At 40.7% G+C, this 576,716-nt stretch overlaps 4 protein-coding genes across 11 annotated transcripts in view; 3 read left to right on the top strand and 1 right to left on the bottom strand.

Annotated features, from left to right (window-relative positions):
• The first annotated feature begins 5,989 nt into the window (after nt 1-5,989).
• PDS5B (PDS5 cohesin associated factor B) lies at nt 5,990-106,041 on the top strand. Of its 4 annotated transcripts, none has more exons than XM_072361588.1 (35): nt 5,990-6,158; nt 27,420-27,545; nt 30,165-30,368; nt 34,822-34,908; nt 34,998-35,095; nt 36,176-36,302; nt 42,658-42,738; nt 44,452-44,592; nt 52,691-52,806; nt 54,645-54,739; nt 56,786-56,931; nt 57,872-58,023; nt 59,547-59,660; nt 61,133-61,214; nt 65,999-66,047; nt 67,382-67,521; nt 67,599-67,714; nt 68,944-69,049; nt 70,509-70,669; nt 71,278-71,401; nt 72,336-72,494; nt 73,689-73,757; nt 77,602-77,738; nt 83,988-84,111; nt 87,128-87,332; nt 91,453-91,567; nt 91,934-92,066; nt 93,356-93,475; nt 93,783-93,845; nt 96,062-96,207; nt 98,092-98,191; nt 101,189-101,631; nt 101,726-101,827; nt 104,177-104,318; nt 105,171-106,041. In XM_072361588.1, exons 2-35 carry the CDS (start codon nt 27,438-27,440, stop codon nt 105,204-105,206), a joined length of 4,341 nt encoding a protein of 1,446 aa, XP_072217689.1. In that variant the 5' UTR covers nt 5,990-6,158; nt 27,420-27,437; the 3' UTR covers nt 105,207-106,041. The 4 variants fall into 4 exon arrangements, with proteins under 4 accessions (XP_072217689.1, XP_072217688.1, XP_072217691.1 ...); XM_072361587.1 differs by having other exon boundaries at nt 98,092-98,197; XM_072361590.1 differs by lacking the exon at nt 101,726-101,827.
• Nucleotides 106,042-200,161: 94,120 nt separating this feature from the next.
• Nucleotides 200,162-247,136, top strand: KL (klotho). The gene is made up of 5 exons (XM_072326854.1): nt 200,162-200,935; nt 231,274-231,784; nt 236,484-236,752; nt 239,399-240,515; nt 243,983-247,136. The coding sequence occupies exons 1-5, from the start codon at nt 200,183-200,185 to the stop codon at nt 244,318-244,320; spliced, it is 2,988 nt and encodes a 995-aa protein (XP_072182955.1). The 5' UTR covers nt 200,162-200,182; the 3' UTR covers nt 244,321-247,136.
• Nucleotides 247,137-254,271: 7,135 nt separating this feature from the next.
• Nucleotides 254,272-536,220, bottom strand: STARD13 (StAR related lipid transfer domain containing 13). Of its 5 annotated transcripts, XM_072361572.1 has the most exons (18): nt 536,144-536,220; nt 491,990-492,899; nt 466,042-466,188; nt 461,048-461,182; nt 416,095-416,128; nt 294,317-294,388; nt 292,244-292,325; nt 284,487-284,550; nt 277,773-279,145; nt 275,968-276,141; nt 273,753-273,912; nt 268,376-268,574; nt 266,224-266,431; nt 265,170-265,284; nt 264,191-264,412; nt 262,223-262,440; nt 257,606-257,782; nt 254,272-257,242 (listed from the first exon to the last, which is right to left on the bottom strand). In XM_072361572.1, exons 2-18 carry the CDS (start codon nt 492,725-492,727, stop codon nt 257,125-257,127), a joined length of 4,236 nt encoding a protein of 1,411 aa, XP_072217673.1. In that variant the 5' UTR covers nt 492,728-492,899; nt 536,144-536,220; the 3' UTR covers nt 254,272-257,124. The 5 variants fall into 5 exon arrangements, with proteins under 5 accessions (XP_072217673.1, XP_072217675.1, XP_072217674.1 ...); XM_072361574.1 differs by lacking the exons at nt 416,095-416,128; nt 461,048-461,182; nt 466,042-466,188; nt 491,990-492,899; nt 536,144-536,220 and adding an exon at nt 395,709-395,903; XM_072361573.1 differs by lacking the exons at nt 416,095-416,128; nt 461,048-461,182; nt 466,042-466,188; nt 491,990-492,899; nt 536,144-536,220 and adding an exon at nt 373,620-373,915.
• Nucleotides 536,221-572,487: 36,267 nt separating this feature from the next.
• The window catches only part of RFC3 (replication factor C subunit 3), an 11,132-nt gene continuing 6,903 nt past the window's right edge, over nt 572,488-576,716 (top strand). The window contains exons 1-3 of the mRNA XM_072336941.1: nt 572,488-572,707; nt 573,108-573,245; nt 574,087-574,154. Coding sequence (XP_072193042.1) covers nt 572,621-572,707; nt 573,108-573,245; nt 574,087-574,154 — 293 coding nt within the window. The 5' untranslated portion in view covers nt 572,488-572,620. The remainder of the gene's footprint in view (nt 572,708-573,107; nt 573,246-574,086; nt 574,155-576,716) is intronic.

Raw genomic sequence — 576,716 nt, 5'->3', positions numbered from 1 at the left:
ATTGCTCATCAAACAGTTTTCTGGAACTTATATAGCAAAATATTCTGATCTGTAAATGATAGTTCAACGTTTGAGTCAAAATCCAGGGATAGTTTTTGGCTTGCGAATGTCCACCAGTAAAGTGTGTTTTATTTTCATGTTTCAACCCGAGAATGAACATAGGAATTCTGTTTTACAGTTCTGACAATGCCCTATCTGCTTACCTGCTGTTTCTGGGAGATAGGAGTACTTTCTAGAGCATGGAATACATTCCAGTTAGTGATGTTTAAGGCATGGACTGGCTGATATTTCTTTTCACTATGATATAAGTAGTTTGTTATTTGAATATTGTTATCTGGTTTCCTTCTAGGTTAAGATGAGCCTTTTTGGACATAAGAAACACTAGAGAGAAAAAACCAAAAGGAATATCTCATTAGTTTATTTTGGAGATTTTAAAAATCTTTGATTTTTATTTATTTGTTTGTTTGTTTTTAAGGGGGAAATCTGCAAGATAGATTTTTCTTGACAGTAGAAGGCTTGTTCTATGAATTAGGCCTGAAGCACTATAGCAGAACAGAACAAGCAGAACTGTATGGTTTAGCCCTTGTTTCAAAGAACGGTGCTTTAGAAAATGTAACAACTGCTGGCCTCAGGTAAAGCTGAGCTTATAAGCTGTGAAACGTTAGGGGAAAGCAGGCCAAGGAAAACATGATTCCAAACAATCTGTATGTTTCAAAGTAGAGTAGAAGGAGTTTCTGGGAAGAGACACTTAAGATGAGGATCCAGGCACTGCTTAGTCTGCACGCCCAGCTAAATAGCATCTCAAATTTAAGTAAAAATTGGTGGAGGTGAGGTATAATGCTTTCAGTGGGCTTAAATTCAATGAGGCATTAAAAGAGGTAGCTTTCAATAGTGGGCAGGCAGTGGAACGGTAAGAGGAAAAAATGAGCATCAGAGCAATCGAAAAATACTCAGAGAATATGCTCAAGTATTTAATGCTTAATACATTAGTCATTCATGGGAGAACAGGTGATAAAATGCTATAGAAATGTAGTGAAAAATATTTATGAAGTTGACATCCCCATTGTTTTGTAGAGTATGCACACAGTTGTTACTTGAAGTTACTTTTATTTGAATACATGAGGTTTAATTGTTACCTTTCAAATACAAGTTACAGTGAAGCATTTACCTCTTGAATATTTTCCCCATTTTGTCATACTAAAAGCATTGCTTAAGAATATTTAGATTACAGAATCTCCTTTCCCACCTCCCATCCTACATCTCAATTAAGCGTGGAAAGCATTTAAATCAATTAAAGGTATCTCAGAGGAGAAACTAATTTAATTCACTGACAAACTGAGCTATCACCAGGGAAAGCAAGACTGCTGGTATAAACTCCCAAAATACTATTTCTGTACTGTCGGCAAGGCATTAGAAGAAGGATATATAAATATATATGTATGTACATATATATATATATATATACATATTTCTAACTACTGTGAGTTTTTAGGTACTGTCTGCACATGGTGATATTAGTTGAAAACATACATGGTACAAATAGTTGGGGTGGATAGTGGTTAGCAAAAACATTCCATGGCATTTGGTAACTAAATTAAGTCAAACCACACTAGGATGTAAAACGAAAAACAATAAATAAAGCAACAACAAAAAAAAACCCCACACATTTACCTGGTATTAGAAGCCTTAAAGGTTTGTGTATTAATCCTGTTGTGCAACAAGATGATTAGGTAGTGTAGCTAAAGCTGAAAAGATGCACTAGTTGGTACCAAAATAAAGCACAAATTCTGACTGCAGTAAAGAGGCAGATTCTGTTAGGAGCACTAACAATGTAAATGACATTTTTCCCTTGTGTAGTGTAACATGAAATATTTTATTGTCTTCTTTCCAAACATGTCTATAGAATCCCATCTGAAGAAGAGAGGTCAGCAATAAAAATATGTCAACAGTTAAGTGGAGCTGGCAAGTTTAGGGAGGTAGTAGTCACTGTTTTAATAGAAATACTTCCTTTAAGTCATTTCATCTTAATGGTGTACTGTGTACATGAGAAAGAGATGGCGTGAAAAGCTTCCTTCAGTCATTGTCCTGATAAGTAACATCTCACCTTTACATATTTATTTTATTTTAATACTAAAATATCTCAGGCTTATTACAGACTCGTGTATTTTTATTGGCAAAACAAGACAGAAGCAGATAGATACATTTGGTAGTCAGACCAGTTAGAATTGACATTGAGGCTTTACTTCCTGAACTCCAGAATTAGTACTGTATATTTGTTAAAGATACCTTCTGAGCATCACTGTGTCTTATTCAGCTTCTTGATTTTTGTTTACAAGACACTGTTGGCAACAGAACTCACAGAGTGAGTCTAAAATTCCAGTCATCTTAAGTCACTGTTTCCATGTGGCTTACTTGAGAAGCATGAGATACTAAATTTAGTTGCAAAGTAACTCATGGTCGTAGTAACTTCAGCTATTCAATTCAAGAACCCAGACAGTAAATTAGCTACTTTTTTTCTCTTTGAAACAAATCACTTCATTTGCAAGAAAGAGTCTATAGGCATTAACCCTCAAACATGGCAAAAACCTTTCTGGTGTGAAGGGCTTAGTACAGAAATGGAATGTAACACACTAGAATTATTTTTCTAGTAAAATACTTGGAATCAATTGTTCAAGAGGTGCAGGAGAAAAACAGAAGGGAAAACTGACTATGTCTGTGCTGGAAACGAAAGTATCCTTTTCACAAACCGGCTACATTAAGAAGAAGAGTTCAGATAAATATAGTAAAAAAAAGGGGGAAATATTGCCCTTTAATGCTAGAAAGATTAAGAAAATATCAGTTGGCTTCCATTCAAATTCTCTGTGAGTTCTGCTGGTCCTTTTTCAGACTGCGGTGATATCTGCATGGAGGGATTTGCTCAACAGTTACTCTGAGGCAGTCTGTAGATATGGAATTGGGTAGAACAATTAATGTTTTGCTATCAAAAGCAGGACTTCTGGGTCTCTGCTGTGCAGCTCCCTCCCTTCTGAATAATAATAAAGATTTTTTTCTGAATTTTCTCTTTTTTTTTCCCTTTGACTATGCAATTATTGTGTCAAGCAATTTTAATATTTCACTGTGACAAATCAGAAGGGATTGCTAAGATCTACAGCACCAAGCCTTTCTAAGGCCAAGTTCCTTGCAACTTTCCTTCATCCCACAGTGGCGTGCTGTGCTGAGGTGTCTTGAAAGTCTATGCTATTTCTCAGCTGTCAGCTTTCTTCCCAAGATCCCCAATCCATTAGTCCTGTAGGTATAAATTACAGTTCTTCATTAAACAAAGCTATGACTTGTAAACTAGTGTTCTATTCTGTTACAGATGGTATGGTTTTGGTTGGAAAGGACCTTAAAGATAATCCTGTTCTAGCCCCCTGCTATATGCAGGGACACCTCTCCCTAGACCAGGTTGCTCACAGCCCCATCCAGCCTAGCCTTGAATGCCTCCGTGGAGGGGGCATCCACAGCCTGTACTGAAATACCTTAAAATTGGAATGTCTTCATGCCATTCTCTACTTCATGTTAATGAGTGAAAGCAACGGAGGGACCAAAAGGCAAAAAATGCAGAGATTCATATGTGCAGATGCCTCAGTATTACTATAATGATTTATGAGACTCAGCAAAAATGTTCAGTGAATCTTCTTATGGTGGTGTTACATTGACAGTTGTTACAGGGAAAGACTCAAAGTGGCTTGGATTTTGTTTATAAGACAGTGCTGAAAGATACAATCAGATTTTACAGTTGAGGAAAGCTCTACTTAAGCTGAATGCAGAATACAGTTCTTAGCCCGGTGTGCAGTGAGCTTTGGGAATCTGCTGCCTAAGCAGGCTGGAAAATACGCGGCATCAAGGACACATAAAGGTAGACAACGGGTCCATAAAGAGGTTCTAAGGGGAATAGGTGAGTATATGCCATCCCTGTCCTTTGTACTGTGCAGCTTTCACACCACGTTTTTGTAGACAGCTGTGAGGAGAATGTTGCTCTGAAGGATCGTCTTTGGGATTTCCATCATCATCCCTGGAACATCGAGATGTCAACAGCGCCTTTGACAAACACATGCTGTGTAAAAGACCTGGTTCTGAGAGCTGTGTGGTGCTGGCTTTCAGTATGTCATGCTGTAAACTGCTGCTTTGTGCAGGTATTTTTAATCTTTCTCAAGTTTCTGTAGTATCATACATTTACCTTTACTTTTGTCTGCACTTTTAGATGGTGGCAGAACCAGTAAAAACAAGTGTGCTACCAGTCACCCTTGTGAGATGTGGCATTTCAGGCTGTATATGAGGAAAAGATCCTTCCCAGAAGGAGCGGTGATGTGGTGGCACAGCTGCCAGGGAGGTGGTGCAGTCACCGTCCCTGAGGCATGGTTCAGGAACCGTGTGGTGTGGCACTGAGGGACGTGGGCAGTGGGCATGGTGCGGTGTGCTGGCGGTTGGACTGGATGATCTTAGAAGTCTTCTCCAGCCTTAATGATTCCATGATTCTGACTGCAGGAGGTCTGGGTTTTGGTTTTACCCTCCTTCACGTCCAATATCGGCCCATAACACTTTCCAAACGCACTTTCTGAAGAACCCGCCGTGTGACGCGCCCATCTACGTGACGGGAGCAGGGAAGAATCTCCTCTCTCGGGCTGCCCTGCTACTCCTGTGCCCGAACCGTGGCCTCGCGGCGCCTCCTGACGGCCCAACGGCCGCGGCACGGCCGCTGTCACCTCCCTGAGCGCCAACCGACCCCGGGAGCGGCGGGAGGCTGGAGAGTGGCGGAGCGGTGTCAAACGGGCTCCCCCGTGAGGGCTGAGGGCGGTACTGCCGTTGGGATGAGGGAGCTCGGGACGGAACGGAACGCGCTGCTGGAGGCGGTGTCCCGGTTCTGTCAGATGTAAGACAACTAAGAAAGGAGGAAGGGAGCGTTTTCTCCAGAAGGCTGAGTTCCGAAATGCTAAAGCGGTCCGGATGAAGACCAGACCGTGGCCTTTCTGAGCGCGTTCTCCCTCCCAGCACTCAGTCCCAGACGTCCATATGGGACTCGGAGCGTGAGGTGCTGCCTTAACCCCTCCGCAATAAAAATGTCTGCAAACAGAGTGTGGCAGCGATGAGGATCTGAGCTTAAAATGTGAATGAAAAGAAGCCGAGCTGCTGGCAGTGTGCTGGCATGGCCAGGAGCTCCAGGGAGCTCAGTGAAGAGCACCAGTGAGAGCAGCTCAGCCGCAGCAGTCCTTAACCGCTGGTACCCCGCAGCACACACAGCCCCGGGCCGGTCCCAGTGGCTCTGCTGGGGATCTCAACACTCCGCACAGCACTTCTGCTTTCTTTCCGTGCGTCATTCCTAAGTGCAGCATCTGTAGCAGCGGGGAGAATTGCATCACCGTTCGGTTCACGTTTTCCTGTCAGGGTGCCTGTGAAGCCGTTGTGCTCGCTGAAGCCAAACCGAAGTGTTTGCTGTGCGGTGCCGCTGCTTTTTCTGCGCTTTCCCCACAGCGAAGGGACTTTACCGCTTACGGTTTTAAACCGATTCTTTCACGGTCCGTGGAAAACACCGATTTCATTAGTTTCATATTACACAGCGATCACCAAACGATGGCTCGTCACACACAGCGGAGCTCTCCGTTGGGGCCGTGGCTCGAGCCCTGCCCGCGGTGCCCCCGCGGGAGCCGCTCGGGGCCCTGGAAACCCCGGGTCGGTTTCCAAACTCCACTCGCCTGCCTTTAGCCGGGACTCCCGAGCGCCGTGCTGAGCGCCTCCGGGGGGTCACGGGCCGCCTCGGGCCGCACAACGGCTCCGGGGCTTCCCCGCCGCTCTGTCCTGCGGGCGGAGCGCGGTGGGGCCGGGGCTGTTAGCGCCGCGCGGGCCGGCGGAGCAGCGGAGGAAGCGGCCGGCAGGGGGCGCTGCTGCCCCGCCGCTGCCCGGCTCTGGGCCCGCTCTCTTCCCCCGCGGTTCCATTGGAGCAGCCGGAGACAAGTTGGCGCCATTTTGAAGCCGACTGGGGGACCGGGGCGAGCTGCGGAAGGGGAGGGGGTTAGAGGCGATTGGCTGCGGCGACGGCGGCAGCTCCTCTCCGAGCCCGGAGCAGCGGCAGCGCGGAGCGGACCCGCCTGGGACCAGCGAGGAGAGGCGGCTGCGGCGGGGTAAGGAGCCCGGCTCGGCGACCGCTTGCACCCCCACCCCGTGCACCGCTCCATTTTCCCTTCTCCGCGGCGGGGGGCGGCAGCTCGGACCGCGCTCCGCGGGCAGCGCCTGAGGAGGAGCGGGGCGAGGGCTCCCCGCGGCCGAACCCCCCCCCCCATCCCCCTCAGCCGTCCGCGGGGCCGCTCCCCTCCCCCCTTCCCCGTGGCCGCCGTCGCAAATTAAATTTGCCGCCCCCTTCCTACCCCCTCCCCCCCCCACACCCTCTCTAGCCCCCGGGGCGCGGCGGGGCCCTGCGGGGGGGTGACCTTGGCCGGGGTGCGCTGGGGCCTGGGGTCCCCTCCGGTGCCTTCCGCGCCCTCCCCGGGTGGCCCGGCGGGGGATGGCGGCGGGAGGCCGGCTGTCCCCTCCCTGCCCCTCGCCGCCTGCTCGGGCTGCGCCCGCGGCTCCGGCGCTCGGCGGAGATCCCCCCCTCGGCCTTTTGGGTCCCCCCTTCACCGCCCTCGTCAGCCGCGCGGACCTCGGCTCGGTGGGTACCTACTTGTGCCAGCCCGGTCCTTTCATCCTGGCTGTTTTTTTTTTCTTCTTCTTTTCTTTTCTCTTTTTTTTTTTTTTTTTTCTTTTTCTTTCTTTTTTCTTTCTTTCTTTTTTTTTTTTTTTTTTTTTTTTCTTAAATTTCTTCCTTTTCCCTCCCCCTTTGCATTAAGCTCTGTTAGAAAGCCATCGAGAGGGAAGAGTGTGTGTGTGTGTAGGAGGGGGCTGGCGCTGCCCGTGAGGTGAAAAACTATGAATTTTACATCGGAATCGCCAGATGGAGAATGGTTAATTTATAGGTTGTGCATTGTTTACGTTGAGAGCCTCTGGTCAGGAATCTAGGTCTGTAACTTCATCCCGCTGCAAATAAATCACTATCTCTTCTTCAAAACAAATCAACAATTAATGATGGTGAACAATCCTGGGGAACTGAACTGCAGCGGACTCGCTCCTCCAGAGCCGGGTTTGGCTGTGCGAGCCTTCTGACTTTTCACTGCCTGCACGAGCGCTGAGAGCCGCGATCGCCCGGCTAGGCGGTGCTGCCTGCCTTAGCACAACTGCCCAAGTATGTTCGTGTTGCTCTTTGTTTTGTGCTCGACGGGTAGGTGCTGGGCTGTAATTGATTTCTCTTTGCGGGAAATGGAATAGAAGGAAGGGGCGATTAACATTCGTGTGGCTTTATAGCTGAAAACGGCTGTCAGATCGCATTGTGGGAAGGAGGTAAGATGACATGCATTCCTTCAGGTTTTTCCCCTTTCAAACTATAGGAATACTTTTGTTTTTAGTTGATAGAATTTTTGCTTGCTGCCTTTTGAATGCCATATAGATGTGCTCTAGGTGCTATCTACTTGCATGAAAAGACATGAAGCAGCAGAATTTGTTATGCTTAGATTGCCCTAAAAGAAAGCAGGGAGTGATGGACAGCTGAGGATAGTTGAACTGAGGTGCGTGCATCACCTCCATGTGAAAGCGTGCGCTGCTGGAGGAAGTAGTTTGGTACTTGTGTGACATCTTGTGTCTGCGTTTGAAGTAGGGCTGTACTTTGCTGTGATGTAGGGGGTGATTGCATTTTGTTCTAAGTTCTTATGCATTATTAATTGTCCATGTTTTTCTTGTGTTGTCTGTGCTACCTATGCAGGCTAGTATTGTTTTGGTGGAACAGCTAAGTAAATTAAAATGGAAAGTTGTATGTCTGTAGTGCTTGTGTGCTGCTGAGTTGTTTTAATGTGTGCTGTGTAACTATTGGCTTCGGAGTGTTTCTAGCAGGCTTACTTATGGACTTAGATTGAGCAAGTCAGCTAAATTATTATTAAGGTGTAATTAAAGATATTAAAAAAGTTACTGCTAGCGTTCAGGAAGGCACTGTCATGAGAAATGGACATGACCACGGGCATTATCCAATTTTAGCTTTGAGCAGGAAGCTGTGTTACCTCCTGCAGATCCTAAGAGATGCTTTTTCTTTTGAGATCATTTGCTACCTACCGGGCTCTCAAATTATACTTTTCTTTCCCCTCTCATTCTTTCTTAAGATGCACAGTTTATATTTGTATGGAGCAGTAAAAGTTTCTATGAGTATTTTTAGGAGCCTCTTAGTGAGGGATCTTCATTTAAAGGTTGTTGGAGTAAATTAATGCTTTTTCTTGAAGTCTGTGTTTGGAAGAGGTGATACAGGCTACTTGTTGAACATGGGTAGGTGGCAGGGGGACAATGAATGAGAAAATGTGGAGCTGAGCACTACAAGCACGTAAGGTGGAAAATAAAGGGAAATATGGTATAAACGGGACTAATTATTTTTCCCTAACAGTTTCATTCAGATTTCCTTCTGCTCTAATGTTACTTAGAGAGAGGTATGTATTTGAGCTTTCTTTATGTAGTATTTTTTCTTTTCCTTCAGGCATGTTCCCTTATTAGAACCAAATGATGCATGTCCTGGTGTCTGGTACCGATGAGTGGTAGGACAGCGTGTCATACTTGTTACAAGTTGCTACAGTCGTGGTGTTTTTGATCTTAGAATGAAATACTGATATCGCAAGCTGAAAGAAAGACTGAGGAAATATTGGAGGCTTTTGGTCAGTTGTGGAACTAGCTGGTAGGGGAGAAGTGAGGAAACCTGAAAAAACTTGAGTCACCATCCATGGTGGGGAAGTGTTGGGTTGGCTTGTCCTGTTTTGTGGTATTCTTTGGACTAGTTAAACACCACTGATGGATCCTGGAAGGAATTGCGTGCAAGCTTTTGAAGAATTGCAATACATGTGCTTTAAACAAAGCAGTAAAGCCAAAGCAAAACTTCTTTGCTCTCATTTGAAAGTAGAAACTGTACATGTGTAAGCCGAGCTCTTCCATTGGTGATATCTTCAGTTGAATGTAGTCTCCCAGAAAACTTCATTATTTTCTTATTCTTCAGTCTGATATGTAAAATACATCAGAAGGGCAGTGTGTAAATGGAAATAAACTTTGTTTTTGCAGGTTAGTGGTTTGCTGAGTAAGCAAAATAGACCCAGGACACTTGAGATTCCGTCATGCGGTGCTATTACTGTCAGTAATTACCATGATATGTGTAGCTCAAAACAATTCAATGAAACACAACGACTGTTTTAACACTGTTTCTTAATAAGGGCGGAGGGGTAAACTTTTATAGATGATTACTATCTCTGCATGTACTGCTCTCCTACTTTCTCTAAAGTATGGGGGAATTTATGGTCCTTGGAGTGGAATCTGAAGGTTAGAACCCCCATTGCTTGATTCCCATCAATGGAATTCGCTTTTTCATGTTGTTCCACGCACTGGAAGACATTCTGTAGCATTATCCTTGTTTTATACTATCCAATATTTAGCTCTGTTATTGTACTTCATGACAATTTCAGCACTAATATGGCTCAAAAGATGATTTAAAAAAGAAAAAAAAAAAAACAACAACCAAACCCCATACCTCATTGGGAACAGATGGACATGTTTGTACTAATCATCTTGTGTCTGTCACCATTTGTATGGTAGTACCGTAACCAGGGATCAGGACCCCATCTGGGGTTTTCTAATTTATACCCTGTTCTTGGGAGATCAATTCCAGACAGTCCGAACTCTGTACTTTTTCTCTGACTTAATTAGGAATCCTGGTAGGTGCTGTTTCTGCTGAAACAAGATGCTTCGCTTCTGTATTTTTTTAACGGACTAAATTAAGTTAGCAGTTAAAAAATGTTTTTGTCTTAACTGCTTTTGTCACCTAGACTGCATTTCATAGCTCTGTTAAAGAGCACTAGATCCAGCTAGAGCCTAATTGTTAGGCACCTCAAAAGTGACTGCTGAGTGAGATTTTCCAGCTTTTGTGTAAGTTTACTCATCAGTTGTCCACAGCTTCTTTCAAAGCAGCCTCTGGTTATCTGTGAGGCATCCCTGGTGTACCCACATTGACATCAATTTGACATCAAGAATTGGGATTCTGGAAGTCTTAGGAGGAGGAAAAAAACCCCAAAAACTGTTATTCGTGCTGAGCACAGATGAATTTACTCTGAATGAAGACTCAGAACAAAACAAAATCTCTCCTAACTGTGTGTGTATTCTTTGTGTCGCCTCAAATTCAGCTGTTTCTGTTAGTAATGCTTTGTCACTTGAATATGGAGTTGCTGTAAAGACAATCAGATTTCTGGGAAGTCCTTTTTGGCAATGTGTTTGCTAGGTTTCTGCTCTTATCGCAAATAAGGAGTTGAGATGTGTTGCTGTTACTTAGGACGTGTGAGCAGATTGCTTTATGGATTATTGTTGTTGTTATTATTATTTTTAATTGTCCCCAGAGGATTGATTTTTCTGCATCTAACTACTTCAAATTTGTAAGGTGTTGTTGGGAAAATAACCAGCGTAGCCCTGCCATCTATCTTTAGGTGTGATACTGTCTTGGGTAATTGCTTTGTTTGACAGTTCAGTATGAAACATTGTGTGTAGTTTGTTATGGCTTCCTGTGCACAGAAGCAAAGTGGATAGAAGAGGCTGCAGCTTTTGTAGCATCGGTTTGTGAAAGCTGCTGTCTGGGACAATGCAGACTTCCCATGTGCTACTCAAGGCTTTCCAAAGGGGAACAGGCAAGTCGTGGGCACCTCATTCATGGTTTATAACAAAGTTCACGTTGGGTTTTCTTGCTGTTGGGAGTATGAACTAGTCAGAATAAGGCTGTAACACTTTTCTTTCTTGGTTCTTGGAAGTAGAGGAAATGAATGAATTAGCCAATTATGTATCTTTTAAAAGGTGTTGAAGGAGTTTTTCAGAGTGATATTAAGAGACAGACTCATTTCCCTTCACTTTGCCCAGCTTAGATTATGCAGTCCATGGTTCTCTGGAGCGTATCCGTAATTGAGGGAATTAAGAATGGAGATTGCCATGCATATACAGTTTTCTGAAATAAATATTCTGTGCTCAGTGGTAATGAGAGTGCTCTGAGAATGTGGAACATTTTGAATGTCTTCTTCCTGTTACAAATGTTGCCTATGATAAACTCTCCATAGGGTCCTTCCTGCAGTATTATGTGTGAGTACTTTTAGAGTAACTTTTTATTTCTTTATGGGTCATTGTCCACTTTGTCTTGTGAATGCATTTCTCTATGCAATGTAAACAATATTCAGGTTTATTTTGAAAGTACAAGACACAATTCTAATTTATCTTTGTACTCTTAAGCACGTTATGGAAATCCTTAGTTATATTTAGGAATGTATGTATTTATTTAGTTATGTTTAGAAATGTACGGGAAAGTTGGGGAGGAACTTCTTAGAAGGGCATGTAGCGATAAGACAAGGGGAAATGGCTTTAAACTGGAAGAGGGTAGATGTAGACTAGATATTAGGAAGAAATTCTTCATGGTGAGGGTGGTGAGACAGTGGAACAGGTTGCCCAGTGAGGCTGTGGATGTCCCCATCCCTGCAGGCATTCAAGGCCAGGCTTTGAGCAACCTCATCTATAACCCCTGCCTATAGCAGGGGACTGGAACTAGATGGTCTTAAACGTCCCTTCCAACCCAAACCATTCTATGAATTTGAGCTGCGTATTAGAGTTGGCTGTCGTATATTCCAAAAGCTGGAAAATGTGAAATGAATTGACAAGAAAGTGTATTGAGTGATTAGAGTGATTGAATGTCACTTTGAAACAGAGGGATTCTTTCTTTTTATCAGTTTATTGTGTTGCAAGAATAAGTCTGTTTAAACCAAACTTTTCCCTAGTGCTCATTAGTAGCGTTTTGATTTCCTGGGAGATGAGCTGTAGATCCTGATTTTTGTGGTGTTTGGTATTATGGCATAGTTTGAAAGTTGTGGACTCAGTTTCTCTGTACAGGCAAAGCTGGTGGACAGCTCTGAACATTCCTTCTGCCTCTCAGGTTAGTCATCTATAAAACGAAGTAATCCCTGTTTCATTAAGGTGTTGCAAAAATAAGTTATTTTTTATTGTCTGCTGATTTTACATTGGTTGGTCCTATGCAGGAGTCCTGTAGGAAGCTGAGTCTCTTCAGAGTGTGGTTTAAATAAAGTGTACTATGGGGCATGTGAAATGACGAGGAGAAAAACTGAACTGCTTCTTTGCTTTTGGCACGGAAAGAAGTGGTGAGGTGGAGAAATATAGTGAAGGATCAGGTAGATCACCTCCTTTGTGTGTATTCTTTTTAGTACCCTATCAGAATCTTGATTCTCTTGTTTTCTAACTCTTAAAAACTTGCTTTGCAGACGAACCCTTCTAACACCAGGCTTCCGTTATTCCTTTATAAGCCAATTTAGTAAAGAAATGTACTGTATGGATGTGCTCTTATGAGTCACGAGATTGTAACCTTTAGCTATGTGTAGCTCGTACTAATTAAATTAATGGAAAGCTATTAACAGTAATGCTTTATTGTCTGCTAACGAGTGTTTTGTGTGACGAGATGAGTGCTTTCCTGGGGATTCTTGCAATACTTGTTATTGACAGTAGAACAATGTAACATACATGATTCTACTTTGTACTGGGGGCCCTGCAAGGGGTTGAGTTCCATGGGATCTGTTTCTTCTGTTTTGTTTTTCTTTCCCTTTCCTTGCAGCTGACCTTTCTGCTGAGATCTCCCTCATAACTTCTCTGCCTGGTTTGTGCTTCTGATTAATACTTCACTGTCCAGTAAATCCTACTTCCTCTTCACTTGTTTGGCAAATGACTTCTAGCCTCAAGATTCCTAAACTGCAATGCATTTTTTAGTTTTTGTTGCTTTTTTTTTCCCCCCCCACAGTCAACTGTGGTTCTGGGTTCTTTCTGCCTTCCCCAGGACACCTGAGCTGCTTCTTCATTAGCCTGAAATGACTTGTTGGTAAATGTATCCATATCTCACCCGTTTCTATCATAAACAGGGGTGTTTTTTGAGTATTTTTGTCTCAGACTTAATACAGCCTGTCCTTGAGAATCTGGGTGCAGCGTGGACAACTCCAGCTTTTTCTATTGAAGAAATGGTGATTTCTGGCTGTGTGCAGACAGGTGGATTAGCAATGGATCCAGTTGTCAAAAGGATTTGCCAGAAATGTTTGATAGTGTCAAGATTTGGTTACATTAACTTTCTAACTTGAGAGTAAGTAATGAGGAAGCAGGAGTCAGGAACCTGGAATGTGCACACGAACAGTTTGTGTACCTGAAGAACTAAGCAGAAACTCTCACAACTGTCATACCTTGCTTGTATGCTTACAGTCATGGACAGCATAAGCAATTATAGCTATTTATGAAGACTTCAAAATGAATTGTTTTGTTATTAGAACAAAATTTATAAGATGAATGTTAGTTTCTATTGAGTTATCTACTGTGATCTACTAATCTATCTTATCTATTCCTGTTTACAGAGCATAGTGCATGAGTGTGTGTATTTTAGTTAGGAGTGTTTTATGTGTTTGGAGGCTGTGGCAAGCTGCTTTTCTGTGTGTGCTTGTGTGTGTCAATGCTGTTGTATGAGGGCTGCTCTGAAAGCAATGCCTCCTAATTTATGGTGTTGCCTCATGATGTCAGAGGCAGACGTTGGTGGTATGGCAGTAGAGGTTGAACCTTCTCGCCAATATTCTGTCCCATGACGGTGACTGTGTTGAAAAGTAGTATTTTGTAGCTATCAAAAAGCATTACTGTGCTCTTTGTGTCTTTGTAGTTTCCATAGAAGTAAATAGGAGGCGTTACTTGTGGAGTGACTTACATCGGGTTTCTATTCTGGGTAGATTTGTGTCTTTATTGGATGGGTTATTGTAAGAAAGTAATGCAGCGATTGTGCATGAAATGAGCTCCAACTGGAGGATAAATAAATACTAAGGATTAATTTTAAAAGGAAGACAGAAACTGCAGAGTTTTAAGTACTTCCAACGAAGAAGGCTGGAGTAGCTGTAATAATGCATACAAACAGTACCAAAGTTAGGATTCAAAGGGATCTATGAATATAAATTCCGGAAGCAAGAGTGTGAAGAGGCTGGAGCCAGGCTCTGTCAGTTGTACCCAGTAGAGGGGCAAGAGGCAGTAGGCACCAACTGGAGTGCAGGGTTCCCTCTGAACACCAGAAGCACTTCTGTGCTATGCAGGTGATGGAGCGCTGACACAGGCTGCCCAGAGGCTGTGCAGTGGAGACCTTGGGGGTCTCCCAGAACCCCTGGGACATTGCTCTGGGCACACAGGAGCAGGACTGGGCAAGGGGACCTCCAGGTTCCCTCCAGCATCAGCTGCTCTCTGAATCTGTAAAAACATGAACCCTCAGTGTAAAATTAGGTAGGGATGAATACCAGTTTTGAAAGGAATTACAGAATTCAGTAGATTATTGATGAAGAAAGTTACTTGTTGGTTGAGCATAGAGATAGACGTTAAAGCTAGACTTTGCTGGTTAAAACATCAGAAGTCTTCAGGGTATGTTTTTTTTTCTTTACAGTGATCTTACAGGTATGTTCATGTGTAATAGCAGATGACTTAACTCCTACACTTAAGGTTTCTTCTAGTTCCTTAGTCTTAATAAGCCATCACTAGGGCACTTAGTTCACCTGGCAGAAGCAATTCTTTCTTTTGTTGGTATTTTATAGACAGAATTATGGGTTCTTCCACAGTCTTCAGGAGAAGCAGAACTGATACAAGCCTTTGGGGTAGGCAGCTTCTACTTGGAAAACAGCAGCTGAGTGCTGTTCTGGTACTAAGATTTCAGCATGCAGCCCCGGTATAAATGTTTATAATTCATATTGACTAGGAATGGGCTCACAACATCAGTAGGCTACAAGTGCTGTCTGTTGGGTCTCACAATTCAAATCACCCTGCTACTGCTTTTTTTTTTTTCCTTGTTCCTTAGTATTTGTGATTGAATCATCTGTATTAAGGTGCTAAGCGTTTGGATTGATTTATGTTATTAATTGTTACATACTAGGTTAGGAATGGGAGGGAGTCTTGTTTATATGTACAAGGTCTGACTTGTTACCAAAGCAATTTTGTGTTTGTTGTATCTGCAGCAGTTCACAAGAAGTTGTTATACTTCATGTATTAATGCTCGTATTAATGCTTTTGGAAGTACTAAGCCTTTAATGGTAAGGCTCTATAAGGCATTTTTTGCCAACTAAGTGGTAAAATGATACCAAGCTCTGTTCCCTCCAAAGGGGTAATGTGGTGATTAAATTTAATTTGTTCCTAATGTCTGTTGTAGTTATCATCTGATTTCTGTCACGTTCCCCTTATTTTCCCAATGGCACCTGTGACACTTTTGCATGTTTTCTTTTCTCCCCTGATGTATAAGTACTAAAAATGTTAGCTTTATAAAGTAGCATATCTCAGTAGTTCAAAATATGGGGCTTTTATGACTGTGTCGTTACAGTGTTTTGGAAATAGTTGTAAAGGTAAACACCCCACCCCCATTCCTTTCCAAACGCTGGAGGAAGAAAGCAATTCTTGCCTTATGGAATCTTAAAGAAGTTCCCCCTCTATAGCAGGACTGTACCAAGATCATGCCTATGAAGTAGTGGTATTGTGAAATACCAGTTTGCTTAGGCTCGATGTCAGTTCTTCGCAGTTCTTCGGAATGCCACTTTAAAGACATTCAAAGACAATTCTTAGCAGTCCTAGGAAAATTTTGAGCAGGGAAAGGCTTGTTTTTCAACTAGATGCTCACATAGCCAAGTAGATGCGTTTCCTTTCTGTATTGACGGAATTGTGTTCTGTTTGATTTAGGTACTTCTCCTCAGTCTTTAATTAATGATCAGAAAGTTGTTCCAAAACCTCAGTTAAAAAAGCCTTTAAGTCCTCTTCTAGTTATCAGTTTTCTAAATCATCTCAACTTTTTCTAATGTTTTTTTCCTGGGGGTTGTTGGTGTCTTCCAGCATTTACAGTGCTTTCTGCCTCTTCTCTCTTTCTCTTCTCGACTCTTCTTCTGCTATGCTCTTGTGATATGGTAGACTTTATTGGTACTCGTTCCTGTTAATTCTCATAGCTATCTGTAGTTGAATGTAGTATGCCAAGAAAGTCTGTACCAGTTTGTTGGGTATTGTGGTGTAATTTCATAGCACTGGTATGTGAACTTGTAATGATTTTCTATGTTTCTCTCTCCACCTTTTTTTTTCCCTAACAGTGATTTTCTCTCAGGTCTGCAGCATAGATTCTTGCTTAGCAGTTCAAATGCAGTCCTTGTACTTAAAAATATTTCTCTTTTTCCTCTTCCAGTATTTCACTGAAGAAAACCCTATCCATCTCCTCATTAACCACACTTTCCAATTACTTTCATAATACCTGATTCTAAGCGTGAGGGGAAAAAAATACAGAATGTTTTATTGTAGGCTGATCAAACAATGCCAGAGTGATCCGATGTTCTTCTAAGTTGCATTTATCCCTCTATTTAAAAGTTTTCTTCTAGAATGCAGATTTCTTTTCTAAACTTAGTCTTCTCTCCAAGTTGTGCATCTGCTCAGTATTCTTTTTCCCACTTTGCATTATTACAAGAAAATATAGGGAGTACCGTAACTTAATCTAATAGTGTACTGCATCTTAACTTTTAAATACCTCTAGAGAGCTTTGGGTATTGCACAGTTTCATGGATTTTAAGATAGTGTCTGTATAATGCTTTGGTTTGAAAATGGAAAGTTCTTAACATAGGCAGAGTCACATCTGGTTGAATAAAGGTGTTACCAATTGCCAGGGGAGTTAAGTTTCACCTTCTTTCAGAAATGGCTATGCAGCTGACTTTGGTCTGTTTCAATATTGTCTTGATACTTAGTCATTAAAATACAGCAGTACTTGCTTTTAATTTTTAGCTATTAAAATGCAGTTATTCTGATCTTTTTTCTTTAGTTTGTTTTGCTTTGTAACAATAGCTATCTTTGTTTGGCTCTTATTCTGACTTCATTTCTAGACTTAATGCTCTTTGAATGTTACTCCTATTTCCTGAGGACTGTGATTACTTTGTAGAATTTTAAAAAGTGATTATTTGAAATTGCATAGTAATATGAAAATGTTTCTTCCATTCAAATAGAGGAAAAACAGTCTCAAAGTCCAAATTGCTTTGTGCTTTTGGTGTGGTTTTTGCCCGCTATTGAAATGTTGAACTTGTATAAACCTTCAAATCAAATTACATCAGTTTTCAGTTTCTGCCTTTCAGAATGGTAGCTTTATTTTGTTCTGTTTGCCTCTATCATATATAATAATCATTTGTTGTCTCTGAACATTGACAGAATCCTATCTTGTGTAATTCCTTACTTAAGTTTTGTCATACACGCATAGGTTGGCAAATAACCCACATCCAAAGTAAATGCACTGTAGAGTAGTTCTGTTTATGCAGATGAGAGCGTATGGCTTTCTGAACAGCAGGGCAGAAACTTTGTAATTTTGTATCAGTTTTCCCACAAAGAGCACTAAATAATACTAACCGTATTAGATCATGAGGGGGCTCATATGGACAGATTTCGGTGCTTCTCCTTAGTGCGGTAGACTTGTAGAGTACACATGGGGTTATGGTAGTTTCAGGTGGTGGAAACGAAGAAGTGTCTGTTCTGCAAACGGTCCATATACTGGTGTTCACCATGAAAAATGCCTGATGATTTTCAGAACATTTTTGCTTATTTTTTTCCACTGATACTGACAATTTGCTGGATTAATCTCCCCATTTTTCCAGGGATGGAAGCAGGATTGCAAGTGTGTCCTGAAGTATTTGAAGCACCAATATGTCAGATTTCCTATCAGCACCAGAAATGGCATATCAAAGGCATTCCCCTAAAGAAACCAAGTGAATCTCAAGGTGGACATATACTGAAAAATGAATGTAAAATGAATTTCTTCACCCCAAAGTCTGCGGCTTCTGTGTGACCAAAGTGGCTTCAATTTCCGTGGTTACTTCAGATGTTGCTCTCAACAGCTGCTGGAATAATAATTGCTGCTGTCCAGAATCAGTGATGTGATGCCTTAAGCTGCTAGATACAAGGAATGATAGTCATTGTATGAATGGATGTTTGCAGGTTGCATGTGTATAGCAGTAGAAAGCAGTTCACAAGTAAAGCTTATGTCAAGATAAGGTATGTGTGAAATGAGTCATGCCACTGGTAGATACAATAGTCTTGAGTGAACTTTGTGATCTTGCATAATTCTCCCACAATGTCCTTTGTAATAATTAAATTATTATATTGAATTCTCAGATCTCCTCTGTATTTCTAAAAAAAAAATAGACCTTTACACAGACATTCTCCCTTCAGCTTAGTGCTGATTAGTTTGAGCCTTCTGTATGGGTGAGTTCATCTTCTGTAGTCATAACAGTAGTAAGGATGCGAGATTTCTCAAGTCAATATGTTAACTTCCATTTTAATCTTGCTTAGACCAGGCTCTTAACATAGACACTAGGTACTTTTCTGAATGCATTCTTTCCTAAATCCTATTCAAATCATCCTGAAGCATGGAGATTGTTAAGGCATGAACATAATAAAGACAATTCTGTAGGTTTTATCTCTGAGTTTATCTCTAGCTGCCTTCCAGTACTGGTAGGGGGCCTACAGGCAAGCTGGGGAGGGACTTTTTAGAATGGCATGTAGTGACAGCATGAGGGAAAATGGCCTTAAAATGGAAGAGGGTAAATTTAGACTAGATATTAGGAAGGAATTCTTTACTGTGAAGGTGTTGAGACACTGGAATGGGTTGCCCAGTGAGGTTGTGGATGCCCCTGTAATGGTCCCTTCCAATACAAACCATCCTATGATTATGAAAGTAAATTATCTGTAGAGAGTGTGTTTATTCTGCAGTTTTTTTGTCCTGAATTCCTATTTGTGTTTTATAGGATGGGGAAATCAGCACTTTAGACAGCTCTGTCAGGTTTGTAGAGTTGAGTTTATTTTGTGTTGGATGCATTGTTGGATATGACCGAACCTTTTAGCAGTCAAGCAAAAACCCTTTACATGGGCTGTATCACCTATATCATTCCAAGTTGGTCAAAGCTGAGGTGGCTAAAGGTACATATGTACGAGTGTGTGTGTGAATGGACACTATCAAAACTTGATGAGAGGTGTTAGCAGTCTTTCTTTATGAACTTCATTTAGTAAAACTTCATTGTATTTCAGTGACGTTTAGCATGTGAAAATATTTCATCATTTGAATGTTAAGGTGACAAGGTTATTAAAGGTTTTGTTCCTTTCTCAGACTTATTTACCTCTGTTACCTTTCCCCCACTCTCCTGCTTCTCCTACCCACAGGAAGTGTTATCTTTCTACGAAATCCCCTACATCCAAGCTGGTTTACATGAGAACTGCATTCCTCATTTCCTGACTGTAGTGCCATCTTGCCTCTTTGCATTTATTTTTTCCCATTATTTTAAGGCACTGTGTTTTCCTAGAGCAAAATAAATTATGTCTACCTGTCAAGAAGCTTGAAGTATGTGTTAGGTAAAAACTGCCACGATCTTGTCCAAACAAATTTAAGTTAAAACCCATTTGAGTGGCTTGTTGTACTTGGTATGTTGTTGTTTCTTTTTGTACTTTTACTTTTTTATTGTAGTTCCGCTGTCATTTCCTTGTAGAATCCCATGCTTTGCATTAAAGGTTGCACAGAGGAGTTTGGTCAGTCTGCTTTTTATACACTTCTTTTTTAAAATTCTTTATATAGTAGACTTTAATAAGATGACCCCTTAAAATGCAGTGAGGTTTGATATTTTCCCAAATATTTGACTGACAAATACCTTGCAGGTGTCTGTTTTAGTAGCTGATTTTGTTGGTCAACGCTCTTTTCCATTTTGTGCTACAAATACAATATTGTTCTTACTCCATTTTCCTTTAGCTCCATTTTTACTTTTCCTTTCTCTGTCAGAATATTTTGCAGTCCATTCATATCTCATCGTCATTTCTTGTCCCACAGCCATGCATTGAGATTAAGAACTGTAAACTTAATACTTACAGTTCATCTACTTCATCTTGGCTACGAGCACGAGAAAGCTGAAATCCCCTTTTGAAAATAACTTTTGAAACCTTGTTTTATGTCACTAAAAATACCGTTTTCCTAATGTTTTTTTAAAAAATAAAATAAAATCAAACAACAGAAAAACAACACCCTGTGCTTTTTATCACATCTCTAATGCTGAAATCTACAAGTTGGTTTGCTTTTGTATCTGTGGAAGCTGCAGGTCTCTGTAACACCACTGGGGAGAACTGTATGCTGAGGTACCTCAGTATGGAGTACTGTGTGCTGTTCTCTGGGAGACCTCTAGCTAAAAATGCATTTTGACTAATCTCACCTGCAGAAATAGCAAGTTACCTTTTGATCATCTGTGTACAAACGGCTTGCAGGTTTCCAGTGTACTTAAAAAGAAGCCATGGTACCAAAGTCAGTATATATATTTTTTTTTCTTGAATCCTCCAAATCTCTGTGCATAGTGAAAGTACTTCCTCTTGCACTTATTACCTGCACACCTACTCATAGAATCACACGGTTGGAAAGGACCTACAAGATCATCCAGTCCAACCACCGTCCCATCACCATTGCTACCACAAGCCACTAAACCATCTCTCATAGCTCCTCATCCAGATGCCTCTTGAACACTGCCAGGGATGGCAACTCCACCACCTCCCTGGGCAGCCATTCCAGTGCCTGACCACTCTCTGAGTAACTTATTAGGTAAACACTTTGTGGATAAAGAAACTTAACACTTTTCACTCTGTTTTCTAACATAAGGTTGAAAAGCGCAGTGCTTCCTAGCTTAAGCAAGCATTATTACCTAAGTATAGACTGTCAACAGATTGCCACTAATGGATATTCCATCAAGGAAGCCTGGTACTTTTCATATCACTTTCCTGCTGGGTGTGTTGCTTCAGTCTTGCAATGTGGTTCATCGTTCCTGAAGGGTGTTAATTAATGGCTTCTGTAAATTCTTCCTGTGTCAGTCCTTACTATGTGTAGTGCTGCTTTACAGAAATCAGGACTGAACGTTTTCTCAGTATTGTGACTAATACTAGTATCTTGATTTAATAGTAGATAAGTGAATACTGTAGCATATTTTTAAAAGAGAATGCAGTGTATTCTTGCGGACATACCTCAACAAATCCGATGAAAATATAAGTGAATTTATGTGAGCAGACTTGTTTCAGTTTTCTGTTTTACTTGAAGACGAAAAGTATCTGCCAAGATTCAGCTTGGAGTCGCTTTTTATAGTGGAGTTAGAACTCCTCAGTCGAAGATTTATTATGGTAATAGTTTTAATATAGTGGCACTGAAATAATATAAGTGCCTGACAAGTCACGGCTCACCTTGGTCAGTTGTTGTCAATCAGTTCTGCATAGCAGGACTTTAACAGGATGTAACAGTTTTTCAGTAAATGACTTAAAACATTAAAATATTCGTGTTTAATATTAATAACCCTGCTAGAGAGAAACATGTCTGCCTCTTCCATTTGTTCATGTTGTGGGTTAATCTCTTCAGAATACTTTGTATCTTCTCTGCAAATTACCCCTTGGCCACTTTCTTCACACATACTGTGTTGCTGAAATGAAGCTACTGCTTTTAAAGCATTTGTAGTGACCTGTTTTTATTCGTGCAGGGATGATAACTACTGAGGGTGCAAAAATAGAGAAATAGTCAACAGAAATGGCATGCTAATGGAGGAACGGAGCTATGGAGTGAACTCTGTTATGGATTACGGGATGGAAAAGTTCCGACTTCCACATAATATTCTGTGAAACAATGAAGAGAAAACGTTCTTGGGATTTAATACTAAATCCTTTTTGTCTTCCTGGTGGAGTAGCCTGTGAAGGGGTGAGGTTACTGTGGGATTGTAGAGAATGGGTTGGTGACTGTTCACTTTTTCTTGAAAGTTATGAAGATGTCACCAACTTCATTATCATTGATCAGTGAGGCTGTGGGTGCCCCCCTCCCTAGAGGTTCTCAGAGTTGCGCTGGATAGGGTTTTGAGCAACCTGGTCTAGAGGGAGGTGTCCCTGCCTATAGCAGGCGGTTAGAACGAGATGGTTTAAAGGTCCTTTCCACCCCAAACTAGTCTGTGATCCTGCTATTATGGTTTTGAGTTCTGAATTTTGGGAGGCTTGAACAGTAAGGCAGTAGACAGACTTGTATGCAGGCAAATTTGCTAAAGCTGGATTCACGATTCTTCTCTTGGATTAGGTATGTATGAAAATACTTGGAGGATTAAGATTTAGACACGTATGGATCCCTGTAAAAGTACTGTTGACGTGTGACTTCATGTGTGTTGAGGCGTAGTTTATTTAATGATTAGCACAGTGAATTAAACCACCATAGACAGTATAAAATGTCATCCAAACAAAACACAATTAAGTTGAATGCGGTTTAAATCCACCTTTTAGATTATTTATTTGATGTTCTGTAATGATATTTATTGATTTGTAACATATATTGCAAAATGCAGGATGTCAATCCAGGCTTTTTTTTTGCACGTGTGTAATCTGGTTTGTGATGTTGAGATAGTGGAGTATATGTATTTAGATTATAGTATTTAATCTTTTACCAATATAGAAACAATTTGAATATCAGACTCCTTAATATTTAATATCATGGCCAGTGAAGTTGCTCACCTGGAATTGGGTAACTGCAGCGTCCTGCTCATCTTGTACGGAACTAAGCATTTCTGTTCCAGTTACTTGAGTTTGAGCACGTTTTGTCACTGCCACCTGTTACTAATGAATTCTGTTCAGAGTAATGAATTGTTCTGTAAACACACACTGGCTGGCTTTTATAATTTTGCACTGTGTGATCTTTTGATTTAACTTTTTTTTCCGCACAGGAAATGGATGATTAATCCATCCCGTTTCAATGTGCAATAAATGCATGAATGCATCTTCAATTTTTAATGTTTTTTCCATCCTTTAATTCTCCAGTTATACTCGTGCAAAGAATGTGTATTTTGTCAATTCTGTTGCTTTTCTTGCAGTTGTTTCTTGTATATTCCCTTTCTTCCCTCTGTACCCAGCAAGGGCAAAATCACTTCTTAACTTGTTAGCATTTTGTATATGAACCCATTTTACTGTGTGCTTCTTCAGACTTGCTCATGGTTTTCCTGATGTTATGTCTTCCGAGTCATAGTAGCAGTGTTGCCTCTGTGTTGAAAGAAGCAACATCCAGCACCTCAGCTCCAATGTACCACTACTTTCTGCGCTAGGAGTGTAGTTCACATTTAAAATACGAGGTTCAATCAGAATATAGAATCACAGAATGGCCTGGGTTGAAAAGGATAGCAATGACCATCTAGTTTCAGCCCCCCTGCTATGAGCAGCATCACCAGCCACCAGACCAGGCTGCCCAGAGCCCCACTGTTCCAGTGCGTCACCAACCTCTGTGTGAACAAATTCCTCCTGATATCTAACCTAAACCTCCCCCACTCTGTTTAAAACCGTTCCCCCTTGTCCTATCACTCTCCACCCTCATAAACAACCCTTGCCTCTCTTGTATATATGCTTCCTTATATGTTGTTATGCACCTACATACACCTGTTCCTACCAAAAATCCAACTTGTAATGTGTTTACTGAATCTCAACTTGCAATGGAATGGCAACTCCAACTGATCAATACTGTGGTGCTCCAGAAGGCTCTGCTGCCCTGCATTGGTAGAAGTCCTGCCTTTGTGAATTTCAGCGTCAGTTCCTTGGATAAGGCAAATTGATCAAAGTGGTTTTAATTTAAAAACTGCTGACCATTCTTTCTGACTAAACAGAGTGGTTCATTTTGATAATTTCCAGTTCAACTTTTATTTCTTGAGGAAGAAAAATCTTTCCAGTAATTGCTTTCTTGATGGTGTAGGATGTTGTGGTGGGTTGACCTTGGCTGGCTGCCCACCATGCTGTGCTCTCACTCCCCTTCCTGAACATAACAGGGGAGAGAGTAAGAATGGAAAACTCATGGGTTGAGATAAAGACAGAGAGATCACTGACTAATTACTGTCGTAGGCAAACCAGACTTAACCAAGTCTGCCAATTATAAATAGAGCACAATGATGATAAACATAGACATAACTATGTCACTTTCCACCCCCCACACTTTCTTACAGTCTCAAACTCATTCCTTTGTTCCCAACTCTTCTTCCTCCTTTCCACACCTGGCCCATCCAGTGCTACAAGGAAGATGGGAATAGGAGTTATGGTCTGTTCGTGATACTTTGTCTCTGCTGCTCCTTCCTCTCCTTTTTCAGTTGCTCCAATGTGGGTTTTTTCCCCGTTGATGGCAGTTCTTTTTGAGCTACGTGCACCCTTTTCCTCGCATGCAGTCTATTCCTGCTAGGAACAAACCCATCAACATGGGTCCCCTGTGGGCTGCAGCTCTGGCTCAGGGCCTGCTTCTGCCCCTTCTGCACATGGAGATGCACTCTTATGTGGTGCCCATGGGCTACAGCCTGCTCCAGCATGGACCTTGTGTGGGCTTCACGAAGCTGGTGCTCTACAACTGGAGCACCTCTTGTCCTCCTCTGCACTGACCTTGGGGCTGTAGGGCTGCCTGTCTTCCTGATTTCCCCATCCCTTACACCTCTCACACAGCAGCAGCTGCATGGTGATGTTTTTACCCTTTTTTAAACGCACTCTCACAGTGAAGCCATCAGAGTGAGTGCTTGGTGTGGTTCTGGCTGGTGGGCTCCATTTGGAACTGGCTCTAGCCAGTGCGGGAGCAGCCATCTCATCTCACAGAGGACAGTTCTGCAGTCCTCTGCTTGCAAAACCTTGCCATGTAAATACAAATGTTCCATGTTGGAGCTTGGTTGCCGGAAGCTTGTGTGTCAGTAGGACATGTCAGCCAAGCAGTTCAACTTTGACCATAACGTACAAATTTGGCTTAAATTATTTCTTAGAGCTCTAAGTGGAACTATGTCCCCATATTCTAATCAAATTTTCACCAAGTTGATCTGATCTGTCAGCTGTCTGCCACTGGAAAGGGGAAGTTTTGATCCCCAGTTCCCTTAATTCCTGTTCCTTCCTTTGAATGGGCTCTGATGCATGTCCTATGCTTTTCAAAACCAATTAGGCTTCTTTTTTGAATTGGTGAGTTTGGCTGGTCCGGGAAAGCACTGAATGTTGTTGGAGTATTCTTAGAGTGATGACAGCAAGGCTCTTGTCTGCTGTGGTGAACTGTTAAGATCAGTGTTTGCATCACGTATAGCATCCCATCTGGAAGCTGTAATGTGGAACCTACATCAAACAGCAAGAAGGGTGAACTTGGTCATATCTTCTGTTTTTGAGGAGTTCTAGACTACTGTCATGCAGTATACTAAGAAATACAATAGGAATTGGAGGGGTGTCACGTTTTTCTGGGAGTATTAGTAAAGTTACTTAACTGAGTTCTGTTCACCCCTCAACTTTCTCACTATCTGCTTTTACTCCAAGTGTAAGTAGAACTCATTTTAGCTGCCCCGTAGATGTACATACAAAGAGAAGACAAACAGCATTGGCTGCTGCATAGCTATAGAATTGCATTGCATATCATGGCTGTCAAGTGTCTTCAGTTAATATGCTGGAAAGCGAGGTGACACTGGTACGTGACATACATAATAGATGGTGTGGGCAGTGAGCTCAGCAGCTTCACCCAAAGATGTATGAGCGAAGGATGAAAAAGTAAATAAAGCTCATGATGAGTTGTTGATGACCTTTTATACTGAAATACGCTTGTCTTTGTTCTTGCTTACTATAGCCAAATAACATACCCCGATGTTTGAACTGAAAACTTGAAGATAAGTTGGAGTTGTCAGCTCTTAGATTTGGCCTTAAGTGACCTTTTTCTTTCAGTAAAGATAAGTGGATAATTACATCATTTAGGGCTTTCTTTTTCAGACTTGGTGTCTCAGATATTTCTTAAAAGCTGTTAACTTTCTGGTGAGTTAGTCTGATTTTGTTCATTTGATTCATTTTCCCCATTTCCTAAAACAAAGGTCGTACTGTATGTGTTCTTAACAAAAAATGTTTCATGAAAGTTTAGTGAAGGTTAAGCAAAAATCTTTAACTTACGTTGTGATCTTGGTATGTGAACTGAGGGATACGAAGTGGGTTGGGGCATTTGGAGGCATGGGTGGATGAGTTTGTTTCATGTTGCAGTTTTCTTTCTGTGTAGAATAACATTGATTTAGGTGCTGAAGTCTCAACTGTGGCAAGTTTATGCTATCCTCTTATGGAACGTGCTGCTATACTGTCTCTCCTTGTGAATTCTGGTCTGTTTGGTTGTTATAGTTCTGAGGAGTTCTATGTTTCATATACGAGGTTAGTAGGAAGAAAATGCCTGACTTAGATTGCACAGTTCAGGAAGGCAAACACTGGGAGGAAGTATTTCTGACTAATAAAATGGGGTGGGGGCAAGGCAGGGGTAGAAAAAAGTTTCCTTTATTTTTATTTTTGCATTCTTGGCTTTGTTTGCATCATCTTTTTAAAACATATTAATTATCCCAACACGTCATTTAGTTTTATTCACTGTTGTTTGATTTTATTAATTGCTTTATGTAAATAAAGCTTTCAGTCTTGAAGTAGAAGAGTAATGGGCATCTTCTTCCTCTACTGCAGTAAGAGTTTGCATAGTTCAGGACGGGTTAGGTGACTAAAGTGACTGATACAGGAATTAAGGAACTGAATAGCTGTGTTGTTTTTGTAACTGGAATTTAGGAATAAGATATTGTTGTTTATTTGCACTTATTTGTTTAAAAGCTTGGGTTTGTAGCATAGAGGAAAGATTTCCAATGAGCTTGTCTGTTCCTGTACCTACCACATTCCCTTATAGATTGCTTATCTAGATCACTATTGCTCTCTTCAGGGTGCGATAAAACTTTGTGAAAATGCAGTATCTGCAAATTAAAATTGGTGATGCAGAACACTTCTGAAGCACTGCTGTTCAGACTACTGGGGAACCTGTGCTCTATTTAATTGTTTAGAAAACGCGAACTTCACTTTAGATGTCTGTATTCAGAGAGTGTAAGAATCTAAGCTGGCTGGAGTTTATTGTGAACAAGTGACCGTAACAGTACAAACAAGTTACTTGGTTTCATCTCTAAGTGTGATTCAGGAATGAAGGGTTTGGACTTTCCAGTTGTGTACTTCTTGGACGTTTTATTGTACTGTAGGACAGTCTGCTTGAACGTCAAAGCCATTGCTGCCAGGCACAATCTGAAAAAAAAAGTGTATTTTGATCAATTTTCTACTTGCTTATATAGTTCTTTTCTGTAACGTTTTAGTATTTTGACCCTTCAAATCTATCTAACTGGTTTTAAAAGCAGGACAGAAAAAATATGCATAAAGCAGATAATTAATATTGACTCTCTTTTTTCTTTTTCCCCTCACAGTTTTAATATCGTGAAATCATGGCTCATTCAAAGACGAGAGCCAATGATGGAAAAATCACATATCCTCCAGGAGTCAAAGAAATCTCCGATAAAATATCTAAAGAAGAGATGGTGAGAAGGCTAAAGGTTAGTAATAGTAACTTAGGTTGGTAAATGCGCTACCAGTAATTCTATGATGTTTATTGGATGTAACATTCAGTGGTCCTATTACTGTATTTTCTATCTGAAAGGATTTTATATATGTTTTCTTCTGGGCAAAGCCTTTTCTATGCTTGGAAGGAGGAACTTGTTGGCTGTTGTGCCTTCTGTTGCTTGTTTTCTTGAAATGACTGGTCCAAATATATTTGAAAGAGTTAAAAGGAAAAAAAAAATAAAAGGAAATTAATTTCAAATGCTTAAATTTTGTTTTATCTCCTATAGTAAGTCAGTGCTTTTAGAGGTGAAAATACTGGTAAATGTGAAAAGGGAGTGGGTCTTAATTTTGGAAAGAATGCAGATACATCAGAATATATTCTGTAAATGCAGTTGTTCTCCTTACAAGGCTGATCATAAAACCCACTTTAAAGAGGCTAATATGAGAATAATAAAGTCTTTGCTTATACTATGTAAACGTATACTAAGTCTCCTGATTTTTTTATGACCAGTTTCTTTGGCCTAACCCTACAAAAAGAACGGAAATACTTGGTGGATAATTATGTTGCTCCTGTTCTTTATCTACCCATGTACTTTGACAGAGTGGCAGACTTATTAGTGTTATATGCAAAGGGGAAGCCTGCCACTTGGGCTTGCCCTGAGAAACAGGAGGAAACAGATCTGGGAGAGGTACCTTACACATTCTGTGATTGGGAAAAGCTTCGTTTGGAGTTTTCCTAAAGTGTACTTGTAAGTGCGTGGTATTACTACTAAATGAACAAGACAGTTAAAAACCACAAAGCGCAAAGATTAGTTCCTCCACCATTAACCTTTCTGTTCCTTTCAAATTTAATTGATGGGTGTTATAGTGCATTCTATGATGTTTAATAGAATACAGTGTTTATAATTTCTCCTGCTGGGAGTTACTTATAGATACAGATGATAGTGCTGACATTTTTTTTTTCTTCCCCTTTCTTAGTTCTTAAAAATGACTGCGGTTCTTGCTGATATTTTTTCTCTTCTATCTTCATTTGCTGGCTTTGAATTTTTAGTCCTTGTATTGTCACTTTGCAGGATAAATGTATTTTGCAGGATGTCATGTTTCTTGTCCAGCTGTTCACGCTGGCTTTGCATTTGTGGTTATGCAGGCAAGAGTGAACCCTGTGTCCTTCTGTTACTGAATTGGATAATCTAGGCTATTGAAAACACCACAAGTGTGTACACGTACATTATAAACACAGTTGCAGGAGCTAAGGAAAACAAGCTTACAGATAAATAGACTATTAACCTCCTCATTTCCCTCTCTGCTGAATTCACATAAGTATGGGAGAAGAAGCTCTTCTCTGTAGATTTTGTAATTCCATGCAGATAATTTGCTATTTGTTAAGTGAGATGACCCATTTATCTAAACACAAATTATTATGAGGTCTGAGAATAAAATATGCAGAGTGAATTTATGTATTAGCATAACTTGGCAAGCTGTATGCATTGCTGATCAACCCGTCCTCCAAATTATAGTGGGTGTGGAGGGGAGAAAGGGAAAACAAATGCTCAGAGATAGGGATTAGTACTGAAAAGGCAAAGGTGATAAATGTTTTTAGAAATGGTGGGTATTGTGAGGAAAGCATTTCTTCCAGTTTTACTTAATATGCAAGAGCTAAGGGATCATGTTGAGAATCATAAATTTCAGACCAGCAATCTTATAACATACCTTTCCATACGTTATTTGAAATGGAATGGTAAAGAGTATTGCAGTAGGAGAAGGTAGGAGTCAGAACGATAGAATGGGTGAAGAAATGTGGACCACATCTGGACACTCCACCCACATCTGGACGCTCCAGGAGTATCAATCAAGGTGGTCTGGGTGCAGTTTCAGGTTCCGGAATTCTGTAACTCATTGCTTTGACAGAAACTAGAAAAGTGCACTAAGAAAATGATCTTGTTTTACTTTGTTTTCCTTAAGTGCTGTGACAGATTTGTTTGGGAGAAAGGCTGACTAATTCTTTTTTGTCAGTGTGGAATTTCATCTTGTTGGGGAAGAGAAATGGAAGATTAATTTCTAGAATGACAAAATCTGTGCTTGTTGCAAGAACACTTGTGGCACTTGAGTATTCGTTACCTTGTTAAATATATACATTTAACTGCTTTCCATAGAGCTGAACACTATTCTCCTTTGCTGTTTGTAGAATTACTTCTTATATTATCTAAGGGTGTTGAAGATAGTAGGAGAAAAAAATTGGAAACTGAAAGAAAAAAGAGGAAGAATACATTGGAAAACTAAATACTTAAGGGAGGAACGCACAAATTGAATAAAGTTTTGCTGTTCTCCAAATTATTCAGTGACTCCTTCTGTATCTTTTGATTTCTGGTCAATCTGATGACGTATTTGATCTAAAAATATACACAAAAGCCTACTGCTGGATTTTTGTCACCTCTGACAAATGGTGTCTGTTGGGACAATTGGCGGAGAATTTGACTAATGCTACTCATAGCCTGATAAATAAGGCACTGGGTTTACTACTGCTATTCAAACACTTACTGCTGTGTTGCTTCTGGTAGGTGTTGTGCATTTGTCAGCATGTGTATTGAAGTCTTTTTATATTTTCTTTACAGATGGTTGTGAAAACTTTCATGGATATGGACCAGGACTCTGAAGAAGAAAAGGAGCTGTACCTAAATCTTGCTTTACATCTCGCTTCAGATTTTTTCCTTAAGCATCCTGATAAAGATGTACGTTTGCTGGTAGCTTGTTGTCTTGCTGATATTTTCAGAATTTATGCCCCTGAAGCTCCGTACACTTCACCAGATAAACTAAAGGTAAATAGAATTAATCTGTTTTATTTTCCATGCCTGATTTTTCAACTAAATTATTAATGTTTGGTTGTAACTTCTTTTTCTCTGTTTATTTCTGCTTCAACTTGAGCTGTCCGAGACTTTCATGTGATTCATGAATAAGGATGTTCTGTGAGATCAAGAGCTCATTGGATAAAGTGATATATAATACATCTTCCAATAACTCACTGGGATTTGGATTTATATTGGAAATAGGTGTTTTACTGAACAGTCTTTAGGGTTCATTAGTTCTGGGCTGTTACTTTAGAATTTGTCTTCTGTCTATAGTTTTTATTGCGGTATCTTTCAAGATAGCTAATGCTTTCACTCAGAAAAATGTGTCTGCTGTTTCCAGTTCAACTATGAAGAGATGGTTACTGGATTTCTGTCTATAAAAGCTCTACTGAAACAAAAATACTTCTGCCTAGAGAAACTATTTCTGATGTGAATTGGAGAATGCAGGAAGTACAAACATTGCTGGTCCCACTAGATGGAGATGGTTGATTGAGAAATGCCAACTTTGAAAAGGCAGTACTGATCTGCCCTGTTTGTTTCAGGACTTTTCATTTTAGGTTGCTGTTTTTTTGTTTTGTTTTGGAACTCTTATTTTAACAGATGTCTGATTTTCTTTCTGGCTCAGAATAATCAAACTCACTTTGCTGACACAACTTGAGTCTAGGCTGATGAAATGACTTATACAGAAAATATTGCAGGGGAAAATAATGCTGAAAACTGTCATATTTTATCTCCCTGGCTTAAGAGTGTAGTACAGACACACTCTCAGGATAAAAGAACAGTGGGGGTGAAAGGTGTGTCTGTTGCAGTGGAAGAAATCACTCAGTTTCTGATTTAATGGTTATGCTGAAAGTACTTCTTAAGCAAGGTCAACACTGCAATTGCAATTGAAATTGATGCCTTTTTACCCAACATGCTGGAGAGAAACCTGGGGCTTTTAGCAAGCTGTATTTTTCTGAATTGTTACATCTCTGATCATACGATCATACTTACTCAAGTTACCTCTTTTGTTAATTACATCATCTCCAGCTTCAGACAAGCACGACCTTTCTCTACTGGACTGTGTTTGTCTGATGTTAAGGTTCCAAGACTTTCAGTTCAGTTTTGAGTAGCTTTGAGTAGTGTGTTTTCCTTTGCTTGCTTGTTGGTCTTTTTTTTTCTTCAGAGTTTGGCTAATGAATGATAGTAACCCTCTGTACACAATTTCACTTGTCAAATACTATGATGATTTACATTTTATTATTGGGAAGTTTACATTACTGGTCTTTTATTTACAGTGCAATCATGCTACTAGTACTTACATCTCTGAATAGACTACAAACTTCCTCTGTCAGCAGCCAGTTCTGTAATCTGTGCAGATTTTAGAATTCAGTCTCCTGATGCAGATTTCTAAATGAGAAATAAGGACAGGACAAACATTAGACCTTTGCCCGGGACTGTTGAGGTAGATCATTGCAAACCAGTTTCCGCTGAACACAGCTTTTGTGGTTGCAGGACAAGCTCTGATACATATGTTGAAGAGTTCCCTCCACCTTAAGACAAAGAGGTAAGAGGAAGAACACTTCCTCTTGGGTTATATCTTGGCACTATTTATATCTAGTATTTAACATGCCTATAGTGAAGCTTACAGTATCTTCTTTTCTAAGTATAGCGTCCAAGTTGAAGATAGAAAAAGGGAAGTGCAGAAATGGTTAATTTTTGGAGAGGGGGAAACATCAATCTGAAGTTTTTATTCTGACTTCACACATCTCTTTAACTCATTTGCACAGTGTGTAAGCTACACAGGAAAGGGGTCAGGACTTGTGGTTCCCCTCTCTTATGTGTATCCTCAGCATAAATCTTTAATGCCTCAATGAGCGTTGAAAGATCTTTAACAATAGAGATGGAAAATGCCATGAACTGGGTAAAAGCAGAAGTGGAGTAGGAATGCTCCTCTGGGATATGGGAACTTTTAATTTAAGGCTGGGGAAAGCCTAGAGCGCAGTTCTGGTTTTCTGGGGTGGAGGTATTCTAATCACTGGTTTGTGTCAAAGAAAACTGCTTAGGCTCATGGAAGGTACACTTGATGAGGCTGAAATGGAAGTAGTTAAGGGTGTATACAGCAGCAGAGTGTCAAGCATCTGAATGTATTCTGTGGTGCAAGCTATGGCTCTGGTGTGCACTGAAGCCATTCTATGGTTAATTTGTATCCAGACAACAGTCCGCAGAAAATATCTGGTGTTCTTCTTAAAGTTGAGCCATACGCACTTGTGGTTTTGGAGTTTGGGTTTTAATGTGTGCTTGCTTCATGAAACGTGATGTGGAATAGTAGTGACAAATCAGTGGAAGTGTTGTGATTTCTTATCTGCAGCCAAAGTTGATTCGTCCCGTGTTTTAATGTGTACAAATGTGTGTTCAAATAGTGTACTCTGTGCTCAGAAAAGGAAAAGCTTTGGGTCATGTAACACCAGGTACTTAAAATTAACAGATACGTTTCAATTTAGTTTGCCTTTTAAAACAGAAACTGAGGGGAAAGAAAAGGATACGTTTGTTAGGTTTTCAGACTACAACTTGTGAAGCATTCAGATGTTAGACTTACTGCACAGTATTCATTGGTGTATATATTCATGTATATACAGTGCAAACAAAACCAGGAAAACTAGTTTTGATCTCATTACTGTGAGTTACATGTACTGAATGCTGCGTACTGAGCTGCGGGATTAAAAATACAGATTCTTTGTTAAATTAACACAGTTTTACAAGTAATGCTTTTTTTTTAAAAAAAAGAATCATTATACATGAAGCACGATCTGTAAAATGAAGCAGTTCTTACACTTGGCTTTCTTTCCTTTTCTTGTGTGGTTGAATCCTAACCTTCCCTGAGATTCAGTTTGTGTGGCTGCCAGACTTCCCAGTGCCTTCTGGTGTGTCAGTTCTTCAGATAATAGAGCTCATTGCCTGTGGGCTGTTGGCCTAGTAGTGCTTCAGGCGCTGCCTGTAAGGGAGGAGTTCTTCAGGCTGGTCTTTGTCTATGGACTGAATGCTTTTTAGTGGTAGGAGTCCATGAGGTGTACTCTTTGAACTGCATATTCTGGTTTAATTTCAGCCACAGAGTGAGCTTCGTGTGCTCTGTAACTGATCTGAAGCGTGAACCAAATGGCAGCTCTTCTGATCATCTGTAGTTAACACATCGAAGTTACAGTCTTCTTGAATTCCATGAAGCTGCATCTTTGAGCCACGTGCTCGCTGTACTTTTAAAATTATTATTTACTTTTTATTTTTTACCAAGAGCTGGTGATGATGTATATTCTAATTCCTGTTCTTAACCTAGAACAGTAAATGCTTGGCTTATCTATTAAGGCTGGATTTTGTGCTTATGGCCTTAATAAGATGGAACTATATTCTCATCTCTGTCTCATCATTCTTGGTTGGGGGCCAGTGTGGAATGGTCATTTGAAAACATAACAGAAGAGCTTTCTAATCTTAAGCGAACGGTGTGTGGAAGAGGCTCATGAGCTTTCCTTGTGTATAAATGTAACTTAATGTGAAATTATATTACAACTAGCTTATAGAACACAGTTCCTTTCTTCTAAGGAAACTTTTCATGGTTAACTGTAAGGCTTTCATGTATTTATTACAGCAACTTTATAGATGTCATAATTAATTTGTACCTAATTTATTACCGATACGCTTGAGGCTGTGAACGCTGTCACAGATGATGATGATGTGTACTTCTCAGTCTTTTGATTTAAAATAGTAGCTAGAATTTTCTAGCTATTCGTTTCTCAACTATAAAAAGTAGTTAAAAGGGACACCTTCCATTCTGTTCATAATTGATTGCTTGTTCCTTACAACCTGCTTGGATTTCTTTTGGGAGATGTTTTCTGAAGTTTTCTGGTGCTGGGAATAGATACAGAAAGCAGGAGAAACTTAGTTTGTTGATTTTGGTGGTCTTTTACAAGAGATGTTGCCTGTCACACTGTGATGGAAAAATGCATAAATACTATATACGTATTGTAGTACTCTTAGGAAAGCTGCAGTTGGCTACGACTTTATTTCCTCTTTTCTCCTGTTCAAACCCACTGCAGCATAAGGTAAAAATTTAGAATTCTTTGTCCTTGTGAATAACATTGACTTCTGTGGCACATAAGCCAACTGCAGCTTTACTTATCACATTGTCTGGTTTTATTTGGAAAAGGAAAAACTTTTTGCTTCCTCAGAAAAATAAAACTTCCTCAGTTCTTTTTGTAAAGAGTTTGAAGCATTTTAAGATTACTCCTTGAGGTGTTTTGTAGATCTCGTTGTTTTTGGGTAGTAAAATAATGTCTCTGTCATTACTACATACTTTGTAGTGAAGAATAGTATTAGTAATTTCAAAAGGTAGTTTATTGTAGTTTTAAAAGTTTCATTTCAATTGATTAAATGTAACTTCTTTTCTTTTCAGGATATATTTATGTTCATAACAAGGCAACTTAAGGGTTTAGAAGATACAAAAAGCCCCCAGTTCAATCGATATTTTTATTTACTTGAGGTAAGCTTGATAACCTAATATAAAGTTTAAATGCTATTTTTAAACTTAATCTTATATTAACTGCTTTGTTGTTTCCCTTTTCAACTTAGAACATTGCTTGGGTGAAGTCTTATAACATATGTTTTGAGTTAGAAGACAGCAATGAGATTTTCACACAACTGTACAGGACGCTGTTTTCAGTAATAAAGTAAGTATTGTCACAAACATATTATTGCGTGATTGAGAAGTTCTTTCCAACTTAAATGTTCAGTCTGTTGTTAGGCTTTAAGCAGTCACAAGCTTAATTTTTATAACTCCTTCCAATTCAGTTTAACTAGGAGTAGCTGTCTGTTGCACATGCTTTGATTAAACAAGATACACAGCTAATTACTTTCTTCCAAGTAGGTTGTATTCATTGTCTCCTACTGCATTTATTTCACCCTTTTCTTGAAACTGAATTGAATGGTATGTTATACAGTTCTAAGAGAACTGGAAGATTCTTGCTGTAAAAATGTGATACAGGGGATAGTGGACACTGGAAGGAACAGTCATCTAGTCCACTCCTCCCTGCTCAGCAGGGTCAGCTAGCTGAGCTCCTCCTCAAGGATGGAGGGTCTGTGGCCTCTTGGTGCAAGCTGTTAATGGCATTCATCCACTTTACAAGGAAATAAATAGAATATCATATGTTTAAATGGTGTTACTGTTTAAATAGCATTCAATTTGTTCCCACTGCTTTTTGTCCTGTCACTGGACACTACTGAGATGAGTCTGGTTTTTTCATCTTTACTTCCCAAATGAGGTATTTAAATATAACAGGTTCTACCTGACTCCTTTCTTCTTGAGGATGGGAATTAAAAAAAGCCACCTCTCTCAAATGCAGCTTTTATGAGAGCTGTTCCAGTCTGTAGTCATGATTCTGGCCCTTTGTTGGGCTGACTCCAGTGTATCTATGTCTCTGCACTGGACACAGCACTCCAGATGTGAACTCAACAGTGTTGAGTGGAGGAGAAAAACTCAGTATTCTGTCTTATTCTTGTGGTAGGGACTGATAAAGTCCTTTTTAGTATAGTTGTAGACAAAGAGGGCATGAGTTTTGAGAACGCTATGAAAAAAGCTGTATGCAGCCCAGAAACTTCAGTAGTTTGACTTCTAAGAAAACTTCTAATTTGATGATGATTATTATTTTTATTGATACTGTTTTCTTTTGGCATTATCTTGGAGAATATTCTGATTAAAACTTTGTCCTTAATGTGAATAGAACACTGAGAATTCTTGTTTTTAATTTCAGCAATGGACATAACCAAAAAGTACACATGCACATGGTCGATCTGATGAGCTCTATCATTTGTGAGGGAGATACTGTGTCACAGGAACTTTTGGATACAGTGTTAGTTAATCTAGTGCCAGCACATAAGGTAAGAGTTACTAGTGGTTATATTTGTTTTGTAATTGTTCTTAAGGTTTGTCTTATATCACGTATTTAGATTTTTTGCTGATAGAATAGCTGAAGTATGTTCCTATTGTGTGATTTAACCAACTTTAATAACTGTAAAATTTAATCATTTTGTTGCTTTAATTTGCGTGGTGTAAGCCGAAGCAATAGCAGTTAAAGTCATTTTAAAGCTTTAATGTCATACGAATTTATGCATAGTTTATGATACATGGCCAATGCTGCCAGACATTTGTGTGGAAGGTCCGTATGTCCTTTGGAAAGCTTTCAATTAGTGTAATGCTGTATCAACTGTTCAAAACATTGTGCTGCCCTAAGCAGGGGGGGAAAGGTTAACATTGACTTGGTGTCATTAGAAGCACATTGGCGTGTTTTTGACACAGTCATAGAAATAATCATGTTCAGAAACAGTGGCTGTCTTACCTTAATGAGCAGCGGTGATTGGTTTTTAAATAAAAATAATTAAAAAGAAATTGTACAGTTAACTGTGAGAAGCAATTAACTGTAGACCTTTAACAGACCTTTTATTCCGAAAACTAGCCAGGTCTTACTGAAATCTGTTGGGTTACAGTCAAGAAGACTTGTAAGATTCTGAAAACTCCTGGGAAATTATGTAGGAAATGTGTACTTAGCAGGATTTGGGATAGTTTGGAGTGTCACCTGACAGGTTTGCTTTTTGTTCCTGAGAAGTGAATTCGGTGAAAAGATTATTATTTATTTTTTTTTTATTATTGTTACTTTTAAAAGCATTAGAAGTGAGTGAATGGAGTGGATGTGAACTGAGAAATGGTGACGTATCCAGAGAATCTGAATAGGCTTTTCATAAGATGCTTTGTGCAGCACACTAATTACTTTTCTGTTGACAATGAAAGACTTACGTATTTACCGTAGTCTTGGGTTTTGTTTCAACTGGAGAGATTTTCTAGCTGAGTCTTTCAGGGAGTACATTTGTGCCAGGAATGAAACTTGTGTGGCTAAAACTCACATTCACAAAATTAAACCTTAGAATACAAGAACCAAAAGCAAGAGTTTGCAAAGTGTTTCAATTTGCATTTTTTCAGTTGTTAAACATTTGCTATTTGTTTCATGGCGCGATGCGTGTTCAGCTTGTTTGACTGCACTGTTCTTATGGTTCAAGTTTATTGAACTGATTTTTGGGTAGTTTGTATGCTGCTAGTTTGGCTCTAGCATTGAAACAGTTTTGTTTCATAGTGGATTTAAAGTTATTGACTGGGAATGTTTTAATTGGGTAAGGCATTTGAAGATCTATATTTTCTTTTACCTCTGATGAAAACTTTGTTTGGATGGGGTGCTTGTTCAAGGGTTACTCTTAACTGAAGCAGTTTTGTAACTCTAGTCCATATTCTGAATACTTTAAACTTCAGTTTTTTAACCTTTTTCATATAGACTCATAAAGAACTTCATAAAGAAGTTTCTTGTATTTTTGTTTCATCTCCGTTTCCGTATATAATGTTAATGTAAAATTCTAGAGTTTGTGTTGTGGCTACAAAAAATGGTTAGGTGGAAGAGTGTAATGAATTCATTGTGAGAATCTTTCCACTAGTGAAACATCAAAAGGATTAGATTTCAGGTCTGCCATAGGTAAGAGTTCAGACTGATCTATCTTTTGGGCTGTATGGGTTTGAGGAGGGGGAAATCCAAAACCAGATTGCCCATCAAAAATGACACAGTGAGAACTGTTGGTAAGTGGTAAATCCTTACCTGGTGGGGTTCCCTGGGAACCAAAAGAATATTTTTGATGGAGTGAACGAAGTGCAGAGTTGTTACTAACTCAGATTTGAAAACGATTAGATGAGGGGTTGTTGGATATAAGACAGCAATGTTAAAGGCAAATGATACGTGCAAACCATGTGTTTTCAACACAGCTGGGAGGATGGTTGTGTACATGAGGAACTGCGGAGTGAATTGAATGATTGTGCTGTGGAAAATAATGATACTGGTAGTATGACTTCAGCTGTATAAGCAGTTCCATTGGGCACTAGGTTGAAGACTTGAGGAGCTTACTCGATGTATTTTATCAAAGAAGCCTTCTGTGTCTTTTGTGAAGAGAAAGTTCACACAGCTCCTGTTGTTATGAACCCTGGATGCCAAGGTCCAGTGGCTGGGTTTTGATTCTAAAATTACCTGAATGTTTTTAAGAGTTATAGTAATTAAATTGCTAGTTTGACAAAGGTTACTTCAATTACTGGTACTTCTTAAAATCAAGGTCAGGTTTTTTTTTCCTAAGAGAAGTGCTGAATACAAGTTGTAGTTCTGTGTAGCAAGTAATAAAACAGTGGTGCTAGCAGGATGACTGCAAAAATTCAGGCACAGGAGCACATACTGAGAATGCGACATATTATCAAATGTCTGTCTACTGTAATTAGTAATCACTGGAATAGTCTCAGATGTTCCATCTGACTTGAGCAAGTATCAGATAATAAAGTAAAACAACACAGTTTGTTGCATTGTTGCCCAACTCCAAATTTCTTTGGTGTTTAACCATTTTCCTTTTCTGATTTGACTCTTCTTTCTATCTACAAACTCCATTGAAATTCTTCTGATAGGATTACCTTAAGAGGTAATCAAGTAAATAGGGAACTAAACCCAGAAAATATTGGAACCCAGGGAGAAGCAGTCGATATAAAAATGCAAGACAAATTAATAGTTTTCTCTTTTAATTACCCTTTTCAGATTATAAAGCCTTTATATTAGCACCTGTAAACAGTTCTGTGTTTGTGCAGTGTTAGCAGGCAAATTGTACTTCATTTCCTGGAGTGTTTAACAGTGTTCCATTTGCAGCCTCAGGAGTGCTACAGGGAGTCCCACACTGCACATCTGACATGATTAATGTGCTTATCTTCTCAGAAAAGTGATATTGACAATTAAATTCCTAACTGTCTCCATTAGAAACTTGCTTAATAATTAGTACTATCTATCTTGGCAACACCTCAGCTGCTTTTTCTGTTTTGTCAGCCACCCTTAAAAACCTGTCTGAGGGAAAAACCTGAGGGAGGGGAAGGGAGGCCCTCCCTCAGAAGAACTAGAGGATCCATTTAAATTTGCCTTGTAAAGTGCTCTTGTATACAACTTCTCCTGTTGTGTCCTCGGTAGCGGGAATAAAATTGAATACCTTTTTCAAATTAAAAGAAAAAATGCTTTAAAAACACGTATTTCTTTAGGAATATTTGCTCTAGATAGATTATCTTAACTCTAGGAATAAAATCTAGATGTTAGAAAAATTAAGGACGAGGTCGATGCTGGCTACACTTCCTTTTTGAAGAAAAATATAAGGGGCCTGCATTTGTTTTCTCCTTTTAAAATATGATTGCAAACTATTGCATTCTGAATTGCTTTGAACTGTATTACATTGGACTTGAGATAACTGGAAAAAGTGACTGGGCAAAAAAATCAGTAGGTACGTATTTCTACCACTGCCAACCCCATCGTACATACCTGACTGGGTTTGGCAAACTGTCCTGGAGAGCCTTGCCTCTATAACCACAGAAATGCCCCTGCCATGCTGTGAGAGATCCTGCTGCCTTCTTTTGTCTGCGGTACAAGTTAGTCAGATAAGCTAGTCAGCTAAACCATATTCCTCAATGCAACATCCAAATGTTTCTTGAACACTCCCATGGTCGGTGACTCTACCACCTCCCTGGGCAGTGCATTCCAACGCCTGACTACCCTTTCTGAGAAGAAATACTTCCTAATGTCCAGCCTGAACCTCCCCTGTCGCAGCTTGAAACCATTACACTTGTGAAAGGTGGTGATGCCATATGAAAGTTTAGGGTAAGGAAAAGAAGGAATATAACTTAGATTTTACCTTGTGGCGTTTCTCCTTTGTGAGAAGGTTAAGCCCTCATGATAAAGTTGAAATACCTTTATGGCTGTTGAATTAGTTAAGAAGATAGGCTTCTTGAACATATTCCAACCAATTTTGTTTTGGCCTGGTTTGCTCATGTTTTAATTTCAACCAGGGCAATGCTGCCTTCCTGGTTTTGCTTATATCCTGAAGCTATAAAAGGGAGGAGTACGCTTTTTCCTGTGCTTTTAGGACAATTTTATCATTCATTTTCAAAAAAATACAGCTTTTGAACATTTGAGGACTCTGGTACTTGAGCAAAGAGCTTCCCTTTGCCTGCTCACAGCTTTGTGTTTTTTTTTTAGATAGAATGGAGTGTAATGTGAATAATTTACTCAGGTTTGGAAACTGCTACTTCTGGCCCTTATCCCAGCAAGTATTATGGTATTGGGAGATCTTTTGTCTGATATTTAGTGGCTTAATTATGAAAGATCTCTGTTCTTTTAGACTTCTTTTCCTAAGGCTGCTTACAAGAATTTCTGTTAAATTTTTAAAATTTTAGTTATTAGTAGTTGTGCAAATGGCAGCTTCCTTAATATCAGCTGCTGTGTAAAAGATACAAGCGGAACGTGCCATCAGTATAAATCCAAACAGATCTGACTCTCGGAACTTTGCTGTGTTAGGTCTGCAGCTCAGACCTGTTTTGCATGTAGATGAGATCCCGCTCAGGATACAGTGTTCACTCTCACCCAGGTGAAAGCTGCTGTCTGGGCTTTGATGTGGTGAACTGCGGCAGTCAAGGATTTGGAACAGTAATTGCCAGTGGCATACAGTTCTTATTATGGCTGTGTATGTGTTTTATTTCCCGAAGAGTCACAATTCTGATAAAATAATAAAAAGCAGATACTGCAGGGGGGAATACTTTGTTATTTTTATTTTTTCATGTTAGAACCTTCTCTTTTCTGAAATAGTGGCAAATTCTGTCACAAGACTGTCAGTGTTGATTCTTATGTCTCGTTTTTGTGTAAGCGATGGGGAAATTTTGCAAGGATGAAAACTAAGAAACTCAGGAAGAGAAGTACTCAAAATTATAAGTTAGGAATGAAAAAGACTGAAATGCAGCCTTTCATTTTCAGTGCTCGGAAACCTCTGAGATATCTCGTGTTGAGGCCAGTAAAATGAAGCAGATTGTTCGGAGAGTCCAAATGATTTTAGGATTTCTTTTCAACATGTCTCAAAGAAGAGACTTAAACTGCTTCGGCTTTCCTTTGGTTACCTTTTAACTGATATACCTGGAAATACCAGTGCTAATAGTGACTGGTAGGTCACTTGATAGAATCATAAAAATATTAATAGCGAAGAGCACTTAATTGCTGAACTGCTTCTGTTACAGCATGGCTTTAATTTCATATCTCTTCTGTTCCTGGTGTGGTGTGATAGCTGTGTTTTGGTCTCCCTATAGCTGATCTGTTTCTGTGAAAGTGAGGAGGCAGTGGGTTTTGTTTCTCACTGATACTCACAAGAAGGTAGGATTTGCTCCAGGCTGGGCTTCGCTGGTTCCTCTTTGTTACTGTTTTGGTAAGAATTCTAGTACCTTTCTAGTACTGGCAATTTGGGTCACCTTTCACTATTGGATCTGAGTAAAGTAAATGCTTCAGACGTGACTGTCCTGGTCTTCTGACTTCAGTCACTCAGCTGAGCTGTCAAGAGGCAAATCAAGGCTTCTGTTGTTTTTATTTTAACATGAAGTGTTAATCTCTTCCCCCTGCTGTCAGGAAGCCTGCATTTCTGCACAGCTTTTTGAATTACAAGCCTAATACTCTCAATCTCTGTAAAATCTTTTTCATTCAGGTAGCTACAGAAGACTACATGTGTACATTACCTGCATATGTCTGAGTGTGGCAGCGCATCTCATTTGCTGTTCGTTATGCTAAAATAAAGTTTACTTCCTTATAGATGAGATCCATAACAAAATTACCCTTTTAAACTGATTCTAGTGGATGGATAATTAAAGAAAGTGGAGGAAGAGGAATAGTGTAGGCTTTTGTTTCTGTTTATTAATTTGTTAAATTTTTGTTAGCTTGTCATCTTTACACAGATTAACGTAGGCTAAAGGTGAACATCTTTTTTCCTATCTCAGGCCAAAATACCAAACCTTTCTGGGAGGTAGTTCAGAGAGACTGATAATAATCGATAGGTGGCTACTTGATTCTACTTTATATTACATTCTTGTTAAGAGTCTTGCATCAGTGTTGCCTGTTAATGCCTTGAAGTTGCTTCATATTGCTTTTCTAATTTTGTCAAAGCTGATAGACAGCAACTGGAAAATAAGCTCTGATTTAGGAGAAATTTTCTAAGCTTTGGACTTGTTTTGGTTTGACTGTATTATCTTTATAACTGAAAGTATAAAAAGAAGGTGTTTCTTTAATACATACATTGACATATGGTAAATCAAAACTTCTGTTTATTGTTTAAGATTAATTAATGCACTTAAAATTTTTGTTTTATTTTTCAGAATTTAAATAAACAAGCCTATGATTTGGCAAAGGCTTTGCTTAAGAGGACGGCACAAGCAATTGAACCATACATTACTAATGTAAGTGAAGACTGCAAACAAATATGGAAATAAATACATTTTCAAACAGTAAGATGTGTTACGAAAGGAATGAATTGCCAATAGTCATAGAATCATAGAAAGGCCTGGGTTGAAAAGGACCACAGTGATCATCCAGTTTTAGCCCCCCTGCTATGTGCAGGGTCACCAACCACCAGACCAGGCTGCCCAGAGCCACATCCAGCCTGGCCTTGAATGCCTCCAGGGATGGGGCATCCACAACCTCCTTGGGCAACCTGTTCCAGTGGATCACCACCCTCTGAGTGAAAAACTGTGTAACTTAAGAAGCTCATAATTTTTCATGGAGATCACTGTTACATTATTGAAACATTCTCCATTTAAGTCTATTTCTTTGCTGTATAGAAATTAATAAGTCCTTAACAATTTTGTTTTCTAAAATGGAGTGAATAGTTTACTTTCTGCTGTCTTAATGGACCTTGTTTTTAATCCTTAACCTGATCAGAAGACATAATGGAGGCATAGAAATGTTACCTCCAGACAAGACTGAGATCATCTGGTCCATCCATCTGCACATCCCCAACATGCCTTGTTTCTTGAATACCTCCAGGAACAATCATGTCCCTTGGCAGCCTGTTACAATGCATTGCCATTCTTTCTGAGAAGTTTTTCCTAATATCCAACCTGAACCTAACTAAAGGCTATTGCCTCTTGTCCTATTGCTGTTATTCACAACTCTTCTTAAGGAGTTGTGGAGTGATTAAGTATCCCTTGGGCCTCCTCTTCTCCAGACTCAACAATCCCAGTTCCCTCAAGTTCCCTGGAACTTGTGTTCTGGACTTTTCACCAGCAAATGTACTTATATGTTCTTGCAACAAAGGATGGATTTTTTTGTTTCTTTTGGTGGCAGTTGTTTTGTTTTAGGGAGGAGATAAGACTATTTAGAAGAGATGAGAAGTTAAGACAGCAGAATTTTAGTGACTCCTCAGGAAAAGAGGAGGAAACAGAATCTAAGAATAGGTAGTAAGGAGGAAGAGTGATTAGTGGGTTGAAGAGTATGAAGTTCAATAGAGTAAAAACAACAAAGAACATAATAGGCATTGTACATGAAGAGTGAAGACGGGAAGAAAAGTTAATACATAAATATTCTCTGAATTGAGTTGCTCACTGGGAAAAGAAATAATGCTTTTTTAAAGTAGTTAAAGATTTAGTAAGTCTCAGGGAAGATATCCAAAACCTCAAGAGCTTGAAAACAGTGGAAAATCTTGAATGCTTTTTGTTGCTTTCTTTTAACAACTTGGGAATTGACTGTTTTCAGATTTTAGAAGTATCTTCAGTGAAAACTCTCACTCCAGTCCCAGTTGTCAAACTTTATGTTTTGGAGGAGATTGCATAGAAATGTTTTTCTGATGTCCAGCTGCAAGCTTTCTGAAATTATTCATAGTCTTACTGTAGTAGAACAAATGTTACTGCTTGTGCTTTTTCCTTTACGTGTAATTTTGAACATAAACCAAGATTGTGTATTTATGAGATCTTTATAGACAACATTATAGAAGTTTTGAGTTGTTCTCTGTTGCAACTTCCTACCCTCCCCCCCCCCTTTTAAACTGTAAATCTAAAGTATAGTTTTAGCAGTGGGCAGGCTTGGGATTTATAAAATTGAGTGTGTATATGTGTGTATACATACACATATATGCACACTGTTGTTACTGATGTACACTCTGTTTTACTTCCTAGTTCTTCAATCAGGTTCTGATGCTTGGGAAAACATCAATTAGTGACCTGTCAGAGCATGTGTTTGACTTGATTCTGGAGCTGTACAATATTGACAGTCACCTCTTACTTTCTGTTCTACCCCAGCTTGAATTCAAACTTAAGGTAAGCATTTCTCATACTTGAAGTCTTTTTGAAACATTTATGTGCTTTTCACTATTACTATGACTTTTGTACTGATGCAGTCATTATTTCTGTTTGGTCTATTTTTATACATAAAACACATCTCCTCTGCATTGCTTAAAAACTCACAAAAGCACTTGAGAGTAGTTTAACTTCAGTGTATCAACGTAAGATACAGGTGTGCATGTTTGTCAGGCTTTTATCATTCAAGCAACAGCTTCATGTTAAAATAAATATTTGTGAATCAGTTGAGAATCTGGTCTGATTCTGTAATGTTTATTGTGAAGGGCTTCAATATGTTGCAAGAATTTTGCACTACGAGCTGTTCAGGGAAACTGTATCTGTTCCTAATAGCAAAGTTTGTCAGGGATATGGTGGACCCCATGTTAATGGGAATTGTTGCAGCGATTATTTCCATCAAATAGAAGGTCTTTCACAGGTGGAAACAGAAATAAGTCTTGTATTCATTGCTACAGTGAATGAATCTCTGATTTATTCAAGCCCATTTCTTCTATCTGAAAAAAACAACACTTGTTTGCACTGTGTGTTTGTTTTGTTGGTTTCATGTTTTTCTTCTTGACTATCTACCATTTCAGAGCGTCTCTGTCACTTGGAGAAAGTCAGTATAGCAGCTGATGTTCCCTTTATTCTATACTTCTACAATTCATTTTGTTGTTCCACAAGGTTTCTGTGGAAGAACATGGGGGATTTGATTAGGTTTGGTATTATGAACTTCGAAAGTAATTCCTTACTAAACGTAGAGGCTGTGGTGCGGTGGGCAGCTTTTCAGTTTGTATATGTTTTAATTATTAAAGACGAGGTCTAAATTTGTAGATCCTGTGGCCAGTTCATTTATTAGATGACAACTTGATCACGTCTATTATTTTTTTCACTAATCTTTCCTTGCCAGGCATACTACATTGTGGTATGATTTATTTTTAATGGTTATATCTTTCCTGTTCAATTGATGTTTCTGGACCAAAAGTAGGTCTCACTTTACTTCTTGCCATCTGTCTTAAAGCAGATCTTTCTCAGCCTTTAACGCCTGTTCCTAGAGGTGGAGAACAATTATTGTTCTAGTTCCAATAAAAACACAGTTTGTGCAACTGAAGCTGTTATTCAAAAGATTTCATCTTAAGTGCCGCTACGTTGGATTTGTTTTTCATAGCTGTAATTGCAGTCATCTTTCCATTTTAGGTTCATTTAAAACTGGAGCTTCTTGAATCATCTTTGTGCTCCTGATGTGCCACATTTTACATTGACTCACATGTTCCTTTATTTAAATTGATGCTGCTTGTTTTTATCTCATTTTACTGTTTGAATAAGTGAGTTTAGTAGCCAAACTTTCTTTTTTTTTTTAATTCCTCCAGGAGCTTTTTCTGGTTTGTTCCTTCCAAAATCAGCTGGATCGTTCTCAGCCTTTCCTTGGTTTCTTCATCTCCAGTAGTTAAAAGGGCATTTCTTCATGTCTACATTTGCTCTTTGTTTAGGGTATTCTTATGTGGTAAACACTTATTGTGTTGCTTTCTCTCTCCTCAGTCTTAGTCTAGCTTTTCCTTGCAGCCTAAAGCCCTGAGGGTAAGGTGGTTGACCCTTTTAGCAGGGGATATTACAAGTGCTAAAATGTTTCCAGTAGATGTAAATTTTAATAGCTACATTGTTACTGTTTTCGTTCCTTGATCATTTGTTAAACTCCGGAGCTGTTGGGGATTCTCTCCAGTACATCGTAGTGCTTCTGTATGACTGGTTTCTTTGCTTTGACCTTCTTCAGTTTACCAGGATTAAGTTATATGCTTGGTTTGGCCTATTGGCTGCCAAATCTAATTTGATCCATCTTATATAGTAAAAATAAATAAAAATCCAAACTCATAAAACTTTTGTATGGAATAGTATAATCCTGTTTTAAATGAGTTGAGAGGTCTTCCTGTGGTTGAAAGAGTACTTTGAAGATGAATGTTCTGACCTATTAATGAACTACAGTCAGCTTGTCTGAGATTAGCACCAGTTCTTTCTTTCTGCAGTCTTGCAAGTAACAATGTAAGTACTTTCTGCTCCAACAACAGCTGTGGCTTCATACTAAACAGTGGTGGCTAGTGTCAAGCAATATGGATTCAGGTCCAAATAAAGAGCGTATTAGTACATTGAGAAGAATATGATTTCAGTAGAAACTCACGAGTGCCTTATGGTGGAAGGCAGCTAATGTGCTGATTTGAATGGGAAGAAATTGGACAGCAGTATCTCTGTTAGCTTAATGAAGCCTTGGATCAAATGGGTGGTGGAAAAGGAGAGAAACTGGCATTTCATAATAAAATATAGGAGAAGGGAATTGTCTTTTTTGGATAAAGGTCAGCTAAATTTAGTAGTGCAACTTCAGTGAGCTTTGCGTATTATTATGAGCTCATCTGGATGGTTATGGCTTTTCTGAATTTTGTGCATAGTCTGTTTAGGAGCTCTGCTGTATGAGCTTGCATGCTGTGGACTCCCTGCTAGGTGTTTAAATAGAAGCTGGAGTGAAGTGTATTTAGGTCATGCATAGTTTTGCAGAAACATCTAATTTTTGTTCACAGAGGTTGTCCGCTATTGCTTTTGGATATACAATTGTGATAATAGAAACTATATACTAGGGATGATTCTCAAATGTTGATGACGTAATGTGACAGTTACTGTTTTCCAGGATGTCACCTGTACAGTTATACAATTGTACAGTTATACAGTCAGTAGGTAAACAGATCTTATGCAGATACTTCATACAAAAGATTATCGTGATAGAAGGATAAAGGGAAACTGATCATCGATGTTGAAGGTTCACAGTAAACTCCACAAAGGAGCGATCTCCAGAGAAAGAGATCCTGCCTTAGTGGTACTCAGACCTTAAATGAGATCTGGGAGAGGTGGAGCCAAGCTCCACCCCTTCTGGTAGCACAACTGAATTACCTTCACCTGTGCTCCCGCAGCTGACTCATTGCTCGCCTCGGGTGGTTAATCAGAGGTTCAGGCTGTGATCAACAGTTTCCCATACATCACTTTACATGTCAGATGCTAGAGGTTTGTATTACTCCTAAAAGGGAAGACATTGAAAGAAAGCTGTGATTGTCTCCACACTTGCAGTGTCAATATTGAGGAGTGAAGAAGTCAGAATGATCTCATTTTCATGTGTCGAACAGATAGAAATGGGGAATGTGAGAGGTTCCTTTCAAAGAAAAATTGGGTAATTGTTCTCAGTTTGGAAAACATGTGTTTGCTTTACATTGGTTTCCAAAGTCGTGAGTTAGAAAAAATTTTGACCACATGGAGTAGACCTATTGTAGTCTTCCTCCAAGCTAGATGCCAAGTGTTCCAGTCACCGAGATGCTCTAAAAATATTTTCAGATACAACCTTGATGAGTTCTGCATGAATTTGATCATATCAGTGAAACACTGTTTGAAAAGAACTGAAATACTTTTGTTTGTCTTTGCAGTTTCTGTCAGTTTTATCAAAGAACTGTTCTTTCTAAGTTATTTTGACTTGTATAAAAGTTCTTTTTATCTGCAAAGAGTGATAAAGATCTAATTTTGTAGAGATGTTAAACATTTCTTTTTTTAAATGTGCTGGCACTGTCACATGAAGCCTGGAGAGCAATGGAGGTCAGCTCAGTAGGGCACAGGGCTTTAAAATGAATTGGGAATAGTAATCGGTCATCTGTATAAGGAAAGAATGATGTTACATGGGCTTAGCAAAGGCAGGTTCTGTAGTACTTGATCACTGACAACTTAGGGAAAAAGAATCTTTGAACTTTCAGGATATCATTTGACAACAAAGTTGGAAATTACTGGTTGTCCTGGTTTAACTCCTGTTTGAAGAGAAGACAAGTCCTTGGAAGAATGGCGATGCTGTTCAGAACTTTAATTTGAGAAAGGCTGTGTCTTTGTTCTAATGACGTGCGTATTTTGCTGCCTGATATTGAGGGCTCAAAAAGGAATATGCACTAGTTTGTCCATCCTTCCTTTCTGTTTGAGATGCATCAGGGAGACAGTCGATTGAGTTCAGGAGGCATGTGGTTACTGAAGAATCTTGTTTCATGAAAAGTGTGTCCAAAGTTCAGACCGAGATCTTCAGAGTTCTTCGAATGTGCAGCTGTTTTGTAATTGCAAAGGCTGCTGTCTTCCTTTCCATAAATTCCAGTTAGAGTGTAGGAAGAAAACAAGATGCTGTTGATCTTGACTGTTCCAATTTTAAGGACTTTCCCCAGTTCTTTGAGGACTGTGAAAGGTTTATGTACCATTGCCTAGCTCTTTCAGGGCTTAATCGTGTATTTCCTATTGGCATTTAGGTACCCTCACAGTACTAGTGTTGGGCATTTCTTTGAGATAGCAATCCTGTTTTTCAGTCTGAACTTCCTTGCCAGTCTTTGTGGCTGGAATCCTCGCGGTTCCTTCATGAGACTGTTCTGTGCTGTTCTATGAAGTTCTATGCTGGTTCTTTTCAGTGTGGAAAAATTCCAAGGCTTTCCTGTTGATGACCAAATCAATTATTGGAACTTGCAAGAGAGCGTAGGTCCTCCAGTAACTCTGTGCATATTTACTATTTTTGGATCTAAACAATGTGGCCACCTAGTGTTCAGTCACCTTGCATCTTTGGTACTATTACTGGCCTTTTGGTCAGTGACAGGTAATTCTTAATTGCTGTGAGATTCATACATGTTGACTTGAGTAAAGAATGAAAGGTTTCCTGGCAGTAGGTGGTGTTCTTTGGAACAGGCAGCTTTTGTGCTTCGTTCTCTCAGTTGCTTTATGTCTTTATCTATCCCAACAATCTTTTAAGTACACTTGCAAAGAATTGAAATGCATGTCACGTACAAAATAAAAACAGACAAACCCTTTACCCGTTTGTTTCTGAGTGGTTAATATTCTTTACAATAGCTTTAATGGTGCTGGACTTTGTGGATTTAACATTGTTGCTAATACTCTAGTGCATTGGCTTTTGCTGAACAGTGCTCACACAGGTATGGGCTTTTTCTTCTCCCAGCTAGGAGGCTGCAGTGAGGCAAGAGATTGGGAAGGGGATATGCTCAGCAATGAAAGCTCAGGGAAAGGAGAAGGAGGGGAGAACCACTGTGTGGTTGTAGTATATATCTTCTCAAAAAAACATTATGCATGCTGAGACTCTACTTTCCAGGAGTAGGTGGGATATATGCCTTCCTGTGGAAAGTAGTACATAAATTCCTCCCCTTTCATAGAACCATAAAATGGCTTGGGTTGATATTTGTGCACGCATCTTCTCTCCTTATTAAACCAACACTATATCAATTCGAAGTCTTCTCAGTCTCCATTTTCTCCCCTTTCCTTCTCTTTGTAGGATGAGGGAATATGAATTTTTGGGTGTTTGGCTGTTGGCCCAGTGTTTTTCTTCATTGAGGTGATCATGGTGTGGAGGATGGGCTGCCCTGACCTTGGTGGCTCCACCAGTGTGAATGGATCATCCACCTCATCACAGCCCTGTTCTTCCAGTTCCTGAGTCTCCTATCTGCTGTGTAAGGGCACCTGGGAAGCCAAAGTAAATGAGAAGGAGCCCTGAGCAGACTTGTATCCATTCACCTTTGTGCCCACCAAGTTACTGCCTTCTGGCTGATGAGGAAAGGTTGTAGGATCCCCTTTGTCAGGCTGTTGCTAGCAAAGGCTTCCGATGGTTTTCCCGTTTGAACAGGAAGGGACTAGTGCTGACTTCCAACACATAGAGAGGTGTCAGAATTCATGGTTGCCCCTTGTTTGTGATTAATTTTATTTTTTTAACCTTGTTTTGGAGAGGGAACAGGGGGACCAATGGGAGGACATTCATTGAAATTCATTTAATTTACCTCTTTCTTTAATGAGGATCAGTAATTCATGCCTGATTTTGGCATTAAAAAGTGGTGTGTTTAGGGATCTATTGACATAGAAGAATTATTGGTGTGAGAGAGAGCAGGGATTAGACTCTTGTTGTGTAGGTCAGCTAAAACTGTAACTACGCTGATTTCATTCAAAATTGGTATTTGACATTTGAAATCTTTATTACTGAAATTGAATATTCGTTGAATATTCAGGAGGATGAAAAGCTCATGAACAGAGTACTTAGGAAATAACCATGATGGACTACAGCTCTTCATTTTCCTATTCTGTCAAATCGATGATATTAAATAAATACAATTTGTAAAATGTTGACTTCTGTTACATCAGAGTTGTCTTTCTTTCTGGACACAGTTACATTTTTGGCATTTTTCAGGTCATGTATACTTCTGAATTGCTCCAGATCAGCAGTAGTGCCTGTTCTTTTGACCTTGCTAGTCATGACCGTCTGACCAATTTCAGCTGCTGTTAGTGGCAGACCATAGTATGTAGGCAGAAGAACAGCTGCCTGTGGCTTGTGAGCAGGGTGTAAGGAATTGGAAATATGTGTTCAGTGTCAATTCCTGTTGGAGAGCCATTGTTGAATACTATAACAATTGGACGACTGGGTCATACCTAAGGAAAAATGTCTGAAGTCCTGTGACACAGTGTGTCATAGGGGGGAGAAGGATCAAGGTTTTTCAAGAGCTTGTGTTACTGACTTTTTCCTCATAAGAAGTAGAGACTGAAGTAGGATATACAAGAGAGACTGTAACAACCGTGGGTTCATTTAATAAGAAATAAGAATTTGAGAACTGAGGAATAAGAATTTGTTATGTAACATATGCTTATGAACTCAAACTGGGGAGGAAAAAAGGTGCTACTGACTGCACTCCAAGAGGAGGTTGTACGTGACTTGGGAGATAGTTGGTCTGAATTTGAATTGGGTAAATTAGTCAAATGCAGATAAAATGTGCTAATATGAAATACTAAGGTGTGTTCAAAAGCATTATAGTTTCATGTCATGTAGTAATGCAACAGTGTCAGAGATTTCTTCATCCTTAACTTATCTTCCTCTGGTATTAAAAGGATTTTAAATATCCTTTTACTGCTCCTAGGGAGCTGAATTAAGGACGTACTGGAGAACTTTTCAGCCCATTTATGGTACTGAATCTGATAGGAGAAATAGCTGTTTTTAGGACTTGTGTGTTACAGAACACTGATAACTACACGGGGCTCTTATTTTGTGTTCAAGTTGTGATGTTGAACTAATAAAAATTTAAGCGAAGACAGAAAAGAATGCTATTTGAAAAGGCCCTTTTCTGTTGCAATAAAGAAGATGGAAATGGTAAGAGGTGATTATCAACTAGTTAATACCAATTCAGCTCTGCTGCTCTGTCTTTAAAGAAGTGCTGCAGGTGGCTTTTCTTTCTTTTTTTGTAATAAAGAACAACTGTAAGTATGTGCTAATTGCAGAAGTATCAGCGCACCTTTGCAAAGTATGTTTTAAACTTTGGATGTGTGTTGCATTAAATAAGTGTGGTGCAAACCAGCGCGCTGGAAGTGTACCAAAGAAGGTCTTGCTTTGTCTTTGCTAATGTTAGTTCTTAAATAAGAAGAAAAGCATCTATCTTAACTTAGCATCTTTAGTTAAGATGACCTGTTAAGTTAGTTAAGTTAGACCTGTTAAGTCACAGGTCCTGTTACTGTGTGTGAAAGGCCTTGGGTGCTTTGATATCTAGAAATCTGTGCTCTGAAAACTTTTTGTTTGCAATGAAACTGTTTGGGAGAACAATTCTGGATAAGGAGAACTGTTTTAGATAACTTCTAGAGAAGTGGAAGGAGATTGGTGGCTTTTGTACTGCGACTGATTTTGAGTGTGTTTGCATAGGCACAGTAACAGACGGCAACACCTGTAATGGAGGGTTGAAAAGATGCATATCTGTGTTTTTCACCAGATTTTGCTCAGGATGTTTTTTTCCTCTACTTTTGTTTTTGCTGCCTTTCTAATTTTGTCTTTTTTCAGCATTAATTGTTGATGATGATGATTATTATTATTTAACTCAAGATACATATTTGCATGAAGTTCTTTTTTAGTGATTTCTTTCTTGTTGGGAGGCATAATGGGGGAGGGGTGCAATGTTATAATAACTGTACAAAACTACTTGGTGTTTTTTGGCACGTTTGTGGTGCTGGTTGGTTGGTTGACTATTTTTAAATAAGTGTGTTCTTTTTCCAGAGCAATGACAATGAAGAACGCCTGCAGGTTGTAAAACTTCTAGCAAAGATGTTTGGGGCGAAGGATTCAGAGTTGGCATCTCAGAACAAACCGCTCTGGCAGTGCTACTTGGGGAGGTATGCTGTATTAGTTCCGCTCCCAGGAGACAGAAAACATTCAGTGAATTGTAATTCAATATTTTTAAACAGCCTCCTCTCCTCCCCCTCTCCCCGCCTTTTTTTTTCTCCTCTCAAATGATACAGTTAACTGTGCACCCCTCTGCTGTGTCTGAAATCTGGCAAATCATGTTTAGGAGGTTATTTGATATACATCATCTGCATTTTTGTTGCAGAGTGGACAATTACAAGTCATCACTTTTTAATTCTTCTTTTTTGCCACTATCTATACTGATATTTCCAATAAAAGGAAACAATTATCTCTATTTGAATTTCTTTACAAATGACACTGTTTAACGGTGGATTAATTTTAAAAAGTATCAAGTGACATTTGCAGTATTGGATGTTATCAGATCTGTTTTTGATGAGGTTTTTCATGTACAATATTTGTTTACTGGCTTCAGTTCTTTGTATAATTTGAATACTCTTAAAGAGGTATGTAGCATTTACAGTGCAGAAATCAGTGTTTTGTTTTTGAAATATTCTGCCAGTTTGATATAGAAGATAAAGAACTTGTAGTCAGAAAGAAGTCAAGAATTTCTGCTGTGATGAAAATGTCTTTGAGTAACTAAGAATAAACTATGTTAATTATTATAAATGCAGTAGTAATTTCATCATCATAGAATCACAGGGTTGGAAAGGACCTACAAGATCATCCAGTCCAACTGTCCTCCCATTACCACTGCTACCACAAGCAACTAAACCATATCTCATAGCTCCTCATCCAGACAATAGCATTCAATGATTCCAAACACAGAATGTCCTCAGAGAAATGCTGCTTCTAAGAGTAGAGGAAATTTAATTGAGGGAAGGCCTTGTGCTTGAAAGTATGTAACAATTACAACATTGCATGTAATTTAAAAATAACAGATCAAATTAGATTCCAAATAAAATAATTCATTGTGTTGCAATATAAAACAATATAGTCATATATTTTTTTTCATAATTACTGTTTTCAGCCGGTTATGAACTACAGATGTGCATTTAATTTTCAAGGATTTTAACTAAGTTAAAATAGCTGTTATTAGAGAAGCCATTCTTAAATATCTTCCTTTAGAAAACATAACTAACTTTTACTAAAATAGGCATTTCTTGAAACATCTTTGTTTGATAAATAAGCATTTTTACAAAAAAAAGTGTTCTAAAAGTTGATTAAAAGTTGTTTAAATCCAGACATTTTGATGCTCTGAAAAGGCATTTTATTTTTCAGAAGAAGGTAGCCCTTATTGTGTCAATAGTTTTGATTATATCATTACTTATATCAAACTTAAGCATGAGAAAATGGTAGCTTTCAAGCATCAAATTCAGTCCAGTATTTCAGAAGCCAGTTTTACTGAAGATGAATTATGGATCATTCTCAGAAGGAATTTGGACTAGGTTAGATGCCCATTGATTTGTAAACAGAAGAACATCACCATCTTACAACATTTTTCAGGTGCTGATTCACGGTTCATGCTTGAGTAGCTGGAAGGTTAGAGAAATGATGTTTAAAATGGAAGACATCATTTAGTAAATAACTGTTGTCTGCCTGTGAGTTTTTCATGTACCGGGGAGGATATTTCCTTTCCTCTTTAGTACAGGAATCAATACATGGGCACAAGACTTTTCTTAAGGATGATCAAATGAATTCTAGGAAATTAGAGCTGTTCTGTGCATGTAACTGTCCATGGGAAGTGTAAAAATCTTTTCAGGGAGTATTGGGGATTGTAGAAAGAAGCAAGTAATGAGTGACTGTTTTTTTTAATGATTTTGTTGTTGTCGTTGTTCTTGTTGTAATGTATTGTCTTGTTTCAAAATAGGTTTAATGATATCCATGTACCTATTCGTCTTGAATGTGTGAAATTTGCAAGTCACTGCCTTATGAACCATCCCGACCTAGCAAAAGACTTAACAGGTACCAGACTTATTACAACATTAAAATAATAAATCTTGTGGAGAAGTCTGGAAGGTTAGTTTTAACACTAAACAGCATTCTCTGGCATTGTGGAGGCTATAATTGAGGTTGGATTTCTTACTGGCAGTCTCTTCACTTCCAGTGCTGCCTCTCAGATAAGGAGATGGTGCACGAAGAATGCCTTAAGCCAAGGAGAGTACCCTCCTTGTCTTTGAGTAGATGCATTCCCAACTGCTGTTGAAATGAAGCACCGTGGGATCAGGCAAAAGCAGCCTGGCCAACTAACTAGTCACGACATTTATTAAGGTGTAAAGTGTAGACTTAAGTTCCACAAACAATAAATGTGTAAATATTTTGTAGCCACTATCTAAAGTGCCAAAACAGTCCTTGGGACTGTGACCGCAGCCATTGGTTTCTCCTCCATATCAAACACAGCCGGTAATTCAAAATCTTTGTAGGAGGAATGCAAGTGGCACGGATAGAAGCGTTTGGTATTTGTCTCTCCTATATGCCTTAATGAATAAAAGTGCAGTTAATTGAATGGATTGCTTTTTTCAAAGTTTATGTGAACACTGCATCTTCCCCTGATGACTCATCTCCCACTTTGGAGGTAGTATGTTTGACCATCTCCCCTGAGGAGATTTATGGGGCTGTTAATTGCACGGGACTTCCCTCCTGCCTGCTGAACGTTGTTCAGTTTAGACAAACACATGCAAGCTGATGTCACATTGTAGTTATTGTATTGTTAAGCTACGACTTCTCTGTAATGGCAATGGTAAAGATTCTCAGAAGTGTATTTTCAAGGTGTTTTCTTTTTTTACTGTTGCTGAAAGACATTGTGCCCCCTCTAATGGTGTCCTCTGAGAAATGTAACGCAGCTTGCCCCTTTCTCTTCCTGCAGTACTTAATGCAGACAAATGGTTCCAGAATTTCTCTCTCACGGGTGTTGTAGGCAGTAATAGTGCAATGGCAATCTTCATTTGTTTGAAGTCATTTTCATCTGGAACATTTTTTTCTAAAAGCTCTTTATTTTTATGATTTTGTAATTTCAGTTGCAAAGCTTTATTTCTTATGCTTTTTAATTTTTGACATTTGTGCCGATTACCAGCAATGTGAAGGGTGAATATTTCTGATGAGACTTGGGAATTATCATTCATTGAACTGCAGTAAGAGTGCAGTAACTTCTGAATATTTAGAGCAAACTTTGAATTTTCCATGTTTCCTAATGCTCCTAGTGTTTCACTGATACGTGCTGCATACAGTGATCTGACGGCCTTTTACGTGCATCCTCCTACCAGTTTGTGCTCCTAAGTTAACCTAGAATACATACTTGTAAAGATAAATGAAGTTTGCCGTCTGTTTTGTGCTTTTCTAAAACGATAGAAATTCCTAAAAATGTGATACTTACCAGCAGAAATCTTCAGATGTTTATAGGAAAAGATTAGTGGTAGTACCAAATAAGTAGCAATGTGCCAAACTAAACTAGAAGAATTACTTTAAGTCAAGTAACTGTAAGGATTTGTTTGAGTCAACATCTAGTTTACTCGAGTATGCTTTTTTATCTGTCTCAGCTTACTGTGCTTACATGATTCACACTGTGGAGTGTTTCTAGAGCATGTGAGCTAGATTCAATTTGGAAAGTAAGCGAATTGTATTCAGGAGTGCAAGTAATGTGCTCTGTAAGTCAAGGGACATATAGGAGTCTGCAGGAAGAGAGCAGCTTCTAGCCAAAAGTAGGGCTTTAAAATGCGTATAGTGTGAGTATCAAGTTCCTAGCACTGTCTACTCAGCTTTAGAGATCCAATTCTCTTGGACTGTAATAGTTGCTAATGTAGATATAATGGATATTTAATATATTAAGCAAATAAAACGTTTATTACGGACATTCCAGTGAAGAGTAAGGAAAATTAGTGGTTTCATACTGTCGGTGCTTCAAACTGTAGAAATCCATGGTTTTCCACTTCTGTCAGTTGGGGTAGCCTCTAGAGAAATAAAAGTAGCTGAAGCCGTGTACTTAAAATAAAGTACTTATTTTTATTTCCCCAGAATATCTTAAAGTAAGGTCACATGATCCTGAAGAGGCGATAAGGCATGATGTTATAGTATCCATAGTTACTGCTGCTAAAAAAGATCTGCTGCTTGTCAATGATCACCTGCTTAATTTTGTCAGAGAACGAACACTGGACAAGCGGGTAAGACATAATTAGTACCAATAGTGTCTTCTGGTCTCTTGCATCTTACTGTAATTGGCTTTGTTTCTTAGAAGTAATGCTTCTAAAAGTGCTGAACTGCTTTTAAAATATCTAATGAAAACTCATGTAAAGCAAAAATTTTTTGAAGCAGTGTATTTAATGAGGCACCTTTTGCCCCTGACTGAACTGCAACATTTTTCATTGTGCCGTATTATTATGATAGCTGTGTTTCAACATGTAGTAGATTTTGCTTGCACTACTTTGTTCCAGTTGTCTAGTTTTTATAACTTCAGAATAAAATTAGACCCTTTTATAACACTGACATATTTCAGATGAGATTTTGAGAGCAAGTTTCAGAACGTATGGCAGATTACTGATGCAAATTGTTTTGCCATTAGACATAGCTGGATTGCTTAATTTTAATTAGGTCTTTGGAAGACTGTGAGTGTAGTAGCTTACAAATGTGAACAGCCTTGAAATTTAGTTTAGTTTTGCCTGTTTATTTGGCAAAACTTAGGAGGTCTGCTGCATATTTTAAAGTGGGGTAAACAAGGCTGTTAAAGGCAGATTTAAAATTGGCACTTGACTTTTTTTCGCTTGGTGACATGCGAAAATGACTTTTCCCTGCTACAGATGTAACACAATCTCAAGTTTTCAACAACAGGTTTGTGAGAAAGGGTGTTGGATTGAATTGCTTATAATTCTAAATTCAAGAGGTGTGCTTATATGGTAGTTACCTTTGTTGTTGTGTTTAGCATAATAGAAGTAGCGTAGTGTTTGTCCTAAGGAGAAAACATTGTGCTTATTACTCAAACTTTAAAAGAAAAATTGAACTATTTTATTTGGAGGAAGAATAGGAAATACCTACCAGGAAGTTCCACAGTTTTTTCAGGTTTGAATTTTAAACTGCTAAATTGTGGCACTGTTTATTTTTCTCAAGTGGAGAGTGAGGAAAGAAGCTATGATGGGACTTGCACAGATATACAAGAAATATTCATTACAGTCAGAAGCAGGAAAAGAAGCTGCAAAACAGATATCGTGGATCAAAGATAAACTTCTGCATATATATTATCAAAACAGTATTGATGACCGGTAAGTCACCTTTTTGGAAACTGGCTATGTTTTTGGATAGGTGTGGGAACTTCTCAATTTGCTTTTCCTCTGAGCTTAAATGTTGACAAGGTGTTCATTCTGTATGTTTTGAAGAAGTGCACAATCTTCCATGTCTACAGTCAAATTTTCATAAAATCTTAGAATAGAAAGGACCATAAAGATCATGTAGTTCCAGCTCCCCTACCATGGGAAAGGTAGCCAACCACTGGATCAGGCTGCCCATGGTCCCATACAACTTGGCCTTGAATGCCTTCAAGAATGGAGAATCTATGACTTCTTTGAACAACCTGTTCAGTGCCTCATCCCCTATGGAGTAGAGAATTTGTTCCTAACATATAATCTAAACTTACCCTCTTTTAGTTCAAAGCCATTGACCCTTTCCCTGTCAGTATCTGACAGCGTAAAAGCCCCTGCTGCTTATAAGTTCCCTTCAAGTACTGCAGGGACCCAGTGAAGTCTACTCAGAGACTTCTTTTCTCAAAACTAAACAAGACCAACTCCCCCAACTTTTCTTCACAGGGGAGGTGCTCCAGCCCTTTTATAATCTTCCTGACCCTCCTCTGAACCCACAGTGGGAACTAGTTTGGGAGCTGCTCTGCCTTGACTAATCGACATGATCTTGTTGGCTCTGGAGGCGAATCTTTGGTCTTAATAGCATTATCAAATACAAAAAACGTTGCAAACCTATACAAGCATTTCTAAAAAATTGTAGTCTTGAAAAATGTCACCTGCAAAATTAGCAATTATTTCCTCGATACCACGAAGACAGGAGGAATTCTCTTGAACATTAGATCCTCATTCACAGTTTAAGAAAATTTCAAGATCTTTTAAAACTAGCTGAGCTTGGATTTTGACCACCTGATCCCATTGGAAGACTCTAGGAGCATAAGCTGCCTCATCATAAGGATGAGGGTTTTGTTCTCATTTCCAGACTAAATGTAAATGATTGCAACACAGGTGTGGTTTTCTTTCTTGGTAACTGACAGACCCAAACTTTGTTTCCTTCTGTCTCTAAATAAAGATGTTGTAGCAGGAACCTTCATTAATTTCCTCATGAACGTACTTGGAATTTCACTATGGAAGCAACAGAAATGAGATTAACTTTTCCATTGAGGAAGAGGCTTCTGACTACTATCTGAGTTCTTCTGGGCTTTGTGATTGTGTCTAATAATCAACATGAGTTTTATTTCTATTTTAAGCCCTTTATATTACATCAACTCAAGAACAGACCATGATACTAATCCTTTAGGCTGACAATTGAGACATCCTTTGATTTTTATCTAGATGTATGTAATTGATTTTGATAATGTCATCTAATAAATGTTCTGCTAACATCAATACTATGACTTCCTTAGATATCTTGTTGTCTAGATGATGCTGAGTTTTATTCAAAGTTAAGTGGCCTCTCCTTTAGGCTTTTGAATCTTAGTAAGGCACAACTAATTTCTAGAGAATTTCTGAATGAACTCATTAACAATTTGAGCTCAATTTCTTGCTTTCAGATTACTTGTTGAACGCATCTTTGCTCAGTACATGGTCCCTCACAACTTGGAAACAAATGAAAGAATGAAATGTTTGTATTACCTTTACGCAACACTGGATTCAAATGCTGTGAAGTATGTGCTATTTTTTACTTAATGCAATATAATTTTTAATACAGTTGTTATTGTAAATTGGTTCTAAATTGTTATGTCTAGCCTAGTGCAGTATACAAAAGCAGTTCACAGACTATTAGTATTGCTATATTACATTTTCATTATGCTCCCTCAGGTGAGAGTTTGAAAAACCAATAGGGTGGTTTTCAAGGTGTGGTACATTTTAACCATAGACAACCTAAAAAGAAAAGAAAACAAAGAAGGCAGTGCCAAAGAGCTGCCAAGAGCCTTGTGTGCATGTCAGTCCTTTCATGTCTGGAAAGAGTTAGCATAGATTAGTGGCATTTACTAGATCTTATCTGACAATATTGGAATTAATACACTCCTCATTTTAGCAGCCAAGATGACTTAAGAGTGGGAAGAAATTACTTGCTCGTCTCTTTTCCTTCAGCATGCATTTTACTTACAATTGTATTTAGAGAAGGCAATTATTTGCCCTCTCCAACTTGAGAATTAGTTTGAATTAGTGAATTAATTTGTGAATTAGACTTATGACAGTTTTGCTGCTGTAACGTTTCCTGTTTGATTGAATTTCCTTAATTTTACTTAGTTTTTGGAAATCAAATGTATTTTTTCACATATGTCATAGAATGGCTAAAAAGCAACTATGGCATTCAAGTAGTAGGTGTTTGGATGCCTTGCATTTTTGGTGTAATGTAGTCAAAGATACTACAACGTTAGTTTTATAAACTAAAAACAATATTAAGAAGTTACTGTTGTAGTAATTTCTGGTATGGGCTAAACAAAACATGGAACTGAATTTTTTCAGTACTTGGTATTTCGGACAACAAATAACTTCTGAATTCTACAGCTTTCACACGCTGCAGGATGTATTTGAAAGATGTAGTATATTCATTTAAATGGGACTGACTTTTCCTTTTGAATTCTACTTAAATTGAAATGGTAGTTTACTTTCTTTTTCTTAAAGATGGCTTCTTTTTCCTGGGAAGAGAGCTGTAGGCTCTCTCAAATGCATCCCTTACAAGTCTAATCAATGCCGCTTTTCACAGTTTGGACACCTAGTAGGTGCTTTTTGGGAATTGCTTTGATAATAAAAATCCTACAGATCTGCTTTAGCCTGCTTCTGTGAATGTTTTTAGAAGAATGACTTTGGTCTTGTACAAATAAGTTCTTTACGAGGCAGATATCAGTTATTACCTGCTTTTAAAGGCACTGTAGCTAAACGTTTGAAATGAAACTTGTTTCAAAATGGTTCTTTGTTCCAGTATAATATGGTCAATTAAATTTTCTATATCATTCTTTTAGGAAACATTTACTGTTTGCTCACACAGTGATAAAATTTCAGGAGACGAGCACAGTTATACTGTTTATTGAATAGGAAACTTAGAAAACTTTCTTCTTTTTTAATTGATTTTTTTATTTTCTCTCCTCTCTTTTTTTTTTTTTTTTTTTTTTTTTTTTCTTTTTTTTAGAGCATTGAATGAAATGTGGAAATGTCAGAATCTGCTACGACATCAAGTAAAAGATTTGGTTGACCTAATAAAACAACCAAAAGTAAGTTCTGTTTGTCTTTATTCCACAGTGAACGTGTGTTACTTAAAACTATAACCTGTTTTTAATTACATTAATGCCAATCATAGAATCATAGTCAAGATCATTTTTAATGACAGAAAAGATTTTGATCTGTTAGACTACACTTGCAGTAGGAAACGTGCGTGTCTTTTGTCAGTAAGAGTGAAGAGAGAGATGTTTCTAAGAAACTCGTTAAAATTTGTGCTGAGATTTGATACTGAAATACACACTCTTAGTATTTGAGTTGCATCTTGCTGGGATTGTTTTGGTTCCTGAAAGAGGAAAAGCAACACGCAATTTTTTAACTACCAACTCGAGCAATTGAGAAAACATACCTGAAATTTCTCATTTCTTTCCTTATGTAACTTAGTAACAATTAAGAAATATATTTTATCCCAGTAGGTTGGTTGTTCCTCTTCTCTCTTGTAAACTTGTTAAATGCTGTGGTGGGAATGTTAGACTACACTGCATATCTTTGTTTAGAAATTTGCTCGGTAGGAAAAATAAACAGTCCTAGAAAGCTTAGAATATTCTCAAGGTATATTTTAGGTTTGTTTTAACTGTATATGCACATTCTCTTTTGAAAAAAAGATGAAATTCTGGGACTGATTTAGAATGTGTGGATAACAACTTTAATGGTAAAACTTCTTAAATTTGGGGCCTTTAAAAATAATATTAAAAAAAAATGTAAGCATTGCTCGTATTCATATCTTTTGGTTTTTTTTATGTTCTCTATGTGAAAGAAACATAATTGCATTTTTATGGCTGAATTATCAATTTGCGGAAATTAGCTGAACAGGATGAGAGGGTAGCTGTGTTTGCACAAGTGTAGTTGGATTATTTAGTGTCTACTTGGATGTACTACTGTCTTGAACATAGGAGACCTATCAAAATCATACTGCTCAGTCCTTTTGTAGTTAAGTTGATTGCAGTGAAATTATCATTTTGGCTGAGTGCATTTAAAACATGCTAGAATGTTGCACTGAACTCTAAACACAATAGTTGCCAATACAGTAACGCTTTCTCATGTTTAAGTGGCAACTGAAATGATTTCAGTCTACTTTTTAATATTTTTAGTGTAATTTAAATAAACTTAGGTGTAATCCTAAACCTGAGTTTGCTTCTTTCTTCTGCGTTTCAATTGGAAGTGTTAGGGGCGAGAACACAGTGCTGAGTGATGGAGTATTGCTGAATTTGGTTTGTTGTCAATTAACAATTTTAATTATTGATTCTGATATTAGTCAGAAATAAAAGCAAACAAGCACTTAGCGAAACGCCCTTTTGCTCCCTATCTGACACTTCTCTTTCCAGCTTCATGATCTCCAGTCTCCTTGCTGCATGCTGTGGTAGATGTAGGAGTTCCTTTTGCTGCTCGTTCCTTTCCCTACTGCTGTGTTGTGGGTATATCCACTGGCTGTGGTTCCTTTTGAGTCAGTTGTATTTTCTCCTTGTTTCTCCTTTCCAACCCCGCTCTGGCAACTCTTAACTGTTCTACCTGTCTTCCTCTCACATATCTCTGCTCCTGCTCTGATCTCTTCTGCCCAGCTGTCCTTCCTGCCCCAGAGTTTCTCATCCCTAGCAGCTACAACCCTTAATATGTTTCCACAGAGGCGCTGTGGGCTCCTCTGACCACTTTCTGTGGGTGGATTGGTTTTGCTGAGTGTGGAGCTGGCTGAAATCAGCTGTGACTGGCACTGGCAGTCACTCACCTTCTACTGCACAGGTCATTCCTGTAGCCCTTTGCCAATTATGCCCAATTAAGATGCTCAGCTGATTGTAGTAAAACTTATTTTTTGAATTTTAATGGAAATTGTCATTCAGAAGTGTAGCAACTCTGAGATATAACTTATATATCTAGAAGTTAAAAGAATCCTTCTGACTTAGTCCGTCTCATATTTGGATGAGTGATTTGTATTTTAGGCAATTTAAAGGCTGTTTTAATAAGAGCTTCAGCCACGAGTACTAGAAAAGTATTTCACAAAACCAAACTGAATGAACTAGTAATCTTTCAGAAGATAACTTAATGTTACCATACGTAGATCTTTCACTTTGCTCTGATTTCTACCTTTATTACTTATAATACCTTAATTTGACTTTTTTCCATGTGGCAAGTGTACACATTGCAAGAGCTCAGAGATGTCCTGGGGTAGGACAAGAAGCAATGTAAAGAATGGCCAGTGGGAAATTCTGAGTAGATAGTAAGGAGGAAAAAAAAATAAGACTTCAAGGATGAAAAAATATGGAACAATTTGTCCAGAGAGGCTGTGAAGTCTTCATTCTTGTAAATACTTAAAAACACAGTAAGGTGAGGCCTGGAGCAAAACCTTATCTATGCTGGCATTGCTTTGAGTAAACAATTCAATCACGCAACCAACAGTTTCCCCTTCCAACCTAAATTATTCTCTGATTACGGACCTTTGAATTTTCCAGTCCAGTGTTTTTCCCGCATCCTTGAAAATCATTTGGACATCCAGTGAAAATCTTCAGGGTTTTCCCTTCCCCACCCCATGAGGCTTTTTTCTTTTATTGCCCACTGCTTTCCCCAGTATGAGCTCTATTGTTTTACAAGCATGACTGAGGAGACTGAAAGTATCACGATCAACAGAATTAAGAAGTTTCCTAACTTTTTCTATTCTAATACAAAACAGACATCAATCCTGTCTTTAGGCAGAGATCCTTTTCTGAAGAACAAAGGCATAAATCTGACCACTTCTAATTTTCTCCTCTAGAAATGATACAGTTGAATTTGCTTTTCCACATATGGGAAAGTGGGTGAATACTCTTGTGTCTGTATTAGAAGTATAAGCTTAGTTTGCTGCAGATATACTGCTGTTCTGATGCTTCTCTATCATGAATGTGAGGGTGTATAGATAAAATTCCACAGTCTTCCAAGCAGAAATGTTTCTTGATCAGCAGTTGTCATTATTCGGTGGGGTTATACATCTAGAAGTTAAAAGAATCCTTCTGACTTAGGCCATCTCATATTTGGATGAATGTTTGTATTTAATGGAATTTAAAGGCTGTTTTAATGAGAGCTTCAGCCAATAGCACTAGAAGACCAACTCAGTACTGGAAGATCAGACAGGAACTCCACAATAAAGGACTGTGGGTTTTTTGTTTTCTGATTTGCAAGAGGAACGCATTTTAGAGATTCTGTATCAGGTGGAGCCTGTAAACTGGAATTGGTTTCTGGGGTTCCTTCTGCCACCATCTATTTCTAGTCTGAATATGCCTGTTCAGTTCTGAGATGGAAAAACCCCCCAAAAAGAGTGTTCTTCTGACACTTTGGAGTGACAGGAAGTTCTCTAAAATATTTAATGCCTGGAAAGTTGTCCATGCTGTAAGACAGAGATTATATTCATTGGTAGCACTGATAATATGCATCTCATGCTCTGTTTTTAGTGGCCTTCCAGTATATGAAGGGACTGTATAAACAGAAGGGACTGTTTACAAGTTTACTGTTTACAAGGGTGGATAGTGATAGGACAAGGGGGAATGGTTTTAAACTGGGACAAGGGAGGTTTAGGTTAGATATTGGGAGGAATTTTTTCACTCAGAGGGTGGTGACACACTGGAACAGGTTGCCCAAGGAGGTTGTGGATGCCCAATCCCTGGAGGCATTCAAGGCCAGGCTGGATGTGGCTCTGGGCAGCCTGGTCTGGTGTTTGGCCACCTTGAATATAGCAGGGGGGTTGAAACACGATGATCACTGTGGTACTTTTCAACCCAGGCCATTCTGTGATCCTGTGGTTTTTGTTATACTTCAATCTTTCCAAGATTGACACAGTTCTCAAATGTTACAAGAGTTACTATAAATTACCTGATCAATTATTATCATTATCTGCAATAGTGCTGGAACTCAAAAGCCCATTTTCTTTTGGAGTGCCTAGTTTTCTCCAGAACAGAAATTTCCTCTGAACATTTAAGATTCTTTTTCTGGAAATAGACACTTAAATGTGTTAAGCAAAGTTATTGTTATAAACAGTATCTGTGCTACTTCCAAAGCTGACTGGCTTATTTGAACAGTGTTTGAAATCTGTATTGAATTTCACTGAGAAAATAGAAATTGTATATCCCTGGATTTGACTTTCACCTCTGTCTTGATGGTTTTCCCCTCTGGTCTGTAATAATTTTGAGTCTTCCCATAAGAAGATGTTAGTGTCTTGCAACTCTGCAGCTTAGTGATGACATGAGGCCGATGAAAAGAGCCACCATCAGTCTTCATTGCAACTGCTTTGATATGAAGAATTTTTTTGTCTTTGTTGCCTGTTTGTAATTTTAAGGCTTATCTGCTATAGAGGAGGTTCTCTAAATGACAGTTCTAGCACTGATGGTTGCTAAGTGCTATTCTTTTTAACACTGCATACTTCTCTGTTAAAGATCTTGAAGAGTGGCTCGTTCCCATTAAGATGATAGTCCTCTGAGGACAAATTAAGCATTCCTAGCCCTTGGCAGATACTACTTACATATATTTATGAATACTTCTGCAGATTTAGTAATTGGTGCCACTAAGAATGCACTTTCAGAAGTCACTGGACAAAATGAGCAGTTTGCTGTATGGTTTGGAAGCTGATATGCTCTTGGCTCTATTGCTATATGCTTGAATTTTCATTCAGGCTCCAGTTTTTATCCTTGCTAAGATTTCAGAGTTACTTGAAAACACTTATTACATAGCAATGAAATATTTGTTTGTTTATTGTTGCTAATTTTATTTTCAAGCAGAAATGTATTATTTAAAAATTCTGTTTTTCTTGTTTGACTTACAGACAGATGCCAGCAGTAAAGCTATATTCTCAAAAGTGATGGTAATAACAAGTAAGTGAATTGAAGTATTTACTGTAAGCAGAATTACATACTGTAGAAAGTATCCTTGAAGCTTATCACTTGACGTTTTGCTACGATTCTAACTGTTGTAGATTAATTTTAAATGTAGATGGCATAGTGTTATTGTGTCCTTTAGCATTTATTACATACAAACCGGTGTTGACTAACTGACTAAATTCCATATTGCCTTACCTGTTTTTGAGATGTGAATATTTAAGTGTTGTTTGGAGAATGAGAAAGAGTTTGGGTTTTGGTAGCTGGGGAAGCACTTTGAAGATGGAATAACTTCTGTATAGTTAAAACTCTTGGAGGAAATGGGGGAGAAGGCGGGAGAACAAAAGAAGGAGTGTTTCCCCCCCCCCCCCAGCTTGCAGTGCCAATAATTTTACGACCAGTGAGAAAAAGTTAATTTACAATTCTCAAATTTTGGTTTTAAAATCAACTTTAAGAAGAAAAAAAGCGAACTGTTCTTTTGGCCAAAAAACCAAAAAGGGCTTTCTGAATCATGCTGCTTTGTTGGCCATGTCCAAAATCCTTTTTTCTTCATACGTATATATAAAAGCTGATCAGTTTGTAATGGTTCCAATTGCTGTAATTTGCATTTCATTTTCAAAAAATAATTAAAAAAAACCAAACAACAATGTATGGTAAAACAGATATTTAGTACAATTTGTTTTGAGCCAATGATCCTATAGTTGTATGCCATTTTCTGTGTCAACTTCGCTTTACATCTACTGTGCGAAAACCATGAGCATTTGAAAAAGCATACAAATACTTTTTGTCAATGAATTCTTGTTAAAGTATGGAATGTAAACATGAGATTAATACATGGCTTAAGAAATGCATTTTGTAGAGTTGATTAAAATGTTATGAGTCATTATAAAGTTTAGTTTCAATGAGGGAGTAATTTAGCAAAAATGCCCTTTTGAGGTTATTGCGTGTTATATTGACTTACCTATATACAACATGTACTTCTATGTGGACTTTAGGCTTTACATTGTTGCTGTTAGTTTCAGCTGTTACTAATGTGACCAAGTACCCTTGCTCAAGGTAGGCTATGTTCATGTGGGATGACATTTATGGAGTGAAAGGGAAAACAAGTGAAAGGTGAAGAAGAGAACAGACAGGTCTGTGGGTATAGAACTCTTTAAAAATTAGTGTCCTTGTAGATACATCTGCACATTGAGATGCTTTGTTGCTTTTTCTTCTCTTCTTGGTTAACTTAAAGACACGCAGAAATTCTGTTGTTGAGACGTTTCAAACTTGTGTAACTTACATCCTAATATTTATTAAAATAAATAGTAATTTCTCTTGCATGCTTTAAGGGAACCTTCCTGATCCAGGGAAAGCTCAAGATTTCATGAAGAAATTCACACAAGTTCTAGAAGATGATGAAAAAATAAGAAGTCAATTAGAAATGCTTGTTAGCCCAACATGTTCGTGCAAACAGGCTGAGGGATGTGTGGTAAGAATAGCTCTTAGCATACACGACTGTTTTGAGAAATAAATTGGTTATAAACATAACTGAATCATATATTGCAGAGGGAAATTACAAAGAAGTTGGGCAACCCAAAGCAACCAACAAATCCTTTCTTGGAGATGATTAAGTTTCTTCTTGAGAGAATTGCTCCTGTGCACATTGATACCGAATCCATCAGGTAATTTTGTGTGCATGTTGTGGACTGCAGATCACATAATTTGAAATTAGAAGTTCTAAATTTGCCTTTAAGCACAAACAATAATGGAATCACTATGGAAGGGGAATTTTTATGGCCTACTGACCAGCAGTATTTTCTTGTTTTTCCTTGCTTAGGGATTTTTGTCTCCTCCTTCAGAGTGTAACTACACAATTGTTTGTCATTCATTACAGCTGGGATGTGTCAGCAAAAAATGGATTTATTGCTCATGGGGAAAGTTTGGTTTGCAAGTGACTGCCTTACTTAAAAGGAAATTTCTGTCCATGCCTATTGAAAAGCTTCATGAAAAATTTTCATCCAGAATATTAACTCATAGTAACACAGACTGAGTAACTTAACTGAGGAAGTAAAGGTTGTGGTGATGAGGCACCAAGTGTTTAAGCAGAAGTAAGCCAACGAAATTATGGCAGTGAAAAAAGTAATTGCTGAAATTATTGTTTAACAGATATGTCTGAGATATGTGGTAGCGTGTTAGAGAAAGATTATTTTGTTTTCCTACAGGTAGTTATTTTTGCCCTGTTAGGTGCATAAAGAATTGAGAGCCTTAGCAGGAGATCTACCTTGTGGTTTTCTCTCAGTGATTATAATTATTTACTAAAGGAATATTCTGCATATTGTTCAGTCCTTTGCAAGGTAGCTGCCTTAAAGCACTCACTAACAGGAGCATTTGGATAATTGCCATTTGCCTTCCTAGGGAACAGTGTAAGAAAAAAGAAACATTACTGTCAAGGAGGAATGTGCAGGAGATAAGTCTGTTAGATTTCTCATCAGCTTCCTGAACAGCTGTTTAATAGTTGTTTACCTACTACTGTTATTGATGGTTCTTGTGCATCAGTTTTTAAGTATCCATAAGAACTAGTAAACTCATCATAATTCTTACCTGAATTTGTTACTTTAATGCTCAAATTGTTTGCTTACTTAGATCATCCTTCCAGAGTAATTTATATATACTGCTTAAATCATGGTAGATAAATGATTTTTTTGGGGTTTGTTTGTTTTTTAACTTAATGTTTAATGGGAGATGAGGACATTTGGATTATTTATGTAGTTGACTTGCATTTATTTTATGATAGGCTTATGTTTTATGGGTGTTAAGTTTATTAAATACAATGTATGTCTTGAACTACGAAAGCAGACAGACAGAATGGAGTTGAATAAATGCAAGGCTGTGATTTTGTTTTTCCCTTCAGTGCCCTTATCAAGCAAGTAAACAAGTCTATAGATGGGACAGCTGATGATGAAGATGAGGGTGTGCCTACTGATCAGGCAATCAGAGCAGGTCTTGAGTTGCTTAAGGCAAGTGCATTCTTGGTTATCCATAAGCATATGAAAACTTTCTTTAATAATTTTGTTAAAATAACTTTGTAATTAGCAATTACTAATTTAGTCATAAGAACTGTGGTAGTTATTTGGAAGTGTACTGGTTTGGTTTTGATTCTGTGTGCTTTGATATACGTTTATAACCTCTGAATATAAGGTTATTTTAGAAATGATTTGGAACCTTTTGTAGAATACAAAAGTAGTTACATTTGTGATATCAACTCTTGATTTTTTATTTTTTTATTTTTACTGCTGGAGTGTGAATTCAGTGGTTTGTGAATATCATTTATAGTGCTTCTAGAACTGTAATTGTGTACAGACATAATACTGTCATTCTTCTGAATTCCATGTACACTGTGGTGGTCTTACCTGTTTTTAATGTATGTAATCTTTCTTGAGGCTCAGTTATCATAGCAAACCTTACCCCACCTGAACCTCCCTGATGCAGCTTGAGGCCATTCCCTTTAGTCTTGTATGCAGGAGAAGAGGCTGACCTCCACCCCATCACAATCTCCTTTCAAACAGTTGTAGAGAAAGACAAGGTCTCCCATGAGCCTTCTCTTCTCCAGACTGAACAATCTCAGTTCCCTCAGTCACTCCCCATCAGGCTTGTTCTCCAGACTTCTTGCAGCTTTGTTGCTCTTCTCTGGACGTGCACCAGGGCCTCAATGTCTTTCTTGTAGTGAGAGGCCCTAAACTGAACACACTACTCGAGGTGCGGCCTCATCAGAGCTGAATGTAGGAGGACTGTCACCTCCCTGCTCCTGCTGGCTGATGCCATTGGCCTTCTTGGCTACCTGGGCACACTGCTGGCTCATTTTTAACCGAGCATTTACCAACACCCTCAGGTTCATCTCTTCCACACAGTCTTCCCTCCACTCTGTCCCAAGCCTGTTGCATTGCTTCGGGTTGTTGTGGCCAAAGTGCAGGACCCAGCACTTGGTCTTGTTGAACTTCATCCCTTTGGCCTCAGCCTAGAAATACAGCCTGTTCAAATTTCTCTGTAGTGCTTTTCTACCCTCAGGCAGGTTGACACTTCCTGCCAGCTTGGTATCACCTGCAAATGGAGTGTGCTCTGAATTCCCTCATCCAGAAAGTATGTTTCTGTGAAGACCAGCTTCTGCTCTAACCCAGTACTTAGTAATATAGATGTAGCCTCTGAAATGTATATGCTTACAGAAGCAGAAGAGGAAGTAACAGACTGTGAAAGGCAGTAAAACTGATAAGATCATATATAAGGAGATTTAAGAGATGCTTTAAAAAAAAAAAGGACAAAGTTAGAAGAAGAGGAATGTTGTATGTCAGAAACAGGCAGCATACTAGAAATATTCCAAAATAGTAGCCAAAAAGTGACTGTTGAAGGAGCATTCTGTCTAAGCGGACCTTTAAAAAAATAATAACGTGCTTGTTGTTTTTGTTTGTTTGTTTTTGACAGGTACTTTCATTTACACATCCTATCTCATTTCATTCAGCTGAAACTTTTGAATCTCTTCTGGCTTGCTTGAAAATGGATGATGAAAAAGTGGCAGAAGCTGCATTACAGATTTTCAAAAATACAGGAAGCAAAATTGAAGAAGACTTTCCTCATATAAGATCGTAAGTTGTAAATGTTATCATGGGTGGCGTTTTTAATTACATTGGATTATATGAATGGTATGGTATTATTCTGCATTCGTTTGGAAGAAGGTATTACTTGAGGTGAAACAGGAAAGATTTAAGTGACTTAAAAATAGAGTAACTTTTTGAGGTGTAGAAGCGAACTGTATGCAAAGAAGTGTTAGCTGGTAATACTATAATTTGTATAATTGCCCTTCAGAATCACTTACACTTTTTTTCTAAATTAAGTATATAAAAATGTAAATGTAAATGTAAAAAGGTTCTTGGCAATTTAATATCTACAGAGCAATGAGGATGTGTAGACTAGGAAATTTGGTAGCTTGTGCTTCTGTAATAAAAGGATTTGTCAGTTTTCTCATATGAATACGTGTATTACCTCGTATGCAGAGCTAAAATGTTTATTTTGCCACATGAGATTTTATCAATAGAAACCACTGTGGCAGTCCCTTTCTTTGAGAAAATTGCCAAAAGCAGGAGAAATAGAATTTTTACTGGTGTGTTACGTTCTATCCATGTATGTATGTATGCAGTTTTTGTTAGTTTGATATTTTTTTGAGGAGGTACGTGTCTTTTTTCTTTTTTTTAAGTGCTTTGCTTCCAGTGTTGCATCATAAAGCTAAAAAAGGACCTCCTCGTCAAGCCAAGTATGCTATTCACTGCATCAATGCAATATTTTCCAGCAAAGAAACACAGTTTGCACAGATATTTGAGGTAAAAATGAAAGTATTTGTTTCTTTTTATTTACCTTTTTTTATAGTACATATGAAAATTAAGAGATACAGAGGCAATTCATATGGAAAATTAGTTATACCAAACTCACAGAAGAAAGTATTTTTCCCCTTTTTTCTCTCCCTTTCATCCCATAAATTTGACAAAAAATGGTGGTAGAAGATGATTTGATTTCTATTTTTTGCTTTTAATTTTAGCATCTAATGATCCATCATGATACTGAAGCAGGTTACCTAGGGAAGTTATGAGGAAGAACTCCCTTGAGTTGTTGAAGGCCAGGTTGAGTGGGGCCTTGGGCAGCTTGGTGGGTGGTGTCCCTGCCCATGGCAGGGAGGCTGGAACTAGTTGATCTTCAGTCTTTAGGGGGTTTCTTCTGTGATCATGCTTAGGGTTGTTTATTTTAATAGGCTACAGTGTAAAACTCAACTGTAAACTGTTCTTGGAGAGAGGACTTAGACACCACCCCTCAGTGCATTTGGGATTGAGCCACAGTAGTCAAATGGTTACAGAAGCTATGAAAAACTGAATTATGGTAGAGATTACTTAAATAGATATCATAGTTAAAACTGCAGACTTTTTTTCTAATTAGTGCTGATCACCTAATTAGGGCTGAATCAATCCACTTGAAATGTATTATGCTCACCTCTTCGATAGGAAATTACTTTTTTAATTTGTTGATACTCAGTTCTGGTTGGGCTTCCATTTCTTACACCACCCATTTTGTCTTTTTCTTCTTAATTTTTTTTTTCTTTCAATTTATTGGAGATCTGCTGGTGAACGTGACTTTAAATCTAAATAACAAATATTTATTTTAAATAATTATATTTCTGAAATAGGAATGTCTCTTCCCCCATCCCTGATCAGAATAAGACACGGATTATATAATTAATACTTTAATTTGTTGCCTTTATTCTAGCCACTGCATAAAAGTCTGGATCCAAGCAATTTTGAGCATCTCATTACACCGCTGGTTACTATTGGCCATATAGCCATGCTCGCACCTGATCAGTTTGCTGCCCCTTTGAAATCTTTGGTTGCCACTTTTATTGTTAAAGACTTGCTAATGAATGATAGGGTAAGTATTTTTAGAACTTTGTTCCAAGGTTCTCCTTCTCCAGTTGCGGGATACTCATCAAATAGATGTGATCTTTTGATCCTGCTTTTCGTAGATGGCTATGCTTGTATTTCCACATATGCTGTGTGAGCCAATTGAATACACACAGGACAGGAAAGGGAGGAGTATTAATTTGGTAGTCCTTAAAAAATAAATAAATAAAAGGTATATAGCACAGCATATTACTCATTGTCTGGCTTCTTTTTAAAAGTAGAAATATTGATATTGACTTCAGGCACTCTTGTCTTAAGTGAGCAAGTTGTATTTCTTATTTTTAAGGAAGTGTGTATTGGCTTTAGGTAGCAAACTTTCTCAGAGGAGCTGCAGAGATGAAGTGCGTTGTACTGACCTCAACCCCTTTCTCTGTCTCCATGCGCTGTTCATCTGGGGTGGAGGCAAGAGGATAAATTATTTAAGATTGAAGCTGAACCTGGAAAGAAGCAGGATTGTAGAAAGGGAGGTGGTTTTGATTTGCCTTTATTTCTCAGTGCCCGACTCTGATTTTTAGTTGGCTTTGGGAGGATTAATTTCATTTACTGCCAAGTCTGTTTTGCCTGTGATGATAATTGATGAGTGATCTCCTTATCCTGTCTCAATGCACAAACTGTTCTATCTCTCCCATCCTGCTGAGGAGGAGAAATAAGAGAGCCAAGAGAGTGGCTGGGTGGGCACCTGGCAGCCAACCGAGGTTAAACCACTACAGGATGATGCATTTGAAATTAAAATGAACTGAGACTCTTAATGTTAATCTGTATGAGGCTTCTGTATTGACAGTGATCACGAAGTGAAAAAATAACTCATGTCTCATCAGCTATGTTTAGGGAGAAATTTACTGTCTAAAATTATGCATGTGAGATTCCAGTCCACCGGATATGAAAAATAAAAATCATTTTCAAAGCAGTGCCTATTACTTCTCAAATAGTAACGTTCCAGTAATAGCAAGACAACAAGAAAACATTCTGCAAGTGATACATTTGCTGGTATTTGAATAGCAAGATGAGTATCCCACTTCTGTAGTGGTTACTTCTATAAAACACAGAAGGCATAAAGCTAACCAGTTAGTGCTGCTGTATTGCTTCCAGAAGCAAAGAGGAAGAGCAGATTACAGCAGGTTTCACTGAACAGTTGTGTAACAAAATCTCAAATTTGGTTTAGCTTCCAGGAAAAAAGACAACAAAACTTTGGGTCCCAGATGAAGAAGTGTCTCCTGAAACACTTGTCAAAGTAAGTAGCATTTCCTGTAATTGTGTTGTAGGTAATAAAATTAAACGTCTGCAATCTTACAGCTGTCAACTTTGTTTCCTTGTCACCTTTATTAAAGTAAAACAGAGTAGCTATTTCTAAATTCATGGCTTTGCAAGAAAAAACATTTTTAGATTCATAGATGAAAATAATTCGGTTTTGGGAGCATCTTCTTTTATAAAAGGAAGACAGTAAATATGCACATTATTGACGTTTTACTGTCATTTATTATATCCTTATGTAAGCATTGCACATGAAATCTATTCCAGATGTTAACACAAATGAAGTTAGTTTGTTTTATTTTCCTGTTCAGCAGGAATTAAACATCATAAAGACGTTTTCCCCTTTTTTCTTTATTTTGAACTTTTAGGACATTTCAAGGGACTCTTTTAGTGGCGTTTTGGAACATGGAAAAAGTTGTTTTTGAACTTGTCCTTTTTCTCAAATGAGTACATATGTTACATTGTGTGTAGAAGTGTAATGTGTATTAAAGGAAATATTCTTTTTACCTGTGCTTAAAAATGTAATCTGAAGCTTGTTCTTTCTCTGACATAAATTTATTATTGCCATTTCTGTTCTTTCTAGTAGTTCATTTTTCACTCAAACAGACTTAGTCTCTACAGTATATGTCTTTTGTTTTTCAATGTCCTTCCTTCAGATAAGGGAGAGATTATCGTTTAACGTTTTCTTTTGTAGTTAGAAAGATGCATGCACTTTGTACTATGCTGTTTTCTTAGAGCAGTTATTTAATTTCCAATTCCTTTTGAATAAAGTTGATCTGATGATTTTAAGAAACTCTGCTTTCTCTCTTGAAGTTGTTAAACTCTTTGCACCTTAATACTTCCTGGTCAGCTAGTTTAGTAAGTTCCTTGGTTTCCAGCTTGGTACAAAAGTAATTACTGGAAACCAGTTCTGTTTGGAACTGATTTGTTAGCTTTTTACTCATTCAGCTACAGCAGAGGCATTTTTCCTATGCATGCAATGCTGTAGTTATGCAGTACACTCCAAAACCTGCCAGTTTAAAATAGACACGGTTTCACTTCAGTGATTATGTGTGTAACTTGGTGTAGTCAGTATTGCTTGATTATATATATTTTTGAAGAGATTTGGGAAGCTTTAAAATGGTCATTTTGTTGATAAAACTTTTCATACAGCTTGGCTGTTTGGAAGTGAAATTGGCTTATGGAAAATCCTAGAGCAACTTGGGGTTGAAGCCAAGCTTAGAAACTGTGAGAAGCATTTTTTGGCAAGTGAAAAGAGATTATTGTGAACATTGATCTGCAGATTAACATTTATTAACAAAACTAAACCTATATTTAATGAAGAATGCAGGCAACACCGAACTGAATATAATTAAATTCATAGTTGATCTTCCTTTAAGATTGGGCTGGGGACAACCTGAAATTCCTTCCAACCTTAATTATTTTTGTATAGTTATCCATCCTATTTGGCTGCAAAAATAAAATTTAAAACACGGGGGTGGTACAAACTCATGTTCAGGTGGCTTGATGCAGTGAGAAAGGATTTTCATGTCCCATACTAATTTCATTGGAAGATTTTATTCGGAAGCATTGTTGTAATGTGGTCAAAGCATTGTTAGCAGCAGTAGAGAAATAAGGAACAGAGAGGAAGGACAGGAAAATTCTGAAGGACCTGGGTGTAGGATTTGCTATGCGGTAGCATGTCTGAAGTAGCAGGCTTCTTAAAACCTGGGGGAAGGAGCTGTGGCGAGGAAGAGAGAAGCAAAGGTTAGAATAAAAATGAGTCGGGAGCTGACCAGAGATGTATGGGCACAAGACAGCATGTGGCTGTTCCCTCACTAAAGTTATATGGACAGTAGTCTGGTGTTAATGAAGTTAGGCAGTTGTAGGAGTGAATTCACATACAGCACTTACTTGAAGGCCATGTAGAACTATAATGTTTCTGTCTTCACAACAAATGGGAGGCAGTAATGATTTAGGTACTGGTTGTGACATGAAATAATTAAATAGATAGCAGCGGCTGTTTTGGCAGTCTATTATTATTGTCGTCATCGTCTTCTAGTGGATATCTACAGACTGCTTCAGGGATACCTGAACACCAATTTAGGGTTAGGGTGAGACTGAATTTCATTTGTGTTCCACAAACTTGATAGCCTGCCTCCTGCTGGTGTTCCCAATATACTTAATTCTGTTGGTGAAATAGACGGGCTGTGGTGCTAAAAATAAACTCGTAAAAATAACAGCAACAGAATTTAGAGATCTGAAGGGATCACTGTGTTCAGTTTTACATGATGGAAGTCACATTATGAACTTCATTCAGTAATATTTTGACTATTAAGTTGATAGAATTTTCTCTTTCAGGGAAAAGGGAGTTCTGAGTTACTGTGTACAGTCACATATTAAAAGAGAGTAATTGGATTTAGCATGAAGTAGGTTCCTTCCAGTGCTAGCTTCACGTTTAATTTTTTTATATTAATCTTTAGATTTTCCTAGAGCTCTTGAATTCGATGTTCTGGATTTCTTTCCCCTCTGCTCCCCCTCTTCCCTTTGAGAATGTCCACTTGTTTTAGATGTTTCACTTTGCTGTAAGAAAATATTCCTCTTTCTGTTTTTGTTACTGTCTCTCATACAGAAGGAAAACTAAAGACAGAGGGATTCAGACCATAAAACAAATTTAATCTCCAAATTCGTGCTTTACTTTCACTAAAGAAATTTAAAATTATTCAGTGTTTCATGATAGCTGCTAGATTCTGCTTGCTTTTAGAAGCCTGCCTCAAAAGACTCAGTGTTTCCATTGGCAAAGGACAAGTTATCTTAAGTAACAGGCTTTGAGGCTTTTCTTTAAATAGCTAAGAAAGAAATATTCTTTTCTAGGGCCAGTTATCTTAATGTGGGTTAATACTGTACTGATCGAAATGTCTATAGAGTGGTTTTTAATTTGCATTTCTTAAATAGTTTTATATTCAAATATTACATATGTAAGGGCTTCATAAGGATTACTGAAGCATAGGAATTCTATGAGCATAGAAATGTTTCATGTTTAGATCCAATAACATTTTCTTAAGGATACACCGTTTTACCAATCACACAGTGCTTGGTAGATAAATAAGGTCGATTAAGACAGTGTTTCCACATGGCAGAATGTGATTGCTTACTGGAAGAAACTGCTAAAACTTATCAAACTTACATTCTTAGTAGTAAAAAGCACTTGGGAAAACACTAGTTAAACCAAGAGGTTATTTCAAGTAGTGATGATGTTATAATATGTGTGTAATATATCATAGAATCATAGAATTACCCAGGTTGGAAAAGACCTTGAAGATCATCAAGTCCAACTGCAGCCTAACCAGTACCCCATCTCTAAAAATCCTCTGCTAAATCATATCCCTGAGCACCACATCCAAACAGCTCTTAAACACATCCAGGGATGGCGATTCAACCACCTCCCTGGGGAGCCCATTCCAGTACCTAACCACCCTTTCTGTAAAGAAGTTCTTCCTAATATCCAACCTGAACTTGCCATGGCGCAACTTGAGGCCATTTCCCCTCGTCCTGTCACTTGTCACTAGTGAGAAGAGACCTGCCCCACTCTCACTGTAAGAACCTTTCAGGTACTGGAAGAGCGCGATAAGGTCTCCCCTCAGCCTCCTTTTCCCCAGACTAAACAGCCCCAACTTCCTTAGCCTCTCCTCATAGGACTGTATGTAGAGTTATACATACATATATATAGGGCTATATGTAAGAGTGGGTGCATTATATTTATGAATATATTACACAATAATATTTTATCATTTTTAAAGTGAGTTGTATGATGTGATTTGACATTTGCATATAAAATCTTTCAGATTCAGGCCATCAAGATGATGGTTCGATGGTTGCTAGGAATGAAGAACAATCACAGTAAATCAGGAACTTCTACTCTGCGGTTGCTAACAACAATACTACACAGTGATGGAGATTTGACAGAGCAGGGGAAAATTAGGTATGTAACAAATGGTAACATTTTGATGTCCCTGGTGATGCAGTAGGTAGAGAACATGAATTTTAGTCAAAGTAGTGCTTAAACTGTTCTGTTACTGTATGAGAATCTTTATATGATTTGTTTTTTAAGAACTCAATTGTAAGCGTGGCTGCATTCCTACAGAAGTTTGCTGAGTCTTAGTTTATTTTAACACCCTGGATACAGCTGTATTTTAATGTTTTTTTTTTCTCCTTTATCATCTTTTAAGGGCTGTTACTCAAACAGCAAGAATAAACTGAGTAATTTCCTCTATACCACTGAAAATGGGTTTAAAATTTTTTGTGTAGGTTACTGTTGCTGATGTACCAGTTGTTGTGTATGCTCAAAATTCATGAACAGCCTTTCTCATAAAACACATTTGCCAGTGTATTGTTTTCAGCATGTTGCCAGAAACCAGGTGGGAATAGCTAGTACATGAGGCACTTCTGTTTGAAGGCAGATTTTATTCCCTGGAGGTCTCTGAAAGTGAAACGAAGTTGAAAATGTGTAAAGAAGATTAATTCTCAATAAATCATTTCTCTTTTAGATGGCTGTTAGACAATTTATTTATTTCACTGGGTATTCTCTTGATCCTCTGCTGTAGAAGTGACAAGTTTTCAGGCAGGATTGTTTTCCAAATACTGAAAACTTGCGTCAACAGAAGTTGTGAAATGCAGGCATGGATTGTGCCAGTAAGAGTGAAAAGATTTCAGTCTGGGGGCAGAGTTGAATGTTGTACAGCCACCATGCAAATGTAGGCCTATGTTGTGTGTATAAAGCTGCAAACCTGAGAATTTTCTGGCATATCATCTTCGTAGTAATGTGCAAGCTTTCTTAAAATTTCTCCTAAATAAATGTTTTATCGTTTTAAATTCTGTAATATGACCATTTGTGGCAGTTAGAAGGGAACTAAGTAACACCATTAGCTTTTCAGCATAACTGTTTGGAGCTCAGTGGCTTATCCAGTCCAGTAGCTTTGTGAAAAGGTGTTCAGGATAACTGATTATTACATAGTGGTCCATTCTGACAAACATAAGATCAGGCAAAAATGAGAGGAGACCTCTGTGAATGAACAAAGAGCTCCTGACAAAATTCAGGCACAAAGGAGACATGCAGAAGGTAGAAGAAAGGACAGGTAACCTAGGAGGGATATAGAGATGCTGTCTGAGCATGTGGAGACAACATTAGTATAGTCAAAGCCCATCTTGAATTAAATCGAATGAGGGATGTCAAAGAGAACAAGGGGGGCTTGTAAATAGGTGACAAAAGGAAGACTAGGGAAGGTATGCACCCACTGCTGAATGGGGCAGGAGCCTTGGTGATGCAGGATGTGAAAAGGCTGGGGTATATTGAATGTCTTCTTCTCAGCCTTTACTAGCAAGACCAGCCTCAGGAATAACAGAATCATAGAATTGCTCAGGTTGGAAAAGACCTTAAAGATCATCAAGTCCAACCACAACCTAAACGTTGTACCTGAACTCTAACAACCCACTGCTAAATCATGTCTCCAAGCACCACATCCAAACAGTTTTTAAGCACATCCAGGGATGGTGACTCAAACACCTCCCTGGGCAGCCTATTCCAGTCTCAGGCTCTGGAGAACAGGGGAATGTCTGGAGAAAACTACAGCCTTACCTTGGTGGAAAAGAACCAGTCAGGGAATGCTTAAGCCATCTAGACAAATGTAAGTGCATGACTCCTTATTGGAGGACCCTAAAAACTTGACTGTAGGCCAGTCAGACTCACCTTCATCCTTGAAGAGTGGAACAATTAATTCTAGAAACCGTTTTGAGGTACATGAAATTCATCAAAAGTAGCTAGCGTGGATTTAACAGTAGATATTTATGCTTGACCATCTTGATAATCTTTTTTGATAAAATGACAATTTTGGTAGACAAGAGAGCAGTGGATATAATCTACCTTGGCTTCAGGAGGCTTTTCAACACTTGCCTTCATTAAGATCCTTATAAAGAAGCTGATGAAGCAGTAGATCATTAGATGGACTTAAAACTATCTGAATGGTCAAGTCCAAAACACGGTAATTAGTGGCACAAAGTTTTAGCTGAAGGCCAGGAACTAGTAATGTACCCAAGAGGTCAGCCTCTTTAACACCTTCCTTAATGGTCTGGATCATGAGACAGAGTGTACCTTTAGCAAGTCTGCTGGTGACAGAAAACTGAGAGAATTGGCTGATATGCCATAGAGACATGATGCCTTCTAGAAAGATCAAAACAGGGCCGGATAGATGGGCTGACAGGAATCTCACAAAGTTCAACAATTGGAATCCCAAATTCCTACACTTGGGAAGGATAATTCCATGCACCAGGACATGCTGGGAGCTGCCTAGCTGGAAAGCAGAAAGGGGCCTGGATGTCATGTCCAGTTGAACATGAGCCAGCTGTGTGCCTTGGTGGCAAGAAAGCAGTCAGCATACTGGGCTTCTGTAGGTGGAGTGTTGCCAGCAAACTGAGGGAGATCATTTTTCTCTACATCAGCACCACGGAGGCCCCACCTGGAGTTCTGTGTTCAGTGGTACCCAGTGCCAGGGCTAGAGACAATGAGCATGAACTGAAACACAGGAGGCTCTGTTTGAGCATAAGAATATTTTTTCCACTTGTGTAGGTGTGTGACCACTGGCACATGTTGCTTAAAGAGGTGGTGGAGTCTCCCTCATTGGAGGTACTCAAAAGCTGTCTAGGTATGTTCTGGGCAGCCTTTTGGCTGTCCCTGCTTTAGCCGCTGTGTTTGGCTAGCTGACCTGTGGAGGTTCCATCTAAGCACAGCTATTCTGTGATGCCCAGTACTGCACCTTCAAAAGCTCTAATGTGCAAGGAGCACAGTTCTGCATTGGGTCTACTTCTGTGAGCTGTAGCACCTTCATAAACTGAAGCAGGGAAGATGATGCTTCAGGCATGTTAGTTCTACACAGAGCTTCTTGATATCTGGCTCACACTTCCAGTCCATTATTCCTTATCTTTGAAAATGCAATGGCAGTGTGTATTGGTTCTCTGGTGTGGAAATCTGATACTTCTCCTTTCGGATTACTGTGGGCTTTGCAGAGAGAAAAACTGTCTGTTTAGGGCAGAATCTCACCTTCTAGACTACTAAATCTGCTTCTGTTCTCTGTAGAGTATATTTTTGTGTTTGTGGTTTGTGTTTGTCTTTTAAATAATAATGTGTAATTTGCAAAGGTAATTGAATTACAAGTAAGTGGCTGGGTTCAGGACACATTTGACCTCTTGTAGGCTAAAAGTCATGTTGTAATCACTTCTATTGCCATTCACTTAAGTGTTATAAAGTGTTCTAATCTTATTGTTCCACATCATTAGAAGGCTGAACTAAAGATTCTGGGACAAGTATTTCTTAACCAACCATAAAAATGACTCAGATCTCAACTCCTTCTAAATCTACAGAGCTATACTTTTGCAGTGACCATGTGATATATTACATTTCAAAGCATAATTCAGCCTAGAGTATGGTGTGAAGACAAGGGCCCACTTGGAAACAAAACAAATGAATCCTGACACTTCATCTTTCTCACTTTGACACAGAGAGATTGTTGACTTTGTTGAATTGCTTTTAATTACTTTGAAATGTTAACACAGGTAAATTAAATTCACTGGTGTCAGGAATAGTTTGTTCCATATTGAACTTTGTCAATAAACACTATCTCAGTGGTGGTTTCCAGGTATTTATTTTTTATTTGTTTGTTAACTACAAACACTTTTACAAGTTCAAAATTCAATATGGTACCAATTCTTCTATTTCTGATTAGTAAACAGCCAAGCTGGATATTACATGCCTTATTTGTAGCAGAATTTTAATCTACACTGAGCATAAAGTAAGAGCATTGGAGGCTGAAAGAATTGATGCCAACTGCGAACCTGCATTGAGACTTTTGGAAAGGCAGTCTGTATTTTTCCTTACACTAAAGGTTACCAAGAAAAAAAAAAAAATTAATTTTTGGCTTTTAGAATTTCATGGTATGTAATGATAACCTGCTATGCCATCTGACACACAACATTGTCTGAAGCTCTTTTTAGAAGAAACATTTTATTCTGTGGAAAATGGAAGATGCTTACAAAATTGGACACTGGCATTTATACCCTGTGGAGGAAAAGGCAAATCTTAACTACCAGTTTGTGAAATGAGAGGTGATTATACACTAGATGTATTTGGAAGACGCATTTATTCGGGGCAGAGCTTTGTGCATCTCAGTGCAGTATTTTGCACTTGATAATGTCTTTCCACGTGGTTGCATTTCTGTTCTGATTTCAAACATTTAATCTTCAGCAACAGTCATAGCGCTCCAGAAAATAAATGTCCAGGTCGCTCTTTTAGCTCTTAGGGAGTTTCTGATATGACAAGGGATTCTGTAGAGTTAGTTTTCAAAATGTCAAGAAGTAATTGAAAACAATAGGCATATCAGTCTGAAATTTTAATTTCAGCCTTAAATTGTGAATGTTGGGGTAGTACAGATTGGAAAATGTTTGGTTAAGACAATTTGATAAAAGATAAATACTTTATTTAGAGTTTCATTTTAGTATAATCCTCCTGCGTAATAGGATAGATCTGATCTTCATCTTTAATGATGTAAGTGCATAACTGACACTGTCCTCTTCCTCCTCCCTGCAACATGCTCACATGCTTATAGGTATTTCTGGGATACAAGAACATGTGGGATATACCACAAACTCCACAAAGTTTTAGCTAACTTGTATGTGAAATATCTTTTGATTTAGCTTTCAGAATTAAATGCTATTGCCGCCAAAGCTAAGAAAGAATGAAAGTTCTAAATTTCATCCTTTGGCTCTTTCATTCTATACCACTAAGTTATTGTTCAGTTGTCACCGGTGCACAAAAATTGAATTCTTATTGGATTCACGTATCACAGTAGATGGAACTTAAAATGAAATCTAATATTTGGGGACCAAACATTACCATGTTAATCTTCTTGTCCTATTCGAAATGTGGTGTAGTATTGTCCTGTCATCTGGTTGCTCATTTTTCCATGAAATACTGAGGCGTGTATAAGATCTGATTAGATGATATGAAAGTTTAAGCTCTTCAGGTAGTTTTATTCTGGATTCTGTTTAACGGCGGCTTTCAATCTGTAAAAGCTTTGTACAGTTTTCATGGTCACAGTAACACTTGGGAGTACAGTGCTTGCTGTCCCTACGGATAAAAGGCAAATGGTTAAGAAATTAAATGATATTAGTCCTGCTTGAATGAGTGATTATTTTTAATTTGGAATGCAATTTGATTCTTGCTCCAAAATATCAAAGGAATAGGCTGCACTCACTACTATTGGACATCATTCATTAGCGAGGATTTTAAGTGACACACACAACTTTTCATTTTACTTCTTGATCTGAAGAAAGGCAGTAGTAATGTAGTCTTACCGAGATAAAATTTCTAAGAGTAAAAGCCAAACTAAGTTTGTTAATGGTCTTGTTGTGTGGATATCAATTTGCAAAGGTCATGTGAAGATGCTTTTGAAATTCTGAGGACCTTTGTAAATGTGGCTACAGTCTGTAGAAGACAATCTCCTTCAATACGAAAAATAGCAAATGCTTGGATTGTTCCGCTGTGCGGGAATACAGTTTGTGTGTGCAAGTCAAATAATACTACTTCCAACATGTTAAAAATATTTTTAGTTGTTACATCCTTTTTGTCTTAAAAACACAATTCACTTGGTCACCCATAAAAGTTTCTAATTAAAATAAATCTGTGTGGAGGTGCAGTGTGGATTTTGAGCTATCTGTCATTACAAGAAATTCTGGCAACTTTGGGGGCTGGGAGTGGGCTGTTTCTTTGTCAGGAGCCCCCTGCTGAAGGAAAATGAGTGTTCTGAATTAGAAGTCTGTTAGAGGTCTGTTGAGGTCTCTGAAAGGCAGCCTGGACTGTGCTGATCCAGTGCACGGTTAAAACAGATTTACATCCATGGGGAACTTCTAGGAAGTTTCAAGAAATATTTTCATTGCAAAGTTGGGTCATGGGAATAGGTATGAGCTAATAGACTTCAAAATCTGGTGAAGTGGAAACAACTTCTGATGAGCAGTTACTTGTGTGGTTGTCTGGGAATTGGGGCTGGGTGGAGGCCAAGTCTGTGGAAGTTTTTCCTTTGTTTTAAGTACCTGTCTTTCAGCAATGCTGATTCACTGAAATTTAATTAAGTCAAATAATTCTACATTCTTTTATTAATTCATAACCTATGTGCTTGTTTTTCAGTAAACCTGATATGTCTCGATTGAGGTTGGCTGCAGGTAGTGCTATTGTGAAGCTGGCACAAGAACCTTGTTACCATGAAATCATCACCTTAGAACAGTACCAGCTGTGTGCACTAGCCATAAATGTAAGGAAATTGGGTGTGATGTGTGGGATATTGGCAAATATATATGTGTAATGTATATGTTGTTTGTTGCATCTGCTTATATGTCTTTATTCAAAACCATCGGGTTTGACATGAGTTTCATTTTTCCAGCTCATAATCCTGAAAATTGATTTTGAGTGAGAATTAAGTATGTTGGACTGCAGTGACAATGTAGATAATGGTTTCTTGATTCTAGGGTGGAATGCATTTGGAACATGGAGGTCTATAAAGGTCATTAGTATGTTTTAAATTGCAGGAGGGAGCAATTTCACATGAGAGATAGGGAGTCATCCCCAGTTTCTGCCTTTGAGACTGAAGTAGCAGAAGAGAATTATCTTTCAAATTTATAAGTGAAGAGATGGAATTTCTCTCTGTTCCTGTTTTTAAAGCTTTGTAAATTTTACATTAATTGAATGACCTTTGTATTTGTTTACCAAAATTTAGATTGTAAGCTCTTTCAGGACGGAAATTCTATGTTTACTGATCCATGAGGGACCTAATGGATTATGAATACTTATAAATAACTTTTCTAGATCTTCTTGAGTTTCTCTACAGTTTTCATCTTCCTTTCAGGCTGAAAGGAGTTCAGATCCTCAGGTGCAGAGGATCTACACTTCTCGATTATCTATGTGGGAAATAATACAGTCTGGATATGAGTTTTTCTAATATTTGCAGATATATATGCACACATAAGATTATGCTAAGTTTGTGTAATCTACTGTCAGTAGACACATAAGCTGTTAGACCAATGTATAGTCCTTTTCATCGCTAGCAAGTCTAACCACAGCTTAGGGCACTCGGGTGACATTGAGGCCAACTCTGGTATTCTATAACTTAATTTACAGCAAATTTTCTTTAAGTGGCCACATCAGGAAGCAGATAAAACAAAAGGAAAATCTTAATTTTTAAGGTTGATTATGGTTGCGTTCTGCTGTATTTCTGTGCTTGATATTTAATGGATTTTATTTTCTTTTTCTTTTTCTTTTTATTTTTTTTTTCCTGAGAGAATGCCATATTTTCTAATGTGGAATTATTTGAGTGTAGAATGTGTAATTAAATGCTGTTGCCCGTTGCTTTAATGTTGCAGTGGTGGAACAGGAACTTTATGATGATTAAGTGCACATAGTTTTAGTCCTTTTAAAATAAGTAATATACGTATTTCCCAACCCTGTAACCTCACCAGCAGCCTAATTTTTTGTTTTGCAGAACAAACTGGCATGTCAGCAAAGCTTCATGTTGAAAGAGAGTAGAAAGTAGCACTGACTACTTCAGTATTCAACAGTTTTTCAGATCAGATTTAAGATGTTAAGATAAGCTGTTGAAAATACAGTTTTAGTTGTATAAAGAATAAATATTTTTTGTTAAGGCACACTAAAAATATCAAAAGCAAAAGGAACCATTGACAACAACAACAACAAAAAGAAAGAACAAACCAGCAAACAAACTTGCTGAAGTTCTTTTATAATCTCAGTTTGAGGGCGTTTTAATTGTTTAAGCAAGTCTGTCAGTTTTCACTTATCAGGGTCATTTCTTAGGGAGGGGTACAAGCAGTTTTCCACAGCTTATATATGATTTGTAGTGGTATGCCAGGAAAAAAAGGAAGTTAGAGCTTGGGTGAGTTTGGTCCCTCTTCCTCTCAGTGATCTAGGGCACTGAGCTGGATTTATGGCTATTCTGGATATTAGGTGATAAAGGAATAATAATCATCCCAAATTTTGCCTCACAATGGCATCAGTAACAAAGAACTATACCTTACATTAAGGCTAATCTAAGGATTTACTTCTTTGTCATACCAGCTATGCATAAGTCTGTTCTAAGGTTTCTAAAGACTTTGGATGTGAATAATATTAATGAATGGGAGAAAAGGGCTCCAGCCTTCTGCTTAGGGGTCGATTTACTGTGAAGACAGGCCATGTACAGGTAGACCTTGGGTCCATCGTACATATGGAGCCTGCAGCTTGGGTTGCTGCAGCTTCATCAGTCAACTCTGCCATTTGGAGGCCTTTTAAAAATTTTAATATACTTTTTTTTACCTCATTTGCAAATGCAACAGATGGGGTGTTACCACTGACCACATTTTGTTTCTGTTCTTCCTGTTGGCTGATATCTGGAAACTCTTTAAATGTATTCTGATTTCAAAGCTGTCCTTTAACCTAATAGGTATTTATTTCTATTTTTTTTCTTCATATTTAGAGATAAAAAAATCTTTTTCCTCTAGATCATTTGTTGCTGGGATAAATAATGTTACAATACTTTTTCCTGTGCATTTTCCACACCTGCATCTGTTAACATTTCTTGGCCTTGAATGGTGTCCTGATGTTTGTAGGTTGTTTACATAAAGAGAATTTTGAAGTTAATATCTCCTCTGGGAATGCATTGTCTAATAAATCATAAGAGTACACTTGCTCCCCTTGTTATTATTTTACTTTGTGTTCATTGACAACTGTTGGTCACAAATTATTCTCTTCTGTGGTCAGTCATGGTTCATAGGTTTCTACATCATGATGGAAATGTTTGGCAATCTCTTAAGCATGTGACCTTTAGTTCTGTTAAGTATTACTCTATTTCCAATGCTAATGGCTTGATGAAGATTTGTGAAATTGTAATAATAAAATCAATAGTGGTTACTTATGATGAAACAGTATTTCATTGCAGACCTTTGCCTTTGGCCACACAAACCGAGTGGTCCCGTTATAAGCAATTTCGGTGCCAAGTCAGGCCTTGGATCCTGAGTGTGGTATCTTTTTCCACAGTCTGAGACTTAACTTTCTTCCTTGCCTTCAGGGAAACTTCAACTGATTAATTCAGTTTAATTGTTTTGAATTGGTATTAAAAAAACACACAACCAAAACCAAGCATTTCTACAGTTCCTACATTTCTGTGGTAGCAGGATCTCAACGTGATTTTGACATTTGCCCAGTCTTCTGTGTTTTATTTCACACTTGATATTAATTATAGAAAGTCTCACTGTTTGCTTTTTTTGTTTTGTTTTTAATAGGATGAATGTTACCAAGTGAGGCAAATATTTGCTCAGAAACTTCACAAAGGGCTTTCTAGACTACGGCTGCCACTAGAGTATATGGCTATTTGTGCACTGTGTGCAAAAGATCCAGTGAAAGAGAGAAGAGCTCATGCTAGACAGTGCCTTGTGAAGAACATAAATGTCAGAAGGGAGTATCTGAAGCAACACGCAGCAGTTAGTGGTAAGAGAATACATGTCGCTTTTTGGTACAAGTGCTAAAATTCAAAGGTTAATGCTAATACACTGTGAAAATATTATTTTCTGTTTCAGTGCACAGAACGGCTGTAACTTTTTAAGTTTTACTCACAGGTCTCTACTGCAAACCAAAAACAGAGTCCAGATTTTCTTTTGCACTTTAACAGGAATGAGTGAGATCTTTCAGTTTCATTAAGAGTTTTGTTAATGCTTATGCCTAAGTATATTAGAAGTGAAGTGGCTTTTCAAAGGTGTATGTGTGCTGTTTGAATGTGATGGTTAATTATGTTTTAATTGATACAGCAATAATTAATTTCACTGAAGTCATTAATAATAGGCAACTTTAGTGACTTTTTAAATGCTGTACTAAATTATCTTCTTTGACCTGCTGTACCAAGTAGCTTATCTTGGCTTATCCTGACAAAAGGCTGTATTTGTAGGCACTTCGGGATGAGTTCATCTAATTCTTTTCTTCACAGTAACATCAGTCTGATCATATGAATGTTTTTTAAGTTATTATGGACTAACATTAGCTGTTTTTCTCTTAAAATCATTCCTTGTCCCTTTTGACTATGCAGATGACCGTGTTGTATGTGTGTGTTTGGCTATGCTGGTCTACAGATGTATGATAACATCGACCTTTCTGAAGAGCTCATGACATTTTGAGGAAGTGTCTCTGAGAGTTCTATTTCTTTGGAGGATTTCTGGTTGTTCTTGGTTCTGACATTTGTGAAATGATGTGGATTTTTTTTTGTCTTGGGGTACACCTGTTTTGTGAATCTGTTCTCATGGATGCTGTCAGATAACGGATTTCATTCTGCATTTATGAATCACAGATTTTATTAGCAGTGTCAGTCTGTGTGCTTCAGTCCCATTAGGCTTAGATCAGAGAATAAGTCTGCAAAGAAACCCTTTTGTGTGCTGTTAATTAAACTTGGGGAGGAAGCCAGTACTTTTTCTCTCTACTCAATAACAGGTAGAAAAAGAAAACTCCATTCGGCAAAAGCCTTTTAGTCATCCTCAGATTATTCCTCTTGAAAACTGAAAAATTATTTCAGTTATGGAGGAGGAAAGTATAATAAATCTCATATAATGAAACATAGCTGCTGATCTCCTAGTTGTACTAAGATAGATACTGCAAAGTTACTATGGAAAAGTCATTGGAAACAGTGGTTGGACTTGATCATCTTTAAGGTCTTTTCCAACCTGAGTGATTCTGTGATTCTATGAAGTGAAGCGTTGGTGTGTGAGATGTCTTGAATTCAGTAGGACCTCAAGGTGTGCCTGACACATTTTTCCTTGAGTGATTCCACGCAATGGACATACACTGTAAAGCAGAACTTCTAATTAGCTGTAGCATGGAAGACTTTTGGGGGTGGTCACAGTGCTGATGCTGTGATACTCAGATTTACCAGTCTGAGACTTTAACAAATGAAAAGTCTTGAGCAGTATATTTCATATGGAATTATTACTGCAGTGTCCTATAGATGAGGTCTACTTCTGATAAGATCATACTGCTGAGATGTGTATGTCTCACATTTCTTACTGGCCATGTGGTAACTCTTACTGGTAATGATCCTAGTACGTACTTTGAAAAGCATCCACAAAAAGCTAATGATGAGAATCTGCTTCTTTCGGAACACGGTTAGTTTTGTGGATCTACAAGCCTGGTGATTTTGTGATACACTTTCTCTTGAAAACCTGATAAAAGGTGATGAGGGAATTGGGAAGTTTGGGATGGTATTTCAGCTTTTGTTAAAAAGCCTAGATGAAATGTACAAAGAACTGGTATCAGGCAGAAAATTGCCACTTTGCTTCATGCTGAAAGGCTGGTAGTTGCGCTGAGGTCTCTGTGTTCTCTCAATGGTGTTCACAGTAGCACTGCTTAAGAAGATGCTCATTTTACTGTGCATCTACATATTACCAGTTCTATCTCTGTAGAGACTTGTATTGCTTAGGAATCTTTGCTTTCCACTTTTGGACGTGTACTTGCAAGTCAGCAAGTAGAAAACTCATGACAGTAAATCTTGATGTAAAAAAACAAAACAAAACACGTTTCTTAACTTCTCGTGGATGTGGATCTGGGGCACATTCTTGTTTCAAGTGCTTGTAGTTTATGTCCATGAAGCCATCCTACCTTTCAGGTAGTCTTTCTCTTCTCTTTAGAGGTGAAATAAGATTGTGTTAATGCCATTTTTGTAATGATAAGGGTTAATATGTTTCAATACATCCTTTTTCTTTTTTAAATGAATCTGTTTCAGTTTGTTTTGCAGACTTAGTTGATACTATTGCTGTAGTTACATTACCAGGTGTACAAGTCAAGAAGTTACTAAAACTGTGTTACTGGGCCTTCTATTTAAGTTCAAAATCAACTTTGTGTTGCCTAGGGCATATCTATGGCAAGCCAGTTTTGTTAGTGTTCTGAAATCGTAGTTGTTTTTTCTTCCTTGTCACCTCTTTATTTTTCTTATTTAGCTGATGACTGAAGTGCAGGACAGTGCTTGAAGTTAATATTTGAATGTCACTAGGAACACATTATAATCTGCTTTGCAAAGTACACTGGATTAGTTACTTAAATATGCCTTAAAATATAAATAAATAGATGTCTTTGTATTTTTTTTTTTTCAAACCTCAATATGACTTACGTTGTGTGGTGTAATTACTCTATTTTTTAAGTGGATCAGTTGCAACAGCTATGGAAAGGTGCATCCATGGAACTTGGCAGCACTGTCTCCTGTGGCCATTGTGACTGAATCCAAAATATTCTATGAAGCCTTTACAGCATCTCCCTTAATCTATCCCATTTGTAATGGTCGGCATAGAGTAAGATTAGGCTTTTGCATAGCAATTGTTTATTTTGTCTGCAGTAATGGTGTATTTTGTTTGGTATGCACACTGTTTTTCAAACATATTTCATGCATATGCATATTAGGAGTTTAAAGAAAAAAAGCAAGTTTTTTTAACATGTTTTTAAATAGCTTTCAAATAGGATTATATGCAATTATATAGTATATAATGTTTATATGTAAGTCTAGACTTCTTATTCACAACCTAATTTAGGATAGTTAAAGCTTCCTGAAGGAAGATTTTCCAGATATGTTCATGTCTTTCACGACCTTCTACTTGCTCAAAAATGTGATCAGATATTTCCGAAAGTGGAACCAGGAATTTCCCCTCTTCCTTCATATGTTCATTCAAACATTTATTCGTAGACATGTTTATACTATGTATTTGCATGGGCCACAAGTGTTGAGATGATTTTACTGTAGTAATACACATAATACTAGTATACCTTGCCTGTCATCCTGCCTGTTGCACTGTACATAGCTTTAATAACTTAAATGTGCTGTATATCCTTCAGTTGTTCAGTCATATTAGGTTGGAGAAGGCTGTGTTGTTCTGTATGTCATTCTGTAATCATTACCCTTTTTCATTCTGTTTATCAAGCTTTTGAAATGCTGAAACTTTCTGTGTAATGTTGGCTCAGGAATTCTTTACTTTATGGAAGGTGTACTTTGTGACTGTGATGTCAGAGAGTCTTTGGTAGTAGTCCTTATTCTTTTACCCCCTGAGAAAAGTTGATCCATCTGACTATTGTGATGTGAAGGACTTCTGTACTCCTTCCTTAGCATTGGCTGCAAGTCATACAGGATGGTACAAGAAGTTTTGAATGCTGTGAATGTCATAGTTCAGTTGAGGTGCTCTGCTTAAGGGGAAACCGGGTCCACCCCTTTGTGGTGATACCTTCAGCTTACCTCCTAACCCTTCTCTAGTAGATGAGGTAGGCTGTGGGTTTGGAGAACACTGTGGCAATTAGACCGCAAACTCTCATTTCCCTGATTTTCAGGATAGCTAGGAAATATCCAGCCCTGAAACATGTTTCAAAGATACAAAAATTGAGATTTTGAACATTAATGCATCAACAATTAGATGAATATTAACAAAAACATCATGAGGAAACGATAGATGCGCATGACATGTACTTATGCTTTATATTAGTGTATGCTGACTTTAAATTTTGCTCTTTTCTTTGCAGTAGAAAATATTCTAGGAGAATGTATTTCTTGAGATGCAGTATTTTAATGTATCTTTGTTTTGCTTTTCAGAGAAACTGTTGTCGCTTCTACCAGAGTACGTTGTTCCTTATACAATACATCTTCTAGCTCATGACCCAGATTATGTTAAAGTCCAGGACATCGAACAGCTAAAGGACATTAAAGAGTAGGTCTATCTTTAATACTGTTATTTATAATAGTCTAATTTTATTCTAAGTAAAAATTTAATTTAATGAGGTGCGCTGATACATTGTCTGGTACATGTAACAATGGCATTTATTACTGTGAAACGCTGTGGGAAAATGGCACATGTGCTTCTTTAGTGATCTTGGGCATCTTACAGAAGAACCTGCACCTTCTGCTTATCCTGACCTTTATTTCTTCTTTCTAATGAATTGGTTTCCTGGAGTTAAGACTATTTAGATTTGTAATACTAGTAAACCTTGAGTACACCACTTTCTGAGTGAGTCTATTTGACAGCGTTGTTTTTATTCGTGTTTTTGTTCATGAGAAGTACTGCTTTTCTCCTTAGGTGTTTGTGGTTCATACTGGAAATATTGATGGCTAAAAATGAGAACAACAGTCATGCATTCATCAGAAAAATGGTAGAAAACATTAAGCAGACTAAAGATGCTCAAGGACCAGATGATGCAAAAATGAATGAAGTAGGTGACACTTCTTGATTGGAAAATGTGTTTAATTTTGACATGGCTCTGGAAATGAGTTACTTTTGTTTACACACCAGCTTAAAGATGTGTTTTAAGACAGCTGTATAGAAGATGTGTGTTGTTTTTCATAGTGATTGTGTTATTGCAGTTTAGATGTCAGATATTGTGACAGATGGCCTGTGTCTCAGTAGAACGTAGTAGTTTGGCATCGTTCTGTTTCAATCTTGGTAACATTATTAAATGCTACTTTTAGATGTATGTAAGCTAGAAGTTTTACTCTTTTGAATTGTCCCATAGTGAGATAGAGTAAGAAGAATACATTCATGATTCATGAGATGTCTCTAGTTTGTATTACGTAGTGAATGGATCAAACTCATCTTGCTGAGGTTTTTGCATCACAGAATATATGGACCGCACTAAAAGTAATGCCTCCTATTTTATGGTGTTGGCCCATGATGGCAGAGGCGGATGGATGTTGGTGGTATGGCAGTAGAGGCTGAGCTTTCCTACCAATATGCCGTTAAATGTTGTTGCCGTGTGACAGATGGCAGCAGAGGGACAGTCTGACAAAAAGGCATTGGATATGGAAGTACATATGAAGCAAAGGTGTGTCACTGAATTCCTCAGTGCAGAAAAATTGGCTCCCACTGACATTCATTCACAGTTGCTGCACATTTATGGAGGCTAATGAATGGATGTGAGCACAGGGAGGTGGTGGGTGTTGTGTTTCAGCAATGGTGATGGCACCATGAAAGACAAGCCACATTCCAGGTGACCATGCAGATTTTTATGAGCATGGCATGCAGGCTCTTGTTCATTGCTGGCCAAAATACAGTAACGGAAGTTACTGTGCTTAAAAAGCAGCATTTTGAAGCTGAGAATTTGTTTTATCAAACAGTATTACTGTGCTCATTGTATCTGTTATAGTTTCCATGGAAATAATTAGGAGGCATTACTTTTGGAGTAATCTATGTATGTAAATATGTCACTTCTTTACTTTTCCCAAAGGCATTTGGTTTAACTTTGTCTTTGAAACCATAATCTATGTTAATCTTACAGTATAGAAAGATCATGGAAGCTAGCTTTCTTGAACTGCTGGGTGTACAGTGCTTTTCTGCTCTGTGTTTTAGATCTTGATGATACACTGTTTAATATGGATACTGCTGTTAAATATTCTTTTCAACTCGGACCTTTTATAATCCTCTGCTCAAAAGAATATTTTCATCAGACTTTGATATGACCTTCTGCTTTTTCATTTTTACTTTTTTTTAATTTACTACTTACAGAAACTCTACACAGTCTGTGATGTAGCAATGAATATCATTATGTCAAAGAGTACAACATACAGTTTGGAATCCCCTAAAGATCCTGTACTTCCAGCACGATATTTTACTCAACCTGACAAGGTAGACCTTGGAGTTTAATTTTTCTTGAGATAAGTCTATTTAAATCTTCAGTAGTTGTAATGCAAGAGTTCTGTAGATCTCGTAGAATTCTCTGTGTTATCATTAGTTGAAGATATGTGTTCATGTTTTTGTAGGTATTTGTGAACATGCACTTTTCTGCCTTTATAATTCTTTTAGGAGATGTTATAGTTCAGGTTTAACATTTCAGAAGTATAAATGATGTAATGAAAATCTCTTCTAGTACTACTTCCAAAATGTTTATATCTTGTTCATTGATTACTTATTTTTTTTTATTCCTTCTTTATAGAATTTTAGTAACACCAAAAATTATCTTCCTCCAGAAATGAAGTCATTTTTCACTCCTGGAAAGGTTTGTTTTATTTGTTTATTATTAAAAAAAATCATCTGTCTACTTTAAATGAATAACAACAACAACTTAATAATAATTCAATATTTAGTAAAGGAAAGGACATATTATGGTTTTCATCTGGATTAATGTATCTTGTTCCTAATTACAGGGAATCATTTATCTGCTACTTTGCTAAGGAAGTAAAAGTGCAGCATCTCCATTAGCCTTAGCTTTGCAAATGAAGCATTAGCTGTGAGCCAACTGCTTTCTAGTAGAGGTAGAATGCAAGTTAAGAAAAAATACATAGCGTGGTATCTTCATTCTCAAAGATGAATGCCAATGTTTACTGATGTGAATATATACGCGCTGTATTAAGTGTTTGAATATTTGAATTCCATGAGTTAGAAATCACTTTTTACTGGAGATACAAGAGCTCTAAAAAGGAAGTTTTGTCTTCTGATTTCAGATAGTCCTCATGCGACAGGGGAGGTTCAGGCTGGACATTAGGAAGTATTTCTTCTCAGAAAGGGTAGTCAGGCATTGGAATGCACTGACCAGGGAGGTGGTAGAGTCACCAACCATGGGAGTGTTCAAGAAACGTTTGGATGTTGTGTTGAGGAATATGGTTTAGCTGGGAAGTATTGGTAATGGTTGGACTAGATGATCTTCTAGGTCTTTTCCAACCTGAAAAATTCTGTGATTCTGTGATAGTCAAATTTAAGTTCTGTCGTCTAGTGTTTAACAGAGAATTCTTAACTTCTGTCCCAAGCTTATTGATAATAAGTTTGCCACGACAACATTAAAAGACAAGTAACATGGTTTTGCTACCATGTAAAATCAGGGTGGTTGAGGTTGGAAGGACCTCTAAAGGTCATCTGATCCCAAAGCCACTGTTCTCTCAACCTTGTCTCAACTGAGAAATGCTCTCGAATCTTCATCATCTTGGTGATCCTTTGTTGGATTTTCCAGTAGCTCTATGTATCGCAAGTAGCCTAATTTGAAATTCTTTTTCTAAGTGGGGTTTTATATTTAACAATCTAGAGCCAAGTACTCTAGCTCCTTTTTTATTTTATAGTTCTGGAACTTTGTAAAAAGCAGACACCAAATTTTTGAGCACTAAAAATATTCAATTGCTTCTTCATTAGGAAAACACGATATGAGAATTGGTCTAGAGTATTGCCTTTTGGGGATGGAATACTAAATTGTAGATTTTTGTTAGGTGGATCTAAGCAGGAGACAGTATTTGAGGGCAGTAGCATCTTTGTTGTGGTCTCAGTGTTGAGGATGGAACTGTTAGTGCAGGTTCTGATAGTTGTAAGTCCCTCAGGAGTTAATCGAGTTTGAGTTTCAACATCTGTCCTTTTGAGCTTTTTCTGTGTTCACATATAAATCTCTGAAAAAGGAATGCTCAAGGCTGCTATGATGTTAAGCTGTGTGGTTTTTTCTTTATGCTGTCACCAGATAGAATCTAATACAGAAATAGAGAACAGATCATCCTAGACATTGTGAAGCCTGGGGAATGGTCTTTAATTGTTCACCATTTTTGTAGGCAGGTGCTTGGCATAAAGGTCTATTCTCTTTAGCAGTAACTGAACGCTTTCAGCTTTCTCAGAAGTTATTATGAGCTAGAGGTATTTGGCATATCTGAAAGGTAATCTACTTAAGTAACCTGAAGTTCACCATTGTCTGGAAATTTTGGCTCCTATTAAAAGCCTCACAATTTCCAAATCTGTGTATGAATCATTGGAGTCTTCACTGGAATATTTGCTTTTGAGGCCCTCATTCATTCCCAGTTGAAGCTAGTGTGGTTTGCCATTACAGCTAAGCCGCTTTATTGGCATATTTGCTGAAAGTGCTGTCCTACCGCTAGTTCTGCTTTGCCAGTTGAGATGCTTATCTATCCAAATGGTGAGGTGCTTCCGGCAGTTACATTAGCAGGAAGCAAACTTATAGAAGAAGTGCTGAAGTGGCTTACTGCGAGGTAAGCCAGTAAGAAGAGGACAGAGTTAAAAGTGTGAGAAAATAATAGTGGTTTTGGTGGCAGCTGTCTACTTGATTGCAACTCTTATCAGCTCCCTTCTCATATCATAACTTCAGTATTTTAATGTTTATTGTCTTGTGTTGTAATCAAAATTCTGATTGCAGGAAGTGAAATGTGTGAATATTTTAAGTATAGTACATGTTAATATTATCAAAATGCTTAGTTTAAAATAAAGGAAATATATTTTTGGTTTCAGCCCAAAGCAGCCAATGTTCTTGGAGCGGTTAACAAGCCTCTTTCGTCAGCAGGCAAGCAGTCTCAATCCAAATCTTCACGAATGGAAACTGTAAGCAATGCCAGCAGCAGTTCAAATCCAAGCTCTCCAGGAAGGATCAAAGGGAGGTTGGTAGACAACAAAGGAGCTTTTGATATTTCAAATATTTGTAATGGAAACTTTGAATATTTCTATAATACTTTTTAAGTGAGAAACAGAATTATATCATTTTGAAGTGAAGTTATAATGGCATGTTGCATAATGGGAACCACAAATCGAGCTTTCCAACAACATGAATAGATTTTCTCTTAAAAAAAAAGACAGAAATGAAGAAAGGAGATATTCAAGAACAGTCACCTAAAAGAGAATCAAATCACATCTACCAGTATGAGGAAGGGAAAGAGGTTTTCATACATATATGTGTAGATCCTGGGAAGTCTGTAACCTGCTGTAATGTGTTTACATCTCACAGAAAGAGAGAACTGTTAGGCAAGTTTGTTGATGTAGCATAACTTCCTCCTCTATGAATTTGTGCTGGATTTAGTAGATAAATGTTTCTGGGATTTAGATTATGTGATACGGGAAGGACATACTGAAATATGAGAGAATTTGTTGTCTAGTTAGCTAACTGTCTGTGAAATACATATGTTGTTTTATTTTGATTTTCTAGGTTACAGTCTTGGTATCTTTTATTTAACCGAAGGTCACATTGTTAATTTGTTTCACTGAGGAATTTAGAGATTACATGGTCCCCACTGTTAGTCTTCTCACCTTCATACAAGGCTGAGAGAAAGTTGTGTTTTGAGCTAGAACTTCTCAGTTGATTCTTCTGTGAATATTTAATATATACTATTAATTTGAAAAGTGGGGCAGTGCTACACAACAAATACTTCACCACTCCATGGCAATTACACGGACTTGTAAGAAGTAAGTCATACAAGTTCATACTCAGAAATATATTATTGATTAAAGACAGGTTAGAATCCATCTTCTTCAAATCCAGTGAAGTGAATCTGAGACTGCATCCAGTCTATTTTTAAATAGTAAAAATGCTGCACCTGCAGCTTAACCTGTTCTGTCATCTTTGTGGTTTCCCCAGCTCACTTAAGTAAAATCAATTAGCATTTCGAATAGTGATCCCAAAGAAGAAAAGTCCACTAGAAGCGATAGTAATGATTCATTATGCATCGTATTTCCCATTCATTATGCCTGAATATATTCACGCAGGCTTGCATCCATTAAGGTGATGTATAAAAACTGTCAGAAGTTACTGCAGATTTTCTACTTGTAGAAGAATGCCTTTCTCAGTCCAGGCAGGGCCCGTTACAGGGAGTTGGTGTATCTAAATGCTGCTTGTCTTTTTAATGCGTAGAATATTTATTTACTGTTAAAACTTTGCACTGTTACTTCATAAAATAAAATTAAAGTTGCTTTTTTGAGTTTCAGTGCAGACAAAAAGGAATTCCTCTTGTAGTTTGGCTTTTGTGTATAACCTTCTACTTGTGGGTCTTGGTGTTTTACAAATCATTGCCCACGTTTACATATGTAGAAACTGAACTAAAAGTGGAATTGCTTTTATGTATATGCTGCTGTAAATAGTTAAAGAAAGCTGAGGATGAACTGTCTCAGAAATTCAAATCTGTTCTACAGCACAAACCTCACCATAGGAAAGCGCTTTAGTTGGTCTGTGGGGATCTTCGATATGTAAAGGGTATGCAAATATAAACATACACAGATCTCTTGTATCTCAGTAAGGCTCTTCTGATTCAAAAAGATCAGTTGTGTTTTTTTTAACTGAGTTGATCATATTAGCTTGTGATTGACCCCTTGACCTGAGACTTAGATGTTCTTGTTTGTGGTATCACACAATAGCCTGAGTGAAAGCTTCTTTCTGCCAGATAGTTCGTGGTTTAGGAACAGATTTCTTCTGAAGGTTGTTCTTAATATATATATATTAAATGATTACCTGCTATATTGTAATAATGAGGAGAACAAATGTTTATTGATTCCAGGCTTGATAGTTCTGAAATGGACCACAGTGAAAATGAAGACTTCACACTGAGTTCACCATTACCAGGGAAGAAAACTGACAAAAGGGACGACTCTGATCTTGTAAGGGTGAGCCTTTTGGTTGCATTACAGATGTTTCATTTTCAGTTACCAAGACCTTAAAATAACAATGAATTTGCTGATACTTATTATTAGAAAAATATCAGAAAATATTAGAAAAATATTCATGTTAAAAAAACATGAAACTGAGGTTTTCAACTGTTGGAGGATGTGCTTAGGGATGAAAAGTGGAATGAAAAGAAATGTTCAGTTTGGCTGATGACATTACCTTTGTGTCATACTGATAACTTGAGTAAGCTTTCAAGAGTGCCTGTTAAGATCTGCGGGGTTTGAAAGAGCAGACTGTGCTAGAGCTAGGTTGGTGACTATTAGTTCACTAGGCCATTAGTCTGATGTTTGGAACTCATTGATGAAGTACTTGAAATCTTGCTTGAGCTTGTTTCCCAGTATAGTGTAGTTGTTGTTTTTTAATGTACCTGATGGTGAGTGAAAATATGACTTTGTAAGAATTAATTGGACTAACTTCAGGATATTCAACTATACAGGAATTCTGGGGGAGCACATTAACCTGAGATGTCAGATTGCCTTTTGAGGTTGTAAAATTTCTTTTTGTCAATGGTTTATTTGCTTGTAGCTAGCAAAATGGTAATACATCAATTATGGCGCTGATGTATTACAATTCTTACCTTTTTTGGTGTTGTATCATTACTGATGCACAGGCATGTTTTCCAGATAACTGTGCTGTTTTTCAAAAGCAATAGGGAATAGCAACTGCCTGGTCTCAGCCTTTCCTGAATAGAAAGAGGGCGTTCTGATTTGATATTGGGTTTTGAAATTCAAGTAGGAGTTCTCCGATTAGCGCTATGGATTCTGTTTTCTTGCATGTAATTTGTACAGCAGTGAAGGCAGGGTTCTGAATGATAGGTACCACGAGCAGAAGCTGTAGCATGATTTTAAATGTCTGTGCATGCTGTGATCTGCCTTAGGCTTTAGGGCGGAGTCAGCTGATAGTTATAGACCAATGCAGTCTCACCGGATTCAAAATAGTCTTAGTTCTCAACAAGCACATTGCCAAACTGTTCTGAGAGAGCGTTACATTTCAATGAGTAGCAAAATGGTGTTATTGCCATGCTGATTTACAGTGTCAACATAATTCAGAAGACATTGCGCGTATGTTTCTTTGAAAGAGATTTTAGTGAATGACCATTAATCAGTACCTTTGAGGCCAGTAGGCTCTCTCCTTACCAGTTCTTACTGATGGACCTGCATGTTTCTGTGAATAGCAATCATCTATTTCAATTACAAAAATACTTTAGCAGCTTAATTCAGGTAAGGGAAAGCAAGATAATAGTTGAAGAAAGAAATTAAACAACTTTTTTAGACAGCTTGTTTTGGTATGTTGCATCAGCTAAATCTGAAGGGTCTGACATGCGGTGGTTGAGAGGCTGTAGGTTGAATTGATAACTGAGAAAAATCAATAGAGTTCAATATTTCAAGTACTCCTAAGGGCATTTATATCTCATTTTGAATATATAATAAAACTGCTTAAGGTAATAGATTGAGAATTCATTTTTTGTGTCTTTGGAGCTAGGGAGCAGACTGAAACAAGAAGCAGAATTTTAACTGGGAACCAGAAAGTCCATATTTTAAAGATGTTGCTATTCGGGATACTAGTCCAGATTACAGCTTAGAACAGCATACGAGTTCTAAAGCTGTGGGACTCTTTCACACCCGAGGCAGGAACTTTACTCCGAGACTCAGTTAAAATTGTACTTACCTGGTGAGAGCATCTGCAGTCTGACAGATGTCCACAGTCACTGCAATAGCAAGTAGAACAGCCAATAATAAGATCAAGTTTTATCACTAAAATCATGTTCTGGCTTAAGATGTCATCATTGTTCAAACATACTTATTTTCTTCTAGTGTAATTCCTTGTCCTTCAATTTCTGTTACTGCTTTTCTTCATCTCTCTTGTGACTGTTCTTTCTATTGTTCTTTACCAGGGTAAGGCTAGGGTGGACAGAGCCATGTTTGAGTGCTCTCTTCTATTTTATGGCACAAGGGTGATGTGAGAGGAAATAACATATAGTTTGGTTTTAAGTGGCATAATCATTGACATAGATTAAGTTCCAATGGAGCAAATGCCAATAAGTGAGTGTTTACATGTGCTAAATTACAATAATTTAAAAGTAAACACTGGTTTGAAACTGTGAAATACAGTAAATATTTGGACATCTGTACCATTTTGTGGTTTAAATAGTAACGGTCATGGTTCTTGTGAATAACGTGGGTAGATTTAGACCTCTTCTTTTCAGGGGTGGGGCTGATGAGTCCAACCTTCCGAACCTGTTAGCTGCACACTGAACTGTTTCTACACAGAAGACCCACAAACTTTGTAGAGCTAGAGCTGCAGGGGTCAAGGAATAGTTTTTGTTATGAAAGCTTATGATTCAGAACGGGTTCTGCCTTTCTATTAATATTTTATTTTGCTGAGCAGAGCAAATGTTGAGTCTCAGTACAGCTGTGGCAGCAGTCCTTTGGCAGCTACTGCTAATCCTTGTGCTTTCTTCTCTGAATATGAATCCAAGTTGCTTGCCATCTCCTGTATCTGGTGCTTTGCCATTGCCAGCATGGAAACCAGGCATAAGCACCTGCAACTTACAGCAGAGTTCAAGCCTCAAATTGACCATTTCCCTCCTATCTTTGCAGTTTTGTCAATAGGAGAATATAATCATGAATGTTTAAACCAATTGTGTTTGCCACAGACGAGGAAACAAATGAGGAAGACCTTATACCCTTCTGTGATGTAATTGTTTATGTTTAAAATAATCTTTCTTTGTGGCAATTACTGTGTGTGTATATATTTATTTAAACTTATGCAAAGGTTTATAAATTGCTATTTTGGAGACTTTTGGTAGAATTTCATGTAACTTGAAGACTCTTCGTCTCATTGGGTTAGAGTTCTTTAGTTTTTGTGCATGTAGCAGTTTAATACAGTAATGCGGTTTTTTAATCTGAGATTTAATGTTACCTTTTCAGTCAGAGCTTGAGAAGCCTAGAGGAAGGAAGAAACCAGCTATCACAGACTCAGAAGAGAAGCTAAGCATAGATGACCTAAATAAACTGGGACAAGAGCAGAAGTTAAGAGGCAGTCAACGGGGAAGGAAGAGACCTGCAGTTGTTTCAGAGTCTGATGACACACAATGGCAAGAGGAAAAAAGGCTAAAAGAAGATGTAATAGAAAGTGAGGATGAACAGAACAGTCCGCCAAAGAAAGGGAGAAGAGGACGCCCTCCCAAGCCAAATAATGGGGGAACACCAAAGGAGGAACCGGCAGCAAAGTCATCGAAAAGGAGCAAAAAAAAACAAACGTCAGCAGCAGGAGTAGAGGAGGAGGAAGAGGAAGAAGAAAGGCAAACTGAAAACATTGAACAAAAGCCGAAAGGCAGGCAAAACAGGTCGGCGAAAAGAGCACAGCAGAGGTAAGTCTGTCTTCTTGTCAGCTGCATCTTCTTCTTTATTGTTCGACATCAGTTATAATTTGATACTTTGCAATTTGGGTCTTCCTCAAAACAGAGCAGAGCCATCTGAATCTAGTACAGTTGAATCAGCACAGTCTACGCCACAGAACAGACGAGGAAGGTCATCAAAAACACCACCATCACAGCAAAAAAAAGTGTAAGTGGTGAATATTTTCTGAATTTGTGTTTAGTAGAAATTAAACATATTCCTCTGTGCCCCCAAGCAATCATTGCTGAACATATTTCAGAGTTCTTTAACTTTCAGTTATGAAAATAAATCCCTGTTGTTATTTCTAAAAGGTTTTCCCCAGCTGCTTCTCCTAGAGCAAATGGCCCACGAGTAAATTTAATGTGCTCAGGTAGTGTATGTGTAGCATTGCTCTTCTAGGAGAAAGGTCAGTACAACACATGAGAGGACCTTGAGGACAGGGCTTTAAAAAGACTGCAAGGAACAAAAAACATTGCTGTTTGTTTTAGATAGGGAGGAAGAATCAAATTGTTACTACTGTTAAATGATACTGTGAAGAATAAATACATTCTGATTCTTCTTAAATTAATTTTCATCGACTTTCTAATTTGTGGCCTCTTTATTGTAAGGTAATGTATAACAAAATGTGTTATGGTCTACAGAGAACAGTTCTTGAAAATTCTAAGTTGTGCTGAGCTACAGAATAAACTCTGTGACTAGTTTCATTATCTTGTGCTTGCTGTTAAAACTACTGGTATCTCTGCCTTTTCTTTAAATGGACGTGCAATATAGATGAAGCAGAGCTGTACAAGTGGACAGGAAAATAAAAACTGGGACATGGAACAGATTTGCAACTTACCTTACACACATCTTCATTCTGGCCTTTGTTATTATTCTGTTGCCAGTATTGTTTTTCTACAATCTGGGCTTCTGTCGATCCTCCTCTGTCAGGATCCAGATTTGCCTGTCCTCATCAGTCTCTTTTTTCTATACCTGAAATCTTTGCCTGAGCAACTTTGTATCCTCCATTGAAATTTCAATTTCACACCTAATCTCTTGTTCTGGCATTTTGCACTCACAGTATCCCAACTTCTCCAGTATTGTTTTCCTGCCTCTTTTCATCCATGTGTGAGAAGCCAGCCTGTGAATAACTCTTCTGCTTCCTTTTTAATCGTGTTATTTCTGTCAGTCCTAGAAGGCCTTGATTAAGCTATTGATATTTCAGAGGTTGCCATGTTGGTTGGTTGGTTCTGAAACTCCCACTGTGCTTTAATTATGTGTAATTTGGTAGTTTTATTCTGAACTGTGGTTCTTGTGACTGAAAATTCCCTTCAGTATGGTTTGAAGTTGTTGGAGGACAGTTGTTTTGGACCTGTATCACCACAATGAGGACTGAAGTGTATTGGCTGTCTGGAGGGGAGTTTCTAGTTTAATTTCACCCTAGTTTGGGTCACCTAGTCACCTAGTTTGGGTGCATCAAGACAACTTCACAAACCAAACCAAAGAGTAGCAAGAGAGATGAATCAGTGATTTAATTCCAAACTATGTGAACTACACAAACCAAACTGTAATGTGGGCGCAGCCTTTAGTTTTAGATGCGTATCCAGCCTTCATTTTCTTGTTTTTAAGGTAGGGAGAGCATGAGGGGGCCCAGTTCTCATTTTCAGCATATGGTTATGTTTTTTTGGGTGGGTTTTTCTTTTTTGTTTTTTTTGTTTTCTTTTCTGCTTGTGGTTCAGCTCTAATAACAAACAGTTTAAGATATTGTTGACTTATCTTGATTATCCTGATTAGGGTGATATTGCTGATTACCCCTAGCTCCTAGTATGTGCTAGTTTGGAAGCTTTAGGTCCTCTGCAGTGTTATCTTCATACATAGCAGTGTGTCGGTTCTTCTAGGTCTGTAAAATAATATACATGCTGTTATTCAAATTCTGTGGTGTATAAATTAGAGAAGGCCCAGGTTGGAAGGGACCTCAAGGATCACAACGCTCCAACACCCCTGCCACAGGCAGGGCTACCAATCGCCACATTTAATACTAGACCAGGCTGCCCAGGGCCTCATCCATCCTGGCCTTGAACACCTTCAGGGACGGAACATCCACAGCCTCTCTGGGCAGCCTGTGCCAGCACCTCACCACTCTCACAGTAAAGAACTTTACCCTGACATCCAACCTGAATCTTCCCTGCTTCAACTTAAAACCATTTCCTGGTTACTGTTGTATCCGCCTTCCTTGCCCTGTGTCTGGTACTTAAGAGCAATACCCGTACTGTCCATAGATGAAAAAAAATGTTCACCAATGTATTCCTGGAATTTTATTCTGAAAGAAATTGGCTTCCAGTTGTTCAGATTCCTATTAATACGTCTACTGTTCTTTGTACAGATGAACTAGAAAAGCACACAAGGTAGAAATATTACATAGATTGAAATTCTAATGCTGCTGTTCTTATAAAGAGGAATGTCAGTTCTCTTGCATAGCTGATGCATCTGCAGACCCGTATAGCATGAAACTGATCTTTCTTTTTCTTCTGATTTTAGCCGTGCGGGACGTTCTAAACAAGCAGCCAGCAAGGAGAATGAATCCAGTGAAGAGATGGATGTATTTCAGAGTAGCTCACCTGTCAGTGATGATGTTCCCCAGGAAGAAGTAATGGAAGAAGAGGAAGTTTCCACAATCAATGTAAGAAATGCCTTCTGTTTTGGGTGCTTTTTTTTGAGTCTTAGCCATTGTCTTTGTATTCATAGAATCATAGAATGACCCGGGTTGGAAGGGACCTCAAGGATCATGTAGTTCCAACCCCCCTGCCTAGCAGGGCCACCAAACATACACCTTTACTAGATCAGGTTCCCCAGGGCCCCATCCAGCCTGGCCTTGAACACCTCCAAGGACGGGGCATCCATAACCTCCCTGGGCAGCCTGTTCCAGGGCCTAATCACTCTCCTAGTAAAGAACTTCCCCCTAACATCCAACCTAAATCTTCCCTCCTTCAACTTGGATTTGTATTGATGTGTTTGGAGATGGACTTCTGTTCCCATAACCCAAACTTCCTTTAACATGGATGAGGTGGTGATGGTCAAACGTCAGTGTTGTGTAGCAGCACTGCAATGTTGTGTCGTAGAGCATCTGCACTTCTCAGATAGAAAATGTCAGTTTTGGTCAAGAATTGTAAGTTAGTTTACTGTTCTGCGTAGCTTTTGTTATCTGTCTGATCTGCGTAGAGCTTCATGGGGATTTCCAGGTAACTCATACCTTTTCTTGTCAACTAGATTATAATAGTGAGTAATGTAACTAGCTTATTTTTTTTTTTTAATGTTTGAAGAATTCAGGGTCGGTAACATGATTTTACTTATTGATCAAGGCTTGCACCTGTGATAAAAGGAGTAATGAATGACACTGCAGGCAGTTACTTACGTAGTATTGTGAGAGAAAGCATTTTCTAAATGTGTTTCCATTATGAACTGTATTTATTCTCAATTTTTTCTGAACTTATTATCTCTCTACAAATACTTAAAACACTTTTTCCCCAAACAGGTGCGTCGCAGAACTTCCAAAAGGGAAAGGCGATGAGTGAACCTGTAGTTGTCAGCCTTCCAGGTGAAAGCTTTGAAGAATGCTTTTAATATAAAGCTTGAGACTGAACAAAGCTGTTAGTGCACAAATGGGGTTGCTAAAAACGAAACAGACGAAACCTATTTTACTCTTACTGCCCCTGCATTTGCAGTCCCTAGGTCACAAGCTTTAGCCACACACACGTTGATATCATTAACTGTGGATCTTTGTGAAGTGTAATGTGCGCTGGCTTTGTAGACATATGAACTAAAGAAGAAAACTGTAAATAGTTTTTTTAATGTTTCTGACTTCTAAAGTGCTTGTATAGCTTTTATCTGCAGCTTTAAACTGACAGTGCCCCACTGTTTATTGGATCTATTGATTTAAAAATGATCTCAAGCAATATCTGTCAGTGTTCGTATTTGTACTCTTGTTGACATTTAACTGTGAAAAAGATCAGTTGAACAAATAGTGCTACTTTCTTTTGCCACTATTTGTTGAGAAGAAGAAATGCAATGATGTTTGTTTGCTTTGTGAATCCGACCTAGTGTTTACCTGTAGGCACCTACCTACCATCAGAGGTGCTAAATTACTTTCTTTTACAGTTGAACAATGTTGGGTAGAATTGACACAAGAGATGCAAATTGTGAAAGAAGTCGTTTGACTCGTTTTACACCTCAGTATTGATGCCAGACTTTTCTGGACTTCTAGTGGCATTGAAAAATTCAAAAAAGATTTAAAATATTATAATTTTAAAAGTGTGTTATTAAATAATGTACTGAAACCCCACCCCTTTTATCTTCCCCTATCAGTTTTTATTAATCTACTGTATCAATAAAATTCTGTAACTGAGTTTTTAATAGTCTAGTATGTTAATGTGTATAGATATTTCCTTCTGAACATGATGTTCACAAAGAGCAAATTATTACTACATTATAATATGAAATCCGATATATAAACATTAGTGAAAATACAGTTCTTATTACAATGTAAAGTTAATCTCAAAGAAAATTTTATTGATGCAGTGTGTCTTTATAAAGCTGTTCTTGAGAGCCAAGTGTTTTGTATTTTATAGTGAAGTTGCATGTTTATGAAAAATGTGCTGAAAATGGGATGTAATGTTTTTTTGGAAACTCGTATCTAGCAGTAGTAGATGGTAGGTTGCCTCACGAGAGAGCCTTCTATTGAGAGTTTATTGTACTTCCTTCTTTTCGTTTGTGAGCCAAATTTTTTTGGTATGAAGAGCTGCGTTTTTGTTGAGTGACTGCAGTCAGGCTGTTGGTGATCGCAGTCAAGGTATTCAAGATTTGAATGAAGCTCCGTTTTGATTTTATGCTACAATAGAGAAGTTGTATTTGTATTTCTAGGTATAAGCCGGGGAGAAAAAAAGAAACTGAAACAAAATTCTTAAGTCAGTATCTTGTGTGCAGTTTTACAGTTTCCAAACTGTGTCTTTGAAAACCAAAACGTGTGGGTTATTATACTCTGCTTTGCCAAGCACGTATTATAATTTCATGTGCTGTTCTCTCTCTGGTTCCTGACGGTTGGCAACATGTGGAAAAAATCAATTTCTAACTTAAGAAAATTTATCCCATTGAATAATGGAGCATTTTCATATTATCCATCAAGAAATACATTATAGTCGCAAGGTGACCTGTACACATTTGTGGGATGAATAATAATACTGAAACGTGGATTTACCCATTTGTGAACTTAGAATGTCCACTAGTAAAGAAACTTTTAGACTTTTTTCATTACGTACTTTTTGTTACTGATGGAAAAAGGTGTTTTCAAACAGATCAAACTAGATCGTTCTGCCTCTGCTTAATTTTCCTCTCCCCCTGCCCCAGTATTCAGCTTTTCAGCATTTATACCTATTGGGATGAGGGAAATGCTGCCTAAGAAGGCAGTTAGGTTTGGCTTGAGTTGACTTCAAAGTGGTTGGCACAACTGAACTGGCTTACTTAGGATTCAGCAGTGCAAATGCAAGTTGTTTTGTTGTGGGTTTTTTTTTTTCCTTTACGGTATAAAATGATTGAAAGCTAGCTTTATATTTTCCTCTTTGACAGAATTGCACTGAAAACATTTATGGAAGATGTATCTTTGAGTCCATTTTATACAAAAATATGAAAAATTGATGTTGGAACTGCTGCAGACTCTTGAGGCTTTATGTGCATAAACATGGTTAGGTTAAACTTCATCAAATATTGATGCACATTACCGATCATAACGCTTAATGTAAATTTAACTTTAGTTTTGCAATTTAAATGTTGATTTCTTGGGTTATAATGTGTAATTCATTATTTCTTGAGAAATAGGCACAGCAAATATTTCATTCTTATATTCAAGCCTCTTTTAAGTTCATTCTCATCTCATAAAGAAAATGAATATTTTATGTACTAACATTTTGAGATCTGCGTACAGTAGCTACAGTAGAGTATAATTATATATAAAAGATAAATTGCTAACATTCAGTTAGCATGCTCTCCTACAATGATTATGTTAAGTTTATAAAATGTACTGTATTACATTAAAAGATCAAGTTGAACTCACTATAACAAGTTCCAGTATGAGATGTTTCTGAGATTGCTGGAGTGTCTTGCTGTACTTTGCAGCAAATTACGCCTGTCTGTGTTACGTTTCCTTTTCATGCTGCAGTGCAACAGGAAACTTGCAGTGATCTGTAGTTCATATGTAAAAAGCAAACGGTGACTGTAATCTTGATACTCGTGTTTAAGAAGAATTTGCTATGAATTCAGAAGCATGGGATTATTTTTTTTTTTACTTTTTATCACCTCAGATTGTGAATATTTAGCACTAGCTAATTCACTAATAGGAAGGAAATATATGGAATTGCTTGAAAGCTGTAGTGTAAATACACCTCTTCCACCTACGATACTCTAGATTCATACATGAATTATACTTGACTCTGCCAACTGACTTTATTTTCTGGCAAAATTGAACCCTTTTTCAAATATTTTCATGTTTGCTGTTTTGACATTTCAATCTATGTGAACAAAAGCAGAATTTACAAAAAAGCATTCATATTAAAGACACTTCCACTGAATATGCATATGTTCAATTTGTGACTAACGTGCGGAAATTTAGACTTGAAGATTAAATAATACTTCTTTCTGACATAGCATTTGTCATTTGATGTTCTCAAGAAAACCCATTTCACATACAGGTGTGAGCGCATTTGTATTGCTGTTATATTTCTCACGCGTAGGTTTTGTCGCATCATCAAAGTCAACTTTTATGATTGCATACGATACCCCTTGCATCCTGTGAGTTTAAATCCCTGTGTTTGTGGGGTTATTTTATCCTGTGCAGAAATAAGTACATGTATGTGTTTGAATGTTCAAATGCTTCTGTATACAGGACACGTGATGGTAAGGGAAGCATACATGTATCTTTGAACACGGGTACCCCAGGTATACGAATCAGAGTTCATATATGGAATTTTTTAAGAAGCCTATCTGTTTAATGGTATATATATGTGTTTTGTAGAGACTGATACATCTCTACCTCATCAAGGTAGGTACAGTATGTATTATCTAAAGAAATTTTAAAAGAAAAACAGTTGGATGTATTTCATGCTTACAAGCCAGCGTGTCCACAAGCAGGTGATGAAGACAAGCGCGTGATGGCCATCATGCTATAGACTGATGGCTCTTTGCTTTTACAGTTATGGGGACCAAAGTCATAACAATTTACCTAACCAAGATCTTTTGCCCAGATCTCCAGCAGAAGGAGCAGAAGAACCTGAATGCACTCTTGTTTCCTGTTATGCTTATGGGCTGGCATTCCAGTCTTTGCATCTTTGTTGGATGCTGCCTTCTCCAGAAGATGCTTTCTAATTTAGATGCAATTTCCGAGTGCTGGCAGAAGTGACTTCTAATACACAGATAAATAACTTCCTGCTGTGTCAAGAGGTTTTGCCAATGTGTTTAGGACACTCACCTCGTTGTGTACATTACAGCATCTGGAACTCTGTTGCTAGTGGAAAGTTAAGAGCCAGTTGTTGTTAACGGGGAGCAGAAGTACAGGGGTGAAGAATAAACAATTTGCTTTGAACTTCTTGAAATTCTGCTGTCTTAGAGATCCGACATCTGCACAGAGTTAGACAAGTGCCACTGTGTTTGTGCGAGCAGGATGAACATGAAATAAACATCACACAGCATATGTATGGAGTAACTAAAAGTTTCACACTTGTGTTTTTTTCCAGTGCCTCACTACAGACATGATCTGGTTTTCAGCAGCGTGTTCATTTCTGTAATGATAATGTGTGTTCTTTACAGATAGCAGCATCATACCTACGTATGACGGAAGGAAGGCCTTTCAAGTGCTCGTTTCCAGTCCTGCAGATGGGTATCTCAGTACTCATGTGATAAGTTTGGAATTAGTTTTAACACAGACAGTTTCTTTGGAGGATGGCTGACGTCTCATGCAGAGATTTATTTGGCTAGCTGTGCTTCTGAGGCCTCAATTACATGAATACAAAGGAACGTGGTATTTTGAAAATCAAAGCAGTATTATTGAATGCATTTCCTGCTCACTCAGCAGTAATTTTATTGAAAATAAACTGTTTGCCTGTCACAACTTTGTTACTTATTTCTGAACAGATCCAGAGAACTGAAGGTTAAAGATTCTGTTGAGGTTCTGTAAGACTCGGTGTTGTTGAGCATTTTTAGATAAGAGGCAGTCGCTCAAATTATGACACGTGGTGAAAAGGTGAACTCGGTAACAGTCTTAGCAGCAGTAATTGCTGTCGTAACACAAAGGAATGCGTTCATACGAAGCATTCTTCCACTGAAAACCTTTTCTTTAAAACACAAAAGAGAGAATGCCAAACAGCTTTCTCCTAAAGTCACGACAACTTGAAGTGCTGTGATGGGGGGCAGCTTTGGGTTGTTCTTTTAATATTGGACATATATTTCAAACTTACAGGTTTCTGTGCTTCCTGTAGTACATTTATGTTCAGCACAGTTCTTGTAAACTAAAGATATTTTGAAGAAGAGTTTTTAATTTGTACTTAATAAAAATAAAAATAATAATAATAATTGAGGTGTTAAATTTAAATAGCGAGTTTTATTTTTTTATAGCCATATCTACAGATGCAATAATGTATAACGTGAATCTGATGTACCCCAACGTTTCTCTGGAGCCTTATTATCCATCTGAATGCAGCGCTGAAAAGCAAGACAGGACAAGAAAAGCAGTTTAGAAACAGGAACTCTAAGAGCTGCCTGATAGTGTGCCTGTAAACACTTCAACTGCAGATAGCAATTATCAGTAATGGTGTCCCCCACGCTGCCTCTCGTTAAGTCTTTCAACTTGAGCTGTTTTCTTCACTGCTTTACACGAAACCTCAGTGACACAATCTACTGTAGTCATTTCACCTTAGCAGCTTCCTCACATTTATTGCATGTACATAATGCCTTCTCCTAGGAGATGTCATAGCCCATCATTGCTACTTCAGTGGGCCCCAACCGGCTGGGGGTCTGAAGCTCTATTTCTTCTTTGAGACATCATCTGGCTCATTGGTTGTGAACCAACTGCAGATGTCATGCTGCTTGTTTCACAGATGTCAAACTGTGAAACAAAAGCAGCCGTCACTCTACTACCCAGCTGCAACATACACTGGAAAACTTGCATGCAAGTTCTGTAGCTCTGGTGAAGCAAGCTACTCCCGCGGTAATCATACTTCAAAGCCATGAAACTGTTTTCCATTATCTGACCAGCATTATCCAAAGGAAGGTCAGGTAAGGGCTACATAAGTAGTTAAGTTGGGTCTATATTCTATTTTGTATGAGGACTGCTCAAAAAATTAATGCCTCCTATTTCGTTATGTTGGGCCATGGTTGCAGAGGAGGATGTTGGTGGTGCTGCAATAGAAGTTGAACCTTATTCAACTACACCAATATTCAACTACGTGTTGTTGCTTTGTGACAGATGACAGCAGAGCGGCAGTCCGACTGAATGGCGTCTGACACAGAAGTGCATGTGAAGCAAAGGTGTGGCATTGAGTTCCTCCATGCAGGAAAAATGGCACCCGCTGGCATCCATCATCACTTGTTGAATAGTTAATGAAGAGCAAACAGTGGATGAGCACACAGTGAGGCGGTGGGTGGTGCATTTCAGCATTGGTGACAGTGATGTGAAAGACAAGCCATGTTCTGTATGGCCACGCAGATTTTTATGAGTGCAGCTCATGTTCATTGCCATCCAGTATGCATAGCTAGTGGTGGGGACTGTGTTGGAAAATAGTATCTTGTAACTGAGAACTTGCTCTACAGTAGTGTAGAATATAGTTTTGCTGCTGCAAATCAGAGCCTTCAGCGCAGAAAAAGCTTGCATGTTGTACAACCTCAAATAATTGTTCTCAGTGTAAGCCATCTCTTGGTGTACTAGCTAAGGCCTTCCTCAGACAACTGGCAGAAGCCTTATATTCTGAGGCAGTAGTTCTTGGGGAGATCTGTAAGCTCCAGAGGCCCTCTCCAGCCTCAGTTATTTTGTGATTCTGTATTACATACTGCCTTCTAGGAAACATGATGAACACACTATTCCTGGGAGAGAATGCCTTAAGGAGTTGGGCGTTTTCTGTAGTTGGAGACATTTGGGTGACTGTCTTGTTGTACAGGGACCAAGGAGTATGAATATCTCAAGTTTAGCCATGGCTCATCTACCATATACTGTTAAAGAGAAAGATATCGGTAGAGTTTTGGTTACTGCACTGTATAATCTTTGTTTTCTATCAAGGGAAGACAGAGTTTTAGCTTCTACATTTCAAAATATGCTGCCTTCTCTCCAGAAGTCTTGTTCTCCCTCTAAATTGGCCAAATCCACAGGTAATGGTCAATCAAAAAAAAGTATACCAAGAAAGTTCCCTTGCTGTGGGAGAAGTTTAACCCCCACAGCAGGGACCGCATCCTCTGCCTTACTCAAGGAAAATGCTAAATGGCAGAAAGTGCAATGGAGAGAGATGGTTTTTCACAGCTGTTTCCTTTTATGTTGGCTGCTCTTTTTTTCACTTCAGACAGCTGAGATCTTTTGCTTAGGATGATGAGCACCATATGAGACCGAGGCATCTCCACTGACCAGAGCTGTAGCAGCAGTAGGTGAGCTATCGCTTTATTGTCCAAACACAAGAAGTAGTTTCTTCAACGAAAACTGTATCTCACTCGCCTTCACTCTGTGCTCTTGCTAGGCACCATCAGCTTATTTAATAAACCAGAATTCCTCAGCAGTTCTATACCTTGTGCTCCTCTATGCTCTTGTCTTTTTGTTGCAAGTTGTGTGGTCCTTTGTAGTCCTGATTTTTCTTCTTCTAAGTAAAAACACACTTTCAAATGTTCTTCACAAAGAAGTCTGTGCAGATTACTTTATAGATGACTGAACGTGACCAATAGTGAAAATGCAGCCAAATCTCATAGAATCATTAAGGTTGGAAAAGACCTTTAAGATCACCTAGTCCAGCCATCAGCCCATCCGCACCATGCCCACTAGTCCACGTTCCCCAGTGCCACAACTCCATGGTTCTTGAGACTCAACCACCATGCTGCTGTAAACAGTACCTCGATGTATCTGTGATCCTGTTGGGTCAGATCTCATGCCATTTCATTTTTTTTCTTGGTTACATTAGTACAGATGTGTGAACCAAACTTTGGGAGACTTGAGAGCTTCATGCTGAAATCAGTGGCCGAGAAGACAGTGTGATAATGGCTTAAAATATCCTGGTAGTCTTTGAAGTTTAATTGTATCATCACTCTGGGATTCCCCGTGGCTTAGGGTGAAAGATCCAACTTAGTGTGCCTGGGTCTGGAGATTACCACTCATGGCTGCTGTCCTGACGTACAGGCAGGAGGTCACAGCCTTCTCCCAACACAAGGAGAGGTATAAGAGGGCATGTGTGTACATTGCCCCTTCCTTATGTCAGCAGCAGCTCGTGGCCCTTGGGTTGGGCATTGGGCTGTGAGCATGTGAGCAGCTGTGTGAGCTCCTGTCAGGGAAGGAGGAAAGCTGCAGACAGGATCTGACCTGCAAACCCCAGTTGGGCTCTTCTGTGCTACCCCATGCTGTAACTGCATGGAAAATTATATGCTGTACAAGATTTATATTTTTTCATTAGTGTGGTTTGATGTGGGGGGTGTGGGTATAACTGATCCCATTCTGAAAGTAGTTACTGCCACTATTTTAAATGTCAGTACCTATAAATCCAAGCTTGTTAACATGTGTTAGGTTGGCACTGTTTCTGAAGTGTTGCTTTGGATTAATGTTGATGTTGTACGCATATTGAGTAGTTTTGGGTTTTTTTTATTCTTCCTTTCTTTGATCTAGGAAATTAATGTTGTCATTAAGAGAAACAAATAGGCTGTTTGACAAGCGTAAGGCTGAGTTATCAGTGTGGCTAGTGGGCGTTAACAGGAGCTGCTTTATCCCCTGTGATTTTAAACCAGTGCAATTGCTGATAAGGGCTTTGGAATTGGGAGAGTAATGAGCAAGTTTGGTGCCTCAGTTTTTTATGCAGGTGTTCTATATTAACTATGCATTATGGATCATAAGAAATAATTCAAAAACACGGTATGTGAGCAAGGCAGCAGTGCTCCATCATCTGATTTCAAATTCCATCTCAGGAGAGTTTGTTACAAACTTCAGTACTTCCATGAAGAAATAAATGTGGAGGCTATGGAATCTGCATGGGGAGGGGGGAAGAAAGGGCGAAATATAGGGCAAGGTAAGGCATATAAAGGAGCTTTAAGTGTGGTGATTAATCTGAATGGTACTAGGTAGGATAATTGCCCCGGGGAGGCACGGAAGGGAGCTGCAGGGAGTGTGTACATTCCTGGGTAGTCCTGGAGGAAGCTGATGAGAGATGAAGGATTACACAGAATAACTTCAATATCGTCTTATGCTCTGGCTAATTTCCGGATGATTTAGCGGAAGCTGCTTTTTACCCCCATTTTAGATGAATCTGTGTGCATTGTTATTCTGAAGAAGGATTATTTTCTCAAAGACAATGTTTACAGTTTGCAAGATGATCAAACAGATGGTTTAAGTTTGTTCTGATGCTCTGTGTTTTTTCACAGTCTCTTTGTAAGTTAAATAAACTTGAAAATGATCTGTCTAGAACTGTGTCATTTCCCAGACAAGATAGTTTATTGAGGACATGCCTGTCTTCTCTCTCCAAAGAGAATAATCCTCATCTTCAGTAAATAGCAATGGCTGTGATTCCTTGCCCTTCCAGGCCTTCTGTTTTCTCTCTACCCTCCAACATGAGACTATGACCTTGCTGCCTCCTACCGTAGCTTCCAAAAGAAGTCCCTCATTGTCCCTTGTCTATGTGTCTGTGTCCTTTTCTCTTCCTATTAGCCACGCCAATAGTATCGATGCTGCTATGTCAAGAGGGAGCAGGGAGAAAGCAGGGCAAAGAGGTGATATTCTCAGTGCACTGCTATTCAGAAGCATAGACACTTCCTTTTAGCATCCCTCCAAGTGTTCAAATCTCTTTTCCCTTGCTGATGAAGCACCTACTCGATAGCCTACAAAAGCCACATGGGTCATTTTTGTTTTATTTTTTCTTTTTAAAGAAATGAACTTGTAACTGTCCTAGTTGATGTGAGTTTCAGAACTAGCTCAAGTTTGTTCAGACTGGCTTGTTTGAGTCCTCTGTAACTGGGTCTGCAATCCCCAGTCAGCCTCTTGCATAGTGAATGCGCTTAACAAAGGTATTTTAATGTGCCCATGGAAGCCCAGATTCACTAAGCAGTTCCAGAAAATTTAACTGTGCATGTCAGTAGCACTTTTCTGTTTTATTATTATTATTATGGAATAGGGCTGCAAAATCTACTCTTGATTGCTTTGTGCATTCTGCAGCTTTTATAGTCTAGTTGAGTCTATGATCATAAAGACTCATGCGCACATTGCTAGAGCCTGGCCAAAGCTTCTCCTGCTTTCCTGAGGGCTGCTGCCTGCTGGAGCTGCCTGGTCTAGGTGGGCATACATCTTGGGCTTGTCCCCTGGGTTACAGCTTCCCAGATCTCTGAACCGGCTCATGTGCTGTGTTTTTTGTCTGAAAAATTAAATCACGTGTGTTCCATAATGAATAACCGGTCTTTAGGCTGCTGCTCCATTACGCTGGGACACTCATTGGAGTGCTGCGGGGCTGCGAGCGGGCGGCGGCGGCCGGCAGGTGGCGCTGCAGTGCCCGCACGGAGAGGGGCGGGGCGGGGGGGAGGGGCGGGACGCGCCCCTTCCCCTGAGGTGATTAACGGTCGCCTGAAGGGGCGGGGAGACGGTGCGGAAAGTGGCGTGTGCTGGTCACAAACACGTCATTGCCGTTAAAAATAAGAAAGGAATTAACAGCCATTAAGGCTGTCATGGTAAATTGCTTCTAGTTGATCTTCAGGGTGGAAGCCTTTCCCCTTGCTTTCCCTCTGGTTTACTGACTTTTCGATCTTTTTCTCTCTTCTCTCTCTAATCACGTGGGGAAAACGTTAACAGCTTATTTGCTTTGTAAAGAGCCGCTTCTTACCCTACCTAGAAAGAAAATGTATTAAGGAAATAATGCCTATTAAGTACAGTATTTTTCAAGAAAATTGAATGAGAAACTAAAGTTCAGAAAACAAGCAGACAAAACAGATCTTGGAAGGAGAGTCACAACCTGATTGAAACATCTGTTCAGTCAGGTTTTTTGTGTCATAGGAACATATAAACTGACTTCAGTAGGGGCATGAGCTTCCCACGGCATAGGCTGGCATTGGGTCAGTAAGTGGAGCCTGTTACGTTTAATGACATAAGATACTGGGATAGCAATGAAGTGCCATAAAAATGGTCCAGCAACTAAGGAAGGAAACAGGTGCAATATTTACAAAAACAAAAACAAAACAAAACAAAAAAACCCCTGAAATGATGAAAGATGTACAAATGTACATATCAAAAACTATTATGAGGTAGCTCTTCCACATGAAGCCGTTCAGCTGCCCCCAGTGAAGTGTGCTGTTCTGGAAGCACTGCGCCCCTGTGACTCTAGGAGGTTTCCTGCCCCCCAGGTTGAGTGTAGGAAGCGAGTACAACCCATATTTCCATGCAAAGAAGGAAAGTGAACCACCCCCAGAGCAATGGGGATGGAGCGGTGTTTCTGTGTTTGTGTCAGTTGTGCAGTGGGCATAGATGACTTCTCTGCTGTTATTATCCGGAACTGAGAAACCTGCTGATGCTTTTTGTATTCTTTAAGCACTCTCCTGTAGAGGGAATATCAAGGAGAGACAGAAGAGCTAATTACCCTACTTCCTTGCTGCCCGATTTCCTCTGTGATTAAACAGGGCTGACACATGCTTTGCATGGAGATTAAAGCTATTTTGTCATAGCAAATGATAACTAGGCTGGCCACCTAGTTCTGTGGAGGCTCCAGTGAGCCCAGTGAATCTTTTGATTTGACATGCATGGCAGAACCCGGCTGTTGGTCATTTTATATTTCTCAGCTGTCAGAAGCAGTTTTATGAAGGCAAAATTTCTAAATCATTTCTACTTTTCTGGCCCGTTTTCACCAAGGAACGTAAGGAAGCAGGAAGCCTGGTCTGGTGGTTGGTAACCCTGCACATAGCAGGGGGTTGGAACTAGGTGATTGTTGTGGTCCTTTTTCAACCCAGGCCATTCTGTGATTCTCTAAGTAATTAACTCTTTAGAGGAAGCTAGCTTTCCTGAAGCAGTACTTCATTAAAGGAAAAAAGAAATTCTCATTATGTTGGCAGGTTGTACTGAAATGGACCTGAACCCAGCCCACATGTGTGTTGTTGAGCTCCATCCGTCACTCCTTCATCACCTCTGTGATGGTTTGGGGCTGGCTTCCAGCACTGTGACAGGCTTTTTGTGAAGGACCTCTCAAGTTCCAATCTCCAGTCAGGCTGTGACCCATCTCTTAGGTTAAGCTTAGTTTGCCTCTCTGCAGGATGGGTGCCGTAAGCAAAACTCTGGAGAGCAGCATACATCAGAGTCTTGCAGAGGCAGGATAGCTCACATCTTTTGGACTAGTACCAACTTTCCTCCTTTTACTTTCTTAGTAGTGGCTGTGTAGAGACAGTCTGAATTGCTCTGTGCATTACGGGTGATCGTTTAGAACAAGAGCACCAGCACCTGCTCAGTCTTACTCCAGAAAGCTTTTGAAAAGTCTCCTGTTCTCTAGTGTTGGGCTCCATCACAGCTTGACTGTTAGCAAAGATGCCTGCGGTGTATACAAAGCTTTGAGAAGAGAAGATGAGAGGACCTGCAGAACTCACAGCACTTGCAAACTGTGTGCGCCTTCTCCACATTTTCAAAGTTTCAAAGCCCAGGTCTGGGCTCTGGGGTGTCAGCACTGTCTCATCACTGCCAAATACAGAGAGCATAGAGCAGCTTCTGTGTTCAGTGTGCTACCACTGGAGTGGTAGCAGTATTTCTTTTGGTTACTGCACTGTTCTACTGACACCTGTGTGCTTTTCCTCTTTGACCTCCTATGCCCTTTTCAGAGCTGCTGCTTGCTGGAATCTCTCTGTTCCACAGTAAGAGTGTCTCTGTTGGTCCTAGATAGATGGCCTTGTGTTTGCATGCGCTGACTCCCAATCAAAGTGGAGCTTCTTCTGTCAGCCTCTGGCTTTGAGCAAGATGAGAGTAGGGGATGTGCTTAACCTCCACTGATTCTTAAATAAACCAACAGAAGACGGAGTATTAAACTAGATTGCAGTGTCTCCTGAACTGTCTGGGAGCAAAGTCTGCTTTAATAATCTGACTCCTATGGGAGCTAATAAAATGATCAGTTTGAAGTGCTCCTTTGCAAATCTGTCTTCTCAATTAAGACAACCAAACAAACAAAAACCCCAAAAGGCATGAAAATAAGCACAGGAAATATTTTAGGCTTCTATGCAGAAAGACAAGGAGTACAATCTCCCTCACATTTTTCCTTCCGATCAGGTTGTTCAAGATGTGACATGGACTTACAGTCAACTGTAACTTACAGTGGAGAGGCTTCATTTCTCAGAGGTGAGAAGATCTGAACAGAGAAGACCATGAAAAAGGGCAAGGTACCAAGTGCGATATACCGAGTATCAAATAAAATCTAGGCTCCCCTGCCTTTCTGTGCTTATTCTTCTCATGCTGAAGTGAAGTGGGGTAGTGTTGAAGCAATGAGATACGTTGTCCCTTCAACCCTCACAAGGGAGACTGAGTGCTGCACCTCAACCTGCCAGGTGAGTACTCCTCAGAACAACAGGGTTCAGTGCTCAAGTCAAAGCTGGAGCTGCCCAATGTACTGGTAAGACCAGCCCTTGTTCCCGTGAGGAACAGTTCTGTGCTGTTTTACTAAGCGGATAATAAGAACCACAAGGTTTGGTCGTTGTTGTGATGTTACTGGTTTACCAAGTTCAAGGGTGGAGAAAAAAAAAGCATTAGGGATGGGTTGATGGCAAGCAATAGTGTGAGCAGCAGCTGTGACCTCCCAGGCTAACTGGGAGAGTTTGCAGGAGCACAAAAGTATTCCCATTAGACCAAACTGTTCTTCAGACTGCTGAAGAGCTGTTTGCTTGCTCTGCTGATTGCCTCTGGCCAATGTTATCTTGAGAGTATGCCTGCGTTGTTCTCTGCTTTGATCTCTTTCCTTCTGAGGGAAAACACAAAGATATTATTAAGATAAATTAGTAAAGACAGCTTAGGATCTGGGTGGGAAATGCTGATCATCATCTCCCTTGGAGATGAAGTAATCCCCATGCTCAATCAATTCAGGGTATGGAGGAGTCCTGAACGACTGCTCTGAAACATGGGGAAAACAATGGTGCTCTAGGAATTGATTGTATTTGGCCTAATTGCCGATACCTTTGCATGGCAGTATTTAGAAATTAATTAGGGATAGTGCTGGAAATGTGCAGAGCAGGTTAGCGTGAGCCAAATAACCTTTAAGCTGCAACATTAAACCTCTGTGCAGGCCTGTTTTTATTAATTGTTATAGGCAAAGGAGCATAAGAGCTCTGGAGAAAAATACTACATAAAGTTTAGTAAAGGAAAACACATGGGAGTGTCGGCATCACGTGGCAGTGTTTCTGTCTGAGAAGGGCCCTCAGGAATGATTTGGTTTTGAACAAAATGAATGAAGTTTGGGTTTTGTTTTTTAAATTTAGTTTTATTTTATTTTAGTTTGGTGTTTGAGGTGCCTTCGTGCAGAGATAACAGCCCCAGCTGGGAGCACATAGGGTAGGGCGGCAAACCTGAGCTGCTGAAGATCATAAATATCCTAAAAAGAGAAGATAAGTTCCTGAGTTATTCTGAAGAGAGAAAATTAACAGCATCAGCTACAGAGGAGATTCAGATAATAATTTTTCTAAGAAAGCTCTGACTGAGTCTCGAACAGCTGTAATTCAGAACAGCCATGTAACAGGTTAGGAATTACTTTGCAGTAATTTCAACCTCTGGAAATGCTACTAAGAAACAATTGCTTACTGCCACAATTTTTCCTAAATGGTACAGCAAACAATGCTTTGCATATTGCCTATTTACAAGGCTCAGTTGAAATTTAAGGTATAGTACAGCGTAATTACTATCTTGCTGCTGTGATTTTTATGATGTATGAAAGTCCACAGATGTTTAACAGCACAGAGCTGAAACGCGTGCATGAGAAGCAGCATAAAGCACCAGGGCACACTGTAGGTAACCCAGTATAGCAATGTTTGTAATGTCACACTGAAGTATTAGGGGATCTAACACTGTTAACAACAACAAAGGCTTCCCCCCCCCCCCCCCCCCCCCTTTTTAATGTGGCAATTCAAGTGCTTCACTTTGACCTGCAGGCCTGATGCAGTGACTTTCCAAGCAAGTGTCAGCATGGAGCATCTGAGCCCCTGCTTAGAAAAACTTGCACTGCAGGGAGCAGTGATGAGTAATTGTGAATGTAGGCTTCTCTGCGTTTTTGTTTTGGAACCAAATAGAGACAGCGATGTAACTGGGAGCTGGGACCACTCAGTGTGGGAGGAACCAAGGATGTGAGGAAACCCTTCCTCAAAATCAACTGAATTGGACATGGTTGTGACCTTGAACTTCCAGTTAAGCAGAGCTGACCTTTCAGGTGCTGGGAATTTCATTGACATCAAAGTTTTATTCAATCTGATGTAAAATGAGGAAGAGGGTGCACTGAGCACAAGCAGGATGTGTTTCTGAGGTGCAGGAGTTGCTGTAAGATTGTGGTAAGGAGCTGCACAGCAGGAGCTAGTTAGAAGCTGGCAAGATCAGGGCCTAGTGAAAAACAATAAAGGAGGCACAGCATGAAGTACTGTGATTTTCACCTCCTTTTTTTGCCTAAGGCTTTTCCCAGAAATGCTGGTGAAAAGCACACCATCTCAGAGCTCTCTTCCAGAATGTGATTGGCTTTCAGAGGAAAATGGGAGGGAGGAAGGGAGAGCAGCTTTATTTGTGCCATGTTACATTGCAGATTTAAGGAGGCCATCTCAGAAATGACAAGGCCAGCTTGAAGGTGACTCTTGTGGATAATAAAACAGTAGCTTGCATTTAAATTGATGTTTTATCTGTAGCCATTGATATGCCTTGTCATAAGAGCTTAACTGACAATGCAGTTTAATTTGTTGGAAGATCAGCCCCAATCACAGGCTGCCAGTGGCTCACTCAGAGTCATGCAAGGAGCTGCTGAGGAACCAGGAAGACAACCCAGCTAAGCCTACTGCTGGGTTTAGGGGTCCCTTTATGGCTCAGTACTAAGAAACTATTCCTTGTATGCTTTTATGTTGAAGTTGTGCATGGAAAAGCCAGTCACCTTTGTTTTCTCAGACCAGGCTGAGTAGGAAGGCAATGATAGCCATCAGTTTGCATAGTTGGATGTCACTCGTAGGAAGAAGTTAATCACTTCCAACTAAAAATGAAGTGACTACAGAGAGGAGCCTGAATGAGCCGTGTTCCCTCTGTGAGTCTTTGTGACTGGGTGATACACATCAATCCGCGGTTTTCTAGGCTGTCACACATCCAAACTTAGTGTAGCCCTGTAGCTCAGTATTTACTGTATTTGTGTTAACACACAAGGGGGCAGAGGTAAGGCTCCAGGACTTGTTGGGCTTTGTCTGGGCTTGTCATGGCCTGCCTGGAGCTTTACTTTTGCTTGTTGAGCTGTGGCAGCTGTTTCTGAAGGATCAGATGACAATTGTCCACTTGTTCTGCTTAGCTTTGTACAGCTGTGTGACGTAACCGTAAGTTTTATGTAGCTGAGAATAACAAGTAGTTATTTTATTTAGAACAAAACACGTAGGGCCCGAGCAAAACAGCACAGTGTGGAGGGCTGTGCACATGGCAGGGGCCTCAAAAGGGAAACCACAGGATGCACTGCAGAGATGTGCAGATACAAGATGGCAGTAGAGGACATGAGATGATAGTTGAGACCTCAGAGCTATAAATAACTCATCAGTACTCAATTACTAATAGCTGAAAAAAGGCAGAGCTGGGAACTGGGTAAACTGGTTTTCATTGTCACAAACGGCAAGTATCCAGTCTGTGTAAAACCTCACAGACAGAACGAAGCTAGCAACCTTAGAATCCAGAGGGGCAATGGAAGGGAGACTTGGACAGTAAAGAAGGGATAGGAACTAAGGAGTAGAGAGGTGTGTGTAACAACTGTTTTACCTGTCTCTTTACTGAGACTTAAGAGTGTTCTCTCACTCTTTTTTCTTTTTTTTCTTTTTCTTCTATCTTTTTCTATAATAATTACATCAGGACTAATAGCTGACTGCTTGTCAGTTAAAGTTTACATTACACTCATGGTACGGTTTTGTCTTTGTTCATAAGGTTCTTTTGGCCCATATCAGGATTTTCACTAACATCTTGCTCAAAGTGCATCCACCATTCAGAATACTCAGTAAAACGTTGTGGAGGTAAAATAGCTCAGACACGTTTTCCTTAGGCATTTACTTACAAGAAAACAAATTGCTTATTTGTTCTGTAGGAGGTGAAATAATGGAATAAAATACTGAAAAGGCATTCCTGTGATGCAGCAGCGTCAGTCAAATATATATTCTTTTCTCAGGATGTTTGTTATCAGCACTTCAGGAAGCTTTGCAAAAGGTTATTTATTCTACACCATATGTTTTGGGGGGAAGGGAAGGTGAATGCATCACTAGATAAAAGCTCAAGGTCTTTTTTTTCTTCACTGATTAATCCATTTCATACATAAACGTTTCAGATATTTCATGGGGCTGTATTTCGAATATAATGCATCGTATTGTATCTTGCATTGTGACATGGATATGCTACAGGAATAGAACAAGTTTTATTTTCATTTTTAGAATATAATGTTGAATCAAATACCTTCATAATGCAGTTTGGCACATACACTGTGCTTATATTTTCTCTGAGCGATTATGCATATTGACATACATTCTTATAAAATAAGTCCCTAATAAAAAAGTTTTACATGTGATTTGTGACAACCTAATGGACTTACTGAAAAATGTTCTCATCTTCCAAATGAGTTTAAATGTACTTCTTGACAAATCTTCTAGCATATTCTAGCAAATCAGTCAAATCAGTTCTTTGTTTGATGAATTTTAGTGACAAAGTTTGATTCAGTGTAGAGAGATGGCTATTAATTAAGCTTTGGTTTCAATTTTGACAGCGCAGCTTTTGGTTATCCAAGTTACTTTCCATTAAGATGCAACATAAAAATTTACCACCGAGAAACAAATATTTTTAAGCACATGATTATTCTGAGAAATAGAGTTCTGGGCTGATTTCTGCTGTTCAACATGGAAGATTTTGTGAAGTGAGATGTAGGATCCTTTCCCCACTTCCACACTCAGGCACCTTGGATTCTGACCTGCAGCTGCTTATGATACCTGGCGTACCGCTTCATACTGCAGCACTGGGATTTCAGCCCACAGAAAGTAGGACAAGCAGCGATGGTGGGAGAATATTTGGATTATGAACAAGATGCTGTGTCTTTGCAAACTACAGGACTGAAGAATTTGGCCGAAGAGCCCATGAAGATACAAGGACGTGGTGAGACGGTGGCCAGCTGCCTTCATTAGCTATTGCTGAAGCTGCACAGAAAAATTTAATTGTGGATTGTGTAATGATAGGTTGCATCAACAAATTTTGCTTAACGTGCATCAATCTCTTCTCCTCTGCCCGTCCCTGTGGTACTCGTCCAATGGCCTCTGGAAATGGAGTTACCAGTTCTTACACGACTTCCATGTGGTAAGAAGTGTAGCTGAAGATGAGAGCATAATCGGAGAAGTTCCAGTTTTCATCTCTTTCTTTCTCTTTTTCTTTCTTTTTTTTTCCTTTCCTGGCCTGCAGATGCCTTCCCATCTGAAGGATATCTTTACAGCGTCTATCACCTCACTGAACACAGTGGAAAAAAGAAGCTCTGCATTACTGAGCAGTGATGGCAACTCCATAGCAAAATGATTTGCTATATCTATGCTATGTACTCTTAAAAGGAGCTTTGTTATGCTTGATACATCTCAGCAATAAGATTGAATTATATATATATTTTTCTGGATTGCCTCTTGACTGCAACAAACATAGATGACCAGTTCATGAAAGAAAACGTAGTTTAATGCAAGTCTTGAAGCTGCTTAACAGCCAAAAAACAGCCATTAATTTTTATTTTATCTTCCCTGCTGTTCTTGATGGTGCCTTCTGCAATGGGCCACGGCTCTCCCTCAAACAGTCTCTGCTACCATGGGATCTTTCTTGCTAAGCCACAGACTGGTTCCATTGGTAGGGCAGGGGCTGCATCTCCTTAAAGGCCTGCTCACACTTCAGCCTTGTATCACAGAATCAAAAGAACTTCCTCCAGTGTATTTGGTGCTCTCAGTACTCACAGCTGTCCCTGGACTTATGGATCATGCTTGAGAATTTGACAGAGCCTCCTAGGGCTTCACAGAGCTACCCTATCTGTATATCCTGTCTTAGGATGGGAGCTAACTGTTTTTGCACTCGGGGAGACAAACTTATGTCCTGAGGCATGGATGGGTTGTATCTGGTGTTCTGAGATATATTCATCAGGCTGTAGACTACTCACTAGCTGTTCTTACCTGGAGGCTATAAACCTCACTGGAACTGCTAGCCTGCTGCATAATCTTTATGGCAGATGCAGCTCAGAGAGGTGTTCTCAGCACGAAGCTGCAATACATAGCCATTTCAAATAGGAGTGTAGCTGTGAGCTAATGGGAAATTAGAATCAAAACAACCAAGCCTCTTGTTGCTGTATAAACTCAGCACTGCCTGAATATCTTCTTCCACCAGCTGTCTTTGCTCTTTGGATTCCTGTTCACCTTCCTCCTGCTGCTGCCCCTCCTTCTCTCCTTCTGCTGTTGGCAATGTAAACAGCCTCTGTCCTGGCTCTTGTCAGCGTGAGCAAGAGAAAAGAGCTGTTCTTTTTGCACAGACCGGACGTGGTAGTACCATAAGGAAAAAGAAAAGGCTGCCTCTTTGTTTTGTTCTGAGCATCCTGTGACATCCACAGACTGACTGAGCTGTTGCCTGCTGCTTGCTGCATGCATGGAAATGTATCTGGGTAAAGCCTTTTCTGGTCGGCCTTGAAAGTGGCAAATGCTGGAAGTTTGTCTTGGTCTCAGACAAAAGCTGCATCCTCCTCCTTTTCATCAGGAATGTGGGCCCCCCGACTCGCCTGCCTTATGAACTACCTGAAATACACAGTGGATGGATAGCACCTGTCAGCATGTTTCAGTAGATAGCTCCAGAGGAAAGGAAGTTTAAGTCATTGTCTCTTTTCTGTGCACCAAGAAATGAGCAATTAAAAAAAAAACAACAAAAACACCAACAAACAACAAACCAACTGGAGATGAAAGACTGCTGAAGCCTTGGGATATTCTATTTCCTTTTCCTGGGGCAAATACAAGTCTCTTTCTTATGGTATAAACATTTTAAGCTCCTGTTCTAAATGTATTTAGTGACAATACTTCTGAAGCTTCCCTGGAGAGCTTATTTTGTAATGTAATAGATGCCACAGTTGGGGATTTTTTAAATATATATTCTAATTTACAAAGCACTCTGTGTTTTTCACCTTTAAAGCACATTACAGACATTAAATAAGCTGTGGATGGTCACTGAGGGGTAGCTAAGACACCACCTCCCTTACCCTGAGTCTTTCTATTAATAACTCTGTGGGAGCTCCATTCAACTTGACTCAGATGTGGTTTTTTTGCAGATAAATGAGAATTTGTGTTATGCTAAAATGGCAGGTCAGGCACAAAAGATGTTTCTTTTTTGTGGTCTCTTTTTAAACCATCTACAACTTGCTCATCATTTCAGATGTTTCCTAACATTTAGCCTTCATAGTGCTTTTCTTTTTCCTCTTGAATCTCGTTGTTCTTCAGTGTACCCTAAATTACTCCTCTTCCCATTAAGGCATATGAGGTGTGCATGGATGATTGTATGATGCAGCCTTGTCATTGCAGGGCCCAGCTCTCCTACCCTTGTCCTGTTGAGCCCACCGTCCTGAGCTAGGCCATCTTTTACCCTGGCATCAAACTTGTCTGACACCTTCAAGGAGCAACTTGGAGCCACATCTGTGTTTCCTCTTTCCTGCCAGCAACAAGAATTTCTTCACTGCCCAAGGCAGCTAGTAAAACTGCTGCTGTCTGTCCTTCATCCTTCATGCCACTTCATGTGGAAGGGCAACTCTGCTGCAGCTCAAGCTGAGAGAAAAATCTCTCTGTCTTAATACCTGAGAAATATGTCAGAAAGACACGGGTCTGAGAGGATGACACCAGTGCCCATTTGTGGGCGTCAGTGGGAAGGAAAGAATGCAAAGATGCTCTGTGATTGTTAACAAACTGAAAGCCTTTCTTTACTCCTGCTGAGTTGCCCTTGGCCAGCCTGCATCCTCGTGTCTTTGCCCTGGTGTCTGAGACACAGGAAGAACAATAAGATCCTAGAATGTCTAGAATTGGAAGGGACCCATAAGCTCCTGGTTTCACAGGACCATCCAAAAATCAAATGCTTCTTGAACTCCGCCAGGCCTTGTGCTGTGCCCACTGCCCTGAGAAGTCTGTTTCAGGGCCTGAACACCTTTCATTAAAGAACCTTTTCCTAATGGCTCCCCTGACGCAACTCCATGCCATTCCTTCAGGCCCTGTTGCTGTCACAGAGAGCAGAGCTCAGCGCTGCCTCTCTGTTTTCTGTGAAGAGCTGCAGCTGCCAACAGGCCTGCTATGCCCTGGGCTGAGCAGTCCAAGGGACCTCAATTGCTTCTTGTGTATCTTGTCCTCCAGAACTTTTACCACCTTCATAACCCTTCTTTGGATGCTCTCTAATAGCTTTATGTACTTCTTTTTACTGTAGTGCATCAAACAGAGGATGGCTACCTGCGCAGCACTGTGCCCTCTGGAAGTCCCTCTGCTTTCTGCGTGGGCATGAAGCCAATGCCAACAGGATTTGAAACACAGTGACTGGAATTTAATGTTTCAGGTCAGAGAGTCTGGGAGGCTGCTTGTGAGGGTCATGAGATGGCCCTGTCTCACCCTTTTGGCAGCTTGGCCAGGGCCCCAGAAAATAACAAAAACCATCTATTATGCTTCACTGCTCACACTTGAGTGCGTGTATGTTTAGAGTAGGTTTTGATGCAGAGGTGTTATATACCTGTTCTTGATCAGGACAGCGATCACCTCTCACCAAGCAGCTGTTAGTGTTGCATGCTTCCAGGCAAGATCTGCTCATGCCTTGCCTGTGTAAGTTGCTCTAAATGACTGCTACCTTACAGTGTGTGCATGGCTATAAATAGCACTGGCTTTTCAGCCATCACGTTGCATGCTGACCACTTACCTGATAGTAGGCAAACAACCAGCACATGTAAGTAGGAAAATCAGGGTAGTGATCAAAAGAGCATTTGTCCACTTTGTTTGCCTGGTATCTTTTATGGATTGCGCTGTCATTTAAAATGTAGTAAGTGCCTGTGTATTCATCTTGTATCATTCCAGATGGCCGGTTTACCTCTTTCATATTTCATAGTCTTGTATTTCAGGGCTGTATTTAAAACCGTTACCTTTTTAATAGTTAACTACATGACAAAATTACGCACTGCCTCGAGCCCAGTAAATAACTTTAAGGAACACTTGTGATAGGACCTTGACTTTTTAATGTTGTAGTCTGCCTTCTGTTTTTGCTTGGGTAAGCTTGCACAGGGAAGAGCCATATGTTACTCTGACACACCTGGCAGAGCAGATCAGAGTTTAGGCTGATGTTATATTTCAGGTCATTTGGAATACACAGTTTCAGTCACTGTTACAGGCAGATACAAGTCAAAGACGGAAAGAAAAACCATCTGTGTATATGGATTATAAGCTAATGTTCTCCTCTGAGTAGCACAGAGTGAAATGCTGCCCACCAGTATACTGACCATAAAGCTGGCATTTAATTTTTGGGAAGATGATCTTGAATTAAGGCCTTTATTTTGTACAGTCTCAGTGGCAGCACATGCATTCCATTGGCACCTCCTCTAGGAGAAATGCACTTAATTTTTGTTTTGTCACAAAGACTGATGCCAGCTCTCCTTAGCATTGAAAGACAGTATATTCCACTGACAAAATCCTTAAGTCACAATGCAGTAGCTATTGCACAGTGCCAGGCCCTGCGGTATCTATGCTGGGTGAAAGTGATGGTACAGGAGGTATTTTTGTTTGTTTTTTGATAAATGGTAGAAACTAGTGGGACAGCTGGAGATGCATCTCAGTCCCATACTGAAAATCACACCTGGATGGGAATCCTGTGGCTGTTTAATGAACAACATCAGACATTTTACACCTTCTTCTCTTTGGTTAGGGGCTCTCTGAACTTTGGCTTCTATCCTTGGTATTTCCTACTTTCAAAATTAAGTACTTTCAGTACTTAATAGGGGCTGCAAGAAAGATGGAGATGGACTCTTTATCAGGCAATACAGGATGGGGGGTAATGGCTTTAAAATAAAAGAAGGTTAAATAACATCAGACATTAAGAAGAAATTCTGTACTACGAGTGCACTGAGGCACTGCAACAGATTGCCCAGAGGAGCTCCATCCCAGGAAGTGTTCAAGGCCACTTTGGATTGGGCTTTGGGCAACTGGGTCTAATAGAAGGTATCCCTGCTCATGGCAGGGGGATTGAAACAGGATGGCCTTAAAGGTCCCTTCCAAACCAGTCCATTCTGTAAGTCTATGAAAATCCATAATACTCAGCTAGAAAGCCTTTTGGCATAACTAGTTTGCTTCAATTGCTTACATTAGCAAACCTAAGGAAAATAAAACAACTGCAAGCAATTTTAAGCGTTAGACTGATGTAAAAAATGTATAGGCAGGTGATCAAGTAAAATGCGTGGTGCGTATCAAATGAACTTAGCAGTTTGTGTTTCATCTGTATGAATTTTATGATTAACTTTGTAATGTAAACAGGCAAATTGTCATGTTTTGAATTTTCATTAAAAGACTCCAGAACAAAGGAGCTGATCGTTGTTCTGTGGTACAGGGCTAGGAGTTATAGATGATACTTTACTGTCTCAAGGGACTTGACTTTGAGTGTTTGTCGAATAGACACTGGTGACAAATATCCCTTAGGCTCTTTGGCCTGACTGTGCCACTTATTCTTTGGCACTGTGTTTTTAAGTATGCCTGCCCTGTGAAGAGCTGCTTTGCTTTCCCTGTCATTTTCTTTAATTTCCCTCCCTATGTTTGGCACTCTTGAAATGGAATAAAAGGGTTGGAATCCCCTCTGCTTTCTCTGAGTCTGTCAGTATTTTTAAGTACTGTTATAACTAAATTATCTGTTGAACGTAGACCCAGAAAGCTAGAAAACGCTTAGAAAAGTCCCTGACACACCAGCTGGGACTGCTGAACTGCACTGAAGGAAGCAAAGCAGAGGCTTAACTGGGTCATATCTGTTTATCATGTTTGGTTTATCCTTTCGTAATATAAACATCCCACATCAGTCAATATTTTTTCAAATAAAACAGTGTCCATGCCTCCAGTAATTCTCCTTACCACTCCAGCGTGTGGTCTGATCATAAAAACAGAAATGAGTTAACTTAGATACTGAACAATATCAGTATAAAAGTGAGTTAATTTAGATATGAACAATATCAGCCAGTGTTCAAACCTGGACCCTACCAAGTTTGACAATCACAAAGACTGATGTTCAACAGAAATGAGACAGGAATGAATACTTGTTTTAATGAGATGATAGTTACTGAAGAATGAGAAGTAAAATTTATACATCAGAAAATCAGTGTGTTCTCATGAATCTTTAGAATTTTCATACTCCACGACCATAGATTTTCCGATAATAGATCTCAGATATAGTGAGAATCCTAAAAGCCCACCTCCCTCCAGGGTTCATCAAGACACAGAATGCTTCTCTTATACATAACAAAGTGACTCCAAAGTATCCTGCAGCAGGAACATTGTCCCAGAGGAAAAAGGGCTGCTTTACTACTGCCCACTGCTTCTTGCCCTAATAGCTGATTGTCTTCTCTGTGCCTACTCTCCAGCCAAGGAATTACCTACAAAGGGTCTGGAGAGAGAGAAACACTCCTAACACTTCTAGTTCAAAGGCCACCGAATATCACATGCTACCTCAACACTGTGGTAGGACAATAGAGGCAAAGGGCATTGCCAGCGTGTTCAATGAGGCATGCAACTCGAAGCACTCAGTTAATAATATTTTCATTACATTTGTTATTGCAGCTTTAAATTTAAAGTGTTAGATTTGCTCAGGTCAATATAAATAATTTAGAATATCGAGGGGAGTCATGAGAAAAGTATTTAGTGATTTTTTTTTTCAGCCAAGCTTCAGAAGTTTTATATTTTTTCGCTGTGTTAATCCCTCATAAACATGTTTTCATTAGCATTCTTTTTTGTTGAATACTAAGATTATCTCAGAATGAAGGTCATAACAAAAGCTTTATGCCATACAAAACTGCAAAAGCAACCCTGCTTACCGAGTTTGCTAATTACTGCCAAACCTTGCTGCAGGGATGCCAGTAAAAACAGCTAGCAGGACTATTGGAAAAACAGCCTCACTCTATGCCCATATGGACCCCAGGGCTGCACGGACAGGCAACTGGAAATGTCTGGGGTTTGTGCCCAATTAGAATTAGAATTAGAGAGATAACAGAGAGATGAGAGTGACTCAGCCCTGCACAGCACTGAGCTGCCATGATCCCAATGGACATGGTTAGGGTGGAATATTTGCAGCCCGAAAATTGAGAGTTCTGTTCAGTGTAAAAAAATGTATTTTCATTCATGTCAAGCCCTCTGCGTTGCTCACCTTCAGCAGTTAATGAATAACTCTACAACTTCTTTATCCTCCATCCAGAATTGAGGCCTCTTTCTTTTTGCAGGAAGAAAATGCATTTAATTCCCTCATTACAGGTTGGCCCTGACATACAAGCAGGAGCAGAAATGTAAATGCCCTTTCTACATAGAGAAATCACAGCAGCTTGAGTAAAACAGCATTAAAATCTATTTCTTTAGGGTAGTACAACCCATCTGGATGCACAGGGACTAGTTGTCCAGAGATATGATAGGTGCCCCATTTCTGGACCTTCATGGCCAGGCTGGATCAGACCCTGGGCAGCCTATCTAGTGGTGCCTGTCCCTGTTCACTGCAGAGGAGCTGGACTAGACAACCTTTAAATGTCCCTTCCAACTCTAAGGATTCTATGTTTCTATGATAGCACCTGGCTAATACTGGTTTCCATCACGTCAGTGACTAGATGAAGCAGTTAGCTTCCTGTCTTGCAGCAGCGGTGCGTGCATGAATTGATTTTTCTAAACCTCATTGAAAACCTTTAGTAGAATGTGTAATAGAAATATATTATTTATGTGCCTTTTGCTGTGGGTTTTAAAAACATAACAGTTCACTGCATGACACAAGCTGCAGTGATTATATAGCTTTTTAGTTCCTTGGGGGGGGGGGGGGGAAAGAGAAGCATTTCTGGGTTTTAGTATCTAGATAAAGATGAGTAAATGTGCCTAGATTAATACAATTTGAGTGTGAAATGGTGACAGTGTTGTGTTATCAAGTTCTTAGCACCTGAACAGCCTGAACCGAAATTATCACTCGGTTTTTAAAATAAATGTAATATAGCTGGTGCCAGTGATCTATAATTAACAGAAATTATCTGGTGAAGCACGAGCAGGTGTGGCTGTCTGGAGTGAAAGCAGTGAATTCCAGACAGTGTGTGCTGAGCTTCCCCTCCTCTTTGCTCTAGGTGCTCAACCATATGGGAATCTGCTTTTGGTGCTTTTATGTGTGAGCCCTTCATCTTCACTAGGGGAGAGAGAGAAACACAGACAAGGAGTTGTTGCTGAAGCCAAAATACCATGGTACTATTTTTCATTTTTTCTCCCAATCCCCTCTCGTGCAGCCAGCTGCTCGCTTTGGCCACTTGAAGACCCCAAACAGACAGATGACGACATGGAAGTGGCCTGAGAAAGCAGAGTGTCTCAGACCCAGAAGGTTCCTCCTTCTCAGTCTTGTGACCATTTTCATTTCCTAAACTCAGTTGCCTTCCTGCCTAGAAAAGAGAAATCTAGAAAATGTGGGGTTTTGGTCCATGCTGGATTTTGGACTGCTGGATTCTGCTGATGCTTTCTAAGGGACCTGCGACAGGTGTTGAGAAAAATCAAAGTTATCATCTCTTGGCTGACCTTCACCATACTGAAACACTCAGTTTCTCTAGGGAATTTTCAGGGTCTCACATATTTAGAAAAGATGGAAAGCTGTTGTCTTGAATCATAGTTTCTGAGAGCTGTAAGAATAATGCTTCTATGAAAAAATCTGCTGTGAGTAAATATGTATCCCCCATCCACTTCCTTAATGCCACAAAATATGCAGTGCTGGATACTTATTTTTATAATGATTGACTATTTCTATATCAAATATTTCAATGTTTATAAATTAATGTAATTGCAGTAAACGTTATTTGTTACATAATCCCATATTACAGTCTCACACGGATTAGATATGTAGCATTCCAGTGACAGATTAAGTTCTGTATTTTGGTGATTTTACTAGATCTTAGTATTATGGTGCAGAAATTTGATTTTCCCACCAAAACAAACACCTTTCCATGAAGCATGGGCAGCACTCTAGTCCTTCAATTATACTTTACTTTATAAAAGTTGCGTAGTCCCTAAATTGAGGTGTTTCAATAGACCAGGACTATTATGAAGTAGATCTGTGGGCAGTCACACAAAACATGTGGCAGAGTTGAGTAATGCTCCTTTTTCTCTGATTACAGGGAGATACACCAAGGGAAAAGAAACGCATTCCTGTACCCCACTGCATTTAAGATTCTTGCATTCAGTTGGACAATAGAATCTCTTTCTACTTTGGAGTTCAACAGTTGTTTAAGAAAGAGGGACCAGACTAATTAGCAAGTGCAGTAAATGACTTAATTATCATCAGTGCTTTGAAAGTATTACTCAAATCTGGGGGCTATTGTTTGGTTTACAGGTTGATTTTTAGAAGTTGCCTCAACCAGGAGAGATCAGAGGAAACAAATGAGCATGGATGGACTTTGACCACAGAATATGAGTCCAAGTGCAGCCTTGAAAGTCTGCATTGTTTAAACTCAGGGCTCCCCATCATTTATTTGTAGCGAAGGAGGACAGACACCTGTTTGGATTTCTTTCCAGATTTCCTTAAATATGAGAACAATTTAAGATCTGGGATTTTGGTTTGGGCCCATTTGCAGTTTCAATGGTGTACAGCTGTGGAAGAGCAGAGACAGAAAGGCAAAGGTTACACAGAAGAGTAATTATTTATGGCTGTAATGTAGGAACAGACAGAATGTTGGTAAGATTGTTTAGCAGCTGTATTCTCACAGTCCAAGCTCTGCTGTGATTCCATCAGGGATCTACTGTGCCTTTGGGTAAAGTAAAGCGATTCATGCTGCAGAAGGATGTTCTTGAATAGAAAGAGCTGGACTTTTCTCGTAATAATACCAATAGTCACTAGTTATTTACTGCTATCCCTGATATCTTTGCTTAAACCAGTGCTGACATTATTAAGCTGCATTTGAACCAGTGCTTTTTGCAAAAGCACCTTGTCACTTCACAGTTACTCACAGCTCTCACTGGTTATCTTTAATCTCATAGGCATGGTGGAAGGGCTGATGGCTGGACTCAGTAGTGCCAGCACTGATTTGCCAAGCTTTGACATCCTTGATGTTCTCCACCTGAGTTACACATTTGTGGCTCTCCACTGACCTATGCTCATCGGGACTCCTTGATAGAAGCAATTTTATAGGAATCCTAAGCAGAAATGTTTTCAGTGTTTTATGTCCTCAGCAGCCCATCCTGTCCTTTCCATCTCTCCCTGCTGCTGTTTATCTAGCAGCTGCTTAGTGGCCATAATTCACTGGTAGAATATTGAGACAACGGGCATTGATTTGAACAGCCAAGGAGTAAAATGAAATGTTGTGTACCAGGAGCTGTCTCAGAAGCTGTGAAGACATCCAGGCAGCTATAGGTTAGGAATCTTTTCTGCCTATCCTGCAACAGTTAAAACCATACAGCATGATGGGAACATCCCATAAAGGAAAAGAGCAGATAACTGAGGCAGAAATGGCTTTGTGATTTCACTCTCCCTGTTTGAAAACAAAGCTAAAAATACCAGCAGGAATTTTAAGTATGGAAAGCTCTGTATGAAAAACAAGTTTGTGTACAGAACCTTAAAAATAAGCAGCATGTAGGTTGGGAGTAGAAAAAAGTTAACAGTGAAGTCACTAGTAACAGTAAAGCCATGCTATGTCTTAAGTTTCTCATGTGTAGTGTTTCAAGGTTCTGGTATATGAGATTTTTCTCTTTTTCCAATTGTTTAAAATGTGTTTCCAACCCTCCCACCCCCTTAATGGCTCAGCATGTGTGTGTGCATGGAATTTTAATAGGAGTGAAGGAGTTAGAGAAAGATGGTAGGGAGAGAAGGGCAGGTGAATCTTACCCTGTAGATATTAATGACATTTTTTTCTATTACAATTCTAGCAATAGATGGTTATCTTCTTCTGTTGTGTGGCTTAATGTATTCTGTGGTGTATGGAGCAGACAGTAGTTCTCTGGGGGAGCTGAACATGGCTCATCCGCAGCCTGAATCACTGCTCTGAACATTGTGTATCCTCTTGTGTGGCATCACAGCTCAGTGCTCCTGTGCTGGCTGCGATTTTCTTCTTCTCTCACTCTACACCCACCACAGAATAGGTCATATGTACTGGAAACTTACTTATATGAAGAACACTTCCTCCTTCAACCGTTATGAATAAAAAAACTCAAGGAACCTAACTATAAATCATCCCTGTGCAGCCTTTGAAGTTAGAGGTTATGCAGTAGAGAGCCTCTGGGTGAGGATTGAGGGTATGGATAGCAAAACAGTTGTCAGTTACCCAAAAAGGATGATATCACAGATTCTATAGGCAAATAAAGGAAATCTTTGGATCAGTTGCTCTCGTCCTTATGGGAGATTCCAACTTCTCAGACATAAACTAGGAATATCATATTGCTGAGACCAGCAGGTCTGGGAAATTCCCAAAGCACATTGAAAATAATTTCCTGTTGCAAGTACTTAGTAACTCAGCTAGGAAAGGTGACCTCCTGGATCTGTTGATAGAGAATAGGGAAAGGGAGAGGTGATTGTAGGTCACTTTCTTGACCATGAAATAGTTGAGTTCAACATTTTTTGCTGTAATGAGAAAAGAGTTTGTCACGGTTGCCACCCTGGACTTTAAGAGAGTAAATTTGAAGCTTCCCAGGAAGGTAATTAGCAGTGTTCTCTGGGAATCTTTTCTAGAGGGTTTAGGGGTCCATGAGAGCTGGTCAGTTTTCAAGAACCACATTTTAAAAGTGCTTGCCAGTAGGAGAATGGAATTAAAATTATCAGAGTATACAGCATACATGCCCTTTATTGCCAGTCTGCGCATCTATAGCCAGCACATCTGTTAGAGTCTGCAGATTGGCCTAAATCTCCATAAGCTCTAATTAGCCTGCCCCTATAAAAGGGTCAGAAATAAAGAAACTCACGTCTAACTGTGCTACGTACAACCCTGAAATGACTCTTTGTGTTGATGTAGTAATGCCAGCAATGTCTACAGCAATGGTGTTACTACCAATAGGAAGATCTACACATCAGTTTTCTACTTTTCCCAATGTTTTCTCTATCCAAGGTATCTGCCATTCTGAGAATCAAAGACTGGTATAAACACATAGGGAAATCTTTTAGAGTCTTTGTTAATGTCTTTACTACATATCGCATCTCTAAACAGAGCATCCAGAAGTAGAATATGTCTCTTTGTTACTCATAGGCTGTATTCATGAAGAGGTATCCAAACAGACAATTGTTGTCTTTTTTTTTTTTTTTCCTCCGAAGTCTGTGAACAAGCTATTATTAGAGGCAAAGGCACTGTGAGTCTAATTAAGTAAATACTTCGTTTTGAAAGTCATCTTGTGGTAGATACTACAGGCAGAGATCTTTCCTGGCTCACTTCCAGATGTTAAAATTAAGGGCAATACATACGTGCAGAGAGTAGTTGCAAAAGTTTCCAGATAACATGCTGAAAATTGAGCATTTTTAACAATTCTCTCCCCAGTTAACAGTGAATACTCATCTTTGTTCTGAGTTACTTCATCCTTCAAGCAAACTGCAGAGTTGCTGCAGTGTGATTTTTTTGTTCCAGGTAAGGAAGGAGGGGTCCTTAACACGAGACTAGTAATTTGGATATATCTTCTTTTGTCCACGTTGCCTATGGTTGTTGTCTAGCTACTTTACTTTTCTGTGCCTCATTCTTCACTACAATAATACTTTATGATGTATTTAGAGCAATATAACCCTCAACAACCAGTTTGTATAGCAAGTGGATCTATTGGTACTTGTATGAGGCTAGCATTGCAATGAATTTTAGTAGATCTGCTTGCCTTCCAAATGACAAAGGGATTTTAGATAATGGTTGGCTGCTACTGACTTGCTCTCAAGATACTTGCCTTAATTTTCTGGTTTTGGTTTCACATTCAATGCCAGGATCTTTTATTCATTCACAATGTATACAAGTGCCTGTAAACAACTTCAGTGTTTTTTCCATGTCTGGAGACTTTGCTACTACTCTGTTATGGAAAAAAAGTCTCTGCTTTCTATCAGTAGTAATGGTCAGATTCCATTCTGATGTTGTTTTAATACGTTTCAATTATTCCTTGCTAAAGGAAAATATTTACTTGTTTATTATCAGCTATAAAGTCAAAGCTTTACTGTTCACAGAAATAAATGCCTTATTATCAATGCAATTCTTTTTTCCAGGGCCTCAGGAAAATCGCTTGTAATGGAAATCAGCAGTGGTTATTGCTGAAGAGGGAAACAAAATGTTTTCTTTTTATTATTTGTTCTATTAATGGTTACCAAGAAAAGTTAGGTGACAAAGTAGAAAAATTAGATGACATTAAGTAATTTTTTAATCTTATTTTGTCCTTCATAATGATGAACCAGAAGAGACTCTAATTATGCAGTTACATGACTTAAATAGTCCTGTGATTGTACAAACTGCATTTGCAACATGCCTTAAAAGTGTCTGCAGAGTTAGGGAGTAGATTCTAAACTGAGTTTCTTTCTTGTTTAATGCTTCCATGCTTCCATGCAGAGGCAGTGATACATTTCTGTTTGAAGATGTGAAACAAATTTCTCAGGCATAAGTAGCGATAACATCCCTTTTTCAAGTTTAAGGTTATGAGTTCAGAGTTTGTTAGTATCTGTCCTTGCATTTTACAAAGCTTTCGAAAAGGATGTTTTCACACGTGTCACCAAAATGGAGCCAGTTCACCCAGCTCACCACTCTAAGGCCCTTAGAGTTTTCAACAAAACTACATTTTGTAGGTGTGACACTTCACTGACCTCTCGGTCATTTCCATTCCAACAGTTAGGCAGAACAGCAAATATGACTTTGTGGGATTTTGAGTATGGCAGAACAATGATTTGTTGCTTCAATACTGTCTCATTGGAAAGCTACTCTGCCTTTTTTTTCTGTACTATAGAGAGGGTGAAAGTGCTCTTGCCTGAAAATTTAGGCAAGCGTTTTCCTTCCGATTTTAGATCTCTCTCCTAACTCCCTTGAATATTTATCAGTTTTATCTTTATAGCTTGAAATTACAACAATTGTTAGTAATTGTTCCTGCTTTGCTCAGAAATCTTCTGCCATTTAATCTGTTTATATTGTATAAAAAGACATTGGTCTGCCAAGTATAATATGGAACTTAGAAACATAATGTACAATAAATATGAAAGTGTATAAGAAGCCTTAGAATTTTAGCAGAAGTACAATGGGATACAGTGAGAGGTTCATTTATTCACACTATTTATTCACACTATTTATCACACAGCATTTTTTGCTTATACTGGAGTTTAGTTAAGGTAAAAGCATCTTACTGTGTATAGGAATGAAATAAAGCAAAAAAACCCAACCAACCAAACAAAAATCTGTTTAAAAAAATGCTGCACATTCAATGTACTTTCAAATGTTTCCCTTGTTGATTGTGCTCACAGAAAGTAACACTACACTGAAAAAGGCACCCTGCCACATATTCCCCTTCATAATTTTCTGAAGGTGACAACACCTCCAACTTCTACTGCAGTCAGAGATTGGTTTTCGTTCTCTCTTTTCTGACGCATCCAGAAGATGGATGAAACTGCTGGATTGAAATAAAACTCTGCACCATCTGTTTTAGCAAGGTGAAGAGTGCTGGGAAAAGGTCATAATTTGTATATATGCCTCATAGCTCAGTGAGAAGAATGGATGCAACATTATCTCATGTATTTTTTTCCCATTTGGTGTTTTTTCTAACTGTGCCAAGAGACTGCAGGTAAAAGAAAGCAACAGCATTACAGTGAGGGCCAGTGTGATCCAAAGGCCACCACATTCCTGCTGTCATGAGGACTGTACTTAGTCACCATATGTGCTATCATGAGTAAAGTACTTCCTTGTTCTGCTCCTATTCACTTATTCAACCCATTGAGTAAACCAGTGTGAGAGGCTGCACATTAGTATTCAAGACACAACACGAAGTGAGGAATCTGTAAGGGGGGCTTTACTGGTTACCTTTGAAATGGGATTGAAATTGCTGAGTATCTAGTTCTCACAGAGCCCTTTTTGTCAAGGGGTCTCAAAGGGTTTCGCAAAATTAACATCATTTAGAAGGTAATAAAAGTCCAGTGAAAGAAAAGCGAATGATTAACCACCAGCAGAGCCACAAATAGGTCTCAATCTCCTTTTCCACCAGACAGCACTGCCTCTCACAAACACTGCACATGCTTTCTTTTCTCACCAGGAGCTGCGGGAAGGAGCCTGTTACAGCAAGAAGCAGGGGCAGGGAGTGCTTTCCCAGAGGCAATCCCTGCTTACCCTACCCAGCCCCTGCACTCTGGGGTCATTGCAGGAGGTGACCAGGCTCGCAGTGCTGTAGCAGGGTGCCTTTGAGGTGGTGGGGGCAGGTCATGCCTCCCAGACCACCCCTCAGGCTACCTGCATAGCCATGCTTTCACCTCTGCATATCACATAGGCTATTAGAACTGTGTTCAGGACTTAACTTCACCTTCTCCTTTACAAGACAATCTGATGAATTTACAGCAGGGAACCAGTGGCAGTTTGTGCTCGGCGACATGCTGTGTGAGGCCAGGGACCAAGTGACTCAGGGAAGCTATTAATAGTCTCCATTGGGAAATTTATTGCCTTAATAACATGAATCATTAATCTGGCTTTTTAATCATTAAGAAAATACCTTTGTCTGATGGAGTGTTTGGGACAAAGTCAGACGTAAGAATTTTTTTGTTTTTCTTACTCCTATTGCATTAGTTATTAACTAAGCCACTAAACTCATAACTAACCTCTTTTTGATAATTTACACCTGATGGAATGATTATATTTTTATATATACAAATTAGTGCGTGGCTAAGTCATTACTTCAAGTTGTATTTCTCTCTAAGTGCTCTGTGTCAGCATATGAGAAATCTGGAGCAATAAAGCACATTATACAAACAAATCAAATTAAAGGAAGTGTTATGGGGATTTACCTAAGGCATTTAGCTTGTCTTAATACCAGTTCCTAATGAAATTATGAGGAAGTGTGTGAAAATTATTTCTACTGCAGTATTAAGGTGTCTTCTCCTCAAGTCACCTCTCCTCTGCAAGGCCAATCAAAAGTTCTGTGGTTCTGTACTCATTGCCCTTTGCCCTTTGTTCTCTCCTCTAAAAATCAAACAGAAAATCAAGTTCCAGTGATTCAGATGGGAATTTCCAGCTCTTCCCATGAATGTGTGCTGTGGTGTTTTGCCCATGACGGCAGGGCTGGAACCCAGTCAGCCTCAGGCAGGTATGGGTGAATGCCTCCCTGGAGACCCTGTCCACTTTCTGACAAGGCACAGGTGCCTTTTTAGTGCCACTGTTCCCTATTAGTCTGATAATACCTTGGTGCTGAGGGAGGTTATGGAACAGATAATCTCAAGAGTCATCATGGACCAGTTTAAGGTCAATCAGGGGATCAAGCCCAGTCAGCATGGGTTTACAAATGGTAGATCATGTTTGACAAACCTGATTTCATTCTATGTCAAGTTGACTCACTTAGTGGATGAAGGTAAGGCTGTTGATGTGGTCTACCTGGACTTCAGCAAAGCCTTTGACACTGTCCCCCACAACATCCTTATGGAGAAGCTGGCTGCCCGTGGTTTGGATGGACGTACGCTTTGCTGGGTGAAACACTGGCTGGATGGCCAGGCCCAAAGAGTTGTGGTCAATGGAGTTAAATAAGTTGGAGGCTGGTCACAAGTGGTATCCCCCAGGGCTCGGTACTGGGGCCACTTCTATTTAACATCTTAATTAATGATCTTGATGAGGGGATTGAGTTCATCCTTAGTACGTTTGCAGACAACACCAAGTTAGGAGGGAGTGTTGATCTGCCTGAAGGAAGAAAAGCACTACAGAGGGACCTGGATAGACTGACTCAATGGGTCAAGGTTAATGGTATGAATTTCAGTAGGGCCAAGTGTCAGGTCCTACATTTTGGTCACAACAACCCCAGGCAACCCTACAGACCTGGGGAGGAGTGGCTGCCTGATGGAAAGGGACCTTGTTGTACTGATGTACAGTTGGCTGAATATGAGCCAGCAGTGTGCACAGGTGGCCAAAAAGGCCAGTGGCATCCTGGCTTGTACCATGAATGGTGTGGTAAGCAGGACTAGGGAAGTCATCCTGCCCCTGTACTCGGCCCTCGTGAGGCCTCACCTCAAGTACTGTGTTCAGTTTTGGGCACCTCAGTACAGAAAGGACATTGAGGTGCTGGAGCAGGTCCAAAGAAGGGCAGCAAGGCTTGTGAAGGGCTTGGAAAATCAGCCCTATGGGGAGAGGCTAAGGAAGCTGGGGCTGTTTAGTCTGGGGAAAAGGAGGCTGAGGGCAGACCTTATCACCCTCTTCCAGTACCTGAAAGGTGCTTACAGTGAGAGTGGGGTTGGTCTCTTCTCACTGGTGACAGGTGACAGGATGAGGGGAAACGGCCTCAAGTTGCACCAGGGCAAGTTTAGGTTGGATATCAAGAAAAACTTCTTTACAGAAAGGGTTGTTAAGCACTGGGATAGACTCCCCAGGGAGTTGTTTGAGTCACCATCCCTGGATGTGTTTAAAAACCATTTGGATGTGGTACTCAGGGACATGATTTAGCAGAGGGTTGTTAGTTGGGGTAGTATGGTTAGGTTGTGGTTGGACTTGATGATCTTCAAGGTCTTTTCCAAGCTGAACAACTCTATGATTCTATGATTCTATACCTGTCCTACCATCATTTGCTTCCCACTTGTATCCCAGCTTGTTCCACCTGCCAGAGTCTTGTTCATAACAGATTAGAAAGTGTCTTCAGCCTGTACTGAGCCCTGCATAGCTTTCTAAAAAAGAATATCCTACCATTTTGGTAATTGAGGTTATTAGTGCAGAAAATCAATGCCAGTTTGTTATGTTTAGAACCTTTTAATGTTATGTTCATTAAGATCTTATCATGGTAGGTCTTTTTCAGTAAAATCGTTGAGAGTATTTTTATGTCAAATAATCCTAGAAAGCCTTTTATATCAATATTAATCTTATGAAGTCATTTTTAATAGCAGCACAACTTCTGAAGACTTTCTTAACCACAGAAATCTTACCAACAGTTTCTAAATTTACTATGAGCTGTTCAAAGGTAAAAAGCAAAGTACAAGTAAGCAGCACATTACAAAATAAGAATACAGAAGGTGTTGTGTTCTTACAAACCTGGGACTCTACAAAACACCATTCATGTTGTGCTGAACCTTAAATGCAGCCCAAGAGAATGTGAAATATAATATATGGAAAGAAAATGTCTGAAAAGGGACACGACCATCAGAGGACAGAAACACCTTCTCTGCTTAAAGAAAGGTACAAGTAAAACACCAAAGAGCACAGAGATAAGTAAGATCCATTTGTATGGACAGGTAAATTGGACAAGGATATGCAATCGACATTATGACCAGACAACGTGGGCTGCTGGACAACTTGTTCCAAAGATGCTCATGGCTTCCTAACATTTCCCATCCAGACAGAACACCAGAAGGACTGCCAGCACCAGCATTAGAGCCATCTGAGACAGGAATCATCTCCCTAACCATCTCAGTCTCCTTGCATGCTGCTGCTGGGCTGTGACCATGACACTCCAGACCCTCATCTTCTCAAAGATCAAAGATTTATCTTGTGGCCTCAGGCTACCTGCATGTCCTGCCAGAGCCTTCAGCTCTTGTTGAGCGCTTTTTGCTCTGTTTGCACAATTCAGAAAGCTTCAGACTCTGTATTTTGCACTTTTGACCTGTTTGTTTTGATGGCGCTTTAAGTCAGATTCTTATTTACAGGCAAGCTCTGTTTTGCCAGCTGAGCGGCTACTTCTAACATACACATGTGACCTGCAGGCTTGAGCTTTCAAATAGATCTTGTGCTAAGGTGCACTGGAAGTTGACAGCAATAGAAGAAGCAGCACAAGTGCTGTGGTTTCCCCAGGTCCATGGTGCACAGCTGCCCTCATGATTGATCAGCACACACCATTCTGGTCCAAATCCTCACAGCTGCATAGCCAGCAGGTCCCCCATTCCTCCACTCCCCTCTCATCCTCTCTGTCAGGCAATTTCAAGCAGCATGTCAAAACCTTCATGTTCTTTCTTCAAAGTGGGTGTGCATAAACATGATCCTGGTAGTTATCACCAGGGTATTAAATGCCTTTTGGAAGTGTTGTATGAGTTGTTGAGCTCTCAGCCCCAAGATCTGACCATTTCCAATGGGTGCAGTAGAAAACGTGCTGTCACAATTCAAGGTCATTTCTTCCTAAAAGCAAGCTCCGCTTCCCTCATATTTTCTTCTTTATGAGTCAAAGCTGACCTGTAAGATGTGTGCTCAGACTGGGCAGTAAAATTCATAGACTCTCCTGGCCTAAGAGACCATGATAACACCATGAATATATTATTATTGGTTATACTGACAATCACTCTTCCTTCTTCATCTTTTTGTTCTTGTTGCTTAGGGAGTGGTTGAACACTCCCCAACAAACTGCTCCAAAGGCAGGACCACTGCTGGAGGCAGTGACCTCTTTCTGGTTTAGAAAGTCAGTGGCATTGTGTATAGAGATTGACAGGGCAAAAATAAAGAGGTTCTGAAGGACTCGCTATCAGTGTCTGCCTGTGCGTGTGAGCAGCAGTTCAGGCCCTCTCTTTTTGGGATCACTATCGTTTCGCAAAAGAATTGTTCTTTCTCTGGGTCCAGGGAGTAGTTCCCATAATTAGAACCTGTTGGTGTGCTTTAAGTTGTTAAAAAATGACAATAAGAATGGTAGGATTATTGCCCTTTCAGCTTGTGCGGGCTTCAGCATGTCTGAACTTTTGAGGGCTGCATTTTGATCACTGCCTGCCCAAAGTGGGAAGTTTGCAGGCTTGAGCTTCAGTAAAATGACCCCGTTCTGCGTTTCTCCCCAAGCAACCAGCAGAATAGCAGCCGCTCCATGCCTGTACGTGGCATATTCCTCCAGCGTGGAGTATGTCTATGAGCAGCTGGCCTGTAGGTGTGCATATATTGTAAAAAAAAAAAAAAAAAAAAAAAAGAACAAAAAAAACCCCTTCTTAAATATGTAAAAAATATTTCAGGCTGATTTTTAAAAAGGAAAACATATATATATATATATCTTTTTATTTTTTTTTCTTTTTTTTTCCCCACATTTTCCCCTAATTGTAACAGAGGTGTCTGGCTTGTGTTTTAGCATGCTGACATGTGGATTGTTCCCCACTGAGAAAGTACCCATTGCTGCTGTCAGACTGGGTCTTTGGTGCAGCACAAATACAGCCCTGCACCTTCCCTATGCACCACAAGGCCTAATACAGCCTTATTGGCCTGTGAAATAGAAGTTGTGAAATCTCTGCCCATGACAGAAGCCAGCCTCATTTTACAGCACAAAGCAAATTAACTGGCCTCTATGATGTAGGTGGATTTTTGTCTCTGAGTGCAGTTCAGCAATCATTAGACAGGAGACAATCTGTGCAGTATTATATGTTGAGCATCCTGTAAAATTTACATTTTATTTTTCAAATAGTTTCCAGCCTCCCCCAATTAAACCAGCATTTTTACTGTGGTACGTGTACGGCTGAAGAGATGAGGCTTTTTCCTATTAGGGACTTGTCACTTTATTTTGGCTTTGAATTTTTAAACAAATGTAATAAATTGTGACAGAGCACAGTGTTCACCCAACATCTGGATGCTTTTGTCCATTTCACAGTTATCGCAGCCTTGTTATAGTAACTAATACCAATTTACCACAATTCAAGCCAACATTTCTGCCCTTTCCCCTTTTTTAGAATGAAGACTTTTAAAATCCTTTTCCCCAGCTATGGTTATAGATAAGTTAAAGGTACAGATGTTGATGTGACTTTAGCTCATTTCAAGCTTTGGAAAGCCACTCTGTTTTCCCACAGGTTCCACGTCATGCAGTCTTTTCCCAGGGGAGTGGGCCACCACCATGTCTGCCTCCCTTCTATCAACAGAGGGGATATCTCCTGCTGGCAGCTGCAGGCTCTGTGCCACATCCTGCCCAGATTCTGTATGGATATAGACATTCAGACTTGCTATGTTCATCCTCCTAGATCTGGGCATGTGCAGCAATCTGAATGCAGATACCTGGTATTTGCAGTTCCATTAGTTCCAGCTAATTATTATTGCTGTTTTCTTAATGTCTATGTTCTTGCAGGACCTCACTGCAATGCTTTGTTTTTCAGCAGCTTAGAAAAGCAGTGGAAGATATATAAAAGCTTTTTGTACTGATTGATGTTTTCAGCCTGTGAGTTAAACCATTTGGCTGGAGTGGGGACACCTCTATGCGGGTTCTCAGGACTATTTATGGGAGCAGTGCCAGACCATAATTTGAGTCACTGAGCCTCTGCACCATAGTAGGTCAAAACAAATCCAGTATTGCCCAGTGAAAAGGCTCAGGAAGTGAATAAATTGTGACAGGATTGAATGCAATAGTAATACAGGCCTTGAAAGCATCACGAGGTCTCTCCTTTTCCAGAAGGGACAGTGAGATCATGTCATGTTGTTGTGGTTTAACCCAGCAGGTAGCCAAACACCACACAGTTGTTCACTCACTTCCCCTCCTTCCCAGTGGGACGAGGGAGAGAACTGGGGAAAAAAAATACACCAAAGTGGAACTTGTGAGTTGAGATAAAATCTATTTACTAGGATAGAGAAAATGAAGAGGAAAAAAGGGTAATAGGACAATTATATATATATATATATATATATATATATGTATATGTATAACAAGTGATGCACTGTTGCTCACCGTGGATGCCCTGCTAGTCCCCAGGCAGCGTCAGGCCTCCCAGTAAACTCTCCCTTTCTCAAGCTTTCCTTCTGTATGGTGTCCTATAGTATGGAATATCCCTTTGTCCTGTTTAGGTCAGCTGTTCTGATTCTGTCCCCTCCCAGCTCCTTGGGCCCTCCAGCCTTCTCACTGGTTGGACAGCAGGAGAAGCTGAGATAAAAAAAACGTCCTTGACTCTGTACAGCACTGCTCAGTAACAACTAGAAAAGTCAGTGTGTTATCAACATTGTTTTTCTCATAAAATGAAAACATAGCATCATACCAGACACTATGAATAAAATCAGCTCTGTCCTAGCTGAAACAAAGACACGTGATCATCACTCTATCCATTTTGACTGTTATGTGTTTGCTTCTGCCACAGTAAAATCTGGATTAGGCCTCTTAAATGCCTCACTAAGAATTAACAGCAAAGAAATCTTGTGAAAATCCAAGTACTTCAGAAAACAGCGATTCCCTTTTCAAAGACTGGCTGTATGTACTCCTTTACTGTAACATATTCCATGTGCACGAAATGGATGAGAGGACAAAATGTACCTTACAGACAGTTCTGTCCCAAAGCAACAGTTGATTTTGGGCTTTGCAAGCAGGCCAGTGGTGGAGTGTTTCTCCTCACTGCCATGTGATTGTGATCCTAAGGGACCAGTTTCCTCAAGGAAGAGCTACTTTTTATGAGTTCCTCTCTTTATGGCAGTTGAGACTGTTTCATCCCAACTGACTTATAGCTACATAGAACAATGTTTTTGGATGACTACATATCCCTTAGTTTAAGCCTGTTGCTTACTTTTATAAAGTGTCCATGAGGGTAATTACTTCTCTGTTTTCCTGTGAGTCATCACTTCATCTGTTGCACAAGTAAAAGGTCGGTTGACTCAGTCCAACTTTTACAGAACCTTGATGAACAATACATTGATTAAGCCTCATTTTCAGAGTAGAATTCATCTTGAGGAAACAAAAGCTAAAGAGAAGTGTCAGTAATTTTTTCTTTTCTTGAGCTGTCTTTTGTCTTTGCTGAATTGCAGAACAGTATGAAGAGTCTCAATCATTTCTTTCTCTTTGTTTGTTGGTTTGACTATATCACATGTGTTATTGAAGAACTGTAATGAAATTTTACCCAGAGAACAAAGACTTATGGAAGCGTTTTCTTTTAGTCAACAAATACTTGCCACACCTGAACATTATTTTATTGCCAAGTGTGTTGGGGTTACAGAAAAAGTTTTTTAAGTACAGTAATATCTAATATTAATGATATATCCTTCTGGAAGGTCCTGGACAGTTCCCAGGCATAACCTTCACCCATTCCATACAGAGATCTTTGTGTAAACTTATCAGTTTTGATAAGGGATGGTGAACTGTTATGAATTGTTCTGTACCGGAAGGAGGAAGAGGCATGTGGTGGAACTACACAGACAGAAGCTTTCCTTTGGAGTTTACCAGTTTGACTAGGACTGAATTGCAGCAAAGGACTGGGGGAAAAACCAAGAAGTCTAACATGCATCTCAGGAAGAGTTTGATGGAACCTAGCAGTGTGGAGATTGAATAGCCTGGTTAAAAAAAAAAAAAAAAAAAAAGGAAATATAAAGGAATGATAGAGAAGTAGTCTGAGTAATTCCTCTGGAGGATGTTTTGAGTTATATTTGTTGAATGCTGTTTCATCTTCCTGGCAATCTTGATTGAAATAAAGTTGTACATACATGATTTCAAACATCCTGATCTGTGGTATGCACAAAGAGTGAATCTTAAATTTCTGTGTCTGTATATGAATGTATGTTCTACTGCCTGTGAAACAAAATGATAATTGAGATGAACTGCCAGAGGAGCCGAAGTCTACCCGAAAGAAATACAGCTGGTATTATCTGAGTACTGCAACTTTGTTCTTTTTTTGGCTGAAGAAGATCCATCATGTACGTACGTCATCAGGAAGTAAATAGAAGCTGTGTAGGACAAACCATTTGTATCTCAGTGTGCAGAGCTGCAGAGCTGCCAGGGTGATCATCTTCTAACTTTGTTCCTGTATGCTTGGTTCTTTGAATTACATTTTTACATTTATTGTGGCTGTGATGATTACATACTACTGAAAAGGAATGATACCTCCTTGCCTATAAAAACGTACATTATCATTTATGTTATAAGCGATAACACAATTTTATATTAATCAGTAGTTAGGAGGACTGTCAGGTGAAAGCAAGCTTATAAATAGGGCAGATTTAATGCATGTGTATTTGCTTATCTTAAATCTTAAACTGCTAAAAACATCATCGTGACTGGTGCAGAAACAAGAGAGGTATAGTATAGTATATATAGTGTGTATATAGTATAGAATACTAGTATAATATCTCTGGCCATCATGTAGCCATCACTTGAACATAAGAAGAAATTAAATACAAGTATTTTCTAAGATTCATTCATTCCTATTTTAAATAACAGTGGAAACTGGAGTTATTGCCAAAATAACTGAGAAAGCAGTGAAAGGGATCACTAAACACAAAGGATCATTCTTCCCTTTGTGGTCAATGATTCTTCAAGCCATTAAATATCAAAATGCTATTTATAGCTTTATACAAAATATTTGAAAGAAACAATCTATTGTGCGATTATTTTTAAGATGACAATAAATCTGAAGAAAGAAAATGAATATTGACTTCCATGCAAATGCTTGTCTCCCATCACAGACACATCATGTGTGCAGTTCATTGTTTGACCTCGACAGCTTTGCATCAAAATTCTTCAGCTGTTTTTCCTTATCAACTAAAGAATTCTGGAATTACCAGTAGGCATTTTATTTTGTTAATACAAATGCATATAAAGTAGAATTAGAATGCACAAAGGGGTATCCCCTCTATACTTTGTAATTGAAAGGATCTAAAATTTCTTTTGACTATGCAAAATAATCAGTGTATGCTGAGAAAGGATTTCCTAGCTGACATTTTAAAGTTCTTAAAGGGTAGGCCATAGAGAGAATGATGAAGAGAAATAAGCACCTACACATGATTTAAATTCCTTTCACAGTGTATTCAAAATGTTTGCACCCTTAAAGAAAAAGAAACAATGGAAACGTGTACCTCTAAGTTTCTGTTAGGTGACAGATAAATTACTGAGATGAACTGACAATAGTAGGAAAATCACTTGGGATTACGTGGTCTTTCTTGGCGGGGGAAGTCAATTCCTTACAAAACCAGAGCAGGCATGGTTAAGAGCAGGATATTTAAGATGTTTGTACGTAGAAAGCAGTGAGCTGAGATTGAATCAAATGAGTAAGTCTGCATTATCTTAGAATAAGGTGCAATGTTGATCTATGAAAAGTAACCATCTCAGGATCAACAAACTCCAAAAAACTTGTGGAGCTCCCTATAGACTTTTCTTCCTCAAATACGTCAAGAGAAAAAAAACAAAAGCTTTTTCTTGTGTAAGCTGAAGCACATTGCAGAAATCTGCCACATATTAATTTTGTTAAGGCTGCTGTTCAAATTAAACAGTTTCGGTTGCATGAGTAAAAGCTTTTATTAACTGTTTTAAGGGAAAAAAGAATTCATTGAAATAAATAATATATTAAAACTGGTAATAAACACAATTTTCAACCCAACTGAAATATTTGCATGATGATTTCTGTACTATTTCTCCACAGACACTGCCTTTTTAGTGAGTATGTATCACTTTGATAAAAAGAACAAAAGAGAATTCTGGGAATTAGGAAAAGGTTCTTCACTGAGAGGGCACCTGGGCACTGGAGTAGGCTCACCAGGGCACTGGTCATGGCCTCAGGCTTGATGGATTTCAAGGAGTGTTTGGGCAATGCTCTTACATATAGCATTCAAAAATTGGGTGCTCCTGTGTGGGGATGGGAGTTGGACTCAATGATCCTTGTTGGTCCCATCTATGATTTTATGAAGGAGCATCTTCTAAGGGAGCGAAGAAAGGCACCACGTATCAGTGACAGTGCTTGCATTTTTGTAAATTGACAAGAGCTGAACATATTTTTCTTCATTAAGAAATTAATACACTGCTATCAGTGAAACAAAAATGGATTCATGCATATTTATCAATAAAAAAATGTATTTAAATACAAGTTTTCCAGAGTCCATCTAAACAGTTCAGATAAACACCATGCAGTAGATGCCTTCATTTGGATGTTTAAGTAGTTAATATTTTGCTTTGTCCAGGAAAAAATGACATATCTTAAAGCAGTGTGGTCTAGTGGTTGGCAACAAGTTGAAACTAGATCATCTCTGAGGTCCTTTTCAACCCATGCCTTTTTATGATTCTATGATTCTGTGATCATCCTGGCCTCTACATATACAGCTGGCATTTTGGGTGGATGTCAGGAAATGCCAGGATGTCAGGAACAAAATGAAATTAAACCTGTTCAACTTTGCCAATGACCACTTTTTTTATGGCTGGCAGCAGTGTAAGACCTTACAAGTGAGAGCAGCAATAGTTTCGGCACTGCACATTTCACACTGGTGAGGAAGATGTCCTTCCTCTTCATTTTACTTATTATTTAAGTGTTAGCCTTGATGCTCTGCACTTGATAGTATTGTATTTATAGGAATATATTTGATGGCACTTGATATTGAGGTATCATTAGCTGTTACATTAAGAACTTTTCTACCCTACTGGAGAGGATGTTGACAGTGAAACAGATTCAGTGTGAAGTGCTGGCCAATTTTTCAGAAAGAAATACTCTGTCTTGCACAGCATAGCTGAAAGGAGCAGTTACATGCAGATAAGAGTGGAGCCAACAGCTGTCAGGTTGGACAGGAACCAAGATCAACAGGGTCCAGATCCACACTGTGATCCAGCTCCAGATGTCTCAGAGACAGACACCAGAAAAATGCATGTGACAAGTATAGGATGCTTTCCGCTCAGAAATATCTCTTTCATTTACAGTGAAAACTATACAACCATCTACTTAGGAAATTCCTTACCAGAAGCAGGAGGTCTTCCATGTGAAGGTGTTCTCGGCTCTGCCCCCAAACCTCCTCCTTTGGCCTGGCCCCTGGCTGGTATGCCCAAGGCCTTGTTCTATAGAGTTATTCCATAATCTAACACATTTGCAGTTGGCTGTATTGTTCACATTATTGGTACTTGCTCATGCCCTGAAAATAGTACATTTATTGCCATCAAAGAACCTGTAATCTGTTGCTTCAATAGAGAGCATTTTTCCTTAAGCAAGCCATGAGAGTTCTCATTGGGTGCAGCCAAACTCCTTAACGGTGGCCATGTGAGCCCAATTGGATGTGACCAGACCGATAGCACTGAGCTGGGTGTTTATGCTTTAATGCAGCAGCTTCCGATTTGTCTTGCCTTTAGTAATGCTAGGTATTCTTTATCTAAAAAAAATCATGACCCCTTTTCAAATTATTGTGAATTTGTGGCCACACATTCTGTGCCTTCCTGTTAATGGCACCTCAGGAGTCTACTGGAGCAACTAGAGAGGGCAAACCATCAAGATTATTTTTTTGAGAACAAAAAGTAACATTTCCATAAGGAAGATAATCTTGCAGCAGCATGTATTGAGAAGAAAAACAACACATAAATAAAAAGTGTTAACTCTATCTGTAATAGATGCAACCAGTACATAGGTATCCAATGAGAGAGCCTGTGGGGAAGTAGAGATCCTATGGTTGTTTGATGTTTTTTTTCATATATTCATCTTAAAATCTTCTACCAGACTCTGAGCATTTATATTTTGCCATCCTTGACTTACACAGCTTGTCACTGCCTCTTGTCAGCGATGCTTTGACAGCAATGCCTTTTGATGGTGAAGCTGTGGTGATGCTTAGGAGAAGCAGCTTATTTTTCTCATTTACTTCAGCCTTCTAGGTACTTATTTTCTTATGCAGATGCTGAGACTGATGGAACTTGTTCTACTGAACAAGTATTGTGTGTTTTGCTTGGGCACATTCTATATTTATTTTTCATAGTTGCTGCAATATTTATGAGATTCATAGGAGTATGAAGCAGATTGTTTTCCTGATCTTTAGACTCTTCAGATGTGTGTGTATGTACATAAACACACACACATATTATACAAAGCGCACACATGTATTATAGAATATGTAATACACATTATATACATCAATAATATAACGCACATGTATAACAGTTGCATAATACTTATAAGAAAAAAGTATCACGTGTATTTTATCAGACTCTATTATAGCACTTTTAAGTCTGTGTTTTATATTTTTTTGGGAGACCAACTGTGAATCCCTGTGTAGTGGCTTAAATATCTTTTCTGCATCTATACAAGTTTGCCAATTAAGTACGGAAACCACTGGACGGGGAAGAAGGGTAAAGAACAGACTGTGTGACTTCTCACAGTCCTTCTAGATGTACCTTTTTCATTTCTGTGTTGTGCAAACTAATATTTAGGTCTGCGAGAATTTCAGACTGCACACAGTGAAAACTTCTCCGGCAGAGGCTATGGGAACTCATTATGTAATGCTTTGTGTTTGGGTAAATAAGAAATACATGATGATATCCTTCCAAAATGCTTTGCCAGGTTGGTGAGGAGAAAATGATACAAATTGATTCTAGGAAGCTGATCCGAGTGTTCCTCAAATTTCTGAGCAATGCAGCTGCTCATTTATTCTTCTCCATGTAGTAAATATGCTTCCTAATTTGTTAAAGTCTGTCTAAATTTCAGCAAGTTGTTATTGAGTTCTGCCTCCTTGCCCCAGTCTCTTCTATTCATTTTTGGTTTTGGAAGTAGTCTGTTGGGGAACGTCATCTGGGAATACTGATGAAAATGTGGCATTCCTGGGATGCATCACTGTGTTTCAGTTCAGGCTTATTTAATGGAAGACTTTAGTTTTCAGAGTTTTTCAGTGGTGGGGACAATTGATCTTTCAGTGAGTGTAAAAATAATCAAGCAATATACAAGTAAAAATTTCTTTTTTATTTTTAAATTATTTCAGTGAGACATCTGTAACCTTGTTGCCTAAAACATCAACACAGTGAAATACACGAGCAGTGTTGGTGTTACTCTGTAGTATTTGTACTCGAGTATTTATTTCAGAAGCACACAATATACCATTACCACTGATCAAAATGAAGAAGCTGGAGAAAGTGACTGGAATATATCTGTGCAGCTGTTCTCCATTTGAATAGATCACTGACTATTGAGGCTGCATCACCCTGTGGATTAGGCTGATCTAAAAGCCATAACTGGAAAAGGTGTCATTATTGCCTTTTACATGCTGTTTCCTCTCAAGAACTGCAATGAATCTGAAACATGAACATATTTCTTGATGACTTATCTGTCTGGTCTTGTAGCTCCTGTTTAGCTTCAGAATACACGATTGGAAAGACTTGAGTTAAAGGATGCATCCCACCAGCAGCAGAAGCTGCTCAACATGAATACCACTGAATCTAGTGGGAATTCTGGATGTGAAGCACATTGCAAGGAGGAATTAACATTAAAAAAAAAAATAAAAAGAAAAAAAGAAAAAAAAGTCAGGCAGGCTATTAAATCATTTATATGTCTTGGTTTCATAACTTGGTGATTACCTGGTCTTGAAATGGCACAAATGATAGGTGGGGAGGCAACCCTGAGGTGAGCAGTCCCACGCCGAGGAGCTGGCCCAGGCGATGCCATCAATGCCATCGTGCCATTGGGTGGCAGAGATCTGGCTGACCCCAGTCTGCTCTCTGACATGCTTTAATCCATGGGTAGAGATCCCTTTTTTAGAGTTTAGCTTAATTCTCTGAAAAGTAAAAAATCTTTCACAAGTCAATATTGCCACACCACAGGGAACACAAGCCTGGCAAGATAAGATCAATGGAATATAGCACACAGCAAAAAGAGACTGCTAGAGACTGGGAGGGAAGTGGAGGAGGCTCTGCAGGCCCCAGAATGGACTTGCTGCAACTGTCAGGCAGGATTTGCCACTCACAGAGGCTCCTTGGGCTGCAGTGGACCTGGAGGTAGGTGGTTGTTATCTGCAGGAAGGGATGGACACTCAGCTGTGCTGCCTTTAGGGGTCTGGACTGTGCAACAAATACTCAGTGGAAATGTGCTGGATTAAAAAATGAAAGCAGCTTTCTCCAGGAGGGCATATTTTTAACCCCTTTCTTTTCATGGTTCCAGTTTAGAGCATGGTCCCACAGGCACCCTGGCACAACTGAAACAAATTGAGTTGGGCACAGAGGTGTGCAGGCATAGAATTGCATCCAGTTCTGGGACCCTTAGCACAAGGAGGACATGGAGCTGTTGGAGTGGGTCCAGAGGAGGTCCACAAAGATCATCAGAGGGCTGGAGCAGCTCTCTTAGGGAACAGGCTGAGAGAGCTGGGGCTCTTCAGCATGGAGAAGAGACGTATCCAGGGGGACCTTAAGGAGGCCTACAGGGAAGCTGGGAACGGGTATTTTGTAAGGGCATGTAGAGACAGGATGAGGGGAAATGGCTTTTAGATGGAAGAGGGTAGATTTAGACTAGATATTGGTATGAAATTCTTTTCTGTGGAAGTGTTCAAGACCAGCTTAGGTGGGACTTTGAGAAACATGGTATAGTGGGAGGTGTCCCTGCCTATAGTGGGGAGCTGGAACTAGATGATCTTAAAGGTCCCTTCCAACCCAAACCATTTATATTTCTATGATTTCCTGTGCCTTTTTTTTCTGTCAAACAATTATCAGATGCGTACTGGATAGTTTTACCTCTGCCTAGAGATGTATGGGCCAATGTCTACACCTCATAGCTTTCCTACTCTTCTATGCTTTACACAATCATTAGTATCAATGGCAAGTAATTATTAAATGCTAGTGTGACTTGCATTTTAAATGATCAAATAAAGGCAAATCAAACTAAAACAGACCCAAAATGACTCTTCTCCTGGAATCTTGCTCAGAAATGTTGGAGCTTGAGAATGGTCTTTCAGACTGTAACCTGTGGCCCATAAAGACATGGTTCACAACAATGGGCTTGACTGCTCTCCTGATTTGCAAGTGATAATACAAATTAACAAAACAGCCAGAAAAATTTCTTTCCCAGCACGTTTTCCCCCTACTGGGAATCTTTGCTGTGGCAGCATGGCTGCTCAGCGGGAGAGACAATCTCTCAGCTGTGGTTGGTGAGCGAGGCGGCTCGCTAGACTTGCTCTGCCTTGAAGTGCGGCTCCGGTGTGGAAGCTGAGGATCCAAAGATGCTGAATAATGACATTTTCAGCAAGAAATGCATCTCCAGCACGGATTTTTTTTTTAAAAGCCCCAACATTTATTTATTCATTCCTTTTCTGTGTGCTAATGTATGCAGTTAACATCGTACTTCAAAGGCACTTTCATGTTTTAAAGGAGAGGTGTCAAATAACGCTGTAGAGAGGTGTTTTTCCATCTGTTTGCACCGTGTTTTTCTGTTGCTTTTGGTGGGTCTTTTTCTGTAATCCAAGCTATTTCTGAGGTGATTATTTCAGAACTCTAGGATCCATTGCTACATACTTTGTGTCTGCCGTGATAATTTGTCTGAATCCTCCCGCGTTAATAAAAAACCAGTGACAAAGGTTCACCAGCAGCAAAATAAGTCACAGCCTGAGCTAACCTCTTCTGGTGTGTGCCACACTGCCTAGAGGATGTGGGGAGGAGAAGCACTCTGCACTGTCACAAAGGGCTTATAATGCATTACATTGCTGCTCTCTATGCAGCATTCCTCTATGTTCTTGAAATCTTTATCTTCTGCCTTCTCTTTAGGGTAAGAAATCCCACTTCCTTCAGTTTTTCCTGATACAAGCTGCTTTGTAAACCTCTGATCATCCCTGTTGCTCTATCTATTCCCCTTTTACCAAACTGCAATGCCCATGATCTGATGTATCTTCAAGCTGCAACTCTGTATTTATATGCAAGCTGAGCTGTCCTGCCCTGAGCCAAAAAGAGATGACCAGTTCAATTTCAGCTCTTGCTCTGTGATAAGCCTTAGATCCCTTCAGGTCAGCAATGGTGCAACTGGTGTTTTACCACTTTGTACTTGCTAATGATCATTCCTGACTGTATGCAGTAGTTTGCATTTGCCCCAGCTCTGTCCTCCACTGTCATGTTACAGGAGTCCCATGTAACCTTTCTTCAGTGAACTAGCACAGTTTGCCAGTGACCAGTGTATCTGGTATTTGGGAGATACTTCCTTTTCCCACTTGCAGGGGGGCTGACCACTTCTGTCCTGCACATCTCTGTTTTTATTTGCTGTGCTGAAGTCCTTTGAGAATCTGCGATGTGTCCCTGGGTAACTACCCACACACTGTGAACTATGAAATGTGCAGTCACTAGTGACCACGGTATTTACCAACCCACGTGACTTCCATTAGACTTTATCCAGCTACTTTACAGTCAGAAGATAGAGGCAAGCATCCCCAGGCAGCTGGAGACAGCGGGTGTCATCCTGAGGCAGGCGTGTAAATCAGATCAGTGAGTCATCCTCTGACAGTGCCCATCCTGCTGAACTGACTTAAAAGGAGCATGGGGTGACTGTCTCAGACTCAGCCGTGGCTCACTTGAATCCCAGCCCATGTTTTTGGTTGTCATATTACTCAGTGGGGTGACAAGGGTTCACGAGGAGCCTCATTTTCCACTGACTTGTGAAGAGACTTTTATTTCTGTTTATGCTACCAAAACAAATGTAATAAACTATTTGCTGTGGGAACCACTGCCACTCTCTAAAGCTAAGGAAATCAACCTGAAACCAATGCATTTGTTACTGCTTTTTAGCCAGTAAAAGATGATCTGTTCATTGGAATAGACCACCAAAATCTTTTAGTGAACTTCAGTGGGGACTCAGTATTCAAAAAATGTTTTTCAGCAGTGGAAAGACACGTGTTCAGACAAGGAGAGGAAACTGCTTTATGAGCACTATTAAATTTGGCTCTTTTATGGTTATTTAGTAAAAGCAAGTTGCATTAAGAGTAGCTCACTCCTTTTAGAGGGCCTATAAGAAAGAAGGGGATAGACTTGTTTGCGAGTTCTGATAGGGCAAGAGACAAAGGTTTAAAACTTAAAGAGGGGAGATTTAGGCTGGATATAAAGAAGAGGTTTTTTACAGTAAGACTGGTGAGGCACTGGAACAGTCCCTCATCTCTGGAGACACTCAAGGTCAGGCTGGACAGGGCTCTGAGCAACCTGACAGAGCTGTAGGTGTCCCTGTTCATTGCAGGGGTTTGGTCTCAATGGCCTTTAAGGGTCTATTCCAACTCAAATGATTCTGCGATTCTGTGATTTGATTCTGTATTATTGTTCCACCATTATATTATCCTTGCGTACATTCTGCACTTACCAATGGAAATTACTCTGTCTCAGTAGCCCCTTACCTCATACACGGGTCTGAATCTGATGTAATTATCCAGGAACTGTGGTAATCCATCCAGAATAATACAGTACAAACTCTAACAAAGCAGAGTGATGCTAGAATATCTGTATCTATATCTGTACGTCCCTCAAAGCCTGTCCTACATTCTTGCTGTGTAGCACTGGCCTGTTGGTGTGACCCTGCTGGGAAATGCTCACACACTGCCTCGCTGACAATACACACTTTTCCTTGCTGCTTCACTCTTTATTCACAGCCCATAGTAGTGGTAGGCCTCCCACCCAACATGGCTCACCAGAGACTCTTGTTTTCCTTTTGTGAACAATTCCTTAGAAGTCTCGAAGCTGCAATGAGAGTTGCTTTGAAATTTGGTTTTCTTTTTGTCAAAAGCAGTTGCGCTTACCTCATTCACAGCAGTCAGTACCAGCGCATTTCCAGACATGTCTACATTGTTTCCAGTCCTCATACTACTGAGAGATGTGAGATCCAGTGAAAATACAGAGATGAAACCTCTCTTTATAACAGTCATAAAGCTGCATAAAAATGAAATGGCTTTTCAAGGGGATAACTGATTAATCAGAGACTGAAAAACTCTCCACGGAGCAGAGTGAAATTGTTCCCAAGCACTACTAATGTTATTATGTTTATGTGTTTTGCTCTGCAGAGAGTTTGAAGAGTGCAGCAAAAGGTACTTTATGAATACAAGGTAGTGCCATTGATTTCTGGAGGGACGATGCAACAGTTGGCAAAACTACTGATCTTATCTATAAAATCTATCTAGCTGTTGTATGCAAAATGTAAAGGCTTGAATGTACTTGTTAACCACCAGTTCTTGCATGGTGTCTGCAAAATCCTCCCTGTCCTTGAGAAACTGAGTTTGGGGTTTGGTTTGTTATCTGCTTTATTCCAGCCAAGCTGGCAGTAACAGGACTGAGGGATACGTGAGTAGGAGAGTGATCCATGTGAAAATCTGTCACGGTTCAGTGCCTGATGATAAGATAATTTCAGTAACAGAGAGAAGCTGCTGAAATCTGACATCTTCACTGTCACATTAAGCAGTGAGGGAAAACATTGGACCATTGCGTGAATAACCTTCCCAGTCTCCCAGTCTCCGAAGAGCCAAGGTAAACAGCAGACAGTGGCACACCCTGAGGAAGTTGCCCTGTCCTTTCTTGAGCACTTTCTGCACTGCAGGTACGTATGGGTTGGGGAGTGCAACATTTATTGTGTACACATTGTTCACATGACACTTGGAAGCAGCATAAACTCCTTACCAGTTTTTCTTTAAATTTAGTTACTTCCCGAGAATGTCTTTGAAAGCAGGAGACCTACTGACTGCTTCTTCTAGCATCAGCCTGCTGTCAGAATCATAGAATCATAGAATTACCCAGGTTGGAAAAGACCTTGAAGATCATCAAGTCCAACCGCAGCCTAACCAGTACCCCATCTCTAAAAAAAAACAGACCTCTGCTAAATCATATCCCTGAGCACCACATCCAAACGGCTCTTAAACACATCCAGGGATGGTGATTCAACCACCTCCCTGGGGAGCCCATTCCAGTACCTAACCACCCTTTCTGTAAAGAAGTTCTTTCTAATATCCAACCTGAACTTGCCCTGGCGCAACTTGAGGCCATTTCCCCTCGTCCTGTCACATGTCACTAGTGAGAAGAGACCTGCCCCACTCTCACTGTAAGAACCTTTCAGGTACTGGAAGAGGGCGATAAGGTCTCCCCTCAGCCTCCTCTTCCTCAGACTAAACAGCCCCAGCTTCCTTAGCCTCTCCTATTAGGGCTGATTCTCTAAGCCCTTAACAAGCCTTGTTGCCCTTCTCTGGACCTGCTCCAGTACCTCCATGTCCTTCTTGTGCTGAGGTTCCCAAAACTGGACACAGTACTCGAGGTGAGGCCTCACCAATGCTGAGTCAGGATGCACTTGGTGCTTGCACGATGACCACATGTACAGTGGGTACGCTTCACATGGCTTGTGGCATCATAAATTTTGCTACATATGTGACAAGTGCGATGCGACACGGAGCATTATGAGCCACACTGTGTTTATCAGCTTAGTAATCTAAAATTCATTTGATGATGTTCTCATTGCATTTTATGTGAGCTTGTTCATTTGCAAAATCTGATCATTTCCAGTTGACCGGTCTGTTGTTAGAGCGAGTTAGTTCTGCTGAATATTGGGCTTAATGTGATTTGAGAGTGTTATTAAATATGACGCCTGGCCTATTAGTCTCATTTTAATCTGCTTGACATCTTCATAGAGAGCTTTGCTTTAGTGTCCATTATGGGGGAAGATCAGTTTCTGAGCAAGTTGTAATGCTGCATGCCATATTTCCTAAGAGAAAGAAAGAGAGAAAAACAAATACTTGAGAAAATATATAGCTTGTCAATCTCTGCTTTTCCAGTCTGTGATATGAATGATCTTTCAGAGTGAGCACATCACGTATCAGTTAGTATAAACAGGTCACGGTACATGCCACGAATTTCAGACTGTGTGTCATTTTCATTTATTTTTCCTTATTTTGAGCAGCATCCCTCAAGTTTAAGCGCGAAAAAATGCTCATTGAAGAAGCCCCGTGGATTTATCACCCAGCAGGTATTGGTGACAGTTCTTGCCACGGGGATTATAACTCTTCTCTTGTCACTTTCTCCTTCAGCACAAGATGCACAGCCCAGGAATCTGAAACACAGACTAATGAGGGATTAGAAGCATGTAATTTTTAGAACCCTTGCGCTGTCAGAGGAAAAAATAATAGCACATTTCTTCTGTCATTCATGCAAACCTGATCTAAATTAGTTGGAGAGGCTGCAGTGAAGGACACTTCCGTCTAAAACTCTTATTTTCCTGTCAGCTACGTGGCACCTCCTGGTGACCTGTCTGTCTTCCATAGGGAATGACAGGGCAAATTCAGCTCTGGAGCTGCTGAGAGTGGGCCCTATTGCTCTCTGGACTGCAGGCAGGGATGCAAGTATGCACAATGCACTCACTAATTATGCATGATAAGCCTTCCTTGTTAAAAGTGAATAGAGCTCGTTAGTGGTAAGGACTGCAGGTTCTGGCTTATGTGGTTACTGAAAGAAGTCTTATGAGATGTATCTCGAAAGCATCAAAATAGATGGCAAGAATTGAATGAAGAACAAGTGGAAATCTGGAAGAGATGGATCTGTGGTGGCCCTCAGGTCATAACCACCACCTCCAGTGTTCAAAGAACATGAAGCCTGTGCATGGTCTTGTTCTCTGAGACCAACTCTAGCTTATGTCCCTTTTCCTTAGCAGTGTCCTCTTTGAGTATTCAAAAGGTTCAAATTAAAGGAAAAACTGGTTAAATATGTTGTTGATTTTAGTCTCTCTAGGTTTTGGCAGTCTTTGCTTTACTTTCACTTCACTCTTACATAATTTCTTTTCAACTTTCAGTGTCTTTAGCTCCATCCACAAAACTGAATGCCCGAAGAGAGTATATCTGGCTGCAGACTGTAGTTCTGTCCTGGTTTTGTCTGGAATAGAGTTAATTTTCTTCACAGGAGCTGGAATGATGCTGTTGTTTGGATTTAGGATGAAAATAAAATCGATAACACACAACTGTTTTAGTTGTTATTGAACAGTGCTTACACTAAGTCAAGGACTTTTCAGCTTCTGCTGCTCTACCAGCAAGGAGCTGGGGGGCACAAGGAGCTGCAAGGGGACAGAACCAGGTCAGGGGACCCAAACTAGCCAAAGGGACCTTCCATTCAATGTGGTCTCGTGCTGAAACTGGGGGAGCAGACAGGAGTTTGCAACTGCTTGGGGTCTGTCTGGTGGTGAGCAACTGTACTGTGCATCAGTTGTTCTGTGTACATTTATAAATGTCTGTTTCCCTTCTTCTTCTGTTCTATTAAACTGCCTTTATCTCAGCCTACAAGTTTTGCCTTTTCCCAATTCTCTCCCCCAGCCCACTGCAGCAGGAATGAGCTGGGTGTGCTTAGTTGCCTGCTGGGTTAAACCACTAAAAATTCATAGCTCTTTCAGGATATCTTGTTTGTTTCTTAGTAAGGACTGGGAAGTCTTTCATTCTGGAGACTTTATACAATCTCTGGATGTGGTCTTTCATTCCCGAAAGTGCTTTTAATGGTGAAGTAAATTTTTAGAAGATGATTTCACAAGTATTCACTGAACACCTCATTCTAACTAAGCTCAGCAGGCATCTCCTGAGAGAGCGAGCTCTGGCAGGAGCTGCACAAGGCGAGTACAGCTGTTTTTACCCACACAGCTGTGAAATCAACACTTCACACTTCAATGATTGGTAACAGAGATGTGCTAACTCCTGTTTTTGATACCAGACCCTAAGGCTGATGCTATTTCTTGCTTGTTTTCCCAGTATTCTCTGCAGAGGACCAAATAAAAGTTATGAAGAAGCTTAGACATAGTAAGAATTAAAGCAAATAAATATTGTTTTGAAAGAGCTCATCTTCCACACTGGTGGAAAGGAATGTTCTTAGCAAAGCAGCAAAAGAAAAGGTCTCAGCAGCAGTGATAAGGGGCAAATCACCTTGACCTTAAATTCGTATATCATTCTTAGTACCATGATTCAAGCAAATAGGATAAATAACTCCGTGCCCTTTTAACACAGACTGCTGTGCACAGCGGGTACTTTCCAGCATTGTGGATATTCTGCCCAGTCTCCCCAGAGATACACAGACTTTGGGCAGAGCTCAAACCCTCTTGTAAACACCGTCAAGACTCCTGCTTTGGTATTCAGCTATTTTAGCTGACCTCTGTACTAATTTATCTTTTTTAAAGCTTGTTCCGCTGGACTGCTGCCTGCATCTGGAGAGTGGAAAGGAGTTCCACAGGGGTGCTCAGAACAGATAGATAAGCCAGCACAGTCACCAAGAGCAGAGAGAGCTCTTTTGACAACTTCAGCATTTCCGAGCACTGATTGCTTGTGGTGGCAATCATTTCTAATGTACTTCCTGCCTGTAGGTATTGATGTGTTTGTTCTGTTGCTCAGTCTTTGTTTAGGTCTGATTACTGTGATCACTTTTTCTGTTGTAGGTTTGTACATCAGCAGTTTAATTACAAAGACAGTTCTCCCTTAAATGTCAGCTTGCTATATTTTTGCTGTCCCTGTAGCCATTAACGCCTTTGTACTGATTCACCAGCGTGGTTTTACGCAGTAGACCTTGCTACCAACCTTGACGTCAATGTAGTTTTTCTGTCTCATTTAAAACAGGAAAAAGGAAAATGAGCTTCTGTTTTTGCTTTGATATGAAAACGTTTATGCCATGTTTATGTGTGTACATTTACAATTGTGTGTGAGGGAGATATATATTCATGAAATTGGGGGACATCTTATTTTGATGAATGGCAGCACATTGCTTAGTGATTCATCAGGTCATGTCACATTGTCACTAAGCAACAAGATGTGATTTGACAACACCATTAATCTTTTTTTTTTCTAAATGTGTTTACCAATTCCTTAGAAGAGCAATTATTTTTTTCATGACTACTAGTAATTAACTATGAAATTCTAGTTAAAGCTTTTATTTTCACTATTTTTTTTTGCCAGTTATTTAGACTCCTTCCAGTTTGTCATGATTGTCTTCATCTCAAATGCCCCAGACAGCAACACTCTCAGTTGCTCCAAGTATAAATTACAGCTGTGTGAAATTAAAAATGCTGTCAGTTCTATCATGCTGGATTATGCCCTTCCAGCTCTCATCACTTACATATCAATGCTAAGCGGTGACAGCCATTCACTGTCAATTCACTTATCAAATGGCAGAGATATTTTTAGCTTGGGTCATGGTTTTTAGGTAAAAATAGATGTACTTTCATTTGACCCAGACTGAAAGGAGCTGGTGACCTCATTCAGCAGAGGACACAGTAGCCAAAAGTGCTACTCCCATGATTCACTTTGTTTAGCTTCTAAACCACCCTTTACCAGAGGAAGAAAGATATAAATCTAGGATGAGAATTTTCCTCTTCATACAAGCAACAAGCCATGTACTTGTTGCAGAAAAGGCTTGGTTCTGTCCTGCTTATTATCTCACAACAAGTACTAGAAGATGATGGGGTCTCCTTGGCACACTTTCTTCTCCAGGCTGAACAAAGCCAGTTCCCTCAGCTTTTCTTCAAAGGAGAGATACTCCAGCCCTCTCAGCACCTTCATGGCCATCTTCCAGACCTGATCCAAAAGCTCCACATTGTTCCTCTACTGGGGGCCTCATATCTAAATGCAGAAACTTCCTATTGTCTACCTCTGGTTTTCTCTGTGCTATCCTGAAAATCAGAACCATGGAAATGGTGATGCCCTGCAATGAGTGGGGGATCTGCCTGAGGATACCCACCTGCTCTTCACAGCCAGATATCCTGTGGGTTTTACAGGAGTCTCCTTGGCTTTAGTCATTGTGTGTCAGGGAAAAGTCAAGAAATGAAAATGAATGTTTCATGTTTGGGGCCTGCTTGGGTCTCTAAGCTAGATGACACTTGCTCATCTTAACTAAAGCTAACAGTAAGGTAAATATTAATTCCAGGTCACATGCCGATGAACTGCGCAAAGAATAAGGATGCATCAAAAAATAGAAGTACTGCCTTCCAGTAAAAAAAGAATGATTAATATGAGTTTTGGAGGGCAGTGGTAACCATTAACTAAGCTGGCACCATCCCAGCCTTTGCCCATGCAGTTCCAGCACAGTGCAGTCCTGGTACTGGTCAGACTTTCTGAAGATTATTGGAGTAAAAATATCACTTAACTCAGAAAATCAATTAGGGGGCACTTTCAGCTCTGCCTAAAAGAAGAAAGAAAAAAATCAATTGATACTAAGGAAATTTCACCTTTCTTTCAAATGGTGCTGTTGATAGGGATGATGGTGGAATGGAGTTGAATCTAGTCGGTGACTGGTCTTGAGTGGTGCTTCCCAGAGGTTGGTACTGGGGCCTGTCCAGTTCAGTATCTTCACTGATGACCCAGATGGGGGCATTGTGTGCACCCTCAGAAAATGATGAGGACCAGGTTGTGGGCATGGGTGGTGGAGCTGTCCTGCATCCCTGCTGACCCTGATCTGGAGAGGTTAATAATTGCAGGACAACTGGTGCAGTCACGATGTGGGGGGGAGTAGTGCTGGGACTGTGACTACAGGCACCATGTGGATGTGCTTTCCACATCCATGCTGGATCGGGCACTGCCTCCTGGTCTCCCATTCACCCTAGAGACATTTCAGGGCTTATTATTAGGGCTTATTATTAGGGATTGGCTTTCTCAGTGCAGCACAGGCAAATACATTCTCTTTTATGTATTCCCTCCTCACAAAAATACCATCAATACAGAATTGGCAGTTGCATGTTTTACCATGTGGGGAGCAGTCAGCCTCAGATCTTCAAATAGGCTGTGCTGCTCAGACCTGCAAATGAGGGTTCCCTGTCATTCTATGGCCATCCTTTTGCCAGTGGCAAGATTGTGAGTGATAATTTACTTTAATTTTTTTTTTTATCTGGGACAAACTGAGCCCTTACTCACAGACAGGCACTGTTTCTTAGCTGCCAGGCAATAACTTCTCAAGATAGGCTAACAAAATCAGTTACAGATGTACAAAAACATCCTCAGGCTCCCTCTCACTTGATTTCCCTTTCCCTGGTGCTGCAAAGCTTGCAGCTGAATGGCAGCATCAGAAAGAGGGACACAGACCAATCACCACACAGCAGCAATCAATTTAAACATCCAAGAATTCAGAGGTCTCTTAGAACAAGGATGTAGTAGCTGATAGCATTTTTGAAGTTGCAATTAGAGAATTTTACGTAATTAAAAAGATATTCTTCTTGGAGAAGCAGGTAATTTTTTTTTTTTACTCTATGCAAAGCTACCAGAGAATCCTTTTGGTGTGATCTCTCAGGAAGAATGACTTCCCATCTCTTGCATGTTTGCATCCTCATACACAACATAGGATATGCTGTTTGTGTCAAACACAGAACTGCTGTTGTTGCGGCCTCAAGCTGGCAAGTCACCAAGGGTGGCTGAAAGAAAGGTCTTGAAGGATGAGAAGGCTCTTTCTTCACACTTTGCATGTAACAAGGAATGTGGTGGGAGATAGACACATTCCTTATCTTTCCCTCTTCACCATACCTCACGAGGAAAACCAATTCTTCAGGCTGGGAGAGAGCAGGAGGAATTTTTCCACACAGAAAGTGGTGACGCACTGGAACAGGTTGCCCAAGGACATTGTGGATGCCCCATCCCTGGAAGCATTCAAGACCAGGCTGGATGTGGCTCTGGGCAGCCTGGTCTGGTGGTTGGCGGCCCTGCATGTAGCAGGGGAATTGAAACTGGATGATCTTTGTGGTCCTTTTCGACCTATTTAAACCCAGGCCATTCTACGGTTCTGAGATAATTTTTTCCACTGTATTTCCCAAAAGAGAGGCTCACACCTGGCAGTGCCGTGGTGCTATGTGTGCCTCTTACAATGCTGGTGGGCCTAAGGGGAAGATGGCTCTTTCTAGTGTGGCCCACATGGGTGTGTACATCAAAGCCAGTGAACCTGCTCCAATTAGCTTGGCTATGAGTCCGAGGTCAGGCAAATCTCCTTCCACAGAATATTGCATTCTCACACCAATTTATCACTGGGGTGAGGAGGAAGCCATATGCCACTGAATCTTGTTCCATTGCTGATCTTGTGAGTCTTGGGGTGAACTGAAACTGCATTCAAAACAAGCAACATTAATCTCTTTAATCTCTTTCTTTGCTTTGTGGAGTTCATTAGTACATGTTGTACTGAAAACCAAAATCCTGCATAGCACCCTAGTGATAAGGAGAAGGATAAAATCAGTCTCGCTGATGGTATCTTGACTTTGGATAGCTGGTACATTTATTGACCCTGGGTGTCTGTGTTCTACTAGTTCATTGGTGTCTGACTACTCGGAAATCATCCCCAGAACCTCTACTTTTGATATATTAAGAGAAATCATCATTGATTTTGTCTGCCTTAGTCCACAAATATTAATCGTGAAAATCTGCTTCAGAAGAAACTCAGACATTCATGTAAGAGGAGCCAACAATTTTGACAGCCTTTGCAAGATAAGCTGTACCTGCTTGGCATTTAGAGCTCTAACAAACTTGAAGTGTCCACAGACACATCCCACAGATCACTGTGATAAAAGATGTACATAAAGGAAAGAAATACAGATCAAGGTAAAATGCAGAAATTGGAAATGGGGCAATGACAGGGAGTGGTGGCAAAGTGCTACTGGAATAAGTCATAATATGTCTCTGGAGGGCTGAGCCTAACCTTGCTTGGGTTTTATAACAGGCCCTGTTATAAACAGCTGACAAATACTGCCTAGCAGAGTGCCAGAGCTGGAGTAATAGGAGACTTATCTGCTAAAACTCCTGGGCACTGGCCGACCTCTATGGACACTCACTTTTATGCACCACTGGCACTTAATATAGAGGTCCCTTGCTGTATAGCCCCCACCAACACAAGAAAAATGACGGGGGACTGGGATTAAATTCACATCTTACAATGTGAAGAAGAAAAAATCTGAATCGGCTCCAACATAGACCTGGAGAAAGCATACTTGATGTAAAATGTGGTATTTTGGTATATCTTCAGAAGTAGAAACCACTATTATCTTATGATAAAACAAAGAAAAAAAAACCAAAAACATGAAAAATAGTGACACAGAAAATCAGGATTTCAGCATGCTGCTTGCTTTATGAGCAATGCAGTAAGCCATGCCCTCCACAACAAGCACCCCAATCTCTCTTTTGAAGAAAGGTCCATTGCTTTCTGTTGGCTTTTGTGATAGATCTAGGAAGGGCAAATATTCACTGATCTCCTGTGTTTATCTTGATATGCAGGTTATTTACTAATAACACCCATAAGATTTGCTTGAGGTTAGAAATTATATTAGATGTTTATGTAATTTCCTAGAGATTAGCCTCATTGTAGCAGTGTGCTGGGGTGGTTTTACTGGCCTGCATAATAGTGCAAAGGAAAATTGTCCTTTTTAACTAAGGAAGCTTCAGAGCAGCTGCTGACTGGTTGCTAATTTGTTTGCTAGTTACATTTTCTGGAAGCCCCAAAGAAAATAAGATTTGGGAAACTGGAAAATCAAACGGAGCGCATTAATTATTTCTCTCTGTTTTCTTTACAAGTGAGATACTCTGCATGCCTCAGAAAATTATTGTGGAAACATCTGAAGTATTAACTTAAAGACTTTAATTGAAAATGTATCTTCTGAGAATTGAAGTTCTTCAGCTGCGGGCTCAGACCTCCAAGATTTTCATACACACTGCTGAGGGCCAGCACATGGGGACATATAATCTTCTGTGGTGGATGATTACAATAATTTTTATTAAAAAATTACTCAATTGTCAGAATCCCCTCCCTATGGAGCTTGGTGAATCACCAAAGCAGATTCATTCTTACCCCAAAGAACCCTCTTTGAAAATGAGCATGAAATATGTAGAAAGAGAGAAAGAGAGGCAAAAGCTCAGCAGGGCAACAAGGACTTGCTTTATTTATTTATTTATTTTAAGAGAATCCTTGCAGCTCATCTGTTTTCTAATGTTTTCTAATTCTTGTTCATTCCTCGCTGTTCGATTTGCTGAACGTTAAGCCTGGTTTCCTGAAGAAGTGAGACTAATGAGATTTTACCCACTTTCTCCATTTGCCTGCCTAAAGTTTCTCAAAGATGTTGTGTTTCTCAGAGTGTTGGGAGAACTGGAAAAGTCGGAGGAGAGCAATGAATGACACTTTTTGTCGCCTGCAAAAGGAAAGGAAGGAACAACAGAACAGAGACAATTTCAGCACGTACCAGTTGGGAAATGTGTCATAAAAACATCTCTGGAAAAGCTCTTCTTTTTTTGGCTGAGCATTTCAAAAGAGCTTGGTAACACATCTGGGTATGCAAAGAAAAAAATGTTTTTATTTTTTTAATTAATTGTAATAATTTTTTAATAATTAAAATTTTAATTTTTTTTTTTTTAATAATTAAAAAGACACAGAGTTATTTGCTTGTTTTGTCTTATTTTGTTTGAGCACATAGAAGTTAGAATCCAATTTGGAATGAAATTTTAAGGACTGAACTCTGCAGCTTTCAAGAGAGCTCCCAGCATGAGCTGCTGAGTTCAAACATTGTTGAAAACTCAACTGTTTCAAATACCTAAACTGGGGCTGATCTGCTCAGAGCAGTTGTTAAGATGACCAGATATCCTCATTCATCTGGAATGCTGGCCCTCATCCTGGCAACCCAAATCTGCTTTAAAGCAGATTTTCCCTACTTTCTTCCCCACATTCCTTAGGAGAAGAGAAAGTGATAGGCATCAGTTCCCAACTGAACACAACTGAAATGATCTCTGTCATAAAATCTAGTTGAGGAAACACTTCACAGTGGGACCTTTGCTCTCACACTCTATCTCCAGATGAAGGCATGCACTAAATGTCCCAGTGCTTTTTTTCTCTCATGTGTATTTCAAATGAATATTCTGTAATATTTAACAAGAAATCAGGATTTGTTGCCTAGAGATGCTATTTCTAATGGAATTCCTCAGGGATCAATACTAGTCATGCTTCCAGCAAAAATAAAAATAAAAATGATTGGTGGTCTGGAATGAAACCACAAATACAATTTTATATGAGATTTGTGAAGCACTACTGATGAGAGCAGGTCAGCCATGATCAGCACTTTAAATTACTTGTTGATTTCAGGAAAGGCTCACTCAATAAATCTGCTTTCATGTAGGTAAATGCAACATTTTAGGGTTACAAATAAGGAATTTAGTCTGTTCTCTCCATAGAAATAGGTCATGTGAATACATTGTGGAAATCATCAAACCATTGTTGAGGTGCGGCACTGTGATGAAGAAGGCTAATGCAGTTAAGAAACATATGATGGGAAACAGAAGAAAGAGGAGGCAATTTTCGTTTTGTTAGTGGCATTTGACACTAATATGGAAGGGAAATCCTTCCAAAGAACATTCCACAAGGATCTCTGCAAAACCTGAGACCTCCAGAAAGAAACATGAGATGAGGAAAGGGCAAAGGTCTCTACGCATAGGATTCAGCAAGGGACATTCTGTCTAGTCCTGAGGAAATGTTATTTTTTATAGTGATGGTGTCTGGTACAGACTGCCAACATGGTGGTGGGACGTCTATTCTTGGACTTGTCCAAAGCGTATCTGGACATAGCCCTGAGCAACCCCTTTCTCCTGCCTGAAGTGATCTTCCCAATCAAAACTCCCCGACTCTCCACAACTCTATAGAGATCTATAAGTACAGGTCAAATGTAGTTTGACCTGTCTACTTGCAAGTGTTCAAATTTTGTTGGAGTGAACTTTACCCTAAAATGTTCCTGAATCTGGTAATGACTTCAAAAGAGCTGTTATGTGGAACCTGAAGCCAGTTAACCTGGAAATAAGGAGCATGTTTTTAACAGGAAGGATGATCACCTCTTGGAGTCAGTTCACCAGGTCACTGCTCTAAACTAGACTATTTTAAGAAACTATACACATCAAACTCTGAACCAATTAAACATTCTTGCCTGTTAATGTAGATACACCTGAGCTCAAAGAATACATTCCCGTGTGTTTAACTTTTCATTCATTAGCATAAACTCATGGTGGTGGCAGAGTGTCTTTCACTCTCAGTGATGTTGCAGGTGTCTTACGCTCTGTTGCGCGATAGCTTACATCCCTTAAAAAACAAACAAACAAACAAAACCCCCCCATATAATACAGTTATGGATATTCTCATTACTTCGATACACATCTAATCCTCTGTTTTAACATCTAATAAATTCTTCTTCTTGCTCATTTCTGCTGATATTTTTCCCATTAATTGATGATTAATTACATCTTGCATAAATACAAATGCTATGCCTGTCAATACTAGATACTAAAACGCCCCTTAATTTTTTTCTTAATTTTTTTTCCCTTCTCTGTTTCCTTCAGATTTTTTTTTTTTTTTTTTTTTTTTTTTTTTTTTTTTTAAATTAGATATCTGCAACTATTTGTTCAAATGATAGAATTTAGGCTTGATAGACATCTTCAATAATGTTTGGTGTTGGTGTTGTGCAACCCCAGAGACAGACCTGATCTAATCTATCCTGTCTTGTGCATGGATAGATATCTGTAGCACTCAGCTCTCACAGAGTGATTGCTATTATAGACTTTGAGACATGAGATGGCATGGTCAGAGCTTTCTTGGGACAAGACATGGGACTAGAGCCAGTGCTCAGCCCTGGGACACCCACATCCCACCTCATTCTTCTGCCCCCTGCCCCCTGTGAGCAATACCACATATACTGCAGTAGATTTTAGCCCATCCCTTCCCCAGGCCCTCCCCCTCTCCCTCCCCCCCCCCCCCCCCCCCCCCTTTTTTAATTTTTTTATTTTTTTTAATAAGAACTCAATTTTCCCCATTTTGGATCAGTAATGGATTCTATTAATGCTTATATTGCTCTGCTCTGCCAAATGGGTATCGCTGCCATTGCTGTAGAAGCTGTTTTCTCTGGGACCTAAGGGTGGGCTGGACAGAACTTGTCAGAATGCAGCTCCCAGCACAAATAAGAAGATGTGGATTTAAAGCATTTGGTAGCTCATAATCATGGGAACTATTCAAATGTAATTCCAGCTGTGTAGGTGTATAGGTTATTAACAAGAGAAATAAAGATGAGGAAAACTTCATTTATGAGTCAGTGCATGAGGTTTGGACTTGTACTACATGTGGCCTTCTTTCCAGTCCTGCTTTAGACTTGCAATGTAAATGTGAACCAGCCATTTAACCTTCCTATCCCTGTATTTTCACATTAAGAAAATGTGGGTAATATTTCCAAAGCTTTAAGGAGCTCTTTGAAATCCTTGTATGGTATCGAAGGTCAGTAATTGTGTTTGCTGTTGTTTGGTTATATTTTTCCACAATGACACATAGAGAATCACTGGGTAATACAAGGCAGTTAATTCTCATCAATATCTAGTTCACAGGTGTCTAGCTCCAAATAATGAAAGAAAGATTCAGATTTATTGGAGACAATGGAGAAAAATTGGAATATACAATTTTGTATTTGGTGCACTTAGTTTAAAAGAAAATTCACTGTTTAATTTGTGTTTATGAAGCATGCCAGACATTTTCTGTTCATTTTAAATTACAGGATGTAAAAGTATGATATTTCTCTTTCTGCTGTTTTCAAGCCTTCATTTTCTGAATGTTAGCTGTGATGAACTAGGAAACGTGGAAGCTATTTGTTTGAACCATTTTGTTTAGCTCCTATTATTGGTCACAGGTTTTGTCTATTATGGAAATGTCATTGAAGCCTGGAAGTTTAAAAAGCATCTGTACTTAAAAAGAGAAAGAAATACAGTGTGATAGCAAATACATCAATAAAACACAAAATGGAAATGCGAGAGGTATATTACATACTTTTTGCAGTAATGTGCCATGGAGTTGTGGCTTAATTTCCTGAGGATGAGATGATGTTCAACATTTTAAAGATAACTAATTTCCAGTGATTTTTTTCAAAGTAAAATCTTATTAAAGTAGCCAGAAGGCTTACCAAATATTGACCTGAAAACTGGATATCTCTAAAATTCACTTTGCTTTGTAGTCAGAGAACCAGAACGTTACTGAGAGAAACAAGTCCAAGTTCTATGCACAAAATGTGGACAAAGAATGTTTAGCTTCAGTGATTACTGGAGCTCTGAACCGCTGCCATCCCATTAATCTTTAACTTGGACAAACACATTGCTAATTTCTACAAAAGTTAAAAAATAAAATGCTTATGGAGTTCTTTTCAATCTACCTCAAGCAGTAAAGCACAAAGGCAGTGCAGAAGGATGTCTAGTGGGATCTTTTGGGGTAGTTCAAGCCGTGTGTGAAGGAAGGACTGTCTAGTTTGCTTTGGAGACTGTGCACTCCAAGATCACTTTGAAAGTCCTATGGCTGACTATGATGTTTGAATTCTATAGTCCCTGATGCTGCATATGGATAAGTTCTGCTGCTGTAAGCTTTGTGCAGGTTTGGGTGGATGTGGTAGTGGAGTCCTCAGTGAGCTCATGTAATATTTTGAGAAGTTTTTCTTTTGAATCAAAGGTTTGTGGGTATTTTTTACTTCCACAGAATGTACAAGTGAGTTTGATTGCCACTTGAATGAACTAGGAATGAAAAGTAAGGTATTTTGTAAGAGTCAGTCTTTTTTTTCCTCTCCTGGGTCATCTAGAAAGCTCTTGCTGGAATTGGGTTAATAAATCGTATCATCTATACAGCTGATGGTTGAAGGGTGGAGATAGGTGCTATGATATGGCCAGGGGTATTGTCTTGAAACCAGGAAATAGTTTGGGATAGGGGAAACCATATCACAGTCAGTTTTTCTCAATTCATTGATAAAACCTCAAGAACTTCTTCATATGTGAATGAATCGTCTTGTGTGACTTCTTTCCCAGTGACCAGTTTCCATCTACGGGCTTCAATATATAGGAACTTCCTTATAATCAGTAATGCGATAGATAATAATTATTGCACATTACAAGCTATATACATTGCTCCTTTGCCACCTTTTATTTTAATATAGCAAATATTGTTCTATTAGGAGATACAACGTAATTGAACAATTATTTTTTTCTTCCTTTCATTTCTATCATCATTAGAATTGATTTACTAATTAGTATATTGAATTTAGTCCAGGTAATTTACTACCATGGTGATTCTTGTTCCTTTTTCTTTTCTTAGTAAATATGTTTCTTTTTAAATTCTTCAGATGAGAAAGTATTATGATTGAAGCCAGTGAATGGAAAAAGAAATATGTGGTACTGAAAAAACATTAAAAAACACAAACACTCAGAAAAAAAGCAATGGGAGAACAATATGAAAATACCATAGAAGCCAATTTAGAAACATTTTTACAGTATCCTAGCACTAAGACTTTATAACGAGCAGTGAATGCTAGTGAAAGCCTTCATGATCCCCCTGGTTATGGTAGAGGAGCACATAAGAGGAATTCTTCTGGTGGCACAGTTGAACTGCCCAAGTCTGCCAGGTTTTGGAAAATTATGGGACAACATCTCTCTATACTAGGAAAGACGTCTCAACCATTCATGATAACTTTGTCTTCCTCCTTGAAAATGCTGAGATCACTGTGAGAGACAAAACTTCTGAGATCAAGAGTTCCGCAGCAGCCCACACAGCTGAAGTTTCTTTCTGGACTGTACTTTGAGGCTTGCTATTGTCCTAATGATGTCTTCTTCATTGTGTCCTTGTGAACGTTTCTTCTCTTTTCCATAGGTAATCATTTTTTATTGCAGTTAAGTAAAATACATTTGAGAAAATTAGAAGCCTCACACTTGAGAATGTATTCAATGTTGCATTTCCCTACTGCATTTCATGCAGTTAGGTAGAGCTGTATGGGCTGTGCTGGGGAACTTTCTACTACAGTACCACAGATGTGGTTTGTCTTCTTGTGAGTGCTCTTGTTTTTCCTGGTAGTCTAGGAGTAGTCAGAAGATACCAACTGGAAGCTTCATAGTATGCCACAGTTTCACACAGGAATTTTCCAGCTACTAATGAAGTGGACAGGTATTAACCTCACTTCCAATTCCTAATGTGTGTGGACGATCATGGAGAAAGGCTATAATTATCCAAATCAGAACAAAGTGGATTTGCACAGACCAGCCTCGAATGATGCAAAATGATGGTTGTCTGGTGATCTTTTTAAGCTTTTGATACTGCTAATTTGCTATGTATTTTTCACAGAGCACCATTCCTGGATAATTACTGTAGCTCGTGCCATAGAAAAGAATTTTTAAATTGTGTATATTAGATGGTGTCAGGGATGAGACTGCTTGATATCAATCTAATTATTGTTCTGTGATGATTCTAAGTATTCTTTTCAGAACATGAACATGATCTGGAGGCTTGGGAATTATTGGATTAGAGTTCTGATTTTGGCAGAAAGAACTATTGCATGACATTATGTGAATGGCAAAAATCCACGATGTTCCCCTATTAGTGGATGTTCAGTGGAGATATGACAGGAAATGATTCTCACCTCAAGCAGATGCTGATAAACTTTATTACTGTCTGCAGTCAAGCTGTGAACATATGCAGAAGGTTATCTGGACCATTTATTAGTTGTCCCATGTAATGTACTGGGAGCCTTGCTATGGTAGATGATTGCCACCTGAATGACTGTTGCTTTGAGTTTCCTCAACTGCCAAATGCTGATATGGTTGGCACACATATTTTTCACAGTTTTCATTCATCATATACTTCCACAGCATTTTCCTTTCCATTTTGTCATACAGATCTCACCTTCTCATCACTCCTGTTCAAAATTTCCTAATGTTTCCATCTTTTCTCTGTCTTTTCCTCCTTCATCTCCTTTTCCCTCTTTTCCTTCATAGCTCCCTTCACTCACCAGTATTTTGTTGGCTCCTTTCTTTCGTGTTCTCTCTTTCTTCTTTCTGTCACTACATTTCCTCCTTCTCCTTCATTTCTACCCAGTATGTTAATAAAAGATTTGACCGTTTAGATATTTTCCTTCACTGCACTTCAGGCTTCTGAATTATTGCAATAGTTCTACCAAAACTTAATTACCACATCAAAGAGGAGCTGTCCTCATTTAGGCAGGATTTCAGCCTTTTCATTTTTTAAGTGTGTTTGACCTAATTAGGAGCCCCATTTAAAACGAGAGTTCTACAGAAACAGGAGGAAATTGTACAAGTTGCTGCCATGTTATTGAGCATATCTTACACAGATATTGAGAAATATGAAAATGTCAGAAATTTTATTGAAACATCTTTTATAAAAAAACTTAGCAGTGAGTTGTAGGAGTTGGAATAATGCTGATGGTTAGATATAATAACATCCTGTTTTTATGATAATAGCACATATTTTCTCTGTCAGGTAAATACTATCATTTCAATGCAATAGCAATAATCAGATGTCAAGAATTGTAATCGCTATACTTTATGGCAGCAGGTATTATTTTATGATCTACTTGTAACAAAAGCACCTTCTACCACCTCATATTATTATGGCTTCCTTGTTTCTGATGAGGTAAATTCCCTTTCCAGAGTCCACATCAGACCTTCATAGAATAAACTGCTGAGGTCTGTGGAATTCTCCCCTGTAAGTAAAAGTTATTAATTCTTTGTATGTAAGCTTATGCTACAGCTGTTGCTATTTGAACTTGGGTTTCAAGCATTGTGACCAGTACAGAAGCAGTACTTCAGGTCCCTTCCAGCCCCTTCTGTGAAGGTGAGTTTCCACTTCTTAAATCTTTATTAAGACTAAGTTTGGCAGATAATAGTTATTGTTAATCAGGAGAACCATGCACTTAGGGAAATTCAAAATTGCATGGGAATTGTAATCAAAGCTGCAAGTCCTTCTGAAGCACACAGGGATGCTCTGTGCACTGAGAGTTACAGCTTGTTTAGCATAAAGAAAAGTATCTTCTTCTGCTGGAAACTCTCTGGTGTGTGTTATGTAAGAGACCAGATGCATGATGGGGTCTTCCTGACCTTAAAAACTGCAGGCAGCCACTTCTGCTGGCTGAACTCCACTGACGGAGATGGAGCTAAATGAGTAGGGAATTTATTACTGAATCCAGTTTCTTTAATCCCCAGGAACATGCAGATGGCTTGAAGGTATGTCTTCAAACTCCACAGCTTATCTTTAATATATAAATAAGAAAGGCTGCTGTGAGTGTGAAGTGCCTACATGCTCCCTGGTTCTGCAGCTGAGCTCCACAGGGCAGGAAGGATTTAGGCTGTATATTTGCAAGTCTCTGAGATTGTGACTCACAAAGCTGACATTTTTCAAGGGTTAATTTGCCTCTGCTGTGAGGGAAAAAAGTGAAAAGAAATTTCTTTTTCTGAGCAGTTCTAGAGCTGGGGGACAGGAAACCAGAGGTTGGAAGGGGGGTTAGAGTGGAACCAACTAAATGATGTTCTACCTCTGTGTGCACTGACTTTGAGAGGGCTACATCAGGGGAGGTTGTCCATCACACTTTCTGCATGTAAAGTAGCTATTTAAAAATGAACGACCTAAGAAGGTCATATGCATAAGAAGAGCAGCCTGTGCCATGTGTGTGTTTGTAGCTGCAAAGCAAATATGCAGTTTGAATGGAGGGAGGCCGTGAAGTTACAGCTCCAGAGGTCGCAGAGGTTGCAGTAGAATCCTCGGTTCTTCCAATGGACCAGATTAATAAATCAGAAATGGAATGGACCTCACTGAATATGTTTCTTGGCTCTAATTCATTCTTTCATGAAGTCCTCAGGCATCTGTTTACTGCCTCCAACTCAGGGGGGAGCAGACGTCTTACATGAAACAGCGTACTTCAGCGCCAAATAGCCTCCGGCCAAATGGCTTTGGATTGTATATACTATTCTCAAGCAGAATAGTGACTTCTTGATTGGTAAAATCCTGACAGAAATGTATCTTCATTTGATGGGAGCCTACAGATATAACAGTAATTTAAGTGTGCAATAACAGGTTTCATGTTGACTTTGTTTTGTGGAATTTACCACACAAATTTGGGACTTTTCAGTGGTTCCATGTGATGGCTGATGCAACACATTTTCTCACTAAGGAATCCATTCTAGAAGTGGCTGTCTGTTGGTGGTCTCTCCTCTTACATAAAAGATGTTAGAGTATATCAATTAAAATAGTCTCTTTGCTGCCTAGTAACATGACAGAGTTCCCAAGAAATACAAAGCACAACTAAATGCACACGTAAATTTCTTTCATTAAACACCATTAGAAAATCATATTTTTGATGTTATTTAATGCAGTAGCAGATTAGCTGTGGGAAGCAACTTATGCAAGAAATGATACTGCATATTATGTCAGCCATTAAAGTAAATGGTGCTACTATTCCAATAATTTAAATGGGAAATTAGGGCTGTGATAAAACAATGGGACTTTACTTGCAACACGCAAACAGTGACACTTTTAGAAACTAAACCTTGAGCTGTTCCTAAGAAAATACCATTTGTGAGACTAATGGTCGGATACCGAGTACCCTCATTTACACTTGGCTTACCACCAGCGGGAGGAACTCAACCACCCTCAGTGAAACATTAAGTAGCTGTAAAAATGGGAACTTTTGCTCCAGAGATATGTTTGTGATGTAAGTCTTGTCAAAGATGAGTCACATTATTCACAGGAGTTTCCAGGAATGAGCAATTTTTGACAGTGTGATAATCCTAGTTGCAGATGTGTTCACTCTTTGGATTTTAACAAGTGCTAATTGAGCACAGTGGATTGTGACCTTCCCAGAAGACCTCACTTTGAAAATTACTATCTTAAAATATATCCAGTCTCACAAGGTATTAAACTTATTAGCCAGTATGAAGAGAAGTAGCTTTTAGTGCAGTGTGGTTGTACTCTGAGAACAGATGTCTGATATAACACCACAGCAGAAATAGTTCTTGGACATACAGTGTAGAATTTGTCATTGCTGCCTATTTAAATCTTAGGTTTCTCAATATAAATATGAGAAAATGTGTCAGCATTTACATAATGAATGCAATAGAATGCATTTTACAATAGCATTTCTATGATTTTTTAATTATTTCTAGTACAAATGACATCCATATGCCAGAAATTTATTGTGCTAGATACTATGCAAACATTAGAAAAAGCTGGTTCCTGTCATGTACGTGTTATTTAATTGTTTGTAATAGGAGAGAAAATTGCTCAGAGTGGAATCTGCACATCTAAGAAAATTCAAGACCAAACTGGACAAGGCCCTGTGTGCTCCACTTTGAAGCCTTGAGCAGCAGCAGTTCAGGAGTTTTGTTCCAACCCGAGTGCTATATAAGATTACTAATAGATATAACTGTATACTTACTAAAGGGCATTTCAAAAGATATTTGCAGAGTACTCCATTGTGCAAAAGGTTGTTTGAGGTGTGGAAAAAAATAAAAAGAAGAATCATGGTCAAAACAAAGTTTTCACTTAGTGATCCTTATCACATTCCTTGTCTCCTCTCACAAGTTCAGTTCCAGTTGGACTGCACACTTTTACAGAATACATTTCAAAAGGTGCAGACAACAGAGCAAGCCAGCCAAAAATTTCCTCTCATTCAATTCTCAGCTGGATGGAACTTTTTCCTTTTTGTGGCTCAAACATAACAATAAACTCTTTGTTTTCCCACATGAAGCACTTTTTTTATTTTATTCTATTTTATTTTTTCCTCCCCAGCTTGTTGATCACAGCAATTTTCAGCAAAATAAAGTGAGGATGAAGAGAAATGTCCCCCTGACCTCAAGTTTGGTGAGATCCTTTGGCAGTGAGGCTGTGCCATAACTCACGTACTGTGTGTGTTTGTAGGATCTGGAAAGATCTCTTTTTCCATCTCTGTCACAAGAGCAGAGTGACAAGACCACAGATAAGTCAGGTGGTTAGGGATGCTCTTGGATTTGAAATTCTATATCCCTAAGTTACAATACTAGTATTACTACATATCACTGTTAGTTCTGGCTCTTTACATGGCAGTTATTCTGTGCCGAATTTGGCCAAGAAAAGTCAGGAGAATAAGGGGAAAATTTTGAGGGACCATCATACTAGTTTTGTGTTAGTCCCAGAAATCTGTTGGTTTTTTTTCCTGAAATGTTGAGGAAGAAGCATAAAGTAGGAGCAAAGTGTGAAACAACGTCCTAAAAAGCATTCTACCACTTCTCAAAACAGTTCATTTTAGACTACCAAAACAATGTTTTGCCATTTTTCTTGGTGGCTTTGGGGAGTAGAACTGCCAAATAGTTTTAATTGACTCTGTTGCCAATTAAGAACGTCTCCACAAAGTCATTCTTTCTAGTAATTATGTCTCGTGCAGCAGATACAGCTTTTCTCAGGTTGGATCTGCGTAGTCATACAGTTGCAACAAGGGCTGAAGAAGTATATGCCATGAGTATTACATAACTGATGGAAGACTCCAGAGCTCTTACCCATTTCCCTACCTCCAGAAGATAAAAGGTAAGGCAAAGTGTGATCTGACATCTCCAAAAGCTCTCTTTGGAATTCACGGGTCACACAATTTCCAAATCAGCCTTTTAATAATGTACCTCATGCCTTTTATGTGCCAGAGAAGAACCCACATTCTCCTAGGTTAGGTTGTCGATAAAGTTGCAAATTGGAGACTTTAAAAATGCTCTTCTTTTGCTGTTTCTCAAATTTTTCCTCTTAATCACTTGCTTCATGATCATAGTAACTAGATTTAATACCTTTTATTCTACATGGAAGGGAATCTATGGTTCCCACAGCTCAACAACAGATGGGCAAAGTTTGCCAAAATGCTTACTGATGCCTCAGACTGGAATCAAAGTTCTCTGTAAATGCTACTTCTTTGAGGCTATTTGTTACAGTCACATATTTTTTAATGCTTTGATGCAAGAGGGGAAAAAAAGCAAAACTATTAAAGGTAATGAAAAACTTAAAAAATGCACAAATGCCATTTTATTCTCAAATAAGTTTCCCTATTGTATGTCCAAACAAAGCCAAGAGTTTACAGGAAATGCTCTTGCTGGGGCTTAGCTATCAGAATTAATGGGACTGTAATACCATTCAGCTGCTTGAAAATGGAATTTGTCTTATCATACTCTTTGGGTGTAAAGAAATGTACTAGGCAGAATATTTCTTGCAAAAGGCTTCCACTATAATGAATGTGGTATTCATTACTTCTTTTAGACAAGTTTATTTTAGAAAAAGAAAATGAATACAAATGGGTTATTGAAAGTCATTTGTGAATTCACTCAATATTTTGAAGGGATAAGGAAATGTCACAGACATTGCCTGATAAAATGGATATCTTTAATATTACAGAATGATGGTTATATAACACAGGCTGGTCTCTTTCCTGCCCCTTACTGCAATTTGCCAAGTGCTGAGGACCCGCACCGTGGCTTTCTAATTTATCTTAGCCATGGAATAAGGCTCCCTTTTTTCAGAAGTGCACTACAAAAGACACATCTCCATTTCAGGTTCTGGTTATTATAACACAGTTTTTATTTTGCCTTCTATACAGGTAGGCAAGGAAGCAGGTGCTACTGCATATCTCAGTCAGGCTGCCCTGATCCTCTGTGGACAATGTCCCAGTGGATATAGCAGGCACCCATGACAGACAAAGAGGGAGCTGAAACACATTTCTTTCCTTTAAGGATGGTATATTATTAACAGACCCTGGTTACTCAGCCCTTCCTCACACGGGAGATGCTCCAGGCTCTTTATCATCTTTGCACAACTCTTCTAGGAGATCCCTGTCTTTTTTGAATTGGAGAGACCAGAACTGGACACAGTAATCTAAATGTGGCCACACCATGACAAGGTAGAGGGGGGGGATCACCTCCAGAGTGCATCACCTTAAATTCGAAGGTATATATCATACACATACACATCTCTATAGTGCACTCACTAATGCACACATGGACTTTCTTTGCAAATTTGCAGGCCTCTGAGGAGCTAGGACTGACTCAGCCACCCTTGCTGATGAAGAGATATTTGTCGTATCATGGAAAGATTGTATGTGAAAGCTGAATGCACTTATGTTTAGTTAGTACTTTGACAAATGAAATGAATTTTATTGAAGTGGAAAAGATTAAAAGACGTCAGTATTAGTCTCATCCTTTCCCCTGAAAGTTCAGCAGCACTGACTCCTGGACAGTCTCTCAATCTTTTGCACAAATCAATGATGAGCTGTAACCACCTCAGATGGAGACCAAACTCAAATCTAGATCTTCCACATCCCACTGGCACTCTCTAGGTATTCAGGTAATCACTCTGGGACGCTGCAGTGGTAAGAATTAAAGCATAGGGTGGAACTGGTAGGATTTCTAATGCTGGCCTTTGTCACAAAAGTCATTCCAGCAAATCAAAAACTATTCAAGCAAATTAAACAATTTGTTTGCATTACTGGTAAAGTTAGATGTGAGGTGGTCTAATGTGCTTTTTCAGACTGCTGTCTTTCTTACAGTAGGTAGGAAAAATACGTAAGCTGGAATGGCTTGTGCTTTCCTGGGGCCTGGATGTAGCAGACAGACAGGGAAGGCCTCCTCTGACTGTCATATGTAGGGCTGCGCAGCTTGCTCGTGCCTTCAGAATGATCTGTGTCATAGTATCACTGATCTTGGAGTTCCTTGGTGTGGAACTGTTTGGAAATGGTTTATTATTTTTGGTTTAAAAGCTACTTGGCTTGTCTTCATTTAGCTGTATCACTTTCCAACACTGCTATTAACAACGTGTTCTTCAGGTACCCAAACAACTCTATTTGGATTCCTTTGAATGATGGTGTGTAGTAAAAGTTACAAATGATGCATTTAAAATGTTACAGCTGTGAGAAGAGGCAAAACGAGCTTCCTGTGGATGGTGTGCTATTGTAGATAACAACTCCCTGGGCCCCACTGTGACTTACATAGTGCTATTGCATACTACTGACCTTGGAGCTTGCTCTGATCCTTCTTCCTCTCTTTTGTCTCAAAGTCTATTGAGATATATTGAGCCTTTCCCTGTGTGAAAAATACAGCCCCTACTGGCATCAACTGTCATGCTGCAAGCCCTCCAGGTCATGGAGGTAGCTGTGTGGATGTTCTCCCCAATACATCCATTTTCCCTAGGAATTAGGGCTGCCTCTGTCCTACCATTGCTGTACTGATGGAATTCAAGAGGCTCAGTGGCTCAGCAGAAAAGCCAGGATTTCCCTATAAAGACATTTTCCCATTTGACACGTTCCCTTAGATATTAGAGAAAAGCACTACAGCAATTACACATCCCTACTACAAGATGGAGTCTTTAGTATTTGATCTGTTTGTACATTAATAGAAATAGAATCAGGACACAAATGAGTCTTGGTGATAGGGCCAAAGTAACAGCAACCACAAGACTTCCAAGCTATAGAACAACTTATAGAAAAACAAACTAGTCTAGAATTCTCAGTTATCTGTGACAGACAGCCCAGCACAAGCAGGTTTTCAATGGATAAAGAATTTGTTGGTTGTTATGTGAACTAGTCTAGATTCAGCTTCCAGCACTATTAACCCTCAGTTTGCAAGATGAACTCCGCTGCATTGCTCTCCTCAAGACAGATAGCTAGACTGCTTTCCAGCTACCTGATTACCTCATTTCATTCATCTGTGTAGACACAAATGCTTGTTTGTCTTTTTTTTCCCCCCCAGTCAATTTTCTTGTCTTCCATTTCCATTTTATGAAACTTCTTGCATTTAGTCAGTTTCCTTCCTGGACTGCACTCCTTGGTGCTAATTTGGATATTCAGGAGCAGTCACTGCAATGCCAAATATAGCCAGCTTTCCAGACATGGTGTAGGGGCTCAGCCCACTGAAGTTCTCCCTTCTTAAGTGTCCTCAAGTCTCCTGGTACTGCAGCATGACCTATTATCATCACTGTAGTAATCATCACCAGGGAGGTGGGCAGAGGTACTCAATGTGTTATTTATTTCTATGAAGTCCACACCACTAGCCTTGCCTATCTGGTTGTCAGATCCCCAGCAGATTATGTAGCATTTCCCTGAATTTCTCTTACAGTAAGCAAGGTGAAAAGACTGCCTAGCCTTGAATAAGGATAGTCAGCATAGTCTTTGTGCAAGATTCTTAAACAAATTGCTCTTTAATTAATAAGGTAGAATCTAGCAGTCTCAGCTATTCATCCAGGTCAACTGCTTGGAAGTTTCATTATCTGACTCAATCTGTCTGGGACACCATGTTGCCATAAGATCTGTTCCTTCACAGTAGAAGCCAAGTCACATCTGGAGATGGTACAACAGCTCTTAAGCTCTTACAGCTAGAGAATCAGAGACTATCTTGTACTCACTGAGTATTTGACACAACCTTATATTCCCTTCAGCAAAGAAGGGAAGCACGGTCTAGATGAAACTTCTGTGAAGTGTTTGGAAAAGTTCATGCACAAAGCCATTATCAGCTGTTCCCCACCAACCAAGAATAAGACACTGACTGCTGTTTTCAAAAGATGTGACCAGCAACTGATACTAATGAATGTGATAATTTACTAGAGACCCCACTTCTCACTTTGCAGATGATAACAAGCTTGGAGATACTGCAAGTGAACTGGATTTGGCTTCAGAGCAATCTTGACAAATGTGTGAAAACCATTTGACCTTTCCTTTCCCTGCCAGTTCAGTCCAAGAGAGGCAGACACAAATTGTACATCTGACTGGGAACAAATGTGGAACGGGAGATGACTGATTAGACAGAAGCTCTGCAGAAAGCAATCTGAGTGTCACAGCAGATGAGAAGAAAACATGAATCAGCATTGTGCAAAAAAGGCAGACATCATATTGAGGCGTATAAATAGGAGCCTTAAAAATAGGCTGGTTCAAATAGTCCCTCTGCTTCACTTGGCACTTCAGAGTGCCCAGCTGGTATAAAGTAGTTCCTGAATTTGCTATTCAAAGATTCAAAGGTTTTATTTTATTTTATTTTTAATCTGGAGAAGAGTAAACTGAAAAAAAAAAACCAACAATTGAATCAAAAGCATTCAAAGTTCAAGGTACTCTTGAGCGTGTCCTTACAGTAAGGACGGTGAGCACTGGTAGGCAGCACTGGCCAGGATGTTGTGGAGTCTTCACTACTGGGTGCTTTTAAAAATAGATTAGACAAACCGATGTTAGGAATCTAGCTTGTTGAAAGGTGATATGTCCTTTCAGCAGGGGGATGGAATTCACGCAGTAGACATGCACTCAAAAACCTTCCCAGCTGCACATTTCTGTGATTTCAGCTGAATGAATGTGATACTGAGAACTGAGGTCAGGAGTGTGGGAAACTGTCAAAGACGTGGGTTATTGAAGGGACAACACGAGTCTGTAACTCTGCATTGGCCAGAATATGGTAAGAGATGTAGAGAATGTGAAAATAACTGCATATCCATGGCCTTTCTGGACTCATTTTCTTTTGAATAAGAAAGTTAATAGTATGGCAGCTTAAAAAATCTTCCATTCAGTATGTCATCTTTATCACTTTACTAGTGTTAAAGACAGAATCATAGAATCATAGAATGGTTTGGTTTGGAAGGGACATTTAAGACCATCTAGTTCCAACCCCGTGCTATAGGCAGGGCCACCTCCCTCTAGATCAGGTTGCTTACAGCCCCATCCAGCCTGGCCTTGAATGCCTCAGGGAGAGGGTATCCACAACCTCTAAGGCTGTGGCCACTATAATGTCCCCTCAGAGCCTTTTCTTCTACAGGCTGAAGAGCCCCAGCTTTCTCAGCCTGCTCTCACAAGGGAGGTGCTCCAGCCCTCTGATCATCTTCATGGCCTTCCTCTGGACCCACTCCAGTAGCTCTCCTTCTTGTGTAGGGGACCCCAAAACTGGATGAGGTACTCCAGATGGATACATGCTAATACCAAGGTATTTTCTTCTGCGGTTTTAATCTAAGTAATTTTAGAACTCAGACTACATGATTCAACAACAGAATATAAGATTAAAAAAACAGCAACTCTCCAAATGCCACTAAAATTTCACACTATGTAGAAAACAGTCTAACTCTTCCAAAACCTCACTGTTTTCATATGCTGATTCACTTTACTGCAAGGCCAGACAGAAAATCACAAGATGTCTTTATCTATCCTGAGACAAAGCAAAATTGATTTGACAGCAGCCTTAAACACTTTCTCCTTAATGATTCAGAGAAAATGGAATCCATCTAAAACTGTTGATTTCTTCAAATACAGGCAGAAAGCAATATCTTGAAAATCTTCCCCTTACATGAATGATAAATTAACATATGGACAGACTTTCTCTTACAAGGTTTTCAAACAGTGCTTTTCAAAGGATATAATACCTATTTTGTATTACTGAATTACTTTATCTCTACAGTTTGTGTAGTGTAAGACACATAGATTCTCATAAAAGTGACATGCACTAAATGGGCAAAGTTAAGCTTTGAAGAGTTACTATGGATCTAAACTAAATAAACTCTTCATACAGCCCAAACAATTATCAGAGGCAAGAAGTCAATCAACAGCAAAGATAAAATATCTTCATGTTTTACTAGAATTATGAAAGAAAGGCAATAGCTGTGAGTTCCAAAGTCCCAGGATATTTAAGAAACAATTCAAACTCTTTTTTCCCCAACATATTTAGAGCTATTTAACCATTACATTATTTTTTTAGGGCTCTTTCCAGCACAGAATATTGTTGTTGATCTCAATAGTCTGAGCTGTGGAGTTAAATAAGTTAAGAATTCCTCTAAATCCTTAGATTTGTATCAGAGTTTTCCACATCGCTACATAAAAAACCCTGAGATCTTTATCATAAATGAGCCAAATCTGGTCCTACTTTAAAAACTATTATAATAGATTTAGTGAAATATAATGTATTTCTGTGTTTATATGTAGCTTCATGAGAGAGGACAGTATTAGGAATTTTATTGCACAGCCAAACGTATGCATTAAGTGTGCTATAAAATATCTGACTACATATTACTGAAGGAGAACACTGCAATTAAAATGAACTCTTCCACTTTTGAAACCTGCACATTTTCACAGAAATGAGTGCAGTAGAAGCGTACAATTTGGAGAAACTAATTTATCTTCCTGTTTTTATTTCTTGCAGAATCAGAGGAGGCTTTTAAAAGTCATTTCCTCCACAGAAAATAGGAAATAAAATACAGTAACTTTTATTGCTTCTGGAGGATGTAGTTTCCCCGACTGTGCCATTCAGTGGTAGTTACATGACTCTTCGAGACATGCTGACATAAAAACAAAACAAAACAAAATAAAACAAAACAAAATAGTTTGAGGCAGATGAGAAATTTTAGGAATATGTTTCTCAGGATGTCCAGGTTGAAGACTTCAGTACAAAAAAAAGACCGATATTTTTTGAGCCATCATTTCCAATATCATGCAAGTAAAATATATTAAGAAAGGAAAGAAGCAAGTCAAATATATTCTTGCGAGGCAGGACACACTGTGCATGCAAATGAGCTCATGTATAAGCCCAGCTCTTTCAATGCAGTGAAATATTGCTTTGGAGCTCATTCAGAATACAAAATGTGAAGAAGATATTTGGTAATCAGATGCCCTCTAAGCAAAGGAAATCTTGTGTTCCTTCAAAAATAGGGACTAATCAGCAACAATTAGTCCCAAGATAGAAATAAATGTGATTCTCACATTCAGATAATTAAAACAATTCATATATGCTTACATTATGGTTGAGGCCATTGTTTGATAGGGGGTCAGAAGTGTTTCAGAGAAAGCTACTGTTGGACATTTCCCTCTGATAGATGCATCCACTCCTCAATACTTCTCTGTGTTGGAGAATTGCAGGCTCCCATTGAATTATATTGAGCAAGACACAGTGGGCTCCCATACACACAGAGCCATTGTTGGTCACCTACCTAGGGCCAGCAGGTGAGCTGAGCTAGAGTTCCATTTGACACTGGAGATGGAATCTCCATTTGCACTCTTGTCCCCTAAGAGGCTATCTATACCCTAAAGCAAACAGAAGATAAGACAAAGCACTGGCAGTTCTGAAAAACAACACCAGCTCCCCACACTCCAGTCTGGATAGCTAACATGCAATTGGCTTCACCTAACACGACCTCCTGCCACTTTTTCTCATTGCAGTTAGTTGGTGAGTTCATACTATCTGGTGTTCCCAGACCCAGGGTCAAAAATCACAACAGTCAAGACAGTTTGCAATGAGGAAAAAAGCACTGAACAAACACTTAACAAATACTCATTTATGGCAGTGCAGTTACAACAGACACTTCTACAGCACTGATGGAAAGCATGAGTGACCCTTATCTGACACATACGAGGCTTCATTATTTATTTTTTTATTTGTTTGTTAATAAACTTTCCTTGACAAGTTTTGGATTTAATTTCTGACTGGCATTATGTGTACTTCAAGGGGGGTGGTTGCATTGCAAATGAGTATATGCTAATTTAAAAAGTGTGACTTACAGCTTGTCATACCCTTTGCCTGAGGCACTTTGATACCTAGATTATGTTATCTACTCTTGTGTCTGGTCTTGTGAGATAACACAGTTGTTAAGCAAGTCACATTTATTATCTTCCCACAGTATGTTCTCTTATAATGACATGCTTGCTTAGCAATAGTGAGTACCTGGACAAAATCTGAAATGGCTGCACTTCTGTCAAAGAGAAAATACATGGAGTCAAATGCTTCAAATTCTTGCAGTTCAGATGGCATTATTTGTGTTCCTCTAGAATGTGCCTGTGCTTTCATGGGCAGTTGCCCTCTTGGAAAGATGAAATCTTTTTTCCAGTGAGGCTCTTCTCCATTCATAGCCCTTTATATCTTTGGAATGCAGTGTTCTGAGGGAGTCAACTGCCAAGAGATTTTTCCATCTATCCTGTGGCTATTAGCGGTCACAAGAAGCTGTCAAATAACACAAGGCATATCAGTGTTTAGATCTGCTTTGCAGATATCAGACCAGAGACATGAGCTTTGGCTTCCTTATGCATATGCTGATGCTCTTGTCACATTGCTTCTCTGTTGGCAGCTGCCCTGTATGTGCATGTCATGACCATTGGGCTGCAGAGCAAGCCTCTCGCTTACAGATTAAAAACAGCTCATCCCAGCACAGCTGGGTGAAAGGACTGCTTTCCTGACAGATAGGAAGTAGGTCTCCAAGCAAAATCATGCACTTGCAGTAACTTCAGCCTTCATTTTCCATAGCCACATAAATTAGGAAAGCCAGAAAGTTATTATAATTTCTCTAGATCTTAATTTTTTTTCATTATTATTATTTTTTAATAAGAAAATTCCATCCTACTAAAGCTGGAATATACTTTTACATTAAAAAAGCTGTGGTTTTGGTAAAGATACATTTTCTAACCCCAAAATACTTTCTTTTGGAAAATTCCCAACCTATCAGAAGAAATACCATTTGGACTACACGCTTACTAAGATAAAAATCATCCTATTAATAGCTTGGGACTTTATATTCATTTATCAGCAAGAAAACCAGTCTCAGAAAATTTTTCAACAGCAATTTAAAGGAAGTTGTGCCTAATCTATCCAAACTTGTTTTTAAAGTAATCTTCTAAAATTGAATATTTCGTGAGATCCTTCCTGTAACATCATTAGGGCCTCTCAAAATTGCTATTAGAAGCTTCTGATAACTACCACAGCAATTTATATAATTGTAGTGCCTTTACTCCCTTTCAAAAGCTTGACATTGAACACTAAATGATGCCTTCACTTTCCCTTTCTCCTCTACAGTACCAAGAATAACTTTCAGTCTTGGTAAAAGTCAAGATAGGATTGGGACATTAGAGAAGTAACAAAATAATGTTAATCAAATTAACATGTATGATGAACGGTTCTGTCAAATAGTTGGGGCTTAAAAACACTGGAAATTTCCGAGAGATAATTTGTAGGTAAACTTTTTGCAGACAGAAACTGAAAGGGGTTTTATACTGTTGCTTTACTCTGTATACATTGACTACTATATTTTTTTCCCCTTTCTCTTAATATACTTAAATAATACCACTTTTTTTTTGCATTCCTGATCCCACCAGTAAATATTTTTCCACGTTGTTCACAAGCCCAGCTGGCCTGAGAAGAACCATTCATCCACTTCCTTCCTTCGCAGCTCAGGAACCTTGAATCTCCACAGCTGCAGGTGGACCAGTCCTCAGAGACCAGCTGGTCCCTCTTCCTCTGCAAACACCTGAATAAAGTCCTGACCTTTCACATTTCCAACCCAAGAAGGAGTTGAGAAGCCCAGATAATGTGTTCATGTCACTGTGACACAAAGAAAATGGTTTTAAAAGTATGTATGGACTATGGTTTGTATCCATTTTCAGAAACTTGTACATCATTTTCCCAGACAGTTGGTGGGTGCCCCATCCCTGGAGACACTCGAGGTCAGGCTGGACAGGGCGCTGAGCACCTGATGGAGCTGTAGGTGTCCCTTTTCACCACAGGGAAGTTAGACCAAATGGTCTTTAAAGGTCCCTTCCAGTTCAAATGATTCTATGATTTAGAGCATTGCTGGAGGAGGAAGACTGTATCAGTCGCCACTCAGGAAGGCTGATGACTTACAGATAGAGTTCACTGGTTATTGATACATGTGTAGATTAAAAATATAATGCCAGTACCAAAAAGAAAGAGCTAATTGTGCTTTTGGCTATGTTTATGCTGCTGAAGAAGAGAGAAAAGCTTAAAAGAGACTGATTCCTGGCTTCTGGCTAAGTAACACCATTTGGCCCAGGTCCACAGGTTATTGCTTCTCCTGTTTGTAGCAGATCTGTCTTGCAGAGAGTTGTCCAAAAGCAGAGACAGAAAATGGTAACAAAACAGATCAAGGGATGAGTGCTCGAGCACAACGCAGGTCCTCTGTTTACCAGTACAGCTGGTCTAGTAGATGGTTTTTGGAGAAGTGGCTCTGGTAAGACTACTCTGATTTCATTCCTCATAGGAAAAAAGACTTATAGGGCTGCTGGGTTACTATTCAAACAGTGGTCCTGTGGGTGACTGAGGCATTTCCCAGTTCCAAACAGGAACAGAAACTCCAAAATCTTTTGGAAAAAAAAAAATTTTTTTTACTGTTATTCTCAGTGAATTCTCTCTTTAACCAAGTTTGTAAATCACATGTTCTAACTTTTATTTTTATTTTCTCCAAACTGCAGATCAGCCTGAACTCATTGCAATCCAGAGACTTTCTCATGGATCCAAGACTCCAGTTAAAGGAGCATAAACGTGTTTCTGTTGCTGAAGATTATCCCCTTTCTGCACCTCAATATGTAGTTTTAAGCCTGCACCTGTTATTATTATATTAACACTGTGATTATTCCACAGAATGCTAAGCAGGCTATTGGAGTTAGACTCAGTGATTCTTGTGGGTTCCTTTCAACTCAGTGCATTCTATGATACTATGCTTTACTAAAAGCTTTGCTACCTTTATGCAGCTTTATTATACCACAATGTACATAAAGCCAAGAAAAGACATTGCAAAAAAACCCAGGTTGCATAAATACTTTTCATGGTAAAGGTCCTTCCTACCTCTTCTTTAAGAAATGGACGCCTGTCTGTGGATATTTTGGTGATGTTTATTGTTATAGAGGTTATTCTGCAGCACCATTCAGTATTGTTCATACATGGGCTGAATGAACTGAGAACAAAATAGAATTCCTCTACATAAGCTAAAATGATAAAGGAAAAGCGTGTGAGATGCTGCTTTGGAATGTGTGTTTCTCTCATGATCCCATGAAGGCATGATTGTGTTGTATGGCCTAGGATTCAGATGAAAGACAGGAGGGATGAAAGGTGAAGGAAGGGAAGGGAACAAAGGCAGGATGCAGCTAAGCAATGATGTGTGCAAAAGGAGATACCTGGTTTGTTTGAATCACTGTAAAAGAGGAGTTAGAAAGGAGATACGTTAGCCAGGAGGAAGACTACAGAGTGGTGTCAACACCTTGTTTCAGGCAAACACGCAATGCCTCACCAGGCAGGTCATCAGTATGTAAAGGCCGTGGCTTGGAGGCTGTAAACCAGGCCGAGCCTTTGCCCCAAGCTAAGGCTGTCATCATTTTCAAGAGACAAGAGCAAGGCTGCAACCTCTGGAGAACAGATTTCCTGACCCTGAGGTCTGACAGAACCAACTGCACTGATAGCCGTGAGACTGTGGAGGATGCCCTCAGCCTCAGGAAGCACTCTTCTTCTCCTGCTGCACGAAAATTTGCTGAGCTTTTTTCAGATACCTGCCACACTCTGATAAATCACCATTGTCCTGCATTTGTTTATGATTTCCCCTGAACTGCTTCTAGCTGGATGAAATAATAATAACAATCATGCTAAGACCAGTCTCACACTCATTGGTACCGCCCTTACAGCACATGCACGGCAAGGAAATGTACAGAAAAGCCACTGCACACAGAAAGGAGATTCTCTAGAGGCAATGAAATAAAGGCATGAAAAAAATAAATGGAAGTATTCAGTAAATTGCATTCCTCAAAAATTTCAGCTTTTTGATTTAAAAGTAGATATGAACTGAAGACAGAAAGAATAAAGAGAAATTGACACAGACCCATTACTTTCAAGGAACCTACGTTTCCCACCTGAAGATCAGACCTACAGGAATTTAAATGAAAACTTAATTATAATAAATAAATAAATAAAAAAGAAATAAAAAAGTAAAAGACAAGATGAAATCTTTTTGGTGTTCACAGAGCTGAGGCACACCAATCCAGTAAGAGCTAATGCCATACCGATCTTTCTGACCATCAGTTGCCCATGAACACCAGTAGCTCACTCAATAGCCAGTCCTTCACAAGTAACGGAGAAATTATTTGGCTAAATACTGCTTCCCCCTCGCTTTGTCTGCAAGGAGTCCTTTACCTGTTTCAGCCCAAAGGATGAATTGCTTGATAATGCCTAATCATAACACATTTTTTAGTACCTAATGCATTTAAAACTCACTGCTGTCTTCTGTGAAGCATGTTTCGTAATGCCAGTGGTCTCCTTTTCTCTCTGTGGGTGGGACTGTCTCACTGTGTGCGCATGAAAGAATTTTTGCTACAAAGGACGTTCTTTTTTGGCTTTTTTTTTTTTTTTCAGTTTTATAAATCTAGGTTTGGATGAAGAATACATACACCATGCTGGTAAGAGAGAACATTCTCACAGCAATGGATGCAATCGAACGAGGTTGTGCAGACTCCAAGGTGTTTTTTTCAAGCTGAATTTTTGCATGGGTTACATTCTGGGCATGTATAAAAGAGCATAGTAAATGAAAGATTGACACCTGGAAAATGCTTACTGCAGATACTTGTACCAATCAGTAGATAATCTTCCTTCAGGCCCTACAATTTCTGATAATTATTCTGCTTAACTTTCTTACTTGTGGCTCAGATATACGTACATCAAAACTTGTTCAGTGTTTCCTTCAGCCTAGATTTGGGACTTTTCTCACATACATTGAACAGACACATCAAATGCAATTTTTCTTAGAATCACACAGATATTATCCTTTCTAAAGCTACCTGCTGAATGAAAGGAGCTAACACATTGATGTGGCAATGTGTTGCTTGTTCACTGTGGACTTTGACTTACTTAATTCTCCATTTGGCAGCTGGCATTGTAAAATGCTTCATAGCTTCTCTTTGCTTATTATATCGCTCATCCTTCTGTGACACCCTAGGGGAAATGCAGAGTGGCTGGTGGAAATATAATCACTAATATTGAGAAAATGCATAATCTCATAAACACTCAGTGTCACAGAACCGAAGACACTGGTAGTGAATACATCTTCCTAATTCACCCCTGCTATTTTGGTCCAAGGAAGAGGCTGTTAGCTTATCAGTTAAAGAAGGCAATAAATCTAAAACATGTTAGAATCTGACTCTTGCCCAGGAAGAAGTATAAGGATCTGAACACTCTTAGTAAATATTATTCTGGCTCTGATTTCACCTTAAAGAAGAGATGGGATCTTATTTTTCAAAAGATTTCAGATGTAGGTAAAGCAAGACATGATACAATCATGGTAGTAAATGCATGGTGTATAAATATGATAAAAAATCCCATCATAGTACTAGCAGGATGAGATTCAGATTGAGACTCAGGTACCTAAATGTCTTCAACAAGAGTGTGATGACAGCACTATCAGTGAATCCCATGCAGGTGTCATTGTGGGCTGCTGGAGGAGGAGCCATACAAACATGCTTGGGCAGGTGAATCACTCCCTCCATATGTACTTTAGGCTGAGCTAAATCAGTTTCTAGGCTGCAGATACTACACTGGTTAGATTTTCCTGAACACTCATGGGATCCATTCAGGTCATCGAATAGAGGTATCTATGCGCTGAGATGCACTGGGACCCAAGACATTAATGTGGAACTGCCAGGTCAGACACTGCAGGATATATCAAACCACACTATTCTACTCTGCACCTCTTATACATTACCTAATTATGTTTTCTATATGGTAAACATCCAAGCATTCTATAAGGTAGTCATTACCAGCACCATGTATTTTCATTAGGTTATATATCTTCATATATCCTATTTGGACATTTTCTGGTTCTGCACATCGTTCTCCCTACATGACATTTATCCAGTGTAGTCTCCTAGTTCTCAGATGTCCTATTTGTTAATCTGACTGCTTATCAGACAGTCTCAAGCTTCTCATTATTTAGTTGCACAGCTCCAATCTTAAAATTACATATATTTTAAGCTTTCATAGAAGCGTTTGAGTCTGTGCTGCTGTCCAACCTACAGGACCTAGCAGGAACACACAGATATTCCTCCATCTTTCCATTTGACCAGATCACTTGGACAGCCATGGCTGGTGACTGCTGCTCTGCAGTGTGATACAAAGCTATTCCCTCAAGCAGTGTTCAAAAATCTCAGGGAAAGCACAGGCAAGAAAAGAAATATTACCAAAAAACCCTCACAAAAACCTTACTGTGGAAATTACTTGACTTTCAGTTTTTGAAGTGGTGTATTGATTCTTCTGAATAGCAGCTGTGAAGAAATGCTTAATGTTTAATGCTTTGGCTACTGGGCATGCATCTATGCTTTCATGTCTCAGAGGTGAAATTCTCTTCAGTACTCCTGAAGGCATTTTCTTCTTATTATTAGAAAGGTTTAGTTTTCAAGACTGAGCTGTTGCAGTGTCTTGGCCTAATCTAGCTCAGCTCTGCACCTATATTTGAAGAAGTAGGCCCTGAAATCTCTTAGAAGTTACTGTGCATACTTAGTGTTTTGGAAATGTCTTAAATTCCCAGTAGTTTTGAGCCAGTCTCAGGAACACAGGAGTACAGCCTTGCTATATTACCTGGGAATAGATCTGAAGTACATTTAGGTGAGTATGAAGCATGCAGTAAAAGACTAAATGGCTTCTCTATTCATTATAAATCACATTGCAGCGATACACATCTCAAACAGTACAGAGACTGAGTTTTTGTTATTTTTTCTGAATTACTTTAGTATAATACAGTTGGTGTTTATCAAAGAGCAATGTAAGTCCATAGCCCAGAAAAATATTTCTGTATTTGCAGTTATGTTATGTCTATATTTAGTAAGACAGCAGTGCAATATAGTTTAAATGATTAGTTTACAAAGTTTCAATTCAGTTCAGTTTAAAATGGTGCAACTTTTAACTGCAGAAAATTTGTCTAGGCAGGAAATCTTAAAGAGAATAAAAACAGTACAGCAGTTCCTAAAACCATTCCTACTTCTTTATGAGTTGTCTTTGTCTACAGTAAAACAGACCAATACTGGCATGAGCTGAAACCAAAAAGAAGCAAATATCGGAACTAAGGTGTCATTCATCCTCACACTGAAACATGAATTTATCAATAATTAGCTTCTCTTGCTCTATGATTTTATCAGGAACAATTCTTATCCATTTTTCCTATGGAAAATGATCTAAAGATATGATGATAGAAGCAATTCTGTAGGATGCTCTTCACTGTCTGAGTTTAATGTATAAAAAATCCAAGATTCACGTATGTAAAACTCAGCATTGCATTTTCATTTTTTAACTGTAGTGCTTTTTATCTCTCCATGGATTTTTCTCTTCATGGGAGACATGGCATTTTGCCAGAGGTTTTAAAACAACAGGAATTTGAAGAGTGAGGGGAAATGCCTTAAAGTGTCTGAACTGAAGAGATAGGATGATTGTATATGAAAAGTCACCATACATGTCTCTAGAGTGCTGAGAACACTAGACTGAGCCACAAGATTCAAGCTTTGAGCCATCCTGTGGAGACTGAATGAAATTGGCTTCAAAATGATAACAAGAGAAATTAAAATAGAAGTGAGAACAGTGAAATATTTTGTGCTCTTTTTCAAACGATATCAAAAATCACAAATTGGAATTTTCAGAAGGACGCAGCTCTTAGGGTTGAGATCCATATACTAGATCCCATCTAAATTATTAAATCTCTTTCACCCTCATGAGTGATCCACTCCCTTGATTTTCCAGGATTGTCTACATTAAAAATGCCTTAATTCATCAGACAACTGCCTGTTTGATCTGTAAGTTTCCTGGACACCCACCTTACTTGTTCTCACCAGTCCAGTAGACTTTCCAGGGGCCAGACTGTTCCTTCAGCCACTGCTGCCTTGGTTAGCTTGCTGTCTAAAACAGAGACAAAGCCTGTGGCTTGCAAGCTGGATGGCTGAGTTGACAAAGGACACTTTTTTCTATCTTTTCTCCAGCAGAAATGACTCCTCTCCCTCTGCTCTGGCCCCTCCTTGCCAACCAAGCTCATCTCCCCTACCCACTATCAGAACAGAGAGTCTGTACCCACCTCTTCACTTCTCCTGGCAGAGAAGCCATGCTTTTTTACTTCTGTCTTCTCCCACCAGCTCAGAAGGAACTTTCTGGTTCTTTAGAAGACACTGACATTATACACAACCTTGCTTTCCCATCAAGGTAATGGAGAGTGCTTTGAGATCTTCCAGAAGGAAAAGATGGCATTTCCAAGATGGCTTTGAAAATGACATTTCTAGAATTTATTTCACTTTCCTTCCTTCCCTCATCACCTTCTGTGATCTGGGAGTTGAAATGGGTTTACTTGTTTGTCCAAAGCAGAGTTTGTAAGAATGGGAAGGTTTTGTAGCCCCTTCAATTCAGGTATAAGGAAGGATCGAGATAATGCTTGTTGCCTCCTGGGTTATAATGTGTGACATACAGATAAAGTAGACATTTGTAGGTGTGACTTGAAGTTACTTCTGGTCACCTTCCAAACAGGGCTTCAAAGGGTTCAGAATTTTACTTCCATAGAAAGGGATGTTCTGGATTTTCCTACTTCTTGGAGACACACAGTTACAAAAGTGAATGAAAATGTTTTGACTTCAGATTTCTGATTTCCTACCCTCACATTAGATCCTACCATAGAAAAAAAAAGGAGAAAAATTGAGAGTCTCTTATGGGCCAAAAAGGATTTGTCACACTAGGTACAATAGATGAATGGAAACCTCAGACATCAAAAAAGGCATTTCAGGTTCTCTATGACACTTCTCTATTAGGACAAAGCACAGATGGATGATTTATCATATAATCATTACAGAAACATAGAATCATTTAGGTTGGAAGGGACCATTAATGATTACTTAGTTCAGCTCCCCTTCAATGAGCAGGGACACCTACAACTCCATCAGGTGCTCTGAGTCCCATCCAGCCTGATCTTGAGTGTCTTCAGGAATGGGGCATCCACCACCTCTCTGGGCAACCTGTGCCACTGCCTCATCACCCTTATCATAAAAAACTTTTTATTTATATCCAATCATAGAATCATGTAATGGCTTTGGTTGGAAGGAACCTCAAAGATCATCAAGTTCTAATCTCCCTGCTACAGGAATGGTTGCCAACTGCTAGATCAAGTACTAGATCAAATTGCCCAGGGCCCCATCCAACCTGGCCTTAAACACCTTCAGGGACTGGACCATCCACAACCTCTCTGGGCAACCTGTTCCAGCACCTCACCGCTCTCTCAGTAAATAACTCCTCCCTGACATCTAATCTAAACATCTAATCTAAACATCCCTTCCTTTAGTTTAAAACCATTCCCCCTTATCCTATCACTCTTACAAAAACTTGATTTCCCTCATGTTTATAAACTCCTTTTAAATTTTGGAAGGCTGCAATGAGGTCTTCTCTCTTCTGTGCTGAACAAGACCAGCCTGTCTTCATAGGAAAGGTGCTCCAGCCCTTGGACCATCTCCATGGTCCACCTCTGGACCTTTCGCAAAACCTCCATGTCTTTCCCATGTTGAGGGACCCAGACCTGGATGCAGTGCTCCTGATGGGACCTCACAAGGACAGAATAAAGGGGAACAATAACTCCTTTCACACTGCTGGACACCCCTCTTCTGCTGAACCCAGGATACCATTGGCCTCCTGGGCTGCAAGCACACACTGCTGCCTCATGTTCAGTTTTTCATCAACCAGGATGCCGACGTCCTTCTCAGCAGGGCTGTTCTCATAGAGTTCTTCCGGTTTGAATATGTATCTGGAATTAACTTGACCCAAGTGCAAAATCTTGCACTTTGCTTTGTTGAACCTTATTATATTCAATCTGATGCGATTTGCCAATTACTGCTATAACAGAAGTGGATTTGACATCTTCCCAAGTATTCCCAAGCTAGTTCATTACACCAGCAGGAGTATTTTGGACCTAACAACATTATGTTTCTAAGTTCACTACAGTCTGTTACTGTCTTAAAAGTCCTTCAGAACATACTGTGAATGCATACAATTGGTGGGATCAAGAGGAAGAAGGAATAACTACGGAAGGGTACATTTTTTTCAAGCAAATTGAACTTGCACCTCTCTTTCTGAGAGAACTGAGGAACGGCTTATTTGCCTGGTAGGCTGAGATGTCCTGTCAGTGATGAAGAAGGTAAATCTAGGATGCTATTACACAGCTTTCCACTGGGAACAACTATTCATCAGCAAGTGGAAGTAAAATGGGTTGGGAATTAGAACAGTTATGTGGTGACGGAAGCGGTAGGGAAAATGCACAAATCTAATTTGGAGGGTAATTTTTTTTATGCAGTGTCCCCAGTGGATAGTGAGTTTTGTGCCTTGAGAAATGCTAAGGCTGTAAATCTATTACACAAGACTATTTTCACTGAAATGTATGCTTACATATGTTTGGAAATAGCCTTGTCAACAGAGAAGGGGCATTTAAAACAGAAGATGGCTGTTCCAGGCACCAAGACTTCTTGTTCTGCCACATCTAGGAGCACAGATACTACCAGTATAAGGCTGCAGAGATCTCCTGCAAGGATTTTCAGATGAGAAAGGGATTTGCTGCTTTGAGACAATGCATGATGTGACTTCGGGGAAAACTGTCAAATGAATATAAAGCAATAATAGAGCTATTTTGCCTAAAAATGTCAGTACTGGAGAAGTTTCAGCCTCTTTGGGATAGAAAGAGCGATGCCTGGTCAGAACATTGTCGGATTCGATTGCATGTCCTGCCTGCACAGCTTGCAGAGAATTCCTCAGCACAGCCTGAATGAAAATTATACTGACACGCAGAGTCCATTATATATATTATCAAAAACTGAACCCTCACTAATCAGCAGTACAAAGAAGGCTGGAAGATAACAAATCCCAACCTGCCAACCTGAGGCAGACTGTCAGAGTGCTGGCTCAGCAGCACAGATGCAATGGAGACATGCTTTGAACTCAAGGAGCAGGAGGGAGGGAGCTCCGGGTATCTGCAAGTGCTTGGCCAACCTTTCTGAATTGTTAGTATTGCACAGGATTTGTCAGAGAGGAAGAAATATACGTTGGACCAGAGCATGGATGACTGTGCTGTTCTAAAACATGAAATCAAGCTTTCTCTGTAAAAAAACAAAACAAACAAGCAAACAAAAACTTCAAGCAACTGGAGGCCACAGAGCACATCTTTTGATATTTATATTAGGAGAGGGGAGGAGAGGAGAGGAGAGGAGAGGAGAGGAGAGGAGAGGAGAGGAGAGGAGAGGAGAGGAGAGGAGAGGAGAGGAGAGGAGAGGAGAGGAGAGGAGAGGAGAGGAGAGGAGAGGAGAGGAGAGGAGAGGAGAGGAGAGGAATTCCTTTCATGTGACTGATGTATAGGGATGAAGCAATGAGTTAGGAACTCAAGGCCAGATTTCAACCCTCAAAAGTAAGCTTCTTACTCTGGCAGCACAGTCACTGTAGCTCCTTGGACAGCTTTCATGAAGACACCCACCTCCAGAAGCTGACTAAAATCTCAGCCAGGCTGACTCATACCAGTACCATGAAGATTGTTCTTTCCTTTGACTGTAGAGACGAACTCATCATCACACCTCACTTAAGTGTCTAACTGTAAATAAGACTGACTGTGTTTTGGTTAATAATCAGCAAATGTATCAAGATTTAGTTTAAAATCTCTTGTGACACTGGATACCCACTAAAAAGTTTTTCCTTAAATGTCAGCAATGGACTTGGTCTCACTAATGCACACAGCCTGGGATATTTCTGGGACATGTCTTTACATCCCATTTCTCAAAATGCTCAGGCAGTGAGCTCCAGCAAAGGCAGCACACTGCCACTAAATGGGGTCAGTAGCAGAATAGAGCTCTTCACCCTTTGCACAGGAATGACCACAGCAATAGAGTCAGAAAATCAAAATCATTAAGGCTGGAGAAGACCTCTAAGATCATCTAGTCCAGCCGTCCATCTATCACCAGTACTGCCCACTAAGCACGGCCCTCAGTGCCACATGTCCACATTTCTTAAACACCCCCAGGAACGGTGACTCCACCACCTCCCTGGGTGCTCGTTCCACTGCCTCACCCCTCCTTCAGATAAGTTTTCCTAATATCCAACATGCAAATGACAACTGACCTCCAGCTTCTGCAAGTAACCACTGTGTGATGCTGACAACTTTTTCTGTTGCTACAGCTGGAGCTCAGTTTATCACTTGGCCTGTAATCAAACATTAGTTGCTTGTCAGACTATAGCAAACTCATAGCAGATGATGCCCAGCTTGCCACTTGGCTGCTCCCATACCACAACCTTCCTCCCCTTAGGAAGGGCTGACAGTGGTCCCCCATTCAGACCTTTATCTGCTTCCAGTGGGAACAAATTAATCACCATTAACAGAAACAGATGAAACAAGAAAAAGGTTCTGCCTGGACCTGAGAGGTACAAAAACCCATCCTACACTCTGGAAGAAACCTTCAACAACTAGTGATTACCTTTAATTTTACCTCGAGGGCATCTATTTTCTAAAAATAAAATGAAACACTCTTAATGCCTTCAATCTTTAGTTAAGCAATAACTTTATCTCTTGGGAACATCTCTCTAACAGCCTGTCTAATTGGTGCTTTATTCCGAGCTGTCCCAACTTGTGTCAGAGTTCACACAACCAAGCACTGAGTTTTTGCAGTGTGTTGAGGCAGTTCTCACCCAGGTGTTGTTGTCTGAAGCAGACATGAGCAGCAACCTGAGACCTGTCTTTAGGATGAGATCTTTGCTTCATGCTCACACGGGCAGTTACAAAGTGTAACCAAATTATCAGACGGAAATGTACACCTCCATTTGTTTCTCTGAGGCATTTTTCATTGGAAATTGTTCTGTGTTTGGTAAGCAGCCAGACGTACCAACCTCCAGTTCCAGAAAGGAGAAGGCGATACGGCTACAAGGTACCGGCCCATGTATTACCGGGGGTGTCAGGTCCTTGGTCACCGAGTCTCTGATTATCACTATGAGTGATCACAATGGCAAAATCACTTGACACAGTGCCACGAAGAAATTACCAGGTGAAGGAAAAAAAAAGCAGCAGCCATCAGCAAAGCACCTTGATTTCCTCGCGTTTTCCACTTGAGAGGTGCTCCCTCCTCTCGGGGCTCGGGGATACCTCGGCTCCCCCGACGGCGAAGGGCGGAAGGATGCGGCGTCGGGGCCCTCGGGGCTCCTTGAGAAGGCGGTTTGGGTCCCCTGAGGGACGGGAGGAGAACGGAGCAGCAGCAAAAGGAGGGAGGGAAGGAGGGCGGCTCCGAAACCGCGTCCAGGTGCGGGCTCCCGGCTTCCCGCAGGGACCCGGGGGGCTGCAGGGTCGCGCCCGCTGCGATCTTCGCCCCAATGGGCAGGGGTGACGGAGGCGACCCCGAAGGGCAGAGGGCAGCCGACTCGGTTCCACCGCCCCGCAGCCTCCCGCCCCGTCTCAGCCCGGGTCCCGCCCCCGAGGCAGCCCTTCTCCCTGCGGGAGCCGCTCTGCTCCCCTCGCCGACCTGGAAGGATGCGGGCGGCAGCTCCGAGGTAATTATTAATGGCCGTGCCCACCGGGGCGGGGGGGAAGGAGTGAGGTGAGGATAAAAGGGGGCGGCGGGGGGCTGGGAGGAGGGAAGTACCGTCGCGGAGTCCCGCCAGGAGTATGGCCCCGCCGCCGCCGGTGCTGCCAGTGCTGCCGGTGCTATTGGTGCTCGGGCGGCCGCTGCTTGGGGCACCGGGGCAGGGCGCGGGCACCTGGGCCCGCTTCGCCCGCCTGCCCTACCCGCAGGACCAACTCTTCCTCCATGACACCTTCCCCGATGGCTTCCTCTGGGGTGCGGGCAGCGCTGCCTATCAGACAGAGGGAGGCTGGAGGCAGGGCGGCAAAGGGGCCTCCATCTGGGACACCTTCACCCATCGACCCACCACTCCAGCAGGGTCCATCCTGCCAGGTCCAACAGGAGGTGATGTGGCCAGCGACAGCTACAACAACATCTTCCGGGACATCGAGGGGCTGCGGCACCTGGGGGTCACCCACTATCGCTTCTCACTGGCCTGGACTCGACTGATGCCCAATGGCACAGCACCCATCAATCCCGTTGGGCTGGCCCACTATAGCCAAGTCCTGAGCCGTCTGCGGGAGCTGGGCATAGAACCTGTCGTCACTCTCTACCACTGGGACCTGCCACAGGGCTTGCAAGATGCCTTTGGTGGCTGGGCCAGTCCAGTCCTGCCTGACCTCTTCCGTGACTATGCTGAGCTCTGCTTCCAGCATTTTGGTGGACAGGTCCGCTACTGGTTGACCATGGACAACCCTTATGTGGTGGCCTGGCATGGATATGGCACTGGGAGGCTGCCACCCGGCGTGCAGGGTGGCCCACACCTGGGCTACCGTGTGGCACACCACTTACTGCAGGTAAATGATGGTTGACCCCAGAGTGGGTGGTGGGAAGGGGCCTTCTCCTCCCGTTGGAGGAGATGTGGTGGCTCCTCAGACCATGGATTATGTCAGCAGGAAGGGTGCCCACAGCCTTCCTTGTTGCATGGATCAATTTGCTGGGCAGCAGCTGTATTGGTAACTAAATCAGTGTGGAATGACGGCTGGGGCTGAATGTGCCCCATGCTCCCTGATGGTAGGCAGGTAAAAAACATACACTTCGTAAACCGAAGATATGATCTTTTTATTTGCAGTTATCTTAAGGTAACATCAAGATAAAGTGACAGAGAAGTTGTGGATGCCCTGTCCCTGGAGGTGTCCAAGGCCAGGTTGAATAGGGTCCTGGGTAACCTGATACAGTGCTTGATCAAGGGGTTGGCAGCTTTGCCCATGGCAGGAGGATGGTACAAGATGATCTTTGAGGTCCCTTCCCCTCCAAGCCATTCTATGATTCTGTGACTCGGAGTTGAAATGTTCTCTGTATGCTACAGAAATATTTAGTTCTGCCCTCCAGCATTTGCAAGTGCTATTGGTGATGGGTGAGACACATTCAGCTGTGCCAGTTCAGCACTGGCTTGCAGTTACTGTGGAAATACTCAACACAGCTACAGAAGGAATTCAAACATTTGATTTAAAAAAGCCTTACTGAGTTAGTGGAGACAGTAGAGGTAGCTGAAATGTCACACTGAAGGATGCTCTTGACATAATACAGGCTTTTTTGACAATGTAAATAATGTTGGAAAAAAGAAAAAAAAACAACTCTACTTGTCAGCTAGTTTAGTCAATGGCATGAATACTTTGCTATGAATAATTTTTATAGAGAGTATATAGTATAACTGTAATTTGTACTGGAAGCTTTTGTGAATTCTTGGGGAGAATTAAGCAAAACTGTGTACAGATCTTTTCAGGGTAAAGGACTGCTAGACTCCTGTTTGTCTACCAGGAGTGATTTGACCCCAAGGCATGGTCTGTCATACCTTGGTGCACATTTACATTCTCTGCTAACATTCTTCTGCTTAACATGGCTTACCCGCAGCAGTCGTGTCATAGAGTGTCATACACGAGATGAGAACTGCAGGAAAACATCCAACACTTCTCACTGAACTTTTTGCCACTTTCCTGCATTGCCTTTGCATTGTTTAGAGTTACACATACTTTTAGACAAAGTATAGGTGGGGAGGATGTGGGCAAGATACCTGGCAGCGCTGAAATTCGTGGTCCAGAAACCTTTGCACTCTCAACAACCCTTAGGGTGCAACCTGGCCAAGTTTGTGCTGTGATAGTTCATTTCACTGAACTAAATGAGTAAATAAATAAAGCAATTCCTAAACTTCAGTACTTGCGGGATTAGCCACAAGTTTTACAGCAGGCTGCATCACCTCACATTTTTGTCACTGCATAGCTGTTGATGTGCTGTTTGGCACGCTTTGCATAGTTACTCTGAAGGCAATGGGGCTCCACACGAGGGTAAAGGTGTCAGCTTGGTGTGTGGGGGGCAGAACCTCAGGGGCTGGAGCTCTGTGTCTCTCCCCCTACAGATGACACAGAACAGAAATCATTGTAGCTGCAAATGTAAGCACTCAGGCTGCCAAAAGGAAGATTGCCTTGGAATCACACCTTCAAGGATGGTGGGCTTGCTGAGATATAGTTTTAATGTTGTCTGTCACTTCATTTTTTAATTATTATTATTACTTTTTATTTTCTGCAAAATAAGCAGGTAATGAGGCAGTTCCTGTTCTGTGTAGTTCTCCCCTCTACCCGTTGTTCAGTCTGTAGCTTCAGACTCAAATTAAATTAGGCCAGAGAAATAAATGCCACGTTTGTCCTTGGCTTTTCCATAGTGCTGTCTGTTCTAAGTATTGATATCCCACATCACTGCAGTATCTGAGTCTTTCATAATCTGAAGGATATGGTTGTTTTCATAAAAGCACTATTTACCAAAGGAGAAACCGAGGCACCAGCTTGTCAAGGCACTGTAGAAAGTACAATTCAACCAGGCAAGTTTACCAATACTTGGTTTAGCAACAGAATCTCTGCATTGGTTTTCTCCTAATCTCCATCATTCAGCTTGTTCACTAGTGGTGAACATTTCTTTTTATGCAACCGCGTAAGGCAGTAAGGTATCATTGTATTTTCCATGTTTCACAGCTGAAACATGGATACAATTAAGACCAAAAGTGTCCACTGATTGTTAGTGTCCTTTTTTTTGCTATGTGACTGTGGTTTTTATTTATTTATTTATTTATTTATTTTAATGATTGGTCAGTTATATTTTCAGCTCTTCTCCATGTATGACCCCAGAATCTCACATCATTCCTAGAGAAAGAAAGGGATGTGGTGCTCATGGGGAGGAGAGTTCCCATCCGTGACTACTCCAGGTCTTCAGCAGAGGCAGAGATGGATTCTTAAGGACAGGGAAGTTATCAGTTCTGGCACTGCAGTCCTCTTTTTCCTTTCTGTTACCATAGCTTATTCATATTAAACCTTTCAACCATGCAAGCAGTGAGATAGGGAGCTGCACAGTGTTGCTTCTTTGAATATGCAGCCTGATATCTGTAGAGAAAACATATGTAATATTGTAATGACTGACACATAGTAAAAGCATTGAATTACATTCCCATGTGCGAATTAAATTTTCCTCTTACGTAATTGTTGCACAACTGACTTTACAATTTGAATATGGTTTTTAATGGATGCAGGGAAGTGTGTATAGTTTTGTAGGTGACTTTGGTCAGTTATTCTCAGGAGCTGATGCAGCCTTAGTTTGTTTAAGAACAGTAGTTGTTGGTCTATTTCTTCATCTATTTCTTCATGGAGGGTCTGTGCCATGCTACTGGGAGATCCAGATCTTACAACCCCATTAGTAAATAAGAGGTTGTGTCATCCCACACAAAAATACCCTTTCAGGAGCCCAAACTTTTGCTACTTTTGTCTTACATTACCGAATCATCCAGTCCCAGACTTCCTAATTCATTTTCTTTCTCTGTGCTGTTCTCGCTTCTTCCAGTGAAACTAAGTTTGCAGAATGTTTGCCTTTTAAAAGGTAAAATACATCTTCATAAATGCTTTGTTCTCAGCAAATGAGAAGCCTAACTCTTAACATGACATTTTTTTCCCCTTATTTATAATATTTAGACCGTTTTAAATGTCTTCTTTCTGCATTTATTCAAAGTGAAGACCCTCGGGAGTGGAAAGCTTAATACCCAGAGAAAGCTGATGTCTGTTAATTTATTTTACAGGACACTAATTAAGAGACTAAATAATATCCTATAAATTCTTGAAAATTCATCAGACATGAGCGTGGATTTTGGGCTCTTTCTTTTTGAGTGAGTTATCTATTATCTGAATAAATAATCAAATAATAACCTGATTCAGTTCAGGTTGTTCAGTTCAGGGTTGCTGAAAACATGGCGATGAAGTTTGATCTGATTAATGATGTTTAAATTTGGCTTGAATGGATTATATCCTGTTGTCCTGGACTTTTTCAATTACCTTCATTTTTCCACTACTGTGACATATCAGACTCTGAATGGACAGAATAGGAGACACTTTTCATAAAGACTAAATAACAATCATTTAAAAACAGACATTGGAAAAAACAGTTAAAGGATGCATCCATAGTTGTTTGTTCAGGGATGTCAATCATTATTTGTTGAAAACGTCACCCTTTGATAGTATTTCCATTGACACTCGTGTTGCTTTTGACATGCACTTCAAACCTGCTTAGAAACAGAGGAAGCTGTGCACATTTATTCACAAAATAAATTGGGTGGATTGAGTACAGGTCATAAAGGTTGGCATTCTCTTTGAGTCAACAGCCCGAAAATGTTATGCCAGCAATCTGTCATGTATCTGATGCATCTCTTATTGATAGAGGTCATTGGATTACATTCTGTTTTTGCAAATGCATTTTTTTTTCTTCATTAACAGTTCACACTGTATTGTCTGAGTTGGACACACTTGGATTTACTCAATACAAACAGCATTTGCAGAAACAGAAGAACACTTTGTTTCCCCAAAGAAGTGAGTGGAACTGCTGCTTGGAAACCAGTCACGTAGCAACAGAGTACTGATTTTCCTTCCCTTCCAAAACAAAAGGTAAGTACACTTTGGTTGACCTTCAGTTCCTAACCTAATAAGGTGTCAATAATTGCAGCACAGGAGAATGGTCTTTTCTTTTCTTGCTGCATGTTGTTTTTTTCAGCATTCAGCCATCAAACTTTCACTCAGTGCAAGTGGAATGACTCTGGATTCTCCTGAAAGTAACACGGGTCACTGTAGCTGTGAAACAACATACAGGTGTTTTTTGTTTTTTGTTTTTTGTTTTTTTTTTTTCCTTAGAAAAAAGAAAAAATGATTTGAAGCAATACTATTTTTTTTTCCCTGTCCTTACTATCATAAAAGTTAATTCAGAGAACAAAAACCAGATTAGTCCTGTTTCCAGTTCTGAATTTCAGTTTTTTTTTTTCCAACTGGGTATATATATAGTCGTAAATGATCTACTGCAGTAATGATTATGCTAATCACTGAGCATTTGAATTAAGTAGTTTTCAAAAGCTGGAGATGACAAACAACTACAGTCAAACCATGCAGCAAATTCAAATGCAGTTTTCTGTGCAAGTAGCTAGGAATGCTTATGCTGTGTTTGCAAATTATATCAGCAGCTGAAAGTTGACATTCCTTCCTGAAGCTTTAGTCATCAAAAGAGAAAAATAGAGTTTCATTTTCAAATGTGGTAAACAGGAGTTTGGTCTTTCATTGATTCTTGTGTTATTAAAATTACCTCCAAAGACTGGGTATGTAGCTTTCCCCTCGCCATTTCTACCTGATAACATCCGCACTTATTAAAGGAATGTTGTTTTAAAATATTCTACTGTAACAAAAACTGGTTTGTTATCTTTGAAGAGTGCCTTGATGCTTAATTACAGAAATATCAGGACTACTTGGAGAACAAGGTATTGTCAAGGAGAAGTAGGAGTGGACTCTCACAGGTGTATACATTCTGTAACATAAAAAGCTTTTCTAGAGACTAAAGAAAATGTTCTTAAAACTCAACAGGACCTAGAAAAGCTGTGAATCTTTCTATTTAATTCTATAGACAGCCCCAAATCTGTGTCTTTACATCTCATTTTAAATGCCACGTGCCTGAGCATTAATTGTTACAACAGTAGTTGCTGGAGGTATCAAGGTGATATTTCTGGTTCCTATCCAAGGTAATTTAGTATGCTTCCTTTTTAAATACCACGCTTTTCATTTAAGATCAAAGTTTTTCCTTAACGTATTGGGCAGGGCTCTGCTCTGTGCCAGAAAGATAATGAGTACTGATTAAAAACAGCTTAATATAGATAAGGGCACTTTGATAGGCAAAAAGAAATATCACATCTCACAGAGTTTCATTGGGTACATGAGCGTAAAGCTGTCCGCCCCTTGGTACTCCTTTTATTTCCCATTAATAAGGCCCCAGAAAATCCATACATTCTTGGTTCTTTCTTTTCAACTTCCTTCCTCAATTAGAAGAGATCCTGTGTTTCTTATAGTTTTGAGGGATCAGAAGTGAAGTGTATGGGAGGACTCTTGTCACCATCTGTTCCTTCATATGACAAACTTCTCCAGTTTCCACTTCATCTCCTATGAAAGGTTTCCAGTGCTGAAGGTAGTTAGTTGATGAACACGCTTCCTGAACATACTTTGGAATATTGATGGGGCCTGGAAAATAAAGCCTACCCTCAGTTTTTGCAGAATTAGATGTGTGTTTTGATTTGAGAGAGATGGCTCTTTTTTAGTCCCCTTTTTAGTCCTTTTTGTTTCTAGTGAAGTCAAGGAGGTCCTGCTGCTGTCCCTGATAGGTCAAGTAAAATAAGACTCTATTCAGCAAGTGTTAGCAGGAGAAAAAGTCCTTTCTGGTTCAAATGACTTTTCCTGTGAGGATGAAATGCTTTCTGGCACTAGAAAGCTGCTAAGCTGCTTCACTCATCACATGCCCATCTTCTGGAGGGTCAAATTCTGATCTCTCTTGCTTTGGTAGATACTATTGAGCAATTACTTTAGTGTCATTTCTCACATTTATTAACTCTCTCTTTGAGTAACAGCATCTCTCTCCTAGTCTACTCTGAGAAACAAAATATTTTTATCCCTCATCATTTTCTTTTTCTTCAACTTGACATGAATTCAGACAGTGAATACATCTATATATCTGATAGTACCACTCCCAAGCAGCAGCATAAGGACAATAAATTGAGAGCAGTGCAGTATGTTGTGATTTGGAGATGCTGCATGAGTGACTAAGGTACTCGTCACCACTGACAGATGCCCAATCAGTCCATAAGCATCATCAGCTCTTGTTTCTATCCCTTCTCAACTCCTTGTGTCCCCACTGCCCCTTGCTGGATGAGCAGTGTGAGGAGCTGAAAAGTCTTTGACTGTGTATGCACTGTTCTACAACTAAAACATCGGGGTGTTAGCAACATTCCTCTCATCCTAAATTTAAAACATGGCATCATATTGGCCACTGTGAAGAAAATTAGCTCTACCTCAGCCAAATCCAGGACAATAAAGTTGTAGAAAATATCTCTGAGTGTTTTGGAAATTACTGAAATAAATATTGGACAGATGTCTGAGTGAGAAGGTGACCCATGGAATATGGCCATGAATATAAACATGAAAGAAAAGGCTAGTGGCTTCTGGAAGAGAAATAGAACTGAACTCCTGCAACTTAAAAGAAAATCTGCCAGCAAAAGCAGAAGGTGGGTCATCAAGAAAGAAGAGTAAGTGGCTAAGCACAAGAGGAGAGGGATGCATTGTCCATAGCCAGGGACTGGAGCTTTCAGAGAAGTGAGATGAGTAGGAGACAAATGATTATAAGGATGTAAAAGAATTATATTCACACTAGTGTTCTCTATAAATACTCCTAGGTATAATAAATATCAATGAGAGGAAGAAAATCTAGAGTTAAAAGGATAAGTATTCCACACCAATAAAATGAGATAATTGTTGTGAGATGCTGTTAGCCTGTGGAGAACACTGAGAATGTGTTGAAGGTCTTTGTGTCTATAATGGCTTTTCAGTGTTAATGATAGAACAGTGTGAAAAATGACACTTCTGATGCATTTCTTGGCAGTGGAGGTGGAGGTGACGGGACTTGTAAACCTGTATTATGTATCTATATTGCTCTTTGCTTGCAAATTCATAGCAGAATGATACATGGCACAATTTAAACTCTGGGAATGTAATTCAGTGGAAGAAAAATTGTAATACTATGTATATCAACAGTGAATATAGCTTGCTTAGGATATTGATGGTAGCAACTTCTGGCTTGCTGTAACAGCTTGAATAGTATTCTGAGAGCACAAAGCACTCACAAAAACCCTGGCCTTTTGTAGTGCGTTTGTGGTATATTGCCCTGGAGATTTGGCAGAGGAGGTCCTTCTAGATGCATACTGGGATAAGGAGAACAAAGCAATTGAAGAGTCTCTGAGTTTGGCCACATTAAGCACGTTTGTGTTGCTTCCTTTGTATGTATGTTTAGTCTGGGAAGAAAATAGTGTTCTCTGTCATGAAAAACTACAGAAGTTTAAAGTTTAGTTTTGTTTGGATTCTGAACAAAAAGATACTCTAAATCCTCCCAGTTACCAAAATCTTTGCAGATGTTGTTTAAAACAGCTGGTATAGGAACTGAGGGAATGTGACTGCAGATGGGCTTCTGTGTGATGGGAAGCCCAGGGGCTTGTTCACATCTCAGGATCCAGCCAGCCTGTGATGCTGAAAGGTTGGGAGTGCTGCAGGGCACCCTGGAATGGGCTTTTGAGCATAAGGGTTAGGCATGCACATTTCCAGTGGGCTGTCTCTTCAATCTGCACATTTTGATACATGCACTTTCGGTCATGGTAACAGCTGAGCTTTGAGTTCTGTTTCACTCATCTTAGTGCACCTCTGAAGACAGATGAATCACTTAAAATTGGCCAGGAGAGATTATGCTGTGGAAATGCCTTGTTATTTTGCGAGTCCAAAAGTCAACCCAGAAACCTTCTTGTAGGTTAATCAGTTTAATGCCCTTACTCAAGGCTAGAATATGTTGGCCTCGCTGGGATTATGTCTTGCCATGCAAGTCTGCAAGCTATTTGCTTTACAGTTGGGAAGACAGCAGCATCTGTTTGTTTTGAGTGTGCTTCATGTAAAACAGCAAATAGTTGGGCAGGAAGAGGGGACAAGTTTGGAGCTGTTGTTCACACACTCTGATAAGAGCTCACTGGGATTTTCCAGTGCCTTTTCCTCAGTCAGCCTTTTCCTTGTCCTTTTGAATATGCAACAGCTCCACTGGATCAGCTGTTCTCCAGAGCTGAGGGCAAAGTTTACTCAATTTGTTTATTTAACTTTCAGCATCTTAAGAAATGCTTTTTGCTGCAGGCATGAGATGAGCATTGATTAATTATTCTAATTTTGTTTCCTTTACAAAGTAAATATGGAAATGATAGAATTATGCATCATTTATTTTCTTTAAGAAAGTAGATTAGGAATATACTGCACTGTCAGACTGTGTGGTTATTCTTTTGTTTTATATTGTGTAAGTAATACAGCTTTACTTAAAAGTCTATCCGGTAATTCTGACCTCACATTTGAAATGAAACTTTAGCAGGCTTATGATGGCTTAATTGTAACACACTTACTTAATTCTTACTTTCTGTTCCTGTTGTAGAATAATGTCAACTTGGGAACAAGCTGTGTTTGAACAGCTCAGGTTGGTAATCTGAGACAAAGGCCACCAGAGCAGAACACTTACATATCCCACGAGGGGGCACAACCCAGCCAGAAAGAGTCTTAACAAAAGCAGACAGTGATAGGAAAGGGGATTATTAGGAAATGGACAATGAATGAAGAGCTAGGGAAATGGGGGGTGATGAGTGCTGAGTTGGAATGCAGGGGGATGGACTTGTGAGAAATTACTGCGTTTCTGTGTGCGTATTTGGGACTGAAAATTAAACTTGGTGTGAAATGAGATGGCTTGGAGTCCCCCAGAGGTAAGGCATTCTCTGGTTCATTTTTATTCATAAATCTCATAGGAGATTTTCTGGGGAAGTTGGCTGGTGGTTTCATGTAATCACACATCATGCTTCACAGCGATGGAACCTCAATCCAAGATCCTGTCTTGGCTTCTGGTGTTCCACTTGCTGTCCTCCCCTTGCCACCAGCACTGGGAGCTGGGGAGCACTGAGCAGCCAGGAAAAGGAAGGAGGGCTGCTGTGTTAAAGCAGAGCTTTTCAAAGGAGCTTAAGGAAAATCACTGAGAAATGAATTTTACTTTAATGTCTTTTTAGAATCCTGTCACTCCCAAGCATATAAGTAAATTACCAAGTTGAACAGATGTATTCCTTGAAGAATATGTGTATTCCTGTACTCATGTAGCACTTCAGACATGCTGAGAGTAGGACCTTGGGAATGCACTGAAAGAGCTCTTGAGCTCAGTTTTTTAATGTTTCCCCTCCCAGCCATGAAAATGCCTTTTGTTTTGAATGTGAAGGGACTGTTGGGTACAGAAAGCAGGGCAAGGAATAATGTTGCAGGTATGTGGTCCAGCAGTAGTTTTGCCTCCTTATGATATGCTTGATACAATCAAAAAGTCCTTCTTTTTCTTCCTTATTGTTACCTGTCATTAGGGCCCCCCGTCAGGCCAGCTCACCTTCCCTCATATTGCTAATACCTCCTGTTTTCAGAAAGTAATGTAATTTAATTAGAGCAATCAAGAAGGTTCTAAGACCTGTGCAAGTGGAATTTGCTGATTCATTTGAGTTAAAGTATCTGAGAGAGATGCGTCAGTTTCCCCAAGAAGCTGAGAATTAGGGGAAATAAAAGGTCATCACTTTATTTTTACTTTGCCGTGGAAATTCTTGCTTTCCAATTTTGATGTTTTATTGGAAGTTTTTCTTTTGATACAGTGAGTCCATCAGTCATTTCATCCACTGATTTCTGTATTCCTTCTCTGGATGAGTGCCCACGGCTCCAAATTGGGTCAGTTTACCCTTGTGAAATTGCTATATAAGCTACTGCAGTATGACTGAGTTCTTGAAGCTGCAATCTGATGGCTTTTATTCTTTGATGAAATAAGTAAAACAGTCCCAGAACTGTCAGGGCAAAATTCTTGCACCATAGCTGTTTCTTCATGTCTTGTATTCATAGTTAAGCTGTTTGTGCCACTTTTGTGTGAAACCGTAATTACTCAGTCATTTGTCCCACACCCTTATCCTATTTCTGGCAAACAGGAAAGCGGTACTTGGAGATGGTTGCTTAAAAGGGGAGAGAATTCCAATAAAAGCAGCAGGAAATTGGCACGGCCATTCTCAGAGTCTGGATATTAGGACTGGCAAACTAGCACAAAGCAGCTCAGAAATGGTATTTTTCCACAGCACAGATTAGAGCAATGATATGGAAGCCATCTCAAAAGTGGTTGTTGGTGAAATGGCAATAGGAGCAGCACTGTCTTCTGCAATCTGATTTTGGGTGTTCTGGGTTGGCAGTCAGGAAAGAATTTCACCCAAGTTATACAGTCAAGAAACAGTGGTTGGTTCCTGTTCCACCTCATTCTTCAGCAACACGGAAATTTCCCAGGTTCAGTCGGGAATTTTCTCTAAATAATTAACCTTCTGCTGTGAGTCCTTAGGAGTTTGGTGATATCTTTGTTCTCTCCAGTTTTATTCTATGGCCCCTTGTGACATTTGGAGAACTTGGGTTTTTTTTCTTGCACTGAAAAGCTTCAGGATTTGTTTTGTGGCTCGCAGTGCCATGAATGTGGGAAAGAAGGGTTGAACAGTGAATACTTCTGAGTAGTATCTGGGTTTGGAAGCTTGCTGTAATACTACAGATAACTAAACTTGGTGATCCAACTTTTTGCTGGTGAACTGTTCATTTTGTGGCAGTACTTCTGGGGGAATGATTTTAGGGATGAAATCAGTATGAGAGTGCAAACTACAAAGTTAAAGAGGAACTGGAAAGGGTCAAACACACATTGTATCATAGAACCATAGAATAGTAGAGTGGTTTGGGTTGGAAGGTGTCTTTAAGACCATCAGGTTCCAACCCTCATGCTGTAGGCAGGGACACCTCCCTCTAGACCAGCTTTCTCACAGCCCCATCCAGCCTGTTCATCACATTCCCAGTGTGGGAAAGGACCCCGGGAGTCTGGAAACAGGCTTGTGAAGCACTCACATTTCATATTCATAGGGGATTGAGACCCCATGCAGAAATGCCTGAGATGTTTCAGCATATGGCAGAAAAGGTCATACTTGGAGGTATGCAGGGAAAAGCAGGTCAATTTGTATGTCAAATCTATAGAGAAATTCACCAGAATTAACTATTAGACAACATGGCTTCCTGTGTCATGAATGTTGACATTGGACATAAGACAGAAACAGTAGCAGTGACAGCTGCCCAAAAAGCTGCAGACTCATTTCTTCTTGTTACATCACAGATTGTACAATAAAACAATTTCAGATATCTAAGTGGCTGCTGCAAGAAGCTGAAATCTTATGGGAGTATTGGAGAAGAAACTCATAGGCCAAAATATATTGCAGGAGACTTCCTCATTTGGAATGAGACTTTCTGCAGTATTTCTCTTTTATGTTTAGAAGGTTTTTAGTGGTTTTCCTGTACTCAGTATAATAAAACACAGCGTATCTTGTTTTATCATGAATAGCAAAGCATTTTTATTTGGCTCATTTTGCAGGAGGATTTTATACTAGATATTGGAATCTGTCCTGATATGGTACTGACACTACCTGACTATACTAACAATCAAAAGAAATTTCTTCCTGAGAGACAGCAAAACTGAGCTCCGTCATTTTGCCAAATTCAATGAGTTGGTCAAAGCACTGTTACCAAATATCAGGGTTTTTTTTTTCTGGTATTTGTCCACATGTTGGATTCTCCCACTCATAGTAAAGTTAACTGCTTATCCTTATTACTTTATCCTCTCTGACATAAATAATTCCTCTTCTCAAACCCATTCCCCATGACAGCTTAATTATCCTCATCATTGGTTATTTTTGTGTCTCCTTGTTCCTAGCACAGAGGATTATCTTCTCTTCAGCATTTCCTTACTGTTTTTCTTCTCAGGAGGTAGCCAGACCCCCATCCTTATTTTGCAAGATTGTGGATCTTTTGGGTATTGCTCAGTATAATCTGCTCTTCCTAAGATGCTTACTGCTCTTGGACTGAACACCTACTCATCTATGGTTAAAGAAAGAAGGATGATCTTGTATTGAAGACACACAGTTTAGTTGAGAGCTTGGATTTCTGAATCTGCTAAAAACAGCTAGAAAGGCAAACAGGCAGTATTTTTAAAGATGTCAGGAGACAGGATACCACCATGAGGGCTGCAGAAACAAAAAAAGAAATGTTGAACTAAGGAGATCTACATCTTGTGTTCTGAGAGGCTTTTCTGATGTTCCACTATTTTTTTCATGTGGCAGCGGACATTTAAAGTACACAAAAAGTCGTGAAGAATGACTGATTTCAAGCAAAGGTGTTGTGTTAGTTTCTTAAATGCCATGTCCTGTTCAGGTGCCTGGTCTCCCCATCTGGTCTCCCTGTTTTCTCCCCCTCTCCACCTTCAGCTTTTCTTCTCTTCTCTGTATGTATATATATACATATATAGAGAGAGAACTTTGTCAGAAATATATATATATGCATATATATATGCATATATATATGCATATATATATGCATTTTTCTGACAAGGTTCTGTATATGACTTCTGTGTTGGCTGTTGCCATAAATCACTGAATGATGGCCTTTACGTGACATACTGGGAGGAGTAGGACAGATTAATATGACACTTTGCAGTTTAAATAAGACATATGTTTAAAGTAGACTAACTTACAAAGTTATACAATTTTTGTCAGTAGATAACAAGAAGACTCTAAATTTAAAACCCATGAGAGGTTTCAGTTGTGGGCTGGGAAGGAACTAAAACACAGCTCAGAATTTGTGTTTGCTCAGAGACTGGTGAGGGACTCACATCTTATGTATGTTCATAGGAACAATCAATAAATGGAGAAGATGGTAATTCAAAACTAAAAGAGAGAAAAATTATATCTCATCTTTTAAAGTTTTAACTGTTTCCACTTAGAAATCAGTGTGATGCCTGAAGGGTGAAATATCCCACATTTACTGAGACGTTTTCACATTTTTCTGTGGATTACCTTATTCTGGATCTTCTTCGACAGATATGAGATGGGTTGGACCCATTGTAGTGCTTCTTTTATTCTGTTACTCTTCTAGAGGTATGAAAAAAACACTGCTTTCTCAGCCCTTTTGTTATGTCTCTGGTAAGATTAATTACCAACCCCACTACTGAATCATTCACTATTGTTTTTTGCTGTGATTCTATATAGGTTTGGGAAACACTAAACCAAACCCTTGGTTTTATATCTCAAAATGTTTAAAGACCGAACTATCTGGAGCAGAAGAAATTTGGCAGTGTAAGCCATTCTGGAATGTACCCAATGAAACCACTGCAGTTCTGCACTGCTGGAATGACACTGCCAATATAAATGCAAAAACAAAAACAAACCAAAACCAAAAAAAAAGCGTATTATTGGAACTGTGGTGCGATGTGGTGGTGATTTGGACCTGGCTAAATGCCTTTTCTAGCTGAAAAAAGCTGGCTTCTATTTGCTGACTGTGAAGTAGATGGGCTAACTGAAAAACAGTCTGTGAGGTGTTCCAGCAGATTGTTTGTTCTTTTATCAGCTTATCTCCTCCAGACAGAGGATGCAGGAGGGCAGGCAGGGAAGAGCAGTGTCCCTAGTCAAGGGTGGGCACAGTGCAGAAATGGTGCTTCACTTGTCAGTTGGCTGCCAGCTCTTGATGGGTGTCTTGATGCTAATAGGAGATCAGATGGATGGGGATTAGAGCTGGCAGTGTCCCCACATTTGCTTTTGTGTACAGCATAAAGGTAATTTGTTGGCACTGGGTACAGCTGAGATAATCTTCAACCTGAAAAGTTTATCAGTAGCAAATTATATGTATCCAGTGTCTGAAAACATAATGTTAAACTACCCGAGGTTCATGTCCACCCTGAATTGCAGCTGTCAGCAGCAGCGTGTTTTGCTAGCTTGGGAGAGGCCATAGCATGGAAAACAAATCCTGCCCCACAGTACACCAGCATCACCATGCCATCTTCCAGGCAGTGTTTGCGTCAGCTCTGAGACATCGTTTGGCATCTGCTTGGCTTTTCAAGACTTGGCCTTTCAATAGCCATTATAAAATGTGGTCTAGTTTAAAGATGTTTCCCTTTATGTGGCTTGGCAGCATTCCTGGTGATCCCAGAGGGAAGAGCAGCAAGGACTTGTTCTCCAGCTCTGAGTCAGCTGTTCACTGGGCTGACCAGAGGTGTAGCTGCATGTCCTTTGGCTCTGCACCGTTAGAAAATGAAGACACTGATTAAGCTGTCCTTGTCTGCTTGCAAAATGTTAACAGAGAGGTGGATCATTTCAAGTGCTGAATCAAGAACCTGAGAGTAATACAACAGTGCTATGTCAGGGCTGGTGATGGCCAGGTAGACAGCTGTCTCTTGCAGACTGTGGAATTGACACACGGGAGAGTAATACTGACCTAATAACTTGAGGCAATTTTATAGCTAACTTTAGACATATTCAGCAGACATTCATGGTTTTTTTTACAGGTAGTGGAGAGAAGTGAGCATGGTGAACCTCATAAGATCAAATGTATGTATGTATTTACATATATAAATATATATTTTATTTTATATATGTAAATAGATATGTGTATATATATATATATACATACACACACACACAAACAATATATATATATAATTCCCAACTCTATCTATGGGCTATAAACGATCCATAGTGAAGAATTCAATTCCAGTTTTTTTTGTAGACAGACTATTACACTTGATTTAACAGAGGTGAGGAGAATTGGGATCGATGGCAGATGGGGAGAGTTCAGAAATTGGCTTGAAGTACTTTGTGCTCTGCTAAGTGATCACGTATAGGTTTTTCCTGGGCCTTACATGTTTAAGGCATATGCTGCCTTCTGCAGATCTGTGGGGAAATCTTGTATCTCCTGCTCCCTCCTGTTTTTCCTGAGCACCCAGCTGAGTCTTCTGACACAAGGAAGCATTTGATGGACACTGCCCCAGGCAGTGCCTCCTTGGTCCTGTAGAGTTGGAACACGCAAATGGCCACAGTATTCATTGCAACATCTCATGGATACTGAATAGACATCCTGTGGTTCTTCACGTTGCATAAGGAAAAGTAGGACAGAGTAAGTAAGATATACGGCCATCCTGTAGTGGGGAAATAAACAAATATACTTCCAAAACTAATTAATGTTTTTTGTCTCATGTGTCAAGAAGTGTGATCATGTTGAGCCCTGAGATTCTTAGACAGGAAAGATAATAAGGATGAGAGTTAGGTATAGATAACTATAGGTACAGTGGACTCAAAACACTGCGAACTTATGGTATCAGAATCAAGCTGATAGCTCTCTGTGATAATTAGTTATATAGAGAAAGAAAAGAAGATAAACCTAATCTCTGTCTCAGTAAGGCAGTTGAAATGTCTGTATCGGATGATGTTTCCAGCAGAGATGAGGAATTATCTTACTAGAACATGTCTTATTTACCTGAACAAGAGCACTGGGAGAGAATATACTTGCTTTCTATTAATAGATGAAAGGCAGAAGAAAGTAACTGTCTAAGGCGAAGGATAGTTTTGGTATGAGAACAAAAGTGTTTAGACTGAATGTAAATAAACTTAACTCAAAAATTGTAAAAAAAAAAAAAAAAAAAAGAAAGAAAGAAAAAGGTAACCATTTGTGAAGTGTGACTGTGCAGTAGTCTTCCAGAGGGAACAGAAGGAACGAAAAGCCTAGACAATATCAGAGTGAATCTGCATCAAGTTATGAGTGGGACTGTATCATGTATATATGCCCATGGCAGCAGAGTGGTGCCCTTGAGGTTCTTCTTAAATGTATAAACCTGTTTTTCTAATCCCTGTCAGGTAGCAGGCACGGGATTAAAAGGTGGTAACAACTTTCCAGTGAAGTACTTTTTGTAGCAAAAATTATCTCAAGTCGGAATCCCTTCACAATAATACCACTCATCACATTCTTCTCCAATATTCAATGATTTAACAAAGCCTATCCAGTGCCTTGCTCAGAATGTTTTATACTTTTATGTGAAATCTTTTGTTGGGTCCTCAGTGAAAATGCAGCAACTGCTTAACTACCACCCTGCAGAATCCTAGAGAGACTCAGATTTAACAGAACTAACTCCTGTGCTGCAGTAAATAAGGCTTGTGCTTTAGAATCAGGACTTTGCTTCCTTTTGCATTTTTCTTTCTTGCAGTGGAGTCATCCCACAGGAGGGATTATGGAGGCAGCACTCAGGGTAGCAATAAACTTCCCTTACTTTACATATATATTAAGTGTATTTAATTAAAGTCTGCTAGACAATATCCTATAAATTGGAAAGAACCAATTAAAAACTGGTATGAGTGTCTCACTTTACTTTAGATGTTACATTGCATGCATTAACATCTGAGTTAGTTACCTTATGCTCACTCTGTGCTCTGGGAAGACTTTCAGGGCATGACACTTCTGACCAACTTTAGCCATGTACATTATGGGAAGGTAAACTGGAACCTGAAACTTCCTGATTCTCTCCATGGGGAGTAAAAGAAACTTGGAGTCACTAGTTCAGTCTGTTTTTCACTCTTCTGTAGCAGCATGCGTTCATGTGTGAAAAGCTTTCAGTGAAAAACAAAACTCAGTTAATGCAGGGATCAAGAATTTCTTCTATTTCCTTCCTTCCTTTCTTCCTCCCTTCCTGCCTTCCTCCCTTCATCTCTGCAAAAGGCCAGGTGTTTCAAGCCCTGCAGCCCCAGATTCAGACCAGCAGCTTGCTTGCCATTGATATTTGGGCAGCTGGTTAACATGAATGCTTGCCATTGATATTTGGGCTATCTGGGCAGTGATTGAACCAAAGTTTCATGTGAGCTGTGCAATTGGTGAGTTTTTGAATATCTAAAGCATCACACTTATGCAGTGTATCTTTTCCTAAATCTGTTCTGTTGTTGTTTTGGTTTTTTTCCCCAATTTCCTTTGTATGATATTCTCGTCGGAGATCATGTTGGCATGACTGTAGCTAAAGAAAATCTTTCTCTCTAGGAAAAAAACATGCTGTACAACTCTGTCACTACCTTATACACCACACGAGGTCACTCAAAATGAAAGATTATCTAAGAGTATCTTCCTGTTGAATTTTGATGAGAAATACAAAAGATTTCTTGCTTTTATAGAGTTAAACTGTTTAAGTATGCTTCTGCACAGGACTGTGTGTGCATCATCAATCTCCTAATTGTCTCCATTTGCTGCAATATAGTTCATAGCCTGAAGTGCTAGAGGATTGGTTTTGGATAGAGGTAATCTGGAAACTGCTCTGTAGGAGCACGCTTCATGTACTCCAGCTGCTAATCAGCTTCTGGTCCATGGAGTTTTGTAGATAGTGAGTCCTCCAATTAATTGGCTCTATGTTCTGTTGCTAAAGGAGATGTGGACACTATCGCTGGAAATTAACCAGCTACATATTATAATTTTATTAGGTACAGGGATACACTTAATCTCCTTTTCTATCGAACAAGCCCAGAGTATATGTAAGACATCTTGCACGAGCTTGTACTGCTGTAAAAAACAGACAGGATTTAAAAACAATTCAGTCACCGGGTTTCTTGCTGTTCCTGCCCTCCACTATTCAAGCCTGACACGTCTGCTCTCTAGAAGAGGGACTGTAACACTTTGCCAGTTTGCAGAAAACTGTATAGCCCTGAGGATGCTTTGATGGACATCTGGACATCTGTTGAGAGGTTTTGCTATACCTGCGTAGCTCTTAATGTCATCTCTGGCTCTGCTTTGAACTGCCCCTCTTTAAGGCAGGTGATACTTACACTGTAGTGCCCAGTATTATGGCAGTGAGAGTACAGAGACTGAATAAGGACTGCTGGAAGAGGAGCTATTGATCAGTTTTTAAGTCTGTATGTATCAAACCAACACACGACCTTTTCTTTATGACTTAGACTAAACAGTTGCCCTGACAACAATCCTTTTCTTTTGCTTTTTCTGCCTTCTTTTTCCCTTCTTTTTCCCTTCTTTCTGTAAGGACTGAATGACAACTCTCTTTCACTCTCATTTCTGCCTTGAATTGCTAAGGCTGGGATTGCAGTACACAGATGTTTTGACCCTTTCCCTATTCTATATTGCATCATATGTAAGTTTGGGATATATTAAAAAATAATAATAATAAATGAAAAAAACCACTGTCGGTCATATTTTTATCTCACCTTTCCTAACATTTATCTTCCTAACCATTATGTTAAAATATTTATTCAATATTATGTCAGCCAAACCAGTTAGATTCCTCGTATTTGTATATGAGATGAAATCTGGCTTTATTTCCACAGATGATCAACAATATGAGCATTATGTTTATATAGTAAGAGTTGCATAATCTATTTTAAATGTTTCTTGCTTGTTGCAGTTTTCTGTTCTGTAACATTCCACCTAAGAGCTTAAATGATGGTTTTTATTATGTTCTCAGACTGGAAAAATTCAGCAGGAAAACTTTCATTTCTAGGCTTTTGAGTTAATACTCATCTCTGTAGCGGAGAGATTTTATAAATGCCATTAAACATGCATTTAGAAACAGACATAAAGAGACTTATTCATATATGAAAAATGTATTTTCATTATTTCAGCAGGCATTGGATGAGGTTCTAAATGCAATTCCCAAACCAGAGGAAATATAAATTGGTTCCAGTTTAATCTGTGATTGCAGTACAGCTGCGAGCTTGTGGGAAAACCTGAGTAAATACACATAAATTATCCTTGCCTCTAAAGAAACTGAAAAAATCAAGTTTCTTCATCCCTTCTCCCTCTTCAATTGGATGTCCCGTTTTGCTCTCCTGTCTCTTACTGATGTCATAGCTCTGTTGTTTGAGTCTTTAAAAATGTGATAATCCCAGATTTTCTCTTGACCTGCCTGAATCTTTTCCCTGTCTTTCCTTGCACTGAATTTTTCCTCTCCTCTTCTGGGATCTGATTTGAACAGCTGCACTTAATCTGCTGAATGGCTGCTGAGGGGTGCATTGACTCCACTAAATCAACGGGGTTTGTCTAAGGTCTGCCTCCCCCAGTGACTGGGGACACTGATGAGGTGTACCTTTGTTGGGTAAACAGATTTATTTCTTTTGCTTTCCCAGATCTTCCCTTCACAGCCAAACATCATGGATCCACCAACATGAAGAAGAATTACAGCTGGTAATAGATAGTGTATTAATTCAAGCTTTTCAGTCAGACTTGCACAGTGTTGTAAAGATGGGCAGACAACTGAGACATCAAGATTTGTCCTTGATTCTTTCTTCCAAGAGTATTGCTATTCCCCAATTTGCTCATTTTTTTCTTCTATTTTGCCACAAATCATGAAGTATAAAAGACACAGGTAGGATTACAGATACATGATGTAGAGCTAAGTTCAAAATTCATGCAGCTGAAGGGGACCACACAAGAGGGATTCCCATCAAGAATGACACTCAGCCTTCTCTGTTGCAGTTGTTATTTCAGAATGTTTGGTTTTGCAGTGAGCTGTAATCATTGCTTTTTTGGCTGGTTTTTACAACCAACTGGACTTCAAACATCACAGCATGCTTTATTATCTGCAACAACCGTGCAAAATCTATTCCAAAAGTTACTGGATTAAAGGTAATGTGCTATACAATTTCAGTGATTTTTGCAACTTAAGCAGAGGTACTGGATAATTGAAATCACACCGTTCAGTCAGCTCTGTTAAGTGCATGCAAAACAGAACAAAATAGAACAATGAAATGATTTATAGTGATTGCTGTATATTGGGTATGCATACAAACATGGCTGCATCTCATATAAACAGTTGCAGACTGATTAAAAAAAGAAGGAAGAATTCTGTGTTCACATCTGGTCAAATTATGATCTAAACAGTTGTCTGAAGATTAAAAATTGGTACCATCCCATATACAGTGCTTATCCTGGTGACCTGCTTTATGCATCTATCTAGAAGGCCAGTTGGAACTTTCTGTCTTATTCTGTAGCCCACTGTCAGTGATACAAAGCTCTGATCTCAGAATGATTACATTTAATTTCCAAGCAAAGTAAATTAGGCTATGATCTCATCAGTGATTGAGCTAGATTTGGACATGAACAACTGTGGTGTATGGTCTGCTACAGTTTATATTATATTGGCTGCACATACATGGCCTGAATTTGTAATTCCTATACCACAAATGCCTCCATGTTAGCCACTTCCTCCAATTCCTTTTTCACTATTTCTGCCCAGTGGCTGTTGTTTCTCACTGAGGAACTAGCACTGGGAAAAGCTACCCACCAGTACGTTCATCCAGGGCTCCAGAAATACCTTCTGATGCCATTCGGTGGGTAGAACCCCTGGTAGTCATTACTTAGTGATAATGTATTCAGGTACAGCAGTTACTGTTTTGTTGTGAGATTAAGTACCTACCAATCAATACTGGCAACCATGGAGCTGTTGTCTTTGGGCTGAAGACAGAGGGGATCTAACCTGTACAGCAGAAGCATTTACTATATTACACATTCAATAATTCTGTATCCATTATTTAATGTCTTCTCCCAGAGGGAGCAATCTTCTGCTCTTCTAGCCTCCTTAAAGTGCCTTTTCCTATGAACAGATTGGATGAGATCCCCATGGCATGCTGTGCGACCACCTATTGTTGCAGTTCATTGTTCTCCTGAGCCCACATTACTGATAGTCTTAAATAGACTGAGTTTGCTAATTACACCTTTCACCCACTCTACAGTTTCCTGATCTTCCCATTATGTTAGCTCTAAGTCTAGCAGGAGCATCGCATGCTTTTTTTCATACAGTATAAACTGAATGCCTTTTCTTACAGCAGGGTGATGGCATGCACGTAAAGTGGCCCAGTTGGAACAGCATTCCCATTGTGGCTACTAGTACTGGCCTTCTTTGTGTGCTGAAGAGGCCAAATTTTGTTCCAAGTCTCCACTCCCGTCACTGTAAGGTTTTAATGACTTGGTTAAAGACTTAATCATATCTGTAAATGTGATATAAGATCATAGAGAAAAATGAACAAACAAGAACAGAACTGAGCTCATACAGACTTGTAGAGCAAGGGGTTTCAGAAGTTGGTACTCATTCATGAAATTGACATTACTGGGGTTTCTTGCTGTCTTTCTCCTGGAAAATTCTTTTAGCATTAATTTGCACGCAAAATGTTCTGGCACACCTCTAGGGGTAGTTCCATACTTCAGCAGGGCCAGTTTGTTTTGAATCCACTGCTATGCCCAGGTTAAGATTTTAGGTTAAGCATTCACACCAGAGCGCAGTTCTATCCAGGATGCTTTTAATCCAGGCATATCTGGGTTCTTTAGGGTAATTAGTAATCAAGGCTCTTTATTCTATCATTTACACCCAAAATAATAGATTGTCTTTAACATCTTTCTGATCCGTGTTGTGATATAGGTAGTTAGATGAATCCCAGCAAGCAGGAATACCTCTCTGTGACTTTCTTGTCTGTTCAGGACACATAGTGATAATGGGATTTAGTCCTCTGTCTTTACTTCTATCTCGTTAATGTTGTTTTTCTTCCTAACACACAATTTTAATTACAGGGAATTAGCCTTTTTTCTTTGTTTAGCTTTTGCCAGTTTCTATGAGACTTTTCAAAGCATTCTTTTCATGCACTTCTACAGCTTTTCCCTAGATCAGATTGCTGTCTGGGTTACCCACTGAACCATCAGAAATGCTGTCTCCCTGGTAAACTATTGGGATAGCAAACACAGACCAACAACATGTAGAGCAAGTATTTCCAAGTGGTACCAAGAGGTGAATCTGCACAGATGGGTGCATTAGTCATTTTTTCCAGAATTTCTCCCCATTAAGGTACACAAAATGTTTGTTTTTCATATATTCATTTAAACCTTTTCAGTCTATATGCAACCAAAAAGTTGTTTCTCTTTTTCAACTGACAGATTCGTTAGTGTGGTTGTCCCCCTCGCTGTGTGACTTGCAGAGCAGCCCCTTGTCTATTTTATCTTTTGGCTCCTGCCATAGTATATAGAGAACTGTGAGTTCTGGAGTTTTTGGAGTCTGAGGTCTGAGAGATTCCTGCAGGAGATGCTCTGCTTCTTTCTCAACTATTTTGTTTCCTTTGCTATGCACTTTGTATAAAACTGGATGAGACCAAGGTTTTGATCAGGGATTGATGCCTTCTCCTTACCAGTACTATTACAAGTTTTCTCTTTTCCAGTTGGCTTTTACTGTCTGTTTAATCTCAGTGCTGTGGCTCAGCATTATTTTGTCACTGTTAAATATTTTATATTTATATTTATATTTATTCCAGAAATATCACAGGTCACTTTTATTTGAGTTTTATATGTTTAACTTTTGTGCTCACTGATGTTTCTAGCATGCTTCCTCTTCAACCAGAGTATGACTTTGATATATCCTTTAATATTCCTGTTTCTTTTTGGGTAATAACATATTCAGTTGCCACGATCTTTATCACTTTTCCTGGTAAAGATTCTTCCAAACTTCTGATGGTTTTTTTCATACTTTTTCTAACGCATACATTTCCAATGATTATCTACTCTTGCAAAATGGTATTATTATCTTGGTTTTCACTGTAGACAGCAACATAGAATCATAGAATTGTTTGAGCTGCAAAGGACCCTTAAAGGTCCAACTCCTCTGCAGTGAGCTGGGACACCTACACATCCATCAGGTGCTCAGAGCTCTATCCAGCCTGATCTTAAGTGTCCCCAGGGATAAGGCATCCACCATCTCTCTGAGCAACCTGTGCCAGTGCCTTAGCACACTGATTGTAAAAAACATCTTCCTTATATCCATCGAAATCTCTCCTCTTTTAGTTCAAAACCATTTCCCCTTATCCCACCACAACACACCCTGCTAAAGTCTGTCTCCTTCTTTCTTACAGCCCCCCTTCATATACTGAAAGGCCACTCTCAGGTCTTCCCAGAGACTTCTCCAGGGTGAACAGCCCCATCTCTCTCAGCCTGTCCTCATTGAGGAGGTGTTCCATCCCTTGTATGTTCAGTTCTGTGTAGTTGCTTTTGTGGATTGCATCTAAATTCTCCATGTCTTTTCCCTCACATCTTTTTTAGTTGATACTTTTGTGTGTGCTTGAGCATGTCAGCAGGGCTGGAAACTGACCTGCCCACAAGATGTTTGTGCTCTGGTAGATGACTTTGCAGGCCAGTCTCACTTCTGGAGCTTATATATGTGTATTCAGCTTCAGTGCTTCCAAGCCAGTTTTGATAGCAGAGATTATTTCTCAATCATCCACTAAATAGTGCCTGAGTATTGTGTCCCAGATTCCAATCAGAGTCAAGTCTTTTATCAGGGACTAATTTAGGCTCCCTTCAGTACAGTAAGATTGTCTTTCAGCTTTAAATCACTCAGACTGCTCTGTACTTTTATCTTCTTTTTGTACTCTGCTTAAGAGTCTCTCATATCTTTAATATGCACATGGGTCACAACATTCCTTGAACTATTTTTATGCAGTTCCGTAATTAATCTTTTCTGTCAGAGGTAACGGAAAATGATTAAACACATCAAGTGTGTCAGAAACATTTGTTGTCAGAAATAAAGCTATTTTTATCTTGTCTCCCATTGCTTCTCAAAGTCAGATGCTGCCTAATTCTTTTCCAGATGACCTTTATATTTTCAGAATGTCTCATGAGACCCATAGCTGCTTTCCCAGCCCGCTCCTCTTCTGATGCTTTGGTTTACTCACACAGAATGTGGGCTCCAGCGGGTGGTGCCAACCCACCTGTGGGGTGAGCAGATGGAAGCGCACACCTCTAATCTCACTCCTCATCTGGCAATTAAGAATGGCTTGGGTGAACTGTGGCCTAGAATCTTCCACCTTTGCCATTTGCCTGAATTGCTCAGGTGCAGGTGATGACAAAAATGAAGTTAGATGAATTTTCCCCCCTGGGGGGTATGGTTGTGTTTGCTCAGCCTCTGATGGTGATAGTGTGATTTGCAGGGCAGGTGTGCATCATCCAGCTAATGCTCCCCAGGGTTTCATGGCCTTGCAAGACAGGATGAGATTCAGAGAGCTTTGTGCCTTTAGACAAATATTTAATGCCATTTTTGGAGCTATTTCTTAGAGATGAGTGTCATACCAAGCAGAGGCATTGTTGTGGAGTTAATACACTGCTCTAGAAGTTAACATACTGGTTTAATTTTTCTTCTTCTACAAGTGCCATAATATCTCTGTTTGCTCTTCTTAAAATAGGAATGGGATTGCTTCCTGCCGTCTGTATAGCAGAGATTCATTCATGTTTGTGAGGCATGAATGTGTTACCATGAACCGAACAGCCAAAAAACCCCGTGATTAAATTGCAATAAGAAAGGAAGAAAGACAAAACAATGTAGTTCAGGGGTGCTTCAAATCTGAAAGCTAACATTGCAGCAAACTGCACATTAAATACACTTAAAAATGTTCACTTAGCATCCTGCATAACATTTACAGGTCTAACTCTGTGGTCCCACGCTGTTGAAATTGGTCAAAAATACCAGATTAGTTGAATCAATTATTTGTGACTAATAGACTTTATCAGTCAACTAGAAACATAGGTATTTCTGAAAAAATATAGAGAGGAAAATGAAGTAATTACATGACTAGCATATTATCTGCAACAATGTGGAGGTTCTAACGTACTGGCTTTAGATTGTAGGAAAATTCTCAAGCAGTTTCTAATTTTCCATGTCTGTTACTCAGTGTTAAGAATAATCATTTTCTTGTGAAAGACGATGTTTGTCAATTCACTGTCTGGATGAAACCTACTTCACTTTGGATCTAAGAGTGAAACATTACATTACATTATGACTTTTTTTTTTTTTTTAAATTTATTATTATTATTATTATTATTATTATTATTTGTATCTTCTGATTAAAATACGTGTTTTTAATGAAATGGGGAGAAAAAAGTGATTTCATCTTCCCTCTTCTTGGTACAAAGTATATACTGACTAATAATACACTAAAGTTTCCCATACCATTCCAATAATTATGCTCATTTCAGAAGGGCTTTTGATACAGAACCGAATAATGACATTTTTGTTGGAGATACATCAGTCTGCCTTTTAGTAATCAAAAATCCTTTGCACATCTTTTCCAATTAACTCTTCTCTTTGTATTACAAAATGAGTTTTACTAACACTTCCCTATTCAGCTTCATTAACATGCAAATAGAGTGTTAAAACAGATAGTTCATCTGAGCATGGAGACCAGGTAATTTGTGCAGTTTATTTGTGAAATGAATGGTATTATTATTGGTTGAGAAAACACACAACTGGAAATTGAGGCAACTTGTTCTAGAGGAATGAGCACAGATTACTGAATCATGGCGTTCCCAATTATAATTCTTGATTTGCTGTTGTGGAGGTTATACATCGTGATAGACATAAGCACTGAGAACTTGTAGGATGTCACATGTCAGTGCCAGACCCAGGAAGTTCTTAACCATCTTGAGAAGGAATTTGGAGTAGTCAGGCAAACAATATGTTTATAATAATGTATGTTACTAAACTGACTTTACCTAATGATTCTTGGCCTGTATATCTCTGCACTTGCAGCAGAGTAGGATATGACAATGACATATTATTATGAAGACTGTTTGCCTATGTTTAATTATTTCTGCTACTACTGCAGGAATTTGGACACTGTAGACTGGCCCATGCTATGGCTTTTCAGCCTTGGAAATGTGTTTGATACTTCATTCAGAAGTACATCATAACTATACAGTTTCACAGGTTGAACTCTAAGTTGAGCATTATTTGAATAGGTATATTGTGTGGGAAAATTACAGGAAAAAAATATATTGACTTGAAAACAGGTCTATGCCAGAGCCTGAAATATGAATTAAGTACAATGATGTGGATGGGCTTAGACAAGGACAAGCTTCATCTTGAGAGTTTTTTTCCACTTTCCTGGTGATATTATTTTAGTGCTGTAAGAATTTTAAGGGTAAAGTAAGTGTTCAAAAGCTTAGCTGAGATTATGTTCCCAAAGAATGTACCACAGTGAGCACAGAGTCCCCATAGTAACTGGCAGCTTTCCCAGTACCAGCTTAGCTCAAGTCTAAGAATGTAGGGGAGTATCCCCCCAAAAAGGTGTCAGTCAAGTGTTCGGTATCTAGCAATACATACTGCTGCCTGAAAGCAACTAATAATGATAAGACCACCCAAATTCAGCAACCTCAAAACCAGAACACAAGCTGTAGCAGTTAGTTCTACTCAAAACGCATGGGGGACTGCACAGCTCTTGTAACTAGCCTTTTTTGGTAAGGTTTTCCAGTCAAGCCAAGTAAGCTGTCAGCACCATACACCTGCTTGAGCTAACAAGGAACAAACTAAGAGTCATCAGCAGCTTGAAAGGAGCCAACTTGTTATTTGTAATGAAAAGTATTGAAGTGTGGTTTGCCATGATCTTAATCCTAGTCAACTGAACTCGGATGTGTTCTAGGGAAGTCAATGAGATGAACAAGTAAGATTTTAGATAAATATGAAGTAATCAATAGTAGGCTGCCTTATGCTTTTCTGTGCTGTCTCTCTTGACATGCTGGTCACCAAATTGGAGAAAAATGTATTTGATGGAAGGACCACTTGCTGGATAAGGGTGGATGGTTACACTCAGGGAGTTGCGATCAACGGCTCAATGTCCAAGTGGAGACTAGTGACAAGTGGCATTCCTCGTGGATCAGTGCTGTGTCTGGTACTATTTTAACATCTTTGTAGGCAACATGGACAGTGTGATCAAGTGCACCCTCAGCAAGTTTTCAGATGACACCAAGCTGAGTGATGAAGCTGGCACACTAGAAGGAAGGGGACATCCAGAAGAATCTGGACAGGCCTATGGCAGGAGGGTTGGAACTAAATGATCTTAAAGGGCCTTTACAAGCCAAACCATCCTATGATTCTATGATTCAAGCTACCCTAGGATATTCTGTCTAGGCTCCAGTTGATGCTCCAAAAGAGCATGATATCCATTTGGGTTCTAAATCAAAACTGCCAGCCTTTTTTTGGTCTCAAATGGTCCTGAGCACCTACACTTAATTATACTCCTAATCCCTAAACTTCTGGGACTTAGGTGGTAGTCCTGCTGAGTGCCATGATATGGTCTTTGTACTGTACCACTGAATCACCCTCTAGATTTCATTAAGTAAATCAACTCGAGTGGGATCTCGTTAACTCAGTATAGGTAGTGCCATGTGAGTTTTCCCAGGCTATTTAGGGCTTTTACATGGAACAGCCATCATTCTGGAGTGGAGAATAGATGTCAATATTCAGGTAGCTGAGTGGAGCCAGAGTCTACAGCAGTAGCCTGGGCATTTAGCTTTCATGTGGATGGCAGAATTTGAAGTTTCTTCAGATCAAACTGAGTCACACCCTAGCAGTGGGATTGTATTTGCATGAAGATAGATATGCATGTGCAAACTATCATTCAACACATTCTATAGTATGCCGAGCATCTCTGCAGGGCTGGCAGTTTTAGCTTATAATTTGTAGAGGACCTCAAGCTTTCTGAAACTGCATCTGGAGGTTGGAGTATCTGAAGTATCTAAAGCTGTGCTAGACATCTGATTTTAGGAAAAGTAATCCTGTCCCAAGCATCCAGAGACTCTGTTCTGTCATGGCTCATTCCAGCTTTATTTCTGTGCATGTTTGAACTAATCCATTAAACTATGTGCACCAAGCCTGGGAACTGTAATGCCCTATTTTCTATGTTTAGCTGGTTTATTATGGATAGTATGCATTTATGTGTAGTATAATTCCACTTCATCACACTTCAGGAGGCAAACATTTAAAAGGACTTCCTCTCACCTGCTGTCAGCTGTCTGTAGATCATAAGTTGTCTGTAAGTCATTTAAACTAAATGTTAGGTTTTGTCTGTCAGCAGTGGAAAGAGATGCACTCCCAAAGAATGACTCATCCTGCTTATTTTTAACACTGGCCTCCCCATTTTCTATAGAGACAGACTAGATGACCATCTTAGGAGGTAAAACTGAATGAGATAATCTCACATTTTTTTCACTTCATATTTTTTTTTTGTCATTGTTATAAGATAGTGAACAGTACCTCTTTATGGAAAAGGCTGGCCTGTGGGATTCCCTCCTTTCTTGCTTCATTGTACTATCAATAACGTATCTCCAGACATCCTGTGACCTTGCAAGTGGTGACATATTTGTTCCCAATGATATTTTAAAAATCATGTTTACGATTCTGGTTGGTCATGGTGCCTAATGTCCTTTGTTCTGTTGTCAGCAAGGTGGTGCTTCAGTGTAAACTTAAGTAAGTGCCAGTCGGCTTCATTCTTGTCATGAGACTTTGAAGTGGTTGCTACATTCAGTTTTTCACTGGCATCAAAAGTAATTGTAATATAGTTCTTTGGGTTTCGGTGACCATTCTAAAGGGTCACAGCATCAGTTTCCTCTGCTGGTTGTGTCAGATGCACAGATGTTTTAAATACCCCACGATAACTCAAAAACAGTAGGTTTCTGTATGGGAGCAACTGAACTGAGCCCTAATTATTGATCTTACTTTTAGTTGTCCTTCACTTCCAATTGAAATTCTGCAAGAACAGTATAATGATAGAAGTCATTGTTTTTCCTTGGTAATTGGCAGTATGTATGTAAAAAATGATTAATAGTCTTAACTGTTCAACGCTTTGAATAAGAGTTGCAACTGGAAACCATTGCAGTTGAAAGCTTGAATGGTAAGAGTGAAAGTAATCTGTAAACAAAAGTTATGATGTTAATGATAAAATTTGCTAACATTCCACCTGCATGAATTGGAAGACTGGTTTCCATATAGCTTTTATTCCAGGGAGGACTGAGAAAATACCTGTGACATTTTGATTAATAGTCTGTCATATATTCAGCACACCTGGATGGCAAGAATGAAAATTGGTGTCATCACAACATAATATGGACAAATACTAACCAATAAGTCTCATAATGCAAGTGTAAACTGGGGATAGTTATCAGGTAGAGTTTGTTCTAATGAAAAGGTCTCATGTCTTTTGCCTTTCAAGCAATTACCTAGAAAGAAGCATTACAATTTCTACTAATGTGAAGATGACAAAAAGATATGATGTTGATTCATAGATCTGTCAAAATTTGATAAGCTGGGTGAAGAGAAAAATATATTTTAGGTGGTGAAGTGCTCATGAGGTACCGTGGTACTTTAGATGAGTATTTGCTAACAGTGTAATGCTATGACCACGTAAGCAGAAACAGTGTATTAAATTATCTCTGGTTTCACTGCTGGCAAGACTATCACTAGCGTATTATGTCTAATCCTGCTTCTGCAGTTTGAGATGGATGATGACAAATTGGAAGAGATTCAGAGCACAGTGAGAGTGGTTGCAGGGCTTGAAACTACGCCTGAAGATAATGAAAGGCTCCAGGAACTTAATCTATTTAGCTTTCAAAGGGAACATCGAGAGTCTGTTTCAACTAACTCTGTACGATCATGGGGAAGAAATTTGGTTGGAAACATCCCATAGTAGCAGATGAAGTTATACCAAGAGTCAAATGGTTGAAATTTGATGCTTGAGATAAAATAGCAAATTTTGAATGAATAAATTAAATTGAATTATTGGAATAATTCTTCAGCTGCAGAAATAATTTTTTTTTTCTTTTTTTTTTTATTCCTTCCATAGACTTTTCTCAAACCAGGTTGGTATTTTTTCCTATACTGTGTGTTTTAGTTTATTAGAAAAAGGTTTGCAGGTTTTCTTTGTCTTTAATTGTTTGAGTGATCTCAGTAAATTGTACAAATAGGCCTGACTCCTTCATACATCTGTGAATCTGCAAGTAAAGTTATACTTATGTAAAGAAAACACCATTTGAAACATGCTTAGTTAAATGTGCTTTTGTTTTTGGAAGTGCTGGAAATATGTCCAAACTCAACAATAAAAGCTAACAAAGATGTCTAACTGATTACTGAAGATGTGTTCAGTGTCTGGAGTTGTATCTGTCTGCAGAACAACTGGGGATTTGTCTTTTGTTATTATATTAATGAGGAGTTAAATTAGGAGTTGTAAACTGCTGATGAATCAATAAGATCAAACCCTCAAATGCAACATTTATGAGGCCATTACATGACACTGGATTGTATTTGGGACAAATTACAATACTTAAAACGGAACTTTGGGCATGTTAATGACGGTCTTTCTTTTCCACAGGCACACGCTAAAGTCTGGCATCTGTACAATGATCATTTTCGGCCAACTCAAAAAGGAAAAGTCTCCATTGCCCTTGGCTCCCACTGGATAAAACCTCAACATATGACTGAAAAAAATATAAAAGAATGTCAAAAATCCCTTGATTTTGTGCTTGGCTGGTTTGCTAAGCCCATATTTATTAATGGTGACTACCCGGAGAGCATGAGGAGCAACCTCTCATCTCTGCTGCCTGAATTCAGTGAAGAAGAGAAGACGAACATCAAGGGAACAGCTGACTTTTTTGCTCTTTCTTTTGGAGCTACCTTGAGTTTCCAGCTCTTGGACTCTCACATGAAATTCCAGCAGTTGGAATCAATAAGCTTGAGGCAGCTCCTTTACTGGATAAGCACTGAATACAACAACCCCCCAGTATTCATTGTGGAAAACAGCTGGTTTGTTTCTGGTAGCACCAAGAGAGATGATGCCAAATATATTTACTATCTCAAGAAGTTCATTATGGAAACCTTGAAAGGTAGGAATGAGGTTGTATTAATATGATGTGCTTGTCAAAATAATTATGCAAAATAACAGCCTAAAGAGATTTTTTTTTATTTAAAGGCTGAAGTCTAATTTAGTCTTTAACATTCATGTTGGCATTTGTGAAATGAGACTCCAGATCGCTTTCCTGGGTATGTTCTTTTCATCTCTGGAAGACCCATCACATCTGCAGGGAGCATTTAGTGAGCTCGATGCAGCTGCCTTGAAGTCAGTAGGAAAATTTCAGCTGTCGTTGGTGGGAGGAAGTGCAAACTGTGTGAACTGAACTCTCAATGGACTTGGGGAAATTTATTACGTTATTTATTAATAATCACCTTCCACATCTTTGGCGTATATGTATTCAAAATTTGAGAATACATACGTGGAAAGGAAAACGCTATCCAATAGGAGTTCCCGTGCAAAAAATATATAGGTAAAAAAATGCTTTTCATTCTGCATCTCAGTTTTGCACTTGTGTAAATGTTACATTAATGCAGTTCTCAATATCGATCACAATAATTTGAATTTATATGAGCTTAAGGAGAACTGAGCGTTATGTAGTCTGCATTGTTTGTTAGCCTATCTTTTGTTCACAGTAAGGGAAATACACCACTTTATTACTATCTGTTTTGTTATTTCCTTGTGCCAAAACAAATTCTTTCAGTCCTCATCAGTGAGTTGCTGGAGTTCCAACTTCCACTTTCATCATCTTTAATTTGTTAATTTACAAATGAATATTTGACTTTCAGGTCTACAGTTTACTTTTCTGGTTGTAAAAACAGCATTCTTATAGGTATTTCTTCAGACAAGAGAGTCATTATGTTAGGTGGCCATTTTCATACATGTGACAGGCAGAAACAACTTTCGTTGCACTCTAAGCATCACAGAGATGTAGAGTAATATGCTATTTCAGAAACCTATTTCTTACAAATAAATTAAAAGATGAATAAATGCATGAGTCAGTGCATCTGAAATGGCAGTAATAGAAAGTGAAACAGTAACTGCTGTCTGCTCAGTATTACTAGTTCGTATAAAGTCAGATGAAATAATAAACTGAAAAGGCTCGAGGGTGGTGACACACTGGAACAGGTTGCCCAAGGAGGCTGTGGATGCCCCATCCCTGGAGGCATTCAAGGCCAGGCTGGATGTGGCTCTGGGCAGCCTGGTCTGGTGGCTGGCAACCCTGCACATAGCAGGGGAGTTGAAACTGGATGATCATTGTGGTCCTCTTCAACTCAGGCCATTCTATGATTCTGTGATTCTGTGATTCTTATGGACTATATTTCTGCTTCACTTATAAAGCCCTGGATATACATACACGATTCTATCTTTTAATGATAGCTGGCTAGAAACAATCTCGATTTACAGAGTTTCTTTCCTGTTGTAAATACTAGTAACAGCAACAGTGACAGTGGTGGTGGTGTCATTACATTAACTTGTGAATTCCAACATGTGTCTGTACTTTAAACAGGAAAACAAACAAACAAACAACAACAACAAAGAACAGAGGATTGGATCTGCAGAAGGGACTTAGGCATCATTACATTGAAAATTATTGCACTCAACTCTTCTGCCCATTAGAATCTGAATTATTCAATGGAAATATCAAAGTTCCCTGTGCAGTACCTATAGAATTAAGAAATAGCCACAGAAGTTGTCATGTTGGCAGTGAGCAGTCTTAAGTTGTACAACATGAAAGACAAAAGACAAAGGCATAGATTGTCTCTGTTAGAGACTTAAGGCATGTCTGTCCTGTGTAATAAACCACTATCATGAACAGATTCACGAACTAGTCCCCACCAGATTCACTCCAGCAGTGACATGACAGTAAAATGGAATTGCTGTTTACAGCACTGAAAAGGAAGGATATTTAATTTAGATCCAAGGCCACATAAATGTGATTTTGCTCCTTCCTGTATCTTGTCAGTATCTCTGTCTGATACATTGTGTGCATGCACCAGTTCCATCAAGACTTTGTACTTTTGTGCCTGTATTGCCAAGTACAGCCCCTTAGGAACAAACTCAATGGTTTTGAGGGCCAGGTAGCCACAGTGTGTTCCTGGAGCCCATCTCTGGTTTAATTTCACCCCAGAGGAACTCAGGACAAGCGTCCTCAGACCCTTCTGTGATGTGAATCAAGGTGGGTTAAGTTGGGGCAGCTAGGAGGTTTGCTTAAAAAGCACACTCCTGCTTTCAGCTGAGGTGCTGAAGGGGGCATCCATTCAGACACTGTGTGCTGTAGACAAGCCTCACGGGTTTGTGTTTTGCTTTTTTTGCTTTTGGAAAGAGCCTCTTTATCTGGGATTCACACCCTCAAATTTTGTTGTTTACTCTATTTTTAATTATTTTTTAACAACGAGGATAGAATAGAGTGAATAGATCTATAATATAAAGTATATAAATACTTATTAAAGATGCTAATTGGTTGTAGGTGTCTTCATGGTATCTTCATGAATGTCTCCATGGTATCGTCATGGGTGGCTATCTCACAGCAGGATCATACTCTGTTGTCAGTCTGATAGAACCAATAAATTGATTGTTTCTTGTGATGCTGAGCATGTAGAACAGAAGGGTGTGATGGTTCTTCTGTGCTGTGTTGACTAGCTGAGAGGATAGGAAGTAACCTGGGGAGTTAGGAGTTCTAAATTCAGGGAACAGCAAGAAGAATAGGAAAGGCCAGGCCTCTGTCAGGGCAGGACTGTGCTATTCTCTGGTATACCGAGAGGCAAAACAAAGATCCTTGGGCAGATTCCATGTGGAAAGGGACAGTGGGTTTCAGCCACCTCTCCAGGGTGAGACAGCTGCTGAGCATAGGGCGTTAAGGCTCTTTATGTGGTATTGGCTGAGATGGCTTCTTAGGCTGTTTCTACATGACTGAGCTGAACAGCACAGGCGCTGAAGTGCTGGGAGGACAGTCAGTGTTGTTTAATCATTAACCCAGTTCTGGCCCAGCTCTGTGCAGCAGCACACATCTAGGCACGTTGTGGAGACTGCTGAGCTCAGGCATTATTTCCCGCATGTTTTATGGACTCAGTTTCAGACACCCGGAGAGCTTAGCTTTCAGTGGGTCTAGTTTGCATGCTGACAGACACTAAAAAAGAGGGCAAGGAGACAAAGCAGAAATAAAAAGGAAGAAAGACAGTCATTTCTGTTGTACTTTTTTCAGCAATATGCAATTCTCAGGGGAAACTACATCTGTGACTTCTAAACTTGCGGAGGCTTTTCAAGTCGCTTCTTTCACAGGCGACACTTTAAAGCTATTACATTTTGAAAGACTGATTTGAGGAGAACTTTGGAGGTGTTCAGGAAGTGCAGGAGTGCAGCATGATGACTTACAGAAGGGGTGACATGCTGTTCAAAGAGAAATCCTGTCTAACAAAGTGGACCTGTGCTGGCTTTTACTCCGCTGGTACAGCAGATGTCATCATGTGTATGAGCAGAGGTTAGAAAAATACCAGCATATGCCAAACATGAAAGAGTGATGCCTTTAGGAGGAGACGTGTTCCACTTCCTTAGACATTTTCTCATGACCTGCGATAGAGACTGAGCCAAATTTGTAGTTTATATAACCACAGCTAATTCAATTGATTCAAACAGGGTTACAGTCAAGAATCCATGTGGTCCCTCGTAACTTACTTTAATGAGGTACATTAACAAAACCAGGAAACGAGGATCTTGATACTCTGGTCCCCTGAAACATGCTCTGAGTGTTATTAAGTTGGAAAATATTATATGCAGTCAGTACTCAGTTTGGGTTTACAGAAGATGTTGAGTAATAAAGACAAACTCCTCTGACCTCTGAGCCAAACTCAAGTTCAAAGGAACTTTTAGCAGTGCACTTAAATGCATTGCTGAATTAGGTGGGTCTAATTATGTAATTAAAATAAGCACTCTTCTGTGTGCTTTCCTGAAGCTGCGCTTTGCTGAGGAATATTTTGCTGAATCTCAGTGTTTAATACAACTAAATGTGAGTATTGCTTGAAATCTCAAAGCTGTAACACTAGCTATACTAGCAGTTAGCAGTAGACTCTTATTTCAACCTAAAATTGTGTGGAGTCTCACAAAAGCCAAACAGATGACCTAGAATATATATGTTTAGAAATCTTTGAATATTTAAGCTGGAAAACTCTATGCCATAAAAGATATAAGGGGATAAAATTAACAGTCTTCACCCAAAAATGTTGTCCGGGCTTTCTTTATCTATATTAGTAGTGGAGAATAATGGGTAAAATGAGACTGTCTGGGTTTGGGGACCAGGTAGTGCTACGCTGGTGACACTTTGGCTCTGAGAGAGCTGCAGCACACGCTTAGCAGGGTGCCCTGCAGTACTGGCTCAGAGGCTGCACCCTGTTCCGGCACAGCATGCCCTGCTCCAAGGCCAAGCACTGGCATACCTTGTCAGCAGGGCTGCTTGATCTGCTGCTGCACTACTACTTTTTCTAAGTCTGGATTCTTTAAAGCCAAGTCAGGTAGTTTTGCTTCCTTGCACAGCATGCCCGTGTGCTGAGAGCCTGTCCCAGAGCATCTTCAGTGCAGCTGAAGTATCTTTCTTAAATGGGCTTTAAAGCAGACCCTAAGATACTTATCTGACCTATTGTTCTTATGAGTAAATACTGCATACTTTGCTGATACAGCATAATCTACTCAGGAAAAAAAGAGCACTGCAGTGAGTTTGGGTTTTGTTCTTTCCTCAGCCATCCGGTACGATGGAGTTAATGTGTTTGGATACACAGTCTGGTCCCTCCTGGATGGCTTTGAATGGCACAGGGGATACAGCATTCGGCGCGGACTGTTTTATGTTGACTTCCAAAGCCACGACAAAAAGCTGATACCAAAATCTTCTGTCTTGTTCTATCAAAAGCTGATAGAAAAAAATGGCTTCCCTCCTTTGCCTGAAAACCAGCCCATAGCAGGAGTCTTTCCCTGTGGCTTTGCCTGGGGGATTGTTGACAACTACATTCAGGTAAGTCTGGCGGTGAAGCCAGTAGGTTCTCCAGCCAAACCACTGGACAAGATCATGTTGGTAAATTTGCTGAACGAGAACTTTGCTGGCATATGTTACCACAGCACTGCAAGGAAATGGGTGTAAGACTTACAGCAAACACTGTGCCTTTCATCCTTCACTAGACTTTCTGTGTGTGACCAAGGAGAGCCAGTCTAGCATACAGTCTAGAAAAGAATGACCTAGAAAAACATAGAGAAGGGAAAGGGTCTGATGCGCTTCCCTGGATATGTTGAGTGATGTGTTACATCTCATGTGTATACATTTTGGAACCCTTGTGAGAGGACTTATGTGTAAAAAAAAAAAAGTAAATTATTTGGATTTAGATAAAATTTCTGTATCCCTTCCTTACTATGATACTCTTTTGTATAGAACTGTGGCTTCAGCACCCCTGGATAACATGCAGACTGAGTGAGGATCCAGTTCATAGCTCTCAGTGGATTTATTTCTGCTAAATCTGATATTTCAAGAGAACCTTTCAGACGTTAAGACTTCATAATGTGTAAGAACTGTAGCTTAGTTACAGTCTCTAACTCTTTGGCTCTGTAATTTGTAGGTGCTGCTTTGGCTTACAGGGCTCCTCCCACCACAGTGAAGACGTGCAGTTAAATTCAGCTCCAAGTCTGGGTGCAAGAACAGTATTTTTAATTTAAATTTTCCTCAAAGACAGAATATTTCTTCAGGCTGGAGTGTGGGGAGCTTGTTTTTTCTTACTCCAAAACTAAGATCAAACTTTGTTCTCTTGAAAAATATGGCACCCTCCTTATCTGATACATTGATTTCCAAGAAAATTCAACAGTCATTATCCTCTCAGCTCGTAGATAGATTAGGGACTGGAAATGAAATTGCTGCCTTTGGGATCAATAACTGCTGTGAAGTTATGGAGTCAGTCAGTCTAAGACAGGTAAAAATCCCCCCTATCCCCTAAACCTTCAAAGCTGAATATTTTCATTTCAAAATGCTGTCCAAACAGTTTGTGCTGTAAGGCTTAGGTAGCGTGATTTGTAGATGCATCGCAGTGGAAAAACTCTTTTGACAGCATTCCCAGAGTATTAGTGGAAATGCATGCTTTAGTAATCTACAAGGGACAATTCTCCAGAAAAGCAATTTCCCACAGACACGCTGTTTTTTATTACTTTCTTCTATAAGCACTGCACTGACCTCTCCGGAGAAAATAGCAGCTGATTTTCAGCAGCTCTTTATACAGTCTGCAGTGCCTCAGCTACGAGTTGAACACTGGTTGTAGGCTGACACCTGCTTTTCAAACAGAGGGCAGGACAAGGAAATCTTAACTCAGGGGAGCCTTGCGCTAGGAGAGAGATAGGGACAAATAAACAGATATATAGGAACATCACCTTTAAGTTTGGATCTTTCTTTTATGCTAGATTATAAAAGAGGATTTTACTGTGTGCACTGTTTTACATAATTCATTTTTCCATTTTCTAGTCCTTATTATGTTTGTGATACTCACTTAAATTTGAAATTATAATTCTGTGGGACTTGGAGGAGCTCCTATCTTATTGTCTGTTGCCTGTCAAAACAGGCATATCTGACATCTAAAGCCCTAAGACTTACAGGAAAACTGCTTATTGTGGGGTGACATATAATAATAGGATAAGGGGGAATGGTTTCAAATTGAGACAGGGGAGGTTTAGGTTAAATATCAGGAGGATGTTTTTCACTCAGAGGGTGGTGACGCACTGGAACAGGTTGCCCAAGGAGGCTGTGGATGCCCCATCCCTGGAGGCATTCAAGGCCAGGCTGGATGTGGCTCTGGGCAGCCTGGTCTGGTGGTTGGCAACCCTGCACATAGCAGGGCGGTTGAAACTGGATGATCTTTGTGGTCCTTTTCAACTCAGGCCATTCTATGATTCTGTGATTCTATGATTCTATGATACTCAGAGGTCTGAAAAAAATCCATCAGAAATTGACATCTTGCTGAAATAACTTGCAATTGAGTTCTGTACAATTCAATGAAAAAGGACTTCTTTAGCAGGAGAGAAAAAATTTGCTTGTCAGCTGAATTTGTGCTAAAAATCAAGTGCGGAGCTTTACGCAACCTGCATCGTAGTCACAAAGAAGAAAAAAAAAAAGACACAGAAATGATGTTGCATTCATTATTTATTTTACTGTGTTCAAGGAGTGGTCTCGAAAGAGAAGCCAGTGGGTAATTTACAACAGCCAGAACCTTTGGCGTAGCTTAATCCTGAAAGAAAAACATATTTAAAAAGCCTGTAGCCTTTGCTGCAGATCTGCTTCTCTGGAGATCTGCTGCTGTTTTAATGCTTTAGCCCTGAGCATTCCCTCATTTCTTTGAGTACTGCAGCAATCTAGAGATGGTATAAGCGCAGTAACTATTAGCATAAGCTTGTATGGCAAATAGGATGAAAAAGATATGTAAATTTGGTACTATTCCGGCATCACATGTTAGCAGAGGATTAATTCTTTCATATGAGCCAGAAATGTTACTGGATCAGAGATCTGATAAGTGCTAAATGTACTGTTTGTCTTGCAAAGTTCTGTCAGTGATTTGTGCCTGATGGTAATGATGTTCCCACACACCTAGAACAAACACCTTGAATCTGCTGTGTTTCTGATTCTACCTAGGTAGACACAACTCCTGCACAGTTTCTTGACCCTAATGTTTACGTGTGGGATGTTCACCAGACGAAGAAGTTAATTAAAGTGGATGGAGTTTTCGCCTCCAAACGCAAGCATCACTGTGTTGACTTCGCTGCCATCAGACTCCAGATCTCTCTTCTGCAGGAAATGCACGTCACTCACTTCCATTTTTCACTGAAGTGGTCTTCAGTCCTTCCTTTAGGCAATCTCTCTCTAATCAACCACACACTTGTCCATTATTATCAGTGTTTTTGTAGTGAACTTCTCAGAGTTAATATAACGCCCGTTGTTGCTCTATGGCAACCTATGGCTGAGAATCAAGAGCTTCCAACTTCTCTTGCCAAATATGGAGCTTGGGAAAACGCAGAAACTGTTCAGGCTTTTGTTGAGTATGCAAAATTCAGCTTTGCAAGTCTTGGGGACCATGTAAAATTTTGGATCACAATGAATGAACCGTCTGTGAAAAACTTGACGTACACTGCAGGACACAATCTGTTGAAAGCCCACGCAAAAGCGTGGCATCTTTATGACAAAGAATTCAGAAGATCTCAGAAGGGTAAAATATCTATAGCTCTGCAAGCTGACTGGGTAGAACCAGCTTGTCCCTTTTCCAGGAATGACCAAGAAGTTGCTGACAGAATTTTAGAGTTTGACATTGGCTGGCTTGCAGAGCCCATCTTTGGCAACGGCGACTACCCACATGTGATGAGGGCATGGCTTCACCGGAGAAACAGCATTGACCTGTATAATTTCCACTTGCCTTCTTTCTCAGAAGATGAAAAGAAATTAATCCAGGGCTCATTTGATTTCTTTGCCTTAAGTCACTACACGACTACCCTTGTGGGCTGGGAGAAAGAAGATGCACTGAAATATGACCACTATCTTGAAGTTCAGATGATCAATGACATCACATGGCTGCACTCCCCCAGCAGAGCTGCAGTAGTACCCTGGGGACTACGTAGAGTTCTCAGATGGGTTAAATCAAAGTATGGTGATGTCCCAGTTTATGTTATGGCTAATGGAATTGATGATGACCAGAATATTGTGCACGATAAGCTCAGAGTATATTACATACAGAATTACATCAATGAAGCTTTAAAAGGTAAGGGATCATAGATAGTTTATATGTCACAAATACCACTTTCAGCTTGTATACTTTGTGAAAGAGGATGTTTTAATTAAAAATAATAATAATAATAATAATAATAATAATAATAATAATAATAATAATAATAATAATAATAATAATAATAATGAAGCTTTGCTTAGAATACTCCATGCATTATTACACCTTATGTTTTTCCTCTTATTTACAACTGATTGGTGTTACTAAGCATAAGGATGACTGGCCTTGCTTGTATTCTGCATAACCCTGCAGAACTTTTTGGTGGGTACAAGAGCTTTAACTAGATGATGTTATGTGTGTGTAGTCTTATTTTCTTCCTGTTGCAATTCAACTGTTCAGTTTCTTTGTTGCTTCTCTTGTCACTGGCGTGCTTCAGAGCTGGATGTGAGTTCTGTTCCTCAGCTGTCTCTGTATCTAATCCAGCAGTTATCTTGGCTCTTCATAACATTTCAGCTCTCTACCTCATATGCTGCTTCCTGGACTGTTTCCTGCTATTCAGAATTCAAGCCAGACGTTCTCTCTGTCTCAAAGATTCATTACAAGGTAAAATGGAGGCATTTTGAGTCATCCTGTCACACAATGAAGATATTATTTAGAAAAACTCAAGGCCTGGACAAGTTAATTTTTAATGAAGAATTTTCTACACTTCAATATATGCTATTTCAGTGTTAAGTTACTCGCCATTTTCACATATATAACTATTAAAAAACTTATTTCTACTGTTAATTTCTTTGCCTTCAGCTTTCAACAATTTTGTAATGTGTTTCCATGTATTGGCTATCACAAGAAGAAAGTAAGCCTCATCAAGCTGTAGGTGTCCCTGTTCATTGCATGGAGTTGGATTAGATGACCCTTAAAGGTCCCTTCCAACTCAAACGATTCTATGGTTCTATAAGCCACCTTTTATTTAACTCTCTGGCAAATACTTCCAACAAAGCTCTTTGTGTCCCTTAGATAAAACATGATTTAGAATCTTTCAATTATTAAACATTTTCCTGCATGCCAGCATTCTTCATGAGATGTGTAAATTCCAGGTCTGGACATACTGTTCCTACCACAGCCACACCTGTAGATTAAGTGTGTATAATGTTACCTTTTACAATTTTACTCCTCTTTTGTAAATCCCAACAGCCGATTAGCCCTTTCAGCAGCAGGTTGGTCACATGCAATCTGTTGCTAACTGCTGCTACCTGGTCGTTAAAGATTCTCTCCCCTCAGGATGGAAGGGTTTGTACTGAAGTGTGGTCTTCCTCTATGCCATCCTTGTATTTATTCATGTTCAAGTACCTCTAACCTACTTGTGAAAAACTTGCTACACTAGCGGTGTCCCTAATGTTTGTGTTCTTTGCAAACTTTGTGAGAAATACCACTGAAAGATATCAAATACCTTAGTTGTAAAAGCTATTTTTCCATGACCACCTACTGGGACAATTAACTCTCTGCAATTATATATCTAGATTTACCTGCTCTATTTGAGTCCAGCTGAAATTTGTTTTTTATGGGCCCACCTTGACCTCATAACATTTTATTTTTGTGATCCAAATGCCATATAATACCAAGCCAGTTGCCTTATGAAGTTGTAAGTATATCACATCAAACATTACTTGTATTGATCTCCTGATCTCATAAAAATGATGTCAAGTTAAGATGTCAAATTAGTTTGACAAGATTTATTTTTCATAGAGCTAAGCTGATTGGCATTAATCATATGTATCTCCTGTAATTCTTATTTATCAAGCCTTGTATGTATAATCTATCCCATTATTTTAGTAGGTAGTGAGGGATGGCTGGCAGTTCCATCATCCTGTCCACTGCATTAAGTGTTGGCTTTGAATTCCCTGTCCGTAATTTCCACCTCCTTTAGGAATTAGTCAGCATCCATACTAAGTGCCCAAGAGTTCCTTTGTCAACATTTTGAAGTACTGGGTGCATGTTTTCTGCATCTGTATTTAAAAACATATCTTAGATGTATTTAGGCCTGTGGTTCCAATCTATTTGGTTTGTTTGCTTTGTCTCCTTCCTAATACTGTAGGCTGTACCAGATCTTGGGATGTCTCTAAGTGTGTGAATATGGGCCTTTCTCTCAGCCCCCATTGGTCTGCACATTATGCCATTGTTCACAGAACTCTGTCATTCATACAGCAGCACTCAATTACTCCCCATCTCTTCCAAACATCCGGGAAATAGCTACTGTATTTTCCCACTAATAACATAATCCTTGTGTGCAAGCCATATTTTCCAAGCTTTCTGCCTTCTTTGTCACAGACAAACATCTCCCTACTAACCAGTCACAATACTTCCCCAGAACTCTGTCTTCCGAAGAGCTTTTTCACTCTCTGTTCTTCCCCCATACTGTTACTGTGCTTTTGTCCATCTTCTCCTTGCACACGTAACAAGCTTTTAACCTTGCCCCCCTGACTGACTCATTGTTTCTCCAGGACTTAACGTTTTTTCTGCAAGACAATCAGCACTGACTGAAAGGAAAAATCTTTTGTCCTTACACTGGGGTCACGCTGCAGTTGATACATGTGTGGTATCACCCTGAGTTTCCTGTTCTGCCTTCTTCCAGCTGGTCTCCGGGGCTGCATATGGCAGCACTGGCACATTGCTCTCCTGCATCATTCCAGAGAAGCCAATAGGTTTATGCAGATTAACACTTCCAGGGTACAGTACAGGACCGTTTGGGCTGAGGCTGCATTTTTTTGTGTGGAGTGTTTATGTTCATCTTTGCCAACTAAAAATAAAGAACAGCAGTAACCATTTATGTGACAGCATTAAATCCACATGCAATTTTACAAACACAAACTAATTATCCTGCATAGCAGCTCTCTTAAAGGGTAGGTAAATATCTCATTTTGCACGTGAGAAGTAGGTTAGAAGTGCTTGGTTTCTTGCATGTGGCTGCAGAGAGAACTACTTGTGGAGAAGCTGTAGATGCCAGATATGTGGAGGTGTTCAAGGTCAGGTTGGATGGGGGCTTGGGCAGCCTTTCCCTGATGGCACCATCCCTTTGGTAGTGAGAAGGGCAGCCTGGTATCCTCCTTCCTTGGCCTTCCCCTTGGGAACCAGGGGAATAGGCTGCAGAAGTTTCAGTGTAGGGAAACCAAAACCTGCTTTCTTGCTTTCTTTTATGCAAAAAAAGAAGGCCCATCTTTTTCACAGTAGGCTTCAGGCTGATCATTAAACAGTTCTGTGCTCACAGCTGTGTTTACCAAGTGTAAGAAAATAATTTGCAGGATACGCAGAGATCACATTGTCTGGCAGTGGCTGAGAAATGTTTTTTTATGACAAATACTGCATGGATATATGTGTACCTTACTTTATTTGTAGGAAGAGAGGGTGGAGATCTGGGTTTCACAGCCCGCTGCTCCTGCTCAATGTACTGGTATATGATACTGATCTTGAATGGCAAAGTGACATTTATTTGTTTATTTATTTTTCAGCTTACACCTTGGATAATGTTAATCTCCAGGGATATTTCGTCTATTCTTTTAATGACAAGACTGCTCCTAAGTATGGTCTGTACGGTTATGTTGCAAATCAATATGAACCGAAGCCTTCTATGAAGCACTACAGAGAGATAATTGATAACAATGGTTTTCCTGGTCCCGACACTGCTGAGGTGCTGTGCCCAGATGAGACTGATGAGTGTCCTGAATGCCACTTTTTCCGAACCAGAAAATCATTACTTGCCTTCATCTCTTTCATATTTGTTGCTTTTATTGTTACTATATTCTGCATTATGTACTACTCTAAAAGAGCAGAAAGACGGTATAAATAGAGCTGCCCCTGCGTCCATCATCCATGACCCTTTTTCTCGCATCCCCTCGGGAGATCTGAAATGGGAGTGCACAGTGTGCTGGTCACTTCAGCAATAGCAAGGCATGCACACTGCCTGGTGCTGCAGGACACTGACAGAGAGCAAAGATTGCTAGTGTATGGCTTCCAGAAACCACTCTCTGTGGTTTAATACATACGGTTTGGGAACAGTCTTTAATTCCTGTGGTTGGAGCTATCTCTCAACCTTGCCTTGGACCTTTGGCTGAGCAGATTCTTTCCCCTCTGTGGTTTTTCCCTTACTGAGTTTGGTAAGTGTGTTTTGAGCGCACTGAGTGGTGGAAGAGCCTGAATGCCAAAATTATCCAAGAATAGATGATTTATTCTTCCAAAGTAGGCTCTAGTGCTGATGTTAGGTGATCAGAGCCAACACCTCCCTGGAGCAGGGCACATGGGTGAGCAGAGACAGAGGAGAACTGCACGAACAGCAACTCTGGTTGCTGGGATTCATGTTCCCCACAGACTTACTGCTCCTGTGCTTCTGAGCAAAACTCAGCACTGATGGCTGCATAGGACTTAAGGATCTTCTTTCAGGGATCTGTGGGATCTCAGTGGGAAAGGAAGCAGGGATTTGTCCTGGGGTGGCAGGAACTGTGCAATCTGATGGGAAGAGTTGAGAAGAGCGAAAGGACCTTTCTCTGCACGTAAGTTGTGTTAAGCATGGAGAATTTAGGTCCCAACCTTTTGCTGTAATAACCCAGCACTTTATTGCTGCTTTTGCCGGGGTCTGAGATCCTGGAGCTGCTGCTTCTGAAATGAGTCGTCCATTTTCCATGAGGCTCTTCTGGTTCTGTAGGACGCTTTCTTTTGAGCAACGGGATCTGGCCCTGACAGCGTTTCCTTCCCAAAGTATAACTGGGCTGAAATTAGCAAAATATTAGCAGCATCATATATTAGTGGGAATAAAGATGGAAAAAAACTTGGCGTTACTTTGCCTGCTTTGTGAATTACTGCATTAGGAGCGTCCGTGGTAGAAAGCGGCAGGGCCATTTTTCTCCACTTCTAACTCTGGGCCTGCACAGCCTTCAGCTGTAATTGCGATTTTATTGCTATGTGAATAAATGTCAGACACTGGAAAGAATATTTTAAAGGAAATGTGCTCTGTGTTAATTAAGAATTATTTATCTGCTAAGCTGATTATGCTGTATTAAATGTGATGTTTATCTCCTTGACGGCTAACAGATGACTAAATGACCTCCTTTGGTTCCTTCCAATCCGAATATTTTATGTATCTGATTCCGTGCTGTAAATTAAAACTTATGTATGAAATACCATTTTCATTTGTAACTGAAAACTGTTTGTTTTTCTTAAGTAATCTGCAGAAATAGAAAAGAATATTTTATCACCATGATGAATATATTTGCCCTTCAGTTCCGGTTTTAAAATGGTCTCTCTTTGCACTAATCTAAATGTTGATATCAGGGTGAAAATATATATGATATTAAGGTGAAAAATTCCAAGTAAGCCAAAAAGTATTAAAAATGTACATAAAAATTATTTATAGCATTTTAGCACTTGCTGAAGAAGAGCAAATTTTAAGCTGCTGTATTTATGCGTTGCTGCCTGATGCGGTGGGGAGTACAAAGAAATGGCTCACCCTAAATATATGAAATGCAAAATGGCTTTCTCCGTGCCATGGCAATGAATCACACAGCAAATGCATTTAGTCCATTGTGTCAGATACCTCCTCAGTCCATAACAAAAAATGGCATTTATTTAAAATGTAGCCAGGTCACATGCGACTTCCACATTGTATTTGTGTACGTGTGTTTTAATGACTTTGCTGTTAGCAAAATAAAATGAAACCAGGCCTGATCTTTTTGGTCAGCCGAGCTTCCATGTCCTCCCTGGGCTTCAGAGGTTCAGCAGACCTGGGGAGGCGAACCCAGGACAGTGTGGAGCTGGTGGGCACTGAGTGCCTGGACTGTGCTGGCATTGTGCTGACAGCTTTCCATCCTGCACATCGTGTTGTGCTAATGGACAGGCTGGTCACAGTGTGAGGGGTGAAGCCAGCAGTCCTAGCGAGGAGACATTGCATGCTGGTTGATATGTAACCACCGACAGGCAGATGGCACCAGCTGGATAGTTAATTTGTAGGTAAAGTGGGATTTGCTATTGCAAAGCTGTGTGATCGCATCCCGTAATGGTGCCATGGCCCATAGAAATAACACAGCCTTCACTGCTTTGCCCTTCAGGAGAGGGCTTAGATGTCACTGCTAAGTGGGCCCTGGGGATTGCTGAAGCTCTGACCTTGGCAGCCTGCCTGTGCTATGGATATGGCACGTGGCTCTGAGCACCCTGACAGAGCTGTAGGTGTCCCTGTTCATTGCAAGGGAGTTGGACCGGGTGACCTTTACAAGTCCCTTCCAACTCAAATGACTCTATGATTCTATGACTTTAAGTTATCAGGGGCCAGTGCAAGTTTCTTGTTGGTTTTCTTAAAAATGCTAACAGCAGAAAAGCCCTGGAGGCAAAGATCAGGCCCTGGCCAAGGAAGGAGGGCAGCAGTGTGCTCATGCAGATAACTCCAGCCAGCACCTCCTGTGATCCAGCTGCGACCATGGGATTTTCTGGACCGAAATGTAGTTGCTCGATGCTCCAAATTAGACATGTTGTAAAATAATATATATATATGCATATATATACTTCTGTTCAAGATATTTTTTTGTGACTTGAGTGCAGCGCTTCTGTTTTCTTTCTCAAGACTGTGCAGTGTGAGTGCCAGAGGGATCTCCGCTAATTGCAAGAATGAGTTTTGTACTGTTTTTATAATGACCTTAGAAGTGAAATAAAGATACTGCAGATATCAAATGGCAATCTGCTCCTCGTTTTTAGTCTGTCCTGTTTCCCAGTCCGCAGTCTGAAGCGCAGAGTTCCTTTCGAGGTGGCTCTAGTGGGAACTCCACAAGCGGTTTGTGCTGCTGTTTGCTTTCCCAATGTATCCCAATGCATAGCCCTGACTTTGGAGGGAGAATGCCGGGCCCTGCATCTAAGCAGAGGCTTTTCCAGCAGAGCTCTGAATGGGGCATCAGAAGGGTTTGGGTTTGTTTTTTTTATAGTGACTTGAACTAGTAAAATACCCATGGAAGTACCCAAGCTAGAAGAAGTTAGACTCAGTGATCCTTATGGATCCTTACAACTCAGGGTTCTATGATTCTATAACCCTATGGAAAGCTTTGAGGTTGGATGCTAGGAAAAATTTCTTCCCTGAAAGAGCAGTCAGGTGCTGGAATGGGCTGCCCAGGGAGTGGTGGAGTCACTGTCCCTGGAGGTGTTCAAGAATCATTTAGTTGTTGGATTTGTGGGGAAATATTGGTGATAGGTGGATGGTTGGACTGGATGATCTTGGTGGTCTTTTCCAACCCTGGTGATTCTGTGATTCTAAGTTGTTTGTTGTTATAGCTTATTCTCCAGTAACACTGCCATAAACTTTACAGCTCTTGTGTTTTAGCAGAGCTGCTCTGAGCCTTGAAGGGATTTGTCAGCAGGGTTGTGGCACAAAGCAGGCAGCTTCTAGGACTTGCACTGTATAGCAAAGCATGTGCCACAGTGAAAGGCAATGGGAGCAGAAAGGAGAAAGGTTAATGAATGGGATAGCAGCCATGCCAGTGAGAAAATGTTTAAACATACACACTGCTTTTCTAACTGTGTTTTATCCATTTACTTCTGAGTCATTTAGAGATTCAATCTGCTTGTGAAAACCTTACATGAAAAAAAAAATATCCATCCTTTTTAAGGGTAAAATGGCCATTTCTAGGTGCTTCAGCTTCAGCTGAAAAAGACCAGTCTTGTTCCTCCCTTCTTTATGGAGAGCTGCAATGCAGAGGTGGGGAAAGGAAGGAGAAAGTTTGTCCGCTCTCTCATGCATTGCTCTCGGATTGCTGAAACGCCCTTTGCCAACAACTACAAAGGCTGAGGGTGGTGCTGGCTGGCTCAACCCACTCTTTATAGAGCCTGAAAAAAAGGAAGGAATAATAAGGTGACAGAGTGGCAGAGTCTGGTGTATCGGAGCCTTTTGTTCTATGTTGTGAGTTGAGCAAAAACACCACTTTGTCCAGCAGTTCTAAGAAAACAGAATTCATTAAGAAACCAGAAAGTTGCAATACCAGGAGCCTGCAGCCAAGATGCTTGTGGGTGCTGACATTTTGCTGGCTTGTACATCGTGGTGCTGTGGGTGTCTGAGCAGACATGGCAAAAGGGGAAGCAGAGAGAAGTCAGGGAAAATATTAACAAAGCAGGGCAGAATAGCCAAAAGCACAAGAAAATGTGTGAATTTCTTGCCCTGATTGCTGGAAGGATGATGTTTGTGTGGCCTTGAGTGCCTTAGGGGAGGTACCTCACCCTGGGGCTGAGCACCTGCAGTGCTGTGGTGTGGTGTTAGCTTAACAGGGTCTGAGCAAAGAGCTGGCTGTGCTTTGGTTCTTCTGCCTTACAGGCCCCACACTGAAGCTTGGGCAGGGCTGCACGCCGGCAGGGCAGATCCTACAGTGGGTCTTGGGCAGAGCTGAGCACACTAAACACCTGTCTGTGGAAACGTGTTGTTTAACTCCTGCTGGAGGGAGCTGGGAATTGGCCAAGTGTTTAGTTCAAGAGGTGCAGCGCTGTAAAGTTTTATGAGGTAAGAAAGTTTCGTAGGCTGACAGAAGCAATGGCACGTGCCTGAGAGTGCCACAAGGCCTGCCTACGTCTAAATCCACCTCTAATGGAAGGCTGTGGATTTTATGTACATTTGTAACTCGTTTATCAGCCACACTGCTGCTGGACATGTGTGCTGATACTGCCTCTCCTTGTATCTCAGACCTGGAGGCTGTGGGGCCTGGCGCTGCACAGCACGTACCTGGTGCTCACGTGTACGTTGTTCCAGCTGGTGACATGCTATTGTTGGGCAGGAAGGAAAAATGACACGGCCAAGCTCTTTTTCTTGTATTCTTTTGTCTTTGTGGTCATATTAATTCAGAGCAATCATATAAATGCACAGGAGCTGCAGTGGAGGGCACATTCATTATTAAAGTCTTCTTCAGTGCTCTTACACTTCAGTCATTCATCTTCTGTCTTTAATTACAGCAAATGATCTCAGAGGCACTTAAAAGATTAAATTCCTCAATTTTTCAAAAAATCCAAATGCAATAAATGTATCTCTTCTCTGATAAATACAAATGATTGCTGAAAAAAAAAGTTGCCCTTAGGCAAGAAACCTGGAGAGGCCAAGTAAGTCATGATGTAACAATTTGGCTTAGCCCAGTGACACCCATTTAATTTTTCATTTTTATTTTGCAGCAGTTATTTTTAGTTGTAGTGGTGAAAGCCACAGACTGTTCCATTGCTGTCCTGGGGATGTCAGTGGTGAGATAGATCATAGAATCGTAGAATCATAGAATCATAGAATCATAGAATCATAGAATCATAGAATCATAGAATCATAGAATCATAGAATCATAGAATCATAGAATCATAGAATCATAGAATCATAGAATCATAGAATCATAGAATCATAGAATCATAGAGTGCTTTGGGTTGGAAGAGACTTAAGATTATCTAGTTCCAACCCCTCTGCTATAGGCAGGGACACCTCCCTCTAGACCAGCCCCATCCAGGCTAGCCTTCAAAGCATCCAGAGAGGGGTCATCCACTGTCTTGCTGGCCTTGCTTGTTCCAGAGTCTCAGCACCTTCACAGTAAAGTATTTATTCATTATATCCTAATATCTAGGCTAAATCTACCTTTTTCCAGCTTAAAGCCATTTTCCCATGTCCTGTTGATGCATGCCCTTCTAAAAAGAAGTCCATACCCAGCTTTCCTGTATCCCCCCTTCAGGTACTGGAAAGCCACTATAAAGGTCCCCCCAGAGCTGCCTTTTCTTCAGGATGAAGAGCACACTCTGTGAGCATCCCCATCCAGCCAATTCCTTATCCAGCATGTGGTCCATCCATCATATCCATTTATCTCCAGTTTGGTGACCAGGATGTCATGAGAGATAGTGTCAATTACTTTGCACAAGTCCAGGTGGATGACATCAGTTGCTCTTCTTTTATCCACTGATGCTTTAACTCCATCATAAAAGGCTGCCAAATTTGTCAGGCATTACTTGCTCGTGGTGAAGCCATGTTGGTTACCACCAGTCACCTCATCTTTATTTTCCATGTGCATCAGTAGGGCCTTCAGGAAGATCTGCTCCATTATTTTGTCAGGCACAGAGGTGAGACTGACTGGCCCTTGGTCCCCTGGATCTTCTTCCTTTCCCTTCTTGAAAATGGGCATTATGTTTCCCCTTTTCCAGTCAGTAGGAACTTCACTAGATTGCCATAATCTCTGAAATATGATGTAAGAGGCTGGGCAGCATCATCCACCAATTCCTGCAGAACCCGTGGATGGATCTTGTTGGGTTCCATGGACTTATTTGCCTCCAGGTTCTTTAGATGGTCACAAACCTGATCTCCGCTAACATTGGGCAGAACTTCCACCTTCCAGTTCTTACCTTTGGTTTCTGCAACATGGGTGGTGTGGCTAGAGCCCTTGCCAGTGAAGATTGAGGCAAAGAACTCATTCAGTATATCATCTGTCTCTGAACCTCTTATGACCAGGTCTCCAGTTTCCTTCTGGAGAGGGCCCACATCTTCCCTAGCCTTCCCTTTATCACTGATAGATGCATAGAATTGTTTCTCGTTCCCTTTATGTCAAGGGGTCTCTGTCTGACCCCTGGGGTTCAGGTCAGCACTGGGCAGGATGGTGGGGCAGCCACAAAGCCAATATGACCTGCATTCACAGGGGTGGTGGGCTTCTCATTCATGTTAGTTGGTGACAGTCAATATTGCTGGGTGCAGAGTGGTGATGGTTGTGGGTAAAGCAGCTCTCTCGTGGCAGATCTCAAAACTGAAGGAGCGTGGAGAAAAACCAATCAAGTCAGAGCACCTATGGGGCTCTTGGTCTGTGGAGCTTCTACTGCTGTGAACACCCGGCCCAGCTGGAGCTGGTGGGCTGTGGAAGAGCATTGGAGCTGGCTGGGTCTGGGCTGCCACGTGGCTCAGGGTTGGGGTGTTTGGGGTCAGGCTGCCCGCAGGTATCCAGCTTACATCTGTCCCACACACAGGGCACTGCCAACCAGCAGATGCTGCTGATAGAATTACTGCTGTCTAGTTGGGAGTCCCATATTCATTTAATTTAAATAAGTAAATAAATAAATAAAATAAAGAAGAAACAAATAGTAACTCAGTAGGTGGCCTCTCAAGGTGAAAGAGTTGTTCCAGTGAACCTGCAGAATGTGTCAGGCACAGTCTCCGGATGGACAGATGGCCACGAGGCTCATTTGCGCCCATAAATAGCAAGCTATTGCAAATCCTTGTTGTAGCAAGTCCTGGCTCTGTATCCTGTCTCTGAGCTCTTACAAGCTGGTGAGGAGGAAAGAGCAGAGTCTGCAGTTTTAGGCTGAGTTTCTCTAATGCCCTTTTGCAGAATTATTTTGATTAAGAAATAAGCCGCAATCCTCGGGCTGCCATGTCAGCGAAGCTCCATGCAGCTGCTCTTTCCAAGCAGGGCTGTTTTCTGCTGGAGAAAATGATACCGCCCCAGAATGACACATTTTTTTTCTTTTGGTAAAGTGCAGTCTTGACCTGGACCCTATCCTGTCTCCTTGCAAACTGGTGCCAATGAACTGCATGCTGTGGCTCAAGTCTCTGCTCAAAGCTTTCTCATCTCATCTGCTGTGGTGCACAGAACCTTTGCAGACACAAGGCCCGGCAGGATGGCAGTGCCCTCCCCAGTAAGGGGCTGTGACCACTGACTGCTTGGCCATGATTTCTCAATGTTCTCTAGGTTATGTTTTATGCAAAATGGCGTTAGCCTTCATCGGAGGCATAGTAATATTTCTGGGTCTTGGTAGTTTTGTGGATTAGAGAAGGTATCAGGGAAGTGTGTGAGAGCTTCCCCAACATCAGCTTATTGCCATTTTCCCTGTCATTTACGTGTTGACCCAGACATTGCTCAGATCTACAGCCTACAGTTTACAGTCACAGCATGGTATGTGTGGATCTTTTTGGCATCCATTACGTCTTCGGGCAGCCTAGACAATCTAGATCCCCAAAGAGTGAATTGTGCATGCTCTACAAGTGCTGCTTGCAAGATCAGTCCCTGCCTTTGCCGTGTCACTATTGAGCTGAAGTGACAGTATCATTATTTTCATCCTCTCCTACCTGACTCGGAGGCTGCAGCTGTCTTTTATGCAGGTCATTCAACATTTTCATCTCACAGTCATTTCAGTACGTCCAGCCTGTGCTCTCATCTAACATGTACCCACCACTTCAAAGAGCACTATCTCTTAGGCAGCCCAAGATCATCCAAGGATGACAACTAATTCTGCCAAGTAAGTTCATCTGACAGAAGGATGCGCTGCTTGTGGCTTCTGCAAGAAGTTATTAGTGAGGCCTCACCTCGAGTACTGTGTCCAGTTTTGGGCACCACAGCACAAGAAGGACATGGAGGTACTGGAGCAGGTCCAGAGAAGGGCAACGAGGCTCGTGAAGGGCTTGGAGAATCAGCCCTACGAGGAGAGACTAAGGAAGCTGGGGCTGTTTAGTCTGAGGAAGAGGAGGCTGAGGGGAGACCTTATTGCCGTCTTCCAGTACCTGAAAGGTTCTTACAGTGAGAGTGGGGCAGGTCTCTTCTCACTAGTGACATGTGACAGGACGAGGGGAAATGGCCTCAAGTTGCGCCAGGGCAAGTTCAGGTTGGATATTAGGAAGAACTTCTTTACAGAAAGGGTAGTTAGGTACTGGAATAGGCTCCCCAGGGAGGTGGTTGAATCGCCATCCCTGGATGTGTTTAAGAGCCGTTTGGATGTGGTGCTCAGGGATATGATTTAGCAGAGGGTTTTTAGAGTTAGGGGACTGGTTAGGCTGCGGTTGGACTTGATGATCTTCAAGGTCTTTTCCAACCTGCATAATTCTATCATTCTATGATTCTATGAATTCAGCACCATAAAGGCTGCACTTAACAGGAACTAAAGCATCTGTGTCATAGGGATTACGAAGGCCAGTTTGTCCTGACCCCTCTATTGGTGAGGGGAGATTAGAGAGGAATTAAGAACACATCACATGCTGGTTTTTTGTTTTTTTTTTTTTTGCAAGAAAGGATAGATATAACAGCTGCTCACCTTTACTACGGCAGAGAATTGGAGAAAAGTGCTTTCTTTTAGTGCAAATTATAATACTTAGCTTTCTGTAAATGGTGGGACATAAAGATTTATTCCCTCCTAGATGACCTCTCATAGCTGCTTCCCTACTCAGCATCCGGTTTGCTGAGATTCCTTTTCTTTTGATAATTAAATACAGTTGGAGAGATACAGACCCATCCAGAGGGAAATAAATTCCATCTGTAGATATGTGTAAGACAAACCTCAGGAATTGCTATCCTTTTGTTGCACCATTTTTCTCTTTGGCAGTGGTGGATATGAGACAGCCAGCATCTGAGAATGTGAACCCAATCTTCAGCATCCCATCTCCAGTGTCACTCTCATAGAGCTTCACATTGCTTATTGAAAATTATGTAGGTGCAAAAACATTGCTGAATTCATAACTCATTGGAATCAGAGGTGTAATTGCTGTTGGAGACCTGAGTTTACCTTTTTCAAGTCAGCCTTCCAACTTCCTAGCTCCTTTGGAAAATACTTTCCTCATATCTTATTCTCATATCCTTCATCTTTGCCATGAAGTTCTGGTATGCTTATGATACAGGAGAAGCATGGTAGACAGCAATATCATGTTGGGCTCAGAGTAGTTACTGAGGTCCTGTATCAGAAAAGCCTGGTGCACAGCAGGTTGTAATAAAGAAAGCAAGAGCTACATACTTTGTCCTGAAACAACTGATGACATGAACGCATCAAACAAATGCCATTCTTTAACGTATGCAAATTTATTCAATTTTGCAATGATTTATTTACAACTACATGACTGATACCAACAGATGAGGTAAAAATATGAGGTATTGATATGAATATAACATTTTAAAACATAACCATCATAACATATTCTCAATGGCAACGTAACAATAGTACTGTGGTAGCTGAATGGTAGACATGGCATAATGTGCATTTTAACAGAAACTTATTTCATTGATACACTACTTAAGAGATGCTGGCAGCAGATGATAGAGCTTCTGCAATGGTAGGAGGACAAACCCACCTTGCTAACGGTGGCAGTGGCACAGGGCCCCTTCCAGCTGAGTGATGAGTTCTCAGATAGGATAAAACCACTGTCCAGGTTTTCCCTTCCTTTCCTTCAGAATTTAGTGTCAGACAATTGCCGTTCTCAGAGTCAGAGAATCTGCGTCCATTGATACTGCGGCACAATTGCATTCATTTATGCAAACAAATGTAGCAGAAGCACTCTAATTGCTCCTGCTTTGGAAAACAGCTGGTATGAAATCTGCTGCCATGGCTACAGGCATTGGTGGGAGGAGGTGCTGCTCCTTGGGACTGCAGTCTCAACCAATGGCAGCAGGGGAATGGCTGGATGTGGGCAGTGGGTGGTTTCCACGGCTGCCTGGGACCTTTTACTTGGGGAGAACAAGGACCTCATGGCGAGCACAAAGGGGGCAAGTGCTTCCACTCATCTCTTAATACTTAAAAACTCCCAATATTTGCTTGTTGCAACATGATATTAGGAATAAATTATCTATGGTGAGGGTGGTGAGACACTGGAACAGGTTGCCCAGCAAGGTTGTGGATGCCCACTCCCTGGAAGCACTCAAGACCAGGCTGGATGGGGCTTCGAGCAACCTGGTCTAGAGAGAGGTGTCCCTGCATATAGCAGGGATGTTGGAACTGGATGATCTTAAAGGTCCCTTCCAACCCAAACCATTCTGTGATACTGTGATTGCTGGCAACAAACTCAACATATGAACTCATAGGCAACCAAGCTCCCTGACCCATGTGTTGCTCAACAGAACATGGGTGAGACATGCTGTGCCATCCCACCAGCACAGCCCTTATGCATGTGCACAGGGACACATGGGCCCATGCTCTAACATGAGTTGTCCACCCACAATCCCTGTACCCAGGGCAGATTCACCAGCAGAGTCACTGCATGGGAAGACTTCTCCATAAAGCAGATCAGGGCAGAAGACTGTAGCTTCCTGTAGGAAATGTCTCCCATTTCATCGACCTCATACTAAATCTCAATGGATTTTGTTGGACTGAGCTAAAACACTGGCTATGAATGCCTCAGCTGGTTTATGCAGCAATAAATAAAGACAAAGTGAACAAATGCAATTAATGAAGAACAGCATTAACAGGCTTGTACATTCTTATTGAATCATAGATGTAATATCATTTTTGGTCTTAGGTTAGTTAAAAACAGAAGAGAACCCTGCCTCAATGGTAACAAATAATTATTATGACTTTTAAAGCATTCTTCCATTAGCAAATAATAGGTCCCTGAAAATGAAACGATATAATAGACTTACATGGCTCTTACTCCTCATAGTCAGGGGCCGATCCTGCTCCCACCAATGCCTATAGAGGCAGGACCATGCAGATCAGTGCAATATAATACAAAAATGCTTGCTGTTACTATAAAAGCAATCTTCCCAAGCATAGGTCTGCATTTAATCTTTTACATCTCTGAGATGTGTTTAAAAGCTTCAGAAAGTTCAGTTACTTTTATAGGAAGAGTACTAAAAGGCATGGTGTTCATCCATACATCTTTGTGTCCATTGGATGTAGAAAATCTGCTTGGGAGCTTCTTAATAATTAGCCATCTCTATGGATGAAGGAAAGAACAACACAGAAACACTTCCTCACAGCAAAGATGAAATGCTAAACAAAGGATTTACAGCTTATTAACTTACCAGTCTGATTTCAGATACCTCAGTACACACAGTGTTATCTTGTACTCGCTAAGAATGAGCAGTTACACTGAACACTGACATAGTGAGGTTCTCTAGTGACAGACAGGCCATTAATTAAGGCAATAGCTAAGTTTTCAACATCTCCTTGCACTGACAGTCACAAACTTTCTGCAGCTGAATGTAAATGGCCTTCAAAATATCTGAGTTATACTCCACGCACTGTATCTGTCAAAACGGATCCGCTCATTATTTTTTAACCTACAGCCACTTCCCTCTTCCTTAATTCTCTTAATTCTCCCACATCTATTTCTAGGTACCTTCTCGTAGCACACAAACACAAAACAAACCCAAGAACAGACGTTTCTGTTATCACGTGGGTTATGGCTGGTAGCCCCGTGATAACAGCAAACACAGCTTATGTAGCAGTGACACACTAAGAAACAAGTGACGGATTCCTTTAAGGTCCAACTGATGCAAGTGGCTTCTAGAAAGCACTGAGTTATATACAAAATAATTAATTTATACATATACATATATATAGATAGATATAATATAGATAAATATATACATACTGTACACGAGTTATTTACAATTAAAATATGCTTCTTAGAAGCCCTTAAATACCAGAGTTATGTAACACACAAGTCATGGCAACATTATGATTGTAAAACAACAAAGGTAAAAGGTCTTTGAAGAAAGTTTTACTTCAGCAATTGAAACTAATGCAGAAGGGACATGGGAGGCAAAGTCCCCAGAATAAAAGAACTTTCCTATAAAATTCCTTTTTCACTTCTGTACACACCTGGGTCTGGTCAGACTTCTGTAACCTAAAAAAGGTCTCTGCTTTCTGTCTTCCTGTTCTCTGCCATACCCTGATTTACACGTACACACTTCCACAAACAAACACTTCCTCAGATTTTCGTTTCTGGTCCCTCAGCAATCAGAGGTTGAAATGAGTTTCTGATCCTGGCAACTTCTGCTGCACACAGATGTCCAAAGCCTTTGTTATACCACTCTGGGGAATGTCCTCTGAAGAAACAACAAAAGATGTAGTTACTGAGAAACCTAAATGCACAAAAACTATACTCCACACGAAGGGTCTTGCCATGCCCCCTACTCTCTGCTGCCCACGGTGTTGTTGGGGACTCTGAGTACTTGTCACTGTAAGCAGCGCTTCCTCACAGTATTAAAACCACCAGATTTAGTTCTATGATCACATCATAACAACAGTATGTGCTGAACATAGAAATGAGCCCGGTGGACAGAAAAGTCCGCAAGAGGACTATAAAGCAGCAAAGCTATGTTACCTGTGTTCCCAACACCTCCCCTCTCTGAGCTGGAGGATTCTGCCTCACTGAATGAACACCTGTATTTTGCAGACAGGATACTTACTTTAGGTCAATTCTGCAGATATGAGTCAGCCTGGCTTTTCCTGAGCCACATGGCTCTATCAGATACTGAGAGTCCATCACGATGGCTCGCACCGCTCCCATAAGAGGAGCATCTTCGTGCTCCACAGAGATGGCAACCAACATGCACGTTCCCCTTGGCAAATCTGTCCTCCACGTCCTGCAGCAACATATTCAAGATTGAATCACTTTAGTAACTACTCTTTCAGAGAAGCGAAGTTACAGTTCGGTTATTTGCTAATCCTTGTGAGGCCAGGAAGCCATATCCTTGAAAGGCTGCTGACAGAATATTGCCTATAAATACACATAGGAAAAAATACAAGAGTGGGATAAGAGACGTATTTAAGCTCAAATGCAGTGCTGGCACAAGAATAGGGACAGACTGGACAAGACTGATGCAGGCAACTGGCATGGAAGCCACAAAACCTGCACAAGAAGTCCATGAGAAATCAAGGGAGTAGGAAACCAACCAGTTCTTAGAGGCACATTAACTGACTTTGTCCATGGAGTTGTTACCTGTTACGTCCTGTGAATTCCTGAAGGAGTTTTGTGTTACAAGTCCACTGGGATTGTTGCTCAAAACAGGACACAGAAATTTTATCAAGCTCAGTCATTAGATCTCCTCCCAGAAATGTATTAAGTTTTAACGGTGGGTGACATAATATTGCTATGATCTGCTAGGAGATTCGGATATTCTGTCATAGGATGAGGCTACTAAACTCCCTGAATGCTCACCTTCTGAGATGACTCAGGGAGAGATCTTGCAATCAGTGCTATCTACACTGTTTTCCTGAGAGTCAGTGTCCACCTGGTTCTGCTGCCCCCACCAAGCTGGGAGTCTGACCATGAGGTGGAACAGCTGATGCTGCTGCTGGCTCCAGGTGGAAAAAAGTTTGCTTACTCCCATAGGGATTTTGTAACCATCATTTATAAGAGACATGACACAGCCATTTGCAGACAGACGGGCTATCGCTTTTCCCATACATCTGACTCCAAACAAGTTGAATTATTGCAGGAGTAAGAAGTCAGATGGTGTGCAGCACAGTAATGACTGGGATACAGCACTACCCCAGTGACATTATAGCCACTGGAGCAGGAATCAGCTCATTTTCGTAAGCTTTGGAAAGGCCATGAAGTGAGCATCAGTCATCCAGCAAAGGCCAAAGTGTTGCATTGCAGCCATGCAGACTATTACAGAGCAGCAAATACACTGTAGCACAGTAGGAATTCTCACTGGCTCCTACAACTCCCAGAACACCTTCTGAGGGCATCTGGATTTAAAAAAAAAAAGTGTCCTTTGCATTATGCAATTCTTTACTCCATGATATGAATGTTCAGCCATCTTGGAGATCTCATGTATAAATGCAGCATGTTTTATCAGGCCACTCTACTGCTAACATCCACTGATGCACAGCAGCTGAGGGAGGACTCCTCATGTGGCTGGTGGTAATTACATGATTATAATTTGCCATCACACACTCCAAGTGGCAATGTCAAAATACAGTCTTTATTGGTTAATTTCTTGCAATAGCCAAAGGTTGAAACTTCACGTTAGCTCTCTTAGGAACGATAATGAAGTTGAGGCTTCCTTTCCTTAGGCAGACTTCAGTCTAAGTATCCCAGAGGGTTTGGGTCACCCAAGCACAAAGGTGGTGTCCATTTGCTTCACTCCTCCTGTCACTCCAGAAAGTGACACTTGTAGGGAAAGTTTCTTTTTCCCAGTGCTGCATAGGAAGAACCAACATGCTTCTGCAGGCCCTGAAAACAGTGTTTTTCTACCTCTTCTCTCAATAGGATCTACGCTCTATGTTCTCTTTCCTCACAGGAAGAAAGGAGCATTTTCTTTCATCAGTGTTGCAAAACTACTGAGCAAATTTTACTCAGGAAGAAATAACAACTGTGAAGTTTCATGAGCACGTCACCACATTTGTCAGCCAATTACAGAAAGTTATTCCATTATTACCAAATTTCAGGCTGGCCTGTTAAGACATATTTTTGTTTTGAGCACTGTCACTTGTTTCATCTTTTCCATCTCCCAGGTTTCTAACCTCTCTGACAGGCTGCAGATGCTTTTTACAGGTTCAGGAGATCTAGACTTTAATACTTAACATTGTTTTTCTTGCTCTGTTGGCATCCTCTACATTTTCTGGTATCTCACGTCTTTCTTGTCTGCCTGGAATAGGCTGGATAGTCTGTATTCTTTTCCTTCGCTGTGGAAATAAGAAATTTCCACTGCGCTGCATTATGTGCATCACCTTGCCACAGTCTGTCTGAGATAGGGATTAAATTACCCTGGGAAGCTGCATGCTTGAGCAGGTGAGCAGCTTTCGAAGTCTGGACAGCAGATATTTTAACATTCTTCATTTTTGATACAAAACTGAGCTGCTACTCAGGAAAATACAGTGAAATACCGATTTCACAAAGTTTTGCCTGGGTATGTATCAATAAAAATGATGGATTATTCTTAGGAGATGCAACGCATGAAGAGGTCTTTCCTGCGAGATGCTGAGCCACCACCTGCACAGTGCTAAGCTACGAACACATCATTTGGTAATTGTGTGACACTTAGTTGTGTCGTTCCTGAAGTAGAAAACTATGTATATCTGACTTTGCAGAAAACTTACAATTGCTATTCTTGGTTATACGGATTTAGGCTGGTTACCATGCTTTCTAAAAATCTGTGAGAATAAAAATAGGTATGACACCTAACTCACAGACATGCAGTAATACTTAACTAATGCTAAACCCTTGAGCAATCTTTAACAAAAAGTAATGTAAGTTCAGCTGAAAGCTGCCTCAGATCCCAGGTATATGAAACACCGGCCCTATGCTCTTACCCATGTAATATTCTCAAGGAAGCCTAATCCTCTTGAGATTAGTTAATGCCAAATTAAGAAGCAAAATGCAACGAGGTTTATCCTTTTACAGCCACCAGTTTGACTGGAAAGGGAAAAACAGAGGTCTGTTAAAATATATTTATTCATCTCCCCAGAGGTGAACTACAATTTCACTGTTCACTTCCCACCAATCATAATGTATCAAATTGACTGTGATATCTCTGGCTAACCTTGCTCTAGACTTAATGATATAAATCAAAAGAGATAAACAACAGCAAGTGACAGATCTGCCTGATGCCTGTTTCCAGACCTCAAAAACCCACCAGGATTCAGTTTTATGATATATATTTCAGTCCTTGGGGGTCATTCTGCCTGGGTTAGTGAAAGGAATGAGGACTTGATGTCAAGATTTCTCTTCAACTGATGCGACTGCACAGCAGGTCTTTAAAGAACAGAAAACACCATAAAACCTAATAGAGAATTAAGTGGCAAATAAGAGGACAGAATAATGATCATCAAAACCTTCCTGCCACTCCCAGAAGCTCTTCTGGGTGCCAAGCAGAGGGTCAAATTTATCACTTGTATAAACTGATAATATATAATATATAAGAAAATCAATTATTAAATAAATTAATTTTGCCCAATATTCTGCGGGAAGGCAAAGGAAATAGAGTAATGGGAGGACTAGATTTCACATTATGAAGTCTTACAGAAAATATTTCAAAAGTCTTCCTCCAAGAGTTCCAATAATTCTTCCCCTATTCCAACAGTATCTGCTTGTTAGCACTCTCCAAGATAATAATGAAGTTCATAAAAGAGATGTACCATTAAAATTATATTTTATTGGGCTCATCCTTTTCCGTCAATCTTTGTTCCCTCTAATGCAGTTCTGACTCACTGGACTATTTTCATTCTCAAAACTGCTTAGTATTTGTCTGGCACATCATTTTAGTCAAAGAAAGCAACGACTGAGAATGGGAACACACAACATCATCCTGAAATAAGTAACTGCAGGACTGACCCTGCAAGTGAAATATGTCAATAGCTCCACAATAGCTCCTAGCAAGAAAAGGGTAGGGATTTCAAAGGCAGGATGTACATAGGAGGAATATATTTTTGTCTGTTCTGTATGGGCACGTAGACAGTGGTAGAACTAAGGCTGAATCTGGAATGCTGATATACAGTTATATGTTTCTTTGACAGATCTCTTCCCCTGAAAACAGTCAGAACACAAATCTACTGTCTCTGTTCATTCTCACACTATATTTTTTATGGGTTAGTGTTTCTGCATTTCTTGGTCTACAAAGACTTCAACCTCAAATCTAAAATAACAACTTATATGGAAGCTGTATAAGACCCTCAGTTTAAAAGCATTGCTATCTTCTTCACTAAACATTTAGCTCTTAAACATGAAACACTCCCCAGAGGACAGCAAAGGCATTGTAAAAAACAACTGGGTTCTGTTTGCACTGTTTTGACAACAAACAAAGCCGAGAGAACAGCAGCTATTATCAGACATCTGTTCTAAGGAATAAATGATATTTATGGCCTCAGGAGTATGCGCTGCTCAAATTACATCAGAGGAAAGGTCAGCGTGCTCCAGGTGTATAATTTTAATTCATTTTAAGAAATAAATGCTGCTGCCCGGAAGTAGAGTTCTCAAAACACAATTTACAGATGCTAAGGCTGAGGTGAGATAAGAACAGATCTTGCTTGTCTGCATTGCAGACAGCAAAGATATCAGAGAATTGCCTTTAGCTTACCTTAGAACAACAAAATCTCGGACGGGATGAGGAGCCATGCTGTTCAGAACATACTGGTAAACTTCTGTCTGCTTGTCCAGGCTCTCAACCACCTTCCACTGCAAGAAGTCCTCGTCCCAAAGGTGACGTTCTCTCAGCACTCGGTTCAGGACAACTGATGGCGGGGCTTCAACTTCCACAGAGGCTTTCCAAAGCCTTAGAGGATTCCCATCCCCAACCTGGAAGAAAGCAGCAAAGAGCATAAAACCCCACGCAGATATATGCAAATACTCAGCAGAAAATAACTGAGGACAAAATCTTGGTATGGTTATCTGACTTGAGCTTAAGATGAAGCTTGAAAGCATGCAAATTTCCCTGCTAATCATCACTATTATTGCTACTGCTGCTCTTCGCATGTAAAAACGTGTGCATACTAGTCCTGAATGGAAAACCAAAGTGATTTAATACTTCTGCTTTCACACCAGTGTATATCTGGACCAGTTCTCATACCAGTGGAACTACTCTATTATTTCTGGTGTCACAGACACTATTTTGACCTCAAGCAACACAGGCGCAGTGAAGAATATGGATGTGTAAAAGTGATAACAGATGAAAACACAGATTGAAACACTGCTCTGAAACAAAGCTACCATCCTGGGCAACCTGATGCAGTTAGCCAGAACCGAGGGTCAGCTCACTGGGCCGAAGAACAGAACAGGGAGTAGGAGAAAATAAGTTGATTCATTTCTGTGTTAGATATACAGGTGTTTCCTCCTCAAATAGCTGCAAGAGAGTAACAGGAAAGCACCTCCCAGAGAAGGAAAACTTGCCAGGTCTTTGTACTGTTACACCTTCATAGCAAGCAGTAAGGGAGCAGAAAGTGCTGGGATATGTGCAATATGAATATCCTGAATTCTTCATATGCAGCATTTCTGTGTGGTTTTAGGGCTGTTGTATTTCAGGCAGCAAAAGAATCAACTGGATCTTGTAAGACTTGTCTTCCTACCCCTCCTAATCCTGGCATCCTTACATACAGAATCCAATGCTCCAGAAACCCCCAGCATCTTCCACAGACCCAGAATTGTGTTCCCCACCTCCAGCATCGCCCAATCCCACATCCCACTCCCACCTTTACCTTGCTTCTTACTCTTAAACCTCCCACAGTACCTCCCCAGGGGGGTCGCACAGAGAAGCTGACTATAAACTGGAGTAATTGTGATTTCTCAGTGCTAACAAAGGGACTGCACTTAGCAGGGAAATGCTGCCTCCTGTCCCCTCACCACCCAGGCTGTACACTCCTTCCAGTGCCCTTCACAGTATCACAATGGCTGAGGTATGAAGGGATGCCCAGAGGCCACCTGGCCCAATCCTTGCTCCATCAGGGACACTCAGAGTAAGGTGCCCAAAGCAATGTCCAGACCACTTCGGAAGATCTCCAAGGAGGAGATCCCACAGTCTCTGGGCAGCCTGTGTCACCTGCACAGCAAAAAAGTGCTGCCTGGTGTTAAGAGGGAACATCCTGTGTTCCAGCTGGTGCCCAAGGCCTCTTGTCCTGGCACTGGGCACCACTGAGCAGAGCCTGGCTCTTGCCTCTTGGCACTCTCCCTTCAGAGATTTAAGAACACTGATGAGATCCCCTTCTCCAGGCTGAGCAGTCCCAGCTCTCAGCCTTTCCTAGGAGGAGAGGTGCTCCAGTCCCTTTGTCATCCTGGCCCTCCATTGGACACTCCTGTACGTCCAGGTCTCTCTTGTACTGGTGTAATTACTTTCCCTACAATCCCAGAGTCAACCCCGGCCTCCACCTTCCCACATTAGGCATTCTGGTGTGTGGGCCTCCGTTCTGTTTTTATAATCCCAGCAGCCCTGGACTATCACTGCCTGAGCAGATGGTAAGGATATATGTTTAGTCATGGAAGTCACCAGGTCCCATAGCTAGGCTGTATTTTAATTTTGGTTGTTTGCCTTCTTTTCCACTTCTCTCCTAATTACCTTTTTGTAGGCGAGTTCTGTATTCTCCATACTGGAACATGTCACCCATCCTTTAAATTTTTCTTTTGCTTCTTTGTGAAGATTCTGCATGAGGCTTTCAAGGTACATCTGGTAGTTTCCTCCTTCTTCGTCCACTTGTTTCCCAAGTTCATCCAGGGTGGGAGAATGCACTTCTGCATCGATGTAGGAGTTTCGGGACTGAGTGACCATCTCATGTGGGACCTGCATCACAGAAGTGGGGGAAATCACACAGGGAAAATCTCCTGCTCAGAACTTTTCCTTAAGGCAATGCTTTCTAGGGTGATGGGCCGCTTAGTATCCATTGCAACGAGCCTACACTCAGTAAAATGGATAGCTATTTTTGCCTTATTGAGAAATCAAGGCAATATAATGGAACAGTCAGAATAGCACTAGTCATGCAAAACCGTGTTAGACAGATCGACTCTATGACAATACAACTGGATTACTGTCCTAGTCCCCAAAAATGTTGCTTTATGCTTCCAGGGAAGGGAGTTACAAGCATTACCTCCCCTAAACCTTCAGCGAAACCAGCTTCAGGAATGACTACATCTCCCTGTGTGACTTTAATGCTGTTGCATGACACAAAGAAAGAAAAGGTATCAGCTCTCCCTTTTGAGATGGATTAGTCTTAATTCATATACTAAAAGCTTTATAATAAAATGAAATGTTAAAACAGCACATTTTGATTTTAATTAAACTATGATTTTCTAATCTTTGAGTTGAAAACACTGTAGAATAATTACTCTGTATTTTTAATAGCTGCATCTTCAAATGCTAGAAGGGAACAGTCATAAAGAAATAAGATAGATAAATTTCAGATGGAGCAAGTTTACAAATAAGTGAGGCACCATCAATCTCTGTGCTAATGCAAGATAGAGAGCACAAGCATAAACATAAATACTTCAAAGGATGCTGCATTATGTGTCCATGAATAATGCCGTTTGAGTCTCTCACTCACCTCAAAAAGTTTGTTGCATTCCATTATCATGTGAGCAAGTCCCTGAGTAGCTGCCAGATTTTCACTGAGATCCTTCTGATCTGGCTTCCCTGTTGCGTATTTTTTCTGTATTACTCTGTAATTGAATTCAGTGTCTCAGGTAAAAAGAGCTGCATCTTTTCAATACAGAAGCAAACATAGTGGCAGGATGTTCTTAACACCAGAGTAAAAAGTCTGTCTTTAACTTCTGTTTACCACAAAGACTGTTCAGACCACTAGGCCTTTTTTAAAGGAAAAATGTACCTAAAGTATTATTGCAGTGAAGATAAAGCAGAAACGACTATGTACGTCTTGCCTTAGGCATTATATACTTTGGATAGGATTTCTAACGGGCACGATGCTTTAATTGCTTCAAGTGCTTGCTCAGAAAATGTTATACATGTACACAATCATAGATTTCAGCTTATTCTAAACCAGACAGGAAAAAATGTCAGAAAGGACATCAAGTTGGGACCACTTATGTGTAGCATGTTTAGCAGGTCTACGCTCTTCTTAGTCTACACTCACCATATTATACATCATCTTAACATGGTCTGGAATAAACTCAGCGATACAAACGGGATCGAGATTTTCTGATCTGCCATCCCACATTCATCCAGCCTGTTCTTTTAACAAGCATCACACTTCACATATGCAAACATTCACTGACTGAAAGACTATGTGTTCAAATCCTTCAAAACATGAGCAATCTTTGACTTCACCCAGAGCAAAATCAGCCTCTTTCCCTTCACAGAAGCCAGCATTACTAACATAAAACTCACTAATACATCATTGAAAATTTGCATGAAAGGTCAGCACCTGCATATTCACTCTATGCAGACAGAAACACCCTGTTGAGCTTGCAGAACAGTGCACGTGCAAGAGTGCTTCTGGCTCTGCAGTGCCTGCTTTCCCCTTTTGCTGAAGCCATGCCATGTGTAACGTGTCACAAAGAGCAGACACTTCAGAAAATTTTACCCTGTATGCTTTTTTGTGTCAAGGACAGGCTTATTTATGGTGTTAAGAAGAAACTTACCTCGGAGAACTTTCTTTCTTCACTATATTGAGATGGAAGAGGGAAGGGGCCAGACAAACAGCTATGTTCATAGGAGTCATCTGATTCTCCTCCACGGAGGTGACGTCACTCAGGAAGCACAGCAACGTCTGCAAAACCTCCCGGTTCTCATCTGACATCAGCATGATGGCTGCCTGCACCGCCTGCAGCCGCTGCTCCTTGGGGACATCTGCAGCAAAGCAAGTGACGTTCAGTGGGGTCAACTGCAAGATCAAAGAACCGACTGGAAAGGCCATTTCCCGAGAAAGAGACTGAATTTCATTTAAAGGTTATGGAAGCAGTACTTAGTTGGTGTTTGTCAGGTTACTTTTGTTTCTCTCCATATTACATACGCTCTATACAACTGAAGAATAACAACAAAAGTAGATTTACTGTACAGGGAACAGCCAGCTTTTAAGCTCTGCCTCTTAATCTTGCACAAGCACTTTATTTTAAAAGCTTTCAGACACTAATGATAAACTGAACACAGTGAAATGTCTCTGATTTTCAAGAAGCACCAAGGCCAGGTCTTTCTGGGAAGTCAGAGGATCCTCCGCCTCTCATCTCATAGGTCTGTAAACATTAAGCAATGAAGGGCTTTAGGGAAATGGAGAAAGCTCCATCAATGCTAAGCCATATAGACTGCGATGCTAATCTTCTCATCCCCACTCCTCTGTGTTATAGCAAATCAAACCATTTTGGGTGCAGGAAAAACATCCTGGATATCTGAAAAAGATGTTCAGTAACTCCCAGAGAACCAGAAATCCCTTGCCAATAAACTAAGAGAGGAAAAATCCTTTCTAACCTCACAGAAATAATTTGTTAAACAGGATGAATGGGAAGAAAACGTCCCAGCTACAAATTTATTTAATTGCAGACATTATGAAATCCAATTGGTATCCCAGCAATTCTCAACATTTTTCTTTCTGTGAAAGGGATTCTGTCAGTACCCTCTAAAACAGAAAAACATATTTGTTGTTGGTCAAGTGGAAAAAAACAACACTGCTACTTGTTTTTAATCCAGTCATTGTTTTCTAGTGTCAACAAAAACCCATCTTTTCCTGTTCTCACCTCATTCTAAGCAGACGTGTAATCAAGACTTTCTGAATTCCTTCAAAGTACTTCTGTAATATAAGAATATCTTTCCAAGCCTTCTTTTTACTCTCACAAATGTATAAGGAGTTATTCAGACTTCTCACTGCAGATCAGTGCAGTCAGCCTGTGTCCCCTTCTACAGCATCTTCTGTTGGCTGGTAGCACTGTTTCACTGTTCAGCCTTTTGGCTGCTGTGAGTCCTAATGCCAGGCTGCTGAGTTGGAGATGGAATTTCTTCTGGCTACAGACCTAATAACCCTGATGGCATTGAGATCTGCCATATTTCTGTGTTGTTTGTTTGCTGTCTCTCCTGCGCCAAGATAGGACACTCCAATTTTCATCAAGCAATAGTTTAAATGCAGTTTGTTTCTAAGGACATGTTCTACATGTCCTTTTAGACAACAGTATTCTCCTTGGTCACTTCACTGATGGAAGCAATTGTTATTGTCATTTTATGAGCACCGATAATTCCTGTTTCTTTTATGAACAAGCTCACTGATGTGCACATAGGCAGACATATCCTTGTGCTGAAATGAAAGCAAGAAATCCTTGGCTTTTTTCTTTCTTTGTGAGATCTTCACATAAAAGCTTTACAAACAATCAAGTCACAGCAAGGAACAGGCTGCACAGGCATGCATTCTCATGGGCATAATACTTCCCCATGCTCAAAAGGCTCACTTATATTTAAAATGTGCAAGAAATGGGCTCAAAGTTTAAAGAAATGTGGCAAAAAGGGAAGTCCTTTACATTTTTAATGTTCATGGCGAGTCTGTCTTCCTTGTCTTCCTGACTGTAAGGTTGATACATTCATACATTCAAAGCTTAAGATTTGTATGCTCCCAATATTTTGCCAATGAAACATTTAGGCAGTTAGAAAAATCTCTCAGCTAAGGATTTCAAGAGCAGAGATGTTCTTTTATACATCTCAGAGGTGAGCAGAAAGAATCCCATTCAGCGTTAACAAATAAATATTACTTATAATTTATTGTTACATAACTTAACTTCGAGCTGTATACACTATAAATATTTTGCTACTTACATTGGTAGATGTGTAGAAAAGTCTCTCCCAGTTTACTTGTGAGGAGGGGCTCTGGCAAGTCACGGAAAAATTGCTTTACCATATCTGCCACATCATACGCTGACTGGTCTTCATAGTTGACGTTTTCTGGGGAGCTCTCATTCATCTGACGCAGGGCCTGGATTCGAGATTTCACTCCAGATTTTCGAAAGAGACCCACCTAAGGAGGTGCCATGTGGAATAGGGCAAAAAAAATGAAGTTACTGAAAATATTTTTAAAATTCCCTTTCATGGGAGGTTTGGACTACAACAAAAGCTATATTTGCTTACATTACACTAAGCCAGAACAAGAGGATTCGTATAGATGTCACAGCTGTGACTTGCCTATGGTCTTGTACACAACTGTGTGCTCTGGTGGTGGGACTCTAAGAGTTAATCACACTGCAGATCTGTATCAGATGGTAGATGGAGCATTCAGAGTGCATGTGGTTATGCTGTTGCTTGAGGAGTATAAGCAAGATGCTTAGCTGATATAAATCAGCATGGCTTGCTTGGCTTTGGAAACTGTCTGCTGATTTACTCCAGCTGAGAATCTTGTTTGTCATCTTTATTTCAGTATATATTTTGAAGACTAACAAGAAAATATTATGCTCAGCTAAGTAACAAATGCTGTGGCCATAGATTAGTACACCCTGGTTGAGCTTTCAAATCAAGACCAAATCTATTTTTTCTCCTTGATGCTCTCTGCTTCCCCGAAATTCCACTGAAAACCCCAGTCTGAAAGTGGAGGCTGCAGAGGGATTATTTGTGGAGTGTCACTAAGATGCATTTTTATCTTGTTTGCTTTCTGCTCTAGAGGAAGTGGTAATTCTTAAAATGAGGCCTGCGAGTGCCTTCACAGTGGTGCTGCCCTTCTGTAGAAGTTCTCACAAGTGGAATTCCCCTGGGGCGAATTCCTGAGCCTGAACCACATTATTTATTTCTGAGTTTCCAGGCTTTCATTTGGGAAGTGTTAGCACTGTTTTGCCTTCATTTTTGCAGGGGAAAAGGTGAACTATTGAGAAAGATCTATAAAAAGGAACACTGATGGTTTTAACGTCAGCTTCTCCGTGTCTGCTGTCTCACTGTTCAGCCTTCTCCATGGTGTATTCTACCAAGTAAAAAGTGTAAAGGCAAAGAAATACGCCCTTCATCCTTAATCCTCTCACTTCTGCCAGCACAGAGGTCACCTGGGTATGTGCTCATCCTGAACTGCCTCCCTAGAATACTTCAGTCATAAGATACTTAGGACTTTTGTTAGCTTGTACATTAATAGCACAGATGACATGAATCACGCGCTGTGCAGCTCTGAGAGGGGATGCATTTGTTTATATGAAGATGAACTATTATGCCAGACTGCAAACAGTAGCAGTGAGCTGCTCATCTGTATGCCTTCTTATTTGTGGATAGAAAATAGCAGTGTTATATGCAGGAATTAGAGAAGCAGAGTTTGCCCTTTGTACATCCTGTGTATTGTATCTCCCTTCACAGGTGAAGCTCACCTGAGTTTTAACAAAAGAATACAAGAAAGAGCATCTGGCTCTTTTCATTTGTTTTTCCCTTCTTTCTTTCAAATCTCTTTTCCTCATAAAAATGTGTTCTGAGGACGCAGAAGGACATACACTAATCCTATCCAAATAATACAATTTGGGGATGTGGTAGAAAAATGCAAGAGCAAAAGTTCAGTTCACTGCTTATGATGGAATAAAGAAGCTTTAAAAACTTCTAGCTAAGCCTGATGAGAGAGGTCAGACATCAGCTCTCACCAGTGCAATCTCCTGCTGGACATTATTCTACTACTCTTGACCTCTGTTTGTGTTTAATGATATTCCTCTGAACTCTTTTTTTTTTAAAACTTATTTTTAATCAAAAGAGTACCAGTTCTCTTGATAGGAAGAGATATTTCATCTCTGTTCTTCAAAATTATAGACTCATTCTATAAATAAAATGAGACTATAAACCCAGTGATTTATCACTGATTAGTTTGGCCCAATCTCTTTATTATCCTCATGCTGTGGATCATCTTCCCTGCAAGCAGTCAGATGATGCACGACAGAAAGAAAGATACAATTGACATAGGCAAAGCAGTTTCTACTTCCCAAGTTGAAACTGAGTAATATATTCTACAGGAACGGTGAGGATCCTTGTATCATCTTGAGGCATTTTGATGTCAGAAGTCAGATCTTACAACGATTTACAGCAGCCTCAACTTTACTAAGTGCAGAAGCTCTGACGCCTATTCAGGACTTGAGACCGCCTTCTGCAATGCACAGAACAGACACATAAACAAGCTGCTGAGAAGACTGGAGGCTGCTTATACCTCTGGACAGGCATTAGGAGATTTTGAATTAAACGGGAACAAAGGGAATGACTTTAAAGCAGAGAAACTGAGTTGCCTGGAGGTTTTTGGCCTAGAAAGGTTTTTGGTGGAAGATATTTTAAACTGTCCTGATTTGTACTTCACTTTCTATTCCCAATTCCACCCTGAGGGGAAACTCAAGCTGAGCTGAAATGACCCTTCACGTAGCTCTGATGCTTCCCAGCAACCAAACCCTCCCTCTTGGCACAGATACTTGTCTGAGACTTCCCACTGACACTCCTTTTGACTGCCTCAAATATCTTGAGAGCTTTTTCCTTCTCTTTGGTTTTACTCTCCCTTTTACTTTCTTCATTGTTTACTCCCCAGTCTTTACTTTTTCTTCCTACTGCTCTATTACTTGGCTGATTGGCCCACTTCTGTCTCATCTCTCTTCCTCATGCTTAGACAATTATCTCCTTCTCCAGTCTCATCAGTGATTCTAGGTCTGCTGCCTCACTGTTTTTCTTACACAGAGTTTCCCAGCTCAGTCCACAAAAACAGCTTAATAAAGAGATAACCAGGAATGTTAGCTCCTCAATGTATTATTATTATTTTTTTTTTAACTTTTCTCTATTAATCTTCCACTTCCATCTTCTACCAATGCATTTTCAACAAGGTATCCATCCCACCCCTTGACTCCTGCCCTTCATGTTGTAAAACAGATTTCATCTCACTTCACTTTCAACACCCAAGAGTTAGATATCAAGGTCTGACCACTACATGGTCTCTTTGTAGTCAACAGAAAGAAATGATAGGAAGTTCTGCCTATGTCTCCCCACTAGTTGCAGAAGGAAACAGTTGTGATTCATAGCTAGAGATCTGATTTTCAGAATTCCGTTCTGGGGAAGATGACTGTTACATAACATCACAAGACACATATGGGACAACTGAGTGATCAGAAGCAGCCAGCATGGGATTATGAAAGGCTGGTTCTGCCTGACTAACCTGATCTGTGATAAGATGACCCATTTAGTAGATAAGGGAAAGGCTGTGGGTGTTGTTTTCCTGGATCTTAGTGAAGTTTCCCACAGTATTTTCCTGGAATAACTGGCTGTTTGTGGCTTGGACAGATGTACAGTTCACTGGGTGAAGATCTGGCCAGATGGCCAGTGCTTAAACAGTACTAGTGAATGGAGCTCAGTTCAGTAGGATGACAATCAGCTCTCCTGGGCTCAATACTGGGGCCAGTTTTATTTAACATTTTTATCCATGATCTAGATGAAGATGCACCCTTACTAACTTTGCAGATAACACCAAGTGAGGTGAGATTGTTGATGTACTTTTGGGCAGGAAGGCTCTGCAGAGGGATCTGGGTAGGCTGGATCAACAGGCTGAGTCCAATTGCATGACATTTAACAAGGCTAAGTGTCAGATTCTGCATTTTGGTTAAACAGCCCCATGTGGTGGTATAGGCTTTTAGAAGAGTGGCTAGAAAGTTACCCAGCAGAAAAAGACCTGGCAGTGCTGGTCAACAGGTGGGTGAAAATGAGCCACTCAGGTTACCAAGGTCAATGTCATCCTGGCTTGTATCAGGTAAAGCATAGTCAGCAGGACAAAGGAAGTGATTGTCCCTTTGTATGCAACACTGGTAAGCCTGCACCTTGAATACCCTGTTCAGTTTTGGGTCCCTCACTACAAGAGGGTACTCAAGCATGTGCAGAGAAGAGCAACAAAGCTTCTGAAGGTCTACAAAACAAGACATATGAGGAGTGACTGAGGAAAGAGGGTTAGGCTAGATTGGAGAACAGGAGGCTAAAGTTGCTCTCTACAACTACTACAGCTACTTGAAAGGAGATTGCAACAAGGAGGCTGTCAGTCTCTTTGCTCAGGTGACAAGTGTGTGAGGAAACAGTCTCAAATTATGCCAGGGGAGGTTTAGGTTGGATATGTGGAAGATTTTCTTCTTGGGAAAGGACTGTCCTGGGAAGTGGTGAAATCCCAGTACCTGGAGGTATTTAAGAGATGTGTGGGTATGGCACTAAGGGTCAAGATTTAGTGATATAATTCAGTAGGTGAGGTTGGTAGTTGGACTTGGTGATCCTGAATGTCTTCTCCAATGAAGACTCTATGATTCTATAAACATTACAACATGAACAGCAGACAGAACAAGGATCAGAAAGAGAACTGACCACTTCCACCCACACCCTGTTTGCTCAGAGTCGGGAAAGTCTGCAGACTAAAATTCTGGTTGCTCCTTTTGAACTTAAAACTATCTAACGGCAGTTACAGAAGAGGTTATATGACATGATGCCAACAATAGTAAAGAACTGAACTCAGTGAGCCAGAGGGTTTCTCTCAGCCCTATGTTCATCATTCTTAGGGAAAGAACAATAAAAATATGACGACTATGCTCTTGCTCTGTATGTAAAGGGAATGAAAACATCTGAAATGCTTTGAGCGTACAGGCCCCCCAATTGGCTTGTTGCAGCTAAGAACGCTATAAAAGGAAATGTACCATAATGGCTTTGGCATTGAACCCGTGCTGACCCAAATCTATCTGGATATGTCTGACTTTGTCAACAGAATACTTGGAATATTTTGCTGAGTTTGCTCTCTGTTCTTGGACTTTTCTTTCTTTGCTAAGTAAATAAAACTTTTTGTACCATATCTTGTGAAATGGTGAATGCATTTAACTCTTAGTGGCAAAAGTGAAGCATAAGCAGTGCAGATACAAGTAGAAAATGGGACTCCTGAGCTTTTTCCAGGACTGACTCAATAGACATGAAAATCTCACATCATACCTAAAGGCAGATCATTGTATACAAGTCATCAGGACTGTTATAGCTACAAGAATTCAACTAATTCATTGAATACAAATTCCAAAATAACAAACGATCAGTATTGGTACCAAGTATCAAGTCTATGGAAGAGATCTGGGCCCAACATGAGATATAAGACTCTTCACATAATTCTGGTATTAAGTACCAAAAGGTTCCCCACTGTTTGCCTAGAGTGTTTCTGTAGAAAAATCAACCACATTTCTGGTAGCAAAGTTCTCACCTGATCTAAACAGTTGCCCCTTAAGTAATGCAGTGCTTGCTGAATGCTCTGGGGAAGAGGCTGTCCTGTTCTCTGGACATGAACTATCAGAGGCACACCAAAGACGTTCTTGTCCTTGTAGTCAGGGACTTTCATCCGCTTCATGAACTTTGGTACAGACCTGAAAATTGATATGAACAGAGTGCATGAAAATATCTGAGTATTTACAGATCATTTCTGAGTAACACTGCCAGCAGAAATTGGTAACTGTGATGAGTTCCTATTTTATAAAGATGATCAAGTAATTTTCAATGTGCAATACATCAACACTTTACAATCTGTATAATCAATGGACATCTTAACAACTTTTATAGGTAGCTGGCCTCTGGCTCCAAGACACAGCGTAACAGTAAGCACTGGCAAAACTCATTTACTGTGTAGCTGTTATCCAGCTGAAGCCAAAATAGTTTAAAATATCTATTAAGGACTCAATGGAATAGCACAGCATAGAGTAGAGAGAGGGTATCTAAAAGAAAAGGAAGTTCAGTTCTCTACTGTACTGAACCATGTTTTATAATATTAGTTACATAACTTAGCATTTCTATTGTTGAACAATTTACAGTAATAAACGATGGTGGGAAATCCCTGTGTGTCTGATGCATCCCCGGAGTCATGCAGTTGGTTCTAGCCAAGTTACTTAAGTGAAGCTGTTAAGCTTGCTTTCTTCCATAACTGATAGTGAAAACAAAAGAAACTGGATTCCCTCTGTGAGAGTCATAACTACAGTGAAATTAAAAAGAAAAAAAATATATATATATGACCTGAATATGATGAAAATTTTCTTTTCCATGTAGGAAGGAGATAAAACTAAGATTAAATGACCTATTGAAGAAAAAACAGCATATAGATCTAAGCTATTTATAGAGCCCCACTTCTTCTAAATTCTTAAGAGACTGGTTATACAAACTGAAGAAATATCTGTCACGGAGGGAAACCTCAGTACAAACAGCAAGATCTAGAACTTGCTGTATTCTAATCTGACTGTTTGGCATTACGTAAGGTGAGATTCATTTCAGCACAGAATTCTTGTCATAGCCAGAGGGAACTTCACCAAAAGGGAACTGCAAGCTGGAGGCTCATCTTACTGAATTTTAGCTCTAAAACTGGATTTCAGAAAGACTTAGCAGTCCTGACTGCCTCTATAACCATTGTGACGTGAGCCTGACCCAAAGCTTCTGGCTTGGATAGAATGAGATGCCTTTGAGGTTGCCTGTCTTCTTCCACTGACCACAGAGGCAGCCAGTCTGACTTGCTCAGATTAGACTTACAGTTTTTTGGAGTGGCTGTTCTTTTTGAGGTAGTTCTCACAGGTAGTCCCCTGAATCTACTTCTCCATTTCTGAATACAGACTCATCTTATTTAGCACACAGAAGAATTCAGGGCAATTTTGGTGAAGTCTTTTGAAAGTGGGAGTCACAATGTTAATGTCAAGTCATATTATTTTTGGTCACTGAATGCAAGTATTAGGAAGAAACATCCTTTTCATTATTTCTCGGATACTTATAATCTCTTGTCTATGTTCATTTCTGTTCCAGGCTACCTCAGTCTATGTGGTCCATCAGGCTCAGTACGCTATTATACATGCAGATTTCTGTAGCTGGTTGGATACAAATGGGCCATGTTGTCGCCATTCCGGCCCATCTTCCCCTGACTCCACTGTCCGAGTGACCAGGTAGGTGTCACAGCTGTTAAAACTACAAGCTTAGTTTAATGCAAGCCCAGACCTAGGTTACCCTACTCAAAATTGTACTCAAAATTCTTCAAACTGTTCTAACTGTTCTTTTAAAGCAGAAAGAAAACAATACCAAATACATGAAATACTATCAGCAGATGTTTCTTTTTGAATCACCGAATCAATTTTGGGGAAGACTTATCGTAAACACTTCCTCCTTTCAATCACTCTCCTACTTCTGTTTATTTTTCTGGAACACAAGCATTGCTAGAGAAGCTGAGGTTGTTTGTCTGTTAAGAGCACAGGAATGAAGTCAGATCTCCAGGATCTGACCTGGCCACTGAATCACTAGGTAGCAACAGATTAAAAGAGTTTCAAATGCTACAGTTACTGTCAACTGTACCTCCTAACTGTATTAATTCAGTTTACTATCAAAAGAATAGAATTAGGAAAAAACTATTTCCTTCTAAATACATCTTTTTCCCAGTTACTGATGGTACTCACCAGGTCCAGCCATGCTTGTTTGACATGGAGTACTTTTCCATGATGGCTGTAAGACGGAGTAGAGAGAATTTTTGCAGCAGGTTCAGCTGTGCTGCTGACTGATTACTGATGTGAAGTGATGCGATGGAGTGGCTCAGACGATGAGAAATTTGGAAACTATGCCATCGTAATTGCCTTTAGAAAACAAACAAACAAACAAAAAAACAATAGAAAAAGAGAGAACTCTCATTTGGGCAGAAAAAGATAAGTCTACCGTGAGATAAGGAAATGTACAAAATATGCAAAAACATACGCACATTACCATGCATGGTGTGTCAACTGAAAGAAAATACAGCTTGGAGGCATACAAAGCAATGTTTGATCTTTTTATTCTGGAATTTTTCAAGTTTTTATTTACTTTTTTTACCTTAAATTCCCAAGAGGATGAGGGTCTCGTACATGTACTAAAGGACAGAGTGCGACCTCTTAGGCCCACTAGCCTACATACTTCAACAGTATGTGGGAGTTCCAGATTAAAACGTTCTCTTCCTGACTCAGAAATGGGATCTGACGCCTGGTCCCTTACCTCTCAGGAGACCAGTCTAACCACCGAGGTATTTGTAGATGGAATTCTCCAACTACCTCTATTTTTAAACACTGGAGGATTTTTTCAGAGAAGGGATTGAGAACGCTGAGTCACCTAAGTAAGAGCCATAACCACCAAGCTACTGAGACACTCACATCTTCTCTTCATTCCAATATATTTTCTCTATATACTATATATACTGTATATATATACTATATACTGTATATATTATTGCAAAAAAAAAGACCTCCTTTCAGTTTCTTGTTTTGCTAAACATGAATTCTGGCACAATTCCTACAAACTTTGACACAGCTTATTTACTTAGCAGCTTTCCCGAGTTCACTTGCTTGTGGTAGTGGTGAGCAACCACGGGAAGCAATAAACTGTGGCATGGAAGAATTCTCTGTGAGGATTCAAGACTGACTGCAGATAAGAAAGCAACAGGTATTTGCTCCTGGCTTCTGCGCACACAAACCCACAGCAGTATGGATCCACAAAGGCCTTTACCCAGAGCCACACTCCCTTGGCTTTGCAGAATTCATCCTGATCTATTAACAGGTTAATCGTATACCAGATACGTAAGAGATTTGGGGCAGGGTAGGGAAATACTCTTTGTGAACAAAGGGACTCATTTTTAAAGTCAACCAGAGCCTAAAAAGCTGCATGAGACTACTGACGCATACGCAGCGAAGTTCATTATTTGAAAGACAAATTGAAAACAAGATTCCAAAATATATACAGTGTCCTATTACGTAATTGAATATTATGGATCAAGAGAGAGAGAAAAATATCCTTAGCTGGCCAGTTCTCCACTGACTGCACTTAAAAAAAATTCCATAGTAGGATGCATTTTCTCCAGAACTCCCACACTTTCCCTGGAAAGTCCCCTTTCCCATACTGAATGAGTACAATTGTAATGATGTAATGATGTCAACCCTATGACTCCTGGACTGAGAGCTTCTGCTTCATTTATCATATTTCACAGTCTTATTGTTAACGAAAGAGAAAAGATGGATTTCCATACTAATCCTTGCTACCTTGTGTGCCTCCGGTGGCGCAGCGGTAGAATTCCCGTTTGCAACACCAGGGGGCCCGGGTTCGAATCCCCCGCTGTGGAGCAGGGGGTAGAAGTGCCGCTCTGCTACACAGAGGGCTCGAATCCCAGGAGTTGGACTCGATGATCTCTAAGGTCCCTTTCAACTCGCACAATACTATGATACTATGATACTATGATACCTACCTGCTTGGCCTTGTGAGAGATGCTCCCACTCCAGAGTCTCTCCTCTCCCTAACACCAGTAGCCTCTGATTCATTCAGGGATGTCCCATCTCTGTCCATGTCACTTGGTGTGGTCCGGCCATCAGAGACAGAGTTTCCTTCAAAATCAAGCGTGATCTGTGTGGGTGACTGGAAAGGTAATGATGGAGGCTCTCTGACTGACATATCATCAACTGGCAGACCTGGCAACATATTCTTTGACCAACCATCTACTACATCCCGGAGTCCATTGACATGTTGCAAAATGTCATCTAAATGAGGAAAAAGTTCACCTTTTTCTAAATCCAGAAGGTCTCCAGTACTAGCATACAAGTGGGAACCTGGCACGTTGTCATAAATACTAATTCTGCTCTCTTTAGGACAGCAAGCCATCAATCCGGCCTCTTTTGGAGTAGAGCAGTTCTGTTTTCCCAAAGAGATGCTGCCTGTCCTCCAGTTTACACCATTACTGTTGTCTGTAGGTGAGAGGCTTTCAATAGAAAGTGCCTTTGGGAAGGTCCCTGGCTTGTGGTCCTTGGGAATATGCACAACCAAGTTCTCTTGGGAATGAAATTCATTTTTGCGGTTTTGGTCCACGACTTGCTGTAAAGCTGCACCTGCCAGAACATCTAGATCGTCCAGGTACATCCCACTTCTCTTGTTTGCTTCATGACATTTGCGTTCCTTCAGACATGGCGTGCTCACCCCGCTGCTGCTGTTTTCAGACTGACTGCTTTCACTGCTGGATTTGGCAGAAAAGGAGAGTCCTCTTTTGCCTGAATCTTGTGCTAAGTTTTGGAGATTCCCATTGACTATCTGTACACAGTGCATGTCCTTCAAGGATTCTGGCTCACACTGAAGAACAGGTCTGCTTATCTCTAAAGGACCCGTTCTTCCTGAGCCTTTTAGCTTTCCATGCACACCTTTTGCTTTTAGTGTCTCCATGCGCTTTAGGATGGTTTTCGTTTTGGTTATGATTGGTTTCTCATTCTTTACATTGTCCTTGGGGGACAGGGCAGTGCTTATCACCGTTAAGTCTGGTAGCAGTGTGCTCTCATGCTGGCCAGAGCAGTTGCAGGTCTCCCTGGCAATGCTGCTAACACTGGATGGACTCCTGTTGTCACTTCCCCCACTGCTCTCGCTGTGAACAGATGAGACCTCAGGTTCACTCAGATCTGTAAGGACACTCTCACTGCTTGTTGTATTTTTCATTTTAATATCCCCAGAAGATCCATGTCTGTCTGATTGGTGAAGTAAAGCATCAATGTCGTCCACTCGAGACCATCGTCTGCTTGTTCTTTGGAAAGTCCATTTATTACTGATAGCACAGAGGTCTTCTTCATCTGAATCTTCACTCTAGAAAATAGTAAGTGGCATACATTAAAAGCAGGTGTTCTCTTGATTGTTCTTTTTTTTTTTGTAATTAGTGTGACTTTGCTATTTCACGTGAGCAACGGTTTGCAAGGTCATCCTTGAACTGAGTCTTATGAAAGATCAGCCATCAGCCCCTTCATAACAGCCCCTTTCATTGTACCGTAAAGACTGCAGTGAGAAACTTAACAAGTATGTAATAAAAGCCTTATCTTTGTTAGGAAGCTTATGAGTCCTATCGTTGCCTTTTGGCTTTTGTGGGGTGATTTGCCTATGCCCTAAACTGCATAGGCTCATAGCGACTGTGTAGAAAAAACAAAAGGTTTTGAAAGGTCCAAGCAGTGACAGTGTTAAGATACACAGCAGTACAGACTGGGCAGCAGCTGGGCACTACAGCAACGTGAGCCATTCAAGTACCCAAGATCTCCACATAAACAGCTGCAGTGCTTAAAATAACAGTTAAAAAAAAGAACTTTTGGAGGCATTGCTCAGGTATGCCTGAGGGTAGGTGTGGGAAGAGGCAGCACGATCAGAGGGCTGGAGCATCTCTCCTATGAGGAAAGGTTGAGGGAACTGGGCTTGTTTAGCTTGGAGAAGAAAAGGCTCCAGGGAGACCTCATTGTGGCCTTGCAGTACTTGAAGGGAGAGTATAAACAGGAGGGGGAATGGCTGTTTAAGAGGGTGGATAGTGATAGGACAAGGGGGAATGGTTTTACACTGAGACGGGAGGTTTAAGTTAGATATTAGGAGGAAGTTTTTCACACAGAGGGTGGTGATGCACTGGAACAGGTTGCCCAAGGAGGCTGTGGTTGCCCCATCCCTGGAGGCATTCAAGGCCAGGCTGGATGTGGCTCTGGGCAGCCTGGTCTAGTGGTTGGTGACCCTGTACATAGCAGGAGGATTGAAAGTAGATGATCATTGCGGTCCTTTTTAACCCAGGCCACTCTATGATTCTATAAAGGGGAGCAGCAACGCTCAGTCCTAGATGATGCAATGTCCACTGCTGAGGTGAGCCCTCAGTCTCAGGCATACAGTACTGTGCTTGTGCTTTGGCAGCTCCAGGAGCTAATATAAAATACAGATAACACGTACCTTGAAAAAAATTGGATAAAAAAGTTCTCCCTATGACATTTCTCTCATCTGCTTGCCCGAGCAAAAAAGACACATCTTCAGTATGAAGCACACAGCTTTGAACTTGCTGCACTCAGAGGATGTGAAGCCCACAGCTGCTAATTAGTATCCTTTCCTTGACTTTCAACCAGATTAATACCACATTATTCCTGTACATTTGTTTTACAGCAGAACAAACTAACTTCACCTACATGACATCCACACAGTTCTTCAGTCTTGGAAACAGGCAGAAGGCAGAAAAATACGACAGGCTGTCAGACCAAAACAAGGTGTTAAACCAGAAAGACTATTTTGGGAGTGGAAAACATATCATTTTAAAAGTCTATTATTAGAAGTAATTTTCATTGAAGTTTTGATAGTGAAGTTATCTCCCATCTCTGACGATCTCCGCTGGCCTGTCTAATTGAAAAATGGAAAACAAAGTTTATCAGAATCTCTAAGCCTTAAATAATATGAAGCTTCAAGAGATGGAGCTTGGGATTAGCTATGTGTCAGGTCCTCTTGTTGCCGTAAGCCCTTTCTGGTTTATCACTTTGAGTCAGCCAGATGTTTTAGATCACGTACAAATGTAGCTATGAAAGTTGGGGTCAGTCATTCCTGTTCTATCTGTTAATGCTGAGACGCACCGCGCTCCTGCAGCTGGTGTTAGTGTGCAGGAATGAATGGATAGTTTAGTTCTGCTGCTAGCTAGGGAGAAAAATTAAGCAGCAAGTGATCCAGCAGGAAAGGGACTACTGAAGGCTAATGCTACTTTGGCTGTTTTGTCTGTGGGGAAGAAATGCAGTATCAGCCAGCTCTACCTTCGTTTCAGTTTGCTGCAAGCATATACAGAGTGGTCGACTGCACAGACTGAGGCACTTAAAAATCCATCTATTGTGGTCTTCATAGTGCCACAAAGTGGGTATTTTAGAAACCACAAGGGTACGTACTAGAAAATATTTAGTGGTGATTTTATCTACAAAGCACATTGCTGCTGAAGTGTTGACGGCACTAATCAATGGGGTAAAAAGACACATTCGTATTTATTACACATCCCAACAAACAAAAGGGACCTTAAAGAAGATTCCTGGCAGACACAAATCCCTGTAGCTGCTCTGACATTACAGACTGTATTTTTTACAGGCTGGAGTTGATGAAACTAGCTCAAGTGGTGGAGACATTGTGAAAAACAACAAGACGAGCACACAGAGCAGGAGAAGTTAGAAATAAATATAAATTTGGTAGTGAATGTACTTTAAGTAATTTTTAGAGGAAAATGAGGGTTTTTGTTTTGTTTTGTTTTGGTTTTATATAGAAATGGGCCCAAATGGACATTGGCAGTAAACAAGTTTTGCAACTAACCACAGCAAAGAGTGGATTCCATTCTGCCAAAGGACCAGTCAGAAAACATAGAGGGTGTTTGCTATTGAGAAGAAAAAAAAAGAAATAAAAAGAAAGATTTAACGTAGTGTTTGAATTGGTAATGAAACATGATTGTGTTTCAACAGAAGAAAAATCGGACAAATGAATTATCCGGATACTGAAATGCTACCATGGTGACTCACTCCAAATTGGGCTGCACTGTGTGTCCTGTGACAGAATGTGCTTTTTCTTCTGATGGAATCAGTAGAAATTCTGGAACCCACAAACATCCTGAATGACCCAGTGTTCTTGTTGTACATCAGAGTGCCCTGACAAATGAGGCAGTCCCCCAAAAATGTGGGGAGCACTTTGCCAACTGACGTGTCACCAGCTATGGCGAGAGTCTGAAAGGCACGATTCATTTCACACAGAGGAGCACATCTTGGAGCACCGAGTGTGTACTTCTTCTGACCTAGGTCAAAATCAAGTGCACAGCCTTGGAGCACATTCAAAAGCCAATTTAATACCGTTATGCTTAGGAAGACGAGAAGGGGCAAGTTTCTTGAGGAGAGACTGATAACATTTGCCAAAGAGAAAGTGTTTTTGGCTCACAGATTTGTCACAGCTGATTTAAAATAGCACGGCTGTTTGACTGAGGGTGTACGTTCCTCAGATACAGAGGGATGCTAACAAAAGGCAAAAAGTAGGTTTATTTGCAGTGGAATTTTGCCACGTTCTTCCAGCTGGGGGCAGGAATTCTCATAAATCGACAGCTGCAGAAGGCAGTTAATCCAAAAACTAATCTCTGCCTGTCCAAATCGCTTACAGACATACTTGCAACACATATATGAGGGTTTCCATGTGCATATTGATGAAGCCAACAAGAAAAGAGCAGCCTGCGGCGTGAGTGCACCTCCTAGCATGAAGCAGGTGGTGGGGAATGCTCACCCTCACTGGCTTCCACAATCACCTCCTCTGGCAGCTTGCTTGGCTGTACTTGGGTGGATTGCTCAAGCAGCTGCTCTAGTCCTGTGCAAACCTGTTATGCTGATCCTCCAAAGCAAGCTGATTTTGCATTTCATTGTTCGGATCACCGTGAAGACTATTAGGAAATACAGTATCTACTACAAAAAAAAAAAAAAGTTGATTCAATCTTCAGCTCCAGACTCAACTTTCAGCTTTTATACTTGCCTTTACATTTTGTTGGCAGTCCTTCTTCCCTTATCTCCTCTTCCCTACATTCTCTCCCACTTTCACTTGATCATTATCTGCCATCCCAAATATGTTTTGTCCCCTCTTTCTCCACAGGAATCTGTGCTCTGCTTCTCCCTGGCCTTGTGCACTTAAGGACAGACCCAGCTGATAAAGCTGATAAAGGGGTACCAGGCAGCCTCATCTCCACAGCAAAACAAATGGTCGCCTGCCAGGAGAGCAGGTGAGAGTTTCAGCCCATTCAGAAAAGGAAGGAGTGGCAGCAAAATTTAACAAAAAAAATGGTAATAACAAAACAATCCTCCATTTTTAACTCAGTTAGACATATAACAAAGCAAGCAAGCAAACAAACCTCACAACAAAGCCAAAAGAAAGTTGGGAAACAACATCTAAACAAAATTTCCTTAAGACAGTTGGCATTCACCTACATGCTGCTTTCTGTAATTCTGTCAGCTCCAATATCTTCGCTTGAGCACAAGTATGTGTGTATGTACACAGATCTCAAACTGCTCCAAGCAGGTCCGCTTGAGTTGATGTGAGTTGGTTTTTGCTGATCAACCTCCACTTCTTGCTAAATGGCCTATCTGTCCCACAACCTCTTGCTGAATTGCCTACCTGCCCAAATCATAAAGAGATCCTACAGCCAGGAGAGTTTACTGTTCCTCCTGTAGGTGTGAGGTGGGTGTTTCATGTGGGAAGTGTTGGCATTTAGCAAAGACAAGAAAAATCCATTAGCACCGAGGCAGTGAGGAGATGAAATCCCAATGGCCTTGTAAATGAACAAAATGCATGCTAACTAGGCTACGTGAACAGGGGAACAAAAGGGCAAGAGCAGACTGTAGAATACTTAAAAAGTGAACCCATTCTTTGTACAATGTCCCTCAAACAATAAACTGAGTATGAACAGACCGAGTTTGCAAAAATACAAAACAATGCAGCTCTTGGAGGCAGTCTTCAAAAAGAATCAGGCAAATAGCCTAAGAAAGACAAATAGGTACCAAGATTTCTCAGCAGCAGTCACCATCTTTGTAGTGTTACTGATGCGCCTGGAGGAATTTTTGACTAGAAAACCAACCGTTCAAGAGTTAACACCGGGCATGTTACAAAATACTCAAAATCGATAGGCAGCTCCGGCATTCCCCACTGAAACCCTTTAAGCTCAAATAAGTCCATTGCTGCATAGAAGCCTGTAAAGAAGATGGGTTTTATTTTCATATTCTTAACTGTGAAAAAGTTGGTACAAGAAATAAAGAAAAGCTATTGTTTGTGTTCAAGGAGTTTCCATTTTTTTCCCTAGCAGCATTTTCCATTGTGTACTTACGTTGCACTGGCAAACAAGCCAGTAATGGATAACATACAATTTTTTTCACCCGCTAACTTGAATTGCAGATACACAAAGTTTGAAGTATCGCATGTTCCCTTCAAACACAACGTGGTATTGTTCCCACTGTATTCATCTCAGTTTTTCATTTTTTCTTTATATTTTCAAGATTCTGCAAACTGTTCTGCTCCTGGATACCGCCGACTCACAAGTTCAGAGTTAAATACACTTAACTCTTAAGAGCTTACTAAAAAACCAAATTTGAGAACTGTTAACAAGAAAACTCAGGCTAAGCCAGTATATTTCATGAAGTTGCCTTACCTTTTTTCTTTGGAAGTTCACATCGAGTTTCATTGAGGCGCACTTGTTCAGTGTGTTCAGTCGTCTACAGAAGAAAGCAAATTCAACAGATTAGCTGCCTCGGACTAAAGGGCATGACTTTTCATAAGTTCAAAAGCTTTTCTCTTATCTGCCTGTAAAGCGCTAACTGCATACAACAGGCTTCAGAAAACGATACTGCTCATATTATTCCAACCTACGAAACCACTGTGTTAAAAGGGAGTCCTAGCTTTACATTCCTTGATAGTCAGTTTTCCCATATTGCTTTTTAATTCTTAGACACTTCAGTGCTTGACAAAGGAAACTGGCATGATCAAAACACCTCTGATGTATGGGGAAATGATAAGAGAATAGGGAGGTAAACTGCTTTCTGTAGGAACATAACATAGCTGGTCTAAAACGTCTGCATGTAAGTACTGGGAGATTTAGAGATTTCAAAGCACTCGTGAAAGACAAAACAAAAAGCCAGCTTCAGATTCAGTTCCTCACTTTTGGTAGTTAGTACAGCTCTTAAAACACTGCCACAACGAAGAACTTTTAGCAATTAAACATATCTTTCACAGCTGACAGTTCTTTTCCTACACGTCTGGGTCTTAGAGAAAGATTAGCACACATCAAAGGAAACAGATTTAACATCTTTAAGTATTTCTCCTTATTTTTGACCATGATTTCTTCGTAATGATGTGACCGAGATCTCTGCAAGACTTCTGCTCTTTAAATCCATGGCTATTCCATGAAAATAATGGGTTGAAACGACACTCTAATAATGATGGAAAGTGAATATGTGGTAGTGTTTGTCCACGTACAGAGACGAAGCACAAGAGAACATGCTCTTTCAGTAGTGAACCTACCATGCTGAGCATCATTTCTTCATTTTTATTTATACTCAGAAGTCTGAATTCATGAAATCATCTACTTCTTAAAAGCAGAGGCTGAGAGTTAAATACATCAAATTGTAAACATTTTCCTCATTTCGGGCTGAAATATGAGCAGTGTGAGCAAAGCATGTGCCCTCAAAACCCTTCAGTGGGCTGCTGGTATCTTCTAAGTCTTTGCAGCAACAGCTGCCCCTTGTTTCTGCACCCCAGGAGGAGGCTGCAAATCTCCAGAACTGACAGCATTTGAATTATGTATGATAAGTTACAAGGACATGTGAAAAAAAACAACACATCAGTGATATAATCTCTCATACAGCACTAGAGTACTATGGCATTAGCAACCTCCTCCCTGGCACCTGTAATATTAAAAACCCTTTCAAACTGCCACTGCTTGTAAAGAGCTGGCTCACCAAACGCAGATATTCCTGAAAAAAATTCCCTTGCAAAGTACCACCTGCTCATATGCAGATAAAATGCTCCTCCTTAACTCAGGGCAATAAAACCCTGACGCCACATCAGAAAAGCCCTATGCTCATCACATTAATGTGAGTATAATGAATGCACAAGCACGCCCCACACGCATGGTAGTCATGTTCTTGTAATAAATTGCAGCCTTTGTGGCTTTGTAATAGTATCTTCAACCTTCTGCCCCCAGACACTCCTCCTCAGGGGTTACATCTGTAATTGCAAAACTCATCTTTTGCCCAAACATGGAATTTCACAACCCAAAGTTGCATTTTCTCTGGCTCCAGCTGAGCAACGTTCTGCGCTTGTTTTGATAAATCTGTGTATTGATATCAACTCCAGATACACAAAGGCACAGACACACATTCAAAGGACTCCAACAAGTCCTTCTATTTGGTGAACCAGCTCCCACTGAGAAGTGAACCAGAAGCTCAGACCTCAGTCCCCACACCTCTGTGATGTGCCCTGTGCTGGAAGACACAGGCTTGATGTGCTGCCTGGACACCAGACCTGCAGCCACATATCTGATTCAAACCGCTGCAGTGACTTTACATAGGATAATCCCATCAAGTCTGCAAGAAGCACCACTAAAAGCGTATCAGGAGGTCTCTACAGCAGCACCTGGATGCACTTGAACACCGCAGTGCCCTCACTCTCTGTTTCCTGCCAGAGTGAGTGAGACCTGGGTATGTCCTGAAATTCTACCTGGATCTTATGGGTTGGGTTTCTTTCCTCTGTCTGACAGACTGGAGATGAAGAGCAGGGTCTGCTGGACCCTGTCTGACTCAGCATCAGCCACAGTGCAGCCAGACCAGGGACTGGGAAATCCTATCACGGAGTTCCTGCCATAGAATCGTTTGAGTTGGAAGGGACCCTTAAAGGCCATGTGATCCAACTCTCCTGCAATGAGCAGGATTGCCTACAGCTACATCAGGTTTCTCAGAGCAGTACAACCTGACCTTGAATGTCTCCAGGGAAGAGGCACTCACCACTTCTCTGGAAGACACAGAAGAAAACACTTCACATGTGGGAGCCAACACTTCTTAGACTCACTTGGATGCTGTTTGCCATCTAAAACCACCAGAGCAAGCAATGCACTTTAGGAGAAGAGCGTGAAGAAAGTGACAGCCAGCAGCTTAACACTTTGAAGAGAGCACTGTGGTATTTCTGTAAAAAAGGGTTTTTTCTTTAGCACAGAAAGGTGCAGAAAGCTCATGGTTGAACAAACAAAACCATCCAAAGCAATTGCCTTCCTGCACGAGTCTCAGCAGAGAATTGACAGGTCAGCTCTATCCAAGCCGGTATCATTGCTCAAATTGGAGGCTTAGAAAGCTACAGCACTGTCCTGGCCGCTTTCTAATCTGGCTTGTTTACAAGGAACTAACTCCATCAAAAATAAAACTACTTCTTAATGGGAGCCAAGGGCTCATCCTTAGGTTTTAAACTTAGGCATCAACAAAACAATGGCTTCGTGTCTGGGGCTCTTCCAATATCATGGAAAGATTTGCCAGTGAAATTAGAGAACTTATGATCAGATTTGTTAGCTTGCCTGTTACTAACAATTCCAATCCAAGTGAGCCTGTTCCAACTTCTTATGCACTGTTATGTGCCAGCAGTGGTAGAAAGCTTTTCTCATCTGCTTAAACTTGTTAGATGATTGTCAGCCAAGTCCTCAACAAATCTTTCTTAAACCAAAAGTCTCTATCTACAAAAGGCTGCTATTAATGTCCCAGCCAAAGTGAGAGAGGCACTACATGGGTGAAGGATGCCTGCTAACAAAACACAAAACCTGGACTTGAGAAAAGGCACAAACACCACGTTAAATAAACACAGGAGAGGCGACCATACAGAAAACAAATAATCTAGGATGCATCTGAATGCTTGTTTGGAGAGCTCTGCAGCATTCAGAAGAAGCTGGGAGTATATTCACTATAGTAAGTACTTCCCTGCTAATGTTTCTTCTCCAGAGCATCACAGGTGAACACTATGGTGAAACATCATCCCTACATTGAAAAGTGTCCCTTCATACAATGCTTAAACATAGAAGGAATGATTCAGGTGCTGAAACAGGAGTCTAATGCTATTTTAGATACCCAGAATTATCAAGCCTGGCCTTCAAGTGCTGCATGTGCCCTTGGTCAAGCCAGCCTATGGAGAAGCGTGAGCTATCTTAGCAGATCTGAAGTGGCAGTAGACACAGGTATTTAGGGCTCTGAATTCCACTCCCAGTGCTGTACTTAAACCATCTGATGGAAGCTGATCAGCTGAAGAAAATGTCTGCATTTTGCATACTGTACAGCACCAAGCAGCGCTTACAAATAAACACAATTTTGAAGCAAAGATCATCTGGAAAACTTCGTTGGTAACCCATTGCCCTGCTTGAAAAGCCATCTAGATAATAGAATAATAGTTTTGAAGCAACATGGAGCTCCATGAATTCCTCAGGATTTGTTCAGCAGCTGCACGCAACATCCCGGTGAGGAAGGCAGCACAGGGTATCACATCCAGTGTGGTGGGGAGGGCTGGTATGGACAACAGCCTTGGCTGCAGCATCTCCTGCCTCTGCAGATCTGCAAATGTTCTTTGTTATGGATCATGACCAAGCGAGAGCATTTTATAGCTCTCTAAACTACTGCCTGAGGGAAATAATCCTACACTATTTCTGTGTTTTATTATTATTCCTAGCCATGTTTAGGTGCTGCATACAAATGCCCCCAGCTGTCTTCCTCTGGTGTGATGGAATTTGGGAAGAGGACATACGACTCCTTATGTGGAGCTGTGCCAAAAACTGAACACTGAATAAAAGCCTTCCCAGTACTACATGGGTACTGGTGGGAAAGCTTGCACTGGCACATCCCTACTCCACCAGTTTTGCATGTGAAGAGAACATGCTGCTTTACGGTCCTATCACTTCTACATGCTCACACAAAGCAAATCAATTCTCCTTGAGATCAACAAGAGACGTTCTACTAAAATCAAAGCAGGGCTTTCCATGGCGCATCTGGAGAGCCTGGCTTACTTACAGAATCACAGAAGCACCAAGGTTAGAAAAGACCTAAAAGATCATCCAGTCCAACCACTCATCTCTTACCAATAGCTCCCACTAAACCATGTTCCTCAACACAACATCCAGTCGTTCCTTGACTTACTAACAGCACCCACAGCAATTTTAACTCAGCAGATAGTGCTGACTATACAGCCACCATTTCAAACTCTAATAGTATGCTATCCCATATACAGTGACTTCTGGATTGCTAACAAAGAGACACGGTCTATGAAAAAGGAGGCTGCTGGCTGTTTGGCACAGTTCAAATTTAAAGAGCCTTATTTAGGACCTTCGTATCAGACTTGTTTTTCATACTTGTTCTTTATATTCCCAGCCACTGTATTTACATGAATACAAAACATGCAATATGGTTTGGCTTTTCCTTCTCACCCTCTTATCACAGTGGCCACAAAAGTTCCCAGAGCAGAGTTTGTTGCTGCTATTTTGGAAATGACATAGAGATCCAGCTATAAAATTTTCATGCCCAATTATTATTTTGGCGGGCTGACAGCACTCGCCTGCAGATTGCATGGCAATTTTCTATTGTTCGTTACTCAATAAAATCTGAATGGAATCTCTTGATAGCAAAAGAAGATACGCCTCTAACCAAAGCCTCCAATTTGGGCTTTGCTCTGCCAAATTTTCAAATGATATTGTAAACAGCAGGAGTGTTAGAATATCTCAAAAAGGTCACAGAAATCTTTTGCAGCAGGGAGTTACAGGCTTTCTGACTAAAGTACTACCAGCTGCTGTAAAAAACGTTCCTCTGCATTTGTGCCTCTTACCATCTTGTATATTGAATGCCACAGAAAGCTGATTATAATGAGGTGAAGAGTCTGATTTCAATCCAGAAGAGCAGCAAAATTCAGTGTTTAAAATTACACTCTCAGTAAAAAGGAGTACCCTACTTTGCTTACTAGCATGGCCTGAATGCACTATTAACCAACGCAAAGGCTTGGCCATGCTCCACTTTGAAGGCAGTGGGAGTTTTGGGTGTAAGAAGAATGGAAGTTTGGCACCCAACCTGGTAATTTGTAGGAATAACAACCAACCTTTTCTTAGCTTTCTGTTTCAGAAAAGCATGTCACAGCCCTCAGCTCCTGAATGATAGATATATACTGGCATTCACCTTGTGCTAACGCCACAACACAACAAAGCAAGGGTTGAACACTGGCCACTGTGGTCAGCCGAGCTGTGAGGAGTTACAGTTTGCTTGGAAACTTGGAAGACATGTTGGTTTAGTTGCTAATACAGTAACACAGCTTGTAGAAGGGGGAGAGGCTGACACTGTTTACTCTTTCTGGTGAACCAGAAACTCGACATTTGGCACAACTGCTTTTTATGGGTCAGTCACTCTCAGCTAAAGGTTTAGTGCTGCTGAATTACTGCAAATTAAAGGCCTGCAAACTGAAAACACGACTCTCACATCTTCACAGCCTGTATATAATAATTCTCTTTCTACCTGGCTCATACAGAAAGTGCAATTTCCTTCTAAACTATAAAGTGTTTAATAGCACTCAACAAAAATTAAAGCCAAAGAATGTTATCTTCTGAATCTAACTATCACAGAAGTTACTAGACAGTCTTATTTTCCCTTTTTTCATTTTCTTTGCAGCATCATTCAATTTAGGCAAAAATAAGGCATCGTTGTAATCAGCAAACCTCTAGTTTTTAAAATCTTGCATTTCAATAACAAAGAGAAAAAACGAACGAACACCAATTTCGAGCCTGTTTTCTACTCATGAAGAAATCACCATAAATGTAAAAATAGGGTAATCATTTATGTGTATATGTGAGTCTACAGAGTCTGAAAAAGGTGAGCTGTTACCACTTAGCTGAATAGGTCTTGGGTGCTTTTGATCCTAACTGAAGTATCACTATTGCTAAGTACTTCAGAAAAGAACGGCTGGGGAGAGTCCTAGAGTTATGCTATTACTGCCACTCACTGCTTGCTCTCATGACAACGGGACAGGGACTGAGATCATATTTGCAATTTTGGATGGGGGCTTCAATTCTGTGGGAAAAGATAGGTGGAAGAGACTTCAACCTCCTACCGCTTCACACTTGTTGGACTACAGCAAAGGGGTGCCAGGTTAAAGCAGTGGGATGTATGTATGTGTGGGAAAGAAGTTTCTTAGGCATGCGTGTAGAAATCCTTCCCACTAGGCCATACAGAACAGTAGTTAACCAAGCTCGAAGGCATTCCTGAGGGCAATTACTGAAGGATCCAGTTTTTTTTTTGTTTTTTGTTTTTTTTCCCCTGTGGATTTCTTAAACACAGAGGCTGCTACAGGGATAAAACAAATATTCTGTTCCCCATATCTGTAAAACAAAAACTGGGAAGTAATTTGCAGCAAGGAAGTTTTGGGAAAGCATTCTGATAGGTATGCACAAGAATACTGTGGATCTTCCAAGAAGGATGGCATCTCCTGACCTGGAAAGATGGGTTAGATTAACTGTCTTCCAGCCCTATTTGCTATCATTGTATGAAATCCTTTCTGAGGTCCTCTGTCACATCCTCATTAATACCTGCAAGCACAGAGCAACGTGCCATGGAACAGCGTATGTGTACTCTCTGATGACTTTAGCCACAGTTGCAGAAGGGCAAACAGAATTTTGCTCAATATTTTGATGCTAGAGTTGTGCAAGTTTTAATAACATGTAATAAGGCCTGTTTGGTTAAGGGCCAGATGCTCCTTTGTCCATTACTAAAGTGGAGAGCAAAAGAAACTAGCTTGAGAAGAGAGTAGGAGAAATAAGGAGGAAAGTGTCTCTGTAATGAGGTTTCGCAGAACTACCATAGAATTGTTGCTTCTTAAGTCCTGGGGGGCAGTATGGGTGCAAAGCTATACAGTATATTCATCCCAGGCAGAGTAAAAAAAGCTAGAAGAAGAGCAAACACAAGCCTCTGGGAAAGGCAGACTGATGAATAGTTATACTAGCTGCAGTGCTACAGGGTTCTGGTTCTAATTCTGTTGGTGATGCCAAAAGGAGAGTACCAAGGGAATCACATCAACATGAAAGTTATGACTGCTGCCAGAGAAAGTACTTGCAGAACTCTGTGCAATGAGGTTCTATCTTTTTAGATGTGCTTGGACATATAGTTGTTCGTGTGCAACACAAATATGACTCCTTCACTTACTCAGAATTTCCTCATATCACTGCTAGTTCTTTGTTAAAAGTGAAGGGGTTTCAAATCCACCGGATTTGCATCCTTCTCAAGTCACGTGTCTTCTCCAACCTTAATGATTCTGTGACTCTATGACTCTTGTGCTGGGCTACTGCACTACAAGCAACATACCAGTTCATGTTTTTAAACTACCACAAAAGAAACTTTAGGTGTTATTTACCTGCAAAGTGTTTCTACAAGGTCCTTGTCAAGAAAATCATGATCTTTCTTTACTGCAGCAATGTCAATTGGAAACTGGGAGTCTATAAAAAAAGGACACAATATTAAGACGACTGCTTGCTATTTAAATGAAAATAAATTGTCTACAACAAAAAAGCTTTGCGTGTACTTGCTTGCTGAAATCTAGTACAACTGACTTCATTTAGGTCTGGTTCCCTTCCAGCTGTATCAGTGACCCTTTCAGTCACTTTATTATTATTTTTTTCTCTTAAATGCATAGCTGAGCATCCTGTGCACCAAAGAGACAGTAACATTATTTCTCTTTGGCTTTAATAAGATATTAAATTGTTAGCTGGTGCCTAACACAAACAAATGAGATCAGAGAATTACCAACATGCTTTCATTATCCAACATGAGCAATAAGGTTCTCTGTTCCCATCAGAGCAACTTAATGAATTGCTGGATAGACTTTTCCCATGAAACAGGAACATTTTGAGCTTTTTGTTTTTAATGCAATTCCCAACAACAACAATTTCAGACTAAGGGCTACACACGTAACAGAGATGAAAAAATGAACTGAATTATAACCCCCAATACCAGCCAAAAAGCCAGACTAGTGTTCTGGAAGCTGACATTTGTAATGAAAAGTGACATGGCTGCAACACATTAGTGGGCTCCATAACAGTGGGATGGGCTCCAGTGCGATGGCTGCACTCCAGGTCGCCCTGCCATGTTTAGGCACAGCAGCGGGAAGCTGAGACACAGGGACTGCAGCCAGCATTTTCAGACACTAGTGCTTAGCATTTATATAATAGATGCCTGGAAAAATGACCTTGTTTTCAGAGAGGCCGCCTGTCTAGAGTGCATTCTGGTTGTAAGAGGGACTGTGGGAGCCCAGCATGGGTTGCATTTTGGTTGGAACATCCCTGTGAATTCAGCAGGAACTGGACTCTCCTTTCTCTGGGGAAGACGGGAGTGAGATACTCTGATTGCAATGCAGACACAAAAGGTACTGCTGGGCACAGAGGGTAGATGTGGTAGATGGATGACTATATCACCTCTGGGTGACAGGTTTATTAGTCCTACATCCTTGCTGGATTTAAGAGAGCCCACCTGGCTCCTGCTGAGCTGTCTGGGCATCTCTGTGTGGACACCGGTGTACCTGTGAGGCCCACTGGCACCAGCAGGCCCCCAGAGGGCTTTTAGGAACCACAGAGGTGTCCTCGGCACTGCGCTCCCCACCACTCCCAGCCCTGCAGAGCTGGCTCTGACCCACGATGCTCCTTGGCTCCGTGCAAGGAGCTGTGCTTCCTCCAGACCCAAGCTGACCCTGGCCAGTATCCAGTGGGGCTTGGCAGAGCTTCACTTTGGCTAATAGGCCTGAGTGGGCCTGAGCTGGCTCCTGGTCTCTGGCAAGAGCAGAATAGGCAGTTTGGAAAAAATGAGGATCAGCTGCAATTTCCCCATCAGCATTGAGCTATGGAGAGCAGAAAAGAAACATTCCCACTCCCTAAACTGCTCCTGAGTGCAGCAGCAGTGTAAACACTTGCCCTGTTCTCCAGGATGACACATTCTGATCACAACTGTGTCATCTACCCACCACAGAAGCGTTCAGGAGGGGACGCAGCCATCTGCACCGAGTTAGCACTGCTGAAATGTGAAACACAGCTCGAGTGGTTCACTACTTCTGGTAACTCTGCAGAGTTTTCAATCTTTCTTTTTCAGTGAGATTGAAATTTTCAAAAACATTCAATATTTGTCATCTCATTTCTAAAGGTTTAAAAAGTCTTGAATAATAATAATAATAATAAAAGAAAATGAGAGGCATGTATTTGGACTTTTTCTGCTAACCTTCAAGGTTTATACAAGCTGTATCCTCGTTTTTTTCCATGGCCTTGAGGGCAGGAATCTTACTTTTCTTTAGGCATTCATACAACTCCAGCAGCTGAGGCTTTGTGAAGCAGCCAGCCACAGCAATAACTCTCTCAAATGCAGGGCTGGCTGACTGCAAGCTCTCCTGGAAAGGACCCATTGAGCTTTCAGTGCCGTGCAAACAGGAGCAAGACTTACTTACCCTCATAGAACTGAGCATACTGGGGGAATCCAGCTGCACGTAACCAGTCACACGCTTCCTTTGCTTCGATTTCTGAGGAGAAAGAGAAAAGGGAAGAGTTCACATTTTGTTATTTTGCATTAGAAGTTCTTTAATTACAAGGAAATAGTAAAGAGACTTGGAAATAGATGCTCCCTGCTTAAAAGCATTGTTGTTACACAGAAGTATTTTTTCATGGCATCAGAAAATAGAATCCATCAAAGAAATCCACCTGTCTCCATAGGTTTCCAGGGTTTGCACAGCTGGCTGGGGCACGAATCAAGGACACTGAAGTTTTATTCACCTCCACAGGGAAGGAGAGCTGCTTGCAAGGTCTGCGGCCCTGGGTCCTACCCACCCCTATGGGCAAACTGCTGGGGAGAGGTGAAGATGAAGCCAGGTGGAAATGAAATGATAGGGAACATGCTCCAGGTTTTCTCCCCTTTTAACACTTCTCACAGAGAAGCCAGAAAAAGCTCCGGACAGGTGTAATGCTACAGGTGGAATGCACCTGCCTACCTATAGCCACCTGAACTCAATTACATTGAATCCCTCCACAGTCAATAGGCAGTTACTTCTGAAGGCTGATTCATTTCACTTTGAAGTGCTGTCTAGAATAGGGGGGATAGATCACTTACAGTGCTTTCCTCTTGTGGCTGTTAACACAGGAAGGATAAACTGCTAGCTGCAGGTATGTGTATGCAGCCAGATAAAATAAAGATCATGACAGGCAGCAGCTTGCAGCACTGCACCCAGAGCACTCACTCTTCTTTCATTTTAGTCCACTTCCAAGCATATTTGGGACTGCTTCAGTTATCTCTCTTCAAGACAAATCTTCTCTTGAGAAGGCTAGCACTAAGCAGTGTGGAGATGAATCAATTTGTCTTATTTTCTCCCTGAAGCACAGGCACAGCTTGCTCTGCTCTGAACTAGCTTTCCATTTCAAACAGCTTTCATTGGTAAGGCACTGGAACAGGCACCCAGGGAAGCGGTGGAGTCACCGTTCCTGGAGGTGTCCAAGAAATGTGTAGATGAGGCACAGAGGGGCATGGTTTAGTGGACATGGTAAGGATGGGCTGATGGTTGGACTTTATGGTCTTAGAGGTCTTTTCCAACCTTAACGATTCTATGATGTAAACTAGCTTCTTGGAAGAGGAATCACCAGTCGGACAAGAGATCTGTCCCTCAGGTTGAGGCTGACAGCAGGGATAGCTGAGTATGGGGGAATGGAAAAAAGCCATGCTCAAGACACAGATATTTCTCGACCTCTGTGATAACCTATTTAGGTTGATATTACGGTCACTCAGTTTTTACCAAGAAAATTAAAAACAGAGGAACACCCAGATCCATGTGGATTGCCAGTGAAATCTGTGCAGCACTTCCTTGCCACTCAAATAATTACCACCTGACTGGTTCTGCTTTAAAAAATCAAAGTCAAAACACACACCTGCATGTCTTATTTTTGCAAATACTAGATGTATGTCAGCTAGGGAATTGAGTGAATGTTCAGGTGTTGAAGAAAGTAGACATTTATTTTGCTTATTATTCGACCTGAATGAATCAGACAAGAGTTTTTGGCACATTTGCAGCTGTAAAATCTAGGCAGTCATAATATGAAACCCCAAATATAAAACAAGCAATGGAACTAGAAAAATAAAGTCAGGCACAATTGTTATTTTGCATGTTCTGCCTTGCATGCAAAAATAGCCCAGTCACAAATCTGTTTTGTACTAAAATGTTCTTTTATAGACAGGAGATGCTGACACAAATTTTTTCCCCATGCAGCCCTGTTCAAATCCTCCTAATGACTTTACCCACTGAAGCTCACCATAAAACCAGCTTTGAATCCACTCTGCAGTATGTGACCCACACACCTTTTTCTGATCCTTCATACACTGAATCACACCAGTGAATTTTGCTGTAGAAATAAAAATTTGGAATGCAAGGTCTACTTATCAAAAGCTCAATTTCCCAAAGATGATTAGACAGCCAGGAACAGCTCTGCAATGGCCACAATCATTAGCACTGCTGAATAGGATTTGCCACCAGCTCTTCATTTGCTTTGACATTAGCTCATGTCAAGGCCAAAAAACGGAGCATGAAAGTACATTCAGTTCTTAACACTGCACAAAAGAATGAGCAGCTTACATAAAACGTGGCTCTCACTACTGCACATCTGTGTGCTGAAAGCACATCTCTATTATGTTCCAGTGAGGCTGAATATTTTTATTAAATGCTTGCAGAAAAGACAAGGCTTTATACTTTTCCTTTTGCTTAATACAATGTTGTGAAACGCAGACGAATCAATCCCATTTCAAAATGCATTTTACAACTCACAGCAGCTGTACGTACACTGTAGCTTCATCTAGCCTGGAAGCACAACTAACAGACTGTGGGTGATGGAGAATGCTACCATTTAATGCTCTTTTATGCTTATCATATTTCAATGGTTTTTTGCAGTTGGCTGCTCAGAGGAGCTTGCTGAGGAATCTTTCTGCAGCTCAAGGGAGATTGAAAAATCTTCGGTTGCAGTGGGTGGATAATTGGAGGCAACAATCTCACCCACTCACTACTTGTTTGAGTCTACTGTTGTTTAAGGTTATTGCTTTTAAAGGCTCTTTGTAACATACTGTTACATACCCCCTCAAACTCAAACTGATCAACACATTAACTTCTGCCTTCAAATCTTCGACCGCCTCTTCCATGAAGGTGTCTACTGGGAGTATTCTGATTTTCTGAATGATCACCTCAAACAAACAGATGCAGATCTGAACGAGATTCACAAATCTAACTTCCAGCACACCATGTCTCGGACATGTATCGCTGCACAGTTCCCCTCACTTACTCTTTTACTTCTAGGTCTTAAATCAGAGGAGAGCAGACACGGAGAAGTGCAATGTGCTACTGGCCCAGCCAGAAGGATGACTTTGCTCACATCAGTGAATTTCTTCTTGTTAAAGGCACCTGTTTCATCCACTCCTCTCTTCGCTGCTATTCAAGTCTGAGTGAAAAGGCACAAGCAAGTATTTGCTCTTCAGCAGAGATGGAAGCTGATTTCTGTTATCTCACTTTGGGCATCTAATCCAAGTTATATTTCAGTATGCAATACAGATTTTTTCATTACTGGATATTTTAATACTTAAAATACAATTTGAGATGCTCAATTTAACATCCTCTATTTGCTTTTTGCTGCTTGCTAGTTAACCATCAGCCAAGACTTATTTAGGAAGAGATGAGCAGAGCACCAAAAAGACCTCACCGAAGGTGTCAATGGAGGGTTGTAGAAATATTTTTGGCAGCATTGGTCTGGTTCTGCTCCCACGTCCAAGCTAAAGCAGCTGTCAAAGCCAGCCTGCAGCAGCTGCGCTGCTTTGGTGCAATCCTGCAAGCACCTGGATAACCACACGTGTTCACAGACTGTCAACTGCACAAAGAAGGGCTGTGACACAGAGAAGAGTGATTTGAGCAAGGACATGGTTCCTAGATTTGTGCTGAATGCTTGGCAGGAGCCACAGATGTTTGCAGACCCAGCCTTGGGGACTGCAACTCCTGGTTTCTGTTGGGAATTTGGGAAAGTGAAACTGTGGGGTTCTGTAAGCAAAAGGCTGCATGCCCAGCTGATCCAATGGTGGGTTTTTGCTTATGCACTACTGTACTGTTCTACCGCCTGAAAACAGTCATGGATAATTTTCCACTTGCTTGGGTAGCAGCTAATGACATTCATTCATTAGCGAGGCAAGGCAATAACTCACTTGCAAATACTGACATGCATCAGTATGTCTCACATAGCTGGAGTTCTCAGGGTTGTTTTTTTTTTGCTTTTAGTTGAATCTTGACATTAAAGAAGTTACTCTTTCCATTTCTCTTTTGAACCGGTAACAATTTATAGCTGATATTCACTTCCTCAGAAGTTCTTCATTCACATTTTTGGGGAGATATAATAATAGTTATAAAATCATTTAGGTTGGAAAAGACCCTTAAGATCACCAAGACCAGCCATAATCTAACACTACCAAGTTTACTACCAAACCACATCCTTAAGCACCCACAAAGATCAGGCTGATGATGGCCTCCAGGTCCTCTCATCTACCAGCACATGCCAGGAGGTTCATGCAAAGTCCCCTTCACACACGTCACTGCTGACCTTCCTCACATCTTGCACCAGGGGCACCTCAGGAGCTTCCCCCTGCTTCACCCAAACCTTCCAGTGCACATATACAATCAGTGGCTTAAAACCTCCTCCTCAATCCGACACGCCATTGGATTTCACGTGGTTTTTTATTCCTTCAGGATTAGTTCTTAATCTTCCTGGAGGTGTCCCACTGTGTATAAAATTAAATGCGTATCAGAGACACTGATACAATAACCCAAAGCACACATGGCACAGTAGAGATTGAAGTGCAAATCTCACATCTATTTAAGATGTAAGTAGAATGAAATAAGGAGAGCAAGGCTCTCCCAAAAAACCTGACAGATGGCAAGAGCACAGCTGGGATACAGCTTCAAGTCAATGTTTGGTGCTAGGTTTGCACTCATCTCCCATATAACCTGTGAATGCTCTGCCTATTCTGGAATTGAAATGGAAGGGTGGATTGCAGTCTTTCTCTCTCCCAGTATTTTTCCAAACTCTTAACAAACTGCTTGAATGGTGCCTCACACCAGAAGTCTCCAGCAGTCAGCAGTTCCCTACAGGAACAACTTACCCAGCCTGCCCCCACCCGGCTGCCTCCTTCTCCTGCTTCCCTCTATGACAGACCAACCCTTGGCCAACCCAATAGAGATCTGTTCAAGCCTCTAAGATGGCAGAAGACTAACAAACAAAATCTGGGAATGCTGTTAGATTAGCAAGCTGACCCAGTGCCTCCAAGTGTCTCAATTTAATCCACATTAACTGCATTTTCATTAATCAAGGAAAACCAAACCACTCCAACAGCCGTTTCTCACATGGAAGAACAAACTACCTAAAAATCTGTTAAGTTAAAATCACTGTCAAGAGAAAAGCATGGAATTGAATTTGTTTCTGGCTTGGGACCTTAGTATTGTCTGTATCAGTTACTATAGTTCTTTTCCTTCTCCCATCCAGACATCAGCATCTCCATTGTGTTCCAGCCTTTTGGCCGCACTCCTTCTGCCTTCTCTCTATTCTGCTTTGGTGTTTGTCCTTTTTATTTCTTTTTCCCTCCTGTAATTTTAAGCTAATATTCAAATATCCCTTTGCACAGTCCAGCAGAAGAATAAAAAAGGTACAGAACAACATCATCTATTGTGTTTATGTCAACCTTGCGTGTGACAACATTTATTATTCAACTGCCTGTAACAAATCACTATTTATGCTCTCCTTTATTCCCCCCATCTTGCTAAACACTTAAATCTAATTTACTAGGTTTCAGATAAAAGATCTGCAGTGTTAGTGAAAATGATGGATCTAGTTGTTGGAAAGGAGTCTGTTTGCTTGCACAGCCACATCAGTGAGCTCTTGTGGAAGTCAGAGCTGGTCTGTTAGGTAGAATGTGTCTCAGTTCTGCAAGCTTTGTTTGGAAGCAGAACAGTTAGGTTACAGTTCACAGTATTTGCAGCTAGTTAGTTTGGTGCTATGTTGTATGCTAACAAAGGATCCAAATCCTTGTCTTATCCTCTCCTTCAAGCCAAAGAAAACTGGTGGACAATGTCTACCTAGCATTTTAGGGTCAGTTGAGAGGCTCAGCTCAGCTTTGGGGTTAAGAACTTCCTTTAAGTAGCCCCAGTGCAGCTGTGAGAAAGGTGAAGCAGATAGCATTGAGGGACAAAACATTGATCCTATCTCACACCTGAGGCATGCTCGAGGCACTCTGTGGATGAGTCCAGCCTCTCCTGGCTGAGCTGAATGCATCCTTTTTACCCTGTACACATGCCATGACACAGAAAAGCCATGTCACCTGCATGGTGAGCTCATGGGGGCAGACGGTATCTGATGGAATTCAATTCAGGCTGGGGCTGTGTGAGAACGGATCCAATGTACTTCAGATCCTTCGTGCAGCCCAAGGTTGGGATACTTCAGCAGTTCCCACTGCTCCCTTTGCCCTTACATCTCATATTCTTTTTAACATCCATCTTACTGTTATTTTTATTTTTCAGATGATGATTTAGAGCACTTCAAAAGTACATGAAGAGGACAGAGATTAGGTTTGTGGGAAGTGTGTGATTCCTTTAATTGCCCATTAAAATAAGTCTACATTGCTCCTCAGATAAAAACACACTCAGAAATCTCACCTGGAGGCCAAATGTCAAATTTCTGAAGTTCCAAGATACCTACATGCATCACTTCATTGTCACTCAGCTACTGCATAACACTAAAGACTGACAGGCTTCCAATGAATGACATTTGCTGAGTCACTTTTGGAGCAAAGAAAATAACCTTAAGGAAGGGTTTAGGTGCTAAATTGTAAAGAATGCTTTCCAAGGTCACAGCAGAACAGAGGCTCGCATCTGCAGCTTGCAAAGAGAAGGTTAATCCCTTAACTACTGGATTATTGTCTTTCTTCATCACAGTAGGCAGGCTGGTGTACATCATGGAAAAATATAAATCTTTTCATGTTCCCTAAGGAAAAAAAGCCGGTGCAATGCAGTAAAAACAGGCAAAAATTGTCTGTAATGTTTTCATCTTGCATTACAGCCAACAGAATTCTTTAAATGGAAAAATTCATAAGTTCTATTTATAGGATAGCATAAATTTTTATGCAAAGTACATTGATGTCTCTGAAATTATTTAGGCTTTTAGCATAATTTCCCAAGACCTCCATTTGAGGGAAGGCTTTCAGGTTGAGCTCTTACGGTTTGCCCCATTTCCTCCCACTCTGTAGAACTTTTCCAGATGGATTCCAATAATAATGCAAAGGCAACTGTACCCATAAAATTACCATTTATAGCACTAATCTATCACAAATAAAATAAAACATAAGCATACAGTGAATTTCTATTATATTACTACACTATGGTGCATGCTCTTCAATAAATCCCAGTAATAACGTTTTCAAAAGTGAAATTTCATTGGAATTACTTTATATCATGCTGTATAATTACTATTAGAGGCAAGGTTCTGTTTTGCAACCAAGAAGAAATAAAGCTGTCAATGCATTATTTTAATAGACATTAAGCTTTTGCAGAATATTGCAATACCAGTAATAATACAACAAAATATGGACCTTTTAAACTACTATGGCTGAAAATAACTCAAATGTCAATAGAAAAAAAGATCTTTTCAAGCTCATGAGTGGTTTCTTTCTCTGTAGCTCTTCACACTTGGTGAATAATAGTCAGATGATGTCCATTCATACTTTGACTTTTTAGAAAGGATGAAAGTGGGAAGCATGATTATTTATGGACATGAAAAAAAAAAATCTCATATACTGAAAGATGGAAAGATTGAGACTGTTTACCTTGGAGAGCAGATGGATAAGGAATGGTTACGATAAAAGGGTACAAAATCATGGGCAATATGAAAATAGGAAATTGAGAGCTTCTGTTCACTCTGCTTTGTAACACAAGGACAGGAAGATTAATGAAACTGAAGGAACTAAAAAAGAAACAAAGTGATGTGAACTCATAAGTTTTCTTTCTTTTTTTTTTTTTGAGCAACGTATAAAACTCATTGCCAAAGGACACTGGGATCAGGAGATGAGTGGGCTCAAAACTGAGCTCTAGTCTTATCTGAGTACTCAGTGCTGCTTCCTCAGATTTAGAAGATTCTCCAGAATTGAATGAATGAAACCAAACTCAAAACAATGTTGTGAGATTACTTTTTCCTGGTCAGCTTTTCCTTCTGAGCCACTGACATTTCTTATGCTCAGAGATAGTCTGAGATCATAAGAAGTATTTCTTTGATCAATTGTGACAATTCTTTTGTACTCTTCTATACTCAAAGCCTGTATAATCCAGGCTGGATGGGTTTTCCCCTCATCAGCCTTTCACCTTCAGCTAGGCTGTGTTTCCCAAGAAGAAAGGTCTGTCATTCCAGCCAGGAATTAGGAGTTTAACTCCTCTTTGAGTGAAAGGATTGCAATGAATTCCTTAATTAATGTGATACCAGTTAAACTGGTAGGCCTGACATTTATAGCAGGCTCGTCAGCCAAGAAACCTTACAGGTCTGGGAACACTGCATCTATATTAACACTCTTCACCTAAAATCATCTGCCCTTCTGCAGATTTCTAAGTAACTCCAGAAGTACAGGTGATGGATGTGTGATATAGTCAGGCACCTAAATATAAGGATGTAATGAGACATGGACACCGAGTTTATCAAAACATTTGAAAGTCTCAGACATTACATTAAAAACACAGCAAAGATGTTTAACTGAGCCAAATGATGTTGAAAAGTCATGTCAGTGTTAGATGGTTCATCTATATGATAAAACCAAGATCCATCTCTCCCTTCAGCATTCTCTCCAGATCTTTAATGGCAGCTTACCATCATGACCACTCCTATTTACTGTTGAATTCCCTTTCTCCTTATCTTCCACTCCAAAGTCCCTTAAAATTAACTCTCTGACATCCATTACTCTGACATTTTTGCTAACCACTATTCCACATACATCCAGTTTATGCAATCTTACTTCATGTTAGTTTTTTTTTTGTTTGTTTGTTTTTGCCATATTCCTTTTAAATCTGTAAATCAGGACTATACATTTCTTCTAACTGACAAAATCTTCCCCTATCTTCAAATATCCCTTCAAAATCACTTTTCCTCTTAGCTTACAACTGATTTGTACAATGCAGCTATTTGTGATGACACTAATAAAACAATACCCTGCATCCCACATGTCCTCTTGAGGCACTTTAAATGGTTATAAAAACTGATGTGAAAGTTATATATAGGGATCACATCATTCGTGGATGAAGTGCAGCTGCATTAGGATGAAATGTGGCAGAGACACAAAGGAACGCTGCAGCAGTTTATGACAAGAAACAAGAATACTTTATCCAGCTGAAACTACTAGCGGGATTTATGAGCTAGATAAAAATCAAATAATATATATATTGGGAGCTGACAAGGACACCAGGCTCTCCTCCCTTTTGTCTTAGGAAAAATACTCTGATACTGCTAATGGCCTGAAGTGATTAAGAGTTTGATTCCCTTTCCATGTCCCCCCCTCCTCAGTAGGATTTATATTCCTTTTCTTGCCTTTTGACAGCACCCATGAGTATTGGCTCTGTGCAGATTCAGAGGACAGAACACTACCCACCTGTTTTACAGGACCACGCTGCCTCTCCCACCTATTCAGTTAGCTGCTGGGCTTAGCAGCATGACTTGAGAATTAACAAGGCTTTCAAATATAGGTGTGCATGAGCACTGTATGTCTACTGAAAAAAATGTGTTTGGATAAACTCATGGAAAATGTGAGTCTTTAAAGGTTTCTAATATAAAATATACTGTATCTTTAATGTGGAAGGAGTATTATCGAATAAGCATAGAAGGGGTAACAATCTCATCCTTCGGGATCTAATACTTTCGATGACTCATAGTCACTACAGGCAAGATTCTGAAAACAGACTCTCAGAAGTTTCTGCCTTTGGGTTTCCAAGCCAAGGGATTTAGGTAGGCTGCACCTAAACCTCTGGGTAGAATGAAGCAGAGTGGCCTGAAGACTAAAGTAACTGCTGAACTCAGTTTTCAAAGGCAAATGCCGAGGTCCATTCTCACTTCAGCCATTCTGTGGTTCTGCAACTACTTCACAAAATGTGTAAAAGTAGCCCTGAGCTGATCCATTAGTAAGGAGGACAAAATCTCCACCATCAACGTCATATTCCTCCTAGTAAAGAATTTCAGATGAAGACTTTCAAGCTATTCTGCACCAGTAGTGTTCATGAGGAACACTAGCACCATCGATTTTAAGACCCAGAGATTCCTAGGAAGGATAAGCATATCACATGAAAGCAGTGTAGCTAACAGGGAGCGTATATGTATCAGTTCCAGCTGTACCACTATTAGAAAGTAGCCATATTTGAACACTTGGAATTATTAGCTTTCAGAATCATTTTCTTTGCATGTGGGCTCTTTGCTTAGACTGCTAATACTTTTAACTGTGGTAGCAATAAATTCTTTCCTCTGTACACAATGCATGTTTCTTTAGTACACATGTATCTACAAGGTGTTTTTTACTGGTACTCTGCCCTTGAGACCTGGTTTGAATTTGGTTGCAACAGATGGACCCCTCTACACGCAGTTTTCATCTACCCCCCACCCTTGCAAGCTTTTGGAAAACAACACCTCTTGCAAGGCTAGGGGGTATGTGAAGACAGCTTGATTTCTCAGCACATGCAGGATGCCCAAGGTCTGTGGAGTGACCTGATGTTCAGAGGGCTGCCAGGAGTAAGCAGCACTGTTCTGAGCATTATTTCAGCTCTTAAGGGCTTTTGTAGCTCCAATTAGAGCATAGAGATTTATTATCTCTGGAAACTACGTTTTTCAGGCTCAGTGTCCTAAACTGGAGGTCAAGTTTCAGAAATAAACATCCTTGCTTAGTTTCTCCACAATACCCAACATGGTTTGCATGTGTGCGGTACTGAAGTTAATTGGCCAAACAGTAATTGGAGCTCCTCAGATGAAAGGCGCTATGGAATGCAGGAGAATGCTTCATGTTATAATTCAAGTGAAAACGTAAACAATCACCCAGAAGACAGATGCAGTCACAGCAGACTTTCTCCCTGAATTATGCAAATAAGTAGTACAAAACATAATTCCTTATCATCGTATTAATTATGGTTTGATGATACCCTTCATGTGCTGTAGATGTTCAAATTACATGCAAGCAATCAGATACACATCAGAGAATCTCTACCCATCTGAGGTGGCCTTCATGCTGTGAATTTATATTAAACACAGAGCACCACTATGAAGCTAACTCCCTTGGAGAGAATACTTTGATGTATTAATAAAAAAGACTTCTCAGTTCTTGTTTATTATAAACTATGATTAAAGCCGTTTCTCTTGGAATTCTGAGTGAGAAGAGTAATCTGTATCACAAGAAACATTGATAAGATACAGCACATATGGAAGAGCTGAAATATTCAAAATACTTGAGACAGAAGTCTGGATCCACGGCTTCTGCACAGTGAACATAATGCAAAGTGCTAGTGTTAGCAGTATTATCTGCAGCTACCTGCTGATGAACACAAATGGCTTTGCCTTTAGATTCCACTATTTCCATATTAGCTCTTTCCATTAAGAAGTCTGTTGAGAAACTTGGGCTGTGTATTATTTCTGAACAAAACAAAACCCCTAACAGCAGAATGTCAGTTGCTCACAGTTCTCTCCAAACAACCCATCAACAGGAGAACTGGCATTACCCTGAAAGCACAGCCAAAGCCGTACCTACAAACCTAGATGGCTTTTAATGATTCACAACTATTTTGTAATTGTTATCACTGAAGTACATCAACTTTATTAACGTTTCATCACGCCTCAAGTCTGTTAGTAAAGAATAACTATAACATGAAAGTGAACCTAATTAGTAGACATCTACTTTATTATTATTTCTGAAATCATTAAGAATCAAACACCTATTTCTATTCAAGACTTCTCTTCAGCAGCTACTTAGAACTGGAATATTACTAACGAGAGCTGCCAGCCTGTCCTCTTATCACTGTATGAAATAACTTGAAAAACAGTAAATTAACCCCAAACATAAACAATATTTTCTTTAACTTGACATTCTGAACTTGGACCATCATCCCATCTGGAATCAAGACTGATCCCATTTGAGCACCCGATCTGATGTGTTAAGTTGGCTCTGCCATGAGCAGGGCTCGGACCAGTCAACCTCCTTTGTTCAACAGTCCTACTGCTTTTTCAACTTACTTCATGTAATTAGTGAAATATGTGAAGATGTTATTGTAAACTACATCTTAGCCTTTGCTTTGTGTGCTGCAGTGTGATTTAGTCCAGAGCCCCTAATTACAGTACTGTATACTGATCTTAATAGAATCAGTGGAAAAGCAAAGAAATTAAAGGAAATAATTACTCACTTACTTAGAAAAGAAGATCTTTCATTATTCTGCCTTCAGAAAGGCATCCATTTTTACAAAAGGGTCAGGCCACCATTTCTCTTGAACACAAAAACTGTATAAAGTATGAGAAACTGCTTAGATTAATGGCTGTGTTTTACAGCAGCAGAAGAGAGATGTTCAGACTTCTGGACAGACAGTTTTTGTTATCCACCATGTGACAGAAATTCTGTTTAATTTTATGGAAGAGGTGAAAATCACTTTTGGTATCAACACGGTGAACCCAAAGGGCTGAATTTTAAGGATATTTATGTTTGCTAACTGGTAGGGGGCAATTTAAGCCCTCAAAGATGTTTGAAGTACCCAGCTCCCATCTGCCTGCCCAAGCACCTCTGCACCATGGATTCTCCTATAGCCGATACTGCCTTCGTGTGGTGACGTGGCTGCAGAAATGGGAGGTCAGATACATATCTAAACACACTCAGAAAACACAAAGGCAAGATTACAGAGCAAACACTGTTACCAGTGTACTGTCATGCTCTTGATCTCTGAACTAAAATACTTCCAGGAATTCTTCAGAGAAATCATGGTTTTCTTTTGTTTAGCGCCTTTGCAATGAAAGCTGCAGTCCATATAGCTACAGAACAACGTACAGAAATGATGCCAAAGCAATTCCTACGTGACAGCTGTACATAAACATGTATTCATTCGTACTGGAAGGAAGAAAGAACAGACAACTTGGCTACGCTGGTGTAGTTTTTAGTATTTTGGCTGAAGTCTCTAGTTCCCTTTCCATATACATTTTTTTAAAATAGAAGGCCATTGGGGTTTTATATGTTCCTTCAAGTACAAGAAGACTTTTAATGTAGTGGAAATACAGGTTTTCCGTTCCACAGCTCACCAAGGTCTGTTTCCAGCTATTAAAACAATGGTACAAAATAACTGTTCCCTATAACACACAATTTTGCTCTAGCAGAAATAGCACTGGGTATCCATAGTACCACCACTATCTCATTGCCTTACCAGTGTTACATCACACAGCGAATGAAAGCCAGACTCACAGGAACCCTGTAATTACTTGACAGTAATCATCGCCAGCAATAACGCAGAATTAGCAAAGAACTAATTAGCACACCACCCAGGACTACAACGTTCTACACTTTTTCACTGTTATTTTTAGCTACAAGAAGAAAAGACATAAATTGCTCTTTTGTCAAATAGCATGAACGAGCTTATGTGAGTTAGATGCCTGCAGTTATCACTCCGTAGGGCTGGAGTCTACCCTTCAGCTCTGTGCCATGCATTGCCCTAGAAGAAGACAACAGAAAAGACTGAGATCTACCAGTGCCTGCTCCCTGATGCTGCAGGAAACAGAGCCTGTAGGGTAGGCAGCAGGAAACGGTAAACCTACCAAATCCTCAACCTACCATTTTCATGTAAATGTCTCTAGCTGGAGAGAAAGAGGAAATATAGACAGGTCGTCTCTGCAAATGTTAGTGGAATACAGGCCCTGGCACTTTTTAACTTGATTGTTGAAATCCAATAATTTCTTAATCTAATAGCTGAGGGGAAATCAATCAGACAGCCCCAGTTGCCACCTCACGGACTGACCCCCTATGCTCTGGCTGTTAAACACATGTCTTCATTGGCCTCACAGGCCTACATGACTGTTGTAGGCTGGCATGGTTTGGTTCCTGGGCAGGGCTGGTAGCCAGATATTTGGAAAGTAACGACTCATCCCTTACTCAGGCAGACTTGCAGTGGGAAACGAGACATGTCACTTAACACTTCAGTTCAAAATAGGAAGAAATGTTCTTCCTTTCTAAGGAAGGACAAATGTGAGTTCATATGCTGAAGTGAGCACTATGCTCAAAAGCGTGTCCCAAGTACAAAAGGCCCACAAAGCCACTTTATATGAGATGGTCCTTCCTATGTGACTTTGGTGACTTGGGGCTTGGATAGCAGATGGGAACACTTTCAGTGTCATTAAGGACTTGCTCCAACCTTCAACTAATCTCTAGATTTACCTGTTTCATGGGAGCATCTGGCCACAGACACACATAAGCAACTTGTCCTTCCTACAGATTTATCCTGCTTGGAATTAGGAGCTATCCTAAGCCATGACCTGATTCCTAATCATTTAGAGAGCACTCACTAAGAGATCAATGAATACAACTCCACGCTATCATCTAAGGTCAATTTAGTCCAAGAGAGAAGCTGGTGAAGGGAAAATAAACAAAAGAAAGATCATGGGATTTTATAAAAGCCCAGAAGAGTGTTAAGTGCATACTTGAAATATTTCCTCTGAACACTGCAGTGTTGTTGGCACATTGCTGCTTTAGCACTTGGTGCTTATTCAACGTGTGCTACGTGGACACACTAAGATCTGTGTGTATACATTTGCCAAGCAGAATGACAGAAATAACGTGGCTATTTCTGAAAAATGAAGTGTTTATGGCTTGCTCAGTTTCAGAATATGTTTCATAATCTTCAGCATTCACAATGTGTCACTCACGGGCTTGCAACACACTCCCCACAAACAGAAGCCGCTTTGTGCTCACTGCTGAAGGAGCATGTGCTGTGCAAGTGCCATACTGTAGTTTGGCAGTAGCTTCTAGAAGCTAATTTACAATGGATTAAAGAGATGGAAGACAACGTGCCTCATAGTGTTTAAAGAAGAGATGAGAAATAGCTCCTATTCAAAATCTCAGGGACTAAGGTTCAGTTGGTTCAGTGAATTTTCCACTTGGTTTTTGGGAATGAAGCTCCTAAGTGGTGGCAGCTGTCCTTCTCCAAAGGGACTGTGTGAGAACACATCCCCTCTTCAGGTGTCACTTCTGGGCACACAACAAGGCTCCCAGCTGGAATCAGCTCCTTTCCCATTGCAAATGTGCTCCATGAGGAACAGGATCCCAGCGCTGCTCTAGCACCGTGTCCCTTGAGATCAGGAGAATAAGTAGATGTGCCTAAGATGTGAGCCATTTTTGGTTCTCCAGAGCTACAGTAATGTGAAGTACAGATAAATACAAAGACAGAAAATTGGTTGTGTTCATTTTGAAGGAGAAGTGCTTTATTTTCCAAGTCTAGCGTTTTTCTAGCCTTGACCTTGCTCTGCACTTTTAAGAATCTGACATTTTTGATGGTTTATTTCACTTTCAGGTTTTGGCAGGGCCTGGCCTCAGATATGCCAGAAGTATGATGAGATAACTTGTTCTCCAGACAGAAACAGAAGCAGAAAGCAGGCAGTTCCCTACAAAAGATCATGTCTCCTATGGATTTTACTGTAAAAACACCTGGCTCAATTTTCAAGAGAAGCCTAAATCTGACAATGAAATCTCAGCAGAATGGAAGTTAAAGATTTTAAATAACCATCTTAAGAGCCTTTTTATTGGTCTGAACCACTGGCTAAAACAGAACAAATGATAAAAGTATTTTCATTTAGTAGATAGGCTGTATTTTCACTTTGCTCGGTAGCTAGGAATACTGGACCTATGGTTAATGATTCTCTGATTCTGTGATTCCATAGTAGCCTGTGTCCACTCTATAATCCTTCAAAAGCTCACTTACTGCTAAGTAATTACACTGCTGAACTGAAAATTACAGCTCCGTTTTTTTTTGGTGGGGCTTCATCTTCAAGGACAAACAATAACCCAAACAAACCAGCCTCTAGTTTACTTGCACTGGAGAATGCTCAGGAAAGGCAACGGTGCCAAAAGGTGAAAATTCATAGCTACAATTCTCCATCAGCTGACTCTGATTTTGGGAGCAGATTTGGGATTTTCATTAATCTTTCTTCAACAAAAGCCAAAGCCAGTTGCTAAGAGGGTCTTTGTAGCTTCAAAACAGAGTCTACAAAGCTACTATTTGTTTAACACATTTTAAAGCATTTTTGCCATTCACCGTTTACTAATCTGGCCTTTCCTAATCAGCGGTAGAAAAACTGTAGAAGAAAAGTGAATGTATGTTACCTGTAAGCTTGAATTCTGTTGGAATAATATTTTTATTTCAGAAAATGTGGTGAACACTTTCAGGGAGTGCTGGAGTTTTAAAGTTTCTTGTGATGTTTTGCATTTTTCCTCTAAACAAACAGGAAGAATCTCATCTGGCTCTCATGTGAATTCTCAGTAGAGTTCAGAAAGGAAATTCCAACCACAAGTGTATCCCTGCTTCTAAAATCTATGTGATAATGGTGCTGTATGGTTGTTTCAAAGGCAAAAGCAGCCAGGAGAACCAGCCCACAGGCTGGGCCAGCAGTTGACCCCCTTGTTCCACAACATGTAAAGGGTCTTGGCAGACCACACTTTAGCAGGATAGGTCAGAAGCTCACCACTAAGCGTACACTTCAATATCTAGTAGTCTTGCCTTCACAACAGCCATTTTGTTGTCCATGTAGAGTACCTTTATACAGACGTAGGGATTTCTGGATATAAAGGCTAGGAATCACCTCATCTATAAGCAAGTGTACTGGAACTGTTCATCCCTGATACTGTTGAAGACTATGGAGAGTAAGAATCACTTTCATGAAAATATTCATCCTCTCTTAAAGTTAAAGGGGTAAGATGCTTTGTGCCTATAAAGTGCTCCTTCTGTACAGACTATACTGACAACGTGTGAGGAATGGGCATATAAAGCTGGAGACATTTCCAATGATATGAAATAATTCCTACTTTGAGACATACACTGTTAATGTACTGTGTGATTTAATGTTAGTAATTTCTCCAATTTGCACCTGATTTTCCCCATTTGCAGTGATGGTGTAAATGATCTGCATCTATCTTTGTAAAGGGATTTGAGATCTATGTAGGACCATTCCTGGGTAGGTGCTCAGCGTTTACCACAAATAGCATGTTTTTCCCACACAAAGCATGTCACTGAATTAAAGTTAATTGACCTCAGAATTCACTAATCCCAGACACAAGCAAGGAAGTAAATACTTGAGTTGTTCACTCCATCTATATCTCATTCACCTCCTGGTTCCCATAGGATATACCTAAATCTCACTTACCAGAATTGAACTGCTCTTATCAAGATCTGGCTTTCTTTTAGTATTTTAAGTGTATAAACAACTACAAGCATTTAAACCTTTTAGAACATGTCAGGAAAATCCTTTCCTTTCTCTGAAAATGCAGGTTGTCTCTGGCCAACGTTAGCTCACACACAGGACCAACAAAGTTTTTTCTAAGCTATTGCCATTTTAAGGGCAGGTCTTCCCAGACCTCTCAGAAAGACAAGCTCCCCTTCTTCCCATTCCCAAAGATCTCTGTTCCTACACTTTAGCCTACCAAGTCTGTTGGTTGCTCACTGCACAATGCAAACTGATGTGCAAATGTGCTGCTGGCAGAGCCCCTCCAGAGCATTCATATGATTGATGTGGGCACAACAGAACTGATTTGTAGACACACAACCTATCACCTTTCTCACTCTAGCAGTTTCCTAAAATGTTTTTGCTTACTTTCTTCCCTGCACTTTTCCTCTTTTTCAGTTTAGAAATTTTTGGAGGAAACTTTTAATAGCAATTGGCTTGTGCCATTCCTGGCTGGCACGTGGCACTGCGCTGCTACACAAATAAACAAGGAACACGATGTAACACCACAGCAGCAGATTTAACTAAGATCCAATTGTGCCTGATGCCATCTGGATGTGGGAAGAATGTTCCCTTAAATGAAAAATCATATACAGAAAAACAAGCTCACCCTTCACAAATATGCACCATAACATAGGACAATACACCAGCTTTGACTTATGACTTCATCAGTAAGAAATTGGACTAGGAAGGGCATTGAAACAAGCAAACACACTCTCTGTTACAGTGCTTCTTCCACACAGACATGAATTTGGGGTATCCTTCAGAGCTAGCACCAAGCCACCCTTTGCTAGGAAGTGCTAATCTGCCCTGCATTACCTGTTGAATAAATTACGTCCAGCTGAACTGCCAGCTATAGAACCGGGGGAGGCTACTGGCTCTTGATTTAGATTATGAGATTGTCAGCACCTAAAACAAATAGTTTATATTTACAGGCACAATTTATGTACTGAACTGTCTCAGTCCTTTTTACTGTGTTCATCAAAGCAGAAACTCAGTGATAGCCTGAGTAAATGCTTTGACTTGCAATACAGAGTCACCTAAAAAACTAATGACAAGTTCTTTTCCTCAAAGACTTAAGGACAAACACTCCCCAAACCAGGACCCCTAAAGAGGAAATAATTCAGGGAAAATACTGTTATTAGGTGACAGTGACCAAATGTTTAACCAGGAATGACTGAAGCAGACTGCGTATCCTAAGGATTTAATGAGCAGCTTGGAGCAGCTGATGGCCTGAGGCAGAGCCTCAGGTCATTAAACCCCAAATGGTTATTAATCCCCAGGAAATGCTTTCTGTCAAGGTCATTAATGCTATTATATAGTGGAAATTGAAGGTGCATGGAGAAATTAACAATGCAGACTGTTTGCAGGAGAAATGCTCTCAGTAAGCAGAGGCAGGCCACCGCCAGGAGGATGCTGCCATGTCCATGAGCCACACGGCTTGACCAATCTTTCATTGAATTGCCTGTACCATTTCTTGGCTATGTTACTTTTTTTGCCAAGTGTTGCTGCGGGAACTTCATCATGCACCAGGTAGTTAAATTAGCAGCTCAGCGTAACTCCAAGAGCTCACACAAGCTGAAGTCCCTCCTGCTGAGTAGATACCAAAGTGTACGTTTTTGGGTTGGAGTCTTACCCTGCTAATTGCCTCTTTTTAGAATAAAAATAGGAAATCTGATTTAACAGACAGGTAGGCTGTCAACCACAGCAGGCAGGGAAGGGCAGCATGTTCAGGGATCCCAGCTTGGGGTCTTGCCTCTGGACTCCTTCTCTGTGTTGGGTACCTCCTGAGTGATGGCTCGGCTCTAGCCACTCCTCTTACCTTCACATCAAGAATAGCAATTGCTGTTGCATGGATCCCAGGACTTTTTATAAGTAGGCAGTTATTTCTATACTACATTTTATGTAACCATAATGGTCAAGATTGGAATTGAGACATTTCTTCCAGATCCTGCTGCTGGTTTATGATTTGAGGCTATAGTTACATCAGATGTACATCTCTATACATCACATTTTCCTACTTTAAAAACCATACCTGCCACAACAAGTATGTTGAACCTTGAATTAGATCTGTTTACATAGGACCTGGAGAGCTTTGGTTTGAAAACTATTATACTGTAATGACCAGCGACTGATTATTAAGACAACAGCAAGGATTGCAATTGTCTAAATCTGTTCCTTCTGCTCTGAAGTAAGCAGACAAAACAGCAAATTGTTACAAAGGAGGATCATTTGGATTACATCCTTGAGGATGATTTAGCACCCCAATTATGCAGCTGTCCAAATTAAGAGAAGAAATCTTTCTTTATTAAAGAGAATGAGGAGATTTAGACTGCAGCAGTATATTATACTAAGTAAAAAGAAATGAAGGGCATCGTGATATATTTAATTCTTCTGACAATGTCTGCATTAAATGATCAATGTTTAAACATGCACTGCTATTATCATATGCCCTAACATTCACTGGCATCAATGAATGCCATCATTACTACAGGGAGCGTATATAATTCAATTAGATGTCTCTACATGGGTGTTGGCAACACATCCATCCACCTATGTGGATTCTGAAGGGAAATTCACCGTTATTTTTCTGCCTGATTGGTTTTGTGAGAGATACACATCCAGTTAAACTGTCAAGTTGTTGAAGTGAAGAACAGTACTTTTCCAATAGTATTAAGGAAAAGAACCCAAACAACTATGTATGACTACACAGCTTTTGCATGTATTTTGGTCTTTGATTTTGAGAAGAATTTCATCTATATGTTTAGGCACTGATATTCTGGAAAAAAAAATATTAAAAAAATATTATTCTTTTAAAATCCAAATATAGCTGAATATTTCTAGCATAAAACTTCCACTTAATTTCTATGTTAGACATCATTCCAAATACCTGAAGAGGAACTGCACACATACCACAGTCAAGAAAATTTTATTTGGCAGTACTGGGTTATATGAAGTTATAAATCAGATAAAATAAGTATTTGGACACTGAATTATTTCTGGATTGGAAAATTCCACTACTTCTGCATTTATAAAGCAGTCTGTTCCTGTAACCTAGATCCCAATCAACAGATACATTTAAGGTCTTATTCTGAAGAAGGAAAAATGAATTCCAGCTGCTGCTTTAAGGGGTGCAACGGCACAGCTCACTGCTGCCTTGACTAAGACTGCTTTTCCGATCAGGATTTTCCACAGATTTACAAGTGGAATGGAAATCACTGCGCCTCAACATGCCTAACATCCATTGGCTTGCTTGCATTGCTGGGCTGTGCCATAAAGCACGTGCTGTACTACTGAAACAAGAAACAGATTTGAAAAAATGCACATCCTTGATTGCTTCTGTATATTCGACACAATAAACAATTCCCCAGTGCCGGGCTCTTCACTTCCTTTCACAATCGTAAGTGTACCTTCTCTTTCTGACTCCCTAGCTGTGATTTCATTGCCTTCATTCCCACATCTATCCTGCTAGCAATGAGAACACTTCACTCCTCCATTTGCTCTCATCAGTGGGTGTAGGAAAATGCTGATTATGACAACCGCATCTCCTGCAGTGGATCTGACGCAAACACACAGTAAGGAATAAGCTGATAATATTGCCGTCTGACTCAGTACTTTGGAGTGATAGTAACAGTAGCCACATCCTGTAAAATCACCATTCTGGAAAAAAAAAAAATAAAAAAAATGGATTTCTACTCTCACAAATGACCACACTCATTTTTATCTTGAAAAGACTTCCTCCAAGAAAGTGAAATTAACCATAGAAAATGAGGTCGAAGAGGAGAAGGAAACTTCATCTAATCCACCTTCTGCTGAAATCTACAGGACTAATATTTCTCCTTTTTTAGTGGAATGCGGGATCCAGGACAACTCTGAAAGATATATATTCTCAGATACACCTGACCAAACAGGTTGCTTTGGTCTCAGACTGGATAGGTGGCAAATTTACTACTCTGCGCTGAAGTAGCAGTTTTCATGACACAGTTCCAGCTCTGTCCTCTGTTGGAGACTTTAACGTAAGCACTGTTCGCCTGCCACGGCTGGAATGTGCTGCTTACTTTTCCACTTTTTGCATTTAACTGCCTCTGGGTTGCCACATCAGTAGCTATTCAGCAAAAACTCAGTAAACTTCCCATCTTTTTTTCTGCAAACATTATCTTTACATTCCTCCTGCACTGGCACAGTAACATCATTTACATGCACTGCTGCTTTTTATGGCTGGTACCTTCAAGTTAGTTAACCCCCACTTCCAAAGAGCAGTGAACCATGCCCCTCTCCAAACAATACCAAATGTCTTTGGATGAGAGGTCTGCGCAACTGAGTGTCTGAAGGTTGAGGATTTGACTGGAGGAAAGGAAAAATGAAAACAAAACCAAAAAGCTAAGAACAATACTTCCAGTGAAACACACAAAAAAGAAAAATGATGATTTCTCAGATCATATTGCTTATTTATCAGTTCCCAGTTGGGGTAACTGTGTAGCCACTGTGACTATGAGTAACTACTTCTTTTGCCAAACATGTATCTCACTACCAATAACTCAACGAGTAGATTGCTGTTTAGTATAGGTGAAAATATCAGAATTCAGCCCTAAAAATATTTGTATGCAGAGTCTTACAAATAGTTCATAGTAATGACAACTGTTCTTCTCTGTTTCTGCAGGGAAATGCTCAGTCAAAAGAATGCTTCCTTGTATTTAGCAGACAAGGTTTGAGAACTAAATCTCACTCTCTATGTGTAACAAATTCTCCACAGTTAGCTGATGTCTCTGTAATGCCCAGTGTATATAGAATCATAGAGCAGTATTAATTAGTGCTACTTGGCTGTCATGTTATTGGTTTTTTTTTCAATATAAGAGACTGAGCACTAACACTCCCCATGACCTCCCAAAGCATCAATGCAGAGATCACAAACCTCCCTACCTCCTCCTTTTTTTTCCTATTTCCTGTCCTTTAAAATATATCCAGTCAGAATTTCAAGGCTTAGGTAAGAGCACACAAAAAGACATTTTTCTCTCTTCCAAAGCACGCAGGCTTTGAAACAATACATCAAGCATCAAATCACACATGTTGAGTGTGCATTATTACTGAAGGCAGCTCCTGCCACCCCAATCTGAGTCTTATCTGCTTCCTCACTCCATGACTATCGACTCTATTTTATGCTCTCATTTGCAGTCAGTTCCAGGATTCACCCTATGTTCAGTGAACAGAATCCAACTAGATTTTGCAGGAAAAAATCTAGTTTGGCATTAAAAAATAAATAAATAGAGAATGTCCACTAATATTGTTTTCCATTTTTTTTTCGATAAGGAAGTTGACAAAGAGAAACACAAATGTAAAAGGAGTTGTCTAAAAAGTCAGCCTTAGGAAAAGATGTTATTCAAGTGTCTGTCAGGGGGATCAAGTACAACTGCTCTGCTCCATTAGTTTTTAATTACATCTAGCAGCTGGCATCAGAAGTCTCCAAGACTTCATGGTGCCCTGAAATGCAAAGGGCAAAACGTTCTCTTCCATCATTTCAGAAGACAGAGGTACATTGGCATCTGTAGTAAGAGCAAAAGCCCTTCCAAAGAGGTCTCAACAGCTGTTTGCTAAAGGAGCTGCTTAAAGCACGGCAGCTGGCAGTGAGACCAGTAGTACCAGCTCCCCACTGCCACAAGGATTCCACACCCTGAAAGCAAACCTGGCTTTCAAGACATGAAAAAAAATGAGAAGGGGTAGCAGAGCAAATGGGACCTGAGGAATGTACTGATGAAAGACAATCCTTAACTGCCTTAACTGAAATATAATGCATACTTCACTGTTTTTGTTTGTTTCTACCTTGGAATTACCTAGCAATTTATCACTATTTCATCCCTAACTATATACAGTTTGTAAGACGTTTAGATGCCCGCCAACAGCCCCAACAAATGTCATCTTCTATTGGACATAGCTGCAATAGCTGCAAGAATTAAAAGCACAGGACTGGGCAGCTTGACTCCAGGCTAGGAGATATCCAACATACTGCTGTGCAATTCAGAGGTGCATGCTTTCATAGTGTAGGGATTTCTCATTACAGACTATTTAATATGATAGGGTACAGCAATTTATCTAATATGCCAGTGTAGATTTAGAAAAAAAATAATAGTAACGATCTTCATGTTTTTCCTAAAATCCTACATCCATCTCAGCAAGAATCTCTTTCTAAGAAGCCTTCTCCAAACAGAATTCTTACTTCTGAGAATTATCTCCCTAATACCATCACTGCCTCCTCTTACTGCCACTCTTCTCTCAGATGGTGAATTCAACCATCTACACCACATAAGATTACAGGAGTGGACTGCAATTATCTTACAAGCATTTCTCCCTTTCTCTGTTTTGGATGTTTGTACTTAACTTCTTAACTAGTGTGAGCAAATAATTCATCCCCAATCATCTCCAATCAGACTGTGCTACCTTGAGACCACCAAGTCTCTTCATCTCTTTAATCACCGCCTAAAATGACACACTGATTCAAATAAGAAAACATATACCTGCAATCAAAGAAAATAGGTGCTTGGAGAGAATTCTTGGTAGTCCCTTTATACAGACAAAAGGGCTAAGGGGAAGAGACATCAAAGGTATTCACATTTATGCTTATATTGAATATGCCTAATCTGAAGATACTTTGGTTCAAGGAACTTTCTGGCTCAGGCCATTAGTTTTTAAAATCTCCTGTCTTTAGGTTATGAGAGACTTCCTTCCGAAAGTATTTTTTATGACTTGATGGAAACATACAGTGTTTTCATTTATTTTTAACACATCTGTTGAAGTCCCCACTGACCTGTATTTCTTTATGGGTCACCATTCTGTCACTTGGCAATCTCTTACATCCTTATCCATGCTCAGAGAAGTTAAATTTTCAAAATCAGAGTTTAACTTCTACCAATTTTTGGAAAAAAAATAACCTTGGCACTGCTTGTTTAATAGTGAGCTCCTTCATTTAGGGGTGCCATTCTCTGTCAGCCCAGGAGATGAGCATTGCAGGGCTTTCAGATTAATGCTGAGAACCTTTGGGAAGTGATGTTTATCAGTGTGCTCTGCTCTTCTCAGAGATTTTGCGTCAACCTTTTCAAGTAGAGATTTATTCTTTCAATTGTACCTTACACTAAGTACTGGGTGAACTGGGGAAATAGATACTGCCAGGCTGAAGCCAGTCTTTGACTACTACTCTCCTGGCTCCCGTTTTTAGACACAGCACCATCATAAGACGATCCAAAGCCAAGCAGACACTGAAAATCTATCGAATTGATAGATCATGATGGATTACCGCGGGCCGAGAGATGATTATGCAGACTAAGACAAACAGAGAAACGATTATGCAGAAATAGACAGATAAAAAATATCAGAACAGTTTGAAGAGAAAGTGGTTAGAGATCTGAAAGTAAAGGGTAAATTCTACATTATTAACACATTTGTGGGTTCCATATGCTAAACATTTTGGGGACAGTAGTATATTTATTTCATTTTTGTGACTTCTGTTGAACAATTAATAGTATCAAATTCACCAAGATGTAAATCAGATTTCAAGAGTAGCTAGCATCTCTGGATGCCCTTCATGAACTTCCAGTAGCTGCATTGCTCTTGCATAGTTGAACTCCAAGCCAAGGGAAAAAAATTCTTCTCATTCAAAGCAGAACTTTACTTTCATTTTTTTTAATGTGAAGAATAAGACATATATAAGCCATGGTATCTTTAAAACAGGGGATGGGGAGATGCAGAAAGAGACCTCAACACTTCTAAAACTCTTTCTCATTTTAATATAGTTTGAGATGTAAAAGCAAGTTTATTTCTCTTTTGAATATTATTTCATAAAAGTTAGGTATAGTCAATAATGCTTCTAAAGGTGCCGAGATATGAGATGATAAAAATAACTGTCACTTCATAGGAGCAATGCAGTAATATAACTTTAGCTGTCTGTACACTGCAACGTTAGCTACTAAGCTTGATAAACTCACCAGATTCATCACAGGCTATCCATTTGCTGGGCTGAAATACATTTGAAATGAACCGACAGGGTGGGTCCCATATTTTCCTTATGATGAGTTTCTCAACAGTTCTTGTGAATACCATAACTTTAAAGTTTATACAGCAAACCTACAATTGTGCACCTTTTCTGCCTCAATAGTATATGTATCATACAGCTTCACATACTGATTTCCACGTAATACTTTTAATTTCTACTTGCTCTCCAGTAAGGGCTCTGGATTCAGTGAGGTGTGGAGAAGGAATCTAAATCCACAGGGAACCAGGCTGCATTGATGCCAATGTTCAGAAAGCAATTCATTTAGCTCTATCTTGGGAATAAAGGTCAACCACTACTCATCACTGGGCAGTGGGCTCTTCCAGCTTTTGGCAGCTCTGCAATGACTCACAGAGGGAAAACATCACTAGTGCATTTCTCGGCGGTGTTGCAGGAGTGACTGCATAAGGCGGGACATTGTCCTCATGGCTCCCTCCCCTGCTCTCTGTCCTTCTAAAGAAACTCTAAGAGAAGACGCCAAGAGGCAGTTACACAAAGCAGGAACTCTGCAGCCTTCCTCTTTCCTGCATTATATACTTTCCCAGATCCAAGGAAGTTCCTAAGAGAGTTGCAAGACAGAGCCCTGTGGTGCCATATTGCCCAGAAGTATTAAACTCAGACACGGATGTCTCTAGAAGAGACAAACAAAAATGAAGAAATAATCATACCTATAGAAAATCAATGAGCAGCCATCTATACCTTAAATACACACCAAGTTTAATTGCACCAGAGACTCATCCAGGTTTCACAAAGTGTGTCATAACCAAAGGCTGTCACAGACCATCTTCTACCAATACTAGGAAAAACAAACAATGCATCTACCAGTACAAAGTTTTTATTCTTGCCTTTCTTTTTCTTTTTTTCTTATTCTGTGATATGAAGAGAGAAATACACACAATTGTTGCTATTACTTATATTTCTATTTCACTACAAACCTCAGCCCAAACCAGAGCCTTAGAGAATTCAGCGCTGCTCAGACATTCAGTGACAAATGGACTGGTGCCTTACAGAGTTTACGGTCTTGAAAGACAGACACAGAATGAAAGAATAAGAAATAAAAGCATGGAGACTTACGAGTGGTCATCCTGAGAAGGCAGGAACTAAGTTCCTCTGTCTTAAATGTGGAAGATGTGAGCTCAGTCTACTCAAGAACAGAGCCCAGGACCTCCTCCTTCCACGGTGAGTGCTCCCATTCTTGAGTTATTATGCAAGAGGAAGAGAAGTCACATCCATCTTCAAATGACTAAGTGGATCCCAACTGCATGGAGATGCCAGTATTTATTTCCTATTGTTCCTCTATATTCCCAGTGGAAGAGGTATTTACTTATCTGAGGCATGCTGAATCATCCTCGAGTGGGTGGATGGATGGACATAACGAATGGGTCTCCCTCTGCAGGTCTTCAGCAAGTATCTCCCTCCCTGGACTGCCTTTAAGCAGCTACATCAAGTAGTTCAGATCATTTGTTTAACACCATGTACCTAAAGTGCTTGAATTAAATGTATCGGGTTCTCTGCAAGATACAACGACTCTCTAGCAAATGCCAGTGTTTCTGGATTTTTCAGACAAATACCATGGTATTGCTAAATTATATTGTGCCTGACTTTCATCTGGAATAAATTAGTGCTGTTGCTGCCAAAGATTGGCCCAGAAAATTCACGTAAAACTGCAGGATCCCTGCAAGAAAATGAGGCTCTGTGTTAGGTGGAGCCTTGTTGCTAGGAAGGCCTGTTGTTGAACATTTTAATCCGTGAGATTAAAAACATGATTTGACATTATGGTTTCTTAGCGTGGTAAACAGCTTTCAAAACCACAGTCTAGTAATAGAGCCTTTGTCCCTGCTTGCCATCAATGGCAGCCTCTCTTCCCTTTCTTTTTCACAAAGTTATCCACAAAAATAAGACAGAAGAGAACCAGAAACCAGAGAGTTTTTTTCAAATGTTGAACATAATTTAATCTTTAAGACATAGAACAGAAGAGCGTGGGTTTTCTCTGACTGCAGACTTCTTGCAATTTAACCAAAGATAAATATTTGGATAGTAACCAATGGGATATTTAATTGTCAGGAACTATTACATTTAAAGAAAGTGCTAGAGATTTTCAGACTTGTTTTCCTATGCGTGTTGACAACCCATTCCCATCATTTACACTCTGTGTGTCATATGCGGTACAGTCACTGTTATAATTCGTAAATTGTTAATATTAGGATTGTAGGAATGGCTACACTTTCAGCTCTACATTAATAAGACAGCTTTTACATCAACATCTGGCTAAACTTCCATTACTTTCTCATCCACAACTTGTATTTCTCCTCCCCCTTTTTCTCAGTCTTCCCAGTTCTTTCCCTGTTGCTCCCTTGTCTGATCCCATCTGGGAACCTGGGCTGCTCTCAACTGCTGTGCTAATTATGAACCACAAAACAAATAAACATGGGAGGAAAAGGGCAAAACCCAACGTAAGAGGATATTTGATATAACTAATGATGTAGATGTCTCAAACTGTGCACATAATCAGGCAACAGCACCATCTGAACTTGAACATAGTATCCCTCCTTCCTACCCTGTTCCCTACTGCTTGTGCCCCTTCTACACGAAGATGAAAGGTCTTCAGGTCAGAATCACAACTTCACATAAAAACCTTTGGCTATCACAGCAGTAAGACTTGTGATGGGACAAAGGGTTCTTGAAATGCTACTGACATTAGCAAGAAACTATTTGACCTGAAAAAGCTAAAATTGATTAGAATAGTAAAAGTTTCTGGCTTTTCATGAGCTATTCTCAGTACGATGTCAGATTTACTATGATCAGAAGCTAACTTTGAAACTTTCCACTTCTCATCTTATCTAGATGTAAATTAATTCCATAATAATAATTCGTTCATAGAGATTCCATTAAGTATTACTAATGCGGATTTGAAATCTCTGGGTGAAATGCACTTAAGTGGATTTATATGGACAGAATCTCCAATTGCATCATCAGTGAAACTACAAGTAAAACTATAAGATACGGTGAAAGAATTTTAGTAAGAAATACGCATATTGGCAGATAATATAGAATTTAACAACTTCCTTTATAAGAGTGTTTCTGACAAACTTTGTTGGATTTTGTGTACAGCCACAGAAACACCTCCAGAAGGACCCAAAGAATATTTCCCATATCAGAAAGATAATTTTATTCAGAGCATAAGAAAACGTAAACACTTCTCCCAAAGAAAACGAATATGTAGGATGATGTAGCTAGAAACAAATTATATACATTCTATTAATCAATAAAAATCAGTTGTCAAGGGAACGCTGACATCAGAAAGTGAAATACAGAGGTCCATCTTACATAAACACATACACATACCAATATGTTATGTGAACTTTTGCAATCTTGCAGTGACTTCAAGGAAAAATATGTTTTCACAAAAGAGCACATATTTTCCCAGGCCTGATAAATTCTTGTGTAAGAGCTTTTATGAGATTTTAGACAAGTTGTATTTTGTTTGGTAGCCTTTGTTCTTGTTCTTTTCTTACTGGAAACAAGGAAATGTTGGGAAAAACTGCTTTCAATGAAAATTAATCCTCTCTACTAAAGTGACTTAAAACAATGAAAACTGGAAGGGGAAAAAACTCTACCAAAGCGTTAGAATATCAGTCTTGAGCACTGTCAATATTAAAAAGCTTGAGTTGGAAGATTCTATATGTATTCCATTATGCAGATCTAAAAGGACAAATTCTCAGTACGAGGACTGTAAATGAAGAAAGGATTTTTTTTTTTTGCACAAGACTTACAATTCCTCTCCTATCAATGTTTAACCTGGAGGCTTAACTCTGCTGCCTTATTCAATAACCGCTGTAATCCTACTGGGCTGAGCGGAATGCATCACGGAGTGAGATGCTACGGAGGATGACTACAGGTGATACCATCCAGCCCCCTTCTAATCTCTGATTTTATATTTAATGTGAATTGTCCAGGAGTTTAATTCAAACCTACCTACCAGAGCCTCTCAGCACAAATGTAGGTTTTTGATATACAGGCAGCTTCTTCTCTTCTACCTAAACAAAGTCCAGATTTTCAAGCAATGTTCACAATTTTTTGTCCTTGGATGCAAAAGCCATTGACAACACTCTTTACTTTTAAGATCTGACCTCGTGGCTCTCTAAATTACTGTATGTTTCACTCATCTGTATGCTCAGCCACATGGAGCTGGCAGATACTTTCCTCACTTAGATGCCATCAAAGCCACAGTTGAAGAATTAAGACAGAGCTATAGCTGTCTACTGAATTCAGTCTTGAATGTCAGGTGGACTATATGAAAATAATAAATAATATAAACCACGAGGGCATTTCACTGCTGTCTTAAAAGTCTGCCTGAATGCTTGTTACCAGCATTGGGCTTTCAAGATTCCGTTTTCTGAATAACAATTTTTAAACACATTTTTAAAATAAACTAGTTCAGTTTATCATCTAAAGTCACCGAAAAACTGCATTAAAATATCTCAGTGAGAAGTGAGACAGACTCCTAATCTCCAGTTTGGTTAAAAAATGAAGTTAACTCATTATGCAGTTGCCTGAAATGCTCTTGTAACGCCAACCTTGTGGTGTTTTCACAAAGAACTAGGAATACGGGATGGCATTTTCAGGTATGTATAAGCAATTACAGTCCAAACAAAACAGTGTCTTCATTCCTCACTGAGTTAAGTGATGAAAAGGCTGACTATTATGTGTGATTACCCCTTCTGTTACTTTGTATAAATTAGACATGTTTCTACAGGTCTATGGAAATTGAAAGTACAAAGTACTAAATATTAATATACATCTATATATTGAATTCATTGTCTCAGAAACACAAGAGAGGTCTGCAATGTATATCCCAATGGCTCGTGGTCATCTATGGACATGACCCTATGAACCAAATCAGGATAACAGGACTGCCTGAATAAGTCACTGGCCACTGGTGGAAGGATTTACCTCTGTTACAAAAAAAAAATCTCCCAGACAATTTGCTATATCCCTCATCTCCAACAAGAGAGGGCCATTTTCCTGCCCTATGTATCCGTGTCGGGACACAGCAGATAGAGAGGGAAGGAAGAGTGCTCTGTTCTGCTAGATAAAACAAGCAGAGCTGCTTTCTGGGGTCCTCAGCAGCTAACAGCAGTAGGAGGGCAGCTGTTGGAAGCCACGAGGACAGTGTCCACTGGAGAAAATGGGGTACCCCATGAAGCAAAGTCTGGAGGTGGCCATGTGGGGCATGGGATGCTCAGTAACCACCCATCAATACAAGCCAAGGTAGAATCCCCAGAAGTTTCCCAAAAACTAAGCCAGGTGTGACAACGATGTCACACTCATGGCTGACAAAAGACTGAAATTCACAATTCATCCCTGTTCAGAGCCTGCTAAAATGTGAAAGCATACAGTAATCCATTTTTTCCCCTGAAGTCACAGAATCATAAAATCATTAAGGTTGGAAAAGACCACTAAGATAACAGTCCAACCATCAGCCCATCACCACCATGCTCACTAAACCATTCCTTCAAACCAAGCCACCCTAATATGGAAGGCAGAACAGTAAATTCAGGCTCCCAGCACTACTCTTTAAAGTTGTCCCAGCCTCAGACTTCAGGTTCCCATTCACCTTCTGCCCAAACCATTGGCTGTTCAGGCAGATTTCAAGAACTCAGACAACCCTAACCAATGCTTTCACATGACCTTCAGTGTCATTTGCAAGTAAGTTACTTAACTGCAGCTTTAAATGACAGTTACTTCTGTTTTAACCTTGATGAATAAGATCATCACCACTAAAGTCCCCTCAGTAAATTCTTTCCTTTTGTGCATAATGTGCACAGATTCAATAGAAGCTTTTACGTGACACAGTATAATTATGCATTACAGAGTCTACTTACTTTCAAAGGCATCAATAAATCAACAAACCAGAGGTAATTAAGGAACAAAACAATGCTAAGGATTTGATTTAAATACACAAACCCCAGAACATTCAGGCCTCAACCTCAGCCCATCCTGTCTGTCCCTCCATGCAAAAATGTTCTTCAAACAGCAACTGATCTTAGATCATCTGGATGTGCTCATGGATGGAAAAGGAGTTGAATGTAGGCTCCCCTGCCTTTTATCTGATTAAATAAGAATCCTATTATTATTTTAACTTTGCAGTCACTTAATTAAAGCAATGTCCTAGCCAAAAACAATTGTCTGGGTGGCCTGACTATTATACCACCATGTTTTTCAAGAGGTGACCTTTCTACTGAGTTCAAGAAGCCATGCTTGATCACTAGATTTGGGTGGGAGTTTTGCTCGCGAGGATTATGAGTACATTACAAGGAAATCCTTCTTGATTTATACATATTTTTTCACTGAAGGTACAAAAAAAGAAGCCATCAACCTAATGCCACTTAATGCTGAAGGCTTTCAAGGGTCACATGAAGCCATCATTTTTATGGGACAGCAAAAATCTGTGATTCTAGGTTAGAGATATGTATGAATACGTAAATCACTTGTGCATCACCTCCAGTTGGCTCACGCTCCAACCTCATTTGGTGCATAGCAGCCTTTCTGTTGCCATATGTCCTGCACAGACATTCAGAGAAATATTTTATAATGTCCCACAGCCTTCAGAGCTCCCCTTAAAAAAACAAACAAACAAACAAACAAACAACAACCTGATTTTTTTTTTTTTAACAATATGTTGGTTTCATCTGATAAGAAAACAAGAGACAGCTGTAGTTCTACAACCTGCCCTATGCTTGTGATATATTGCAAAGCACAAAGGATGAAATTTATCAAAAAGTGGGATAGGGTTCAATGACATAGGGTTCAATGACAATGTAAGCAGCCTACTCAGGAAGGCACCTTTCCAGCAGACACATGAAGGACGCTTCTAGGCAAGGAAGAAGCTTAATGAGCTGACTAATCGAAGTGCAAAGATCATAGGGGCAGTAGCAGATGTGGCTGGGCCTAAACACATACTGTGATTTACAGCTCTACAAACCTCTACAGAAGAGGAAGAGACAAGGGCTGGCAGTCTCCTAACCGGCTCTGAACTACTTGGCAACTGCAGTCCTAATGGATGAGAAAACAAGTTTGCATGTACTTTTTTTCCCTTCTGCCAAATGCATGATTGAAGTAAGAAAGATATAAGTTCACATCAGATGCAGCTTCTCTAGAACAGGAAGTGAGTAGATAAAATGGAACGTCTTAGCTAACGAGCTTAGAGAGAAAAGAGAGATCTAATAGGGTTTTATTAACAATATACCACATGCTTATACTGGATTCGTTTTCTAGCACTACTTCAGTAAGAGTCTTCTCATTGAAGAAGGTGCTCTCCCTTGGGGACTCCATAATAATGGCAGATCTGAAGAAGTCACAGGAGCACCAGATTTGCTCTGTCATAGGGCAGCTCATGAGCACACCAAAAAGAAAAGGATTGGTAGCTTCACCCCAAACTCAAACTATCAGCCCCTCAACAACTGACTCCCTTGATTAGATCTATCAAAACCAGGAAAGAATCAAATGCATTTGGTCAAGACCAAAAGTGTCTAGCCCTCTGAGAGGCTTCTAATAAAAAGATGTTCTGTAAAAGTACAACCAAAATGTACTTTTTGCAACCTGGCAACCCAAGTCATTCCATGATTCTAAGATGTAATGGTTGAAAAAAAAAAAAACAACAAACAAAAACAAAGTAGAAAAGGTTAAGATGAACCTAAATTCCGGTAAACTTACAAATCAGAGGTCAACATGCGAGCAGTTAAGAGAAGTCTGATATCTGTAAGCACATCCCTAACAAACACACACGGCAAATGAGCACACCTCAAGACTGCCTGATGACCATGCTGAAAAACTTCATAAGACATCAACACAAGACAGTGTTTAGAGGGAAGGTGATGCTGGGTGTATTCCTGGGACACTGTTTAAGCACCGAGATTAACGATTCCTATCAATCAGATGAAAACATTTCATCTATAAGTGAAGCTTCCTTAGCTCTTGGGGTGAGATATGATTTTTTTCTTTCTTTCTTTCTTCCCTGCTCTGTCAGTGAAGAATGTCTTGATTGTACTGAGTGGTATGTATGGGAAACTTGATGTGATGGGATGGAGACAGTATCATTCCTTTTCTCCAGCTCTGCTGTGTGACCCAGCAGCGAACACAGCACGGTAGCCATCAGTAGAAGGCCCTGTGAAGAGATTGCTGAGTGTAAAATGAAGTCATAGTGTCAACTGAAAAATCTGTTTTCCTTCCATTTTTGTTTGTCTTCAATACAGTAGCAGTGTACTGACCAGTAAACATTACCTCCCTGTCTTGTTTCTTTATACTAAAACACTGGCATGAATTTCTTGCAGCGTGAAAGTGAATGTCTGTAGATATGCCTGGCATATACGAAGCACAGTGACTGTCATGCCATGATGTGTGACTAATTGAGTTGAAGGCAAACGCCTTGGCTGACAGGCAGACAGATCACACAGAAAAACAGCAATAAGGTAAAGACAAAACTGTACAGCATACTTCAGTTCTATCTCTTAATTAAAAAATTTAAATAAAAAAAAAAAAGAGTAAAAAAAAGAAGAAAAACTGTGCTTATTTTAACAACAAACTGTGTCATAATCCTAGCGTACAGAAGTCATGTGCCAAAGTAGGATGAGCTTCTTCAGCGAGCCCTGCATGCTGAAAACAAACATTTCCCCACTGACAGGAAATCTTCAGTTTTGCTCACAGATTCTTTCCTCCATCTTCAATAACACTGCCCACTGTTGGCCAGACAACTGTCAGCCTACAGAGACCTGTATGCAAGTAATTCCCCAAATGTACCCAATGCTGTCAGGAGAAGGGCAATGCCAGTGGAGGGGATGGTGGTAAGCACAGCCTGCAGCTTTTCACTCACTGAGACCCAGGAACAAGAAGCAAAACTCTAACTGTGAACAGAAGGAAAAACAGCAGCGTGAAGTATGGGGGTGTCCACAATGGTCCGGTCTCCTTTAAAGGTGCCAGCAGCCCTAACCAGAACAGGATGTCAGGATAATGCAAAGAATCCATGCGCTCTTTTTTTCTTCCAGTTGTCCCCACCATCAGTCACCATGCCCCCTCCCCCTAAAGTAAATGAAATCAATCAGCAGGGATTTCTGTAAAATACATAAAACAGTCATCTTCCAGACTCTACCAGAAGATAAACGGTTCCAGACATTGGACCGCAGCCATTTTCCCACACATGCTACAGTGTTTTGTCATCCATATTGGGCCATAATAGTGAGCGGGTTTTTTTTTTTTTTCCTTTTTTTTTTTTTTTTTTTCCCCTCAGACAACAGCCAAAGCTTCTGCTTCTAGCATGGAGCAACCAGCACACTGAAATCACTGCAACAGGAGTATTTGTTTCAGTACAGTTTGCAAGACGACTGCTTCATTGCTAAAAGCGCAGCCTGAGGTCTCGCACAGGACTTTCACGCTATCTGCTACAGCTAGCATTGTCTTCTCACTTCCAACTGGAGCCTTACAGACCCTTCGGGATTAAACCCTATCACCCCCAAAACAACCACTGAATGAAAAGAACGTGAAACAACGAGCAGTGCAAACCTTATCTGAGAACTTGCTAACAAAAAATAAAAGGATTGCTTACAATCTCGTGCTGGCTTTGGTGCTTGTTTCAATGAAGGATACAAATACATGAAAAAGATGCATCACAATGTGAGTTTACAATTCATTTATCATAAAAGTATTTTAAAGCAAGTCCTTAATAATCTGTTAACACTAAATGCACCTTGGAAAGAACCATGGGGCTTTTTCATCATTAAGAAATGTGCGAGCAAATTCTATCCTTAATTAAATCACAAGTAATTTTATTAACTGCAGTAGACTTAAACTTGCCTTACATCAGCGTAAGCAGGGGGAGAATATAGCCCCAGGGTGTTTATATGCCGCAGTTCCAGTTAGTTCAGATCTATTTGGGTGGGAACTCCTTTCTCCTTTCCAGAAAGAATACTCCTGCCTACCCTTCTTCACCTCACGACTGGGGCCAAGGCAGTCTTTCTTCTACGATATTTTTCAGAAGGGTGAGGAACAAATCTTATCCTCGAGAGGAGATGATCTTATTAAATAAAAGCAGCCTCTCAACTGATGGACACCAGCAGTTTTAAAGTTAGTTTACAAGTTTTTAAACAAGCCACCTCAAACAGATAAGCTTATTTACATCTTAAAAATCAATAAGAACTTTAAGCAAAAGCTATTTTATAAAGGACAACCTCAAATTTGTTTACAAAGCTGTCAAGCCCTTCCAAACACTACTAGCTGCTGCATCAAACATTACTGCCACAGTGTAGAAACTTACTGTCTGCAGGTAGATATCCTTAGGCTTCACTGCACCTTTGAACCAAAATCACTTTCTTCTGTACTTCATTTTCTGCTTTCTTGAAATGTGATTCCCAGTTTCTGACAGATGGCTCCTCTGTCACTGAGCGCTGCTTCCGCCTCCTTATCTCTGCCAGCTAATACTTCCACCAGGCTTAGCTGTTGTCTGTGGAGCTGTGCTCTACATCATTTCTACTCTGATCAATGCTCTGCTTGGTTTTAGGTTGGCTTCTAGTCCCGCCTCCCACTCTTGAAGAAACGAAAACTCACAGCTGGATTTTCTATAAATCATCCCTTTTAATAGCGGCTGAGCAAGTATGGCAAATACTACAGCTAAGACCTGCTGCTCTATTTGAAACTTCAAAAACAATTCTTCATCTTAATGATGCACACATGAAAGTTAATCATGTACTAAAATCACTAATACTGAAAAATAGTGGCCAGATAATTGTGACCTTCAGGGCTCAGAAGCTGACTAATGTAACACAAAACTCCTCTCTGTTCCAGAGGGGGAAATATAGTAAAACACACTGCCTCGGTGAACTGTTTCATATAATGTTTTGCTTTGAACAGGAGCTTGTCATTCTTACAAAGATAAATTTACATTTACAGTATAGGGCTTTTGACAGGCTAACCCCGAATACACACTGTTTAGGCTAGCAGCCCTTAGCTTGAAAGAGCTTTTACCACACCAGTTCTTTTGAAGTGTGAGCAGGAAATACTTTTATTTTCTGCACGGCACTGAATGCTCTACACAGCACTGAACTCATTATCATGTTTAACAAAGCGTAGAGTATAAAAGCAAGGTGGTACCATAAAAATAGCACCGCGAACTTTGTTCCCATGAGCAGAGCAAAACAAAGCTGCTTCTGTAAACTGCAAATTGTTTTAATCCTCCACCCTCCAGATCTTCTTAAGAAACTGTGCTGTGGAAATTAAAAATTACTGGGCAGATCTGGATCCAGTCTGAATGGGCTGCAAAGCCCAGGAGCTCTCAGCTCTTTCTGGAGCAAGAGCCGCACCCTGGCTGAAAGGGTCTGAAAGGCTCTCTGTCCCCCAAATGAAGATGAAAAGTCTCCCAACAACAACTACTATGACCTTGTAGCACACAGGGTCTCCTGACCACTGCCCACGGCTAGACGAGCTGAGGATGGCAGTCTCAGATGTGAAGAAGGAGCCCTTCAGTTCCATTTGCACACCAGCGTATGGAAAAATGCCTAACGGCGTGCCAGGAGGGGCTTTCCCCCAGCTATGCCTCTGCTTCCAGCAGTCAGGGATGGATGGATTTCACCAGACAGATGCTGGAGCTGGACTACAGTGCTCAGTACTCACAGCAGACCCATGTTCTGTGAATGAACCCAGCCCTTATTGAAGCTGATTGTGCCCATTCATAGCATGTTCTAAAAATATAGCGGAAAAGCACAGAAAAAGTACTTCTGCCTACTTACACCTACTCACTAACCATTTCATTACATGCCCCACAGTTCTTACAAGTTCTGTTTTTCCACATGGTAGATGACATCACAGGCTTCTATCATAACCCATTTAATCCTCTTTTGTTTCTATGCTGAACAGTCTCATCTATTCAGTGCCCATGCTGATCAGCCTTGCCTCCCACCCCTGTGTGTACCACCACTCCCATTAAGAGATGCAGTTGGTCCTTCAGTTCTCATTGCAGAGGCTGATAGTACAGCATTTGCGTTCAAAACACGCTCCTAGGCTGTGACAGCAACTTGTGGAAATAGAAAAATATGTTCAACTTCTTTGCTAAAAATTTTTGCAGGCAGTCACTGAGGATGGCCACTTGCAATCTGAAAGCTCTCTATAACCTCCACATAAGAATGTGAGAACAATCACAACAGACAGATTCCCAGTTAATAGCTAGGAGTCCTAAAAGAAAGTCATGCAGATTAAGTAGTCAACAGTGCTCTTAGCTGAGGGCAGCATGGCTCTGATGGAGCTACTGCTCTCTTAATTAGCAGCCACACGACGTGGGTCCTGGGCCTTCATCCAAGCAGCTGTGGCTCAGATTTGTCAGTAGTGGGGATGATGGAGTGTGAAAGGAGCAGGGAAAAGCACCATCCCTGTGCCCGATACAAATATGTAAGGGCGAACATAATTCATCATGCTTTCCACGTGCTGCTGTACATTCAATACTTATCAGTTATCAAAACACACAGGACTGATTAAAATTACTTGTTTGACCTTTAAAATGTACTTGAAAATCCATAAATGAGACCAATCAGTAGTACGTAGCCATTTGAATAACAACAGAAGTTTGAATCTCTAGCAAATACTATAAGAGGCAATTAAAGCCTTGCACCACAGTGCAACATGCACTACATAAATCCAGGATGAGAATCCTCCAAGGACTTGTCTACTGCCTGGAGTAATGCTCACAGCACAAAGACCATCACCTGAATAACATGAAAAAAACATGCTACAGGGTTTGGTTTCAGACAGTTTGGTGGTCCCAGGGATGAAGGACAGCAGGAATGCCCCTCCTGCCACTGTTCACAGACACTTCCCCCTCTCCTTGAGTTAGTCATGAGATCTGTAGAGACTGGCCACCAGATCAGACTTCACTGAGCTTTCTGCTGGTTAAGATGTATTGTGAGACAGATCTTCATTTGGACCAACTTACCTACAGTCTCTCCCTCTGTTGACACCAGAAGAACCATAAACCTACTTTTTGTTGAGTCGGCTTCTATCAGAGGAAAATCTTTAACAGAAAGAGTTCCTCTGTGAAGAATTAGATGTCCATACAAAGGCACTCAGTGCTCACAGCCCCTATGATAAAATCAAGCAGAAGGAGCAACTACAGAGCTCCACAGCTCCGGTGAAAATCTTTCCTGATTTGTTTTTAGAAAGCTGAATCATGAAATCACAGGGCCCTGGGGTAAATGAGGCTGGAAAAGGACCTCAGGAGATCTCAAGACCAAGTCCTTTGGCCTTCTGAAACCCCAAGTTCACGGTTTCAGATCCCTACAACTTTGCTGGAAGGAAGGAGGAGAAATACGTTATTTGCCATTTTCGTTCTAGGCAATTTGTAAACAGAAGAGATCTGTTTTCTCAGAGCAATGAGGGCAGCTATGCCTGCTTGTCCCTGGATTACTCTTGGAGGCTGAGTACATTTAATGCACTGAACCATCTACTACAAGGCAGTCAGGTGGGAAAGTTTTAATAGTTCAAAGGCACTCTGACTTTACGATGTATTTACTTATAATGCAGTAAAATGATTATGAGCCTCCTGAGAAGAAACAAGAGGTACTAGGACACTGCTGGAAGGGTGACCAAGCTCAGCCTGCAAGGAGACTAAGACTCACCTTGCGCCAGCTTGCTCAGCTCCTGACAGGTATCTCCTCCCTGCTTTGCTTTTCAGGTAGTTGAGAAACCCATTCTGAGCTGAAACGTCTTCAGGGTAGAGCTACACACCTTGTTCCCCAGCCAGCACTGCCCTCCAGCTCAAAGGCTGGTATCCATCTTTGGTGTTCAGCCTACAGCTCCAGGCTGGGAGAGTGGCCTCTACCCATGGACAGGAGACTGAAGCACAGACACTGCTGTAGTCGCCTTCAGTGAGCTGTTTCCCTTCTAATAGCTTTTCCAAATGCACCAATATGAGCTGAACAGCACTGGGTCATGGGGAAAGGGAACTGAGTGCTGTGCTGCAGCTGGGACTCATGGCCTCCAGTGGAAATAAACTGGTAGTAAGGCCAGTGGCGGGCTGCCTTGTTAGGCTCCATTAGTGATTGACTTGCCATTAGCCGCTAATCTGCAAGCACACGTAGGCCTTTGTTCTTCACCGCTCTCAACTGCCAGCCTCCCAGACTACAGCAGGTATTTCCTGATGCTGTCTCATAGTCACACCTCCACGCAGCTGATAACCACCCTGTAGCTGCCAGCCAGGCTGCCCTCAGAGAACACAGGCAGCCAGTGCTTCTCTTTGCCCTACCGTTAGTCAGCTCCCCTCTGTCCTTTATTATAGCTCCTCCTGAAATAACCCTGGAGGATGCTGGCAGAAAATCTGAAGTTTTCTGTGTCACCAGGACAGGCAATGTCTAGGGCAGGAATATCCAACCTGGTGGCCCGTGTGCTGCATGCAGCCTGGCCAGGCTCATACTGTGGCTGCCCCCTGCTCTGCATCATCATAGCAGCAGCTCCTCCCCACCAAGTGGCCCGGCCCAGCCTGGCCACAAGCATGAACCCATTGCTCAGCAACAGCCACACACTGGTGTGCCATCAGGACTGTATGGGCTTAAAATGGGACACAGAGATGGTACAAAGCAGCTCTAACTCTCATGTCCACCATACACACACAACTGAATTGAAACCCACATGTATAACATGTAGCGTGTGCTTGTGCCACTTGGTGTGTAAAACATAGTGATGGCCAAGAATATTTCATAGAATCATAGAACAGAATCACAGAATCCTTAGAGTTGGAAGGGATCATTAAAGGTCATCCAGTCCAACTCCTCTGCAATGAACAGTACCTACCTAATCACAGAATCACAGAGTCACCAAGGTTGGAAAAGATCTACAATATCATCCAGTCCAACCATCCACCCATCACCAACAGTTCTCACTAAACCATGTCCCTCAACACAACGTCTAAACATTCCTTGAACACCTCCAGGGTCGGTGACTCCACCACCTCCCTGGGCAGCCCATTCCAGCGCCTGACCACTCTTTCAGAGAAGTAGTAATGTAGTCTTGAAAGAAAACAGCACCGAAAAAAAAAAAGAAAAATCATGCATGAAGGGTTCAACAAAAACATGGACAGATGAGTATTTTTGTGTCCAGACAAATAAAATGGCTCTGTGCTTAATTTCCAAGGGAATCATGTCAGTTTTCCAAGATAATAACTGAAAAGACAACATATGCTAAAAGATGCTGCCAAATTCTATGTATTTCAAAGAAAATGTTGTAAAGATAAAATAGAGGAAAAAAGTCTGTCATATCGACAATGTATATATATTTAAAGTTCCAACTCAAACAGGCTTATAAAAGCTAGTTATGTGGTAGCAAATATGACGGAAGAAACATCCAAACCATCTACTGATGCTGAGTTTATTAAGCAGTGTTTGGAATGCATGTGATTTATCTTGTTTAATACACATTTTTCTAAAACCAGTGTGTCTCAACAGGATATGGCCGGGCACGCTGAAGAAACAATTGCAGAGTAAAGTTGCTACTTTCAAACCTTATGTTTTGGTGATACATGAAGGTATCAAACCTTTAGATATGGCTCAATTTGCTGTTTTTGTTAGGGGTACTGAAAACAAACATGTCACTGAAAAAATGGTTTCTTTGATGACATTAAAAGACATGACTTAATGGTTTTTTTCTTCTCTCTTTTTTACGCTCTAATCATAAATAAATAAATAAACAAATAAGTTTTGTTACTAGTATACATGAACTATATTATATATTTTATATGCAGCCCAAGACAATTCCTTTTCACTCAGCACAGGCCTGGACAGACAGAAGGTGAGACGCCCATGGTCTGATATTAAATGTGGAGGCTGGTGGCCCTACCTGAGGCAGGGGAATTGGAGCTTGATGATCCTTGAGGTCCCTTCCAACCCAAGCCAAGTCAAAGACGCCCTTTCCCTTCTGCACTAGTCTTAATCCCAACATCAGAGAACACTGTCTCCCGCCTGTGGCTCTTGCAAAACGTCCTCCATTTACAACTGGTCTCTGCAATCCCGAACCCAGGAACATTTTGCTTTCAAATAAAATAAAAATCATGTTCATCAGAGTTCAAGTTTCTCCTACAAACACACTCATATTTTTTTCCTGAAGATTATGAAATTCTGAAAAGCTACAGATATGAGAGAGTATATCCATAGATAACACTGATACGCATTGAACAAGAAAAGACAGGGAGCCAGGGGAAAGGAAAAACAGTATCTAGGTTATTGCATTTGAAGCTCTGCATCAAAATAGGTATTTCAAGGCAAAATCAAAAGAAAAAAGTGATTGGAAAATTGCAGTGATAATACATTGGGTGTGAAAAACTGTCATAGGCAGTTTTCATGCTCTTAGCCAAGACTGACATCTTTTTTTCAAAGGGTTCCTGAGCCATTTGTCACAGATTTATGATTTCAGTGCTTATGTAAAATAGGACAGTTGTACCTTCTCCACTTGATGAGAAAGCCATATGCTTGTGCATTTTTATATAAAATACATTCTTTACAGGATCAAAATATGGATTACCTAACTCATTTTTCAGACAGATATACCTTATTTGTACTTTGTACTATTGTAGCTTCTCAGTGTCTTTCTCCTGCTGGAAAATCTTCATAGTTTACATGGCATATCTCTGTGTCATGTGTCCCCTTTAATAGCCACCGTAAATGTTTTTCAACTCAAAACTCTACACGTCGAGTCCTACATAAAGAAGTCCAGCAGCATCTCCCTGATTTGCTCATCACACCACCAAATGGCTGTTCAATAATCCACCTGCCTGGCTGCAAACAGGCACATCTCAGAGTTGAGCCAAAAGCAGCTTGGTTTGGGTCAAAATGGGTGATAAATCCCACCCTGACTCCTATCTAGTAATATAAAACACTCCAGCAAGCCCTGTGCCCTCGCATTTCCCTTCCCAAGGACCAACACTACTGCCCTGTACTACGCCCCAACATCTGCTCCTGATAACACAAGTCTATGGGACAACACGTCTGTGAAAAAACCCAGGGGCCACAAAACATTACTTAGTGCACTTAGAATATGAACCTACTTTAACATGAGGTTCAGTTCAAGCACAGCAAAGGCAAAATATTTCAGTCGTCCAACCAAATGCTTCAAAGAGGTCAGAAATAAAAATTCTTGGAATTGTTGCATGAGTCAAACTTTTAACAAAAGTTTATATTAAATTGTGAATCACTGGATTGCTTCGGGGGAGGAAAAAAAATCTTGTTCTCAGCAAAATGTCCTGAAAATAAGTAATTAAAAACATCACTAACAGACAATAATCATCTGGAGTGCTAATGTCCTTCTGTACATAAAAGGCTTGAAAAGGACAAAGTAAGAGAGAAAAGTTCAGCATCAGCATTTGTCTCAAGACCCAATGTGCTCAGCGGCTGACTCAGGATCTCTCCTGCAGTGAAACAAGAACTACAACAGTTATTTCTGCTACTGCAAGGAAAAGTCAAATTTCTGAAGTCAAGCACAGCTTAAAATGACTTGAGTCACAAGCAAACTAGCATCTGAAATGTCATCCTGAGAGACATCATCCTGATAGGGTCAGAGTGCTGACATCATGGGCAGAAAATGTAGCAGCTACTGGTAGGTTGCAGCAGTGCCGTACAACAATAAAAGGCTGGAAGAAAAGAATATGGTTTCCAAATTAAACAGCAGGAGAAATTTCTGCCGACGGGATGTAATTACCGCTCTTGTAAAAGAACTGTGGAACACTTAATGGTTTCAAGCACTAATACCTATGGAAACAGAGCCTTCCCTAAATACCCAGCCAAGTGCTAGATTATAGTTGACTTGGAGAGCAGTAAATCACCAAGAAAACATCCTGTACTTCTAAATACTTCAAGGGCCTCATTCCAAACGCTGTTCTAGCTTGAATGCCTGCATCTTTGAAATCAGGTATGATCGCAGCCCACGGTGAAATTTCTTCCATACCTTACAGGAGCTGTCATTAACATACTGTCTGCGCTACAGCCCTGAATACAGACTTTCCATCATGAAATCTCAACGCTAGATCTATGACTTCTTCAAGTTATTTATCTGATAAGTATACTATAATTCCAAACAGTCTGTTTCTGAGCACACAAGATCTGAATCCGCTTAAAAGATATGGAATTATAGAATCATAGAACCATCAAGGCTGTAAAAGACCTCAAACATCATACAGTTCAACTGTCCACCTATCACCAGTATTCCCTCAATACAACATCTAGACATTTCTTGAACACTTTCAAATACAGTGACTCCACCACATCCCTGGGCAACCCATTCCAGAGCCTGATCACTCTCTAAAAGAAGCATTTCCCAACATCCAACCAGAATCTCTCCTGGCACAACTTAAGGCCATTCCCTCTCATCCTACTGCTGTTATAGGACAGGCTGACCCCACCTCACTACAGCATTCCTTCAGGTAGTTTTAGAGAGCAATAAGGTCACCTCTGAGCCTCCTCTCCAGTCTAAACAGTCCCAGTTCCCTCAGCCATTCCACATAAGGCTCCAGACCCCTCACCAGCTCTGTAGTTATCCTCCGAACTTCAGGGCCTTGATGTCTTTTGAGTAGTGAGTAGACCAAAACTGAACACAGTACTCAAGGTGCAGCCTCACCAGTGCTGAATACAGAAGGATGCTGTTCCTCCTGGCAACCCTACTTCTGATACAAGACAGGATGCCACTGGCCTTCTCGGCCACCTGGGCTCACTGCTGGCTCATGTTCATCTGGGTGTTGACCAATACCCCCATCTCCATTTCCTCTACACAGTCTTCCAGCCACTCTGCCTGAAGCCTGCAGCACTGCCTGGAGTTGTTGTGGCCAGAGTGCAGGACACGATACTCGGCCTTGTTGAACTTGAGGTATCAAGGTAGATGCAGTAAGACAGCAGCATCTCAACATTTACATGCTTCTGTTTATAATTTTATTAAGGTCTGACCAAAGTATATTTCTGAAGCAGAGGCACACCATCAAAATGAAGCAATGCTTTAATTATTTGTAGTATGCTTCCAATGTCTGAAAGCCTCTTCGCAGAAAAAGCACTGAGTGAAGTATGACAGGCTTTAAAAACCCTACAGCAATTCAACTCTTGCATTTCTGTGCAAAAATTCATAATCATACTTAGCAGACAAGTAGAACTCTGCACAAGGATGCCATCCTGTTATGAGTCTCTTATTAATTATAATGAGGCAGCCTTCAACTTTAAAGAAAGTGTCTCAGAACATTCTTTTATTTCTATCAAAAAGGCAACGTGCTCAAGCCATAGCTGTATAAGGTATGCGGCCTTCCTGCAGAAAACCACCTCCAAACAAGTCTAAAAGGCTTACCTCACCTGTTGCAGAATATCCTGCATTGATTGAGATTTTAATTTGTTGAAAAACAGAACAGTGTTACTTATCACAGGTAAAGATTGTATCTTAGCAACAAAGAAAGGCAAAGTTTTTCTATACTGTCCTACCTCAATCCTCACAAACATCAGCAGAAAAAAAAAATGCTTACATGACAATTCATTTGAGCTACTGCTTTGGAGCTTAACAGGCTGTAATCAACACATCAAAGGCTTATTTTGAACAAGCACTTATGAGAATGGATGTAAATTCTCAGTGCTAGCTGTGCCAATGAGTTTGTGATTCTCCCATATTCACACTGATTGAAGAGAGCAAATGAATACGGTTTGTGATTACTTCACAGCATCATTCTTTTTTAAAATTCTTTTTTAAAACACCCTTGTTAAGCAAAATTCAACATACTCGAGGCATGAAACGTTGCCTCCGTGACCTTTCAGAAACTCAAAGATCTAAAGTTTGCTTTTCTGTAAATTATGCTATTGACAAATTTGTTTTCTTTCATCACGGGCATGAGTGCACACACATGCACAAAAAGCTTTGCCAATCATACTTCTGTTACTGTTGTCTTCCAGATCATTTGGAGTGCCTTACAGAGGGGACAAAGACAAATCAAACAAAAAATGGCAGTGCATTATGAAGCTCTGGGGAAAGAAAAGAATGTATTCTTCCAACGTTGCTTCCTGCAAAGCAAGACTTGCTTGAGGAATCTTGCTTACATGTATTATCTTGGAAGCTACTAGGACACATGAGGCTATCACAGCTGATGCAGCCAACAGAAGACACTACTTAGTTATAGAAATGAAGAGCCAAAACACAATCAGACAGAAAGAAGGAATTTTTCAGAAGAGTCAGAGACAATGAGATTTTATTCCATTCATATCATTCTATTACCTCCTTTAACAGTCCCACACATTTTTGTGGACCAAAAGCTGACAACAATCTTGTCGTTCTCTCATGGAAAAGGCAACAGAGACATCCTGCCACAAAAAGACCACACTTCAGTTTTGTTCTCGAACATCCTTTCTTGGAAAAAGGGCAGAAAAAAATCCTTCTCAAGATACTATGCACCCGAGAACAATGCTGCATGGTTCACTGTGAGTCATTTCTTTGCAGGCTTGGCATTCATAGTAGGAACTCAGGAAAGTCATTATCAGTAACTTTGTCATTTAAAGTGCTTGCAACAGATGAAAAATAAGTCTTTACAATAAGATACCACTTCAGGGACACTCTGAGATCATCCTACTATAACTTCAATCTAAAACCATTCAAAATGTTTAAACAGTATTTTCAGATGCTCTAAGTAAACCAAAGCATCCAACATCTGACTTGAAAAAGAGTTCTTAAAGGAAAAATGAAATGCTACAGTAAGAGATGCAGATGCCAAAGGAGACCATATGCTTTCCCCTTGCTCACTCCAAAGACTGCCTATTTTCTTGGATTAACCCAAAGCGAGCCTACTATAGTTCTGCTGTGTTTTCTTCTCTCCACTTAATTACAGCCAAGCAAAAACACAAAGAAAAGGTGTCATGTAAAACCACTTTTCAGGAAAGTTCTTCTTTTTTTTACGAAACTTAAAGGATTTTCCTCATACAGATCCACAGTTAAAGGAAAATGCACGCTGGTGTTCTTATCACGCGGGAACAGCTTGCATGAACTTTGAATAGAAGTCTACCTATGAGTTTCATTTGTATTTGTCATAGTTTAAATACTACTTTTAGAGAAGTCTGAATGAGCAAGCAGAAGCAAAAAATAAATAAATTATGAACTGTGGGTTTTTTGAAGCATCCCTACAGACTCATAAATGATGAAAACGGCAGTATGATATGAATGATATGAGCAGTACCAGCACCCTGAATCATTTTCCATCTCCATTCCCTGGCAGCGCCATGGAAGAGACATCATGTTCTTTGAGACTACATCAACCAAATTATCAAGCATAATGAAGGGACGGGACTTACAGCAGCATATGAACAATCCAGCCTGATTCACAGAGGTTTTCTGAGCCGCTCTTTTTTGTATGTGTAACTTCTTTCCTGTGCTGGTATTTTAATATCTTGCACTGTGTGAAGATGCATCGTAATAGCAACCTTTGTTCTAGAAAGAGTGACAGAAGTTTATCCTCAACTCAAGCACATCTATCACCATAAAACTCCAAGGAACAGCTTTTCAGACCTCAGCAACTTCAACCAAACCTAGGTGAAATCAGACAACAGGCCCCAAAGTTGCTGAGGGCAGGAAGCAGAGACAGACTGCACAGAGTGTTTTCGTATGTCTTGGTACCACAGGAAACCAGAGAAATCGTACACTGGCTAAAATGAAGTTTTCCATAGATTTATTTACTGGCTGGAAACTCCTGCAGCTCTGGCTGTTGCCCACTAGAGGCCGTGAAGCACTTACGTCTTTCCTGACCCAGATTACCAGAACCGAATAAAAAGGAAATGAGAAATGGAAAACACACTGAAACCTAAAAAACCTGTGAGCATTAAAATCTCTAAACCTTTCCCATCCCTGGCAGCCCAGTGGGGGCAATCAGCTGTTCTCATGTGGAACAGGAGATTCACGGAGGCCCTGCTGGAGCAGGCCAGGGAGGAGCGTGTGGGGCAGCTGAATGGCGGGTGGCTGCTTCTTCTTGACAAGCCCAGTGTAAACAATGAGTAGTCAAAGTTAATGGGCCTCTTTTAAAATACATTCTTCCTTTTGAGTATCCTTCACAACTGCAACAGAGTCTGGCAGGCAACAGCTGTCAACAAGAAGGATGTCAAGTGTGAGTGGGATTTAACAAGGGGAATTTGCTGGAGAACTAAAGCAACAAACAGGCGTGGACAGAAACACTGGGAAGAAGGCTTGACATGCTGGGAAGAAACCTGAAAATGTCTGTTGATGTGAGAGAAATGTGAGGGGAGAAGAGACTCAACTGGATCAGCACAGTGAAGGTGGGAGGCTCAGAGAGAGGCAGGACTGTCATCACAAGGCAGGCTGGAGGCAAACAGGAAAATGGCTCAGGACCCTCTGGCCAAGAGTGAACCAGCACACTGGGGGGGACACATCATACCCTGAGTAAGTGAGTGAGTGACACGGAAGACATGTCGAAAAATTGGAAATGAGAGCAGCTGCAGAAGAGCTGTGCTGTAATGAGAAAGTATAAAAACAGGGCTTCAATATGGAAAGCAAAAGAACATGGCTCCTGCAAAGCTCAGCACTGAAAATCAGAGTTAAATGTGTTCTTGGAAACATAATTTGTTGCAGGTTATCGAGGAACTGACAAAGGGTCAATGTAGATCAGATTATTCTTTGCAGTTATTGATTGCCCTACTTTCAGCAACACTCAGTTTCACCTGTCATTGTGCTGTTCACAAACCCAGCTTAATTATGGCCCATTTAAGTCTTTTTATCTTCTGCTGTCTGGACTAATTGAATACTTTTGTATCTTCTGAAAACTCTGTGATGTTTTCCATGCTTTTTCAATAGATCATTAAACAACAAAACTATGTCACACTATTCGTAAAATGAAATTTCAAGGCAGTCCAATGAGAACCAATGGCCTTAGTGAAAATGTTCACTTATTTCGCTTCTTTGAAGAAGTATTTGGCAACCTTGCGGCCTAACATTCTATATATATGTATATAGAATATATAAAGATTTGGGAACTGTGGATTTAAGTCTCTTCTGGTTTGCGTGTAGATACCTCAAAATATTAAGGTATTATGCACAAAGTGAAACTTCTTTTGCTCAGACAGCTGTTTTGCAAAAAAAACCAACAGTGATGAAGTAGTTTGTACCTAAATATACAACTTGGACAGCTCAGCATGGATGGAGATTTTGTCTTTTGCATCCCACCTTTTCAAGGAGCTGGTGATAAACTCTGAAGTGCAGCAGAGGGATTGTTGGAGGCAGATGTCTCTGTCCTCTGTTTCCAGCCCAAACTCTGCTGGGCATCACAAAGCTTCTCTGACTGACACTCTAGGAGAAGCAAAATTGTTATCTCATACTAACTTATAACATGCTCCACTTAATGGGCAGCCCTGAGAGCAGCTACAGGTGTTCACATACTCTTTAATCTTTTGGTTTTTTTTGTCTGGTGTCACAGAAGTCACATTTAATAGGTTTGCAGTTATTAGGCAGTTAGAAAGGTTATTTGCACTTTGCGGTTTGCTGCCAGAAGTGCAGCAAGAGACAAGCACCAATGTCTTGTGAATCCCACAGCTGCCCTGACTTTACCATTTAAAGAAAGAACAGTTGCTTGAGGCATTGTAGAGACATGCAAGAACACAGAAACGGTTTGTTAATACTGGAAGTGAATTCAGTTATTGAGAGCAGATGGTCAGTTCTCACAGTGAATGAACCTTAAATCATCTAGACTTACAGGACTGCTGCAAATGACAAATTGATACCAAATTCATAAAAAGAAATCCTACATAGCCACAGAGCTTGGCTTAGATTTGAATCCTATAGAAAGTGGCTTAAACTCAGATGAAGTTGTCACTGTTAAACTGAGCCAGAGGCTTTACTCCACAGTTTCATTCCCTTATTTTTGCTGGTACATATAACTCAGAGCAGTCAAAACTAAGCTAAAATAATAACGTTCTTAATAAAATAATTATATTAGCATCGTCAATAAAGCCAGGAATTAAGCTAATCCTTCCTCGTGACACTGCAACTCTGTAGCAGCAATATTAGTGAGAATGGAAATGGAGATCTGAAGTTACATATAGCTATACAAATGTTGCTTTAACAAATTAATCTGTGACATATTCCAGAGCTTGTGAATTCTTTCCATACACACGCTGCTTGTAAAGATCCTATAAAATAGCTTTACAGAGGTATGTATGAAATACTCTTTAATGCAGATTGTGGGCAAATACAAGTTATTACTGTTACAGGTGATAGTGGGTCTATACAAATGGAAGGCCTTCCATAAGATAACATGCCTTTCAGCCTACTTTTCTGTTTCTTACCTCACTTTCTTAATCAAATAGGAATGTAACTATCAGGGGGAAGAAGGGAAGCTTAAGCTGAGAATTTTGTTGCATTGCTCTTTGTGCATGTGTCCTGCAATTGAATTCCAAATGGTCAGCCACCTCCTGCAAGGGCCCTGAAATCATCCTCCAAAACCTGACAAATATACTCAGCTTTCTAGCTGATTACATCTGGGCTGTGAATAGTGAATGATGTTTAAGGTTAATCTGACTGCCAATTTACAAGTCTTCGCAAATGGGTAAACAAGTATTGAATTCTGTGTGCTGACCCAAAGGCAGCTGTCAGAGAGAGCTGGCACACACCTAATTCACTGAGCTTTGAATAAGAAGAGAATTGCACTCTGAACTGCAGGAAGGCTCTGAATACCAACCAAAAGGCTGCAACAGCACTAATGATGGAGAGAATCTGATGGAAAAAATGCATGCCCATTGTATTTCAGCAGAGGAAGGGATGTTGTTTTGGTAGGACTGGTGATCAATGCAACTTATTCTGACAGACCCTTGCATTCTAGATCTAGGGCTAACAGAACATACACACATTCAACATGGTTTGCAATGCCCTGTCATTGCTCAATGTTGGTACTGTACTACTTATTTTGACTGTAGTCATCTGGCTTTGGCAGTGAACAAGTGAACTAGGCAGCTCATGATGGTGTGTTCAGTCATGAGGCCTTTGAAACTGTGTTGTAAAATCCTAAGATTTAGCTGACTGTAGACAACACATTCATTTCCGTATTGAGTACTTAATATGCATTTTTGTGATAGTACACTTTTTTCTCCATATTAATGACATAGGTCATATTTATTTACACCTCAGCCTCTGAGCATCTCAGGACTTTGAACATAACAAGCCCTGCCACAGTGCCCTCTGGATTGACAGTGGTTCCAATAAGGAATGAAGGTAGAAACAATTAGGGAACCAAACAGCCATGCATGGTACAACAGCAAGCTGAGGAAGATCTCTGGCAATGCCTGCTTCTGTTTCCTCTCCTACACATCTCTGTTCCTAACCTAGTATTTCTATGAACATACTGACTACTCCATATTGGCTGTTGACCCATAAGAGCTCTCTTACTGCACTCCCCCTGTGGGATGGAATCACCTTAATACTGTATGAGTACCATCTTTTTCTGAGAAATCAATGAAGCTCCTGCAATGCTATTTTTTATTTAATGTTCCTTTCCCTGTCTGCTCCTAAAAAAACCCTCATGTCACCTGTGGGTATGTGGATTTGCACTTCCAGGCAAGATAGAATTTAAATTTCCGAGGATATGCTTGTCATATGCTCATTAGACTCAGGAGGAAGTTTTTTACACAGAGGGTGGTGATGCACTGGAACAGGTTGCCCAAGGAGGCTGTGGATGCCCCATCCCTGGAGGCATTCAAGGCCAGGCTGAATGTGGCTCTGGGCAGCCTGGTCTGGTGGCTGGTGACCCTGCACATATCAGGGGGTTGAAACTATATGATCGTTGTGATCCTTTTCAACCCAGGCTACTCTGTGACTCTATGACAAAAAAACTCTTAGTCTATACTGCACAATCAACTTCACTCTCCTCTTAAGCCAAAAATCTGTGCAGCAAGGCAGTTTATTTCCAGATCACTGTAAAATTCAGCAAGTCCATGTTCTGGCTTCATGGCACAATGTACAAAAATAAGCTGATGCATATGGTAAGCTTACCCTGCAAATGCACTTTCCATACCTGTTCTGGAATCTGCAGGTGCTATAACTGTTTTGCAGGACTGTTGAGTGTTGTAGCCATTTGCAGAATCCTCTCTGTTACAGTTCCTTTTTTAATACTAAACTTGGAAATCCTGGGACACTTTAATAGTCCTGCACTGCCAGCTACAACATTACGTTAAGAGTTTGGTACCTTGACTCAGTACCGCAGAACTGCTTCAAAGCCTTACAAACCACTAAGAAAGAAAAGATTATACAAGTTTTTTGGACAGAATGCAATCTACTTCATCAATTGAAACTCAATGTTAGAAAACCTATAAAAGAATATTTCTAGAAATATATTAATAACAGTGCGTTTGCCTGGATTGTTTTGTGATCCCGCAGTTATTTTATTAGTTTATGGTATTGTACAGTCTGTAACAATTCTGTAACAAATATATGGTGACAACTTCATGGAAAAATCTAAGAACACTCGATGACAAGCTGGTGCTATAAGCAGTTGGTTGATTCATGACCAGCTACTCAGGCCCTACAAATAAGATGTATTATCAGCATAAAACTCACTTTTGAATGCCAGGTCTGCTTAGCTGGCACCCAAGCTATTCTGAATAGTTTTATTTTTCTAAAAGGTTGTAAAAAAAGGTTTGACAATAACTGCAATGGTGATCTGAGGTAGCACTGTAGACAAAATGTGAAGGTGATAATGTAACAGTTGTCTGGAAAGAGAATTTTTTCATGCACCTTGATAGCTTCACCATTTCTTTTTATCTTTGTTTTCTTCATCAACCGCATTATGTGGGCAGCATCTCCTTTAAAGAGAGCTCTACCACTAATAGTCCTGGTGAACAAGCATGCAAAATAGTAACAATATTAGCAAGAAAAAATGTAGTTTTGGCAGCTGATATACTAACTCTGGTATAATAACTTCTCCAATGGAAGACAGCCATTTGAAAACTGCTGTGATCACAGAGTACTTGGACTGCTGGTCAGCAGCAAAGAAGGATCTGGAGCTGGCTTAGCTACTCAATGACTTCAGATTTCCAGACACATTTCTAATTTTATATAAACCATTTTTTGGTCCTTTCTGAATCTAACACTGCTCTTCCTTAAGGGCCAGGATTTGGGAGAAAAAACAAAACAAAACAAAAAAACAAACAGAAAAATCCCATGGGATTAAAACCAACAGATGTTGTCTGTTTTAAGCTTTATTCCAAATCGCTGAATTTAGTGCTTTTAAGATTTTTCTGCCTCTCTTTGCAGAAGCCTGTGATTTGCTCTTTAATGGATTTACAAGAAGTTGACTCGGGCTGGAACAGATGTGAGATTTTCAACTTAAAATGTGCCATTTTTTTCCTGGGGAGTTACCAAAAACATGGTAAAAATAAGAGAGAAGCAGTATCAGGGCAGCATCACTGTGGATCAGTACTTTAAGCAAGAAGCCCAACGCATTACTGTCCCACCAAATATGTCCCACTCAACTGCCCTCGTGCTTCTGCTTCTCCAGTTCAGCACAGCTCAACTGTCAAGCTCAAATTACAGCATCCTGCCCCTTGACTACTGCAAAGGGATTTGCTAGCTTTCCTTAGAAACAAAATTACTCTTTTTTTCCTCCAGAATCGGTAATGTTCCAGCACTTTCTCATCTGCTCTCCATCACCAGAGATACGGCCAAATAGCCCAACGTGCAGCAGTAAAACTCATTCCTTTCTCAGGTGAGCGGCTGCATCTTTTGAAAAGATGCTGTGATTGTGATTCATTTCATAGTAGACGTGCCCAAGGTAAATTAGGTACTGCAGGCGCATTCGGAGGGTAAGTGGGGATGGATTAAAACATAGTAGAGGATTGGTGAGAAATGGTAAGAACAGTATAGCTAAAAGCAGGATCAGCACTGTGCTTTAAATGTGCATTAATATTAAGTAATGTAAAAATATGAGAAGCGGAAAAAGGAATGCAGTCTGGGCAAATGCATCCTGGAAGTCAACGATTCCAAAAAGCTTGAGTGGAGAAATAGCTATGTGGAAAAAATAACTTTAATATACATCAGGGAGAAAAAAAAAAAAAAGAAGTAGGGAAAGATGCTGAGGACAGCTTTGACATTCATTTCAAAGGATCTGAGAGGATTCAAAAAACAACCACAGAAAGTATGAAAGCATTGGATATTGTACAACAAGCAGCAGCAGTTTCACTCATCTGGAAAAGAAGTTTGGGAGAGAATTTTATCAGAGTGTAGTGGTACCCAAGAGTAAAGATCTCTTCATTTCATGAAGAGAACCTAACAAGAACCTGCATCTGGAATGTGAGCACATATTCAAATTCAAAGGTAAGCATTTGTCTTATATGTTTTTTTTTTTTTTTTTTTGCACAAGAGAATTTAATTCTAGATCAAACTGCCCAGGAACATGGGAGATTCTACTTTTGCTTGCCAGGCAAGACAGGACTCTTTGAGGGAGGATGCTGACACTAAGCAACCAAGTTATGTTCTCATCACAAGGCAGGAGACAGGAAGCTGGGCCCAAGCTGCTAATGGGTTTACGCTTTATCAGGTCAGATCGTTCTATTAAGTGTCAGAAACTGTGTTTACAGTGAATAAAGCTGCAGTCATTAATAAAATTAATTGAAACTGACTACCCTCTATTTAATCACATTTGCATGGGTGCAAGATCACTGAATTGCAGATGGATGAAATATTAAACCCAATCTCTTCACAGGTGGTGAGATTTTAACAATACCTTTAAAAAACCCTTGATCCCTATTTGATGCCTCAGTTTCCTCATGCATTCCACTTTTTACAACAGCACATACATTACAGAAGCAACAGGAGTTAAGCTTTAATGAATTTGTGTTGGTTGCCAAGCTTGAAATGGATGCAAGTATCAGTCCTTGAGGAACTGGCGTGCTATTCATGTATTCATATATTCACTGGACTTCACCAGGGCCTTTCCATTTCTGAAGAACAAGGATACTGGGATACTGATATGAAATCTAGAGCCAAGTCTTAGACAACAGCAACACTGGAAACAAGTAACACCATCACAAGCTCCAGGTTCAACAGTTATGAGGTGTGCTGATGTCTCCTGTCCTGGGTCCATAGACTTAGAAGACTTTTGCAAAAACAAAAGGGACCTGAACTCTGTAAGACTTTTAATGTGACTTCCAGTCTCCTGACCAGGACACAGGGAATCTGGAAACCAGCTACTGAAAGTCAACCTTGAGTCATCACAACTCTGTCAAATCTGGCGTGCTTTTACTAAACAATCCTAGCACAACACCATAAAAAAACCTGAGAAACTTTGTTTGAAAGACCAACGTGCCCTGCAGTGCTTCTGTTCCTTCCTTTTTTTTTCTTTTCCCTGGTCTGACTATTCTGTGTTCTCTGGAATAGACACGTGACAACACAGATAGATAGATAACATGTCTTAAAGAAGAAGCTGTAGGCTGCATCCTTCCAGCCTATTCCTGGGAACACCCTGACGAGAGCAAAGAGAACAACTGTGAAACACTCAACATGCTGCTAATGTGCGAAGCTCTGTGTTCTAGGGAGAGAAGAGCATTCAGCAGTAATTGAATCATTCAGGGCTGTACTCGGCAGATACCCTAAGGTGATTATGTTCGGAATAGAAGCTTTCAGAATGCCATTTAGTAAATGAAAACAGAGTTGGATACCAGTAATAAACTCGTGCCCTCCAGCTACTCATTTTTTATAGCAACTTAATTGAAACATACAAATCATTTAACGCCTCATACCTAGGAAAGAGGGCAGCACTGAGACAAAAAAACGACACACGGACACACGCTGAAATCAAGCAATAAACTATAATTTTGGTTCCAGGAAAGAACAGTTTACTGTTACGGTTTTCCTTCTCCCATGATCAACAAGAGCGTGTTGTAACCCGAGTGCTGCTCCCAGGACAGGCAGTGAGTCAGGACAGGTCCCTGCAACTTTCCAATTGCTAAAAGACCCAGTAAAGTGAAACCCAGAGGAAAAATATTATTTTCCCTTCTCATTGTGTCTGCATTAGCAACCGTATCATAAGATTTCTATTATCTAATTTGCAAGAAACAGGTTTTTATTATCTTTAAAGAACAGGCATATATTTATCGTATGCTTAAATTATAGTCATTAGAATGACATATTACCATTACATTTTGGATTCCTGCCTTTTATATGCATTTAGTACTTTTTTTTATGATAACATTCAAAGAAAATTTCAGCAGGATTTGTTCAAAGTTTTTCAAATTAGAAGTACTTGTTGCAGACAGATGTCCCTAATTTAGCTGGTTTATTGAACTGCACTCCACAAGAACTGTGAATTGGCTTTGGAGATATAGAACTTTTCTAAAGCTGACGTATAAGAAGAAAACATTTATTTGTAAGTAAAAAAAAAAATCATTAGCGAGAGAAGAGTAAGAAGGCGGCCTGTCTTTGGGAGCAGAAAACACTCCCTTCTTAATAGTGCATTTCAAGACAGAAACTCCAGCCTAAATGCTCAGTACTCCTTGTTGTTTTACATCCTGGAAGTTCAGCAGAGTGGTAAGATTTGGACTTAGGTCTGAAGATGAGTTTGGGCATGAGCACTGCTACTTGCTCAGACCTGACTTCGTCATCCTGGGAAGGGCAAAGGCACTGGAGAACAACATCCTCTTTCTCCAGAGGCCAAGAAGGTCCCTGCAGCCCTTCCTGCCACGCACTGCTTCCCTCACCTGTTTGGGCTGCAAGATTTCTGCAAAGCCTGAGGCTTCAGCTGGTGTCCCACACTCTTCTCCTTCCCATTTCCAGCCCTTTTATTGAAGGCTGCAAATATCATCTACAGCTACTGAAGGATTTTGCAGGCCGTCTCTCCCATGCAGCAGAATTCCATCATTTTGTGCAGAAGATTAGTTAGCATTAGTTGCTTTGAAGATAATTGCTCAACAACAAATTCACTTCTTAACACTCATTTACATTTCCTAGAAGTTTTGTCAAACTGCTGCCTTTAGGGCTGACGCTTTCTGTGTTTAATCTCAGCCCAGTGGTGATTTCCATGCATGTAAACGTAAATTCAAATAGTTTACCTGTTCTCAAATCAGACACACGTATGAGATGGCTTCCCTGAGAGCCAAATCCAAACAGCTGCATAATTGCTCAGTGTTAGAAAAATACTTCATTGAGCTCTAAGGAATAAACCAAGTTAGTAGAAAATGTGGTTTCAGAGACGTGAAAATATGAAAGTACTGGAGTACTTGTTGCTGCCACCAATGAGAATGGAGAGTAGCATCCGGCTCCTGGGGCATTAAGCCCCAGAAATGGGGGTATCAGCAACAAGGGATATGGGCACCAGTTCAGTCATCATATTGAGTCAGACAACATTAATTATCGGAGTGGGCAACAATTCAGACTAAACCCTGTTCAGTATGAAAGCCTTGTTTTAAGAGAAGTCTTTCCCTGAAAAGGTGGGAGCTGGGGTGAACAATTTAGCTTTATTCACTCCACGTCAAAACACCGAGTGTGTGGGATGCTGTCATTTTTTCACAGTCGAGAGCCTTAATTACTGGTGTGGTGAAATTAACGACTGCTGAATACTGTTAAATAGAAATCAATACTTTTGTGTCTGTCCCATATGGCCTATTGCGAGACAGTTATTCATGGTTGTATTTCTCTCGTCCTGTGAATATTAATGAAGTAGGAAAGACTGAATATATATATCACTGGCTAGGAAACAAGGATGTTGCAAATGCAGGTCCTCAGCAAAACAGATTATAGTTAGCAGCCAGCTGATTTGTGGGATGCTAAGCAATACGTCTGCTCTAACATAATCCTTCATTTACTGTTCTGATGCTTGTTTACCTCTGTCACCATTTATTAACAGTGTCCTGCAGTAATTAAAAAAGACAGGACAACAGCAACCTTCAGTACCTCCTTGCCAAGATAAGCGAGATGCCCTAACAAGAGATGCCTGACAGACAAGTACAAATGGGGCCACATTCGCTCCGATTAGCTGTCTGACGGCTTCCTACATGAGTGAGGCACTGTAGAGAAGCAGGCTGTTAGAAATTACCCTGCCATGGGATGACTGGTGTGTAAAGATTCTGTAATCCTATTAAGGCAGTGGCAGGTTTTCCATATATTTTACATGGCTAACCGTACAAACCTGAGACTCTGTGCTTGGGTGAGTATGTTCAGGGCCTCACACAGCCAGACTCTGGCCCTAATGGTTTATACAGCTCGATAAATTAATTTCTAGGCATAAAGTTACTACCAAACACAGAAATCATGTATTGCTGAAACTGTATCTGATCCTCTGTACTGTATCATTACTGAATAAATCAGAAAGTGTAGAGGCAAAAAATGGGTTTAACATGCACATTGTGGTGCCACCTAATGCATGGGACTGTCATGTCCCAAGATGGAATCTCAAGGTGAAAAAAACCCCAGCTTGCTTCAGCCTCTCCTGTCGGGGTCATCAGATGCTCCACAAAAAGGGTATCTGCCATAGCAGCCACATTCTTATATGAAAGATTCTGACATTTCTTCAGGAACAGGTCAGGTTTTAGATGCCCAGGAGCAAAAGATGGTGCCACTCAGTGACCCATGTGAGGGATTACCAGTCGCTGAGACACTCTCAGGTAGCAGTGGGTGCGGACAACCCATAAGGCCATTAAGGCAATCATGCTGCGTTACAGTAACATAAGGAAACAACTCTGAAGTTATGACTAAGGCCCACTGGTATTTGACCTCAGAGTATTTTTGCCCCCCGTACAGGGCAAAGTGGAGACAAATGTTATATGCTGGTCTTAATTTACCATCTTATGCATTATATATAACATTTTTTAACATAAGAAACCTAAATTTCGCACCTGATTAGGTTTTACATTTTTAATTACTGAGTGGAGAAGAAACTCAATATCTGTACATATCATAATCCATATGTTCACATCATAAAGCCTCTAGCCTTGCTTTGTTTTCAATTGCTGATAATCATATCTCTCTTGCATGTGCTCCTCCCGTCTGCTGTAACCAACTGTCGTCCCTAAGCCTACAGCTTTGACCCTGCAATGACTCATGTAGTTGCTCAATATAGCCTCCTTTGTTTGTGTGGAACTACACACAGTGTATAAAGATAAGGCTCAGAGACAGCACTGTAAGCTTTCTGAGTAAATTTGTTTTGTCAAATGTCTGTCAAAAGCCTGGAGCAAAGGTGCTGCAGCTGCTTCTGCAGTGCCCACGGCACCGTGCACTGAGTTGGCATGGGCTGAATTAAAAGACTTACTCACTTCGAGCAGCTTTGATCTCTACAAGTAATGCCAGAGCTGGTGGATAGATGTGGTGCCATGCAATGTAAATAATGGCACAGCAGAAGTGATGAGACATCCATGCCCATTAGGTGCAGGTCTCTATGCAGATCCCACCAGCACAGCTGGATGGCTCCCTTAGCCAGGTAACTCCTTCCTCAGTAAGTACTACTACCGTGTTTCATACCTGGTTTGAGGATTCCCCTTGTGCTGCCTTTGAAAAATAATAGGGGAACGTTCCCATTTGTAAACTGAAATTCCCTTCTACCTACCATTATAAACGAATCACTGTTTTTCATGTAAAACTTGCAGAAAATTATAACAAAGATAACTAGTCCACAACGACCCCTTCCAATGATTTGTTTGCGCAGCGTATTTTTAGCCCAATTTCCTAAGGAAATGATGCTCACACAACCATGTTTTGTGTGGTGCTCGGTCTGTCTGTCCGTCCTTCTGTCAGTGCCAGGCTCCTCATCCCCTCCCCTGGTAATTTTTGAGTGAACTGGCTATTTTGTGAGACAGATGGCTCAAAGGTATTAAAATCTTACACATTTTCTCAGTATAGGCAGCAGGGTAATGGAAAGAGAGCCTCTTAGTGGCCCACTGAAGAAAAGGCTTCAGCACAAATTCAGTCCTTTTTAAGCCTACAGAAATCCACACAAAGCTCAAGCTCTCTGTGCAAACTCAGCTCAGGGAAGCCTTTGCTGAACCTGGAACTGATGAACCCGTCTTGTTATCTATTGCTAGGCAAACATCACTGTGTTTACTGTAGGAATAGCCAGTTAAATTTTTAATAAGGACATTGCTAAGGCAGTTAATATGCAATGCAATGATATTCATTAATCTCATACCCTGAGCCATGCAGCTCGCTATACTTACATGCTGCCCAGCTCTGCCACCATGTCTGAAAAAAGCATTATCACAGCATTTAGGGCTCAGATTAAAAGAGCTGGCATCAAAATGCACACCCAGCCCCAGTCAGTGTGGCACTAAACAAACAGCACTCAGGACTACCTGAGCAGGCCCCCGAGCAGCCGCCGCAACACACGCATCATCCTACACACAGTGAAGGTGGAGAAAGCCTGTTTTGGAACCTGAAGAGAAGTTTTGATCAAACAAATGTCACCAGGCTTTTACGCTGAGCTCCCAGCCCTGCACAAAGTGTGTCTGTTGGCTCTGTCCCTGCTGGAGACTCACATGCATTAGCACTTGCTGCTTGATGCTCTGCTTACAGAGGGCACTGTACTTTCCAGTGTACTTTCTTGCCTATTCCACAGCACTTCATTGACATTAGAACGCTTGAAATGCTGGGGTTGTGATGCTTGCTTAATTTTAAATCAAATGTTATGACTTAGAACTACGTCCACCTCTAAGAACTTAATTAAGAAAGAAGGCACAAACCTGCATCTCACACTTTTAGTCCCATTTCAGCCTCATTTAGTGACATAAAAGCAGCAGAAAATCAGCAAAGTGAGATGAGTGAGACAGTTCTGCACTCCCTGCTATAGTGGTTGTCTGTGACACTGGGGTATGTACACAAGGCATCTTTTATTTCCCTTTCTGTCCCAAACATGGATACTGTGATGAAAAATGCACTTTCTGGTTGCGTTCAAAGACTCCGAGCACACTGGCATCCATCAGGTTTTGCAGGCACCACCATCAAGCCAAAGCACATATTCCCAATCAAACCCATAATGCGATTTTCTTCCTCTTGTTGCACCCCACATGCTGGGATGCCCAGCAGAAAGTCGTGGGCACTGACAATGAAATTCCTTTCTTTCAAGGAAAAGGAGATTGACTTTCCTCAAGCAGTTAAATGCCAGACCTCCTGGTCATGTCAGCACCAGGCACACTGCCAACAGATCCTCTTATCTCTTTCTGGCCACCTTATGTTCAGAACCTTTTCTATTGAGGCAAACAAATAATGGCACCAGAGCCTTGCACAGCTGAACTAACTCTTCTTTAAGCAAACACCACCTCACATACTGGCCATGTTCATCACCCCGGGCAAATAGCCAGTGGGATGCTGCTAACTGACTTCTGGCACCAAGGCAGCTGCTGTTCAGAGGTGGCACCTAATTTCTGGGCTGCACTGATCTAAATCCTGCATCTGCAGTTACCTCCAGCTAACCTCCAGGGAATTATTACCAAACTACTCGAGGCATTCCTGATCATCTTAATCTCCATGACCGTGTAATCCCCTCACTGGAGTATTCACCCTGCTCCAGACATTCCTGTCTGCATACAGCTGTGCCACAGGGATTGCAACACACAGCAGCTGTCTGCCCGCTGGTCCCGTCAGTATTCAGTGTTCCTGATCTCATCAATCCCGTCTCAGGTCACAAGCCATTCTGAAATACCCCACAGGTCTCTCCCAAACAGTATTTACACCATGATGGCACAATGGGCTGCAGAACTGGCTCCACGCCCAACCATGGAGTTTAAACAGCCAAAGGCCTTTGTTTCCCATGTTACCCTAAAACTCAATGGGGATGACCCTGGCAGCCCACAGAGACAGACATATGATTCATTAAGGGGTCAAGGTGCTAAGAAACCCTGTGATACCTCACTTTGGGTGTACAGATGTCCACAGGGCAGAGCAGAATTTCCTGTGTGGGTTTTGGCTGGACTATTTACAGGTGGAAATGGCAGGCCTTGAACCACACTGACCTTGCAGACGATAGAAGAAAACAGATGACTGATACCCTGGTGCTGCAGTGCTGCTGAAATTCTCACACATTAAGCCAACAGTAAAGACTTTCTTTCGTAAATATGTTTCATCTCCTCTGTGATGTGTGGAAGAGTTCCTCAGGGCATACTGACCTTATAGGCAGTGTTTGTATGGCTGAATCATGGCTTGGAACACAAAAAGGGTAGAGAAAAATCCTTAAATTCAGTCTAGCTTATGAGAACTTTCATTCCACATTCAGCATCTGAATATTCAACATTATGGCAAGAAGTGATAAAATGCTTGACAGAATGCTGTACTCCAGTGGGTATGATCTCCTTTTATACTGCTTCAGGGCAAGGGCGCATCAACAAGCTTTGGGCGTGACTGCCTAAATCAAACAGAACTAAGAACACTGACTGAAGTCAATCACCCTAACCCTCAGAAACTGGTAGCTTCCCCATTGGGAACTGAGATCTGACAAATGTCTTTCCAGAGGTTTACACTGACAGGGAGAGGCTGTCTTGGTGCTGCCTCGCAGACAGTCCTGCCTTCCCAGCTGCAGGGAATTTGTACCAAAGCCTCCCCAGGTGATGCACGTGTTGGGAACACGTTGATTTTACTCATGAGTGTGCCTGTAGATCACTGAGGTGAATGCAATAGAGCATTCACCTCCCTGATTTCTCAGTGTGCAGCAAAGTAGGCTCTCAAGTATAAAACTGCAGATTTTTAGCTATATCAGGTACAAAGAAAAAACATTCCAAACCTACGGGTTTTGTAATGATCTGCTGAAAGGTGTTATTTCCATTTCATTTACAGAGTAAGGATGCAAGAGGGGGAATAAAAGGCGAGTGGGGCAACTACGCAAGCAAAAAACTGTTCACCCAAGTTAAAATGTGCAGAAAGGCTGAAATAAAATATACATAAACTAAAAATAAATGGGAAGATTTTGTTTAAATAGCTTCTTTTTATTGATCGGTGATCTTATGCGCATTAGAGTTCCGTAAAACACGGAAAAGCACATTGTTAGCATACTTTGTAAGGAGATTTGGAAGAGGTAGTGTGTGCGGAGTGTGATAAGGAAGGGAAAAATACCAAAATGAAAATGGCAGTAACAGAAAGTTATCTCTGCAGACAGATGCAAAATATAGGGCCAAAATCTGTGTTGTTATTTCTTGTGGTGGAGGGTGATAAGGCAAGAAAGTAAAGCAAACAGAGGGGAAAAATTGGACTAGTAGAAAGATAAGCAATTAAATCAAGAGCTTAGACCTGTTCTGAATCTCTGCATTTCCCAAGCATGCTCAAGAGCACTATGATATCATTGGCACATCACAGCCTCCTACCTGCTGGTTCACATGAGCTCCCAGTATTTATGACTAATGCCGAGAGAATCTGGCTTTCCTCTGCCTAAGCACTGCATGCTTTGCTTCCACTGATCTCTCTTGAAATGTCAACTTTACATTTCCAATATCCATAAAGAAATTCTTAATAAAAAGATATGATCTGCATTTCAGAATGAGACCTTTAAATCCTTTAGCTCTGCCAGTTTCTGGGGAACTTTTGTTCATAATGACAAACGCTGTTTAATAACACTGCCCTCCAATAGTAATCAAGAGACGTGCAAACATCAGCGCATCGCAGATAACAAAAGCTGTATAGTCCATGCAAATGGTTCAGCAATGGAAACAGGATTTTTTATTAGATTCTTGTACATGAAAGTAGAATAAAAAATGTAATTTGTTCTGCAGATAACCTTGCTGTATGTCTATTTAATGTAATTTAAAGTAATTCCACTTACTTATGAAATAAGAACACATCAGAAATGTGCAAACATATCCAGCACAGTGAGTTGTTTTTTTGCCTCTGCCCTCACCGACTGCGCAGCCATAGTCTTACTTTGCTCTTAATTCAATGACACCGCTGACTGCCATCAAAAAGAGCAGCGCCATCCCTCAATGGTATGTTCTTAGCACCTCCCTTGCAACAGAATCACATAAGCATGTGTTTTCTTACAGACGAACGTCTTGAGCCAAACTGTCCTGATGATTTGCTCAAATGGAGTGGCCAGGAACAAACCCACCCCTGCATTTCAGAACATGCATTCAGCTGGATTAAGTGACGGTACACGGCACAGAGGGCTGAGGAGCAACATGGTCGCATCTCCACACCAGCAACCAGGTTGCAGCCAAAGCAGATTAGGCCCAGCCCACCCTTTGGCTCAAAAGCACTGCTAACATTGCTCGTAGGTGTAAGCAGCTTTCAGGTTTCAATACTACATTTAGTAAGCGACAGTGTTTTAGTGCTAATGTACCTTCTCTGTGACTTTCTGTTCTAGAGAGGCACCACAATCTTGAACTGTACTTGAACACTGTGCTGGGAAACCTGGGGTTCTAATTCTGCCTTTACTGTGACCATCTCATCCTCCATCAAAATAGCTGAGCTTTGTTGCATCCAGCTTTTGGTTTTTCAGATGCAACGACATCTACAGACCCCACGCTACAGAGCTGCTACCAGAAGTGCCCCATTTTCAAAGGGTGCTGAACACCTGTGAGTGGGGCTTACCCCAGGTGTTTAAATGGGGTGGGGAGGAGGGTCAGGAACATTCAGAAAACATCTTCAAAATCAGCTGTACTTGGAAAATACACAGCATTGCTCATAGTAAAAGGTAAGGTAAAAGTAAGTAAAAGTCAAAGTAAAAGGTAAGGACTGGTGCTGCTGAGTTTGTCACCTGCTTAATGTTTTCTGCTAACCAGTGGGAACTCTCTAGTTTTTGATGTGGTATGAGACACTCCAATTAAGAGGATACTTTTGGAAGGTTTTTCTAGATGGAGAATCACAATGGATTCCTTGTAACCTAAAACCTTAGAGGCACTTTTAGGCCCAAACCTTTTAAGATGGTACTCCAGGTAGGTAGCAATAATAAGATCTCCATTTTTAGCTCTCAACTCCTGTTTTTGGAGGTATAAAGAACCATCCAGATTAATTTCCTTACACGTACATCTCTTTGCAGCAGACCTGCACATACTTGCCCATATTTATCTGAGTCATATTTGTAAATGCTGCAAAGGTAATGGTAGTTTAAATATAACTTTTCATTGCCATTGACAGGAAAAAGACTCAGAAGTCAGGGTAAAAAGCTACTAACTCATGACCTCTGGATATTTTTGCTGGTCTCCTCTATCTACTGCAATAGCAACAGCAGTGACCTGTCTGGTGTATTTCCTTACTTCATACCAAGCCTGCTGCTCATATTCATGCATTTTTATTTCTTTCCCTCTTCTGCTTACTTCAGATTTTCTTCCTTGGTTTTATGTTTGATCTCAGTTGTGGCTTCTTCATCTGCTCTGCTGGGACAGCCCCACCTCACACGCCATACGAGGAGATCCAATACTGTGAAGGGTGGAACAGACCTGTGTTTCCCGTTCTCTCACCTCATATCTTTCCTTTGCCCCATTTTTTCTTGAACTAATCTGCAGCTCCTCGGGCTGCTATAAAACAATTTAATCCAGATGGCATCAATTCATTGTACTGACTGAACTGACTAGGCTATGTATATGTTAGTAGCTTAGCCAAATCACACCCAAGCAAGTCTGCAAAGGAAGTGTATTTTCCTCCACTTTCCCCATACTTTCCAATTTAGAGTCTGCAGAGGAACTGCAGGCTAGTTTCATTCAATGAATTACAGAGACAACGTAAAGTACCTTGCAGAACTGGAAAGCGTACAGAGATTCATCTCACAGCATAGTGCTTACAGCAAAGATTAGTGAAGTCTGAGGTTCGGGTTCAATTCTCTGTGCTGATGTATGACTTTTAATTTATACAGCTCTGAAAATGACAAGAGTGACAAGTGAAAAAGGCTTACCCTGACATGAGCAATAGCACAGGAATGTAAACAAGATCTTGAACTTCAGGTCATTCATAGACATGCTGTTATGTCTGTGAATAAACAGAGGCAGACTGTAGGTGTGCAACTACAGGATGAGTGGAAACAATTTTCAGTCTTGTAACTCAAATTAGATATAAGGGAAAAGACAATTCACCATGACGTTGGTCAAAGACCAGTAGGGAACTTGTGGGAGTGGTGGAATATCGATCATTGGAGATAATTAGAAATAAACTTAGTGTGGCCCTTAGCAATTTGATCCAGTTGTAGTGCCATGAGCAGGAGCTGGATTCCTAGGTCTCTTTTAACCTAAATTGTTCTGTGATTCTGTGAAGTCTTTGGTCTCAGTGCCACAAAAGTTCTTGTTCACTGAAGTTTTGGAGATCATAAGCTTCATTGAAGCAGATTGTTATCATAGAGCCATTAAAGTTGGAAAAGACCTCTAAAATCACCTAGTCCATCTGTCCACCTACCACCAATGCTGCCCACTAAGCCACGTCCCTCAGCGCCACATCTACACATTTCTTAAGCCATGGATGGTGATTCCACCACCTCCCTCGGCAGCCTTTTTCCCTCACCGCTCCTTTTGAGAATAAATTCTTCCTAATATCCGACCTGAACCTCCCCGGTGCAACTTCAGGCCATTCCCTCTTGTCCTGTCACTGTTACCTGGGAGAAGAGGCCAACCCCCACCTTGCTACAATCTCCTTTAAAATCAGCAGATTGAATCCTGAACATCAGATTACAACCAGGTGTGTTTCTTGCACTTTGGGATGCCCACGCACAGGTTATCTGTCTGTAAACTACAGTTGTTTTGGTTTCATCAAAAGGTTTTTTCTTTGCCTTCCTGAGCTGTATAAAGAGGGATCTGAACTCTGGTTTTACAAGACAAACATCCATTACAAAGCAGGGGTAAAGACAGTATGTAACCATATGTACATCATTCTAGTGGCCAATATCACCTGTGCCCTTCTTAAAACCAGAACCTGAACTCTATTCTAGCTGACTGCTATTTGATTAAAAGCTAGACAGAGTGAAAACCCAAGTCCAAACGACAATGACCTTTTCAGTAAAATAAAACTATGTGGAGGTTGAAGCATGTTTTTAATCCATATTTAAGAACTCCTTAAAATGTCAGCTGTCCAATCTGCTGAACATAACACTTTGTTCCAGTTTAAGCTTCAGAATAGAAAGTATCACATCTCCATCATTCATGTCAGCAGGAAGGGGGGTCTGACACTGCCTTGATGCAAACAACTAAACAAAACATTTTACAGATTGCCTGACACCTTTTGTGTTTGCTTTGCATCACAGGAAAAGTAGAAGAGACCACTGAAAGCAAACAACCACAAAGAACCAAGCTGACTGCAAATCTTCCTCTGGAGAGGATACACTAGCAAATAATCTAGCATTTATATGTGTACTTCTGTAGAAGGCTGAAGCATAAATATTGCGTGTGGTGTGCCAGATTCTGAAGAGAAGGTTAATGTTACAAAAAACAACCCAAACAAACTCTCCTAAATTGCATAATAAACCAAATGACAACATCTGATCTGAAAGCAGTTACTGCCATAAAGATCTCCGCTTTGGCTAATGGATGGATCACGCGTAAATGACAGTAATGTTGTTTACACCAGCAAATTAATGCATAACCTTTTTTATGTGGTGAAGTTGCAGCAACTATTACTCAAAGTCAGAAAGCCAAATTTTAAGCTTATACAAAGGCTAAAATCTTGACAATGGGGACTTAAAAAAAATAAAGGCACCACAGTTCAATACTTTCAATTCCTGCTGCATGGCATTTGCCCCCATTATGTGAAACACTGATTATGATTTTGTACGGTTTTATTAGAGCTTAAACAATGACGTGAACCTAAATTCAGCACAAGTGACATCAGTTGTTAACTATCTAACAAGAAATGATCATTGCTATAAATCTATTTTACATTTTACAATGATTGTTTAAGACAGCTGAGGCTCATATGAGCTGAAAGAGCATGTCAGCATACAGCAGCTGCTGATAATAACCAGCATGTGCTGGCAAGAGTCTTTTGTTTTCCGAAGGTAATTAAAACTTGCTATAGTTTTCCAGCTGCTACACAGTCAACAAGGAGTACCCTTAAAAATGAGGGGAGTGTTTCTGATTCACATTAAAAGCACTGTGACTGTCTCTACCAAGCGTTTACGTAAAAACAGTTATTCTACAATTTCAGTTTTTCATACATTTTCAACAAAATGACCAGTATGTCAGTATTTTTGATCAAAAAGCTATTAAACATCAGCTTCGAATGTTCATGAGGAGAAAAGCACGGTAATAATTATCATTTTACTGAACAACAAAACATAGACGTGCAACTGTTCACATCCTTACCCCTAAAATTTGGTATTATAAGTATTCACTTTGTATTCTTAAAACTACAGAGGTTTGTTTGTTTGTTTGTTGAAAAACATTCCATTCTCAGAATCAGTCAGTAGATAAGATGGAGTACTGTCAGTATGGGAAATAAATGGCTCTGAGGAGCTACAATTAAAATGCCAGTAGGTTTTTGTTTTTTTTTACTGATCCTCATTAAAGCCTTAAGATGGGATGTCTCCAGGATTACAGACTACAGTTATCCTTCAGTTCTTCTGTAACTTCATAGAGAATGAACATCATTTTCTCCCTTGCCAGCAGCATGCAAAATTTATGTCCTATGCCCAACTAGAGTCCAAGAGCAATGCAGTATTTATCTTAACCAAAGTGTTCTACAGGAGTGGTCCAACCCACGACCTGCTAGAATAATGCAATTTAAAATGACTACCATTCCAGATTAACACAGAACTATTTGGTTAAAGTCAAGTAAGTGAATGGTTTCTTGCACAGCCTTTGTGTGCTTAGTTATGAAAAAATAACTGGCCTGTAGCAAAGCCTCTGATCTCAGGGCACGATTAGTCCAAAATACCCTTATCGTCTAGGAAACAGAAAACATTCTCAAATGATTATCAGGACTATGATAAGGTATTACACCCTCTTTCTTCCACATCTCACACTTAGCTGGCTGCTGTTTGTAGAGCCAGCCCAGACAAGTCAAGTGTGAACAGCCCTGGCCAGCAGTCTTAATTGGAGGTTATCAGTGAGTGAACAAAGCTTTCTAAAGGTACGTCCACCAGCACCAGAAAGTGAAGACAAGAACTGTAAGAATAAAGCAAAGCAGAAGGGTGAAATTCCAGTTGTATGGGGACAAAATGCAGCACCTGTCAGGCTGGCCAGAGAAAGATCTCAGCTCTACTCCTGAATTATCTCTGGCTGTACTGAATCTATTACAGAATAGGCTTCTTCATGTACCAACGTAATGAATTTTATACTTATTCAAGTATTAATTTCTACATAAATCAAGCAAATGAGTACAGAATTGTGTTTGTTTCATTTCTTTCACAGCTGACAGGATGATGCTGTGTTACTGGTACTCAGAAGTACACTCTGTGCTTGGGGTAGGGGAGACCGTTCTGGGTTGATCTAACTTCCAACGATGGTGAACTGTTTAAATCCATGGACTGAAAATGCCTATTGCCTTCAGAGATCTCATTTTCAGGCGTATAAATAGATGTATAAATTTATATAAATAACTATACAAATACATGTATGAAGATAATGTAAACAGTTAGAAACTGGTTGCTCAACTTCTTCATCACATTTTAACTAAACTGCATGTTAGCCCATGGGCTAGTGGTAGCAAGAGGTCCTGGTGTGCAGCTTGGCTAACAGGAAGACAACTGATCCATCCTACACTGCCCTGATGGCTGATAATATGATACCTATAAACAGGCTGATAGAGCTGGGTTTGTTCAGCCTGCAAAAGAGAAATGGTCCAGGGAGATCTCACCGATCTTCCAGAACCTGAAGGGAGGCCTAAAGGAAAGCTAGAGAGGGACTTTTTTACCACGGCCTGCAGTGAAAGGACAAGGGGTGATGATTTTAAACTAAAAGAGAGTAGATTTAAATTACATGTAAGGAAGAAATTCTTTATTCGGGGGGTGGTGAGGCACAGGCTGCCCAGAGAAGCTATGGGTGCTCCATCCCTGCAGGTGCTCAAGGCTAGGTTGGATGGGGCCCTGGGCAGCCTGAGCTGGTGGGAGATGTCCCTGGAAATGGATGGTCTGCAAGGTCCTTTCCAGCCCAAACTGTTCTATCATTCCGTGATCATCTGCTTTGTTAGTCTTAAAAGGGACTTTCCGGACTTGATAGTGGAGAAAATAAGGATTACTGACAAGAAAAAAAAGAAATAATTTTTTTCTTTAACAGCTGCAATTGTTGCCTCTTAAACTTCAGAGGACAGAACTAATGAATTGATCATAACATAAGGGACCATTTGAGATAATAAGACTCTCAGCAAATAACACTGCCATTATGTGTCAGTGAGCTGAAACGCTTATTATGCAGTTTAGCTGAAATTCAAAGGCACAAAGCATTGGACATGACTGGCAGCAGCAATGACTAAAAATACTCCAACATAAAAGGGATTTAAAATGTCACAGGAAATCTATTCCTTAGAAAATTGGTGCTGCCCGTGAATAGACCATTCTTGGCCTGAACAGATGAAACCCTGTGACTCGTGTGCTCTGGGTGTGCGTGAAGGCACCCCACTGCCTCCTGCACATTGCCACGGCCCCATCCTGCACAGATAAAGGCAAAGCTCTGAGCTAAAGTAGCCTCAGATAGCTGAACAAATGTCTCAAAAGCAATGAGAGCTGAGCACAACAGCCAGTTCTCATTTTCAAGGTGAGATGCTGAATGAGGAAAGGCTGCACTGCAGGCTGTGCATCACCAGAGCACTGTTTGATCCAGGGTACATTGCTCAGGCAGTACTATGAAATGAAGCTTTTGCTGCAGTGACCCTGGTTTTGGCAAGGGACATCCAATTTTAATGCAGAATCAGCAGCTTGAGTTATAAAGAGGTTTTGGAATACATATTTGGAATATCTCAGCCTGTTAATTTTGAAGGGACTTTTAAACCAGATATACACCAACAAATGCTTGCCAAATTTAAAGGAAAATAAAGTCCTTTTAACTTAGGGGAAGGCTTAGGCAGATTGCCACACTTAATGAAGTGAAACTGACAGAATGGCAGTTTTAAAAATTCCTATGAAAAACATGTAAATATAGCTGTAAAAATTAATAAGGGGAAAAGTAAAAAGCCAAGGACTCACTGTCTCATCATCGGTGCCAAGCAGTTAACTTTTGGATTTTACATTATCCTCCTCAGATAAATGTTTGCAGGAAGAGAAAGCCATTATCTTTGAGGTTACAAAATGATTAGATATTCAGCTGCTGCCATCAGATACAATTAAAGGCACAAAACAAAACTCGGATTCATCCCACAGAACATTCGAGTTTGACAAATATATTATGAAAAAGAGCCACACTGTGTGGCTGTATGAGCCCTGTCCTGCCTGGATTCCCACTCCCATCCCAGCTGGAGACAAGAAATAACTAATGGTTCTACCCTTTAGTGACTTGTGTGCCTCTCACACAGGCTCCACAAATGCTATGCTTGTGTGATCTGAGTCTTGACAGAGAGACTTCTCTTGTCTTCCCAGATCTTTGGTTCCTTCACAAACATACACCATTAAAAGAAAGACAGCCCAGTTTCTGTTTTTATTTGTTACACAGCATCACCTGGCTCATGTCTGTGCTACCTGGGACCAGTTTGCTCTCCAATAAACCTGCTCAGTGTTGCGTTAACTGAAGAAGGACAAAACAGAGTCAGGCAGTCTTGCCAGCAGCTTGGGGAGACATGGATAATTCACGTGGAAATAGTAGCCCAAAGGATGCACATAGTATGAAATGCAACAATAGCAGTTGGAGATCTAGAGGGGGAAAAAAAAACCAAAACAAAACCAAGTGCTGGGGGCTTGCAGTGGTTTACCTGTACAGAAGTGTTAGATGAGGAAAACCTGAACTGTCCTCCCACCTTCCAGACATATTCAACAACAGAAGTTGTACTGGAGCCTTTAGAAAAACTATTTCCTTAAAGAAAAGGTGTAGTATTTTCCTGCGGATGTGACTTCGAGAAAGAAGCTGAGAAATCTCACAGAAAGATGGTGGATTTGGGAGAGAAAGGGAGGATGCTGGTGGTAGGGTAGGGAATAAAGAGGGTAATTCAATCTAAGGATTCCACATTCACTCACTGTTTTTTTCCCATAGTCCCCTATTACTCCAGTGACAGATCTATAAACAAACACAGCACAACTGATAAACAAACCTGAGAAACACCAATAACTCATTAAGGGGAAAAAAGTCAGAATATCCTTTAGGTTGTTTGGACTGAATGAGAGGCAACAACAAACATACAGACTTTGCTGTCAAATCCTGCAACCTTGGCTCAAACAAACAGACCTTTCTCCAACCACAATCCTGTTAGAAGAGAGCACAATTATTGCCAAAGGCCTGCAATATCTAGCTCATTAAAACAATACCGGTTGACATTATTAGGATTTATTACTTTGCTCCTTTAGTACAGAAAAAGATTCATCTGAGTACACTGTAGAGCTGAGTCCTTCTTTGGCAAAGGACATCAAGTGGAAAGCAAAGTGTCTGGTATGCTCCAGCAAGGCAGCTTCCACGCCTGGCAGATGGTATTTACTTAAGACATACTGCACAGCCCATATTTTAAACTAAGTTATTTCTCTGAGTTCACCTAACTTATCACAAGGACAGAAACTTGTGCTCGTCTGAGGGTTAATGTTAGCAACTCCCCAGTAACCTGAAGTGTTACGGAGCAATTTTCTTCTCCCAGTAGAATTAACCTCCTCAGTAATAGATCAGAAGGGAAAACCGCAACGTGTTTCCAGACTGAGTCATGCAAATACTTTTCAGCTAAGCTCCCAAATTCTCTGAATCATGCCGTCTGTGCTCCATGGTTTCTGAACACCCTGCTCAAGGTGCTCCGGCCCTGCTGTCCCCCTGGGATGCTGCAGTGTGAAGCCTGGCTCTGGTCAGATCAGCTGATCTGTGGAACTGAACCTTAAGTGGGAAACTCAAAAGGTTTTTAAGCAAAAAATGTATGCATGAGAAGAAAGGAACCATTACTACAGCTTAGTTTGATTCCTGTATCCCACAGGCCTCAGGATTTTATCCAGTAATCGGTGCACGAAGATGAGGTTTTACTGACTTGCCCACATTCAAATGCTTGCCTAATAAGAATAAATAAGAAATGACATAACTAGCATATACTGGATCATGCACGTCATAGACTTTAGTATCCTGACTTTGAAAGCAGCTGTTACAAAGTGGAACAAAACTACAATTGTTTAATAACCAAATTACAAGGGTGCTGTCTTTTAAGTCCCTTCAATTAGTGGCTTAGGCTCTAATCTAAACACACAGTACGTCTGATATGAAACAGCTCATATAATTGTTTAAGTGCAACTAAAAGTCTGAGAATAATGTATGATACAGGTAAGATAAAAACAATGACTATGGCTAAGATGTTATCAACAACTTCATAGTATTAATAGTTGAACCAAACCAAACCAATAACCCCCCCCCCGCCCCATGTTAAATGTCTTTTAACATTACTGGCTCCAATTACACAACAGGGATAAAATGAAAATTAAAAATCTCTTCAGTGATCAATACAGGAGACACAGAGCAGCACATACAGCTGCTCATTTCATCACGAGCAATTTCAAAACAAAAATGTTTCATTTAGATTTCACTTAGGCAGAAATCCAGCTTTCAGTGAAATCAAGAGCAAAAGTCCCCCAGCTCAAAAGATGAGCCAACATCTCCTTCTCTGTTTAAACTGATTGTGTCAGCACAACTTGCCCGGCCACTCTGTGGCTGTAGATTTGTGCCATGCAGCATCACCGAATGGCTGAGGTGGGCAGGGACTTCCAGAGGCCACCTTGCCCAACTCTGCTCCAGCAGGGACCCATAGCAGAGAAGTGCTCCTGGTGCTCAAAGGAAACCTCATGTGCTGCAGTTTGTGCCCGATGCCTCTGGTCCTGGCAGTGGTCACCACTGAGCACAGCCCAGCTCTGGCCCCTTAGCACCCTCCTTCCAGGTATTCATGGACACCAATGAGATCACCCTAAGCCTCCTCTTCTCCACATGGAAGAGCCCCAGATCTTTCAGCCTTCTCACCTTCACACCTTCAGGAATGGTGTTTCAGGCCCTCCATCGTTTTCATAGTCCTTTGTTGGACTCTCTCCACTATGCCCAGGTCCCTCTTGTACTGGGGAGCCCAGAACAAGACCCCACAGTGGATGTGAGGCCTCACCAGTGCTGAGCAAAGGTCAAGTACCACCTCCACGGACCTGTTAGCAACACTTTACCATCATCCTTCTTTGTGTCAAGGGCACGCTGATGGTTCCAGTTCAACTTCGGATCCCTAGGTCCCTTTCTGCAGAGTTGCCTTCTGCTGGGTAAGGCCAGAAGGAATCGTTATAGCTCAGTTTGATCTCCTGTATCCCATCGGCCTCAGGATTTTTGGCAGTAATTGGTGCATTAAGCTGATTATTCAACAAGTGCATGAACTTCCAATTTGTTCTAACTTTGGTATAAATCAACAGTTTTGAACCTATCCATCAGGTAGTGGCTCCAGTGAAGGCTTCTGTAACCTTCCCTTTCACACGTCCTTTCTCCTGTGAAGTATAATCTTGTAGTACCTCAATTAGCTGGACTGCAGTCTTTCTCTCTACTATTTATAAACATATTTTTATAAACACACTTTAAATTTATAAATATCCCTTGGGATGTTTACACGTTTTGTGTGAAAGACTCAGCGCAGATACTCCAGCCATTTCAGAGTACGGATTCAGAGAGAAAAAAATGAAGAAATCCTACAATTTCATTGAAAAGCTCCTGTTTATCTACAGTTCAGGGTGAGGACTTGAGGAAAGTAAGTGTTTAAGGAAGGAAGGATGATAGTGAAGAGATTCCATGAAGTGTAGGGCCTCCATTTTTAATGGAGTTTGAGACAGTGTAAAAAGAAAAACTGCTACGGACTTAGGTAAGACCATTCTGAAGACAAGTCTACTGCCCTAAATACTGCCTGAGATGTGAACTTGCACCCACCTCACACACTGGTCTTAATGGGCAGGACCATGCCCCAGCTGAAGTCTGCAATGCAGCTCCACAGCTGAGAATACTTCTGGTAGGTTAGGACAGAAAAGTCCTTTCCTGCCTTCTACTCTCTCCTGCTGCACCTCTGAGGAGCAGTTCACCCATGGCTTCTGTTGTGTGTTATCTCAGGAGTTCAAAAGGCAGAAGGAGGTCACTGCCATAGGTCAGAGACAACCCAAGTGGAGGGGGTTCAAATCATTGTAATCATGTTGAATCTTGTTGCTCCATCTTTTGGTTTCTTGGGTTCAGACAGCTTGGTTAACAGATGCAGAGGTTAAGTGGCCAGCATCCAGAACGTGCAGAAAGCTATGGTTGAGGTTGCCTGAACAAGCACATTTTGGCCTCTTTGTATATTTGAACAAAACCACAGTCTTTAATTACACAATCGTATCCTGCTTCCAATCTCATGCGATGGACAGGTGCTCCATACCTGTACACATACCCAGAATGTGATCCAGGACTTTTTAAACACAGCCTACAACATTTTCAGGTGTGGCAGTGACTTCAAGTTTTCATTATGAGCATTCTACAGGAAAGTATTACAGTCATCTATTGCCGATAGTGTTTACATTGACAGACAAAATATAAAGTCACCTAAAACACACATCTCACTCATATCCCTGTGTAACACCTTTCACAAACTGGACACTACTCATGCTTAGAAAGGGGAAGAGTTAAATATGCTGAAGTCCAAAGGGAAGAATATAGACAAAATATAGGGAAAAGCATGCTTGTTTGTACTGCCAATGCTTACCCAAAGCAGACAAGCACAGGTGACATACAGTTACTGCACTCACAGAAGTTCAAAACTGAACTTAAAACATACAAGGGTATAAAACATCTGCTGAGTGATGAACAGAGAGTTTGCCTTGAATATGTTATAATATGCTTTGAGATTGTTCCATCAAAAGATCCTCTTAAACTTCTCTTGCCTGTGGACATGAACTGAGACAAATAACAGAGCATTACTCACTGCGGGCAGGAATTTACTCACTGAGAAGTGAGATTCATCTTTTTTTTTGTCTTTGCATTATTTTTTTACTAGAAGTGCAGTCTAACAAAATCCCCTGTAGATAAACTGAGAACTTTCTTTAACAGCAATGCCTGGATGAGCTGGGGCATAACATGGCTTCCTTCACCTGGACGTACGCTGTACTTGAGCTGCACAGCCCCTGCTTTCAATACAGTATTTTCAGATTATGGCCTTAATTCTTCATTGCTTTTCACCCACAACTACTTCATATTTTCTGTTCTAGTCTGTATTTAGCCTTACGCTCTGAAAGAAATTACAACTTTTTGACTCATGTAACATGAATTCTTGAAAGTCACCACCTTATTTATTTAAAGCAAGCATGAGTAATCACTAATGAATTCTCATACAACTACTCCATACAGAGTTTGAATAAATACCTCAGACCAAGCATGCTACACCCTGTTCCTTTACGCTGAGGCATGTGTCCCCTTCAGCATGGAAACTAACGGGCTTAGGGGGGGGGAAAGAGAATCATCAAAAGATCACATTTTGAAAATACCTATTTAATATCAGACAGATAATTGCTGCTCACATTCATAGACCACCACATAATTCTGCCTCGCGGAGTCAGAGTGAACACAAACCAAATATTAAGGACTTTCAAAGCATGATATGACTGAAGGAACAGTCTAATTTATTTTATTTCTCTTATGGTGGATTTTTTTTTGGAAATGATTACATAACAACGTTCCATTTATTTCTAACAAACACCAACAGAAAAGACAAATGAAAGCCTCTTCATTTTTCTTTTTAAGAAGGAACAAAAGCTTCATTTCACAATACGATAGAGTAATTTAGCAACATTTAGAACAGCACATGCCACTAATGACAGAAAAGCTACAAGTGCACAGAACACTTGGTACTGTTCTGCATTAGTGAAGCAGGTTCATATCCCTGATGGAAGCTCTGACTGCCCTGTGCATTGCTTTATAAATTACTCCTTTCACTAAGGAAAATTATCCCTGATGTAAGAACTTCAGTGTTTGCTGTTGTGGGTGCCTCTGAATTGAAATCCAGCAAACAAGAAATCACTGCACAAGAAGCAGAGAGCAGGTATTCAAACAAGCCCCAAGGCAGCTTAGCTCTTAACTACGTGGCAAGTCTCTTTCCAGCAAAGCAATTAAGCATGCAAGGCTCACCATTCCAATGATATTAAAATGAAGACTGGATGTTTTTCTAAACATATGCTCTACTTCAAACAGTGATTAGACTGGGGAGGTGCTAGCACAAGAATTAAGGTAGCAGGGCTCAGACACATTCTATTGATGGTATCATCTGGCCTTAAAAAATGGGTGCAGTGAGATATGAATGCAGGGATGATGTGGAAGACTGATTTATGTGTTTTACTGAATGAGGCTACCGAGAGTTGGTTTGGGTTTTCACGTTGCATCTCCTGATTGAGTTTTCAACATATTCCTGTTCCATTGCTCTTGGCACTACGTTACTAACTAGCTGCACTTGTCAATTTGTCAAACTCACTGTTCTCTGAAGGGACAAGCTGAGAGTTCATCACAGCCCTGCTCTCCCCACATAGCAGCTCTTCCACTGACTTATGAAGGCCTGAAGAACTGCACATAGTGCCAGTTCCACCAGGAGCAGCCCCAGCGTGCTTAGGCCTAAAGGAAGAAGCCCAGAGCGGGACAGGCTGACCCAGGGAGGCCTTGTGAGGGGCCTGTCAGTGCTTTGGCTAGGATTGGTGACTTGGATCTTGGATTTTATCCTGTGTAAACAGGGGGGTTGGGACTGAGTTCTAACAGTTAGACTTAGCTTTCTTCAGTGTTGTTAACACAGCTATTTTTACCAAAATTATTATTCATTACCTGGGGGCACTGTGTACCTTGCATATGATTTTCCACCAGGCCTGTCTATTCCTGCATGTGGGCACATACACACACATCAGCACCTATCTGCACATTCAATATCATTACTGCTAATGAACTGGCACAACCAACAGCAGACTGTCTCCAGCTTATTATCAATAAAAGAAGTGCGTTCTTTAGAATCTAATACATACATTTCTTTTGTGTGGGTACACGCTAAACTGCAAAATAGATTACATCATCAAGGCACGATACAAACTACAGGATCACAGAGTTGTAGGGGGTGGGAGGGTCCAACCCCACTGCTACAGCTGGTTCCCTACAGTAGGTTACACAGGGAAGTGTTTGGGTGGGTTTTGACTATCTCCAGAGAAGGAGGCTCCACCACATCTCTGGGCAGCCTGTTCAGTGCTCTGTCACCATCAAAGTAAATACCTTTTTTCTCACATTCAGGTGGAACTTCCTGTGTTCCAAGTTGTGCCCATTGCCCTCAGCCCTGTTGCTGGGCACCTCTGAAGTGTGAACCTGTCCCCATCCCTAAAGAGCCTTGCCCATTAGATATTTACTAAGTGGTAATAACATTCCCTCACATGTAATTTCCTACAGCTCTGTACAGGACATTATGGAAAGTTGTGGCAGATTCACCACATGCTGAGCAATCATACAACAAACTGCAGGCAGAAAAGCTACAACTCAGGAATTCCTCTCTGTCTCACCATGCTGCATCTTGAGCCACAGCAGTACTTACTGCCATCATATTCAATACTAACTACAGGATCCAGCTGCCTCTGCTACTGCACCACGTAGCCAAGACTGCTTTAAATGACTTAATTTTTAGAGAACATGCACATAATGCTTCAAGTACAATATCAACTCCAGCCTTTCCAGTCTGTCACACAGCACTGGCTTTTGAGAAGACCTGCACTGTGGAATGGCTCTGGTCATCCAAACGGTCCTGCAGGATCCAGGGGGGAAAGCTGTAGGGCACAGCGGGCAGAGGAGGCACATTGAACTATTTCATCAGGAGCTGCTTCTTGAAAATTAGGTTGGCTCTAATACCATGCCTAAAACACTTCCCAATGAATTTGAGGAGAAATAAATTACCCTTCCTTTCCATTCAATCCCAGCTGTACACTATGTACACAGAATGACATAATATCCTTCCTGAAATCAGAGCTGCAGTAAGGACCAGGATCCTTCAAACAGGACCAGTTCCTGAGATCGCGCTGCAAACAACTGCGTTTTCCTAATTGCCACAGAAACTATCTTCTTCATCTTTTTCTAAAAGCTGGCCAAAGAAATACATATTGTTTTCTCTATAAACACAATAAAGGTTTCATCACTATATCCCTGTACTTCTGCCAGGGTTTGACAGCCACAGCTACACACAATGTTACTTGAAAGCAACACTCAGAAATAGCCACTCTATGTGACTGCTGCATCTCAGAAGCTCACGCCAATTCCTTTAATATTTCCCAGATATAGACAATGATATTAACTCTCTGGTTGTCCCTAGTTATCCATTTTTATGGATTGTCAAGAAACTACTTGAGAAACCATTATCTCCAGGGTTTTATTTTTGTGATGGCAAACACATGGCATACTCTGTTCTATATGTTGGATCAAATCTTACCTTGGAAAATGGTATTCTTCAAATAAGATGCTCCTAGATAATGATTTTTTAATCTGGAACAACTAGCTCAGTTGTTTTTTTTTTGTTTTTTTTTTTATCTTTAAACATTTAGAAGATAATTTAAATTGCACATTCAGGCCAAAGGATTTGTCTTGAGGCCAGTCTGCATTTAGCTTCAGTGCTGTAGATACTCAGAAAAAATCAATACTCTGCAATGACCATCCAGTTAAATGCAATCACAGCAAGCCAAGTCAGCGATTATTTTTAAGGACATGTGACAAGTTTCCTAATCCTCTGACAGCTACACATGCTTGTATCCAGAGGGGGTTATCCCAGCTCCTCTCCCCCAGCTGCCCTGCTATGTTTCTACCTGACTGATCAGCTATGCTGTCTGTGCATTACAGCAGGTGGGTTTTACCTGCAGCTCTTGTAGCCGAGGTACCAATGCTGGGGACTGCTGTGCCAGTTGGAAAAGATGAACTTCAGCACCTAAAACTCTCTCATAGTTTATGATTAAAAAGATAGCATAGTTAAATAGCTAAACAGGCATTAGCATTTGTCTCTCTGCCCGCCTATGTGCATACGTGCAGAGTGTAGGAAAAACTAGTTATGAATGACTACCTTAAACTCTGACCCAAGCCAGATTAGTTAAGAGCAGAGAGAGGAAAAGAGGCAGGAAAATCTGTGGCATGAAAACACCTTCTATTACGAAAGCAGGACCTGGGGAGGGCTCCTGCCAGGCACTCACTCACCTTGCTGGATCTTGGTCAGGAGCTGCTGACGTGCAAGAATCCTGCTTGTCCTGTAGGGAGGGCGTCTCGCAGTCTGGTCAAACCACAGGTACATCTCCTGGCCCTCGGGTGACACTGAGTTTAGGTAGTAGCAGCCCGTGCCTGACGTCCTGGGCACCTGCTTCAACATCTCCGCGCCTTTAAAATCCCTCTTTCGCTTTCCTATGGCTACTCCAGATTCTAATCAGGGTAATGAAAGGAGGGAGGTAACAAGCCCTTGGGAGCTGAAAAGAGCAAGCGCTTTATAGGAGAAAGGAGTGCCAAAAGCTACAACTCAGGATTCCTGCTTCTCCCACATGATCTGCGAGGGCCAATCGCTCCGAGAGCAGCCCAGGGAAGTGCAGGGCTGACTTGCTGTCCTGCACTTACGGCCCCATGCCGTCCTGCCGGCTACAGCGGGCTTCTGCACTGCAAAGCGTGGCAGAGCCGCACAGGGTGGCTTCAGGAAACCAATTTAAAAAGGCTCGAGGCATTTGGGAATACCTATTTTAGCCTGCAAAACGCCTTATTATGCAGGGCTGTGGGAAACCTTTTCCTCCTCCTCGCCGCACAGCTGGCGAGTCATCTCCTGCAATGATGATGCCCTTACTCATTTTATAAAAATCACACCAGCGTTTGCCAAGGAAAAAGTCAGCTTAGGGCTGGGCTCTCTAAGTCCCCTAAACCACACAGTACAAGGAGCACTGGAACAAATGAAGCCTTTCCAACTGAAAAAACAAACAAGCAGAGCAAAACAACAGAAATCCATGGCAGCAGGCGCTCAGAGTTGGTAAACAAACCCTAAAATTACCAATATCAGTGCTACCGAGAAGCAAAAAGGAAGGAGGGAGAGAAGCTTGGTTATTTTGGCTCCTCGGTGTAACGCTGTTTTTTAACAGAGGGGCATCTGTTTCCATTCAGTCCTACGTATCAACCACAGAGCTTGCAAAACGCAGGTAGTCAACCTGAGTAAAAACACACAGAGTAATGCCAAAAATGCCCTACTACTATGTCCAGCAATTAATTTTCCATCATATTTCAGACTACCAGTGTTTTGGCTCAGTGAGCACCCAGACTCAGCTAATCTCTCACGGATCTGCCAGCATACCCTGTGGCGGGGATAGTGCCCGTAATGAGCACTACAGGCAGATGAGAAACCGTGTCACAGCCCTGGGCATAGAGTTCACGCCCCTAATTGCATGACACTGCCTCCCTCTGCCCTGCTGTGAGGGCCACAAGACATCATGATGTCCCTGCACACACCTCAGGTAGGGCAGGGCTGTGGGGTGACACTGCTGGGAAGTTCTGGGGTAGTTGGGTTCAGTAGTGTGGCCATTGGCATAACCCATGTGTCACCTTCTCACCTTGCCATCACCCAACCCTAACAGGAGATAGGAATGAAACAATGTAGGACAGTTGGTTCATTCTCAATTATTCATTAAAATATAGCTATGTTCAAAAAAACTTATGGCAGGAGTTTGCTGACATGCAGTCTGTTTTCTTTGCATGTTATGAATTTTGCTCTTTGTCAACATGGGGCTTTTGCCATGCAATAAAATGGAGAACTATAATCATGAGTGCCAGACATTCAATATGAATGCTATAGACTGAAAGACTCCAGGAGCAGTTTTTACCATTCACAGCCACCTGCAAGTCCTGTAGCTGTTGTCTCCAGTTCCAGATGTGGCTCTGAGTCTCTCTGAGACTCGAGAGGATGACTTCAAACTTAAGGCACATTGGAATGCAGGTCGCCATCCCCAGCAGGCTGCTGCCAGGAGCCACAGAGCGAGGTCCGCCAGCTGGAGAGGCAGGAGAGTTATTCTGGTACCAGCAGAGCAGAGATGGTCACTACTCCCACCCAGCCCTTCTACTGTGTTCTATAGAGCAAATATCCCAGGGACTCCTGAATGACAATGATATGCACAGTATTTATCCAAAGAGTCACTGTCACTATGTGGGGAAAATCTTATTTGATTAATCTACAGTCCTCTGATCTAATTTTGCTTATGAAATGCTATTGCTGGAAAGCAATTATTAACATTTCATAGTGCTCTGTTTAAATTTTCATAGGGACTCTTTTTCTCCCGGAAAACGCACAGACTTTGTTACCCGCAATATTTCCAGAAAGTCGTAACCAGTTTAATGGGGATTTAATGCTTCAAAAACCAGGCCAAGGGAAAAAAAAGCCAAAGCAAGAATAAGAGTATGGCACTGACTGGGGAACAGGTTCATCAAGGGCTGAACCCCAAGAGCCCAGCTATATGCTATATTAGGACATGAGACAGCGATGCACCCAGTGCCCTTTTCCATGCGTGATGCAGGGCAGCCCTGAGCAGCACCTCTCATCTCAAGAGGGCAGAACAAGAGACAGGGCCATGAATTTTGCTCCTTCCCACACACACAAGGGTCAAACCCCAGCATCAGAGCTGCAGGGCTGCTGCAGGCACTGCTCCCTCCTCTGGGGCTGAATTCTTTGGCCACAATCCAGCCCTTACATAGTAGGCACGTAAAACAAGAAGCAACAAGAGCTATCTGCTCTTGGAACACTCATTTGAAAGCTCTTGTGATTGAGTCTGGGCACAGTGGAGGGAAAACACGGTTCCCATTTCACTTAAAACAATCCCATCTCCTTGCTTGGTGACTATCTGGTCACTCACCACATATTTTCAAGACTGCATAAACATGTCATTCAAATGAGAAAACACCTCTGGACATCAGTCTGTCCGATGAAAAGTATTAGTGAAGCATAAACTGTTAAGGCTTATATAAGAGAGCTAATGAATATTTCAGTTTCAATTTACAGGCTGCTTCTGGAATATTTAATAGAGGAACACTGAACTTCATGCTAATGCATCTCCCATAAAAGCATAAATAGATGAAAGCATCTGTGCACGGTTTACCAAGGCTGGAGGGGAAGCATGAGACAGCTCCACGATGTCCCACAGACACGGAGTTCCTTGGGCATGGGTTAAATCTGCCGTTCTCACACAGTAATCAGTCACTTGATCTGGCTGCCGAGATCCATTTCCCCTTTATTGTTAGTTATACTTATCTGGCTATAGCACATCTAAAATTAAATAGCAACGAGATGGTTTCTCTTCAATTGAATGCACGAATGCTATGAGAACAGCACTGCTTCCCAACCCTAGTGTATCACAGGTGTTATTAACATTAATTACTCGGTGTTATAAGAAGCCAGAAACTCTTGTTTTCAAGTCACAGAACAAAAATAATGAAGTGTCTGTTGATAATGTGCTGATTTCTGAAGCTCCTTCCATAATTTTGTAGGCAGAAGACAATCTCAGTTGCTGGGTTTTGGCTAAAAACATGAATATCCTACATGATTTCTTGCTTATATCTGCATTTACAGATGCCTGCACAGCTGCTAAGGCATTAAAAGCAGATTATTCCTCATCAGATCTGGGAGGAGTCCTATCCGGGGAGCCCAAAGCTGTGTTTATGATGAGGGTTTCAGGTCTTTCCTGTGTTTTGAATCCTGTCATGGAGAGCAAGACATTTAAAAGCAGAACTTCAGGGTGTAAATGTATTAATGTTTTATGTTTGAATGCAGATGTATGACTGAAAGCTCAACCAGTCCCAAGGGTACTCCAGCTGCTTTCCCACACCCTCGCAGCATACGGGGCTGCCACCAGCTGAACTGGGGCTAAAAGAAAAGAGCTCAGGTGGTTTCCACATGCCTGAAAAGTGGGATGGAGAAAGCACTGCAGCAGAGAGCTGTCTCTGGAGCAGGCTGCACCAGGGTCCTAAAGGAGCTCAAATGTAAAATGATCGTGCTGTCACCCTGAGGTCCAGCTCCCTCATCAGAGGAGTGGAAATTAGTGATATGGTTTTCACAAAGGGCCACCCTGGGAATCTGGGGTGGGGGAACTTGAAGAAACTGTAGAAATAACAGAATTACTAACTGCCAATAATTTGATACAAGGAGGAAAATTCAGCACTTTTTGTAGCGTTAAGTCAAGGCCAAAATCTGCGGAGAGATTTTAAAGCAATTATATGGTTGTTCTCCTGGCTTTTGATTTTGAAAAAGGCTCCAAGAGGAGAAACCGGTAAGAAGAGATCACAAAGAAGCTCAGTGGTCAGGGACAGAAAGGAAACAGCCACTTGTGTCTCAATGGCTGCTTAAAGACAGGAAACAGAGGTGGCAATAAATATGTCTTAGTACAGCATTGCTGCATTCCAGCAGACTCCTTTAGAAACTGCACTGCACTGGAACGAAGTCTGTCCAATATCCATACATCCCCCATCCATACATCCCCCATCCATGCATCCATTATCCACACATTCATTATTCACACATCCATACAGGAACTTCCAAAGTTGGGAGGTGGCAAAATGCTCAATCAATCTGAAAGTCAAAGCAGAAACTAGTAGGAAGCACTGAATTCTTATGATATTGATTAAGAAGGCATTAAAACTGCAGCTTTTAAGTGTTGATAAATGTACCAGGGAAAAACACCCTACAGGTACACAATGCACAGCACGTAATGATCGGATTTAACAGAGCTATTATCATGAGGAAATAGATTTTGGAAAGGTTTATGAAAATCCAATACAAGTGCTCAGCAGGAAGTAAAAAAGCAAAGAGGATTTTAAGAGTTTTAGAAAAGTAATTGAGAGCAAAACAATAACTGTCATTACACTATTATAAAGGTCTGCCCACAGCTTGGCGATTCTGTGGGCTCCTCTTGTAGTGAATGAAGCAGGAAACATAAAGCAAAATGATCGTGGGGCGGATTCAAAGCGAAGGAACAGAATTTCTTCAGCTGAAAAATTATTCTTTAATATTTCTTTATTTTATGCAAAGCTGAACTCTGAAAGTCATTGCGAGAGAATGCTACAGCTGCCAGAAGATGGAGGACTTCAAAAAGAGATCAGGTAATGCAAGAAGCCAACAGGGGCTGTTCCACACAGAACTCCAGCTGGAGGCTCATCACTGCCATAAGCCCTCTTGTCCCATCTGCTTGTGCCATGCCTCTTGGTGTCCTTGTGCCACATCGCTGGGTGTCCCTGTGCCATGCCCATCAGTGTCCTTGTGCTGTCCCACTTGGTGTCCCTGTGCCTTGTTGCCTGATGTCCTTGTGCTACACCATTTGGTCTCCTTGTACCATGCCCGTCAGCATCCCTCTGCCATGCCTGGTGGACACTGTGCAGTCTCAGGGATGTGACCTCCCTGTTCCCTTGGCTCTCCCAAGGGGCTGGAGGGCATGAGGTGCTCCTGGGTTCATACAAGCAAGTAGTTGTTTGTCCATGTCTGGCTGCTAATTTAGGCACTATGGTTTCAATCCTATTCACTTTTAAACATCCTATTTTTATTCTGTCAAACCACACCAGTCTACGAATACAGGTTCACTGGCCTTAGCTGAACTCTTCATGTGCCCACCTGAGGTCTGAATCAAACCAAGAATAGCCACCATCCTGCAGTGCAAGGTCCCCAGAAATGGTGTTTTTCAACAGTAAATTAAAAAATTAAAAAAAGGCTGGATAATAAAGAGAATTCAAAAGAAAGGTCAAGAAAGAGGAAGATAAGTCAGGTGACAGGCTTATTCAAATGCATTTGGATAGCATTGTCAGGGGAATGAGCTAGAAGTAGTTTCTGCACCCCCAGTGTAATTCCATCTGCTAGACCTATACACAAGACTAATTCCTAAAACCAAACCCACAGGAACAGTGTGAAGGTATTTAAGCAGCGGTGGGCCAGCGCACATCCCATCTTCCCAGCTCACTAACAAAGTGTTTGGATAACACAGTGATAAGGTAGGGAAGTGTTTAGATAAACTTAGTTTCATATGTTATCCAAATACACTGCAAATCCCTACACAGCCCTACTGCTGGTGTCACTGAATGGTGGGCAAACACTCCTATGGCCGCACAATGCTCATGCCTGCGTCAACTTCATGGGAGGCCTCCAATATTTGTTTTTCCTTTCAACAGGAGTCCACGATCACGGGGTGACAAAAGAGAGAAGCTGCACATTTTGAACTAGTCTTGAGAATGAATTTTTTTTGGTCTGCGTTGGAGAGGAAATGCCCAAGTTAAATTTTGACCCCCAGAAAACCAACAATGCAACAGAACCTAAAAACACGAAGCGTAACAAAATAGCACCTGGCAATGCTACTTCAAACACAGCAGCGTGGGACTGCTGCATGGGAACATGAAGGTTATTCTGTCCAGAAGTGCTGAATATTTATTACGTGACTTCACTCTCGGGTCCAATGAGGAAGGCTGACCTGAGGGCAAAAGCCAGGGCTGCCTGGCTATGGTCTGTTGTGAGGGTAGTCGCATAGCCTGTCTCTGCACCAATTTCCTAATGGATAACAGTAATTATGGTATTATATGTTAAAAAAAAAAAAAAAAAAAAAAAAAAAAAGGAAATACAAGCTTGCAAGCAGTTTCATTTTTCTTACAAGCAATAAAAATGGGTGCCTTGAGACGAGACGCTTATTGCCTAAACCTGGACCAGGATTTCCCAATACACGTTTAAAGACACGCTATCAGCTATTACAAACCCTGCATAACAAAGATGTTGTGTTTGTACATGTGGCTCTACAAAGCAAACACGAACCCAAAGGTTCGGGTCCTGGCTCTACTGCCATGCACCCACTGAGGTGGCTCTGCAGAATGCACATAAAGCATGCTGTTAGACCAGTTAAAACAGCTCCTTTTTTTCCTGCAGCCCCTAAACCATCATGGCCAAGAGTCATGAAGCACAGTAAAGCCATTGCTTTGATGGTTGCTTCTGTGGAGACCCAGGAAAACTGCAGATTGCCTGATGAGTGGAAAGGTCTTCCACAGAAAATTACAAGGATGAGCAGTGAATTTGGTCATTAGTCCCAATTATGATGCTGCAACTGTGACCAAAGCACACAATAACTGCTGGCTGCAGGTTTTTTGCCATCCTGGTGCCCATACAGTATCTTCACAAATACAAGAGGTAGGATAAATATGGGGCATGCATGTATCTCTTATCCCTCGCCCAAAGACAGAAATTAGCATCATCTACATCTCTGCTGTATATTAGTTGTCCTGTATGTCTGTAACAGAAACCATGCTTCTTTTGGCTATTAATCTCAAATCATTATTGTTTAATATCAGAAGCTCACGAGTATCAAACAGTTATAAGGTTGTGGGTTTGATTGTTGGCTTAGTTTTGGGTTTTTTTTTGCTAATAAGAAAAGTAATCCCTGGCATCCTTTCCCCAATAAGCCAGCAGTGGAACAGCTTACAACATAAACAGACATTCATGAATTGCACAAGTGAACTGCTCAGGATTTTCTCTCTCCCTGCAGCCAACTGCACTGTGCACAACTCAAGGTTTCCACTCTTGGAACCTGTACTTCTTCCTTGCACGTTTTTTTTTCCCACCAGCAGTTTGCAGTGCACTATATAGACACCGCAGAGCTCATTTATCTAGCTGGATAGAGTCATCCTGGCCAACAAGCTGCAGGTGTTGTTTTTTTATTTCCAGGGTGGGAGCCTGCCAAGTAGCTGGAGCCATGAAGAGGAAAGGGCTTTGCCCAGCTCCCTTGCCAGCCACCACACTGCTTCTCCTGAGAGTGAGCACGTAGCCTGCTCTCCTCCTTCCCCGCCTGCCTTTGGGAAATGCTTTTGGTGAGTGGGAAGGATGGGAGGGAGCCCAGAACCCGACACACTGCAGCAATGCAAATCACACAAATTGCCCTCCAGCAGACGTTCCCTCATCTCCCCCTCAACCCGTCGGTGTCAGCCGTGCTGCCTTGGAGCACATTCCCTTCTCCACCTCTCCCCCAACCCTACGCCCGCTGCACATCCCCCCTCCAGCAACAACTCACCAAAGCCTCTCCTCTGCTGATTCCCCCACTGCTCGAAATAGGCAGACCAGGGGAGGTGGTTGATAAGCTCCATACCAGCACTGAATTTCTCTTTACTGTCTTGATTCCAGTGTGATGAAAATCTTGCTGTCTGCCCTCAGTTTATGCTGGCACCATATCAAGTCCCTCTCCCAGGCTTCCTCCCTGTCCCACTTTCTGAACATACAGCTCTCTTTCGAATCAACCCCAACGTGTTCCTCATTTGTTGTTGTCTACTTAAGGTGTTGCTCCATGTTTATGGAATGTAGTTTTACTGGAAAAATTCCTCGGCCAAAACCTTCAAAAGGAACTACTCATCTTGGGTCGATTTTCCATGACACTTGCAAAGCTTTGGCTTTCTGGGAGCGTTGGTTTCCTCCGTGTGAATATAAGCCCTCTTTGAAGTACCTCAAATTGGGCAACCAGAAATTGCAGAACTGAAGTTGCACCTGACCTTTGAAAAAGGTTGGTCCTGTTTGCATTTGCTTAATTAGATCTTGACAGGTAAGTGCTGTACTCCTCTATAAGGACGTGAAACTATTCAGAACTGGAACCTGAAAGGCCATTCCTCTGTGGAAGTCATTTACACCAAACCAGAAGTCACCGATCATTTGACAGTCATCAGGATTAGCGCTGATGTAAATCAGAACTGCGCCTGAAGCTGTCTATGTATGATATACACAGATTGCAAAAGACTGAACCAGCGATTCCCCGACTTCAGGCTTTATTGTTCCCCCTCTTATACCCTGTGGAACTTATGACAAATAATGCACTCACTTTTTCATAAATACGTTACCAAACAGAATAGGTTGTACAATAAAGGAAAACCAAACGGCATTCTGAACACTTTGCGTTCAAGTCACTAATAAAACCCACATTGCTTTAAAAATAAACTTTGTTCCTACTTTGCTCTGTCTAGTGAAAGTCCATGTGACAGGGAGGCACCTGTGAATGACTGGGAAATTATTTGTAAAAATAGCAATTGTGATGTGAAGGATTACACGTTCCCAAAAGACTGCGAACAGGAAACAGGCTCTGTGTCCCACAGTGTAGGTGCAGCTCAGCTAGGAAGTGCTCAGTCACATCATAAACCTCCCTCTGACTTTGTTCCTAATTGGCAGCCTCGTTAACAACATCAGCAGAGAACTATTTTCTGAAACCTGCAAGCTAGGAGCTCATGCCATAAACTTGTCATGGCCTCACTCTAGAAGAGCCCACTAGCAGCGTCTGTGAAAACCAGGACACCTGGCTACACTTCTGCAGTGTTCATGTATCACCCATTACCTCATCAAAGGTGGCAGCTGAGTTGCCCTTCTCCCACTTGTAGCTGCTGCAGACACATCTTTGGTGATATCACTTGGCCACGACCCTGGAGGGCAACAAGCAGCACCAAGGGCAGTTTGCTGCCTCCATCTCCAACACCCTTTTCAGGATGACATGTCCTGCCTGCAGAGGTCCCTGTTTCTATCTTTTCTATAAAGGACTCAGCATGACCTTGCAGAAGGCATCCCCACCATGATCACTGCATCAAGTCAGGGCAGATGATTCCCATCCCATACATTATTTGTAACACAACACGGGGCTGTGTGGATAGATCGCAACAGAAAACCTCCCCTCCAGGGACAAAACAATACATAAGTGGAAGAGGAAGCACAACGGCCTCTCTTGGGTCTGCCTTCCAGTCAGACAGGCATCTTTGTTTCTGCTATTGCAGTAGCATGGGTTGCATAAGCAAAGACTCACAACTGCTACATGCTAAGGAATACAGAAAAGAATCCAGTACTCATTTCATAAAAACTAAAGTATTCGACAGCTTCCCCCTGATTATTTCCTACTTATTGTGTTATTACTGTTTCTTCCCTTGAAGCCATGTGGACATGTATGTATTACTCAGGCATCTACTGGAAAAAATAATTAAGAGACAAGATGTCCGGTGTAAAACAATGCTCTCTGTTAAAGGAGTAAGTTGTTAAATAAGAGCATCCACAAATAGAAAGGGCTGTAAAAACAAAAAGGGGAAAGCATCTGGTTTGCAACATCTTTGCACTATTTGCAGTAGCTAAATCTGGACCCAATTAATGATCTGTTTATTTTCCAAAATTTCAATAAAATGCCTTGGCAAAAACTTAATCTGTCTCTGGAGAACGTCTTGTTTCCTTCCATATGTTGCCTGATCTGTCACAGCAATAAAATCCTTCCCAGCTTCAAGATCCCTGGCAACTGCACCAACTGATCCTCTCCATATAAGAGGAGAGAATCGTTCCAGCACTCTAAAAGTCATGATCCTTCCTTAAGAGAAGGCAGCAAGGAGTAAGTGTTGTGTTTTGCAGCCTCCGCCATGACCTAAACCCCAGAGATTTACAACAGCTCCGTGCATCCTGGTGTTCCTACCTACAATTCAACCCATCTGTTTTATAATCCCTATGAAACTGCTTCTCTGAAATGCTGCTATGCCACAATTAATGTATATGCCTCGGCTTGGTAATACTTGTCCTGTTGTCCCTGTTTCAACAGAAACAGCTCAGGCAGTTTTGTAATTACATATCTTTATGGTTTTGTATAAAATAAAACAGATGTTTCACAGTCAATTCTATTTGCTTGTGTCTTTTGTAACCTAGATTCGGAGATTTATTTGGTCTCCATTTGAAGATTAGATGCAGTAGCCTCTACTTCATTAAACATCAGCACGGTAGATGCGTGGCACCTTCCAGCTTCTAATGAACTCTTACGCATCCTACTACACTGATTTCACACATAGTATTGTTTAAAAGAAGATGCTATTAGCTTAGAGGATAAATGGAACAAAACAGATGAGCCCAGAGAAGTGAACACTTAGCGCTGTGATTAAGTTTACATAGCTGCATAGTAGTTGCTCTGCCGAATTAAGGCCATAATCTAATTATCAGGTTTGTTTTGAAATAAAAGCACTTGGAACTTCTAGGGACATATGCAGAGAGCAACTGTAGTTACCAAAATACACATTTGCCAAGCTGATGTAAAGCTACATGTTTCTGGCTCTCTAGGAACCAATGCTTTCAGGAGTGACAGAGTATATCAAGCCATGGTGATAAAAGCCATCCTTAGTCAGAACCCAGAGCATTTCTGCTGCTTTGAGAGAACTTGCTCTGCATTTTTGTCAGTACAAGTGGCAGAAGGAAAGAAAAAGTTCAAATCTTTAACTGATAATGAAGCTGTAGGAGATCTTCCAAGGGAGGAAACTGGCAGAAACCCAAACATGTCACCCTGTGGCAGGTAGAGAAGTTCAGATTACATGTGTCTGATTATGCACGTTAATGGAGATTACTGACATTTTGAAAGCTAGCCGTGTCTTTTTGGCTATGTAACTTCCTAGTCTGTTCAAAGATAGCTGATGGGTTCAAGGGTAATACGGAGCTTTGAAAATCTCAGCTGAGAAAAGTAACAGAAGATATGGTAAAGGTGGATGAAGCAATAAGTAGTAGAGAAAAGAAGAATCATTTTTACTTTCCCATGAGATATTCAATAAAGCATTAGAACTACAAATTAAAGTTTAAAAATTGAAGAGGAAAGATGTGTGCCATGCACTGCTTTCACTTGAAAGTATGTGATCCGAGTCACTAGCTACACTGCTGCTCCTCTTCCCATCAGCTTTCTCTCAGCTCCCAACTCCTTCAGTTGCCCATGCTGTATCATTTTCCTCTATTTCTGTTACTCTGAAGATATGCATTTTCTCTACCTCAGACAGCGACGTCATCAAATTGAAAAGCATTTCTTTTCCAAAGAATAAACAGGTGCCAAGCTTTGCTGCAAATCCTGACTTCATTATACCTATGAAAACACTCACCTTCTATTACTTTTACTTACCATTAAAAACATGTACTACACCAAAGCATAACTACTGTCTATTAAAAGCATCCCTCCCCAAGTTTCATGCGAATATCACACGCTTATTCAATCAAAATTGTAATAATAATCGTATTTAAAGTCACTTGCCGCTCTTTTGTTTTGCACCATGAGACAGATAATTCCATATTTGCTCCTGAAATTGCATTTGCAAGTTGGGATCGCTGCAAAATATTTACAAGAAAAGAGTATGAATAGTTCACAGACTTGTCAGAATCCATCTGTTTGTGTCTATTAATGGGTGCATTCCCAGCTGTGGTCTCTCCAATGTCATAAATAAAAAGTTCTTTCTTACTACAAATCCAGCGGCCGAAATCTCCCTGTATAAAATTGTTTCATTTCAATGAAATCTGTCCTTATGTTAAAGAGACCTCTTAAAATGAGTGAAACCATGAGATGCCGATAGCATATTCTTTCAGCAGTAAAACGACTCATAAAGGACTCACAGTCTCAAGTAATTTACTACAGCATTATTCTGGATAAGCTATTAAATAGCATGTCATTCAGCTCAGGATGGGTGGGGGTGGTACGGCAGAGAGATGTATTTATGGGAGGAATGGGACTCATGTTGAAAATAACCTAAACACAGTGTGCTGAGGTGAACGTTCAGGTCTCACTCCACCATGCAGAGAATCCAAAATAAAGATGTATGCTACACACTTTGGGGAACACCAAAGTATCAGGTGATCCTCAATCTTTAGGAATTCCTTTAGAAACCCTTATTTACCAGTGCTAGGTATAATCATTCACTATTCTGATAGAAAGAGCAGTGTTTGAACCTCTCTCCCCCAACACTCCCTCACACTGCCCCCTTAGGATCACAGAATGGCTTGGGTTGGAAGGGACCCCAAAGATTATTAAGTTCCAACCCTTGTGCCACAGGCAGGGCCACAAACCTCCAGATCTGGTACTAGACCAGGCTGCCCAGGGCCCCATCCAACCTGGCCTTGAACACCTCCAGCGACGGGGCATCCACAGCCTCTTTGGGCAGCCTGTGCCAGCACCTCACCACTCTCATAGTACAGAACTTCCCCCTGACATATAATCTAAACCTTCCCTTCCTAAGCTTAAAATCATTCCCCCTTGTCCTATCACTATCTACTCAAGTAAAAAGTTGATTCCCCTCCTTTTTATAGTTCCCTTTTAAATACTGGAAGGCTGCTATGAGGTCTCCTTTCAGCCTTCTCCAGGCTGAGGAAGCCCAGCTCCCTCAGCATGTCTTTGTAGAGGAGGTGTTTCAGCCCCTGGATAATCTTTATGGCCCACCTCTGGGCCCTCTCCAACAGCTTCACATCTTTCCTGTACTGGGGATCCCAGACCTGGACACAGTACTACAGATGGGGCCCCACGAGCTCCATTCTTGGAGCTGGCACTCCCAAGAACTTCTTGCAAAACCACAGAAGACCAAATAAAACCATTTGAAGCTCAGATTCAGACAGATCTACATATGATAGGGGTTCTGCTGGAACTCTGTGCTGAAGGTATGTTCCCTTTAAGTTCCTTCTACAATAGAACCAACAATACAGTTCTTGTTTCTGCTGTGCCATGTCAGTCTGGGAGTCCTGTAAGTGAACGGGATTCACAAAGCTGCACCTTCGACAAAGCCTGCTTACTTTCATAGGTAAAGCTAAGGATGCCTCTAAGTCCTGCCCTCCTTTTCTGCAGTCAGGTAGACCCCAAAAAACAGTACTTTCTTTTGTCCAAAAAAACAGCTATTGTGCTTAGTACTTGTCATTGCGTACAGTACACACATACTCCTTGATATTACTGAATGTAAATTACTGCCCTCTACTGGAACGACTACCAGAATATTTCACAATAAATTGATTATTGCCTCAATTAATTTGATGGATTTTTGGAGTTTTGCGGTTTTTAGAACCAAATACACTTAATTGCAGATGTTCTCAGTCCCATTTTGTACCAAGTGCAGTTTGCATTTCTGCATATATTGCATTTCTGCTTGTTTGCTGGATATGCTGCACCAGGATGGTGAGATTGCCAAAATATTTGAGTTTTTGGATCTGTAAACAGACACGCCAAGGAACCACTGAAGTGCATCTTGCTGATGCAGTCAAGAACCCTCTTACACTGTCTTACTTTTAAGCCTGTAACAATGAAACCATCACCCAAACTGAAAATAATTGAAAATAACATTCCCCAAACTAATCTTTTAGGAATCATAAGAGAGGTGCAACTTCTCTAAAATCATAAGGCTGACTTAAAAGCGTGATGTTTTACAAAATACTTTTGTTGGTTTTCTTCTCCCCAGGCTGAAGATCACATTTTCAAGCTTTCCTTTTCAAACTTGCAGTTAAAACAAACTTCACATTTATTGAAAGCAAAATATACTTTCATATGAAAGCTGGGTCTCTCAATGAGTTGTGACTCAAGCTGATAATGTTCTAAAGGAATTATGATATATACCATTGCAGGAACTGGCCATGCTGTGACAGGAGAATAAAAGAACAAGACAGCACATCTGTCTCTCAAGAACTGTGAGAAAAATAGAATATGGAAAGCCAAACATAAATCAAACAACTGCTCTGCTGTAAGGCCATGCCAGTACTGCTGGCAACTATTACAAACTGTGAAGTCATCCAACTTCTCAGAACCCTTACAACTATTTCTACAAACATCAAAACCGGGGACCTATTTTGCAGTGGTTTCATCACTCAGACAGAAAGCGATGACACAGAACTCCCATCAGAAATGACTTTGTGCTAATTCCTAAACCTGAAAATCTCATCCTGCTGTGGATGTGGTTGGAAAGCAGTAGAGTGGGAATCCCATTGGCAGAGCCCTGCTGAGCCCAGGAGTTCCCCATGTTGGGGATTTGCTGGCCAGACAGCAAGCAGCAAGGCTGCACTGATGCAAACTACTATGGTGCTCACATAGCTGCTAGAAGTTCACTGTTGTATATATGTTCTGTACAGTCTGGCACAGTTCTTATTGTAAATAAAGTCACTTGTGCACGGATGCTGAAAGTGATCTGTAGAAATATGTTCATACCAATAAATACAGCACACCTCATAGGAAATAACTAAGACACCTAATTTAGTATGCTGTGACTGGGATTAAGAAAGAATCTTGGGATGGAGAAATGTCATTACAGTTCTATGTCAGACAAGTTAAATATTCACACCAATCTACATGAGCTTCCATGTATCATAAAAATATAGGAATACCATTAAGTACATCCGATGTTAAGTTCCTATCTAAGCACATAGAATCTTAATAGGTGCTACACAGTCTTCTGGAAAATCAGTACTCTGATTTGTTTCAAGTAACAGTCAGCAGTCAGCAGCAATACTTTAATGACAACAGGAATCCTTCATAGAACTATGATACACCACGATGAGCAGTTATCAGCTTTATTCTGCTCACATACGTGGAATGAGCCATCATCTGCAGCTGGAATGAGCCACACGTTGTGTAAGTGCAGAGAAATACTGACAAATATTTGTTTACTGGAAGAACCTGGTGGCAAAAGTCAACAGCAAAAATAAACATAAAGAAGTTGTACTACGAACAGAACCTTGTACCACTCTAGGAAAAAAGTGATATGTTCTACAAATTGATGCCATTAAAATCAGCGAACACCCGAGCTCCAGACAGAGTGCTATTTATCAAGGCCAGTTGCCTCAGATGGTATCCATCCCTGTCATCAGCAGCACTGCTCCATTTCATCAGCAGAGAATGTTACTTCATAACATTCGGAAATTAAGTAATCAAAACTGAATTTCTCTTAGGACAATAATCTCCGATACAGAGGCAGGACTCGTTCAAATACAGAATTTATGTATTATACGTAAAACCAGGAGATTGATTTTCTTGTCATTCCTAGATCCTCGCTGTTCCTCCAAATCTCACGTGATGATCTCATGCGGTGAGTGGCAGCAGAGCCACAGGAGTGGACACAACAAAAGCCACATCTTTCTCTCAATGTTGAGACAGTGAGGAGCCCTCAGTCAGCCCCCACCGCAGTCTCCTGCTGATAGAGAAATACTTGGCTTGTTAAGCATACTGGTACTTTTGTAATTGTATTTCTGGCACTAACTTGTGGCTCCCGCAGGTCATGGGAGGGCGGCCGTAGTGACAATGGCTGTATTCTGCCACCACTGCCCCCTCTCTGATCCAAGCCACGGCTCTTCATGGAGCACCCAGGAAGGACAGGGGCATTACAGAGCAGCGACACAGCACGCACACATGCACAGAAGAGCATCTACATATTTTCAGAAATTCACCTAAAGCACACTGCTACCATTAATACTGCAAATGCATCAATTAATATAATTGATGAGATCAACGACTACTTCTTTGACTATTTTTTTGGGGGGGGGCTGATACAACCACAGAATATTACCTGGAATGCCAAGCCAAATGCATTGCGAATAAGTCATTTTCTTTCTTCCCCAAAGCACTGCATCTCCAATAAGAAATATCTTTCAGAACTTTTCTCTTTGACAAAGGACAGCCTCTTCCCACTGATGGGGAGGGTTATGGGGGAGGTACATATCTACATCTTATCAACATCCATGAGAATCGGCATCTGGTGCTCCCCAGTGTGCTGCCAGAGAAGCAGACTGCAACATCCCTGCTCTGCCTTCCAAAACAGCCTGCAAAATGGCACACAAAAACTGGTCCCAACAGATGCCCATACACACCTCCTTCACTCCCCCCCTCCCCCCAGTGAAAACTCTCCTGAGTTATTAAAAAAAAAACACACCACTATTTTAATCAAACTGCTTTTATTAGATTAACTTGCTGCATTTGCACTGTACCCAAAGGGCTACAGCAAGAAGAAACAGCAATAGTACAACACTGTTAAGATGCGATAGACTTAAGGCTGGCCCCACAGCAGGGATCAGGGGTCTCTGAGGCCTGGCAGCTTGGTACATGTGTTCCCGCCAGGCTTTTCTTGCACTGATCTCAGGGTGCACCACAGCAGAAATAGTGCTGCTATCATAATAATAATAGATCTACTATATTAGATCTGCTTCCCAGGTGCAAACTTGCAAAGGCGAATTGCCTCCTGGAGTTGTTCAAAACATTTCATGCTAACTAAAAGCTAGAAGTTATGAGACATGGATAGATTTGACGCTCCTCTAATCAGGCTTCAGAAGCGTGGCTGCTCTTGGCTCCACACTGGCATGACAGAAATCTGTGCTGAAATTCATGTAGCACTGGATGTGGCCACCATTATTTCCAGAGCCAATCTTCCCTCCTCAGATCCCAGGACCAACAGGTTGGCTGGCGCCAGGGAGCACCGTGCTGCCAGATGTGCAAGCACAACTCAGGTCTGATCGTCTGCACCCAACAAAAACCCAATGACCCAAAACCCAATTGTAAGATACTTCGTAGAGCAGAAGGGACACTGTCTTGATGCTGAATCCACATTCTGGATGTGGAATTTAACTTCTGTTTAACCATGCCCTCCTGCATTTTCAGCTGGGCAAACTATTCTCCATTTTCTATCCTACTTCAAATGTTCGTTTTCCCCTCTGACATAAATGCATTTCGGTCTCCTTTCAAAAGATTCCTGTAGCTGCAAATCAGTGAGTAAGTTCTTCCTGAATACTTACGGATGCCCAAGGTGTAGGCTTTCTAAACCCCTCAATGTAAAGATCTTAATTTATGCTTGTTTTAAGTCATAAGCCTACTTCATGCTCCTGTTACAATTGTTGATGGTGCCAGTCACAGAATCACACAAAATCACATAATTGTAGGGGTTGGCAGTGACCTCTGAAGAGCAAGTCAAATCTCCTGCTAAAGCAGGTGCCCTACAGTAGGCTGAGCAGGAAAGCATCCAGATGGGTGTTTAGTGATCTCCAGAGAAGGAGATTCCACCACCTCTCTGGGCAGCCTGTTCCAGTGCTCTGTCAACTCTGTCAGTAAAATAATTTCTTCCTCATGTTTGTATTGAATTTCCCATGTTTCAGTTTTAGCCATTGCCCCTTGTTCTATCACTGCACACCACTTAAAAGAGCCCAGCCCCATCCACTTCACTTTAGATATTTATAAGACAATCCTATGTTGACTCACTGTACATTTTCAGGATACTTGACTAAGAAACCAGTGTTTCATCCATCACAGCGAAGGCTCAAAAAGTCATTCTAGTATGATTCTCTGAAAGCTCTGTCCAAACCTGGATGATTTATAAAACTTTGAAATATCAGTCTGAACAAACCACTCAAGACTTGTGGAAAACTTGTCCTGGTTTTCATTTGCACAGGGAATGGCCACCTTCAAAATGGGGAGGATGAGCTGAGATCTTTGCCCAAAATCACACCAGGCAGTGTCATCAGAGAGCTGAAAGGGATATTTGGTCCTGTGCTACCGCCAGCTCTCAGGAAGGAGCTGTAGGAGATCAAATGGGGCATCATTCATTTCTTTGAGAAGACAGAACATAGAAAGTATGCTGGGACAAGAAGTCCAAATGAGAAGAGACCTGGCAAAAAGGCTGAGGGTGTATATGTACTGCAGTCACAGAGGAGGCAGAAAGCCAGACCTAGGAAATGAGAGACTTCCTATTATTAAAAAACTTCCTATTATTAAAAGAATGTTGCAGTAACTAAATCAAGCGTTCCAACACCAGAAAGTCTCAGAATAAAAGTCACTCATTTAATCCCAACTCAACCCTCAACTCGCCATGACAACATCTCTGCCGCACCGTCACACTCATGATCTGATGGACAATGATCTGGCCATTTAGCGGTGTCTTGCCACCAGTTAAAGCAACTGCTGCAGGACCGCTACTCTTCTTGTTGATGCTGGAAGGCATGCAGGAAAGGGTGGGAGACAACAAGAAGGAAAAAAACTGAGTTTCTTAAGACCACACCAAGTAAATGGCGCTCCTGAGAGTCTGTGTCTGTCTGACTGGCAGTGAGCTGCTTGAAACATTTCTCCAGATGGGAAGGAACTGCAACTTATTCATTCCCTGGTGTAGCACAATTGGTTCCTGGAAGCTGCACAAGTGCTGCACAGTAGGAGTCAGTGAAGGCCATAATTTGAGTAGTAAAGTATTGTACGAGGAAAAAACCTCAAGTTCTAACACTCAGAGATCTTGACACTGTGGAGTTTAACCTCATTGTGCCTCCGTCTCCTGTCTGTAAAATGAGAAGATCACCTGGCAACTTCAAGGAACACAGTTAAAATGTGAATGGTGTGAAGTACGCAAGACTCAGTGAGGAAATCCGTACTTTGCGTTACGCTTAAGGGAGGGTTCCCCTTGGCAGTGGGGATCCTGTGCCTTGAATGAGGTGGAAAAGCTCTGTGCAAAAATGAGGGTTGCAATCACGACATCATGGCTTTGGGCAGCCTGTTCTGGTGGTTGGCAACCCTGCACATAGCGGGGGGGTTGAAACAAGACGACCATTGTGGTCCTTTTCAACCCAGGCCATTCTATAATTCTATGATAATCAAAAGATACCCCAAGGAGACTATCAACAAGGGAGCCTTACCTCTGGGGCTTTCTGACCGTGAGGTTCTGAACTTCCAAATTTAATATATTTGTTCTGAACTTTTTAGTGAATGTTAACAGAATGCCAGATAAAAGGGGGCACTTTTCAGCCACAAACAATCAACAAAATAACTATGGCTTGTTGTGTTTTGCTGTAGTGAGTGATCATGGTTTGAGTAGAGCTCTCATCACTTTCACATAGTCTGTTAATACTTACCTTAAATTCCTAAAGTGATAGCTTTCCATAATGGCACAGTGGTTCAGAATTACCCTAACATTAAACCAGCAGTATCTAATATAACTTTTCAGGCCCCACTCCAACAAGGGAGTTAAATCCTTGCTCATTTCCTTATCAGTGGACAGAGGGTGTGTGCTTCATGATGGCCTAAGCAGCTCTGTTCTGCTAGAGGCCAAAAGCACAGAAATTCATTTCACTGCACACCCTTTGAAAAGTAGCAAACACTAGAATTAGTGTACTAGATACCTTTTAACAGCTTAATTCATTTTTCCCATCTTGAACTGACGTAAAAGCAAGGAAGGAGCTTGTGAATCCTAACTCACAGTGTAAGCATAGCAGGACATAACCAGCGTGTGACCTACCTCTGCAAAAAGTAGAAAAAGCAGAAAAAACCTAAAGCTGGCTCATTGTTCAAAAAACAAATCCAGGTCAGTGAATCAGAATGAGCGGCCGGGAGCTGCTGGGCAGCACAGCTCCAGCCCCAATAGGAGACAGCATGGGGCATTCCCAGGGACCACTTGCTCCTCACCTCTGCAGCAGGGCAAAGGGATGCAGGGAGGAGGGAAGAGTATTGCACAGCTTTTTCATACACAGCTTTTTCATACACAGCTTTCTTCCCACAGCAGCCCAGCCATGCTGAGCATCTGAGAGCAGTAGAGCCAAGGCTCAGCTCTCTTCCTGCTCCAGTCAAGGCTGTGCTTTTTGCTCCACTGCCCAGCTGTGTGCTGCCCTCTGCTTTGGCACAGAATGTAGCTGCAGAGCATCTTCCCTATGAGCTCTGGAGAAAGCCCTGAACAGCCCGCCCTGCTCCCAATGCTGTGCCCATCTGGAGCATTGCAGGCCTCCTGGGCCTCTTCCAACCTGCACGAGGATATGGTTTGTGTGAAAAAAAGAAGTAGCCATCTTGTGCTTGCCTTGTTTGCTTTAATTTGTTGGCATCTGAAACTTCAACAGATTGGAAAAAAAAAAGTAAAGTAGACCATAAGAGTAATTACATGAGTGCCAACAAAGGTGTTACTAAAATGATGACTTTACTGCAAGCCTTTCTTTGTCTTGATGGTTGGCCTATGACAACAGACTAATGGGTAAAACTGCTTTTTGTTTTGGTCCTTGATCTGGCCACCAGTTTTGTCGCTGACTGTCAGGGCTGAACCATGGGTGTATATTTGGGGAGAAAGAAGGAACTTGTACATTGCCCACCTGAGTGGAGTCGGGTCTAATGCAGTGGAGAAGAAGCTGCTCTGGCAACCAGCAAGTAATGACACATTCAGACCAGCCTAAATTCCCAACTTCCCATTAACAAAAGTTGGAAGAGGCATAGCAATATGTGTTACAACTACAGGGGCCTGAGGGACAAATAAATATAGAAACAAAGACAAAAATCCTCCAGACATAAAAGCATCTCAACAGCAGAACATACTTGGAATCAACAGATGTTATTTGTACACATTTTGTTATGCTGTCAGATAATTCATTTGATTAAAGGGCACGTGTATTCACGTCTCACCAGTGTATTATGAACAGCACTTAAATTATGGCAATGCATAAACCCAGGACATTAGCGTTTTATCCACCCTTACCATGAAGACTGACTCCATCAATTTTAATACACAGTGGATTTAAGAAGTTGGCTACGGCTTCGTGGCAGCCTGCCCAGGTCCTTTGCTCAATCAAGCAATATTTGTCTTTGACCAAAAAAGAAAAAGAAATAGCAGACAGTGTCATGGCTGAGTGTCTGCTGGCATTAGTTTCCAGCACAGGAACAAGCAGATTGCACCCAAAGACATTCATATTTTGGGTAACCGTAAAGCTATAGAACTGGATGGTTTACTAATTCATTATTGAAACTATCTGCTTCAGATTTGCTCTGCAAAACTTACCCTGCCACTTCCATCCATTAATTTGTTTGTGCAGATGAACCAACATGCCGTAGAGACAACGCTGATGCCTATATCACACACTTTACTTCCATTTATACACCACCAGCATGTCGGGGTGCCCGGGGCAAGGTCACCAAGCTCCTAATGCTGCATGGGATGTGGCAGAGAAATCCATCTTTACCAATTAGCCTTCATTACACACAGCGCTGCTCATAAATCTTGATGTACAGCTTTGCAGTGCAATAACTCTGCCTCGCACTCCGCGGACACTCTCAATCTTTGACTTCACGAAGCATTTCACAAACTCAAACCCGCCCTATGTTTGCACTGTCCAAGTGCATGTGTCGTTACGGCGCGGTGCTGCAGGCGTGACCCGACGTCCCGCATCCCCTGCCCCGCGCTGTCCCGCTGCTCTCACCCGGGGATGCCCCGGGAGCAGCGAGGCGCTCCAGAAGCCACGGCAGCGCCTGAAACGAAGCTGTCCGTTTTTCTCTGGGACTTACGGTCCTCTCCGCACGCAATCCCCCCCGAGGAACGCGATCTGACAGCAGGTGATCCCGATTCCCGGAGGCGCAGCCAGCGCTCGGGGCTCCGTGCTGCTCAGACGGTGCCCGCAGCGAGCCCGGGGCAGGACCGCGACCGCCGGGATCCGGGCAGGTGCCGCCGGTACCGCGACTCCCGCCCTGCCCCGCCGCTCGTGCCGCTCGAGTCCCCGCGCTCCGGCGCCCCGATGCAGGTGCTTCCCAGCGCCCCGGCGGGACTGACCTGCGAGCCGCCGCTCTCTGACGTTCTTCCACAGCAAGTCCCAGGCTTTGGCGGTGGAGTCCCGCAGCTGCTCGCTCAGCGACCGCCGCAGCTGCGCCTTGGCCGGGAGGCGCTGGCCGCTCATCCTCGGAGGCTCCGCATGCCGCTCCGGGCAGCCCCGCTCCGCGCCGCCGGCCGCATGGGGCCGCGGGGCAGCCCCGCCGCAGCCGCGTCACAGCCGCTCCGGGCGGGCGGCCCCTGCACCTGAGCGCCGCCCGCCTCCGCCCCGGGGCCGCCGCTCGTCCGCCGGCCTCCCCCAGCGCCCCGACCCCGGCGGCTCGTCGCCTTCACTCCTTCTCCGTGGGACGGGGAAGGCTCCCCGGGGTCCGGCCCCGCTGCGAGGCGGCGTGCTAGGGGCGGGAGGCGGCCCCGTCGAAGAGCCCGGGGGTCGCCCCCTCCGTGAGGGGCCGGCTGCGCGGGATGGCCGCTGCTGGCCGGGCGCCCGCTGATCCCGCTCCCCTCGGGCTCAGGCACCTCAGCGCCTTGGTGCTCTGTGCATCACCTGTGACCCAGCTCCTAAATTTCATGACCCCGCTTGTGTTTTGGGAGCCTCCATCTGAGCTCTGTCCCATCTCACAGTCCCGCTGCCTTGCAGCCCGTGCAAAGGCCCAGGCTGGCACACAGAACCCCCCCAGTGTCCAACTCGGGGCAGCCTGACCCGCTCGGGCCCACAGCACCCACTGCCCCATTCCACTGTGCTGGCTGAGGAGGCAGTGAGGTGACAGCACAGCTGGCTGCAGGGGGTTATCTTTTCCTCAGGAAGTACTAATGGCCACTTCACCCCGCCACCACTTTTGCCAGAAGAAGACTGTCTTTCTGAGGTCTCTGCTTATCAACTGCCCGCCAGAGTTCAGCTCGCTCTCCTCTCAACCACGTAGCTCCTATTTCTTTACCACTTTCTCTGTGTGCCACCCATTGATCTTCCGCTTCCCTCCCCCTGCTTCATTCCTCCCATTCCCCCTTTATATTATCTCTTTCTCTCTAACAAGCTCCTGAAAGTGTTCACAACTGAACTCTGGCAGTCACCTCTGGCACACATTGGCAGACAGAAAGGAATCCCGATTCCTCCATCCCTAGACGAGCCAGAGAGCAACATCATGCCCCTACCCCATTTGGGAAGCCCAACTGGGGCCTCTCCTTCCTTTGGGATCTGGGAAATATTGTAGTAATGACTGCCCTTTCTCTATCCTGGCCGCCCACAGAACGGATGGTTCCCAGCATTACTGGCAGAAGAGTGATAGCAAGGAAGGACAATAGGGGCTTAATTTCATAGGGTTACAAACCGTTCTTTATTGCTTTCTATTTTTGTGGAGTGTCCATGATGTGCAACGAAGAGGCTGATATGAGTGCCGTGCACTGCAGCAGCAGAATATACCCTGGTGGAGCGATCATGTCAAACATAACAGATATCCCCATCTTGTTTAAATTAAAATTGTCGCTGCCATGTCGGCAGTACCCATGCAAACTAAAGGCAAACACACAACCGTATTCCACATTAGCACTTAATTACACTAATGTCCTTTGCCTACTTGCTGATGTTGTCATTCTTAAAATGCTTACAGCCCTTAAGCTGCTCTATTTTATTTGATATGGCAGACATGATGTAATTTACAGAACTTGTGAAGATGTATGTTGCTCATCCTTCTGCAGTTCCAGTTACAGCATCCTCCCTCCATCTGACTGGACAAAGTCCTACAGGGCCATATGCCCCCAACATCTGGATGGGGGACAGCATAGCCACGTAAATACCCCCACACACTGCTGATGTTAATGGGAGGAGAGAGGATTACAGCTCCTACAATCAGCTCCTCCACTTTGTAAATTGGCTTCTGACCTCTGCCTCACTTGATTTAATTACTCTCAAACACAGACAATGCCAGTAAGTCTCTCAGTGCTCCTTCTCTGCCATGGGATCCCATCAGCTGGGAACCAGGCAGAGATAAGCACTGCATAATAGAATCAAAGAATCATTCAGGTTGGAAAAGACCCCTGAGATCACCTAGTCCAATCACCTACCCATCCCCACCATGCCCACTAACCAGGTCCCCCTGTGTCACATCTCCACCTTTCATGAACACCTCCACAGTGAACTCTTTCAGACAAGAAACGTTACCTAATATCCACCCTGAACCTCCTCTGGCTCAACTTAAGGTCACAAACTCTCATCCTAGTGGTTCATTTCTGATACCTTGCTCAGCAACCATATAAAGATCAGCTGTGACACAACCTATCTATGAAGCCGTAACTTCAGTTTTAAAGATTTTGTACCACAACATCGTGTCACTGCCCACAGGTCCTGGTCTGTGTCACTCGGCAATGTGACCTCAGCAGTGCCCTGGTGGCCATGCTTGCAGGTGTCCTCTTGCCACATCCAACCTGTCTGGAAGATGGTCTTCATTTCTCCTGCTGCTGTCTGTCATGGCCAGAACACTTTAATAAATATTCTCTTCCTTTTTGTACCACTTGGAAGATGCTGCTTTATCAAAAATGTTCTTAGATGTCTCGGTTTACTGAGAAAGGCCAATTAGCACTGAGTTACTAAAAAGTGCTAATGCCGTGTTATCTCACTGCAGGTTACTGAGATAAACCCCAGCGATACGGCTGTACTTCATAATCAGCAGCAGAACAGAACTAGCAAGCCTCAACTGATTCTGTGGCTGGCACTGACAAAAATCTTTCTAATTTCAGGTACATTATTGTGGAAAATTAAATCCAGCAGCACAATCAGATACTGTACTTTTCTCCCCAAAGAAAACATTGCTACTGAGTAATGAGAAAATGCCTCATGCAGCAACTGACCCGTTCCCACTTTATGCCTTTAATCATAGTCAGTTGTTCATAAATCAAGTTACCAGCCTGGGTACTTCTGATGCATTGCACCTGAAAGCAGCAGTTGCAGTCCGAGCAATGCTACAAAACCTGCAGGAAGGAAGGTATGTGCTGGGGATCATTCTCAGGTCAAAGATGTTCCACTTCTTCTTTAGGATGTTAGATAGTGATTGAGAGGTGACCTTCTAGACCTCCTTCACACACACCTTTTGGGTAAGGGCTTAAGTAACCAACTGACCAGTGTTCCTGTCTGCAGGATTTTGATATCCTGAACAAGATGGATTTTCCACAGAAAGAGCAGATTTCCTGCTTCATTCAGTCATGCCAAAGTGGTTTTGTTGAGATCAACTGCCATAAAAACATGGTGTTTGATGAAGAGAAAAGGAGAAAATTCCCAGCTGCCCTAAAATAAGTTAACCGTGATGTCTGTCTTTTCTAATTGACAATAGAATGTTGGCAGTGTTTGTCTCCGGAGGTCTTGCACCCATGTACGATGCTGGGAGCAAATCTAACCTGATTAGACCCGTGCTCTGATGCCACTGTGGCACCAAAGTCTGATGTTCTAATTTCGTATTTAGCAACCTATGTTTCCTCCCAATCACTGTGGTAATTAAATGTCAAGTTAATTGATACTACATATTATCTGCCCTCTCATTAGCAATGCGTTTGTAATTTGTTGCAGATTCTGTAATGCATCCCGATTCAGTTTTAATAAAGTCGCTATAAAAACTCCCATGTATTTGGTAAGCACAGAATTGGGCCGAAGGATGACAACATGCTGGTTTGTCATGTGTTGACCACTGAAAGACTACAGTACGAGTGCAACTTCTTTTTGTCCTCTAGAGCTCAGCTATGGCCAGTCAGAATTAGTTTAGTGGACACAAGCCCCTCAACTTGTATCTCTTAAAAAGAGATAGCAAAACAAAAGAAATCAATTAGTATTATGGGATCACTGACGCAATCTCATGTTCATCACTGTAATACCAAACTTTAAAATACATCTCAGGAACTGGCTGTAAGTAAATGCAGCTTCTTGAAATCTATCGTACAACCAAGTGGTGTTGCTGTGCTTTTACGTCTTCAAACAGTCGCTCGGTCTCGATATAAACACAGCGAGTGATATTTATAACTTTGGCAATGATCTTTATCTCTTTGGGGGTCCTACAGCTCTGGAATTTGTTTTCTGTCACAGGCCAAATGTCCTGAGACCGATGTTGCAAGTCTGGGTAACCACTGGAGGGGCAGAAAAGATTTGAGGTTTCCCAGTACTTGTTGCGCCAATAGCAGACTGCAGTGAATTACATGCTAGTGCTGTGGTCGAAATTATGTGAACAGTACCAAGGGCAGAGGAGTAGGTGTCCTCTTTTACATTTAAGTAAACAAACAAACATTTTGGAGAGAGAAAAATAAGAATCAGTGTGAATAAGGACAGAATGTTCCAGCTGGTTCCCTGGCACGCTCTCCTTGCTTGTTATTCCTGTATGCAAATGATCATCATTTCAAGGTAGCTTTAATGGGGATCAGTTGTAAAGCAGCTTCTCTCCTTATGGAGAGATTGGCACCTGTCTGTTCATCCCTCCCCACTTCAGCTTTCCGAGGCCCTGGGAAAGGATCACCCCTCATTTTGCCAGCAGCAGAGCACTGCTGGCTTTCATTAGTCAGGGCCAGATTCTTTCACTTTTGTTCGCAGTGATTAATGCTCAAAGAATACAGACTTCTTGCAGAATTCAATGTGCAGAGGCTCCAGGCTCAGATATAGACCCTAGTAACAAAGTATCTGCTGTTCGACTGTGCTCCACCTCCCTTGCTCAGACTGGCATGGAGGGGGTGGGTGTGGGGGGAAATCAAGCTTTTCTTCTGCTCTTATGACAGATGGTAATTTATTATTAATAATAAACTGTACTATCAAAGCACCTAGAAGCAGAATCCGGATGGAGCAAAAATACAATCTTTGCCCTCAGGAGACTGCGAACTAAATATAAATCAAGACTCCAGTGGAGAGAGGAGTTAATTGGGGTAGGACGGGTAGCGTGCAAGAGGACAATAAAACAATGCTGGCCAGTTTAATAACTACTGGTGTTCGCACACTAGAGTTAAGTTTGGAGGCACTGACACAAAGCAATTTACAAGGCGGTCTCAAGGGAGGTTAATGTGATATCTTAATATATTCAGAGGACCAACTGCCAAACATGAGGGGCAATTTTGGAGAAAGCATGCCAGTATAATGAAAATGTAATGAGTAGACAATGAAAGCTGGCATCCTGTGCAGACAGACTGTGGGAATCAAGCTTTTAATATCAAGCATATGATAGATGGGGGAAGGCCTACAGCCTTCAGCCAAGTGACCTCCACTGGATGCAACGTAAAGGCAGGTGAGCTGCAATGAACAGTGAATGCAGGGCACAGCCAGGGTATTTGCCTTTGGGATGCACTGCAGTAGACCAGGCCGTGTCTATCAAGGCAGAGTAAATGAGAAAGAGATGAGATGGCACACAAGGGATAGAAGGTTTTCTACAGCAACCATGATTTTCACCCAGCAAGATCCTTCTGACATTAATTTGATTAATTTCTCACAGAAGTTAGAGAACATTTTCCCTTCCTTCCTTCCTTCCTTCCTTCCTTCCTTCCTTCCTTCCTTCCTTCCTTCCTTCCTTCCTTCCTTCCTTCCTTCCTTCCTTCCTTCCTTCCTTCCTTCCTTCCTTCCTTCCTTCCTTCCTTCCTTCCTTCCTTCCTTCCTTCCTTCCTTCCTTCCTTCCTTCCTTCCTTCCTTCCTTCCTTCCTTCCTTCCTTCCTTCCTTCCTTCCTTCCTTCCTTCCTTCCTTCCTTCTTTCCTTCCTTCCTTCCTTCCTTCCTATAGAAAATAACTGCCATTTTCCCAATTTTACAGTGGAGTGAGATTTTCACATGTGAGCCAACCTTAACTTCTCTCCACCTCTCACATCAGGGAAGGCCCTGTGTGAGAGCTAAAAGTTCTGTGAGTGGTGAAAAAAGGAGGTAACTGTGGCATAGGTGGCAGCTGTCTAAATAAAAAGAGCACCTCTCGTGCCCACCTCTAGCAGAAGAAAAAACTTAAACTGAAATTCTCTGTGAGCTGCAGCCACAAAAGTCCTTGCCTATCTCTCGGCAGAGAAGAACAGCCAAAATGAACCAAGTGCCAATAAACTTTCGCTTCCTTTCATAAGATGCTCTGTGGACATCTTTAAAATACAGCATATTGCAGATACAAAAGCCTAGGCTGGACAAAGCTGGTCACTAGAAACAGACAGTTCTTCAAAGATTAAGCAACTGTGAATGTGGAATACGTTTTATGTGTCTAAATACAGTATTTTTTAGAGCTTGACACTTTGAGATGATTAATGTCCCTGAAAAAATGCACAGATATGTTGAAACAAGAAATGCCTCAGCACAGAATATTGCCCCCATTCTTCTCATTCTAGCTTCTGGGATCTGCTTTCTTTTCCCCCACTTCTTAGTTGCTTGACAAAAATATACTATTCTAAATTACATTTTTCTTTGCTCTCAAAGTGCTCATTTCCTTAATATTGTATTGGGACCTTGTATAAACCAGGACTTCTTAAAAATGTTAGTTCAAGTTTCCAGCTGTTGTTATCATCACAATTGAAGTAACTGGAACATTTGTGTAAGAAAGTCTTGCAGTAGTCAGTAGCAATTCAGCGCATAGCGTATCTGGAGATTGGTTCAGAGACCTGAGAGCTTGTTCTTTTTGTTTTTGTATAGCTCTCCTGGATTACGTGGTCAAACTTGATCAGTTTTGACAACAGGTTCTAACAACAAAGCAGTGGAGTTGTTGCCAAGACCAACTTACTTATAAGAACTTCAGCTACGCAACAGCTCATGTGCGCACACACTTTCCCAGACTTCAAGCTACTGACTGATGGGAGGATATTGCCAACAACTATATGTTGTAAGCTGTGCATTTTTACAGAGCTTCCTTCGCTACTTGTTGCACATCTACTATTTAACTTATTTAGCAGATTTTTGAGAATATGGAATGGAATTGAAATGCAGCCATTTAAAGAATTGTGCATAGCAGCTGTGTAACAGCAAAGCAATGCCACTAACAGCTTTTTACAGGAAATAAAGATCGTCGTGTCCAGTTGCAATAGGGGATAGGATTTCAGGTAGGCAAATTCTAATGACCAAAGTCACGATCTGGTTGAGGCCCAAGTTAACCCCTATTAACCTAAATAACTATTTGAGGTCTTCAGTCTCATTACTTTAAAGTAAGGCTGATTTTAAATTTCTTTTTGCTACCCCAATAGACTGGCCAGCTGGTCGCAGCATTGTCTGGGTCTTACGTGAGGCGAAGTCCGGTTACCATTGAGCATCCTTTCCCAAAGCCCCACGGGGAAGGTTTCCCTGGCCCACCTAAGCCCTCTCCATCACCCAGTTCTGGCTTTACACTGGTCTGTGTTCCAGCAGCACAGTGGTACCCTGATTCCTGCTGGTGTTAAGGAACTTAAGCTCAGGAAGAATGCTTGTTTCATGACATTTAACAAATGTGGGCATTCCCACTGAGAAGCAGGATGTTCACACTGTGAAGAAGGGGCTGGCCTAGGTGGTTCTACAGCTCTTTCTATCCAAAAATGTCTCTGTTTCTGTGAGAACATTTTGGTAATGTCAGGCAGCACCTGTATTCCATTAACTCCAAAAGCATTTCATTGTTTACAGTAACCAGGAAATGTCGATGTCTGTGTTAGATTAACAAATCAGCAGTAACAACTGCAGTTTCAGATTTTAGAGCCAAGCTGAGAGCAGTTTACCGTGAGTTGCTGAGGGCTTTCCTTTCTTTGGTTGAAACACAAACAGGCCCATAGTACTGCCCTTGACACTGCTCAAAACAGCAGGAGGGACGAAAGTTATCAAAGGATGCCTGATATTGGCTCAGTAATGGCTTCATATAACTGCGAACTGGAAGTCTAAAACTGATTTTTGACACCAAATCTTTATCTTCTTCATGTTTATTTTGCTTACGCTATTCTTACCTTCTGCATGTAGTTGAGTGGGTTCACAAAACAGCTTAATTTCAGTCAATATACAGTATCTCAGAAACAAAGCCGTATTATATCTTTATATGGACAATACTACATACATGTGGGCAGCAGAATTTCAGGCAGCAGTGATGTGCTGCTGTGTAATCATAGTCTCTATGAAAGAATCCCACTGTGAAAATGAAATAGTCCCCACCACTTAGAGCAAAAATTATCGTGATCTTCCAGATAGAGCCCAACTTCTCCATGTAAAAGGCAAAAAAAAAAAATCTATGCTATTTACTTGTTTGCTTTTAACAGCATTTTAGCATGATACAAAATTACCATTACGTAAATAGAAACATCAAACACCATGGGAGAAAGCTAGAAAATATTAAGATACTCTTATTTTCTCTCTTGGGATGGAAAGTTGTTCCTTTAAAGCAGCTTAATTCCCAAGAAAGGAAACAGCAGGGACTGTTCTGTCACTGCCCAGTGTGCCAAAGGCAGAGCTAGAAGAAGTGTTCCCATCACCTGCTGCACTGTACCGCAGTGGGACTGGACTGACAGAGTCATTGGCTATTCCCCATTTCTATTCTGAAATGTTGCTAAATGGTTTCGCAGGGATGTAAAGAAGCTCATTGCTGTCAGTCAAGTCATAAAGAATAAAATTTCATCTGGAAAACATTGTCCTCCTTTTGGACTTACGCAGGCTTGGATTATTCTCCTCCCTCCTTCACTCTGTCCTATAGCTCATCTTTTATAACTGAGCAGGGTAAATGCAAAGTGGGTAGTATACGATGCTAGAAAGTCACAGTAGCACCTAACTCTACTTTGTACAGATAGGAATTACCTTTTAGTGCACAGCTGATGAAACTCAAGGTGTTCTCTAACATCACCAGGGACAGGCTCCCTTCCTACAAAGACTGACCTAATCTTAGAATCATAGAATTATAGAATCATAGAATGGTCCTTATCATTGGGAAAACAGGTTCCAGCAATTTGGAGTGCTACTTGTTCTGCTCAAAGGATATTCCCTAGCTTAAACATGAGTAGAAATTTATTACTGCAGTATGATTTCTTCTTAGTTCTTTAAGTAAAATGATCATATTTTCTATGCATATCATTCTTTACGGCCTTCTCTTTTGCCATGTTGGCAATGCTGAAATGACTGTGCTATAGATCCCCAATTCTATGATTACAGCACAATCAACACTGTTCTGTATGGTTCACATAAATTGGCATTTTATTTGCTTTTGTGATGAGTGCTGTAAATTGACCAGCTGCTTTTACTGGGCTGTTTTTATTAAGCTGTCGATGATGTTGCTTAGGTGTTTTTCTGAACTGGTAACACTTCATCAAGAATGTGATATCAGTGCATGCTTCAATCATTCCCAGCATTAACTCACACTTAGATATGGAATCCCATTTGCTTTGAAGCTGTCAAATCACCTTGCTTTGGTGATCTGAATTTGATTCTCACCACCCAAGGAAATCTTGAGTTTTGCTGTCTGTTCACTCACCTGTCAAGACATGGAAGCTTTAAATAATACTTTTCCTCGTAAAAGTCTTATAGGCGACCTATTATTAGACTCTCTTCTTTCTAAAGACAAACCAGTTTAGTGTGGCTGTTTATGATCTTTCATAGAGTTTTTGTTCAAGGACAAATATTTCCTTCACACACTTTCACTTCTCAGGTTGATTCCTATCTGTTTTGAAGATCTCTGGAATACCAGCTTGGAAAGCCCAGATAAGTTTTATCTCTTCCCGTTTTCCCATGAAAATGCTTTCTCTTTTCTTTTAGAAAGTCACTATGGATCTTACCTCTGTATTCTGACTGGGTGTATTATAGCTTCCTTTGCTGTGTTTTGGATATGCTTATGTTTGGGCATTTAGTCTAGAAATACCCTACCCCGGCACAAAAAAGCCATAGTTTTAAGTCACCCATATTCATATCTGATGTAATGGTAGATCATAATAGGATAATTGACCAGCTAGAGGAAAAACGAGAAATGTTTTGATAGCAAGGTTAGGGAGAGGAGTGTTACATGTGGCTTTAGAGCTTGCACAGCCCATTGCCCATTTCACTGAGCGCCATAGAGGACTTTGGAGCTCTGGAGGACACAGAGGTTTGGGGTGAAGCCAAGAGAGAGAAGACTACTATAGTGTAAGGCATGATGAGCAGGAGAGTAAGCAGATTGAGAAGCAACTCTACATTTAAGAGGAAACAGAATAGTCAATGGAAGTGGTAAGACAGGAGAAACTAAAACTGGACTTTGCAAAGAAGGATATAAAGAGAATGAGCTCAGATAAAAGAGCCCAGAGGATTATATGAAACAAACATAGTAGACAGGCAATATGCATGGTGTAGAGAAGCCTGCAAAGCAACGAGCAATGTGCTCTGATTACAGCACTGTGTGTGCTGATAGTTCAGGCTAACTGAATTAAATGAGTTAAACTATTTTAAAATGATCATTTTTACACTTCAGTCTTTCTAACAATCTGTTAGTCAAAAAATCTAAGAAAATGTCAAAAGTAATAGATATGAGATTCATACGCCCTAATATTAGGAACCCATCGTTAAAAGAGAACTAAAAGAGGTGGGGAGATGGAGGGAGAAGGCTGTCCTATAACATCCCACCCAAGAACGGCTGCCTGGATGCGCTGCTGGAGGAGATCTGTGGAGGAAGACTTGCTCCAGCTGGAAAAGATTTTACATTCTGAGAGTGCCTCTCTCCTCCCACTGACAGAAAAGGGGCTTGGGGGACACTTTCAGTGGGATTTCAGTATCTAGCCATTATATGCTCATTGCGCTCAGCTTGAGTATGAAAATCTCAGTTTCATTTGTATTTTTGAAAGTCTCTAACGGATTTGAAAGTGGTCATGATTCTCAATAGAATTTGTGTTCTGAGATCCCGTGAGTTATTTCTCCTTTTGTTCTTTTCTAACACAGGCACGTTTTGATGTGGAAACACTGGAACTGTTTTCCTGTAAAATAACATCTTTTCTCTTGTAGCACCAGCTGTAAAACATGAACACCTTGTTGAATCACACCCCAGAAATCTGAAGTGGGAGTCTTGCCAAAGCTCTCGGCTTCCTTTTTGCTTTGACTGTGGCACAGCTCTTGATTCTGCTCGTATCATGTTCTTACTGCTTACACTTTTCAGACACCTCGGCCAAACTCCTTCCCTGTGCAAACTCTCTGAACACAGTGGAGCTGCAGTAGAAGTGAAGTTGTCTCAGTACGTCTGTAAATTAACCAGCCATTTAAGTTGGAGAGTGTCACTGATAAGCACTAACAGCACAGGAGTGGCAAAAGGAAGATATCTCCCAGTTAGTTTTGGACAGCTGACACGAACTCAGCTGTCAGATAAGTCTTATGGACTGTGGGAAATGCTGGCTGAGAGCAGTCACACTAGCTGCCTGTAATCATAGGAGGAAAACAGAGCAGGAATTCAGAGGAAATCTCAACATTATCTGCTCCCTCTGCCGTTACCAGCTTTGCAATCCAAACTACAACTGAGTATCGGTTGCCTCTGTCTATGGCCCAAACAAATGTGTTTTCTTGGCAAAGTTTTTCCTCACTTTTAGGGACAAGAGAGGAGGCAAAGAGAATAAAAGAGCCTCAAGGCTTCATTGCCTTGGGCTCTGATAATGTTGTCAGTGATGGTTTGCCACAGGCCTCAGTAAAAGGGACATCAAACCCAGGGGCACAAGACTGCCCGAGAGGAATACTCATTGTGCATACAAATTGAATTATCTAGGAATAATGAGTAGCCATTACACACCAGCACTTGAAGACAGTATTTCCTCCCCATGCTCATAATCATTACAGACTCGAAAGGTACACCCGTATGAATCTAATGAGGTTCAACACAGCAAAGTGCAAGGTTTGCACTAGGGCTGGAGGAATCCAGGTATTTATACAGATTGGAGGAGCTCCTTGAGAGCAGCCCTGCAGAGAAGGACCTGGGGGTCATGGTGGATGAAAAACTTAACATGAGCCAGCAGTGTGATCTTGCAGCTCGGAAAGCAAATGATACCCTGGGCTCCATCAGAAGAAGGGTGGCCAGCAGGGACAGAGAGGTGACTGTCCCTCTCTACTCTGCCTTCGTGAGGCCCCATCTGGAGTGCTGTGTCCAGGTCTGGGGCCTCAATATAAGATGTACAAAATATTAGCTCCCTAGCTGATCAAGAGGTCCAGAGGAGGGCCACAAAGATGATCAGAGGGCTGGAACACCTCCCCTACAAAGACAGGCTGAGGGAGCTGGGCTTGTTCAGCCTGGAGAAAAGAAGGCTGTGGGGTGACCTCATTGCAGCCTTCCAGTACCTAAAGGGAGACTACAATAGGAGGGGAGCCAACTCTTTGAAAGGGTAGATAACAGCAGAACAAGGGGAAATGGTTTTAAGTTGAAGGAGGGAAGATTTAGGTTGGATATCAGGGGGAGGTTCTTTACTGTGAGAGTGGTGAGACGCTGGCACAGGCTGCCCAGAGAGGCTGTGGATGCCTGGAGGTGTTCAAGGCCAGGTTGGATGGGGCCGCAGGCAGCCTGGTCTAGTACTAAATGGGGAGGTTGGTGGCCCTGCCTGTGGCGGGGGTGTTGGAGCTTCATGATCATTGAGGTCCCTTCCATCGCAGTCCATTCTGTGATTCTATGGTAAGTGATCATAAGACACAAAGTCTATCAATACCTACGGAAGCACAGCATGTACTGTACTTACATCAGTGTTCCTCATACCACCCTAGCAAGGCCAACAACAAGAAAAAGCACAACAAAAGCAGCAAATGAAAAGGTGTGCTTTAAAATGCTACTGAGTATTTTGAGTTCTCCAGTATATCAGCCAGCCACCGAGTGTAGTGCATCCATTCTGCCTTATAAGTAGGTGAAAATACACAAGAGGAGAAATCTGAGTTTAACTGTGGAAATTCACCTTACATTTTTGCTAAGAGTCCAGACAGATGTAAATGCTTTGGTCAGCAGACAAGAAGAAAAGGAGACAAAAAGCATGGCAAACATTTTGCAAAATATATTTGCAATACATAAAATGCCAACATTGGCACTCTGCTAGTGATGTCAAACTGTGCTATGCGTCTACTTTACCTATGAAAAGACACTGGAAATCAAAACAAGCAGCAAAGGACTCCTGGCAGGATGGGGATCGCAACCAGGGTACCACTTGGCCCATGAACCAAAGTGCAAGAAAATAATCTCTTCACGAATGATTTGAACGGTGACTTCAATGTAAATGTTTAAACCTTCATGTTCTTATAAGAAGAAAATGATCAGTAATGTAAAGCTGTGATGTTTGTGATGGATGGGCTGCCAACATGCCTCAAAACAACTTAGTTATCAGTCCAACTAAGTTGTAGCTTTAAGACTTAGCTAAAAGAAACAATACATATTTCATGAAACCTAATGTTCCTCAGCTTTCCATTTTCTCAGATCAGTGGAATTACACGAGGCAGAAATGCTGCATCATGTATCCTTTTACATCTTTACAAATATGATTTGTTTTCTATACACCTGCAAATGTATCACTAAGAGACTAATCCTACCCTCTCCAAATTGCCAGTTACTGCAATCAGCACAGAATCAGGTTCTTCAAATACAGAATCCTTAAAACGCTACAGGAAAACACTGCTAGGTTCTATACTAGAACTGTTTGACAGAATTAAGGCAATGTTAAAAGAATTTTATAATTATCAATTGGGACTGGAAGGTTTCCCTGCCTGTGGCAGTCAGCTGGAGCTAGATGATCTTTAAGGTCCTTTCCAAAACAAACCATATAATTTAAGTGAGATGTATAGATGGCCATTTTTCTGTCTTTTAAAGCAAGAATTTATCACTAGCAAGTGTTATCTTAGGGCTAATTCCATACCACAAACATATTACAGGAAGAACTGAATTTAAAGGAGAAATCCTTACAGCCCCTAGAAGCTGTAGACTTCTTAGTAGTATGTTACTACTAAGCAATAGGTTGCTCTGAAAGTAATGTCTCATATTTATTGCCATGGAAAGAACAACAGATGCAAAGAACATAATGACACTGTTTGATGGAGCAAATTCACAGCTACAAAGCATTATTTTTCAGTAGAGTCACCGCCATGAACTATGTGTTTTTGCCTGAACAAGAGCCCGTATTCCACACTGGTAAAAATCTGCACTAGGGGAGGTGACCACTGTTGTTGTCACCACTGCTGAAACGCACCACCACTGCCTCACTGTGCTCACATCCCGTTTGCTCTCTATAAACATTCAACATGTCAGTGAATGTCAGTGGGTGCCTTTTTTTCCACACAGAGGTGCTCAATGCACACCATTGCTCCACGTGCCAAGTCAGATTCCATTCTATCAGACTGCCCCTCTGCTTCCATCTGTCACACAGCAACAAAATGTGATGGAATATTGGTGAGAAGGTTCAACCTCTACTGCTGTACCACCAACATCCACCTCTTGATGTCGTGGACCAAGAGAATAAAACAAACATTTGGAGTAACCCTCATACAATGACAACTGTAACTGTCTGAGTAATTACAAAAATACTACCAATTCTGTTTCATGGAATAAATTATTTTTTAATTGACATTGCTTAACAATAAATTCAGCATTTGTTTTCAAATTTCCACACAGAAGTCACCCAATCTGAATTCCAAACAATGTGCACTTTGTAGCTGGTCCCTCTTATTCATCAATTTGCAGCTGATACTAAAAACCTTCTCAGCAATCAGGCAGAACTGTTCCTGGCACAGAGTGTGCTGGGCAGCTGTTCAACTATTTAATCATCTTGCTTGATTTTGTACCTGGACTGAATTGGTTCTTGAGTCAACATGGTATAAAACCATTCGTTTTCACAAGAATTTCACCAAGGAAAATTTTGTACATTTACCTTAAAATGTTTTTCCTGACATACACAGTGGCCTTCTAGAGTCGAGTCCTTGGAAATGAAGAAGTATTCCAAGGTGTGTATGTACCTAGTATAAACAAATTCCAAATAAAAGACTAAAGCTATTACCTTCCTAGCCCCCACGTCAAAGCCAGCGCTGCACCAAGACCAGAAGAGCCATTTAACAGAACCCACACAGAGAGCAACCTCTTTCCTACCTGCTTCCTGGAACCTGCCTTTCTTACTGCTCTACCTTCATATGGAATGATGCATAGGGTGGCTTTGGCATGACTGTTGTGTTTGTTTGCAGCTCCTGCCTCCTCCTAACACTGCACTTCAGCTGTGGCTTGACACCATGGTGGAAGTTTTCCTTGTGCTGAGTGCTCAGTAAGTACCAGCATCTGTATGAGCACTTCTGTCTTAGCTACTTGCTGGCCTGGATGGAATCTAATACAGAAAACAGGAAGGACACAAAGTGGGTGAATTTCAGTTGAAAAGCTTGCAAAAGCAACTCTGTGGATTCTTAGAAAGGTGTCCAGGAAGCTGTTAACATTGCATGGTTCTTTGTCCTCCTCTAGTGGTCCCACCATAGTTAGGAAGAGGCTCCTGCAGTCATTGCTTGCCATGAGTTAATGAGGTTATTACTTAAGTGCCAAAGTGCTGAGGCTCACACCTGGAGATCCCAGGTGCAAGTAACACCAGAAGCAGTAATGCAGTTCATAACTCTTATTTTTGTGAAAGTGGAAAGTGATATCACTGTCACCATGAGCCACAGAGGCATTAATTTGGCTTTCTCTGCCTGGTGTGCAAACAAAGAAACCAGACCTTGTTTTCCTAAGCTATTCAGGAGCTACAAATCACCCTCATGTAGCACAAAGCCCCATGAGCTACTCCTTAGGAATTGATGCTAATAGATAACAAGAACTGAACCTAGAGAACTGTTAGATGACAGTGATGCTGTCTGGCAAGGAACACTGGGCCCACTGGAGCACAAGGCCTATTGGGACGGCTTCCTGTGTGAGGAAGGAACTCATCCTACACAGCTGATTCTTCAACACATCTCTCCCAGAGATGTAATGCTCAGTCAGCACTAGAAAACATCAATCATTTATTTTGTACCCTGCATACTTTGAAATGTTTAACCTTCGCAGTTTTAAAGCCATACCTTCCCCAGGAAATAAAGTATAAGTACACAGCTTATGCTGCAGTTATCACAGAGGTCTGAGGGAAAGGTCTACTTGGAACAGAAAACACATCTATGATATATATATATATTATTATACAACGAAAATGTTTTCAGATACTTTTGTTACAATTGGAATAGATATTAAAAACCAAAATGTGCCCTCCTCCATGCCTCTTGGGAAACCTGAATTGTTTAAAGAGAGTTGGTTGCTCGGATGCAGTGCAGCTGAATATGGCCGTTTGACTCGAGAAGCCTACAGCCCACTGACTGACCCCAGCTGCTGGGAGCAGTACTCTCTCACCTGACAAAAGGCCAAACTTTGGAGCAATTTATCAATTACATGAGATCATTTACAGCAAGGATACCATCAGAAATGTCTAAGTCTGAAGAGAAGATACAAACCCGAATCCTTCTATCAGCTTACTGTTCAACTCTTCTGCAGTCCAAGGTGTAAAGAAAAATGAGTTGAAGTAGGAAAGCTGTTAATAATATCTTCATCCTGACACCAACCACTTTTTGCACTTATTAAGTGTATTTCACTACACATTTTCAATCATAGAAGACATAGTATTTTTAAGATTTACCAGTTCTGGCCTTTCAAATATTTTCCTTTGTTTTTAATTACAAATATTGACAAAAAATCTAAGTGACAGTAAGAGATGTTGAATAGGGAAATGGAGGAAGTCATTTAGAAGGACACTGAGTATCGTGTATAAAATGTCTATATGTTACTTTTTTGTTGTTATGTTGGTGAGGTTTCCGATGTAAGATTCAAAGTACTTCTTAATAGTTCAAGCTTTCATGTAAAGCTCCCATAGTAGAACAGTAAACATACATGTTCTACTATCTTTTTAGAAACAGTAGTATCCTGAAATATGTATAGAGGGTTCTTATTTTACTCATTTCCATTGCAAGAGCTGAAGACCACAGTTTGCCTTCAGTGCCCCAGTACAACAGGAGGAGCTGGAAAGATTTTCCTATTCAGAAGAAGCAAGGACTTTGTTCTGTCACTATTGATTACAAAAGGAACATAAAGGCAGGAAGAGCAAATCTCACCACCTAACATCAGGAGCCAGATGGAACAGAAGCACAGCAGTTGAACAGAAGCCAAAGGAAAGGACTCTCTAATGCACTGGCTACAGAAGAAGGACCAAGTGTACTTGCTTCTAAATTGAACCATACAGAGTGTAACTGTTCAACAGGCCAAGGCCACCAAACACCTGGTGGCCTATTCACTAGTTTATTTTCACTATACTACTATGGGGAGAAGAGCCTGATCATTTTTCAGGCCAAAGTAAGCATCTCGTCCTTATGTTGGAAACACATCCAACTGACCCCATTCACCTTTCTAGAAAATGCACAGGAGCTTTGGATGATAAGGTTTTATTTCTTCTGGTTTATAAGGCCAGAATTTCATCTTGGGTAAACTTGTGTAGCTGGAATAACAGTAGCATGGGTCACAAATACCGTCTCAAGCCTAGGAGAGACTGCAGTGTCCAACCTCTTGTGCAGAGGGTAGAACAGGAAAGCTCATGGATATAAACCTCAGCTCCATCTCCAGCAGATGAGGGCTTCCATGTCACATAAAAGGCTACCAAAGAGACCAACTACTTTCTCCATTGCCACAGCATAAGATGGTTCTGTGAGCCATATCCATTTTCCTGTTCATGCTGCAGTCAACCTGTATTTCCTGTCCAGGAAATGTAGAATGGGTAAAATATAAATGTAAGCATTTATATGACTAAGGAAACAAAAAATATGTAGTCAGTCAGAAATATTGTATGGGTTTGACCTGGAGAGACATGCAGCATCTAGCAAAGATCAGATGGAGTTGCAGTTTCCTCTCAGTTCCTAGAATCAGGCTTTTTGTGGGCAGTGGTCATTCAGCTGCCATATAGGTCAGTTCTAGTTTCTCAAGTAAAGGAGATCTCTTCTTGAAGTCAATTAGCACTGTGCCTGAACAAATAACGCAGGATCACGCTATCTGTTAAGCCTTGGAACCACATCTGCCTCCATCCGAATTTCATAACACATCAGTCAAGGATACCCAGGGGCCAAGGTCACCTGAGGACTTTATCATATTACTGCAGTGCACCATCTTCCCTGCCAGCCCATTGCTGCTCTGCTAGAGACTACATTACCATGCATCAGCAAATCCACCAGCACGCTGCTATATTTAGTGCTTCATACATATCACTAAAGTACAGCATGTGTCAGCTTTTAATCTAACTTCAAATTTTTGTTAGCAAAGTAAAAGCTCATTTTCCCTATCTACCAGTGATGAAGTGTGCTCCGTGTTGGTCATCTTGAGCTATGCGGCGCTAACTTTCATATGCACCAGGCAGCCAGAATGTTGAAGCTGAATAATTTTTGCTAAGAGATATAACAGGAGATGGTAGGAATGCAGACCGTCAGCCAGTCAGGTCTTAACAGTGACTAGCATAGGCTACAAACAACATTTCCTCAACAATCTGATGGCAAGAGGAGCAGCAAACTGAGGTGCTCTCCACAGCACTGCAGCAGGCAACTAAAGCACCTGAGAAACAGATGTAGAATGGGGCCAGGGGACAGTGGTGAAGGACCTGGAAGAAGAAAACCACTGGCAATGACAGCTGGGACAGAGTGCTATACTGCACAGCGATGGAAACGGGGCAGTCCTATGAAGGGCAACACTCCTCAGTGACAGCAAGTATGTGACAGTGGTCAGAATAACAATTTAGCATCAAGTGAGCCACAGTTTCTATCACATTTTTCAGCCATTGTCTTCTAACTGCTGAATGTGTGCTAAAATTCATCTCTTCTTCGGTGACCAAATTTATGTTATCACAAAACAATTCGAATACTTATCACAGTCAAAAGCAGGAGTGCTGTTAACAAAACCATCTTTCTTCGTCGCAAAGAGGTTCTGATCCAGGTAGTGCAAAGAATCGAAAATTGCTAAATCAATCTCAAAATTGACAGAATTTGCTTAGCTTTGGAAAAGCACAGGCACATTTTCCATTGGCAAATGTCATCGTGGAATAAACACTCATACACCCTATGAAGCAGAAAAAAATAACAGTGAACAGCACTTGGATGGAAATACTTCACCCTATACTATGTTCAGCAGCCTCCATGTATGTGTTGACCCATATGAGGTACCTGAACACAGTGCTGCCCTTGTTTTTGCTCAGTTTCTAGGCCAGGACTCCCAGTAGCTCAGATCCTGCATCAGCGATGCTGGCTGCAAAGGGGCTCTGCTCCTAACAGGGCTGTGCTGGCCTTGGAAAGAGCTGAGGGTGCCATTCGGAGCAGAGGCAAGTGCTGCTTTGAGCAAGGAGAAATCACTGAGTTAGCAAACTGGCTTTGCTAAGTCATCTGGGGACAGATGGATAATTACAACAAAGATGTCCAATTGCTTTCATTTTAATTGACACACACTATATAAGCGTTGACTAATGAGACAGAAAAAGCAGTAGGAAATGGGGAGCTACAGAGGTCAGCTGTTTTGTGATTTATTTAAGTAGTGCTAGCTGGCAAAAGCTTCTGTGGGAATGAGGATTTCCTTAGACATTGGGGACATTTCTTCTTGCAGAGCTGTGGGGCTGTTATTAACTTTCAGTAATCTCACATTCTGGGACGCATTTTCTTTTCTCTATAGTTCCTAATTGTGCTTATGACAATTTAATAATAAGGACATTTACCCTCAATTGAGCAAATCATTCAAGCAGTTGCTTACTCTGCCTTGCAATGAATTGGATTTGTCAAATGCAGGTTTAATTGCGTGTTAAGTAGCTTGCTGAATCAGGACCTCTGTGAGCACTGCAGCCTACCTAAACCTTTCCTTAGCTCCTGGCCTGCTAACAGAAGTGGAGGTCTGCATATCCATTTATATAACTCTGCCAATTGCTCTGATCCCCGTGCCCTGCAGGATGTCAGCTGTAGATAAATCATTTTCCCACATCAGTCAAACACTCCAGTGCTGTTAATATTGCCAACCCCACTGACTGTGAGTGAGCTCATGCTGGTGAATGATGGATGCATCACGACTCTACCGCTGGGGGCAAGGCCAGGACAGTGCTTATATTATTTACATTTACATTTTATATGATTTTGCAGAGGGAATCTGCCACCAGCCTCTTCACAAGAGGATCCACTCTCATACATCAGCATACCACAAGCCTTTCAGTGCCATGGCGAGCCCTCTTGCTCCTCCCTGACACTGACAACAAACACTTTGTGTTACCCTTGTTATCACAGAGCTGATATTTCAAGGTATAAACTCAAGGTTGCCGAATTATCATCTTTCCTAAGAACTAAATAAGTCTTCTGCTTCATGACTGAGGGCATGAAAGTAATCACAGCAAGCGCACGAGATAAATAAAACTTGGATATCAGCAATTCTTGTAGGTTCTCCATCAATGCATACAACTGCATGAGTCACAAGTAACACTGAAGAAGTAATGCTGTGTCTTACCTGCTTTCTCCTTAGACAGCTTCTGAAACAGCACCTGCAAGACAAAGGTATTTTTCGTTTAATAATTTCCTTCAAACAGGTTGCATGTTTCAGGATGACAATACATGCAGGTCTTAAGAACTGTCACCACCTTCAGATCCAGAGCTCATCACAAAAAGTCACAGGGAACATCTAAGCCGACTAGCTAAGGACAGCCTGGTGCCCATCCCAAGCTGGACTGCTAGCATGAAGGTGGTGAGTTCAGAGCTGTGCTTCACACAAGCAGAGCATGCAGAACAGGAAGACACAAGGCTCAGCACACCAATGCCTGCCTGCTCATCTCCTGACCATCCAGGTGCCTTTGTCTGAAGGATGGGGACAAAATGACTTTCAAAACTGTATTCTTCATATTTTTCATTACCCTGCTCTGGGTACAATACACCATGTAAATGGAAGCAGTCCTATTAACATCATCCTTGGATGCACCTCTTGGTCCATTACTTTTCTCTTCCATGCTCAGTTCAGGAGGTTATTCTCACTTTAAGCCAGCAATTAAATGTGCATCACCCATTCTCCTCCATGCTACAGTTCTAACAACTCTGAGCAACGCAGCCTGCAAATGAAACTAGTACAGTGTATGAAACTGAGCCCAACCTTTGTTTTTTAAATCAAAGCAAAGGCCGAGCTGATTCTTCCAGATAGCAGTGAGCTCAAAGGTGGGACCTGCCCTGCCTGCCACCAGCCAAAACAGCAGCTGCTCCTCTGCCTGCAATGACATGCTGCCAGTGCCTGCTATAGGCTTGTCCCCATATGGACAGCCATCTGCGTGTATCTGTCAGATGCACTGAGTGCTCTGTTATCCGTACAGTAAATATCTATCCATACAAACGTGCTTTTTGTTTACCTTTTATTTAGTGAAAAATTTTAGAGATAGTGGAAAATTCCTTCTCTGAGCACAGAAGAAAACTGCTTGAGCAACTCTGTTAAGTAACAAGGAAAGCACAGCTGGGCTAGGTAGAGCAGGCTATAGTTGTTGTCCTTTCTGCAAGGCAACTCCACTGTAAAACAAGCCCCTTACTCAGTATGAAGGTCAGCTGGAGCCACAGCTGAAGTTGGTTTGCCTTTAGCCTACAGGGGCCATGTGAGGTGGTCGCATCCAGGCCAGAAATAAGCAGTAGCTGAGTCCGACCCAGGCTTCTTTTCAGATTCCTCTTCCCCTAGATGTTCTATAGATCAGAAAGGATGAATGGCTTTCTGGCTCAACTTGCCTCTGCACTGGCCCTTTCTGCAGAGCTGAAGCAGTACTACAGCACTACAAGCCAACATTTCCTCTAGCAGAATTGCAAATGAATGTGAGTGCCAAGCCCTCAGTAGAGGCTCTGGCAGAAGCAACTCACTTTCTTAGAGGAGTGGGAATTAACAGAACATAGTGGTTGGAAAGGACCTCTGGAGATCATCTAGGCCCACCTTCCGCTAAGGCAGGTTCCCTAGAGTAGGATGCAATTTGGACACATGCTGGGCTGACTGGCAAGATAGAAGGAAGTGCCCCACATGTGTGCTAGGGGCCACCCTTCACAGAAACATCATTTGACCCTTCCACCATGCAAGGAGATGCACTGCACTCCACCATCCTGCTGGGGACAGGCACCTGATTTTGGTGCTAAAACTGCTATACTGGATCTTGGGAAGATTTCTTGAAGAAGACATAAATGATATATGAATCAAGATAAATATGTCAGTCCTGCTTGGATAGCTGCTTGATGTGCTCCAGCAAAACCACAAGGGCACCAGTTATTATACAATCAAGTCCACGCTATATTAACTTCCAAATATTTTTAAGACGCCATACCAAAAAAAGATGCAAATTATTGCTGGAAAAATCCCAAGTGGCAACAGAAAGCTGTCAACTAAAAGTGATTTACGGAAATAATAATGATAATGCACTATATAGCCGATTGTGTAACAAAATACGTTTATTGAAGTACTAGCATCCCATCTGAGCAGCACGACACCATCTAATCAAATATATAGAAACTATGGACCAAGAGAGTACAACTCTAGCCAAAAGGCTGTTGCAGCACCTGCTGCTTATGAATAATAAAGAAATCATTTGCTCACAACTCCAGCTGTAGCAATTTTGCAAGTGGAAATGTCAAACAGAAGCCAAAAACGGATACACTGTGCTGATACAACCATGTTTTATTTGCTAAAGCATGTAAACCAGCACAAAGAAAGCAGAAATGCATTTGACAGATCTTGAGTCCGGAGAGAAAAGGGACATGAGGAAGGCTCAGGGGAGGCTTGGCCTTGGGCTAGGCACTGCTCCACAGCCCTCATTTTTAGTGCCCTGTGAACACTGCCTCACAACTTCTGCTATTACAGGCATGAGCCCCATAGAGATCACCGAGATGGACTCAGAATTTTGTTACCTGAATCTGCACTTTCATGGTTCAACAGATACTTAAAAACAGGCGCAGCTTTGTGTGAACAATCCTACTAAAGCCACTTTTCTCCTACAGAGCCACACATGTGAAGAAGCGTGTTCAGGGCACAGAGGTGAGGAGTGGAGGAAGGCTGCAGATCTACCTGGGGGAGGAGGGAGCATGCAGGGTGCTCAGGAAGGACCTGAAAGACTCACCTGAAAGGCCACCCATGTAGAAACAAATTACTCAAATGAACTCTTTGGATTAAGTGGAAGTGAAGGTAGAAGCACAACATGAGCATTATAAGCTCTACGAGCAAAACAAACATGCTCACCAAAAAATTGTTTCTCTGATGTATACATAATCTTCCATGGTTATAAGAGATCAGGGCATGGAACTCAGCAAACAACTGGATTAAATGATTTAATAATGTCCCAGTAAGCTGATTGTCACATTAAAAGCCTTTTTCTGACACAGAAGATGAATATGGAATGGTTGACTTGAACAACTTCAAAACCATTTTAATTTGCAATGGCACAGGGATTCTGCAATGCCAGCCAACCCCACAACATCACACACCATTTCCAAAAAGAATAACTTTGTATCCAAGCCTTTTACTTCTTTCTTCCCCATCAACGCTTACTAATTATTAGCTATTTAATGCTCTAAATATAAACATTTCAAACATGCCCAGATCTGCCACTGGTTGATTTCAGGGTACCCATTAAAATGTCATCATCCACTCTCAGCAAATCACATTTCTCCAGCATGCAAATAACACTTCTGGATGCTTAACAAAAAGCCAGATTTATTCCAGGTAGGTATGGTATCAAAACTATCACTATCAAATAAACCCTGCCATTTTGACAGGACTGCTTGACATCTGCTGCTAATAAAAGAGACTTTTGGTTTTGTTAGGTTATGCTCAGCAGTAAAAAAAAGACAGCAGCACAACCCTGAGACACACCACTGCCTTCAGAGAAGAAAAATGACAAATCTGTGTGGCTTCTTACCAACAAAATGATGGAGAAGGAAAGCACTTTGAGCTAGAAAAAGTCCTGAAAAGAGCAAAGATCAGAAATCTTGCTGGTTTTTGATCACAGAATTACAGAATCACCGAATCACCAAGGTTGGAAAAGACCTACAAGATCATCCAGTCCAACCATCCACCCATCACCAATGGTTCTCACTGAACCATGTCCTTCAACACAACATCCAAATGTTCCTTGAACACCTGCCAAGGGTGACTCCACCACCTCCCTGGGCAGCCCATTCCACTCTCTGACCACTCCTTCAGAGAAGTAGTATTTCCTAATGTGTCATGGTTTTATGATCATCAGTATTCCACATCATCACATCATGTAGTCTACTGGGGAGTAAAGCGATAATGCCCCAGGTCCACACAGCAAAGAAAAGAAACTATGTTCCCCAGAAGACTGCTGTGCTGATATCATCCCTGCACAGGGGGAACACATATAAGATGGTGTTGGGTCATCTGACTCTCCCTTGCTTCCCTTCGGCTTTGCTCTTCGCCGCTTTTCTTTCACTGCTGCTTGTCCTGACTGCTCAATTACTGTAAGGCCTATAGCTTTCAGATACTCTGTCATTATACCTGATTATTGGCTTCAGCTCTAATTATTTTGCATTCCGATACCATATTTAGTAAAATTAGTTTGTTTCTACTCAGATCGTTGCCGCGTTTTTTTTCCTAATTATTTCGGGGTCCCGTTTCCCTTCTCCGGAGGCGTGGGTTTTGTGAAATCCCCCGGCCCCACTAGTCACCTCACCAGCTTTTCTGACCTTCTTTGAACATGCCCCAGGGCCTCAATGTCTTTCTTGCAGTGAGGGGCCCAAAACTGGACATAGTACTCAAGATGTGGCCTCACCAGTGCTGGCTACAGGGGAACAATCACTTCCATGCTCTTGAATGCTACCAGGATGATAATCTGCTGAGCTTCCGTTACATATAGGCAGTTGCAAAGAATTAAACCAGAAATTTCCATGCAAAACTCAATCATCGGCTTAACGGTTTTATTAGCCCTTTCAGAAAAATTATCAGTTCCTCACCAGATTAGAAAGAAGGGGGAATGGGAAACTGAAGCTGAGCTATTGCCCTGAAAATTGTTCGAGTCAAGGGGTGAAAGAAAGCAGAGAAAATGGCTCCTCAGTCCCTAATCAAGCCAGTCCACTTGTTTATTCACAAGTGGAAAAACATGGGTCCAGATCCACTTTCTAGACTCTTAAGTATTTAGAACAAGAAAACATTGTTAAGAAAACCGTGTTCTGAGGATGTTACTGTCATGGTAACATAGCGAAGATGCACAGAACCAATCAAGGCATTCTGGGTCCTTGCATGATAGCCAGTACCTGTGGAACTGCTCAGTACTGAGCTGCACAGTGTTCTCACTGAGCTGAAGACCTCGGTGCATTTATGAGCACCAGGCCCTGGGAGCTCAGAGAACACAGAGAGGACACAGGAGGCCCTGAGCCAAGTACTGCATGACATGGACACACACAGTCTGCTCTGCAGGGCCTATCTCCAACAACCATGATGAGATGAAAAGCATTTTCTCTATGTTATCTTATGGCACAGCTGTCATAGGCTACTTCAGGAAACCTCCAATATAAGGCTATCATATGTTTTTGAAGCTGTGCAATATGGAAAATGATGTGTTCCTGTTACTACAAAAATACACGTGTAGTCCAAATATGTTATCAGCTTGCTTACTTGAAATTAATGGGTACGTGTGCCCCAGCAAACCATAGATTTGGCCTCTTATCTACCGGTGTTAAGAACAAACACTTATAGAACTTGCTGTACCTTGAAGGGATTTCTAAGGTGGCTTGCTATCTAAACGCAGCCTACCTGCACTGCAGTATGCTATCAAAAATGAACCTAGCCATTCAGAAATGAGTCAGGTTCTTCAGAATTGCAGACACGCTGTTTTCACAGACATCTTAAACCTCTGTCACTTCATCTTGTTTTCCTTTGGAGCATTTAAAGTTTCATGTGGCTGTCAAGAAAAGAACGTAAATAAAATAGAGTCTCATTTTGAAATTCTAACTCATTTATTTGCCTTGAATTGGTAAAATTATACAAATGGTCCTTTTCCCACTTTTTTTTTTCCTGAGGATCTAGCATACAGAATCTTTTAATCATGTGCAAAGAAAATTGAGCTGAAATATTACATGATGATATTTTTTAAATGAGCCTGAGGGATTTAAGCATCCAGAATCCCAAAGAACTCAAAGGACACTGAAATGTCTTTTGAAAACCTTAGGCTTAATATACTGAGGTATATTTTATACTCTAAAAAGATGAAAAACTGTAAATGTCGATTTTATTAACAATAACTTATCATACTTTGAAAGTGTGTTGTATTAATAGTAAAGAGGTATTTTTACTTCCAGAAGCTGGTACTATGAATTCAAACTGTCACACCCCTGCAGCACTGCTGGTAACACCTAGATTTTAGTGAGGGTGGTTCACCTCCAACACACAGGAGCACTGCCTGCAGTGAGTGTTAGAGGGGGTGGGTGGTTTTACAGGATTTTTTACAGTATTAAATCAGCCTAATTGCTGAGTTTGCCACCAGATTAGAAGGCCTGTTGCACCTCTTGACTCATTCGGCTGTGACTATTTATCTTGCGACAGCAAAAAGGAAGGCACGAAGGGAAGGGAAGGGAAGGGAAGGGAAGGGAAGGGAAGGGAAGGGAAGGGAAGGGAAGGGAAGGGAAGGGAAGGGAAGGGAAGGGAAGGGAAGGGAAGGGAAGGGAAGGGAAGGGAAGGGAAGGGAAGGGAAGGGAGAAAAAGTTTCTTTGTTACTGACAAGGCAATTAGAGTTGCTGTTTTTCCCATGCACATTTCTCCCTCTTCTGGTCCCAGGGAAGGCCATAGAGCCATAAGTTTTTTACCACAGTCAGAAAATAGACAGTCATGACAGTGCTAATCAAAAAAGCATGGATCCAAAAACAGATGAAGGAACTCATGTTACCTTAATAATCATGGAATCACTGAGCTTGGAAAAGACCTCAACAACCATTTAGTCCAACCATTTGCCTACCACCAATATCCAATAATAATCCAATCATCGTGACTAAGCTAATTTCATCTCATACTGCCAAGCTACAGGCCACAATTAATTAACTTCAGTTTGATTTTAGCCAACTGAGTTGTGATTTCACCTTCATTTCAGATTTCAGAATAGTTCGCCTGAAATTAAAAACTCTTTTATCTTGACTGCTTCTAGATGGGACAACCCACATCTGAGTTAGCAACTGAATATTAGATTCTGAAATCCTACTCAAAGCAAATCCAAAAAGGTAAGAAAAATCTTCCCAGATGAACTAACGCCAACTGACCCCATGCTTATCTTTCTGTACACAAACACACTGGAAATTTCAGTTGCCATATTTCTCTACAAAGGCTTTTTCTATAATTTCACAGTTTTCACCAGCTATTTTCTTGACACTTTCACCTTATGCCTTCTGAGCTCTGTGAACTGATTTATGTTTGTCTGGTTTTCACAGCTGAAAATGTACTGCTGCTCAAGGTTAACAAATAAAGCAAATAGCATTTTCTCACTTCTTGAGTGTCTCCTTAGAGACCTTTTCTTTTCTTGCATGCCTTTTTCATCATACGGAAAGCAACATTTTTTTTTTTGTTAACGACTGGAATAGTTTATGGTTTAGAATCTGGAGTCCAAAAAACATCATATTGTTAAGAATATTAAAAACCTTATAAAGTTGAATGCAGGAATTCAGTGGCCCACTAAACACATCCACTAGATTGATCACCTCAGTGTTTCTTAAAGAAGGTAAACAGGGCTCCATTACAAAATTAATTAGTAGAACAGATAGGAGCAGGAGATTATTTCAAAGTTGAAGTATTACTTATCTAAACCAGACATACCGCGGTAACTGAAATAAATGCACTGTAAGAGATTACCCATAGCAGGAAACAAATGGAACAGGACATTGTGGCTTCCTAGTTTTGTATGTGTAAATGAAAAGCTGGAAGATTAAGCAGTAGAGTGCAAAAGGCCTTTAAAATTCTAGACAACAAACCTGAAATTACTATCCCAGTCTGAATTTTAGTGGCCACTTCTCCTACGTTGAGTTGTCATTATAATTACAATGCTGATAAATAGCCAGAGATGTAGGAAAGTTCCATAAGGCAAAGTCAGCTAAGAGTAAAAAGGCAGTAAAATTAGATATGGAGAATATCTGTAGCTTCTGTGGGAAGTAAAATGAAGATGAGTAATGTGAAGGCTGCCCAGAACTTATACTGAGTAGGAGACTGATATGCTAAGCTTAAGGACTTCAAGGTCCTTATGTCTCAAAGCAAGAAAATAAGTTTCAGACCTAAATAGGAGGTTTAGATTGCATATAAGGGAGATGTTTTTTACAATAAGGGTGGTGAGGCACTGGAATGAGTTCCTCAGAGAAATGCCCCATTCTTGGAGATGTCTGAAGTCAGACTGGATTGAACACCCATCACTTTGATTGAGGAGTAGATGTCTCTGCCCATTGCAGGGGAGTTGGACCAGATGGCCCATAAGGGTCTCTTCCAACAACATGATTCTATGATTCACTTATGAGAAACTCTTAAAGAAATTCTGGGTGCAAGATTCTGTTTCTTGAAGAGCTGAAGAGTAGATTAGTTTGGGAAGAAACAAAGTGTTAATAGTGGGGGGCAGCCTAAGAGTTCAGTGCTCATCAATCCTAAAATACAGGAAGCTGTCACATAGAACTATGCATGAAAGTACTAAATGCATGAAATAATTAAATGTGTAGAGAAGCAGAAAAAGCACAGCACAGTTTCCAAATGCAATACAGTATCTCCTGTAATTATACAGACTGAGAGAACAGGTAAATGCATTTGATCTTTGTTATGGAGAAATGCACAGGAATAACAATCTGAAGTTCAGTCTCCTTGGAGCCTTCTTTTCTCCAGGCCAAACAGCCCCAGCTCTCTCAGCTTGTCCTCATAGGAGAGCTGTTCCATCCCTTGGATAATTTTCTGGCCCTCCTCTGGATGCACTCCAACAGCCCCACGTCTCTCCAGAGGACTCCACATCTGGATGCAGTATCCCAGATAAGGCCTCACCAACACAGAGCAGAGGGGCAGGATCACTCCCTTGCCTTGCTGGCCAGGCAGCTTTGGATGCAGCCCAGGATACAGTTGGCTTTCTGGGCTGTGAGGGCACACTGCTGGCTCATGTCCAGCTTGCCATCCACCTATACACCCAGGCCTTTTTCAGCAGGGCTCTGGTCTATCCTTACAACTCTCATCTTGCACTGATAGTGGAGATTGCTATGACCCAGGTGCAAGCTTATCTGTTGTTGTTAATGTGCATGCTGTGACCAGCTGGAGCCACCCTTGAAACAAGAACACAGATGACCCACCACAGAAATAGATGCCCCTTGTGCCCTGAAGGTGATCAGAGCAGCAAACCAGGATGCTGCCAACCAACACCATGTGGCCACATGCCCCTTGGTTAATTGCTCAGGGTCTTTGCAACACTTTCTACTTTTCTTTTCCTTTTCCTTTTCCTTTTCTTTTTGTCTTTTTTTCCTTTTCTTTGAAATAGGCTTTTATGGAATTTGATATCTTAAAATCTAATTAAAATCTAATATGAAAGCTTGGTGTTGTGTTCTTGCACATCTTGCATGAGAAGCAGGCAGTTTTGAAGAAATGTATCAGTTTGGTCTGACCGTTCAGCTCATCCTCTCTTGTTCCCAAAACCCACCCTCTGCAATCACTTCCTTACAGGACACAGTTGTGCCTTGTTTCAGCAAATTCGGTTCCAATGAAAATGCAGAAAAAAAGAAGTCCTATTTATGTTTTTAACTTTGGCAAATCCCAGGAGCAATTAGCTATTCTGAGCTCTTGACTCTGCAGCAGGAGTAACATCAACATGCTCAGAACTGTTCAAATATCAATTAATGCTCAGTCCTTTGCTAAAATAATCAGGTATGCGTCTGTATAAACAAAGGCAGAAGCAGAAACTGGAGATAACGTTTCCAGTTGTCATAGTGCATGCCTGGGGGTCAGGTGGAAATGGGATGGGGCAGAGGTGGGAGGAAGAAAGACAAAAAGGAGAGCAATGACTGCCAAGAATAGGTGGACAAAAGTGAGAAGTGAGAACAGTCTCTATTTATTTAACAGTCCTGGAACAATGCGGTGACTCACTCACTGCTATCATTTTTACCCTCTCAAGTAGGAAGAAGTGCTGTATCTATTTTAAAGATAAAATGAAGTGGAAACGTTACAAGAGGTCACCAAAGAACAAAGAGAGGAATGAAATCTGGGGATCCTGCCATCCTGCTGTGGGAAATTAATGACTATTAAAGCAAACAGTGGCAAGCAGTGATCCACAGCACAAAATGAAAACCAATCCTTGCAGCTCTGGCTAGAGCTGTGTGGTTATTTTAGCTTGCTCCAGAGCAGTACATGGCAGGGAATGAGCTTCAGACTGCCATCAGCAGCATTTGCGTGTATTTACTATCAAGTGTCCACAGACGTGGTTTACGATGCTGAACTCTAACTGGATATCAGCTATTCTTTCTGGCAGTCAATAAAATGTATCATTGTAATACAGCCTTACCTAAAAATGCTCTTTTCCTAGTAAACTGATATAATAGCAATTAGTAAAAATCTTGCTCAACGTCTTATGCCTTGTGAGGAAAAGCAAAACTAAAATAGGTTCAGTGCTCAGCTTTCAGTAAAACAAGCAAGCAAACAAAACCGGGGCAAACTGAAGAATGGAGTTTGAAAAAAGTCATTGACTATTACAGAAATTGTTTATTGGCACTCCTGAGAGCATGCATGGGGAGAAGTTCTGGTGTGACAGCAAAGGCTGATGTCCCAAGGAGAGGCAGAGATACCAGTTGCTTTGTAACTGATGATTTTGTAAGTACTTTATCTACAATTTCAGATTCTATATGACATTTTTGTACTGGAAATCTGCTGCAAATATCTTCTAAGGTCTGATCTGTCTATCTACCTAGTTATCTATCTATCTGTCTATCTATCTATCTATCTATCTATCTATCTATCTATCTATCTATCTATCTATCTATCTATCTATCTGTCTGTCTGTCTGTCTGTCTGTCTGTCTATCTATCCATCAGCCTATCGATCTATCTACCTCACTCCTTCCCTATTTACTTACTTACATCTTTGTATATTTTCTGTACATCAGTTTGCTTTTATGCCAGATTTAAACAAACGGCGTGCTTTCCCCACAGGGGGCTTCATAGCTCTCCTTTCCTAAGAAAAAATTGCATGTCTGTCAGCATCACCAGCAGCAGGTAAAGTGATGCCACCTACTGCAGCATCTTACACCTCCAGGCTAAACTCACATGAGATTTCAGAAGCCACCACTGTGTAAGCTGCAGTCTACAAGAAAACGAACCCTTAACTGTGATGTCAACTCACATTGTTTACTTTCAAAATTAACTCTTCATCCTCTATAGACAATTCACTGAACTGTAAGTTACAACTTCCACAGAAAGGTATACGTTTCCCCTTGCTGTCTCTTTTGCTGTCAGCAAATGCTCAAGTGCAATTCAGATTACTAACACATCTAAACAACTTCAGAACTCTGTGTTCCCAGCCATCTGCAGTACATTATGCCTTACCTTATGTCCTTCCTGCTAAGATTATGCAGAACAGCAACACTATGGTGAGAAAAGTTGTGTGAATTTATGCTGCATTAGGAGTCAAGAACCTCTTCTGCACATGTGAACTGAGCACGAGGGCTGCAATGCAGCAAAAAGGACCCAAACACAGGTATAGCTTGAAATGATTTAGACTAGACATGGTTGATGCCAAGCACGTGCTTAAATCTTTTTCTGAGACATGACCTTTGTCCACATCTGAGCAGAATTTAGTGTAGAATTTATGGATAGAAGTTGACCATTCTTGAACACAGAAAGTACAAATCCAAGGATTTTCATCATTATCACTTACACCCACTGAAAACCAATTATTTCTATACGCAAATTGTGATGTTGAGCCATATTTTACCCAGCTCAGTAGAAGCGGGAGACTGTAGGCGGGAGTCCCCCTACCACACACATAACTACAAGCTACCACCTCGCCATGCTTCCACCCCAAATAACTACCTGCACCATATGACTGCCTTTGACTCACCCACCTGTCAAAGTTTTTCCCTTCAAAACTGCTGAGATTCTCACAGAGTAAAGATTTGTGTGCCCAACTACCAATGGTGACCTCCAGCAGGTCAGGGCAGCACTGACTGATTGAAGGAAAGAATGGATGCTCTTCAGCTGGCCATCATCATCATTCCTACAGCTTTGTGTGGACTACTGCTTAATCCCTTTGGTCTCTAACTTCTGCATCCAAGCCCAATTGCAAACCAGAAGTACAAGATACCGGGATATCTGCAATAATAACCATACCTCATCATGTATCCTTCCTTGTCGTACAGATATCATAAAATGTCTGCACGGAAGCATTAATACTTTGACATTTCTGCATTACACCATGTTTAAAAAATATGAACAAAAGTCATAATGAGACACACAAAGTCCTGTGTGCATCCTTCCATCATTTGCTCTCAGCAGAAGAGCAGAGATTTGTTAGGGACTGGCTTCAATTCCCTCCAAATCTCTCACTCACACAAATACACACACATCATACGCATTCCTGCATAGCCTAAAGCAGCTTGAAAGTCATTTAAATATACATACTACTGACTTGAGATATTTTAAACCGAAAAGGACATGCTTTACTTCTTGAAATAGGATAAAATAATTATGATCCCACAGGGAGGTTTTAAAATTGGCGTGTACTATTTCTCAGCTGTCACCATCAGCCAAAACAAATATACTTGCAAAACTATCTCTGTACCTTTTGCTCCCATACGATGAACTGATTTTATGCTTCTCTGCAATGCAGGCAAACATTTCATTTGTCTTCCATTTCTTATTTTTTCTTAGCTAAGCACCATGACCTTCCTAAAAATCTTCAAGGATCCTTTAGTGGAAAGCTTCACAATCCTCTCACAGCATTACTATTCCGGGTAGCTCAGTATAATCTTTGAACTGAATTTAAGATTATTAAATTCCAAGCAAGAGATATTAGGTAGGTTTAAGACAATTAAAAAAAGATTAAATATTTCAAACCGTTGCCTAACATTTGTCGCATAATTCTTATATTGCTAATGCGTATCATGGTGTATAACTGACAGATTGATGAGTACTTTTACAACACCTTGCAAATCTGCTTGTCCTTAATCACTAGGAGACAAATATCCTTCCCTGTTTTCTGTTTCATAATTCAAGTGAATGACGAGGGCTTGAAATTTGTTTTTACAGTTAGATTTAAGGCACTATTTGTCTTTTGAGAAGCAGTGGTTTGACAAAACACAACAGTGCTTTGGCCCATCTTAAACCAAGGAAGGTCTGATTTATACAAACTGAAAGTCAGGTCCAGCAAGGACAAACTTTTAAAATGAAAATTAATGTTTTCAGTGCTGAGAATGGAAAATCCTTACAATAAAAGATGTGCCTACAGATCCGTATCTATCCTCTCTGTGTATAATTTTACTCACAAAGCCGTAACAACTAAAAGACATAAATACTAATTCACAACACAACATCTGAACTCAACAACTGACTATCGCTCTTTTTAAAACCACTTTCTAATTGGTGCATTCTAATTTTTCAGGAAGAATTAATTAAAGGCAAAATGCTTTTGAAGGTCCCCTCAGTGGGTAAAACCTACTAATTAATGTAAGAAAGAAATCACTTTTCCTTACGTCTTCTGCATGGGTTTCTGGAATACAAAAATAAAGAAGAGTATAAAGACGAAACAAATAAAAGAAAGAATAACAATGTCATACAATTTGTTCTTGTACAAAAGGTAAATGTATTTCCAAGTAAAGGCCTGGAGGACAGCTCAGATAGCAAAAATAGCAGACAAGAGAAGCATCAGCAGTGGATTATCAGAGCACATTTTTGTCCTAGGAAGACTTCCTAGAAGTCTTTCCTAGAAGCCTCAAAAGTTGAAGCAATCACGTTAGTACTTCTTAAGGTAATGACATGATAAGAAAAAAGAGGTGTTGTTACTGCACTCCAGTTCATAGCAAGATGTCACTGAGGATATGCAACTGCAGTAGGATGGGACTTCTAAATAATTATCAGGATCTGTTTAGCCATGGAAGCATGGAGCTTCATACAATTACATTTTCAGAGGCTAGAGTCTCCTTTGCCACTGTCCACTTGACTTCTGAAGAAAAAGCCCTGAGCTCCTTCTCCTTGGACAGTACACTGAGTCTGGAGGGTAGGACCTGAGTCCACTCAGGATCTCTTGCACCCATGAGAAGTAGAGAGAAATAATCTTAAGGGTCAAACCTTACCATGAGCTACTAGAGATCTGCTGAGAATTAATTACAGAGTGTCTGCAATTTTGACCGGTTTATTATTTAAGTTAAAATGTTTAATCAATTAACAGCAGTATTTATCTCAACAGTCAGTTGCAATCTCACATTCCGGGCCCACCGATATTTCTATGCAGTATTTAAAACTTATCTGTCACTAGAAATGCCTAGTAATGCTTTACTGTTGATTAAAAGAAGAAACGTTCAATTAAAAGATTAACTAGGTAAGTGTTTCCACTAAACCAAATACAACAGCAAAAAAAATGAGAGACAACGATGCACCTCACAACAGCTTCTTTTACCTCATCATGTATAATGACTATGCACCGTGCCAAGTTGCCTTATCGTATGTACAATGAAAGAATGAGAATAATAATACTGGTACTAGGGTGGAAATGGTTATACCTATAAATTAGTCTGACTGTGAGTTTAAGGAATGATCATTATATCACTTAGTTTTTTACATTTCAAAATCCTAGTAACTCTTTAGTCTCAGTGGATGGCTATGCAAGCCCAACCAGTGACCAAACACTGGCCATACAAACCATTGTGATATACAGGTTGGAGTTCCTCAGATCTCCATAATGAACATTATTAAGGCTCTTTACAGAAAACAGTTTGACATCTTGCATTTTCTCAGTTACTGAAATATTCACCTTTGTTCTACTCTAAATACAGTTCATTGGATACTGAATAGTGTTCTGGTTAGAACACTTTGGTTTTAGCAACTAAACAGTCAGACAGATGACAATTCTAGGATGTCTGTCATCTTAAACTGCTCTAGAGGAAATAAAGAGATTTGAGAGTCATTTTATATCAGTACAAGAACACACCCATCTCACATATCTCCACCAGTTTTTGATCTTGTGTTACAATTTTGCAGCTAGCTTGTCCTTTCTAGTCTTTTGGTGGTCATTGAATTTTTGAGTGTCCATTTAGAGCTTCTTTTTGGTATAAGCTTAAAGAACCAATTCAAGATTGCAACATGAAAATGGTGCAGCCTATCATTAAGACAGTGTTATCATTTTTTACTACTTGCATTACAAAACATTGTAAATTCAGGATGCAACCAGGACCGAGTTCACTTATGTATGGGAACTAATATATATGACAAACTGAGTGAAAAAACATTTCTAAGTATAGGATGAAAAGTTGACCCTTGACTCAAAGGTCTTAGAGCCTATATTTCATTCTAGATGCTTCAGAGATGGTAAGCTCTGATATGTAAATGTGAGGGGGACAGCACTGCTCTGTTATGTGCCCACTCACAAAAGGGTAATCCAAGCTTGGATCTCAAATGGATGGAGAATAAAATGTGTAGAGGCTGAGGAGCCTGAGGAGCTCAGAGTAGTCCCCAGTGAGCAGCATTTCAGACCTGCAAGCTGTAGGTTCCTGTTCCAGGAAAGAGGCTGTACAGATAGCTCCCAAGAACTGTAGATGTTGCTTGTAGAGGATGCCTGTGTGCCTACTGCAGACCCTTAACATTTCTGAACTGGTGCCAACAGATAATGGGTACAAAAAAAAAGGCCGCTTTTTCCTGACATTTGTTATGCCTTTATCAAAGCTTTAAGTAAAAGACTGAAACCTGCTATTTTGCATGCAGAAGGAAACAGGTATTTATGTATGATTTCAATATGGCACTAATTTCCCAAGACAGGTTGTTTCAGCAGCCATTTTAGGTCATAAAATAAAAGATTATGAAAAAGGTCATAAAAAAAAAAAAAAAAATAACAGAAGTATGTAATGAATTCCTGACAAGTTTTACATTCCCCTTTAAAAAAAAATTACATACACCCTCCCTTCCTCCCTTCGCTCCAGCAAATACCATTCATGTTTAAGATTACATTATTTTTCTCCTCTTTAGCTGCCGGAGTGTGACTCGTTCTCAGATTGATTTAATTACAATTATAGACCTTGTTCTTCTGGCGTCACAAATAAAAATTAGGAAACATAAAGGAAAAGGTCAATATAGGAGGACTGTATCAGCCAGGAGATGTTAAACAGTGCCATTAGTGATTACCATTGCTTTCAGCTGGGTAGTTGTTGCCTAGTCTAAGATTAAGTACATTAATACAACAGAAACTAGCTACACTTCCCTTCTATCCACCTGAAAGATGTGTATAATTGCTATGCCACAGATCACTGTTTTCAGTTCATGGGCTTGAGAGTGAAAAATACAGAATAATTTAATAAAAGCAATGTGACTGAGTTACTGTCAATAGAATGATAAAGAAAGATCAGACATCCCCGTAACAAATGCATGTGTTTTTCTTTGAAAGAGTTGTGAGTTTGGTGATAATTTAACATCAACTGTTCTAAGACGTAAGTACAGTTGAAAAGGTTTCCTAAAATATGCTTGCAAAGGTAATTTTTAAGCATTATTACTTTAGAGATACTCTAAGTGTAACATTCAATTGGAGAGCAGGGTATACTGAAGATACTGTGCAGTGTCTAAGCATTGCTACAGCAGTGGATATAGTCTGTGGTTCTGATTTATATGTTTTGAGGTAAAAGTATATTTAGAAAGCAAGTCTTTTCCTGACCAGACCTATCTGTTGTTTGTTCTGAAGCTGTTTCTAGCATACCAGAGAAAGCCTGAGCTTAAGAGTCTTCCTTTGACAGAAAGCCTGTTCAGCAGTAATAACAAAGAACATGAAACTTTAACCCCTAGTAATGACTGTAATTATTTTTATATTTTCATATATTTTCATATATTTGCAGAGAAAACCTTATTAGAGTGTAGGTACTTAACTGCACTATCCTCATCGCTGTTCTTATCTAACAGCCTATGTTATTCAGCTAAATATCTTACCCCTGAGTCTCCTCAGTTTGTTCTGATGAGCTGACATGGTTGCAATAAAAAGCACAGCCACCTTCATGGTTTTGCAGGGAAACAATTAGTAAACTAACAACACGGAGCATTTCAGGATCAATTTTCTCTGCTGGAAAAGTTCTATGAAGACAGTACTGGTGGAGCAACACTTTGGAAGATGGTATTAATGCCACAGGAGAGAAGGAGAAATAAATTGTTTTGGTACAGAGATGCTGATGCCAATCTACTTTCTTCAGAATAAATACATCTCAATTAAAAATAAATGTAAATGTAAATGTATAATATAAAAAATAAATGTAAATGTAAATGTAAATGTAAAAATAAATGTGTGCCTCCAAGTAGACAGAAGATGTTTGTGTAAGTTTTTGAAAATATTTGTATTTCCAACAAGCTGAAAATTAGGGTTATATTTCTACAGCAGCGTTAGTCCTTAAAAATGTATTTGCTGAAATCTCAGCAGGTAAATGACATCAAACTCTTGGCAATTCAAAGCGGTGCCTTGTAGTGCAAAGTAACATGACGCTTAATGAAGTATATCCTTTTGTGAATTAGTGTGCAACATAGAAACCACGATGATCTCTTAAATGCAGAACCATGGACGTGGAGAGGATTCAGAACACTGAGAGTTTTCATGAGGAGAGCATGAAAAGAAAGGGATGGTCTGGAAGGAAATAAGAGACAGCACAAGAGATGTTCAGAAGTATAGAAAGAATAAGAAGTATATAAAGGAATCCTGTCTTACTTAATTTGTAACTCCACAAGGACATCCAAAAAAATGAATTTTAAAGATGGAAATAGGGAACAGCTCTTTCATGATACAGGACATACCATGGCACGTTTCCACAGGAAGCTTTGCGATCAAGAGCTTAGCAACAGGCAAAAGCTACTTAGATATTAGAAATACTTGTAATTTTCAAGATAGATAGCGCATTTCTGAAATGAACAACCCTATTTCCACAGAGAAGCCAAGTTTTTTGGATGAAGGATGAGGCCTAACCCACCAACAGCTTATATCACGTAAGGCAAGTGGTGCCATTCCTTGGAATTTCTGTTTCTGGTCACTCTGAAAAATGACATAGAGTATCTCATCCAAATGGTAAGTTCTAAACATCTAGCAAGTATTCAGGGACAAGTTAAGCTGAACATTAGAGTACATATTGGTTACCTTTGTAATTATGTTTTAAAGTAACGAATAGTTGAGAATGAAGATCCTTCCATTTTTTACTTCCATTTTTTCACATCTTTGCTTCCATTAGTGGAAAACTCTAGATATAATCTGGGCTGTGCAACACTCATCGAACTAATTACAGTATAAATTTCTGCTCAATTTGTTTCACTAAGCATAAGTTGGAAACTTCTTGGGAAACCCTTTCTGTGATATAGTGAAATCCTTCCTCTATATAAATCATTTGAAAGAATATAAGGAAGGGAGAAATCCATTGAAATGTAGCTCTTAGAAAGCTGATGAATAAGCTAATCTGTTACTGAGTGCTCAATGTTCAATTGTTTAAAAATGGCATAGGAACAAAAACTGACGAGAATGCCATTGTTCTGAGCTATTTTCTTCTCTTAATTAGTCCTAATGCTATTCTAAAAACTATTATTCTCCATGCCGTGTGTCTTTGATACGAACAAATAAATACGCAAAATACAGAAAATGAGTACAACATCTTCCAAAGGGAAAACTCGCATCATAAATTGGAATTGTAGCAGTGAGTAAATTACTGGATTTAGGATTCTTTTAGGAAAGAAACTGAATATCTTAAATTTATTCATCAAAAACAATGGCACAGTGCACATACATGCAAAACCCAGCAGAAACAAGGCAAGGTCAGCAGGCTAATCACTTTGGCTTATTTCCCTTTTCTGTTCTCCCATCTGCCTATTTTCTCTCTCTTTGTATTTAAAAGGAACAACTTGAACTCAGTTAGACTAAAATTTGACCTACTTTTCTTGTTCCTTTTAATGAATTTCTTTTTTTTTTTCTTTTTTTTTTTGCAACATCCATGCAATTTCTATACCTTTTACTTCACACACGGTTTCTCTTCAAAGCAGCCTAAATAAAGCCATGCTTCTGCAACTTATGAGAAAGCCTGTAACAGAACACTGGTGACCCATCACCAAGGATGGATCTTTGCATTCAGACAGTGTCGTATGCAGGACTTCTGCCTGTGTGCTGAGAAGCGGGTCATCTTAAATTAACATGAAGTTGTAATTACCAAGGCTGAAGATCAAACTAATAGAAGCAGAATCTCACATTTCAGGAACATGGTGTCTCGGGAGTGTATTTTCACATAATTTTGTGTAAATAGATTCACCTTGTTTCATATTAAAACATGGCACTTTGCTCTGAATTACCACTTCCCAGCCCAGCCCAGCCTAAGTTAGTCATTAATTAAAGACTGTGGAAAAGGCATTTTATCAGCAGTTGAGTTCAATCGTTTGAGAGGAAAGAAAACAACCTTAAGTACAGAACTCAAACCAAGTGCTACAAAAAGTCCCCTGTTCAGGTATCAGCCATGCCAACCTCAGAGAAGGAACGTTTAGAATTGCTTTTGGATGGAAACAGAGCCAAGACTGAGTGCAGAAAGGGGCAAACTTGCCAACCTGATATCAGCTCAGGGCCTAATAACACACCAGCCTGCAAACTCATTCTTACACCTGCTATCAGGTCCGTTTGGGAGTGAATAAGATTCCTACAGCCACACCTCATGGAAGGCTCTGGGATAAGCAGTGAAAAAGTCAAGCTACAGACTGAAGTTGCTAGAGCCTGCATTATTGCTTTCTTCCTCAAACTTATCCCCCTATTCCCTTTTTTATTTTGGGAAATGGGTATAACATTAAACAACAACAAAAAAGCTATCAGAGCTCTAATAAGGATGGAATACTGGGCAAAAAGTGGCACATAGACAAACTTAACTGGAAAGAGAAGATAAAAAAAAGAAAATTTAAAAAAATCTGTTGAAATAAGTGATGTTAGATTTATGGGCCCCACTCAAAACTCAAGGCACAGCCATGCCAGAATTCTCTTTGAAGCTACTTCCTGTTCTTGGGAGATTGCATGCAGAGGGTAAGAGTTTGAATGTGGCTGCCCACCTGTATGTGATGGAACTATGTCAGGCATCACATTCATATTACTTTGTTTGGGCTTTCTGAGGTCTCTGAGAAGATTACAGAGGGAGGTGGTCTGATGAAGAAAGAAGGAACTGGGTACCCACAAACTGCCTGTCTCTGGACCAGAAGAGTTGCTATTTCTTGCCATTTCTAATGGATTTAAAACAAACCCAGGATATCATCTTAGATCTTCCTCCAGTCTCTTGCAAAAACAGAACAAAACTAACAAACAAAAAAGATTCAGGAAACCAGAGGCCAGTCAGTCCCACTGGCAAAATAATGGAGCAGATCTTCCTCCCTAATAAGGCACGTGGAAAATAAAGATGAGATTAGTAACACGGCTTCACCAAGGGCAAATAGTGCCTGACAAACTTGGTGGCCTTTTATGATGGAGTTACAGCATCGGTGGACAAAGGAAGAGCAATTGGTGTCATCTACTTGGACTTGTGCAAAGTCCTTTCAAAGTGTTAAACACCATCCTGCATGACATACTGGTCACCAAATGGAAGAAAAATGGATTTGATGAATGGACCACTCACTGAATAAGGAATTGGCTGGATGTTCACATTCAGAGAGCTGAAGTCAATGGCTCGGTGTCCAAGTTGAGACCAGTGATGAGTGGTCTTCAGGGATCATTGCTGGGACTGGTGCTATTTAACATCTTTGTTGGCAACATGGACAGTGCGATCAAGTGCACCCTCAGCAAGTTTACAAATGGCACCAAAATGATTGGTGCAGTTGACATGCTATAGGGAAGGGGATGCCATCTAGAGGGACCTAGACAGGCTTGAGAGATGGGCTCATGCCAATCACATGAAGTTCAACAAGGCCAAGTACAAGGTGCTGCACCTGGGTTGGGTGCAATCCCAAGCACAAATACAGGTTGGGTGGAGAACAGCTTCACAGCAGCCCTGAGGAGAAGGATTTGGGGATGCTGGCTGATGAAAGACTCAACAGCAGCCAGCAATGTATGCATGTAGCCCAGAAAGACAACCATATCCTGGGTTGCATCAAGAGAAGTGTTACCAGAAGGTCAAGGGAGATGATTCTGACCCTCTTCTCTTCTCTGCTCTGCTCTCATGGGACCCCACCTGGAGTACTGTGCCTGGTTCTGGAGCGCCAAAACCAAGAAAGACGTGGAGCTGTTGGAGTGGGTCCAGAGGAGGGCCATGAAGATGATGAGAAGGCTGGAGAGAGAGACAGAGACAGGCTGAGAGAACTGGGTCCTGGAGAAGGTCCCAGGGGGGGATGTTATAGCAACTTTCCAATACCTGAAGGACCTGAAGCTAAGGAGGGACTTTTTATTAGGGCATGTAGTGACTGGATGATGGAAAATAATAGCTTTAAACTAAAAGAGGATAGATTTAGACTAGATATTAGGATGATTTTATTTGACTGTGAGGGTGGTGAAACACTGGAACAGGTTGCCCAGAGAGGTTGTGGATGTCCCCACTGTGGAGGCGTTCAAGCCCAGGTTGGATGGGGCTTTGAACAACCTGGTCTAGAGGGAGGTGCCCCTGCCTATGGCAGGGGGCTGGAATTAGGCGATCTTAAAGGTCCCTTCCAACCCAAACCATTTTATAATTTATATAAGTAAGTCTGAAAGAGCTTTGTTTACCAGCTTGTACTTTCAGATCTGTCATGAGATAAGCAGGTGGTGCTGAATTACGGAGCTCATGTTGGATACAACTTCCAAACATAGAGGAATTGCACTAGTATTGCTTGAACCTTTACTGTGGTAAAAAGAGACGAGGAGGTGCTCCGAAAAGCTTTCCACTGCACAGATGCACACATATTTCCTCTAAGCAGATCAGTATAATCTGTGGTGAGGGGTCCTGAAGCCCTTCAGGGTTGTCCTGCCTGAGGCCTCTGTCTGAAGAGGACTGAGCAGGGCCCCCTTTCCTCTCCTCACTGGCAAATGAAGCAGAGACTTAACCCAGAATTACAGACTTAAGCCAGAGACTTAACAGAATTGCATAATTCTGGAATAATGTGATATCTGGTCTGTTCAAGCAGCACAACACTGGACAGTTTGGCCCCTCTGGAAAAGTGGAGAAAGAAAAAGGATGCTGCAAAGACTCTTCTTTCCAGCACACCTTCAAAGAGCTGTACATGTGGGTAAAGAGTTTGTGGCAAGGATGGTTCTCTTAGCTTCTCAAGGAGTCTTCTACAGGAGACAAAAGCGTGCATCTCACACTTGAGATAACTCACGATAAACTAAATCCCACAGTGCATTTGTAAAACTCCAGTCTTTCCTTAGAAGAGAAGAAAGCATGAAACTGCTGTGTTACAGTGCAGCGTGCATCCAGGGCAGCCTGCAGGGCCAGTCTCAAAAAGGAGCTTTTAATATTTTGAAAGGTAATCTCTTCCATCTTCTCCAGAGCCATACAGTTTCATAGGGTAAGAATTCTGTCCCAGACAGCATGGCTTGGGAATTTACTACTCTCTGCTGGAGAAATGCTAATGAGCATAGCCTTTTATCCAAAACATCTAAATGTCTGGAGTTCTTGCCAAATTGTTTGCTTGTTTACTAAGAAGTAAGATTGCTCCTCATGCTGAGAAGTTGCAGCAGCAATTGGAGAAGCTGATGTAGGGGGAAACTAAGAGAAAATGTGAGTCACATTTGGCAGCATCCATCAGTACACATCAGTATATCAGCACTTAAGCCAGTGCTTGCTAAAGCAAGTGAAGTAATGAAATACAGTCCGATCCATCAGCATTGCTGTATAGGTCCGCATAGGCAGATGCAGAATATCAATTTGACCTGGGATGCTGTCCCAAAAGACCTTGGGAAGGCTTTCACAGAATGATTCCAGTAATTCTAGAAAGGCCTCGGGCTATTTGCACAGCAGAACAGATGCAGAGATAGAAGATATTCCTCTCAGGTACAGAACGGACTGACTGCTGGAAATGCCACTAGCTGGCAGAGGAGAGACAGAGTGAAATCCAAGCTGTCTTTCCCCATCTCCCCAAGGCTGCAGTGCATGTCCTGGGATGGGCTTCTCTGCTTTTGATAATGAAGAGTTCAAAATCATAGTCTGGATCACAGCCTGGATCTACAGTCACAGCATAGGATCCAGGATAGGAAAAAGGAATCTGCTTGAAAGTATAGTGCTCCCTTCGGTGTTCCTCTCTCAGGTACAAAGCTGAATGCTTGGAAAGGCTGCTTATTTCACTCAGGACAAAGAAATGTGCCTTTACAGAACAAAAATGCTTTTACAAACACACAAATATATTGCAAAACCTAAAAGGACAAAAGTCATGGAAAGACAAAACAGTGACAACAACCATGGCTTTCCCGTAATAAAAACCTGAAGGGATTTTCAGCATTTCAGCTCTGCTTACTTTCAGCTCCCGCTAGCTGCTCCCAACAGATCTACTTTTAATTGAACTACATAGGATTAGGTCTTTTGTATGTCCGATTATCTGATCTTTTTATTCACACGCATTTGTTATCAATGTCATGCTTACCAAACGTATTTACTTTATATCAACATGCATATGTACAGATGCACGTATAAATGAGAAACATCTACGTCTCCTGGCCTTCCTTCCAGCTATGTAACTGCTAAGCTATGTACTCAACTATTACCCCTCTAAAACTGTTCTTTTGATCCCAGCTCAGTTACAGTTTGCTGCATCTTGTTCTCATTAGGCTGTAAAATTAAGACGGTGGAGGAGAAGGGCTGTGAGAAAACCATTTGTACAATGAAGCACACCACAAAATCACAGAGAAGTTTTATTCAGCTCTTACGGTAAAAGCTACAATCTGCTGGTAAGATACTAAAGGAAGTTTTCTCTCCCTGCAGTTGGGATGCGTTTCCATTTTCTTACACACATACACTCATCAGAACTATGTGTTAGTTCTCATATCCATAAAAACATATCTCAAACCAGTTAACCACTCTACTGTGTCATACAGTTCTGCCTTTATGAGTGTTATATCTTTTTGGTGATGGAGTGCCAAGACCTCAAGCATCTCACTTCCAAGACAAACTGTCAGTATCCCCAGCAACGTGTATTAATTTATAAATGAGCAGGGTCTTCACGGTATTTCCAGCTGCTCTTCACATTTACATCTGTTGCCAAAATAACTGTTCACAATGTTCTCTCGAACCACTCAATTACATGGAAAAACATCTGTAATGACCAGGCCTTGGCTCACCTTGCTCTCCTGTGGAAATACCATTAGAGCACAATTCTGTGGATTGGAAAAAATACATGAGGATGGAGGAGTTGTCTCCAAAATGTTTGGCTCCTCACACAATGGACAGCAGGCTCTGCATAAGGCCATCCTTCTTGAGAACTTCATTCACATTTTATTTATCTCAGGTTTGAGGAGGAGAAATGAATTTAATGTGCAAGTAAACTTCAGATTACACCTTAAAGCAGGAATGATGCTGGCCCATGACTTCAGACACAGATGTCGGTGTGGCAGCAGAGGTTGAACCTTCCCGTAATATACCATCTCATTTTGTTGCTGTGTGACAGAAGCCAGCAGAGGGGCAGTCTGACAGAATGGCGTCTGACATGGAAGTGCATGTGAAGCAAAAGCATGTCAATGAATTCCTCTGTGCAGAAAAAAAGGCACCCACTGACATTCATAGACACTTGCATGAACAGTTATGGAGAACAAAGAGTAAATGTGTGCACAGTGAGGTGGTGTGTGGTGTCTTTCAGCAGTGGTGACAGTGATTGTGGGTCATCTCTGCTGGTGCAGGTTTTGATAAGCATGACATGCAGGCTCTTGTTCATTGCTGGTTCATAGCGAATGGTAGTGACTACCCTGAAAAACAGATTTCTGTAGCTGAGAATGTGCTCAATCACAGTTGCTATGTTAATTATATCTGTTGCAGATCCCATAAAAGGAAGTATTACTTTCAGGGTGAGCTATACATATCTGGCTTAAAACAGTTCCTCTTCACTCAGTCCAGACCAGACAATCCAAAAGGTTGGACGCCCATGCTTTAAAGTAAACTTTCTAATGCTAAGCAAAGCAGCAGTTGCACAGTGAGGCTGTTGTGTCTTCATCATCAGAAGTCTTCAAGAACAGAGTATGCAAACACTTCTTAGAAGTGGCAGATCTAACTGATCCTACACAGTGTCCAAAAAAATGAAGTACGTACTTTACAGAGATCAGCTAATGCCTTTTTTTTCTGTTTTATTCCATTAACCTTCACATAACCAACTTTAAATAAATCTGTAACATAAGGTATTCCTCATGAGTTGATAAATAAAATGAGACATTTGCACTATCCTTGAATTTTACAACTGTGACCTTGCTTAAAATACTGCTGTGCTGTGCTTTTTCAAGTGTCTTACACTGATTGGAATAGGAGTCAGAGACCTGAGACCTGAAATGGATCATCACTCTTCATGTCTTGTTTTACAACTACTTCACACATTGGTAATGGGAGACATGGCACAGAAGTGTTCCTTACAATAAGATAACGGTACAGTCCCTGAACTGTGACTTAAATGGGTAGATTGTTACTTGGGATCAGTTATGTGATATGAAAAAAGCACCAGGATCATTCTTGGGCAAGATGAACCATTCTCATAGTAACTGTTGCTGGCACAGAATACCTTTCCTGTAAATTAAGCCAAGGTATATACATCGTTATATTTTCATTTCAAAGTAACTTTCAAAAGCTTAAGGACTGTCTGGCTCCCAGCATGTTCTTGTATATGCATGGCTATACTTAACAGAGAGATTATTCCTTATAATCTTCAAATTCAGCTTTACATTCAAATTCTGTGGGCCCTGTAATATTTTCAGGCCTTCTAATAAGTTTCCTGGACAGTTGGAAGCGATTAACCTTTATGATATTTTGAGATTTTAGTGGGGTTGAGGGACTGCAAAAAGCAAATTCCAGAGGACTAAAATTTGGAAAACACTATTCCCATTCATGTCACCAAACCTCACTGCAGACACTTGAAAAGCAGTGATTAAAAATAGCTAGACTAGATGCATGTGTGTCAAGCTGCAACTGTTCCCAGAGGATAATCGCACAGATGTCCAAGCTCACACAACGGAAATTACAAGGCAGGGTGCCTGCCACTAAAGAGACATTTTTCCTTCACACAGAAAATGGGAGACAGTCCTCAGGAAAAAAACGCTGATGCCTCGTTCACACAGATTAAACATTAAAGTCCCCATGGGTCTTTCCTCTAGCAAGAACTGTGAGATAAGTAAAGGCAGAGTATCTGAAAAGAAACAATAACTCAAAAAAAAAAAAAAAAAAAAAAAAAAAAAAGAAAAGAAAAGAAAGAAATGACATTATTGGAAATCTAAATACAAACAAACCACAGCTGAGGTCAGGATGCTGCTTTTAGTTCCCATGCCAAATCTTCCAAAATCAACAGTGTGGTTTGGCTGTATGTTATCAATACATGCTTGCCATGCATTCATATGACATGACTCACTGACACTCAGCTTCCTTCCTGCACTTCCTTTGGCTCTCAAATATAGCTAACATAGCTCTGTATTCAAACTTAATTACTAATGATGTCACACACAGTCCTCTCAAACCTGCGCAGAGCCAAGGGCCGTGCTGGTGCAAGCAGACGCCAACAAGTAGGAACAGTCACTCATGGTGGCCATCTGAGTGAAAGTTAAAAGTCAGCTGGGCAAATATACAAAGCATAAAGTTATTGAAATCTGAATTCTAAAATAACTATAAATGCTAGTTAAACATTTTTCAAGTGCCTGAATATCTCTGTTGGAAGATACGCGAACACAGCTTTGTAGTAAAAGTGGCATAGGCACCTCAATGCTTATATTTGTGATCTTCCTGTAAAAGTCTTTGCTTCTCAAAGATTCTCATCACAATGAAGAGCACAACACAATTTTTCCCTGTCATTTGAAGAATCTCAGATTATAAACCAAATACAAGTTTTATGTAATTTCTTTGAAAAACACGTAGATAGCCAGGAAAGTTCGCTGAGACGCCAGACAATGTAGGATGTAGATTATTAACCAGCTGTCTTTGCCAGTCTGCAAGTCTCATTATTTTGGAAGGCTGATTTTTGGCTGTAGCTGCTTTAAAATAATAATAAAAAAAAAGAATGAAAGAAAAAGAAAGTGAGTTAATGCCAGAGATGTCAATTCAAGGCGCGTTGCTTCGGGAGCAAAGCGTTCTTAACACTGACTCCCAAGCACCTTTGCCAATGCTGTTGCCTGGAAAAGCTTTATTATAGAAATGTTTATCTGAGAAGTGTAGCAAACATTGAATATAATACAAAAACAAAACAAAAAGATGCATGGCAATTTCTGTTTTTCTTAAGAGCTTTGAACTGGCTTTGCTACCGCTACACGTTTTACACCAGAAGCTTTTTAGGTTCATAGTTCTTCACAAAAACAAAGTAAAAATAGATATCTGCCCTTGAGTCTTAAGCCAACATAAAATATTTACAAGGATGGCATGACAACCAGTATGCCTCAGACTCTGTAAGAAGTTGGAATTCCCCTGATAAGTGGAGCCTCTGTGAAGTGTTATCACACTATTTATATCAAGTGTTATAAATGAAATTCTTCTGTTGAGGCACACATATCCAAAGAAAATGCAGTTTACCTCAATTATCTTTTTACTGTTGATTTTTACACAAATTAACTTTATTTATTTATTTATTTTCCCCCATCTGCTGGCAATTTTTCCAATTGTTCTCCAATTATCTCTTCCTTTCCCTGAGATAGCACATTAACTACACATAAATAAATCATTTTTCACTGTGAGTAAACTGATTCTGTGTCTGTTAAATCATTTGCAAGGCAGTTGAAATGTTAAGGACTCTTTTATTCTGAGTTTGTGGACAGATGATGTAGATGGGTGAGCCATGAGCACATGAGCACATCATACGTGGAGAGGGAACAACCAAGCTCTGTCAAATCCATGCAAAACCACCTTGGTTGTACTGGGTGTCACAGAATCACAGAACCATAGAATCATAGAATGGCCTGGGTTGGAAGGGACCTCAAGGATTATGAAGGTCCAACCCCCTGCCATAGGCAGGGCAGCCAACCCTTTAATATCAGACCCCATTTAATACCAGACCAGGCTGCCCAGGGCCCCATCCAACCTGGCCCTGAACACCTCCAGATATGGGGCATCTACAGCCTCTCTGGGCAGCCTGTGCCATCACCTCACTACTCTCACAGTAAAGAACTTCCCTCTGATATCCAACCTAAATCTTCTCTCCTTCAACTTAAAACCATTTCCCTTGTTCTGCTATTATCTACCCTTTCAAAGATTTGACTTCCCTCCTGTCATCAGAAAACTTGCTAAGGTTGTACTCAATCCCACAAGAGTTCCTTGCAAAACATGGGCCAAACAGAGAAAATAGAAAATAAAGTATTTACTTTAAAAATTATTTCAAGCGAGATATGCCTGAACACATAATTTCCCCAGCAATAGCTAACAGTCTCTGAAAAGTACTTAAAAAATACATGCTTCTGGAATAAAGTTTTTTTCTTTATTATTTTGTAGAGAATGTGTTACCAATATTGATTAGAAAGAGAAGGAAGATCCAATTAATTTTCAAAAGCACGTGGTTTCTGAAAGTTCAAGCTAGTCATGAGAAGCACATGCTCAGATGGATGCTGTTAGTAGACATGGCTCGTGTTTTAAGATTCTGTTAGCCTGCAATGGGAGCAAAATGAGAGAAAGAATACATGATTCTGATTCAGTTTATGGGAGGAAAACAAAAGTAAGCAAGAAGATACTTGACAAAACTCCCTAGATTCCAAGCCCTTTCTTCTCTTTTAGGTTCTTTCCTCAATTCATTATGCATGAATTGTACAACTCAGAAAAGTTTGAATAATTCAGAAATCAGAGCCTGTCTTTCTCATCCTCTGCTGCAGCTCAGTCTTGTTCAGGACCTTCCCAGCAGGAAGCCCCATGAGGAGTCTTCCCACTCAGCTTCCCAGAATCCACTGTGAGTTCCTATGAGGGTAACTCTGGCAGGCATGAGGTGCACACCTTGTAACAAGCCCATTTTTACCATTTGGAGCAATCCGCTGTCCCTACTTACACCACTGTCGCACTTCCACCATTATTTTAACCATATTGCTCCTTCTAAGAGCTCCCAAATCCCTGCAGACATTCCATCTCTACAGGCTGTTTCTCTGAAACTCAGCCTTTCTCACTTGTGTGAAGTCATGGAAACTGCTCTTCTCAGCCCATTTTCCACATGCTCATGGCTGTGAGAGCTGAACTTCCCAATCGTTACATGGTAAATTTAACTGTGTAGTTATAGCCACCCTAAAGGGTAAGCCAAACTTTCATAAGCCTAAGGGGAGTGGTTTGACAAATTTATATGCAGATGGAAGCATATTAAGAGCAAACAGCTCCGCACTGACGGAATAAATATTCCCATAATAAGCGTATAACAAGGAGAGAAGGTATGGCATGCAAAGCAGATGGCTGATTGGTGCAACTAAACGTGCAGGTCCCAGCAGCCTCATTTAGGCTCAGCATTTTCCCTTCCTTAGACTCCTTGAGTTCTCCAGAGAATGAAAATAACAAAATAAATAAATAATTGTAAATAAATAAATTTTAAAAAAAAGAAAAAAAAAAGAACAGGCAATTCCAGCAGATGAACTGCTGATCCAACGCAATGAGATCCGCCAGACAAAATACAATGAAAATACGGATGCCTCAACATTTGAACCACTGAAATCCCTCACAAATATTATCTTTAAGAAAAAACAGGGAAACAGTTACCCTGTACAGCCTCAGAAACATCCTCCAGCTGAATGAGGAACTTGGATGCTAGAGCCCCTGCTTGGCTAATGAGGCCTTTGGAAGCAGAGGGATGTACACCAGGAGGTTATTAGATGTCAGCCATGTTATTGGGATGAGGACTCACTAAAAAATGCAACTACATGGATTTTACAAGAATTGTCAACAGTATCATGCCTCTAGCAGATGAATTCAGGACTAGCCTCACTATAGTAAGTTTAAAGGAGTAAATGTTACTACAAAGAATCACAGAATCACAGAATTATAGGGGTTGGAAGGGACCTCTAGAGATCATCAAGTCCAACCCCCCTGCCAAAGCAGGCTCCCTACACCACGTCGCACAGGTAGGCGTCCAGGCAGGTCTTGAATATCTCCAGAGAAGGAGACTCCACCACCTCCCTGGGCAGCCTGTTCCAGTGCTCCGTCACCCTCACTGTAAAGAAGTTCTTGCGCACATTTGTGCGGAACTTCCTATGCTGGAGTTTCAGCCCATTTCCCCTAGTCCTGTCCCCACGCACTACTGAAAACAGACCAGCCTCGCCACTATGGCTCCCACACTTCAGGTATTTATAAACGTGGATCAAGTCCCCTCTCAGCCTTCTTTTCTCAAGGCTAAACAGACCCAGTTCCCTAAGTCTCCCTAATGATGGTAACTTGGTGTTTTGTACATTATGGGCTAGGTAGGAAGGAGCAAAGCAATTGTCTATGGCAGTATACAGGAGAGTTCTGCCCAGAGCGGAAGACAATTCTGTGATCGATGACACAGGACTGAAGATCTAACAGTGTGGCTGACAGTCACAGTACTGCAAGAGATCTCATGAGGGTTGGTGGCCAAGCACTTGCATTCTGCCCTTCTGACTTCCAGCTGCGAAATGATGATAATGGATGAGACATATTCATAGGAAATGCATGAAGCATCTTTCCTGAGTCTGAAAGCCTTAATATTACAATCCACCTCTTTCTCTGTATGTGGCATTTTTCCTCCTGACACAAAGGGCAGGGATGCAAAAATTCTTGAGGCAGCTGAAATCTTTATTATAGAGGAAACAGGTCCATCAGGAAACACTGTATGTGAATTAATTCATGTTTACAGAATGCTTCCAGTTCCTTACGGTAAAATGTTAATTACCATTAGAATTTGTAGTTGGAAAAGGTCTAATGAAAGTATTCATTTAACGACAAGAATATAATCATCTATTTATAAACCCACACTGAGGAAGCAGGTCAGGGTACACATCTCAGTGTTTTGTTCTCTTATTTTCTCCATAGTCATTTTTTAAAGCTATGTAAATGCACAGCCTGCTTTGCTGTGAAATTTGTTTTCAGCAAACACTCTTCAAATTACAGAAAATGTTACTCTTGCCATATGGTACATAACGTTTGTTCTCACATAATGACCTCAATGTCTTCAGAGCTGGAAAATGTCTAATACCAGTAATTCATATCAGAGCTAGAGGGATCTTTTTAATATAGTTTTTAATATCTTAGAGAAATATGTATCCTGGGGAAAAAAACTCCCAGGTTGATAAATGCCATGCTCGTAGTTGCTGTCATCCTAATGACTAAACGCACTGTCCAATTTGAATTGCTACATGAGACCCACTCACGGTAGTTTTTCTTCTGCATACTTACATGAAGCTTACTGGAAGAAAATGAAATATCTGTCACAGTGCAAACATGGCACTGATCTACCTCACAACACTTCCAACAGGCTTGTTTGATAGAGGCACGGCTATCATGAATGTGCATTTCCTATCTGCATCCCTGACTGGCCTGGAGGATTCTCTTGTCAAGGAACACTGTATCTCTTCCAGTCCTTACACCAGGCTTTTAGTTTTGTCTGAAATGATGGGTTAGACCATGTAATTCATCTCTACCACTGACTGTGAAACTCAGATACAGTGAAAAAAAAACTTCACCTTGCACTGATACTGTACCTCACATTTGATGGATGTTAACTTTTCAAGTAAGATTGAAACTACTCTCTCTTCTACTACAGACACAAAAGAAGCATCCCCTCTAAGATCACCTGTGTGGACCCCACCAGGCCATCCAGGGATGGAGGCTGCAGGACAGTAAGGGTGTGGAACAGCCTAGAGGAAGTGGGCTGCAGGTATGCTGTATGCCAGCAAGGACTTTGAGGAGTATTGAAGCATTATGACTCTCCAGGAAGCATGAGCTGCTTTCTGAAGAGATGTCAGTCAGTTCACAGCAGCTGGAACTCCACATCATGGAGTGTACTGCTCAGCACCAAGATCGGGGGCTCTCAAAATGAAAGGACAGACCACTCAGTTGAGCACAATAAACATATACAGACTAAATGTTCTAAGAAGTGATCTCAAAGAGGTACATACAGAAACTAGGGGTTAGCAGAGAAGGTAGCAACTCATTCAGAACTTGATAAAAAAAATTCCCTCTGGAGAGAAACATCAGTAATTGACTCACAGCCACACACTATCAAAGGCTCCCAAGCAGATTATGACAAAAGGAGGCTTCTCAATTAAGTAAAGCCAATAACTGTGCAAACTTCTATCAAGCCAGAACCAGACAGTCCTGACTCTAGGTTGAATCCTTGCTGTGAGACAGAGATTCAAAGTACTTGCTGAAGCTACAAATTTGCCCTCATAACACAACCTCTTTTCATCTCAAAACAGGCAGGAAGTCCCTAATGCTTAGGTATGCGTACAGCTGGGGATCAAAACTCCTTATAACTATTTAGTGATACTTAGTCTTCCTCTGGGCAGTCATTTAAGAAAAGATAAAAAGAAAAAAAAAAAAAAAAAAAAAGGAGGCCTCTCTTGGCTAACTATTGGCTATAGTGCTATAGTTACCAATGTTACTAACCCACTGAATAGATGGGAATGTGACTCCTTGAAGGGCAGATTGCTCTGCAAATGGACAATAGGCAAATACGAATAGTTGACAGTGCTTAATAAAAAGGTAACAATGTGGTTATGTTCTTAGACAATAACCTGAAGGGCAAAGATTAGATCTGAAGTTTTCATTGGTACCTGGGAGATAGAGAAACAGATATGCCTTAAATTATAGGCAAAAGTAAACTCAACCATACAACTTCTATGTTTAGATATAATGTCCCACAGATAGACTGTGTTCCACACTTGGCCATCTATCCAGCTGTTGAGGATGCACACATCACCAACTCCTGTGCTCCTGTGCCTTCTGGGCCAGAGATAAGAAGAATGGCAGATGAGCAATACAAATTCCTCAAAACCAACATTTTTGCTCTCATTGTGCATGTAATCATCTGCTCTGCTGGCACATCAGCTGAATGCTGCCTCAGAGATGTATGAAACTGCTGGAATCAAACTTGTGTTTGATATAGGCCATGTTCTTTGGTGTCCTCCTCCATCAAAGCCAGAAGAGAGCAGCACCTGGTTACCATACACTTTGCAAGAAACAGTTAAGACTATTACAGAGCTAGTTAGTAGATGAACCCCACTTTTGGCTGATATAATGAACATCTTCAATAATACAAGGTGGACAGGCAGCTGACTGCTTATGAAGGACAGAGAATAATAAGTTCCGTACTTCTTTATTTTCTGTCACCACAAATACAAGGACCAGGGTGAACAAGACATTCTTACTCACTCGAAACAGGTTCCCCATAAAAACAGACTTCATTAAAAAGGAAGGGATATATTCACACACTGTTATGTTTAAGATGGTTGTCTAAGCTCTCACAAAATTCATTCTCGGAGCAGACTGAATGACTGGCTGAAAAGCTTGAGCAATACAATCAGCAAACAGTCTGAGAATATGGGGATTTGCATCTCAAAACGCTCAGACTGTACAGACCAGAGTCACTACTAGTCTAGAAAGACAGTCGTGTCTGACATCAAAGCACAATTGTATTAGGATTGCATTGCCTGAAGAAGTGAAGAATAATTTACAGAGCAAAAGCTATAGATAGAAATCTCATTAGGCAGATTATCTGAGCTGAAATTTCAAGAACCTTTGGTAAACTATTTTTACACATGAGTCAAAGCCAACTCCATAAAAAAAACAAGTGATCAAAAGAGGTCAGGGCTTTGGATTTCACACTGCATCCTGCACTAGCGTGTCAGCAGATGGATGCTGAGCACTGAGCTGAGCTTTTGCTTCACCTTGCTGCTGATGCAGAGGGAAGAGTGCCACCTACTGAGTCACTTGTTAGGCTTCCTGCAGCTTCTGCCTTGCCTTTCCTGTCTCTTGTCAGGCGGACCACATCTGATCCTCTGGCTGTGGGACATGTCAGAGTACTCCCTGATACCACCCACCTTACCATAAACAGCTTCCTGCTGTGCTGCAATTACCAAAGGCAGTGAGCAGGCATTTAGCCTGGGAAATTAAAAGAAAACAGGATTCCCTTTCCACTTACAGTGGTAGAAAAGTAGCTGGAAATCTGAATCTGGTTGTAGATCTCATGGGAATCTCTTCCTGACGACAAGTGTGATGCACTGAATTTTGTATTTATCTGCATGAAGATCTCTGCTATAACAGGCAGAGACACAGATCAAGTTTGATCTAAAAATACAGGCTATCATACGTTTCTTAGGACATACTAGAACTAAAGACATGCAGGCTATGGGAAGTAATACTAGTGATTGGAAATGTAAGTTTTGTAACTGCTCACAGAGAAGACAAAAGTACATCCAATTCAGATGAACAGTAAGAAACAACAGGGTTTTTCTGATTTTTTTTTGTCAGCCTGGTTATCTTCTTTTTTCTTTGGGGGATTTTTTGTTGCTATTTTTTCACGATTTTCATGACGCTTTTGCTTTGTGGTGAGAAATAAGTGGCTTTCTTTCAACAGGAAAGGTTAGCCATTTACCATTCTGTAGGTTGGAGTACCATATGGGTGCTATATGGGTATCAAACAGTCAATTTTGCACATCTGCTTACATGTCAAGTTCTTCCAGTTATTCCTATATGGGACATCATCATCATTCTGCAGTATTTCTCTGAGTTCTAAATTGTTTTTTTTTCCCCCCTTTTTTCTTGGTATTAGTGATTTCAGGCTTACGGAGCCTATACCACCAGCTGCTTCACTGCCTGACTAACTCGTTAGTCCGTGGACATCACATAGAGCCCAGATTCTGCTAGAGCCTCAACTGCTAAAACACATTCCTTTAAATGAGGCTATGAGGAATATAACTATTCAGGCATGGTTAGTGTGCAAGTCAAGGTTGAACAAGGATTCTAGACAGCAGGACCTTCAATAACAAGTTAGATGAACAACACTGACCTGAAGAAAGGCAGGAGGGAAAAAATATGAACGTAGTTTGTTCTGCATATTGATGACAAATACAAAAAGACATTCTACAGCAAGAAACCATAGTAAAGCTTTCTAATGATGTGGCACTGAAACACATAATCTGAACAGGCTGTGTAGTCTTTTGATTGGTGTTTTAGTAAAAGAAGTTAGACAAACTTCCATCAAGGTGAGATAGGTATAGGTGATTCTGATATGGTATGGGTAGCCCAAAAGTCCTCAGATAGCCTCTGGGGTCTCTATACAACTTTAATTGTTCAAATTCACAGTCCTAGATGCAAAGTCCAATTCATTAGCTCATGCTGTAAGACATACAAGGACCTCTGGAAGTGTTCAGTTTGCAGTGTGCTGCCTCATGCACAGAAGTGTCAAGCTCTACTTTAATAGCTTGCCTGAAGATTTGCATTAGGACATTTTGCAACATGGAAGCTTCAGGCATTTTTATTTTCTGAGCACTCTGGTTTTATAGCAAGTGATTAGTCATCATAATATTGAAACCATGTAATGCAGATTTAAGGAAGGTCATAATTTTGACACGTGGCTGCTTCAGATAATGTACAACCTCTCTCCTGCAGTGGATTATCAGCAGTCCTCATCTAACAACTGGTAGTTCATCCCAAAATCACTGCTTAATCACAACACGTTCGGTTCTGGGGATTTACCAAAATGCCATCCGAGTAGTAGGTAGATAGAAATTTTCTGCAGATAATTTTCCCAAGTTGTACTTCCCTCTTGACATCAGGAAATGACAGGAGACAACTTGGTCTCTGGAGCTGTGATCTGTACTGCTGTGTACAGCGAGAGATTAGAACAGCAAGATGTTCACATCTGAACTTTCTCCTGCCAAGAGAAAAACTGGCTTCTGTAAAGATGATTAGGGAAAGGAAAACACTGAATAATATCAACCTGCTTTCTCCTTCCTGTTGGAAAGAACTTTTTGTTTTGCTTAGCATTTTTTTTTCCTCTCTCAGAAAAGTCATTCTAAAAAGCACAAAAAAACAAACAAACAAAAAAAACAACTCAATCCTTAACTCATGGTGTATTCTCAGATCGTAGAATCATAGAATCACAAGGTTGGAAAGAACCTACAAGATCATCTAGTCCAACTGTCCTCCCTTTACCATACCTACAGAAAACCCCTAAACCATATCTCCTAGCTCCCTATCCAGACGCTTCTTGAACACTGCCAGGGATGGCAACTCCACCACCACCCTGGGCAGGCCATTCCAGTGCCTGACCACTCTCTGAGAGAAAAAGTTTCTTCTTATGTCCAGTCTAAACCTCATCTGATACAACTTGTGGCCATTTCCTCAGGTCCTGTTTGTTGCCATCCATGTTCTCCAGGCTTGGATTTGCTATGGTCCCCCTCTGGGAGCTGTATGTTTATGCTATTTCTCTACTCTGTAGGCAAGCGTCAAGATTCCAGAAAGAGGAAGGGGCAACCTCTACTGAGACCAGAGCTCCAGGAGAACAGCTAAAGAGCTCTTACAGCCTTGAAGCCCTTTGTGTGGTTGAGGATGTGCTTCATGACTCTGAGACAATATGAGACTGGGACAATTACCCCTGCCCCACATCTCTTGATTTCCATGATGCGTCTCATGAACATGTAGAAGAAAACTGCAACACCTTGGCATGACCTACTCTGGATAACAGAGAGCCCCAGGTAGCACTAACTTCTGGTGAAACACTGCAGAAGCTTCCGGAGAAGCCACTGAAATGAAGTTCAGAATGAAAACGGTGTGCAGGTTGCTAGAGCCATACAGCAAATTGCCTGCATACAGAGAGTTACTGTTAAGAAACTGATGTCCACAGAAAACATGCATATGTAGGTGTGTATGTATTTCTTTTTCTCCCTATTTTCTCACTCTCTCTTTTTTCTTTACAAGAAGAAGTTACAGAAATCTGTAAGAAAAGTCCTGATAAATGATATCTGAGAGAAAAAAAACCCACTGAGCTGCTGGATAAACTTGTTCAACCCAAGCACACTCCTGAGCCTTCCTGCCTCTACCAGCTTTAGCGTGCATCACTTACACAAAGGGCTGCATAATCCTATTTCAGTATTGCCAGACACCAAACGCCTCAGAACAACAGTATGTGGCAGTTGGGGAAAGATGCCTCCTTCCAGCAGAAGTACAAGAGAAAGTTGTACCTTGAGAGGGATTATCTCTGCTAGAGAAACGGGATGCATGATTTGCTGTATTCATTTGCATTAAAAATGCTTTCTCTATGCATTGTGCCAGCCTCTGTCTCTGCTCTGTTACAGATGGAAGTCCCTTCTTCCTAGCGTGGGAAACGGGGGAGAGCAGCCTACAAGCTCTTGAGAGCACAAAGAGCCCGGGGCTTGAATTATGAGAGCCCTTTGCACCACTGCATAAGTGGGACTGGAGGTCTGGCTCTACCCAAGCTCCCAAGCACCACAAAACGCTCTGTAGCACAGGCTGCACTCATTTCTAACTATACGTTACCTGCAATTTTAGAATCTCCCCTCTGTGTTCTTGCCGTGAACAACATTATTGTAAAAACCAAAGGATCCAGCTCAGTCCTATGCACATCTGATCATCATGCTAAGGAGCTGAGAGAGCCTTGCCTGAATAACGACAAAGCCCCAAAAGAGGGGACAAGATGGTGAAAATGAGTAATAGCTACACTGAAAGAGAAATGACTTTGATGAAACTATATACAGAAAGCACATTCACTCATTTTTTTAACATGATGTTACAACAAATATACTACAGGGCCAGAAAAAGAATAGGCAAAACCTGATGAGTAAGCAAACAGATAACGCATGATTGTATGCACCTCCCTGAAGAAAACTGTGTGCTCAACAAATCCCACAAACAAACCCTACAGCAGACAGTCTGTTAGGGCCCAACCCAACACAGGACTGCCCACCTCACCAACAGGAGATGGTGTACCCTGCAGCCTCCTCTTTTCTGTTTCTACTGCAAAACATACCAGGGAACTGAGCCGTCGTCCCATTAAACAAACAATGTGTTGCATCTAAAAGCAGGAGTCCTGCTACTAGCATGAAACACGAGGACAGCGGAAAAGAGATCAATTGTTTCCATTTTGCACTTCATTGAGCAAAAGGTTAACCACAGGGAAGTAATGCTATTCTCTTTATAGCTGCATGTGTTTAGTATAATTTACCAGTGCAGCTCCTGATCACCTCTTCTCATGCATTCACAGAGATTCATATTTTGACAGCTCACATCCCACATCCACTGACAGAGAGCTGAGGCACTTCAGTGTGTCCTTGAAAAGCAATGCATTTCTGTGGCTGGAATACAACTCAGCAGTTTTAGTGTCTGTGATTAATAAGGTGGCACTACTAGGAAATACGGCTGTATTCATGTGAACATTCAGTGTTATCCCTAACACAACACAAACAATAGCACCGCAGAGTACAGGCACCTTGTGTGACAGTTTCTGACAAAGAATTCAGCTAGCAGATCTGAAAATTGACAGAACAAATGTCTCTCCAGAACAGTCATCACTTCAATTTACATATGATAATTAAATCTAAAAAGTAGGACATGTAGGCTTAATTTGTAATGTATATGTTAATGAAACTGTGCCTGCCTGCAGCTCCCTCCCTGTCACCAAGGCAGGGCCAAGGTGCCAACCCTCAGCATGCTGCCTCAGGATGGGGCTGCCCGGCTCAGCATGCAGCCTGGTGGAACTGCTGGCTGCTTGTGGCTGAGGTCACCTCCACTGCACAACAGGTCCCACCACTGCACACGATTTCAGTGTTCTTCTTACAGCATAAACACACATTATCAGTCTGAACCATGTAAACAGGCAACGCAGAGCAATGAAAGCAATCAGTTATAGTCTCCTCCCAATGTCTACGTGGACTTTACACACTTGTTGAACCGTATCAAATGAACCTTACTTCAAAATGAGTTGGAACTTCATTTAACTTTACATTGTACATAACAAATGCACATGAATTATTTCGCTCATATCCATCTATGAATAATTACCATAAAATTATTATTTCTCAAAGCTGTTTAATAAATAAGGAAAATGGAGCTCTCTTTCCCTTCTTACATGGATAATGCTCTTATAAAATACACAAAACACATTCCCAGCCTCCCAACAATCCTCACGAAAACTCAATAAAAATAAAGAACCCAATGCAATCAAAAACCTGTGTAAAATGGAAGCTGCTAATGTAATTTATAATTAAGTATTGTCATAGATTAAGTATAGAATCACAGAATGGCTTAGGTAGGAAGGGACCTTAAAGATCATCCAGTACCAACCCCTTCCGTCACGGGCAATTTAACTGTAACTGTTCAAGGGAATATTAATTATTGCACAGCTACACCACAGCTGGCTTCAATGTTTTTGTAAAAAGAAAAAGAAGTGAGATAATAATTAAGGAACAATGCATGGTAATTATTTTAAGGAATGTTACAGAATTTGCCAAACAAACTATGTGATAAATACTTTTCAGTCAGTTCTCAGTTTGTGAGTATTTGGAAAAGCCTCCCAGGCTGTGAGTGTTTGGGAAGAGCCCTGTTTCCTCCACTTCTTCTTGCACTGGGGAAGGGGATGGCTCAGTTGCCACAAAAGAAAACTCCAAACAAATCAGCCCCATTTGAACTCTAATCTGATAAATACAGAACCAGAATTCTAAGAAGCAGCAATTAAATTCACAGGTAACAATCCTGCTCTCCCTTAAACAGGAAGAATAATGACAGCATTTGTTACCATTATAAATAAACACTGATATGCCAAGATCCCTTCCAAAATTTATAAGCTTCACTAAAGGGAACTTACAGCTCAAGATGCCATTTCTAAAATGCAAATTATTTGCAAATGCCCTACGAAGTGGCTCAGTGGCCTCTATCATTATGGCAATTCTAGATATAAAAATCAATAAAAATGTGAAATGGAACAGCTTGCTATTAGCTAGTGCTGATACACACAGTAATCCTACACTGTTCCATATCCCTCCTGTGCTCAGGGCTGGGTCCTGCCACCCTCAGAACTGAGCTCCTTGAGATAAACTTGGGCATCAGTCCTGCAGATGCTACTCAGGTGCATATTGTCCAGATGGACAGATAGATACACAGCTTGCTCCTTTGGTCTGTTTACATCTTCTGGATTCACAAAGCCATATTCTATCCAGGTGGAGGCTTCCCTGCTCTATGGAGATGAACAGACAGAGGACTTATACATGGAGTTTAGCACTGCCAAGAAGATCCATCAGATGAGACTCCCATCTAGTTTTCCTTGCAGAAGATTTTGGAGGCTTATCCACTCACTTATGAAACACAGCGATCAAAGCTGAAGTCAGTGAAGAGCTTTGCATCTCCTACCTGTACAATCTATGCTACTTGTACAAGCACATCTAGCTTAAGTATAGACAGCAACCTCCAGCTCCAGCAAAGCCAAGTAATTTGTCTTCAAGCATACAATTTCTCTGAACATAAAACTTATCTCAGAACCAGTTATATACGCTTACTGTTTCATCTTGGATGTAACACCAAGATCCTGCTTACATATTTCACAGAGAAGAGGAAGATCAGCCTAAGGGTGCTAAATATGGAGATTCTACAATTCCAAAGGTGTGTTCAGAAGAATAAAAGCTGTTGTGAGTTGTCACATTGTGACTTCATGTCTGTATTGGATGTGGTAGCTACCCCATAAGAAGCTTGTCACACACTCAGTAATGGAATAAACTGATTCTTGCTGGTCAGGAAGCAGCAATATTGAACAAGTAGTGGATGGGAAACACAGTGACTTTGATTTTCCTTTGGCTGCTTTTTACTTTTGGATTTTTCTGGCCTCAGACAATGTCAGAGGGTCAGGCAGGCAACAGATTGCCTACAGAGAGATAATAACTACTCTAGTCATAGATTACAGTATTATTAGTTTTATATTTCTAAACAATGTCAGAAGGTATCAGACATCCCGGAAACCTCTGACCTGAACTCTGAAACACTGCTTGTAGCATCAGCCAACATTTCTCAGCAAAAAAGAAAGAATAACATTTTCTTAAAATAATCACAAACACCTCTCAGCCATGTAGGTTACAAGGCACTGTTTTGTATCCCAATTCCTGAATTAAGTGGTTTAGCGCAGTTAAGTAAAGTTCCACAGTTTAAGCTATGCTAAGCTGGCATTGATACCAACTCACCAACTCCTCTCCATCTACCTTTTCCCCCTCTTGCACATTTTCCCCCACTCTGGCAGGCACATTTATGCAGCTGAAACTGAGAAGCCAGATTAAAATGAAACTAAAAGCTGTACAATGATTAATTTTAGCACTCTTGGTAATCAACCGAATTGTGGAACTAAAGCTTAAGAAATCAAAACTGCTCATCAACTGTACTTAAGAAGGAGACACAAATGCAGACTTACCTCTGATAAAGGCAAAAGCCCACCTTGTTACCAATATAGAAGGTTTTAATTTCATTTTCACTGTGATTTTAAGCTGTCAGCATAGTTGGAAACCATGAAAGTGTGCAACTAGGTTTTGTAATGAGAAACATTATGTTGTGTCCAGCATAATTTTGTGCCTATTATTCCTAAATTTCTGCATCCCTGCTATTTCTAACACTGGTCTCCTTGGCTACATTTGCTAATCACAATAAACTGTAGAGTATTCTGGTTTTCTAAGTGCCTGGGTGTAAGAGCTTCTGGGGAGTTCCTGGGGGGAGACAGATAAGCTCTTTTTGACTTCCAAACTCATCAAAGATTGGAAGAGAAGAAAATCCATCTCACCAAAACACAACCAGTCCCATTGCTGTGTTATCCTCAAGTTATATATTATGACGCTTGGATCACGGGGGTTGAATGTAAGCAATCTCAGTGCAATGCAAAAGGAAATATGCCTTCTTTTCCATTCTCTTCATTGTAACAAAAGTGATTTCGAAGTGCCCTTTTTGAAAACATGGAGAAGTTTGCATCTTAAAGGAAAAATGATGGTAGTTCAGTTATTAGAGAGCTATGACAGAGGTGTACATAAGAATGTCTGCATCTAGACATAGCATTATTATGGCCTGAAATACACGGCATACATCAAAAGCAGCACCTGGGAGGAAGAAATGAAATGATCTGCTCTCTTGAATGAAATAGGCAAACATCAAGTTTCAGTGTTTACCTCTAATTTAAAGGACCGTCCAATGCTAAAAACAGAGCATTATCTTCTAAAGAATGGCTGCACTTCTGGTAGGCTTCTGGATGAGTCAACACCCTAAGCAACAGTGGTACTTTTTGCATTACATTGCTGTTACTACAGCATTACAAATTTGTTTGATATAATATATGGATTGTGCTGATAAAGATTTGTGTCCCACCTGTTTCTAGCCAAACAACAGTATTACCGTAACACCACTTCAAAAATATTTACACAGTGTTGGTGGGAGGGCAGTTAAGCAATGATACTTGTACATGCCTGAACATTCAACCCAGGTGAAGAACAAACAAAGCTGACAAATACCTTTCTCTTTACTAAACACTACCGTATATTCCAACCAGAACTAATACAAATGTTTGTGCTTTTGCAGAAATGGAAAACAGCAAATTTATTTTCTAAGGAGAGGAAATGGCTAGAGGGAAAACAATAATAAGGGAAGGGAATAATATTTTCAATGATATCAATGATATTATTGTCAAAGACAATAAAATTTTCAATGAAGAAGCAAGAGGACCCCACCTTCAAATTTTCATTCCAGTGAACTGGAATGAAGGCTCATGTAATGAAATACATTATTTGTATGGTGGCATGTCTATCATTTTTTAGTAGGTGAACAATACAACAGTTCTAAAGAAGTCTCTAAGACAGTATATTTTGCTTTAATCCAAAACGAGAAGATAACTTGAAGCAAGCATGTTATTAGGAGAAAGAGAACTGCTGAGCTATTAATTCAATGTGTAATTATTGCTAAATTCTATTGGCTTCGAGATCAGAGGAATGAAGGGAGGCACACACATGCCAATATTTGACAATGTTTCTAGAGCTGTTTGTGGAAGCCATGCAAGTAGGACTGATATCCATGGCAGAAAAGTACCAGAAAATATGCTTAAGAGCAAAATAAACACACACATAGTAACACTGCCTAATGGGGAATTGTTAGTATGGATTTTGGAGATCACAGCCCAGGAATCTAGACATGTTCTTTCATTGATCAGGCAGATACAGGTGATCTGGTTGATACAGTGAACTTCCCTTTCGGAAATTTCACTTTCACTTTCCTTTCTGAGGAAGTGATTTATCACAGGCTTACCCAGCTGTCACGGAGGAAAACAAAAAAAGATACCAGGAAATACAAGGATCTCTGCTTTGATAAAAAAATTCCTAGTTCTCTTTTTCTTTTCGTAAGTTAATAATTGGTTGCTTTCTTTTACAGTGTCTGGATATTACCTGGCAGTCTAACAAATATATGTCCAATATGAGTACTTGATCAGGAAAATGGAGGAATAAAAATGGGTGGTTTTCTGATGATACCAAATTTCAGACGTTAATCATAACAAAAACTGGCTGTCACCTGCTGCAAAGGAACCTTATGAAACTGAGTAAGATAAACACGCAGAGAAAATTCATTGTCAGAGACATGCAGTCCCACACTAGATCACAGCTTACATGATTCCTAGGATTCAGTTTTTTCACAGTACAAGAATAAAGGCCAAATTAATGATCCAATTGCAAAGTTACAAAAAGAAACAGGTATTCTTCTCCCTCAGCATTCTCCACAGTTAAACTTTAGAAGGCTTTGCTACAAAATGCTTTGTATTTCAAAAGAGTAAAATACAAGTAATGGCAAAAAAACCCCACCCTTGGGTGCTATTAATTACAAAACTGTAATATAACATCTGGCTTCAAAGGGTTTGCACAATAAACACCTTGCAGGAAGCTGAGGTGGTTTGCCACCTGCTTAGTCTGTTCTTACACTGCTTTCTTGAAGATCCAGAGTTGCACCCTATCAAATAAAAGACGCTGTACCAAAACTACCTTTTACACAATGAAACACAGCCATTTTTATGCTGTGTGATGTTAATAGACGCTGTCGGCTCTCAATTCACAGCTGAGTAGCAAAAATATTTGCATTTTAAATCTAAGACACTGATCCTAAAACAGCTCACTTTTGCATGCAGAAATAGAACGACATTTAGTTATTGAGGAAGTGAATCAAAACCATTTGGGAAATGCCCCTAGTGGATTTAGCAGACTAAGTGTAGCTTACATTATCAACCTCTAAAGAAACAAAATAAATACAGCTATCTTCATTTAGAAGTAAGGCGTAACTAAACTGCCAAAGCTGAGCAATTCCACACACCAAGAACTCAGAACTCTGGACTAGGGTGGTACATCCAGACAAAAAATCACCAGAGAGTAATGCTAGAATCAGCAAAGAAGATGTAATATTGACACTGATGTCTAGAATCCATCACGCTTAACCTCCAGCTGAAACTATTTACTCTTCCTTTTTCTTTCCCTTGACTACAAAGGTAGTCCAAGTAACTGGCTCAGATGTAGAACTCTACATTATAGATGTCCAGTATCAGGTGAGATCAATCTCATGGCCCTGGAAACTGAATACTGAATTAATTTTCATCTATGCTCATTATACATTCTTAACTCCTCCAGTCAAGATTGTTCTGAAAGTAATGTCTCCTGCTTAATTACATTGGCCCACAACAGATGGTGGTGGCATGGCAGTAGGGACTGAGCCTTCCCACCAATATTCCATTACATTTTACTGATGTGTGACATGTGGCAGCAGAAGGGAAGTCTGACAGAATGGCGTCTGACATGGAAGGGTGGATGAAGCAAAGGAGTATCACTGGCTTCTTCCATGCAGAAAGAATGGTACACACTGACATTCACTGATACTTGCTGAAGATTTATGGAGTGGACATGGGCACTGTGAGGTGGTGAGTGGTTCATTTCAGCAGTGGTGACAACAGTGGGTGCTTGTGTAGATTTTTACAAGTGCTACATGCAGGCTCTTCTTCATTGCTGATGGAAATGCATAGCTAACAGTGACTATGTTGAAGAATAGTGTTTTGTAGCTGAGAATCTGCGCTATCAAATAGTGTGGTTGTGCTCACAGTATCTGCTATAGTTCGCACAGAAATAAATAGAAGGCATTACTTTCGGAGCATAATTTAGGGTAGTAAGTCTCAGCGTCAGAGAATGCTGTAAATATTCAGCAGCTACTTACATAAGGTTTAGGTCGTGCTCCAGTTGATACTGGGTGAGGTAAGCAGTCTAAATCCTGGTAGTCTGCACTTCTGTGCTTCCACGATCCCTTTCCTTGATGACCTCCATAACAGCTTGTCTTCACTCGAGCAGGGCACTGTAAGAGAATATTAAAAGCCCTGTAAATAAAGGCAAGTCATAAATATTTTTACTGTGAACTGCAAGATAAAAACACTGGAATTTTATCTTTTTTAAAACTTTGTTTCTTTCTTGTGATATGAAATAGACTTTTTACCTCAATCTTTTTTCTCATGTTGCATCATTTTTACACCTTGGAGTAAAGATGCTTCCTGAACAGCTAGTAGATAAAACTGGAGAATTAACAGATGTACATCTTCCTGAATATCAAGGAACTGAGTAACCTCTGCATTAGAAAATAGATGATTTTATTTATTTAAAACTGTCTTTTCACCAAAATTCGTGATTCTATGTTCTTTTATCTAACTCAATTGAAGATTCAAACTTACATACTCTGAACCTTCCAAATCCCCTTTTCCTTTTCCCCCAGGTCCTGGGAGGTTTTACTTAATTTCTTTACTTCCATACAAATGTTTAAAAGATAAATTTTCTAAAATATGACTTAAAATAAGTAAATAAATAAATAAATGTGTGTGTGTGTGTGTGTGTATGCATAGGACCAGTGTGTATCTGATCACACTAAATTCAATGCCAAGAAGAGATTTTGCACAGAATTCTCCCACGTATACTAATTTGTCTCAAAGAAAGACATGAGGTGTGTGAACAAGGAGCAAGCTAAACTGCAATCCAACAGGGACTGTGTTGAGATCAATCAGAGAATCACAGGATCATGGGTACACTACAGAGCAGCCCTGGGCTGTAATTTGCAGTCAAAATCAGCCCATTTGCTGACAAGAGGACATCCTCGCTGCTGGTCACAGAATCACAGAGTTGTAGGGGTTGGAAGGGACCTCTAGAGATCATCAAGTCCAACCCCCCTGCCAAAGCAGGCTCCCTACACCACGTCACACAGGTAGGTGTCCAGGCGGGTTTTGAATATCTCCAGAGAAGGAGACTCCACCACCTCCCTGGGCAGCCTGTTCCAGTGCTCCGTCACCCTCACTGTAAAGAAGTTCTTGTGCACATTCGTGAGGAACTTCCTATGCTGGTCTATAACTGCATAGTTCCCAGCTAGAATATTCTTCAGACTTTAAAGAGAAGGCTTTGAAAAGCTGACAAAATATTCAGCATGCAGCCCAAGTATGTTTGTAGATAATATATTATTATGACATAATTGAGAGGATGTGTAAGTTATGTTTTGTTCAATTAGAGTCATCTCTCTAATATTAGAGAAAGTAATTGTAATCAAACAGAATTTCTGTGTCACTTTCCATGAATGATGAATGACTAAAACTAAAAAATGCTATTTTAATTCTTCAAATCCACTGGTTTTGTTTGTTTGTTTTCTGTATTGAAAATGAGTATTAGACATCAAATGTAAATGAAAGAAATGTATCAAATAAGTGAAATGTTGCTTACAGCAAGGCTGTTTTCTCTCTGTTGATAAAGCTTTTGAAATGGTCCCATAAACTGGAAAGATACAGATTTTAATGGTGGAGTACCCAGTGGATAAGGAATTGGCTGAGTGGTTCAATGGGTCTGTGTCTGGTTGGAGGCTGGTCACAAGTGGGACAAGTTCTCATCAACATCACTGTCAATGACACAGACTGGGACTGAGTGCACCCTCAGCAGGTTTGCTGATGACACTAAGCTGAGTGGTGCAGTTTAAAAAACAGAATGATGTCATCAGAAGGGACCTGGGCAGACTTGAAAACTAGGTCCATGTGAATATAATGAGATTCAACAAGGTCAAGTGCATGGTGTTGTACTTGGGTTGTGGTAATCTCAGATACCAGTACAAACTGGGAGAAGGACTCCATGAGAGCAACTCTGTGGAGAAGAACTTGGGTGTCCTGGTGGACAAAACTGGATGTGAGCCAGCAGTATCCTGGGCTGCATCAACAGAGGGGTGGCAGCAGGGAGAAGGAGGGGACTGTCCCCCTCTCCTCGGTCCTCATGAGGCCCCATCTGGAGTACTGTGTCCAGGTGCGGGGGCCCCAGAACAGGAAGGATGGAAAGCTTTTGGAGTGGATCCAGAGGAGGGCAGAGAGGATCATCAGAGGGCTGGAGTACCTCTACTGTGAAGAAAAGTTGAAGGAGTTGAGCTTGTTCAGTTTGGAACAGGCCCTGGAGAGACCTCAATGCAGCATTCTAGGGCTTGAAGAGAGCTTATCAACAGAAGGGAGACTGACATTTTACATAGGCTAAAAGGGGAATGATTTAAACTAAAAACGGGGAGATGTAGTTTAGATATTGGGAGGAAATTATTTACTCAGAGGGTGCTAAGGCACTGGACAGGCTGTCATAAAAAGGTGAAAAATCCATCAGTAGAAAATATACCGACTCATTAAATGAACCCAGTGATTAAACTATGAATGTATACCTCAGATATAACATTTGCCATTCTAAACAAATACAGTCATCTTTTTAATATTGCTCACACCAAAGAGACCAATTCTGGGAGCAACAGTGCCAGCAAACACTTTGCCACTTGTGTAGTAGTCACCTACTTCTGAGAACTTGGATCTGCAAGTAGGCCTTACATTTGTGAATGCTTCTCCTCAGAGATCATTGTTAGAATCGTTTCTCATTTCAATTCCTACTTCAGATAGTGAAAATAGGAAAAAAACATGAAGAATTCGTAATTAATAACATAGTTGCTAGTAAACATATGTTTGAAATAGACCTCCTTCCTATTCGAGTTTCATTGTGAATTAAGAGTAAAACATCTAACAAAACAAATTTTATGCTATATAAAGAAATATGGACCAAGAGAGATGGATTGATAAAAGTTGTTTATGTAACCTGTACAAAACCTCTAGGTTTGTTTTCTATTTTCCTTGCTGCAACTGTTGTTTTGAGATTTCCCAAATTCAGTTTCTTCATATTAAACTCATGGGGAGGTTTAGGAGGATGCATTACTCTATTACAGAATTGTAGGGGTTGAAACAGACCTCTGGAGGTCATCTAGTCTGTCTTCAAACAGGTTCCCTAGGTTAAACACAAAAGCATCCAGGTGGGTTTTGAATATCGCAGGAGAAGATTCCACCAGTTTTCTTGGCAACTTGTTCCACCACCTCTCTTGGCAGCTTGTTTCAGTGCTCCGCCACTTTCACAGTAAAAAAAGTTTCTTTTCACATGTTTATATAGAATTCCATGTGTTCCAGTTCATGCTTATTGCCCCTTGTCCAGTCATTGGGCATCACCAAAAAGAGCATGGGCCCATTCTCTTGACTCTCACCCATGAGATGTTTATAAGAACGTGTTGATAAAATCCCATCCCAGTCCTCTCCACGTTGAACAGCCCCAGGTCTCTCAGCCTGTCCTCATAAGGGAGATGCTGCAGGACTTTAACCACCTTTGTAGCCCTCCACTGGACTATGTCTATAAGTTCCCTGTCTTGAACTGAGGAGCCAGAACTGGATGCGATACTTCACATATGGCTTCACCAGATCAGACAATCTCCCCCAAACTGCTGGCCATGACAGGGTACCATTTACCTTCTTGGCCACAATGGCACTAAGGTCAACTCACTTCAAGGCAACTAACTCTTAGGTGTTTAAATTAGGGTAGATGATTCACTTACTCAGAAATTATTTGATTACAAATACCTTTGCCTAACCAAACTGGTTTTTGCCTTAAGAGAACAGACACAGTCATAAAGTCACAGGTGTCTGGATCACCAGTTAACAAAATCTGACTGGCTCACAAAGGGAAGTGCATGAACTCTGGTGGCTTAGATCCCTCTTTCAGGCAGAAAACCTGAATACATTGCCATGGCATTTTGACAGAAGCCACTGAGCAGTTTCCTACAAGAACACAGGATATTGTCCATTAGCAGATGTGCAAGCTGAGATAAGGGAGAAATGAAATGAATTTAGCTGGAAAAAGCTGGTTCTGGCTTACAAAAAGACATACAAAAAGAAAGAAATGAGGGACAAGCACAACAATTTTCTAACACTATCACTGCAGAATATGGAAAAGCATACTGCAAATACAGCACTGAAAGATGCAGGATTCTGAACTTCCCAGCCTGAGGGACACCGTGACCTGCACAGATGTTTACTTAGGGGATTTATTTTTACAAAACATAGCAGCAGTGATGGGAAAAGCATTCAAACAAGCACAATTTCCAGGAATTTCATGCCAGCACCAACATGTGGAGCTGCAAATCCAAACAACTCTATCTTAAGAACTGATTTTAATCACGGGCTAAAGCAGAGAACAAACACTCCTACTTCTCACACTGTTCCTTCTCCAGTTACTCATTTCTATAAAACCAAAAAACCAACAAACCAAAAAACCAAAACAACTTGCTTGTTAAAAAAAACGCTCAAATTATATTATTCCTTCTTAATCCAATTTGCCTTCAAAATAAGAGCTTCGGTAACTGTTTGCCTTAATGGACAAAACTTGCCACCATAAAGTATCCTTAAACACAGGAATGCATCTCTAAAACAAAAAATACTAATTTAACTCTTAATGAAGATACCTTGTGTCTTCCTTGCTTTTGTTCCTTCACATAAATATTACATGTGTAAATACACTGCAACTTTCAATTTCACAGTATTCTACCTTAAGAAACTATGTCAAATGCAATCATCGAGAGACACATTCCCCCTAAAAAGTAGCTTTAAAATTTTAGGCCATGTTGACAGAAAACCTACAAGTCAATTCCTGTGACACTTCAGTTTATCTGACCCGTAGCTGTCCAAGCAGCTCAGAATGTTTTGTTATTAAGTCAGAACTCTAACCTTCTTCATCCTTGAAACTAACCTCCTCAACTTATCCAGAAACACAAGGAGATCTGAAAACTATTATTTGACCAACATCTGACAGCTAATGTTAGAAAATGTGTCTTATGACACACATTCTTACCAGTTGTTTGTGCCTTGTGGTAGAAAGAGTACTGGAGGGAGATGAGCTAGCACTCAGAGCTTCTTCGATATCTAAATTCAGCTGCTCCAGTTTCTTCATAAGACATGACATAGAGTCCGACCATTCCGATCTTGTTTCTGATTGGGTCTAAAAGAAATCAAATACACATTAAATCATAACGCATTCAAGCTTTTTGTGGCTTGAAGACTCATTTTTCTGTCTGGAAGAAAGCTAACCAGCATTTTCTGTCTATGGGTATCTCTCTCCATTTAGAAATCTTCAATTACTGCTCCACTTCTGTTGAAACATATTCATTGCTGCTCCCCATACTCAAGTGATCACACTCCACTTCTGCACATCTGAATGGCTTTCTAACACTACATCTTGAGTGAGTTACTGCCAGCTCAAACTAAGCATAACCAAGACCAAGAACCAAAATAACTTTAATGTCTTCTCTTAGGCTGTTTCTACTTTAGCACCTTCACTGATTGCATACTATCAATAAGGATCAGAAGACTGAAAGTTATCATGTACACAGCATTTTATTCCTTCCTATGAATCCAGACTAAGTCTTGCAGCTTTCTTCTGCCTATTCATTAAGAAAATTTGCCTGGATGTTCAAAACACTTTCACAGGAGCACACAGAATCAGAGAACTTTAGAGGTTGGAAGGGACCTCTGAAGATCGAGTCCAACCCCCTGCTAGAGTAGGTTCACTATAGCAGGTTGCACAGGTAGGCATCCAGATGGGTCTTGAATATAGAAAGAAACAACACAGCTTCTCTGGGCAGCATGTTCCAGGGTTCCGTCACTCTCATAGTAAAGAAGTTCTTTGTGTGGGACTTACTGTGTCCCAGTTTCTGCCCATTACCCCTTCTCAATCACTTTGTGTTTTCATGCATACATTTTCTCTTTTCATCTAAACTGATTCACCAAGTAAAGGAAACTTTAAATGACTGCAGTGCAACTGTCGGAAATACTTTTATTTTCCTTAGTTCAAAAAGTCCCTTCTAGTGACTCCATTGAGCATTTTCTAATGGACATACTCCCACTGAGCACCTTCTCGGGGACATGGTTTTGTGGGCCTGCTGGTGATGGGCTGACAGTTGGACTAGATGGTCTTAGTGGTCTTTTCTCATCTTAATGATTCTATGATTCTACGGTTCTCATAGCAATCCCTGTGCACGCTGCTGCATTACCATTTTCCTCACTGAAGACACTTCTAAAGATTCATAAGAAAAGTAGCAACAATGACCTCCCTGTCACCATGGGCAGCTACAGGGCCACTCATTAGTCACTGTTTCGAAGTTTCTTTAGTTCTTTCATCCCTCTTACTTCCATAAACATCACATATTTTTGCACAGAGGATCATGTTATAATAGCCAATCCTAATGGTCTGAGCATACAAACAATAATATTACATGACCATTCTGACATTCTGATCATAAAAGCATCATTACAAGGGTCCACAATACCTGGCGGAGCTAGAATAATATTGTTTTCCATCTCATCTGACAAAACTTTGTGATTTGTTTCCTCATGAGGATTAAGCAAGCAGAACCCAAAGAAAGCTGTAATTTGCTCACTATGGTAGAACAAAGTGTTACAGATAGAATCCATGAGGCTCATTTCAGTATTACACTGTCACAATATCTAATTTCTAATAGAACTGCATGTCTGCACCACAATAACTACACATAAGACCCCAGTCCTTCAGTCACCTTGTCCCACGTGACCAACAGAAGCATGTCCCCTTCAGTGCGGCTGGCATTCTTTTAGCAGACATTCCTTTGAAAAACATTAAATTAAGTATTCTGTTCTTAATTTTACAAACATTTCTGATTTTTTATTTATTTTTTTTAATGAACTCTAACTGAATATTCTTCCTGAAATGCCATTAAAAGTATTAACCTCTATTTTAACTTTGTAGCTATTAAAATTACTGAAACAGATTAAATAATTACTTCTCAGTGTCTTCCCAAATATCTTAAGGTAAAATACAGGGTGTTCCACAGAATATGAGTATTGAAAGACACTCAACATGTAGAATCCTTCCTTAGTGAGATGAACTTATATGGGAAATGTGTTGATGCATCACTACAGCACTCATTTCTAAACAAGTTAAGGTTCTACATTTTCCTGTGGTTATACTTCCTCAAGAACTGATCTTTCCAATACTAAAGAATGCTCAAAAAACATCCCCAAACTAACTCAGCAAAAATGAATGTAGAAAGTCTGTCAAAAATAAATAGGAAGGCTCTGGTTGTCAAAGCTGTTAAAATGCAGTTTAACAAAGGGAGCATGAAGAATGTAGTTTCTTAGCAGTGGTAAACAATTCCGGGGGAGCAATCACATACAAAAATGAATGTAATGTGTTTTGACTTCAGTGAGCTATGCAAAAATTGTATGTGGTAGGTAACAAACATAGGAAGTTGTATTAGGAATTTTTAGTTTTCAGATCATTAAAAAGTATGAGAGATTTACACAAGTGCAAACTGTAATTGCAGTATTTCAGTGGTTTGGAGAAGCATCTCAATAATTTAGAATTTTCCATTAAAAAATGCAAAGATGGAAAATCATGGAGAGACTGAGAAAGGCTTAAGAGTAATTCCGATGAAGATTCCAAGTGCATGTAATAATTCATGTATGAGATATAACGTTACAGTGAACAATACAGATCCATTGAGAGGCACATTCGGCTGTTGCCTTGACAAACATAACTACTGGACCAATACTTTCAGCATTCATCAGTACTCTGCAGCATTTCTGAAGGAGTCATCCTCCCCTCTCTTTTTTTTATATTTCTTCTTTTACAGTAGCAGAACTCAAACCATGGTTATTTCTTAAAAATTCAAGTTCTGTAGAGTTTCCCCATACTATAACTCTCCTATTTTTCTCCATTAAGTTCCATTAAGTTCCTAGTTCAGTACGGTTCTATATTGTGTTTACCGAATCAAGGGGATGAGGAAAAAGATGGGTTTTCATTATCCTTCGAGATAAAGCTAAACGGGCCTACTTAACAAATACCATTGACTAATTGGAAATCCAGCACAAAAGTGCCACTTGGAATAAATGCTGATTGGCTACGTATTTCAAAGGTTGCCTGAAATTCCTGTTGAAACATGATGCTACTTACATTCAGAAATATACAGCTCACACAGTAGGACTTCCAACAAGAGAATAAATTCTGCTTAATCCATTCAGGAGGAACATAACCCCTCAGTGTTTCGCCCCGGGAACTGGGCTGGATGCAATAGAAACACTCCGAATTTCAGAGTATCCTGTCCATGGCAACTGCAGAGGCAGTGGGGTCAGAGCACTGGAAGGTTTTGTATCTTGCCCGTCAGGAGGGAAAAAATGGGAGTCAAAAGTATCTAATAATGGTGAGCCTTTTTATTCAGTTTCTCTCCCTTAAAAAGTGCACAGGGAGAAAACTCCTTTCCTATACTTTCAAGGCCTCCTTTATTTGTTGGAATCACTCACTGAGCACGGGAATACTGTCTGAAGAACCTGCAAAGTTTAGAGACAGAAATGCATTACAGGAATATTTTTTATATGTTACATGTTGGACGACTCCGGGCAGATGAACAGTACTAGAAAATAAGACCAAATAATCCCTTGTTAAATGTTTTTTTCAAGGTAGAGTGACCTTGTCTGTAAAGCCTATGATATATTAAGCAGAGAATGACATGTTGTTCTTGAATGTGAACTGCTCTATCAAGTGGATTTCTCAAGTTCCATGTACTTTTCTACACAATAGGAAGATGAAAAACATAAAACAAAGAAGTATTAATCTCTGTGCTAAATACATAACTAAGTGATAAACACTTCCTTAAACTTCAAGCAGTTATTACTGCAGGTGTTACACTTCAGATAGCTATTGACAAGACACTTGTAGTGAACAGCCTAACTTAAATTCTAGTTATAGGTTGCTGGATCCTCCTGCAGTCACAACTAGTTTTTGAACAGCAACCTCGAGGTTTTTGTTGCACATACTTTCATATCCAGAATTTGTGTTCACATACATAGATGAAATTTCATTGCTACCAATAACAAACTACAAAGGTAACAACTGTGTACACGATAATAGTCCATTATCTAAACAATTATTTGTTCATTTCCTAGATTCAGAAGTAAATACATTCCAGACATTCAACTATTTGTGTCTTTTAGGACCAAAGGCTTCTGCACTCTGTTTCTCAGCTTTCAAGTGATCTTCACTGATCTTATTCAGCAAAAAAACGTCTATGATAAAAAGCGCATCTGTTTCAATGTTTTGCTCATGAAGCTTGTTGCAATAGGCATAATAGCTGACAGCAAATCTAAATTTAAACTGAAAGAATGTGGCAAAAATGAACAAGTCCATATAGAACACTCAGGGGTCAGGGTTAACCTCGCTGCCAGACCTCATCATATACTGGAAGCAGCAGGGCTTCCAAGGGAAGGGCTATGAGAAAATTACACAACTCTAAATTTAATCTGATAACATGTGGCTTTTGCCTCAGATCCATTCAATAGGCCCAATTGTTCTGATAATTAATGCATTGTAAAACTTCCAGTGATAAATTACTAACCTCTACATATAAAAATACCAGCGCTGTTTAACCCTCCTCCCTAACGTTAAATCAGTTTAGATAAAATTCTCTCTGATGTACAGGCTAGATCCACAAAGAATGATTTTGTGGAAGAATTGCAGAGACCAAATACCACATTTCGCTCTCACTGAACTGATGGGGCTCCTCTGTTCTCAAAAGAAGTTCTGTATAAAAGGTCACAACCACTGGTGGCTTTGCCTACAGGGGCTGGGGAAGGAAGCCAGATTGGAACAGTATAAATAATCTTTCAGGAAAAAAAAAAGAGGTGTGTAGAATACAAAGGACTCTTATTCTCAACATAGGCTTATGTATGCCTTCTATATTGAAGGTTAAATATTTCAAAGAGAATTTGCCTTGTATCTCACTATAGCATTGCTTAAATATTTACAGAGCCTTTAGATGGACAACTGTGTACCACCTTCCTCCCGGAAGGCAGGTAAATAAACTCTGCAGTTAGCAGCCTTTCCACTTCTAACAATAGTAACGCTAACCATCAGAAATGACCAGAGAACGTCTCTTCAGCCTCTCAAGTTAGTAAGGAAAACCACATGCACAGCTAAGCTAGATCCTTCTTAACACTCAAGTACTGAAGCACTCAGCTAAGATGGGCTAACGGGATCTCAGAAGTCTTCCCAAAGTAAAGGTACATGAATACTGATATGAACATAGAGTTAATTTAATCTGTTTCAAGGAAAAATCTTTTACAGAACTAAGATTTCCCCCCCAGACTATGATGTTTACACATCATAAATATGGCTGCATGAGGAACTTTGTCTTCCTTCTTTCCAGTTGCTCCTTCCCTTCTACTTTTTGTTTTTCAGATGTATGGCTATTTAAAGAGACACTTAGTTGTGACACAAGCCATATATGAGTGAACCTGATCAGACTTCCAGGAGGTTTGATGTTTTAGAGCTCCAGTTTGTGATTGAAATACATTTTCTCCTTTCACTAAGCTTAGCCGTGCATTTCTATAATCTACATATTTGTGTTCTAGTTAACTATTAGCTGTGTCTTTCAGAATGAACATAGTACAATATATAGAAAATATAAATATGATAGAAAAATAGTGTGGAAATATTAACTTCAAGACATAGAACAATAAACCAATTTAAAAAAAAACTATCTTATAAAAAGTGCAAAACAAGAATGAAAAGGGAACCCAGAGATGTGGTACTATGTGAAAATAACACAACTCGTTTCTACTATTGGTCTTTTTCAAGGCAAATTAACATATGCTCAGAAACAGACTCACTGATGTTTTCTTAACAGCTCTTTCTCTCACAGAGAATTGGACTGATCTCCCACGATCAGGTGACCAGCCTAATGGATGAGGGAAAGGCTGTGGATGTAGTGTATCTATACTTTAGTAAAGCCTCTGATACAGTCTCCCACAGTATTCTCCTGGACAAGTAGGCAGACCATGGCTTGGACAGCTGTATTCTTCACTGAGTAAGAAACTGGATGGAGGGCCAACGACAAACAGTGGTGGTGAATAGAGTTAAATCCAGCTAGTCACTAGTGGTGTTCCCCAGAGGTTGGTATTGGGCCCGGCCCTGTTAAATATCTTTATCAGTGATTTGGACAATGGGATTGAATGGACCCTCAATAAGTTTGCAGGTGACACCAAGTTGGGAGGAAACATTAACCTCCTTGCGAGTGGGAAGACCCTGAAAAGGGACCTGGACAGGCTGGATCACTGGGCTGAGGCCAGTGGGCTGAAGGTTAAGAAGAACATATACCAGCTCCAACACTTTGCTCACAATAACCCCAGGCAATGTTGCAGGCTTGGGACAGAGTGGCTGGAAGACTGTGAGGAGAAAGAGGATCCGGGGATGTTAGTTGATGGCTGGTGAAGTGTAAGCCAGCAGTATGTCCAGGAAGCCAAGAAGGCCAACGGCATCCTGGCCTGTATCAGAAATAGTGCAGCCAGCAGGAACAGGGAGGTGATTGTCCCTCTGTACTCAGCTCTGGTGAGGCTGCATCCTGAGTAGATGAAGAATTTACGGATGCAATTTGGTGAGCATGGCAGTAGTAGGATTATGGTTGAACAAGACAATCTTAGAGGTCTCTTCCAAGCTTCATGGTTCTATAATTTTACGATTCTCATTTAAAAACTCTCAACATATAATGCCATGTAGTTACTTAAAATAAATAAATAATTTAAAAAAAAAAAATCCAATTCAGCTTTGCTCAATTAAAACCCTATTTTTCACTTTCCCAGTTCTAACACCTTCTAACAAATAATGGTGTCAGGAAACACCAAATTTCACAAGCAGGCTGTCTGACCAGCCCGCACTGCTGACACAAACCACAGAACCCGCATCAGACAAACTGTCTTAATTGACATCTGCTCCTACTTCAACATACTAACTTATCATCTTGGGTTATCCCATCTTCAGCTGCTCAGAACAGATGACAGTTCATCATTTATCTACCCTACCACTTCCTTCCCTGAAAGAGGTGAGGAAGTGAACTATACTTCTTGCAACCCAAATGCACCTGCTGTATTGCAGTAGTCAAATTCTTTACCCACTCAGTTGCATTGGGCTTGCCCCCTTCTGCAACAGTGGCTTTATCTGAATATCACAACCAGTGATCATGAGCATCAAAACAGTTTACATACATAGGTATTTAGAGATTAATTTAACTTCACTAAACATAATTAACTTCAAAATATTGTAACTCATACTATGAAAAAATTAGCTAACTCATATAATCACAGAATCATAGAACGACCTGGGTTGAAAAGGACCATAATGATCATATAGTTTCAACCTCGTGCTATGTGCAGGGTTGCCAACCACCAGACCAGGCTGCCTGGAGCCACATCCAGCCTGGCCTTGAATGCCTCCAGGGATGGGGCATCCACAGCCTCCTTGGGCAACCTGTTCAGTGCGTCACCACCCTCTGTGTGAAAAACTTCCTCCTAATATCTAACCTAAACGTCCCCTGTCTCCATTCCCCCTTGTCCTATCACTAGCCTGTTTATAGCTTCCTGCAGTATATCTTGACAGTGTTTGAGAATGGGTTTCACAAAAGCCGAAGGGTCTCACAGCACTAAATACATAAGTTATAAAAAGTAAGAAGTAACGTACAGCATTTAGAGTTGCACTTACAAGCTATATTTTCTAAGGCCATCTGTTAATTTTATTTTGTAAAGTGTATCTTTTAATAAACCATCAGGATGTAGAAGAGCTTGGCTTAGCCCCATCTTTTGCCTAATGCGTTTTATATCCAACATTTTAAAAATAAGCCAAGAGAAGAACAGTGTAATTTTAATCCTGGCTGTGCAGGAAGTTCCTCCTCTTTTTCCAGACAAAGTGAAAACAAACACAACTGAACTTCTTTACTGGTTATGGCACCTAGATTGATGGGAACAGAGCAGAAGAGTTTCCACTTTGGTAAGACTAGTATGCTGTCCTACAAGCAAGACGTAATTCCCAAGCTACACAGAAGAGATGATTCCATCACACATCTCTCTTATTTGTCCAACAGGTCTTTAAATATTTTTGCACAGAGGTACAAAAGAACCTACGCCCATAACCATTTATAATCAGAAACTCTTGCAGGAGGTTCAAAGACATGAGCCTATATTTTCAAGCAGTTGAGAAATCTGAACTCTTCAGAGGAAGATAAACCATTACACCCCGGAAGACAGAAATACAGCACTTCCTTTTACACATAAAGCAGCAGCCACCACTGCATTTCTGAAGAGATTCATCTTGGGATATACACGCAGGCTGTATGTTCACCAGAGTGATTCAGAGTAATCAGTCCCACCAAGTGCAGCTTCCCAGTCAAGATTAGCATCAGGAACAGCATCCAGCTCTTAGTCCTATCCTGAATTACTCAATTCTGACACAATACAGGAAAAATAAGCAAGTAGCCTTAAATTGAGAAAACAGAACAGAAAATAATATAGATTCATAGAATCACAAGGTTGGAAAGGACCTATACGATCATCATAATATAAAAACTCAGACTCTATAAAGGCATGGCTGGCCTAATAGACATTCTCAAGTAGTGTCTAGAAGGTGATGCCTGAAGAAAGGGTGTAAAAACTGCAGAAATAAACAGGCGTTTCATATGAGATGCTCTGCCAGCTTTCACTGCTAAAACAGTGGACAGAAAATGGAATAGAACTGTTGCGTCAAGCAGCCACATTCTGCCTGTGTCCTATATTTTTCCAAATTCAATCAAAACACGGAAAAAAATCAATGTAGCTCTGAATACAGTCTCAGATCATAGCCACCAAAACATGACAAGCAGAGCTCTTCCATTAAGACATTTTCCTCTAGACACCCACACTACAAAATGCTTCAAGGTCCACTGTGTACTCTGAAACCTCCCATCTTCTACTAAACATGAGCATAGCCTGAGCGAGGTATAGCAATTCAGAAATAAAACACTGTTCTGATTTGATTTTTTGAAATAAAATTTGAGGTCTGTTAAATAAATGGCCTAGTCTAAATGCTAGATGCAAATAGATATAGCAAATAAATGCTGCAGTCTGATCTCAGCAAACAACAGGACAATTCAATCTCAATACAGTGAGTAAGGAGAAAAAAATATCTTTTCTCCAAAGACTGAATTGCTGCTACCTCTGTAGAAGTGCCTTTGCAGCCAAGAAGGCCAATGGTATCCTGGGGTACATTAAGAAAAGTGTGGCCAACAGGTTGAGGGAAGTGATCCTCCTGTTCTACTCTGCCCTGGTGAGACCACATCTGGAGCACTGTGTCCAGTTCTGGGCTCCCCTATTCAAGAAAGATGGGGAACTACTGGAGATAATCCAGTGGAAGGCCACAAAGATGGTTAGAGGCCTGGAGCATTTCTGTTATGAGAGACCAGGGGCTGTTCAGTCTGGAGAAGACTGAGATCTTATCAGTACTTATAAATATCTAATGGACTAGTGTAAAGAGAACGGAGCTGTGTTCTTTTTGGTGTGCCTAGCAACAGGACAAGGGGCAATGGGCACAAACTGGAACATAGGGTGTTCCATCTGAACAAGAGAAAAACATGCTTATTGTGAAGGTGACAGAGCACTGGAACAGCTGCCCAGAGATGCAGTGGAGTGTCCTCTACTCAAAACTTGATTGGATGCTTCCCTGTATAACCTACTCTAGGGAACCTGCTTTAGCAGGACACTGGACTAGATGATCTCCAGGGATCCCTCTCAACCCCTGTGATTCTGTGGGCTTGTAGCTTTCACATGCTAGTAAGATTTAAAGCTCTAATGCTGTGCTTGCATGTTAGATTAGGTCCTCCTTACACTAAAATAAGAATATTATTATGCAGACATGATGCACCCTCACCAAATCCTTGTTCTTTCCCTTTCTATGTGGAAATGAGAACTACTGCTCCACTATTGAGAATGACTCCAATTTGAAAGAGTGTAGGGAAGACAATTACCTATGTGGAGCCCTTGGGGGCCTCCCCTCATGTCACGACCACATCAGACACTAAAATCTACCCTCGTGATTCTATGATTCTAAGTGGTGTAGAGTTTGTCCCTTCTTGGAGACCAGTTAACTCCAAAGTTACATGAAAAGGGAAATGCTTGAAGAACATTGGCTAAAATATAACGTATAGAAAATATCAACATAAATAAAATGGATAGTGGTAGGCTAATATTACTGAAAATAGTTTAATTCCCCATGTAACAGTCAGGCGATGTCAGACATAAATCCTGTAAAGGGTAAACTTTGGGAAAAGTCACTGTCTTAGTTTTGGCTGGGATGGAATAGTTTCCTGTGATGCTACGTTTTGGTTCTAGGAGAAAAACAATGCTGATAACACAGTGATGTTTACAGTTGCCGTTAAGCAGTGCTGTACAGAGCCAAGGCCATTTGCAGGGAAGGGCCCAAGGAGCTGGGAGAGAACAGAATGAGGACAGCTGACTTACAGTGGCCAAAGGGATATTCTATACCAGATGACATCATGGGGAAGGAGTTCTGAAGGTGGTGGGTGTTCATCTTCCACTTCTGCTCGCTGGGCATTGGTTGGGGGGCAGTGAGCATGTGCACCACTTCTTATATACATTCACACATATATATTTATAGTCATAACTATTGTCCTTTTTCTTTTCTTTATCTTAGTAAATATCTTTATCTCAATCCATGATTTCTACTCTTTTTCCATTCTCTGCCCCATCCCACTGGGAGGGGGGGAAGTGAGTGAAAGAATGCGTGGTGCTTAGCCACCTGCTGGGTTAAACCACAACATTCCAATAGGCATCACTGAAGCATGGAAGCACAGAGCTGGAGAGTGAGCAAATCAAGCTGCTGCACGGCACACCCTGATCTGGGGCAGGGCAAACACCACTCCCACTCAGCAACCTGAGCTAACAGGAGTGCCCTGCTAAGCTGCAGCGGGGGCACCAGGGAACAGTCACTAGTATGGGCTTTATTTCACTCGCTTCTGCTACATTTAAAGCAGGTTCTTGTTCTCTACTTATACAACAGTAACTATAACTAGCAAAACAGCTGAATTCAGCAAGGATTTGTCTACTTGCTCCGTACACTCAGCTCCAGCATCCCCCTCCCCCCCAATAAAACCCCCAAAAACAGGGTAGAAATGATGCTCTTTCCAAGATTTACATTCACTCATGTGGTCCTGAAAAATTTAGCATTGTTCTCTGTCCAAAAGATCTCACAATCCACTGCTGAAAAGATACTCAGGTTAACAAGGTGCTCTTAAGACAAAATCAGACATTAGTAGGGAAAATACATAATCGAAGGCACGCTCTTGAATTAAGGAGTACTGAAAGACAAAGCTTAGCAAAAGAGAATCTCTGGTGGCCTCGCAATATGTGGTGATAAGAAAAATGACAATGTGAATTATGACAAAAAACAGCAGAAAACTGAACAGATGTGAACCTCCTCAACTATATCCTGATTTCATCCATCTAAGGGAGCCCGTTAATCTCAGGCCTACAAACGTAGCTAGGCTCAGTTCCTTGATCTCCAGTGGAAGCTCAGCACCCAGGTGCCTGTTTTAACTGCAAAGCCTTAGCATTATCCAAGCACAAACTGAATGTAATCTTTGGATTTGCTGTGAGGTGTGTACTGATATGTTTCAACACACAAAATAACAGTAATAAAAAAAGTGTCTCTGTCTAAAAATGGTTGAAAATTTCTGTGCGTTTCCATCGGGTAGGGTTGATAGAATTGCTGGAGTTGGAAGAGACCTTTTAAAGGTCACTTGGTGGAGTGGGGACAGGCCTGACTGCACCAGCAGCTCCTGCAGCCCTTCACACACACACAGTACTGGGGCCCAACCCACTCACAGGCAGCACAAAGACTTCTCCACAAGCCATACTGTTAAGAAAGAACAAAGAACTGATTTTACACTTCAGATAAAAAGCAATTTATTAACACTACGAAGCACAGGCCGCCAGGTTTCACACAGGTCCCCCCAATACTTAGCTCTTAACAACTAGTTTTGCTACAGTATACTTAAAAACAGATCTCCTTTCCTCATTCTTTGCACAGGGAAGCTGTATCCTAGCAGTTACGGCGGAGCAGGCCATGCTGTCGGCACCCCCTGACCAAACGGAGCTGAAGGCAGCGAGGCGGGAGGGCCCAGAGGCCGCTTTACCGCCCTACGCGGGCGCCGTGCCCAAGCGGGCCGTGAGGCGGGCGGTCAGCCCCTCCCCCTCGCAGCCGCCATGCCGGCAGCGACACCGCCGTCAGCCCGCGGCAGAGAGGGAGAAGCGGACGGCCCCGGCCGTGGCTGCGTGAAAGCAAAATGGCGGCGCGGGGCAGCTGAGAGGCCGCCCGCCCCGCTGAGAGGCTTCCCGCCCTCCCCGCCAACAATGGCCGCCGCCCGCGCGCAGCCAGAGCCCGCCCTTTGCAGAAGCTCGCGCTGTGGAAGAAGGACGCGGCGGGGAGGGCACGGCGGGACGGGCGCCGCCCAGCCTCGACCAGCGCCCCGAGCTGCGCGCGCAGCGCCGCCCGCTTCCTCTTCTTCCGCTCCCCGCCCCTGGCTCCGCGCGCACGCGCTGCCGTGACGTGTCCGGCGGGTGGCGGCGGCCGGCGGCTCGCGGGGCGGCAGCGCCACCTGGCGGCCGGCGGCGGAGGGAGGCGGCGGCGGCCCGCGAGCGCGCCCTGACGTCCCGGGCGAGAAGCGCGCTCCCGCCGGCCGCGTGGAGAAGAGCTCGGCCCTGCGAGCGGCTTTCGCTGTGTGCCACGGGCTGGCCGGGCCTCGTCCGTGGGCCTAGAGAGAGCCGATGCCCTCTGCCTGCCGCTCCCCAGCAGCCGGCTGCCGCCCTGAGGCAGATAAGGGCTGGGTTGCAGGCAGTGCCGAGCTGGGCCTGCAGAGGGCGAGGCTGAGCGCCTCAGTCGGGCTCCCGCCCCGCTGTCCTCGGGGCTATGAGCGGCCGGGGCGGCTTGTCGGGCTGCCCGCGCCTCGCCCTGCCAGCAGCTTCCCATCTTCCTGGTCGTGATATGGAAGGCCAAAAAGCTCCTTCGTAACGTGGCTCTTCCATAGAGTCACATTCACGTCAGTTCCCATAGTAAGACCTGCTTCATACAGAGCTTAGGGGATGCTAATTGCTTAGCTATTGCTGATGCCTTTCCTCAGCATCCCATCTGGATTAGGTGAGACTTAATCTGAACAGTGATCTTCAGAAGTATTTCTGCAATGTATGTGCTGGTGCTATGGTAGTCCATCTATGTTGGCTTGTTCCTGCCATACCAGCACTAAGAATGGAAAACGGCACATAACAACTGTGTAGATATATGTCTGAATAGTCCGTACACGGGCAATCCACAGTCTGCTGTAAATAAGACATTAGAATCATCTAATTGTAAAATCACAGTATGACAGGTTGGGAGGGACGTTAAAGATCATCAGGCTCCAACCCCGGGTGGTGGGCAGGATTGCTACCCACCAGATCAGACTGCACAGGATCCCATCCCTGTTGGCTGTGAGAACCTGGAGAGATGAGGCATCCACAGCCTCTTTGGGCAGCCTGTGCCGGGGTCTCACCACCCTCTGAATAAAGAATTTCCTTCTGGATTTCCTGTTAGTTTAAAACCATCCATGCTTTGTCCAGTCACTATCAGACCATGTAAAATATCAGCCTCCCTCCTGTTTATAAGCTCAAGTACTCCTCTGCAGTCTGAACAAGCCCAGCTACCACAGCCTGTCTTTGCAGGACAGGTGCTCCACCCTCTGATCATACACATGGTCCTCCTCCAGACCTGCATCCTTCTGTGTGCTGGAGGCACAATACTCCAAATGAGGCCTCATGAGGGCAGAATAAATAACAGTGATGCAGTTGTGACTGATTCTGCTCAACCGCAGAAAACTCATGTTGAATTGCAGATCTGACTATAGTGGCTTGGTTTCGATGCTCTTTTATGAATAGTAACATCAAAATGGATCATTTCAGACAACCATACATATAAAATTCATCTAAATCCTAATATCTAGGCAGCACTGGCTGGCAGAGGAACAGTGCTGCATTTGACATCAGAAGCTTGCTTGAACCAGTTGATTTGGTGCAGATTACCTCAGTACAGGCATTTTCTTTTGCTAGTGGTAAGACAGAGCTCTACTCAAGTGAGACAAAAAATTAATCAGACTCCTAAGTTTTGGTATAGGTCAAGAAATGAGTGACTAAATAGAGCATTTTCAGAGGGATTTAAGATTTGCTTATTTGGTTTGGCATATTAAAATGAGCCTGACTGGGCAGACTGGAGTGTTTCATTTCTTAATCTTTCTGGTAATACAAGAAGTTTCTTCTTCAAAGTCTTTTATATTTGGGGGCATGCATAGAAGGGACATTGAGGAGGGAGGGAGGAAGAACAGAAACCCTGGACTCTGGAAGCCAAATTCAGGCCATAACCACAGTTCCTTCAGTTAACAGCAATGAAGCCTGGCAAAGCTTCAGATCCAGATTTGGAGGCTCAGCCTTGGCACCACAACACAAATGGCAATGAAGAGAATCTGGTAGAACCAAGAATCAAGGCTGCGAAGCCTAAAGATGTTACAGTACAGCTCCTACTGCCAGGGGATCTTAATTTTAATTGCGGTCTTCTGTCATTTGGTTCAACACAGATGATGATAAATAACCTCCCAGTTTATATTCTTCCATAGTAAATAAAACTCAAACATACTGGAGCTTATCAGTCAAAATACCTTTAAATGTCTTTCATAAATCTGTTCCTTTAATGTTTTCTTTTTCACTTCTGCAGACAGACTTGGCTACTTTATTTTGCTTTTTCTAATGACTCTTTCCTAAGTGTTCATTATCGGAATGTATAGATTTAATTAAAACGTTAAATATATTTTTCCTCAGAGTTTTTTCCATCGCATTATATTCATCCTTACATTTAAAGTAATTATGCTTTAATTATTTGTTTTCTGTTTTTTTTTTACCTGATATCATTAGAGGACAGAGTCGCATCATTCTTACTTGGTGCTTGTTCAAATGCTTAAGAATTTCACCCACTGCGTTTGAATGGAAATGTTCATATATAGTTTCATATATATATATATATATTTATATGGATAGTTTCAAGTCAGTTTGAAAGATGGGAAGAAATATCAGAGAAATCAAACTTCAAAATTTAATCACGTTTTCTGCCTGAATGGACAGAAGAGACTCAAATGACTGCCTGCTATAAGCTAAAGATGACGAGGCATCAGCCCAAAGCACTCCTGAGCAGCTGCCGGTGAGTGTAAGAGTGCTGACTGGCCAGGCAGTGGAAAAACAGCTGTTGTCTGAGCACACAGTGTCAGAATCACAGCAGGTCTGGAGACATCCTTGGCAAAGGGAAATAGAGGAGATGTGGCCAAGTGTGGAGAAAATAGAACCGTGGTGGAAAAACACTGAGAGACGGAGAATGGATGGCGAGCCTGGAGGCTACAGGAAACCAGGGTTTGTTAGTACTGTGGTCATTTTAAGTCTGAAAAACATTTGGGAGCAATTCTTTACTTTTCTGAGACAACCTTTGTGATCACGTTGCAGTGATTAGATTCACTCTGTAGAAACAGGAGGACAATACGTTTTTACTTCTATCCTGAGACACTTGATTTTATTAATGGCATCTTTTCCTTAACAAAGGCCAATTGACCCCTGATCAAGAAACAGAACATATATATATATATTAACTGGGGACACTGGGCTGTTCAGTTCTTGTTTTATGACACCCAACCATACTCTCCTAACTAACAACCCTCTGCTGAATCATGTCCCTGAACACCACATCCAAACAGTTTCTAAGCACATCCAGGGATAGTGACTCAACCACCTCCCTGGGGAGCCTATCCCAGTGCTTAACAACCCTTTCTGTAAAGAAGTTTTTCCTGATATCCAACCTAAACTTACCCTGGTGCAACTTGAGTCCATTTCCCCTCATCCTGTCACCTCTCACCAGTGAGAAGAGACCAACCCTGCTCTGTCTGCAGTCCCCTTCCACATGCTGTTATTTTCTGTCTTATAAGGTGGAAAGAGTCAGGTTGAGGAGACCTACCATTTTTTCCCTGTGCAGCTACTCTCGAATTCACTGAAATTCAATAAAAATTCATCTCTTATGGCCAAGAATCAAGACATGGATGTGGTCAGTTCCTTTTGGAATGCCAGACAGGGAAAAGAGTGTTGGATGAAGAACAGTCACATAAAATAAATTAAAATACGGTTCAAAATAGCTCGCCTTATTGTTTTTCCAGCAGATATCTGAGTCGTTGAAATCTCCCATCAGGATGAGAGCCTACGGGTATGGCACTTCATGCAGCTGATGAAAAAAGGCCTCATCAACAGGCTTCCCTTGATCAGGCAGCCTGTAGTAGACCCCGACCACAGCCCCTAACCTTAACCCACAGGCTCCCTTCCTGTTACTGACAGTGGTGCACAGCAATAGGACAAGGAGCAGTGGCCTAAAACTTGAACATGGGAAGTTCCATATTAATGTGTGAATGAAATTCCTAACACTGAGAGTGATGGAACACTGCAACGTTGTCCAGAGAGGTTGTGGGGTCTCCTATGGAGATATTCAAGACCTGTCTGGACGCCTATCTGTGTGACTGATTGTAGGGGCCCTGCTTCAGCAAGGGGGTTGGACTCCATGAGCTCCAGAGGTCCCTTTCAACTCCTGCAATTCTGTGATTCTGTGAAAAGCATTTTCTGGACACATAAAACACCTTTTTGCCATTACTTCACAAACAATGGAGTCTGGCCGTGCATGTTGGGAACACTGTGAGTTTCCCACTGGGCCTTTTGAATCCATTTGTCTATTTTAGCCATTTATCGCTTTTCCTCAGTGGGATTATTTATCCCTGAAGATAAAACTGTTGAGTCCTTGCAGGGCTCTGATAAATCCTGAAAGCCTCCATTTTGTGTTCTGTGCAGTAGAGATCACACACTTATAAATCAGTTGTGTGAGTTACATGATAGAATTTCAAATAAACATGGCCTATGGAATATTTTTGTATCATAGAAGGAATCTTTTTTGTTTTGTTTTGTTTTTTTTAATCATCTTGTACCTTCCAAAAACAATCTTTTTCCATGTATCTAATGGACCAGTTACTTGTTTTGTTTTAGTAAATCGAGATCACACACAGCAGATAAAAGTACAGCCTGGGGTGAGCTCTGAATCTTGTTGCTTAGCTGCACACTCAGGACAGGCACTGATCTTGGCCAGGCATGTTCATAAAAAACATCTTGTTGCTAACTTCATATTACTATCTGGGCTGGTCTCTTTATTCTTTTGCCTGGTTATTGCATACTTTGTTCCTAGTCCCTGTGTATGCTGTATGTATTACAGAATTATATGAAAACAAGTCACAGTTTTATATTTCCTATAGGGGAATCCCCTACAGGACTGGGGAGGAGTGGCTGGAAAGCTGCCTGATGGAAAGGGACCTTGTTGTACTGACGGACAGTCAGCTGCATACGAGCCAGCTGTGTGCCCAGGTGGCCAAGGCCAATGGCATCCTGGCTTGTATCAGGGATGGTGTAGGGAAGTCATCCTGCCCCTGTACTCAACCTTGGTGAGGCCTCACCTCGAGTACTGTGTTCATTTTTGGGTACCTCAGTACAGAAAAGACATGGAGGTACTGGAGCAGGTCCAAAGAAGGGCAGTGAGGCTTGTGAAGGGATGGAGAATATGCCCTCTTGCTCCCAGCTGAGGGAGCTGGGTCTGTTTAGCCTGGGAAAAAGGAGACTGAGAGGAGACCTTATTGCTCTCTTCCAATATCTGAAAGGCGCTTACAGCGAGAGCAGGGTTGGTCTCTTCTCACTGATGAGAGGTGACAGGATGAGGGGAAATGGACTCAAGTTGCACCAGGGTAAGTTTAGGTTGGATATCAGGAAACACCTTTTTACAGAAAGGGTTGTTAAGCACTGGAATAGGCTCCCCAGGGAGGTGGTTGAGTCACCATCCCTGGATGTGTTTCGAAACTGTTTGGATGTGGTGCTCAGGGACATGATTTAGCAGAGGGTTGTTAGTAGGGTAGTGTGGTCGGGTTGTGGTTGGATTCGATTATCTTTAAGTTCTCTTCCAACCTGAGAAATTCTATGATTCTATGATATTCTGTCACTATTTGTCAAGTTTAGCAGTTCTTTTGATATTTTCTTTCAAGACAGTCAGTCCCTAAGCAAACTGCAAAGGCTTTTATGGGATCCTCGTTACAATCACTTAAATTTCACCATTATACAGTTTAAATAGGAACCATAAATAAATACTGCAAAATGAACAGTAGATTATATAGCACAGCACTGAATACATCATTACAAAGATCAGACTAAGGCCAGGCAACTTTTCTTTGAACACTCAGCATACGTAAGCTGTTCAATCTGTGGAGCTGAACAAAGAATCACAGGCTCAGTTAAGCAAGAAAAAACCTTCAGGATCACCACATCAGGATCATCAACTTGATCTATGGAGTCCCATCACTAAACCACGTCTCTTAGTTGCCACATCTACACATTTCTTATTCCAGACTCAATTTTTGAAATGTTGCATTAAAAGCCTAATTGAGAATTTTAGATACTGCAGAATCTCTCTGTAGAGAGAGTTGAATAATACAGTCCAACAGTTTAATAGATTTCACTGAAGGTAGTTTCTGGAAGAAAAAATGATTCGAATGCAGAAAAATGGCCACAATGTCCCATCCTTTTTATTTCTGGATTCCAAATGGATTCAGATGAGGTTTCTTTGAGGCTGGATTGCAAAGTTCTGAAATAAGTCAAAACTAGGCAAAACTTTTTTGATGATGCACTCATTGTCCAGGAATCTGGGATAGGTAGGAACAGCCTATTTCCATTTTTATTGCAATATAAAATATTCAATAGTTGGAATGATTGTTAAGTAATGTCTTGAGAATGAAGACATTCTCTCCTATGGAAAGTAACTCATTTCCATAGGCCAAGTATGTCATAAAATGAACGCTCAGATCCATCACCCTAAAAATTCTATGAACTCCACTGCATTTTGATTTACTTATTCTTTTTAAGTTTCTCTGAATTTGTTTAAAGACTGGACCTCAGTGTTAGCACAGGTAGCTGGCTGTTTAATAGCTGAATATGTGGCATTGCCAAAATGATTACAGATCTCCTGGCATAGCAAAATATATGATGGAGTCTTTGTTCCCAAAGCAGTACCCAGGATATAGGTCTTTTGCAACAACAAGCTACCATTTAACTGGCATTTCACACGGAGAAGGTCTATCGCTAGAATATTGCTGATTTTATTAGCCAGGTATATGTTATTGAGGCTTCGGAAGTTCCCAGACATTTTTGTGTGTGAGGAAATTTGTAATTCACTTTCTTACTCCTGCTCAAGAACTTTCCCGTATTTGGATATGACATTTTAAAAGATGTTCATTCGGTTATGGTTTCTGGTTTGGTTTGTTTTGGTTTGTTTTCCTATAGTGCGTTTTTATTCTAGACTTCAAAAACATACACAACTTCTCAAAATCCTCACCTATCAGCCAAACCTGTTTGAAAATGAAACTCAACCCATTCCCTCACCTTTCATGCAAGTTCCCACTTTTGCAAGTTGTTCTGCCTACTGCCCATACCAAGGTTTATCCAGAATCTCCATCTGCACTTTGAAGGAACATGTAAATTTCATTGGTACACAGACAAACAGATCTGTACACGTTTACTTTGATTCTTCCCACCTGAGACCCAGTCTGTAATTCTCAGGGCGCCTGTCTCCGTACTTTGGCAGAGGAATGTTGTTCACCCATGCCCTGACTTAGGTAGGGCTGATTTTCTGTTGACTTTTGCTCTACTGCTGTGGACACAGATGAGACGCTCAGATGGTCTCACATTGCACAGATTCGTGATATTTTCAAATATTTGTAAAGGAAAATGCTGATACACCTCTCTTACTTTATGAGCTTGGTGCAACAGTATGTAAATCCTCTTGATGTTTTCTGATGAGCTATTTTCCTGAGGTGGCAGCATGGTGAAGGAGTACTTAAATACACAGCATATAAAGCACTGATGATCTGAAAAAAGTCATCACCCCAGGTACGTTTGGTAACTCTTATTTCCCTTCAGTATAATACATCATTCTGGTTAACTATTTGTTCTCCTGAAGCTTTAAATTTAAATATAAAACATGCATAAATATTTATGAACAGGCAAAAGAAATTTTGTTCCCAGATTCCTGTAATTTTGTAATAGAAATAGCCATACAACTTCTTTCCACAGTAGTAAGATGTACATTCAAACTGACAGCTGCCTCCAATTGTAATAAAAAGTAGGACTAAAGAAACAACCTGTCCTAATGGAAAATTGTTACATGATTAAGAATAGTCGGATTAGAGAGAAATGTTCTTTGTACAAATGCTATGTTTGTTATTAGTGCCTCACAGTTGTGAAACAGACTCTTTCTTTTAAATTAATAACCAGAGACCCTTTCTAAGCTAGCGCTTACCTGACGTTATAATTAAGAATGTGACTGTACAAAGATACATCAGTCCTATCACAGACAAGTCATTCCTCATTTTCTTCCCCGTAACCTGGTCTCTGCTTTCCCTGATCATTGTTAATTTGGCACTTGGCTCTCCTACCTGGGTGGATGTTCCATGTCTGCGTAAGATGAACATAAAGGAGATGATGGTAACGGTATTACTTCCCATGAAGCAGTCATCACACGTTTGTAACCATTCTTCTCTAGTTTTGGAGTTTGTTTGACAGGGTAAAAAGAAGAACAAACCTCCAAAGTATGAGAGGAATGGCATAAGGTGTTTGTGCTTCACTCCAGTATGTTCTTTACTAGTTTTTTAGCTCTTCTATGACTGAATTAGAGACTACTGCAGCATGACTTTCAGATACCTTAAATTCCACCACTGTTCCTGAGCCTCATTAATGAAAACAGGAAAGTACCTCTCAGAGAAGTACTTCAGAGTGGCCAAACGAGTCACTGAGCAGGAATGCACGAGGCATAAGAATTCAGCAGAACTTAAGACATCCAAATGCAAGCTTACTTTGGCAGGCCCAATTACTGGTTGTAAATTGTAGGCTTGACTCCTGCCTTAGTTTGATAATTTAAATTTAATTATCTCAATCTAATTTGAATGAAGTAAATTCATTGTCAAAGACTTATAATGTTCTGACTCCTTTCTCTCTGGATATGATTACTAGATTAAAACACTTACAAGCCAATTAATTAAAAAAAACGTGGCTTTGGATAAATACTTGAGGATTTATCTCTTCTTTCATGTCCGTATCTATTTATCTTCTTGTTTTGCTTCTTTGGTTAATTTCTGGCATTCGTGAAATTGAGAATGACAACATGGGCCAGAATTAGACAAAATGTCAGATGGATACCATGTAATCTTCAACATTACAGGTCAGCAAATTATTCCAGCCTGAATCTGAACTCTCGTGGTCTAAGCTTATACAGCGATTGTCAAACTTGTCACTCAGTAATGATTGTATAATGAGGATAAAATTTACCTAATTGTAGTACAAGGACAGAACAAGCAAATTAATGAAAATAAGTGAATCATCGAGGGAAGAGAAACTGGAAGGACAGATCATCCATCTTCCTGTCAGCAAATCCATTTGTAGACAAAAACGGACAAACATAATCCTGGGAAGCAACTGAACCCAAACAGACAGCACTTCCCATCAGTTAATTTCCCATCTGCCCCAGATACGTCTCGGAGGTGACCTTGTTCCATCAAGAAGCAGCCTCAAGAGGTGGACTCATTTGAAGGACTCTGAATGTCCACTGAGGAGAGATAACTGGGCCTGTTGCAGCTCCTAGCAAATCCTCATGGTTCACTCCAGGTGTTCCTTTCCACCACTTGGGCTATCTGGCTTATCCCCTTCTCTCTCTGGTGCAATAGAGGAAGCTGTGACAACTCACATAGGTGGCCAAAGTAATGTCAGCAAAGACAGAAACCTGTTATTGGCTTTTACAGCAGCTAATGTGGTCTACCCAAGAGATGCTTTGAAACTGACCCAGAGAAGGTTTCCAGCTTTCTACCATGTTGGTAAGACAATTCTTGGAGCAGCCAACATTAGCAGGATTTATGATCCCTGAGAAGAGGGAGGATCCCTAATAACTAACTTACTTTGTCAAGGGTATGATCTCATAATCCTTCCTTCCTTCCTTCCTTCCTTCCTTCCTTCCTTCCTTCCTTCCTTCCTTCCTTCCTTCCTTCCTTCCTTCCTTCCTTCCTTCCTTCCTTCCTTCCTTCCTTCCTTCCTTCCTTCCTTCGTTCCTTCCTTCCTTCCTCCCTTCCTCCCTTCCTCCCTTCCTCCCTTCCTCCCTTCCTCCCTTCCTCCCTTCCTCCCTTCCTCCCTTCCTCCCTTCCTCCCTTCCTCCCTTCCTCCCTTCCTCCCTTCCTCCCTTCCTCCCTCCCTTCCTCCCTTCCTCCCTTCCTCCCTTCCTCCCTTCCTCCCTTCCTCCCTTCCTCCCTTCCTCCCTCCCTTCCTCCCTTCCTTCCTCCCTTCCTCCCTTCCTCCCTTCCTCCCTTCCTCCCTCCCTTCCTCCCTTCCTCCCTTCCTCCCTTCCTCCCTTCCTTCCTTCCTTCTTTCCTTCCTTAAGGAAGGGTAAGATCACTGATGAAGTTACATAGTAGTTCCTGCTTAAATGTGGTTATCAGCTGGGCCCTGCTCCGTATAGACAGAAGAAATGGCAGCCTAAATGCAATGTTTCAGAAGCTTCTACATATTTTATTGCCCTTGCACACTGAGCTGGATACGTGGAAAAAAAGTGCATATAGCTTAATGTGAAGGCTTGAAGGAAAGCCAGCAAGGAAGAATGGCTCAGGTCATCATTTCAGAGTTGCTGAGAAAAAATCCCCATAGAACTAAACACAGTGATCATGAATAATATCAAGACATTAGAGATGTCAGAAAGTTACCATTCAAAACAGAGAGGAAGTCAGAATCCATATAGTGCTGTGCTAGGAGTGGTCTTACCTAGATAGCCAACCACAAATGAGAAATGGCACAAATGTACTCATAATAGACTTGTTTTTAGACCTTCAAAATTTTGCTCCCCCATTGAAATAAATGTTACTTTTCACTTAGGAAGTCTATTTGGGCATGAAATATGCCACTGATTACAGATTTCTGAAGAGGAGCAGCTGCCAAATCTGATGAGAAAACACAGGAAGCATATATGGGACTAGTCTGAGAGTGGAGACATGGAGACCCAGTGCATTCATAAACTGAACAGAAATGACATTTGTCATGTGCCATGCAGAACAGGCAGATTCTGTACGCCTTTGGACAAAGAGAAAGAGCATTATTCATAGGCACCATTGTGTGAATTGCTCTCAGCACTGTTTCTTCCCCCTTCAACAGCATTGGCAGCATGGATAAGTTGTACTTTTTCCATCTTCATTGTTCTTGTTTACTGTTTAGCATACTCTGAGATTTTTCTCTGTTTGCTAGTTTGAATGAAGCAAGAATTGTCACACAAATGCATGTAGCAACTGTATAATGGGAAATTCAGACACCAGCTTGCTCACTGTCACTGCCTGCAAGGGACCGTGCTTCCCAGCTGCAGTGGGGCACAGCCTTTCCCACTGCTCACCCCAAAATGGGAGATGTGCAGCAGCGCACCCCTCTGCACTGGGGACAAATGCATTTACATAGGAATGCCCCTGCAGGGTTGATTGTTACCACTGTTTCATTGTGAGCTCTAGAAGCAAGCATTCAGCCATATATTGGCCAAGGTGTTATCTCCATGGATCTATGGCCAACTGGGCTTGTTTTTCTACTGTTTTTAGGTCTGAGACTTAGCAATAATGGTTGCTTTTGACAGTGTTTTTTTTACCCCATGCCATCTCTATTTCATTTCCTATCTAGCAGAAAGACATTGCTCCAAAAGCCCCATTTCTACATAGCAGCAATAAATCATGTGACGACACACATTTGCTGAGCATGAGCTTAATCCAGAGCCACAGGGGGGGGGGCTTTTAGTCTGAGCACTAATGCATGACCACTGCTAAAATTTTGGAGACAAGAGAATCCTTTTTTTTTCTTAATTCTTTGAGGCTTTTTGAGAATGATAAACACTTATTTACATAGGAAAAAAAAAAGAAAAATCAAAAGCAGGACTGCATCACTGTGTCTGTGCAGTTTCTGAAATGTTTTGACATATTCTCAGAGATTTACTATGTAATTCCAAACGCTTGTCGGGCAATTTATAATCCATTATTCTGCACTACAAACTGCAACCTTGAGTTTACTTTATGGCATAGACATAAAGTAAACTAAATGACAATGGCACCCATTCTTTCTCTTTTATCTATGGGGATGACCTTCAGTAAACAGAACGCAAGGGATGTTGTGCACGCATTTTGATGTTTATTTATATTAATGGAAATGCTGGGATTAGTGTCCCCACGTAAATGAGGAAGCAAGCCTTGGCTTAGGGTGGCGGAACAATCCAATTATTTAATAAGATGCGTGTCACAAGAATGTTTCAGGGTCAGTGCTGCATCAAAAGATGCACTGCTTTGGAGACACTCTGGGGCCTTGGTTTTCTAATATTAGATGCTGAGAAAACTGTGAAAATCTGGCTTCTTTCTCTGTGAGCTGACGGTTTTTCTGATTACACTGGGAAACTGTGTGAAATACAACCAGAAATCCCCCACTCATTTTGCATCAGAATTATTCACCCCAAACTGGAGAAAGGTTATTATTAAAGAAGTAACTAAGCATTATATACTGTAATCTTCATATAAACTTGTCCATTTTCATTCCAATTCTTTTTTTTCTTTCTTTTTTTTTTTTCTTTTTTTAAATCAGAAATCAATTAAGCAACTCTGTGTAACTCTTCTAGTAAGTACTAAAAGTAAAGAAGAACTGAAGAAAGAGAGAAATAAACAACACCTGTTAAATGAAAAGAACTCCAGCTGACATTTCAGGGCATAAAGACTTTCTACATTGACAATAACTTCAAAAAGAAGGAGGAAGAGAAGAGGTATGGAGGAAGAGGAAGGAAAGGTATGACTGACCTACGGTTCAACATTAATTTGTGCTGCCATTTCAGGAACACTGGAATTTTCCCCAGTGTTTGGAATCACTTCATATTTTTGTACTAGAAGTGAACCACAGTGATAAACATGGTTAGCTCCAGGCATTTGGTTTGTCATCAGCTGGAAGCAGAAGGAAAACCTCGCTTATTCTCTTGGATAGCTGCTGTTCCTCCAGTTCCAAAAGACACAAATAATTTACTCAAGTCTTTTTTAAAGGAAAGGTTATAATTGGATGATTATTCTTACAGAATGCTTTCCATGTTGTCCTAAATCTTTGTTTTTGTTTTGGACATTTGTTTATCATGATGTGCACCACTAAAGTTACCAAAAAACCTGCTCTATTTATTTTATTATACACCCGTTTGTCACCTGTCCTTGATATTACTGTAATCAAATAAGAAAAAAGAAAACATTCTTATTTAGTAGAAACAGTGCTGTAAGTTGGGAAAAGTAGTGCTACAGTGCCACTACTCTAAAAAAGGCCATTATTAACATACTCTGCTCTTACAGTAATCTTAAGCTCTATCCTGTTGGAACAGTCAGTAGACTTGGAGAATAGCTAGGAATATATGCTGTATGTAGATTAATACACAGTCTTCTAGGACAATGGGAAACAGCCAATGATGTATTACAATACAAAATGGAAAACTCAAGTCTGAAGTTCTGTCTGATGGAAATGAGGTCAGTCTGACAAAACTGATTTGTCTAAGGTAAAAGTCCAGCATTATATTTTGAATGTTTTGTATACTACTGTAGGTTTATATTCTTAATTATGTAATTAACATTGCTTATCACTGTATAACAATTTGTGTCAGTTCTCCTCCTGTGACAAAGCTTAAATTATACCACTTATTTAAAACACACTTGGAACAAAACAATAACTTCTGTTACCTCCAGCTCCATGTGCTTTTCTTCCTTATCATGGTCCTTCGATTCCATTTTGGAATTAGCATCACAGTCCTCTAAATGACAGATGTGTGGATACTCAGTAAGTTCACATTTAGCTTGTTTTGCTGGGAAAACATCCGTTCTGTGAAGGCCATTAAAAAGTGCCTCATACAGTGGCAGTTCTGTAAACAGATCACCACCACCTCTGCCATCTGCTTCTTCCTCTTCAGATGAAGAGTCTTCTTCTCCTGCCTCATAAATATGGAGTTTAGCATTCGCTTCATGTGACAAAAATTCAAACTCAGAAAATGTGATAGCACTTGGCTTGTGTCTCACGACTCTGATTTCATGACTCCTTTCTGGTGTCTTGGCTGGATTTTCTCCTGCAAGGAGTGACCATTCTGTGTGTGAGGTAAAGTTTAAAGCTTCTTCCTTGGGCTTGTGCCTTGCAGAACACAACAATTCTTCACAGAGCTGCTCTGTTTCAGATTGATTGGTGGCACTAACACCCTCTGCAGTCCCTCCAGGTTGCAAGGATGTCTCACTGTGGTCTAATATGGATGACACAGACAGGAAACTCATCTCAGGTTCCAGTAAAACATCCTGAAATTCAGATGGACTTTGCTGTTCTTCTGTGTTTCTTTGGTACTCTTCATACTTTGCTGCCTTCGGAGTCCCCAGGCACTTGGCAGATGTAAGACATAGCGAGCCTTGGTTTGTTGGATAGATGTTGGTTTCCATTCCAGTGAGTTTCACCCATCAGAGATCAGAATGACTCCATGCTTGGTTTTCTTTAGTAACATCACTCCACATATGTAGACAGGAAATACCTTCTTCTTATTCCAAAACCATGATCAAATAATCATTATTAATGCCTGGATTCTTACGCCAAACATCTGAATCCTCTCTGTTCCTGGAAATTAAAAAGAAATAAGAAAAAAGTTATTGATAGGACTTTGCAATGGAATGCATCAGCAGCAGTGATCCTAAAATGTGACATTCCTGTACCAAATTCACTTATACCTCTTCAGAAACATTTGATGTATGCAGATTTGATGGGTTTAAAACATCAGAACTCTGACTTGTTTACCCCAGAGACACGGAAAGAATTAGCAAATGCAGAAATGTTTGTTTATTTTTTTAAGTACTGAGTTTTCATTGATTATTGACAGAATGGATCAAAATCACTCAATCTGGTGTTAGGTATATGCTTGCTGTGAAAACTTGCCTCTATTCACTTTGTTTTTGCTGTTTGTTCGATCATTGAGAAGTTCTACACCATTCTGCTGAAGCTACTGAAATGTCATAAGGAAGAAAAAGGAGGCAAAGGGGCTGACAGAAAATAAGGAGCATTTCAATAAGGGTGGGATCTTCTGTTGCTCAGCTTCTCTGAACTGATGATCCAGCACAGCACCTGTCCACTTCTAATACATTTGCACAGCAAAAAGAGAAAGCTAAAAATACAGAGCTTCAGTTCTACAACACAGTTGGCCATGTCTTGTTTAAATCAGTCTTAACTTCTGGACTCACACCTCGTGCTTGGGCCTCCAACACACAGTAAGAGGAGCAGCCGAGAAACCCATCTTGCATACTTGCATAGCTTACATTCACTCATATATGTAATGTACTTTTTTGGTGACAGATTGAATATTGTTAGTATTTATCTTAAGGATTGTTTCAGTACTCCATCTGTGAGACAGCAAAGCAGAACAGAAGCTTTTCAAAACAAGAAGAAAAGCTTACGCCTTCTACGTGTGTGGCGAGCCTGTCACTGCTGGGATGACTTGTCAGTAGGCAGCTCTGTGATTGTCAGAGTGGGAAGCAAGCAGAGCAAGATGCTGGCATGTGACATGCCTATCACTGCATGTGCCATAAGCTAAGTAAGGTGTACTAGCTAGGAGAATCTTATTGCTGGTTACTTCATATTTCAGTTTTATAGGCATTCTTTGAGTAACAGAAATAACATTGTGTGTATATAGAAAATTTGGATTTGTTATGTATTACCACTGCCATTTGCTCTTTGGCTGTAAAAGGTGCAAGTATGCTGGTATGCACGATTTAGAAAGCATTCCTCTCAGTTACTGTTAGCTATGAAAAGTCAGATGTTATTGTTAGCTGACTGGCCTCCTGCTGGAGTCAGTAGAGGGAGGAAAATGCTTCCTGAAGGTAAGTGCCTATTTTAGCATGGGAGGTCTCCCTCCTAGCATGACCCTCTTTTCCAGACTATAAAGAAGGGGCAGACAAAATGCTTAGACAACTCACTCAATTTTTAGATGGGCAGATAAAGGCAAGAAGAAGGGACCCTTAAATGTCATCTGGACCAAATACCCTGCAATGGGCAGGGACAACTACAGCTCCATCAGGTGCACAGAGCCTCCCAAATGGCCTGACCTTGAGTGTCTCCAGGGACAGGGCATCCACCACCTCTCTGGGCAACCTGTGCCACTGCCTCACCACTCTTACATTAAAAAGCTGCTTTCTTATATCCAATCTATATATCGCCAAGAAGAATCTCTCTTTCTTTACACAATAATAGCAGATTGCAAAGTCTACTTGTAAATGACGAAACTGCATTGGAGGGCTCATTTTCTCAGAAGCTTCAAGAGGGCCATCTAAAAAGAAGTGACTTCACTTTCAGAAGCACTGAACGCCCTTGATTCTTTCTCCCTACTATCACATGAACTGAGTACAATGCCTTTGAAAAAGTAGACATGTCCTTTGTAGGGAATGACTGGGGTAACTAACCTTTCATATGCTATTTTAGGCACCATGAGAATGCCTTCTGCCATGCAGGTGACTACTGATGATTATCTAAACCATTACTGCTGCTTTTCAGCCCTCTGGCATGCTCTATCCTGCTGGAAGGCACACCGCTTGCACCCACATTCCCACCCTGCAGAGCCAGGCACAAGAAAGGAGATGCTGCTATTCAAGAAGACAACCCAGAAGGCATCAAAAGAGCTTTGAGTGCTTTTTTATTTCTACTACTTTGTGATGCTCCAAAACATGAATTAAAATCCCTACCAAAAAAAAAAAACCCTGTACTTGCTGTTACCTCCAAATAATCCGGCACCCAAAATAACCCCCCAGCTTCTTTTCACATTTCACAAAATTCTTTATCTCAAATGATTTTCGGTTTTCAAGGATGTGGTGTGAAGCTGTTGAGTCTACAGTTTATTTACAAAAGGCATGGAAAAGATTTTCCTTTTATCAGGGTTGCTTATTCCCTTGGACTCCTTTTTTATTCGTCCTTTTCTCGCTGTGAGACTGGGACAAAGAAAGCGTGCAGGAGCAGACAGGTTTTGTGCAAGTGTGGCAAGAAATCTACGAAGAGGAAGTGGTAAAAAGAGTGTGAGTTCACCCACGCATCCTGTGGAACATCTCTCTTCACTCGATTTAGCAGAGATGGGCAAAAAAACCCACCCTTCTATGAAATATCAAAGTCTGCATTTTATAAGCAGTTACACATGGACATCTAAAGCTCCTGAAAACTGAACATTCTTGGCAGAACTGTGGGTTGGAAATCCTGCCCGTACCAAAATGAGTAACTTAGAGAGGTTTGTGCGTTCAGAGCTAATGTCGTACATGTCGTAAAAGGCCCATAACACAGACCCGCAAAATATTATAATTACCACCACAATTATGAACGTATGCACCTAAAAGTTCTGAAAAATAAACATCTTTCAGGAAAAGGTCTTTATGAGTAGGGAAGTTATTTCACAGGCAACGGGATTCTCAGTATATACTGCAGCATTAGCTGTACCAGCAGTGACCTACTGCTGGTAGGATCAGATGCTGAGTAACAAACACCTCTTGGGCGTATATAGAATCATAGAATCATAGAATTACTCAGGTTGGAAAAGACCTTGAAGATCATCAAGTCCAACCGCAGCCTAACCAGTAGCCTATCTTTTAAAAAACAACCACAAAACAATACCACAACAACAATCCTCTGCTAAATCATATCCCTGAGTACCACATCCAAACGGCTCTTAAACACATCCAGGGATGGCGATTCAACCACCTCCTTGGGGAGCCCATTCCAGTACCTAACCACCCTTTCTGTAAAGAAGTTCTTTCTAATATCCAACCTAAACTTGCCCTGGCACAACTTGAGGCCATTTCCCCTCGTCCTGTCACAAGTCAGTAGTGAGAAGAGACCTGCCCCACTCTCACTGTAAGAACCTTTCAGGTACTGGAAGACGGCAATAAGGTCTCCCCTCAGCCTCCTCTTCCTCAGACTAAACATCCCCAGCTTCCTTAGTCTCTCCTCATAGGGCTGATTCTCCAAGCCCTTAATGAGCCTCGTTGCCCTTCTCTGGACCTGACTGATATGTGCTTTCTCTAAGTAGGAAGAGCAATGCAGGGACTATCACAGCAAACTGCCCTACTGAAAATGACTCCAAAACAGCCTAAAAAGCAAGATGGCATTTTTTAAAGGTAAAATGTGAAATCTGTACCTGTGTGTGATAATCAGCTTCATCTTTCTAAACGCATTTGACACACAAGCGGAATTTTGCTTTCTAAGGAAAGGTTCTTACAAGTCAGCAATGGATTAATACAGATCTGAGGTACAGACAGAGCGGTGATGTGGAAGGAAAGTTTCCTCACTGTCTGGTAAAAGCAGAGATATCTGTATGAAATTTCTGTGTATCACCCTCCATTGGCTTGAATTTCCTTTGCCTAGACAACCAAAATGTGGATTAAACCACCAAGTTCTGCACAGACTTAATACAAAAAGCACATGTTAGGCTTAACCATGAAATAGGAGAATGTTACTCCTTTACATTTTCTTGAGTTACTATGAGGAGAATTGCTTCATGGGGAAATTACTATGCTTTATTTCATAGGGTTACTGTAACAACAAGTCACCTAAACTAACCTGCAAAGGCTGATTAAATGAGTGCATTTCAATATCCGCTGAAATTGCATTTCAATATGCATTTTGGCATTGCACAGCATGTGAATGTGTGGCAATTTCCTACTTCTCTTTTTAAAAGTCTGTTTAAACATGAAGTGACAGTAAACCAGCAAATCAAGCCCTGGTCTGGGCTAGAATGGAAGAGCACTCACCCAAAACAGTTTCTACCCCTCAGCCCCTAATGCATTTGTTTGCCTTTCACAATGACTTTGTTTAATATTTCCCATCGAACAATCTTCCCATAAAAAAATTAAACAAGAAAGCCAAGAGAATGTGAAACGTACAGACTAACAGCAGATTAGGAGAGCAGGATTATCTTTTCCTGCTGATAATTTTACCTGTTTTGCAAGGTAACCTCATATTTTTCAATTCAGTTAATTTCCATGAGCGTAACAACAGGAACTCAGTAGCCAAAAAATCCTCCAAGCATTGGGGCAGAACAGAAAAAGAAATGAGCAGATCCTTAACAAAAGGCATTTCAGCTTGCTTGCTGCACAAGAGCTCTGTCAACAGAAGTATGTGTGAGAATCCCTGGGGCTAAAACAGCCTCTTGCAAGCACCAGCCAAATTATTCACAGTAAAAGAGAGAGAAAAAAAAATAAAGGAGAAGGGAAAAAAAACTAAAAGGAGAGTAAGAGCATGCTTCACAGCAACGCAGCAACACAAGGTGCTTCTAAAAATACAGTGTGACCTCATTCTTCATACTGAGCCGGACCTGAGCGCTGTGCGTTGCTTTATCACCTGGAGCACCTGGAGTTGGGTTCCCAGTGCACACAGTGCTCTGGAGGCTGTGAGGTTTTGAAAAGGGAGGCCGTGAAACGTCTTTTGATGTAGCGCTTCCATGCAATAGGAAGGAAGACCAAAATTAGCTTTCCACGTCGCTTGGCAAATTCTTATTGTTTGCCTGTTTCAAGACCTACATCTGCTGCCAAGACTTCACAGGTCTTCCCATCTATGTATTTTAGTAGGATCAAGTCTTGTGGACAGAATGTCTCATGTGCTGCAAGGGAGAGATGTAACGTAGGCTTCTGGATGCACAGATTTCATGGTGTGAGTATAAATCAGTTACTTGCAAACCTAGGCAGCAAAAGGAAGGGATGAATTGCCATTGGAAATATGGGCTTACAAGACTGCTGAGCTATACTATAATTTTTGTTGTCCTTTTCTATGCTGCTTTGATTAGAGCAAACAGGAAAAATGCAAAAGCTGCAACACCGTTCTATTTGTGTAATGACTCCTGCCTGCCAGTAGCAGCAGATTACATCTTTCACCTTGAAGTATCCACAGGCAGAGTTTCTGCCAATTCTCTATCCCTCCTGACTCACTGCATGAATGAGGGAGACAGCCCTTAGATGCACCCAATTGCTTTCATGGAAATTAAGCAGTATTTTAGTCATCAAAGAATTTGGAATATTTATGAATGAATTGTGTAGCAAATGAAGACACAGATCAAGGCAGACATTTTACAGGAATTACTTTATAGTTCAGCTTAGAATTGCTTACAGTTCACAGACAGCTGCACCACCAACCCTCTCCTTGCTGGTCCCACCTCCACTGTGACAGAAGCTCATTTTTCACTGCTAGAGAAAGCAAAATATCCTCTCAAATTCAATAAAGGACAATGATGAAGAGACACTCTGCTAAGGTAGCTGGGCCTACACTCCTGTTTGTTACAGCTGTGCTGCATTCCAACCACCATCCTCACTGATGATCTTCTACCAGCTGGACCTTAGTTAGAATCATCAGTGTTCTCAACAGCACTGGCACGGTCACCTTAACACCATGTGGAACAGTGGCTTAATTGCAGCTCAGGTGAGCAAATGCCTCTGCAATGCAACTCATTCAATTTCTGAAAACTTAAAAGGATAGGAAAGGCTGAGTGTTAGCTAGTTTACATAATGAGGGCCTTGACTTTGCAATTCATTCTGTTGCGTCCATCCTTTACAGAGTGGTCACCATCCTAAGCAGAATCCATGCATAAGCATCAGTGAAGTGAAGTGTGGGACTAACGTGGCTTTGGAAAGATCTCATGCCTGTTGCATACCTAATTGCATCTTCTTAAAATAAAGTAGCGGAAGGAGTGAGGTATGAATGGCGAACTGCGGATAGATGTCTTTCAGCATGGTTCTCTGATGGCACTGGTGGACAAGGGGAAGGCAACCGATGTCATTTGCCTAGACTTAAGCAAGGTCTTTGACATGGTCCCCCACCACATCCTTATCTCCACATGGGAGGGATGTGGATTTTATGGGTGGACCACCTGATGGATAAGGAACCGGTTGGAAGGCCACAGACAGAGGGTGGTGATCAATGGCTCTATGTCCAGATGGAGGCCGGTAAGGAGCAGTGTCCCCCAGATGCCTGTCTTGGGACTGGTGCTCTTTAACATCTTTATCAATGACATCAACGATGGAATCGAGTGTACCCTCAGCAAGTTTGCTGATGACACCAAGATGAGTGGTGCGGTTGACACAGTGGAAGGAAGGGATGCCATTCAGAGGCAACAGACTTGAAAGGTGGGCCCGGGTGAACCTCATGAGGTTCAACATGGCAAAGTGCGAGGTTTTGCACCTGGGCTGGAGGAATCATAGACATCTATACAGACTGGGATGAGCAGTCCTTGAGAGCAGCCATGCAGAGAAGGACCTGGGGGTCCTGATGGATGAGAAACTTAACATGAGCCAGCAGTGTGCTCTTGCACCTTAGAAAGCAAATAGTGCCCTGGGCTCCATCAGGAGAGGGGTGGCAAGCAGGGTCAGGGAGGTGATTGTCCCTCTCTACTCTGCTCTTGTGAGGCCCCACAAGGAGAACTGTGTCCAGGCATGGAGCCCTCAGTACATGAAAGACAGAGAGCTGTTGGAGAGGGTCCAGAGGAGGGCCACGAGGATGATCAGGAGGCTGGAGCACCTCCCCTATGAAGACAGGCTGAGGGAGCTGGGCTTGTTCAGCCTGAAGAAGAGAAGGCTGCAGGGTGACCTCATTGCAGCCTTTCAGTACCTGAAGGGAGCCTATAAACAGGAGGGGAGTCAACTCTTTGAAAGGATAGATAACAGCAGGACAGGGGGAAATAGTTTTAAGTTGAAGGAGGAAAGATTTAGGTTGGATGTTAGGGGGAGTTTTGTCTTTACTGTGAGAGTAGAAAGGTGCTGGCACAGGCTGCCCAGAGATGCTGTGGATGCCCTGTCCCTGGAGGTGTTCAAGGCCAGGTTGGATGGGGCCCTGGGCAGCCTGGTCTAGTAAATGGGGAGGTTGGCAGCTCTGCCTGGCAGGGGGTTGGAGATTCATGATCCTTGAGGTCCCTTCCAACCTGGGCCATTCTGTGATTCCGTGATTCTCGTACTAATGAAGTATCTCAAGTAAGATCTGGCCTTCCTTCAGCCAGTCGACTTCTTTTAGTATTGCATCCAAATTATTACTTTTTTATTCATTACACTGCCTCAGGTATTTTGTCTTGCACCTATAAAACACAGCATCAAGCTTCTGATGGCATGTTGGCCTAAGGTTGTTTGACTACATGCTTTTAGGAGGCAATTTTAAGGTATTTAAGATTACAATCTGAACTACTTGAGAAATGAAACCTTCTGTGAAGTTGCTGAAAATCCCAGTGCTCATGGGAAAGAAAGGGTGAAAGGTACGTGTGTGCACATGCATTTATCTGTAATCTAAGTTATTAAATAATAAACAGAATAAACAGACTTTTTTTTAATATACTGCCTTGGAACACTTTGGCTTTGTTTTTATATGACCAGTGGAATCAACATAAGACAGGAAAGGCAGCCAGTCATACACAGACACTGGTCATAAGCAGAGGCCCCAGAAATGAACCAACACACAATAAATACTTTAAAAGCAATACTGAATAAACTACATAGGGGGAAAAAGAAAGAAATAGCTGTCTCCCTTCAGGTGACATTGGTAAAGTCCTAGTTCTTCATCTAAGTAAGCAGTCCAAACCAAAGTCAGGAAACAGCATTTCTGCAAGAGATGTCACAGAGGTCTGAGCTGCTGTTCCCTCCAGCTTAAATACTAGCAGCCTGTAAAGTGAATTCAATTATACGTGTTCAAGGGATGCTCAGTAGACTGGAAATTAATCTTCATTTTGCATCAGAGGAAGGAGGCTGAAAGAAACAGTTTCCTCGTGTTGGAAGTTATCTACATTAAAGTGGAGAGATTAAGGGTCATATTAGCATCTCTACATTTCCTTTTAAACTGATGAAAGAGGGAACATTGAAGACATCCACTTCTCACTCTACAGCTTAGGTAAATAACGAGCAATTTTTTTTCCAACTTAGCTCTTGTCTATTGAAAGCTGTATGTCAGTAGAAAATTGTCCTTCACAACAGCCTGCAAAGGGATATACTTTGGTTGGCTTCTAAAGTTGCATTCTTCCCAGTGAGAAATCTCTGCTGGACCTGTGATGCCCACCAGCAGCAAAAGACACTGGAAAATGGAAGTTATTTTGGCATTTTATAGGGGCAGAGACTGCTACAGATCTGCACTCACCGTATGGCCCAGAATGATGAAAAGAGGGAAACAGACTTTTTAAACCTTATTTGCTGCTCTAAAAAAAGCAAATATATCACTGCCTTTGATGAGAAGCTATCAGATTAATTTCGCTTATTATTACCCAGTGTCTGTGTATAAGCAATTGGAAGCTTGTGTCTACTGTGATCACATAGGTAGCAAGAGAGATGTAAACTGGAATCAAACCTTTTTTATCACACAAAGGCATGACTTAGTCACAGTTCATCCCCCATCCATAAAAAAATTGTTTTGTTTTTTTCTTTACTAACTGTCTTAGTAGTTCTGTTTAAAAAGGAGCTGCATTTCATTGCAGATGTCCACTCTTCTCTCCCCTATGCACTCAGTCCTCCTTAATAGGGATAAGCCAATGATCTTTTCATAAACAACCCCCTTAGCCCCTGATTTTCCCAGAATCTATTGGCTTCCCCCTACAGCTTAATAACTCTCCAGAGCCCTACTTTTGCTTCAAGCTTCCCTTGCAGCAGAATCTGCATCCCTTTCCGTGCCTTAACTCTTGCTTCTCTTGCCAAATTTATCAAAACTGCCAGCAACCCTCTTCTATGTAAGGACCTGTATCAATACTGCAGTATGTTATTATGGAAGATTTTAAGGCGAAATCAGAGCACACTCAGAAAACAAACAGGAGCGAGTTTTTTAGTGCCATGTATGTTATATCAGTCTGTGGTGCTGCAGCTCCCCAGGTTTATGCTGCTATCAGTCTTTTAATGTTTCTGCAGCCTTTTGGCAGCATGCTACATTTGTCAGTTGAAACACTGCTTAATCCAAGGCTGGTAAACAGTGTGAATAGGCAGGGCTTTGATTTATGAACTGCATCAGTATGGTAATGAGGACATTGGCTGAGCAATTAGTTTTAAATTGTGTAAGCTCACACCAGCTCTTGTTATTACGAGTACAAAGGTTTGTCTGAACACCTCTGAGTTCAGTACTGCAGGACCTTATGGTGTCTCCATACCTATTAGACCAGAACTGTAGCAAATTAATGCTCCCGCTACACCTTTTGAAGTTAATACCACAAAATAACTTGTATGAAAATATCAGCAGTAAATAGATGTACTCGTTTAAAATGCTACTTTATCCACGCTTTATTTTAACATTCCAGTATTGGCTTTGGACTCCAACAATGTCTTTATCACCATTTCTAATCAGCATCTGTAATGGATGCTAAAGAAGTAGTGATCCCACAACAAACGGCCATTACTACAAGGGCTGTGCCGGAGGGCAGACTCCTCCTCTTGAGATCTGCAAGGTCCATGAGATAGAAGTGGCTGTGACAGAGGACTGTGTCAGCTGCAGTGAAAGTAAGTTATTTCAGAGGGAGCTGATGTTATTTGGGAGAAGCCCCTTGTGACCCCTTTCCTTATGTGCAGTATGGTCAACAGGCATCTTACACAGTCCGCAGTTTTGGTTAAGCAATATTTTTTCTGGTAAAAAACACTTTCCTTAAAAACACGTTTTTGATGAATGACCCAATATGGATCTGAAAATAAAGAAATCCATTTAATGTTTGTGACTTTTCACATCTTTTGATTAATCTACTCAATTTTTTAGAGCTTCAAATGAAATACATGAAGTGTTCGGATGAATACTGAAGTATTTTCAACTTTCATATCTCTTGCTTCGCCGTGCCATTTTTGTTTTGTTTTAATACATACTGAGTTCTCACAGTTCTTTTGAACTATTCCTCTTTAGAGTAAGTCTATGTGTTGTATATTTTTTTTACAACCAGGAGGAGTCAAAGCACTCAGCAATACTTTAGCGACAGCTGCTGTAGGGGGATCCAAATTCTTATTTATGTACAGAAGGAAGTGTATCTTAAGCCAACGTGCATATTTGAGGCCTGAATTGCTGTTTTGAACAAGTTCCCTGTTTACTTTCTGCTCTTTAGTTATTTCTTCTCCTCCTTTTTGAGATCTTGAGATCAATTAGTTACACTCAACTGTTTACCAGTTTCAGCTCTTAAATTCCAGACCTCTGCTTACTTTCTTGTTTTGTTGGCTACATCAGATTTATGGTGTCAGATGATATTTTCCCCATAGAGGGGGTCCTTGTAGACATTTTGTCAACTAACAGCTCTGCTCTGTTGAGAAACTTGAACAACTAAGCTTTCCAAATGGTGCAATGGAATGCAGTACAGAAATATCTAAACCAGCTCTTTGCTTCTTAGCCTAGAAGTAAGAAAAGATTCCATGATTCTATGAAAGCAGTGGAGCTGAGACGTATGTCTGTAATACACCTTGCAATATCAAAGAGTTAGCCTAGAGATCTTTACATGGCACATACAATAAATGCAAATACAAAGAAAATTGGAATGAAGAAAGATATCGGAAAATCTCACTTTATATCCAGTAGGGTGCAGGACATTTCTTATTTCTTTTTAAATGTTATTATTATTTTACTTTCTGGAAAGAAATGAACCATTTATTTCCAACTTGCAATAAACAAAAACGAAAGAGATACAGAAATCTGAATCAATGGGGGTTGCCCATTGCCTGGCAGGATGAAGCTCATCCAGAACTTGAATAACCCCGTTTCCCTGGAAGCACAGTATTGATAGAAACTTGGTTGCAGAGCCTTTTAAAACAAGCAGAATGATTATTTCCAGGTTATTTCTGCACAGTGTACAAGCATTCAGCCAAAAGGTCAACATCCGCCTCTCAGTAGGCAATGACTTCTGAAGCTCCGTTCAAATATATTAAACTCTGAGATAAATGGTCTCTTTCATCCTCTCTTTTACAAGTACAAAGTGTGTTGTGTTAACAGGAGGGAGATTTTCTTTTCTTCAGAGTACTGCAGATGACAGTCATTAATTCAGATATCAGAGAGGAGCAAAATTATTAAGGTTTTTCCCTTGAGACATAAAAAGGACCTGTTGCTTTGACTGAGCCTTAGAAGTGCCAGAAATTTAGTTTCAGTCTTTATTCATTAAAAACACCAGTGTATTCATTTGGGCATATTACATGTACTTACATAGGCGGTCTATTAAAGTTCAGCATGCCTGCAGCACTGTAAAGGTCTGTCAGCAAACCAGTCCTTCATGGGTATAAAACTCACTGACTGTAAATCAGATCAGACTAAAATGCTGGCATGTATTCTTCATGCTGGATACTGAATCTTTTTAACACTGAGGAGTAATCATTGCACTGGCAGTTTTTAGTTAAAAAGCAAAAAAAACCCAACCAACCAGGTAATGATATGTATATGAAAATTTCATTACCTTTCTGGTAAGCACATGGTAGAACAAATGCCTTCAGTCTTGAAGCCCTCCTCTTTCTATCACTATCAAATGCTCCATACAGCTTGAGGCCAAAGTTTGTCATGTTTGTCATCAACAGTTCTGTGAAATATGGACTTCCTGGTACACCTCTATCAAGGCATAAACTGGAAACAACCCAAGCCAAGAACAGCAGCATTGACTTTGGGATGTCACCAACACTATCTACCACCATGAGCTCCTCTAGCTAGAGAACCCTCAGTGCTGCTACCATCATCCTGCTTTAAACTTCAGCAGATGAACACTGGTTGGGTATTTGGTGGACAGGGAACACAGGATTGTTCTTGTTGACCTTCCGTCACTACAAGTCATGTGAAAATGGGGCAGTGCTGCGATTGCAAGTGTGTTGTCAGGCCCAAGGCTGTGCTGCATTAGTCAAACACTGCTTGTCCTGATGATACCCAAATGCCCGAGGTAAATTGAACTACTGTTAGGCTTTTCTCAGGAAGAATAGAGCTCTGTATAGGAAAATAAGCAAAGGAAATGAGGAGAGTGGCAAATCAGCCATGCCATTTTTCAAAAACATATATCCTCAGGGCTCCAGCCAGGCCTGGAATAATTGTGATCTGAACTCAGAAGATATGCTGATGATAAACAAGAAATGGGCTGATGATAAACAAGAAATGGGCAAATGACGATTTGTAGGTATTTAAAATTGCTGTTTTTCCAGCAGATGAAAATTAGGTCAGGGACAGATTGTGTAAAGATGCACAGATAATTATAACACCTCCCTTAAATTGCTTGTATTCAGAACAACCTGTTTATTAACCTTTTTATATCTCATTTTAACCTATTATTTTTTATGTTTTGAAAACCTAAAATCACATACACTAATGGCATAGTGGAGAATATGCAAATATTCACAGAAGAACTCCGCTCATTAGAGAGCTTAGAATGTACTCGGCATGTCCTTGCTGCAATGCATTGCTTCCATCATCCTTTTAACTCATTGGGAGGGCTGTAATGATTTTATATTTCTAGGAGCTCCCATTGTAGGCAAAGATTTATAAGAATCAGACTGAGAGCTCCATGCATACCATCTTATTTTCACTGAAAATGCATATTATAATGTAGTCTTACTTACATGAGCCTACGGTGCTGTAGGCTGGGGTTTCTTGCTTCATTCCACGCTTGTAGAAGACAACCAAAGGGGTGTCAATACACCAAAGGTATTGGCAAAACACAAAATGCTAACTTTAGACAGCGCACTCTGATAACTAATCTGTGTTGCTTTAGCATGCTTCTGTATGAGATACTTGTGTAATTGTGCGAAAGGTTGGGTCTTTCTGTAATATTAATACGGTACCTACCTGACAACATCGCATTTTTAGAGAATTCTTGTCTTAGGTAACCTTCAGTTAAGAAATGTCAGCTTACATGAATAATTCCTGAGATGTCTGAAAGTATCCTAAACAAACACCATACCAGTGAGGGTACAGGCAGGCAGGAGACTTTTTACAAGCTTCTGCCTGAGATAGAGTTGAGTTTCTTCTCAGAGCAAAAAGGAGTGCCTGTGAGCATACGTGCTTACTGCCACACAGCTCCCTCACGACTCCATTCTGCTATATAAAGGAAAAATAAAGGAGAACTACGCTGTCTGCTGTTGGTCTGTGCTAACCAGCCCCAAGGCTGAAGACAGCATTTTGGTTGTCCAGAATAACTCTTTCAGCTGGGGACCTCCACCTTTGCGAGCAAGATGAAACGCTGGCCTACACATTTCCAGGATTTACTTTGAAAGGGCTTTTATGTTTTCAGTATAAAATGACAAAATACAGTTTTACCGAGGACTGATTTATTCTAAATACATAGTTGGGACAGAGGAATGGGGAACATCACTGTCCCAGTGCCTTTAAAGTGTCTTTCAAAATGATGGACCACTTTTCATTCTTCAGGCACAAAGTTAGCTTTGGTTTGCACATGATATGCAATATGATTACAGTGCTTAAGTGGTGACAGTGAAATATCACATGTGGAAACAAAACTTCAGGGAGAGTTTCAATGTTATTGCTGAAATGCCTGCCCAGCATTTTGCCCAGCAAAAGTAAGGGGTAACAAGCATTGCAGAAAAGAATTAGGGAACTTCCCATAGATGTGTATGCTATGTTCATAGATGGCAGTGGCAACCACGTACCTACAGACCAGTCTAAATGCTTTTTACCAAGCACCATCACAAATCCACAGCCGTGCAACAGGGTTTCAGTTTACTCTGACAGCTGCTTAACCACAAATAAAATGATACTAGTTTCAAGATTTTCAAAGTTCTCCATTTTCTTTAACAAATATTTCTAGCTTTATTTTGTGTGGTATCTTTTATGTGGGGCGTGTTCCATCAGCATTTCTTTCAGGAGCTTGTGATAAACAGAAATAAGATGACTGAGGATAAGCAGCGGCATATCTGCATGCCTCATACAAATTCAGCAATGCTGTGAGTGCCTCTTCCTCCATAAAAACTAGTTTGACTATATGTATTTCTAAATACAAGCTACTTCTACATTTAACCAGGAACAGCGACCCAGGCTGAACTAAATGCATTCAATGTTTTTCCTCTCCCAAAAGATAAAAGACAGATCGCTCCCCATAAAAGCGCAGAGGAGCTTAGCAATACCTTTAAGAAGCACCAGAAAGACAGAAGGGTCTCTTTCCCAGGGAACTGTGGGCTAGCACAAATAAACTGACCGCCGGTGATGCACAGAGAGAAGGCAAACTTCTTCATAAGCTGAATTATGGGTGAAAGATGAGGCATCGTGTATTAGGTGTACTGCAAAGCTGATCTTTGGAGCTAAAAGAACAACGTATGTTCCAATGTACTGCTTTGAAAACCAGCCCTTCTGTGGCTCCTGAGCATCTTCCCTGATGTTCCCGGTGCTCTCACCGAGGCTCAAAATCTTTCAAATTGAAAATATTGCCTCTGGAAATTCAGCAAATCTTAAAATATTGATCTTGCAGAATGAATTCAAAAAGCAGGCTACAGTGGAACAAACACCTGGTTTTGCAACTCAATTTATGCTGTCATTTCCTCTGATACTTGCTAAGCACGAGCTTTCCATCTTTTCCAATGGGTTTTTCTATAAGCTAGAGCACCTTAGACACTACAGTTAGACATGTACTGACTACAGGAAGGGGCTGAGATCTACAAACATTACTGGGCTGAAGGCATCGCAGTTCAGTCTGTAACAAAGTTAGCAGAAGTGGGAATTGCAACTGTCTTCCTGCTATCAAAGCAACTTCACATCTTGAGAAGAAGAAAGAGACTTAAAAGGACTGTTTGAAGGGGAACAGAACAAATGCAGCCATTATTCAGTAACACATCCATCGACTTACCAAGAACTTCTGTTTAATAGCAGGCTAGTAGCAGACACTGAGCCACAGAATTTGTGTACCTTTTTCTATCATCCTTTGCAACCTCTTGAAATTTTTGTCTTTATGACCACAATTATTTTGGCTACACATTCCCACCCTACCTCTTCCTAACAGTTTGCAAGGGAAGACTAAAAGCCAGAAGGGTGAAGCTATGATGGCACCAGGGGTACCTGTCTGCAACAGGGGTATGAAAACTCACAGTCAGAACGAATGACAGACACAAAAAGAACTAATTTGGCTCTCTCTGAAGTTGTTCCCTGCAAAATCTAGTTGTTCAGTTCCTTCTGCCCAAAGCCTTTGCTTTGACAACCCTTACCAGCCCATTTTTCTTCCCCTTTCCATCCCCTGTGTTGTCATTTGACCCACCTGTGCCAAACATGCTGGTGCTCTGGGTGCCTCCCTTTCTCTGACGGATGCTCTGCAGTGACAGATACCTCGCAGACAGGGACAGGCTGCCCTGCTGTACAGCCCATGGCCGGCCATGGGCTCCAGGAGCACTCTCAGGGCACTGTGCTGGCAGTGAGGCAGCAGCTCTGCCTCCTGGCAAGCCCAGGCAGCTCTGCCTTCTATCAAGCCAAGTTGGCTGACTGGCAGTGCCTGGAGCGAGCATTTGTAAGCTTATTGTACATGAACAACACCTCTGGTATTAGGCCTTTTGTGTCCCTATCTTGACATGTAAAGTGAGGATAAAGATTAGAGAAAAAAACCTGAGGAGCAGATTGTCTTGTACAGCAGAGGAAATAGGCAGAAACGGGAGTAATTTTCCAGAGAGCTGGAAATGCTTTAGACTTAGGGTAAAGGTTAGTAGTTTTGACATATATGCCATTGGGGGCACTGACTGAAAATGGCTGAGCTCAGGCTTCAGGGTCACTAGTGGGGGCCTTCCTCATCCCACCTTAGGAAGACTCAGTGGGTCACAGCAGAACTATGTGGCAGCCTAGTGGCTTCTGGACTTTGCTGGCAGCAAGGGAAGTGTTTCAGATTGATGATCTAGAAAGCAAATGTTCCAGCTCCCAGGCAGGTACTTCAGGCAAGCGATAGAAAGCCTCTTCTGCTGCCAGTAGAGCATCATCTCTTTAGGGTTAAAAAATCCATCAACCATATATTCTATTAACAGAAAATCAGTTCAGTCTTGCTTCTCAGTCGGAGGTGCCAAGGTCACAGTGAGGATGCTGTCATGGGATGGGGCCAGGAGGGTGTGGAGGGGAACACAGCACTCCAAGCTCCCACACTTTGTCAGCAGGCTGCACTGCTGCCTCTAGGGTGTTCATTTAAATTTAAGACTTCTTGTAAACCAGGCCTGAGTTTACATACCAGGCAGGCCAGCAGGTCCATCTTTGGGCTTAAACCAGGATGGAAGCCAACGTATAGGCACTGTTGGTAAGCCAGGGGGTCAGAAAGGAGGATCTGTAGAAGCTGAGTTAATCTGTGCCAAAGTAAGCAGAGTAAAAAGGTGCTGTGCCTAAACAAGAAAGAAACCCCAGAAAGGGGTTTAAAAATGTGACAGTAAAATACTAGGCTAAAGTGTGGGGACATAAAAAATAGTAAAAAGTCATCTTAAAACAAAGATGATGGAGATGATGTGATGCACAGATGATGTGCACAAGATGATTCACAAGCAGCACTTGGGATTTAGCTGGCATGCACGGGGAGTTTCTCTATTAAAAGGAGCTAACAAGTTGTCAGTTCTGTCGGGCTATTACAAGAATTGCTTTACCTCTAAAATACTGTTTTCTAACAGTGCTCTCCCTCCTGGTAAGGGAACACCAAATCTGAGTCAGAGAAGAGTTGGGATGCCGCCTGGAGGAATAGTATGAATCATCTCAACCACCAGTACTGTCAATCTACTGAAAGTATCATATCTGCACTTGCATCTGTGGTTTATGGGTTAGAAAATGTGGCCTAAGGCAGGGTTGGTTTTTTTTTTCTCATTTCTTTTTTTCTTTTTGACATGGTGTCAATAACTTTAAAAGAAGTCCCAGCATGCATTTAATACCAGGTTGGTTGGGATTTTAAAACATCACTAGAATTCTCCAAACATAATTCTTGCTTTTCTGGATAGTATCTCACAGAAAGTCATACTTCAAAACTCAGGAATGTAATGTGATGAAATCTCTGATTCCTCAGAGACTGAGCTGTGCCAATATAAGAAAATGCTGTTTACTTTATGGTTAGGCCAAGGCATTCTACAAAGCATCACTTCTTTATCATGAAAAATGCAGCAGATTCACAGGAATGAGTCCCTGCTAAGGAATTCACAGCCAATAGTTCTGCACATCACACAACACAGATAACTAACTATTCAGTGGTTGGTTTTACACATAATTTAGACAAGTTTGATTTAGAGAAGCTTGAAAATATCTTATTCATCCAAATGCTGGTAACAACAGAAAAGGAGAAGGCTGAAGTACTCAAGAACTTTTTTTGCCTTGGTTTTCTCTGATAACTGCTTGTCACACAGCCCTCAAACAAGTGGTTGGAAAGGAGGGGCATGGGGAAGTGTCCTTTCCACTGTGAGTGAAGATTAAGCTTGTGACCAGCTGAGGAACCTGAACCGTTTGCAAGTTTGTGGGTTCCAATGAAATGCATGCCAGAGTCCTGACAGAATTAGCTGACATAGTCGCCAAGCCACTCTCAATGATATCTGAAAAGTCATGGTGATCAGCTGAAGTTCCCGGTGACTGGAAGAAAGGCAACATCACGCTCACTGTTTTAAGAAGGGTAAAAAGGATGACCCCAGGAACTACCAGCCTGTCAATCTCACCTCTGTGCTAGGAAAGACCACGGAGCAGATACTCCTGGAAGCTATGCTAAGGCGCATGGAAGACAGAGAGATGATACAGAAGAACTAGCATGGCTTCACCAAGGACAAATCCTGCTTGACCAACCTAGTGGTCTTCTGTGATGGTGTAACTGCATCAATGGACAAGGGAAGAGCCACTGATGCCATATATCTGGACTTCAGTAAGGACTTTGACACAACACTCTACAACATCCTTCTCTCCAAATTGGAAAGATGGATTTGATAGGTGGACTGTTCAAAGGATGAAGAACTGTCTGCAGGGTCAAATCCAGAGAGTGGTGGCCAATGGCTCAATGTCTGTATGGAGATCGGTGGTGAGTGGTGTCCCCCAGGGACTGGTGCTGGGTCTGATATTCTTTAATATCTTCATCAGTGACATCGACAGTGGGGTTGAGTGCACATACAGCAAGTTTGCTGGTGACACCAAGCTGTGGGGTACGGTTGACTCTCCTGAGGGATGAGATGCCACCCAGAGGAACCTGGACAGGCTGAAGAGTGGGCCTCTAAATTTTGTATTGAATTTAAAGACACTTTATCCCAAGTAATATGTTACTACAAACACATCACTTCTGGATTGATTTTTACAGTGTTTCATGAAGTAATTATTTTTTACCACTTTTACCATTAGAAAATAGAAGAATGCTTCGAAAATGTTCTTCAGAGAGAGGCAGTTCTCAACAAACTTCTTCTGCTAGCATAATGTCGACCAATTCCCTGATTGAAATGATCTATACTGTTTGCTTTTGTAACTGTATCTAGAATTTCCTCTATTAGGACTTTCTTGTTGAGAGGTGAGGTTCTCCTTCTCTACTGGTTTTTAATGCAGTTATTTTAGACAGTTTTTGAGATCATAGCACACTGAATAGCAGCAACAGCAACAGAAGATAGAAGGCAGCTGATGCTTTGCTCTGATTAATAACTTTCCCAGAGATGTTGTGGATGCCCACACCCTGGAAGTGTTCAAATTCAGGATGGATGGGGCCCTGGGCAGCCTGATCTGGTGCCAGATTTAGTGGTTGGCAACCCTGCCCCTGCAGGGGGTTGGAACTAGAGGACCTTTGAGGTCTTTCATGAATCCCCATTTAGAAAAAATGAATAAGTTTGCTTTCGTCCCAATCTGCAATAACATATACTTTAAAATATTCAAATTTATTGCAAGATGTGAACTATGATTCCCGCCACGCACCAATCCAAACTGGGTAAAAGAGTCTCTTCTCTAAAAAATCCATATAAATGGTGCAAAGTTGATAAAATGTTATTGTTAACCTCACTGTCCATTTATGCCAGTACCATGTTACGATTCCAGGTGTCACAGAAAACTGTCTCTCACTTTCTACCTGCCAGAAGTCCATCAGGATTGTTCAGTATTTGCTACATTCTTCTCCAGCATCACCACAGAGGGAATCATGCTGTTCTGTGAAACCTACAGTACTGTTGATATAAGTCTTCAAAGCATTCAATGGAAAAGAAATGGTTACATATTTCTTACTGTTTGTCTTTAAATGTTATCTCTATTGCTAACCAGTAAAAAAAACCAAAACCAACAGATATCCTCTCAGCAGCACAAGAGACTGAAACACCAAATGACACGAGGGAATTTGTGACATGGAAGAACCATCAGTAGGGCAATGTAATCACTCTGCAACAGTAATGAATAGATTACTACATCTACATATACTACCAGTTTTCACTACCATGTTGCCACATCATTACACATACAAAATAGCCTACTGCTGTGGGAAATGCTCTTCAGTTTCTGTCCATGACCTCATATTTTACCTTTTTCCTATAGATTCAGACCTAGATCTGTTTTCTTCCCCTTAGGTACTTGTACACTGTAATTAAATTCTGTATCACCTGCTCCTCTTTCACGGCCCAACATGTTAAGGTCTTGGAGCCATTTCTTCAGAAGACATATTCTCCCTTCTACTAAATTAGCCTTGTTCCCTGGACCCATTCCAACTCTTCCTTAGGGAATGCACCAAATTACAAACTTCTTGAAAGATTTAGAGGTCCAGTAGGGCTGCACGTGGTGCAGAAATTGGGGAAGCTGCCTTTCAAGGATATGGCTGGGCAGATTAAAGTCAGTGGAAGGTCAACACATGGAAAGATTAGAGGATCGAGATTTCATAGTTTGAATCAGTATGACTTAAAGATGTTAGCAGCAACTCAAGCAGTGCCCATTCAAATTCTAAGTCTAGTGTTAGATTTCCTTTACCTCTGTGGATTTTAATATCAAGTGTTTCAGACTCTCAGCTGGTGTCAGTAACTATGGCTGCAGAGCAATTTCAGCTACAGCTGCCTGTGGAGTAATTTCAGTTTGCCCAGTTGGTGTGCAGACAGAGGGAAATACCAGAGCATGCATATGATGTTGCTGCAATGGAGGACAGAGCGTGATTCCTGTCCCAGAGACCTGCGGGAGGCAGAGAGGGAGAAGCAGCTCTCTCAGGTGCTTGATTCCCAACCTGCCTGGAGCCAGGGCCAGGAGATGGACAGACCTGCCAGACCCTGTCCTCCAAAATGGGAAAAGGGGACCGGAGCTGGAGCACCAGCAGCCCCATCTCTTCACATCTCGAACTGGGGGCTCTGCTCCCCAGCAGCAGGGCTGGACCCCCATCCTGTCCCACCTAGCTGTTACCATACTGTGGGTCAGTGCCTCTGGGGTTAGAACAAAGCAATTACGTGGGATCCTGAAATGCAAGAATGCATCACATAAATAAGCTGTAAGTGTAATTCATACTGAAAGCAAAATAAATTCTATGTTTGATTGTTCAGTGACTGCAGTGAGCGCCATGACAGTGACTGCGCTGTTCTGTGTTCTTCTAAAGACTCTCTTAATGATAGCTGTGCGACAACTCACAAGTGGCATTTATGTTCTACATCACTTGACAAAGTCAGCTTCACTACATTAATACATTCATTTCTTTAATGTCTTATTGTTTTGGATATCTGGATGGCAATGTCTGCTTGAGGAGTGAGAAAATGTTAGTGCCCAATCTGCATCAGAGGACGGCCTAATCCCAATAGGAACAAAAAGCTTTAAATACTAAATAGGGATGGAAAGGTAGATCACAGTATTTGCCCACGTGTCTCATGCAAATAAGTCCATAAAACAAAAACAGCAATACTCAAAATCTTCTGGGGAGTGGGTGAGGAGTCATCCATAGGGCTGTACAGTAAGAGGTGGACTCATAGGCCCAGCACATTTCTAGATACTGTGGAGCTTTGTGAATGCTGCATAACAGCAGCAGGACTGCCTTCTAAAATCCCCAAGTGCATATTCTGCTAGCAATCTCTTTAAAATATATGTTAAATTTAATATTTTCTGTACCAATCACACCTCCTTTGCAAAAGACACTGGCTGTGGATCAGCTAGTCTTGTATAGATTTAATCTGACAAGTATATATTGAAACTCCTAGAATTACTGTTTTTTCTAGCTTTTATTTTACTTCCTTTTGCATTTTTCATTCTGTCTCTATCCTTTGCATTTATAGACAGGATGAAGAAATACAGTGTATGTCAACGTCTGTAGAGCGTCTCCTTCCAGAATTTAAACAGAAACAGCCAAAATGCTGTTCGGTACTCAACCAGCCACCAGCAAGATCTGTTAAACATTAAGGTAAAAAGTCCACTTAGTAGGACTAGTGTCAAGGAGTTGATGTCTTTGCAAAGTATTAAAATAGGCACTTAATTCTTGTCATCATTCAGCACCAGAACTGAGCTTATTTGCATGTTTTACACAGACTGGGTGGGAACTGCTGAGACTCAAAGCACCGGTGGCAGCCACCATCAGCTGTTTGGCTTGCAGCAGGACCATAAACAACAGATTCTACCAATCAGCAAGAAATGTACCTTGTCTGGAAGAACCTTGAATTTAAACATGTGGAACAAGAGTTTGGAGGAAAAACAGAAAACTCAGAGCAAGGCAGCGGGTATGTGATAAAGTCTGACAACCAAAGTCTCTTTGTCTAAAAGGGGCTAAAATAAAATAGATTTTTGATGATTTAAATGAGCTTTAAACAATTAAGCTCAAATAAACTCAAATAAACTCTGTGAGTCTACTGAGTCCATAGCAAATCCAGGAATTGACATGAGGAAGTCCATATGTTTTGGTATCCTATGCTCAGTCCAACCTGCTGGTGGTTTGGTATTCCTTCCACTGTTTCACCTCCATCCTTTGCTGCTCTTTCCAAGGCAAAAGCAAAAGACGATTCAGAAGGACAGCATGATGATTGCACACTATATTTATTTCAAGCTTTGTCCTCTGATTTTCTAAAACTACATGCTATTTTTTGTGTGTGTATGTTAAAAGACTTTAAGTTCTCTTGTTTAACAGACAGAAATACTTGTTCTTTTAAAAGACTCCTACACTGCAAGTAAGGGCTGTTTAAATAACCTTTTTCCCATCTTCTCTGTAATCAGAGGATTTGAATTCTAATGCAACACGTTCATGCTAGAACCTGATTATATCCCAGAGCGACAATTCTGAGTGGCATCAGTCCATGGTATCTGACAGCATTTGCCAAAAACATGTCAGGACTCCCCTATACTTCAAATCACCCCATAAATTCTACCCTTACACAACACGGGTGACCTCATAGCCAAAGCATGCCTTAATGATCAAGCGAGTGGAAACGTTCAGCAAATACATTGAATGTTTGACATTGTTATCAGTGGGTGTTCCCTGGGTCTCTTGTGAAACAATCACGAGATAAATGCAAGGCCAAGAAGTGTCAGCCAAGTGAAACCCTTAAAAGTTACTCAAGAAATTTAAATAGAAAACCATACTTTTCTACACTAACATTCAGCAAAATATTTTGTAGAGAAGTACGGGCAAAACAAAAACATATTTTTGAACAGTGAGTCACATTGATTGCTTTGACTGATTTTCTTTTATGTGATTTCTAATGATGTTGTCAAGCTGGGTAAGTATAATACCCTGACAAGGATTTCTGAGAAATTAAGGGTTTAGAATTCTGCAAAGTCTTTGATGAAATCCATTATAAAAATGATGCTCAATATAGACAGCTGTTTCAGCCTTTCAACCTCTCTGAATCTAGCCTTTGAAAACAAATCCCAATAACAGAAGTTTGATTGCAAAGAGCAGGGTTCAGTGCCCCCTCTGCAGTGCATAAAGGTCTTTGCTACTTCTGGTAACATCTGTCAGCAGAAATCACTGAAATGCTGGAGCAACATAACAGGGGGAGAAAGAATAAAGTCAGAAAGAAACACAGACTTTTTGATTCTTTCTCTGTTCTCCCCTTTAGAAAGTGTATTATCTTATGTATACATGATTCATTTCCCATTCCGAACATAATGTGATATCCTACATCCGATCTCTGGGGCAGCCTCTTCAGCCTACCCTGAAAATGGAGTCCATCCATGGTGTCTTCAATGGAACAAGTAGCACATCTTAGAGGAAACACTTTAAAATTTCAACCACAACCACCTTTCCTTGTTAGTCTTATTAAGAATGAAGCACTGACCCAGTAACAATTGTACATTCCTGTTAGCCTGAGAAAGTAAATGGGACAACTCAAATGCTTGAAGCATGTGCATAGAGAATATACTTGGCTTGAGTTGGGAAACTTCATATTAACATACGAGGGCTGTTATAGAAGTAACGCCTCCTATTTTATTACTATGGCCCATGATGTCAGAGGTTGGTGGTATGGCAGTTGAGGTTGAGCCTTTTCACCAAACTGTTGCCATCCAACAGATGGCAGCAGAGGGGCAGTCTGGCAGAATGGCGTCTGACATGGAAGTGTGTCTGAAGCAAAGGTTTGTCACTGAATTCCTCCACGCAGAAAAAATGGTACCCACTGACACTGATCTTGCTGAACATTTATGGAGACCAAACAGTGGAGTGGTGGGTGGTGCATTTAGCAGTAGTGACAGCAATGTGAAAGGCAAGCCATGTTCCAGACAGCCATACACAGCTGTCAAGCTACATGAAGAATCTCCCAATCAGCTCAACCACATTAATTGATGGATTACAACTGGTGAACTGTATATGAAGCTGAATGTTGTCTTCAGTGCACCGAAAACAATGGTAGCAATGTTGTTATATGGCAAAGTTCGTGCCAGATGAATCCCATACATGCTCACACAGAGACAGAAAGAACAGCGTATGCAGATTTTTCAGGATCTGTTGAATAAATATGGGACTGAAAATGACAGTTTCCTGGATCACATCATTACTAGTGCTGAGATGTGGTCACACCATTATGAGCTGGAGTCAGAACGGCATTCCATGGAGTTGCAAAGTAAATTCCCCATTGAAGAAAAAGCTCAAAATACAGCCCACGGTGGGTAAAGTGATGTGCGCTCTCTTATGGGGTAGGACAGGGGCGATCCTTTTAGGTTTCCTGGCACCCAGAGAAATGATCAATTCTGACCACTACATCACATTGCTGACTAAGCTAAAAGCTTGAATGCCAGAGTCGGGACAGAGGAGAAGGAAACCTTTCTCTTGCAATGCGATACCACATCTCACACCGTTTTGAATGTGGAGCACATTGCCAGTTGTGGCCAGACTCTTCTACCACACCTTCTGTATTTCTGGATTTGGTACCTTCTGACTTCCATCTTCTCAGGCTGATGGAAGATGGACTGCACGAGCAAAATTTTCCTAGCAATAATGCCATCTTAGCAGCTTTGAAACAGTGGGTCACCTGCTGCTGCAGATTTTTAGGAACACAGCATGCAATCTGTTGTTCATCACTGTCAAAAATGCGTGTTTAATGCTTGGAAAAACAATGTCTTGTAGTTGAGATTTTGCTCTATCAAACAGCATTACTGTACTCATTGAACCTGTTGTAGCTTCTGTGGAAACAAACAGGAGGCGTTATCTCTGTAGTGACCTATGTAGCTCATACAGAGACATAAAAGAGACAAAACAAACAAACAAACAGATAAATAAATCCCTGACCTGCTGGCTGGTACTCAGTCAGAAGCACTGTCTGGCTGCCTTTGCACTAAAATTATTTTCCATCAAAAATTCACATTCATTAATTGAAGAACATAAAGAAGATCCTTCAAAAGATAGTTTTGCAATGGCCTGGGCTTAAAGAGACTTAATGCTTAGGAGGACAGGTACCCACATGACTCTGTAAGTTGGCTATAACGCTGTTCAGGGTGATGGTAAAAATGATGGATGACAATCATATGTATGTGTGCTGCATTACTAAGTAATGAGGTGCACTGTACTACACGTTTTGCCTTCAGGAACATCTACTTTGTCACTCTTTTTATTCTTCTTTTTGCAGTAGAACATCGCAATTTGATTATGAACTTCTAAGGTTTTAGGGGTGTGGCACTGTGCCGAATCTTTAGTCCCAGTTACTGTGCAAAACAAAACCAAAGGAGTTCAAGGACTCTACAAAAAATAACATCAAATAAAACCAAGCCTGAACATTCATTAGTAGAACTTTCCCACTTTTCCTCCTCAGCTGTGGAATTCAAAACTTCACCGTGTCACGGAGAAAGCTGGCAAATAAAGGCTCATGACAAGAGAAGCAATGGAATACACTTCCCAATTTGGATTATCAGAGCTGTTATATACTTCACATATAACTTATTTCATTTCCTCTTCCATGCCATGCAAAATGCAGATAAAAGGACCTTCATATCACAAGCGTTATGTGAAAAATTCTCCATCAACATAAGATGAAAACTCACCCAATTTGTTTGTATGCTTCTGGAAGGAACCTGCAAATGCTGATGGTGAGGGAAAGCTTCAGGGATTTCCTTAGGAAAAAGACTGAGTGGACTGAGAAACTCAAGGGCTGATATTAGCTCCTATGATGAACCCCATGGCACTGAAGAGGCATTATGAGCGTCTTAGTTCAGTTCTTTAGCCTTAAGTAGTTTCTTTCTTCCTCATCAAGAATAAAGATTATTCTTGTTTTATCATGGATTTTTCAACTAAGGCACATCGTATGAATAGCATCTTACCAGAATAAGTGATGCCAGCTGTTACATGATAGATTGTGATGGCTCAGTAATGATTTTTAATGTTGGCAGAAGACTCTATTACAATAAACAGAAAATATGTTTACCCTATTACAGCTAATGCCTAGGATAAAATCCTCTGTGACTCCTCTGTGTGCACACAAACCAGATGCTGACAGGCCCAGCTGCAGGCCCCATTTTACCAGTTTATCCAATTCTTCCTCAGTGAGTAATTGCGTCTTGTCTCGTTTCTAATCTAATTCCATCCATTATTCAAGATGGATAATTTCCAGGGATGCTGTACAGGAGCAGGAATGTTTGCAAAATAAAAACCCTGAAAATCTATGTTCTGATATATGCCTTCTGCTGCACTTCTTCCTTGGTGTGTATGTGCAGAGAAGAGGAAAAGGAGAGGCACAAGACACTGAATATCCAGCACCTATGTGTCCTACATGGCAAAAGCTGGTGGATTGTCTGCTGTTGCTGATGGCACGCCAAGAGTACTGCCTATAGCATAAACCTACATATGTGCTTGCACTTTGCTTGCCCATACTTCATTTTCTTGCCTCATGCTAAGTAGGAAGCTTTTTCAGGCAGCATTAATTTTTTGTTGAGTGCTTATGTGGGAGCCCAAACAGCAGAATCTGGTTCAGAAATGGTATTCTGTGCCAAAAGGTAACACAGATCAAAATGCATCTGTGTAGAAAGGACACATATGAGGTTATTGTCTATATAACAGCCTAGCAAGGGTGAATTGGCCACTTCTGGAGATGCAGACATCTTCTCAACCCAGCACTCTCTTCTTCCCAGTTTTGTCCCTGCAAATCCAGCAGGTGACACAAAGGTGTTTCAGCAGCTTTTCAGTAAATGCCCACTGTCTCAGTGCCAGAGGACTCCAAATTCAGCTGTCAGTGTTGTGGCTGGCTAGCGATGTCATTAGAAGTGAAACTGTGAGAGCAAAAGATAACTGCTTGTCTTCAGGAAAAGAAGATCTGAAGGAAAAGAAGATTCTTTTCTGAAGGTGTAAGTCAGCCTTTAAAACTCATAGCCCCAAGGGAACCACATAGACTAACCACAAAATCAGACTGTTTATGAAATTGGACGTTTGTTTAACTAATTGGTCTTCACGTGCCTTGTCCATTGTAAATCTTAATACGTAAATCACCCAAGTAGACAGATTTCAGCACATTCAAAGCTCACACAGATTTCCATACAGAAGGCATTAAAGAATTCCCTGTTTAGTCCTTAGCACTTTTAAAAGGCATTTGGAGAGTCAGAAATGTATCTCCCAACCCTTCAGCCGTGGCCTTACACCCTGCAAGATGAAGATGAGTTTGGGGCTGCTCTCCAGCTGCAAACCAAGATGCCAGCAAGGGCCTCATGTCCTCCCCCCAGCTGGAGGAGGTAAAGCTCTAAACCGTGCCCATGCAGTACTTGTCCCTTAGTCCACACTGAGACTTGGTTCTCCAGATGACTCACTGGGGAACTGAGATCTCCCCAAGCCCATTTCTGAATCTGGTGCTCAGTGGCTTCAAAGGTATCAAGTAGATGTATAACTCAGTGCTGCACAGAGGCACATAGGGGTGAAGGAAACTGTCATCTTGGCCTGAACAGGTTTCTGTACCTTCCAAGCCCATCTTTAGCGTCAAAGCAGAGAGCAGAACATGTTTTTACACAGGATTTGTAATGTCAGCTTAAGTGTTCTAATGCTGCCAAAGCCAGGACTCTGTTGATCTCACTTATCTCACAGAAGGCAGCAGCATGACGGAGCACAAAAACACACAATGGACACAAAAGCAGACTGAAGTTAATGTAAAAACAAAGCTAAACATCTGCTCAAAAGAACCAGCTTTCTAACACATAGATGGGAGCACTAAACTTCGAAGCATTACAGAGTGTTTAACCAGTACTGTACCAGCTGTTAGAAATTTCTGGCAATGGGGCAGATATTATCTGGCAAGTTCTCATGAGCAGCCAACAGGAATGAAGAGTGACAGATATAAGAATGAGAAAATGCCAACCATATGGCACGAGTATCATGCTAATGTTTCAAGCAGGTGTCAAGCAGTCGTCGCTTGTGTTCGAGTGTGCAAAATTTATACAGATTTTAACGATTACGCAATTTTATACACAACTGCATTTCCATTTCCATATTGTTACAACTGTGATTTTGTCAGCTAGCAGCAATAGACACTGCACTGGATTTGTCCACATAGGAGCCCAATTCTATTTCCATTATGGCTTTAATGCCCTATTTCCACAGGTGTAATATTTACTCTTCTGAACAGTGCCACTGAAGTTAACTGAGTATTCTTATGAACCAGCCTGCAGGACCTCGATCGCTTACGTGTAACATTGAGTTGTTTGGTAAATGCTAACAGCCTACAGGAACTGCACCAGCCAAGGTGTTTATGGGTATGTCTCCACAAAAGTCATCAAAACTGATTTTTATCACCAAACCTCTTCACAATGCTGCTGCATCTACCGTGTGTTTCCAAAGGAGGAACCATCCCTGCCTTTGACCAGGAAGGAAGTCTCACAGCAGTCTGGGTGTCCAGACTCAGCTCTGCCAACTTTCCTTGTGAAGCTGCTTTACAGATAGTGAGCTGCATCAGCCCTGTTTATTTCTCAATGGGAAATGGGAATAACAAATCCGGTTACCTCCTCCTACTACAAGTACTTCCTACTTGTTCTGCATCTCATACTTGAAGAAACTTTGATCACTCTTGTATTTCTGATGAATTCTCAGCATAATGCCTGCAAGTCTGCTATGTACCCAAGGCTCCTGACCACAGTATTTCCTCTTCTCCTCTCCTAGCTCCTTTTCCCTACAGCAGTGTGTTCAGCCATTGGATAGAGTCATAGAATGATAGAATTGCTCAGGATGGAAAAGACCTTAAAGATCACTGAGTCCAACCACAACCTAAGCATACTAGCCAAACTCTAACAACCCCACTAAATCATGTCCCTGAGCACCACATCCAAATGGTTTTTAAACACATCCAGGGATGATGACTCAACCACCTCTCTAGGCAGCCTATTCCAGTGCTTAACAGCCCTTTCTGTAAAGAAGTTTTTCCTGATATCCAACCTAAACTTACCCTGGTGCATGTTAAGGCCATTTCCCCTCATCTTGTCACTTGTCGCCAGTGAGAAGAGACCAACCCCACTCTCGCTGTAAGCACCTTTCAGATACTGGAAGAGAGCAATAAGGTCTCCCCTCAGCCTCCTTTTCCCCAGACTAAACAGCCCCAGTTCCTTCTGTCAAAAAAATTTACCCCAATGGATTTCCAAACACATGCAAGCTCTTTATTTCACAAGAGGCTCTAAGATGTGGTCTTTGAGACCTTTACATTGATGCCAAATTACTAAATGTTGGCTGAAGGGTTATAAAGATGTTATTGGCAGGAGAAAGGTGTTAATGCTGATACTTGCATATTCCTAGGGATATCAGACTTATATTTGGCAGTTGGTGATGCAAAGAATTACATACTGCAACTTCATAGTGCAGCTAAAGTTATAACAGATCAGTTGTTGCTCAAATCAGCACCAGTCAACAACTTGTTTTGCAAAAGCTGTCATCACACTCTAAGGTTACGCATTTTTTCAGTGTCCCCTAACCTGCAGAGGCAAGGAGTTCAGGAGACCTGGTGCATAACAGGAAAGAGTTTGTTGCAGGAATGTAAGGAGCTGACGGTACAAAACCCAGTAGTTACATCCATTCAAAGCAAGTCAGGTAAGCATACAAATACCTAAATCATTATATCTGGCAAGAAGCCACGCTGTGTTTTCAGCCAAAGTGTGATGCTTTCAGAAAACTGAGCTTCAGTGAGCTGAGTAGCAGATGAAATAGAAGTACTCAGGAAGGCTGAAGCTAGGGTGCGCCTGTATTTAATGGAAAAATATTCTGATCTCAGTGGACTGAAGGTTTTACACTATTCCTCTTTGTAGCTTTGTGTCTTCCAGAAAACAGCGACCAGCCTCCTTCTTGAGACTAGAAGTGTTAAAATATTTTGTGAATGTTTTGAAGAAACTTAGTCTTTAAAGTCTTCTCGGCAGCAGGTCTCTGAGGGCTGGCCTGTCTGTCACCTGGGTTTGACGGCTTACACGACAGGGAATACCATCTGACTTTTTTGACAGGAGCTTCTTTAGCTTCTTCCATTCTTCAGATGACTTCATTTGTTAGACAAGTACAAAAAGAATCACAGTTTTCAGGATTCATCTTTCTTCTAAAGATTTCAAAATCGCAACTGAGTACTCTAAATGAATACAGGCTATTATTCGATCATATTGCCAGAATCATATATGTTGTTGAAAGAGAGAAATCACTCCCAGATTCGGACCCTGCTGTATCAGTAATACTAGAATACCTCCTCTTTCTCTCACTTGGTGAATCTCCATAACTAGGATAAGAACTGGGGCAAATGTCTTTGACTGGCAGAGCTGACAGCATAAATCGGATGAACGTGGAGAACTGAAACAAGGGAGAAGGAAGCAAAAAAGCAAGAAGGGCTGAAAAGTGATATCAAATAAAGGAGTTGTGAAACAGGCATTTCTGAACCTCGATGAGGATACGCTTTAGGATAAATGAAACAACAATACAGGTGACAGTTTTCCATGGAGAGCTACCTGTGCTTGAAAGAAGAAATTAAATACAGAGAACATGTCATACTTGATATGATAACACATAAATTAGGCACAGGGGGAGAAAGGATGGTACAGAAATAGACCTGGAGGATGAAAAGGACAAAAAATATTTGAGCAGGTGGTAGGCATAAGAGAAATGAGAAGTTCTGAGAATGTGCAGTAACCAGACTGGGGAAAACCAGACACTTCCTTGAAGGCAATAGGCAGATTTGTATTCCTAAAGAAAGTAACTCAAATAATTTGGATTTCTCAACAATATTATGTAGGTGGAATAGCACTATGCTTACAGTTAGGTATAATGTCACTAAAACATTGCTTGTTCATTTCTGTCATTTTACTGTTTCTGTGTCAATGCAGCATCCCAGGAGGCAACAGCAGAAGGGATGTCTCTCTAGACTGATGATGCTCATGCCTTGCTTTATGAAGGCCAGATCTCGGTAACATTAAGCCACCAACACTCTTGGCATTCCATCCTCATTGCAATATTCAGCACCCTTTGAACAACTTTACTTAAATCAATACAGAGCAAAGCTCTTTGCACTGTGGTTTCTAAAGGTAAGCTAGTTGGTTTTCTGTTCTTCCCCACAGATCCCTGCCCTGCAGCTCATGACCATCTGACACTGGGTAGGTGAATGTGGACTTCTGCTTCTACTTTCTTTCTACTTTGTAGTTCATCCACATGTTGTCATCTCATATCCCCAACTTTCAGTGAAGGCAATGTGAGGCTTTTAAGCCCTCTGACCATCATGGCATTCACTGTACTGCAGAGAAAAGTTGTCCTAACATTGGCAATTTTCACTAATGGCGGGGCCAGAGACTATTTGCTCTCATTACCATCATCTCCAGGAAAGCTAGGAGATATCTGCTGAACCAGTGTAATAGCCCTGACCTCCATTTGCCCTTTGCCTTTTTAGCTGTAGAGACCCACCCTGATCTCTCATTAACAACATAAATTTAAAAACACCATTTTGTTTTCCCACCTCCAGCCAGCTGCAGAACCTTGCCCGTCACCCATAAGACAAAACTCTTCCCTCTGGATGCTTGTCTGAATGCTTGGGAAAGTCACTAAGCAGTCTTAGTTTGCACTCTGCAAAATGCAGCAGTTTCCTTTGTCCTGTCTGCCTCTTGGCCAGCTTAATCTGGGATCAGCAACAGTGAGAGATGATACAGGCTGAACTCATAACAAAGGAATGCTGTGGAGAGAGCAGCAGTGGCAGAAGAACAAACTAGATACTAAGTTATTTCACTTCTGAGCTACATAATTCGTGATTTAAGTGAGAATGAGCATTGATTGCTCTCCCTGGTCTGAGTATCACTGTTCTTGTTTCTTCGTTGCACTGGCTTATGAGGCTTGAGCTTCTTAGAAGCCATTCCTTGGCTTCTGAGCTGACAGACCTCAAGCTCTCAGCCAGAAAAACACATTATGAAGAATGTGGCTTCTTGGCTAACTTGGCCAGAGATACTTCACATGCAGAAAAGATTTGAGATTTACTTATGGGTGCAGCCCCATTGGGATAATTGGACACGTGATCTTTAAACATTTTTGTATGCTTTCTAGGCCCTGCCAAACTTCTGGGGGATTCTCCTGTTGCAGTTCTGTCCCTATAGTGTCTCCCACACTCCAATAGTAGTAGCTGGAGAAAGACACGGAGCTGTCCAGACCATGGAGAATAGAATGTTTTCCTGGCTCATAGTCACATTCCTGAGGTTCCATCCAGCAGGCAAGCTTATGAAGAAATGGGAGGAGGGACGAGAAATAAAGCAGCCCCATTTACATAGCACTGACAGGTATGCTTTATTTGCATCATTTCTTTGGCAGTTTGGAAGTTCATCATCAGACAAGACTGCTGGCCAGATCACATGCCAGTGCCTGCTTCTGCAATGCTGGGTCAGGGCAGAGTTTCTATTAGTCACCATGACACCAGTACACAACTTTAAAAGCACAACTTCTAAAACATTCTGGAGGAACGCAGATTGCTGACATAGACTTTGGAGTAATCTAAGTCTCAGATGAGGGTGAAAACTGGGAAGACAGCTCAACAGAAAGATTTAATTTGGCCATATTTCTATCTGGGAATTGATTGAAAGAAGGAAGGTTTCAGTGACTAATTTCTGCAGGGTCTGAAATATAACAGGTTATTAGACACATAGGCAAGGAGCTGCAGAATCTGATACAGACACTGTTCTCCTGGAGCATTTGGTAATAGGCTATTTCAGATGATTAAATAGCTAATAAAGTCGAAGTCTTTTCTAAGTAGATGAATCCTAGCAATACTGCAAAGGTAATTGTAGACTTCTATCAAAATTTTTTGACTCAAAATATTTATTCTCAGACTAAAGCTAATGTGCCGGTCTCAGTTAAAGAGAAAGCATTTTATCTATTTTTAAAAGGTTTCCAATTTGCTCTACTGCAGCAGTTTTCAATTACACCCAGTTTCAAGGTGTTCGTTTTCAGAATGAATATTCAGTTTTTTCAAGGTAAATTCTCACCACCTGCCACATGAAACTATTTCTTCCGTGAATCACAAAGCTACTGCTTTTTTTGGCAGCATGGGGATCTGCATCTCTAGACTGTTAAGACTGTATCTTGCTCCTTCATGGCCATAAGCTAGCTGTGATATCTGTATTTCTCTAAAGTTGCCTATCAGTAATAAAGAGGCAAAGGAACAGAAGTCTTAAGGACACACCAGAAATAACTGCAGAAGAGTCCTGAATGAATAAGATTATTCATTTGCCTCTTCATTGCTATTTCAGCCTGTATTTTCTTCTGCTGATCTTTTAGATCCCTTCCCTGTGAGGGTCAATATCCACAAGGCATAGGGAATAATCAGGAAAGATTAGAGATCTGTGTGTGGCTGTAGTGCCACAATCTATCAAGATCATGGAGATATAGTGAGACAGTTCCATGACTGGAAAGCTGTCATGGATGACTATGTACCTTTTAGGAAAGAGTAACGGAAGGTCCAAGAAAGTTGGTTGATATTCAAGAGCCACTTCTTCCAAGCTCAAGATCAGTACAGCCCTAAGACTAAAAAATCAGGGAAAGGTTGCAGGAAACCTGAATGGATGAGCTAGGAGAAACTCAAATGGAAGAAGAAAGTCTATGGAATGTGGAAAAAGGGTCTGGACACTTTGGAAGAATGTAGGAACACTGACAGTAACACATGCAGGGATGCCACAAGGAAGTCTAAGGCTCACTTGGAATTAGAAAGTCAAAGAGAGGTGTTGGTACTAAGTCTAGTCTTGTTCAACATCTTCATCAGTGACCTGAATGAAGAGATAGCACACACGCTCATCAAGTACACTGATGATATGAAGTTGGGAAGAATGGCTGACACATCAGAAGTCTGTGCTGCCATTCAGCGATACCTGGACAGGTTGGAGAGCTGGGTGGAGAGAAACTCAGTGCGGTTCCACAAGGGCAAGTGTAGAGTCCTATACCTGGAGAGGAATAACTGCATGCATCAGTACAGGTTAGGGGCTGATCTGCTGGAGAGGAGCTCAGCAGAGTGGGACCTGGGGGTCCTGGTGGACAACAGGTTGGCCATGAGCCAACAGTGCACCCATGTGGAGAGGACCAATGGGATCCTGGGGTGCATTAAAATGAATGCGGTCAGCAGGTCAAAGGAGGTGATCCTCCCCCTCTACTCTAACCTAGTGAAGCCGCATTTAGAATACTGCATGTCCAGTTCTGAGCTCCCCAGTTCAAAGAAGACAGGGATCTCCTAGAAGGAGTACAGTGGAGGGTCACAAAAATGATAAAGGGTCTGAAGCATCTCCTGTATGAGGAATGGCTGAGAGACCTGGGAATCTTCAGCCTAGGAGGATGAGGGAGGATCTTATCAATGTTTATAAATATCTAATGGGCAGGAGTTAAGTGGATGGGGCCAGGCTCATTTCAGTGGTGCCCAGTGACAGAACAAGGAGTGATGAGTACAAACTAGAATACAGGGAATTCCATCTGAACATGAGGAAAAAATATTTACTTTGAGGGTTACAGAGCACTGGAACAAGTTTCCTTGAGAGGTGGTGTAGTGTCTTTCTCTGAAAATAATCAAAATCCATCTGGGTGTTTTCCTGTGCAGCCTACTGCAGGTAACCTCCTTTATCAGGGAGTTGGATTAGATGATCTCCTGAGGTCCCTTCCAACCACTACAATTCTGTGATCAGAAAAAATGATCGTGTTTCCTTTTAATAACATGTATACACAGCTACGTTAGCTAACTCACAGACTGCAGCAAAATAGTTCTTTACGAGAGTAAATTATCCCATTATCACAGAGGAGCCTGCAGCAGTGCTGATATGTACACTGAAGCTAGTTTGCCTCTACTTATGATTACTTTTGCCTCATTTATAGAAATGTAATAGATGCTCATTCCCATTTAGTTGAGTCAACAAACACTGCATATCTCTGTATTTCCTGAAGCCATCTCCGTCTGTTTTGCCTACCCCATCTCCTGCCTGAATAAACTTTTTTCTCTTTTAAGTTCTCCCTAGAGGACTTACGGATATTGCAAATTAGAGGGCAAAGGCTCAGTTGTAGACTATTTCATTTCTCTCCTAGATGTGGATAGTTTTGCATTTCTCAGGCAAAGCATTTCTGAGAAGCAGAATGCTGCAGGGCACAGGGATACTGCACCCGGGCTGAAGGACAATGGCTGAAGACTGGAATGTTTCTATCATAAATCTGGCCATCACCTGTGGCACTGGTGTCACCTTGTGCAGGGTACAGGACAAGCCTTGGCACCCTGCCTATAAATCCTCTCTGCCCTCCTTGGACGTGATGTCAGAGCCCACCCGGCAGTTGCAGCCCAATACTGCTGTGAGAGGTGCTGCAGCCAGACCTGGCTCATTCCTTATCCCTTTCTGCCTCCCAATAACTCATACGGGTCACCCTGAGACACCACCAGCTCACAATCTTCAGTTGCAGCACAGGTATGTGGAGGGTTTGAGCTTGGGTTTTGACTCATACCTACTGAACTGTAATGCAAGGTGGGGATGGCTGTCACTATAGATGTATGAGCAGATTAACCTGCTCTGACATTACTAAGAAATGCCATCACCAACTTCATGTCCACAGATAAAATCCCCTATAAAAGCTCATATAAGGAATAGCTGCCAGACCTGGAGCTCCAGCCTTCCAGGAATATCAAACCATGGTTCACACCATGGCACCTGGTGCTCTGTATCACATCATTTGGATGTAAAAATAGTCACGCCTCAGCAAGAGCAAGACTATCCCTCATTATCAGGAAGATCAGCCTCTCACAAGCTTTCTGTAAATGATTATAAGTGGGCTTGCTGAACTGTAAGACAGTGATGTTGCACAGTGAACATAAGGATGGAGCACATCAAGCAGGAATGAAAGGTACAGAGCTTACAGCACACCTGTCCAAGCACACTCCTTCAGCACACATGATCTAGCAGGATTTGGAGGCTGCTGCAATACATATTAAACCACTTATTCTTTGCTTTTAGATTGCCCGTGGTTGCCAGGTAGGCTTAGAGTTAGATCCAAGCCAGAAATTTGTATAAGAATCTAAATGTGTATGATAGAGTTCATGGAACATTTAATCCAGTCTTTTTGGTTTTCCTTTTCTTTTCTTTCTTTGATATATCATCAGCTCTGAAAAGAGATCCTTGTTGCTAAATATGCTAAATATTTGCTTAGTTTTTCCAGATGCTTACACTTCATCTTTGGTTGGTTCTAGGGTTTTGATTTGTTTCCATTTCTGGTGAAGTCTGAGTGCAATCAAAGATAATTTAGCTTCTATTTACTGCACAGACCATCGGATAGTTACATCTTTCGTTTCTACTGTCACTGCCAATAAGAAATTGGTGACAAAAATTACTATTGTGTTTGTAAGCGCAGAGTTATTTATAAACAGCTAGATGCAGAAAAAATGCAATTTAAATCTCATTGTGAGCAACGCTCAGGCCTAGAGCTCCCTAATGCACAATTCATAGCTGCTTAAATTGTAGTCATTACTCTTATAGTGCAATACTGTTTGTCATGATAAAGGGAAATTACTTTTCTGCCAATTACTCCAGTAAGATTAGTTAATTTACATCTGTAAAGGGTATGGAGCAGCATCTCAATCCCATGGAGATACTTCTCAGAAGCATTTGGCAATTCAGCATTTTGGGGAAAATGTAAACGCAACTCAACTTTAAAATTAAAAACAAGAAAAGATGGTGTGTACATCCCAAAGGCTGTAAACCCCAATGAAGAGAAGCAAAGAGAAGTAAATATATCACTTAAAGACTGCCAACTTCAGTGTTGCAGAAAATTGTACTGAGGATCCGAAAGAAGGAAAGCTGCTTTCTCCTTCAGTACTGGACAGACATGATGGCAGCGTCAGAAATCACTGTTTCTGACTGCATGTGAGTTGTGCATGCAAATAATCTATATAAAACATTCAACAAGTTGGGATCCCATTTTCTCCTCTCTTTTAACATCTAGATGTTTATTCAATCGATGTTGGAATACAGACACAGCAAGAACAAAAACATGAGAAGGAATGCTATTTTTAAGTATTTACTTAAAATTTCTGGGTGAGTTTTGGCATGCCTGATTGGATACTCACCACCTGAGGCATCACAGGTCTCAGACTGAGCGCTAAGAGTGGGCAGGGTTAAGACCTACCTCTGCCCTGCAGCAAGGCAGGCTTGCTTAAAGCACCTATATGCTGAGGTCACAGGTATTTTTGGGGAGTCGAGCAAGTCCAGCAGAACACAAAAACACTGTGTAGGTGTACTGTCACTGCCTCCGTGCAGCTGGCATAATACAGCTTAACCTCTAGCAATTAAAATGATGAAACACCAACAGCATAAGCATCCTGAACACTGATGCTTGTGTTCAGGCATGTCAGACTATGCTGAACTTTGATCATGGAATCATTTGACTTGGAGAAGACCTGATGCTGATATTCTGATCACAGAATCATAGAATCATAGAATGGTCTGGGTTGAAAAGGACCACAATGATCATCCAGTTTCAACTCCCCTGCTGTGTGTAGGGTTGCCAGTCACCAGACCAGGCTGCCCAGAGCCATATCCAGCCTGGCCTTTAATGCTGCCAGCGATGGGGCATCCACAACCTCCTTGGGCAACCTGTTCCAGTGTGCCACCACCCTCTGAATGATCATATATTGGCATTACGGTTCTCATCTAGAACTCAGTCAGATTCCAGCAAATATAGTCACAGTCCTCCTTCCCACTAGCACTCTCTTGAAACTATGAGGAACAGAGTCTTTCCTCCCAGTCCAGAGCCATGGGCACTTGCTGTTGCTGTGCATCAGCACAGAATGTTTAAAAGGCAGGAATTACACCAGGGGAAGTTCTCTGAAGAGTCTGAAAAATGTTTGAGCATACCTTTATTATAAATTATCTCTGTTCCCATTAGGTCTAGTGAATTTGCTCAACCCAGAAGAGGACTCCTTGCTCTACCCATCCTTCATTGAGTGCTTAAAAACAACGAATATCATCATAGGATCATAGTATCGTGCGAGTTGGAAGGGACCTTAGAGATCATCGAGTCCAACTCCCGGGTTTCAAGCCCTCTGTGTAGCGAAGTGGCACTTCTACCCCTGCGCCACAGGGGGGATTCGAACCCGGGCCCTCCAGTGCCGCAGGCAGCAGCTTAAACCACTGCACCACTGGGGGCACACAAATGTTGATGTTTCCTTTAATTAATCTCATTTAGTTGACTGGATTTTCTTTTGAAATGTATTTTCTTGGCTTACATATAGACTAGTATTGCTACCTTACTCAAAAGGTAAATCCCCATTTCTTTCTAGGAATCAGCATTCTGATCAAATGGATCTCAGTTCTGCTGGTTAGGAACGATAGGTATGAAGACATTAAGGATACAAAGGCATAACGATATGAATTAAGATGTAAAGATAGAGATTGGAATTTAAAGTTTCATCTTGAAATTATGAGACAATCTGCAAAAGGTTTTCAGACTGTTTTCCTTAGGCTAATCTGCAAAATATTAGAGTCAGTCAAGCTTGTTTGCTTACAGCTGTATTCTTTAAATGCCACCTGTTTACAATAGTCTTAATTCATCTGTTTGTGTCACAGCAACAATATTCCAGGGAAAAGGCTCTTAGCCTTTTGCTCATTGTGAGACAGACATACCTTAAACTGTATCAGTTGCTGTCTGTATGTGATACACAAAGTGTTGAAAGAGGTAGGTTTCTGAGATGGCAAGAAATGCCATTCAAGGTGCTGTAATTTCAGGACATAATGAAGTGGCACTCAAAGAATTAGGCTTGAAATGATATTGAAAGATGCAGTTGTATATGTTTTAGGATCAATTGTATTTGGGATCCATCTAATTTTTCTGGTTTCTCCACCTGGATAGAGCAGATGCCCATGCTGTGGGTTGCTCAATGGTGCACCTTCCCCACACATCCCCCTTACAACGGTGTGACCTTTGGCACATGAATACATCTTATTTTTTGTTCTGAGAGCCCACAATCAGCAATTTAATTAAGGTAATTTAATTTGTCTTCAAAACAATGCATTATGCATTAATTGAGGTAACTTAATTCGTCTTCAAAACAGTATTATTCATTCTCCCTCAGGCATAAAGCACATAGCACAAAAGGTAGAAAACAACATCAGAGGTACATGACTTTTACTCACGCGCCCATCTTTTTCCCTGTCAGATTGTGTACTTTTCATTTTCAGCTTCAAGAAGCATTTGTGTAGCATTAGCAAAACTGTTTGTTCTGTGCTTTCCCTCGCCTTGTAGCTCCCTTCCTTTCACACACAGCCTCTGGACTGATTCTCTCAGGTGACTCAGAGGACCAAAATTCACAAAGATTTTATGAGATTATAGAGTGATACTTCTCAGGCCTGGATAAACAGTGATATTTGCCAGTGTTGCAGCCAAGGTGTTATCTCTTATGTCCACAAACCTCTTCAAATTTGAAGACTCGGGTAGTGCTAAGTGACTACTTCCCTTCTGTTTGGCCCCTTCCATGACCCTATTGACTCAACTGCATGACAAGTATCCCCATCTCACAAATGCCTTTACGGAATTCATTTTAAAACTAAAAATATCAGGAAGCTTTTTTTTTTTTCAGTTTCCTACTGAAACCGTTATTCCAAAATAACAGCCTGTGATACCTTCGCCTCATCAGCACCAAATGCAACAGCATGATGAATCACTATAAAAAATGAGATTTTCTAAAACGAATCTGATAAGCAGCATATATTAGATGAATATTTTGTGTTACGGGTAAACTGTATACCCCCCCCCCCCACAGACCTTACTAAGTTATTTTGGACTAATAGAGTGCTGTTGTTGAGAACACACCCACATAGCACAAAAATATCTGAGTAATGATAAAAAGCACTTCAAGAGAAACTGCTTTAAGTACAGTTCAGCTGCGCCTTAGCTTCATGTAATTCCCACTTCAGTGGTAGATACGAATGCACTTCATTCCAGGAACTTGTTATGCAGCAAAGAACAGGCAGCCCCTGCCTTTTCACTTCGCTGTTTTTGTTTTTTTTTTTCTTGGTGATGTTGAATACTTAGAAACTGAAGTGGCCCTAGAAATTCACATAGCAGATAGCACTTTAATAAGCTCCTTAAAATATGAGCATCCCATGTCATTTGTCTCCCATTCAGAGTAACCAGGAAACCATCTTCACACCAGATCCTATGTAAAGTCTTCCCCTGAAGATCCTTCTATGCTTTGGAAATTCCAACTAGCAGAGATGAACTGTCATGGGCAAACGTTTCACAGAATTCAGTTCTTTAATTGCATCAGTAAAAGCATAAGGCAGTCATGTCTGGCCAGGAATAGAAGTATGAGGTGACTCTCCCATCTCAAACAAGGACAAATTATTCCTTTGGGAAGAATTGGATGAGATGGGACTGCCTCTAGACAGCCGCATAAAATTCTACCTCTCCTTAGGGCAGCAACTTTGCCTAGCACACAGAACAGGGAAATCAAAGCAATCACAAGGAAACCCCACCTATAGTACAAAACATTCCCATTAGTCTCTCCACAACAAAAAGCTGGGAGTTATTTTGCTGTGTAGGTGGCCATGGGAACAGTGCAGTTATCATGATGTAGAAGAGGAAAAAAAGCTTTCTCTAGGAACTGGGAAGAAGCTTCTGGGACATCCAAGAATATCACAGAGAGCAGCAATCTCACAGCCAGAAATAAACCTTCCTGAAACAATATTACCAGCAAAGAACAGCATAAACCTCAAAATCACGGAGAAAAAAAACCCTAAAATCTTCCTGAGCAGGAGGAAAGAAATAGAATAATACGTACAATTTATAGCTTAACTTTTATGTCAGAGGCTTAGCGTCTTCCGCACAACTGTGAGGATACATAACAAGTAAAGCTGGTGTGGCAGAACTGAGATTTTGCTGTTAGAACTTTTCTTTTGGAAGAAGTTCTAGGTGAAAGCACAACTAGAAGCTAGCAGCTCCATGCAACATGCATCCTGCCAGCAACATGCACAACTGCAGTGTCTCTTTGTTTACCTCCTTGCTTTGCCTGGCACAGGTGCCAGCTGCATACATGGAGCCACATTCCAACTCCAGTCACACCGGATCGAATCCAGGGTCATGTCATTGACTTTAGTGAGTTCCTCTTCATTCATGCTTGCCTAGCTATGAATCTGGCCTTTTCTATCAAGGTAGAATATCTAACAGAGACTGTCAAAATAAGGGAACAGGAAGAACCAGGCTTCTTCACATGAAGGGGAAATATTTTACATTATAAGGTTTAGAGAAGGCATTTACTTAAAGAACTTTACAAGTATTTTCATGGTGGGCCGCCGGAAAGAATATCTGCATGTTGCAGAGATTCATTCATTTTTACCCTCGATTTGTTATTTTGAGAAAATGGAAAGAAAATCGATACAGGTTTGATTTTAGTATTATTGAAATAAGAAGACTGTTACTAGTTTGTTACAGACTCACTATGCATTTATTAGTGGTTTGGACAAATGCTTCTTCCCTTTAGGATTTCTTCCTTTCAACTAAGAAGGCTGCTCTGACAGAATACTTGAGATTCATGGTTTTCTCTGTGGGTGTATTTTTTTTGTGTTAGAACCAGACTCTTTGGGAAAAGTCTTTTGCACAATGAGAAAAATCTAGTGTGTTCCAGCTGTAGTGACCAACAAAAGGTAGAGGAAAGGGATAAAGGAAATTTGTCACTGTTATACTTCAAATAAGTTCAGATTCATTCCAGCCATGGCTCAATACCATAAATCTGACTTTAGAGATGCCAGTGTTGTAACAAAAACTCTTCAACAAATGAAGTAAGAGTACCAAAGTGGTATAGAATTACTCTAGCAGTTCATTTGTTAAAGAAATACTGACATTTACTTTGTACTTGGCAATGGATTGAGTTGCCTCTTTGCCAGCTGTATAAAGTTGGTACACGTCCCACGTTATGGGCTCTGACTAATTCTGCAGAAATGCAGTTGTATGCCCACACCTCATTTGGATGCTGTTTATGTTGCTGTGTGATCTGGAGGTGTCCAGATGCAGACTAATGGCAGTGGAAGCACAAGGGATGGGATTTCTGCCACACCTACTTAGCAGTAACACACCACTAATTTCTCTTTGAATTTTACCTCGGTTCACTAGAATATAAGAGTATAAACTGATGCAATATGCCTGCCAAGGCTCAGAAATGTTAAGTTGCTTGTTTTCTAAGCAAAAATCATACTATATGTAAGTGTTGGAGTAGCTAGAGATAGCTACGGGGCAATCTTGTCTGGCTTCAAAACAACTTTAAAAACACATATCCCAGCTTTTACTAACATTCACGTGAATCCAGAAAAGGTCTTTGCACTTAAGATTGTGTATAAACAACACGGGGTCACAGGGATTATTGGGCAGCTCCCACAGGAAACTGAAAATATCACAAATCTGGGGTCACAAACTGCCAGCTCAGGTTTGGACTCTTGAACTGGGTATCAGCCCTTACAGCTTTCCCAAGGAAAACTATTACACTATTCCTGTTTAGCTCATGTTAAAAAAAAAAAAAGCAGGTTATAAATGTTTTACCTATAAGAACGAGCCTCCTGTGCACAAGTGCTACCTATCCCTTTGTTAAAATTATTTCTATAAATCTGCATCCCAGTGGACAATATTGTCTTAAACTAATATCCCGCAATCATTATTAATTGGCCAGCTTGCTAACACCTGGTACCAGCAGCCTTCCCATCTCACAAGCACAGTGCCACACAATGGTAACAGCAGGTTTTCACCTAATCCCTCTCCATACACAAGCAACCACCAAATGACACTCAGGACAAAGACACACAGACCAGCCCGATATTTGCTGATGACTCCCAGGAGATTCTCCATCAGCACAACCAGTCGTGCTCAAACACATTTTCCAGCGGTGTGAATAATCTGAAACCATTTCCAGCTGGACTAATTGCATGCACTGAAAAGAGCATCTTCCTTCTCAGGACACATCTAAGAGCGCAGCCGCAAATGCAGCGAGCACTCCGTGAAGTTTCCCAAAGCAATCATTAGCTCATCTCAGGAGAATTCGCTACAGCTCACTCCATAATGAAAAGTTACTGTGCAGATATATACACGTCATGCAAAGTTTCGAGTTTTTAAAAAAAAATTGGGTTAAAACTGATGTTTAAATTCCACTCACAGTTTTGAAGTCTAAGCATAAAACTTCTTACTTTGCAGTTGCAGTTCCAAGCCGCCTGGAAAAATAATGCAGTCCATCAGATAGGCTGGTTTTGTTTTCTTGCATGAAAATATCATCTGTCATAGGCACAGGAGCTGACTTCAAGGACCGGCCCCTTCTGCTGAGCACACCAATCGGGAGACCTTGGGAGCACGTGTGGAAAGGCACAGCCCTGCACGCCTGTCACAGGCAGCATATGCTCTGTGTGACCGCACTGCTGCCGAACACTGGTGTCAGTGAAACACAGTGCTCTGGGGGCTGCCCAGCTCTGCAGCCCCCCGGGCCCATGGCAGAATGCGAAATGGTGGGCTGGAGGGAGAGAGAGCCCTTCCCTGACAGAGGAAAGGCAGGAAAGGCAGAGCTGTTTGCTGACCATATCGGTGCTACTGCTCCTTAAAGTCAGCCTTGCTCCCTTCCTTTTGACCTTATTTCTTAATGTCTTAATAAAAGTGCTTCCCATTCCCCCTCCCCCCCCCCCCCCCCCCCTTTTTTTTTTTTCCCCTGTTAACAAGAGAGGTCATTTTTTTCTTGCATCTGTTTAAGCTGATGACTTTTAAATCCACGCTACTTAGAAACTCTACTTGGAGACACGTTCCCATGGCTTTTTGGCCAGCCATGTGCTAAGCCCTCACTTATAACAAGAGGTTAGAAGAATGTGTGTACGTTATTACAGCCTGAAAGCACAGCAATAATGCAGTGCACTAACTCAGTGATCAAAACATACACACATGAGCAGGATAAATTAACATCTGTAGCTCTGGTTTCACTTCTGGGAGCTTATTTACAAGTCACAACGTGTTGAGAAGGGAAAACAGTCAACACAACAGGGCAAAGTTGTGCTTCTTCCAGTTAAGCACGAGAGCTCAGGGCCTTGCCACCTTGCAGATCCCAGTGCTGTTCGTATTCCACTTGATAAAATGGCCTTGTTTACACAGACTGGTTACAGAGAGAGCTGGAAGTAATGAAAAATGTTAGCTCTATTCTGTGAACAACTTATTTTAATGAAATTAATTTCATTTCTAAACTCACGGAATCATAGAATTGTTTGAGTTGGAGGGGACCTTTAAAGGTCATATAGTCTAACTCTAGCTTAGCAGATTTGTAACTCACCACGGAATCATTCTACAATGCCTTTCCCATGACGGATACAACGAGGTTGATTAAAAACCTAAACAAAGCGCCTTTCTCCACCCTCAGAACCCACCAGATTCTCAGAGGAAAAATTCCTGCAGGAATGCCCCAATATGTGATGAACTTCCGTCCGTAACATCATGTCCTCGCTGGGCTCGGATGGCATTTCCCATTTCAGGAGATTGCAGCCAGACGGCCTGCAGCCTGTAGTCAGAGGGAGCCAAGGACCTCAGCAGAATGATCCCCTTTATCAGCCGCTGGTGGGGTGGGGAGGAGCACAAATGATGCCTTTGGGATGTGTAAGACCCTTTTCAGTTCTACAACAAGGAACAGACTTGTTTCATGTTCCTAGCTGGGGATGTTTTGTGCTGAGGGATCAGAGCAGGGCTGGCTGGACACTTTCCTGCCCAGCCCAGGCAGTGCCTTGCAGTTAGATCAGCTTTCTTCACCTGTTCCCATTCTTTTTCAAAAGATATAAAAGTTCTTTTTTTTGTAAATTTATTTATTTATTTATTTATTTATTTAATTTTTGATCCTACTCAGGGTTAATCTCCCAAAACATACAACTCTGTTCCATCCAGCCCAACAAACAAATCAATTCTGGCACACCGGAGAGCTGGCCCCAGCCTGGGTGGACATGGAGGGTGTGACACAGGCAGCATGCAGTCATGCTGGGTGTTGGGAAAGCCTCATTGTGCCCTCTCTGCTTAACACCCAGGCTGGTTTCCTTCTCTGGAGATATTCAAAACCCACCTGGACACTTTCCTGTTCAACCTACTGCAGGGACCTGCTTTTAGTGGGGTTTGGACTCTGTGATTCCTTTCAACTCCCATCAAGCTATGATTCTATGATTACAATGGCTGATATTTAACCAGCCTCTTTACCAGCCATGTCGTCTTTCTCTCCCTATTTCCTTACCATCACTGTGTGGTACCTTGCAGGGCATGTATTCCACCTATTAACTCTCTGGCCTATTGCATTTCACCCTCAACTCTTCCCTCAATTTTTCACATATATATTTTTTCCTCTTCCTATAGTGCTGGTTATGCCTGGCTGTGCTGTACTAAATTCCTGTCCTCGGTATTTACAGCCTGAAAATATTTGCAGACTTATCATGTTGTCTCCGAGCAGCTGCTAAGCCAAGCTCTATGTATTTTCTCCCTCATTAATCAGTTTCTCCAGCCTCTCTATTTTTGCTGCACTTTCCTGTAGAGTTTGCAGTTTTGCTCATTTTCAAAAGATAATGAAGAGTTGTTCAGTTCTCTTTCTTTTATTAAGGGCAAGAGTTGGTTGAAAATAAAGGCATATTGGAGAGAGTTTAAGGTAAGTTTTTATTTGAGCTGGCCAACACTGAACTCCATACCTGCTTCCTTTTATTGGTCACATTTGTTTGTGTTCTTAAAACCCAATGAAACCCCAATGTTGCAAACCTGTGCATTCTTTCTCATCAAGAGATTCATCCCACTGTCTGAGATGAATCCACTGACTCATGAGAGGCCCCCCCAGACACACAGGTTTACGTTCAGACAGATGTCTGGCATCAGGACCAGACCTTTGGAGGGATTTGAGAATCCAAGAAGCAATACTGCCAGAGAGGTGGGGTCTGTGCAGTCAAAATGCCAATCCTAGGAGGGGCTTCAGCCCTGCTTGTAAATCAGCGGACAGTTTAGGCTGCAGGTCAGCGGTAAGCTGAGAAGGCAGGTACCTGCATCCATCTTTCTGTTTCTGTATCTTCCCTATGATACCCTGAAGCCACGAAGTAAGCAGGCGTCTGAGTAAAGAGGAATGTGTTACAACATCCCGTGATTACTACGTGTGTCTCTCCAACCTTTGCTACCAGATGCCTATGGCACAAATAGCACTTTTCTCAGCTAAAGATCCCACTGGAATCTCACTGTACTTACTGAGGCTTGGTGGGAACTGAAGAAGGGGGCGGGGGGAGGGTGGAAATTCCCCAGACATTTTAAATAAGGTTTGATTATTCATGGGAGCAGCAGACAAATGTTTAAACTCTCTTGGGTTTGTTGGGAGCCTCTGGTGTTGCCCCAGACAGTTTTCTAACCTCCTTCTTTTCTTCAGTACCCCTAAATCCAGACTGTAACTTTAGATAAGTGAAGTTCCTACACAGATGATGAATAATCAGAGGGGAATTAGGAGTCTCACAATCTGGTATATTCTGGGTGATTGGTGGGGTTTAGCTTCTACCAGATCCTGGGAAAAAAGGGTAAAACTCCATATCTTCTGTATGACTTTCTCTGTCAGAGGCTATTACCTTTGAGCCTCAGTCTACCAATGTCACTCAGGGGGTGTGCAGGGAATAAGCATATAATCCTACCCTAGTTGATGACATGAACTCCAGCAAGCTATAATGGTGCCACCAATGTCAGTTCTTCTGCAGTATCCCCATTAAGGATATTTTACCATTGAAATGCAAATAAAAGCAACCTAAACAAACTCAAGATAAAAGCAACAAAACAAGCACTTTAACAATGACAACAAATTGTCTTTTCATTAATTTGTGGGATTACATATCTGGCCTATTTTGTGGTCCTTGTAATTTGATGCAATGTGTGGCATGCTCTCAGTGGTTTTTCCAGCTCTTGAAATAACTGATACAATGAAAGTGCTTCACTGAAAAACCTCATAGCAAAGATTTTTAAAGAATACCTGAACTGAACTCACTCACATTGCACACTGCTCTAAGAAAACTTTCATGAGCATCTGAAAGTGGGCAAAACAAATTTCTGTCAAAAATTCATAACTCATATCAGGACAAGGCAAGAATGCCTTCTGACTCATCTGATGGACAGTTAATATGTTATATACTGAAACCAGCATCATAAATGTATTCTATTTCTCTCTGGATATTTTCAGTTAGTAACAAGAAACACAGCATCTCAGAAACTAATCTTCACAATCATTCACCCCAGAAACTAATTCTAGAAAACAAACATAATTAACTGCTGAGCTCATTCTCTTCTTCTTTTCTTTTTTTCCCCCAGAAACTAAGATGTAATTTCTGGTTTCAAAGATCATCATCTATGCAGTATTGTTAGCAGATCTTACATCATAAAAACAGTATTTAGAGAAAGACTCCAAATAATCTTGACCAAACACATAAGGACAACCAGTTCTACAAGTCAAGTCCCCCAGCTCCACTCAACAATCCAGCACTTGTAAATGTGATAGTGCTGTCCACTTTCCATTAATATGCAGCTATCAGTTGGTGAGTCATGCTATAAAGCATTTAACAACTGTTCTCATAAATACCATACGCCATCTGTTAACAGAATCAAAAGGCTACGTGCCAATTTACATTTGGATTGAAAGATCTGTTTTAAAATTATTCCAGCAGTCTTAGGGCATACAGATAATGTGAAAAATGACTAAAGAGAGATGTCATTCGGTGCAATTCCCAAATAGCACAGCTGAGAGAGAAAATATTTCTGGGGTGATATTTTGACATCTTATCATTTGTTCTCATCGCAAGTCAGAACTACAGGACTTGAAAGTTTCATTATTCACAGTAGAACTTGGTTCTTAATTTGTAAGAAACGTGCCTTCGTTTGGTCTCTGACTAAATTATGTCAATATTAAGCATTCTGACATGCCCATAATACAAAACCAAAAAAACCCAAACTTTCATCTAAGTTTGGTGGAATGACCCGAAACACTTTGTTCTGTATCCACTCTGTAATGATTGCAGGTCACATCACCTGAATGTGAGCTTGGGCCATTATTCGGTTCTTCACAATGGAGATGAAGGTTAGGCCACATTTTCTCTAATGCAAGGAGTCACAGAATTACAGTCATAGGGATTGGAAGGCATCTCTGGAGATGGTTGAGTCCAACACTGCTAAAACAGGTCCTCTACAGTAGTTACGTAGGAAAACATCCAAGCAGGTTTTGAGTGTTCCTAGAGAAGAAGACTCCACCACCTCTCTAAGCAGCCTGTTCCAGTGCTGTTCCCCTCACAGTAAATAATTGTCCTGATACATTATGTAAGGACATTTTATCAGGAAAGGGTGTATATAAGCAAAAAATATATTCATTAGTCTAATGAGATGGACTTGTCAGAGTATACTTTTCCTCTGTTACTCATACATTTGTCAGGGTTCCTTTTGAAAACTGAAACCATTTGTTACCTATCCCCTTTCACTGAAGCTGCTTCTATTCACTTCATAGAATCATAGAATCACAGAGTAGCTCGGGTTGGAAGGGACCTCAAGGATCATCAAATTTCACCCCCTCCCCTCCTCACCTTTCCACTTGCAGAGGACAATTTTAAACTAGTTATTCTTCAGAAGTCATAGTGGGAGGGAAGGTGATGAAGGGACTGAAAGTAACTGAAATGTCATATGAGGAGCTTGAGGTGAAGATCCCTTGGATCCTCTGTCCAAGGGACAGAGGTGTGGGTCTGGAAAAGGTAAGCAGGATGAAATAAATATTTAAGCAATACAGATAAAATCTTACCAAATGATGCACCTCCCTTTCTCAAGAAAATGCCTGACAAATCATTCAGAGAGGGTACCTTGTTTCAGAGCAAGGACGATGAACTCCAGAGATGGGAGATTATTTGTCAGTCCTGCTCAGAGGTAACTGTGACTTTCAAAGAGCAGATGCTGCCTTCCAAGGGCAATCAAAACATTACCTCCTAAATGTCCCTGTTTTTCCATCCTCACCCTATGTCTCCGTAAGCTGGCTGTAGTGCTATCACACTGCTGAAGATTGGATTTACACAAAACAAGTTATTTCACAGAACTGTTCCTAAAAGCGTTCCACATTCCCTAAGCTGAATTGATGGTCTTGAGATGCTGCTTCATCAACTTTAACAGTTTCACAAGAGTTACGCTATTTCCAAAACCAGCTTTAAAGAGAAGGAATGAGAATACTCAGAATGTTCCCTGCAAGGAAATAGAGAACTGATGCAAATTCTCTCCACAGTGACAGGTTCTCTGTCATTGGTGAAAAAAATCTTTCTTTAATTATAAAGCTTTGGGCAGCAACAGTTTTGAAAATTTTTGTCAAGTTCTTGATGGTTGTGTTTTTTCTGATCCACAAAAGCAGCAACACACATTCTGGTTTATTTGAGATTGGAAGCTGCAGCAATAAGAATGAAGTGTAAGAGATCATACCCTGCAACCGTGAACAAAGAGGACATCCATTTCATTCTCAGATAATCTGTACATAGAGTAAAGCTCTTAGAAATGAAAGGAAAATATGTGTTTCTTTCCCCATCTAATCAAGACAGTTATACTGACCAAGGGACTTCATGCAGTCTACCAGAAGTAGACCCAGAAATCCAGAATATCATCTGAGGCCTGAATATCTTGTGAGACATGTTCCCCATCCCTTCTGCAGAATACATATTATTAAATTTATATTCTACAGTGTACAATTTATTATTCATTATTCAATTTTATGTCGCGTTCCTGTTTCTTCCAGCATTAGCTTCTGTATTTGGCATAAACACTGTAACGTAATTGCATTAAAATATTTACTTGAATCAATTTCTAATCCTATCGCAAAAGACAAGCAAAATTTGAAATTCTCAAATGTGGCTGTAAAATTAAAATCTCCAAGTGCCAGTACTTTAAAAACACTGAACCCACACAGATCAGTCTCAGTCTTATCACCAGTGTGCATACTGTGGACAAAGCTCATGCTAGCCATGCTTGAGGCAGAGATGAACTACCTCTGCCTTTGATCCAAGTAAAGGAGGGAAAGCGGATGCCTTCGCAGTGTGCCAGCCCCAGAATAATGCATTCTGCTTGCCAAGATCATATGATTTTCTCTTTCTTTTGGCACATAGTGTGAGGTGCTCTTCTCTTTTTGGCAAGTGAAAACATCTTTTGGGCTCGTGTCTGCTTGCAGGGAAAACATACTGATCTAACATCCTCTGTGACTACTGGAGGAAGAACAATCATTTTCTTGTCAGAAGTGCACTCTTAAGGAGAGATCATAGGCTTGCAGAAATGCTGGTTGGAAGGGATCTCTGGAAGTCTCTAGTTCAGCCTGTCTCTCAAAGCCAGACTATTGGCAGCACTAGTTCAGATCAGCCAGGCGTTTTCAGTCTGAGCTTCCAAGATTCATTATATGGATGGAGATTCCACTACTACTGTCAGCAGCCTCTTCCAGTGATTCTTAAGTCTCCCAAACTGTTTCTTAATCTCCAGCCTTGATCTGCCAAAACACAACCTTTGACCATTGCTATTCTGTCTCTTCTGGGCATCTCCCACTTCAAAGAAACTTTTGATTCTGTATATGATTCTCTTTGCATAATTGTAAGTTGCTATTTGATCTCTTTCTGGCCTTCTCTTCATATGAAACACTTTGACATCTCCTTCGGGTAATGTACTTTAGTCCCAAAACTGGATATACTATTCCAAATGTAATCTCACCATTGCTAAGAAGAGGGAATAATAACATCACTTACTATGCTGGCCGTGGTCTCATAATGGAGCTGAGCAATCAGTCTTTCACATCTGTGATGAGGACACTGCTGTCTTGTATTCCACCTGGCACCTGGATCCTCCAGTCCTTTTCAGTGGGACCAGACTGCTACTCAGACACTTGTTTCCAGCCCAGACTGGTACAGAAGTTACTCCCTTCACACATGTGGGACTTTGCCCTCCTTGCTAAAGGAGAGTCGGGAGTTCATAGCACTTTTTGGTGCTGTCCTCAAGTTTCTCAAAGTTAAGCAGAACTAAATTACTGGTCAACATCAGCTGCCCCCTTTGCTTTGCAAGTTTGTGAAGGGTGTGTTCATTCTGAGTTATGACTGGCATAGGTACAAATATGTGGAACAATATGAGCCCCACTGCCAGCCCCTAGTGTACTGTATTACCAGACTGCATCTGGGCATCAAGCCACCACTGGTTCCTCTGAATGAACCCAGAGGTGCAGCCACGTTTCAACCAGTGTGAATCTGCTCTTCCAGCCAATACTTCTGAATGAGAATGCCATGAATATACAAAGCCTGACTACAGTCAAGCTGTATCACATCCACCACATTCCCCTTGCCCATAAAGAGAGATGACCAATTGATGTAATGATAATGGTTAAAGACAGGAGAGTCTGTATTGTAGTGTCATGCACAGAAGCTGCCAGATCTTATGAACAAGATGAAGCAAGTCAATTGAAGTAAAGTGACTGTACAGTGTTCCCCAAAAACTAAACAGCTGTACTTTAGAGGAGAAGTTATCATCGCCACAGGACTTTGATGGAAGGAAGGGCACTAATATGACTATTTTACTGATGATGATTTAGTTAGCTTGAACTGTCCTTTGGCTCCAGCACTGCACTGCAAACATTCACAAAAAGTTGATTATTGGTGGTAAGTGAATGTTGTATATTAGATTTCAGTCCTTACAGCATTATAGACGAAGAATTTAAAAGCATGCACAGAGACTTCTGCACCTTTCTATCTGTGCAACATCATTACCTTCAGATCACATCCTCAGTGACATCCACACAGGAACCTGAATATTAATGATGAAAACAGAACATGGAGATTCAGAAGTTTGGTGAGTGTGGATGAAGGCCTATTTGTGATGTGGAAAAACTTGGTTGTAGTGGTCTTTTGTGAATTGGAAGGCCTGGGATTCAAGAAGAGGAACAGGAAGAAATTGCACAAAGAAGCTAATGAGGGACCCTGAGGTGGAATTTCTCAATGCTACACATTCAGGGACAGTCAAAGGAATTTGAACAATACTACTTCTACACTCATACGTGTTTGAATACCGCATTCTCTTTTATGGAGTATACCCTTAATCTGGAATGCATGGTAGGATGAACTAAGATCAACGATACATTATTTGACTCATACAATTATACTGAAGAACTTTTGTTACTAATATACAATCAGATATTTTCTCAAGTGCATTTTCAATACTATTACAGCAGGGTACTTTTGCCAATGCAGTCACATGTATGGAATCCAATAGACTGCAAAACAGAATTGGCACCACCATTAACATAATCTTTCCTATCAAGTAGGGAACATGTTGTGCACAGCTCTTTCCAGTGTCCTCACAGGACAAGATGAAAGAAAATATAAGCAATTTTTTCCTTCTGCTAGAGAAAGCTTTTCAAGAGAGGACAGCATCTGCAGTTACAGTGGTGATCAAACCGGACTGGGGCGGTCAGAAGAATAAGCAGCGCTATTGAGTGAGAGAGAAAAGCTGCTTTGTTCACAACATATTTCCTTTAATTTGTCAGAATGCCACAGCAGGCTCGAACTTTATCTGTATTTCTTTGAAACAGCATTGTCAGTGATGGCTACTACAGTCATTTTTTACCATCTGAGAGTTTGTACCCAACTTGTTCAAGTTAGTACTGTTTTTATTTGCAGGCATATGAATCGCTGGTGTGTGCAGTGCAGACAACAGCATCATTCCACTGTGTGCCTGACTTCACTGAAGTGATACTGAAATATTCAAGAAGTAACTAAGAGTCTGGCATGCAGAATTTGTTACAAATCTCAGAGCTCTAAGGTGATCACTAAACATGAAGAGGAGGAAAAATTCTCAAATGCAACTGGAAAACAAACAGTGGGTTTTGATTTGCCAGTAGGTAGCTTAAAGCTGTAGAGCACTGATCTTATTACAGTACAGCTCTGAGCTAACAGATAACATATTTCAGGTACAGAACAATGCTTATAAGACACAGCGTATTACTTGCAGTATAAAACTGATGCACAAAGAAGGGATGCACAGAGAAAGATGGAGCAAGAGATTTTCATTCTCACTCAGGTACAACGAGTTGCTCCCATTGTGGTCTACTCAACAATGTAATTGCCTTTATTAAATGCAGGTCTGATGCCTGTTCCACTCTCCTAAAATAGCCTCCTTGAGCCTCTTTATAATAAGAACTACCTGCCACATTTGTAGGAAAAGTGTATAGTTTATCATGGAATAGGATGGTTTGGGTTGGAAAGGACCTTAAAAACCACCCAGTTCCAACCCTATGATGTGGGCAGGGACACCTCCCACTAGACCAGGTTGGTAAAAGCCCCATCCAGCCTTGCCTTGAACACCTCAAGGGACAGTGCCACTATAGCTTCTCTGGGCAATCTCTGCCAGTGCCTCACCACAATCATGGTACAGAACTTCTTCTTAATGTCTAATATAAATCTATTCTCTTTTAGTTTAAACCGTTACCTCTTGTCTTCTTGATACTCTCTCTCCATCTTCATTTAGTCCTCCTTAAGTACTGATGGCTGCTACAAGGCTCCTTGGACTCCTTTCTAAGCCAAATAATGCCATCTCTCTTGGCTTGTCTTCACAGGAGACAGGAGGTGCTCCAGCCCTCTGATTATTCTCACGGCCTCCTCTGGACCCATTCCAGCAGGTCCATATCTTTCCTACACTGGAGCCCCCAAAGCTGAATGTAGTACTACGGTGGGACCTCACAAGGATAGAATAGACATATTCTTTACTATGTCCTTCTGACAGCCAAGAAGTTTGGAGAAAAGGCAGTGGATGAATGAGAAATGCAAAAAGTAAAATAAAAACAGATTCCAGCTTGGATAACAAAGATGAACATTCTGATTTAAATGGGATGTATAACACATACTTGTACAGCAACAGATTTTGGTTTTGGAGAGGATTGGTGGTGGGCTCAACTTTAAAAAAGATGGAAAAAGATGGATGGATATGTAATCTCCACAGCAGATCTTCTAGGTCTAATTCTCTTCCCACTGGAGAACTGGAAATATGAAAAAAACATAAGTGTAGTTTTTATGATGGCTGCTCAAGAGAACGTTGTTCAAGGTGGTATCAAGAAGAGAGGAGAGTATGAAAACACTTGTTCTGTGAGCTTGTAACTTTTACTCATTCCTTATTAAGAGATGCACAACATAGCCATGCATGGAGAGGTTGCTCTCACCAGGTATCTCTTCTGTCCTGAATCCACCACTGGTACTGTTCAGTTCAAACTCTCATCTGTAGGACAAGGTTGAGTGAGAACCTTAAGAGCTGGCTAATGAATAGTTTGCTGTAGGTACAAGAGCACCATCTTGTGATACCTGAACCACAGTGTGCCAGCTGCAGGAGGGAGCTACTTCCTGCTCATTACTCCCAACAGAGCGTCCTGCACACTTGGATGCACTCCCTCTCCTTGCTTAGTGCCCTAGCAATAAGACCACAGAGACAAATGTGGAATGAGATACCACTGATATTTGGGTGGGGGGAAGATGTAGTACAGCTCATATTTTCTGATGTGTGTCTGGCTACCAGTGTAGGTAATGTTATACATTAATGCAACAGGATGTGCATCAGCAATAATAAATCACCTGGATATAGCTATAGCCACTAACCAAATGCCCAGGCAGAACAACAACATACAGGATTTATTAAATTGGACTGCTGTAAAACAGGTAAAATCTTAGGCTAGCACAACAGATTTATTTTTCCAGGCTTTCTAGTATCAGTCTTGTTAGACTGCACGGTCTTGCTCTGCATAGCTGATCAGCTGCTGTTGTCAGTAGACCATTAAAACTGCAGCCCACAAGCTGCAGCTCCAGGTGCTAGTGAAAAAACTTTGTATGAGACAAAAGAGAAAGCTATCTTCCAATTTTTATAAAGCAGCACATTCACTCACCTCTGCCTTTCACACTACAGCAAAATTCCCATTGCTATGGGAATTTGTAAAGGGTTGTAGAAATGAGGGTGCTTATCCAGCAAGTAAGGTGTAAATGTTGTATATAACATGCAAAACAGTGAATATATGCTATCTGAAACAATATTATGGGACAACAAAAATCCAGTCTCACAGTCACATTTGCAAAATAAAGAGACTGGCAAAGAAAACGTGAAGTCCTAAGCTATTGGCTTAATTTTTTTTATGTCCTTCAGGATATACCTGTGGTAAATTTTCTTCAGAAGAGATTCAAAGTGCTGGATGAATTTAAATCCTACTCTGGTAATTATGTTAAGACTGTGAAGCAATATAGAAAATTTTAAAGCATTGCCTCCTACTCATTCACACAGTTAAATGAGAAGCAGTTTGAATCCTTGCCATACTTTTGAAAGAAGACATTTTTATAAACTCGAATAAGTTAGAAGAAAATTCCAAAAGCCTTTAGGTGCCTATGGCATTGCTCAAGCAGAATGGAGATGCCTGAATTCAAGTGAGCGAGTCACACAAATTCCGCCTGTGGCATGCATACCTGAGAGGCACCTAAGCTGTCATCAGCAAAGTTATTTAGGCACCTGAAGTAGACTGAATGCATATTCCCAGAGGCCTTCTTATCTTGGATAAGGTGAGTATCTCAGCATGCATTTTACTTCAAGTGTGTTTAGGCATTTTCCAAACACTTGTTTGTGTGGATATCTATTGTAGACTGAGGTGAATACACACTGCTAACCTGTCCCAACACAAACTCAGCGCAAAGCAATGTTCAAAGCCCTGATACTACCCCAAATCTTCAGAATGAGCATCCCTGTTGGGTGACACTTATCACTTATATGACACAAAAGGTGAAAAACTATATGATTGTGTGCCCCAGTGGCGCAGTGGTAGAATTGCCGCTTGCAACACCAGAGGGCCCGGGTTCGAATCCCCCCTGTGGTGCAAGGGGTAGAAGTACCGCTCTGCTACACAGAGGGCTCGAATCCCAGGAGTTGGACTCGATGATCTCTAAGGTCCCTTCCAACTCGCACAATACTATGATACTATGATACTATGATCACAGAAACGATCATAAAATCGTTGAGGTTGGAAAAGACTTCTACAAACAAGTCCAACTGTCCACCTACCACCAATGTTGCCCACTAAAATATCACTACTGCTAGGCATTTTTCCTTTAAAAGAATAACGGAAACCAAATCATTCATATCCAAGCAGCAACTGAAGTGGCCGAGGGACTTCAGGGATATAAATCTTTCTCTCCTGTAGGAAGCCAAATCCCACAGTGAGAAAGGAGGAGAAAGCAATTCAGAAATATCCTTTATTTCAGCATTTTCTCTGCATCCCTCTGCTTTGGCACTTGGCTCTTGTAAATCCCACAACCACACTCCTGGCTCTTCTCCTCAACTGAACAGGATATTTAGGTGAATAACAAGGGGCTGCAAATTTTAGTCTCCAAGCTGAGCAGTGGAAAGTGAAGCTGGTTGATGTTAGACCTAGTTCTCTGCGTATCTCAGCTTTTAGGACTCTTTTCTTTCTTTCTTCCTAACATATGTAACTGCAGACCCAAGTCCTGCCACCCACTGATGCAAAACTGATACATAAGGAAGGGCTGTCCTTGTAGAGCCATTCATTCTCTGAGACAGTTTTGTAGGCCTTGTAAAAATTAAACATGCATGAGATTTTGTGATCAAATTAACAGTATGAAAGTTCAGGTTCTTGTTTAAAAACAAAACAAAACAAAACAAAACAAAAAAACACACAAACTTTTGAAGCACATTCTTTTCAAGAATAAAAGACAGTAAATAGAGCACCATATTCATACCAGTTTTACATAGTATTCTTGCTGCTACACTAAAAAAGTCCTTAAGAATGTGAAATCATGGCCATAATGTATTTAGTGAAGAACAGCATACTACCTAGCATGGAAGTATTTTCTGTCTATTTCTTATGTCTAAATACAGTTCAACATTGCAACTAGAAATATGGGAATTATGGCTACAGAGCCAAACATTGTGGAGTGTCTCTATATGTCCATATCTCATTACTATAGCTTGGAAGAAGCAAATGGACTTATCACTCTGAAGAATCTGTATATGTTACATGAAGCTAAAGGAGGAAAATAACAGTTTGCACCTCTCACCTGGCCACTTTAGAACTGAAGCTTTTGTCCCTTTCAGAATTAAAACAGCAACTACAAGAATAACATATCCAAAATGTGAATAAAAAGAGCACACCCATAGCATACAATTTAAACAAGTGTGGAACTATGTAAATAAATATGTTCATGTCTTTTGGCCAAATGTTTTCATTACATGAATAGCATATGTAGTAGAACTGTGACCCAAAACACAACGTACAGAAAAGTTTCATCTGTGGAGTGCAGGATGAAAGACACAGTGAAATGAAGGTGCCTGTCCTCAGGATTTACCATCCCTAAATGAAATTTCTTCAAGATTAGTGGATTTAAGATCAATGAAATATTATCAATCCTCTCAATTTACGTTCTGTGCCTTAACACCTCTTACCTGAGCAGCCCCCTTCCACCTGTGTACACCATATTCCCAAAGACTCCATAGAGTTGCCACACTGAGACCATTCACTGTCAAACCTGGCCAGAACTGGCCAAAGGAGATGTATTTGAGGCTTGGCATTTAAGAAAAGAATGATATGACTGCTGCTCAGCTTCATTATCTCTGCAAGCATCTAAGCTGCCTACAACCGAAGTAGCTGCCTTGACTCATTGTGTTCTGTTTACTGCCCAAAACAGCTTCCACTAATGCTTTATATGCTACGCTACTCTTTACTCTGTGTATATCTACCACCCAGTAGCTGTTTCTGGGGCTCTTGCTGCCATTATTGCTCACAAATATTCATTAATAGTAACACGAGAAATGTCAAAGCCAGGAAGTAAAATGCTACACTCATACACTCACAAGTCTTTGTACATCATATTTCACTTCCATTAAGGCATAACAAACCAGAGAAAATAGCCTCAGAAATTTCCATTTAGCCAGCTAGAGAAAAAATGGAGTGATTCTTGCCTCTGTATTTATACATTTTTTCTGCTTGACCTTTTCTAGATCAGTCTCTGTTGTTTAGAAAACAGACTGTCTTTGATTCCTGCTGGATCTCCGCCCAGCATCAATGATTATGCAAACACGGCACAAGAGATAAAGGTGCTGATAGTCACCTGAAATCTGCTTTGTTGTGCCCTTCCAACTAATACACTGGGAGGAGCTAGCTATGACAGTTATTATGTTCAGCAAAACAGAGAGTCTGGGGAGTTTTGCTTGCAAGTCTCATTGTCATTTACAGTTTTGAGAGAAATTGCTAAATATCTCTAAGTATCCTAGCACTTATGTTGATTTCTCTCCTTTCACAACTGATGCTACATTTCATTTCTTTATCAAAAAGTGAAATTGCAAGCAAAGAAATGTTTGCTGCATCTAAACAGGCACACGCAGTCTATCAGGGTTTAAACAGATGCACAATTCATGAACCGAAACTACATGATACAAAAACTCAGCTATTTATTGACTTGAAGAGAAGCTTGTTACTAACAATAGCCTATTCATATCAACCTTCCTTTTCTGATCAACAGACTAAAACAAAAAACTTCTTTATTATTATTATTCTTGTGAAGAAATACAAATAAAACTGTTTTAATTCTTATAATCGATGAGAAATGTTTTCTGATTTCTTTACATATCTGAGCTTATAGTTTTGCTTTTAAAGTACTTCTGTACTTCTGCAGCTTTCCTTAGGGAGGGATATTCCAGAGCTACAGAAGACGTTTTGCATCAATTCATATTCTCCATCAGCTTGTTCATTTCAAGGTTATAACAAAGTTCATCCCAAAATGATGTCAATAATTGATGTCAGTAAACATCTGTGTTCCTGATACACTGAATAGTTCATAATGCGCATGACTCATGTTTAAATCATTCATTCCAAGTCTTTGAATTATCAAGAGGAATGGAACATAACTGCAGTATTTTAAGAGAAAATCAAATTTGAAAAGCTGTGATATTCTGAATAATTTCATAATAATTTAAAATGGTATGCAACAGTGACCACAAAAATATAAGGAATAAATGGGCATTGTGTTGGAAATTGTGCAGTAATTCATATGAAACACTTGTTGATGCCAGAAAGACACATACCTTTTAATAAGAGCAACACGTACACTGGAAAACATGTAGTTGCATGAAATCACATATCAGTCAATACTAATAGAAATGCTGACCTCCTGTTTTCACTAGCAAAAATAGAAAACACGCTGTAACCACTGCATTAGAGAACAATACATCGAACTCACAGCACTTTATATCTTCTATGTGTACATATATTTTAATGCAAAGCAGACTGCATTTCTTTGTATGATGAAAGGGCACTTTGTGACGGATGCAGCTGCATAAACTAAGAGCATTCAGCCAAATGACTCAGCAGGTCACTGCTGCAGAAACTTGTTTTTATTTGTGTAGCAAAGCACTGTCTATTTGGTTTTTAAAAAGGCACGCTTAGAGGAATTGAGGTTCTTGATTCCCATTTAATTCCAGTATTTTGTCACTGGATGCAAAAGTGGGACAGCTCAATGGGAAGGACTGATGCATACCCACCACCATTACATACTGCAGGGAGAAATTTATTTTGGGAGATTGCAGGATAAAACCACTTGAATAAATGAGTTGTCTACAAGAATTATATCAAAGCCTTTCATTTGTCAGCAGCCTAACTTAATTACAAGCCCCTAGTTTATCCTTAGGTGGGAACTAGTTTAGCTTTCCTTGTGGGACCTGGTTGATTTCTGTGACATCTCAATAGACACAGAGGTGAGAAGGTGAGTGTCTAGATACGCTTCTAGCACAGGGGGTTGGGTGTCCACCTGGAATCACAGAATCACAGAGTTGTAGGGGCTGGAAGGGACCTCCAGAGATCATCGAGTCCAACACCCCTGCCAAAGCAGGTTCCCTACACCAGGTTGCACTGGTAGGCATCCAAGCAGGACTTGAATATCTCCAGAGAAGGAGACTCCACAACCCCCCTGGGCAGCCTGCTCCAGTGCTCCATCATCCTCACTGTAAAGAAGTTCTTGTGCACATTCATGTGGAACTTCCTATGCTTCCATTTCCCCTTGTCCTGTCTCCATGTACCACTGAAAAGAGACTGGCCTCGCCACTATGGCCCCCACATGTCAGATATTTATAAACCTGGATTAGATCCCCTCTCAGTCGTCTTTTCTCAAGGCTAAACAGACCCAGTTCACTTAGCCTTTCTTCACAGGGGAGATGCTCCAGGCCCTTCACCATCTTTGTGGCCGTCCGCTGGACTCTTTCCAAGAGTTCCCTGTCTTTTTAGTACTGGGGAGCCCAGAAATGGACACAGTATTCCAGATGAGGCCTTATCAGAGCAGAGTAGAGGGCGAGGATCACCTCTCTTGACCTGCTGGACACACTCTTTTTAATGCACCCCAGAATGCCATTGGCCTTTTTGGCAGGTCATCTCCCAGCCTGTACTGGTGTATGCATGCATGGAAATCTGCTGCCTGGGCTCTCAGCAATATTTCTAAGTGAAACACTGCCAACAGGATGAGGAGAATCCTTTCTTTACTCTTGCTGTATTTGATTGACTATGATACTAGCACAGAATAGAAGATTGAACCTGGCCCCCATACCCAATATGATATACAAACACAGCCCTTGGAAAACAAGCCGTTGGAAATCTTTAGATAAATTCAGCGTGACTGAGGTCATATGAGCAGTTCCTATCCCAAAAGGGAGGTTTCTTGCATGGCCAGAACAGCTGCAGTGGTTCCCAGATGGCCCTGGGTCACAATTCCAGTGCCCAGCACTGACGAATAGAGCACTGGGATCTCAGATGCAGATGGAGACTCTTGCTGAGCCCTCATGCGCATGGAGACACAGGCAATTGGAACTGTGTTTGCTGTGTGCTACTTGATGGCATGGATTTAGCACAAAATTGCCTTGCCTGGGGCTATGCTTGGGTAAGGACAATCCAGTGGGAAACAAAAAGCCAACTGTAGCTCATAGCTCCTGTAAGTAGTTGCCAAGGGTGAACAAACTGATGGATACTTTACCTTCTGCCCTGATATCCAAGGCCATCCAGGAAACTTCCACTAAAAGTTCCTTAAATTTGATCATATAAAGGCTTGAGGTGCAGTCTCTCAGCAGATCACTGGAGAACTATTGTCCTCATTACTGGATGCCATCCAGAGGAACCAGAAAGGCTTGAGAAGTGGGCCCATGCCAAACTCATGAAGTTCAGCAAGGCCAAGTAAATGGTCCTGCACCTGTTAATGGGCGATCTCAAGCATGAATACAGGCTGGGTGGAGAATGGCTTGAGAGCAACCCTGAGGAGAAGGATTTGGGGATGTCAGTTGATGGAAGATTCAAGGTGAGCAATGTGCACTGGAAGCCCAGAAGGCCAACTGTATCCTGGGATGCATCAAGAGAAGCATGATCATCAGGTTGAGGGAGGTGATTCTGCCCCTCTACTCTGCTCTTGTGAGGCTTCATCTGGAGTACTTTGCCCAGTTCTGGGACCCAACACAAGCAGCTGTTGGAGTGGGTCCAGAGGACATCAATGAAGATGATCAGAAAGCTGGAGCACCTTCCCTATGGGGGCAGGCTGAGAGAATCGGGGCTCTTCAGCCTAGAGAAGAGAAGGATCTGGGAGGAAATTATAGCAGCCTTCCTGTACATGAAGGGGACCTACAGGAAAGCTGGGGAGGGTCTTTTAACTAGATGATCTTAAAGGCCCTTCCTATCCAAACCATTCTATGATTCCATGATTACTCACTCAGGAGATCAATTCTGATGATTATCTTCTCTACTACTGGTAAAATGTTTTTGTTTTCACTTTACTGTGTGTGTGAGGAAGTTCTTTATACTTCACATTTGCTCACTTCTCCCTTTCGTGCAGCATATAGGCTTAGAGATCTTGTAATCAGGTACATTTTATAAAAAATTTTAAAATGCTGTTATTTGAAAATGGTTATTGAAAAGAATAAACAGGTACCAAGGAGAACACATTTCTACTGCAGATCCTGTATCAGGTCGTATGTGGCTATAAACTCTTTTAAAGTACTTCTTCAAATTATTGTCTTCTGCCTTCGTCAGTTCATGAAAGCTCAGAAGAACTAACCAAACTTCTTTTGAAAGGATTTACAAATTCTGAAGAATCAATAAATACAACTGTATTCCCAGCAGAACGTTTCTATATTGTGCTAGACAGGGATGAAGATGCATTTCCTGTAAATTTAGTTACGAAAAAGACAGCTCAGAGACTACAATTTAATTACTAAGATATAACAAGACATCTTGGGAAATTGCTGGATTGGCAGCTTTTGAAAGAGTTTAGAAAGTTATTTTAAAGGGTAAAAAAAAAAAAAAAAAAAAAAAGAAAAAGAAAAAGAAAAAATAAAGGCTTATTTTTTATGCCTGGGATATTTTTGCAAGGGAAATTTAGATGTTTATGTGGAAAGTTTTTCAATATTTTAAAACAGGAAAAAAGGCTAAAAAAATAATATATATGATATGATATACCTCCATATATGAGGAGGTAGCAAGTATGTTACTTCTTGGAAGCAGAAGATTCCTTTCACAAGCAATCAACTGGTATTTTTTATAATATGAGGAACATTTGTAATGCATTCTATACCACAGTGATTGTTAATTTGAAGAATAGAAATTATCACTTCCTTAGCCTTTGAAAAATTTACTCAGCTTACCATCAATGTTTCTGTACAAAATCCTTGCTGATTTTTTTTTTTTACTTAATCACTTAATAGCTTTCTATGTTCCTGTTGTATTCGCTTTATCATACAAAATAAGCATACAAACCCTTGATCTTATTTTCTCTTTGAATTATTATTTTTTTCCCATTGTGTTTGTATGGTTTAGTGCTGCTGTAATTCCACTGAATTTATGGGCAGATATTCTGCTATAAATCTTAAATAGTACAGCATTAAGCTTTTCTATTCAGCTTTTCTTCTACTGCTGCAGATAAATTAGGTGTATTTTTTTTCCAGAAATACACTCTGTTTATTATAAAAGTTCCCATTTGTCTAGTTTGTTGTTCAGAAGCTTTTGTAAGTCGGACATCTCCACATGGACGGATAAATAAACTGCCACCAATTTCCTTTATCCTCCAACTTCACTTGCATTCCTTGAAACCTGAAGATTCTTCTTGGCTTTGCATGGTGCTCTGAAGGTAACTTGGAAGATGTGTGGCAGTGACCAGAGTTACCAGCTGACCTTCATGAGCTGAACAGGTTTGCAGCACCAAAAGTACATGCTTTAGTACTCAGAGGCCTTGTAAGAAGCATCACCATGAAAAGAACTGGTCCCCTTCCAGTACTTGACAGGGACCTACACAAAAGCTGGGAGGAATTTTTTATAAGGCCATTTAGAGACAGGACAAAGAGAAATGGCTTTAAACTGGAGGAAGGTAGATTTAGACTAGATATTAGGAAGAAATTCTCATCGGATCAGGTTGCCTAGAGAGGCTGTGGATGCCTCTTCCCTGGAAGCATTCAAGAACAGGCTGAATGGAGCTTTAAGAAACCTGGTCTCTGTCTATAGCAGGGGGTTGAACCAGATCTTAAAGGTCCCTTCCAACCCAAACCATTCTATGAGTCTATGATTCCATGTGCCAACAGCACTTCAAGATCAAATGAAGTACCAATCAACTGATATTCAAGTAAGCTCCACATTTGCTGACGTCTTCCAAATGATGTCACTAGTGGTCCTGGCAAGGGCCCAGTACTGAGGAAGGCTCAGGTGTGAGGCCCAGCATCCCACCAGCAATACTGCTCTGAAGTCTTGCCATTAAAATCCTGTTCCCCATCATCCACACTGATGTTTCAGGTGTCTGATGGCCCAGAGGAGTAAGAATATAAAATACTGTCATATCTAGAGAGAACCATAGCAACTGACTGGGTTATACCAACAAAGAAACCACAGTGCACCATTTAGGAATAATTTTACTCCTTTGTTATAATGAGAGGAATATTATGGAATACAGCTAAATCCCTTTATTGGTGTCATTAGAAGCTGTGGAGAAATCAGAAATTAAGATGTTTTGATCCCAACTACAGCCAAGTATCTTGAAAATATGTGATACCAGAGAAGCAACTGCAGCTTTTCAAAATCCCTATGGATTCTTCACTTGGAGACAATCAAGGTCACTTTGGTCAGGTTGGTGGTTGGATTTGAAGATCTTGAAGATTCTAAATGTTCTATGATTCTGTTCTATGCTTGGACTCTGCGGCACCTCACTGCAGCCCCAAGCCACTCTGGGCTTTTTCCCAATGGTTTTGTCCTTACACAAGCGGCATCCCTATGCAGCTGGCCAAGAAAACCTTTTGACGGCACCATGCCATCAAAGCAGAACAAAGGAGCTAATGTCCTGGTGATCTCCTTGCCTGTCCTGATACAGTTTTGGAAAGATTTCATTCATTAATTACTTACATGCTGTACATTACTCATTCTAACGAGTACAATACAGCACGTTATTCTGCATTAGGATGACTATACGTCCCTTAAGGACAGACAGCTATAGTAAATCTACTTGGGTAGGAGTTTGCATCTCTCCTAGTGACCATATTATCATCAAACCTAGGTCTACAGGTTTCATCTTGCTCTTTTTATGGCTGGCAGTCTTTTCTATCTACAACATTTACAAAACTCAGACACTTAAAACAAACATGGTGAAACAGTCCCTGCCCTGCAGAAAGTATCATCTGCTTTGAATCTTGACAAATCAATTGTTTTTCTTCTGATCAGCAGAGCTTCCCACATGCTCTTTGGTTCCACTGGTGAGCACTCAGGGGTGTCAGACCCTCAGTGTGGGAAAAGGAGGGGACACTGCTACTGTTCCAGCCTTGCACCACACATTTATTTTCTCACCCAAAGGCCAGCACTGGGTATGTTTTTGGTCTGGAATGTCTTTAGATACATCCACATAGCTCCCAAGGAAGCTGTAGCTGATCACAGAATATAAATGATTGTTTCAGTGCCCTGAAGGCTTGGGACTTACCAATGACATTCTGGCTTCTTCCAAATTCAGGAGGTCAGGATCTATCTGATTGCCCTTCACGATGAACCTGCTTCTGTTGTAATGTTCTTGCTGTGAGCTGGAATTAATTCCTCTTCTTACGAAATATCTTTGTTTCCTGAAACTCTGGCCATGCTGACCTATTGATGTGATCTTTCTAAAAACAAAAGGCATCTGTTAATAACTCAGACTTTGCAAGGAGCTGAGAGTGAACTGCAGGTGAAACATACTATTTTAAATTCCTCCATTAGCCTCAAGAGAGATTGGCAGAGAACAGTAAAATAAACCTCCCTATAACCTTGTAGTTCAAAACGATTTTTAGATAGCTGGCTCCATTTTCAAACAAGTTTTTAAACATGAGCAAATAAACTCAAAATATTTGATGGTAACCATCCAACATGCTTGGAGTTTTTGACATGCTTTCACACGTAGTTCTTGGCTGCTACAGAGAACAGGTTAGTGTCAATGTGAGTTTCCCTGCCTGTTGCCCTTGAGAGTCCCCACGAGGTGAAGGCACTTCACATCGGCCTTCCTGAAGGTTACATCTGCTCCCACTCCCATGTTCTGCAAATGCAGAGTTCACTTTCATGGGAGTCAAGACAGGGACAGTGGAAAATGCACACATTGTGTAACAGCGCAGTAACTGCTAAAATAAACATCATAGCAAAACAGTAATATGTTAAGCTTTATTCTCCCTGTGTCCTTGCCAATCATTTCACTTCTAAAATCTCAGTGTTTATTCATTGTGGCTATTTAGATTTGCTGCAGACATGTAAAAGGATAAATCAGATGTTAATTCGAGGTGGATATTAGGAAACATTTCTTCTCCAAAGGACTGTGTGCATTTTAGGTGTGCAGATGTTATGGACAGCATTGGAGTGAACAGGTCCCACTCCTCATCATAGCCTCTCCATTTACATACCACGACAGGCCTCTGGCAGCAGGCAGCTGAAAGTGATCAGCTGTCTCAACAGATTAAAACTAAATTCCACTGAAGAAAACAACACACAAGAATTATGTTTCTGTATAATCTGTGTGATTAAATGTTACTTGTTTCAAAGCTAATGTTTCTGTCGCTTTCAATTACAGCTTTTGGAAACTTTATTCTGCATCGTTTAATCTCTTTAAATAAGTCTCCTGTTCAGCTTTTTTATAGGGATTGGCACACTTGGTATGAATACCGCACTCCTACCAACTCCTACAATAACATTTGCTGACTCTTGTTTAGCATTGCATTAATTATATCTGCTCTCCCTTAATGCCTGGGAGTTAGAAAAGAGAAGAAAGTCACCCTCAGGAACCTTCCCATTGGTCTGGGTATAGACAGGAGGTCGCAAAGGCCGCTGCTCTGTGACCAGCATTTGTAAAACACAACAGACACTCCTCGTGGCAGGTTGTTCTCAAAGCATCCCAGCCATTTCGGATTTACTCTGCTAAAAGCTGAAGGGCCGAACACATTTAGGCTGAGAAAAGAAGGAAAAAATCGGCTCCGTGATCACATTCGTCTCAATACTTTCCTGAGTCTAAAGAACGATCTACGTTCAGAAAGGAAACCCGGCCGCGGAGAACCGAGGAAGCGGGCAGGGGCTGTGAGGTGGGCGGTGCTGTGGCGCCGAGGCCGGGCTGTCCCACGCCGCTCCCCGGGCGCGCTTCGCCACCTGGTGGGCATCGGGCCCGCTGCAGGCCGTTAGGAGCCGTGCGGATGAGTGGTTTGGTTCGGCCTGCAAATGTCTTTCATCGAAAATAATATATATGTCTTTTTATTAAGCGGTTGCAAACACAGGCTTGCTGATTTCAAGGTGAGAATATTACTTATCGAATGTTTTCTTTTCAGAAACGTCGGGGATTTTTGGCTTCTGCTTTCAGGAAGGAATGAAACTACGAAAAGAATAAGGAAAAATATAATTAACGACATCACTCAAGGCGCACTGACAGCTTTCTGACTTGTGAGCAGAACTGTTTCCTGCTTACAAGGATCGAAATGGTCTGGACTGCTTGAAAAGTGAGCCCTTGTTCTACAACTTCCCCAGCATTATCTCATGTCTCTGCCTTCCTGAACTTGATTAGGTACAAATACGCGATCCATCACTCACATAAATTACTGTGTCTTGCAATGGAGAAAGTCTCAGTGTTGTGAAGTGTGGCAGACACCCAAACAATGAGGTCATCTTGTGACATAAACATAGCTGTCCGCAGCACTTGGAGGTGATTTTAGCCATGCCACCTAACAAACAGTTTGCCCGTAATCTATCAGGAAAAGAACAAAAAGTTTTTTATATTTCATGTAACCACTTGAACTGGAAAGCCACAAAAAAATAAGATGGGAATGTATATGAGAATGCCACATATACAGGGACACACTTTTGTATTATGGAGTCCTTTTTGTCTAAATAAACATGCCCAGCTCTTAAAGGAAGTGGTACTTTTGTTGTTTCTGTGATGAAACTAGGAGAAAGTGAGCTTAAGGAAAGCACTTCAGAATATGTACATGGCTTTGATCCCTTAAGTCTCATTTCCAAAGTAAGCTGAGAATGCAAACACTGAGTGCATTCAAATTGAAACTGTTCGTCATTTGATAAATCTCTGAACTAACGGTAGTAGATGAATTGCTGATGAAATTGGATACAAAATATATGGTTTGATTTTCTTTCTCAAGTGGCCAAGCACAGAATCAAGCCTACCAGAACTGCTCCAAGCTGTGGGGATAAAAGGTAAGAAAGAAATGCATATTTCAATAGATTTTAAGCAATGTAGTAAGAACAATCCTTTCTTTACTGAATAGGTTTAAGGCGATCAATTACTCAAGTATGCTAACATAAGACATTTTAGGTGACTTTGCTATGTTATCTGCTTTGTACTAAAGGCACATGCATCAAATTGTGAACAGCAGCAGTAGATAGGTAGATAAGGAAGATGTGAGGGCACACAACATGGTGCCTTCTGATACCATTAAGAGAGTTGCTCAGCACAGCTCAGAGAGGTAAGGCAGAAACTAGAGGGACACATATAGCTGCAGAGAGATTTACATCACCTATGAGGAAACGACCTGATGATTCAGGCCAGTGCAATAAAATCCCCTGCGGATTTGTCCTTTATACTGATAGTTCCATTTTTGTAACCGTTTGAATTCGGCCACAGTGGGAAGCTACTCATGGTGCATATTATTCTTCTGTTGGCCTTGATTAGAAAACATCTGCCTCCTTAGTTTTTACAATCAATAACTTAATTTTAAAGCTCAGAAGCATTTTGGATTATTTTTTGAACAAAGCCAAACTTGTGAGTATGCAAATAGCAACAACCACAGCAGAAAGAGCTAATTTGTTTTTCTCATTCAAAGCCTTATTCAGTTATTATTTTTCTCTTACGCATCCCTGTGCTGCTCAAAACACCAGTTTATGGCACAGGTCATAGGGTTTATGAGCACACTTTCCTTCAGAGCCTGGTTTACGTAACCCTGAAGTCCTCAGACAATTACAGTAAAAAATAGAAGCATCAACTGCAATGTATTCACACAGCGTGACATTACTCCTGCTGAGGTTTTAATTTGTCCAGTCTGTACCTATCTGAACTTTTTAAAATTACATTAAAGACCAATAGTTTATTCAGCCTAAAATCCAGGCTTCCCAGGCACTGAAATCAGTGTGGTTCCCATGCTCACTGATAAAGGGCTTGGTTTTTCAGGATCCAAAGAATTAAGACGTTAAGGATGTTCTCTGTGAGCAGCACTCAAACCTCTAAGAGCCAGCAGTGGGCAGCATCAGAGTCAGTCTGTAGGACTTCATATTGTGGGATATGAGGGAGGAGAACTGGGATGGAAATAAGTGGAAGCAAGAAGCCTGAAAAGATCTGCAACCTGTATTTCTTTGTTTGCTATCTTGTCTGAGTTAAGTTTTTCAAAGCTATCTCCTGTTCTCTCTTTGAAATTATATCCATTCAAAACTATGGAAAATACCAATTTACACAGATTTGTATCAAGTTACACCTTCTGCTGAAGCTAGACAAAGTTTACCAACCAAACTGCAAAATCAAGCTCCAAATCAGCCACTGCAGAGTAAAGTTTAACAGGTAACAAGTTAATAATCGTAATTCCAAGTAGGGTCTGGAGAAATGCCCATCATTCAATATAGAAACACAAAAACGGAACAAAGCTGTATTGTTGATTTTCTTTGATTTTTTTCTGAGACTCTCGTCTCTGTGATTTTCAAAAAGGCTTACAGAGTTATGTTGAGAGTTTCCTTGGGTTGGTATTTCACTGAGCAGTACTGGGCAGCCTCTTTTCTGATGCTGCCTGACTACTGCGGCAAGGTTTCTAAGGCCTTGCATTGCTAATAGAGAGATTGTAAAATTCAAAATCTGCTTATAAGACATATAGAAAGTCAAAGATGACATCATTTAAGAAAATCATCTAAAGCATCATTTAAACCAAACGACATATTGAGAAAAAAATTATCTCAGGAGCTGCTTTAAGTTCATTTCAAATATTAGAAACAACTGCTATTACTTCCTATTATTCTTAACTACAGCTTAGTAGCTTCAAAATGTTTTGACATAATCTCCCTAAGCATTTTCTTACAGTGGTGGTAGAGTCTGAATTCTGCTAATCATTGTAGCTGACCTGCTTCTTGGCAATCCTAGCACAGAGAGAACTAAGTAAATTGCTGAACAACCTACTCATCATGCCTGTTTCTTAGTTACCTACAAAATAATTGAAAAGCTTTAAGAAAGATGGTATTCTAAATTAGAAAGACTGTCGTAGATCAATATATCAAATCCTCTTTCAGACTCTGACCAATATCTGATATAGCAGGATGAAGAAAAAGCCCTGTTCTTAACCATCCACCTCTTTATTGCTTACTGCATAAGAACAAAGAAATTCTATAGGCCTTTACTGGCAGTCTGCTTAGTCTTTGATGCATAAGATTTAAATAGCCCTATTTTTATCTTATAATTTTAATGGAAGGTAATTAGGTTTACATAAAAAATTCAACCATACTGTTAGATGCGTGGAAAGAAACAGTCTTTGGATAATCCCTTTATTCTGAAATCACAGGATAATTGACTGAAAGATCTACAACTGGGGAACAGAAAGCATTATATTATATTGATGAATGATGTCCACGATGTGTGCCATATGGTGTTCAATGATAAACTGAAGTTGGAAATAAAGCAGAAAGGAATACGATAACTCTTGATCTGTGATGCTTCTGTAATGTTTAACAGAACAGCTGAACGGCAAAGAATGAATATTCCACTATCTTGTTAAATATGTTCTAAAGTTATTGAGATTATAAGTCAAGTTTATTTGTTCACTTTAGTCAAAATCCTGAGCCTATGGGAATTAACAGCAAAATAACCATTTCCTTCGCTATGATTACGATTTAACCCATTTCTGTAATGATTTAATAATTGAAGCTTTGGATAGTACAGAAAATGACAGTGTCATCTTTTAAAATTACATTTCTTTGACTTTCCTGAGAGATGCTTTGGCTATTGGTAGAAAACAGGCTTCGTATGTACCCAAGCAGCTAAACAGTAAAGCTCATCAGATGCCTTCTGAAATCAGAGAAAGGTCTCTGAAAATTCTGATAATCAGTACTTTGAGAGCCACTGCTCTTCTGCAAGAACATGTACTTTCTAAAACAAAATTAAGGCTTGCTAGAAATAAAAGATTTCTTTTTTTCTTTTCCTTTTTTTTTTTTTTTTTCTTTTTAAATATATATCTTTAGACTCAGTAAGTTTACATAAGGCTGCAATGTATGCATGATAGCCACAGTGATGTGATCCTGAATGCACCCCCATATGTATCTTTGTCATCTTACACAGGCATAATAAATATGAGATAAAACTTTCCTCGATCTTTTAGAAACCTTATTCTAAGACAGTTCTCCTGCAATGATTACAGAAGCTTCAGAGTTTACACTTTTATTGATGTTTAAATAAATGCTCATGTGTGGTATTACTATAACTCATTTACCCTTATCATGTTCTTTCCTTAAAGTTTATTAGCTCCATTTGTTATGTCACATTTAAAATTAGATTGGGAGATATCTGGGGAAGGAATCATTAGCAGGTTGCAATCAGAGCTCTTAATTATGATCCTACTGGAGGGTGCTGAAGAAGTTGTAGCTGAGTGAACAGATGTACTCATTTTTAATAGGGGAAGTTATGTCATAGAAAATTACTGTTCACTTTTCCAGAAGATGGGCCAATTGAAGGACATGCAGTTAAAAAATGCTAAGAGAACTGAAACTGAAAAGGCACGACAGATCTGACATAGTAAGCACAGACACTTAATGCTGCTGCTCAGACACTGCATGCTGCTGCAGAATGTAGATGGGTTCAGGACTTCTTCCATTGCTTGCTAGCAAAGCATCAGAAAACAGTTTCTGGAAGAAGATAAACAAGATGCTAACAGGAAATGGTACAAGAGCATGAAAGGGTTTACTGCCTGGCAATGATAAAGAATCACAGTGGTCTTTTCTGGGACAAAATAATTTCCCAACAGAGGTACTAAATGACCTAAGAAGCCTTATTTCTGCTTCCTATGAGCAAAAATCTGCCATGGCTTAGTGGAAGACTGACAGAAAAGATATAGAAGCTAATTAAGAGCTTAGTAAGTGAAGCAGGAAGCTTACTATGACAAAAGGTCCTAGTTCTGCCAGTCCTGAATAAATGCATACAACTCAATCCTATCTCGTCTAAGTCTCCACATAAAGCAGTGGAAAAAAACGATCAATCCAAACTGCAGACAAACACTATATATCTGCATTCATCAGGCACATGCACAGTCATGGAGATAGGCTTGAAGATAAAGGTGCAAGAGTGTGACACTTCTCAGCATCCAGTCACTTGCAGAGCAGACAAAGAGGATGCACAAGGCAGATCAGGAAAGCTGGGGCAGATAGAGGGATGTTTTCCCTGCACATTCTGCTAGTGCTCACCAATTGCTTCCTAGGGTCTATCTGAGCCAGAATTACATTCCATGAATTCACTAAAGAATTTTTTTTCTGTGAGTTTAATTGAACTCATCACTGAACTCATGTGAAATTTTAGCCTCTACAGTATCTTGCAGCAAGGACTTTTGCTGTGTAACCATGTACTCAGAGAAGATCCACTTTATCCTCCTTGTTTTGAACCTGTAAAGTGCTATTTTTAGTACATGCCTCTATGATTCCAAGGAACCAGTCCTTTGTGCCACTCTGGATTTTCCATGAGACAGTCAAGCATGACAGGTCTGCTAGCAAAATGCTGAGTGGGCAGTCATACAATGCTCATGGTCATTTGTATTAGCAAGTGAGAAAGGCCAAAGAATGACACAGGACCGACTTGGTCCTGTGTCACACAGAATCATACAGTCTTTTGAGTTGGAAGGAACCCTTAATGGTCACATAGTCCAACTCCCCTGCAATGAACAGGGACCCTACAGCTAGATCAGGTTGCTCAGAGCCCCATCCAGCCTGACCTTGAGTGTCTCCAAGGATGGGGAACATGCAGCACATCTGTCTTTCTCCACCTTACCCATCCCTCCAGCATTACCCTAGCAGACCCTTCATGCCCCAGTACAACTCCAGCATAAGTCACATATACCTTCAAAGTCACGCCATGACATCTTCATTCTGTTGAATGCAACTCAGTCCTTCCATTCTATTAGACACAATTAACAGGCATACAGAAAAATAATCATGCATAGTCTTGTATATGTACTTAATTCCTAAATGAAGTCAAGTGTTATGTAGTCTCTAGGCTAGGCACAGCCAGTCTTCATCTCTCAGCTTAAGGCCCAGAGAATGGTCCATAGGCCTAATTCGACCCTGCAGCACAGGCATAGCCTTAGGTTATATCTACATAAATATGTCACAGAGGGCAAGGGCTCATGTCGTTAAACTTTTTACATGATCCTTGGCACGATTTTGTCTTGGGTCAATGAATAGTTACTCAAATTGAAGCTTGAATGTACCTTGAGGACTAGCAAAAGTCACATTCTATTCTCAATAGGCCTGGTGGAGAGGAATAAACAATATGGTGTCCTAACTCCATAACATTTGGTGACAGCTAATCTTGTTAACCTAGAATGGTCACTCTGCTTTTATTTTGTACTATGTATAGATGCTGGTTGTGATTACCAAAGAAGGAAATACTTGCATAAATAGTACTGTACAAGTTTATGTAGCTTCTGGACACTATCTGCAATACAGCCAGGCCCAAAAGATACGCTGGCATCCAAAGAGGCAAGATATGGTGAGCTTGCTCTCTCTCACTCCTATAAAACCTGTTAGCTGATCATTTTGCTACTAAGAACTCACCTCTGTTCTAACTTCTGATAGACTTTTAAGAAGCCACAGTACAAGGATATTTTAAATTGCTAAAAGTTGCTCAAGCGTACAGAAGCTAGTAGAAATACAGGCTTCAGAAAGGAAAATTTTGTAAGAGGTGGCAAAATTGACTGTGTACATATGTATTTTGAATGCAGCTCAAAGCCACAGAGTCCCTGAAAACGGTTGCCTTAGTGAAAATTGTTTAGAATCAGGAGTGTTCCCTCATACAAGGAGCTATAAAGGAGCTTCAGTCTGTATATGAAAATGAAATAAAGTTAAGGACAGGACAATAAAAACAACCCTGGTGCATTATTCTGACAATGTGGCTCCACAAGATTTTAAACTGATTGAAGGTGGCACAAAGATGATTCTTGCCAAATCCTTACACAAAGCTGACTACAGCACAAATTCCAAGGATATAAACTGATAAAGAAGTGATTGCATTTATTGCCCATTCAGTTCACTAAACCAGCTTTTCATCAAGTTGGATAAGCACAGTGACAACAAAGAGTAAAGACCAAAATGCTGGAGGGATGGGGAGCAGAGAGAAGGAAGTACAGCAGCCACAATTCAGGTAATATAAAAATATTATGGAGTGGTAGCCTATACACCATATTTTGTTTCTCCATCACAAAATACAGTGTCCCTCCATATACTTGAAGCTGGAAAATAATCCAGAAATTTAAACAGCTGCATATTTTGCATTAATTGCTCTTTGAGGCCAGCACGTCCTAATAGTTTAAGCTGCTGCTTCCTGGTGACAGACACCTGAGGCAAAATAAAACAAGAGAACAGATTTGTCATGAACATAGCAAATTATTTATATGAGTTCAGTTCTGCTTGTATTTACATTACAAGATGAAAGAAGAGACTCCTTAAGCAGTTCTTTATTTCAGTGTAAAAAACTGTACATTCAGACAGACACCTGAGGAATGGAAAGTACGAAAAGCAATAATGAGAACTAATGCAAAAATGTTTACGTAAATGACTATGTCTAATGACAGAAGTTATCCTTTCCCACCCCCACCCTCTTAATTTTAACAGCATAGCAGTCTTTTCCACAAGGTATGCCAGTGCTTGATTTTGTATTGAGTACTTTAAGAAAACCCATTTATTTTAAAGTGAGCTTGTCTAATACAGATAAGAGCAGTAAGAACCATCAGAAGAACTTATGACAGTTTTCTTTTCATCAAGTAATACAAAAAGCAGCAGTTCTGTCACTATGGAGTTGTAATATCAGACAACAGGAACCCAGTCATTTAATCTCAGCTAGTATAGCTTTTCATCATGAAGAGCTCTGGGACTGTGGTTTGTTCCAGTTCACATCAATAGCAATGCAGCTGTCTGAAGACACATCAATACTAATAGCTGCTCACAGCATCTATTGCTCTGCATAACCAAGATCACAGTTCTGTGATAGTGCTGTGTGTAACTGTAACTAAAAGCAGTGTGACTCTGGTAAACATTTCTGAATTACATTTCTACCCCAGATTTATCTTGTAATTGCATACTGGACATTTAAATATATAAAAATATGAAGTGTAACATGATGAAGTATTTTAAAAATTACATTTATGTTTCTAAGTGAAATACTTTCATTGAGAATATGAAAACGTGATGCTTTTCAGAAAAGTGAGAGTATAGATTGTTGTTGGTCACATACTCTATGCTTCTTTTCATCTGGATTACAGAGAACTGCTCCCACCTCAATAAGCTGATTCCACCTCAGTATGTATAAACAAGGCTGGCTTCAGATTAGCTAGCACAACATCAAAACTTGGAAGATCAGCAAACTTTACTGAAATTAGCATCAAACTTAGAGATTAAAGCTCTACTGAAAATGAAGAGTCCCAGGAGAAAACCAAGAAATTCAAAAGCTTCTGTATGCTTGTTGAGACAACCAAAAAATGTAATTATTCTACAAGTGAAAGAGAAATTAGGAGACATGAGATAAATCACTGTGGCCTTTTTATATATTTAAGTATCTGACAATGTTATTTTTTAAAGAGCTGCGTGATCAACTTCTATACAAAGCTTATGATTCTTATTTAGGATATACCCAGAAAAGAATGTTGAATATTTTGCAATACACTGAGACTTTCAAAAGACCGGCAATTCTATATTTTCAGTTCTAAATAGATAAAGCTTCCTTTGCTCCAGTTCTTCTCTTGCTGCAAAATACAGGCTGATGGAAACTGAGGAACATGACTATATATATTTCAGTCAGTGTCCTTGTAATTCTGAGGGTATTACCTAAACTATGAATGATAATAACCTATGGTTTTATCCAAAAATTCTGTAGAAAATAATATCTATTCAAAATAGCTGTAGTTCATCTGAAGAATGAATCTACAAGTCTGCATGTCCCCAAATAGATGTTTGAATTTGTGTTCAGAATATTTTAAAAATGTCATTTCTCCTCTTATGTTTTCTGCCATGATTAACTGTGTTGCTGTAAATCTTGCTTAAATGTGCAGTTTGACAATTCCTAATGGTAGAAGAAAAGGTCTTAGGTTTGCACAGCTACATGTAACTGTGGCCACAGAGGGCTAAGAACAGCAAAGTGTATCTCATCTTTAAATTCTCCAGGCATGCTAGAGATTTGAAAAGCTGAGAAGGGTCTGGTCCTTAGCAACAGGAATTGAAATATAGAATTTCGATTAAATCATTTTATGATACTGCTAAGTGTCCTGAGTGCATAAAAATACAATGGTCCTCCCTCCCTCCCTCCCTCCCTCCCTCCCTCCCTCCCTCCCTCCCTCCCTCCCTCCCTCCCTCCCTCCCTCCTCCCTCCCTCCCTCCCTCCCTCCCTCCCTCCCTTCCTCCCTTCCTTCCTTCCTTCCTTCCTTCCTTCCTTCCTTCCTTCCTTCCTTCCTTCCTTCCTTCCTTCCTTCCTTCCTTCCTTCCTTCCTTCCTTCCTTCCTTCCTTCCTTCCTTCCTTCCTTCCTTCCTTCCTTCCTTCCTTCCTTCCTTCCTTCCTTCCTTCCTTCCTTCCTTCCTTCCTTCCTTCCTTCCTTCCTTCCTTCCTTCCTTCCTTCCTTCCTTCCTTCCTTCCTTCCTTCCTTCCTTCCTCCTTCCTCCCTCCCTCCCTCCCTCCCTCCCTCCCTCCCTCCCTCCCTCCCTCCCTCCCTCCCTCCCTCCCTCCCTCCCTTCCTTCCTTCCTTCCTTCCTTCCTTCCTTCCTTCCTTCCTTCCTTCCTTCCTTCCTTCCTTCCTTCCTTCCTTCCTTCCTTCCTTCCTTCCTTCCTTCCTTCCTTCCTTCCTTCCTTCCTTCCTTCCTTCCTTCCTTCCTTCCTTCCTTCCTTCCTTCCTTCCTTCCTTCCTTCCTTCCTTCCTTCCTTCCTTCCTTTTTACTATACCTATTTCTTTTCAGCCTACCTGTTCTTTAGTAAAAGAATTTGCATCATCTTTTTGAGGTGCAAAAGCTTTTGCAGTAATGACTGATGGACAAGATGTATCATCCAATTAAATATTATCTCTCTAGCCTTTTTCATAATGCTCCTTTAGTATCTGTAAAAACAGTATCTTCTTGTGCCTTTTTAGCTTGTCTAATCCTTGCATAGACGAATTCTGTGCTGTATTTGTTACATTACCCTTCTAGAGCAAATACAGGATTGTGAGATAACTCATTAGAATGCTGAACAACTTAGATTTCTTCATTTTACACCTCCTATGAAGAAGCAGCTTCTTCAGTGCTTCCTGTCTATATGGAATATTTCTTGTTATTTTAGATTATTTTTTGCTATCACCATTAGCACTTTTCTTTCTATGGTCACACTCAATCTGCATGACATCAGCATGTCACCAACAGAACAGATGTCACTTCATTGCAGCCCTTTTTTTTTTTTTTTTTTTTTCCCATTCTAATTAGTGATCTACTCTTTCTTGATAAGCTAGAATTTACTTGCAGCAATATAGGCACTCTGATGGGGACAGGGTGATATAACCGAGAGTGACAGCCAACAGAGTGGCAATAATCTACTAAAACACTTGAAACTGAAAAGAAGATTTATCTCAGTCAAGTAAGCAGCCTGAAGGATCAAAGGATGCCAGACAGTCTTGTCAGAAAAGCAGAAGTTGTTGTACAACAAAATGGTACTTGGACTTGTTAATAGCTGCTTGCATTGCTAGGAGCAATCACACTGTAATGACTGAGGAGGTCAGTGTAAGAACGCTCTAATTTCTTCTAACGTTGCATTAATAATCAGTTTAATATTGGCAAAAATGTATGTATGTATTTAAACGCTGGGCCCAGATCTTATACTTTCATTTAAGTTTGGTACTGGATGGAGCTACTTTCATAGTGCCTGACATTGTGTCACATTCTAATAACATGGCTGCTTGTAGTATGAGGCTCAGAATGCCATATGTAATTAAAATCTCTATTTCGAGATACATTCTCTAGTTTATTCATGCAGAGAAGTCATTTTACCTCTTGAACTTTCTGCTGGACTGAACAAAATGAGTGAAAATGTACTACTGCAGTCCTTACATTTAAATGAATTGAGGCTGCAACTGAAATTACCACAATCTCCTGTATCGTACATGTTAATTTATTTGTAATGCACATGGTCAAACCATTCCATTTTGGATATTTACTTCTTTTTGTTTAGATTTATAGTGAAGTTGAAAAATTAATGAAGTAGAAAATCAAAGCTTTCTAAGACATTTTAATCAGATAAAAAGTACCACAACTGCAATGCTTCATTCAGACCCACGTTTTAAAGTGGCAAGATATTTACTTAACAAAGCAGTTTTGTTCATCTGTTTAATTACTTTGTAAGACAAGGAATAATTTAACTGAAAACTTAAAGGTATTGCCAAGATTTTCTCCTCGGAAAAACAAGAGATCCTAAGGAAATTTAATGACCTATAGTAAAAAGAGCTTAAGGCCTTTTCAGAGTTGTTAGATTTCTTCAGTTCTGCTTGATGTCATTGGGAGCTGAAAGTATCAAAAGCCTGCTGGATGGCATCCTGTCTGTTTAAGCTTGACCTCATTCAAAAACGATTTGGTTTTGCTGATACTTTTAAGAACCTGGAGTCTGACAAAGTACTTGTGAAAAGGTAGAAGGCATTTGTAAACACAAAGTTACCTCTGGGGGCTGGAAACACTGAGAGGGTTATTATAAGGAGTTCTGTCAGAGACTGCAATTAAGTCTAGCATGGCACTGATAGACAAAAGAGTAGCACATCACTCAGAAATTATTAAAAAGTCAGGTAAATGAACAAAGGATCTGAAAAAGCTTGTGAAGGCGAGTCATAAATGTGACTAACCAAAGAGAACAACAAAGGCAAATAAGCACTCCTGGATGAATTTAGAGATTACTCTGAGAAGCAGATGGTAGGGGAGAGCCGCATGAGAAACGTTTAGAAAGCAGCAGAGGAACAGGTCGTGCTGTGGTGGTGGGCAGAGCAAAGGGATTCAAAGGTACACACAGCCTGATGCTTCCTCAGGCACAGTCACGTGTAGGGACAATGCTGGCCAAGCAGTACAAGGTGAATTTGCTAATTCAAGGCAATCTGCACATAAAACTGATTTGCAGGCATCTAGGAGAGTACATAGCATGACTTTTCCAAAGAAACCAGCAGTGTTACTTGTTGATGTGCTCATTTTGCCCCCATTAGATTTATGTGACCTTTAGGAGTAACATGAATGTCTGGGAAAATGAAGCTATTACCTACATTATGGCTTTCTTGACTGAGAATAAATGTGAGCACAGAGCTGATAAAACTGGAAGTCATATGAACTCTTAATCCTATATATATATATATATATATTTCCAAAAATGATGTATAGCATTATGCTGACACATCTTATTTTGTTCATAAGGGCAGAAAGCAGCGGCAGGGCAGGCTGAGAGGAGGCCTGATGGCGGCTGCAGCTCCTGACAGGGAGCAGAGGGGCAGCGCTGAGCTCTGCTCTGTGTGACAGCGACAGGGCCCGAGGGAACGGCATGGAGCTGTCAGGGGAGGGCAGCTGGGGATGAGGGAAAGGGGCTGCACCAGAGGGCGGTGGGCACGGAACAGCCTGCACGGGGCTGTGGGCACGGCCACGAGTGCCGGAGCTCAGAGAGCGTTTGGACAGCGCTATCAGACATTGGGATTGGATGTTGGATGGTGGCGTCTGGAGCCAGGGGTTGGACTCAGTGTGGGGGAGATGGACGGGAGAGGAAAGCGCTGCCCGCCGCGGTGTTTCCCTCGGCGGCCGCCGTAGCCGCCGCTCCTCCCACCGGTAGTAGCCGGGGTTCTGCGGGGAGGTGGAACGGCGCGCTTTTCAACCGCCATGAGCCTGTGGGTGGACAAGTACAGGCCCAGCGCCCTCAGCCGCCTGGATTTCCACCGCGAGCAGGCGGCGCAGCTCCGCAGCCTGGTGAGGGGCTCGGCCGTTCCCTTCAGGAACCCCAATTCTGCGGGTTTGCCCTGCAGGGGTCGTGGCGTGGGGGGATCAACGTGCCGGCGGGCTGGCGTTCCCCGTGCTGTACGTGGGAGGGGTCGATGCTCTTGAGAGCAGGGCTTGTCATCTTTGCCTAACGTTAGGCGGAGATCTGAAGTGAGCCGCGATGAAACCTGGGGCTGTGAAGTTGTGAGGGTTAAGGGAGAGACAGTCGAGGTCAGGCTGGAGCGGCTGAGTACCTAATGGAGTGAGGAGTGAGTTGTACACGGGAAAAACAATGTCATGTGAACTCTTGTGACAGTGGGTATAGAAATATTCCCTTGCGGCTTAAGGAAAATACTATTGTAACTAATGGGTCTTATTGTTTCGTGTTCAGGTTCAGTGTGGTGACTTCCCTCATCTGTTGGTGTATGGACCATCAGGAGCTGGAAAGAAGACAAGGATAATGTGTTTGTTAAGAGAATTATATGGTGCAGGTGTGGAGAAGCTGAGGATTGAGCATCAGAGTATAACGGTAGAAAAACTAATTCTATTCTTGTGCCAAGCACCGTAGACATTTGTATACTGACATGTTTCTTTTGTAAGACCTTTATATTTATATGGATTTTAATATATGTACGTATTTTCCATACTCAGTATCTTTTAGCTCATTATGCAGTTAATGACACTAGTTTGGTTACTTGAATAGTTAACTTTTACCACCATTACTGGATATTCCTGTTCTTTAAGTGTTTGTGGATGGGTTTTGTTGTGGATAGTTGTTTTCATTTCCTATATCAGTCTGAACAATATTTTATATAATAGACTAGTAGAGAATTTCAATTTTCTGTAAAGATAACCCTTAATTTTTAACTCATAAGCACTGTTTTTCTTGTACAGGCAATTCATAACTTATGTTCTCGTTCCCATGGTGATGGTTTCAGCATTAATTAGTTTAAGCTGTTGTGTTTTGTTTTTGTTTTTTGTTTTAATTTGCCTTGGTCTTAGGCATTCCATACAACCTTCTAAAGGTAACTAATTATCTACTCGAAATCCTTATTATGGAAAACGTAACCAGCAAGGAATTAACAAATCTTATTTATAGGTTGTTGTGAAGAAAAGAACAATAATGGAACAAATATAATACCTGGATGATGCAGTAACAACAGGAGCTATATGTTGCTATAATTACTATTCTATGGGCTGGACGATGTATCAGTATTCCTTTTCTCCTTTTGCTTGTAAGGGGTAGAAGATGCACAGGAGTAATGTCTTAGTGCCTGTTTGATCTGAGACCCAGCAATTTATCACCTGCAAGATTTCTTTTCTTGAAGAGTTCTTCAGATACTGATTTATTATGGTTACTCTCTACATAGGCACCTTCTAAAAAGAAAATTGAAATTAGCACGATTGCAAGTAATTACCACCTTGAAGTTAACCCAAGGTAAGTATACTTTAAAAAGAAGTCCCCTGTGCAGTGTGATCACTGTCTTATATTCGAAGTGGTTTTAAGATGAGCGTATAAGGGCCTGACTGCTCAATTTATTGCCTGAGCAAATTAGATAATGATTTGAAGTTTGGGTTGCAAATAAGGGTAGGGAAAGGATTTTTAATTGTACAGCTCTGAGTGAGCAGAGAACTTGGAATTTCTGTGTACTTAGCAGTAATGTTCTGCTTAACTAGCCACGTACGTGTGTGGATGTTGAGGACTAGCTACCCAGGAACAGTTCTGGTTTATCCATTTTGATTGCAACCAGAAACTTCCATTTTTGCCAGTGATCCTAAGGCATTACTTCTGTCACAAATCCAAAATTAAAGAGACTTGAAAGCAAGGCCTTTAAGTCTTAAAATGGCATGGAGCAGAGAGGTGGATTTCTCCTTTAAATAACAAAACAAAACAGTAATAACAATGAAAATGCCCACAAAATACTGGGAGTCCTGTTGTGAAGGAGATAAGTTGTTGAGGTAAATGTCAGGAGCTATAACGCTGTGCTGTATGTCTTCTTTGACTGTAGTGAAATTACTGGTGACAATTCAGTGGCCCAAAATAATACTTGCATTTACCTGAAGCTCTAAAGAGTTGTTGTTAATGTTGCTTTAAATCACAGGACAGTAGATGTCTGTATGCAGCAGTAGGCTTTGGTTATGGCGTTTCTGTTTCCGGAGTTGAAATTCTAAGACAGTGTGTATCGTGAAGTAACTTCTAGCACTGTGCTTATTACTAAACATTTTCTCATGTTGCTTTACAGTTAAAAGCCATTTCCACATGTATTCCTTTAAAAACTTGTTCTGCTGTTAGTCTCTTTGTATTGATCAGTAAGTATCTGCTGGTGTTCACTTCAAACAAGTGAGGCTGAGGCTTTTGCTAATAAACTTTATATACAAGAATAAGCGATAAGAAATGACACTCAAGTGGTATGGGAGGTTTTCTGATCTGTTTAACCAAATACTACAAATAGTTGTTTCTTTTTAGAGTAATTTCAATTTGAAACATATGTATATTATTCATATATATAAAAAAAAGAAGTCCTAAAATTGTGGAATTGCTGTATTACGTTATATACAATGACTGAGTTGTATGAGTTAATGCGTGGGCTCCAAGTGATTGAGCAGTTGCCATGTTTATGTCTGACCAGCCGGTGAACCTGTATGTGTTAATGTTTATCAGTTTGGTCTGCGAATTTTGATTGAATTATAGCACTGTGAAATTGTGTGGTGTATCTTTTGTAACACGAGAAATGGCTATCAGGGAAAGGAAATTATCTTCTGGAAAAAGGGTAGGACACTACAGACACTGAATTCATTATGGAACTTTATTGGACAGAACCATTATTATTCCTCCAAAAGAAGACTGTCATCTTAATTCCAAAGTGTTGTCTGCTGGTTGCTTGAACAGTAGTAATTTGAGTAGTTATTTGAGCTGGATGCATTCAAGGCCAGGCTGGATGTGGCTCTGTGCAGCCTGGTGTGGTGGTTGGTGACCCTGCTTATAACAGGGGAGTTGAAATGAGATGATCATTGTGGTCCTTTCTAAGATTCTGTAAAATAGGTATCCCCGAGTAACTGGGAAAAAATAAGGAACAGTGAAAAGTACGTTTGTGGGTGAAGTTAGCTTTTGCTTATTGTTTTTCTGGATTATTTGTTGTGGTTGCATAGTATCAATGATAGCCTTTCAATACAAAATGTTGACCTTGGATTCTTTGTTACTGTAGAAAGCACTCTAAATGTTAGGAAAGTACTTTAAAAACTCTTTCATTTCCAAAAGCTGGTTTAACTCATAGAGTAGAACTAGACAGTGTAAATTTTGGTGTCACTGCTTTTTCTAATCTGTAATTGCAGATCAGCTTCCTATCTGAAAGACAGATCTGTAGGACTGAGCTGGTGCCTCAGTCAGAATCAGCATAATGTGTTCAGCAGGTTGTGAACTGCTGAGCTAAGCTGATGATACGATGCTTCTGCCTATTCTGCTGCCTGATCCTTGGCAAGAAAAGGAAGGGTCTGGTTGAGTGGTGACTTGAGCAGGACAAACAAATATTGCTGAGTTGCTCCCTCTTTTCTTTGCTGCATAAGTAATCTAGCTTGCAAGTCAGCCCCCAGTGGCTGTTGCATCTAGCTGACCTAGGTACGACCGGAGGATTAAGAAAGCTGCACAGTGCCAAAGTGGGTGGTAGTTTTCCTGAATTCTAAGAGAAACAAGCTAACCACCTATGCAATGTCTGTCTTTTTTAGTAAATTTTATAACTTGAGTGTTTCTGCCATTCAAGTTTATATTAAGCATGTAGTTTTAAGGAAAAACTTGTATGCACTTACATCAGTCCTTTGAGTTAGTCACCCTATTGTAGACTTGCTTTTTCTTGCCGTAATGATAGGCGAGAACTTTGATAATAAATGTCTGTCCAAATTGCAGGTGACAAAACATTTCTTATACAAAAAATAATAATAATTTGTTTTAATGAGCTGATTAAAAACATCTGATAACATTTTTAGCAGCTTTCCTAAACAGTGC

The sequence above is a fragment of the Excalfactoria chinensis genome, chromosome 1, assembly GCF_039878825.1.
Source record: "Excalfactoria chinensis isolate bCotChi1 chromosome 1, bCotChi1.hap2, whole genome shotgun sequence".
Classification (NCBI taxonomy): Eukaryota; Metazoa; Chordata; class Aves; order Galliformes; family Phasianidae; genus Excalfactoria; species Excalfactoria chinensis.
Note: the sequence above shows the minus strand (reverse complement) of the source record. Positions and strands in the feature narration are given on the sequence as shown.

Bases quoted from the DNA above. Each gene is read 5' to 3' on its own strand.
- PDS5B (XM_072361587.1), top strand. From the start codon at position 27,438: ATGGCTCATTCAAAGACGAGAGCCAATGATGGAAAAATCACATATCCT. The intron at 36,303-42,657 runs GTAAGAGTTACT...TTTATTTTTCAG, and splicing joins ATCTAGTGCCAGCACATAAG to AATTTAAATAAACAAGCCTA. The intron at 84,112-87,127 runs GTAAGGAAATTG...TGTTTTTAATAG, and splicing joins TGTGTGCACTAGCCATAAAT to GATGAATGTTACCAAGTGAG.
- KL (XM_072326854.1), top strand. From the start codon at position 200,183: ATGGCCCCGCCGCCGCCGGTGCTGCCAGTGCTGCCGGTGCTATTGGTG. The intron at 200,936-231,273 runs GTAAATGATGGT...TCTTTTCCACAG, and splicing joins TGGCACACCACTTACTGCAG to GCACACGCTAAAGTCTGGCA. The intron at 240,516-243,982 runs GTAAGGGATCAT...TTTATTTTTCAG, and splicing joins CATCAATGAAGCTTTAAAAG to CTTACACCTTGGATAATGTT.
- STARD13 (XM_072361572.1), bottom strand. From the start codon at position 492,727: ATGGAAACCAACATCTATCCAACAAACCAAGGCTCGCTATGTCTTACA. The intron at 265,285-266,223 runs GTAAGTTTCTTC...ATTCAATTACAG, and splicing joins AAGAAAGAAAGTTCTCCGAG to AGTAATACAGAAAAAATACG. The intron at 257,783-262,222 runs GTAAGCTAAAGG...ATGTTGCTGCAG, and splicing joins CGAGATTTTGTTGTTCTAAG to GACGTGGAGGACAGATTTGC.